Source organism: Motacilla alba, chromosome 11, assembly GCF_015832195.1.
Source record: "Motacilla alba alba isolate MOTALB_02 chromosome 11, Motacilla_alba_V1.0_pri, whole genome shotgun sequence".
Taxonomy (NCBI): Eukaryota; Metazoa; Chordata; class Aves; order Passeriformes; family Motacillidae; genus Motacilla; species Motacilla alba.
Window position 1 is genome coordinate 20,322,503 of NC_052026.1, and position 497,111 is coordinate 20,819,613.

The window sequence follows — 497,111 nt, forward strand, 5'->3', positions numbered from 1 at the left end:
GAGTAAAAGAACTGAGAAGAACAGAACTTACTTAACTTACTTAAAAAAAAAAAAAAAAAAAAAAAGCAGATCACAATATTCAGATTAACTGAAAACCTCCAGATCAAGAATATTCATCAAACATGAAATTTTTGGTGTGCAAAATTCTTTAGATTACAGTAATTGGGTTTTCTGTTTGTGACTTGAGACTTATGATGTCATTTCATCTTTATCTGTGAAGGAACCTGGGTATAACATCATGTGAACATGACCAAGTGTGATGGAATGCCAAAAGCTAAAGAGAAACAGATGAGTTCTGGGCTGGATACCTGCTTTACCCTCATATCTAATAAGGAGAAAACTGGGATGTGGAAACAGGGTGAACAGTAAGAAGAGAAAAAAATTTGGCACGTCTTTTGCTGAAATTCAATCCTCCCCCTCCCTAGAATGCCCAGAAACCATCTGCAAACTTTTCAATCATTTTTTAGGATACAGTGAATTTTATCATAATTTTGTCAACCAAAACCATATGTGCTTTTTCTATTGACAACATAGAATAACAAAATCATATTTGTTCAGACCACAAGGCAGGTAATAAATAACTGTGGACACACTTCTACAACCTATTTTTTTTAAAGGTATTGAATATTACCTAAAAATTTAATTTGGGAGGTAAAGTAAACTTCTGAAGAGAAAACCATCTGAGAGAAAGCTTGTGGCTCAATAACTTTCACCTTCCTGTTAGACTGATTCTAGCTCAATGTCCTGAGGCCATAACAAAAGGAACTCTTCCCCTGCCTGCCCACAGCCTTCCATGGTTATCCATGCACGTGGTTATCCTCCATGCCCGTGGTTATCCATGCACATGGTTATCCATGCCCGTGGTTATCCATGCACATGGTTATCCATGCCCGTGGTTATCCATGCACACGGTTATCCATGCACGTGGTTGTCCATGCCCGTGGTTATCCATGCACACGGTTATCCCTGCACGTGCTTATCCGTGTGCATGCAGCCTGCTGGTCCCAGTCCCAGTGTGTTCCCTTTGTGCTCTGGCACCATTTTGGTCGGCTGTATGTTCATTGCTCTGAGAAGTTTGGACCTGTGAGGTAAAACGATGAAATGTGAATTAAGGTAATTCAGGATGCTCTTCCTCCTAATACAGCAGCCATGAAATATCTCTCCTTACTGATATAAGACAAGTTAATCTTTCAGGTTTGACCAAATACTGCCAAAATCATGCAAAAATCCTTCCCTGTGAGGGTGGTGAGTTCCTGGCACAGATGCCCAGAGCAGCTGTGTCTGCCCTATCCCTGGAAGCATGCAAGGCCACGTTGGTTGTGGCTTGGAGCAACCTGGGATAGTGGAAGGTGTCCCTGCCCATGGCAGGGGGTGGGATGAAATGGGCTTTAAGGTCCCTTGCCTCCTAAACCATTCTGGGATTCTGTGATTCTATGAAAAATCTTTACTCTAGAGCATCAGAATAGTCCTGCCCCGGGTTGGCTTTGCTGACAAGCAACATTTGCTCATTCTCTGGGTCTAAAAAATGCCAAAAATAGGAATGCAAGGAACCACCTAAAGCACTTTAGAGAAGTCAGCCCTTTTTGTGGAGTGGGCTCGGCTTCTAATCACCGAACTCCAGCAGGGAATATGACACAGATGTGTTAATACCAGTTAGCCACTGGAAGAAATTCCCTAAAAAGCTGGTGAACTCCTTGTCTCATAACTGTCTATAACTTGGACAGGGTGAGAAACTTGCCACCCAAACTTGCCTGATGGGTGCTTTAGCAATACTTTGAGCATAAAGAATGAGCATTATTACAGTGGGTTACACTGACGTTTGGGTCAAATTAAAGAAAATATCAGTGAACTCATGTGTAGACAAACACATGGTTTGAATATGATTCCATATATTACATTAATAAACATGCAGTTGTCATGGTGTTAGCAGTGATAAACAGCCATAGGTTTTTATGGCAATGCCTCATTAGGATTCACTCGGCAACGTGGTTGGATCTCCACCGCTTGACTTTGCACTCTCCTCACTGTACCTGTTTTAGTGCAGCGCCTCCTCACTCCTCGCCCTTAACCACAGCATTGGGCTCTGCCGGGTTGTTTTCATTATTTCTCCATAACAACGAGATAAACAAAAGACAGAAACCTTGGGCTGAAGTATTTACCCATAAAGCTCTGTTTATCTGTTGTAATAATACCCCAGTACTTCAGCTGTGCTGTGGCCTAGGGGTTCACCTCGAACCTTCCCAAGCTAAAGGACTCAGTGGAGGAGGGAGGAAAGGAGGAAAATCATACAATTTGTCAGCAATGATGATAAAATAATTAATAGACTTTGCAGGTCATTAAAGCCGTCCTTCTAAGTTCTTGATAATCATAACAAATAATCAGTTAAAGCCTACTGAGATTAGCAAGTGTTATTATCCCTGTTTATGGATTAGGTGACTGAGGTGCAAAGAGATTAAATCCTCAGCCCTGTATCTTCCACCCAGGTCTGGGTCCTCCTGGGTCCTCCTATCCCAAAACCTTGGACACTGTAGACGTGCCAGCACACCACAAATGGAGGACTGGATGGTCTTGAGGGACTGGATTGGTCTCTTCCAGCCTCGATGATTCAGTGACATCACAAGAGCAGGTCCTGGGCACTTCTGAGGATGACACATGGGAGACAGTTGTTGGGCAGCTGAGCTGTTTGGAGTCTGTTCCTTTATCCATTAGGTCCCTTCACTGAGCAGAAGGTGTGGATACCACCTTTCAGCAGGGACCTTTTGAGCTGTGGCTGTTGCCGGGAAGGTCAGAGCTGGGCTTGCCTCCCATCCTACCCCAGTGTCAGCCCAGGGACAGCGACTGGAAGAGGGTTGGCAGTGGTGATAGGGGATGGTGGGGAGTGTGTTTGAGAGGCTTGGAGTCCAAAAGTGGGGGTCCCCTCTGGCTGCAGGGTGACCGAGGTGGCCAAGTGTTGTGTGTGCTGAGGTGGTAAGAGACAAGTCACCTGTGTGCCCTTGGCCGTCTCCTGCAGTCACCAGTGGCAGATGCTGCACTTTGCTCGCAGCCATTGTTGTCTGCCTCTGCATCTCTGGGGCTGGGGCCGGGCCGGGGGTGCCACCACCCTGCTGAAGGGCTCAGCTGCGACCGGAGAGCTCTGCCAGGCCCCTCACCCCAAGGACCTTGTGCCAATGCATCCCCTGCCGTGAGCTGTGCATCCACCTGGAGACCCTCTCACCTCCTGGGCTCCCCCAAACCACGGGTGGGCCCAACGTTCAACTGCCTGCACAGCTGCTCCAGGGACTGAACCTGCTGATTGAACTTTTCACCACACAAGGGCTTGTTCAATACGTGCTTTGGTAGCAAATCCGGGAGATTTAGGGGAGACGTGGCAACTGCTGGGCTTGGGAAAGATGCGTTGGAGATACCCACAGGGTTTAGATTCCAAATGCAGTAGATATGAGGGTTTGAGTGTTTTTTTCTCTTCCAACAGATGCTCTGTTTTCCATCCCTTTTGCTGTTTTCTAGCAGAAGTTCTGCCTCCTCCTGTATGTGGAAATGAAGGTCCGTGCTTGCCCTGTTCCTGAAAAACAGCCCATTTTTCTTAGAAATCCTCAGTTTTCAAGACAAAGCACCTGTGCCCAGGTTTCCTTTCAGGCAAATGGCAAGGGAGAGCACATAGTCTGTTTTGCAGTGAAAATGAGACTATTTTTATCTCTGAAGAGCTCTCGTTAACACCTAATTTCTAGGTAAAGAGCCACTTGTTTTTCCTCCCTTTCTGAACACTGAATGAGGGATATTTCATAACTCTGTTCTGTAACGTGATCAAACCTGCAGGATCCACAACTCCTTTCATAACTCACCGTGCCGATTGCTTTGTCTGGGTTATAAATTCAAGCTGTTGCCACCAGCCTCCTTTTTTCTCTTCAATATTTTAATATTACATCTAATATTTAACAAGCGTAGAAACGATGAAAATGCTATGGTATGTGTGACATGGGACTGTGAATTGGGTTGAGGCTGCTAAAAATCCTTGTTTTTTGCAGAGGTTGCTGTTGCTTTTGTGTTGGTTTGTTTTTAAACCAAACCAGACACCACTCCAAGAACACGAAAGGAAATCTAAGAGGCAAAATGCTTCACAGGTCTGGGTGCTAATAAACACAAGAACCCTGTACTCAGTACACTTTAAAGAAAAACAAGATTAGGGTTTCTTTCTCAGCTGCCTCAGTTTGGAGGCCAGAGTTTTAAAAAAAGCACCTTCTGCCTTCCAAAACCAGAAGGCAGCTCCATTGGGGCAGCTCCTCCGTGCGAGCAGGGTGAGGGCCAGGAAGGGAAGCTGAGTTGAAGAAAGTGCTACTTAAAGTAAATGCTAATGATTTAAAATGTTATTCCTTCTGTGCTTTTAGAGACAAGGGAAAAAAAAAGTAAAAAAAAAAAAAAAAGAGTAATAAAGGCTTCCAGCCTGTACCTCATCTCCAGTCACTCCTGTGAAATTCCCAAGAGAGCATCCAGGCTCCCCTCTCCCCCTCTTTAAAAATGGTGGACCTGGAACCACTTACAAGAGAGGCTTAATAAGAGGCAAATGTGTTTTATATTTTGTATCTTGTTAAGTGAAAAAAGATGGATTCTCACAAGTAGTCTCCTGGTGCAGATTTGAGTGGTCTGTGCATGCAAATGTTGTGATGCTTCGGCTGCCAGCATCCCGCTCCAGTCCCCCTTGGCCACTTAAAATCCCACCCCCAGAGCGAGCTGAGATGAAATTGCTTCATTTGTACAATGGATCTGCAGATCTGGGGAGCTTGTTTCTATCTGATTTGCTGATAATTTACTCCTCATTTGATTTTTTTTCCTTTTCTTTTCCCCCCACCTTAGAAAGGAAACAGTGTCTCAGCTCACATCTCTTCCCTAAGGAGGGAGGAATTGTTTCACCGGGCTGAGAGGATGATTGAAAGCAACTGAAAAATATTAAAAAAGAACTACACAAAGATGAAACATTTTTTAGAGGACAAGAAAACCCCTTTACATCTGAAAACTGATAGTAAAATTTTAATTTAAGCTCCTAATTGCTGAAAAACCTGCTAGAAAAATCCACAGTGCCTTTGTGAAGGTGTGTGTTGAACAGTGAGACATGTTCCCCCTCAGATAATCATTTTTATGACCTTTTGGTGCAAGACAGTGCTGTGCTCACTGTCGGCTTTCACTAGTCAGTGGTGAGGAAACGCCTTCTATTTGTCTTTGATCCAGAGATCTGGATTGCTAAACCTGATGGCCACAATTAAAGACAGTCCTGCTGCAAACCTGACCTCTGCCTGCTCTCAACTTCATGTAAACTTTTCAATATGGATGTAATTTCGTATTAAATTACCCGTGCTTTATTGCTTTTTAGCACAGTGCTGTCCTGTTGCCTTTGAAAAATCTAAAGAGTAACAAAAAAGAAAACTTGCAGTGCTTCTCCTCAATTATGTAATTATAGACTTGTTTTCTTGCATTTAGGAGCCTTTTTGGATGCATTGTGTGTTGGAAAGCTGTGATACTCGTGCTGGATTGATTTGCTGTGTCCTTGGAGCACATCCAGAATAAAACCTGGAGCTGCAGTTGAGGGTTTGCTGTCCTGAAGAGCTTGTGCTGACATGTGTCCTGTTTTCAGGGCAGCCACTGGGCTGTAAGGTTTCTCCTCCAAACCCTAAACTCAACATTAGCCCATCATTTCCAATCTGTGGTCACGTGGGCCAGTTTGAATGAGGACTAACACTCCTCAGCTTTAGGAGATAGTGGGAATCACATACAGTGATTGGAAGGAACTAGGAGGCATCAACTGAGCCCCTACCACTTCCGAAAGAAAAAAAGAATTTAGTGACCAGGAGTGTCTGGGCTCCTGTTAGGTCCTACCAGCTGCTCCTGTGTCAGTGCCAGTGCCCCCAGCGAGCACCTCGCTTGCCACACACCACTCGGGCACTGAAGTGAATAAATAACCAGATACCAAAACATGTCACCCAAGGCAGGGAAATGTGATTTATTAGAGACTTAAAATATAAAATTGTAAGGTTAAAAATCATTCAAAATTGATCTAACAGGTGCAGTAATAAAGGAAGAGTTAAAGGTGTTTGCAGCCTAATCTGGTTGTGGCTGTTGCCTTCTCTGGCGCTGCCTCACTTTGATCCTCTTCTCCTTTAAATGTAAATGCAGCATTACCCAACTATTTACTTATTTGTTGCTTTTCTGGGGCTAAAAAATTGCATTCACTGGGAAAAAAACCACACTGCATGGAATTCTAGCGACTGATGCAAAAACAGGACTACAGAGCATTAGGCAACTGGTGAGAGTAGGTTTTACCTCTTGCCTGGCTTTTCTTGTGTATTTCTTAGTAAAGCTCTGACTCAATTCTGGTGCAAAGACACTTGTCCAAGTGTCCAGTCCCTGTGGATGCATGTGGTTCCCCTTCCCACAGCGAGTTCCCGGGCAGTGACTGTGGTGTGGGGTCAGGGCCAAGGCTGCTGTTGTCCCATGCTGAGCCCTGGGGACAAAGAACATAAAGCTGATTAATTGTCCCAAGAAGGGTGGCTGCCTCATGCCTGGAAGTGTCCCAGGCCAGGCTGGACGGGGCTTGGATAGGGCCTGAGACAGTGGAAGGTGTCCCTGCCCGTGGCACGGGGCGGAACAGGATGAGCTTTCAGATCCCTTGCAATCCAGACTGTTCTGGGATTCTCTGATTATGCTGAGGAGATGTTTGAAAAAAGCTACACTCGTCCTTTTTTCACAGCTTAAAATGATGTAGAAAGGAAATGGAATTTTTGACCTAAATATCTGTCTTGATTGAAAATCTTGGACCTTTAACATGAAAAACAACTAATTTTTGAAAGCAGATTTTTAAAAAAAGTTTTTCTTTTTGATTAAACCGAGTCCAACAATTCTTTGTGGAAATGGACTGGGGTGGGTTTATTTACCACACAAATATGGGAGAATGCGCTTTGTGACAAGCTTTAATCAAAAGGCAGTTAAGGGGATGTTTTCTCATGTGGATTCCATTTCCTGGGATGCTGAGCCTAGGACCTGAGTTGTCTGGGTTTTCATCCAATGCATTTGCTCTGTAGTGAAGAGGGAAACACTGGGGCATTTTAAAAAGTAAAATCTACAACCAGCTTGGCGGGTGCAGTGTCAGCCTTCCTGGGGAGCTGCGGGGCTGCAGAGATGAAGGAGGTGTTTTTCATCTTGATTCCCTATAATAGAAAGTGAATTGTATGAGGTAGTTGGGTTTTTAAAATTGTTGTCAATAACAACTACAATTCTGGATTTTTGAAATACTACTTTACCATTACCAGAACCGTCCACTCCATTTTTGCATCTGTCTGTGCTCCTCTGCTTGCCATGTTCAGTGTCAGGGAGTCCCCAGGTTTGATTTGCATTTGTGGAAAGAAATTCCCCTGATTGGTTTCAAATGCATCACCTTTTAATTTCATGGAGGATGCCCAGGTACTTGTGTTATGAGCTGGCCCAGAAGCCGCTGATCTACCCCCTGCAGGTTGTTCATTATCGTATCACTGTTGTTATGTCTCTTCTTATTTATTGCCTAGTTAAGATTAGGAAAAAAATTTTTTTTCACTCTGTCCGTACAAGAGATTTTCCATATCCCTGATCATCCCTGCAGTTTGCTGTGAATCATCTCTAATTGTGCAATATGATTTTGGAAGTAGGATGGTCACCGCTGTACATTGCAGCTGAAAATACTCCATTTCCATGTGTTACATGTTTCATTCCTGTGTTACTCTCATCCTCCTGCACTGTTTCCTGTCTTTCCCCTGTGAACCTTGGGTTTGCTGCTTTGCAGTCCTGGAAGCTTCTTCTCGCCCAAGGACTCGGGCTGCTTCTCCTTTCTTCACTCTGTCTCCCGAAACAGTCGGGGTGCCCGCGCCTCCCGTGTGCGCAGCAGCAACGCGCCGGAAAGCAGCCAGCGCTCACCCACTGATGGGCTGGGCACCTCAGAGGGCAGGATTTAAGGCAATGCTCTTGCCCCATCTCGCTCCCAGTTTGCGCTGCCCCAGGGCTCCGTGGCCACCAGCATCAGGGATGGTGACAGGGGAAGTCTGCCGCCAGTGCCGATTTCTCTGGAGAGCTTCGCAGAGCCCTGGGTCCACCACTGTGTTCCCTTGTTGTTACTGCCGCTCTTTTTTTGTGCCTTATGTGTGCAGATGGAAAAGGAAAGGGAAAGGAGAAGGGAAAGGCTGGGTTTCAAGATAACATGGAGATAGGTGGAAGTTAATAAATTTCCACTATGTGTGGATGGGACGAGGCTGCAGGCTCAGGCCCTGCCTGTGGCCTGCCCGGTGCCCACCAGGTGGGGGACGCTCCTGTGGGGGCGGCTCTGCTGGTGACACTGGAAAAGGCTGCTGGGGACTGGGTGTTGGAGCTGTTTCCCTGGGTTGCCAAACAGGGCAATTTTGTAATCATGCCAATTGCCTGATTTGTACTGAAATTCATTGATGTTTTGGGGTTTTGTGTTGTCACATTTGTCTGTCTTTTTTTTTTTAAATTAATCTTTCAAATCGTTTAAAACCCAGCATAAAAATTGCTAAGTTATGTAGTGAAAATTTTGTAACATGGAAGACAAATTTTCAGTTTTTATCAAGAGGCAAAATTTTGCTTCTTTGGTTCACATAATTTTTGGTTTGAGCTGAGCGGTTGAGGCTGAGATGTCTGTTTGATATTTAGGGAAAGATTTGATGCTTTAATAAGGGAATCCTCTACCTCCCTCATCCATCATTCGTCATCCTCATCCATCCAAACCCCACAGTAAATTTGTTAGAGCCTTTTTCATATTCAGGGCTTGTATAAATAATGGCTGTTGTGAATGGAAAAAGGAAATGGGAATTTTCTTGTTTGTGTTCTGTCTCTGGTCATAGCCAGGGAAATGTTTAGTGGTTTTTGCTTTTAGTGTTGCCCCTTATTGTGGTCACCACTTGCCCAGACCCCCGAGTTCATGAGCCTTGCTCTAATATCTATATAATATATGTATGAAACTGCCTGTGCTCGTTACTGCGCGCTTTTATCCTGCTCCATCGTGTCTTGCTCCTTCTCTCTGCTATCTTAGGGATTATGCAGCTTCTCTGCAATATTCTGAAATTAATCAAACCAAGGCAAACCTCATGCTATATTATCCATCACTGGAGGAGAATGATTTCCACAAGCCAGGCAGCTTTACATTGTTTTGTCCAGGGGCTGCAGCAGAATTCCATTAACTGGAATACACTGGAAATCTGATTTCTCACAAAACGCATTTGTTAAATATTTGCAAGCAGCAAATTTTTAGATTTGATGCCAAGTGTAGCCCTAAGCCCTAAGTTTCTTTTTCTCTTAGTTTAATTAGGCAGGGGACAAACACACTGTCCACTCCTTTCTGGGTGTTTTCCCCCGTGGAGCAGCTGCCGGTGTGGATGCAGCCAGGCTGGAGCAGCTTTGCTCTGCACTGAGGGATGTACAAACTGAATGGCTGCTTACCCGGACTATTTTATATTTTGTCTCCTATATAATCGAGCTCTACAGGTAATTTCTTTCACTAAATTAGTAACCATGCTGCAGATTGCAGACACTTAGTTTGATTGAAAGTAATAAAGGGAGATTATCCGCAGAGTTTGTTGAATGACGGTTCTGACTTGACCCACTGCCCAGAGAGATAAGAATTAATCTTATAAACCTCTCCACACTTCCAGGGCTCTGATCCGCCGAACAGCGGTGCGGGGGCCCGGCTGCCCCTCTTTGTTCAGGGCAGCCCTGGCTGGGAGAGGGAGCCCAGTCCAGGGAGGGCTGATCCGCGTCCTGGGAAGGCCGTGGATGATTTCTGAGTGGTGATGTGCTTTCCTGGCAGTGGTACCCAAACCATACAGGTGGGGCAGCTGGGCCGCCAGCCACATGCAGGAACAGAAGGATGGAAGTTGGAGACTGAGAGGGGAATATGACTGTTCCCTGGACACATGTGCTTTTCCTCCAGCCTGGGAGAAGCTGGATGGATCTTTAGACGCTTCCCATTGCTACAAAGCTGCTCTCTGAGTTCAGATGGTTTCTGCGCCATTTTCCTTCCTGTCCTGCCCACAGGTTTCTTTGAGTCCTATACTGCAACAGACTAATTTTTTTCCCCCAGATATTTTGTCTTTGTCCAAGGTATTTCCTCTTTCTAAGTGGCATTCTAATGAGTGCTTCCACACTACTGACAATAAAGTAATTGATTTATTTGGCACAGCTTTTACTAACACTTGTGAACTGTTAAAGTGTGATGATCCTGACTTCTCACCTCCTCTTTGGCATTTTGGGTGCTGAGTGTTAGATTAAGTAGGGATAGTGGGAATGCCAGGAAAGACCAGAATTGAACCACTCTGGGCCTTTGGGGAGTGACAGTTACTGGGCAGTGATGATGCTGACCACAAATGGGAAGAGAGGCAGAGGAAAGGCTTGTGGTGTCCGCAGGGGACAGAGAGGACCTGGCGCATCGCCGTGCCCATACACTCAGCTCCTGAGCCTGGGGAGTCTCCCTGGGGCAGAGGGACATGGAGAAGTGCTGCCTGGAGATGCCTTCCTTTGTGAAGCGAGCATTGGTGCTCTGTGCTGTGCCATTGCACATCCGTGGTGTGCTGGTGCCTCCTGCCGAGGACAGGCAGGTGAGAGCAGAGGTGTGGGCAGGGTGCAGAGTTACCTGGGGGAGAGGGGCTGGGGCACCTGAGCTGCCCTGGGTTCCTGCCCTTCCAGGGAAATTATATACCCCTGCTTCCAGTTAGTGGAGGAATTATCAAACTGCTGTGTCCTTCCCTTCCTTCTTTCCTGAATTTCTCATCTCTGCTAAAATTCAAAGATTAGGAGAGCAGAAATCTGTTATTTAATATCTCAACCCTAGAAAAAGTAGTGTGCTTTGTATTGCCTCTGTGTTTCATGCTTTCCTAAGGGAGAGAAGGACTTCAGTCACTACTGAATGATGAGACATCAGAAAAACTGTCTCACGACCAAGGCAAAGTTAAACATGAATGATGCAAGTCAGCAGCATTTTCAGCTGAACACCAGAGCCTCCTGCCACACCAAACCCAAGACCCCACAGACAAATAACCATCATTGTAAGTTAGTGTTGTTGAGGGGTCGGCTCTTCCTTTCTTTCTTTTTTCCTGTTGCCAAATTTCCCTCTCCAGCTGGATGGCCTGAACTTGTGTGCCATTCTCCCCCCGCCCAGGCACCCCCCGTCCTCATTACCCATTCTTCTGGGACAATGCAGGGGTTAATGCAGCAGCTCCATGTCTGCTGGTGTGGCATCCCCCCACAACCCCATGTGCTGGGGAGCAAGATGTGGGTGATGGCGGCCTCACACAGATCTCTGGTGGACATTATTTCATGTCAAATCTTACGATTCCTCTGATTCAGTGCATAGTTTTTGCTTGGATACCAAGGAAGAGGGTCCAGCTCTGCAGTTTTGGGATGCTCTCATGTGAATCCAAGCAAACATTGAGCATTTCCCAGCACTCAAAATCATGAAGGGAGCACTGAGAGCTTTCTCCTGCCACAGCTGGGTGCAGTGTTCCCAAATCCTTATCTCAGCCAGGCAGATAGACAAATGCAGATGTAGATGGATAACCTCCTGCCAGAAAGGGGGATCATCCCATTGCAGGAATTCAGAGATACAATGACAAAGTGCATTATTGGGTGAACTGGGAGCTGTTGCGTGACTCACATTTGGTCATCCCCTCTGTGATACGAGCACACATAGCTTCATCTTTTATTATATATATTTTTCTTGTGGGGTGAGCTTTTTTCACATATTCCTAAAAAACCCCCAAAACCACACCCAAAGCACAGGTGGGTGATAAGGAGCCCTGAGCATCTGGGTGTGAGGCCAATGTCGTGGCAACACTGGAGTGGGGGTAAAGGGATGTTCAGACGTCTGATGCAAATAACAGGTTTAAGTTCTGGCTTTGTCAGGACCCTCTGGGTGTTCTGCTTCGGGTTAAAAACATAGGAAAAAGGTCAAGCACCACTGAGCTGGCCTGAGCGAGTAAACATGATTTCAAATGCTGGGGTGTGCTCACTTCAACCATGAGAGCTTCTGCTCACAGCAATCCAGTAGCATTCAAGTATTTAGGTCTCCTTAAAACTGTTTCTTCCCCCACTTGTGCTAATACAGATATTAAGCCTAATAGTATCTACTTAGCATAAACAAGAAGATAAAAATGATTTCTGTGATTGAAATGTTTGTTATTTAGCATTAAGCATCTTCATACTCTCATGTGTTTTGCATTTTAATCCACTCTGTGCTTGGTTTTGGGATTGATAGATTAGTTTTAATCCCCTGTCTAATAGTGGAGGACTGGTGAGATTTATTAAACAGGCAGGGTTTGGTACTTGGATTTAAGAGGACTCACATGCAGTGTTCATGCATATTAAATTTGGGAAACCACCGGTTCAGTTTATAAAGAGCTGTGATGTCCTTTATCACTGAGTGTTTCTGTTGTGCTTCACTAGCTCAGGAAGCCTTTATATTTCTGAAATGAAACAGTTTTGATGGTTCCTTTCCACTGCATGAATCTAATGTTCCAAAGATGTATCTTTGTTGTTATTGAAATTCTGTTCATTTTAGGCCAAGTTTGTGTTGTCCCTCTCCTTCTTGGCTCAGGAGCACGAAAGTTGGCCGAGGATCCCATCACACCGTAGTTGGAGCTGAAATACAAGACATGTAGCAAGGGCCTGGAGTGCCAGGACAAGGGGAAACGGCTTCTCACTGTCAGAGGGAAGGGATAGGGGGGATATTGGGAAGGGATCCTTCCCTGTCAGGCTCTGGTGTGCCCAGAGCAGCTGTGGCTGCCCCTGGATCCCTGGCAGTGCCCAAGGCCAGGTTGGAGGGGGCTTGGAGCACCTGGGACAGTGGAAGGTGTCCCTGCCCATGCCGCGGGATGGAATGAGGAGAGCTTTAAGGTCCCCTCCAACCCAGATCATTCCAGGATTCCTTGCAGTAGATGCTCCACGAGCTGTGCCGCACTGGGGGCTTTGATGTTGCTGCTCAGGACCGAACCTGCTGGGGAGGTGGTGCTTCCACTGCGTGTTCCAGGGAGACCCCAGCAGGGACAGGACTGGCACTCCGAGGGTGTGCCCTGCTAAACGGGACAGCAGTGCAGGACAGCGCTCAGCAGGTCTCTGTGGGGCAGCCCTGGTGCGTCACTGGCTCCGGGCATTGCTGGCACCGCGGGTGTCCCCACCTGCCCTGGCGTGTCCGGTGCCCGGGGCGCAGCGCCGTGGGTCGCTCTCCGCTGGACACTTCCGTGCTGGCCTCACTCCAGGAGGCAGCTGAGAGGGGCTGAGTGGCGATTACATCACAGCAATGGCTCCTGCGTGGGTTTACTGGTACTCTGGGAAAAGCAGAAGCTCGACAATAGCTAAAAACCCACGGAAAACTTCCAACCTGCCTAAATTACAGATTCCTGCCCTATCAGTGGAAGATGAGTTGACTTAATTTGCAGGTTTACTGGTTAATTTGCCATTAATGCTGCAATACCGGTAATGTAGTGAGAAATGGGGGAAATTTACTTTTTTGTTAATGTAATTATAGGATGGCTGCATGAAAGTTATTAACTGCAGAAGTGAAAACCGGGAAAAATGAGTTTAAATTTAATGATAAGTTAGAGAAACCACTCAAAGCTTTTTGCAAGAAGATGCTTTATTATTTTAGGCTGCTTCTTCATCTGTGATCTATTTTTGATTTACTAAATAAACATGTAAAGCAGAGATTGCAAATACAAGTGGCACTGCTGTAATCACCAGCTTAGGAATTCCTGTATTTGATTAGAACGCAGATAATAAAAAAAACCAATCTTTCTGGAGTTTCGCTTGGTTGTTGGGAACTGATCAGTCCTGTGAACTGAAGAAGAATATCAACACTTGGGTTTAAGATCTGGTAATGGAAGATAGTTAGCAACTGTAATTGCAAATAAATTCTGTGATATGCTGGATAACTGACAATTCCACCTCAGTTAGAGCAAATTTTTTGTTCTGCTAAAGATATAAAAGGAAATAAAGAAGGCTAATATTATGCAATTCTTTGTTCCCACTCCTTCCCTTTCATTTTCCTTTTTCCTAATGCAAGAAACCAGTGACACTAAAAGGTGACAAATTTAAACACTGATGTTTTCACATTCTGGGCTTCCAGCCCTCAGAGTTCATCACCACCAGATGTTGATGCAACAAGATGGAAAATATTAGATGTTTTATTTTATGGCTAATGAGAACACCCATGCTAATATATGTAATTTCAATTAAATAATCAAAATTTGACAGCTCCAGGACATATGATGATCCCTAACCAATGGTGCTGGGGAGGAAATTCCCTTGTGGCCATGGTATTTCATAATTATCAGCTGCAGGTTTCTGGCCCATTTGTGGTGGATACTGAGCAAAATTAACCATTTGAGGTATGTGAAAGCTGGGAACCAGTGTAAATTCAGAAATTCTGCAGTTATGATGTCATCAGAGGAGTAAAAAAAAATCACTATAATATATCCGCTTAACAAATTTCCCATTGTGCATGGAGCTTTGGCAATTCAGCACAGGCAAATTCATCTCAATGTAATATCCTAAAAGAGAAAATTAGGCTGTTGTGTCAGAAGCTGTCCCAGCCTCTCCCCCACTGGGCCATGCTGGTGGCACAGGTAGGATGTTGGTCACCTGAGGGGCTGGATTATGGCAGGACGTGGTGCTTTGGCCCAGCACACCTGGGAGACTCCCCACAACACTCTGCTTTTTAGATGATGATCCAGGATTTGAGCAAAATGAGGAAAACCGTGAGAAATCTGTACTTTGGTAGCTGTGATCTTCTCAATGAGCTGCATTTGTGAGACTAAACTTGGCTCCTGACTGGTGGGAGGTGGCTGCTAAATCCCAGCTCCCAAGGGACTCCTCCTGCCCGGAGCTGCTGTGGCTGCCCCTGGATCCCTGGAAGTGCCCAAGGCCAGGCTGGAGGAGGCTTGGAGCAACCTGGGATAGGGGAAGGTGTCCCTGCCCATGGCGGGGGGTGGAATGGATGAGCTCTAAGGTCCCCCCAACCCAAAACATTCTGGGATTCTGTCATTCCATGTTCCTTGCACTTTGAAACATGTTTAGAGATGCAACTTCAAGAACAAGTTCCTGCCTAGCACCAACTGAGATGTTTTCCTTCCTTCCCTGTGCCTGCAGAAGGTATTTTTTCTCTTTGGATTATTTTCAGAAGCTCCAGCCCTGTCAGTGCGGTCTTGACGCTATGTCCTTCTGCCCAGGACTGGCTCCAGTCCCTGCACACTGGAATGGGTGTTGTTTCAGCACATAGATCTTGAATTTTAGGCAGGAAACTCCCTGTTTTCTGCTTTTGATGAATACCAAAGTTGTGTGTGAGCTTGTGGAGGCCCTGGGGTGGGCACACACCACCTTGGCTACTGCTCTCTCTGCCTGGTGAATTTGGTTACTGCAAATCTGCCCATGTCCTCAGCTGTTTGAATTAGTTCAGTACAACGTGACCATGTCACATGGGTAGACGTAAGAAAACATCTTCTGAGCTGATTTCTGGCTTGCCTCACTGTGTGCCAGAAGTTCTTGCCAGTTGAAGAAAAAATTTTTTGTATCCTTTTATGTAAACACATCGTGTTAAAAAAGGCAAACTATAAAACATTAAAAACCCTGCAGGGTATTAAAAATACCGGTCTCAATGCACGTGTTCATTCCTTTCACTTTCTTTTTAGATCACTAGTGTTGGTACAAAATGAGCTGAGTGAAGGCAAGAATTCTAATTAGGTTTAAAAAAGAAAAAATATGGCAGTTTATTTTGAGCGCATGTCTGCTTCACCAAGGCATCTCCCATTTCAGACGCAGGCAGAGTGAATCATTATTACACATTTATCATCATAAAAATGCTTATTTGGACTTTTTTTTTTTTTAAGGAAAGGAAAAAAAAATTTAAAAGGGCAAAGCAAAGAGCCATCTCGGAAGGGCAGTTATTGCTTGCCCTTGCTTGGGAAAAAGCCTTCCTCAATGGGATTACGTCCCCGCTCATAACCTATCAGCCGTCTGATCAGAAATTCATAACGCGGGCCATCCATTTCCAGCTCGGCGAGGGCTGCGTGATTGAATTTAAATAGGCAAATGCCAGACTTGAGCTTTGACATTCTCTCTGTCTCTCTCAATCTCTTTCCCCTGCCCTCCCCACCGTAGCCCCTTTCTCATTCCCTCTCTTCCTGCCTTCCCTCGGCACGCCACCATTTCACAGGAGGCTGGAGTGTGTGCCGAGGAGTCAGCGGGAAATGGAGGATGGATGTGGGGGGAGCGGAGTGGAGGGATGTGCAGCCAGGGAGAAATATGGAGGGAACTGGACAGCAGAAAATTATAAATTGTTGCTGTCGTGCTTTCATTGGGACACTAAAACCTGTTTTCCAAGCCCCCCACCTTTTTTCCTAATTTAAAAAGAGATATTCCAGCAGACGTTTACCAGCCAACGTTTACTCACCCAACCCGCGTGGTGGCTGTAAGCACAAAGCTCCCCAGCAATTCTCTTTTTTCTGCATCTTTCAGAGCTGATAAGGATGAAAATGAATTCAAATCTGTGCGCTCTCACTCCCTGCGCTCTCTTCCAAGGGGCAGAGATGGAAAAGCTGCCTGGTGGCAGGGGTCACTGGGCAAGGGGCCATCCTGTCCTATGTGACCTCTGTGCACGGCCTTAAGATCTGCTGGAGATGGCACTGGGCACCATGGGGACAGGGGCAAGGACAGCAGCCAGGCTGAGCCGGCGCTTTGGAGAAGGCAGAACACGGGGGACGTGTCTGTGCCATGTGTTGTGTTCCTGCTGTGCCCCGTGAGCCCTGTGTGCCCCTGCTGAGGGACACGTGCCTCGTGCTGCCCTGCCCTGCCCATGAGAGACCTGGGGTATGACAATGATGTTTGTATTGCTTTATTTCCTGCTGGGCCTTTCATCCCCTCTACAGCACAGGAATGCGGTTTCAGCCCAAATCCTTGCTGTAAATTGTGCTTCAAAACAAACATGTTAAAAGTCTCATTTCGTCCTTCAGACAGCAGAAATGCTTCAGAGCCAGCATTTGTGGCCAGCACTAGTTTACCACCAAGAAAAAGGGCAGAGAAGTACCCCGAGTGCAAGAGAGTGCTGACACTGGAATGGTTGGGTTTGACTTGATGAGGGTACTCTGAGGGCATTTTTGTTGTTGTGGTTTTGGGTTGGTTTTTTTTTTTTCCCTTTTCTTTTCTTTCCAGCTTAGACTATAAAGCCACAGAAGTCATGGGCAGCACGATCTCTCTAGAAATTGAGTTTTTCTTAATTACTGATTTTTCTTGTCCCAAACTAGAAGTCTACTAGGCTTCTGCTCAAGAATGGCACTGAATTTGGGGTTAGAATTGTCCCATGGAGAATCAAGCCCTCCTACCCAAATATTATGCAGAAATTAATTACAGTCGTGGTAAGAATCCTCTGATTCTTGTTTGAATTGTCTTCTAACTTCATCACCAGATCTTTGTTTTTCCTACAGTAAAGTACAAGACAAAGAGGGGCAAGGACCTGGTGTGACAGGACTAAGGGAATGGCTTCCCACTGCCAGAGGGCAGGATTGGGAAGGAATCCTTCTCTGTGAGGGTGGGCAGGGCCTGGCACAGATTGCCCAGAGCAGCTGAGGCTGCCCCTGGATCTCTGAAAGTGTCCAAGTCCAGGGCAGGGGGTGGATGAGAAGAGCTCTAAGGTCCCTTCCAACCCAAGCCCTTCTGTGGTTCTCTGATTCTGTGATTTCTCTGTCATCTTAACCATCAATAATGGTTCTTCTTCTACTACTACTACTACTACTACTATTATTATTATTATTATTATTATTATTATTATTTTCAGGATTCTTAAACTCTTGCCCCAGGCTGTGCCTGGCACAGTCCTGCAGACACTGGCCTGTGCCAGTGGAGGGATCAGTTCTTTGCCCACCAGTCACTGCTCCCAGGTGGACCCTCCGGAGCCTCCTGACCCTCAGCCAGCTGTGGGTGTTGCAGAACATCTGCTCTGCCCAGGACTGACCAATATTCTCCTCCCAGTTGCTAAAGCCTTGTTTAATTTCACCAGAGCTCAGCACTATGAACCTCTTAATTGCTTCATGGTTCTTTGGTAACTTTCTCAAAATCCACCCTTTGAAGTAAGAACTGTGAAGATTTCTACATTTTCTACTTCATATTTTCCATTTTGCCATCATCATCTCATTGTGGTTTTACATCAGAGCTATGACTTCTGTGTGTTTTTCTACAATTTAAAGCTGAATATCCCAACTTTGCAACCATTTTCCTGCTCTCTTCAGCCTCCCCCCCTCATGTCCTGCTGCTCACAGTTTCTGGTTCATTTTACTCGTTACCTATTGCCCTTGTTTCCATTTGTCATCTGGGTTTTCTATTTTAATTGCTGGCTTTATACCACTGGTAAACCGAGACTCCTTTCAGCTGAAGTTGTCACCTTTCTTCATTGTCCAGTTGTCTTTTTAGGCATTTAATATGTTTCTTTTGTGGTTTGGGTTGTTTCCTCCCTAAATCCTTCCTTATGATCAGTTTTCAGTGCTTTTTTTAGCTTTAGGAAATACCATGTCCACGTACTTTGGAACTGTGATCGGCATAAGCAGGTTAAATAAAAGGTGAAAGTTCCTGAAGCCCTGGCTTTAGACTTCCAGATGGGAATTATTTGGTGCTAAACCATGTGTCCTGTATTCTGTGTGCCTTCTGTAAAAACTCATTCTCCTTTCTGAATAGCTTATCCTAAATTTAGGGTAGAAAAGGAGGGTGTAAAACTAGCAAAGGAAACTGTAATTTCAGATCTGAATTTAACAATGAAATGCAGAGTAGAAAAATGTGAAGAGATTAATTTTAATTCAAATAATTAAATTTTGTTAATTCACAATCTTATTTGAGAGTCCAGCTGTTTTTGCCTCCTGCTGAGAGACTGAGCTGGAGATATCAAGTAGAGCAATGGTGACATTTGGGATAATTCCTTCCCAGAGGCATTGCAGAGAGCGAAGCCGGTGGTGATGGTGGGATTGGAATCACAAACAGAGTTTTTGATCGACTGAGTGAGAGATGAGCTTAGCTCACCTGGCAAAATCCATAGTTCTGCTGAAAACCAACTGAGGCTTTTAATTCTTCTGAAGGAAAAACTTCTCTTAAGCCTAATTAAGTTATAATTAGCTGGGGCCAGTTGAGCTGTTGTTCCTCCCAATCACCGCTTCCAAACTGAGGTCCTGGGTTTGGATGCAGAGTCACAGTCCGTGGTGGCGGGGCCGAGGCGCGGGAACCCCGCCGGAGCTGGCCCCAGATCTGCGTTCCATGGAAGGGGAGTCACCGAGGGGCAGCTGGGCTGGCCTGATTCTGCTTCAGTTAATGAACACAAGCGCACCCTGGCTAGGGCTGGGCCTGCACTGCCTTATTTTGGAGTACATTTTCTTTGTGTACATTTCCACGTCTTTGTGTAAAAACTGCCTGCGCCATATGCCACGACTTTGGAGATTGAATCTAAACAGTGCAGCAGAACGTCTGTGCCGCGTGTATAGTTTGTGGTTTTCGTTAAAGTCACAGTGCCAACACCCCCTGTATTTACAATTCCAGGAATAATCATGGAGTTAGTAGGAATATCTATTTCATCGTGCATGAGACTCGTCAGCTGGCACTTACATGAGTAAGCTGCTGGTAAAGGGAATGGGCTTTGTGCTTTCTTGTTTAAAGATGTGGCACAAGAGTTGCAGATGATATTTAATTGACTGTGTGTTCTTACAATGCCTTTCTTGATCCCTCTGGAAGAGATTTTGTTTATTCCCTGTGTCATGCATATCCAGTCCCTGGCAGAGGGAGGTGAGGAGCAAGCTTGGGACAGAAGCATGTAGATTCAGTTTCATGCCTTCATACTCAAATTTTTCCCCCAGACAATTTTATAATTTTTTATTTCTTTCACTTTTATTTTGTTATTTTTCAACTGTATGCATATCTCTTCAAAAATGTCTGGTTTAAGAACACAAAGGCCTGTTCAGGCCCTGTTGACGCAGGAAGGTTACACCTCCTGTACCAGTATAGTTCTACTCATCATCACTCCATCCAGAATAATTGGCTTTTTTGGCTTAGTTTAACTTCTCCAAACCACTGGCTCTTTAACTATAGTCTCTAGAATTCCATTAAACAGTAAAATTTATGAATGAGTCAGCTCTGTGTGGTTGTGCAAGGTGACTCGAAGGAATTCCACTAATGGCAGTGGTTTCTTGGTCCTAACTTTAAGAACCATTAAATGGAATAAAATAAAGATGTCCTTATTCCAAATTAAGGGCATTTGGGGAGTTACAACTGAGTACGTTTAAAGTTCATGCCTTGGTTTTTATTAATGTAGGCCCCAACTCATTAAGGAAATCCAGTCAGAATTACTCCGCACCTCTTACAGTGCAGAGCCACACCCACACCCTTTAAGAAACGAGAACAACACAAATATCGAGATGATGTAGAATATTTTATATCTTCATTTTGAAAGATAGGCACACTCATTCAATTTCTTAATAGTTAAATTGCAATATTGACTATATGATTCTGAAATTCTTATGCAACATCAACAAAAAAGTAATGCCATTATTCTGCATCAACTGACCATTGAGGGGGGGATGAGTTTCTAATTTTTTTTGATGTTAGAAACCAGATTTTTGTGCTTATGACAGCTCGGAGTTGTAGCATGATCCTTAACAAAAAAGCTGAATATTTTTGATTGTCCCCTAACAACAAAGTCTTTTAGGCACTGAAATATCTTCCCAGAATCGGCCTAAAAAGGAGCAAGTTTCATCACTGAGACAAATTCAGCATCTTCCTCCATATCACTCTCAGCTGTAGTCAGGTTTGGGGATTTGTTTAATGATTCATAGGCTTCCTTCCGTAGGAATCCTTTGGTAGGAATCATGGTCTTCCCCAGGACCTTCTCTGTTCCATGCAGAACTGCCAGCTGCTCATGGAGGAGCCTCTTGTAAGGCAGAGGATTCTCCTGAACCAGGTGCTGCAGACACTGAAACACCCCGAGGCTTCGCTGTTCTCACCTTCTCGAGTCCCATAGCACAGTTTCCCCCTGGAACAGCTACATTGAAAGATTGCTCTCTGCAGCTCTCGCTCCTCATTCAGTTCTCTGCGGGGTTGAAATCCCAGTTGTGATCTCTGCTTTCCTGCTCTGTTTTCCACACGGATGCAGCACTGCTGGCTGTAAGTGGAGAGGAGGAAGCATTTCCCCGATCACCCGCCCTGGACCGCTGCCTGGCTGTTTTTCTGCGTAGATGGTTTTGGCAGCGTTCAGATGACTGAAAACAGAGACCCTGCGTTTCTGTGGCGGCAGTGTAGTCCTGGATATGCCACCACATTCTTATTCTTAGCACTCTAAAAGCACTGAGACACCACAGCCCAGATCAGGGTTTCACTGCACACACCTGAACTTGCTTAACCGACCGTGTGTGTTTATAAGGAGTGAGCCAAACTCACTGGGCTGTGAGGAGCTAAAATTTCACTCCCTATCTTATGGAGTTTTATTTTAAATAGCTACAACAGATGAGACTTGGGGAAAATCGCTGTCCTCACACTACAGGAGCATTGAGGAACCATCCAGAGCCCAGAAGGCAGCAGGTGGCATGTCCAGGGCCTGAGCCACACCTTCACCACAGAGACCTTGGCCTTCTGTACCAGTTCTGCACTAAAACCAGCATGAACAAAAAACTCAAACCCCTTCAGAACTTTTCAGAGGACACATGCAGGGGCATAATATATTTAAGTATTAGGCTTTGGGTGCTAAAAGCTTTGCAAGCTGCTTTTCAGTAACTGAGAATGATACAGCTTAGAAAATTGAGCAGGTGAGTCCTGTTCTGTGCAAAACAGTTGTTTTTTTCTGTTTCCCAAAAGAATGCCTTAAAATGCACCTGTATATTTGTTGCGGATATAATAAAGTTACAGGATTAGTTGCAGAATTTTCTGGCATTTTGCAGCTGTTTTAGGTGGCTGTGGGTTGCTGGGATATTTGGGAGCAGGGGAGGGCAGAACCAGAGTTGCGGCAGAAGGCTGAGGGTGTCCAGGGCAGCGTGGGGCTGTTGGCTCAGTGCCTCCTACCTGTTGTGGTCCTGCCTGTTGGGACTCTGCGAATGGGCACATAATGGAAGTACAGATTTAGGAATGAGAGCGTGCTTATTTGGGATGTACTGATAACTGGAGCAGAGATCAGTGGCAGGTGACATCTAGCACCTTCCACCTGCTCTCTGCCCAGTACAAAGTCGTAGGGACCATGTGGTCTCACAGCCAACAATTCCAAGTGTGTTAGACACCACAAAGGAAGGAGAAGCAGATTTTAGATTAATAGCATATGAATGAAATGTCTTTCAGCTGCAGAAGAGTAGATTTACATTAGATGCTGGAAAAAAATTCTTCCCTGTGAGGGTGCTGAGGCCCTGGCACAGGTGCTTAGAGCAGCTGTGGCTGCCCCTGGATCCCTGGCAGTGTCCCAGGCTGGGTTGGTTGGGGCTTGGAGCACCCTGGGATAGTGGAAGGTGCCCCTGCCCATGGCAGAGGGTGGGATGGAATGGGCTTTAAGGCCCTTCCACCCCAGAACAATCAGTGGTTCTGTGATTCCATTATAATCCAGAGAATCCAAAATGGCAAGAGAATCCTTGAAGAGTTTCAAGACGTGAGGCAGGTGAGCACCAGAGGGCCTTATAGGGGGACTGTATGCAGGGAATAATTTGGGCTGTTGTTTCGGTAAGTGTTGTTTTGATGTCCATTCAGGAGGACATTGCTGTGAGAGCTACGAGGGATTAGAAACCCTCCAATCCACCCTCTTCTCTCTGGCAGCCTGACTTTGCCTGGGTTTCTAAGGAGAAATAGTACTTTATATGGGATCAGCTGATAGAACTGAAAAAAATGGGCATGAGATCAGAGTTTGGCAATCGGTTCAGAAAATTGTATTTTTAAATCCAGTAGAGTGTTGTCACGGTTCGAATACTCTTGTTACTTAAGCTTTACCACCTGAAGGCTGAGCACAAGAGCTGCTTAACACAGTCCTCTGAGTCTCCACACCTTTGATTTTACCCTAAAACATTTGGATATTCCAACTAAAATGTGGAGCATCATGCTTTTTGTTGTTATTATTACTTATAGGAGGGATAGGATTAAAAACGTGTATGCAAAAATGATCAAATACAATGTAGGCAAGTTCAGCCATGTAATAATGTGTGGATGAAAGTTACTTCACCTTTGGGGACAGAGGAGTTGGAAATATCTGTATGTTCAGATGCTGATAGGACCTGTTTGGCTACTTGGGATGATTCATGAAATCAGGATGCCAGAAAGGAAATAACTGCGAGGGGGCAGCAAGGCTTCTGCTTTGTTTCTACCTCTTTGTCAGGTATCAGCTTTAATTCCTTGTTTATATTTGGTGCTTTCAAAAGCCTAGATTTCATTTCCTTGCCTTAGCTGGCAGTTGCCCCTTGCTCTGAATCTTTTTGTTTGTGATTTGTTCCCACCACGCTCAGTAAGTATTTCAGCCTGCTCTGTGCACTGACTGATGTCACTGACTGTGGCTGCTTGTGATGGGGACAGGACGGTTTGGGACAGAAGCGATGGACACGTTGACACTGGGACCTGTTCAAGGTGCTGTGGGACACGCTGGCTCTCCCAGAGAGAGCTTGGTGTGCTCTGAGGGTCTCGTTTCAAGCCCCACCTCTGATCCACCAGTGTTCAGGACTATAGGTATATCACTTACAGTGTTTCAGTGTGTATGGCAGCTACATGTACCTCATGAAACTGCCTTCGCTGATTCCCACTGTCTTCCCAGCAGCTGCTCACATTAGCCTTTAGCAAGGATGTCTCTGAATGTGCAGGAAAGCCCAGTTGCCCTGGACAGCTCAAGAATTGCTGTGGCTCTCATGTGCTCTTAAGAATTCTCTCAAAACCCTCCAGTAGCTGATTTTGTGAATCCCTGACCACAAAACACCCACCCCCTCAGCTCAGCTCCGTGGAAGCCACCCTTGGCTCGGCCGATTGCCATGAACGGCTCAATCCTGTTCTGTATTTACCTTGAGGATGTTATTCATCATTGATCCCCATTCTCAGCAATGTCTCCCATGTGCACTCAGCTGCTTTGCTGCAGAAAATTAATAATACTTGAGTCCCAGTTCTGGTAGGGGCTCCCCTGGCAGCAGTGGCTGCAGGCTCTGCCCCGCTGGTGCCACATGGGCTCTGCAGCCCCTCAGAGGTCAAGTTGAAAATGCCTGTCTGTAAAAACTGACTCAGAGAAGGCAAGCGCATCTGAAGGAGCAGCTCAGTTTCTGTAAAATGTGATCTCTCAGGTGCCAGTATACATCACGGGGTTGGTGTGTGTTGGCCCAGCAGGGACCTGGCGGGGACCCTCTCCGGGGAGTCTCACCTGTTATCCTGGGAATATTGTGGGGATCGGCGCAGAGGCTGGAGGGTGTGTGCTGCAGGAGCAGTGGGAGCAGGGATCGAGACAAAGTAAATTTTTCCATTTCATCTTTACCCCAAGATACCCATTGTCTCTGTATTTACAGAACGCAGAATCCTGGGATGATTTCAGGTGTTCTGACACCCTTTCACGTGGCCCTGCTGAGGATGGCCCCACAATGCAGCGGGTCCTTTTGTGTTTCCATCATGCAGTCCCTGTTACCCACCATGTTGGATGTTTTCAGCTCTGCTCACATTTGATGTAAATGAGGAGCAGTGCCACTGGAAACGTTTGGGGCAGGGTTTGTCCCACAAGGCCTCAGCCTGATCTTAACTGTTTCACACCTTTCCTTTTTCCTGACCATTTGCCATAGTGGGGGAAAGAATACTCTTTTTTTTTTATTTTTCTAAAACAGATTTTATTCAAATAATAAATAACAACCCATTAACCCAGCATGCTTTAATGCTCCGAATCTGAATCTAAAGACTAGAGAGAGCACAAACATACCATTAAAAAAGCGTGTGCGGTTCTTCCTCCTGCCCAGCCTCTCCCCCATCGCGCACGCAAGCTGTCTCTTTAATAATGCAAAGGAGCAGTAAATTTCAAGCTGAGGATGGGCAATAACAAGGAGAGTTATTTCCACAATGCCCCAGTGTCAGCCCCTGGCTTAGGCGCACACCTTATTAGTTCTAACAGGCTGGTTAGCATCGGGTCACCTCTGCGGCTCCGCTCCCCGCAGGGTCACCCGGCTCCAGGCGGCATTTGGGGAGGGGGAAGGGAGGCGAGATTTACAGATTCTCTTCTCACCCGGCATTTTTAGCACTGCTTATTTTTATTTACACCTCCCCCCCCCCCCCAACGCCTTCCCCTTTTACTCCTTGCCTTTCTCTCGCCCCCTCTCCCACCCAAAACCCGTGTAAATCCTGGTGGTGGGCAAACCCCTCCCTGGTGAGTGCGGATAGAGGGATTCCTTGGAATGGAGGGTTCCTCTGCTTCTCTTCAGAAGAGAAATAATTCAAATTAATCAGCCCGGGTGTGTGTATGGACAAATAACAACATCCATAAGCCAGTGTTGATGAAAGCAAGCCCAAGGTGGTTGCACTCCCAATTAAGCATGACGGTAGCGTGTCTGCAGTGAACACGTGTGTGTGTGTGTGAGAGAGAGAGGCAGAGAGATGGGCGATGCCTCACTCCTCTCTCACTTTCTCGGGGCCACAGCAATTGTCTGTAGGATGGTTCTGTAAAGTGAGCTAACCCAGGGATGTGTTAAAAGGAATGTTCATTTTTTCCCTAACTGGAACGCGGGAGAAGCTGCCCATTATGGAAATGCACAGGCGGTTGTGGCCCTCTCCCGGCCCCCTCCCCCACCCGCCAGCTCCCATCCAAAAATGAATGCAAAGAAATACTATTAGGCTGTCTGGTTATGTATTTTTTATGAGGCCATACAAGACACTGCCTGACCTCGTCCAGCTCATGTTATAACCACATTGAAGATGCTTTTCATTTGGGTTCTGCTTTTCAGCCTGGGTGACCTCTATTAAATAAAAAAAAAAAGAAAAAAATGGCCTAATATGTGACCCCTGGGACGAGTCGCTTCAAGGATTACATTTAATTCATATGATAATATTGAAATATAATGTTTCTGTGTCTAATGTTTTGGATGTTTTTCTTTCTTCTTTATTTCAGGAATCCTTTGAGTCTTGTTGAGGATTTTTTTTTCCCTTTTATTTTTTTGGAGGGGGGAGAACAAGTAACTCATGCTTGGCCAACAGATTCTTAAAAATCATCTTTATTTTCTCTTGGAAAGCCAGCGTGAACACAGCAGCCTGCTCTTCCCTTCACTTTGAAGGAGAAGAGGAGAAACAAAGGCAGGGAAATTATTTTTTGTAAGAAAATGTGTCTGGCTCGTCAAAATCCAGCCCCACGCTTTGTTTTGGCGTTTGCTTAGCCAGTTGATAAGGAGTGACCTGCTTTCCTGGCCAGGGGGGCCACGGGCAGACCCCTCTCTACCTCCTTGCTCGCCTCCAGCTCCATTGTCTGCCTCGGCCCTGCCGCTCCCCTCGCACACGGAGCTGGGGCACGGACGCCCCGCTCCGCGCCCTGTGCCCGGGCTGGAGCATCCCAGCCTTTCTGACTCATAACGCCTCTTCCAGGGCCGTGTAACTTCTCCACAAAAATGTACTCCGGGGTGAAACACGACCTGCGACGCTTCAGCTAGGAGCACATTTGCTTTTGCCAATTGCAAAATTAAATGTGACTCTTTCCTAAATATTCCACGTATGAAAAAACAGTCAACAAAGTGCATTTTTTTCCCCCCGATCTCACACTAAAATCATGTTGCCAGGTGTATGGGGGAATTCAGCCATCAGTCAGCAATCCAAGCCGAGACCTTGCACTGGGAAGCAACGAAGCCCTTAATCATTCCCGGTAATGACATGTTTGGAAAAAAGTGCCACACGTGTGCACCCTGTATTTTCAGCAAACATCTGATGCGAGGGTGTGAAACAGTGGCTGCGGTGCACGGTGTGCTTGTGCAAGGGCTTCCCTCCCCTCTTCCTCCTCCTCCTCCTCTCCAGCCTAGCTGTGCTGCCCCGCTCACAAAAGCCGTGTCCTTAGAACAAAAGGCCTGTGCTCCTGGAGACCCATCCCGGCACACGATACTGCTTCTGTGACGCTTGCAAGGGGATACACAACCCTGATTATTATTTTTTTTTTCCTTTTCCCCACTGTGAGTGGAGCTGTGAAACAGTAAAATTAATTTGTGCAAAAATACCCCTGGAACAGCACTCGGGTTGAAACAGTCCAGGTCGGTGCCGCGTGGTTACGGCTGACCTGGGTCCCCGCCGTCGTGGGAGCTCTCGACGCGCCCCATAAACGCTCGCCCTCCTGGGCACCCGCTGCGGGAGGCTCGGGCAGGTGAGGGCTGAGTGCTGGGGGGCTCGGGGCAGGTGAGGGCTCGTAAGTCCCAGCCCCGGTGCGTTTATTTGTGTCATAGGCTGGACCTCGACAGTTTTTGGCAAAAACCTAATTAGCGCCAGGTCTGGGGCCTGCGTTACGCGTATATGTGCGGCGGCGATTTGCGTACGATATTAAAAAAAATATCCGGGCTTTGGGTTGCCTTTTGTAAGGCATGGAGCTGTGACCCTCCCTCCGCTGCTCCCTCCCCCCGGAGCCCCAGACTTCGCCGTGCCCTGGCTGCGAGCTTACATGGAGTTGTCTTTTTTTATTTTTTTTATAAACCCAGTCACAACACGGGAAGAGGAGGAGGAGGAGGAGGAAGAGAGAGAAAGACAGAACTAAAAACCCTTGAAGGATGGCTCTCCAAAATTCCTGGCGGAACCACGGGGAATCCCTGGTAGCGCGGGAGCGGAGGTAAGGCAGCCCGCGCCCACCCTCCTGCCGGCCCCCCGCGCCCTCGCTTTTGGGCCGGGAGCGCGGCTCGTGGGGAGCGGGAAGGAAGGTGGAGGTGGGAGGTGGGTGGTGGGTGGGTGGTGGGTGGAGGAGACACCTTCGCCTCGCGCTGCTTAAGTGGGCGCGGCGCTGATGTGAATATGCAAATGGGCGGCCGGGCGCGTCACACGTGCGGCTGCTCCCCCTCCCCTCGCTCCCCTCCCTCGCTCGCTCCTTTCCCACCCGGGGCTCGGGGGGGACGTGGGGACGTGGGGGGCGCCGGCCCCGTCCCGCCCGTCCCGACTCACTCCCGTCCCGCCCTGGGAGCGGCGGAGGTGCGAGGCCGGGATGGGAGCGGGGGCCACTGCGACGCGCGGGGAACGGACGCGATCGCTGCCGGGGGGCGCGGGGGGGGCAGGCTGGCTCCCCCCGCGCCGCTGATTGATGTCAGGGGCCAACAGGATCCGGCTTTCCTGGCGATGATGATGGTGATGGTGATTGCGATGATTACACTCATCATTAGTGGGAATTTGAATTTTGCGATGGTCAAGGCTGGGCAGGGGCACGACCCCCGCGCCCGGGAACTTAAGGAAAGAAAATACAGGATTTGGAAAATGATTAATTTATGCACTGGAAGGGTCGAGTTACAAAGGTTTTCACGCAGCCCTGTTTTATTGCGAGTATACGCCGAGATCGGCAAAAAGATGGGAAAGGCGTTTTTGTTATTAAAGGAAAATCCTTTATCGGGGGGATGATTTAGAAATTTACAGTCAATGGAATTTAATTTTATCCTTTGCCTTTTGCTTTATCCACATTTTAATAAAAGAGCCACGAAGAATAAGAGTAGCCAGGTGATTGCTGAACAAAGCAGATCTCGAGTCTGAATAGGATTTAAAATTGGTGCCTGTGCTCCCCGCGCCTGGCGGGGCCGCGGGTGGCACCCCCGGCTGTGCGCCTGGGCTGGGGGACACTGCGGTGACGACACACACCTTAATGCAAAATTAATGTTTCATGTGCAGGAGGCACAAACTTTGTGGTACATTTTTCCTTCCCCTCTGTTTGCCGACTCGGTGATTTGGGTACGCCTGATCACGTCTTGGGTTTCTACGCGGTTATTCCACGCAGGGAGCGATTTTCAGGGGAGTGGAGTGCTGCTGGGGATGGCTGCCAGCACCCCGAGGTGGCAGTGACCATGTGTGGTTCTGCAGAACATCACTGGCATTCATTCACTGGGAAAAAAACCAAATGCAAATCAACTCCATTAGTTTTTCTTAGGTTCTACCAGGGACTTTAAAAGGATCTACTAATGGGATAACCCTATTCACTAGATTGATAAATAAATAGAAAATCCCTAATTCTTTCGAGACGTGGGGCTGGAAGCAGCAGATGGAAGTGACTCCAGGGTAACTGAATAAAACCCCTGTGCTGATAGTGCCTGATTGATCACAGTGTAGTGCACTAAGAGACAAGGAGTCAGCTGAGGGGAGAAGAGGGAGAAGGTGAGACACGGAGCAGGACAGAAGCGTAACCCAGTTCCAGCAGGACAAACCACCTGCCTGTGCGCCCTGCTCTCCAGAGCATGCCCAGTGTCCCGCGTGGCTCTGCCGCTCTCACGCCACGCTGGCCTTCAGCTCTCAGGCAGCCCAGCTGGTCAGCGTTGGGTTTTCTCTCGTGGCCCAGCCTGTGTGCTTTCCCTCGCTGTGGCGCAGGCCCGTCCTGGCTGCACGGCGCTCTGGGGTACACCTGGCACGGCCAGTGCCAAGGGCACCGTGCCCGGGGCAGCGGGCTGCCGAGCCCCGAGGACACGGCAGGGCAGCGCTGGCTCAGGGGCCCTTTCGGGTGCCCGGCCCTCGGCCGGCACCTGCAGCCGTGTGCGCACACACGATTCCCCGCGCTCGCTCCGCCGTGCCAATAAAGAAGAAAGGCAGGGATGAGGATTGTTGCTATTGATCTGCCCAAGGGGATCATTAGGCATCAGTATCAATCTACAAATCAGTGGGCCTGTGTTACTTGCTTGGGCAGTCATTGCCAATTTGTTCCTATTAGATGGCCGAGCCCGGAGGTGTTTGATGAGCAGATTGGGTCTTTATCTCGGCGCTGGAGAGCAGGCGGGCGTGGGGAGATGCCGCAGCTTTGCAGGATTGCTGCTGTTTGTTTGTTTTCTTCTGCTGAAACCCTTTCCACTTCTCTGTACAGAATTTTTTAGGGGCTGAATGTGTTTCTGCTTTATGGATGGTTTTTCATATCATCAGATTAAACATATTGAGAGTTTAGGAGAAACTATTTTCAAATAATCCCCTCGCTTTTATTCGGTCTGTTTACCAGCAGCACTCCCTATAAAAATACATATTCATGCCAGATTCTTTTGTTATCCTTTCCAGGTCAGACCCAATATTAGGAACACAAACAATTTTGCTTCTGCTATCCCAGTGCCCATTCCTTGGGATTTATTGAGTTGTGCTTAGTGAGATGATTGTTTTCACTATATTTCCCTCTGTGATTTAATTATTTAGGCCAAAAAATTAAAGCTTGCAGATAATATTTTATTTTTGAAGTGTTTTTATGTGGAGGACAGCCTCAGGGGTTAGTGGCCCCTTGGACACAGCCCTGCTCTGTGCGGTGTCTTCCGGAGCTGCCTCCCTCATCTGCATATTTACAAATAAGAAAAATGTTTAATACTATACAAAATTAATAACAAATTTAGACCATAACAAAAGAATGGAAATTAATGGCAAAAAAAGAGGATCAAACCAGTTCACTGAACGATTTGATCCGACATCAATGCCGTGTTATTTAATGCAAACCTTGATTCCGACTGTTCCATCTCACTCCTCACACGAGCATCGCGCAGTTTAAACATCTGTCCAGCCGTTAAAGACCCTATTGATGCTGTGTTATTGGATTTCTAATTTCCAGGTTCTGTCAGGGGGTTTTGCAGACTATATGAGTGTTTATAATTTCTAATGAGTTTAATCTCTAATTTGCCTCTATTACCTGGGACTGTCAAATCCCTTTTTCAGCACTGGGTCTGTGAAAATTAAAAATACAGAAATACAGGTTTCTAAAGAACTCAAAATATTTGTCATATCTTTTATATACAAATATGTGTGCAGTAAACAGAACTATACATTCTTATTCTCTTTGAAGATCAAGCCTGATTTTAATCCTGCCTATCTGCTGCAATCACAATATATTACCTAAACCCAAGTTTCTTTGAGGACTTTTTGGATAGATGTCACTATTTCATTGGAGATAAAATAGGGTGTGTTTTAGGATACCACATTATTGCTGCCTGATTAGTATTTGATCAAATCCTATCTGTTTTTTTGTCCCTGAGACAATCCAGCTCCTCCACATCCGGAGGCGAATTCGCCTCATTCTGTCTGACAAGTGTTTTGTTGGGGAGCAGCGGATCAGATCCGTGTAAACACGCGGCTGGGGCGGGGAGCCCCGCACTTTTAATTTATCATAAACTCCACAGAACTCATTAGCTTTCATCTTTACATCGCACGTATAGAAATGAATTCTGAGCTCACTCGGGGAGGCTTTTTTTTCTGTGGAGTTTGCTGTACAAATATTTATGGACCTTTTCCTTTGTAGTAGAGATTCCAGTGGCAACAGCTATCACACGACGAACAGCAGCTTGCGACTTAGGGAAGAGGTTGCCAAAAGCTGTTGTTTATTTAGTTGTGTGGCATTTTGTCTTGAAATTTGTTTTGCTACTATTTGCAAAAAATACAAGGCTCTCTTGGGAGGAGAAATCGGGATTTTTTTTGCCTATGCTCCAGAAAAAAAAAAAAGGGAAAAAAGCCTCCCAGAAAATGAAATCTAAGTGTGTTTGTATTACGTATTACGAACATAACTTTATAATCAGCATATTCTGAGGATTTTCAGAGCAGGAGGCTGCTCACTGCCCATTCACAAAACACACATATGGTGATTTTATGGTGGGTTTTGTTTTAAAGATAATGATTTGTCTCCGCGTTGCAGTTGTTTATGTTTCTGTCTATATCTCTTTCCTCACCCCTGTTTTATTTAGTAAGGTTTCAGCTGTGAAATTTCTCCATGAAACAATTGATACATTCTCCACACGCTGCAGCGAGGGAAAAAAAGCCCCTTAGATTAATGGTCAGTGTCTCATCCACACAAATTTGTGTTACGATACTACCGAGAAGCTGCGAATTACTGACAAGATCTAGAATAATTCCTAATGCTGTCGAAGGCTTCATTTTCTCCTCCGCATGATGGATGAGGCATAAGAAGTGCTTTCTGAGATCGTTAATGTGCATCATTCTGTTAAGTGTTATTAAAGTCCGTCTGTCTTCGGCAGCAGAAACAATGGCTTAGCCCTTATTTTGTCTCTCTCTTTGCTAAACTCCAAGTGGCTTTTACTAATGTGGCCTGTTTTGGGGCTCTTTCGGTGGCTGGTTTGTACCACAGTGTTTCCGTTGGTTTGGGGAATTGGATTTTCCCTTCCAGTTCAATGCTGGCTTGTGGCATGGGGAGGCACGGCGAATGCGCGGTGGTTCTATCCGTAACCTGTGCATAATGTCCAAGCAGTGCAGGAGCCCTACCAAAGCTTCCATTTAAGCTTGGAAAATAGGATTGAACTTTCCCTTCGAAGGCTGTTCCTGCGGAGCGACGCTGGGCTGTGAAACTGCCCTCAGGAACAGCCGTGCCCGCTTGTTTTCCCCTGGATTAATTGTTTAAAAATCTGGGAATTGCTGTCTGAGGAGACAGTGAGCTGGTCCCTGCTGGGAGGGAAGCTGGCACGGGGCGACCCGAACTCGTCCTGGTTGGGCAGAAATCGCTGCCCTGTCCTGGTCCCGTGGGCATCGCCCCGGTCCCCGAGGGGGAGGAGGCCAGGCCCAGTTTGCAGATGGATTGTATTAAATCAAAAGTACTTTTAACCAAACAGAAGAATTCACTTTAAAGGTTTTTAACCTTTCTTAAGAGCCAATTTTTCCTTAAGCCCTGCGATAATAAAATACAATATAATTTATAGAGCACTCTCCACGGGTATGCATTCCTCCTCTCTTCTTTTTTTTGGTACAGTCAGATAAAACATCCAACAACTGGGATGATAATCAAGAAAAAACAAAAAGCAACTGATCATAAAGCATTTAGAAATGTAACATTCCTTTTACAAGGGATTCAGACATCCTCAGGAAGCCTCACTTCTATACTTTTAATAGAATTAGAGAAGTGTGATGCACAGCTGGTAAAAGCTCAGTCATCCACAGCACAGCGAGTTTTTGAGTATTTAATTTTATATTTGAATAATTCTCCAGATCAGGCTATAATCATGGATGTCATATAAAAAGATTTTTTTCATAAATTACATTATTTCACAGATGTGCAAATACTTCTGTGAAAAAAATTACATTGATCAGTTTTTAATACCCCCCTGTCTCACCCTTCAGTCAAAAGGAAAAATAGCTTTTTTCCCATCTTTGTCTTCAGAAAGGTGCTAGATTGTAAACATCTGAAGGAAATGAAAGGGGGTTGGCCAGTCCACCCCAAATTCTTTCCAGATTTTCATTCCTTTCACCAGCAGCCTTCTGTTCTTGGAGGAGAGGGAGGAACAGCAGAAGAAAGAGAGAGATGTCTCTGTTTCTTATTAAAATTTAAAGTGCAAAGCAGGGGCTGTATTTTGCTAATTTTCAATCTGCTAATTGGGAAGGGGGTTAGGAGGTGAGGGGCCGCGGGGACACGGGAGGCTCGGTGGGACAAAGCCTGGCCAGGGACACGGCCCAGCGGGGCCGGCAGGCACCAGGCACGGCCCCGGCCTCGCTGCCGGGGAGGGCTTGGGCTCACTGCACTGTGTAATCCCACGTTATAACATCCTGTTTATTCTTCTAATGAGAAAGTGACTCGTTTACCGAGAATAAACTTGCCAACAGGCTCGTGCTCTGCCCGGCCGGGGCTCCGGGGTGCCTGGAAGGCTCGCTCCCGGTGTGGGACCGGGGGGCTCAGGCCCACCTGGCCCCTGGAGCTTGTGTCCCTCCAGCTCCTGAGCTCGTCGCCTTTCGTCTGCTCCGAGCACGGGAAACATTTCATGGAGGCACGGGCAATTCCACAGCACATCTCACATGCAGAGGATCTGCTTATCTTGGATATTGTTGTGAATGGAAAAGTTTGCCCTAATGTTAAATTCAGGAATGGCAGTTAAGATAAAACTTCCCAGCTCTCTCATCCCATCTCCAATGAAGTTTAGGGGAAAGGAAGGCTGAAAATAACTTTATAAAAGTTACCAAGGTGTCACACCCTGCCTGCTTGGGCTTCAATCAGAGTTGCCAGCTTGTTTTTCAGAGAATTTAAGTACCAGATGCACTTGGAGAAAGCAAGCTAAACATCAGAGTTTATTTTCAATATGCAAGTGGTATAAAAATATGCAAGCCCTGATCTGAGTGCTATGGAAACTGCTCCACAAAAATGTGGAACGAAAGCTGTTACTGTAAGCGTGGTTCATGTCCTGTAACAGCTGTGACAGCCCGGCACAGCTCAACACTTGTCCAATTAGATGAAAATATTCAAAAGGAAACCTGATTTAAATAAGAGCTGTAATAATCTTTCACAATTACAAAGTATTCCAGTGACAAACACTGTCCCCCTGCCCGGGTCGCCCGGACCCTGCGTCGGCCTCGGCTCGGTGGATGCCGTCTCTCCCTCCTCGCGCCGGCTCCAAAAGCATTTTTCAGGGCTTATGTTACAGTTATTTGCAGATTATTTTGGGTCTGTGTTCTTTTATATCCACTTAGCAACTTGCAAGGAATATTTCAGGAGCAGCCCATGCTCGATGTGCCCCTTTTTGGGGAGCAGGAGGACTAGGTGGGGCAGATTTAAAAGCCATTATTGTATTTATGACAGATGGTTTTCAGTTTAGGCAAGAAAGCCCCAACAGACACTAGCGCAGAGACAGGAATGTGGACACGTATCATTAAGCTCTTTCTGTTAATCAAATGCAAGAAATAGAGTAAATTTATTTTTATACCTGACCTGTGGAACAAATACGGCCAGTGGATATTACACATAATAGGTCTTAAAAGGAACAATTATAGTTTCCCTTTAACTTTTCCGATTTGTTACAAGTTGTATCTATTTCTAAGGTTTTAAGGATACCAATGATTAAAATCATCCTACTGCATAAATTTTAGTTATTTACCATAGTTCATAAGTATGGTGTGATGACCTTTTTCTGGCTTCATAAAATCGGTGACTTAATATAATTTAGGATCTGAGAGTGCGAGTTCCTCGATTCATTTATCATTTGATGCTGAAATTTGTTTAGTCTGGATCGAAGGCCCTACTCAGCTTTTCCTACTGGTCATAGATTCTTTGTACACTGGAAACTGGGAGATCTTTGTGTCTTGTCTCTTCCTTTCAAGTTTGACCAAAAATAGTCATTAAAGACTTCAGAAGCCCCCTGACTTTATAAATAAAGGCTCTTGACTGACTCTGATGGGAGTTCCATGCACAGAACAGCCCCTGTCACTAATTTTTCAGAATGAGAAAGTGTGTTAATACGGAATACACCTTGAATTAAGTGGTCAGTTTTGACTGTATTCCAGACAAGTTTTTATGAATGCAATTAAAAAGGGAGTTTTAGTAGCTTCAGGAGAATTACATTTGAAATTGTTCTAGAAAGAGTGTTTATGAATATATATATAGATAGATGATAGATGTACCTGAAAGCAGGAGGCAATGCAGTAATTTATTTTAAAAATTCTTCTGTAGTCAGTGTGAGTGATTTCAAATGGGATCCCAGAATCTCCAAGCCAAAGCTCTCATCTTCTAAGGAATTTCACCTGGAATAAAATGTTGCCTTAGAAATTATTGACGTAATAGTCCCCTTGGGAACCCCAGAGCAGTCAAAGAGAAATCCAACAATAAATCCAGGGGCCACCTGGATAATTCCCATTAAAGGCTTTTTTTTTGGTGGAAAAAATTCTTTAAAAGCTTAATTCTTCCTAAATGTAAAGTCCAGCGATCGTGTTTCTGTGGAACTTTTACAGTTGGGTGTTTCAGGTGGTTTTGTTTGAAGCACTTCTCCAGGGCTCGGGGACAACGACAGCAGCGCTGTGTTTTCCGTGTCCCCTGCACCCCTCTGCAGGGGCCGGGGAACCGAAGGGCACCGAGCACGCCCGGGCTGGGCCTTGCGGGGGCTGCTGGTGTGACCAAACGGGGCCGCTGCAGGCCCAGCGGAGCCCCCGGCACGGGCCGCGGGGCAGGGGTGGCACTGCCCGAGCCCCGAGCCCCGAGCCCCGAGCCCCGAGCCCCGAGCCCCGAGCCCCGAGCGGGGCTGGCAGCGGGGAGCGCTGCTGCAGAGCGGCACGGCCCCGGGACAGCAGCGGCAGCTCCGCGGCGCCGGGGATCACCCACGGCTGCCTTGCTCCGGGAAAATGAAACACGGAAAAAGCCCTCCTGTGCCCACGGCAGCCGCTGGTGCGCAGGGGCAGCCCTGCGGAGCGGCTCAGCCTGCCGAGGTGCCGTGTCCGTGGGACAGCCCCCGGAGCGCTCCCGGCTCCGCAGCCCGGCCCCCGCAGGGCTCAGCCTGCCGCCCTTGTTCGTCGCAGCCGGCCCGGGCAGGGCCGCCTCGGAATGAGGGGATGTGAGCGCCGTGCCCGAATGAAAAGCAGTCCTGTGTCCGAGGGGGCTCTGGGGGAAGTACAGGGACCGCAGGACACGCTGGGCCTGTGCGCACGGACGCGCAGAATCCCGGATCCCGTGTGCTCCACAGCCCCAGCTGTGTTCTGTGCTGCAGCAAAAGGGCACCGTGCGGCTTTTGATTGAAAATATTCAGGGAGAAACAATCATCCCATAAACCAGTGGAAATTTTATCACAATTCAATTCTCTATTAACATTTTTAAAAGGCAGAAGGGGTCAAGAACGAAGAGTGTTATTCTTAGTTGTCTGTATTATTAGTTAACATCAGCTGTCTGCTGTCCCCACCTCTGCGCCCAGTACAAAGGACACTGTAAAGCACATTTAAAAAAAAAAAAAGAAACTTGATTTTTGTAGAAATACATATAAAAATAGATTCAGGATCTGTGGGTATTTACACGTGGTCATTTTACAGATTTTCTGGTGTGGTGGCTGGAAGACAAACTTCTTTTAAAGCCTGTGAAATTCAACATTTCACTGAATTTAACATATTCTAAGTTATACATAATATATATATTGAAGCAGTTTTACATTGTTTCTATAGGCTTTGATTTTAAACAGTGTCTACTTTTCATATATAATGAAGCTATAATTTATAACAATATTTTAAACAGTCCAAGCCAGTTATTCATACTGGTTTTATCTTGAAATGAGGTTTGCTAAGTCTTTTGGTTTTGCTTTATTTACCTCATCACTCCCTTATCACCCAGAGCCTTTTTTGCAATTGTATTTATTTAAAATAGTAATTTTTTACTTTTAATATAATCGTGTTGTTTAGATGAGAGGGTTTTTTTCTTGTGAGTATTGCAAACTTGTTTTGCTGCTCTCCCCAGAGCTGTTCAGTGCAGCAATGCATGCAGTCGGACGGGGAAGATTCCCAAATTGTCTGTTCCCATGCTTGGCATTCAGACAAGCGGGCACTGTCTCCGTTCCTGTAAGGAGCAGTGAAATTTGGTGTCGTGGATCTGGGCTTAAATGGTTCCAGAAGCAATTTCTGTTTATAGGCCACTGTTTTTCTGGGTATTTTCCTGTGTTCTTGAGCAGAAAGCAGGTCTGCTGCACTAGGGACATCATCACTGAGTGCGGGGCCACGTTCTCACTCCGGATTATGCACGGAACTGAGCGGGATAAGGGCAGCAGAGCCACTTCTGTTCACCCTGGCCTTGCTCATCACCTCCCCTGCCCGCCGAGCCTCCCACAGCCGCATGAGCTGTGTCTGCCTGCCACGATAACGGGACCCTCAGCGCTGCCCAGGGATGGAGCAGCCCAGAGAGCCCAGCTCCAGCCCGGGGAACCCATCCCCATCCCGTCCCATCCTGTTCTCTCCTGTCCCATCCCATCCCATCCCATCCCATCCCATCCCATCCCATCCCATCCCATCCCGTCCCGTCCCGTCCCGTCCCGTCCCGTCCCGTCCCGTCCCGTCCCATCCCATCCCATCCCATCCCATCCCATCCCATCCCATCCCATCCCATCCTGCCTCCAGCACCACGAGCCCAGTGTGGAGCTCCTCGCGTGTCCTCTCCTGCCTGGCCTGTGTCCTGCTCTCCCGCCCTGGCCGCAGCGATGAGCTCCCACAGGAGTGGGCAGGCGGCACGTGTGGGAGGTGAGGTGGCCAAGGCCATGGATGGTGGCAGTGGTGTCCCTGGTCCTGAGTGACTCTGAGCTCCTTGTCTGTGTCCTTGCAGCTGCACAGAGCAGGGACAGGCCCTGCCTGCTGGGTCCGGGAGCTGGGGGAAGCTGCGTCCCCATCTGTGAAATAACGATGGATGGTTTTCCCGCGTTGTTACCAAAATTGGGATTTTTTTCGTTTGGAAAAGGCCTCAGAGGGCACGGAGCACATGGCAGGGCCGGGCGATTCCCGCTGTGGCGGCCCCGGTGCCCGGGCCGGGCGATTCCCGCTGCCGGGCATTCCCCGCCGTTCCCGCCGCGCCCGGCAGGGGGCGGTGCCGCCCGCGCAGCGCCGCCGCCTCGGCCCGCCCCCCCCGCTCCCGCCGCTCCCGCCGGGGCCGCGCGGGCCCGGAGCGCCCCGGGCCTTCCCGAGGCTCCCACCCGCGGCACCGGCACAGCAGGGCCGCCTCGGGCCCTTGGGCTCGCTCCGCACCCATCCCATCCCATCCCATCCCATCCCATCCCATCCCATCCCATCCCATCCCATCCCATCCCATCCCATCCCATCCCATCCCATCCCATCCCATCCCATCCCATCCCATCCCATCCCATCCCATCCCATCCATCCCGTCCCCATCCCACTTCATCTCTGCCATCCCCGCCCAGGGAGTACAGGCACAACTCAAATTGTTTGGAGACCTTTGCATTCAAACGTTGTTTTCTATAAGAATATCCCTAAATCCCACGTGCATCTATATGGAGATCATCCTCCTCTGGGCTGTTGGGGAACAAACTCAATTCCTGTCACAAAGACAGAGGTGGTGGCCAAATAATTTCCATATAATATTAATTTTATATGGGTATGGTTGTACAATTTGTTCCTCGAAGTGCGAGATCACAAAAATGAGGCGGTTTTTGTGTGGGTGCACTGGGTTGCTGCGGGGGGCGGTGGATATTCCAGCACTTCTATTTCTGCCTCAAATATTTGTGTTTGTTTTTCAGGGGCTTTGTTAATACCTGAGGGAACCATTAATGCAGCCGAAATAACAGGAGATCTGATGTTCTCATGGTATTTTAGTATTTCACTTCCTCGATGGAAATGCCAGGAGAACACCAGATCTCGCGGTATTCGGGCCCCAGAAATAGCTCCCTTGGGAATTTTTAAAAAGCCCATAAAATACATAAACACAAATATGGAGATATCCAGGTTCCCGGCGAAGTTGCCTGCGCAGCCTTCCCTCGATTGAAGCCATCAGTCAGCAGCTTTCCCTCCCTTCCAGCTGATTTGTCTTTGTCACTGAGCGAAACTACTCTTTCTCCTCAAACCGATGGCAGGAAACCAGACCCGTGTCAGTAATTGTGATTATGGAGAGGACAATTCTGGATTGCTCACACACACAGAAGATTTCCCCCAGTCTGCTTATTTTTTTTCTAATATGGCTGTTTCCTTTTTAAAAAACACGTTATAATTTTTTATTATTATTTTTGGTCTCACTGTAATTTTCATCGGATATTTAGCTGTATCTGGTTAATTATTTAATCAAGCAAATGGTTTCTTTGGCTCTTAGCTAAAACAGGAAAACACCCCAGTATCGGGATTAAGTTTTCATCTCTATCAACTGGCTTAAAAATACTGAACTTGATTCCTTTTGAATTAACTGTGTCTTATTTTATTTTTTTTTCAATATCACCTATCACCATAGTAACCACCAGCTGTCAGTTCAGTTTCTGACATTTTTCTCATTTGGTAAGATTTCAGAATTGCCATCCTCCCTGCCAACATGTCATGAACAAGAAAAAAAAAAATTGCATGAAAAATCTAATGGGTGTCTGGTCTGATTGTCCTCACTCGTGGCAGGGAAGACAAAAACTGATGAATTGTGAAATGTATTCAGAGGGATTCAAGAAAAGCAAGTGTCTCGGACCCCCTCCTCACCCACACCTCCTCGTTTTCATCTTGTTATGCTTGATGCACCAGACATGCTTGCCCTGACACTCGGGTTTGTAGAAATTTAAGATTAACAGTTTTTACATTCACCTCGCTGATCCCCGGGTTTTAAAGTCATCATTAAAAATAAAGTTCGCAGAGCTCGTATTTAGCACCATTTCCCACTCATTGATGAGGTTTTAGCACCTGCGAATTCTCAACAAAACACTTCCCGTGCCTGAAGTCAACAGCCAGTTCGGTACATTCCCACATTTCCTCCCTCCTTCTGTATTTATGTACATTAGAAAGCAACCTTCGAGCAGGCCGAGAGAGAAAGGCAAATTCTGGGTAACTCCCTGGGCTGGGCTTTTGTTTGTGCTGGAAAAAGGCAGCAAATGGTAAAATTTGACTTTTTTTATTTCTCCAGTTGGTTTAGCTGAAATAATATAAATTTAAGGAAAAATGGGTTTGTGTTCAGTAAATGGTGCTGCACCTCCTGGATGGCAAAATATCGCTGAGAAACCTCCTCGCCAATGCTGCAGGAAGGCAAGAGGAAGGGAAAGGACTCATTTACCTCTGGCAAAGCAGATAAAATGCCAGCAATGCCTTTCTAACATGTATTTTTGGGGGATTTTCTATACAAGACACACACATGGAGCTGGCACGTCGTGTTTCCGTAGGTATAAAACAAATCCCCCCAGCTGCCTCCATCGCGGCACAAAGAGCCGTCCCCTGGACGTGCTTCCAGGGGGTTGTTTGGGGCTGTATCCATCTCTTTTTTCCCCCGACCGTCAGTGAATTCAGGCTCAGCAGCAGGAACTCATTTCAGGAACATAAACCTGATTTGATGAGCAGCTGCAGCGCTCGGGTCCCTGTGCTGCCGGGGACACCCCGGCGCTGCCGGGGCTCTGCCCCGCTCCCGGCTCACGTTTCACATTCGGGGGCTCCGGCGCTTCAAACCCGGCCGGCCCAAAGGGGAACAATTGAAACAATCCCGGGACATTGTACCCACTTGGGAACAGTTGGGGGAATTTGTATTTGTGAGTATATTCGCTCAGTTCCGCTGCATCTACACGGAGCAGGGAGGTAGCTCTTCCCAGGAAAAGTACTGACTCCCCTAGGAAAATCCAGGGCTGCGCGTCAGTCGGCGTTTTTCTGCGGGAAGCCGTAGATTGAGCTGCCCCGGCCCCGTGGTCCGGGTGCTGCGGCTCGGGGTGCGAGGCGCTGGCCCCGGCTCCGCGGGGAGCGGCGGCGGCGGCGGCTCCGGGAGGGACGGCGGGGCTCCGGCAGCGCCCGGCTGCGGGGCTGGGCGGGAGGCTCCCCCAAACCGCGCTCAGCTCTTCCTCCAAGTCCTTTCGAATTAGGCATGTCAGATATAGGTAGCGCTTAAATGTCTTCTCGATTTTCGAATGAAAAACCATCATCTTTGGGAAAAAAATTGAAAATTATCCCAGTTTCCTGCCTGTTTCAGCCATGCATTTTGCCAGCTGTATTTTTTAAATAGTTCTATAAATGTATCTCATGAAATAAATGCACTGGGAAAGTGTAACTCTTTTAATGATAAATAATATTGTTGTACATAATATTTGAAAACAAATGGGGTAAACAAAATGCACCTTAATGTCTTTATGGTTTGTGAGATTTATAACAATAATCAGCAACCGACTGTAACACTGTTTGCACCTTGTGTGCCCTAAAGCCATTGGATCCCTCCGTTAATTGTATAAATTCCATGCACTATGGAAAATCATGATGTATCATTTATATTCAGCTATGTCAGGTATATAAATATTAAAATATATTGGCCAAAAATGGCTGATTACCCCTCAAACATTTCATGATAAATCTTATCTTTTTACGGTGGTGGTAGCACTGAGGGTGGGGTGAGGGGGGAATGGACTAAATATTTCATGTTATTTGGAAATATTCTTTAAACAACCCAGATATATTATTAATGTTTTACAACTGCTTCAAAAATCCGGCAGCTCGCTTCAGGTTTAGAGGATACAGTGGTTCAGTACCTGAAGAAAAAGTGATTTTTATATATGCAAAGCGCCCCAATGGCGGGGATTATGTTATTTATTCAGCCTGGGATCCGTGTGGCTCGCGGAGGCTCCGCGCTGACGCCCCGGTATAAAATAGAGGTGACGTTCCCGGAGCCAGCGACAGCAGCACCTCCCTGCTCTGCTGCGCCAAATATTCATGGGCATTTATCAGGGCCTTATTATTCACCTATAGTCTTATTTAATAAACTCCTGCTCTCCCCAGCTGCGATGTAAAGGTGCAGGGACAGTGCTTGTGACAGTCTTTTGCCTAAAAATATTTATATGAAATATGATCTATTTCTCTGTGCTCCCCACACAGCCCCAGCCCGAGCCCCGGCCTGTGCAGGGACAGGCAGAAAATACTGTTATACATATTTATTGATAGTAATGCCTGCGTCTTAATGGAGAGAGAAATACACCGTTGGGCTGTGGCTCACATGTGTCGGGCAAGTGGCCGTCTGCAGTGCGGAGGGAGGAGATGTCGGCGAGGGGCTTGGAAACGCCTGGCTGGGAAGAATGGAACGGGAGCGATGCCTTGCGCCGACAAGCAGACTTGGGGTGTGTGATAGACTTTGTTCATTTGATTCTCAGAACTCAGTCGGGGTTAAATTGGAATCCAGACATCAAAGAATTCTTCCAGCAGCCCCAAATTTTGCCCGTATAATTTTTTTCTTGCAGTTGTCATAATTGTAGCTAATTTCACACTGCAACATTTATTTTTTTTTTTCTGTTTGAAGTATTTTCCTAAATATGCACAGAATGTGGGAGTGGGATTATTCGTTCTCTCTGGTGTTTCCCTGATGGTCACAGCCAGGCAGTTCCGAGCCCTCGGTGGCCGTGAGGAACCCCTGGGTTTGGTGGGGTGTGTCCATGTCCCCTCGAACTCACGGATCTGAGCAGGATCCTGAAATTTGAAGGGAGGGGAAGGCTCAGGCTGGAAATAGCAACGCCCTTCTCCCTGCTCCTTTTTTTCACCCGACTGTTGTGTCTGAACACAAGCGTGTGGTGCTGCATATTTGGTGGGTTTGCAGATTTCTGTGTGATTTTTATCTGAAGGTCAGGGCTGTGGAAATACATCAGGTTGGGATTTGGGATGTTTGCCATTTGCCATTTAGCCTCGCTCCTGCTTATCAGATTGCTGGGAGCACGGGCCTAATAAACCAGGGAGCTGCTCCGAAAAGGAAAAATAAATATTGTTCTGATTTTATGGAGTCTCTTTACTATTACACAGCAGGAGATTTAAATGTATTTATTTAAGTTTTTCCCTTTTTGATTTGGAATTGTGGAACTAGGGAAAAGAAATTAATGGTGGCTATTTATAATTTCACTGGATATTTGCATACATTAATTTTTTTTTAATGAAAAATTTATTTCCTTTTTTTTCCGCATTGGAAAAATACAAAAGGAAAAAAAGGTGTAGGAAGGCCATGTCAGAAAGGGGGAATGGGGAAGCCTTTTCTGCATCCAACATCAGTTTGAAACCAAAATGTGGTGTTTGAGGTTTCTCCTGCTGGGGTCTCGGGCTGTTTCTCCCCTTCTCCCATGGAACAAGCCCCAGTGCCAAGTGCAGGGCTCCTGAGCTATGGGACTGCAGGCCAGTGCCAGGGCTGGCAGAGCCACAGCCAGGGCTGTGCTGGCCTCAGTCGCTGCACCCCATTTGCATCTGTAATTCACCTTTCTGATGCCGGTTTTCATGGTTAGGATCAGGCCTAAACAAGTGTTCAAGAAGGGGGCAGCCTGCCAATGGTGTTTAAACCCAACACTTTCAGAGCAGCCTCCTGGAGGTGGCCATGGGCGCCGGCTCCTCTGACAATGCTCTGACATCTGTGGGCCCTGTGGGGCAGGGATGCCCCACGGCACAGGGGTGCTGCTGGGTGGCACGGAGGTGCCCCATGGCACAGGGGTGCTGCTGGGTGGCACGGAGGTGCCCCACGGCACAGGGGTGCCCATGGTGTGGCCAGCTCGAGGCAGCGGGTGGCAGCAGCATCGTGCCCCCAGCCAGCACCCAGCTCTGGGGGACCCCCTTTCCTGGTGTGGGCGCAGGGCTGTTGGGGCAGGGCTCTTGTTGTTAAGGGTTCCGTTTGCACTGGGCACAAACCCCTTCCCTCCCGATCGCCTCATGGCCAAAGCTGCTCCGACACAAGGAGTCTGTTTTTCTCTGAGCTGGCTGGAGGGGGCTGGCTGGAGGGGGAGGGAGAGGACCGAAAGGCCACGACAATCCTTAGGAAAACATTAGTTTGTTATTTTAATATTTTTGAGAGGAAAGCGTTTTGCTCCTGTGTCGATACCTTTTTGCGGTTTATTATTTTGTTGCTAATTTACTTAACCATTAGCAAATTAAGGTGGATTATGGCTTGGATGCATTAAAAGCACCAAGGAGTTGCGGTCCTTGTGGCTATTTCGGGCAATGTCATAAGCACACTCTTTTTTTTTATTGTCCTCCTAGGGAGCAGAATTTGAACTTAATATTCCATGAAATAAGCCATTGTAATCACGTTGGGTTAATAGAAGAAGTAAAATTGCCTCTCCTCTCACAAGACATTAGAGCAAGGCTGCATTATTAAAGTTTTCTTGCGGACAGGCGGTTTAAAATATATCCTCAGTGGCTGACGCAAGTCTTTTCAGCGGGGATGACAGCTTTTCAGATCTTAATAGGCTGTTCATTTCTGGCCTACGAGTTTTCAGCATTTCTTCTTTTCAAGCCAGGCTGTGACATGATGGCTAAAAACTGACATAAAGAAGTGCCATGTACTGTGAAAACCTTTATTCACTAAGTGGCTCCATGTAAATTGGTGTCAATAAGCAAACAATTAGAACTTAAAAAAAAATTGTTGGTTTAAATCCCTTTTCTCCTTAATCATTTGACCTAAAAATCTCTCCTTTCTCTCTCCTTTCTTTGGAAGTGGTGCATATAAACCAGTGACAAAGTGTTTTGCAAGTAAAGTGGATCAGATCTTTGTTAGAAATCAGTTAATGATATTTAGCCAAGGTGAGTTTGGCATAAGGTTTTTTGTCTTTGAAATAAAATTTACAGTGAACTAAATTCCAGGTAGACCATAAAGGATGAAGAAGGGGGTGGTTCTTCTGCCCTTTCCCCCCACACTCCCAGTCTCCCCTGTTTTGGAGCCACAGCCTCCTGCAGCACGAACAGCCACCGTGTTCTAGGAGCTTGGCTAATTTAAAGAAATTTGGTCTCGTTGTTTATGCTTTCTGGAGATTGTTTACTTGAATTATTTGCAGAAAAGACTTTTTCCTGTGTCATCAGGTGAAGAAAAGGTGCAGCACTTAATGCTTTCCCCACTCTTGCTTGTCCCAGGGAAAAAAAATGTACAGCAGAGCTTTTCATTTCTGTTTTAATTTATGATTTCTCCTTTTCTTTTTATAACTCGACTCCCTCCCTCGTTCGTTCCCCCTGATGGATGCAGCAGGGCGGCTCATCGCCGCTCCGGTGGCTCCCGGGCTGGCTGCAGGCAGCGCCTCGAGGGCCATGCCCCGGTGTCCCTCGGCTGGAGCCCCGCGGGCCAGGGCACACTCCGGAGCCTCCTGCACCTCCAGGCTGCTCCACCCTAGGCTGTGCAGTGCTCCCTGGGGATGTCGCCTCCCGTGTGTCACCCCACCTACACGGCCTTGTGTTTCAGGTGGCTCGCCGGAGCAGGGCGAGTGGCTTCGCCTCCCCTTGTGCAATATTTCTGCGGGGTTTTAGGCACTCCCGAGGGCAGCAGGGCGTGAAGGGAGGCTGCAGGAAGAGGGACTCTTGCACTGCCTCTGAGGCCGAGTAGCTGAGCGTGCAGGGTGATGTGTGGTGGTGCGTGGCCGGTGCAGAGCTGCTGATGGTGTGCGGGCACGTGGCGCTGGCCGGGAGGGACTGGACACGGCCCCCGTGGCTACGGGGAGCACGTGCTGCCCAAAACCCCAGGAAACAAGGGTCTGCCTGGGGATACGGCCACGCCAGGGCGAGCGGTGCCCTCAGCCCAGAGCCCTTGTGCCATCCTGGGGGCAGGGGGGCACTGAGTCCCAGTGGTGTCCTCGCTCACCTCCCCGTGCCCAGGGCTGCTCTGGAGGCACAGCCCCATGGAACAGAACTGGGATTTGTCCTCTGAACCTTGCTCCAGTTCGTCTGAGCTGAACATGGAGATGCCACCAGGTGAGAAGGAGCAGGTGCACCTTGGTACACAATGGGCTGGGCTGGAATCCAGGGCTGGGCAATGTTTTAGTGTAACAAGCCTGGCTGGGAGGTGACTTCACCTGGGAGTGTTGTTCATGATCACATTTTAAAAGAGCCTTTTCAGATGCCAAAAGCACTACCCAAATACAGTTACAAAAAAAGGTAATTCACCGAATCCCAGAATGATTTGGGTGGGAATGGACCTCACAGCCCATCCCGTTCCACCCCCTGCCATGCAGGGACACCTTCCACTAGCCCAGGTTGCTGCAAGCCCCATCCAGCCTGGCCTTGGACACTGCTAGGGATCCAGGGGCAGCCACAGCTGCTCTGGGCACCTGTGCCAGGGCCTGCCCACCCTCACAGCCAGCAATTCCTTCCCAATATCCCATCTAACCCTGATCTCTGGCAGTGGGAGCCATTCCCTGTGTCCTGTTCCTCCAGGCCTTGTCCCCAATCCCTCTGCAGCTCTCCTGGAGCCCCTTCAGGCCCTGGCAGGGGCTCTGAGCTCTGCCTGGAGCTTCTCCTCCCCAGGTGAGCAGCCCCAGCCATCCCAGCCTGGCTCCAGAGGGACTGGCTCCTAGAGCAGTTCTGTGGCCTCCTCTGAACTCACTCCAAGAGGTCTAGGTCATATTTTTGGGGCTTCAGTGAGGAACTGGTCTAAGTCCACCTGTGTGCTTCAAATCACTTGGTATCAGTGACCTTACATTAGTTTCCTAATTAAAGGGTACATAAATGACTTCAGCAGGAATTTCTCACAGACCACGGCAGGAGAGAGCATTTGAGGGTGCTCGGGCGCTGCCGTGGGGGAGCGACAGGGAAGGCTCTGGCTCCTGGAAAGGAATTTTCACAAAGGAAAAGAAACTGGCTGATTATTGCCTTTAATTAATAAAAATATCCGTGACAAAATTATATTCTAATTTTAAAATGATATAACTTAGGAAGTGTATGAATGAAGGGGAATGTGGCAGCTGGCTCTGGAAACCTGGGTGTGGAAACCAGGTTGTTTTATTTTAGATCACTTGCAATGAAAATTCTATTCAAAGACAGTTTAATTCCAGGCTTTCATTCAGATCTGCCTGGAGACAACAGAGGCAGAACATCAAACAGGCTCTGGTTCTCCCCAGAATCCGTGGGTTTTGTCTCTCAAACTGAGCTGTGAGTGAGGTCCCCCTGCAAAGGCTCTGCTGGGCCCGGGGCAGCGGGAGCTGGGCTGGGAGCTGGGGTCCCTCAGTGCCAGCCCGAGTGCAGCCTCTGCTCTCCTCCTCGTGCCTTCCAGAACCCCATTTCCCATTCCTCTGGAGTTTACAGGAAACGGCCTAGAACACTACAAATACAATGGGAAGAAATCAAAGGCATAATGAAAGTTTTTCTGTTTACAGGAATTAAAGCAGCAAACATTTCTTAAAATTTCCAGAAATAACTGAAATTTATTTAGGACATACTGCTTACACTGAAAACATAATTCCAAAAATTAGATTGATGATTTCTAACAATTTTCTACAATTTGATAATTACACAACATTTGGCAATTAAAAAAATTATTCCTGTTGTTCCTTTCCAAGCAAAGAACAAGGAGCCATGGCTGGAGTCCTCGGAGGCGGGCTGGCCTCCCCCTAGATTTGTGTTTATATATCTTGCAATATTTTTCAGTAATCAAGGCAATGCCTTTAAATAAAAGTGAAAAGTTATGTGACCTTGGTTGTCAGACTCAATTTAGACTCCGCTGCAACACTTTGCATTTTATTTTTTAAATTAGCTGTTGCCATCTTTTACAATTTGTTTATAGGCAGAAAGAGCCACATGGAATGGGAAGTATCAGGCAGGAGTTGAGAGGTGCTGCTTTGGCCTCCAATAGAGGTATTTTTAATAACTTTAACAGCTTTTTATTTTATTTTTCCCTTTAATCTGTTTTCTCAGGTGGTGCCTTGATTCATTCTGGTTTTCTTTGCTAAAAATTTGTTTCTATTTTGAAGAACGTTGCGGTTCTGTTCCCCCTTCTGAGGGAGCACACTGAATTTTTGGGAAGCTCCCTGTTAAAAGGTGTGCAAGGTAATGTTCCCTCTTGGGTTACACTTACCAAACCATTTTGTTTCGCAGCTGTTTTTTGCCTGTTACAAGGATCAGGAAAAAGGGAGTTTGCTGTGCCCATAGTGTCCATGGCCCCACGCTGGTGCCACCTCCCTCCAGTGCCCCATTCCAGGCGGGATTTTTCTTCCTTGGACATTTGCACAGGTTTTGGTGTTGACTCCTCCCTTCCCTTCCCTTCACTGCCAATATCCATGAATTTTCCCCACCTTTATGGCTGAAGTAGGTCATCTGCTTTGCCAGAGACACCAGTCAGCCCCTCTTGTATCTGACTTTTATTTTTCATAGGATACATTTTGAAAGCATATGTAAAATAGGACTGAAAATAGCATTCCAAATGTCAGCAGCCCTGTAGCATCTTGGCTGAGCTGCTCCGCTTTACTGTTTGGAACAGATAAAGTCATTCTACTCAATGAAAACCAAAAGCAAACATGAATTGTAGCAAAAGTACAACATTTTGTAGTAGTGGCCTGGCACACGGGGCGGCGGCCTCTCTGCTTTTGAGGGTGGAATAGAAAAGGGAAAGTTTGAGGCTTGCATTCGTGAAAAATACAAGAACTGTTTTGACCTAAATAGAATAAAAAATTAAGGAAGAGGAAGATCATATGGCAAACCACAAGCATCTGACCATGTTGTGCTTCTCTGGCTCCCTTTTGAATATGAGAATTCAATGACTGTAAAATCAGGCTCTGACTGAGGACGGGGTGAGGGTGTGGGCGGCACCCCCAGAGCTGCTGCACAACAATGACATGGACATATCTCACATTTATCATTTCAGCCTTTGCTCTCCCACAGCTCTGCATGCATTTTCAAGGAATTGGTACATTAAAATGCATGCTGGGGAGTATTTTAGGCTCGACAGAGTCAATTGGGTTGTTCCATATGACTCTTCTGCTACCAAAAATTATAATTAGATCATTTCAATTGGTTTTAATTTTGTACTTCTAATAAGAACAAAACTCTCATAGTCTACTTAAGTAAAAGCAGGAAATTAACACACATTAAAATACATCTTTAAAGCTTTAACCCAGCCTATCAGTCTGAGAGACGATGGGCTGCCAATTACTGCGTGATGCTGTGGCAGCACCGCACAGTTTGTGACTCTCTCGGCAATCCTGTTTGGCGACAGTGTTGCTTGCTTTTGAAGAAGCAGCTTTTTAAAATGCTGAGTGTGTGGCCGGGCTGAAGAGGCACCTGCTGTTCTCATCGGACCGTCAGAGCTGCCACATCTGGAGCGGGAAGTGGCGGCGGAACGCGGCTCACCCGAAGGGCTCGTTTCTGTTCAGGCCTCGCCGTGCTTTGCAGCGGGCTTGCCTTCCTCGTGCCCTTTCCCCAGCCCCGGGCTGCTGGTGCTGCAGGTACGGTTGGGCTGGCTCGGCCATCAAAGAGCCGCCGGCTTCGGAACGCGGGGCCGGGCCCCCGCCCCCTCTTTGAGCATATTCTATCCCCGCGTTATTGCATCAAACATCCCTTCTAATACAATACCACAGGAAACTAAGGGCCCTATTCAGAGATTACATGCACCCCATGGAAGGGTGCTTTTCATCTATTGGAAACCTGATTTAAAACCCAGCCCTACGTGACTCTTCCCTGTACTGTAACTTGCACAAAACGGGGAGTTCTTGAGGTTTCCTGTATTAGTCCCTGCTCCTTTGACACGCCTGGCACAGGCCCGACAGGGTCTCATTGTGGCATTTTTATTAAGAAAGAGGATGCTGATTCTTTTTTCTCTGTCAGCTGCTGAAATAAGAAGGTTTTAAGAACAAAGAAAAAACTTGTGCTAAGGGGAGACACAAGAGGATTATGATTCCCAAAGGAATGTGGATGTTCCCCACACCAAAACACTGTCCTAATGAGCGCTTGGGTTTTTCTGGTAAATATATTTAGGGAGAAGTACATTTGGGTGCCATCTCTACTCATTTATTCTTCAAACTGTAATGCCTCGCATTTTGGGTTTCACTATATTGCATTTTAAAACTAATGATGCATTCATTCTCCGAGCAAATCTTATTTCTAAGCCCTAATTTAATAGAATTAAACTCTAAGCTGAATTGGTTTTATGAGATAAAACTCTGAAGTTGATAACTGCATTTAGGAATAGTTCAGGTATTGAGTTTCTAATTTGCTTCCTGAGCATGGAAATCCCTCAGATAGTCAATATTGACGCCCTGTAATTGGTAAGAGCGGGGCTTGCCGAGTTTCCTCTCGATGCCGGAGCGATGCTCGGAGCACGGCCCGGGGCTGCAGCCAAACCCTGCCCGGCCCAGCATGGCTCTGCCTGCCCAGGGGCCAGCTCCACAGCCCTTCCCCAGCACCTGCTGTGCCAGCAATAGTCCCTTGGCCTCCGAGGAAAAAGGCAATTCCAGCTTTGCTGGGGGTCCAGCTCGGACATGGAGCCGTCGCTTCGTGCTGCCATTTTCCCCAAGGAGAGCGAGCTAGGACTTGAGGAGACCATCTCTAGTTGATCTAAAGTCGCTATTCAGATCTAACCCAGGTCTTAATTCTGCTGCTTGGAAGTCGCTGGATGCTCTCTCAGGAGACACTAGCCAGGTAGAGAATTGTTGCCACTTGTGCTTTGTGGCACCTCCAGATTTTCCTCTGTGTTCCAAAGTACTTGATTTTTTATTACAACAATGGTTTGGGAACTAAGGCTGAAGAAGAACAGACTTATGTCTGGATTTTGCAAATTTACCAGTGTTTAGTTACCGATAGGGAGAAATGCAAATAAAGTACAACTCTCTCTCAGGGAGATCACCAAATACTTCATTTGGAACTCCCTGAAGCTTTGGTGAGTGAGGGTGTTTGGCTTGCACCTAATATGTAATGATGTAAGCATTGGGAAGAGGTGTGCCAGATAGTTTGTCTCTCTCGTTAGGGTAATGAGATTTTTATTGAAACTTTCCCCAACCTTCTCCTGTTGCTCCAGGAGAAGCATTTAAAACCCACGGTACAATATTAAATGAAGGAGAAGACAGACCAGTTGATGCTTCCATGTTTTGTCAGGTCTAGAACCAGGCAGAGCTGATGATGTAAGGTCAATTCATAGAGTCACCGAGTCACAGAATGGTTTGGATTGCAGGGGACCTTAAAAATCATCTAATTCCAGCCTCCTGCTGTGGAACAGTGCCTGGACTCCAGTGACAGCAATGGTGCTCAGTGCCTGCTGGGCAGCCTGGAGGGCTCCAGGGGCTGATTCTCACTCCTGTGTCATTGATTCCAGCTAGAAGCCTGGGGCCAGGGGTGCTGGTGGCACTGGGAAGGGCTGTGTGGCATGGCACAGCTGGCTGGAGCCGAGCCAGGAGGGGAGGCTGCTCTGGCAGGGAGGAGCGGCTGTCCTTGGCTCTGTCCATCCTTGGCTCTGTCCATCCTTGGCTCTGCTTTGCCTCTCTGTGCTGTGACTCAGCCAAGCCCCTAATGCGAGGTTTCGCTTGGCTCTCAGCAGCGACACGAGCGGTTCCCTGGAACGCCTGGAAATTTTAGTCATTTTGTGAAATGACTGGTTTCATAATACGACGGTAACACGTCCACTGAGCCGGCAGTTGGGTGACAGGGTGATGGGGGTTGCTCTTTCCTCCTGCAGCCAAGGCAGCTTCTCTTCTGCATTCTCAGGGATTAAAGTTTCTTCTCCCTACCAAGAGTATAAAGGCAGCTGTTTAGCGATAAACAGTTGCAAATGATAAATAAATCAATATTTGTTAATGTTATGATGCACTCGCATCTCTCAGATACACATGGAATGATTTATAGAGTACAGCATTTCAGGGCTGACCCTTGCAGGTCTCAGAAAGCACTTAAAAAATAAATTTACCCTGGCCTCTCTCACCCCATTTCAAAAAGGGTGACAAAGATGAAGTAATTTATAAGTCACACTTTTATTAATGCTTTTAACTTTCATATACTTGGCTTTCTTGCCCTCTGAGCAGCTAAGTGCAGCTCTTGGTCGAATGGTAACCTTCGGTGCTTTGAGAGGGGTTTTGTACAAATGATCAACTCATAAATAGGTGCTGTGCTCCGCATTATCCTGCCATAAATTCCCAGGACCTTTCAAGTACATCAAGAAAGAGCAACTTGAACTAGGCGTTCTGCGCTCGAGTTTACAGACTAATGCAGTCCTAATGAGCAGCTGGGCAAAGGGTTTCCAGAGCATGTCTAATGCCTTCTGTGGTGATCCTGGGCTGGAAGAGCCCGTGAGGCAGGAGGGAGGCGGCCGAGGCAGCAGGGGCCCCGTGGCAGCGTGGCGATGTGGCTGGGAAGTGTGGCAGGGGGACATGGCTGGGGAACATGGCCGTGGCAGGAGGGGCATGGCTGAGGTCACCTCCCGTCTGCAGCTCAGGCACGGTTTTTGTTGTGAACTCACAGTCATGGGGAGTATAGGGAACATTAGCTGGATTAATGTGTCTCGACTGTTTATCACCCTTCTGGTCATAGGTGTTGTTGGGAAAAAATTGATCTAAAAGAGAACGGTTCACAGATAAACTTCAAAATGCTTCTCACGGTGAATTCTTGCCATGTGTGTAGCCCTCCCTGTAGCCCAGACACTGCTGGGACACCCAGCCAGCGCTTGTGTGGCTGCCTACCAACATCTCCAGAACGTTTTCCATACAACACCCACCTGCTTGGGGAAGGGTTGTGTGGTGATGCTTGTTTGAATAAAATCATGCCTGTACCAAACAGCCTCTGCTGCCCTTAGCAGGTACAGTTGACACAAATGAATTGTTCAACTTCAGCTCTCCCCAGGTAGTAGTAAACATAAGCCAGCCTGGGAGCTGCTGCTAAGGGAGAGCTCAGGCCATGGAGGGGGGATCTGCTGGTACACCTGTCCTGTCTTCTTGGTGAGCCCTCAGATGGGGAGCAGGGGCACAACCTGAAACCCAGGAAGCTCCATTTCATCACCAGAAAAGCCTTTTTCACTGTCAGGGCAGTCAGACTCTGGCACAGGCTTCCCACAGTGATTGTGTAGTCTCCATCCTTGGAGATTTTCATCTGGACATGGTCCTGGACTCCTGCTCTGCGTGACCTTGCTGGAGCGGGTGGGTTGGACTGTATGATCTGCAGACATGACTTCTAACCTTGGCTCCGTGACCCTGTAGTCCTCTTTTTGCAGCATCATGTCTGGGGGTTGATTTATTCCAAGAAGCAGAGCCAGCTCTTCCCAAGGGGGAGTGTCATCAGGACCTGTTCTGCCTTAGGAGGAAGAACGCTGTGCCCAGCTGCAGCTCAATGAGGCAGCCAGAGCCCATCTCTGCTAGATCTGAGTGGGGAGGGTTGGTCATTGGGGTCAAGTGTCTAATTATGAATAATGAGGGAAGGGAAGTGTGGTAAACACAAAATTCTTCTTTTCTGGAAGAATCATGTTTAAGGCCTCTCTGGTGCACTTCTATTGTGGGAGCCTATTGATCAAGGAGCTTATTTTGGACTTAGGGCTGTAGGGATTCCTCTGGGTTTATTGCTAATCATTTTAGGGGGTCTTTTATTGCAAAGGGCTGCTTCAGTGCGAGGGCAATGGGCTACACCTGGTCCCTGTGTCTGACATAGGAGCTTAGCTGCTGCTGCTTGGTGGCATCATTACCCAGTGCTGCTCAGGAGTGGGAGCACGGGTGGCCTGTGGGCAGGAGGGAGAGGATATATGTGAGGGTAGAGCAGGTGAGAACTCTGGGGAGTCCTGGGAGAAGGAGCTGCTCCGAGAGGACTTAAGGTACTTTGAGTTTTCTTGCTCTGGTTTGCTGGCTGAGCTTCTCTGCAGTTGTAAGAATTACAGGATAACTTTAATTCCAAGTGTCTCTGGTGAAATGCCCTTGTGCAGTGTAACTGGAGCAGGGGAGATTCTGCTGGAGCTGGCTGTTCTCAGCCAGCCTGTCCATTGTGTTTGGAGTGCTGAAGTGGTGCTTTGTGGTCTCTGTCTCGAGGAGGCTTTGGGAGACCTGTGTGGTGGGGCTGAGGGCAGCTGGGACTTAAGATGTCTTGAGCCTTGTTCTAGTGAGAGAGCATATCCTGGCACATCTTGATACTACGTCCCCCTCAAGCTCCTGCTTTGTCTCTTTCTCCACGCAGTTATGATTTTTTCCTGGTATTGTTTTCACTGTTACTGTCTGAAATGTAGGCTGTGTGCTCAGGTGTCACTTACCCCTGGTGGCTGTGAAACCACCTTGAACTGTCTACATCAGGCAGCTCCTGCTGGGGTGTCCAGTGGAATATTGTGGGTTTGGGTATATGATGTAACAAAAATACATGTGATTTTTACTTGAAAGCAACTTACTTGTGCACATAAGACTTTCATTATTAATTCTGTGAAAGCTGTGTTGGGTTTTTGACTTGATTGCAAGGAAACTTGCTGCAACAGGCTGGAGTTTTTTAGAAGAAAATCTCCTATGAAAAGCTGCAGGAACTTTAATTTTAGAAAAATGTCCACAGACCCTTGTGTAATAAAGCATTTGAAGCTGGGGCAGACCAGCATGGGTTGAGGCTCTTTGAGTGCATTGATTACCCTTTTTGGAATCGGATCCATCTGCCAATTACCCCAGAAGTGGGGAGGGGGGAAAAAAGCTCTTATTTTGGTATAAATATGTAATGCAGTGCATGGGAAAAGCAAATTCCCTGGATTCAAACCATATGGCCGGGCTGAACGTGGGCACTGTCTGGTCTGTTATTAATGGATATTGTTAAGTCTGGGATCAATGTGGAGTCGCCCCTGAATGCAGTGTCTGGTGGCCAGGAGGAGCTGCTTGAGGTAGTTGAGGGGCAGCAGGTGGGGCTTGGAGGGTTTGGAACAGAAGTGGCTTTTCACCATCACCCTTTCCCGTGTGCTATGTTTGGAAAAATGTAGTTGAAGGAGAGAAGTGAATTGGCTTGGGATTTTGTGCTTTACTGAGACTTCGTACAGTTATGACACTTGATTTTTAAAAAGTTAGTGACAGCAGTAGGGGTGTAAAAGGTAGGAAGTTATTTCATCTTCCTAAGGAGAAGATGGTGGAGAAGACCTCAGTGAGCTGCAACCCACAAGGTTCTTGCTGCTCCTGTCCTGCTTTTCTTCTCTCACCCTCTGGAGTCACTGTGTTTTTCTCTCTGGGGGTCTGATTTACACCGGTGTGTAATTTACATCTTTGCTGCTCTTGGTTGTACAAGGTGTGAGCTTTGCAAGCATTGTCACAGTTGGTGGAGGAAGCCCTGCTCCTCCCAGTCTGGAGCCTTCTGGGGGCTCTGTGCTGCTCCAAGGTCTCGGGGCCACCTGCCCAGCCCTGGAGGCTCCAGGCCATGATGAAGGTCACAGGTGGCAGCTCCAGGCCACTCGCTGAGTGAAGGTACATGAGTGTCAATCTGTGGGTGACCACCTAAAGGAGCTTTTCCAGCTTTTTTCACTGGGATTCTCATCCTGTCTTCCCGCCAGATCAGCACTGAAATGAAGCAGTGACCCCTGAATCTGAATTTCCCCCAGTTTCTCTGTTCCACCGGATGTGTACTGACATGTTACACATGAGCCTTTGTATGCTAAAGCTGCCCATTCCAGCTCTCAGTAGGTGTAATTCTGCTGTTAATAATTTAAATGATGAAGTAGAGTCGGTGAGAACAATAACCGTGAAACAGATGGAGCTGGGAGCAGTGCAGGGCATAAATCCGTGAAAACTCGAGGCTCTGCCGTGGAGCATCCGAGTGGATTAGCGGCTCTGGGAGCGAGCCTGCTGCAGGAGGGCAGGGGAGGAGCCTCCCCAGCTCCAGCCCCGCGTGGCTGCTCTTCCCTGAGACAAACCCACAGGACACCAAAGGCCAACCATCTACAAAGTAGCTTCAGTAATTCTGGGAATGAAGCTGCCTGTGGCGCTTTGTGCTGTTCTTTCAGTTTTGTGTTCACTCGCATGTCTTGAAAATTCTCCCCTCCTCAAAGATGCTGTTTTTTATTCACACCCAGGTCTGTTCTTATTCTCAGCTTGTCCTCAGTGTGGGTGGAGGGCAGGGATGGGTCAAATCCTTCAGCTCACTTGGACTGACACCCTAAGGTCACATTGGCACAATCTCCAGCTTCTAATTAAAAAAGTTTGAGTGAAGCCTTGGTAGACAGGAACTCCTGCACTCTGTTCTCACAGCTGTGTGGATTGTCTAGGTAGCAAGTGACAGGGTAAGAGGAAACAGCCTCAAGTTACACTAGGGTAGGTTTAGGTTTGGTACTGGGGAAAACTTCTTCATGGAAAGGGCTGTCCAGCCCCGGCAGAGGCTGCCCAGGGCAGTGCTGGAGCCCCCATCCCTGCAAGTGTTCAAAAACTGTGTGGATGTGGCACTTGGCAATATGGGTTAGTGCTAAACATGGTGGTGATGCTGCTGGGCTGAGGGTTTAACTTGATTATCTCAGAGGTATTTTCTAACCTTAATGATTTTATGATTCTCTGACTTGTCTGGATATTATACTTGCAGAGTCTTTAGTTGAAGGAACAGGGTCTTCTTCCCATCCAGCCCTTGAGCTGTGCTGCCGTGGCTCCAACAGCTGGAAGGTGACTTGGTCTCTGCTCTGTCCACTCCTGCAATTCTCCAGAGACTCTTGGAAAATAGCCTAAAATTTCATGGTTTCCAAGAAAGGATTAAAACAAATCACCCCAGAAGTTTAGATAGAGAATCTGGAAGTGGGTGTTTTTGGGGGCAATTCCATGCTTTTCCAGCACCCAGATGTGGATTTGCTTCCAGATGCCTGGAAGTGTCTCTGTGCCCGGTGAGTCCCAGCAGTGGTGCTGTCCTTGGCTGCCACAGCTGGGGGTGGCCGGTGTGGCGGGGATGCAGCTGGGGCTGAGCCCGGCGCAGCTCCCTGGCACTACGGCTCACTCGGAACGAGATCGGGCTTGTCACAGGAGGAGGAGAGATGAGGTGGGATTTGCAAATTGCTTAAACTTACTGCACTTAATTGCAGGCAGACCTGCCCAGCAGCTGAGCAGGGCTGAGGGCTTCGTTAGCCGGCCGTGCCGGCCCCGCGCGGCGGAGCTCGCCGCACTCAGGGCCGCGTCCCTGGGCCGTCCTTGCAGAGCGATGGGGTCTGGCCCTGACATTTCATTATGCTGATTTTAACTGGCATGAGGAGAACTTGTAGACAGGCTCCAGTCTTGTGAGGGAGAGGAAAGAGTGGAAAAAGCAAACCATAAATTAAAATAATAACAGTATGGGCCAACAAACAGCACACACATGTGCAACAAAGAGAGGCGCCCTAATAAATACATTCGCTTTGATTTACGGCGTTGTGATAATCCAGACCGTCATCCTCGCTGTGGCTGGGAAGGTTTTTGTGTGGTCATGAAGGACAAAATCAATGGTGGGTCTTTTCATTCTTTTAATAAGAAGAAAATAATTCCCCCTCTGTGTTCTGCCAGTCTTGGGACTTGGCTTCAAAACCCGTATAAATCTGTAAAAATGTAATTCTGCCTTAGGAGCCTCTTCCTCCCGCTCCTGGAGGAGGTTTTTCCTGGAGGTGTTTGAGCTTTGGCTCATAGGTCTGCCTGCTCTGGCCCACCTTCACCTTCCCCTCCTGTTGGCTCAGCTGGGGATGGCCTTGATTTGGTTCCTTTGAAGTGAATAATGCACCTGAAATCCTGCTGCAAGAATAGAACAAACATCCTTTGGGTCTGTAAGAGACAGATAGTTGTTCTTAATATCACAGAATCATGGAATGGTTTTGGAAGGGACCTCACAGCTCATCCTGTTCCACCCCCTGCCATGGGTGGGGACACCTTCCACTATCCCAGGGTGCTCCAAACCCCATTCAGCCTGGTTGCTTTTTGGGTTTTGTTGCTCTCATTGCATGTACACAGTAGAAAACACTGTGTTTAAATTCATAAAAATATTGATAAAATTAGCCTGCTTTATTTACATGTTATTTTAGTATAAGCCTCATCATCACCATCATGTGATATTTCTGAAAAGAAATTACAGCAATCTTAGAAATGCTTTTCCAGATATAAATCAAAATTCCTTCTTTGCCTGCCCTCAACCAAGGATATTTAGAAAAATTAAACATATAAACTCTTTTCTTCTCTCTGTGGAATTAGCTGATGAGTAATTTAATATATGTGCTTTGTGATGCATTATTGTGAAATATATTTCATTAGCTTTAAGTGCATTAGCTGATACTTTAAATTCTATGAAAATGGGAGTGTAGTTTTGAGCTTGAGCTTTTTGCACAGTGTGGGCACGTTCTTCCAGAGCTGGATTAGCAAACACTTCAGTGTATATATAGCACAGCCCTGGAAGGGAAGTTTTGAAGTTTGTGCATAGAAAACACAATTATTACCAAATTAAATTATCAGGGTAATAAACCTAAAAAAACCCCACCTAATAACCTAATAGATGTTTGTTAGTTTTTGTTTGGCTCTTTGTTTGTAGTTTGTTTTTTTTTTAATGTAGGGAACCCCCATTTTTTCCTGCTAAATGTGTTCATGGTGTTCTGTGTTGCAAAGGCTGTTCCTGCTGTTTGGGAGGGTGGGTGTGTTCTGTGTGTGTATCCATAATACTGCACAGGCTGGATTCCTGGAATGGGGAGATGGAGTGAGGAAAGGTGGGATTTCCCCCACAGGGCAGCCTGGGGGGCTGGAGTGATGCTGGGACCCCAGGCACTGCATCCCAGGGTCACACGGAGGGCTTCCCCTCACTGGGATCCAGCTGGGCTTCTGCACTTACCAGACTTTCTTTCCAGCCCCTGAGCATCCCTGCTCTCGCTCAGGGTCCGGGACCTGTTCTTCCACGTTCTGTGTGATTTTTAAATCACTTTCCTGTGGCCTTTAACCCCCACAGATTACATTTTGGGGAGCTGCAGAGGACAAGCCTGCTGTCAGAGCAGAAAATCAAATTTTTTGATGTGATGTTGTTGCATTAAAAGGGCCAATCTCATGTCATGTAACATGTGAATAATGGGACTAGCATGTGATGTCAAAAATTTCCAACTGCCTCATAAATAAATGCAGTCCCTCCCCTCCCCCCAAAAGGTCACCCCGCTTGAACCTGGGCTCGCATCCCAAATTACCAACGCGCTCAGAGTCAAGGTTAAAGGTACAGTATCCCCTTTCAAAAGGCACATGTCAGTGTCTGTGCTGGGAATGATAAATAATGCCTGGAACAGGCTATCAATTTCCCAGGGCCCTGCCTCCCCTTGCTGCCGTGCCGAACTTCCCCGAGCCCTGGGGAGGGAGCGGATCCCTGCTGGCTCCCAGCCTGGCCCTGGTTTTGGCTCTGCTGGCTCCTGCCTCGCACCAGGGGCAGCTGCTGGGCCTCTGGGTGAGTGGAGCCTGTCAGTGTCACCACCCTTGGCCCAGGAAACTCCTTTGGAGGGCTGATTTCACACATTTTAGTGTTCAAAGCTTTATGTGCCCATAAGTCATTAAGGTTTCAAAATCAAGCAATGGACTGAAAAATTTTGGAAGTGCTCAAGTTTGCACAAGAACCCCGACTCGCCCTCCCTGAGTGGATGTGTCTGACCAGCCTGAAATGCCATTGGTTTGTGGGGCTCCTCTTGGGGAGGCCTTGGCTGATGTGGGCGCAGGGAGCAGAGGTGCTGAAGGTGGGAACATCCCACCTTCTCCTTCCCCCCTGCTCCTGCCTCTGTGTTATTCACTGTAGACAAGCTGAACAACACACAGGCTCCAGAATTTATTTTTTCCTTCTCAATTCATCACCTGTTGAGCAGCAGTGGGACTTAGTTGGGAAAATACCCTGAATACTTCCTTGTGAAATACTGTTTTATCATATGGTGTAAAGCCAAAATAAATTGCTTTGAAGCCCTTTTTGCACACAGGCAGCAGAGTTGCCGTGGTTAAGGTCCTGTGCAGGAGTTATGTACCTGAATTTGGTTGAAAGGAGGCTGCGTGTCTGCAGCCAACAGAGAACTTGGCTGGTGATTCAGCAGCACCCCATAGCATGCCCTGCAGCGCTCACTAAATGGGGTCAGGCTCCTGGCCAGGGAGAGCAAATTAGCACACAGCTCAGGCACAGGTAATAATGCATATGCAACACAGGGGCAAATTAAGGGTGAACAGGTAAATTTAATGATAGTATTTTCTAGTTTTCTGCAACTGAAGTGTTTTATACATAGTTTTTGTTTGTTTGTTTTTAATAAACACTATGCATAGTTCTTGGAGGGGGCAGCCATAAAAGCCAGTGGTTACCATGGAGGATGTCCCAGTGTGGACCCTGGGAAGGTGGCTGATTGGACTGGCTTGGCCAAGGGGCTCCCATCAGCTGTGGGGCTGGAGAACACCTTCTGTTCATCTGCTGCATCCATAGGTTTCATGATCTCCAGGTGCTTTTGTTCTCTAGGGTGACTCTGCGTTTGGAGTTCTGCGGGCTCAGGTCTCTGGCAGTTTGAGCGCTTGGGGGTGGCTGTCCTTTGGTGGGTGCAGGTGCCACCTGGGTGGTGTCTCTTGCTGGTGGAGTTGTGTGCAGCTGTTTGAGCAGCGCTCGGGGCTCGGTGTGGGGACAGATGAACCCTCTCAGGGAGCGGCTCAGATGGGTCAGGGCACTGCCTGTCCCTCCCTGGGGAGCTGTTTGTCTGCGGCCTCGGCCATCCTGGGCCACACGGTCCCCTCCTGTGACCCTGCAGGGAGCAGGGGCTGCTGAAATCAGACTTCCTGAGGAGCTGGCTGTCTCAGTGGGGACAGCAGCACACCCTGCCTGCACCCCTCTGTGCCCCCAAACCCTGCTGGGTGCTCAGGGTGATGGATGGGTGACCTCAGCCCTCAAGAACGACGCATCCCTGGTGCAGCTGCTGCTTAGCCAAGGGAGGGATGGAGCTGATGTCACTGGTCCAGCAGGGATAATTTTCCATGTATTTGGTATTAAGCAGCAGCTGTGATTGAGCTTCCCAGTCTTTAGATGATGAGATGTCTGTGTGGTACCTCTGGGCACACATTTTTACCTGGTACCTGCTCAAAGTTATTTCCTGGCAACTGCATCAGCCCAGAGTGTGGCAAGGGCGAATCTGTTGCCTGATAGCAAGCGTGAGGACCTTCGTGAAGAACTTAAAAAGGTTGATAATTTCTATAGTCTTTTGTGAATTTAAAACTTCATCTTTAAAATGTGTTTAAAAATGCCTTTTCTGTCCCTGGCTCTGTGCTAATGAAATGCTGAGTGCCATGTTTGTGGTGGGTCACTTCCCTGAGGTAGGAGGATGATAATTTAGGAGGTGAAGCCTGTCCCTGCCCAAGCAATACCCTGTCTTCTCCTTTTTACTGGCAGTGCTTTTTTGTTAAATTATACTTAGACTAGCAGTGGATGAACTACTTGGGCACATAAAACCCATATTCATGGAATCACAGATTGATTTGGGTTGGAGAGGACCTTCAAACTCCTCTTGTTGCACCCCCAGCAGGGCAGGGACACCTTCCGCTAGAATTCCTCGTTGATGTTCGCTTACACGGGAGGAGCAGGTGTGGAGGAGGCTGGCAGTCAGCGCGGTCCCGCTGGCACTGCCGGGGTGGCTCTGGCTGCTGGCGGTGCTGCCCGTGCCGTGCCCGCTGCCCGGCTCCGTGGCACGGCCGCGGCAGCTCCATCTGCTTTGGCTTTGTTCGCCGGCAGAGCGGAGGGAGGTGCTCGCTGTGGTCAGGGGCCAAACTACATGTCATATTTCATTACCTTCATTAGCTACCACAGAAGGCTGTGTTAAAAGGGAGAAGGGTGTGCTTAACTCTTCAGCTGCCAGGGGCTTATTTATTGAATGCATTTTAAATTTTGCTTCCAGCCCGTCTCAATGTATCTTTACCTTTGTTTTGAGCTTATCAAATCCATAAATCATGTTTCTGCACAGGGTTCTGCCCTTGGTGCCGAGGAGGTGCAGGCCGTTCCCAGCTCGCTGCTCAGACAGCTGCTGAACCATCTGGAAACAGTTACAGGAGCCGGAGTGTAAACCCAAAAGGGAAAGTGTGTTTAGTGTTAATAGGACTTTACTTCTTATTTTGTCCACAGTTGTCTTTTTCTTTTTCACCTCTCATTGTTCTGGTGATTTAATGTTGCTGATTTGTCTGGAGAAGCTGTGGCTGCCCCATCCCTGAAATGTTCAAGGCCAAGCTGGATGGGGCTTGGAGCAAGCTGGGATAGTGGAAGGTGTCCCTGCCATGGCAGAGGGTGGAACAGGATGGGCTTTGAGGTCCCTTTCAACCCAAACCAGTCTGTATTTCCATGATTTCTTTTGGGGGAAGTAAGGGCAAAAGGACACTATGTGAACAAAATGTCATAGAATCGTGGATTGGTTTGGAAGGGACCTCAAAAGATTACCCCATTCCAACACTTTGCCATGGGCAGGGTGCTGGCTCTAATTGATTCCCATTGTAACCTTGGCACTCCAGCAGAGCTCACAGTGCTCCCTGGAGCTGTGACTGTTCCCAGAGGGAAGCAGGATGAGCCACGGAGAGCCCCAGAGTGGGCTGGGATGGGCAGGAAACTCAGGTCCTCTCAGCTGCTGGGCGCTGGAAGTGCCTTTGGGTGTCACCCACATTGTCTGCCTACAAAAATGTGGGAATGGATTTACAGCTCCAGATGTTTTCATTGGTACTTCTGTTACAGATTTACAGTAGGACCAAAACCAAATTGTGTATTAATTAGTAAAAAAATTAATGAGCAAGAGACTATAAAGCCAGCCCCATTTCCCTCTCACTCTGTAAATCTCCATTTTCCCAGGCAAGTGTCTGGCTGGTATTTGTTCCAGCATTTTACAGAGATAGGCTGCGGCGTAATCTGCACCGAGGCAAGATAGCAGGGAGGATTAAGATTTAGCTTTTTATCTGATAGCAACAACAGCACATCAGTATCTCCTCTATTCTTAAAATTCCAAAAGCCTGCATTCTGAAATTACTCAAATTTTTAAAGGGCATGCGTGAGGGGCATGTGTGGCTCTGCCTGTAATGTCAAGCCTGCAGTGCTTTTTCTGAAAATTTAATGAAAATTTAGGTTTGGAATGAGGTTTTTACCTGGCTGTGTGTTCCGGGACAGATGACGGCTATGTTGCTTTCTAAACCTTCAGTAAAAGGTGCTTTTTGATGAGAAAGCTCACACCACCATAGCCAGAGCCCTGTGAAAAAAATTAAAAAATGAGGCAGAACAGCAAAATACTGCTTTTAATTTATCATTTAATGGTGGAATAAGGCTTGTTTATTTCTTCTTTTTCATCTCCTGTGCTCCTAAGTCTTTCAGCCATTCTTTTGAAATGTATTTTATAGTAAAACCGTGGTGGTTACATTGCCTAGGGGTTTAGTGTCCGTTTTCAAGAAAGGGAGTATTTTTAACCTTAAAAAAATATTCTGCTGACTGAATTTGTTTCAGCATTTGAGTTGGATGCTGCTTCCTTGATATATACTTATTATACCAACAGTTGAAAAATAATTCTTTGGGATCCCATGAATTCAGAAGGTTTGGTAACGTGTGTGCATTATCCACACAATAGAATTTTTATTCTATTTCAAACAATTAGTTCAGTTTTACATGGTTGCTGTGTGCTGTAGTTATTTTTAATAATAGCAGTAAATGCAGTTGCATGTGTGTTGAATGCTGTGTCCAGCCAGCGTCGAAGCAGAGGTGTCCTTTGGTCCTGGGGACTGACGAGAGGTGACAGGCTGCAGTCCCTGCAGCCCCGGTGCAAGGCTGCACCGTGCTCCTGCCCAGTGCCCTCTCCCAGCAGGGCTTCGTCAGCCCCATGGGTGCCGTGGGGACACGGAGCTCTTCCTGCCTCTGTGGCCCTCATCCCAAGGAGAGGGAGGAAGGTGGACCTGGCAGGCAGGACCCTTCTCCAAGGCTTTTGTGCTGGAGTCAAAGTTGATCTTGTCGTGTGCAAGAATTTTTCATTGCCCTGGGTGCTATTGGTGCAGAGAGGGTAAAATGTGTGGGTTACTCCCACAGCTGAAGCAGGCTGTGCTGAGCTCTGCACGGTGTGGTGACCGTGACCCAGCCCAGCTCACCACAGAGGTGCTGCGGCTGATGTGGTACCTGGGAGCTGTTCTAATCCTCAGGATGCAAACGTGCAGAAAGACAGGGATTGCCAGGAGAAGCCTCTCAGGCTGTGGCTCTTGCAGCAAGACCTCAAATTAATTGTCCTCCATGTCAAGGGTATTTGGCCTTAGACACAGCAGAGACAGTCACATCTCATTGCCAAGTCAGGTTTCAAAGCCTGTTTGCCCAGGTGCTCGCCCGTTGTCCTCAGTGGAAGGACCTCAGGCAAGTCTGTGCTGAGCAGGAATGAGCCCTGGCTCGCTCGTGCTGCGCTCCCAGAGCCCTGAGGCCTGATCTCAGCCCGGGCTGCCCGAGCCTCTGCCCAGGGATGCTCCCAGCAGGAATCTGAGGCAGGGTCACTTGGCATGGGCACAGCGTGCTCAGGAGGTGAGTGGAGAGTAGATCCTCCTTTAACTCTCCAGTTCCCCCTAAAAACTTGATGTGACTGTAATCCTACATCCTTAGTCATGTGGCAATTCCCGAACCACATTCCTCTTGTTTTTCCTGGGATGAGTAAACATCTGCATGAGTGCCGAAGGAGATCTCCTGAAACAGCCGTGTTGCCGAAAGAACAGCTGATGAATGTGTTCTGTAAAACCCAGCCCTTCCTCGGGGTTACAGCTGGAGAGCACACCCAGAGCAGGGATGTTCCCACGCGAGGAAGGCTGGTAATTACCATGTGCTGCAGAGTGTTCATGCCTTGCATTATTTGCACGAGGTCTGCTTGATTTTTCTGGGCATCTAAACAGAAGGTTGAGTGGGAAGTGTGGAACAAGACGTGACTTCCTGGCTGTGAGAAGACACAGGAGGTGAAACGTGGAGGAAGGCGCTCGGGGTCTGCAGAGATGGGGAAGGCATTTGCCTCCGGCTGCATGAGGCTGCTGTTTCCACACAGTGCCACTTCAGGGTTCCCCACCTACCGTCTGCTGGGAAAGTCCAGGGCTTTGTCTTAAAGATCAAAGCAAAAGTGGAAACAATGAAGAGCACTGAGTCCCCAGCAGCACCGCGGCTGTCTCCAGCTTGTGCCCCAGGAGCTGGGTGGGCACAGCTGGGGCCAGGTGTTCACCAGGAGCTGCTTCTCTCTGCACAGATTACCCGAGTGCATGAAAAAATGGCCAGGGAAACAAAACACGTAGAAAATCGGTGTATGCTGCAGCAGTCCTTTGGTCACAGGTCTCTCTTTGGTCTTTCCAAGACTGGTGTTCAGGGATGGAAAGGATGAGGAGTGTGGTACCTTGGCAGGACCACGCAGGGCTGGAGGATTGGTGCTTTGGGGCTGGTGTAATTTATGAGTAGGAATGTTGCTGAGGCGCTGTACCTAAGTGCATCCTTCCTGCCTCTGACTAGAGCTATCAGTGTATCACTTTCAAATGAGCAGCTGAAATTAAAAGTGAAACTAAATGAAACCTGGCTGCATCTGGGACTTGTCAGAAGCCTCATTCAGAGATGCCATTGTCACATTTTCCAAGAGCCTGAAGATGTGGAAGATAATTATCCCATCCCATAGACAAGTCTATTTGTTCCTTACGCCAGGTGCTGTGCAATTTGAGTATCTCTTTTTTTTCTCCTTATTTAAAGGGTCCCATAGATGCTCCAGGCTGCTGCTCAAATAGATTCCCTATTTGCATATGCTGCAAACACAAACATTTGGTAAAGCCAGGTTTGCCCGGATTCCCCATGTGCCCATTCACCTTACAGATGTGCGGATAAATCTGCTGTGCTGGTCCCTGGCTATCTCTGCTTGACAGATGTTGCAAGTGTCCCCTGAGTTTGGCCAGGCCGATCAGGCAGATGCTGCTCAGTTTGGCTGTGGTGTAGCTCAGTGGGATGGGCAGGAGGAGAAGGACATTGGCTTTGTCACATCTCTGGGGCCCACGGGACCGCCCACGTGTTTTAGGGTCGTGCAGAACATCCCCCGTGGGTCAGAAATCGCAGTGCCTGGACTGGCTCCTGCCTTCTGACCCTGGACTTGGGGCCCTGGAACGAGACCCAGGTCTGCACTGTCCCAGGGGCTGCCCTCCCTCCCTTCCTGACATTCCTGGCATTTGGGCTTGCCAGCACCAACCCAGCAGAAAGGACTCATGAGAGTGAGCTGTCGTGGTGACCTGATGGTACAGGTGGAAATGGAGGTCCCCCAGTTCATCACACTCTTTATTTAATATTCTTCTTGCTTGGATTGAAGCCTCTGTCATGAACAGGCCGTGTTCTCACAGTAGCAGGTTTGAGGGGTGGATTCCTTGTATCAGAAATCTTAGTGTTCACACATATGGAGTATTCTGCAGAGAAAAATCACTCAGGAGAGATTGTGCTGAGGTAAATTTTATCTTTGATGGAGAATTTTCTTTCTGAATAGGCAGTCAGGGCCCAGCATCCCATACATTCCCTGCAGAGTCTGGTAAGGCAAGTCCAGGAGCCCTGCACGGGCTGAGTGACAGCAGGAGCTGCTGGGGACGGGGCACAGGGTGCCTTCAGCCCCTCAGTACTATCACAGGAATCTCCACATTGGGCTAGAAGAAAATTGGAGACGCCCGTTTGTACTGGTGAAGGAGGAAATACAGATTTCAGGAGCGGAGGGAAGGACGGGAAGGGATTGCCTTTCTTTGCATTAATATAAGATGAAGATTAATTCTGCTAGCAGGATTCTGCCTGCTTGTCAGAATTCAGTGATTTTCCATTTTGGATCAGTGCGGTGCCAGAATGTAAATCCCATTGCCTTGTGTCTTTCAAAATAAAATCAAAAAGCCTCCCTGACTGCTTATATGGGCAGCTAGCACACCTTAAGAAGTAAGAAAGGTTCAGACAGGAATATAATAAGGCCCAGGAAAGTGGCAGCATGAAAGGGATGACCTTTATTTGCAATCATAGCTGAGATTTACAGTTTATTACTGATAGCTTTTATAAAGAGCCATTCAGTTCAGAGGTGAGAGGTTTGTCATCTGGAAATGCAATTAACTTTAGCCTTATCCCAATCCCCCTGGTCTTAGTGTGAGAGCAGCACTTGAGCAATATCATGATTTTCCCTCTAATTTCTTTTCTCCTTACATTTTTGTCTCTTCTATCCCTTGTTCTTTGGCATAAATACAGGTGCATGTTTTTTGCTGCTATTATTTCATTATTATTAGATTCACCTTTGAATTTTTTATTAGCTGCAACTTGATTATTGAGTGAGAAGATTTCACAGAAAGAGTGACATTTAAACCTGAGAATAACTAAGATCACTCATGGAAAGGAATTGTGCTATTTATGTCAAAAATTAATTACAGACATGGAGAATCTAAAAAAAAAAAGTGTGTGTGGGTAAGAAGAGAAGAAACAGTTGCTTTTTAAATAGCAATACTTATAGCTGTCCCCACAAAAACCTGTGTTCCACACCATCCTTGGGAATTTCTTTGCTGTTTGGTTCTATGCCCTTATCCATCATCCGTGGGTGCACCAGGAGCACCGGGGAGTACGGAGTGAACAAATAAAAGGAGTTTTGGGTTCCCTGCCGTGTGCACGTGAGAAATCCTGAAAGGTCTGTTTTGGTTTCACGGGCTGGCTTTTATGGCCCCCCCTTGTCTGCTAAGTCAGGTCTGTAGGAATTTGAGGGCTGGACTCAAAAGCAAGAATTGAGCGTGCTCAGCCCTTGCTTTGGGTTCCCCACGTCCAGCCCAGGAGGTTTTCCACAGTGGGCTCTGCCAGGCAGAGCAGCGGGAGGCGCTGACCCCGTGGGTGGCAGGGCAGGGTCCCCTGGCCCCGACAGACCCCAGCCCTGCTGTGCCCTGTGCACGGCCAGAGGGACCAGGAATTCCTACCGGCTCTGCTTGCTCCTGGGTAAATGAGAGCAGAATAATTACTGCCACTGTGGCTTTCATCTGGTTTTATTGTGGCTATTATTTTCATCAGTGTTAGAGGTTAATATCCCTATTTTTCTCCTCTGCTGCCTGAACACAATGGGGGCTTAGTGCGGCCCCAGCCCAGGTAGCCGAGGCAGGGACAGCACCTCTGCTGAGCCCAGATCAGCACATCCCTCTGGAGGGTCCCAGCCAGGGTGGGAATGGCCCTGTTGTGCCGGCAGCCCCTGGAGCTGGGGGGGCTGCAGAGCATTTCTTCCTTTTCCTGGGGGGAAAGGACAGACGGAATGCAGGCACTAGGCATCCAACCTTATCCTGCCTCTCGGCCCCTGCTGCCCCTCCCAGTGCTACCCAGGGGTCCAGCAGAGTGGGGAGAAGGCAGCTGGGCATCAGTGTCCTTAGAAACACCTTTGTGGGGTGCAGAGGAGAGCTGAGGTGCGAGGGGAGATCGGCTCAGACAGCACTCAGACAGGAGAGTAAACACTGCCCTTTGCTGCGGAAAGCTTTTGTTCTAGGCTGCTCTTTATCTTGATGATATTCCAATCCAAAAAGCCTCCTTCCTGCCACTTGACAGCAATAAAGAAACCTCAGTTGTACTTATAGATTTTTATTTTCCCCCCGAAGATGTGGGGCTGGGTTCGGGTGTCCTTGGGAGTTATGCCTTTTTATTTTCTGCTCTTTTTTTTCCTTTATTTTAAGTTGAGTGCTTTTATCTTAAACCTCCTGGTTGCACAGGAATGTTCGTGCTGCTTACAGTGCAATTATTTATTTTGTTTGGAGGCAGAGGATCTGATTTTCCTGAGCTGAGAAATGGGATCAGTTTGTACATCCTGAGGTAAATCCACCCAGCTCCCACAGAGCAGGAGCAGCTGTGGAGATGCTGCAGGTGCATCGGGATCCAGCAGTGTTGGGAAACAACTGGCTTTGGGGGTTCCTGGTGTGACATGGAAATGGAATGGGCTAAAATGTAAATAGCTGATAAACATTCATGTTGTTAATATTGGAGACAAACTGTTCCATCCTGCTTTTTGTTTTCCTATTCTGAGTTATCAGGGATGAAAAAAAGAGTTCACAGCTGGGACTCACAGCAGCTGGGTGCATTGGTAAAAGTTCTTGGTAAATGGCAAAAATAAAGGAACACCAAAGGAAAGCTCGTGCTCTGCCTTTGGAGTTAGCAGGCTGATCACCCCAGCAGGGCTTGCAGCAAGCTGGTCTAGTGGAAGTGCAGGGGGGTGGAACCAGATGAGTTCCAAGGTCCCTCCCAACTCAAACTGTTCCATGATTCTAGTAAAAGAAAATCAAACAGAGCTAATTGAGATTGGCCTCAAAATCAGAAGTAGGAAATGCCAGTGGGTCAGAAGCTAACTTCAGGAACCCAGAGAAATGAGAAATAGGTATTTCAGGTACAAAAGTGATGTTCAGCCCAAAGGAATGAGTCAGAAAAGGACCTGTCTTGGGCTTCAATCAACCCATCCCAGTGCAATCAAAATGTCAATGTTTTTTTCCCGTGTGGATGTGCTGGTGTGTGCTCCTGTCCAAGGCGTGTTGGGGAGAGCGAGGCAGGGCAGGAGATGGTTCCCTGTGGAAGAGCTCTGGAAGTGCTGAGCTCCTTGGCTGAGGGAAGGGAGCTCGGGGCCAGGGCAGGAGCTCAGCTGGGGCAGCTCTCCTCTCCTCCCGTGCCCCCACAGCCGTGGGCCCTTTGCTTCCACTGCCTGGGACACGTGGCAGCTAAGGAATGGTTAATAAATTTTATGGTTTCATTTAATCCACTAGTAAATATATTCCCCATATGCACTGAGTGAATAATCTGTTACTTTTTGATCACTTGAGAAGATAAATGCAAATAAATCCTGTGTGCTCATCCATTGAAGCTTTACAAAAAAAAATCTTATTTCAGCATAATAAATAAAAGTGAGAGCATTCAAAAAACTTGCAGGGGTCATAGGGCTGGTCATGGTGTGGCTGCTCCAGTGTTTGTAGCTGTGCTGTCCTTAGGTGGGTGAGGAACATCTCTCTTACTCTCACTTGAATTTTAGGAAGATTCAGAGCAAGACCCAGCGGCAGAGTCTGTGGCTGAGGGGGCTGGGCTGCTCTTTGGTTGGCTTTGTTTTCATTCTGGCAGAGAACATAGATTTTGGTACCAAATATTGGTGCCTCCACTCCTTGAAGGTCCCTGGGAGGCAGCAGGAATGGTGGAGCTGTGTCTGTGTGGGGGCAGAGCCACGAGACAACAAACAAACACACCTCAGACAGCATCAGCTATTTTCCCTTCCTCCTCTGCAAATGAGCACAAATGGGTTCATGTGAAACAGGGATATTAGCCAAGATGTGGTGGGGAATTAATTAAAATTTATTTAGAATTACACACCTAACTCAGACCTGTTAGTTACATTATATATGTTTTAATTGCATTCCATTTAGGGATTTCTTCAGAGTTGAATTGTATTTAGTGTATTTAATTCAAGCATTCTAGGAAGTTTTTACCCAGAAGTATGTTTCATCCAAGTGGGGCAATTTTCTGCAACTGGGAAATTGTTTTGAAGAAATGCCCAGTGCTTGAGCACTGTTCTCCTCACTGAGGAAAGAAACATTAAATGTTATGTGATGCTGCTACATTATTAAAATTTTACCTCATGGATTTGCTCATACTGATAATTTCTGGGTGTTCTTTAAAAGCAGTCTAGAAATAGCACAAAAATTATGCGTACATTATATTCTATCCCAAAACCTAGTCTGGTTCTCTCTCTGCTTATTGATATAATTAAAGTTGTATTAGTTGGATGGATTATAATTTCCTTGAGTCTTTAGGGAGTTTTGTCTCTAGTGACTGGCCCATGCCCAAATTTAACTGTTGCGAACTGGCTCATTCCAGTCGGGTTTGGCTGTGGTTTCTTCCTGAGCCTGTCTCTGGTTTCTGACTTGTACACGAGCGTGAGGTGGTTTCCGTGGTGGGTGAGACCCGAGTGTGAGCAGGAGTCCTTCAGGTTCCCCACTCAGTCATCAAGCCAGCCCAAGGTGGGTAGGGGTGCTCGAGGGTGGTTGAAAGCACTTTAGGAGTACACCAGCAGGTGTGGCTCTGGGCTGAACAGATCTGCACTCAGTAGCAGCTTCGGCAAGGTCACTCAGATCTTCTGGGCACAGGGAGAGGGAATATTCTTTTCACAAAGATACTTCAAGTTCCAAGCTATTGACAACATGATTTACTCAGGGTAGCAGCACTGAAGATATTCTGTGGAATTCTCCTCTACTTTACTGACTAAAGCAGCTTTGCTAAATAAAAAGATTAATTGTATGAATCACAACAATACCCACAAATACATCAGGTTTGCGACCAAATAGAATTTTGTATGAATCCATCAATGAAACCCCACCAAGCAATCAGAAATGGTGGTTTAAAAGGGGTGTAAAATGCAGTATAGATAGTTTAAAAAATGTTAAAAAGTAAAAGCCTTTTTACTGAGACAGCAGTTAGGGCTGGGCAGCCCCAGCTTCACTGGGCAGTCTGTGCCAGGCCTCCCCACCCAAAGCAGAGACAACCCACACAATAAAAATACAGGTTAGAACGGGTATCCAGCCTGGCAAAACTCCTGGTTTGGACAACACTCTCTTGTTGCACTGAGCAGACAGAAGAATGATCTGGGTTGGAAAGGGCCTTTCAGGTCATTGAGTCCAGCCATGGTGATGCTCTAGCACAGAGCTGGGAGCTCTGCATCCCTTCTCCATGGCCCCCTCAGCAGAGGCAGAATTGCTGTGTGCTGCTGCTCAAGAGAGTGAAACATTCTCGGGATGGTGGAGGCTGAGGTCTCCCAAATGTCCCAAAGCATGTTCCACAGCCAGGAAAGCCTGTGATGGGTGAGAACAGTCCAAGCTCAAGTAAACAGGGTGGTCAGTGTGCCTTATTTGGACCCAGAGCAGCTGTGCTGTTCTTTTCTGAGAGGTTGTCAAGTAAAATTGAAGGCTTTAAGTGTCTGACCTTTTGCAGGAATTACTTCAACAATGGCTTATTCTACTGTGTCAACTGTGGCTGCGGTTATAACAATGGATTTCACTTTGAGAATGCAAATTGAGTTCCTGATTGCAGGATTTAATCCGGGGTGGGCAGTAATCACTGAAGAGTTTTGTTCCTGCTAAAGCATTTTAGGCTCCTGCAAGAGTCAAAAATACTGCTCCAAAGTTAGAAATACGATATATGTGGGGAGAAAAAAGGGAACAATGCTGATGTTCAGGGAAACAGTGCTGGTGTGGGAAGGAAAAGGCTCCAGGCTTTGTGAGACAGGACAGTTTTAGATGTATAGGTCCAGATTTTCATGGGAGTTCCTTAGGGCACCCACACAGAACATTTGGGCTCCCTGGCATCCCCAGGCAGTGACCACAGAGGCAAAGAGGAAGCTACTGGCACACGTCCTGTGGCTGGCAAATGGGAGCCATGGGCAAGCCAGCTGGGCACCTCTGCAAATAAGGGATTTAATTGATGTTCAGGTAATTCTGGGCTGTTTTCTGCTATTTTTCATTTTAGTTCTGAGAAAACAAGTGGAAGGGCTTGGATATCCTTTGTGTCATCTTTCAATTGCTGAGGATGTACCTCTGGAAGAGTTTCTGAACCAGGTACTCCATATTTTTAGGTCCTGCAGTTTCACTGTGGACTATGCTAGAGATGTTGGATTGCCCACGTACATTGAGCAAAGATCCCCCAAATTGTGATTAAACACCACTGTGAGGCTGTACAATTAAATGTGTTTTACCTGTGAAGATAAGGATTTAGTGGAATTTCTTTTTTTCCCAAACCAAGTGTCTGATTTCTGTGACTTATCAAGAGGCTTATTTGGATAATGACTGCAAATTTGGAACTACTTTTGTACGTCAGAAGGCATCACAGAATTCCACTGTTATGCCCTTTGGGTTCACACACAACCAGAGTCTTTTACAGATTAATGAACCTTGTCTTGCAAAGATTAATTTATGAAATATTTGTTGTCTGTTTCTATGAAGTCACACAGGCACTGTCTGCTTCAGCACAGTGTGTGCGAACGGCTGAATTTAAACATGAAACGCCAAGAAAAATTAACTTCCTGTGACATCAGGTCATGATTTCAGGAATGACAGAGCATCCTGCAGGAATGGGAAACGTTCTGACGTGAAACATCCTCCGCTGCTGGGAGACGTTAGATAACGAGCAGGAGGATGATACCCTTGCCAGTTCCACCAGATTTACTTCATTTGCAGGAAATGTAAAGCTGAAAACAGCGTATAGGAGAAGCTTGGCAGCAAGTAGAATATGTAAAAAACCAATAAAACCTGAAAGTTGTGGTTGCCCCATCCTTGGAGGTCTTCCAGGCCAGGTTGGATGGGGCTTGAAGCAACCTGGTCTAGCAGAGGAGGGCACGGCAGAGGGGTAGAACTGGAGGAGTTTTAAGGTCCTTTCCAACCCAAACCATTTAATGGTTCCGTGATAAGCAGTTGGTTTTTATTTCCCCACAAGTTGCTGTAAAGCAGGAAAATCTAATTCCAGTGAATGTTCTAATGAAGAACTCTTTGAACACTGGGGCCACCAACCTCACCCTATCTCTGTGTTGATAAATCCATCTTTTGACTTGCTGGTGGCTTTACTTGAACTGTGCACTGGTTTCAGGTAAACAGCTGTTTTCACTGGAAATTCCAATGCTTTTTAGTGCATGTTTCCATAAGTTTAGGGATAATTGAAAAAAAAAAAAAAAGTAATTTTCATGGGAAGACAGTTCTACTATTAAACAGTCTGGTGGAGGATTTTTCATTGCTGATCTGTGTGTGACACTGATGTATCAATTTCCACTCATTTTTTTTTAGTTTATTTTTAATGAAACACTTACTTTAACCATTATTTGGGTTTTTCTTGACACTCCTGCTTGTCCCAGTTTGGCTCTTGGCAGCCGGGATGGGTATTTCCAAGTGCCCTGTGCTCCTGGGGCACAGTGTGCCACGGGACCCTGGTCCCACTGTGTCCAATGCTGTGTGAGGCTGGTGTCCTGCAGGAGGGGTGGGGTGGTTTGGGGTGAGCCTTTTGTCCCCGGTTCCAGCTGCAGCAGGCAGCTGGGCCCCTGCAGGGTTTCTCTTGGCAGGAGTCAGAGGGAAGGTGCAGCTTATTGGGTTAGTAAACACGGCAGCGGGCAGCAAAGGAAGCGCTCTCCAGGCAGGGTGGCAAAGCCATCCCGAGCAGGTCCCGTGCCTGTGCAGGAGCATCGGAGCAGCCGAGCCCTGCTTTTGCACTCGGCCTCGCCCGGCTCCACGCGCAGCAGGATTCGGTTCCGCTGAATAAATCTTAGGGCCATTGCACGAAAATCAGACAGCCTGCAAAAGGAAATGTAAGCACCTGGTAGATGGCTTGTAAAACAAAATCTCGGGAACCACCTGGATTTTAGGGGTGTGGGTTACCTGAACCAGGAGGAGGTTTTCTGGTGTCGCTGACCTGTATGAGCTTTGCTTTGGAAACTTCATGCGAAACCAGTTTTACAGATGTTCAGATTGCTGTGAAAACTGCGTGTTCCCCAAATGCAGACGTGGTGTCACCCTGGTGACTGCCCTGTGAAAAAGAAGGCTCACATGCAGCTTGAGGATTTATGGGGCTCTCACAGCTCATCTGAGCAGCTGCCCTGGTCGAGACTGTGGGGGTCCAGTGGGAGGGGAGCAGGGATCAGGCGTCCATCGCTGCACAGCTCCCGGACCTGGTGACCACAAGGACAGATGTTGACTTATGAATTAGTGCACACTCCTCTCCTGGGAAGTGCTTCTGTGCTCATCCCCTGCTGGTGCAGTTCTGGGGCTGCGTGAGTTGCCTAGGTCTGTGTGCTCTGCTGATTTATGAAATATCTTTAGGTAGTGGTTGTGAACAATCGAGGCAGCAGAGACCAAGTACTGGCTCAAAAACCGGATGATGTTTTGCATCAACAAAGGAAGTAAAGCACAAGTAACTCCAAATAACGATCTTGAGCTTCAAACACTGTCACTCAAAGTATGTTAAGAACTCTGAAATTGTATTTTATTCTATGAGACATGTGCTTTGTGTCTCATGTTCCTCCACAGGGTTAGACCAGTCTTGACTGGGCAGGATGAGCCCACATGAGTTTGCAGCTGAAGGTCATGAGGAGCCTCCTGACCAGGCTGCAGGCACGGGCAGGCTCTGCCCAGGGGATTAAGTCAACTCTTGCGCGTTTTCTTATGGAATCAATCGCTGTGGAATCTCCTCCTTTTACATCCTTTTGGTGATTGCCTTTACCTGACAGATCCTTTCTTGCTCTTCCTCTGTGTAGGTTGTCACTTGTTATTTGAGAAACTTTACTTGAGGAATTTGGAGTGTCGTGTTATACTTTGCACATCATCGGTTTATGTGTGTGAGCTGCAGTAAAGCACAGTGATTGCTTAAAAACACTATAGTTACTTAAAAGAGATGACTTTGATTGTGTGTTTTTTGTTCCCATCACAATAACACTTTGCAGGTGATTATTAAATTAGAGATTTTCTTTGTTTTTTGAACAAAAAAACCCCAACCTTTTTCATGTCAGTGCCAATTATGAGTAGTAATTTTTCACATTTTACAAAAGAATTTTCTGTCCTGCCTCCACGCCCCCCCAAATAAAGAAGGGCTTTGACACTCTATGACAAGGAGGTGGGGGGTAGGGTTTTTTATTATTATTTTTTGCAAACACAGTGCTTTTGACTTTTCTTTAAAAAATCTGTTGACTCTATTGAAATGTGACAGGGCAATATTTAACCTGAATAGAGGCATGTTGACTCCTCTTATTAAAACTGACAGTTAAGGACATTTCTCTCTTTATTCCTTCTGATACATGCAGACAAGTCTTCACTGCTAACTAGTATACAAAATCAAAAACAAAAAAATAGCGAGTGAGGAGATGAGTACCTTATAAACAATATATGAATGACAATTGCAAGTTTAATCTAGCAAAGAAACCTTTTTTTATCCTTTAAGAAAATTAAAGCCCTTTCAAATTAGCTTGATATATGAAGACAGGCTGACATCATTAATTTTCAAGTATTCATTCTTCTCCCCTCGCACACGGATGCGTTCCAGGTGCTGGATGGGTCCACAGCGACACCTATAGCGAGAGGTGCTTCGTGCCAAGCCCAGGGTGGGCACAGGTTGGCTCACAGGCGACACCTGCTCGTGCTCTTCCCTGGGCCCTTGGTGTGGGGTTTGGGTTTCTTTCTGAGAGGAAAGGCAATCCAGTGTTCCCACGGTGAGCTGCTCTCCCTTTGGGTTGTGAAGAGTTTGTGCACTCCCCATCCCGCGGAGCGTCTGAGGCCGGGTTGGGCAGGGCTTGGAGCGACTGGGATAGTGGAAGGTGTTCCTGCCCAAGGCGGGGGTGGAACAGGATGAGGTTTAAGGTCCCTCCTAAGCCAATCCATTTTATGGCCCTTGTGGCAGCCTGACCTGCACTAGGCTCTTTGGGAAAATGGTAGTGAATTCTGACTTGTACCCAAGGCTGAAAAGCCCAAGATGTTCAACATTTCCCTACTTGTTTTCTGAAGCAAGTGTGTGAATATCCGTGTCCATGGGGTGCGCTGGCTGCTCCTTGCCCGTGGGAGGTTGGCGCTTCTGGGGTAGCGGCAGCGTTTCTGGAAAAGGAATAGTTTCAAAGTAGCATTAAGTGGAAGTTTATACCCTCGAATGTCAGGGAATTGTGAACATCAGAGCGGCAAGAGCCAGGAAACAGCTGGTTCTTAACCTCATCCCCTCTGCCTGAAGTGCAGGAGTGAAGCTAGGCATGAGGTGAACCAGCAGTCACGGGGGGTGGATCAACCCTTCTCTTTGCACCAGCTGGCTCACTGTAAAGAGGGAACGATGTGTGCTTTGCACCCATCTCAGAGGAGGTCGGGGAAGCTCCAGCCGCCTGAGCCAGCAGCTCAGGCTGTCTCAAGGAGAGGGCTGGTGCACAGTGTGTCCTGCAGGGCCCATGCTGGAATCTGGGCTCTCCAGAAGGGTGATTGTTTGGAAAATCCTGGATGGGCAGTCAGCAGCAGGAGAGAGGACTGACAGAAGAGACCAGAACTGGGGATTAGAAAATGTATGGTGTTGGACCTTCTGTAAAACCAACTGAACTTAAGGTACAAGATGTAACATCTTTATAGTGGGAGTCATGTTTCAGAATTAAGCTGGTAGAGAATTTTTTTTGGAGTAATCTTGCTCCCAATACCTGTGCGTGCTTCCAAGCCACAAAAGAAGGTCCAAATCTATATGGAAAATGTGTGATTGGATGCCTTGGTTAAAGTGTGTGGTTAACAGCTGTGTTTCTAAGATAACATAGGGATCAAGGACTGTGGGCAGGAAATTCCCGTGTGCTTAGATGCAGGGACAAATGGAAACTGCCAGGTGATTGGCACAAGGGGTGGGGAGAGGAGATGTTCTCGTGAGGCAGAGGTAGTAATTTAGTGCCAAATGGTGCTTCATGCACTCTTCATGTTGTGTTGCTGTTTCTGCTCTTGAGACACCCCCAGGCAGGCGCTGTGGGAAGTGTGGCTCTAGCTGTGACACACCAGCCACAGGCTCTGGTTTGTGTCAGGGCTGGGCGCTGTCCCTGCTCCTGGAGCCCAGCCCCATCGCGGGCAGCCATCGCCTGCTCCAGCTCCCGGCCCGGCTGCTGCTCTGGGATCCTCTGCAGACCCCCTCAGCTGGGCGGTGCCCCGGCTCTGGCTGAGGCCCGTCCTTGGCTCTGCTGCACCCAGCAGAGCTCTGTCTGTCTTTCCATCCCCTCGTGCTTTTGCCAGGGCTCAGCTCTCCAGTGTGGTTCGGGGTGGGGGCCCACCCTCCACATCCTTTTCAATTACTCGTTTTTCTGATGAGTGTTTTTGCACCTTCTCCCATACTGTCACTAAAGGGTGAGAAAAGCACCGTGAGTCCCCAGGGGCACCTTGTCCCTCCCTTCCTGAGCCACTCGGTGCCCGCTGAAGCCTGCAGTCAGACACGGGTGAGCTCCCACGCAGCTCCCTTGGGAATTGCTCACAGCCAGCTGAGGGACTCCATGCTCTCCCATCACCTGCCTGCTCTATTTACACTCCTCCTGGAGTGTAAATACTCGCCCTTGAAAGGCTGTTGGGTGCTGGACATAGGTGGACATTTGGAGGGACCCGTGAGCCGTTTGTGTGTTCTCTTCTCCCTGCAGTGGTTTTGGGAGAGCAGAGCTGCGGCTCAGTGCCGTTTGTGTGATGCATTGGAGCAATCACGGCAGAGATCGGGTCACGCTCTCACACTCACAGCTCCTTGGGCTCTTGCCCCAGCCCCAGGTGGCCCATCACGGTGGTGGCCATCCAGGAGGCTCTCAGAGCATCACTGTGGATTGGCACGTGACAAGAAATGGCGTTGAATTTGCTGGCAGTGTTCTTCATTTTGGTCTTTCCAAGGATTAGCAGAGGAAGGTTTTACTGTTGAGGGCAGAGCACAGTTGGAGGCTGACTCTCATTTGCTCCTTGTCTTTGTCCAGTCCTGCAGCTGAAGAGAGGTTTGGTTTAGAAACCTTAATTTCAGGGTTGTATATAAAGCTTTTAAAAATAAGTCTTTCTTCTTCAAAAGAAGTAAACTTTTATTGCGCTTTTTCTATTGTTGTAAATTTGATTGGCCAGATGTTATTTAGGCTCACTGTGGTTTTGTTCAGAAATTCTTTTTGTAGATTTTGATGAGGGCCTGGTTTGGTGTATGAGGAAGTTCTCAAAGGAGGAAATAATTTTTTTTGTTGCACCTTAACTTCTGCAGATGTTGTGAGTTCTATGATTTCCAACATTTTCAGCACGTCTTTGCTTTGGTTGTGTGAAATAAAATATCCTGGGTCTGCAGAGGTGAAGGGTGACAAGCTGAATGTTCTCAGCTGAACATTTTCTCCCTGGCAGAAAACTTCATCTGTAGCTGTAGGTCCATCCCTGTGCGAAAGGGGCCAGCACACAGCCATGGGTGTGTTCTGATCCCATCTCCTCCTGTCCCAACACCAGGCAAGGGTTACACAACCAAGGGCAAAACAGCCTCTTTGGAAGTGCATTAGGAACCCAGCGCAGTCTGACACTGGCGGCCTACAAACACAGAATTTTAACAGCTTGTCTTGCCTTGGGATGAAGGCAGGGATGCCTTCCTGTTACCCAGGATTTTCGCCCCTCACAAAAGTCTCTTCCTCTCCTTGTCTTACTGAAGAATCTTTGTGGTTTCTTGGTGGCTTCCCTGAGCACAGCGATGCGCGACAGCGAGGGGAAGGAGGTGAGGGACAGCAGGAGCCAATGTCCAGCACAGGCATGGCTGTTGGCATGACTGACATTCAGCCAAAAAAATTCATCACAGAAGAATTTGTCTTTAAAATACCCATTAATTTAGGCTTTTCTTTAAGAATAATGTTAATGCTGTGGCAGCCGGTGTGGCTGCTGCTGAGAGTCAGCATCACTGAACCACAGCCCAGCGAGCCACAGCTTCAAAGACCAAGGGTGTTCCAGAGCCCTCATGCTGTCCTTTTGGTGCCCTTTGGAATAAGAAGGGTCATTTGAAAGACAATGCTGTGTATGTCCATGGGAAATTACATAACATTCTGATCCAGAAATAAAATTAGTCTTCCCTGGATGATAACTGCATTTGAATATGCTGCTGTTGAAGCATTATCTGCATCTTTGTGTTCTTTATGTCTGTTGGTGAGCAGCACTGCAGCCTTCACCCCTGAATTAGGATGTTTCTCTCCACGTTCCAGTTGGAGTCATATTAAGGAAAATTAACTTTGGTAACACCACACTGGAGCAGGAATGGCTCTCTTAGCTCGGCGCCGCTTGGGGTCCTCAGGTCAACCTCTTTAATTAAGTCTTGTAATGTTAAGAGTGAATTCAATACCCATCCTACCCTATCAGAGCTAACACTCTTTCCTGCACTGCTTTTATCAGCATGCCCAATTTTCCACCTGGAATTTGTTTTAACGAAGCCCAAATCCTATTTTGCCGAGCGCTGGAGGCTGTGCGGAACATTCCGCCTGTGATTCCGTTAGCCGCACTCTGGAACTCGGCACAAACAAGCTGTAAGCTGCGTTTTGATGTCAGGTTAAGCTATTATGGTACAAATTGTGTTTAATATATTTTTAAATACTTTCTTTAATATTTTATAGGGTTTTTTCCCTATTGAATTAGCAGTAAAACAGCAGTGCTTCATATTTCAGATCTTTTTCCACCTTTCGGAGGCCTGTGTTCCACATGATCTGGTTACCAGCTGGACAGCCAGAGGCTGAGCACAAAGCAGCACAGCAGACTCAATTTCTGCCCCAGTGTTTTTCCACAAATAACCCGCTTTCTTATGTACTCCGTTCCTAGTTTAATTCCACCCAAAAACTAGAGATACTTCTTTCTTCTTCCAACTTCTACTCTGTGGGCCACCAAACCCGTGGAAATTCGATGCATGTGTTTTTATCTGCAAGGAGGGTGCAGCGCTCACCCTATTTGCTCACTTAAATGTCCATTTAAATTAGATACTTGGTTCTATTTATCTCTAAGATGAGCAGTTCTGTTAATTTCTCTTCATATTTTATTTGTTTAATGGTAACAGTGTGCTTGAAGTGTAGGTGAGAACTGTGGCATGACACTGTCAGACTTAACAAAACATGAAAAGAAACAAAGTTGTTAAAATACAGGTTTGACAAGAGTTGGATTGCCAGCAGTGACAAACCCAGGGAGTGTAGAGAGGGACAAGTGAGAAGTTAATTTCTCTGTCTCTAAAAAAAAAAAAAAAAAAGGAAAAAGAAAAGCCTTGGGAGATGCCAGCAAATACTGTGTGGCCAAAGCAAGCACTGGTGCAGGTGGATCACCTCTGGTAAGATCCATGTCAGTCACTCGTGGGAGCATGTCCGTGGAACTGGACATTTTCCTTGTCCCTCTCTTTGCCCCTTCAGTGAGAGCTGATGAGAGCTCAGTAAACATGGAGAATTTGACATGAGTACTGCTACACATTTATTAGTGTCTGCAGCGATGTGGCATCACAAAAATTTGGCAAATAGCTGTTTTGTCACTAAAGTCAATGGGCTTGGCCGTGTTCACACATGGGGAGGGAATCTTTGAGTATGAAGCTGCAATTTCTCTTGTGATTTTTCAAAGCAAAGCCACACTTAATGCTCTAGCTGGAAGGAAGAGGGGTGGGTCTGCACGTGTTCCATGTCCACAGTGAAATCCCATTTGTTCCCAAATGTAAACATTGGCGTCAGACCCTTTCAGACCCTTGAACTCATCTGGTTTTAGCACTTACTCCTCCTGTGATCATGGTTAATTTAATATAGTTTAAAATTAAAAAGTTAAATGAAAGCTGTTTTTCTGCAGGCTGTTTTCCAAATTTTCCCAGTCCTGTTTTTACTGTGCTTGTTGCATTAACCAGCAGCCACATATGTGTGTGTGGGTACATCTGTTCAGGGTGGGGATGGCTGTGTCTGAGCATATGTAGGAATGAAGTGCAGCTCAATATTGGCGAAATGACAGAGCCAGGAGGTGGCCACCTGCCCTGACACGGCCCTCGGAGTGGGCAGAGTGAGCAGAGTTAGAAACAATTACAATCTCACATGTACTCGTTAGAGCAAAGGAACAAACTAAACTAATTTCAACTAATGTTTCCCCTAGGATGGGAATTCATTGACAGGATTGCCCTGTTGTTTGCACAGCGGAGAGTGAGATACAGTTAATAAACTATCAAAACTGTCCTGATACGTTTGATCTATATGACAAAGCTTATTTTTTGCTTTCTAGTGAGAAGCCAGGATTTGAATTTCTATAGATACCTGAGGCAGGTACAAAGCCCATGGGTGGGGTGTTGCTGTGGGGTCTGGAGGTGGTGGAGCTCCAAAGGGAGAGTGCAGCACTGCCAGGCCTGTCTGTGCCTGCTGTCCCCATCACTGCTGCTCTCCCAGCTCTCACGTTCTTCCCATGAAATCACAGACTCATGGAGTATCTTGAGCTGGAAGGGACCCACAAGGATCATCGCAGCCCAGCTCCACCATGAAAGGTGCTGGCTGTTTACTGAGAGCAGCAGCAGCATCATCTCATGTTCATGCATGTACAGCTAGGCTGACCCAGCTATTGCTTTCTGTTTCATTCTCTTAATATATAGGGTTTTTATATAAATATGTCCAGCGAGAAACAGACCAGAAATCTGCAGAACACAAAGCTATTGCTGTGATGACTGTGGGTCCAAGGACACAAGGTGCCAAGGTCTGCTGCTTGTCCTCAGCCCTGAAGGGCTCACATGGGGAAGTGACTCTGCAGTAATCTGAGGAGTGGATTTCAGCTGGCCTGGTGCTGCTTCTCTGGGTGGGCAGTCTCAGGGCAGGGATGTTCCCTCTGCAAGGGGCAGCTGGCTCGGTTTGCAACCTGGTGGGATGTGCTGGACCCAAGGGCTGTCCTTGGGGAACGGCGGTGGCAGATGCAGGCGCAGGGACATCCCTTTGTCCCGGACATGCTGCCGAGTCAGCCATGGGGTGGTCTCACGAGGTGGATAAGGCAGGGTGTAAGGACCTGGGAGCGGATCCTGGAGGGTGCCCTCAGCCCAGCTCGTGCTGTCTGGCACAGCAGCTCGGGCAGCTGGCATTTGTCGGCCCCGTGGCAGCCAGAGCCCTTGAGCTGTGCTGGGCCTGGCTACGTTTATCCTTAATCCACCACTCAGTGGAGTACCCACTTTACTTCTAAACCTCTTAAATTTTGCTTGCCTGCATCACATCCTTGTAGTTACTTGGACATGGGACTGTCCCTGGGCTTCTGCTGCACCCTGCCTGGGAGCAATCCTCTGATGTTTCTGTCCAGTCACCTTGCTAGCTTTCTCACTGTTTGCCTGGCCTAACTGCAATGAATTCAAGTTTCAATATTAATGTCTAAATCTGCTCGAGACTCCAGAGGGACAGGACAGATGAGCTTTAAATGCTGGAGGTAATAGGAAGGCTAGTTGTTCTCAGGGTTCCTCCCTGCACCCAGGGAGCAAGGGACAGGATGAGAGGAATCAGCCTTCAGCTGGGCTGGGGAGGTTCAGGTTGGACATCTGGCAGAATTTCTTCAAGAAAAGGATGACCAGGCATTGGCAGAGACTGCCAGTGGTGGAGTCCCCATTTCTGGAGGGATTTAACAGCCATGTGGATGTGGCACTTGGGGACACGGGTTAGTGGTGGCCCTGGCAGTGCTGGGGAAACAGCTGGGCTTAGTAATTTAAAATCCCTTCTCAACCAAAGGGTTCTGTGATGTTCACAAGTGCTTGTGTGGAAGGGTCAAAAAGCCAAGCTGCGTCTCCTTTAGCACCAATGCTCCTGAAGGATGGGTAGGGTGATTTAAATTTTGTCCTAACAAGTGTCCTTACAGAAAACAGCACGTGGAAACAAACTTCACAGATCCCTCACTCCTTACCAAGAGCAAACTTGCTGCTTTTCATTAAGCTGTTTGATTGCTATCGAGCTCCTCGTGTCAGTGCCAGAGGCAGCCAGGGCTTTGTGCACTGCACTGGGTAATTGTGCCGTTTCTGTGGCCCGCTTTGGAACAATGGCTCATAAAAATCTTAAGCAGCTATCACTTTTCATGGCTAATGAACTGAGGATCTGGGAATTAGATCCAGAGCCAATTCTTGGATTAAACCTTCTGAGCCCAAAACAAGGCTGTCTTCAGGAATAAAAAGCAAGCCAGGGCTGCTGGAATAGGGGAGTACAGAGTGTGACCTTCAAGATGTGAGATAAGTGACCAACATGAAGGGTACAGCAAAAACTAATCAAGGAGGAGGGATGAATACCAAAGGGCTTGTTGGAGAGTCAGTAATGCAGGCGAGGGGCAGGGGGGAATTGTTTGTTTTTAGATGTGATTTCTAAAAGGCTTTTTTAGCTTCAGAAATATTTGAAGTAAGTGTCCCACAACATTCACATGCTGATCAGGGACAGAATGAGTTTGGTGGCCTCAGCCTGCCCCAGAGAATGGGGAGTGGGAGAAGCCCCCAGCCCCGCACAAAGGAGCGAGAGCAATGGTAATCCCAGGGCGGGTGGGTGGTCTGCATTCACAGGGAGCTTTCACGGCACATTTCATCCCCCAGACCAATAATATTTAATAACTGCATCCCCTAACCCGCAATCTCCTCTGCGCCCTAAAAGCCAAAGTAAATATCTGTACAAAGTATAGATTTCAGCACTTCCTGAGAAATGAGAACATGAAGAACAACTGGAAGAGTTGTAAATAGCGGCTTTAACAGGAAAATTCCAGAATGTGTTCAAAGTAAATTAGCTCCTGCCATGGCTCCTCGCACCCCCCTTCCCGTCCTCCCCCCAGCCCACTTTTATTTGCTTTGAATTTCCCTTCCGCTCTCTTAGTTGACAGCATTTGCACTTATTTCTGTTAGGGAACACGGCCATTCTTTTTTATGGCAAGGTGAAAATAATTTTATTTTCATCACTTTTCCCCCACTCCTGTGATGGATTTACTTGAAAAAAAATAATGACGGTCTTCACAAACTGGCCTGACAGTTGTGATGCAGAGAGTGAGCTGGCTGAGCGGGGACAGTGAGGCATCTCTGTACCTATTATGGCAAAAATCGATAATGCTTTCTGTAAATTGCTCCTCCCAAAGGAGATGAACAAATGCAGGAGACAAGGGAAGCCATCATTCTGTATGAAAGCCCTGCACATTTGGACCAGTGCAATTATCAGGAAGGGCTTTTTTTCCCCTTTTCTCTCCCTTTTTTTTGGGGGGGTGGAAAGTGAGAAAGAGTGGGATGCGAGAAAGGAAAGACTTATTTTTCCAGAAGTGTAAATTGAAGGCAGAGATTCTGTGGCTTGTCCAAACAGATTGCTTTGGCACAGAGCAAGGAAGGAATTAAGATAATTTTGGAAGTACTTGTACTCTTTGGATGTCTTTAGATTCCCGTTACACATTCAGACTTAATTTTTTCTGAGACAGCAGTTCCCTTCTGTCGTCATCTGGAACAGTGATGTTAATCCTCCCCCATGTTCTGTTACCCTGAGTGGGAACACCACAGAACACCAAGAACAGGTTTTTCCTATTGTAGAGGTCATATAAATTCAATATCAAGTGGCATGGAGGGTCATCAGGAACCATGTAGGAGGAACCTGTGATGCCTTTACTACGGCAGGGACTGGCTGAAATAAAGTCATTATTTGTCCAGTAAACAAGGAATAATGAGGAATATGAGAGGACATTCCCTTTGAGAATCTCTTTTCTTGAAGAAGACATGAGCTGACATGATCCAGAACGGGTGTAATATACATTGGGTGAGGGTCTCCATCCCTGGGCCACCACCTTTCATGGGAGGCCTTTGGCAAGCCCTGCAGCTTCACCAAGTCTCAGTTCTCCCATCGCACAAGTGAGTTCATGGTGACACTTCCCGGGTGAAGGTCTTCAGTTCTTCCAGCAGCAGTAGCTGAATGCTGATTCTGTTACTGATAGAAGCTCCTCTGCCCAGCAAACAGACAGACTTGTTCTTGTGAGGCCCTTTGTGCTCTGAAAGAGAAGCATGAAACAGCTCTTCAGTGACATGATAATAAAATATCTGGATTTGTGCTGTTCGGTCACCTTTCTCTGAGCCTGACATTGCTGTTTCAGTGAGGAAACAGTGAAAATACCACAGATGAATGAGAAGTTTATCAGAGTTGTTGTTTCTTATCAGAGTTGGAAGACAAAGAAGAGAAACCGCAGGCAGGTGCTTGAATTTCAAGTGCCCTGAAGTTCAGAAAGACTTTTCACAAAGACATATTTGGAAAGGGCACTCAGCAAGTTCAGAAAAAGCCACGGTAGGTAAAAGAGTTCAGCACCTATCACCTTGGATTAAATCAGAAGTCCAAGGATAGGCACTGGTGGGAGATGCTCAGCCCTTCAAAATGTGTCTCCGAGCTGTTGTCCCAGGAACACGGTGAAATGCTCGGGGCTGTGTTGCCAGATGTGGGCGCGTATCACCAGCAGGACTGGGGAGAGCACGGTGAGGCTCTCACTGTGTGTTGAACTAGTGACATCGTGTCAGGGGAGTTGAGCTGCTTTTCCAGTGCTAAGAGATGGATGGATGTTGAGTGAAGATGGATAAATAACAGATGGAAAGGTTGGAATGGAAAAGAGAAGGTTTTCAAAAGAAACTATTTATTTGCATGGATTTCCTAAATTTATTGTTTTAAATTAGTAAGTCTTGCCCTTTTTATTAATTTCAGTCTCTTTGGCAAGTGTTTTGTTCATGATTTCTAGGTGTCCTTCTGGAGGCCTAATAGTTGCTTCAGAGCGAGAGGAGAATGTGGGAATGAAAGCTGACATTGTCATTCCAGCAAACGGTTTCGTTGGAGCTATTTCATGGTTTGTTAAAAACACAACAGCTGTTTACAGTTTGTGTCCATCTCCTGCGCCCTGCAGACGTGGTGCTGGTGAGAGCCTTTGTGTCCTGTGATAAGCACGGAAGCACTGATGAGCTTCTCATGTCGCGTTCTCAGAACCTGAGAAACAGCTTGAGTTTCATCTTCCTAATGCCTCTGGCACGGCCCCGTGCTTGCTGGTTGGGAGATGTGGCAGATCAGGTTTCTGCTTTGGCAGTGGGACGCCATGAGGAAAATGCCCGAGTGGGTTTGGCAGGGCAAGGCAGTCTGTGAAGGAACACGTTCTGTTGTTCCCACTGTTGGGAGGTTGAGGAATTGTGGTGGAGTGAGGCCACTCCTCTTTAAGCCAGTGTTCTGTCTCCCTCTCATGGAAGGGAAAAGCACGGCTTTGCCATTTATCTGAGCCCAGGAACAGAACAAGCAAAAGTGATTTGCTAAAATCAATAATTCTCATGTCATCTTAATGCATCTAAAATATTTAAAGGAAATATGTTTAAAAGCTATTATTACGGTTTACATCTACTGCAAGTTTTAAATAATGAATTTGAGAAAGGCTTCTGAAAAATAAGGGTGGTTCTCATAACCAGGAGGCAAGTCTGGGAACGCAGCGGGCTGTGGGTCAGGAAAGGGCAACTGGAAAGGTGACATCCATCACCCCGCTGCCAGCGGCGGGGTGTTGGTGATCTGCCTCTGCCAGCAGTAGTTATTCTTCTGAAGGGAAAGCCTTCTAAACAAGGCTGTGAATTGGTTTTCATGCTCGCATTGACAGATTGGGAAAGCAGTTTGTTCTACCAAATTTAACAATGATATATCATTATCACAACTTTGGGGGAAATCTATAAAATCAATAAGTTTGTAGCCTGAACAGGATTTGTATCGCTTGCTTGCTGTGCTGGTGTCAAAGCGTGAGCATATGGATTGAGTCACAGCCTGAGATCAATGGAATTTGTGGACAGTAAGCTCAATAACAAGCCCTTCTGAAAAGAAATAGATGTAAAAAGCAAATTTACTAGAGTATAAAAAAAAAGCTAATATCTTTTCCGCGTTGGCTGCAAAGTGCTGCTAGGCTGCCGTTGGCTGCTGGTACTTTGAAAGCTGTCTGGGGTATGTGCTCGCAATGCTGAGTGCTGCTCCGGCTTCCACGCCTCGCATGTACAGTTGGATGCTTCTGTTTGTAGGGCTTGTATTAGGAAACTCGCCAAGAATAGGAGGAGGGGGGAAAAATAGCCCTTTATATTGTAAACTGAATAAAGAATAAAAACAGTCAGTGTGTCTGCTGGGGAAAGACCATGGTGGCTTTATTTACTTTGTACTGGCAGGGCTTGCTAATGGAGAAAAATAAAAAGGCATAATTAAATAGTTTAATGAATTCGCAGCTCTTTTGTTTGAGTGGGGCTGGGAATGCATGTTCCAGAGGGCCTCACAAAGAGCTCGGCTGGTAGTGAGTTAAAAGTAGGAAATCAGTCCTTTGAAGGCATTTTTATACTTCATTATCCCAGCATGTAAAATGACTTGTACTAAACGATTGAGGATTTTTTTTTTCACTCTCTCTCTTTCTCTCTTCTTTTTATAAACAAAGGAGAGCATCAGGGCGGCAGGAGCATAATTCCCCTCAGTGTCCTAGAGCCAATAGATCAGCTTGTCAGCAAATTGGTGGGCCTGTACTTATGTTTCAGTAAAATATAGGGCTCTGGGAAACTGTAGTGAACAACGAAACCACAAGCCAACCACCACAGAAACACACACATTCTAAGAGATCCTGGGGGAACGGGGATGATAACACCTCCCTTTTCACCTCAATACTTTGCAGTAGGCAGATACTCACTTTTAAAGATTTTTTTCATGTGTGTATGTGCAGTAAAAAGAATAATGTTACATTTCCCCCCCCAGGTTTTTTATTTCTTTCTTGTTGTGGAGGAATAAAGTGGGATCAGCAAAGGTGGACTTCCTTCCTCAAAGTATGCCAAGAGGGTGTTAATGAAAGTAGTAGCATTCCTGGGTACTGCCCAGGCAGCGTGTGCTCGCTGGGTGGCCGTGGAGGTGGAAGGGTGGCTGTGCTGTGGAGCCAGGTGCAGGGATTGCTCTGGCCCTACATCTGTGTCCCTGCTGTTCCCCATCGGCCTTTGGCTCTGGCTTTTCAGGGGCTGGCCTTTAGTTTCTGCAGCATCCCTGGAGCATCCTGCGCTGGGCCGTGGAAGTGTGGGTGCTCCATCTCTGCTGGAGTCAGCTTGGAGAGGCTGCTCCTCGTTGCTGTGCTGGCGTTCCCAGCACGGTCACGCTGCGCTGCAGGGGGACCCCTGCATCCTCCTGGGGCTCAGCCTGATGAAACAATTTCATTAAAACAGAGGATGTTGCAGTGCTGAGTAAAAATATGGACAATTCCTCTTAAACAAGGTGGCAGTGGGAAACCAGACTGCACTGAGCTTAGGACTGGATCCAAGCCTTCTCCTCTGTGCCAGAGGGGCCTCGAGCAGACTGTGCTTGACTTGCTGCTGGGTCACAGACTGCTCTTCTGTCTCTTGGCAAGGACATGGTTTAGCAGTGGCCTTGGCCGCGGTGCATTAATGGTTGGACTTGAGGAGCTTAGAAGCCTTTGCCAACCCAAACAATACCAGAATACTGTGAGTGGTCATTGAGGCTGTTCTGAGTATGGACAGGACAAGGAGGTCGTTCTGTGCAGTGGGAGGGAAGACCTGTGAGAAGAAACACCTTCAGCAGCAAGTGAAGGTTTTGTCCCTGCCGTCCTTGGGCAAAGCCACTGGCTCTGATGTCAGCTGGAGCTGGTCACACTGTGTGTGTGAGAGCCAGCTGCAAGCAGCAGGGAGCTTCCCTCCAGGACCTCACCTGGCCCATGGACGGGCATTTACAAAGCATTCCCTGGATTTTACAGCTTGAGTTTGCTTATAAACAACACTAACTGTTTGTTTCTTGTTAAAATTTACCTCATAAACAAATTTTACTGCCTTAGTTCCAGGCAATAATTGTTTAATCCCGACTTTCTCATACCCATAACGCGGTGACTGTAAAGCTGTGGTTGGCACTTTATGGAATTTCTTGGTGCTGTCTCGAGCCACGTGCTGCTCCCGGAGAAGTTTTGTTCCTGGGAGGGTAACTATGACCCTCCCCACCGAGGAGGCTCTTAGTGGGAATGGCATAAAACCAAGTGCAGTGCTTTGCTTTGCCTGGAAAGAATCAAAACAGAGAAAATCCCAAAAGAAGCCCAAAAGTCCGAAATAAAAGCAGGCTCCTGTTTCTGAAGTTTAACTTTCTGATGTACCGCTGAGGCTGTTCTGCTATTTACAACCCGTGGCACTCTCTCGTCCTTCTTGCTGAGTAGCAGGGAAACGCCGTGGAAGTGACTGCTTATATTGATTAGCGAGACAAGAGAGAGTTAGAGACCCTCAGCACTGCCACTTACAGTGGGCAGGAAACCCAAATTGACCAGTAATAAAGTGTTTGAGGTTGGCCGAGGCGGCTCCTGGGGAAACGGCCTTCTCGGAGTGGGGATGCTGGGGGTGGGGAGCTGTCAATTACCCGTGCTTGATGAGGACTGAGTAAACGTGCTCTTAAAGCAGCCTATTAAATGAGAGAGAGAATGGGCTGGGGCTGGGCTCCATTTGCAAAATACTGCTGCGAAGTTGGAGGACCGTGAATAAGTGCTGCCATCAGCAATGACTGCAAGCTTGGGCTTCATTTTTCTCTCTTTGTTGTGGCCTCCAGTTACAGGCAGGAGAAAAGTGACAATATAGTTAGTCCATATACCAGTAGAGTAAAAAAAACATAAATGCTTGCTGGAATGTAGAGCAGATGTGTCAAAGGAAAGCAGAAGACCAAGCCAAACCTGCTTGGCCATCACAGGCAAAAGAGCAGCAAGTCTTGAGGTTGGTGGGCAATTAAAACTAAGAATAATCCGTGACAGTGAAAGTGTTGGACACCTAATGTGGCAATTATTGGGAATTATTCAGACCCGAAATCTGAATAATTACATAGATGGGATCTTTTTATCAAATGCAACTATCCTAGTGCAGAGAATGGATGCCAGGTGTGAGGAACCACCTTGCAGACTGGCGTGAATAAGTATAAAAATACTGATGTGCAGAGCACATAGTGATAAAGCCAGAGAAGCCAAATCATCAAATCGGATGCAAGATGTGTCAAAATATCAAGAGAAAGGCTGCCAAGAGCACAAGGAATGGGAAAATAAGAGAAGTGTAGGATCACCATTCAGTGGAGAGCAAAGAGAGTTTTGAGACAGCCAAAAGTTTCTGTATCGTCTCTTGAAGTTCTGCTGCCCGTGGGACAGCAGTTACCATAGTTAATGCCCTTGCCAAAGGGGTGGGATCTGAGTCCTGAAGAGAGGAGAAGCAGCTTAAAGTGTCCAAGAGAGCTGTTGTCAGAACTGTTGGTTTCAAAACTCATTGAAAGAATATGTAGAGCCAAAATAAACTCAGAACTAGAAGGGGCTTGTTTTGAAGACTTGTGCAGGGAAGGTGAAATCCTGGAAGACAGTTCAGTGTCCTGACTTTAGACAGCAGTTACAGACCAGTCAGGTAACCTCCAGTTCCTGCTGAAATCTGGGAAAAGCAACCAAACTATTTGTGAGCGCTTGGAAGATGCCAAGGGAACAAATAACAAACAAAGACTTGACAGAAAAAATATTGTCTAAGCAACACAAGAACTTGCATAGCAGAGTAACAGGTGTGGGCAGGGAAGGAGCACTCGCTGTCGTAGAGCTCCAGTTTAGGGAGGCTTTTGACACTCCTCACATGACTTTATTTATTAGCAGGCTCAGGAAATTTGGTTGAGATGAGTGGGTGTAGAACGGGTGGAAGAATCATTTTTAGGGCAAACTTATCACTGTCAGAATGCAAGGAGGGATACGCTGAGTTTTGGCAGGGGTCTGCCCTGACCCTGGGCCACTGCAGTGTTTGCTTTACTGAGCTGAATCACAGAGCAGGAAATACATTTCCTGTGAGTACATTCAGTGATAGCCGCACAACTGAAAGTAATCTGACAGGTGGGAGTGATGGTTTGGCAAAACCAGAATTAAATTCTGCAGGGACAGCCACAGGATCTTCCTAGGGAACGCTGGTCATGTGCACAAAGAATGGAACGTGTTGATAGTAGTGGTTTCTTGGCCAGTTGCCCTGGTGGTGGCTTCAAACCTTTTGTTATCCTTTTGCTTTGAGAACTGAAATGATTTTCTACCTGTGTCCCTCCAGCCTGGTTTTGTTTGTTTATTTAGGAGTAAAGTCTAACACCTTCCATGAATCCCCCAGGATCCCTGAATCCGTGTGTTGCGTGAAGCCATTCAGTGAGAGGCAGTCAGTGACACTTCCTTACTTATTATTAATTTGTTACAGGCAAAACTCCATCTCTGTTTTTATGGTGTTTGTGGTACTGTGGATGCTCCCTCTTTTCCCCTTCACTGCCCCCCAAAAGCTCACTTCAGCAGTATGAAGTGAACCATGCTTGGAGTGTTATTAAGTAATATTCCTTATTACAAAAGCACCGGGCTCCCTTTAATGAGAGCTTCAGTGCTCCCAGCTCGTGCCACTGTCTGGGGAGCCCCTTTCCTTTGTCCGTAATGAGCACCTCCTCATTTGCACTGTCCCTGGATTTATGGAGGGACAGGAGGGAAAAACCTTCCATTTATTATGTCTTAAATGAACTGCTCCCAAAGCAAAACCAAAGAGAGCAGTAAACTGGTGCCTCTGCATTATATAGTTTGATTTTTATGGAGCTGTATCGTGATGTTCTGCCTCACCTAAGCAGGGTGAGCACAGGCTATAATTACCTCTTGTGAACCCCATTTTCTGATAACCTCCCTGGCCTCTCCCTCTTCAGGATGTTGAATCTGTCAGTTAGGGGATTTTATTTGTTCTCACTGATGGAGCTGGATGTGGTTAGAAGCAATAAAGCTCATTTGATATCTCATTTACCTGAAAAAATGGGGCTTGCTCCCTGAATTTGAAACAGGGAAAACATTCCAGTTTTGTGAATTTTACTCTACTATACTTGAATTGTTTCTGTTAATTCTCTCTCCTTATGTTAATCCTCACCTTCTCCTGCTCCAGCTGCACTCAGTTCCCCTCTTTGGTAGATATTCCTGCATACCCTAAGAGTTAGCTTGAAAGAAAACACATTTTTATTGATGAATCCCAGTTTTAGAAAAAAGGACTTTAAGGTCAAAGCCTTCCTATGTAGAGGGAACAGCCAGGCAGTAACAGCCGTGTTCCTGGGCTGAGATTAAATCCACGTCTCTTGTGCAAGATGAACTGACACAATGGTGTTACTGCTTGCTTTTCTGACTTGGGGAAAGATGCACTAATTCCTGGTATTAAAATGTACTAGGAAAACAGATTCCTTAAGGGTTTATTATAATTTACCTTCTTCCCAGGAGTGTTGTGGATAAATGTAACTGTGCCTTCGATGTGATCAATTTGAAATAAAATTTGAGGTGTAAGAAGGTGGTTTCATGATGGTGGGTTTTGTTTGTTTGATTTGGTTTTCTTTTGACTTTGGCTCACCTTAGACTTCCTTGTGTTCCAAAATGTGGAGCCACCTAAACTGTATTTTCAGCTGGATATCAGCAGTCCGGAGCCGTCTGTCTAACCTGTGGCAAAAAGCAGAGATCAATAATAAATGGTCTGGTGCCTTCCTGCTTTTGCTGCATGTGAGTGTTTTCTCTGTAGTTCAAGGGTTATAGAAATTATAGTTGACAAATCACAGCTATAAATAATATTCCTAACATTTTGCATAAAGTCTTAAAACCTTTTTATTTATTTCCTCTCTCGCAAGAGTCAAATAAGAGGCTTTTACATACCAAGGGAAGGTTTTTTTGAGACTTAAACTTCAGAATATTTTCAATATCTGCAACATTATCTTTTGAATAATAATTACCTCTTATATTAAATTATAAGACAGCAGGATTCAGGATTAGATCTCTGCATATTATTCTAGTGAAGGAAATTATGACAGGGGTCATTTTTTAGAATTATGTAGGAGGGTAAAAGGTCCCAGGCAGCATTAGAAGGGAAGGCGTTTATAATTAAATTGTAATTTAGGCCTATGATTTATAGTTTTCTCAATGAAAAATTTGGTGCTGTAGAGAGATCCTAGGAGGAACTTTAGTGAGATACAACTTAATGAAATAATAAAAAGAAAAATGATTCTGGAATAGACTGTATTGCAGTGGTCCCCGTCAGGATGCCGCAGTGGAGCTGCGAGCTGTCCCTGTGTCCCTTCGCAGCTCCCTGTGCCAGGGCTGTCTCCAGGCACTGAAGTTTGCTCAGGCTGAAACAAGGCATGGAAGGTTTCGGATCGAGGCCATTTGCACAACAGATACCTTTTAAAACTCATTTCGCTCGTTAAAACTTAGGGAAGTGTTCTAAACCATGCAAGTTGTTAGTTTGGGACAGACTGCTGTTTGTTTTTGTTGTTGTTAGTCACGAGCTGCAAGAAAACCCTGAGCCTTGTTCTTCATAATTTGTGAAGCCATTAGAGCGTGGATGCCGAAAATCTGCTCTGAAATAGCACCCACTTACCCAGAAATAGCTCATTTCTACCTAATGTGCAGAGGAGTTTGGCGTTTCAGTATTATTCTGCAGAACAGATAGCTCCAGGAATTTAAAAAAGAGTATTTTTATAGTTATTTTTATTAATTAACGGGCTAAACTCCTCCCGACCATGATGAAGAACTATTCTACTGGCAGGAAACCATTAATACAGAAAGGTTAAATGGTTTGCCAAAGGTAATTGAGGCAGTCAGTGACTGATCTGACACCAGGAGCCATCTCTGACCCGATCTCCTCTGGCGGTAAAGCTCTGCTGGGCTGGTTTGCACGGTGGCCAGCAGCTCTGGCTTGGCTTAAACCACATTTAGGTTAGGAAGGACTAATTTGCATTAAAAATTACTTTAAGGAAGGGATGTAGGCTCAGACATTGTTTTTAAATACTGTTTTCTGGTGTAAACTCAGCAGTTGTTCCTACAAATGGTAGGAACAGTCTGGCTCAGGCTATAAAAATATCCTTCTTTTTTTTTTTTTTTTTTTTTGCAATTACTTGATTTTTGTGTATGGTTGTAGAACATCAACAGGTAAATTTAGAGCATGGGTTTCAAGATCAGCTCCTGGAGTTTACTATGCTCAGATTAAGGCACTGTATTAATCTTCTGGTACTTAATTTTTCTGCAGAACTTTGAATGCAAATAAGTATCTGATTGAAATAAATGTACTAATAAGCACCCTCTGATATAAATGAAATTGTTGAAATTGTATCTGGACAAAGTGTGATGTTTTCTGTGTTCAGAAAGATGGGAAGGAGTATGTGACTTAAAAAATACCAGATATGGAACTTCAAAAGAAGGAAAGATCCTAAACCAGCAAAATTCTTTTGCCTTCCCTCTGAGGGAGTTGCTGGGAACTCAGGAGCTCCCTGCAGGTCCGGCAAGGGTGGGCTCCCCGAGGGGCTGAGGAGAAGCCAGCCCTTGGACAGGGAGCACCTGCCTTTGTCATGATTGATACTATTTGTATTTCAGACATTCACTTGAAAATTAGCCAGGCATTTGTTTATTTAACTTGTGCACAGAATCCCCCCAAGTATCCAAATTTAATGAAAAAACAAACAGCTTTTTAAAGGCTGTGTGTTCCTATAATGAATATTTAGGAATGTTAACAAATAATGTTATAGATTAGAAAAAAATCTTCATAACACAGATTGTTCTTTGGTTTCTGGGTAAATAACAGCTACTTTAGAATTTATCTAAATGAAGAAGTTATGCCACGGGCTCTGGGATTTTCAGAGGGGTATTTTACTTTTTAATGCGTCAAATTAAAAATAAAACTCAGGGTAGCCTTTTCTGTTTTCCAAGCTAACCTGAAATAGAAGAGGTTGAGACATACTTGAAAAAAGGGATATTTCACCCTAAAGAAAACGTTTTTTCTGCTATTTGCAGAAAATGATTCTTTTTGCTGTAGTGTTGTGAGCGTTGCTTGCGGTGAGTGTTGATTATGGAAACATTTGTTTGCGGTCTCGGTTTTTAACCCCTGGCTGCCCTCGGTGGCGGTGCCGCGTTTGGCTCCTTTGTGTGGGGCGCGGGATGCGGGAGCGGCGCCTTTGTTCAAAGCGAGGAGGTCGCGATGATAACGAGAGGAGCGCGGGGCGACCCCCGGCCCCGGGACACCGCGGGGTGCGGGGACACCGCCCGGCCCGGGGACACCGCGGGGTGCGGGACCCTGCCCGGCCCGGGGACACCGCGGGGTGCGGGACACCCCCGGCCCGGGGACCCTGCCCGGCCCGGGGACACCGCGGGGTGCGGGACACCGCCCGGCCCGGGGACACCGCGGGGTGCGGGACCCTGCCCGGCCCGGGGACACTGCCCAGCCCGGGGACACCGCGGGGTGCGGGGTCGTTTCCCGGCCCAGGGCTGAGCCCGGCCCGGCCCGGGCCCCTCCGCCGGGAGCTGCCGCCCTCGCTTCAGCGTTTGTGGCTTCGCAGCCTCGCGTCCCTGCTCGCAGGGCCTGCAGGGATGGCCGCCCGCTGCCCGAGGGCAGGGAAGGGATCCTTCCCTGGCAGGTGGCAGGCCCTGGCACAGGTGCCCAGAGCAGCTGAGGCTGTCTCTGGGTCCCTGGCAGTGCCCAGGGCCAGGCTGGGCACTGCGGCTGGAGCAGCCTGGGGCAGTGGAAGGTGTCCCTGCCATGGCAGGGGTGGGATGGAACGGGCTTTGGGGCCCTTCCACCCCAAACCATTCCCTGTGACTGAGTTTTGACTCCCTTGGCTGTCGCCACCAGCCGAGGCCATTGCGATGCCGCTCTCGTGCGGCGTTCTCGCAGCCCGGCGCTCAGAGGGTTCCGTGGGCACGGGGGGACCCGGAGGGGCCATCCGGGAGCTGCGGGAAGGCGGTGCCGGCGCCCCGCAGCGCGGGCAACGCCGAGGCCAGTGCGTTCCTGGGTCAGGAGCGAGGCACGGCCCGCTGGGGGCTGCGGGCAGGGCTGCGGGCAGCCGGGCTGGGGGCAGCGGGCAGGGCTGGGGGGCTGCGGGGATGCGGGCAGGGCTGGGGGGCTGCGGGGATGCGGGCAGGGCTGCAGGGCTGCGGGCAGCCGGGCTGGGGCTGCGCCCCGGGACAGCCGCGTGGGGAGCAAGGAGCGCTCCGCACCGCTCCCGACCGCGCCGGGGCACCGGCAGGGCCTGTGCCGGGAAAACCAGCGAGCAACCCAGTAAATGCTGGGAAACGCTCTGCTTCAAAGGAAAAACATCGAGTCTAAGGTGGCTTGGACTGGATACCCAAAATTAATAGACATATTTGACCTTAATCTGTCTTCCTGGACAAGTTTAATTATAGCAATTTCTTAACTTCAGCTCGAGATCTTGTTTCAAGAGTGTTAGTGTTCTTTCACTGTGTGGGGTTTTGTATTTAATATCAACGTGTTTTCTAAGGAGAGGCAAAAATCTGTGAAAATTGACTGGACTGGAATCACCCAGGACTTTAGAGATGCCTGTGATTAATTTCTCTTTCTAAAGAAATTAATGATTCTGAGATGAGATTGAATTGGGGCGAGGAGAAAGAAATTAGAAATACTTTTTTAGAGCAAAATTTAAAAGGGAATTTATTTTGGAATGATTTTATTCCCTTTGCGCTCACAGCCCGTCCTGGCAGGAATCTTTCAATGTAAACCATTTGGCACGAGCTGATGATTAAAACCTGATGATGTACATGTTGATTTACACCAACTGGAGTCATAGCATTTGTTTTAGCCTTTATTTTTTTGTCTTATATAACTTAAACAAAGATGTAAAGGTTGTAATATCTCTGTGTAATTTGAAATATAAATATTTGAGAACGCAGAATGTGCTACCACGCAGCCGTGTGTGGGTAGCAGTAGTACATCCTCGCATGTGCTGTTAGCAGTGCCAGCTGTGTGGGTGCTGCAGCTTTTGAGCTGCTTTGCCGTGCCTCAGTCCTGCCTGCGGCGTCGTGGGGAGTTTCACTCTGTCCCCAAAGAGCTCCAGGCACCCTGACCCACTAAACTACAACGCTGATGACTGGCCGGAAGAGGGGCTTTGGGTCAGCTCTGGTTTTCCTTAGTTACTGTATAAAAACGCATTTCTGATTTTCTGGGCGTTTTAAAAGAGGTGTTTTATCTCTTACAGAATATATACGATTTTACTGCGTTCTACTCTTTCTCCGTTTACAAGAAAAAGCTGAAAATGCAAAATGTAGACATGAGTGGCAATTTTGCATCTCTATTTTCATAAATTTGACACCTTTTATATGAAATAATTTCAAGTTTTCTATTAAAATGGAAAGAGACAATCCGTGCCTTAGACTGAAGCCTCTAAGAAAGCAGTTTTGAGCCACGCTGATGGTGTAGAAAAACTGCTGGGTTATATAAATAAAAGAAATTAAACTGTTTTCCTGTTTCTTTGCATGAGGCTGGTCTGTGAGTGGGATTCTAACACAGCAGATGGACTCGTTGCTTGAGTGCACTTACTTTAGTTCCACATCTTCCCCAACTCCAGGAACTTGAACTTGTCATTATCGGCCCCGGAAGGTCAATGCATTACCCAGGGTAGCAGCTCTTTCATGTGGCCTTTCTGAGGAGGGAAAAACCAGCTTTTAATCTTGGCTTTTATAAAACACTCTGTGTACTGGATCCATCCTAACTTGTCATTTCCTCGTGTGTTTTAGTGCTGGGGAGATCTGCAGATGCTTTGTGATGCCACACAGATACACACGTCCGCACAAGGCCTAATCTGAAGTGAATCTTCTATAAATAATAAACAACAAATAGGCTCCTTTTAGTTATATTAGCCCCAAAATAGGTCATGTACATTTGTTTTAAATGCAAACTTAACAATAAAGTAAATTCCCTAGGTGGAGAATTTGATGTGTTTGTGCAAATTTTCTGGACGTAGTACAAAAAAAAGCCAGCACCTATATTTTACCATTTAAAATATTTATACATTGTCTCTTAAAGTCCTGTGTTTGAAATACTGTTTATAATAAACTCCCTAGGAGAGAACTGATAGTCACAGGTAAACACTTGCCATTTGTTAACTTAAACACTAAGTAATCTTTAACTTTTAAAAGAGAAACTTAGTGTTTCCCATTGCTTCCAGAGAAGTTGTTGCCTTTGTCAGCTTCCTGCCTCCAAATATTCTGATTTTCACCTGATGGGCCATGTGGTCTTGGAGTTCCATGGGCTTCTCAAGGAGACCAAGCCTTGTGACACCAGGCTTTGTCCCTCTGGACCTCCACTGGAAATAATAACATGATTTTCAAATAAAAAAAGGCTGCCAAGGCCATTCTGTTAGTGCTCCCCCATAGCATACAGCATGTTAAATTCTGTGGTGACTGATAAAAGAAGGAATATCTGAGCAACGGGCGGTTTCTTGCAGTTGGGATTAAAATGGCTGCGACACCTATTGTAATTTTCATACTATTTCTGCCTACTACAGCTGTGTTTGGGTTTTAATTGGCATCTGTAAGTGCTTCTGTAAAACAAATAATATATATATATATAGGATGTCTCACAGTAGAACTGGACAAAGGTAAAATGCTACAAACTGCAGTGCCACACTCTCCAGCTGGTGGTGTTCTGTGGAGCGAGGTGGGATCTGAAGCTGTGGTGTCAGCCATTGTAACACACATAATTTCTCTGTCCCTATTCATTTTCATCCCCGAGATGCATTGTAAAAGTGTAAATCCATCACTAGATAATTTTCAGTCCCATTATTTACCAAAATGAATCGTTAAGCAAGTCATTGTTATTGGTGGGGTGCTATTGTTGTTTCGCAGAGATGGGGCCTGCCAAGGTCTTGAGTGATGTGCACTTGAGTGTTCTTTCAAGATCCTTGTACCTGTTTCATTTGGGAGGAGTTTCACTCATGTAAAATCAAACGGAAACAATTTTAGTAGCCTCTGAAAAGAGAAGAAGGGAAAATGGATATTAATGAACTATTTAATATTCTGCTATGGCAGAGATGCAGTGATTTTGCTGTTGACACTTTTGCATGGAATTAAAGAGATCTGGTGGTTGTTTTACTCGTCTGTCTTTGTTCCTGAAAGACTTTTCAGTGTCATCAGATTTGGTTTTGTAACCTGAGAGAGATTTTACAGACATGCAGACAAGAAAAAACCACGCTTCTTTTTCATGAAATTCATTGGTATTCAAAACATGGTCCTTTGATGAATTAGAAATTTTGGCTGAAGCTTTAATGAGATTATTTCCTGAACTTATGTTGGAAAACGCGTGAGCTGCGAAATTCACAATTCTGAATAAGGACGGGGTTGGTTTTTCCGTTCAGGAATATTTCTGGCTAGTTGTTTATTGCTCAATACCGTATTGATCGGTGAGTTGAGAAGTTCATGATGAAGCGGAACAGTTTAGAGCTATGGATCTTTACTCTGTGGCACGTCATGGGTGGGGAGCCTTTGGCAGGAGAGCCTGTGGGAGCTGTGCCGGGGGGCTGGCCCCCGTTGTGCCTCAGCAGGGGCTGGAGCCGCCCCAGAGCTCCCCCTGGCAGCGCGGGGCTCTCTGCCCGGGCCTGGCCCCGGCGTTCCGCGGCTCCGGAGCTGGGAGCACAGACTGGCACGCTCACACCCCGGCTGCACAAACGGAGCTGGAGAACCCTTTGTGTTTATTTGTGGTTAGTGGAATCTTTCGCTGTGTGGGTGGTTACTGGGGACAAGTAATTTGGGAAGCTTTCCAGAAGCTGTCATTGAGTGGTCTTAGATTTTATAACGTTCCTTGTGTTCCCATGCTGTCTACGCACAAAAATTCTCCTGACTCAAGAACATTTGAGTGCCATGACTTCTCACATTTTGAAACTCACGTGTGTTCCAGCATGTTAAAAGTATTAGGAATATTCAGGAAATCACTGTACCTTGTCTTTTAATTTACTTTAAATCAAAGTTTTTTTTCCCAGTGCTCACAGAAATGTTTTGGTGTTGACTGAAAAGAAGGATGTTATGGAAGATTTTTTGTTAGTCATGTGGACAAGATAAAATTCTGTTTGTTCACATCCAACCCCAGCTAAATGTGTGGTTTCCATTTCTTTGTGCCAGCTCCTTTCTGGATTTATCCTGAACGAGAAGAGGAATTACTGAATTAACGCCCAGGCAGTGAGTGGCCTGTGTTAGAGGCTGCAGTCCACAAGTCCTTCATAAATGGTGAGTAAACCTCTAGCTTTGGATTTCCACACTGAGTTTGATTTCAGCTTTCAGTCTGGAGGTTTGTGAGCTGTGGCCACAGTGGGAGTTGAAGTCTTTGCATGTAAATTATGGCATTCTGTATTTTCAGAACTAATCTCTATATTTGAGCATTGAAGGCCTGTTCCAGAAATAATAAATGTAGCAATAATTGTGATCTTTGTAATTGTATCTGGGCAGCTGCAGCAGTCAGCGATCTGTCTGTGTGAATGGCTCCAGAGTACAGAGCTCTGAACAAGGGGCTTTGGGAAGAGAAGGTTTTGTCCACACTCTTACAGTGTCCTGGGAGAGGGATTTCTGAAAATGTGGTATAAATGCAAATCTGTGTTTAAAAATACTGAAATGCCTGTGTGCTAATGCTGGTTGCTTGCTGTGGGATGTCTGGGGTAAGTTTGCTGATGGCGTAGTCAGTGTAATTTTATTTTGATGTATTCAAATACAAGATGCAGCATTATTTGAGAGTACAAGATCTTTCTCGTCATTATCTAGTGCTAAGTGTTGCTTTGCTTCCCTGTCGTCAGTGTTATGGCAGTCTACTTGTGTGTTCACTTTTGGCCAAAATACCCTGAGTTGGAGGGGGCTGGGAAAGAGGAAGGTGCTTGTAGACAGGTTTGTGGAATCACTGCAGTACGTTTTAAATGATGTATGAAATGAAAAATTCCTGTCTGATGCACAGGGCGAGCAGAGCCATTGATGTCTGTGAAATCGCTGCTGCAGAGGCTATTTCAGAGACTCACAGGGTGGTTTGGGCTGGGAGGAACCTCAGAAATCATCTCGTTCCACCCCCTGCCATGGGAACACCTTCCCCTAGACCAGCTTGTTCAAGCTTTTCTAATAGTATTTCAGAAATACCAACTTTTAATTTTTTTATAAAACTCTTCTGATTTTGAAAGGCAGAAGTCTTTCACAGCAACAAAATTCATTAGAAAAAACCTTTCAAGATGGTGCATCAATAAATATCCTGAGGCACTTTTCTAGGTTGGTGTGGGTTTCTGAGCCTGAGCAGCACTACTTTACAGAATGCCACGTGGGTGTGAGGGTGCTGCTGAGGATGCTTGGAAAAGTCCTAAAGTGAGAATTTTAAAAGTTGAAGGGTGGGATTCAAGATCAGGAGCCCCGTGGTTTGTTTGAGAGGTAGAGAGGGTTTAGGAGCTGGAGTGGAGTAAGAGCTGAAACCCAGGAGCGCGGGGTTTGGGGGAAGGATGGGTTTGTGTGGCCGATACCCAGCAGGAGCTGCAGGGCAGAATGGGACAGAACATTCTCTGTTTGCAGCTTAGCCACCCAAACTGTCCCCCTGCGTCTCATGATGTGGCTCCTGTAGGGGAGAATACGCTGGGGTCAGTTACAACACACACACGAGGATCCAAAGCAGCAGCAGCATCCTGGTTAGTCAAACATCTGTATCTCCTAGCTACTGAGTTTGGCACACCTGTGCCAGTCTGCAGATGGAGTTTTGAGAGTTTAAGGAATGTGTGCACAGCTAACTGCATACACTTCTGCATTTCAGTTTCATGGATGTTCTAGAAGTGCCCTTTCAGCACCCTTTCTGTGTAGTCTTTGCATATTTAAGTTTCTTATCAGAGAATTTTGTTGTGTTTTTAAATTGCTGATGGTCAGGATTTTTACATTATTAAAATGTTTACATTTTAAAATAAATTAAGTACATTAAAAAATTAAAAATAATTACATTATTGAAAACAATCGTGGAAGAGAAATAGATTTTATATTGTGCCATCAGATTCTTTAGAAAGGAGAAAACAGCGTCTGAAGAAACTGAGAACACTTTCATAAATCCTGCTTTGGTGGTTTTTTCTCTCTTTTTTTGTTGGTTTTGGTTTTGGTTTTTTTGGCATATTCACGTTGTGTTTCTGCTCTCTAAAAGCACAGACTTCCTTCCAGCTCTGCTGTTGCACTGTGCTGATGCAGGCAAGCTTTTCAGTGGTTAGAAAGAAAAAAGATAAGCGAGCAGCATATAGATGGCTTTTAAAGCCAGCAGCTGGGTTGTTCGTTGCCATGATAGCCAGAGTTGCCCTTTTCCTAGTTCACTCAGTGTCTGGGGCTTCTGAAGCGCCTGGAGGACCCTGCTGCTGAGTGTCCCTGCAGCCCAGTGTCCCTGCAGCCGAGTGTCCCTGCAGGTGAGTGTCCCTGCAGGTGAGTGTCCCTGCTGCTGAGTGTCCCTGCAGGTGAGTGTCCCTGCTGCTGAGTGTCCCTGCTGCTGAGTGTCCCTGCAGGTGAGTGTCCCTGCAGCCGAGTGTCCGTGCTGCTGAGTGTCCCTGCAGGTGAGTGTCCCTGCAGGTGAGTGTCCCTGCAGGTGAGTGTCCCTGCAGCCGAGTGTCCCTGCAGGTGAGTGTCCCTGCAGGTGAGTGTCCCTGCAGCCGAGTGTCCCTGCAGGTGAGTGTCCCTGTAGCCGAGTGTCCCTGCAGGTGAGTGTCCCTGCTGCTGAGTGTCCCTGCAGCTGAGTGTCCCTGCTGCTGAGTGTCCCGTCAGGGCAGGAGCGCAGAGCCCTGTGTTCCCTGGTGCCGGCTGTGCTCTCGCAGCACCCAGCTCCTCACCCTGCCCGTCTCCAGGAGTCCCAAAGCAGGGTGCCAGCCTGTGCTCCAGGCTCCCAGCCGTGGCCCTGGCTGCCCCAGCCCGTCCAGCGTGTCCTGCCAGCTGCCCCTGGGGACGCCTGGCAGAGCTGGCCTCGGGGTTCGGGATCTTTGCTGAGGTCTTTCATGGTTAGTTCTTCTGAGCAAACAGCTCCTCCTTCCAGGCCATGGATGTCTTCTGGCCTTGAAGTGGAAAATGAAGGTGTTACCTTTCAGGTCGTTTACTGTAGGTAGTATTTGGTATGTGTTATTGCAAATATTAATTAGACTTTGCTTTACTTGAAATGGGGGGGTTTGGAATGCATGTACCATGGAAAAAGGGAAATGAGGAGTTACGTGGTGCTTGCAGGGCCATGATAAAACAAGAAGCAATAGCATGAATAAACCAGATAGTAATTTTTTTTTTAAACTGAAATTGTTTGACACAGTAAAGGACTCTGATTACTGCCAAGCATTTAGTATTGAATCTGAACAGGTTTTGACCAAATTTGGGTGTAGATCTTAGTCTTTGAAAAATAAACCCACAAAAAAGTGCTGCAAGCTGGTTTTTTTTGAGTCCTGCAGAGCAACTGGTGCTGTCAGCCCATGGGAAATGCTTTTTGCAGCAGATTGTTTGTAAGAAGTGTCGTGCAAGAAGTTTGTGTGACTAAAGTGAATTTATCAGGCTGTCTGGAAGTCACTTGTTCTTCAAAGATCAACCTTCTTTCATACAGATTATTTGTAACTCTTCTGTATAATTTACCTGTGGTTTACTGGAACTGGGCTGAAGAGCCAGTGCTAGGAGATGCTGTTAATGCAGCAAGAGTTTGGGATGTTACATAGGAAGAGCTGGATGACTTTGAAGAAGTGATGAAAATGAGGTGAAATCAAATAGATTCAAATAAGAACGGCTTTTCTGCTGGGTGCAAGGGTAGTGTTTTCTTGGGAGGAGGGGCCAGGAGCTGACTGAGGTACGACTGTGCCACCAACACGATGTGAAAAAATCAAGTGCCACTCTCAGGCATGCAAAGGAAAAGTAATTCCAGAGAGGTTTGCAAAATACTGGTGCCGTGGTAACAGCAGCTGGCAGGAGCTCATCTATTTACAGAGGACAAATGTGAAATCAGGACTGTCTCTTAGTCGGGGAACAATGCAGGGGGATCTCTGGATCTCACCATTGCTCAGGGCTGGGACAATTAACACCGAGTCGGGACTTTGTTTTCCTTTAACAAGGAAAGGACGATGGGTCACTTCTCCTGATGGTGCTCCTGAATGCATTTGAGATAAATGAGTTGGGAATCTGACAGATTGGAAGAATAACAAGAAGTGTACGATTACTTTTTTTTTTTCCAACTGAAATGTGTTAGAGCCTCTATGACACTGGTAGCAGGTGAAAGAGGAAAACAGTTCCTGAACTCTTTGCTAAATTGATATACTAATCAGAGTGCCTTTTCCAGAAAAGAAAGAAGAGCCCCATTTTGCCTGGGCTCTGTCTCTGCTGTTTTCCTTTTTCAGAAGAAGAAGATTAGGAGGTGTCTGCACCGATGTGATAAAACGTTCCCGTGGAACTGTATTGTATTTTCGCCTTGAGTTGCTGGCGAAATGAAGTTGTTGGCTTTCAGTGCTGCTTTGTTTTTGACCCCTTTTTGTGAATTCTCTGAGGAAAGAAACATATTCCCATCTTTTATAGTAATCAAATTTATCTGGCATCTCTCAGCCTCTTGCATTACTTATGCTACAGTTGACCAGCCTTGGGAAGGGTTTAGCGGGTTTATTTATTTATTGTTCTAAAGTGAAGGTTTTTGACTTGAGGTCCCCACGTAGTCCATGGGGATTTGAAGAGAAAAAAATGAAAGTGCTTTCTGCCATTATTTTGATACAGTTGTTTTCTGTGAAGCTGTTTAAAAAATACCCCAGACTACCCAAAACCTAAACAAAGCCCCCCATTAGTCCAAAACCCCCAAGAACCGCTGCGAGAGGGGAAAAACTTGATTATCTTGCTTGTGTTGGAAATTCAACTTTGTCAACTTTCTTTTGCATCTTCTGTTTCTCTTGCTTTTTTGTCATCAATTTATTTAGATGATTGAAAAAAGTAAAGGTTGATTATAAGGGAAATCTGGGGTATCGTCAATTATTTTGATTTCAAATATGATTTATTTGACATACAGCCTTAGAAGCTGGGACTGATTTAATTTTGTTTTATGCTCATGAAATCCACAGAAGGCTGACCTGGCCATCTTCCTCATCTTCTGCTTTGTAAGTTCCACACAGCCCTCTGATTCTTTGATTTTATGCTCTTTGAGGAGCAAACAATGATAGTGTGAAAATGTTCATATTACGTCTCAGATGTACATACCCGCGTAGAAGGATTTTTTGTTGCAGGAGAAAAATCAAATCCTTGTCACCTAAACTGCTAATTATGTTTGATAAATGTATGGTATATGTTTAATGCAAAGAGAATTTAAGAAATAATACACCTTGTGTAATTACAGCGACCGAGCTACTTCCATCAATCTAATTTTTCTGATTCAGGTTCATTTGCATTGCATTATTTTTATTAAATGAGCTTTCAGTGGAGCCCTGCTCTCTGTCAAGGAGAAGAGTCAAACACTGAAATATTCCAGAGAGCACCGGCCGGTTTGCCGGTGACACCGCGGGCCCGGCTGCTGGCACGTCCCCACGGCCACGCCGGGGCAGTGCCCGCGGTGAGCCCAGCCAGCCCAGCCAGCAGGGCTCTGCTGTGCCCCCGACAGCCCAGGAGCTCTGCTCCTGCTGGGCCCGCTCCCTGGGGACCCCCAGCTGCTGCCGCTGCTCCTGCGGGACGTTCTGAGGCGGCAGTCGGTGCCCAGCCCTGGAGGAGCTGTGCCAAGGCACCCATCGAGTATTTCCCTGTCTGTTCCTCTGCATCCTGGCGCCTTTCTGTCCTCTCTGCCTCTGCAGCGCTTGTGAGCTGGCGCTGCTCTTCACCGTAATGCAGCCCAGGAACTCTCCCGTCTGACGCTGAGTGCAAACCAGCCTGCCTCGTTCCCCCACCCAATTTCCAAACTTCCAATTAAAAGAGCAATCATTTGTAACCCTGTTTCTAGTCCAAATACTGCTAACGTTTAGTGTATGTAGTTGTAATTTCTATTGAAGGTGAATATAAACTTAGGTTAGTGTATATGTGACTTGATGTAATAATTTTCTTGCAGTTACCTGCCATGAATCATTTTCCATTTGTTGCTCTAGAACAGACTCACTTTTAAAGATAGGACATTGCTATTACCTTGGTAGTTTAATGCCTGAGAGTTGAAATAAGTTAGAGAGAGAAAGCAGGCTTCATATTTGAAAATCCGTGTCTATGTGGCATCCAGAGCTGCTCCTGCTCTCCCGGTGTGTCTGGGAGGGTGTGCAGACGCCCTGCTTCTAAACACCTGCAATCACAACATCTAGACGATGGTAATTTGCTGATTGCTCTAGGAAACGTTCTCTCTGAGCTGAAGGCGGCTGTTTGAGGTGCCTGTGGGAGCAGCACACGGACACTGTGCCCTCGGTGGGCCCTCCTGGGCCGGGTCTGTTCAGCTCGGGGATCTCCCTTCCCGGTTCAGGAGTGTTACAGCTGGAGATGGGGAAACGTGTCCTTTGTTGCAGTTGTAGCACAGGCTGAGGAGTGCCGAGAGGGATGGGAGGTCAGGCTTTGGCTGGTGGCAGCCCCTCATCCTGGTGACCGCTGTTCCACTTCAGGTTGCCCTCCTGGAGGCACAGCTTCTAAAGGGATGAACACCACCTCTCTGTGCTGCAGCACGTTGGTCCCCAGCCCCTTCTCCTAGAGAGCCCCAGAATGGCCTCTGGTGGGAGAAGCAGAGGAGGGGAGGCGCCCAGTTTGCCTGGCAGAGCTGCGTGGCGTTGTGCAGGTGTGTGACTGGGAGGCAGAGGCAAACAGGGCTCCGCTGCTCTCCTTGGAACGAATGCGTTCATCTTTGTCTGGAATAAAGTGCAATACAGCAGAAGAACTTTCTGAAGGTCTCCCTGAGCCACAGCTCCCCTGCCTGTGCCCTGGGTTAATGTCCTGCTTCGCCCTGCTGCAAAGCAGTGCTGCTCACAGGGCAAATCCAAGGCTTTTCCTGGTCTGGCACTGGGGTGGCTTCTCTCAGACACTCCTCCCATGGGACCCTCGGGAAGAGTCCATCACACAGGTATGAAACCTTGTTTTGTTTAGAGTAGACCTACTCCGTTGCAGATTAAAGTTTGGAGAGTTTCCTTTAAAGGACACTGACTGCAGCTTTTGTTACTTCAAAAGAAGAGGGGAGGTTCCACATACCTTCCTTTGGTGTAACGAGTGTTGAGGACATTTTCCCCTTAAAATTGCTGGAATTCATCAAGTCCAATTCATTGGCAAGAAATCTGGGAACTGAGTGTAAACTATTAAGTCTCAGGACTAGTTAAAAATAGTTCATCATGTGCATTAATTCTGTGGAAAACAAAAAAAAGGAGTAAATAATTGCCATTAGTTTAATGGAAATGAGATAATGGCAGAGTTTCTCCAGTGTGTTATAATTGCACAGTTTATTTGAAGAATAATATTCTAGAGTACTATAAGGAACTCCATATGGTTGTTACTACTGTAAACAATCAAAATTATTAAAGTAGAAGGTTTTTCCAGGTCTGCATAGTCACTGAAAATTGTTAAAACTCTTGCACAAAACATCTGATTTTTATTTTTTTTAGGTTTTTTTAATGCTTAAACCAATAATTTTCAGCTGAAGAGAGATTGTGGACAGTAACTGCTAATCAGCTGGCCTGGAATAACTTGAACTTTGCAGTTCCTCGGTGGTGTGCAGCAGCTTTGCTGGTGAGTTTGGTGATGAACTCACGGCAGCGAGCTCAGCAGCCCGCTCTGTTCTCTGGGGAGTGGACATGGCAGGCACTGGGTTCCCTGCTCCAGGAGCAGGGAGCAGCAGTCTGGGAGTGAAGCTTTGGCCACCAGATCCTTCACAAGAACACGGGAGGAACTCTGGAGTGCAGCTAATGGATTCTTTCATTGATTCTGGGTTTGAAGGCCAGGAAGGAGTGTTAAACCATCTAATCTGACATCCTGGCTAGCGTGTGCCAGTAAAATGAGCCCTGTTAATTCTGTGCTAGCCTTAAATCTGTGTTGAAATAGCCCGTGCTGTGCTGGTTCAGCTCGTGTGGCTGTTTCCAGGAGCAGAAGCTGTTCTTCCCTCAGCACTCAGACTTTGCGGTGGAAATCTTTGTGCTGGAGTTTCTTCGGCTTCTGCACTTCCCAGGCCAAGAGATTTTAGATTTGTCAATCAGCTCGTTCCCACAGCACCCCAGACTGGTTTGGGTGGGAAGGACCTTAAATCCCATCCCATTCCATGGCAGGGACACCTCCCACTGTCCCAGGTGCTCCCAGCCCCGTCCAGCCTGGCCTGGGGCACTGCCAGGGATGCAGGGGCAGCCCCAGCTGCTCTGGGCAAAGCTCTGCACAGTTTCTGCCTGTCAATGGGTTAATTAAATCTTGTATTGTACTGAAAAATAAGGGAGCAGTTTTAATTTTATCCTTCCCAACACTGTCAACCAAAATTGTTGTCTCATCTAAACTAAAACCTGGGTGGTTGTTGTCTTTCAAAATCCTGGAATTTTTCTGTATCATTGTAGCATGGTGAAAGAAATTAGCTCTGTGACTACATTGGGGGCTTTCTTTGCCATGAAATGCATTTCAATCTGAACAGGATAATATGTGTTTCTGGTTTTGTATAAAACGAAATATACACGTGTTATTGTTTTGCCAGACTGGGACACTGAGGCTCTCTGCTCTGTCCTGTATTTAATGACATCATCCAGATTTCTTGGTGTCTTTGATGCTGTTGCAGAACTAACTACCTGTGTAAGAAGGAAAATATTTTGTAACATTAGAAAAACTCTGTAAGGGAAGAAAACGCTCAGTAAGCTATTTCAGTGATCTCCAGAGAAAGGGCTGGGAAAAATAAATTACTTTCTAAAGTTTGGGATGCACATTTAAAATGTGATCTGGCAATTTTATTGGATTATTTGAATTTTCTTTTTAATTGGTTCAATTTTATTGAACTACTTGAAGTTTTAAGCTATATGGTATTTCTGCTATTTGTGTGTTATTAAGCTTCCAGTTCAATTAGCTTATGGAGCAATTAACAGGGAGTTAGCAGGTGATTTACCGGAGGATTAATCGCTGCCTGGTCTGGGGTAGAGCCGGGGAGGGTAAAGGCACCTCTGATCTGGGCTGTGCACGGGGCTGACCTGTTTGTCTCTGGTTATTAAATAACTGCTGTGATTGACTCCCGGGTAAAAGAGCTCAATGCAGCAACTTCCAGGATTTATTTTAAAACAGATTGTCTCGTTGGTTTAATTGGACATGAATGTGTGTATTTGGCAAAAATTGCAGCCTGTTTCAATCAAATTTTTCAGGCTAATCAACTATAGTTTTTACCCAATCAATCACTGAGAAAATAGTGCTGTTTATAACACCGAATAGGTTATGTTTTAAAAAATATATTAATCAGTAATTCAGAGAAATTAAAATCCTGAACGCCATGGAAGTGCATCTCTGTGGATGTAATTGATAATGCCTTTGAAATTAAAAGCCTTTATAACAGTTTCCTTATCTGGTACTGCAGTTTCACTGCTGCTCACCAGCAAACCAGGTTTTATAACTAAAAAAAATTAACTGCAAATCCCTCTGAACTGTGGCGTTGGCTCTGGTACAGGGCATGAAATAATTTTTCCATCTTAGCCCGCCGTTCTCCGAAGGTCAGCCTTTCAATTGGGCTGTTACTGTCTTGCTGCAGAGTTTCCAAGCTACGTTAATTTTTGGGCTGCCATTGATGGATGGAGCAGTTGGAATTCTGACACGCAGCAGCCTGACTGGAATGACCTGCAGAGGCAGATGTCGGCCTCTTATTTCATGCCCGTTTGTCAGAAAGAAAAAACAGCTTTTTTTTTTTTTTTTTTTTTTTTTTTTTAAAGCAGTCCTGCTTTTCTACACGGAGAGAGCCCTTGTGGTGGGTGGGTGTGCTCTTGCTACACGTACATAGGGAGGCATATAAAAATCACATTTATTTATCATTGCTGGAAAACCTGCTGGAGTCTCCTGAGGATTCCTCGGTGCCCAGTACCAAGGATGAGCATATTCTGGTATTTTCTGTGCTGCAAAGCAGTGTGCAAGAATCGTCTTGAGAATTTATTGTTTCATGAAAAGCTTTTATTTTGCCCACAGACAAGCTGAGAAAATGCACATTGTTCTTTTGTGGTACCTGGGAATTTACAGTTTCAAAAGAATTTCCTTTGTGATCTGCTTTTGAAGATTCATGGTGCATCAGAAAGGTTTTCTGTTCCTTGTCCAAAATTGCTCTGTGAGGATGACACGGACCCTTATTGGGTGCACCAGGCTGCTCCTTTCATGTGAGAGCCAAACCCGCATCCAGAAATGAACTTGGGGAGGGAGTTTTTTCATTAAAATAGAAAAAATCAATTTAAGGGACTGATGCAGACAGAAAAAGCTGAACTTTCCCACTTGGCTTGTACAGAGTCCTGAGGGAGCAGTAAATTATTTGGTGGATATGGGTAAAAAAAATGGAAATATTTAAATTAAAGAATGAAAAATCACTATAACTGTCAGGGTTAAATGTGAGCAGATCTCAGTGAAGCCTTTGAGCGCCTGTCCTGCCTTTGGACTCTGCCAGGGACATGGAGGGAAGGAATTCTGGGGTGATTCTGTCACTTAGTGGAGCAAAGTTTTGCCATTGATTTTGATTGGATCAGAATTTTGCCTTATGACCTTTTCTTCATTTCACCATTCTCCAACTGATCTTGCTTTCCTTTTCTTAGTAAATTTTAAATTCTTAGTTTTAATTCTTTGTTTCTAAAATTCACAGAGGACATAGCAAACACATTAAAGAAAAAGAAACATAACTTAGATCTGTTGTGGTCTAGTTGGAATCACATAGGAGTCAACTCACTAATCATGAAGGTGTGAAAGAGTTGTGCACATCTGCAGATAACAAAAAAATCAATTCTAAAGCAATGATGGGCCCAGGTCCATTTTAGTAACAAACCCAAATAACTTTTAAGGTCATCTTTTATCATTAATGTGCATTTTAATACTTGAGAAAGTTGTGCCTTCCTTTTAAAAAAATAAAGAACTGTAAGTTGTGAAAATAGGAAAAGAGCGGGAGCCTGGTCTGTGTCTAATGTAAATAAATAAAAGATGTGTGTTTTCTGCAGCACGTGTCCTTGTCTGCTAAAACAGCATCTCTAGAGATCCTGCGATCCCTGTCACTGAATGCCTGGAATTTCAAGGCTGGATATTTTTAAGGTTTTTTTCCTGAGTAACTGGAACAGCTCAAGTAGAAATGTGGATTTGGTGCAGAGATTATTGCATGGGTTTCTTTGTTCAGGGTTCTGAGGAAGACAATGCTGGAAGGGCTGGCTCTTTTCCTAGGTGCTAGCAGTCTTCAATTTCTCGAGTCTTTCAAAGTGAAAGCTGCAAACAGGGAAATGCTGCTGGTGAGCACAGGGTTAGTGCAGGTGGAGAGCCTCAAAATACAAAAAAGAGCAAATTTCTTGGAATGTTGCTAACAGCAGTTGGGCTTCCTAGCAACTGCACAGAATCCCTCTTTGAAAATCATGCATAGGTGTTTATTGTAAAATTGGTACTGAAACATGTACAGGACTTACTTAAAAATAAAAACTACCAATTTAATTGTTCTGTGCCTGATAAGAGAGACCTTCCCCCCATGGATGTGTACCTTGGGATTCTTCTGAGCTCTCAGGCTGTGAAGTCTCTGGCCTCTGCTCTCAAGTAGAGGGCTGTTTTTCTTGGGAATTCCATCAGTAGCATTTAAAATGCTGGAAAGTTGCTGAAATCCCAGCCTCAGGGGTGCTGCAGTGCTGCGACAGGAGCTGAGCACACAGTTTTCCTTATTGCTGGAAAATTTCTCTGAGTTGTTGATATCCCCAATGTTTTGCCACAGGTGGGAACACCAGTGTTGCAAATCTCAGGTGTGTTTAAAAATCATTTTATATGGTATTTAAAAAGTCAGTCGGTACACGAGTGCCTGTCGTGGCAGCTGGGGCTGCTGCAGCCAGGGCTGCGTGGCTGTGTCCTTTGGAAGGTGCTTTGGCTTCTCCTGCTTTTCCGTTTGCATGAAATTGTCCCAGGTGAGGCTGAATGCTGCAGCCTGCTCACGAGACTTGCCTCAAAGTGGTGCGGGTTCTCAGGACGAGTTGTCATTTCTGTTTCAGAAGTCACTGGTGGAGACTAACAGAGCCCTTTTCCCACGCCGTGCCCCCGCTCCCGCGGAGCAGCTGCGGACGTGGGCCTGCTACTCCACTGATCCTTGGGGCCTGTGTTAAAGGACTGCAAAGGGTTGATGACATCTCTCTCCCCTCGGTGTTTGGAATGACGGAAGGAAATGGGTCAGTTGAAATTCTCTCTTTATGAGGTTATTACTATAACCAGATGTTGAGGTTTTCCAAACACGCTCCGTGGTTTGTCTTTGCTCTCCAGTGTGAATGTGGAAGCCAGTTACTCTGGACAGTGTTTGTTTCTGAGTGCAAAGCCAGGAGCTAAACATGGCTGTGCTGCTTGAAGTGCCAGTTAAAGCTGCCGTGGTAGAAATAAACCTCGCTGGGTGTGTGGGGGAGTCTGCCTTCTGTTAGGGACAAATGTTCCCATGGTTGTCATCCTGCTCATTCAGAAATCCCACTGCTGCTGTGACTGTAGGTCATCAGTGCAGGTTGCTGACAGTTCATGTTGGTGTCCCGGGAGGGCGTGCAGCCCTGGGGAGAGCTGGGGACAGCACGGGGGGGGTCAGGGCACAGCGCACGTCCTCTCTGTCGTGGGGTCACTCCCTGTGTCACCTGCCATGCAATGGCTGCAGGGAGCCGGTCCAGCTCACCTGTCCCACTGCCCTGTCCCTCGGTCACCTTCCTTCCATCACACGTTGTCCTCAGAGATGTCACTTCCCAGAAGTGGTACTTCAGGTATTTGCTTCCACACCATCCCCATCTCGCTCTGCTGAGGACCCAGCAGCACCAGGGTGGTTTGGAAAGGGGCACAGAGGGGTTTGATGGCACCGCTTCCTTGGAGATGAAAAGGAAACAGTTCTGTCTGTGTTGAGGAGGGTGGTAGGAGAGCTCTGGGAGCTTTGCTTTGCAGCATGGCTGTTGGAGATTGGCGCTCGCTGCAGTGCTCGAGTGATCAGTGCTCTCGGCGTGTGTTATGTCAGATGCTCCACGTATCTGCCTGTTATCTCTTCTCATCCCTGCTGGCCCTGTCTCTCCTCTCTACATGCAAAGCAAGGAAGGACATTTTTCCTATATCTGCTTGTGAATTTTTTCAGCAGTGGTGACACCACGGTGGTGTAACCGGTGCCTGTTTTCTGAGCATAACATGCTGTATTTCTTTCCACAGTCAAGCTGTCTGTGTGCCCATTGCTGCTGATAAATAAAGAATAAAATGCGGTATCAAGGGCCACATAGTGAAGTGGGATGATGACTTTTGTTAAATTTTCTTGATGTAAGTCTTCCTGATAAACTTCTCATTTGGCTGATGTAGTGGAGCCAGATCAGAGCTCCACTGATGAGCTTTTATTGCCATCAGATTCTGCCATTCTCCCTGTCCATTTCATTGGACAGAAAGTACAGACTGTTCCGTGTTCTCATGGTTCAGGACATGAAACATTCCCACCCTTTGAAAGATACAATTTTTATTGTTACAGTTGATTTTATTGATACATTTTATTGATACAATGTTTATGCAATAGGATCCAGAAAATCAACTTAATAACCAAGATGAACTCTGAAAAATACCAGGCAGTGTTTGGGGGAGAAATTGACTCCTGGATCTGGGAGAGGTAGAATGGGGAGGGATAATTAATTATTCAGGTGTCATCCATTACTAAAAGTATCCTTTCACCAAGTCACGAGACTTGTCTTCCAGTGGAAATTGTACAATTATCGATGGAGCAAATGGCCTAGTGTACATTCGTATGTCAAAATGTGCTTCTGGATGTATGTCAGCACTTTTGTGCAGGAGAAGGAAATAAATCAGAGCCATGCCTGAACTATCTCCCTGTGCTGGTGCTCCAGTGTTTCACCTGCTGCAGCTACTGTGAAGTCCATGAAAGGCTGATAAGGCTTCCTGATTTTGTCAGGCTTCCTTCTCCTTTTTCCTACTTTTCTTATTTCACTTTGTAAATGAAGTGATCAAGTGCAAGAGTTTCCCTTTAAAATCTCTTACGCTTTTTTCAGAGCCTATTTCTGTAACTCTTTATTTCGCCAGTGACCATCCTTCATTCTCTTGCGAGCCTGGGGTATTGAAACGCGCGCTGAGTAACGACTGCTCGGAGTTTTAAACACATATGGGCTGTTTCCATGGGAGAGCCTTCCGCTCTGCTCGGGCCAGGCCAGCACGAGTTGGGCATCAAGGGGCTCTGGTGTCCGGTCTCAGCAGACAGCCGAGCGCCGTGGCTGGGGCAGCCTGCCGAGCAGGTTCCAGCATTAATGCAGCTTTCCCCACGAGAAGGTGAGGATCTGCTGGGCGGTGGCAGGACGCTGGGGCTCCCAAGGGCTGGCTCCTGTCTGTGATGTTTGCACAGGATTTAGTTTCTGTATTGTTCAGGGCTTCGGTCTGGAGGTGTTGCACGTGCTGCTGGCTGAGTCGGGCTGTCAGCAGGCTGAGCAGACTCTCGGCTCCAAGGAGAGCAGGGCTGGGCACGGAGGTCTCTGGGTGTCCCTGCAGTGTGACCTAGCACTCAGCTTCCCTTCTCAGTGGTGGCAGCTGCTGTTTGACACCATCTGGCCTCGTCCAGCAGAACCCCAGAAAACCAGTGCCCCTTGTTGGCTTGCAGGTTGCTTTTTCCCTCTGGACCAAATGACTTTGACTCTCCAACTCCTGTTGCTCAGAGAAATCATATTATTTCTTTTTTCTTAGCTCCCTTTGCCTCTCTCTGACAGATTTAAATAACAGCAAGGCTCCTATTTAAAATGATAACGTGCAGGAAATTAAAAGTTCAGCCGTTCCCTGTCCGTAGCTCGGTGTCTCTGCTTTCCCCCTCTCAGCACTGGTGTCGATGAAGGACGAAGCTCAGCCTGGACTTCCAATTTCCTGGCTGGTGTCTCCGTGCATCAAAGGCTGCTGTTGTACAATCTTCATCTCTGGGAAGGATTCATACACAAAATACTATGGAAAACTAGAGAACAGTCAGAGGAGAAATTAAATACTCTGCGAAGGCTCACATTAACCTAAATTACCTCAGTGTTTTGTTGAGTAAGCAACAAAATTTAGAAACTAAAGTGCTATGAGTAAAAGGCTTGTCACTTGTGGCTTACTCAAAATTAGAGTTTATAATCTCTTCTGTCTTGATAGCTTTGCCTTTAGCAGTTGAGGAGTTGCATCGTGCTGCTGTGTTCCCCCTCAGCCTCCTGGAAGAGGAGGCCTTGCTCTGGATTCGGAGTGCTCACGCGGCCCTGGCGGCGCAGGGGGAAGGCAGAAGGGCATTGCAGGTGCTGGGAAGGGTGTGGGTGCCCGTGATGTGCTCCAGGCAGTTACTGGAAGAGAGGCTGCTTAGGAGAGCAGAGAAACAGTAGAGACGATCAGCAGGTGAAGACACAAAGGGCAAGTCAGATTTAAGACTAATTAATCAGTTGCTGCAAAAATGTAATTAAATATTTTCTGAACTCTTACAAAACACTTCAGCTTCTGGTTAGATAAAGGTTGTTGGCCAAAGAGCCTTGGCAGGGCCCATCCACACCTGAGCTGCACCTCGTTGCCTATCACAGCTTACAAGATCCCTTCTCTGTTGCTGCTCCACTGATTCTCCCAGTCTGGAGAAGCAAAAACAGCAGCTTTTTTATTGTTTTAAATTCATCATATGGCATGCATCTTTTGGTATGAAATGATAGATGAGCTCTCTTTTTTTGTATCAATACATATTTTTTTCTGGTTTTAACTTTACTGAATATCTTCCCAGTCTGTTCCTGGTCAGGCTCCTGGCAGGTGCATCTTTCTTTATTGCTGTGAAAAATGGGGTGCCTTTATTCTTATTAAACTCAAAATATCTGAAGTGAATTTCACATTTATACAGGGAAGTCTCACTATTTGCAGAATGAATCATAAATGCCAGTAATGCAATTTTAAAGAGACGTTTTCTCACAGAAGAAGAAAAATTCTTGAATCTGGATGTCTGGTTTCCCTGCTCTCACCAAAGCAGCTGGGAATTTTCTCTGTATTGTTTGTTGTTTTAATACTCCAAAGCTAAACAGCAACAGAGAAGAGTAATAATATGTTTTTTCCTGTCTGTGCAGAAATTTGTGGGTATTTTGTGTTTGAGAGGTGCTGGAGTTATCCTGTGTGCTTAAAACAGACCAGCACAACAAGCACAGTCAGTGCCAGTGAATGAGAGATGGAAATTCCCATTGATTTTCAGGGCTGCCATTCCTGCCGGTGCTGTGTGTGCTGCCTGGGAATCAGACACAGCCCTGGCTGCAGGTGCTTGGCAAGGACAGCACGAGCCCCTGCTCCTCATTCCAGCGGGATTTCCACTGAGCAGAACTGCCTCAGCTGAGGGATAATTTGGGACTTTTTTGTGCTCTTGGTAGTGTTGAGGAAAAGCTGCCCTTTGTGGGCTTGGAGGGAATTGGGGCAGGGGCTTGCTTGTTTTTTTATCACTTGGTGGGACTATAAATCTCTTCTTTTACTCCAGAATTTGATCCCTCTTCAGTCGTTTCACAGTAAAACTGGGAAAATACCAGTCTAAGCCATCCAGAGCCTGATTCTTCCCTTCCTGTGGACACCAAGATGTGGCCCACCTTATCTTTTCCACCTCTGCTTTCTGCATTTGCTGGAATGGAGGATCAGGCCCTGCCTGGCTCGTGGCAGCCGTGTCACCCCACAGTGCCTGTGGCAGGGCTCAGGGCAGGGTGCCCGTGCTGCTGCCTCCCTGCCCGCGCTCAGCGCTGCACCTCAGCCGTGCCAGCCAGCAATGAGGATCACCCAGTCTGGGTCACAGGATATTGTTGCTTTTAATTACTTGCAACTTAATCAATGATCTTGATTTTATGGACTGTGATGGCGTTCTGGCTTTCAAACCAACTCGCATGTCCTTTCCTGGGCTCCCTTTCTCCTCTGTCACTAGCTGAGCTTGTGGCAGATGCATTTTTCCTTTCTTATTTTCTTTATTTTCCTTCCCTATTTTCTTACTGCCCTAGATCAAAAAAGCAAGCCTTTCTCATATTAAACCTGCACAGTGAAATTTCAGTTTATAACCAGAAGTGGCTCTATCTGGAGCAGTGAAGTAATAGTGAGACATTTTTTCTTTTATTTTCTTTCCCTGAATTTCACCTATGTGAGTCAAGTGTTGTTTAACATTTATGGAAACGCCATGATAATTGATAAGGGCTCTTCAGCAGCATCCAGCACCATCCTGCAAGGTACAAAGTGAACGCTCCCAGGGGCTGGGCTAACAATCTTGCAGTAGCACTTAGAGAAAATGAAACTTCTCTGCTTGATTTGCTCCCGGTCTGGGATGCAGCTGAACACAAGGAGAGCTGTCCCTCCCCGCAGAGCCGGCTCTCGCAGTGCTTTCTGTGGGCTCTGAGCAGGGGCAGCGCTGCTGCAGCCCCAGGCCCTGCCCGCAGACCGAGCCCAGCCCCTGCTCCCGGGGCTCTCCTGGGGGGCTCTGAGGGACACGGGCTGCCTGTGTTTGGGGGCTGGTACTTTCCCCTCCCCTTCATTGTTTCAGGAGAGTGATTTTTATCATAAACCAACATGTCAGCCAAAGCATCTACATTTAAAAAAAATATTATTTCACAATTTTCCACAGGCACATTTGATGTAAACCCTGGAGGTGTATTCCCCGAGTACCTATTACCTCCATTTTAGGGAAATTACATTAAATTATTAGTGACAAATTTACTTGTCTGCCAATGTGTTTTTCTTGAATTTTACTACAACATCAATACTTGGCTGTTTTATATGGGCCCTCATTTACCTGTCTTTGAAGGCAGTCACCCCTCTGGGAGCTTTGCCTGTCACTAACATGCACTAGGAAGAGTCTTTAAGTTTAACATTTGCTGTTTTGAATCAGAGGAAAAAATATGTTGCACTTTAAAAATATAATCTGTTTCTCCAACCTTTTAGTGTGTGCTGGCTGTTTTTTAGAGACCAAAGCCAGTTGGGAGGGCAGAGGAGATTCGGGTTTGTCAGTGTGAAGGTGTTCACCTGGAGGGACTTGAACTTCCCTGCTCCGGTACACCTTGGTTTGGGGAAATTACCAGATTTGCTTGTGTTTGTGTCTGTTCAGGAATCCAGTCTGATGCCAAAATAAAAGCAGATGGGAAAAAAAAGTCAGACTGGGATCCAAATTCAATGAAATTCAAAGCTCTTCCAATTGCATGAGAAAATACAGCCACGAGGCATATGGAAAAAACTTTAGGCTTTTTCAAGCAGTTCTGGCATGCTGGGAGTGAGGGTCACTCGTGGCCTTTTTGAAATCTTTAAAGTCTTTGTCATCAACTGCAATTAGTGTTAATTCCAAAGAAATGAATGTTTCTGGATTTACTATGCTGCAGTAATGTTTGTGTAAGCACACCAGAAATATTCTGCTTTTTGAAACAGCAGCTTTTGCAGCCAGAGCTCACAGCATCCTGGAAGGGTTTGGTGGGAAGGGACCTTAAAGCCCATCCTGTCCCACCCTCTGAAGAGATTATGAAGGTACTAGCACAGCGTAGCTTAAAAAAGCTTTAATCAAATTCCTCTCCATTTAGCAAAGCAGCTGATTGAAATCAGCTTTTAAGTGGGACTTGAGTTAGCCTCTCCAGAATAACTTGTGCTCTGAAAGGGAGAGAGGGGATCTCTGAGTACAAGCTTTGGGAGGAAGATGATGGTAGTGCCAGGATAATTCACTTGCACTGCTGAACACAACAGGACTAAGAAATGTGCTAAGACGAATTGTATTAATTTTGAAGCTTTTAAATTCTGTTTATAAACTGCTGATAAATTGAGTTTTTCTTTCACATCTTCCCTCACTCTTAAATATTATTTCAGAGACTTTGCTTTGCATCTTTGGCACTGGGACTGCCGTGGATCCATGAGAATTCTGTGGGATAAGTGTTACTTTCCCTTGTATTATATCCAAATCTTGAACAAGCAGCAAAATGGAGCATATACTTAAGATGTACCTCATAATTCATTTCAATTTATTCCCTCACCGAATCAAAATGATTATATAAATCAATGCAATTTTAAACTGATTAACCTCAAACCCTCTTAATAAGAAAGTGGGGGCCACAGAGTTCAGGGGATGTAAAGTGCCTTTATGTTGGTTTGCTGATTTTTTTATCCTAGGACTGAAAATAGAGGATGCCTATTATTGCCATCAAATATAATTTGATGAGGAATTTATATTCGTCAAGGACTTTTTTAGGTGTCGCTGTGCCAAAATCCAATGTCAGTGCAATGTGTTTCAGCCTAAAAAGAAGGTGAGGAAGCAAAGGGGACCTTGCTGCTCCCTTGGGGTTTTTTTACTATGCACTGAATTTTAAAAGAGCTTTCCACTTTTTTTGAGGACCTGGTAGAAATTTTGGAAGGATTATGTAAAACTGTTTGTGATGAGTTCCTCAGTGCTCTGTGAGACTGTCTGGGGAGGGCTCCTTTCCTCTCCCTTGCCGTGCTGCTTGCCCCACGAGTGTCCTGCAGGATGTGCTTCGTGGTGCTGCTGGGCTGAGGGTTGGGCTTGAGCATCTCCAGGGTCTTTCCCGTCCATGAGGAGTGTGTGCTCTGTGCAGACCTCACAGCCCCAGCCAGCTCTGAGCAGGCAAGGGCCAGCAGAGCCCCAGTGCCAGAGTCTGCCTTTGCTTCCTGCAAAACCTGCTGAGAGAGACAAAGTGGGAGCCTTCCCACCTTGTGTTTTGTTCTGGCACTCCAGCACCTGGGACGGGAGCTGCCTGTCCAGCTGAGCTCTCAGTACGTGGAAATGGGCCAACTCAGGCTTTTCCGTGGGAACGTTCAGTAAAACCTGGCTGTCCTTAAGATCAGTATTTCATTTATTTATGTGTTCTCTTCGTGTTTTGGACAGCCCGTTGTTCAGGGGGTCAACCTGTTGGTGAGCAGGGTGAGCCCAGTGCTGAAGTGTGGCTGGATGTCCCTGTTTGGGAGAGGGCAGGTGATACCGATTCCATCGTGGGAAGGGGGAGATGATACTTAGGGTAATTACATCTGCAATGCTGCTGCTGCCAGTGATTAATTGAATTGGGATCCGGCTCACCCGGGGTGGAGCAGAGGCTCACGTAAGTGAAACACTTCTCAAAATACAAGTGAGACATTCTGAATGGAGCAGTCACCTTGGGTGACGTCTGTGCTTCCTGCTGGGACTTGTTCCTGTTTCCATTCAGAACCTGGCTCACCTTCACAGGACGGGTCACTTATTAAAGCTCCAGCCATCTGTGCTTGTACAGAAGATGTGACCTCGTGCTGTCTGCCAAATAACGGAAAGAAATACAGTTAAATAATTGTACAGTAAATAGTTTCCTTATTTTAGCATATAACTGTAAATTCAGATGGAAGTTTGTTAAAATATGTTTTTCACCATGTCCCCTCCATCTTAAATGTACAAGGAAACCTGGGTGGGAGCTGTTTTTCCTGAAATACTTCCACTAAGCGATTTGCCTGGAGGGATATCTGAAGTATCACTGAAGAGTCCTGTTAATATGTTAAGGATTATTTTTATCTCAGGTTGGAGAACAAACAGCATAATTAGGTCTGTTTGTTCAAAACCTTTGTGCTTGCTTGTTCTAAACTTTACCTCTGTTTCTGTCTTGAGCTTTTTTGGTGTGTTTTTGTTTTCATTTTGGTTTGGTTTTTTTTCCCCTTTGATTATGGCTTGAAATACAAACTATTTCAGACTCTTAGTGCCGCGCTCTGTCCTTTCTGTTGCTGTTTCAGGTATTCTCTATCTCTCTGTAGCAAACACGTGTGTGTTTATCCCTTGCCTTAGCTCAAGATGGAGGGTTGTGATGAATCCAGTTGATGCAGAAAATGTCCGGATCCTTGGGCTCTGGGAGCTGCCTCATGCTCGGTGCACACGGGCTCTGAGCATCCCTGAGAGGGACGTGACAGCAGCCCTGACCTTTCTCTCCAAGCCATGTGGGGGTAGGGGCAGAATTAGCACCGTCCAACCGCATTTCAACTGCTAGCTTCCATATTTACAGACCCTGATGTGTTCTGGAAATATAAAATCCTTTTTAGCAAATGTGGTCACGTGTTCATTTAAATGAGATTTAAAAATTTCACCTCTCTGTGCATAACAAAATGCCTTTAAGATATTTTACTGACTGGGATAATGCTCCTAAAGGTCAATACAAATATTTAGCTTCTACTTTTGCTTGTGCTGTTTCACAGGTTGGACCCGTTTTTAATTTAGAGTCATCTCAGTGAATATTTTAAGGACTCTTTAGACGGCTTGTGGGAAGGCAGGAACAATGGGTCCTACATGCAGGAAGGTGTTGGTTATAAAAGGGCTTAAATTGGCTGTAGTGTAACTGGAAACCAAATAAATGGTGCTGGAAACTCCAGGAGGAGCTGGAGCGGGTTTTTCTGTAGTCCCCAATTAGTGCCATTACAAAGTCTAATGTGCCCAGCGTGGCCCGGCAGCAGCTGTGATTGATACAAAGCTCAGCCAATCGCGCCGGGGCCCTGTCAGCTCTCATTAGTCTGGGATCAATTACCGGGATTTGAGACCAATTTGAATGAAAAGTAAAAACACATTGTTACCACAAATTTCATCAAGTGAATATGCTGTATAAGGAAATAGATCAGCTATGACCTCTTTGACATTTTCAAAATGTTTAAAAGCTGAAGTTAATTCTTTGTGATGTCCTTTCATCTTGAGTTGACAACAGAGAGACCTGGAGTGGTGACAGGCCTTGTCAAGTGGCTCTGCCTTATCAAAAACAATACCCTCCAGATCTTTCAAGCCAAAAATTCTAATCTAAGATAATTGCAGTTACAATTTCATGAGCTTTTCTGCCTTTCCCTCAACCGTTATTTTGTGTGAAGTCTCAAACCTTTCCTTTCCCTCAGTGCTTTCTTCCCTGTGAAAGGTGTGGTGGTCACTGAGGGTGGGCGTGGTGGGCATGAAGGGGAGCCCAGGATGCCCAGCCAGGGCCAGGCAGTGCCTCAGCTGGGCCTGGCCATCCCTGTGCCGTCCCTGTGCCATCCCTGTCCATCTGCTGTCCATCTGCTGTCCCCGCTGTCCGGGCAGTGCTGTGGGGACAGGCACTGGGAAATGACCTGCTCTGGGTTCTTCCACCTCAGCCTCCTCTCGTCCTCTCCATGCCTTTCCACGTGGGACGAGTACTCCAGCGCGAGTCCCTGATCTGGCACAGCAGGTGACAGCAGGTGACAGCAGGGGAGCCAGCGCCTGCTCCTGCTGCCAGCACCGAGTTCTGGTGCCGGCCCGCTCGACCTGGTCCCTCCTGTAAAGTGCATTATTTAACAGGTGCTGACCCACAAAGCTCATTTCAGCAGCACGAAGGAAAAACATCTGAGCCAAATTTCGTTTCCCTATCGTGGTAGATTTTTCCTAGTAATTTTCTCTGCGTATCTTTCAAATCAAAATATAAACCAGATCAAAGACTGAGGCGCTAGCAGAAGAAGTCTGTGCTATGAGATGGTGTTCTGGAGCACATCTAACATTGGACAGATCTGAAGGGAAGGAGACTCAGGGACCTGAGCTGTTAATTACCTGGTTTACTCAGGACGGTGTATTTTCTTGGCTGACATTTTCCTTAGATTAATTCTTTTCTCCTTTTGGTGATCACTCCAGTCTCTTCAGGTGTGCATTTACATGCCATGTCAGTAACCCCTCGCATGCATTTTTGCTGTGTCAGTAAACATTTCTGAAAAGAAGATTTTCAAGTGTGAATTATTTATACTCTATGATAAGCAAGTAGAATGTTGAAATTCAATACTAGTTCGTAAGATTTTTATTTTTGCATGAATTCTCTGTGTCTCCTACCCTAACCCAGCTTGTGTTGGAAAGAGCACTTTCTTCTCTTCTGACACATTACTAAAGGTATTATGCACACCTGAGATGATGTTCATTATACTCTGTTGAAAATGGAGGTGGCAGAGAGCTGAATTTCATTGTATAACTTGATCTAAGGGAAGACTCTAATGGCAAACAACAGTCAGCTGAAGGTTGCAAAGGCTGATTTTATTAGGATTATGAAAATTATTCCTACTTTTGGACAGTTTTGGTTGTTAGGTCAATCGTGTAATTCCTGTGGACTATCTCATCTTCCCTGTGTTTCTCTTTGTCACCTGTGAGTTACCTGGATATGACAGGGTTGTAGTTGTTTGCTTGGGGCATATGGAAATCCAGGCTATATTAGTTTCCACAAGCCTTTTTGAAGACAGAAATGAAGGCTATATTTAGAAATGTGTCAGCACTGTTTACATTTAGTAAATATAAACATGTTACTGGGGTTTTGCATGGTTTTACACCTCCTTTAATCAACGAGTGTGCATAGCTGCCCTCTGTACATACAATACACACACACGTAGAAATACTCAGTGTGAAGTGCTGCATCCAGAAACTCCGAAAAGGGACTTGCCATTTCACACTGGGAACTGCTTTGGTTTATTTTCCCCTTCAAGCTGTAGAAATCCTAAATTACTTTCACTTGCTGTTCAGGCTGCAGTATAAATAAGTGCAGTCTAATGTGTTTCCCATTTGATACCGACAGTGCGAGGTGCGAGCTTGGACTAGGGAGGAATTTTCTGTGAAACAAAGCCTTGGGAGCTTTTGCCATGGCTCAAAACCTCTTCACTCTAAGCATTGGAGCCCTCTGACTTCCTGTGTCCCTCTCCCACCCACCACTATTCCTTAAGAGGCCATGGGACAGTGGACGAGCTTCTCCTACAAAAATGACTCCTGCCATAAGTACCTCAGGAATAGAGTTATTTCAGGACTGTTGGAGCTCTAGCCCAGGTGCATCAAGTAAGCTGTGGTTTTACTGGGAGAACTCCTTAATAAACTATTTCTGTAACACAGGGCTGCTTAGATCAGTGGCCCGAGAAATCTGGGGTTGCAGAGCTGTGGGAATGGTGGTGTAGCATCCACACGTTTATTCTATTCTCTTGTGAGGGATTCTGGCTAGAGGTGGAAGAGACCAAGGGTTGGTTGGGTTTTTTTTGTAATGAATGAAGAGAAAAATGTTTCTGAGAGTTTCATTTTTGGGAAATGTTTGCATTTCAAGTGTGGAGAAGAGAAATAAATACACGTGTAGGGAAGGCTTTTTCAATAGCTGGGGTTCATTCATGTAGGCAAATGCACAGAATCCTTGAGGTTGGAAAAGACCTTTGAGGTCCTCGAGTCCAGCTGCCAAGCCAGGGCCACCATAATCGCCCCTAAACCATGTCCCCAGGTGTCAGATACATACACACACATATAGACATATATAGGCATCTAGCTGTATGTATAGTCCTTAGGTAGTGGGATTGTTTTGATGGAGCCCACTGGGTTATTGCAGTACATTTAATCACTGACTGCAGTCACAGCGCTGCAAGCTCTGCAGGGTTTGCTCACACCAGCTCACAAAGGAGAGCTCTCTTCTCCAGCAGATTCCAGCTCTCATGATTGGTGTGGAAAGGAGCTTAATTCACCTGGAGTAGCACAAGCCCTTTGGAAAGAGGTGCCCCATTCCACAGAAGTGTCATTCTCCGCATACTCTAAATACTGTACATATTTACCAAATTTAAATACATATTTACATATGCCAGAATGACCCAATTGAAGGGAATGACTCCCTTGATACCTTTTAGAGTCTATTAGGTAAATAAGCGGCTGCTCCTGGCACAGCAGGCAGGGATGCAGCTGGGATCAGGGCTGGGGGCTGGCAGCTTCCTGGGGAAAATGCAGCTTTGGCTCCATTCTGGAGCCTGTCTGGCAGCAGAGGGGAGCGAGGCAGCACTGCTGGTGGTGGCAGCCACGTGATGCCACTCAGAGCTGGGTGGCCAAAGCACCTCGACGCTGCCTCTGCCCTCCCTTCTCCCCCTCCCCACTACAAATCTGCCCTTCCTCAGACTGACAAAATGCTGGCATATAATCCTCGACTGTGGAAGAACATGTTTTATTTAACACAGTTTGTCTTAATCCTTTATAGATTTCTCGCTCGCTTTGTACAAACAGATGAGATGCAAAGGGAGAAAACAGTTTCTGTTTAGCTCCGTGGGAGCCTTGGGCTGCACGGCCCCAGCAGTGCCAGGGGATTGCCCCACTGCAGCTGCCTTTCTGTCTGTGTTGGTGGAGCTCAGTCCCAGCCGCAGGAACCCACATGGCTGAAGGCTCTGGAGAACCTGGCCGTGCCCTGTGGCCGCCCCGTTCTTCAGGGATGGGCAGTGCCAGGCTCATCTTCACGCTGCTGTTGGGGTTCTGCTGGCCTGCAGCTGGACAGAGGTTGTTGTTAGTGGTCACACCATCACAAAATTCTGGGGTGGTTTTGGTGGGAGGGGACTTTAAAGCCCATCCAGTCCCACGCCATGCCATGGGCAGGGGACATCTTCCCTTGGCCCAGGTTGCGTTGAGGTCCCTTCCAACCCAAATCATTCTGGGATTCTGCTCCTCGATGAAATCAAGTGGTGACCTCCAGGCAGGGTGTGGGTGCTGCCTCCACACCCTGTGCTGACGATCCATCTGTTGCCATGTGGAGTCTGTTGCTTTTGGAGATTAGAATCAGGAATTGCAAATTCTCCTGTGAAGGCACTGCCTCCTGACTGTAAATACACGAGGGGTGACACATTGACAGGGGCTCAGCTCATTCCAGTCTGGGTCAATTCATCACCCCTTGATTTACAGAGCTGTTCTACTTTTATCTTACTGATTTGCAAATTCTAGTGACCAATTACATTTCAAACATCAGTTATTTTTATTACATAGTTTGTTTTAACGGAGCATATAGAAAAGCCAAGCCCTTCTTCTGAGAGCTTGTGCACTGGTTTGAGATATATGGTGAGGATCATGGAGAGAAAAATGAGGCAGCCCATGGAGCAGTGGCAGTTTCCTGCTCTTGGCATGTGCCCATCTTGCTGCTATTTAAGCTCCTTAATTCTGGAGGGGGGAAAAAAATCAATTATTTTTGACAGTGAGACAAAAATTAGTTTCCAGAGGAATTTCTGGTCCTGAGCCCACGATGGGTGTCAGGGGAGGAAGGAGGAAGGGGAGCTGTGTGGAGGTGCTCGGGCAGGCTCAGGGGGCAGGGGGGGCACAAGGAGGAAAGGGAGCAGTGGCAGGTGGCACATCTCCTGACTGGGGAAGCAGGGCACTGCCAGGGTAATGCCCTCATGGCCAAATGCAAGGTGGGGGATGGATTTGGAGCCTGCAGGATCCACAGGCAGGAAATGGAGTAACTGCAGAGCCCCAAGGCCAGGGCAGTTCTGTGGCTGAGGTGGGACATGGGCACAGGAGGAGCAGGAGCCAACGAGAAGCATTGTGAGAGACTGTTCTGGTGCCATTCCAGGCATCTGTTCTTTGGGAGAAGCTGTGGGGAGCATTTCTTGTTAGGAGCACACTTTACATTGAAGTATGATGTAAAAAGCCTTTCCTCTGGGAATATCCATTACCAGTCGACGCTTCAGACTTCCTTAATTTCTGTTCCTTGCTATGTTGAAATGTCCATAGCAAAAATATTAGAACTTCTGTGTGAGAGGTGATAATTCTATTAATATCCAGGGCACTTAGTGCATTGATCTGTGATTTATTGTTAAAATTTATCTTTCTGTTATATTTTAAAACTTAAAAATAGACTCATCCCATTGCTCTTCCTCAGGGAGCATTCAGGCTGGTTTGCAGAATCACTGAAGGAATGATAGCAACAGGATGAAAGAACTCTGGATGTGTCTTAGAATAAATCCCAAATGTGCATATTTACAAACAGTTATGGATTAGATGCTGAATTAATATGCGATGTGAAACTGAAACAGTGACACTTTCAAAAAGAGCTGTAATTTCAACATGAGAATTTGCTACTATCCCTGGGTGTTGTGTGCCTGGCTGAATGGAAAGCTGTAGGATGTAAATTAGGGTCCCATACTTGCCTCTCAGCTGCTGAGTTTGGAGTTGTGGCATCTCCTGAGGGACAGGAGTAAAAGCTCTGCCCTGCGTGGGGGCTGCGGAGGGACCCCCAGCCTGGGGAACCGCTCAGAGCAGCAGCTGGGAGCTGGAGGCATTCCACAGGGCAGTTGTTCTTTCCTAAAAAGCAGAAGGAATACTGTTCCCATCCCAGAATTTCCCCATCTGAAGTAGCTGGAGTGTACAGGGAGGCTGGGCAGAGCAGTTTTGTGGCAGGAGCTCCCTTGCAGGGAATTTCAGCAGCTCCAGCAGTGCCCACGCGGCCCCAGTGCCTCGTCTGGAGCAGGTGCCTCTGCTGCTTCTCCCTTTTGTGTGCCAGAACTGCTCATCTGCTGAAAAGGTCCACCCAGTGCCACTGTCAAGCTTGTGCTTGTGATTTTAAAGCTGGAATTACTTTAGGATCCCCCACACTTCAGGACTGTACCAGCGCTTGGAGTCAGAATGGGAAACAGCCCCAAAATTGACCAAGGCAGCTTCAGTGCAGGTTTTCACTCCTGCCATTTCGTGGGTGAGACATCCCTCTGGAAGTAGTGCCCTGCTCCTGCAGCTCCCGGTTGTTGTGGGGGCTGCCCCATGCACGTGGTGCTAAGATTGGGAAGAGACTCATGACAATTCCTTGAAATGTATTTTTCAGGTGCCATTGTCTGGACTCTTCTTCACTATCACTGTTAGTGCTGCTGCTGCCTTACAGCCTGGGCCAGGGAATCCTCCTGAAACCCTCTCTGGTGCAACCTTGCTCTCACTGTTGTACACTGAAGTATCCTCAGCACGGGCTCTACAAAATGGCTTTTTAAAAAATCCTAAGGGTGTATAATTAGTTTTCAAGTTGTCGTAGAGTACAGGCAACATAAAAATTGGGAATTCTTGAACGGCTGCTCTTGAACTTTTGGAACACTTTGTTTGCAGAAGGAAGAGCGTGTATTAGTTACATCTCTGTTAATCTAAAGTGTATCCAGAGCACCGTGGAATCGTAGCCTGGGCTGGGCTGGGAGAGGCCTTGAAGCTCATCCCTTCCACTGCCCCAGGCTGCTCCGAGCCCCATCCCAGCTGGCCTTGGACCCTTCCAGGATGGGGCAGCCCCAGCTGCTCCGGGCACCCCGTGCCACGTGCAGGAGGCCAGAGAACGCCCTCAGCTGCACTCAGACCCCGTGGGCTGAGGGACACACCAGTGGGCTCCACGCCTGCACCAACCAGCCCTGACTGCATTTTCAAAGGATCAGTGGGGTTTTGCTATTGGAGGGGAGCAGACACAAAATGCATCCTCCCAAGGCAAAGCATAGAGCTGCAGAAATGAACTGCTCAGAGTCATGTGGAGACACGAGGCAGCCGTGTCTGCAGCACACACAGGCACCCTCCACGCTGGGAAAATACCCTCCCTGCAGAGAATATCCTGCATGCTGGGCATACATTTTAAGGATATTTAAAGGAAAAAGCTGAATTCCAGTCTCGTTTCTAGGAATACAGGCAGGGCAGAAGGTCTCAATGCTTTGGACTCTTCAGTAATTTTTTGCTGCCTATGTTCTTATAATGTAATTTATTGTGAATGTTATAAGGGAGGACTAGAATCAAAGCAACTCAACTGTCTGGAGACATGCATGTTAAAAATCCCAAAATGGGAAGGATGTTGCCTGGGTCACTGCCCATTTCACAGCCCCTGAGCAGGATGTGAGAATGCTGCTTACGGCAGAGGCTTCACTTGCTTTTTTCCCTCTCCTTTGTAATAATTCTTTATCCAAATACTCACAGTGAATGAAACCTGCTGCAGTGACAGTCACATTATCTATTCTTGCCCACTCTCCAGGTCCTTTGGTTGTCCTTATGTCTACTGTGGTGAGGGGTAAATATTTGACCACTCTGCTCGCCATTGCCTCAGCGGCTCCGAGTGACCCTGCATTAATTAGTTGGGAATTTCGGGGCTTTGAATCTGATTGAATCAAAATATTGTTTTTACAAGTTGATGAAGGCTTGATTGATGTGGGTTCTGCTGATTCTTGAAAGGATTAAATTGTATGTACAGATTACAGAGTCCTGCCTGTCACTGCTTAAATGGGAATTGTTTTTTAACAACGCCAAGAGGAAACAGTGTTTTCCTTTAAATCAGAGAAAGAAAGAAGTCCCATGGTTTCCCAAGGTCTTGCTCTCCCTGTCTTTGTGGGCGGTGTATTTCATTCAGTCTAAAAATAATCTTTTCAGGCTTGATCTGTGCTTCCCTTCTCCTCCAGCTCTGCTGTCCTGCACCCTGCTCGTAGGAAAGGGGACATCTGGGTGCTAGGCTCAGAGGTGGCCCAGATCACAACTGGCCAGAGCATCTGCTGCTGGCCCCTGGATTCTCCTGGACAATAGCAGGAACATCTGTCCAGTCTCTAAGGCCTTCCTCTTGAGAAGAGGAAGGGACCTCATGGACTCAATAAATGCACTGAGGAGAATAAAGGGAGGTGCAGAGACAATCTCATACCAGAAGTGGACAGAGCAAAGCTCTTCAACTGTTTGAGAAGGGGGAGATGCAGAGTAGCTGCTCCTTAAAGAAGGGCTCTGTGGGCAATATATCCCTTTCTGCCCATAGGGGATCTTTGGGGTTTGTCCGAGGGCTTTAGAAAGCCATAATCTCATTTTACTGCAAACCTATTACACTGAAAAATGGCTCATTCCTTGAGACTCTGCGATGTGATGGATCAGCCCCAATAAACACAGAACCAGGAAAACCAAACTGATTTGGTGTGGGCCCTGCTTGGAGTTGCTGCTTAGAATGCAGGTGATCATTTCCTGAACTGCTGCCCTTTGGACGCGCTGCTGCCAGGGAGGCTGTGGGACCAGGGCGCAGTGGGGCTCCCTGCCCCTGCCCGTGGGCACCGTGGGGACAGGGGGCACACGGGCCTGACAGTTAGCTCTGCTAAATGTCATTGTGTAGCCTCAGTGTAAAAATGGCAGGAAACCTTCCCACGTGCCCGTGACTTGGTAAACAAACAATAAATCTCACTCTCTGGTTCTGCTTGCTGGAAAAGCAACATCTGTGTATCAAAAACTCTTACAAAAATCATGGAAGCTGTGAGTAAAAATTAAGGTCTAGATGAAGTGAGGACTGATACAGTGAAGTCAAACAAGAGGTTGTTTTCTAGTGGTAGAGGAGGGGAAAGGTAAAGCAGGAATGAGAGGCAGAAAAAAAATTGTTTACTTTTCAAGGAAATAAAAACCTGTTTTGAATGTGGGGTCAAGCATTCTTTTTGTGGCCACCATCTTCCTAGAAATTCTCTGGGCAGCAAGTTGTCCCACAGTCCTTTAGTGTGTCTTGAGAATATGCTGTAAATACTTTTAAATTTATTTTCATGTGCTCTTATAAAATGTAGGTGGATATCACATGAACAGATTTGGGTTTTTTAATTTTATTTTAGAGCTCTGCCTACAAAAGTGCTGCTTAATATAATGTCTGGTGATGTCCGAGGGGTAGTGAGCCTTGTGGATAGAACTGTACCTTCCTGCTCCTCGTAAAATCCAAACCCATAAATTACTCTTGGTCTGGTTGCATACTGGGTATTCTTCCTTTGCATCCGATTGGCTTTGGGTGAATTTTGGGTGCTTTCCTGGAGAAGAGTGTGTGTGTGCAGGAGCCTCTGACCCCCGTTGTTCGCTGGTGTTTGTGAACATCATCCTGGCAGCTCCTCCTGGGCGTTACTGTGGGCGGCTTTGGGGAAGTGGGTTTGGGTTCCCAAGTGCAGGAAGGACAGGTTTCCTTCTCTGTCCATGGCGTCGTGTACCAGATAAATGCCAGCCTGGATTTTAGTATTTCCTAAGGAAATATTTGAGTGATGTGAAATAGAGCAACCTAGGGAGTTTTTTCCCAGTAGAAACTTCCATAGGATTAAATTTCTGATAATGACGGTAAAATAGAGTTCTTGGGGTTCATAACTTTTCCTCTAAATTCACAATATTCATCAGTTGGCTTCCAAGAGCCCGAAGGAAGCATTAATTGACACAGCTGCGTTTAACAGAAAGCTCTTTGGAAGGGGAAGCCGAGGAACGGCTGCAGCCCCGGGACGGTGTCCACACGAGCCTGATGTGCACATCGGGGTGGGGCGGTGTCGCAGGGGGTCACAGGGTGCCGCAGCAGGACCCGGGGCAGGGGCCGCTCCCAGCCAGGAGCCCCAGCAGCTGCACTCAGGCCCTTTGTGCTCTGAGCACTAAATCGTGCCGGGGTTGTTTTGTGAACAAGCCCAAACCGCGCTGGGAAGCGCCGCTGTGCTTTGGGGCTGCCTTTGCTCCTCTCTGGAGTCCTGTCAGGAGCCTGCCTGTGTCTCCAGTGTCACCCTGCTCGCCAGCCAGTCGCAACATCCTGAGTGGGAAAAGTATGCAGAAACCTGCTTCCATTTTAGCTTTCAGACGTGTTTCTCGCCAGGCAGAGCTGTGCAGGGGCTCTGCAGGCACTGCTGTGCTCTGCCTTTAACCTCGAGGTGGATTCACCTCCGAGCCGGCGGTGCCAGTGCCCCGCTCCTGCCCGGAGCCCAGGCCCCCCGGCCGCTGCCTCTCAATGTCCTTTTCCCTCAGGATTGCATGCGGGGCTTTGGAAAAGAGTTTTGTTTTGTACTCATATTTGTACAAGAGAGATACTGGTGGTATTTACTGATTTAAGGTATTGCCATTGATAATTTTCGTTAAGCAAATTGCCATGAAAAATGAACACTGAGTGATTTTCATCCAGTTTTATAGCCTTGTCTTTATTCAGTGTATTTTCCTAATACATGTATGTGCTCAGATCTGTGTAACAAACAGTTTTGAAAGATAGCAAGGGACTTTAATAACAAATAAAAGAGCACTTCCCATTCAGCCCTGAATTGCCCACAGCTAAATTCAAGGGAACGTATCTGCAGCCGGAGCGAGCAGGCAGGGATGGGTTTAATCATTTAACCTCGGCATTACGAGCCAGGACGTTTGAAAATCCAGAGTGTGGGCTTTGCTTATTACTTGTATGAATCACGGCTCTTTACTGCAAAAACCACCCCGGAAAGTGGCGTTCCCCTGCTAATGGTGGGGTTGATTTCCCTGTTTGTCAGGCTCACCCTCGGGAAAGAAAGGGAGAAGAACAGTGAAATTGTTAAAATAGGGACATTTAATTTCTGTCAACAATTTGTTAATTATTGCTTCAAAAGAGAAGCTTCAGTGTGTCAGTAAATAGCGCTACAAAAGGCTTTTTGAGAGATCCCAAATTAAGCCGCTAACATTTCCCATTCTCAGATATCCTGATTAGATTAAATTATTTCTCCTGATTTTGCTCCCGAGCGAGCTGTGTCTGGTCAGATCAGAGCAGCTCAACGAAATTACAGACAAACAGCGGCTGAGGGCAACGGTTGCACTCGGATTCAAACAGGGAAGTGTCAAGGTTCTCATTTTATGCAATATTTACTGAATTAAAATATCTTACAAATGGAAAGGCTTCGATATTTTCTGCCTTTCCTGTGGCAAAACACTGTGTTTAGAGTATTCTTCATTTTTGCTGCTTGGAATAAAAATGGAATAACAAATGTCCAGATTGAATAGCTGCTTGTAAGCTATTCATGAAAATAGTTCCTAAAGTTTAAAATTGAACCAATTCTAATTAATAGCAATATCTGCCAGACTCTTTAACCATAAAGAACAGAAAAGCAAATCATTTTAACTGAGTGAAACAGAGTCCAGAATAAAGGTTTAGTCAGGGCTGCTGTTTTAAAATGGAAATGTCGTTGATTTTATTTGTCCTGTTGTAAATACTTTGAATCTAGGATTTTAACACCATTAGAGAGAATTCACATCATGGTTTCCATCCTAAAACCCCTCGTGCTCTGCAGCAGGAGGCTCTGACTTTCGTTCTGAACTCAGGGCTATTATCAAAATTAGAAATGTCATTTTCTCCATTATTTTAATGGAAAGTTACCTTTGGAAGAATAAGTCCATTTTGACATGATATAAATGTTTTAAAATAAAAAAGCATTGAGGGAATCACAGAAACATTTTAATCTTAATTATTCATAAATAGCTACCTCAAGTCCATTTGAACAAAATGTCAGTTGACCAAGAAACATGCTTATTTTGCATGAGAAAAAAGGATATTTGGGCTGTAAGAGGAGGATTTATCTATGTAGATTTAACTTAAAATGAAACCTGCAAATCAGAACCAACCATCTATCATGAAAGTGCATTAACCTTACAGCATTTGCTGCTGAAAATTCAGCCATATTATGAAATTTTTAACTCTAACTAAAAAGGAAATGGCAAAGGACCCCTTTTATTTATCAAGAATTTAGCAGAAATGTTTTGATAAATCGATCTGAAATATTTGGAGGAGCTTGATCTGAAGGAAAAAAAAACATTTAAAATGTTATAATGGTCAAGTTTTGAAATATAACTAACACTTTTAAATATTTGAGCAGCTTTGTATTATTTTCCCCTGCCCTGCCCTTGAGAACTGAAGTCCCCAATGGATGTTTTGATATACTGAGCACTTTGCACTTAAACATTTCCTTTCTATAAAGACATCTAGAAAAAGACACGCCATTGGATTGCTAAATGCGTTTTGCAGCAATTGATTGTTTTGTTCTTTTTAACTATGCAGATTAAAGTAATAAAAAAGGACTTTTTGGAGTTAGGGGAAGAATTAATTGTTCTTTCAGCCCCTCTAGAACCCATAATTTCTGTGTTCATGCTGCCCTGCGTGGCTGCTGCTGTGTTTGTACATCCAGGTTTCATTGGCAGACCTAATTTCAGGATACATAATGCATGATTTTGAAACCAATTTGTTATTGTAATAAAATATTTTTCGGAATGCATGGTGGTACTGGAGAGGAGAATGTTAAATTATACATGTATTGTGGCCGAGCGCATTCATTTCGCTCGGTGTGCAGGTGAATCTCCCCGTGACCTTGGCACTCGCGGGGTAGCACAGAATAACAATCGAATCCGGGATCGGAAATCCGACCATTTCCAAATATTAACAACTTCTTTCAAAGGAAATGCTGATTTCAGCAGTTATGGTAATGGAACATCAGTATATCTTTCAGAGAACTTAAAAAAAAAAAAGAAAAGGCATGATCTTAATAGGATTAAAAGCCAGGCTTTTTATTTCCAAAATGCTAATTTGTTTTCTGCATTCTGTTTTCATAGCGGGTCTTGTTAGGCAGCGCGCTGGGATCTAGAGGACACTGAGAGCTGCCAGAAATGCGTGGGTAATGATAGGAAAGCTACATAAAAGGTTTCTTTCTGATAGAAATTCTCTATTCCTCACAAGCCCGTTTCCCCTCTCTGCGAGTTGGTTGGAGAAGCCAAACGCAGCGAGGGGAGAGCGAGGGGAGAGCGTTTTGCTCTCTGAGGCTGTTCTGTGTTCTGTGCATTCCGCATTTATTCCTTTCCCATTAAGGAACAAACGTTGGTCATTAGAGGTGCGTTAATTGCAATAGCCTGTGACCCACGTTGGGGAGATGAGCGGCCGGTGCGGCCAAGTTGGGCTGGAGCAGCCCGAGGCACCTGCCATCCTGTAATCTGCTTATCTGGCCGCCTTTCACAAGGGCTCTCCCACCGCCATTCATGCCGAACAGTGGGGTGTGCAGAGGAGGCCAGAACACAGATAATAATTTACCATGTAATTTGTTTTGAGATTCCTTTGATAGATTTCAAAACCGAAGCATCCTGCGAGAGCACGGGGCCTTTAGAACCTTTAAGCCAAGGCAGTTCCGTGCTGGGTGGTGGGTTCTGTCTGCGCCCAGCAGGACGCGGCCCTAACGAAGGGACACCCAGGGCCGCCGCTCGCCGGGCTCCGGCTTTGTGCGGGCCGGGAACGGCGCTGCCGCCGCTGCTGCTGCTGCTGCTGCTGCTGCTGCTGCTGCTGCTCCAGAGCCGGGCTGCAGAGCCGGGGACAGCGGCGCAGGCTGATGAAAACCATTTGCTGCAATCAAGAGGGGCAGGTAATTTTGGAGGCAGATTTGTTTTGTAAATGAGGTGTTCCATTTGGGCAGCAGCACACCTGGCGAGCAGGGCTGCGCCCGGGACAGCTTGCTTTAATTCCCTGCCACTTAGGGGATATTTCTTCAGCCCACAAACTGCCGTTTTAATGCCTTCATGGAGGCATAAAACATAACAAAAATTCAGGGATTTTATATTCCCAACTTCAAAACTTTCATCCAAAAGGGAAAAGGATCAAAAGGAAAAGGTGGTGCGTTTCATGTTCTCTTGTGGTTTTAATACTTGTTAACTGACCTATAAACTGAGTTTTCCAAGTAAGGAAACGTGAGGGAATTTTATTACAGAAAAATCCACTGCGAATCATCCCCAGCTGCTTGTAGAGATAGGAGAGACTTTTCCACGCCTGCCTTCCAGGGTGATGGATGCCGTCTCCTCACCTTTCCTTTGTTTCCGTACAACGTTGTGCATCCATGGCCATATTGCTCTTTTTGTTTACTGTGTCGCTGAATATTTTTTCTCATTTAGAGGAGCTGCTTTGGGCTTTCTTTTTCAGCTAAAGGAAAGAGAATCACATCAAATCATGTTATTTTTCCCTGATTATTTCTTCAGTGCAGGCCAGTTTGTATCATCTTGATGCTTACAAGTACCTTGCATGTCCTTGGATCCAAAGGACTTTTTGAATCCTGGCTGTTAAGATTTCAGAGGCGATCATGGAGCCTGTTGCTGTGTTAATTACAGGCTGGTATCTGGAAGTGGAAGTAGAGGTGCTGGCAAACTTCTAAATCTTTAGTTCTGTGAAAAAGAATTCTAATTATTATTAGGATGATAAAAATGATGAATGCATTGAGTGAGGCAATGCCTAGAGAGAGGTGTCTGGGACTCTTCAGGCTGAGTTGTTGTGATCCGCTTGTTGTGTGCTCTGTGTGTGCCCAGCACAGGAACCCTGGCAGGGCCTCGGCTACCGCTGTATTGCGAAATACAATAAATCATCATAATGGACAAACCACGCTGCTGTTGGAATGCACAGCCTTCTGCTGAGCACTTCAGATGGTGTCGGGGAACGCCGGCTCCGTAATGGCAATCACAGCAGCTGCGGAGAAAAGCTGTAACGCTGCGAGAACTGAAGCATTCGAGAGCCCCTGTTTTGTTTTGAATGGAGAAGCAGGAGGGAAAGGAAATTACCCGAGCTGTACCCCCAGGTCCCTGTGGGACGGCAGGAGGCACCAGGAGAGATGTGCGGGAGGACTGGCTCTGTGACACACAGGGCTGGCTGACCCAAGGCTTGTCAGCATCCTGAAAGCTCTGAAATCAGAAAGAAAAGAGCAAATGCAGAGCTGAGGTTCCTTGTGCAGAGAGAGGAGGGCTCTCCGTGGCAGGCAGTGCCCATGGTGGGGATGAGAGGCTGTGTCTGCTCCTTGGCTCCTATCAGACCCATTCCCAGGGGTTTCTCCAGCACATTCCAGTTCTCACGGTGCTGTTTCAGTGATCCCACAGCAGCGAGGATTGCTACAACACCAAACATATCTGTTACATTTTCCACCACGTGCCATTTTTCAGAAGCAGCAAATTCCTAATTTTTCAAGTTGGTGGGTTTATCCTGTTTATCCTCTGGCTCAGGCGACCTGAAGGTTCATTTGAGTTATTAGCAAAAAGAGTTGGAGCTGCAGCTTATGTAACAGCATTTGGGGTAATTGCCTGAATTAGAAATTGTTCTTCTCTCATCAGTTCCACATGTAGCAAAGTGTTCCAGGCTGGTAAGTCATGGCAGTGGTTTCAGACCTCCAGGTTTGTGTTGTATCAGGGCAGCCATGGTGTTTGCAGGAAGGATTTTCTGCTTATCTGTCTGTGCTGATGTGGGAGCTTTGCTACGGGGTGGATTCTCAAGTATCACTTAACATCAATCCATTTCCTTAAGATGGTTGATAACGTGGTTTGTATTTCACAACTCATAAATAGGCCATATCTCTTAGCAAGGTTTTGAAAAAAGCTACCCAAAGGCTGTGCACCCAAGTTCTCGTTACACGTGCATTTTCCCCTCAGAGTCCTGATTCTGGAGTTCTGTGCTATCCCGGGCGTGGGGAGCAGAGCGCTTTCTCGTTCTGCTGGGGTTCTGTGGCTGGTGGGGCTGTGCCTGGCTGGTGTCGTGCTGCCCGTCCGGGTGTTTCTGAGCCTGCTGTGCCAGGGACCAGCAGACTGAAGCCAGGCCTGGAGTTGGGCCCAGAGGGACGGGGGCACCACGGGAAGTGCTTTCAGAAGCAAACTGCTCAGACTGAGGAATTCTTGAATTCCATTCATTTCTGACTGATTCCCAGAACCACACAGAAGGATCTGCACTAAGTCTCTACTACTGATTTGACTAATGCTTAGTTTTACAGGTCCCTGTTTTGTGGAGGTGCTCATAGGTGGTTTCCCTTAGATGTTCAAAAATAACTGTGAGGTTGGACAGAAATTTGACTTTTCAGGTTTAATATTCTTCAGTTCTTCCTCAGTTATGTTGAACTTCGGTCTTATGTGGGGCACAGAGTATTCTCTTCTCATTTTTCAAAAAGGAAGTATAAATACATTTCAGGGTACAGAAGAGATGCTGGGAACTGTAGCTGTCATTCAGTAAGGCAGAGCAGAGAAAAAGGCCATCTCAACATACCCAGAAAAAAGTCGAAGGAAAAATGTTGAAATGTAAAAGCTTTCACAGTCAAATACACAGCTGAAGTGTCTAAGTGAAAACATGGAGATGAGTAAATTTTAATTCAGCTGTGGTGGGTTCGATCCTCATCGCTTCTGGGTTCACTGCATGGAAGTTTTATTTTGTTTTATTTTATTTTAGAGATAAATAAAAGAGAAAACAGAAATGCTGTAGGAGCACCCCAGGGTCACAGCGGCTGCTTACCGTGGGCTGTGAAAGCTCTGCTGGTATCTCACCGCCCTTCACAGAGGAAAGACAAGGAAAAAGGTTTCTGACAGACAAAACCAAATGGGTTTTTTCCTTGAGATGAAAAGTAAAATGTAACAAGCACATTTAATTTCTCCCCTTCTAGGCGGCGTTTAATAAAACGGCACCCTGCAATGGAACAGATAATGTTTGTCTTATAAAACCCAACAGCCAGTTCCCTTTTTAAACACAGATCCGCTGGCTGGGCTTTGTTGTGGGCCAGGGACTGACAAGTTTGCAGATGCTACAGCTTGTTACCTAATCAGAGCCAGATGCTGCTCCCCGGCGACTTTCTCACTGTCACCAGGCCCTCGCCGCAGCGAGGCACGGCCGCGGCTCGCCACGGGCCCGCCTGTGCCGGGAAGTCTCGCTGTATTTTTGCTATCTGGAGTCTCTGTTTGTTTTTAATTTAAGGGGGTTTGCACTGGCCGAGATAGGGCGAGCGAATGGGAGAGGTAATGTGAGCGAGGCTGATGTCCACTGGACATCTGTTTAAATTCAGCAGTCAGGCACACAGAGCAGCCTCTGTGCCTTTAGTTTGTTGTCGGGAAATGGCCTGCAGCAAAATGAGAGTATTTGATTTGAGAATTCATTAGATGATTCTGTACGTTATACTTCAAATAATACACAGGCCTGAGAGAATGTTTTAAGTAAAATTAAACATTTCAGTGTGGCTGCGGTGGGTGTCAGGCGGCTCCAGCACGGGGGTGCGGGGAGGTTCCTGCCCCCTCTGAGCTGCAAATCAAGTTCAGTACTGTGTCTGCCTTCTTGAAAAAGGTAGCAAAGGAATTTGGATTCTAGGAAGTCAGGGCTGTTTGTCTGAGATCATTAGTTGGTTCAGCACCTTTTGCAGCCCTTTTCTTTCTCCCACGGACCGGAGTGCTCCGTGCTTCGTGCGGCTATCAGCGGCGCCTGAGCGCTGCGGGTTTAATTGACTTGTTACCATCTGCTCTGGAAGTGGGAACTTTGCGGCTCGTGTGCATTGTGGTGTGTGTTTCTTGGGTTAAATACGGTGTGACAAGAAAGGGGCTTCCCTCCCCATGCCCAGTGATGCCAGGAGTGTCAGGCACTGCACAGGGGCAGAGATGTTTGTTCTCAGAGCTGCGTTCGCCTGTGGAATTATCCTAGTGCTAAACCACTGCGACGTGAAACGTTCAGGAGTTGCTCCTGTTTACAGAGGGATCTGCTTTCTTTCTTTCTCTCTAGAAGAAACCTGTTGTGCAGTGGGTAATAAAACTAAAAATAAAGATCAGAGCCAATGGAAATGCTGTAATGTTTCTCGGCAGAAGCATTAGAAGCTGCCCATAAAGCATGAGGCATTCAGAAATTTGCACCCTATTATTGTGCCCTCCAGCCCCTCTGGAATCTCTTTTCTCCAACAGATCTGTTGTATTCCCAACACCTCTGTGCTGTAGGTTGTGCTTCTGCGCCTCGAGCTCCTGACACCCCACGGGGGGGATTTGTCCTGGGTCCTTCCCACTGCCACTGCTCCAGGGTGAGTTTGAGCTCCGCTCCTGCCTTCCCCCAGAGCCAGGAGAGGGGCTGGAATATGCAATGGTTAATGAGCAGCCTGGGAGAAGCCTTGGTTGGATCTGTGCAGCTGAGAGTCGTGGTAACTCTGATTTATTTTACAGTGAGGACATATTTAAGACTTTTAAGCTGTGCTTTCCCAGACCGTGCACCGTCTTTTGTTTTTCTCTTTGGGGTTCTGTTGGTTTGTTTGGGGTTTTTGGGTTTTGGGATTTTTTTCCCCCAATATTTTGTCCTACTATCTTTCCTAGAAAGCTGTTTCATGTCCAGGATTTGTTTCTCCTTTGACATCTTAAATAGCTGATACTTTTCTGTGTACATCTGGCTACTGGATTCAGAGAAGTCCCTAAGCCAGAATCCATCGTGAGTCAGCGCGTGCCTTTCCCCCACTTGGTTATTTCACAGCCGCTGCTCTTTGCAGACAGGCTCCACTCTTAAACAAACCCCATCTCTGGAGAGAGCTGGCAGGAGGAGCGAGGAAGCTTTGCAAACTCATCCTCCCCAAACAAATCCCCCTGAAGAGTTAAATTGAGTCACCTCCCGAGCGCTGCCCTTCCCTCCGGCACCCTGAGCCCCCGGGTTTTCTCGGGAGAACAATAAACCATCTTCTCTTCTTTTGGTGCCTGTCCAGTGTAGAAAGAGAAAGATGAGGTCAAAGTGGCAGGCTGTACAGCTTGCTTTTGAGCCAAACAGATGGTGAAGGTTAAGTGACAGCTCTGTGACTGCCTCTTTTGAAGTAATTGGAGATAATTTGTATTTTGAATCAGAACTTGACCACTGTCAGAAGGGAAGAAGGTTAATATGTAAACGATTTTACATTAGCCCCTGTTTCTTGGGATTTTTGCTCCCTCCCACCCCCCCTTGGATTCTTGTTTCTATAATCCTTGCTCCAGGCTATTGGTAAGATTGTCTTTGAGCTCGGTGTGACTCGGCCTAGGCTGCAGTTGTTATGAAAGCCAACAACAGCTTATTAAGGCCAGGGATAATCTCTGCTACTGATGCATTGTTGCTTTCCTGCAGTCCAGTGATGGCTTGGAAACAAGACTGGAAATGCAGTTCTAACTGGTGATGGCTTGGAAACAAGACTGGAAATGCAGTTCTAACTGGTGAGATTGGCAGAGAAGTGCCCAAAATATGTATGGTTTCTGAAGTTGGACCCATTTGGCAGATTATTCTGTGTGGTTAAGAAGCTCCCCTGAACTTCTCTCATGATCAACAATGGAAATTGGATTTGGGCTTCCTCCTCTCCCATGGGAAATTTTTTTGGCTTTGAGCAGACTCCTGTTTATTTACTTAGAGTGCAGAACATACTGCATGCGTTGTGTTTGCTGATGCTTTCCTGGTGGGAAGTGGAATATTTCTAGAGCCTGATTTCAGAGTGGTGGGGAGGAGCTGCCAAGTTGCTTCTCGGTGATTCTTGTTGCTTCAGCAGTTCCACCCTGGTCCTGCAGGCTGTCGGCAAGTACCCCGTGCAGGAGCAAGTGGGGATGTGCTGGGGTCTCTGTATCCTGTCCTTTTCTTAATGTGGGAACTGAGAGGGCCTTACAGGGAAAGCGCCTGTAAAGTCACCTTCACGCAGTGTCCCTGTGTAAGGAGAACAGGCAGCAGATTCACACGCGTTTAAATCCCGCGGTTTGGGTTTGCGGATGAATTTCATCTAATGTAGCAGTTGTTAGGCAGAGACACCTGAATGTGCTGGTTGGGAGGTAACTTGGGCCTTTCTGTGGGCTATAGCCACGGAACATGGGATATTCTGGGTTGGAGGGAATGCCCTAGGACCAGCTGGGAGATTAGTAGCCAGATTATTTTGTCCTGGCCCAATTCTTGCACACAGAACTCAAGAGATGCTGGTGGAGAGGCCATCAGTGCAGAAGGTCTGGGGTATTTCTGTGCATTCAAGTGCTGTTTTCTCAGAAGCAGAGAAGGCAATATTGTATTTTATTCACATACATCAGGTTGATTATGAAACACATTTTTTCACTAACTTAAGAAGAAAAAGGAGATACTGGCTTGTTATTTCTGCCTTTTTCTTAACCAGGCAAAGTAAAGAAATGGTTGCAAAACCTTTAGAAGCATTCAAGTACCTCGGTGACTTTCATCAGATGTTCTCTGTACAAGAAAAAGAAAAAAAAATCGTTCTATCTTTTTATTTTTACTTTGCTTTAATCTTATTTGATGATGTCTCAACAGGCTGGGACATGCTTTCTTGGATGGCAATTTCACTGCACCATATGTGTCTCTCACTAGATAGCAGAGTGAAATGAGTCTTGGCAGGAAGAGAACTAAACACATCGACAAAGAAAAGAAAAAAATTATTTACTTAACTCCCTGTTGCCTGCATACATTTTTCCCTGGGACTGCATCTGGTACAACAATGCAAAGTTGGCTTCTTATGAATGTGTGTCTGGGGCACAGTCCCACATTGATCCCTTTTTCTTGCCATCCATGCTGGTTGTTTGGGTTTTTCCTGGTAATCCTGATTTAAATGTTTCAGTAGCTAGTGGTGACCAAGGTAAGAAAAAACAAAAGCTGGTTTTACCTGTGAATTGATGTCGCTTGTGGTCTCAGAGGGACAGCTGGTCCTTACTTGGCCTTTGCAGGGTTCAGTGATTCTCAGGAACAAATAAAAGAAGTTGCCAATATTGAATTCCTGCCCAAGTTGGGCATTTTTCTGGTGAGCTCCAGGCCTGGTGTTTAAACTCTGTGGGGAGCAGAAGCGGGGCCAGGCCAGGCTCAGCCCCACGGGCTCCCAGCAATGGAGGGAGGTTGCAGATACTCACCGTGGTGTGGAGAAGATTCCAGCTTGGGCTGGTAAGTTTGGAAATTTTACACTGGATATGTTTCAAAGGAAGAACAGGGAATCTCCCTGGGTTGAAATAGTGGAAGGTGTGTTTGAGTGTTATGATCAATCAACCAAGCAAAATATTTTGTATTTGAACACACCGGTGGGATAAATGACATGGTGTCACCACGGTGGCACTCCCAGTCTGTGCCCCAGTGCCCGGGCCAGGTCTCAGCCACAGTCCCCACTCACCCGAAAGAAGGTCAGCCCTTTTTATTCCAAGGGAACCTGCACGAGTCTGAGTCCGTGTTCTGAGGGCTCTGCTCTGTGTTGGGTGGTGTTTACACTGGCTCTTGGGGACGACTTCTGAACCCTTGGTAAAATCGGTATTTGTACACTTGGATATTTGGGAGGAAAATCAATACAGGTTCTGCAGTGACCTTGCTGGTTAGCACAGAAGTGTCTGGCAAAAATGAGAACAGAGGAACGCGCAGGTGATTTGCAAAAGATAAAATGGGAAAGGCACAAGCAGGTTTATGTGTTTAAGGAAATTTGCAATTAAAAACAATGGAGCGGTCACATAGGATTGTAGACATCGCATGAAAAGATGGGAAAGGGGGGGAAAAGAAGCCTTTGAAGCATTGACGGTGTGGAGATTCCCAAAGAACCCCAGTGGGATTCCCACCAGGTGCACCACGCAGGTAGCATGTGGAGCAGGCACACGGAACTGGCTGGAGAGTGTTTCTCAGGGTGAGCTGTGCAGGGACGGGCTTAACAGCCGGGTGGGCATGGAAATTGAGATCGTGTGGATGCAACCTTTGGGGTTTTATTATGCTCTGAAAACCATTTTTCCTTTGTGCTCCTTCTAAATGAAGTGGTTTGGAATATTTTTTTAAATCCTTCTGTTTTCACAGTATCTTTTCCCAAGGTTGTAGCTGTTTTACAGTATATAAACTGACTGTCACGGGGAGATCTCGGTGATTGTTGGAATGTAATTGCTGTGTAGGTTCGGGGGTCAAAGGTCCGTTCTGTCTGGTGAAGTTCGGAGTTTTCTGCTCCTCCCCCCGTGGCCAGTGTGACGGAGCCTGGGCAGGGCAGGGCTTTGTGCACACACAACTCTGGCTTTGGTGTTCAGCCCCTCCCTGGCCAGCGTCCGTGGGCTCTGGGAGCGTGCGAATGAACGCTGCACTCGGGGCTGCACAGCAGCAACTCCGCTCGCTTCTCCGAGGGCCTCAGCGTGGCCACGGTCCGTGCTCTGCCCCAACAGTCTCCTAATGCCACAAAATTATGACAGTGGTGGCTGGCAGGGCGCTGGTTCAGACCCTTTCCTGCTGCTTTCCCATGGCACACGTGCTCCGTGCGCTGGGTCGGCTCTTCAGGGGCAGCACCCACAGGGCTGGACCAGGGCGCAGAGAGGGCCCTGTGTGAGGGGGCACCTTCCACAAGCCACCCTTTCAGGCACCGTGACACCCCTCGGTGCCCACAGGCCACTGCCAGGGCAGGAAAGGCTTCATGAAGAGGGCAGTGAGCTGAGGGAATGACACAGATTTGGGAATTTCCACAAAACCTCTGGCGATCCAAAGCGCCCGGAGCATCAGTGAAGAGCTTCTGTGTCCCTCGTTTCAAACGGCCTGCTCTGCTCCTCCTAAATGAAAATATTTATATAAAATATACATCGGTTGTATTCCTAAATATTCGATGTGGAAATTGATCCGTGCAGCGATCCCCGTGCAGCTGCTTGAAGTGGAAATGCGGGGGGAAGATGTGAGGGCGCGGAGCACAAAGAGCAGCCGCAGGTGAAGCTGCGGGCAGCGGTGCCGGCTCCCCTCTGACACCCGGCTCTGCCCGGCAGCCCGCGGCCCGGCCGGGCTCAACAGCAGCCCTCGCCTTAATTGGGGGAGAAGGCTTTCTGCACAAATAGGACTTCTTTTCCCCCTAGTCCGTTTTTTCTTTTCACCTTCTGATGAACTAAATTATTCCTTATCTAGAGCCCACGTGCCCCCGGGCCCCGGGAGCACGCACTGCCGGAGAATTCCGGACTGTTCCTAATATTTTAAAGTAACAGGTCCTTCGGGGAAAAATAAAAGTTGGCATTCTTCTTAATTTTTATGTATTATTTCAATCTCAATGAAAAATGATAAACTATATAAAAATACATAAATATATTAAGAAAAATTCCAACTCATTGAGCAAAAGCCATTACCTGGGGGCAGGAAAATACCCGCTTGTTGTTGGATTCATCCGAACGCAGCATTAACTGAGTTAGTCAGAAACGTGTCACAAAATTGTTGAGGCTTTTTCAATGGCTTTTTATAAATATGTCTTGAAATCTGAGCATGTTCTGCAGTTTAGACAATGCATTACGCCAAAAAGGATGTTTCTTTTGTTAAAAGCTTTTAAGGTTGAAGTGAAAATACAAATCAGATCGGAATAATCTGGATTATACTTACATACTCTTGGGCTGTGTTGTTTTTTGTTGACTATTAGGTTAAAAGAAAATCTCTGTGCTTGATGTTTTTTATTGATAAAGTATTTAAGTAGTAGGTTTTATTTAAATTAATTTTAGACAAATTATTTAGCTATTGTAAAATTGCAGCATATGTATGCTGATATATATGTGTAAATATAGATATACTCCTATATTATATGTAAACCCCTAAATTTTTAGGAGGAAGTTTCTTTCCAGTAGAGCTGTTTAATGACCTGTCAGTTCCCCACTTGTGTGGACTGTTTAAAATTCTATATAATTTTCTGGTTTAATGCAGTATCATTTAATTCTCTAGAGAAAAAGAGATAAGGTGTTAAAATTGGGATAAAAGCTTCCAAATACCAGAAAATTTGCTGTCAAACCCAGGCCCCTTTTTACTGGCAGAAACTTAAGAAAGTAAATACTAATAAGATCATATGCAGCAACAACAAAAATTAGATATAATTCCGTTAAATAATATAAATGCAATTATCAATACTTTATCAGAAAACAGCTAAGGTTGAGTTTTCTGGTATTTTTTTTTTGTTTTGTTTTGGCTGATGAATGCAGAATCAATACTTTGAAACTTGATTTCTTCTCCCAAGAATTGTTCTCTGGATCAGGAAAAGTGGTGTATTTTGTTATTTTTCCCTTTTGATTATTTTCTTTTCCAAGAGCATGGCGTGAAATAGCCCTCCCTGGAATGCTGGCTGTGGTGTTTTTAGGGGACGTTCCCCAGTTGCCTTTGCACCGGCGGTGGCCGGAAGGCTCTGGTGTCCCCAGGTACCTCCTGTAGGTGTGGGCAGCGCCTGCCGTGACAGGGACAGCACGGGCTGCTCCTGGCGGGCTCTGGAGCGGGGACCGAGGGCAGGGAGGGGAACAGGGACCGAGGGCAGGGAGGGGAACAGGGACCGAGGGCAGGGAGGGGAACATGGACCGAGGGCAGGGAGGGGAACAGGGACCGAGGGCAGGGAGGGGAACAGGGACCGAGGGCAGGGAGCGGAGGATGGACCGAGGGCAGGGAGGGGAACATGGACCGAGGGCAGGGAGCGGAGCAGGGACCGAGGGCAGGGAGCTGGAACATGGAGCGAGGGCAGGGAGGGGAACAGGGACCGAGGGCAGGGAGCGGAGGATGGACCGAGGGCGGGCAGTGGAGGTGGCCCACGGGCAGACCGTGGGCAGCAGCAGGGAGCAGTCCCCTCGTGCTGCCGGCGCAGACGCGCCCGAGAGCGGTGTCCAGCCTGTCCTGTCGGGTTTATTGTCCACTCCATCAAGGGGTCTAATGGTCAGCGGAGGGGCTGAGCGTGTCCCCGGGGGCCTGCCATTAAGCGAGTGGACTTGTTTAAGCTCACGCGGGGTGTCTCCGGCTGATGGGGACGCCAATAGCCGTTTCCCTCAATGAGCAGCCGCTCGGATCATGGCTCAATAGAGCCTCCCCGGCGCGCCGGCCCCGGGGCTCCGGGGGGAGCTGCCCCGAGCGCGGCCCCGGGCGGGGGCCGATCGATGCCGCGGCCGGAGCGGCCCTGCCCGGCCCGGGGCCCGATTAATGCACAGCAAATGGTTTGGAACCGCCAGCGCCGCCTCTTCATCCCGGCCGGCTCTGCCGCGGAGCATCCGAGGCGCGGCGGGCGGCGGTGCGCGGGAATCCTGCGGGGATCCTGCGGGAATCCTGCGGGAATCCTGCGGGAACGGGAGCGGCCCCCGCAGCCACAGGCCCCGAGCAGAGCAGGGGGAACTGCAGGGTGTGAATTCATTGCCAAGTTTTACTCCAAACTGTAATTTCTAACAATGCAAGAAAATCTCGTTCCATCAACAAGCCGGGAATGCTTAAATCCTAAAATTAGATTGCGTACAAAAAGTGCAAAAAATGCAGCTGTGGAGCTTTGGGTAGTTTGTGCACAGGGTTTTTCATATTCATTTTAAATATATCATCTCTTTCCTGGATGATTTTAAAGTGCTTTCTGTGGGAAAATAGAAAGATGTTTTCTGCAAATCAAATTGTTACCTGAAAATATGTTTTGGTTTTTCTCCTAATTGAACCAAACATGCTGCACATGAATATTTTTGGGGAAATAATTGTGTATTAAAATAGATTTCTATTGTTTAATTTTTTTCTTTTTTAAAAGAGCACAATTTCTTAAAATATTTCTAAGGAAAAAAACCACAAAAACATTTCTTTTTAATATCTAAGTAAAGAAAATGCCTTTGACTGGGCTTGTTCCTGCTGTACTGACAGAGAGCAGGGGAGGCTCTAAATCTGCTTTTCCAAGGCAAGCTAAAGATGGAAATTGTGAGGAAAATGAGCCAAATAATATGATTTTTGATAGGTGTTTGTAGTTTGTCAAAGCTTTTTGTCATTCAGATGACTAATTTGTATAAATAAGTCTGAAAACACTTTGTATTAACATAATTATTTACATAAAATATCGTTATTTTTCTGCTTTCATTAACAATTTTTTTGTTTAGTTTCAGATCCGCTGTAGTAAATACTTTGTGCATATTTATATGCTGCTGAGTGTTGTCTTGAAAATGTTTGATAGTATCAGTTTCCTAAAGATGATGTTTATAAAATGCACATAGTTGTGTGAATTATTTATACCAAACGAATGAGAAAGAGATCCTGCTTTCCCTAACACTAACAACGGATCCACTTTTCCTTTGGCAACACAAATATTTATTATATTGTTGTACTTAAAGAAGGCTTAAGCCTCTGAAGTGTCAAAAGTCAAGCTGAACAAATTTAAAAGCAATGAAATGAAACCCGAGTTGGGCACAAAGGATCTTTTCTGAATTTCCTGAAAGGCAGGGGCTGGAGAGGGCAGGATGGGAGCCCGGGCTGCGGGGTGAGGCTGGGGGTCCCGGGGCGCTGGGCACCCCAGCCCTGGCAGCGAGCCGGGGCCAGTCCTGCCGAAGCCATCCCGCTCCCTGCTCTGGGCACAGGCCCAGCAGAAATGCTCCGTGCGGGAACACGAGTGCACCGCGTATGAGCCGGGGGAGCACCCCAGGTCACAGCAGGGCCGGCTGAGCGCTGCAAGGCTCGCTCCCAGATGGATTTTACACTCAGAATTCTGTTCTCCATTCCTCAGACTCTTCCTCTTGTGTTGCTGGGCAGGATTTGCAGATCTGGAAAGCAGCAGGAGGAATGCTTTACCTGCCCGAGGAGTGTGGTGGGACACGAGCCTGCCTGGGTGCGTTTGGGAATGGCTGGGCAGGGAATCATGGCACTGGGGGCAGCAGAGGAAATTCGGGACAGGGTGCAGAACTCTCAGGCAGCAACTACAGGGCAGAGACAGTGATTCCCTTCCCTGAGATGTGAAATCCCCTTTTGTGAACGTTTTGGAGACAACCAGTCATTTGTAAAATATAAAATTAAGATCCCATTTTTTTCAAGCTGAAACTGTATTTCAAATTCACCAGCTGTGTTTTCTGAAGTTCTACAGAAGGGAAACATGATTTGGGATTTCAATTATAGTTCCAAAAGTGACAGCAAATTTGAAAAATCTCAATTCAGCAAAGGTGCTTTTCCTTTGGGGAGTGCTTCAGGAATAAATCCCAGGGAAGGAGTGCATCAAGAGAAAGGAAGAGAGGAATTTTGTGTAAAACATGACCTAGAATTACAATCTGAGTGGGTCCTGTAGGATGTTTTTCTAAAAGAAAAACCACTCTTCTTTGAAAAACTAATTTTGTGGAAGGGAAAAATATCCTTAATTCTAAATGCAGCAGCATGGAGGGGATGGGCACGAGGCCGGGTGCGAGGGAACCTGCTGGAAAGGCAGAGCATCGTGCCGAGGCTCAGGGGCAGAGCCTGGCCCAGGGGCAGAGCCTGGCCTGGCGGCGCTGGCACTCCCAGGGACACAAGCCCTTTGCCCTGTGCCCTGTGCCCTGTGCCCTGTGCCCTGTGCCCTGTGCCCTGTGCCCTTTGCCCTGTGCCCTGTGCCCTTTGCCCTGTGCCCTGTGCCCTGTGCCCTGTGCCCTGTGCCCTGTGCCCTTTGCCCTGTGCCCTGTGCCCTGTGCCCTGTGCCCTGTGCCCTTTGCCCTTTGCCCTGTGCCCTGTGCCCTGTGCCCTTTGCCCTTTGCCCTTTGCCCTGTGCCCTTTGCCCTGTGCCCTTTGCCCTGTGCCCTTTGCCCTGTGCCCTGTGCCCTTTGCCCTGTGCCCTGTGCCCTGTGCCGTGCCAGTCCGGGCGCTGCCCACGGCGCGGGCCGGGGACCGGCACGGACAGGGACACAATGGGATGGCCGTGACTCGGAACAAATAAATAAAACATGCGGCTCGTTCCCCGGCGGCCCTCCCCCTCCCGTCCAGCCGGGATTACGTTTGCCGCGGTCATTTCCCAAGGCCTGCCCGGCAGCGAAGCGCCCCCGGCCTCTCCCGGGGCTGCAGGGCGCTGCCTGCCGGCCCCCGGCCGCTGCCGGCCCGCACACGCCTCGTACAGGATGGTGGCCCAAAAATCATCCCGAGCTCCCACCCGGCCCACCTGATAAACACCCGCTCCCTCCAGGATGGGGCTCCCCGCAGCCCCGCCGCCGCAAAGCCCCGGCTGCGGGGAGCAGGAATACATTTTAATAAGGCTGGGCAGGAGAAAAATGAGTTTGCTCTGCAGTTCTGTTCTTTAGGAACAGAAAAAGGTGAGCATGTTGCAGGGCAGGGAGGGGAAATTTAATATTGCGAGAGATAATGGCAACTATGTTAATATCCGGAATTTTCAATGTACCATAAGTACATTTTGTTTTTCCTTTTAGCACGATTTATAATTAAAGATTTTAATCTGGCTTCACATTGAGTTAATAAGCCCTTTGATTGATTAGGATTCATAAAATTGCCATTTCCCGCTGCTGCTTTGTGTTTCTGGGATGTTCTTTTGAAAAGCCGGGGAAAGGTGAATGGGAAGCGGCCATTGTTTGGGCTGAGCTCCACCAACTCAGGGGGCTCGGGGCTGCTTTATGTGGAGTTTGTCCTCACCAATATCTTGTTGTTCTGCCAAATGAATGCAGATAGAATCTGCTGAGCTACATTTTAGCGATTTTTAGGGAAAACTTGTTGTTGTGTATAATTTCAGCAGGTGTTGCACACAATTGCCGCGTCGTTACTGACCTGCGCTTGATGGAGGAATTTGGGATTAGAAGCAGAACAAGAAAGGCGAAGTATTGGAAAACAAATATATCTGAATACAGCACAACCTTGATATCCGGGCTCTCGCGTGGCTTTCAAATTTCAGTTTACAGTTCTGTGCCCTCACAGTGTCACCTCCTTTGTTATTAGGGGCTGGTGCTGCAGCAGTCCCCGGGTAAAGCACTTGTTAGACAGGGAAATGGAATAAAAGGAAGAGGCCGTTTTGCTGCTCTTTGATCACATTCTACTTGTGTAATTTTTTTTAAAGTAAATCCTGAAGTCTAAATGGGAAAATGAGAGGCAGCTCATGATTTTTAAGCATCTGGTTGAGTGGAGGTGGGCTGCTTTCCTCAGCTGGATCGTGTGTGTGTGTGTGTGTGTGTGTGTGTGTTAGAGGGGGAAAAAAAAATCTTTTTTTTTTATTTTTAGCCAGGGTAAAAGTGACCCTCTTTAGCCCTAGAGGGGCCTCACTGTGTGGATTGAATCAGAGCAAATTCCCTTTGTGTTTCCTGCTCTAAGGGGACACGCTATTGTTGAGAGCGGGGCCTCTCGTACGCGGAGCAGCGCAGGACCGTGAGCAAATCCTTCCCGGATAATGCGCAAGTTGCTTCACAATCGATCCGGCCTCCCCTCCCCCAGCACTCACCCCAATTTACTTGGCACAACTATCATTTCCTGGCCCTTTTATTACCATTCAGATGTCCTACAAACGCAAACATTTGGGCCAGAAGGAAGGGGCTGGGTGAGGCGAGGGCAGGTTGGGGAGCCCAGGAACGCGATGCTGCCGAGCTGCTCGGCTTCGGAGCCGGGGAGCCGATGCCTGGGTAGGGCGAGCGGCGAGCTGGATGTGTCAGCACTTCCAGGGGGCTTAATTAGCTTTAGTTTTTTAATGTAAGTACCTGCTTCCTATTTTTATTTTACACAAAAAAATCTTTTTAATCCCCCACCATTAATTTTCCAGCAGCCTTTGAAACAATTTTGCTTTTAGTTCTCATGTGCCAGCACAGTCTGACAGCGATGAAAAGATGAAAACCCGGCAATAACGCAGGGTTTTGCTTACAAATTGACAAAACCAGCCCTGCCAATCCCCAGTAATTTCCTGCATCTCCATAACTGACCTCACGCATCCAGCCCCGCCGGCGCTGATTGGCGAGGTTAGAATGGGAACGACGAGCAAGGTTCATCCCAAAGAGAAACAAACAAACCAGCCCCGGCGCAAACGCCCCGTGCTCTCTGCGGAGCGGTGCGGTCCCGCTCGGTGCGGGCTGGCCGGGCAGCGGCCGCTCCTCCCGGGCAGCAGCGCTCCGCCGGCCGAGGCGCCGCGAACGGCAGCGCCGGGCTGCCCGCGCCGGGGATCGATGCTTCATTAGGCCGAATTGTCTTTTGTCCATGCAACCTTGAAAACAGTCCCTTAATTACCTGCGAGGAAGTCGGGGACCCTGCTCCCCCCGCCGCTCCCCCTCCCTCGCTGGCGGCGGTGCCGGGGTCACTCGCGGCCCCTCGCCGCCGACGGCGCGGGGGGCGGGGGAAGAAATATGGGACCCCGAGGTGAGAGGGCAGGGTTCAAGTCCAGACTACAGATCTATTGAAGAGGTTTCAGACAGCCAGGCCTCCACTTGACTTTCCATCAGGCTGCCCGATTCCTCAGCGCTGCCTGCGCGCCGCCGGCTCCGCGGGGCTCACTCCCCGGGCCGCAGGCTGCCCCACACCGCGGGACCTGGGGCACGGCTGGGAGCGGGAACCGAGAGGGGCAGCGGGGAGGGTCTCTGCCCCCACACCTGGGTTTCAGGAGAGACGGCTGCACGTCACCGTGGGCCCTGCAAGCAAAGCCAAGAAAGTGCATAAATAATCTTATTTGTTATGCGTTATTAAAAATTCAGAAAGATTTTAAATTCAACTGATAATCTGATCATCCTGAGGGATAGGTTTATATTTAATAGCCAGGTGTTTTACCTATTCATTTGTGATGGAAAATATTATAATGAAGTAATAAACCGTAGCACAGAAATGTTAATCATATATATGTGGTCTGCAAACCCCCTGAAATCACAGACCCCTTCTGCTGTCCCGAGCTGTCTTTATTGGTAACCTCATGATTTAAGATAATTTAGGTTTTGGGACTATGCCCGTAGACCTCGGGGCACGGTTGTTAATAATGGAAAGCTTATTTGACTGCATTATTCTCCTCCTGCATCTTATCTGTTCTGCTGCGAAGTTTTCTAATATCATATGCTGTTTCTTTGTTTCCTGTTTTAGAAGAACGTGGAACAAAATCATGAGAGCTGTTGAGACTATTGCAGATCTGATATAATGGGGTGGAGGAATTACGGGGAGATGAAGAGTTGTAGAGGGGTTCAGCTTTAAAAATTCACAGAGTATTTTCATTTTAATGCAGGGTGGGGGTTTGACTCCTCAGTGATGCTGAGAAATGAGATGCCTTCCAGCGCTCCATCTCTCCCCCCACCTAAGAGCCACCTCCTTCCAGCCTGTGCACACACCCCTCCCCCAGAGGTAGGGGGCTGCAACAGACAGGTGTCCAGCTGCTCTCCTGTGCCGGTCAAAAGCGAGGGAGCTTATTGCAAGTGTCTGTCCCAGGTTTCAGCCCCAGCCCGGGCGAGACACGTCGCCGTCCCTCCGGCTGCAGCAGGGCTGTGCCAACCACCGCGAACCCACGCGGAGCTGCGCCAGGACAGAGCATCCTCTGCCTGGGGACGAGCACTAAATACCAAAGCTGAGCAAATCCCATGGCTGGGAGGTGATCAGTGGAGCCGCGCTCTGTATTCACAGCCGGGGCTTTACTCACGGAGCGAGCTGTGATGTCACCGCATTAAGCTAAAATAACCACTGAACATGAGAACAAGAGCGATGGGGGGGAGGTTTGATGGGGGAGAGAGAGGGAAATAGCAGGCATATTACCAGTCCTGCATGTGGATCACAGAGCCAGATTGTGAGCAATCCCGGCGCTCAAAGTGTCTCCTTAGCAGAAAAGGGAGAGGGAGAGAGAGGGAGCCAGCAGCCAGCCTTCAGTCCCCACCACGAGAGCTCTCGCGGTGCACTCGGCCAGGGTGTCAGAGGGCGTGAGTGCATTTTTCATTTCTTAGCCTTTGTGTGGTCTGCCAGAGGAATTGGATTCTGTCTGTATTTCCATGTATTTGCCTAACCGTGCTGTGTATTTTTATCCTGGATGTGAGCAGGCATTAACACATAAACTCACACGCACTCAAATAGATGTAACGTAAATGGATACACAGGGAAGACATTAAAAATAGCCCGAGAGTCAGCTTCCCACCTGAACTGCCCACCTTGCGGTGCCCAGCGCTGTTCCCATTTCCCAGATGTGCAGGAAAGTGGGGTGTTACTGGGAGGGAAGGACTGGAACAGAAAGGGAGGAATCTCTCTTTCCTGGCCTCTGTAATTAATGTTGGCCTTTGTGTGGCGTGGGGCCAGGGAGCGTTGCTCGTGGTGCTGGTGCTGGTGCTGAAAAACCACTGCTCAGATGGCTGTCCTGAGCTTTGCAGGGAACGTGTCTGCAGAGCTTCGGTGTCAGGCGCCTGGGAAACGAATCCAGCCCCGTGCTGATGTGTTGGGATGCTGCAGGATCATGTGTGAGCGTGTGGAGTGGCTCCGTGTGTGTGAGCTGTGCTTGCAGGCTGTGCTGGGACTGGTGGGAGCTGCACCACACCTGTGGGTCGCATCTGCACCCCACACACGGCGCGCTCACCGCTGGGGGTGTGCAGCTCTTGGAAATCCTGCAAACTGCTCTGCCTCCGCCATAACTCATCCTGCATCCAACCTGATGTCGGCGATGGAGGACAGAAATTGAGGAGAGAGTGGGATTTAACCTCAATTCTTCCCATTAGATTTCCAAGGCGGTGCAATTTATGGACATGAAGATGAGTCTTGTGAGGAAGGGCCAAAAATGCAGCAGTTTAAGAGCAGGGAAGTATCAAACAGTGTAACCAGCTCCAAGTCATAACCCCATGTCATAAAAAGGTTCTAGGGGTAATGTAGCCTTTTCACGGTTTCTTTCTTTTCAGCGTTCTTGTTTCTAGGTAAACCAAAATTAAATTACAGAAATGCCAAAAAAAATTCAAATAAAATTCCTAGCGGTCACTCTTGGGGAGGTGGAAAACGCCATTGTGAAAGCCTGGAGAGTGCTTTGGTACCTGCCAACACCACGGGCACTCCTTGAGGTGGGAAAGGCGGCCAGGCCCAGGGTGACATGGAGTTTGGCTGGTGTTCCGGTGTGCAAACGGTCTTGGTTGCCATGTGTGTGTCCATGTGTACCTGTGTGCATGTGTGTGACATGTGTGTGCACATGCGAGTGTGTGCCTGTGTGTGCATTACCCGTGCAGGCTTCCTGTGTGTTACCTGTGTACAGGTGTGCACCTGTGTGTGTACCTCTGTGGGTGTGTCATGTATGTACATGTGTGTTACCTGTGTACCTGTGTGTTACCTGTGTGTGTTACCTGTGTACATGTGTGTTACCTGTGTGTGTTTCCTGTGTACATGTGTGTTACCTGTGTGTGTTACCTGTGTACCTGTGTGTTACCTGTGTGTGTTTCCTGTGTACATGTGTGTTTCCCATGTGTGTACCTGTGTACATGTGTGTTACCTGTGTGTGTTTCCTGTGTACCTGTGTGTTACCTGTGCGTGTGTCTTCCCTGCACAGGCAGCGATGCTGCTCTTGCCACCCTTTCCCGAGCTGCAGGGCTGGGGACACCGTGGAAGCTGCACCTTTGACAGGTGACCCACGGCTGCTCGGGACCGCCCTGAGCTTGGGAGCCTTAAAGGCAGAGAGAAGAGAGAGCCTTTGCCTCAGGGGCTGAGCAGCAGCGCAGAGCCTGGGGTCCTGGCGAGTGTTCAGTTTTTATTTCTGCAGTAGCCCAGGTTAATTGATAGCTGTTATTCATTCCTGATACATACTCTGTGTCATTATTTGTTTGCTGGATTTCACCTGTGCTGATGTTGGCTGGTCTTTGCTGTGCAGGTGCCCCAGGAGCACCTGCTGGCCCCACACCCAGCAGCGGTCCCACAGCTGCTGATCCACCTGTGCCTCTGCTGCCGGCACAAGCGGGGGCAGCTGGGCTAAAGCGTAAACTGGGGGGGATTTCTTGTTAATCATTTTTTCAGGAGGAAGAAGGGCATCAATCTGAATGCTGCTGGAAAATAAGGCAGAACTTTGGATTAAAAAATAAATTATTTTTTGAGTCTAATTAACAACCTAGCCACAGGTGTTTGGTTTTTTGTCTCAGTTCCCTTTCTCAGGTGTTGGTGCTTTTCCAACAGACATTCCCAGGGAAATGTCTTGGAATCCTTGACGGTGGATGATAAAAAGCAGGTGATGATCAAAAGTTAGTGGTTAGGGCAGAGTTTTGCTTTTCTTTCCTCCTGTCTTTTGCCTCTGTGTAGTGAGAACACGGGAAACACTGGGTGTTATTAGGCCAATGACACCCTAAAAAACTGCTGCTCAGGTTTAACTTCTGCTTTATGATTCCTTCTTGTCATGGTGTACTGAACACAGAACACCGGGCGCTGAGGAACACAGCTGTGGTGAGTCAAGGAGTTAATTGATGGTGATTAGCAGAAAGCAGGATCACCTGTGGGGGTGGGGACTGGTCCCCTCTCTGGGCAGAGCCACCAAGGGCTGGGAACGTGTTACAGGAATGGACCCACAGGGGTTCCTCTGCCTCAGGAATGCTGTGAGGGACTGCTGGGACGAGGTTTTGTCTGCGGAGTCTGGAGGATGCCAGCTGGAGGACGCGGTGGGGTGCCAGATTCTCGGGGCTGTCTGCTGGCCAGGTGCTGCTGCCAGGGGTGAGTGATTGGTGTCACCAAAATCTTGGCTGGGGCTGAGGAGGAGAGGCCATTGTAAAGTAAAATACCAGAAGGAGTCCTGGTTTCCAGCACCTGGGCAGCTGGAAGGTGTCAGTGTTGTGGGGAACAGCTGAATATCTACAGTGCTTGACTGTGACCTTGCAGAGCTGTTGAGGTGGCTTCATTTAGGTCAGTTGAAGCTGTGAGTGCAGAGAATCTTGGAGGACTGGGTCCATCTTGCTCAGGCAGCTCTGGAGTACTCTGTCTTTGTTGAAAGGCGCTTTTCTATTGACTCATAAACCTCAGACAGAGTGTTGGCAGCACCCCCAACACAGTGAAAATGAAGTGGGTTTCCCTCTTTCCGTTGGACCAGCTACACCAAGCCCAGTTCAGTGTGCTGTGGGCTCGAGTGAGCAGGCTGATTTCCAGGTTTTTGTGGGGGAGAGCTGAGACTGAGGTGGTGTCCAAAGACATTTTCTCTGAATAATAAGTCTAGATAGTCCTGAGCTGTATCTTTGCTGAGAACCATCCCTCCTGGTTCCATAGCATCACATGAGTTTGGGGTGGCTGTCCCAGAGCCCTGGAGAGAGGGTTATCAGAGGGTGCATTAGTGCTCTGGAAAGCCCGGCCTGCTCCGGGGTTCTGGAGCCCAGTTATTGCTGATGATAAGCCAGGGTATGTTCTGGTGGTGCTCTGCGTCTCTCCAAGTGCCTGGCCCAAACCTGCAAGCCTTCGGATTTTTTTTTAATTTTAGATTTGCTCTGGAGATGCAGAGTTAATTGTGAACAGCAGTCTCTTGTGCTTCCATGCAGTGTAAGTCAGTAACTTATGGCGAGAAGGAAGAAAAGCATAAACCAAAGACTCAAAAAGTTGGGGTGAGAGCCCAAGCCATTTAAACCAGGAAAGAAACATCTTTTGTGCATCCTGCTCGTGAATTGCTGGGCTGTGGTGGCAGGTTGAAGGAGCAGGCTGGTGGCTGAGAGTTTGGGAGGTGCGCAGCCATGGAGGTGTGGGTCTGGCCCCTCCTTGCCAGGCACCATTTATTTTTCAGCACTTCTGTCTAATTAATATAAGGCCTGCTCAGGCACAGCCGCCCTCGTTGGACGTGTCACTCGTTAATCACGCGACCCTCCTAGCCTTGGGTAATGACCTTGAAAGAATATATCAGCCCATGATGGCGGGAGTGAGGAATTAAATTGTTTCTCTGAGTGCTTATGGTCATTGCTGACAATTTATATGACACAGCTGCCCTAAGCTGGCCGTGCCGGCCATTGTGCCGCAATCATTTTCCCTCCGGGAAGCGCTGGCTGGGCAGGCCCCGCGCGGCTGCCCCGGCCTGGGGAGCTCCTTTGTGTGAGGAGGAGAAGGGCTCTGCAACCTGGAATCCTGCCTGAGGGTCTGAGCCCAGGAATCCTGGGCGGTCTTTGCTGCAGCCCCTCTCGGCGGGTGTGTCGGCGGTGCCGGAACGTCGGGAATGGCGTTGGCGCGCTTGTTCCAACTGAGGAGGGTTCCAGGATCGAGCTCCCTTCTGCAGGGCGTTCCTAAGGTTTGGAATGTGAGAAATGGGCAGGACAGCTTATATAGGCTTGAGATTTGGTAAGATTTGGGTACAAACACATCACAGAATCATGCACATTTGTGTGCAGAATTAGGCAGACCCTTTAATTACCATAAGAACCCACATAATACTCTGTGCGTGTCCATGGAAATGAAGAAGTAAATTTTAAGATACACTGATGTAAGCATTTATGGGTTAATATCTGTATTGTTATATTTTTGTCTTTTCCTAAGTGTTAAATGTACTTGGGAAGGTATTTATTATTTGCCGATAATGAGTAAATGGCTTTCTTAGTTGTTATATATTGGTATCTGCTTTTAGACTGATGAAATAATTTGTTACAGTTATTCAATCATATTATTTATAGAAAACATGTAGCTGAGGATCTAAACATCAGATTGTTCTGCTGTTGCCATATGGGCTGCTTTTATCCAAATATAAACAGTTGATAATTATCACTAGAACTATTGGCTAAAATCACGAAATAGACCGAGAACAAATAACAATCTCATTCTTCATTAACATTTTAAAAATGAAATAGATGTCCTTGTTTATGCCTACAGTAGATTTGGCTCTGCTTTTACAGAACTGTAAATGAACCAGAACATTTGTTTTGTATAATCTATATGGTATTTTATATGTATATTTGTATTGGTGAGCTCAGGCTGCTAGATTTTGAGAAGGCTGGTATATATCCAGCCCCACAGCACTGCTATAAAGTACATATATTAAAATATTCACAGAATCCCAGAATGGTTTGGGTGGGAAGGGACCTTAAAACTCATCTCATCCCACCCCTGCCACGGGCAGGGACACCTTGCACTGTCCCAGGCTGCTCCAAGCCCCAACGAACGTGGCCTTGGGCACTGCCAGGGATCCAGGGGCAGCCACAGCTTCCCCTGACAAATATTGTTTGCTTCCATCTCAGATTCCTTTAAAGTGCTCGGTCTTCTCATAGGGTCTAGTGGCTTATTATTCCTTTATTTTTCAATTTTTTCCTGTTTCTCATCTCTACCACCTCCACGTGTGGGTAGGACAACAAAGGATGTGTTGTCACCTCAGTGTTCTGCTGGCTTGAATACCTCAGGGAAAATTACGCAAATCAGCAGCAGCCACATGAAACATTCCTGTAAAATACAGACAAAAACAAGCAACAAGGCAGAAATGAAGATGGTGACTGGGAGAATATACTCTCTTTGTATGGACATGCTTTTTAAACATGTGGTTAGAGTAGGGAATGAGGGGTTTATGTTCCCTTTTTAGTTATGCCAATGATTTACTGCATGTAAAAGGACAGATTATTTTGTCTTGTTGTTCCCATTTCTGTGTTTAAGATTAGAGTTCAAAAATAGTAGTAGTTCAGTATCAGAATTATCATTCACCTGGGTTTGGCTTTGTTGCACCTTGTCCTTTCCAAAAACCTGAAGAGATTCCTTGCGAAGGGACCTGCTCCCGCCCTGGGAGGGCCTTGGCTGCAGGTGCAGCCTGGCTCGGGGCTTCTGCAGTGCCATGACACCCTCTGAGACCTCGGCCGTGCTCTCTCTGAGCCCGGCCACATTGGCTGTGTGTCCCCTCAGGTGCCTCCGTGTCACTGTGCGGGGCTCGTGTCCGTCCCCCGCACTGGCTCTGTCCCACCTGTGGGAGGACAGCGACCTGCAGGTCACCTGCTCACAAAGAGTCCCTCCCGAGGGCCCATCCCACTGCAGCAGCGGCTCCTCTGAGCACCACTGTGGTTCCAAGGTGAACACCAGGTTGGTGGGAATTGCTCTAATTCCCCGTGGGAGGTGTGCGATCTGGACGTGACTCCAGGGCTCTGCACGGCAGAACCGGCTCGTGGCCGGTCCCTCGTCCCTTTCTTCCCATTGGGAAGAGAACCCGCAAAGCCTCCTCAGCTCAGGCACCCAGCAAGATGTCGCCATTCCTCATTCAAATTCCCTCTCTCATCGGCTGAAGGGCGAGCGAGTGCTGCAGCCCCGTCCTCGCGCTGCGCTCGCCACGCTGACGTCAGCCTTCTTGTGCGGCAAGGATATTTTAAATTTGTTTATCTCTGTGATATCAGGTGGTTTGGTTGCTGGCAGCCCACATTAGCAAGGCAGAGCAGCAAATATGTACATATATATTTATATTTAGCATTTTTTTCTGGTATGTTCAGCTGAAAAGGCTTGGCTTGATTAATATTTTCCGCTGTCCGGTAACCATGGCAATGGGGTCAGCAGATATAATACTTAATTTAATCTTCCAACTGCCTCAGTGTGCATCACCAGTGTCCCGAATAATAGAAAGCCTTTTGCTTCTCTCTCCCTTCCTCCCTCCTTCCCTCCCCTCCCTCCCTCTTTCTCCCTCTCGTTCTCTTGCTTCATATATTATTATCTTCGCCAGTGGCTCCCTCATATGACCCAGAAGGAATAAATGGAGGTTTTGCATTCCATGTATGCGGCTTATAAAATAAAAAAATAAAATAAAAAATTGGAAGCCCCTCTCCCCAGGCAGGCAGATCCCCCCAGCAGCTCGCAGTGGGTCCCCCCTCCCCGGCAGGCTCGGCAGCCAATCTCCACGGCGTGCCGGGGCCGTGGGCAGACGTGGAGCGCTCGGCGCGGCTCCGGCGCGGCCGCAGACGCTCTCCAGCCACATGCGCCCGAGCGGACGTTCCTCCCGCCACAAAGCCACCCAGCTTTGCTCTCCAGGTGGGTCCAGTCCATTGCTTTGTCTTTGCTCGGCCCAGGTCCCCCTTAGGTATTTCGTTTTGCTCTTTCAGCTTGATTTTTTTAAGTTGTTTTGGTTTGGTTGGTTGTTTTTTTTAAACCATTGCAGTATTTTTTCACAGTGAACACTGTCACTTTAGGGTTGGTTTTGCATAAGGAGATGACCTCCCAGACAGATGTAGTCATGGTATTTTAAAAAAAGGGGGGAAAAGAGCATTTTCCTGCTCAAATACTTTGTTGAATTGCCCAGTGACCAGAGGGGAGTGGCCTGGTGCAGGTCAGGCTGCTGGTCTCCTCTTCCCAGCTGTCCCGTGTCACATCTCTAGTGGAAAGAGAGGAACGTTGCCAGCAGGGATTGGAGTCATTATTGGAGAGACGGAAAGGACGTGAGGAGGGAGAGACACTTGAAATTTCCATAACCAAAATTCTTCCTCTTATTTTTAATCAATTTTAACCCATCCTTGAATTTAATCAAAGAACAGTTATTTTGTTTGCTTGTTTTCTCTTTTCTAATGTGGTATTTGGGAAACAGAATGACGTGACCTCTGGATGAGTAAATGAGGGACATTTTCCTTTCCAACTCAGAGGGAATGAGCTTGTGGGTTTTTTTGTTGCCTCCAACACCATTTCTATGGGCACAAGGGCCAAGCGAGCCTGCCAGGGTCTGGGCAGGGTTCTCCCTCTGCTCTCACTCTCTGATGATGGTCAAAGCCCATTAGATGTTGTGACCTGGTTCTTGCCCAGGTGTTGAGTGATGGCTGGAAGGGCTAAAATTGGGAAGGAACTGAAGTTCATCCCGTCAGCCTAGATCTGAGCCAGCGATTTGCTGAACTCTTTGGTCCCAGAGACTGCTGTGGGACAAACGTTCTGGCCTTTTCCCAAAGGGTGTCCATCCTTCTCAGCGAGTGCGGGACCATGACCAAGCTGTGAGCAGGTTCTCGCTGCTGTGAGAACCCAGCAGTGGCAAAACCCCACGATTTCAGTCAGAAATGGCCCAAATTCATTCAGCTGCTTGTAGCTGAGGGTTGGACAGTGAACATGGTGGTCCTGCTGGGTTTGAACTTCATGATCCTAAAGGTCCTTTCCCACCTTAACAATCTGGGATTCTACACATTAAAAAACCCCAAGCAAACCAAATATTGGTCCTCTCTCATGTTTCTGAAGTGCTCAACCATTTTGTTGGGTAACGCTTCCTTCACCTTGTGTGTGCAGCCTGTTTTACGGCTCTTCTGCAGGACAGTCTTCGGTCATTTAATCTCCTGAAATAAATCCTGCCCGCATTTTTGAGTAGAGAGGAGGCCTGAATTAGGAAAACTGCTCTGTCCTTCCCAGGGGGAATGAGGAGGCAGGACAGTGTGGGCTGCTGGAGTCCAGCTGGGTGAGGACCCCACAGGTTCAAGGCTTCCTAGCGATGGACTCCGGCCCTGACTGAATAAATATACAGTAACTTTTGTAGTAACTCCCATCTCTATTTTCTTTGTTCCAGAATATTCCATATATCCCACTTTTTCTTCTGTCTTTTTCCTTTCTGTGTCATTAGCAGAAGTACTGATGCCTGCATAGGCTTCATGAAGAAAATTACTGAGATGGGCTTTAGATTTGATTTAACCTTATTTTGACTATTATAGTTTAATGATTTTTCTTCTTTTAATATGTGTTTAAGCATTTTATGAAGTCCCTTTCTGTCCCATAAATCTACTACATAACCTGCCATAATGCAACTCAGATAAAAAAGTTAGAAATTGAATTTTTTTAGTTTAAAAAGTCTTTAAAACAAATTAATGTTTTTTGATCCTAAACCACCCCAAATCTTAAACTTACTTCTCACAGAATAAGGACCTTCAAGCTTATTTCTCAGGAACAGAAAGAGGATACCAGATCTGTTAGAAGTACAGGTTTTTCTCTCTTTTCTGGTGAAAAATCCAGACTTGGCTGCTGCATCTCACTGGGTAGAGCTGGCCCTGAGCCCCAAACAGGCTTGTGTTAAGTGCATTTCGCCACATGTCCTTTCTCTAATCACGTGGATATTGTGATCACACACACTGTACGTGTGTAAATGTAAGGGCTCTCCCTCTCATGCAAATGTATGCCACAGTATTAAAATATTACATGCACTAATCCCTGAAAATGTAGGAGAAAAATGTGGGAAATAAACAAGCATCCTTTCAGATTTACAGGATTCCTGCCAGTTATTTGCTATTTGATCTAGAAAGAAGAACAAAACTGAGTATAAAGCTGAAGTGGACCCCAAAAGCAGAACAAAGCACTGCTGGCTCCATGGCCCAGACCTGCAACAGCCAGATCAGTTTAAAATGTCTCTGCCATAAACAAATACTGCGAGTACCTGCCTCGGAACAAGCATCTCTGCTTCTCTCCCCTTGCTTTTCTTTGAGCCTTCCACAGGGGCTGGTCCTGCTCAGCCTGGCTTGCTCTCCCACTGAGATCAATGGGAACTTCCAAAGAAAGAGGGTCAGTAATTGTTCCTTTCGAAGGAAAATTGTTTGTGCAAATAAACAGTATTTCCAGCCTTCCCTTTCCTCCCAAAATAACTCTCCTTGCCTCTGTTTGAAAGAGAAAGTGAAGCTGTAGTTTGCAAAGCCCCTGAATGACTCTGCTCGAACCCTCCTTGCCTGTGTGCAAGAACTGAGGGTGCGGAGATTTGGTAGATTTGGGAATATTTTCTTTGCTGTAGTTTGGCAAATGAGGTTTTTTTTTTTTCTGGTGATTTTATTGTTTGTTTAAAATTAAGTCTTAGATGGTGTGACTGAGGGTCTGAAGTAGTATCTTCAATGCTGGGGCAGCTCGGAGCACAGGAGCTTTTTGCGTGCTGGTGCAGAGGAGGAATTTGTGTGCTCCAAAGGGGTGGACTGGCAGGGCTGCTCCATAGGGTTTGTGCTTTGCTGTTTTTCTTTGTTAAGTCTTGGAAAACAGGTTGGAAGCGATCTTGGGAGTTCATTTATTCTATATTTTTGTTTGAGATGTGATGTATCAGAGCCAGCTCTTGCCATACAGAAAGCACTTTACTGTAATAAATAGCAACGATTTTTGCCAAGTTGGGGTTTGCTGACAGTTCCCAGATTTTACACTTCAGGCAGTGTATGTAAATGACTTACAAGGTGTAAATTGCTGCATAGCTGCTGTGGAAGCCATGGCCTTTTTACTCCATTCCAAGCAGAAGCAGCAATGTGCAGGAGACGTGGGCTACGACAGGAGCTGGCTCGTGTTTTGCCCGCGTCCGTGGCATCTCTCAGAGCAGTGGCCCTGTAAGGAAGCTCTCCCCAGAAGAGCACACCTGTGGGTGTGTGCGGGTCCCTGATGCCCGAGGCCTCGCAGAGGTCAGCTTGTGTTGCTGTGCGTTTCACAAACAAAGATAATCCTTGCTTTGAAGGGTTTGTGCTCTGTTTGCGACCAAAGAGAAAAATACTAAAGAAAAAAGCTGTTATTGGAAAAGCCTAATCCAATATTGTTTATTGCTCAGAGTTGTTCTCTGCTGTTTGTAGTTTGAACAGAAGCCACCCCCTGCTTTTTCATTAATCATAATTTTCCCATGCTATGACATCTTTTTTCCTTCTCTAATTTTCTGTTGCACTTTGCTTTGGTGTGGAGTGGTTGGTCGGTTTGTTTTCTTGACCTTCTGCTGTTTCCAATTTGTGACCTGTGTCCACCCTCTGGAGCCCAGGGGGTAAGGAAATGCAGGAGGGGGATCAGGACTGGTGCTGGAAAGGGAGAAGGAATATTTGGGATGAACAGAGCGAGCTGTGGCAGGCGGCAGCCCGAGGGGCCGGTGGCGCGGAGCGAGGCTGCCCGGGCACTGGGCACAGGGCGGGTGAAGGACGGGCCTTGCAGCCCCCGCGGGCTCCGGCTCCTGCTCAGCCGCAGCCCTCGGAGCAGCCCCTCCATCCTGCAGACATTTGCTTTACGTAAAGCAGCTCGCAGCTCTGTGAGTATTGATGTAGACATTACCACAAATCGCCACTTAGGGACCGGGAAGAATTGACTAACTGGTTTCAGATCCAATACACATAACCTGATCAGACGCAAACTTTAAGTACACTTGCAGTCGTGCCAACTGCACCAGCGGGGAAGTGACTCTTCTGCCGGCTCTTTAAAGAGGCCCTGAGGGGAAACCATGAAAAAATAAAGATATGGACTTAAGGCTTGGGCTGCAACGGTTGTAAGGTGAAGAGTTAGTCCTGGCATGAAAGATGAAAACACGACTGCTCTTTGTGAGACTTGTTTTGTAAATATTTTTTTAATAAAACTCTCCAATTTGGGTCTTACTGCCACCACACTCAGTGTGGATTCCTGAAATCATTCTGAATCTTCTTGATATTAAAAGGCCTGGATGCTCTCCCGTTCCTTGAAAAAGGACTGTTCATGCTGCCAGTTAGGAAAACATTGACTTAGGGAAGAAATACAAAAGCAAGTGAGATTCTCATTGTAAGTGTGATGTTTTCCAAAACTCTCGAGATGTGCAGGACAGAAGAGAGACTGGAGCGTGAGCTGCCCCTGGCTGATGGCACGTGTGGGTTGATCTCATGGCTGTGTCTTGGTCTGGGGAGTTCAGCATGAGGGTCTGGGAACAGTGAGCTCTGCTCTGGGAGTGCTAGAGACAGCAGCATTTATATTTTTGGCATTGACTCGTGGTGTCACAGCTGAGAGCTCCACTCAAAAAGTTGGCAGTTGTGAATTTTTTAGTAGATCATAACAATCAAACAGGATTCTGCATGCTGGGATTGAGAATTATGGAATGATCAAAGAAGGCGGGAAGAGTGAAAGACAAATTCAAATAATTAGTGGGAAATGGAGCCTCTTGTGCAGCTAAGTTGGGTGGTTCAGAGAACAAATCTGTGTTTAGCTGCGTGCATCGGAGACAGGAAGGGAGGGAGAGTGGCTGGTGCTCCCGGCCTGGGCGAGGCAGAGAAGCAGCTCCAGGCTTTTCATGGCAGCGCAGCCTCGTCTGCCTGAGCTCGGGGGCTTCTGCTCGGGCAGCTCCCAACTGATGCTGCTGTCCCGTGGTTAGCATTCCCACAACTCAGAATTGCCATGGAAAGCCCAGGAGGGTCCAGCAGGGCACTGAGGACTGTTTTCTTATTACTAAACAGGGAGATATTAACAACACAATGTAGGAATAATAAAAAAAAAAAAGCAAGCAAGCAAAGCCGGCCGCCTGCTCTTTTCTTCTCAGCATTATTATTTGTGACAAAGCCTTTGGTCCATTTTTCTTCATAATTTGCAGGACTCCTAATGGGAACAGCACCTCCCAATTACCATGGTTGCCAAAGGCTAATTTGGTTACCCTCAGGATCCACAATAGAGAAACTGTGTCGGCCCTTTGTAGATATTTGCATACTATACATACCGGGAATGTAAAACAGCTGCCCGGGCCCTATTCCACTATCATGGCAATTATGGGTCATTAGCTTTTTCTTTTTTCTCCCCTTTCTCCCTCTTCTTTCCTTGTTCTCATCTTCTGAACTCTGCCAGGCAGCAGAAGCAGCTGATGGCTTTGGAGGGAGCGGCAGCAGGCCGGGGCTGTGCCCGGGCCGGGGGCTGTCCCCTCGCTGTCCCCTCGCTGTCCCCTCGCTGTCCCCTCGCTGTCCCCGGCACAGCTGCACGCCGGGCGCGTGCCCGAGCGCCAGACGTGCCCGTCGCGCGCACCCTGTCAACGCCCCGCTCCTTGGGGACGCTGCCAAAACTTCCCCGGGCTCCCGGGGGCCCGGAAATTAAGGAAGGGGACAAAAGAGAGCTCCTCTTAATTTGGTTGGGATTCAATTTGTTAATGGCCAGAGCCTTTTAATAGTTTATCTCCCTTTTGTTCTGGGCAGCGTTTACAGTCTCGGTGCAGTTTACAAGGAAGTGATGGTTTTGCATATACATTAATTTTTTTATGAACTGCTAATTTTATTGACAATAAGGATAGATTGAAAGACCCAAAGCTTTTGTGTTGTTTTGTTAAAGCAAATAAGTAAAGCACAAATGTAAATTACATCTCCAGGTTCACATTAGAGGTTTGCAAATAATACTGAGCTAATGGTTATTGCTAAGGAAAATAGCACTGGGATCAATATTCTATACAGTAGAACGCAATACCTCTCTCTCTTTTAATCACCTCATTGCAGAAATGGCATTGAAATTTGAAATCTCATTTTCTCCATTTGTACAAATTGAACATAAATCATTGTGAGTGAGGGGAGGTTTCGGGCAACTTCACTCTTTGTGGGATTGCATTGCTAATTAGTGCTGGAGGGAAAGGGGATAGAGCCAGGGCTCCACTGGACTCTGACCTGCCCGTGGATTGGTCTGTAAATAAAAAAGCGGGGAGTAAATGGTGGGCTCCATCTTCTCTGCACCGGGGTCTTCAGAGCAAAGGCAGCACTTGTTTGAGTCATTTCTCACCACCATGAAAAGTGGGTAAATAATGAAGAGCAAAGTGCTGACATGGCTTTGGTTGGTTGAGTGTACCTGGTGCTGCACAAAGCACGAACTCGGGGCAGCTGCTGCCCGGAGCCCGGGGTGAGTCTGGCCGGGCTGGAGCACCCGGGTGTGCCTGCTCAGGGGCTCTGCTGCTGCTCGCTCTGTTGGCAGGGCTCAGGGCAGCTCTTACAGTGTCATTCCTGCTGCTCAGGCTCTCTAGTTTGCTTTAGTAGTGCTTGTGAGAGGAGTACCCACGGAAGAACCTTTGTTGATGACTTGAAACCCTTTTGCTGTGGGGTACCTGAGCTGTCCTGAGCACGCTGGCAGCACGTGCCGTGTGTGTGCCCCACAAGCAGCTCATCCAGACTGATCCGGGACATCACAAACATTGGGAGAAAGGCGATGACTGTTGGGTAAGAGATTCAGGCCAAGAGATGGCAGAGATTTGGAACAAACAGGGTTTTATTTGTCTGTGTGGTGACAAATCCTGTGAGTAGGATGCTACTGTGAGTGTTACGGAAGGAGGAGTCGAAGTGACTGGGAAAGGTTCACACAGAGTGGGAGAGTTCCAAGCATCACCCCATGGATAAAGGCTGTTTTAAATTATTCACTATCAGTCCCAGAGATTTATCACTACACCTGTATTTTTCCATCATTTTTGTGCTTTCTAAACCACTACAATAGGAGATAAATAGGGAACTTTATGGGAGAAACTGTTATTAAGGCTCATTATATAAATTTGTTCTTGCCATCTTCAATAGCTGAAAGTGAAGAAAATAAATAAAATACCCTTGGAAGTGAAGAACAAACACGGAGCTGGCAGAGCTGCTAGAGGAGAAGAAATAGCTCAAATAATTTTAGAATGTTGGGGGCAGAAAGCTCAGACTCAAACCAAGGGATGATTTGGGTCTAGACTATTGAAGAGAATGAAAAAGAGATCAAAATTATTAGAAATGTTGATTTTAAATCAAGATGCTATTTAAAATGCATATTTAGTTTTAAGGAAAGGTAAGTATACATGACAGAAGTTGGCTCATCCATGGCTTGGCCTGTGCTGTCAAGTTCCAGCACATTGAGAAAACATAAAAATATATATGTTTAAACAAAAAAATAGTTCAATTTAAACTCTTCGGGGTAAACACGCTAAAGAGTGGGCAGGAAAAGAAATTGGAGGTAAAATACCCTCCTGATAAATGTCTTCCTTCAAAAGTGGTGGACTTCGGGTTTAGGCAGCTGTCCGTGTTGGAGCAATGGGGAAATCAGCTCTTTAACCAGTAAACTATGGACAGACATTTATTTATTTATCTGTGGTGTGATTGACTGGAGGGTTTGCAGTTTTGCACATAGAACAGCTTATTTTGAAAACACAAAAATACTTTGAAAGTTGTGTAATTTGCTAACGTGTAGAGAGCCACGGGGTCTCACAGAGTCCCCAGGGATCAGTCACGGGCAGAGGACTGGGTTAGCTGAGCTCAAGAGGCTGGCAGAGCTGGTATGCTCAGGACTGCTGTGGAAAACAGCACATGGAAGAGATTTGCTGAAAACTGCTCTTCCCAAGTGTGAGGTCTTTGGGCTTGCTGGCAGGAAGGTCCAGGTCAGGGCACCTGGACGAGGGACAGCGCTCTCGGCTGAACGAGGCAGGGGGATCGTGCTCTATGAGTCGATATGTTTCTTCTGGATTTATCATCTCGTGCTCTACAATATAAATGTTTATAAATTAAATGCATTCATAACTAAGTGCTGCATAAACAATTGATAAATAACTACAGGCTGCGTGCACGGATACTCTGATGTTTGTGTGCCCGGTAAGGATGAGGCACGAGCAGCTCAGCTCCTGGTGCTGCAGAGTGCTTGGAACAGTGGCTGTGAATTATCTGCTCCTCATATTGATGGGATATTTCTGGAGCATAAAGATAATAATTAAAGTGTCACTTTTTTTTAGTTGCATTCCATATGAAGATCTGCTCAATATTTTATAAGTTGTATTTAGCTTCACTGGTGCCAGTAGAGAGAATTCATTTTGGGAGCAGACTAGATGAGAAGCTGCTATATTTTTAAAGAAGCTCCCAGTACAGGCAGGCTCCAGCAATCCCAGCTGGCATGTGCCTGGAATGCTGCATGCCTTTGGTGCTGGCAAATGTTATAAAGAGCACGGATTCCGTGTAAAATAAAGGTCTGTCCTTCCTCCTGCCCACGTGCAGGAGCTGGCCAAAGCACAGGGCCCCAGAGCAGGACCTCACAGCGAGGTGTTTCAGAGCCAGGCATCCTGAGTGAAGGGAATTTCTCCCTGGAGCAGTGGTAGCAAATGATGCTCTGGGTAAACAGAGCAGCTCCTCAGAGTTTGTGCCTCCAGGCCGAAAAAGAGAGGGTGTGGGAGGAGGATGAGCAGGCCGAAGGGAGGCGAAGGCCTTGCCTGAGGGTTGCCTCGTGGGAAAGATGCTCCTCCTGCAAGGTTATGTCTGTAGTGCTCCTCGGGGTGAGATACAAACGTGTGCCTAGGCTCCTCAGCTCCCCGAGCCGGGGCAGAGGGCAGCTGGCAGAAGTGCTGTGGTGACACAGAAGGGGCCAGGTGTCCCCCGGCAGAGGAGCAGGCAGCAGGAACGCGGGGTCAGCCGTGCTCCGCAGCACCTGGGGTGAGGAATCCGCCCACAGAGCCCTGTTTGGCCAGCCCCCGGCCCAGATATCTCCCCTGCCCCAACAGAACCTCACGTGTGTGATGGAAGAGGTTTTTACAAACCTACAGAGCCCAGAAGGAGAGAATTATTGTATGAGTAATAATAAGCACTTAAATAGCACTTGACAATTTGATTGATACAAACATTAACAGATTAACTCCTGCAGGACCTGGTGATGGATCTGTGTTTCCCTGTATTGCAGTTGGAGAAACTGAGGGATAGAGGCAGATTAATTTCCTTGCTGGCCCACGGTGTGTTGCTGGCAAAGGCAGAATTAGAGTTAGAGACTTCTTAATGACCAATTAGCAAAATTATGAAACAAAAGAGCGATAGCTCCAACAGCAACCTCCAGGATCAGCACGAGAGGACACTGCATAGCCTCGGTATCCTATAGGCAAGTAGTAATTTTAGTCAAGAGTTCATAATTGTATCTAGAAATAAGGACTATTTTTATCATGTGTCTTGCCTTGCATTTATCCAGTTCTCTATTTCACGTCTGCAGATTCTGGCTTTGCAGATATTTATCTATATTTAGATGCATGCAAATACAGCTTTAGCAGTAGAACCATAAAATACAGCCATCCATAAACTAACTGGGATATATGACTCTCCCTACTTATTGGCACTGCACTTTTGGGTATGTACATTAAATATGTGTCTATTTTACTACCTGGAGAACACAAAATGAGTGAAATCCAGCTATTTGCCTATTACTCTTTGACTGAAAAATTGTGTATGTTTATAGTTGAGATAGATACACGGCTCCTGCTGGGCTGCGGTGGAGTCAAGGTGTAATTGATGACTTTGGGATGAGGGCAATGCTCACAAGGAGGGGCCCCTGTGTGACTTACGGGGCTCAGCCCAGACTAATGCCAATAAATCGTTGGTGTCACGCCACGTCTCGGTGTATTTTGGGTGTGCTGCATATTTTACAGGCAAACTGTTTCAGAAAGATGTTAGAGACTTCAACAAATGATTTGTGCCATTTTTCATAGACTTCTCCATGTGAAGGCAGACTGGCAGTTACCAGTACCAAGTTGTACAAATAAGATTTTAGAAACCTGTACTTATACAAAGCATGATCTTTGTATATGTAATAATGGGAAGATTTTAAGGTCAAACATATCTCCAACTTCCTAGGTGTAAAGTGCTTTCCTCATTTGATAAAATACCAACATCCTTATTCTGTTCTTAGTGAGCTGCAAAAGTACTTGGTGGCCCAGATCCTGTCACCAGTGCCTGGATGCTGTTCTGTGCCTCACCTCAGAGTTGGGCTGTGCGGATGAAATTTTAGCAGAAGTTAGGGATGTTTGAAGTGGAAGGGATGGGGGAGAGCGAGGGGCAGAGAGGGCTGTGTCCACACATGAGCACCTACACCCAGCCCCTCTGATGGCAGCACAGGGCACACGGGACTTGATATGGGGCATGGAAAACATCCTGATGCATGTCAGCTACCACGAGTTGATGAGAGAAAATCCTAAATTTCTACTGGCACTGACCTTGCTTTTTGACTGCTTGTAGCCACCCTGGTGGCCTTGTGCCCCCGGGTCCTTCTCTGTTCCCCAGAGGCAGCTGGTGTGGCACGGGGCAGGGGGGCGTTTCCAGCACGGGGGCTGATTTAGTTGTAATTTAGAAACGAAGGCGTTCCCGACAAATCAGGCAGTGCTGTAAGACAGGAATTCCAGTGCAGGCCCAGAAGCCTCATTGCAGTGCTTGGTGAGGGGATGGAGGAGGCTGAGGCACCAGGGCAGATTGCCGTGGTCCCTCTGCTGCCCCAGCCCGGGTTAATCCCTGCTGGGCCCCGTGGAATCAACTGCAGGGCCCAGGAGAGGGACTCCGGCCCCTCGGTGTGCCCGTGTCCGGCCCAGATGGGACATCAGCAGCCCAGCATTTGGAGCATAATAATAATTCTGCAGATCAAAGCAGCTCTTCTTCAGACAATTACAGTAAAATTGAAGCTCTCCTCCAAGAGGAACGCATGCCCTTGTTGTGGTTTCCCTTTTTTGCCCTCCTTTTCTTTCTTTCTGTCCCCCCCCTTCCCTTTTTTTTTTTTTTTATCCTTTATGAGCAAATTGCTTTTTCAGGGCTATAGAAAGAACCGATTGGAAGCTGAAATCCTCCCTCTCTGCCCAGGGGTGGGATTCCCAGGGTTAGACATGTAACATCTGAAGGGTGATTTTTTTAAAATTGATATCCGAGAATAAAAGAGAGAATAGTAGGAGAAGCTGATCAGGAATGAATAAAGTCTCCTTTTAAGCTGAAATAACCTTCCCCCCCCCTCCCCAATTTTCCCTCCAGAAAAGCCGGACTGTAATTGCTTGCAATCACTCGGCACAAATTGTCTGTGCGTATTTGCTTTTTAATTTTGTATAATCTGGTCCATTTCGCTCTCTCTGCCTTTGAGCTTAACCTCTCTCTTTCTCTCCCTCCTTTTCTCCCTTGCATGCCTTCCCTTTCTCTCTCGCTTTAATTCTTCGATGCTGCTAAAAAAAATTATTACTAATTCACAATGATCTTTGATGGCTTTCACTAAGGAAAAGGCACTCAGGAAAAAAAAAAGAAACTGAGTGGACATGTGCTGCAACTGGTGAGATTTCCGTGTTATCTTTGAAGTGTTTGTTAATGTGTGTATTTATTTCATTTCTGTTTCCTTAAGACTCAGCAAGCTGGTGTAATCCCTCCGTGGGATGCCGTGCCCCGCTCTCCGGGCGGGACGCGGGGTGCGACCCCGCTGTGGCATTGCTGCTCGTCTGTCGGGAGCCCCAGGCCCCAGCCAGGATCAATGCCTCCTGCAGCTGAACGAGGGGCTTCGTAAAGAACGGTTCCGAGACGTGAATTATGGCTTCTGAGGTGCTTAGAATTTAAGGTTCTCGTTCAGATTTTGCACTAAAATCTTCTTCGAGCCGATGCCTGTGAGCTGCTCTCTCAAGGTTTGGCCCAATGTTGGAGTAGAAGCCTAGCTGAAGTGCCGAAAAAAATTTTGTGTGCTGGAAGATGATAGTAGAGGTCCTGGTAATGAGAAAACGCAGAGATACCATCTGTCAGAGTAGCTTCTCATCATTAATGCTGTAAACATTTAAAGACGAGTCCATATAGCTTGGTGGTCTGTCAGCACCAGGGAGGCGATCGAAAGGCTGAAGACTTTGACCTCGTTGCAGTTTTTTGATTTTATTTTTAGAGCGAGCCCTGGCTTTGGCAGCTCCCTCTGCAGCCCCGGGCAGCTGGGGTGTCCTGCTCTGTCACTGCAGGGCCCAGCACCCAGAGCAGCGCTCTGCCCTGGGGACCCTCAGCCAGCGGCTCCTCTCCTTCCCCTTCCTGCCCTGCTGAGGCTCCCCAAAGCTGCTGCAGTGTCCTGGCTCCGTGCACGAGGTCCTGCTGCCTGGCAGTGCCTGAGAACTCCTGGAGTCTCTCTGAGATTTCTGTGGATGACTTGCTGCAATATCATGTTATATCTTTGATTTGGGAAGTCTTGGTTCAGTATTTGGCTGCTGCGTTTTGGGGCTTTTCCCTGCCCTGTTGTTGAGGATTTATTTGGTTTGGGTTTTTTTCCTCATTGTGACAGTGAAAAATGTTTTAAAAACAAAAACCAATGAAAATTAGTGTAGTAATATGTATTTTCTTGTAACTTGGGATTTTCCTTGCCATTTCCAGAAGCAGTGCTTTCACCCCTCTCGGATTCCGCTGGTAGTTTGTTACAAATGCTCTGAGTTGTTTACTTCACAGGAAACATTAAGGCTTTAATTTTTTTTAAAGAACTTCTAACGAGTAGTTCTAACCACGAGCAGAGATATTTGTATGAACAGTCCCGAGATCTCCCCTAACAATTTTGGAAAGATCCCCACATGCTTCCCCCATGTCACAGGAGGGTGGGGGCTCCAGACCTGTCTGAAATCCTCTTGCTGTTCCACCGGGTCCTACTTTCTGCAGCTGAGAATTAACTTCCTATTTGGAATCATTCTGTGCTGGGATGCTGCTCACTATCTGGTTTCTCTTGAAATTTCTCCCACAGGTAATTTTTTTTTTTTTTTTAATTCATAATACCTTGAAATGGAAAAGAGAGCTAGCCCATGGCTGCATAGAGAAAGCTGAAAGGGTCTGGATTCCATTCTTCAAGCTCTGGAGGGATCAAGGGGCTGGCAGGCGCTGGCCTTCAATCTAAACAAGAAAAGAAAATTAAAAAGAATAATAAGGAAAGGCAGCTTTACTCTCAAAACAAATAGTGGCTAATTCCCAGCAAACAAATCTGTAGGAAAAACCTGAGCAGTTTCAGAAGGAAAATTCCATGTATATTTCTCTTGATGCGTTTTAGGTTTGTTTGTAACAGATTTATAATCCTGTATTATTCAGCTTTTCATTTGAAATTCCAATGAGCTGTTTGAATGGTCTGGTGCAGGCTAGGAAGTAAAGAGCATAAAATAGTCCCATTGACTTATGATTTTCTGCTGACTTTTTCATTGTCATCCCATATCTTCATTCTCTGTCATCAGAGCGTTCCGGGAATGTCCTCTGTTGCCTGTCTGATAGCGCTTTGGAATATAGGAAATGGGATGAATTGCAGATGACTCAATAATTTATTCAGATGTGGTCTGTCATCTCTGGGCAGGCTTCAAGCGCACGTGGAGAGTGGGTGGGAAATTTTATACAAGTTTTCTTCCGGCTTCCTCCCCAGACCATTGTTCCTTTGACTCGTGGTGTCTTCCTCAGCAGCAGAGCCCTGTCCTGGAGGTTTCAGACCGGGCTGCAAGGATGGGCATGGGAATCAAAGCAGCACCTTGTCTGCGTGACGTCTCGGCAGTGACGCCACCGCTCCTGCTGCCACACAGGATGCGCTTTCTGTCAGCTGAATTATTTTTCTGGATTGACCTTATGCTTTTGAATGACATCTTGGTGGGAAGAGCAGGAGCTCTGTGCTGGACCACAGGGTCTGCGAGTGGCGAGCCCCCGTTTCAGCTGGTTGAGGGTGAAGGTGGTGTGTTCGGCTGGAGCTGACTCTCACCCAGCCCCTGTGTGAGATTTCTGATAACTGTGTCTTCGGACCTTTTTGTTCCCCTGAGCTGTCTCTTCACAAAAGATATTTCAGGGTCTTTCAACCAGTTAGGAAAGTTCATTATATTTTTAATACAATGTGGAAAAAAAATTAAAATAATGATTTGATATACAGGCATTGATGAAAGATGTATTTTTAAAGTAGTAAATTAAAATCTCATTAATATTTCAGTGAGAATATTTTGTGCTTATCTGTTTCATCTCTATTTTTGACCTATGGCTTGGAGTTCACAGCATGAAGGAGATGGTGAAATCTGTTCACCATAAAATGTTAATTATAAGTAAATTACAGCACAAACGTTCAATCAGCCACATTAATTCTACATAAAGTGAATTATTGTAGCAGAAAATTTTAAAATGTGACTGAATTTTATAATCTGCATCCTCCATTTTCTACCTTTGCTCTTAGTGCTGTGCTGCTCCTCCCCAGCATGGCTGAACTCTGTGTGCTGATGAGAAATGCTTTCTCCTTAGGTGATGTTAAAAAATAGAAGAGCACGATTTGATCCAGGTGTTTGCAGCTACTAAATGCCTCTTAAATACAGAAAATTCTCTTTGCGCAGCGAGGAAGCGCAGTAGCAGCTGCAGGGCTGGAATGGCAGGAGCTGGGGGTGGTGGGGCTGGCAGCCCGAGCACTCTGACCTGAGCTGGAGTTACCGCAGCCCCACGAGTGTTTGCAGGACCCTGCGTTTGGGTTTAATCCTGCATTTGTTTTGACAACCAGAAGGCACGTGAATCCCCATGTAGTTTTGAAAGTGTAGCTGGAGGTCTTGCTGGCTTCCTGACCCTGAGGGGAAGGGCTTCCTTTGAATCCCAGACTGGTCTGCGGTGTCGCTGCTTTGTCAATCCAAATGCTGCTGTGGCGTTATAAAAGAATTTCTGCCGAGAAGCAGGAACTCCCTTGGAGGGAAGGGAGCAGAAGACGTTCCCGATTCGCTCGTGGGAGCTGTGGTGTGGATGCAGGAGCTGGAGATCCTGCAGCCCAGGGAGGTAACCCTCAGGGTAAAGCAAGCCAAGGGGAAGGGTTAGAGCTCTGATCCCATGGGCTGGAAAGGAGGGGACCAGGGCAGAATCTCACAGCCATGGCAAGCTGGGGAGTCGCCGAGTTTGTACCTCGTGCTTCGATGTGTCCTGTCAGTGCTTGAGTTCTTGCAGATGCCATTCGGTGCCTCTGAGCAGTTGGGCCTCCACACCTGAACAATTTCCTGCCAGTGTGAGATGTGGGCTCCAGAAAACGTGTGAGTCGCTGAGAGCTGAGCTGTGAAGTGCTGCAGAGGTCTTGGAGACAATCTCCCCATTTATTGGGAAATGGGGGTCTCTTTTGTGGGAGGTGTGGCGGGGAAGCGAAATGAAACTCAGACACCTAAACAAATTTGTGAAAAGATAATTAAGATGAGATGGTTTATTTGCAGGTATATACAGAATATGTAAAACAGTGACAGTGGTGTGTGCGTGTCAGAGCGATGGGACCGAGAGCTGTGACAGCCGGGGACCACCCCTGCCAGGCACGGGCTGCATCCAGCCAGCTCTGCTGGGAGGCTCTGCATCCTCTGCCTCGACCCTCCAGGCTGTGCTGGCACGACATGCGGGTGCCCTGATCTACTCCCACACCTGTCCCACAGGCTGGCTGGATGAGAAACCCTCCACCTTGTCCAGCCTCAGTGTGATCCCACAGCTCCTGGGGAGAGGTCCCTGTGGGCTCTGCCAGCCTGCTGTGCCAGGTGAGCACTGCCTCAGGACAGCCCTCGTGGTGCACAGGCTCTCCACAAAGGAGCAGTTCTGGCTGGAATGGGTACGTGTCAGGGGATGGTGCTGGAGGGACACAAAGTGGAACACATGTTGGAACAGGTGTGGCTGAGGACAGGCTGGGAAAATATGAATTATCACAGGGACCTGAGGGGTCAGCAGTGGAACTGGACCAAGCAGACGTTTCTGAAGTACCTGGGATGTTCTCAACATTCAGGCATCGAGAGGCACTGTGTTATGAGCAGCCCAAGCTCAAATACAACAGCTTCTCCTGGCTGCATTCCCCTTTCATGGTTTCTATCAGGCCACCACATAGTGAAATGATTCTCATTTCATTGTTTTCATTTGAAATCAAGGGTTTTGTTGGATTTCAATCAACTGCCTTCATCAGCTAACAGTAAACACTTATTTATCTGTTCTTTTCTACTCTCCCGTTGCAGCCAGTGAGCTGCTGCTGGGGTAAATTGTGCCCCGTGTATAAAGGGGCAGCTCAGTTCAGCCCAAAGGTACCTGGGCAAGCTGTGCTCTTAAGGCAGGGTTCATCGGGGTGTTGAAAGAACGAGATGTGATCGGTTAAGGCCCTCAAAATGCACAGGCACAGAGGGGAAGTGAGGCAGGCTGGAAGCTCCCAGCCCTTGTTTTCCAGTAAGCAGCATGATTGGCAGCGGGAATAAACACGAGCGGGAAGCTTGTGTATCAATCTAATTGTATAATTGCGGGTTGCTTTCTGCCTGGTTTGATGTGCAGATTGTAGTGATGTGGAGTGTCTCTTTGGTAATTTGCTATTAAATCCAACACTAGGAAGTAGTTCAGCGACTTCCTGGATGGGTACCTGGTGTTTGTGATCTTTACCTGCTGGAGCAGCGCCCGTGCCTGCCTTTTCCTTTTTCTCTTATTTTTGATTATATAGTGGTCAAAGTTTTTTCAGCAAGTTGCCAAGGTGAGTTAGACATAAAGGTCAAAATGTGATAACTCATTACCCAGTGTTGTAAAAGTCACTGCCAAGAGCTGAGAGCAATGTTTAATTATTCCCTCTGAACTTGTACAAAGTATTATTTTATATATGTTGTAATCAGTGCACTGGGAACACTGCCTGCCCAAACCTCAGCGCTGGCTCTGCTCAGAGCTCCCAGTCAGTCACTGGGCAGGAGGGGAAGGGTGGTGTTCAGTGGAACCCATGCAGGAAAAATCCCTAGCAAGGGAAAAATGTCAAACAGTGCCTTCGGTGATGGATGTAGAACAAAGCCACAAAGGGAGCAAGCTCCTTCTTCCTGGGAGAACAGGAGAAGGCTCCAGCCCTGCCAGGTCCCATGTCCATCTGGCCCATTCCCCCTACCTTGATTACAATCAATCAGCTGCTTTTCCTGTGCAGATACCCCTTTCCTGTTCCTCAGAGATGAATTGATTTCTGGCTGACAATGAATTGATTTCTGGCTGATTCCACACCAGAAGCTCATAGCTTTATCTCAGAGCACTGGGGGCTGTTACAGAGTGTCAAAGATACACCTGTCTGAATTCTTGAAGGATCTTCCCAACTGTTCTGTTTCTTACCTGCCACTGGGTTTTTGTATGCTGTTGGTTACGTCTCTTTCTGGCTTTGTCATGGTTGGAAAACTGCTTAATAAAAATAAAAATAGTAATAATAAGTAGAGCCAAAGCCATTGTGGCTTGCAGAGACATGGTTTTTAATAGACTCTGCTAAAAACATTTTCATTTGAAAGGTAATTCCGAGTAGATATTGCCAGGTCAGAGGCTTTCCAGTCAGGTGTGTGTCCCTCTGTGCATTATTTATGCCCCATGTATGCCCCAGGGTTGATGACAGGATCCTTTTTTGGTGTGTTGTGTTGTAGATTCATAGTGGACCAATAGGTAACCAGGAATGCTGATTAAAAATCTGCAGTATTTCCCTGAATAAAGAGAGCTGGCATCCACTGACCTTTGGCCTTGCTGGAGTTGGCAGAGGCTTTGCGAGGCGCTGGTGACACATCCTGCTCTAGGTGTGACATCTGCAGCTGGTGGGTAGATAAATAACAGACACCTGTAGGAGTCAGGGTTTTCTTCTCTCCCAGAAGTGTTTTGCCATGACCTTGGTGCAGCTCCATCCTGCCTGGCTCAGACACCGGTTGCATCCCCAAAAGTTAACCTCTGAACTCCCCGGGGTTATGCTCAAGCCAAAGATCACCGAGCTTTTAGAGATCAAGAGGCTGTCAGTGAGGAGGGACGGCGCGATGAGCCTCAGACACTCATTAGTCCTTGCTGAACGCCTGAAAATAACGAATTTCAGCTTAGTCAACAGCAGTGAAAGACACTTATTGTGTTCAGATTGCCTTGGGATGGCTTCTGCTTGTTGGGGCTGGCAAATGGCGTTATCCAAAGGGAAAAGCCCTCTGTGTGGGGCTCCCACGAGGGCGGCTGTGTCCTCACTCCTGCAAATCCAAAGCGTTCTTGGCAAGCAGAGTTTAATTAGGAGGCTCCCTGAGACCAGCCAGGCCGGGCGTTAGCAGCCGAGAGGGGCCCTGGCACCTGTGCTAGGGAGCACGCTGGGAAAAAGGCTGCATTTCTGGCAAATGTCATCCTGCTGCCTCACTTTGTGCGTCCTCACGCACGTTTTTAACACGGCTGTGCTTTGTCTACCTGGAATATGCAAATAGCATTCAAATTAGAGCTCAGCTTTGTGGCTGTCAGCACATACCCCCCAGCTTCCCTCTAGCAAGTGACTAATGGGAACATGTGTTCTTTCTATTTTTGTAAAGCAGGGAGAGGAGGGGAAGGAGGGCCGGAGCTGGCAGGGCTGAGCCACCGCCTCCTTGTCCCCAGAGGGAGCAGAGCCCGCGGCACAGGGTGGGGATGGTGGGATGGGGCCTGGGGCTGCTCTGCGCACCCCCTGCCCGGGGCAGTGGTGGTGCAGGGCTATGAGAGGCCCCCAGCCCACTCCCCACACTGTGCCTGCCCAGGTCTCTGCAGCTCCCAGCACGCAGACGAGCAGCACAGGGGCCAAACTTTGTCCTTGCGCAGGCCATTTGCTTCCTTTACCCCACTCCTTTTATTCACAATATGCCCATCCCTGTATTTGTTAGTGTTCCTATGGCAACAGCTCTAACTGCTTGCACAGAATTGTAATGTCAGGAAACTCTTTAATGTTTCTGTGGATGACTTAATATGATTTAGGAGAAATCCACCTCATCCAGGGCTGGGCACTGGCTCTGGGCCCTGGGGGCTTCCCACCACTTAAGGTCTCTGAACCTGCCTCCTGTGTGGAGCAGGACTTTTGCCTTCTGTTGATTCTGAAAGTTGGTCAGCAACAAAAACTAAAATAACAGCACACACTCAGCACACGTTTGCTATTCCCAGAGGACTGTAAACCAAAGGCCAACAACTCAGATATTGCTGGAGCTCCTGGTGGCTTCAGGCTTTTCCAGTCACATATAACAAGTACTTGAGGTAGGGACATCTCATGTCATGCAGAAAGTGTGGCTCATTGTGAAGGAGGAGCCATGGTGGGTGTCACAGTGTGCTCTCCAGATCTGCTGGAGCCACGGCCACGCTGCTGCTGGAGTCAGCGTGAGGAGACACCAGCAGGACCCCCCTGGCGTGTCTGTGCAGCCAGCAGGGCTAGGGGAGGGTAACACCAGGAGATAAGGAGTGTCTGGATGCAGCTGCAATAAGGATCCCATACTGAGAGACTCAGAATTGGTACTTTGCAAATACTGGTGGCTCCATAAAACTGTCTGCCCAGGCTGCTCAGGATCTGTGCTCTCATGGAGAGGCACGTTGCCACTCTGCTACAGGGCTGTGCTGTAAATATGCTCGTTCTGGCTGTTCTGCTTTCAGGTAGGAGATGTTTCCAAAGCAGGATGCTGTCCCCACCTCTCCCTGAGGGACAGATCTCCAGGTCCCAGGACATGTGTCATTTCTCTCTCTCTCCCCTCCTGCCCCATGCAGCCTCACTGTCCCCACAGAAGGACAGAGCTGGTTGGCCCCGTTTGCCAGCTCAAAGTGTGACTGAGGTGGTGCCTTCTGTTTTTAGTAAGACTGTCAGCACTGCTTTCTGCTCTGGATGAGGAGAGGACGGTGATTTAAGCAGCCAGGATAGGAAAGTCACTCTTCTTAATTAGCACTAATGCAGTGAAGGTTGTTTTCTGGCCCTGGCAGGGGAAATGGTAATTAATAAGGCAGGGAGACAGCAGGGAGACAGACGGAGAGTTCAAGGCCGGCGTGCGAGCCTCCGACCCCAGGGCAGTGCTGGCAGAGGCAGTGGGACACGAAGCCTGTCCCTGAGGGATGGATGGAGCACTGGCCATGTCCCCTGGACCCCTGCCCAGCTCTGCAGCACCAGACATGGGGGTCCTTCACCTGCTGTAGCCTGACCAGCCTTTCCCAGTCCCAGTTTAACTAGTTTTGTGTTCTAATGAACACAAGGTTCCTTTGCACCTCCCAGTGCAGCCTTGGGGCTGACTCTTGCTGCTGTCAGTCTGGGTTATCTGCACCCTCAGGTCCCATCAGCAACGCCAAGAGCAGAGGAGAGCAGGGCTCCCATGTTCCCAGCAGGAAGATCAGTGTCTCTGCAGGGCACCATGCAGAAATGACAGGTGGACTAAGACAAGCAAACCCAAAACATCTGTGTGGTCACGACAACCTCTGCCATGGGTCCATGTGTGGTTGTAGGTTGTTGGACACTGTGTTCAGCTGTAGGTCAGTGTTCAGGCAGAATTAAGGGTTTCTGAGGTAAGGCAGAGGTGAGCAAGGACCTGTTACTGTGGCTGGAGTTGTGATGGACAGCAGGTGGTTATACAAGGATCTCTGGTAGCTGCCTTTCAGTCCCCCTCTGTGCTGCTCCAGTGGCCTTGCACGTCACAGTTGAGGGGTTTGTCTGCTCAGGATTGTGGTGCTGAGCTGGAAGGTGCTGTGCTAATTTCTGTCTAGGTGAATTAACATGTTTTCTTCAGAATATATATTCCTCAGCAGGTTTTTTCCACCTGCTATGTACCCACAAGCTTCTTGCATGTTTGTTTGGCACCTAATGTTCTGCCCAGGAGCAATGGAGCAGGTTTCCTTAATCTGATGTTCCCAGTTTTGTTGGGAAGTAAAACCTGGATGCTGCCTGGTGAAAGGGTCTGGAGTTAGTCGTGCAGTTTGTAAAGACATTGAGACTTGTAATTTTAGCTGGGAGAGAAGTCAACCAAACCTCTAATATGAAATTTTCCTGAGTCCCCGGAAGCTTGAAAAACTAGATAAACACATGTGCTTAGAGGATGCCCCCCTGAAATGTTCTAATCGAAATTGTCTAGCTGAGGACTTGACTTCATCAAATAGCCTTGGAATCACCTTTTGAAAAGGCAGGCGATGTTCAAGTAGTGATGAAGAAGCAGGGAGTGGGGTGGCCAAGGTGTTCAGGTACCTGGAGCCGCATTCCTGTGAAGCAGTTCGGGAAACTCCTGCAGGGAAGCGCGATCCTGATGAGTGCACCTGTCTGTGTCTGATGGCTGGAGGAGACTCTGACAGCAAAACCAGTGCCCAGGGCTGGAGGTGGTTTTTCCACCCCAGAAGTGTCACCAAGGAGGCAACACTGCTCACGTTCCTCAGCTGAGGCACAGAAGACCTGGGCTCAGAGCTGCTCTCTCTGCTTCTCCTCTGCCTTGTGGTGATAACCCAGACTGAATAAAGCAAAGAACTGCATTTTGGATACGAGTAAGCTGTGTGTTGTTCACCATGGCTGGGAGCACCGTTATGCCTGCAGCGAGCAGCAAACGCTTCTTTCCCACAGGAAAGCAAAAGCCCTAGCTCTAATGTGACCCCTCGTGCTCAGGCCTTTGGAGGTTGTTTTTTTGGGGGGGAATTCCGTTTTTCTCCATTGTGGATTTAGGGGTTTCTCCTTCTGTATTCCAGGGGATTTGTTGGCATATTTTCCGTGCCTGTTCTGGGAGCCAAAGTCTTTCTGCCTAGGAGGGAAAATGAAGGCAAATGTTTCCTGTGGGGGGCTGGGGCTGGCAGGAGGCATCGCCCCCCTGCCTGGGCAGCCCCTGCCCGCAGCCCTGCAAGAAAGGCCCCGGTGTCCTGCCTGCCACGGTCCATCAAGGACTGCTGGGACACCAGGAGACTCGTGTCACCTCAGACTGAAGCTGAAGCGAGGTCAGAAAGGTGAAACGGCAGTATTTTATCCAATAAGAAACCCAAGGATTTGGATTTATGCCAGAGCAGCAAGTGCTAAATCATCATATCCCAACCAGGGGATTTATGGCAGAGTTACAAAGATGATAATTTATTTAAGCACTTGTGCTAAGAATTTTTTTTTCCCCTGTTGATTCTTATTAGCACGGAATGTTTTACACTTTTTAAAGGGTATCATTGTGAAAGAGAGAACATTTGCAGGGAAATGTTATCCAGAATACATACATTGTTTAAATGAGCTGCTCTCCAGCTTCCAGACATGCAAACATTTAAAGCGAGAGGCAGCACCTGATGTTTTATTAATCGTACACACATCTGCAAACTTTCAATATCTCATGTTTGTAAATACAAGTAGCAGTTTAGAATCTCTTTTAAGATAAAGCATAGAAAAATAGGGATTTTCTCTACAAAGCTGATTTCAGGAACAGGTCACGGTGTGCCAGAGGAATGTGTCCCACAGGGATGTTCCCCAGAGGAATGTTTCCCAGTGCCATCCACACTCTGGCCCTGCATGCTGGGTAGGATCTGCTCTGTGCCTCATCCCATCTTGCACTGGTACCACAGACACATTTTTGTATTGAGGAGTGTTTTCATTGTTGTTCCTTCAGCTCAGTTGGTGGGGGAAGGCGTGCTGGCTGGCTGGCTCTCAAGGCTTTGCTGTGCAGAGAGTGTGTCGGGATGATGCTCACAGGCAGAGGGGCAATGAGGAAGGACGGTGGAGCTGTGCAAAAGGCTGCACTCAGATGAGAAATCGCAGAATCCCAGAGAGGTTTGTGTTGGAAGGCACCTTACAGCTCACCTAATTCCAGCCCTCAGCCATAGGCAAGCACAGCTTGCACCAGACACCTCCCCTCTGTGAGCTGCGCTCCGGCCTCGGTCCGTTCTCAAACGGATGTTGATGGGTAGGCTACGTGCTGGCCGTGGGTTATGTTTGTGAAATGCAGAAGCCAAAGCTTAAAGGATACATATCCTGGAGTTTAGCAAATTCCTTCAGCTGAGGTAGGCTGCAGTGAGATGCCAGCTGCTTCAGGCAGGAGATGGATCCTTGGAGATGGCAGCAGGGCTGTTGTTGAGGATGGCAAGCAGCACTGCCCGGTGCTTCCAAGGAGCGATGATCCAGCACAACAGTAACGGCAGTGGAGGGGATTTCCCATTTACACTGACTCTACCCAATAGATTGATGTGTTGAATATGAACCTGCACCAGTGAGGCTTCAGGGTTTGTGTACACATTTAATCCAGTGGCTAAACACTCCTCCTGGCAGCAAACACAACTCATCAGTTGTTACCAAGAGCCAGTGCTGTGGGTTTAGTTGTTCAAAGCTGAACCAGCATGTAGGTGGTACTTCAGTCCTACTGTGCAAGCATCTGATTTTGAGTAAATTAATACAGATTTAATCTTTATTCAGGTCTTTGTGTGTGAGTCAGTGACATATTAAGATTGAAAGGTGGCAGGAAAATGTTGGTTGATTCCTCATCAGTTTGTATGTCTTTCTCTGCCAGTTACAGATTCTTCATTGTCTGCCATCAAAAATCACATGAGTAAGAGCATCAGCAGTCTGAAGTGGGCAGTCCTGAAATCAATCTTAATTTAATTTACAACAGCTAGATTTTGTTTGATTGTGAGAGAGCTTCACCTGAAACTGGTCTGGTGCTTGTGACCCTGCCCTGGGGTCTCTGGGCTGGGGTCTCTGGCCCCTTCTCTGGAAGTGACTGTGCTGTCATTGTTGGGACCCTGGGTGCTCCCTGGCTTTCAGGGTCCCACTCTGAACCCCTGAGAACCTCGGGTTTCCATGGCTGAAGCCATCTCATGTTCACAGTCCTCTCCCCGCGAGATTCTTGCTCAGGATCATTTTCTCTCTGCTTCTATTTTTGATGGTATCTCCAACAATAGATTTGTGTTCCTCCTCTGTCTGTTCCAGCCTGACACAGTTCAGTGCTGCGGCGCCTACGGGGGCTTGAAAAGAGCAGCCCCCCCCTTTCTCCCCCCTTCTTTTTTTTTTGGCTGAGGCCAAATTCCTTCACCCAGGCAGAAAGATCGGCCGCTCTTACTGGCTTTTACTTTTCGAGAGCATTTTCCACCCGGCCGTGGCTTCCCTGCGGAGCGAGGCTCCCGCTCCATTCAGGGGAGCAGGGTGCACTTTGCGCATCTGCCTTTTGTTTGGCCGGAGCCTCTGGGACTTGGAGAAGGGGGAGGAATTGATAAAAGCAAAGCATTTTGCCATAAAAAGAACCGAAGAGGGCAATGGAAGGCCATTTGTGTAATTCCCCAGGCTGTGTCTCTCTGAAAGCGAAGGTCTGGCGCAGTCTGCATAACCCGCTGACTTCGGACCTGCCTTTATCCTTTACCACGTGCAACCCGTTCCCGTACAGGAATTAGAGATTAAAGGCAACTTAACCTGTGTTTTTCTTTTTGGTTTTTTGCCTCTTTCTTTGGCAGCGGAATGGTGGAGCTGCATTTCAGATCAGACAAGGGGGAAGACCCCCAGCGGTTTCCCACCTGCCAGCCCAGAGCTGCTGCTTCACTGTGTGTCCTGGGGAAATGCCTTGCAGGGCTGAGGAATTGCTGGCCTGTAGTCAGGGCTCCCTCTCTGATGGCCCTGACACTGGTTTGTGGTGCTCAGGGGTTTGCATGTGGGCCGTGGGTGTCCTGCAGGGCCAGGCAGCTCTGGCTCCATCACAGGACACCTCAGGGACCCTCTGCACCCGAATCCATCAAATTGTCAGGTCTTGCACTAAAAAATCACTGTTTTGGAGGGGCTGCCCATGTTCTGCCACTTCCACTGCTGAGAAATGAAAGCGGAGGCGCCTTCTTGGGGTGTGGTGAGAAATACCTCATTTGTACATTTGTGGTGACAAAGCAACCAAGTCAGTGTGCTTGGAGAAAATCGCTTCCCAGTGCAAGAAGGTGTTCTGGAAGCTTCTCTGATGGGGGTCCCCGTGCGTGGAGCGTTCTGTTCGGGCACCGAGGCCGAGAGCTATTGGCAAAGCACGAGGAGATTAGAGAAGAGCAACAAAAAGGATTAAGGGGCTGAGGGATTGATCTCTGAGGAAAGATTAAAGGAGCTGACTATGTGTAGCCTGGCAGAGAGAGAAGTACAAGGCAGCTTGATAACGGTGTACAGATGTTTGAAGAGCTAAATGTGAAGGGGTTGATCCTGTACACCTCACTTCCACAATGCCCCTGCAAAATCAGCGGGCATTGGGTGTTACTTTTGCAGGCCTGCACCCCAATACCAAACCAAACTTGATTGTGATAATATACATACCTATGTAGGGATGCTGGTGAAGCCATGTGAATAGCAACAAGAAATTTGCAGCACTGATGTGCTGAAATTTTAGATTTCTCCTAAAATGGAAGGTAGCAAATCCTTCAGCCTGGACGTTTAATCTGCAGAGGCCACTTGGCAATGAAGGAAGAGTGATCCTGGCAGTGGAGGGTCTGCATGGGCTCCTCCAGTGGGTTCTGCTTTCCTTACTGCTCCCAGTCTGCACACCAGAGCCCAGAAGCAGAGCAGAAGTGTGCTGCCAGGCTTCCCCTGAGGGTGTCTGCAGGAGAGCGAGGGTGCAGGGGATGCTTTGGTTTTGGCTTTGTTTGTTTTTAATACATGGCAAGAGTGGCTTTGCGGTGGTAATGAAACACTGGATGAAACCCCAAGTTTCTGCCAGGGATTATTTGATGTTGGTACTTGGAACTGTGACTTCTGTTTGCAGGTGCAGAAAATGAATGTGACACCTCTCAATCAGGTAGTAAAATGTCATGTTTCTCCTATTCTTTTTTTTCCCCCAAGATTGTATTTACCTGGCAAAATTCCCAACCGTCACTCTAAAATTAATATTCCCAACTGGGGAAGCTTCCAAGCTACTGCTCACCCTCCTCTGAGCTGGCAGAAAGAATTATATCCCTTCCATGTGCTCAACAAGTCCAGCTATTTCCCTTCATTTCCAAAAGACTCCAACTAAACATAAATCTGTCTGTAGTCCTGACAGCCCCCAGTCATCTGTTTACCAAAATAAACTTTAAGCATATATTGAAAAATAATTTCTATTGAAATATGCATCCCTATGGCATTCAAGCTCAGTATTTAATGCCTTTTTTATGGTTAATAATGCATCAAAAGCATTTCGAGTCTCAAGCTGTCATTACATCACATACATGATGTGCCGGATGTGTTTAATTGACTAAAAAACTTGGAGTCAGTTTTTATTTTAAAAAATACCAATATCTGATTACCAAGTCGTCCTTCTCCTGATCTGTCTCGCGGTGCATTGTCAGCTGGGGATGGTGCTCTGGGAGCTCAGAGGGGGAGGCAGGTCCAGGAACAGGCAAAGCTGTTTGTCCAGAGCCTTTTCCTGAAGCTGAGTTTGCTGGGACTGGGTTCCTGCAATGGAAAAGCGAGTTAATGCAGTGAAAGGATATCAGACCTGGCACACGCTTAAACTGGAGGACTCTCGTGTGAGAGCAGGTAGGTGGCTCTGCCCCGTGGGAGGGTTTGGCTCCCAGTGCCCAGGCCCGTGGTGTTGGCAGCCACACCTGAGCACTGGGGTCACTGTCACCTGCCCGTGGTGTTGGCAGCCACACCTGAGCACTGGGGTCACTGTCACCTGTCACAGCTCCAGCTTGGGCAGCCTGGGCCTTGTATCTGTGGCCTTGTGGACTAATCTAATGCATGGGAAGGTTTTCTTTGTTTTGGGGGGGTTTTCATCGCTCAAAGAACCGAAATGCATGTGGAAGACCCTGCTGCAGTCAAAATCCCCCCACATGACTGTGATGTTGTTAGCAAACAGATAAGTGCTCTCGGAGAAGGACACATTTCCTTCGTGCCATGTTTGGGCCTTATTTCAGTTCATTTTTTAACATGGTTGACTCTGTTCTGTTTTGTAACAAGAAAGTCATTGTCTCCCTTCCCTCTTAGGTCAGTTGTTTTGGCTTTTTTTACTTTTTCTTTTAAGTTTCTGTTAAGCCTTTTAAAATTCTTTTTGATTGATTGGAAAGGCTTAAAATCCTGTGATTATATTCCAGTAGAGGCACAGGAAGGAGGAGAGAAGACTCATGTTTCAGGTCTGAGGGGGCCACATTTGTAAGGGTGGCGTGAACATGATTTTGGAGAGGTGACTTGGTCATAAGAGGGAATTATTCTGTTAGTGCAGGTCAAACTGAGTGCTCTGGGGATGTCTTTGTCCTCTTCTCAAGTGCGATGTGACAGGGGTTGGAGGCAGATCTGTTGGATCCCCTGATGCTTGGCTCCCACTCTTTCGTGTCCCAGTGCCAGTGCAAGTGCTGGTCTCTGCCAGCTTGGACCCCCGATGCAGACTGGAGCATGTGTTTCTTTGGGATAGCTCTGTTAGATGGGTGATGTGACTCCTTTCAGCTCGATTTCTAAGCTCCATATTCCATGTTTTTTAAATCCTCAAATTTTAAATGACAAATGGGATAATTTCCTAAGTTTTCTTTTGGTTTTCCTATTTCTCCTCTACCTGCTCATCTTGGTCCCAGCAGCTGCCTCATTTCCTGGTCAGTATTTGTCATCTCTTAGAGCAGGTGCTGTTGTGTCATCCCTGCTGTGACGCTGCTCTCCCTGGTCCCATGTCCCAGTTCCACAGCGCTCTCTGGGTGCCAGGACAGTTCCTCTGGCAGCAGCAGGGACAGGGCTGGTGCAGCACCCCGGGACAGGCACGTGTGCTGTGCCAGGACCACCGTGGCGTGCAGCTGCCCTCCCCTGCCCCTGTGGTGTGACTCTGGCCTCATGTTAATGTTTCCAGGTCACCTCTGGCAGGGGACTGTGAAGGGCCAGTCACTTAATGAACCCCTCGGGGACCTCCCTCAGTTGCTCACAGTTTCTCTCCCCCTCGTCAGGCAGGGAAGCACAGCCCATGCTGTTTCACTCCATCACTTTCCCGATGCCTTTTCCGCCTGCTTGCTCCCCACAAACAAACCAATTATCAATGAAGACACAAACTGGGGCCTTTTTTCCTTGAAAGCTCCTCCAGCTTTGCCCTTACCCACATTTCACAGGTACTTGCATTTCTCTCTGCCCCTTCTCCCTGTGTCTCTGCCTTGCAGGTGCTGAACTGCCTGTTCCCAGCTGCCTGCAGTTCGTACTCCAGAGCCAGACCTGTTGTTGATCTGTGCAAAGCCAGTCGGTATCCACATGCGTGTGCTTGTGTGCTCTTACACGAGCCCAGGAAAGAGACCTGGGGTCTTTCATTCATTGGAGAATTTCATTGTTTCCTTTGGATGGAAGTGACCTTACCTGCGTGTGTTTCAGACAAAAATACCCCCAAAATCATCTGTTCATCCCCAGTTTACATCAGTGAGGCTTTCATGTGCCATAAAATGGGCATAATACCCCTGGACATAGCTGGTTTGTGTGTGCTGCATGCAGGCAAGTTTGGTTTCTGAGGGTTCAGATGTGTCTCTGTCTTCTTGTAACACTAAATATTTCACATGGAGTGTGAGATGACAGCTGGGACCATCTGGAGTCTTCGTCCAGTTCTGGAGCCATGCCCTGGTGTTGGATCTGTACTTTGTGGGTTGAAATATGGCATCATGCATATTTAATATAAGGAAGTAAAATTGATCAAATCTTCCCAAAGTGTATCTGTAGCTGAGCTTCCCTTTACCTCTCACTGCCTGCCTCTAGCATTCCAGCTTCTGTGCACACCTCAAGGTGCTGATCAACCCCCTGGCATCTTTGTGATGAGGCTGTGGAATCACTGTGGACAGCTTTAGATGGCAAAAGTGGGAGGTGACCTGCAGCGGACCAGTAACTTCCTTGGAATGAAAAGCTAAAAGAAAGGGCTCTGAGCTGCGTAGGGTTCTGTCAAGGTATCACAGGTTTGAGGGCAACGTGCTCCAAGTGCTTCTGTGCCACCAGCGTGCCTCGTGCCCCGTGTGAAATAATTTATTCCTGCACTCAGGCAAACCATGTTTCCAGAGCCAGTGTCTTTCCTTTGAGGAAGGGCTCTTCTGGGCTGCCCTGCTGGCTCATCCCTCGCTGCCCGTGGGGTGTCTCTGCAAGGCTTTCTCGGCCCAGCCACAGCTGCCCTGCATGGGCAAGGCTGAGCTCGTGCTGCTGGAGGGGGCTCCTGGCAGGAGCTGCTGGTGCCATGAGCCCCGTGTGTCTCTGTGCCTGGTGCTGGCTCCTTCTCCTCGGAGCAGACGCGGGCGGGTACCGGCCCCATCTCCAGGAGCCACACGCTCCAGAAACCTCCTTCAGAACGGGCTGCCTAGATAAGAGTCATTCTATCAGTAGTGAAATTCCTATTTTAATGTAATTTTACAGACCCTGATTCACTGTCCCTTAACTGCAGCTTGTTATTTCTGGCATTAGAGGGTAAAAAAAAAATAGCTTCTGGGCATGTGACACTATTCACAGGCCTTTAATGTCAGAAATAATGATCATGTTAAATTGGAGCTCATTACGACGAAATGAGACCTCATTGAGCCCTCTTTTTGGGGGGTTGTTTAATGATTTTCCTTTTTCTCTCCTTTTTTTCCTTCTAAGTAGCCCTGAATTGGTACACTGGGGGAGAAGCTGGGAGGTTTGGTGGTAAATTTAAATCGCAAGAACTGTATACCTTTAAAATCTATTAAAAAAAAAAAAAAGAATCCTGATTTTTCTACTGTTCTCCCCAAGTACTCTGGTCCTTTGTTACGTTTTTAGTTATAGAAATTTCTCGCACCTCTTAAGGCCACTAATAATGGTGATATCTAAGGCAACTACAAAACATATTTGGGACTTTATTTCAAGCACTACTTTTCTCATAATGAACATGAGGATCCCATTTTCCAGTCCTTTCTCTGATCACATTCAGAAGGGCGGAAGCTCCTCCTGTGAGAACTGCGCTGCAGCAGCTCGGCAGCGTGGCTGGAGCTGCGTGAGACCAGGCAGGTGCCCACACACCCCGCCCTTCCCAGGGCCCCGTGGCCACCAGCACGGCCAGCTCTGGAGCGTTTCTGGACATCTGGCACAGCTGTGTGTCCTGCCAGCCCCGGGTCCTGGTGGTGGCCTCTGCAGCCCTTGTGGATTCGCTGTTTCTCAGCCCACAGCGCTGTGGGAGAAAGAGGCTGTAGTTCAGAGGGCAGGTAGTTTCAATACATTGGTTTTATCCCAACAAATCTCTGCCTAAGGGGTTTTCTTGTAAACCTAAGGGTTTTTCTTGTCTGAGATGAGTGACAAGTGTTACTGAAATCAAGATGTGACACAAAAACTGTGGGGATATGGGGTGGTGTGATCAGCAGCGGGCTCCAGACACACTTGGCCTAACTGCAGCCAGCACAGAAAAGGAGAGCTTTAGTAAACAGCTCAAAAATAGTGGGTTTGTTTTATGGGTCTTAGAGAAGGCCCAGTTAAAAGAGCAGCACAGGAGAGAACATGAATGCAGAAAAGAATTGTGATGGAGGCTGATGGAAGGAAAAGTACAAGGATGGAATTAGGGGCTGGATAGTGAAGGAGAAGTGGTAAAGAATGGATCATAAGGGACTATAAAGGAGGGAGATAATATATATGCACTAAAAAGGAAGCACCTGTAGATGCTTGCAGTGCCACTGTGCTAAACTTGGAAGATTTTTTTTGCCCTGGCTCGTGGAGGAATAAGAAGCTGTAAGACTGGAGAAAGGATGTTTCCATTCTGTGTGCGACAAGCAATGGGTGTCTGGGCAAGTATTTAAGCAATAAAGATGTTAAGTAAAAGGTTTTTAAGGGTTTTAGGGAGAAAGAAAGAAAGTCAACAGGAGACAAAAATCTGGGAATCATGGCAGAGAAAAGCTGAAGTGAAAGCTGATGGCTGAGATAGTTCCTTCAGTGTCAAGGTATTTGAGAAAGCTGGGAGTGAAAAAGGCGCTGCAGGGCAGATTAGGACCTCTGCTCCAGCTGAATGGGGTGCTTGATGTGATGGACAAGGTTTTGAATTACACCTTCAGATAAAGGGATGGACCTCTGAATCCTCCCCGAGAGGCAGCTGCATCTGAGTTCGTGGTTGAGAACATCCCCCCCCTCCTGTTCCATAGCACACGTATGGGGGTGTATCTGTGCAGCTGCATGGGATGTGCTGTGGGTTTTCTTGCAAGGTATTTTAGGTCATGTAGGACAGAAAAACTGACTGCTGTTGATGTTTGGTCACTGGGAGAGGGGTGGAGAAGCTGACCTCCTGCCCGGAGCCAAGGGGCAGCTCCTGGTGGGACTGGGGCAGAGAATCCCTTGTGTTCTGGGATCCTGCACACCGACAGCTTGAAGCTCTGAGGAGCCTTCTGTCTCTCTGCACGTGTGCTAAAGTGACCCAGAAATGGGCACGTTTAGGAAAAGGACTCCCTGTTCCTGCTCCACTTTGCCTCGGCATTGCTGCTGACACCATGACTGCTATTTAGCTCAGAGAAAACAACACTTGAATTGTGTTCAGCATCTTCCAGTGTAAAGAAAACTCCTGAAGATAATTATTTGTATCCAAATTATTTTCCATTCTTTAGCAGATGTTTTCAGACTTCAAATATGTTGTTTTCTGCAAGTGCTGCATAATAAATTAATTGTTTAATTAGTAATAGATGTGTCACTCCTGGGAGCAAATCCCTTACTTTGAACAAGTAAACCAGACACCCCTTTCATGTTTAATATGTTGGGTTTAAGACTTTTACCTCTTTTAAAATACATGCACTTCCATAGATCAGATAATACCTTAAACTATTGTCAGTGATTACGTGAGATCTCATAACACAGAATGGAGCAAAGTACAGACATTTCTTCACTTTAATCATCAATAAAAGCAGGAAGAAATTAGAATTTGCTTCCCATCAGCGAATCTCCTGCACATGTTCCACCTACTCTAAGGGGTCCTCATTACCATAGATGTGAAAATCTCAGCTCTGAAAATCTTTGTAACACAATCCAGCATGAAAACATCATCTTGTTGTGGAAGGAAATCAAGGCACAGAGAGTCTCATGGAACTGGAAAACTTTTGACCCAAGACTGGCCTTCTTACTGGGGAAACACTGACCCAAGACATTGGCCTTCCTGGTAGGAAACTTTCTTCTTGAGCCCAGAAACAGAAGGAGCCATGATAACCACTTCCGCTCCCTTGTACAGGAGCTTTTTTATGAGGAAGGTTTTGTTTCAAAACTGTTTCTATATTCATATATTTCATGATTTAACTCTTTATAACTACAAAATCCTCACTATGAGTATCTAGTGATTCTAGAGAACCAATTCAGACAGTATTGCCCTTATTTTGAATGGATGCCTTGCTTCCACCTTGCCAACAGGAATTGCTGCTTTCAGAACAGTTTTCCCTATCCGTGGGGTATGGTCCTGGAGAGAAGAGGCCTTCCGAAGAGCTGGTCTAGTTTTAGGGATTGCCTCCTCCTAGACAGGAGGTCCAGCAGGACTGCAGAAATACTACCCCAGTGTGCTCTGGTCTGGTGACAGAGTGAGGGTGGGTCACAGGTTGGGCTCTGCTCTGGGAGGGCTTTTCCAGCCACAGGGACTCTGGCATTCTGGTACAGGTGTAGAGGAACACGAGAGACAATCTGGGGCTGCAGTTGGATGTGTCTGCACGTGCTCAGGAACGTGTGGCTGTGTCCAGAGCAGTACTCGAGCATATCTGAGACTTGAAATGTGCTTCAGGTTTGGGGAACGCTGGCCTCAAGAGAAGGCTGTGGTGAGAGCGTGCAGGTGGTAACTCACAGCATAGAGGTTCAGCCTGGCACTGTCCTGCCTGAAGGACAGTGTTTGTGACACGGCGAGTTTTAATAGTTAAACGTGTTGGTAAAAAGAGGAGGAGAGAGAGTCAGGAAAATGGTGACATTTTAAGGAGTAGTTCAGAATTTACTAAGTGTAAAGGAATCCAGAGAACCCTGAGTCCCTCTGTGCTGTCAGCTTTGCACTGCTGTGCCTAGCTCTTGGTGGCCCAGCCCAGGACAGCACTGCCTCTTTGCCCAGCTCCACAGGGAGACCTGGCTGTGGTGGGGTTTGCAGGCTGTACAGCTACCTGCTGCAAGGAGGTAGAGATCTAAAAGTCACTGAACCAAAGCTGAGTTCTCATGAAACATCCCCTTGATCGGTGTTACCCTGGGCTGGGTGTTCACAGGTGACTGGGGCGTGGCAGCGCTTGTTCCAGCGCTCTCCCCTGGCACACCCCTCTCCCTGAGCTTTGTTATCTATCCAAATTGTTAGCAGGAAAGAGAGATGTATGCAAAGCGCTTTCACTGAGCCCAAGCTGGAACAGCTGTCAGAGATGCAATCCCACTTAGTTGGTCTTCATAAAATGCGTGCGGCATTTTTAAGAGTCTGGATAAAGGGTAAAGGCAAACTGCGCCCATTTAGCAGGAGGCAGCATGTGACAGCTGACAAAGTGACAGTGGGCCCCTGAACAGCCCATGTCACTCTTCAGCAGGAGGCCCTGAAATGCCCATTTTAATTTAAATGTTATTTTCAAATAAAATTGCCACTTTGGGATAATTGCCTCGTACTGTGTAACTTTGAGAACACCGTACCGAGCAAAGTGGGTGCAGCTTTCCTTATTGTTGTTCTTATTTGTTATTGTGTGGCACCATATGGGGCTGCAGCCTCGTGCTCTAGGTGGTCCCCAGCTCTGCCTGCTGCACAAATCAGCCTTTTGTTCTGGGAGCCATTGTTTTAAAAACCAGAACAACACACAGCCCCCCAGCCCCCTGCCCAAGCCCCACGCAAGGTAAGGGCCGGGAATTGGGGTGATCTCAGCCACGAGCATTGTTTGGGGGCTGTTGGCGCAGTGTGCTGGTGACCACATCCACATCGACAGGCACGACACAAACGCTTGTTTTCCTTTGTGCAGAGTGACTTGGGAGGCTTTTCATCTGAAAGCTCCACTAACTATTCACTTTCCCTTTTCTTTCTGGCCTCTAGAGCCTCCTGGTATGGCACAAACGAAAAAGCAAAGCGTTCTGCAAATGAAATCAGTGTGTTTACAAATTCTGGTCATTTAAATCTTCCCCTCATTTGGAGAGGAAAGTGTCACTGACGGTTGCAATGGGCGGGTAGGGTTCTTTTCCTTGTGTTTTGGGTTTTGACACCCTGAGGCTCGGGATGTCCTGGTAATGGAGTGGAGAGGTCAGGAGAGTGGCGGTGAGAGCCTCCATCTAATTCACACCTTGGCACCAGCACGCTGGGGCTGACACGTCCAATTTGCGGTGGCACTGTGTGACAGGTGTCAGCACTCGGCAGTCGCACAGGAGCACACATGGCTGCGGAGTCGGGAGAGAGGGGATGATTGAACATTCTGCAAATGAGACACCCAGGGAAAGAAAAACACACGCGCACCCGCACACCCGCACACAACAATTCCGCAGGAAATCTGGGCTAATTAACGCCTGCTGTTGCCTGATGCGTGGCACGGCCCCTCAAGGACTCCTTGCCATTCGAGAGTTGAAAACATGTCAGGAGGCTCTTCTTTTCTCTTGCATGAAGAATATTATGACATTTTAGTGCTAAAAAAAGTTATGATAACTTTCTGAGTTTTCAGAGCAAGTAGTGAAACTTCTTAAAGTTCAGCACTACCAGCTGCATCCCTTCCCTCCCCGTCTTGTGTGTTAATCGGGTCACCTGGCCAGACACGCTTCCTGAAATCTTCTTTCACCTCTTTCACCTCTGAAATCTCTTCACCTTCTCCTGGACACGTGGCTGCGTCCCGTGCTTCCCTGGTGGCCTGCAGAACAGGGTCTTTGCCTTCCATGCCAATGGCAGAAATGATCCTTTCAAATTTGCTGTTGGTACCAGTGGCTGTGGAAGCATCACTGACTTTGGGACTGGCTTCCCCAGATGGCCAGCAGCCAAATGCCAGAGGTGTTACCTTCTCCAGCCAGGGAGACAAAGGCTGCAGGAACGTGGGGCACTCTCTGTGCCTGGTGCTGGCTTCAACCTCCATTGGTGCATCTGGGAATGTGTGCTGGGAGCAGCACCATTTGCTGCTGAGAAAAATTTGCTGGAGAAGAGCAGGGGTGTTTCCATGGTTGTAAAATTCTGGCAGTGATGGGGAAGGAGCGATTCCCAGGTACATGTTGATACAGCACAGCCCTGGCCTGGCTGCCCAGGGCTCTGGAGAGGCTGGGGTTGCATCTGGTGTGTCTGTGGCTGTGAAGGGCACAGCCTGTGCCAGCCACCCCTAATGAACTTGGCATTAGTGTCAGAGAGGAAGATTCCCAGACCTTGAAATTGCCTGGAACGTGAGAAATGCAGCTCGATCCTAATTCTCCATCCTATGACCTTCCATCAAGGCTTGTGTCGTGGTGCAGCTCTGTGGCTGTGTGCTTCCCTGGGACTGTATTCTAGAATGGGTTAGCAGTGGGGGACTGCGATACTTGAAATTTGTCTGAAGTGGGAGGATCCCATCATTTGGGGAAACAGCTCTGTTCAGGGCTGCAAATCAACGGGACGCAGGCTTGTCCTGCTGAGAAAGTCAGTAGAGCCAAAACTGAATTTAAAGGAAGCCTTTATTATTGTTATTATTTTTGTTATTATTATTCATGTCAGGGCTCCGTTGGGAAAATCTTTATCTGCATTAAAACGTACATAAGAAGAGGAAAGAAGAAAAGGCCAAGAAGAGGGTGTACTACAAAGCATCCCTTTGAGCTCAGCTCCACGCCTCTGTAAAGTTCATTGCCAGACTCTTTGCAGGGAGAGATTTTGGGTTCAAGGTTGAGCTGGAGACGTTTCCTGGCAGAATGTATATCCCCTGATCACACCTTTAGGAGATTATCCCATCATTAAATATTTGTAGGATAACAGGAGAAGCCTAATTTAGTTTTTGTTTCTTTTTCTCTGTGGTTTAATCACAGATGAAAGAGACTAATAGCACTACAGAGCTTTCTGGTGATCAAAGGCCAATCAATCCTCTTTGTGGAGTAATTAACTATTTGCTAAACTTGCAGAATTGATTTCCATTTAGGGCTAAGAGAGAGGGTTTTAAATGAAGACCGATTTACCAGGCATGAGGAGGGAATCTCAGCACTGATGCCAGGAGATACTCAGAGTGATGAATTGGAGCCTGCTAATTGGAGGATGAAAAATACAGCTGGAATCTGGCCCCGTTTGCTCCTACTTTGGTGGAAGACAGGGAAAGGGAAATCAGGCTGAGAACCTGACAGATGGCTTTGTGCAGCAGGAGAGCACAGTGTGGTTGGAGCCGCGTCCGACTGGCTGAGGAAACATGGATGGAGCCAGCACAGGACTGGGTTGCAGTGAATCCATCATCCAGGTAGATGTTCCATCAAGGAATGATTCTGGCTGCTCAGGCACGGCTTTGGCCTGGTTGCAGCTGCACTACTTCCCTCAATACAAAATCAGTCAGGCAGCTTTGTAGGGCTGCAGCTTCAGTTTGCCAAGAAATTTTTAGCACCGTGGATTAAATCATGGCTTTTTGAAAAGCCGAGGGATAGAACATCCTTTGGCACTCCGGAGTGGAGATGCGGGGGTGCTCTGTGTTCAGAAGTGCGGCAGCCTCGGAAGGATGGTCAGGATGCTGGGCCTTACCTGGGAGTGTCCAGATGGGCAGCTCAGCTATCAGGCAGTCAGACTGTTTATGGATATGAGGCATCTCCTACCAGCAGAGGAGCTAAAAAGTTTGGAATTCACAATCCATGATAGTAAATGGGATGAAGAAATGCAATAGCAGCTTGTAAACTCTGAGTGGCACAGGAAAAACGGTTGAGGAACAATTAGAAGAAGCAAGTGAGGTCCTCACCAAACAGAGAAAGTTAAACCAAAGACAAATTGGTCCTTTTTCTTAGAGCACAGAATTAACTCATGGAATTTATTGCACAGGATATTGTGGAGGACAGAAGAATAAATGAGTTCAAGATAGATGAAATTTCTGGGGAAGAGGTTCATTGGTGGGTACTGAACACAGGAGCTGGATGAAATACCAGCTGGGGAGTCCCTGAGCAGCTGCCCCTGTGCCCATGTTCCCTGGCCGTGGCTGGACCCAGTGTGCTGGTTCTCAGTCCCCAGCCTGTGGTGTTTGGAGCCCTGCATTGTCAGGGCATGGGACAGCAGCACTGGGAAGTCACAGGCAGGTAACTTCTGTGGTTTGGGGCTTTTTGTACAGCTCTCAGAACCCCAGACCTTCCAGGGTCACCTCCTGGCTCTCAGAGTTAAGTCCGAACGTTCCCTGAGAAAAAAACAAATTAGAGGAAACACTGTAAATCTGATCTTGCTCCGTGCAGTTGGTGCACGTATCTGATGTTACTGTATCAAGGAGAATTTGGCTCTCCTGTGCCAGAAGATCTGTAGGAACCATGTGCAGCAGCAGCTGGGCGGGCGTTGTTGCAGTGCTGGTGTCGAGATGATTGTATTTGCTTGTCATAAATTGAATTCGCCTATTAGAGAGCTAAGACTTGATTTTTTTCATTAACACACAAAGCTGGAAGGGAAAGTTTCTTCTGAGGTCCCTCCAGACCTCTTTAAGCAGGGGTATAATTATTCTCTGTTGAGAAAGAGCAAAAGGAATTCCAGAGCTGTTTAAACAATTAGGAGCGGAGCTGTGCCTCCTGGCGCTGCCCGGCGGCCTGGGCGGCCTCGCTGCAGGGTAATTGCGTTAGGGACCCTGCACTGCCTGAAAATCAATTCTGTTGGGCCAGCGTGTTTGTTGGGAAATACACTCAGGCAATTGAGGAGTCCATTAGGCTGCGGGCCCCGCGCGTGACCTCCCCAGGATTGGGGTTGACACTTGAACGAAGGCGTTTGTCCAGTAAAGGACAGTGCTAGCAGCAGACTCTTATCTCCCCTAAATTGGATTACTCAGATCTGCTTGTTCTCTTTAAAGATAGCCGCTTCAGGTTTTTTACCCCTCTCTTCCTGTCTGTCTGAGACAGTTACCTGTGATTGCTGCTAACATCCCCTCCTCGGCTGTTGCCAGGCTGTTACTGTCTGATGGTGCCCTGTGGGCTGGCCCGCTTCAGGGAGGCTGTTCTTCCAGCCCTCCTCCAGCAGCACGCTCTCCACAGAATCCCAGTCTGCGTGTGAAGGGACCTGAAAGCTCGCCCAGACCCACGCCCTGCCATGGGCAGGGACACCTCACACCATCCCAGGGCGCTCCAAGCCCCCTCCAGCCTGGCCTTGGATGCTTGCAGGGATCCACAGCTGCTCTGGGCACCAGGGCCTCAGCGCTCTGAGTAAAGAAAATAGTGGGTGATAACACAAGACTTACCTTGAAGTGCTCATAATGAATACAGAAAATCCCAGCAGTCTTGAACAGTTTTACATGGGTGACTTCCACTTTGTGTTTTCAACTCCGGGAACAGCTGTTAGTGGACTCTTACAGTGATTAAACTCAAACATCTTCTGGCAGAGCAGGTTTTCATCTTATTCTGTCTTCTAGTGCAGAAGATCCTGTATGAGGACATGAAGCAGAAATGTTTCCTTGCTTTTCTCCAAAAGCATGGAGGGAAAAATGGAAAATAAGGCTGAGGAAGAAATAACTAGTTTGAGTGAGAATTTTTTGTGTACATTTTGTGAGTTGTGTCTGAGAAAAGAAGGGAAGGAGGAGAGGGGCAGGAAAGGGGTTGGGGTGAGTGGTGTGTTAGTACATTTTGTCAGTAAGCAAGGATCTTTACAGTGCTCTTGCAGTGGGCAGGGACCAGCGGGGTGGGTGTCTGGACACTGCATAACTGGAGAGAACACCATAACAATGGGAAAGCCTGTTTGAGCAAGCCTGGGGAGGAGCTGAGATGAAAATGCACTGGACATCACGATTCAGTTGAACTTTTTTGGCGCTGACAAAATGCTATCAAATCAGTTTGATAATATCTCTGTTTGGGAAAGATACACTGACATAGGAAAAAAAAAATCCAAGTCTTCTCAGTGTATGCAGAATCTCTGTTGCAGCTCCCGTGGGAGCCGAACTTCTTGCTTAGCATACAAAGGCTTAGGAGTTGTATAGTGTTCAGACTCTTAATCTACAGAGCGTAATTTAATCCTCTTTTATCTGGCTGCACCACAAAGCCCCAGTTGTAAATAAATCCTATGGTGATGTGGATGCAGCTGCTGCTCCCTCACCTGCACCCAGTAAATATTTCTGCAAAACAGATGAAATTAGGTGGTAAACCTGAAACACAAGGAGTGAGGTGTGCGGAGGGGAAGGCTGGACGCAGCAGAGCTTAAACACAAGTGATGGCTCTGAGTGGCTGCTCAGCCACCTGCCGATAGCAATGATTTTCTGTTTTCCTGAGACCTGCTGCTTTGCCCTCCGCTCCTCAGGGCTCTGCGAGATTGAGAAGGCACGGGAGTCCTCCAGACTGGCTTCACAAATGTTACCAGCTGGGAGATGGGGTCAAATGGAAGGTGAATTAATTTGTGCTGAATAAAGCACGGCCCTTGTGTAATGCCCATCCTGCCATGTCCGTGTGGGACGCCAGACCCCTGCGTTGGCACCTCCAGGTCGAGCAGTGGTGCTGACCTCTGTGGGAAAGGTTTATTTTCATATTAAAATGATCAACGTGCTTGAATAGGGAATACTTTTTTTCATCCTTTTTTGGGCACCATTGTCATGGCAATGGCAGTTTTCCATAGTGCTGAGATACATGCAATTAGGATAACTCCACAGTTCCAAAATAAGTCTTCCCAGCTACAGAGAAGAAACTTCCATTAAACAGGCAGTAAATTGGCTTTCTTGGATGAGGGTCATGGCTGAAGGGGACTGGAAATCAGAGTCCAGACTGGAGCCAGCATTTAGAAGTGAACTGGAGGTGCTGGCCTGGAGAATGTGCAGCCGCATGTGTAAGTGGAAGTTTTCCTGCCAGGAAACTGCTCCCAGATCTCTGCTACTGTACCTGGGCAGGTTTCTACTGAGCTCACTAGAGCCCTGGAAACTGCTGAGGTGGCATGTATTGCCTGGTGGGTTGGAGCTGGGCTTTGGGTGAGACTGTCTGATTATGTGTGAGATCACACACATCATCTTTGTTCCCTCCAAGTGCAAAGCCAGCTCACGTAACTTCAGATTCACATCTCATCAAAGCTTCAGAAAGGAAACGTTAAAGAAAAAATAAGACAGGAAAATGGCATTTTCTTTCAAAAGTGTTCCAGAGAGGTTGTATCCATCATTGGGGAAGAAAGGGAGCTTGGGGCAGGGAGAGGGAGATTCAAACAACAGTGCTGATGCATAAATATTTTGATGAGCACTTGGTCTGCAGAGGCTTCTGTTGTGGGTGCATTAGCTCATGTCTTTGTCTGCTGTCCTGGATTTACCTCGTGTCCTTGCCTGGTTTTCCAGGCGTGGCCCACGGTGACCCGGCTCCGCGGCTGCCCGGCCGCGGGAGGGATGAGCTGTTCCTCCCCAGACCGCGATCCCCCTCCGCCCGCGGGCCCTGCAGCTCTTCTAATGACATCCTCAGGACCAGCCAAAGATGAATAATAAAAACTGCTGCCACTGGTCCCAGAAGGGCCTTCCGAGGAGGTTTGTTTCAGAATAATGAGTATGGAAATTCTGCATCCATAATGAACTGCAAGCAGTCTTCCAACTCACTCGTGCCGAAAATTCACACTTGCCTTTCCCATAACTTGTCACTTTTCTTTTATTATTATTGTTCAATATGTAAACAAGGCCAAGAAACTCTTTGTTCCTTTGTGCCTCCTTACATTTGTCCATTAATCCCAGTCTCCCTCCCCTCCCCCCAACACAGGCAGGATTACACAAAGCAAAAGTCATTAATTTTTATCTCTGACTATCTGTGGGCTTTTTAATGTGGCCTGGCTTGCTTATGCACCAGCAATTACATGTCATAAGTGCTTGTAGATGCTGAAGCAGTATCGCGGGCTGATGAATCACTGCCTTCCCCTCTGATTAGTATGCGAGGGGCTGTGCTCTTCTTTGAGCAGCTGGCATGCCAATGAGGATCTGGCTCTGCTGGTCAAGGCATCTGGACATGAATTCAATATGGATTGCTTTAATTAAATGGCTAAGCACACAAGGAGCTGAGGAACAACTCCATCATTGAGTGAAACTTGAAAATAAAGTCGACGTGAGAGTGTAGGTAGCAGGAATTGTTTAAACACCTGTTGGCTCTCTGGTGAACCTGCGGGTTCCTGTTTCCTTAATGAAGTTCCTGCAAGTGCCTGAAAATTCTTCCTGATTTGTTCCTCAGATAAATCTAATTTCTAAAATTAGGTTTATCCTCAAAACTTTAGGAATAGGTGAACTTGGTTCCATTTCTCTGCTCTTTATAGGAGTTGTTATACTTTTTTAAATGTAAGATCACTGCAATTTGTAGAAGCAGCTGTTTTAAGGAGAGACTGGGCAGCTGTATGTGGTGCCAGTGGGATGTGGAAAGTAGCAAAACATTTCTGAATATGCCAGGGTGGAGCAGTAACTGATGAGAGAGAAAAGCACTGCAAAAGGCTTCCTGTGCCCACTTTGAAAGTCTGAATTAGACCAATTGAAATAAGTACTGAGGTTATATTTCCTCCAGTTTGTTATCAGTCTGTACAAAATGGAACCGTGAAGCCTGTTCGTTGCTTTTACATTTTTCTGGTCAGTTATAGCCTCGATTTCTGCTCTACAACTTCCTGTACTGGGCACTGAAGCATTGAGTCACGCTGAAAGATTCCAAGTTCATTTAAACTGTTGAGTTTATCGACTAAAGCGTTATCAATAAAAATGAGGCCTTCCAATGTATGAAGTTAGATTCCCAGACTGCTTCCAGACCAGCCCCTTACCTCTGTGCTCCTGCCAGCGCTGTCATATTGACTCATGCAAAATATGATATTTACCTTAGATCCCCAGAATCCCTTTGTTGTTTGAAAAGCTGCTACAAACCGAACGTGGAGCTGTGGCTGTGCAGATGTACAGATGCACTCCAAAGGCCTTTTCTGCCCACATGTCCTTTCCAGCTGCTGCCATCCTGTCTCCTGCCTGGCTGCCCGTGGAGGGGTGGGGAACCTCTGGGTGGGAAGGGTGTAGGATTCTCTGGGCTTCACAAGCACAGACGAACTTCACAGGTACAGGTGTGTGCAGAGAAAAAGGAAACAGCAAGTGAGTGGTGAGGGATTGGTCTTTGGTGCCTTGTGGTTGGGAAATCGTGAGGTTTGGCCCAAGCCCACCTCTGGCATTTTCATCTGCTTAATGATTTCAGGCACTTTGTAGCTGTTTTGGTCCTCAGGAGGGAAGGTGAGTGTGGCTGTTGTGATGGCTTGATGGGCACCAGAAGGTTGCTTTTCTTCCCTTCCACGTGCAGTTTACCATCCTTACGAGGTCATTATTGTTCACTGTGTTTTGGGGAGCGGGTCCTCTGTCACTGTTTCATCAGTGACAGAGATTAAATGAATCCTCCTCTGCTCCCACATCTGCTAAAATCAGGGCCCTCCGCGCCCTCCATGCTGGGGGCTCACATGGGTGACTCCAAAGCCACCTCCTCACCCATGGTGAGCCTCGCTGCATCCTTATTCTGCAAATTAAATCAAAACAGAATCTGGATTAAGAATATTCCCCCCCATGTTTTATATTATAAGGGACTTTCTCATGTCTGTTGTATGATGCACATGCTTCATAAACCAAAGAGATTCATCCTGTCCTTCATCTAAACGAGGGACGAGTGGATGATGAGCTCCCCAGCGGTATCACAATTTTCTGTGCTATCAGGAAGAGGTGTAAATCTGTTAAAATTAAAAGAAAAACACACCAATAACATGGCAACGGGGATATCTTCTTGATAATCTTGGGTATTCATTGTGACTAAATAGATGTTGCACACTTTCCCACTTGCTAGTTGTTTGGGATTTTAACGTAAATTACAAACTACATGATTGCAGTTCACTGCTGCAGCAGCTACTTCTTAGGCTTTATCTTTACCACAACTGGTTTTGTGTTGATGGGGTCTCCAGTGATTCCCTTCCTTTCCCAATTCCTTTTTTTGCCATGGCTCCTTGAGGTCACATCCCCAAGAAGTTCAGTGCCCTCTGGATGATGCCACTCACGTACAGGAAACATCCTTTGGCTTCTAAAGGCAGATTTTACATCCGAGCAAAATTTAGTTTATCATCTCTGTAGCTGTTGCTCATCTCTGATACACATCTAGAGCTCGGCTGGTGCCCCCGTTTTGCCCTGCCCCAGAAGTGCCCTCTCCAGCTTTGCTGCGCGGGTCCCCGCGCTGCGCGGCTCGCGCCGAGCGGCTGCTGCAGCACGCAGGATGCTGCGCTCCGTGCAGCCCGGTTTGCGCTCCTCATTTTCATAGTGGACCGAAGGTATGTTGCCATGTGAACAAGTCATCGTGTCACCATGGCAACCGGCTGGATTGCAGCACCGCTCGGAGGACTGGACTTTTTTTTTTCCCTTTCCCCCCCCTCCCTTTTTTTTTCCTACTCGGTGCTTTTCCTATTGTTAAGTCTGCTGAAGGGCTCACAATGGGAGGATTCAGGCTGCTTTGGGAAGCAGCTTTTCATTTAAACCTGGAAGTTGTTGTATAAACAGCAAGGCCAGCGTGCCACGGGATTCGCTTTCAAGGCAGACTTGAGGAGGGCTTTGAAGCAGGACCCCGGTGTGTTCTGCAGCTTGATCAGGACTGAGACAATTACACGTCTTGGCACCTTTCAGACTCCTCTCCACACTCCCCTCTGCTGCCCGCAGTGGGGTCCCAGACGCTCAGCTGTGGATTGGGTGACCCCCGGACAGCCCTTTGCTGCTGCTGTGAGCCTTTTTTGCTTTTGGAGATATCAGTAGGCCAAAATTAGACACACTGAGAGGTTTCATTTTATTTAGGGGGGTTTTTTCCACCTTCTCCATCCCACGTCACAGAGGCAGCTTCCAACACCAAGCAGTGGGGGCAGAGGAGCAACATGAAAAGATGAATGATTCAGGCACTCAGACACGAGAGCAGCGAGAGCCTCGCGCGCGTCCCTGCGCACAGGAGTGCCGACGGGATACGTAGGACTCTTCAGAACACTGAGGAAAAAATATGCAAATAAAATACAGCTATTAAGCCTGAACTGTGAAATGTTGTTATTTTATACATTAAATTCCAGTAATTCAACTTTTTTTTTTTCCCCTGAGACTACATGAGAACTTAGAGGCTGAGATGGTGGGGATCGTTCCCAGCCTCTTCCCAGGTATGGATTGTTCTATCCACAGTCCTGGTGTGGCATAAAGAGCTCTTAGGAAAAGGGCGACTCCTGTAGAATTTCCAGAGCTCAAGTAGCAGCATGTGGGATGGCAGCACGTTCTGATCCACTGCAAGTACAACTGGGTAGCCTCAAAGGACCCCTCAGCCTGCCTGGATGCAGTTCTAGCACGGCCCTCCTGTGTGATTCTCTCCCGTGGCAGCAGATTAGTAAGATCAGGAATGAAGCAGGAGAAAGAACAACCCCAAATACGGCTGAAGAGTCGTTGGGCCAGGAACTGCTGCTGGTAGCTAGTGTTCACCAAATCATCAAGGTTGGAAGGGACCTTTGAGATCATCAGGTCCAACCGTCACCCCAACACCACCACAACCACCCCTAAACCACATCCCAAGTGCCACATCCAGACACCTCTTGAATACTTCCAGAGAGGGTGACTCCAGCCCCTCCCTGGGCAACTTATTCCAATGCCTGACCACTCTTTCAGGGAAAAATATTTTGTTACTGTCTCATCTGTCTTGCTGTGTTGATGCAAACTGGAGATCAGATCCGAACACGCAGGGCAGTTTTGCTCTGGGTGAAGAACAGGGAGAGGCAGGTGGAGGTGCTGTTTGGAATGTGCTTGGGATAGGGAACAAAATGCAGCAATGTGCAGCTTTGGACACAGGACAGGTGTGCTCATCACCGCTGCTGGCTGGAGCACAGCAGCAGCAGGAGGGTCATGGTGCCATCCTACTGTGTCTGTGTGTCATCAGATCCCAAAGTGCTGGGGTGGGAAGGGACCTTAAGCTTCATCCCATTCCACCCCGTGCCACGGGCAGAGACACCTTCCACTGTGCCAGGTTGCTCCAAGCCTCGTCCAGCCTGGCCTTGGACACTGCCAGGGATCCAGGGGCAGCCTCTGGGCACGCTGTGCCAGGGCTCTCCCAGGGAAGAATTTCTCCCTGTGACCCCATGCCTGCACATGGGGCTGCTGTGTTTGTGGCACTGACAGCCAGGCCGGGCTGGTTTGCACACAGAGCCCGCCCCGCTGGCTCTGGCAGCAGCCCCTGCCCCTCAGCACTCACACTCGTTTAGGCAGGCAATTGGTGAGGTGAATCGCCCTCCGTAGGCAGCAGGGATCATCTCTTCTTTGTGCATAAAATTACAGCAAACAAGCCTCAAATAACACAGGACACTTTCATAATTGATTTATGCGAGGACTCTGAAAGTTCTATTACCTTTTGTTTAGCTCAGGGGGCCTGACTCTGTGCAATCCATTGCTGAAACTAATTACAAGATATAATTAAACTGTGACACGAAGATATTATACCGTTAGTTTACTAATGACACCGCGAAGCTGTACCACCAGCGCAGGACAGTGATTATGCTTCATTCATTATTTATCCCTTTGCTAAATGAGACGCTGACATTTTCAAAAATTACTTTGAGGTTTCTTAATTGTCAGCAGCAGGATGGACTAGAAGGAGCTCTCCTTCCTCTTAGTTACTTATCTGAACCTCAGATGTATTATTAGCAAAAAAAAAAAAAAAAAAGCAATGCCTCCCCTCCCCCCGGGACTCTCTGGGCAGTGCTGGGCTGCTGTGGGGCCATGTCTGCTGGCAGGTGATGGACTGAGTCTGCAGGGGAAAGGTCTCCTCTGGCTCTTCCTGCCACAGCCTGGCTAACCTGTGCTGCTCTATCCGAGGGTAATGTTGAGTTTTAAGTGGTTCTGTGCCAGCTGGAGGAGTCTGTCCCAGTGCTTCCTCTGAGCATCTTCTTGCATCTGTGTTGCTGTAATAACTTTTTGGACTTCATCGATCAGTAGAGGCATTTTCCATTAGTACCACTAAAATAGAATTATTTACCTTAAAAAAAACCCCTTGTTAGAAACGCTGTCATTGGCATAAAGTGGAACAGGCACTGCCATATTCTCAGAAAAAGAGATGCATTTACTGACTTCCTCATGAGAAGTTCTGTTTTTTTGTCCATGAAGGCTCCTCTCCCTCTCCCTCTCCCTCTCCCTCTCCCTCTCCCTCTCCCTCTCCCTCTCCCTCTCCCTCTCCCTCTCCCTCTGTGCCTCCTGTGTATTGCTTGAGTCTGGAGGACCTAAAAGCACATCTGGCACTAACCTCTGGGTCACCTTCCCACCATGCAGCCTGTTTTCCTCAGGGCACCACTGGACAGCTTAAGATGAGGTTTAATTTCTTCTGAGTGTAATGGCATCCGGCATCTATAATTACACTGTTTTCTGTGCTGTGCTGATTAAATACGGTTTACCCAGAGAACCAAGTGATGAATATTTGAGCAGAGTGTGTAGAACCAATAGCTGGTTAAATAGTCATAATAAATAAACTTGAAAGAGGAGAAGGAAGAGGGGCTCATGAGTTATGGGACAGTGGCAGGTGTGAGAAAAAAGAAAGTGAGATTAACACTAAAGGCAGAAGTGTATTTCTAGTGCTTGATCTAAAGAGAAGGACAAAAGGCCCAGCTTTAATGGCTGCCCACTGCCAGAGGGCAGGGATGGATGGGATATTGGGAATGAGGAATCGTTCCCTGTGAGGGTGCTGAGGCCCTGGCACAGGTGCCCAGAGCAGCTGGGGCTGCCCCTGGATCCCTGGCAGTGTCCAAGGCTGGGCTGGACAGGGCTTGGAGCACCTGGGGCAGTGGGAGGTGTCCCTGCCACGGCAGGGGTGGGACTAGGTCCCTTCCAATCCAAACCAGTCTGGGATTCTGTGAAGTCACAGGTTTGGAATTCTTTCACTGTCTTCCAAAGAAGAAGGATTATTTTCCTTCTTTTTGCTCCTTCTGAATTAGTTTAGGAGTTGCTCTGATTTGTTCAGGTCTGAAGGTGATCAACTCCCATTCTTTGCATGTTTTAACCTCAGAAAGTGCAACAGGCCATGAAAGGTGAGGGCTGTGTCTTCTCCAGACATCCACCTACGCTGGGCTCCCAGCTCTGCTCAAAACCAGGAGTGGCTGCAGCTCTGCACCCACTGGCACTGGCCAGGAAGGAGGAGTGTGCAGTGTTAGCAGCATTCTGGAATATTTGTATATTCCACACCTGTCCTTGGTCTCTTCTGTTAGAAATGGAAGAGCGAGATGCTGGTGGGGGTCACAGTTCAGCTCTTGGCTTTTTCCAACCTGGAATCAAACAGCAACTCAGAAATGGACGAGTTGGAAGGAAGCTGTTTCTGGAGCCTTATTTACCCAATAAGCAGTAAATGTTTAATGACCTCGAAGCGTGCTTCAGAGAAACCAAGGGATTGCATTTGCTTAGACACTGGTAGAAAAGGGATTAAGAAGACATTAGATAAGTACCTGGTGCTTTGTGAGCTCCAGAAACCCCAGAGGGTGTCAAGCTGGTCTTTCCCTAAAGTGGCATTTCAAGCAGAATGTTTCCATCCTGGATCCAGGGGAGCAGTAAGTGCCAGCTTGCTCTAGGAACACTCAGACCGGGCTGTAGGAACTGCTGGCAGCCTGATCCTCCTGTTGGTGCCCTCGGTTCAGGCGGGATTGAGGCTGTTCTGGTGGGCACCAAGAGCTGGGGCAGGGACACCAGGACTGCCAGCTGCACTTTGGGAGTCCTCGGCACCAGCTGGGGTTTTTCCCTCTGCAGAAGTTTCTCCAGGAGTAACCAGGAGGGGCTTGGAGAGTTTGTTTAAATCCAGAGCGTGGAGCCCCTCACAGAGCCAGAACTTTTCCTGTGCGGTCATTTCCATTCAGTGCCTCTGAATTTCTCCTGGGTTTTGTGCCATTGTAGGAATAAGGTGCTTTAGCATTTTTCCTTGCTCTCTCCTCCCTCTCTATCCCCCAGTGGACTGCAAGGCTCTAAATATAGGTCACCCCAGGCAATTAGGGAAGAGCTGCTGGTTTTGAAAGACTGAACAGGCAGGAAGCCCAGTTTCCAAATGAGTTATCAGGTGAGATGGTGTTTGGCCTCAGCCAGAGTGATTGACAGGGGGTCTGCATGTTCACAGATACATTATTTAAACATGGGGAGATATAAGAGATCTTCTGCACTAATTACTTCGAAGGCTGTATTAATCACAAGACACTTTAATACTCAATCAATACTTGCATTTGTCAATGACCTTGTAAATCTCCTCACTTCTCTGCTGTATGGCAAAAGTGTCATTTGACATCTTCAGGGGGCTGGTTTTGTGCAGCTGTTGCTCAGTAAAATATATGTTTTGCAAAGTCTCAGTTCCAGTGTTTAAAGTTCAGTTTCAGAAGTGGAAATAGGAAGAGGATAGATGTTAAGGCAGCTGTGTAGCTGTGTTTCAACCACTGGGCCATCATTTTTGATGTGAACTGGGCTCACACCTGCTGAAGGAGACATTTCATGAGGCATCCATGGATTCTAGCTTCACCTGAAGAGTGAGCCATGGTGACTTGGTGGCAGAACAGTGAGGTCTTCATCATACTATGTGTTATAACTGGATGTGTGTATTAATGGGAGGGTACTGGAGTGCTGACCCTGGTATCTTTTAGATGTCGGGGACATGAGATTTGGTAATTTCATCAGAGTAAAGGAAGAAAGTAAAAAATAATGTCTTCAAATTCAGACAAGATTGCACTGCAGCCCAGATATTCAAAGTGGAAAAGAGCTATGATGTTGGTTTTCTATCAGGCATTGAACTGGAAGAGGGAAACTGAGAGGAAAAAAGCCCTGCGCACTATTAACTCCTGGCTAGTTGGAGCTGTTTACCTTTTCTAGAGTTTCTCCAGCTGTTATCCTGTTGTTTGAGCAGATATTTCTCATAGTCCCAAAGGAATTGTACAACTAATAATATTCTACCTGCCTGCGTTTGGGATTTTTTTAAGTGAGTGCTGTGGGTGGTTTGCTCAGTTGCTTGTATGGGGCAGCCAGAGAGCAAAGCCTGGTCCTGGGCCCGCTGAGGCTGGAAGGCACCTCTGGATGTTGTCCTGTCCAGCCTGAACGTCCGTGTCTGTCCTGCCTGGGGAGCCCAGAGCTGGCCCAGTGCTCCAGCACAGCCCCAGCAGTGCTGAGCAGAGGAGAAGGTGGGATCAGCTCCCTCCAGGCGCTGGCGTGTCCCTCAGCACATCCCAGGGCGCTTCTGGCTCGGGGTCAGCCCAGAGTCCTCCTCTGCAGGAGCCCCTGCGTGTGCTGGTGCCTGGGCTTGCTCCTGCCCCGGAGCACGACTGGGCTTTGGTCTCTCTTGCATTCCCTGGGGTTCCCCTGCAGGGCAGCACAGCTCAGCACACAGCACACAGCTCAGCACACAGCTCAGCACACAGCACAGCTCAGGGCTGTCCCTGTCAGGTGACACAGGTGTCACCGCTGCGTCCGCAGCCTGGCTGGAGAGCGTGTCCAGCTGCTTCATGGGGCTCTGCCCCCCTCCAGCCCTGCTCTGCACCGTGGGTGCCTGCACCCTGGCTCTCAGCAATCCCAATGGACCTGGCAGCATTCTCCTGCCCGTTCCATGCATTTTTCCCGGTATTCTTGTTGGTAATTGTTACAGCATTCCTGCTTTGCAATCCGTCCTTGGTATCAAATCTACAGATCAAGGTTTGCAAATATTTAGAGCATGTTGTTAGTCATTGCATGTGACCCTTTTCTTTATAATGAAAAAGGTTTTATCTTTAAAAACCCCTTTATTGGGTCAGTTCTTTATTTCCCCATCCCTGGCACGGCAGTTTGGGCCGGCACACAAACCCATTTTCCCGTATTCTCCACTGTTGCATACATAATATTCTTCAGAGAAATTTCATCTCTGCGCTCCTTTCTGTGGAATCCTCCTGCAGAAATCTCATTGGCAGCATGCAAAAATTGCCTTTTCCCATTCCAACTGCCCCTGCCTTAGTCGCTGCTGTCAGATCTCAAGCCGCTCAGCTGCAGAGGGAGGGGAGTTTAGTGCTTTCCCTCTGCTCTCAAGCCATTTTTCCTATGCTTCTTTTTTATTCTTTTATTTTATTTGTGGTCCCTGTCATTCTGTCGGGGCAAAGGGGTAAAGAGATTTGACACTAAGTGCGGGGAAATGCTGTATCTGGAATCTATCTTCCAGACGGCAAAAGAATAAAAATTCATGGCAGGACAGCGGCTGCTGCCACGTTCCCTAAGACATATTGCAGGTAGCGTTATTTATTGTGGCACGGAGTTCATGGAAGTGCTACCTCAAAGCACCCGGAGAGATCCTAAAAAGCCCATCTCCCATCAGGTGCAGCAGATTTACGGCGCTGAGCGCGGCGGGGTCAGAGCGCGGCGCGGGAGCGGGGCCGCTGCGGCGGGGCCAGCGCTGCAGAGCCTCTGAGGGGACAACTGCTGGTCCCTGTGAGGGGACACTGCCCGAGCCTGTGAGGGGACACTGCCTGTCCCTTTGCGGGGACACTGCCCGAGCCTGTGAGGGGACACTGCCCGAGCCTGTGAGGGGACACTACCGGTCCCTGTGTGGGGACACTGCCCGAGCCTGTGAGGGGACACTGCCTGTCCCTTTGCGGGGACACTGCCCCTGCCCTTCCCCTACCGCAGGCTGCTCCAGGCCCGGCCCAGCCTGGCCTGCACCCCTCCAGGAAGGGGGAGTCCTGAGCCTTGCCGGGTTGTTCCCTCTCAGGAGCTGGCATTCGTCCCCGCTGCAGCGGAGGTGTGTGTGTGTAGTGACCCCTGGGGCCGCGGCTGCCCTGCCCGCCGCCGAGGGCAGCTGCTCCTGCTGGAGCTGCAGCAGGGATGTCGGGGATGCTCGTTTCCACAGCCGGCTTTTCCTCCGGCCAGCTGCAGGTTATCAAGGCCAGAGGCTGCTCCCCAGCCTCATAAACCTCGGGCACTATTCGGAGTCATGACTCTCCCGCTGAGCCGCCGGGGCTGTTCCCTGGGACAGCTAATCCCTCAGCGTGCCTGCTGGAAGCTGCTGTATTGATTTCTGCCTCTCTCTAAACCTCAGTTGTGTTCAATGCTTGTAGGACATCTGAAGGAATATCCAGTGGGCTCCGGGGGCAGCCAGGGAGTGGGGCACAGGCAGCGGGGCCAGGGATGTTTGCATCGAGTTGGAGACGTGCCAACAGGAAGGTGGCAGTGGGATCTGTGAGCCCGAGTAAAGCTCTTGGACAGGATTTAAACTAGCATGACACCGCTGGCTCCCTCTGTAGTCATTGATAAGTAGGTTTTTATGTGCTGGGCTCAGGGGATTTGATGGTCCTCGGAGGCTGCTTTAGGGCAGTGGATGCCCTTTGCAAGCTGTGCCCACATGCAGGTGCAAGGGAGCCACTGCTGGGGACTTTTCTTCATTTTACTCCCTGTAAGTCACAAGAAACCTCTGAATTTCAGGCCCCTGTTGGCAGGACGTGCATGGCTCCCTGGAAGCACATTTAGGCTGGATCTGTTGGATTTCCCGTCTTTGGGATCTGTCGTCGTGCCCAGTGTCACCCTCTGCCACGTACCGTGTTCCCAGGCTGACACAGCTCCAAAGAGCTCCTTTATGTGGAGGGAGCAGTGGATGATTAGGGAGGTTATGTGGACACTGGAATTGAAGCTTAGAGCCAGGATGAGAGGGCTGAAAGAGGCAAAAAGAAGGATTTAGCATATTTTTAATTAAAATAACAAGCTGAGACCTGTCACTACATAGATTCCTTTGTATCCAGAGTTCCTTTCCCTCTTTTCATCTTTGACTTTTTAGATTAGGCACTCTCAGAGCAGGGATCACACTTTCCTCTGATCTGGAAAATGCCTGGCATGCTTTGAGGGCTGGCATTGTCTATGCAATAATGAAATAACCACAGTTTTGGTCTCATTGCTGTCTAACTCCTATCTGCCATCTTCATGAGATAGTTAGCGCTTGAAATAATTGCACCTAGCACTTACATTGTACTTTGGGTTGTTCACAAATTAATTCTCATACCACTCTGAGATCAGAACTGGTACAGCCACTCTGTGAATTTGGGATGAACACACAGAGATGCAGCTTTTTCTCCCCAAAAGTGGCGATGCCTGCTGTGTCACAGTGAGCTGCATAAACACAAAACTCATCTCCGTTTGAGCATTTTCTAGTAAGTGGGGCATTAGGAGAAGTGGCTGATCTGTCATGTTCTTTATTTATGTTAAATTAAAAATTAGTAAATTAAGCCAGATTTTGCTCTATTAAACACAGATAGGCTGGTTAAAAGTGACCCTATCAATCAAAAAGGTGATTGTGTCACACGATTTAAAATTTGTTCCAACAGTGGCACAACCCAGAGAAGATCACAACCCAGATCTTCTAAACAAAGCTTGACCCTCCATCCATGTAATTTAGCATAAAACCTTGGAAAGAAGCAAAGCAAACTGAAGTAATTGCAAAATACAAATTTTAATAGACCTAATCCCCAGGAGGATCTCTGTCAGGGGAGCTGAATTTGGATTTGTTTGTACAGATGAGTCTGAATGGCCCTTGAGTGCTGGTATAGAGCTGCTGCCAGGCCGCGCTGGGAGAGGTGGTCCTGGTGCAAACCGGGAGCAGATGTGCTGGTGGAGCCTGGCTGTTTCCTGAGGAATAACCTTCTGCTTCCTGCTTTCCCCTCTCTCACAGTGCCCGCTGCCACGGTCGGTGTGTTGCTGGCTTTGCTCGGTGCTCACTCACTGCTCTGGGCACAACCGCTGTCCATGGACATCCTTCCGCTCCCGTGGATTCCAGCCTCAGCAGGCCACGGGAGGGGAGGAAGCAGAAGTCTGCCACTCAGATCTCTGCCAGTCATTTAGATTTGCCCCTGTTCATTACATATCTACATGAGGTACATCCTGAGCTGTTCTGGATATTGCATTCTCTGTTGGCTGGTGGCACTTTCCTGCCTCGATTCCATCTTTCTGGAGCACCACCCCGGGGCCCCATCAGGCCTCATGTTTCCTCCTTGTGTTTTCACTTTGCCAAATCCAGCCTTATGTGTTGGTGCCACTCTACAACATACGCTGGGTCTGTTATAGCCTCATCTTGGCCTTAGGATTTTACCTTTTCACAGATTCACCAAGGTGGGAATCCAGACGCCTTCCCTGTCTCTCACTGGTGGATGCTCAGCTAAGTGAGATTCAGCTAACATAACTTTGGTTTTCGTATCATATTTCTTCCTTTAAACTACTTGCAACTGCTTACAAATTTATTAATCAATTTCCACGTTCCCTGGGCACAATTCACAAGGACTTTGCCACCCAGGTGTGCACCCTGTGTCTGAGACCACCAATGTTTGATTCTGATCACACCTCTCTTCTGCGTCACGTTCCATTGCAGACGGCTTGGTCAGACTGTCCTGCGTTTTCTTTTCTGAAGCTTTCAGACATGACTAGTTTTGCCACTTAAGTATTTTCATCCCTCTGATTAGAGGTTTTGTTCTGTTTTAATATTTGTCAAGCACTAATGGTCACTGGGTGTTGCTTTTAATTGTAACATCTGCTCCAGCTGTAGAGGAGTAGAAATAGTCTCAGCTGTGTGCATAGGTCAAAGACTTGGCCACTTTTTCTCTAAAGTGAGTCCAGGCAACTTATTTCTCCAAAGCTGCTGGTCTAAGCCAGCACTTTTATTCCGGAGATGAAAGGTGAGTGCCAGGTTGTGGGGCTGCCGAGCCTCTCCATCTCCTTTCCCCATTAGCAACTGGGAGCGGAGCGGGCAGGTGGAGCAGGCTGAGCGTGCCTTTGCAACACCACCTAAAATCACGTTTGATTTGCTCCCTTTGATGGTATGTTCACAGTTATCTTGCCACGACTCTGATCTTCTCCAGCTGCATGGCCCTTTAAATCCCCCATTTCAAATAGGAAGGAGAAAGCGATTTGGTGGAGCCCTTCCCATCCTTCGGATCCGTGCTCTTATTAAGGCTCATATCTATTACTTTCTTCCTTTCTGAAGGAGTCAGCTTGATTCAGTACTTTTGGGACTTGGTGACATTAATGTATCTGTTTTATGTAACACGGAGTCATTATTAACAGAATCCTAGATCATAAAAAAAGGGCTAACGAGAGACAAGGAGGGTTTTTCCCCTTGAAGCTCGTAGCAGCGGTGCCGCGGAGAGGCCGGGGTCAGGGAGCCGCCGCCTGATTGGGCGCGCGGCCGCCGCAGTGGCATTTCTGCAGTTTCATCAGAAAGTCTAAATAATCCATGTGAAAGCCCAGGGTTATTTACAGGAGACAGATCCGTGCTGCCAGAGCCGGCGAGGCACCGGAGCAGCGCCTTGGCTCTGGGTGTTTGTGCCGGGACACAGCTCCTGCTGCTCCCTCGAGCTGGGCAGGAGCTGCAGTCACGGACACAGGAGTCAGAGAGTGTTCAAAAGAGACCAAGAAATGACCTGAGGAGGGCAAAGTGGCAGGGACCCAGGGGCTGCTTAGTGCTGCTCTGGGAAGGAGTAAGGGTGGGAACCTATCACTGATGTGTGCACTGCAGGGCAGGGCTGCTGCTCCCCTCTGGCACCCCAACTGCTCTCCCAACACGGAACCGTTCCCTGACGAAAACTCTTCATTTTCTGTGTTTGAGCACAGGTTGCCCCTAAGCCAGGAGAAGAAATTGGAGCTGAACTTGTGGGTCTCAGAGGGCTCTGACCCAGAGAACCTGCAGTGAGAAGGGGCTGAAGTAGCTGTGGAAGCTTTGGTAGTCTCCCCATCCTGGAATCACAGAATCCCAGACTGGTTTGGGTGGGAAGGGCTCATCTCACTCCACCCCTGCCATGGGCAGGGACACCTTCCACTAGCCCCGGTTGCTCCCAGCCCCGTCCAGCCTGGCCTTGGACGCTTCCCAGGATGGGGCAGCCACAGCTGCTCTGGCAAATGTCCTTTGGGATTGTCCAGTACCTCAGAAGGCTGGCAGGAAGCAAGCAAGCTGTGTCAGAGAGATTACCAGCCAATCCATTTGGTTGGGATTAGAATTTAATAATTTTTTTCTACCTTCAAGTTTTAAACTTATTTACAGGGAGCTGGAATGCCTCCTTTGCTGTTTATGTCACTGTTTTAATATTTTTCCTTTTCTTAGTAAGTAGTTTTGTTTTATATAAATTGACACATGGGTATTTGGGGAGGGGGAAGACTATGGATGTTTCCTTTATGGTTTTATTAAAGAATCACACACTCTTATAAAATGACATAAAAGAAACAGCAACTACACCATGCACAGCATGACCAGCTCCTTTCCACATGTTGGGTGATCATTGTGACGTGGTTCATGTCTTTGGCACGTGGCAGCACAGCCCCAGAGCCACAGCCCTGTCTCCTGAGCCTGCACAGCCACACGCTTGGGGCTCGCTGGGTCACCTCCCTGCCCAGGGATCCAGCAGGGATGTGTGGGGTTTTTCAGAGCATACCATGGCCCAAACCTAGAGGTCAAACTGGTGAAATCCTGAGATGCTCCCATCTGGGAAGTCTGCAGACTCTGAGAGCCACTCAGAGCTGATGCACTCAGGTGAGGTGCTGAGCTGGTTTCTAGGTTAGGAACACCAAACCCAGGTCCATCCTGCTCTCTTGATTTAGAATGAATTTTATTATTAATTTTAAATATTAAGTAAAACAAACCTCTTGGATATTTCCTAAGTTACACGTCAGTTACACCAAAGGTTTGACAGACAAACTCTTGACTATTGCTCTCTTCTGCACACGTTAGAATTCTCTTTTATATCTGTTTTCTTCATTCTGTTCCTGAAAGGAGAATAGTCATGAGCACAGGAGCTCCCCCTCATCTGGGGGAACTGGAATCAGGACACGTGTTGTCAGGAAACCACCTCTCTTGCTGGTTCATGACATTTTGCAGCTGGCTGAGATCTTAGAGCAGTGCCTGGGCTTCCTCTCTTCCCTCTCAGCAGTTCTCCTTGCGAGGCATGATGTAGGGAATTAATCTGCTGTAATTCTGCTCTTTGCAGAAACCAGATTTATGCCCAAGGAAGGACAAGCCTGCAGCTGCGCTTGCCATGGGGACCACTCCCAGATGGTGTTTGGCTTCGGAGCTCCGTGGCCAGGCTGGGATGTGAGCCCAGGCCCTGAGATGCCACAGTCGGGAGCAGGGCTGGGTGTAGGTACCTGCGGGGTTGGAGGGGATGGGAAATAAAACCCCTGTCGTGGCTATGAGTTGAGCTCCCCAAAGTGCAGGTTTGACACAAATATGTACAGAGTATTAAAACTGATCTAGTTCCTGATTTCCTTGGAATTCTGGTTTCTGAAATTCAGTGCTTTCCACCACACCCACAAGCAGTGGGAAGGATTTTTAACAGAAGGCTGAGCTGCTATGGCTGTGAACAGGAACTCCAAGGAAGCCACCGAGCTGGATGAATAAAACCTTCCCAACAAAATCTTGGGTCACCAGCTCTAGGCTTGGGTAAGAAGGTGGAAAACCCCTGTCAGAACCCAAGTGTGGGCCCCAAACCCAGCCCTTGGCTGAGTTTGCAAATGGCTGCATTGGTTCTCTGGGCAAAGCACACCCAGAGCTGCTGGATGTGTTCAGTGTGAGTCCTTCTTTCAATTTGCTTTGAGATTAGACTTGGCCACAAGGTCACAGCCTAGGGGGAAATTTTGGAACAATTTTCAAAGCAGCTAATTTGGACATTTTTCAAGTATTTAAATGCAAATACAAATGAATAAATAATTTATGCTTGCTTTAACTGAAAAATATTTTAGGTTAAGAATACATAAATTGTCCCACATTTAGTATGGGCTGTCTATGGAGCAGCTGGCAGCTGGGAAAAGCAAGTTGTAAACCTGGGAAAGGGGCCACGTAGTGCTCAGTACCTTCCCAGTTGTGTTTACCTTTGTATCTGTTGCTTTGACTGGGCTGTTACAGAGCGAAGGAAACCGTGACAGTACAATAATATGCACTTAAAAAAATATTATAGAACCTATTACAACGTTGTTTAAAAATCATTATTATATTGTAATGGAGTTAAATGCTGTGTTTATGTAAGGCTTTAATTCCTGAGGAATTCCAGACTGTGGGGCCAGGCTGATGTGACAAAGTACTGAACTCAGAGACATGTGTGTGTTCATTGCAGAGCAAAGGCTCCTGCAGGGACCCAGACATAGAGGGAAATAATTTATTTTCAGAAAAACAGTTTTTAAAAGTTTGCAAAGCTATGTTAAATGGAAGAGATTGAATAAAAGTGAAGATATTTTAGAAAAATTAGAAGAAAATAAAATCACTACATTTTTTTAGCAAGGTTTTCTTTTGAAACAGAACTTTTTTAAAAACCTCACAGTCCAAATGAAAAGTTTTGCTTGTGTCAAACTAAATATTCTTATAAAATTCAAAATATTTGTTGGTTTTTCTTCAGGAATATGAATGTTTCCATTTAACATGGAGCCCTCCTTTCAGGGTCTGGGTTGGATGGCCAGGCACTGAGCCAGAGCAAGGCAGTGGATTCAAATCCCCATGTCCAAGAGGGATGGGGCTGTACCAGGGCTCCCTGGGCTCAGTATGAGCAGGTGCTGGGGGTGTCCGTGAGTGCCCTGCCCCTTTTCCAGCCGTGCCATTCCCTCCACAGGGCCAGCACAGCCGTGGGTCTGGAGCTGTGAGCAGCCCTGTCAGTTACACTGCCCCGAGTCCCTTCATCTCTCCAAGGAGCTCCTCTCCTCTCATCTCATCTCATCATGCTCGTTACCTCCTGTAGCATCTCCATCCCAATCCTACTCTGGAGTGGAGAGTAAATAGGGCGTTGTGGAGTTTTTTTTCCTACTTTTATTCTCTTTAGGTTCAAATGGAGAACAAAAGGCTCTGGGGAAACATTAGAGCCCCTTCCAGTGCCTGAAGGAGCTTAAGAGATCTGGAAAGGGACTTTGGACAAGGGCTTGGAGTGACAGGGCAAGGGAAAATGGCTTCCCACTATCAGAGGGCAGGGATAGATGGGATATTAAGAAGGAATCTTTCCCTCAGAGGGTGGTGAGGCCCTGGCACAGGTGCCCAGAGCAGCTGTGGCTGCCCCTGGATGCCTGGAAGCATCCAAGGCCAGGCTGGACAGGACTGAGGACCCTGGGACAGTGGAAGGTGTCCCTGCCATGGCAGGGGGTGGAATGAGATGGGCTTTAAGGTCCCTTCCCACCCAAAAAGTTGTGTGTTTTCATGGTTTGTTATTGTCAGGAAACAAAACCCCAGTGATTTTGGTGACAGGGTGTGAGTTTGGGAGGTCCTCAGACCTCCTCGTGGTCCTGAGGAGCCATGCAGAGGGACACCAGAGCTGTGTGAGGAGACTGGTCCTCCTGCTGCAGGCTTCCCCATAACCGGGGGGAGAATCAATCTCCTCCTGGCTCCTGCTCCTCCATGTAAGCCAGAGTGTGTGCGGTGCCAGAGGTGACTCCACTTGTGTCCTGTGTGTGTTGGAGGGCAGGGGATCTCCTGCCCATCAGCTCGGGCTGGAACACGGCGCTGGCTGCTCAGCAGGGTCCTGGGGGAACCCAGCGAGTCTCAGGCTTGGGATGAAAAACAAAGACTGATTTAAAATAGCGGTGCCAGAATCCTAACAAGATTATTTAACTTTTAAGGGGGGGTGGGAGAACATTTTTTCATGCATTTTTATTGATTTTCAGTATCGTACAAAACCCAGCCATGTGCAGCAGTAACACAGGAAAAGATACAATCATTGAAAAGCAATTACAGCTCCAGCAGCCAGCTCTGGGCCGTGGCTGCTCACCCAGCCCCTCGCTCCTGCTCAGGCCCCCTTACAACCAGGACTTCAAATGTACCGATTCCACGTCCTGCTGCAGTGCTCTGCTGGGGGATTTCCTCCTGGAGGTGCTGGGGATGTCGCTTTCCCCTCCGGCCTCGGTGGCTGTTGGTCCATCCTCTTCCCAAGCCAGGAGGCCGAGCACGACTGGACCCAGAGAGGCCCCAGCAACCAGAGCAGCTCCTTGTCGTACAATCCCAGAATGGTTTGGGCTGGAACGGACCCCAGAGCTCATCCTGTCCCACCCCCTGCCCTGGGCAGGGACCTTCCACTATCCCAGGGTGCTCCAAGTCCTGTCCAGCTGGCCTTGCACAGTTCCAGGGCTGGGGCAATACCTGGCCACATCCTGACGTGCCTCAGCCTCTCCAGGGAGGATCTGTGTCCCTTCCTCAGTCCCTCACAGAGCAACCCCAGTGCTCGATGAATGGCTTCCTTTGCTGCGTGGAGCAGGGCTGTGCTCTGCAATCGACGGTGGGTCTGTGTCAGGGGGACATGGGGACACAGGCCCAGCCATGTGTGTGCCAGCCCCCCTAAGCCATGGAGTGTAACAGCCAAATAACCAAAAACCTCTCTAGCATTGTGAAAGTTTTATGGTCATTTTTCCAATTACATAATAGAGTTCATAATCTGTTATGAATTAGCATAAATCAGAATCAGCCCACAATTAGGAAAATAAGTTAAATTGCATTTTGTGAAGCATTGTTCTGTCTGAACAGTTTGCTCTCATGCTGCTAACCTGACAAATTTGGTAATTCACAGCATCCTCCTTGAAATCAGTTGGAATTGCTGGGGTTTATCAACAGCCTGTACATACAGGTTACAGCAGCCTTGGGTGCTGCAGAGGGGCTGGTTCCAGGAAAGCAGTGTCCTTCGAAAGCCAAACTGCTGAGTCTGTGTAAGGTTGGCTATTGGGAGAAATTCCTTCCTGGGAAGGGCTGTCCAGGGCAGCAGTGGAGTCCCCATCCCTGGAGGGATTTAAAAAACGTGTGGATGGGGTACCTGGGGACGTGGGGCAGTGGTGGCCGTGGCAGTGCTGGGGATGGCTGGACTCAATGAGCTACGGGGCCTTTTCCAACCCGAAGGATTCTGTGATTCTTCTGAAGGGGATCGCCTCCCAGAAATGTCAGAACATCACCAGCTTAGCAACAGAGTTTGTGGATGTTTTGGCCATCATCATGGTATCCCCAGATCCTGTCAGGAGTGATGTTCAAATGACAACAGGAGACAAGGAGCAGCAACGAGCATGTTTTCATCCTGCTGCGGCTGGCTCCGTGGGAGCTGCCCGGCTACGGCTGCGGCTGCTGGGCAGCGGAGGGGCTGGCACAGGGCAGCAGGGCTGCCTCCGCTCTCATCTCGGCCATTCCCAATGTCCTTCGTGTGCCCAGGGAGCGCAGCGGGTGCAGGAGGGCTGTGTCCCTGCTGCTGGCTCTGGGCAGTGGCCGGGCGGGAGGGACGTGCTCCGGAGCAGCGATGCAGCCTTGGGGTGTCAGCTCCTGGCCACCGCGGGTTTCTGTAAACTTGCGGGTTCCTGTGCCGGGGCAGGGAGTGTGGCAGAGCCCCTCGCCTGGCTCGCTCACGCACACGGCATCCTTCGGGTCAGGCCTGCGGCTCCTGCCTCCTCCAGCACCTCCACGGGTATTTCTGACAAAGAAAGAGTCCGTGAGCCCTCACTTCTGAAACAAAGGCCTAATGAAAGGGTCGGGCTGCCCCGGCTGGCAGCGGCTGTAATTCTTGTCAGGGTGTGACATGCCCATCCTCTCGAATTAGCGCGGGGCACCAGGAATTCGGCACGGTGCTAATTGCCATCAGACGGGAACAAGTGGCCTCAGTATGTGGGCACGTGGTGGGACAAAGGGAGCCCCGAGCCCCCGGCCCGCCAGGGGCAGGTGCTGCCCGCCCTGGGCAGGCCTCGAGAACCCCCCCTTGTCTCCTTGCTGGCGAGAAGGACTCGGGTTTAATTTAGTGTGGGCTTTGTCTGATGCTCTTTCTTTGCCATACAGGAACTCAGCTGGGGCAGAGTCAAGGCAGCTGCTGCTGGAGAAGCTCCCTGCCATGCTGGGGAAGCTCCATGCCATGCTGGGAAGGCTCCATGCCATGCTGGGAAGCTCCCTGCCATGCTGGGGAAGCTCCCTGCCATGCTGGGGAAGCTCCATGCCATGCTGGGAAGGCTCCCTGCCATGCTGGGGAAGCTCCCTGCCATGCTGGGGAAGCTCCCTGCCATGCTGGGAAGGCTCCCTGCCATGCCAGGAAAGCTCCCTGCCAGCTTCAGCGGGGCAGGAGGGATTCCCATGTCATTCTGGAGTCCAGGAGAGGAGCTGGCAGGGCCAGGCAGAGGGACAAGCTTCCTCCCAGCAGAGTACCCTTTCCAGAAAGCAGTCCTTTTGTGACAGCTTCAGAACCATTCTCTCCATCCGCCCCACCCAGGGGACATGGCCTGTGCCCCCAAGGTGACACCCGGAGCGGGGCAGTGAGCCATCTGCAGGCACATTCCTGGGCAGGGCACGAGCAGCTTCAGCAGCCCTGCCCACCTGCATCCCAGAACAATGAAAGGGATTTCATCCTGTTTGCAGTTGGTTTTGGAGGATGATCCTCTGAGGTGGGAGGTGTTTGCAGGGAGATTTCTCACAGCCATGGCAAAGCTTTCTTTCTCTCGTCAGTCAGTCAGAGGGTGGAGTCAGGTACTCACCAGGAACTCGCCTGGTAGTAGCCAAAGGATGTTTGTCACATCTCCAGTGCCAGCTCAGAGACTGGGGGAATCCAGGCTCACAGCGCCCACCAAGGTCCAGCTAATGGAGGCCATTCCGTGGCCCACTACACGGATGGGCACTGGCACCGAGGCTCCAGCCTGGACTCTGGGTGCTTTGGCAGGAACTCTTCTCTCTTAAACTTGACTTTCCTGAAAAACTCTGCGTGTTACCCTCATTATCTGTGCGTCACTTTGCTTTCTCCTCTTGCAAGTTATTAATGACTAAGCTGAAGTAGTGCAGAATTTCTGCTCCATCCCTTGCCAATATTGTGTTTGTGCCCTTTTTTCCCTGTCTTTTTATCAGGAATTCACAGGAAGATTAATCCCTCTTACTCCATGACAGTTTAGTTTCTTTAAGAACCTTTAGTGAGGGATGTTCTAGAAAAGCTTTTAGAAAATCAGATTCCACTGTATCAGCCCAAATCTCCTGTATTAGCAGGGCTGGTTCCTCATCAGACGACTCGGATCTGTGCATATAAACTCTGCTCTTGTCTTTCAGCCTCTGCCCCAGACGTGTTTATTCATTGCTGCTCATTCTGATCAATCCCACAGTTTTCTACCCTTTTGCCTGTTCTGGAAATCAGACTTTGTGCTCTGTCATTCCCAGGCTCACTCCTAAAGCCTTTTGTAAAAATTTGTCACCTTCCAATCCTCAGATGCAAAGGAAGAAAGTTCAGCAGTTTCATATTTGGGCTCCTTGAGGAAGCACTGTCGGCCTCTGGTGATTTGTTGCTCTGGCATATGAACCCTGCTGACCCCTGCATAGAGAACGGCAGTGCAAGGAATTAATTTAATTTTGCTGCTGTGCCCTTATCTTTCTTAATTCCCCCCTTTACTCCTTGCCCATCTATCAGCAGCTCTGGGTGACAGACAGGCTTCCTGCTTTTGTGTTGGAGAAGCTTTTATTAGCTCTACGAACTCTGATGATTGTTCTCCAGACCCTGTTTTGCCTTGCCTTATTGTGGGTTTGCGCTTAGTGTGCTGGGTTTATATCCTTTTCTATTTTTATTGTTTGGAAACAACCTCCATTTCCCTGAAAGTACCTTTTTTATTTCAGATAACTTCCTTTTCCCGTTGGTTTCAACCAAGCGTTGAATGCGTGGTGGTTTAGCCTTTCCCCTGGCGTGTCTCACACATGCTTGTGTCCCACGGTGCTCATAGAATTCCAGGATGGCTTGGGTTGGAAGGGCCTGAACGTTCACCACATCCCACCCCTGCCATGGCAGGGACACCTCCCACTGCCCAGGCTGCTCCAGCCCCAGTGTCCAGCCTGGCCTGGGGCACTGCCAGGGATCCAGGGGCAGCCCCAGCTTCAGGTGTAGAGCACAGGCAGAGCAGCAACAAACTGGGCAATAGCAAACAGCATTTCCTGAGAGCTCTGTCATTTCTAGTTATAAATTCCTGACAGCCACAGATGTGTGAGTGCAGCGTGAACCACCACTGGAATGGGAAAGTTCCTTTCCCAAAAACCTCCTGGCATCAGTTGCACAACACCTCGTGGTCAGCTGCCCAGCCGGGTGCCAAGCTGTGCACCCAAAAGGAGGGCTTTCCTTGGGAAGCAGAAGACTTCTCATCAATCAGGCTGTTTTCCCTGACTCTTCACTGTGTTTGTTTTCCTTACTGATGTCTCTGCTCCCCTGCTGGGAACGTGAGCAGCCAGGGTGGGCTGCTCTGGTTGGAGCAGAGGAGACCACAGAGCTTCTGGCTTTGCTGATGGCCGAGCCAGAGTCTGTGGTACCATGGGGGTTCCTGTGGGCCAAGCCTCCTGCAGGTAGTTGATAGAGTCTTTTCCCTGAGAAGCCAGGAGGCTGGGAGGTGCAGCTTTGCAGTAGGAGGCACAGTATACCTGTCACAGAGGTGCTGCAGGTCAGCCCTCAGTGACAGAGGAGGTGGGATGGCTGGGAATGCTGGCTGAGTTGGAACTGAACACAAAAAATACCAGCGGCTCCATGCTGTATGTAAACTTCTGTTTCTTTTGGTGCATTATTCCAAATCCTTCAAAATATTTTATATACTTCCCATTCTTTTGTTGGCAGGCTCTGATCTGGAGAGTTTGTACTGACTTTGTCTGGTCTGAATAGGAACCATCTCCCCTGCTCCACTCACCGGCACCAGATCCTGCGACATCTCCACGCTTCCACAGTGAGGTAGGAAGACCTAATTTTCATAAGCCTTGCAGAAGTGATTTTGTGTTGGTCGCCCTCCTGGGATATGTAATGTAAATCACCTGGATTAGGAGAGATGTGATTACATGTAACAGAGCTGTTCTCAGGCAGAGTTGAGGGTTCTCTGTGCTCCCTGAGCTGCAGGGTTTGCTCTCTCCTCCTCCTCATGGTGGTTAAATGCCACCTGCCTGAAGTGTTTCTCAGCACCTCACTCGCTGGCCAGAAGTGTTGGCTCCTCTTGCTTTCAATGAAAATGTGTTTTTTGAACAAGACCATCCATAGATTGTATTTTTCCTACATGTCTACAAAGCCTTGCCAGGCTGCAGCTCTGTCTGGGCTGGTGAAGAACCATCAGGGCTCTGTTATTTAATTATTTATGTTGTCCTTAATTGTTAGTTTCTGTCATTAAAGAACAGGCCAAGTGATTAGTGCCCTTGGCTTAATCTTCTTAGCAGGAAAACTGTCCCTTGAACGTCTGTCCTAATCAAACAGCCATAAGGAAGGATGAGGAAAGGGTGAGACTCCTGATCTGGTTCATTTTCCATGGGAATTGGTGAAAGTAAATCATATTTGGATGGCCCGTTACAATTCGTAAATACGAGTTTCCCAAAATGATGGTAAATGATGTGCTGGCAGAGCACACACCTTCCTGAACATGGGACAAATATCCCTTTCCTTCCTCCGGTACCCCCACGTGAGATTTGGCACTGGAAAAATACCTGTGGTCCAAGAGTAGTAATTTCATTAAAAATTCTTTTGTGTGTAAATAGACTTCAGTGAGTCACTGTGAAGTACCTGCTTTTAATATATTTGTATATACTTCATCATTATAAGGTCATTCATAATCTCTGGAATAGTTGGTATTACCAAACTAACCTTGTGTGATACTGGAAGCAATGAAAAGATTAATGGCAGGTGTCAAAAAATACTCATCAGAGTTCCCTATCTTTATGGAAAACTGAGAAATGCAAAATTTGGAGTTGGATTTTTTTCTGTGTATTTAGTTCTTGGGGGGGTTTTATCCTTTAAAGAAGGTTTCTTTCCTCTTTTCTTCCTACATTTTTATCTGAAGTATTTTGTTTACAACACGAGTGCACACTTCAAATTCTTGAGAATCATCAGACTTCTAAATGTAATGGAAACCTTGGGAAATTGTGTGATAGGCAAACTCTCATTTGTGCTCTCAGTATCTCAGAGGATCCTGAGGAAAGCATCTGCTTTTTCAATTCAGTTAGGAAATGTTCCAGGACTTGGTGTTCTTTGAGGGGATGAATAGTGTTCTTCAGGTGTTACAAACTGAATCCAGAGATCTTGTGGAGGAATGGCAATGCTGAAATCCCACCTTCCCTGGGATCAGTGTTTGTGATTTTGATGTGAGAATGAGAGGGGAAGCAATGGATGGGGCACAGAAAGGACAGAAAAGCACTGAGGGGGTGGGACCTGTAAAAGAGCTCCCTTTGAGGCCGATCTGTGTGCTGTTTCCAGCAATGACAGTGGTAGAAAAAGTGGGATTGGGCTGTGGGGTTGCTGCCCACCCTCAGAGCTTCACCAGACTGAGTGGGGCGATGGGGCTGTGAGGAGGTGACACGAACTCCAAAGAAAGCCTGCTACCGGGGGACAGAGGAGAGATGGGTGGTGAGTGCCTCGGGGAGGCTGGGGTGATTGGTTTGAGCATCTTGGTTAATTAAAACTGCAGGGTAAATCGTGTTGAAGGGACATGTACAGGTGATGAAAAGCAAGTGTGAGGGGAACATGGAAGGACCTCACACAAGTGGGAAGAAGATAAGGAGAAAGCCTCCAGAGGGGAATTGCTCTTCTAATGCCCATGGAAAAATTGGCTTTTGTTTAGCAGAATTGTAACTTTTAAATTTGCACAGCTGGTACAAGTAGGGACAATTCTATTTTGCCAAAGGGCAGGATATTGTGAGGCTCATGTGCTTTCAGAAGAGACTCCGGGCCTTAACCAGCTGAGGGAGAAAAATCAGCAATTTTGGTTCTGTGTCAGTAGAACACACTCTGTTCGCTTCCCCTGTAGAAAGGAACTTTCTTCTCTGTGTAGGCAGAATGGTTCTCTTGGACCTAGAATAGACTTGGTCATTAAACTGAAGGCTTTGATTCCAACCTGGTGGGGAAAAGGCCCTTGTTCATACTCTGTGATAGTTTCATAGATGTAATTATGGAGTATTATTTTAATTACCTGTTTAGTGGCTAATTGCTCTTCCATAAGTGCAGAGGAAGGGGAGAACATGGGACCAAGGCTGTATTCCAGGGTGCAAGAGGATATTTGTCACTGTCTTTTAATGCACGTCTTGATCTTCTGGTTTAAGAACATAACGTATTTTTAGTAACTTTCCTCTATTTTATTTCAATACCAAGAAGAATGCCTGGGAATGTGTTGGCAGCTCATCACCTGGGTGATATGCTGGCATATGAGAGACAGTTCTCATGTGATTTTCCAAAATACTTTTTAACCAGCACAAGGCTCTTTCAGAAGCTGCTGTGGAAATGTGGTTTTATTTCAGTGTCTCCAAAACCCATTGGCACCACATCAACAGCCCAGCCATGGTCAGCAGGAACCTGAGCCCACAGCAAACACTTGGCCCTGGCACAGGTGCCCAGAGCAGCTGGGGCTGCCCCTGGATCCCTGGCAGTGCCCCAGGCCAGGCTGGACAGGGCTGGGAACACCTGGGACAGTGGAAGGTGTCCCTGCCCACAGGACATGGGGTGGGACTGGATGAGCTTTGAGGTTCCTTCCAACTCAAGCCATTCTATAATTCTGTGATTTCACCATTATTTGCTGTGGTTATAATTAAAACTTTAATGATAAGGACTGGTGGTAGTTTAGGATAAATTTTGAAAGTTCTTAAGGGATTTAGTTTGTTTATCTAATTGTGGAGATAAAGTCCATTAGAGTAAGATTATCCAGCATGTCTTTACCAGGTACAAATTGGAGAGGTTTCCTCAGACAAGAGTTTGTTGTTGTTGTTGTTTTCCTCACTGAAAAATGTGGACGTGTGGCAGGTGTTGAGAGATTTTCTTCAATTCCTGCAACAGTTACAATCTTTGTGTTGTTTGTCTTTGATTGTTAGCTGATGAAATCAGCTGGAATTAGTGGGATACCTCACTGGACACAGACAGAGCCCTGGAGCCTTTGCCCATGGACCCAGCCAGGGTAAGAGCTGGCTACAGAGTGACAAAGGGGCTGAAGCCCATTTCCCTTTTCCCTGCTAACATTTTTTGCTCCCCAGAGGTACAAATTACAGACTCTTGTAGCTCAGAGAACTGTGCCAGTGACACGTTTTCGGGGGTGCCATGTCGGGGGCAGGGAAGGGTGTCCCCATCTGCACATGTGACCCCACAGATGGGCACACTCAGCCTGGGCATGGAGCTCTGGGGCAGAGGACATTCAGATTTGCCTAGAAATCCTGTTGACAAATACATAAGTTGTGCTTCTGTGATATTCAAAGCCCCCCCACACCACTGACAAATAGAAATCATACAACATAGATTATTTCAGTTGTTCTCTTATTTGATCAGTTCCGATAAAAAGGCCGTGCTTGGAATAAATCTTTTTATTCTCACAACCACGTGACACTTTAGGGGACAGTAACATTTGTGAAATGACCTGTCTAAGAAATAACACAGGAGAGGAAGACACCTGAAGAGCCTGGTGTCAGGTCCAGCATCCCGAGGCCAGGTCCAGGACAGTGGTGGCGCCTGGTCCGTGCCGTCCCCCTGGCCACCACACCTTCCCGTCAGGGCTGCTGCTGAGGGACACTGCTGGGCCCGGGCAGAGGAGCCGTGTGGACGAACCCGAGTGATTTTAAACCTTTACGGGCATTGCAAGTTGTTTCTAATTAGAGCCCATCGAGTACCAGGGAGGAATTCCGGCATTGCCGGCAGCCGGAGCGGGGACAATGAGCACCGAGCTCTCCTTCTGACCAGTCGCTGGTATTTGTTTGAGGCTCTGTAAAGACAATGCTACGACATCTTTACACACACCACCGGCTTTGTAGTAACTGTCTCCTTGGAGCCTTGGCACGGGGAAGGACACGCATGTCCAGGCATTTTCCAGGTGGCAGGATTTCCTCCTCCTCTGCTCCCGGCGCCACGAACCCCCTCCTTTCAGCCCCAGCACCGTTTAAATACATCATTTGTTTTCATTATAGGTTTTTGCATCCCGTCTTTCATTGCTGTTAATGAATTTCTAGGGTCTGATTGGGAAACAAAAGGCAAACACAAACATGAAAAGGGCTCTGACAAAGGAGCCGGTTGAGCTCTGACAGGCTGTGCCCCGCATGGCCAGGCTGCGGGCTGACACCGCCCGGGCAGCGCTGGTTAATATGCTAATCTGCTCGCGGCCGTTTAAGATTCCGCTCAGGTCTGAGCAGGCTCGGCAGCCGGGCGCAGGGACGGGGAAGGAAGGAGGGAAGGAGGGAAGGAGGGAAGGGGTCTCTGCCTGGCACATCCCGGCTCCGCGCCCCGGCCCCGCCGCGCCCGCGCTGCCCTCCGCCCCCCTGGGCACACGCGTACCTACCATCCGCACCATCCGGAAAGCTTTCCGCAAAGCTGGAAAACAGGGAATGTGCAAAAGCCACGTATGATTGGCTCGTTCCTCTGCCTCCGCGTCCCCAAAGATTCCCACTTTAATAGACCATGTGTTTCTGCTGCTGGAGAAGCCCAGAGTGTAACGTGCCAAAATCCAGCAACAATGAAGTCAGACGGAGTTTAGCATCCAAAACAAAGGAACAGCATTTCTGTAGCTCACTGACAACACGGCAGTCACAGGATGGTTTAAATTTCCCTTTATTCTCTCTCCCCACCCAACCTCAGGCCAAGAGAAAGCCAACATTTATTAAAATCCATCCGTTCAGGACAGCAGCTAGATGCCCAGGTTGGAAGGAAAGCTTGCTCCTGGTATTCCCGATGACCGCCACCTTTCCTGTGTGTTTGTGCTGCAATCCCCAGCTGGAGCAAGGGGGTCCTGATTTCCAGAATTAAGGAAGGAATCTATTCCCGAGACTGTTTCCATGGTCAGGTCCATCAGGTCCTGCAGCCACAGGAGAACTTAATTCCTCTGGCTCCCTTTCCTTTGTTTTCATAACGTCACAGTAGTTCTGGAGAGGCGTCTGGAGAATCCTCAGCTCCGGCTTCAGCCAGGGGATTTCAGAAGTTGCGTTTTCAGGGCAGGTCAGATATGGACAAAATCAAGTCTCCACCTGACACATAAGCAGACAAAGCTGTTTACCCTCTGAATTATAGCAGAGCTCCATAGTTCTCTCTTCTGTGGTCTCATGCTCCAAGCAAACTGCTCCTTGCAGTTCTCTCTCCTGGTGCCAAGCACGTATTCCAGCTGCAGCTCGGCAGCGCGGGGAAATTCCTTCCAAGTCCCTGGCAGAACAGTCGGCGCTTTCTCCGGAGCTGCAGGCTTGATTGTCCTTGATTATTTTATTTCTCTGGCTCTGATCCAAGATGTTCCCTGTCATCATTTCAGTGTCTTTTCTCATAATCCCTTTTCTAAACATCATCAACAATTAACTGATTCTCTCATATCTACAAACACATGCACACACACGCAGGCGCGCGCGCACACTCCACCGAGCCTCATCAGGGTCTTTTTTGCCTTTAAGTATAAGAAATTACAGCTTCTCATTAGCTGAAGAGCATGTTTTGAAAGGCTTTGTGTTTACTCACTTTGCAAGTGATGCTGGCGCTTTTAATTATTCTCCTTTTGCATATCATAAGCGAGCAGCGAGCTGCTCCAGCCAGCCCGGGCGACGCGTATTCCCAGGAAGGCAGGAGGAAGGGATCGCGTTTTACCTCACTGCTGCTGCTTTCTTCCCTTTCTGTCAGCCAGCCAAGGAATCCCCCCAAAGCTCTTACGTAGCAGATACCAAAACCGTGAGTCACTTTTCACTCCCGAAGCAATAAGTCCATCGCATCCCTGTGCAGAAGGGCGAGCACAAGGTTGGAATCTCTCCAGGCTGCCGGCGTGCCCCGGCACCAGTTCTCCAGCGGTGACTTTGTTTTTCCTGCTCTCGCTTTTTCTCCTCGGCTCTCCGTCTCTTCATTCCCTTTCATGCCATTCCCATTTTCTTCCTTCCTTCCTCTCCATCCGTCTCCATTGCTGGCAGCAGCAAACCCAGCCAGATCTGGGTCTCTCTTGCCTTCTGTAGGGCTTTTTCCTCCTCTTTTTCCCTCCCTGTATCTGCTGCAGCCTTTGGCTGCTCACTCTGCCAGGTTGGATCACCAAAGACACACGACTCGCTCACAATGAATAATCAATACAGATATTGATCTGCGGAAAATGTTTGTAAATTCCTGAAAGGGGAATCGGGAACAGCGGGACAGGGAGGCTTGTGGGGGACGACAGGGTGCTCCAGGCTGCAGGCAGCGCCTGGCCAGAGCCCGCATCCTGCCGCCTCCGAGGTGACGGGTGCTGGAATGCGCGCGGGCGGCGGCGGGTGTGTGCGGGGGCTTCTGTATTTTCATTTCTCTACAGCTGCTTCCCCCGAAGAATCGGGAGGCGAGCAGCTGAGAGGCCCCGTCGGTGCCATGCCTTGGCTGCGCTCCAGCACTGTTTTGTTTCCATCATCACACGCCACTTTGAAATTTGCATAAATACAAGGGTTATTTTCCCTCGTGCCTCCAAAAAGGTTTAAGAAGGTGGGAAAGTGTTTCCATAAGGAGAGATGGCTGGGTTTAGTCACCGTTTTCAGGATTTACTTTCTAATCCATGTGTTTGTAAGAAAGGGAGCCAGAGATGAAAATAAAGGGCAATAAGAAGGACATGGAGAAGACAGAAAAGCTGATTGAACGTAGAAGAGCCTTTGGTAGCAGAAAAAAACCCTGTTCTCTAGTGGGGACCTGCGTGTGTTTGGTTTATGTGGGTGGAGAGCCAGGTCAGAGCTCTCCATCCAGGACTCTTCCCATCTCCCTGTGGACAGGTCTGCCCTGGTCAGGAGCTGGGGGTGATCATGAGGTTAAGATTCTGTGAAGGCTGGAGTCAGACCATCTAAGAGCATCCTGAGCCTGTCCTCAGGAGCCACCTCCCGCCTGCCCACCCTTCATCTGACGGCCTGTGTGGTGTGTGGAGCACGTGTGTAGCCTGTGACATTCGCCCAGGTTGCTCCTGGCGTGGTCAGCCTCACTTGTGGTTGTGGTCCTTGTTGTGTCTCTTCCACCTCATCTCTCTGGTTTTCTGTCCTTCTGGGGAAAGGCATGAACAGAAGGTGTCAATAGACACAGTATTGGGATCATTGAGTATTCAGCTCCTTTCTAGTGTTTGAGGTCAGCAATGGAGACCCCAGGGACTGCTGAGGGGGGCCATGGGGTGTCTGCAACACCAGCCAGACCAGGCGGCCGTGCAATGCCATGGTGGTACCCCGGCCCAGGGCTGCCCGAGGTGCTGCTGGCCAGAGCAGCCGGGGGGGTTCTGGGACAGCTCCTGGCCAGGTGCAGCCCGTTCTGCCCTGTGCCCCCAGGCCCACCCCCACAGCCCCATGGGTGTGCACAGCCCCATGGTGTGAGCACAGCCCCGTGGGTGTGAGCACAGCCCCAAACACAGCCCCATGGGTGTGAGCACAGCCCCATACACAGCCCCGTGGGTGTGAGCACAGCCCCATGGTGTGAGCACAGCCCCATGGGCGTGAGCACAGCCCCATACACAGCCCCCTGGGTGTGCACCCACGCCCTCCCTGCTCTGCTGCACGGCTGCCCCACGCCAGTGGCCCTGGGCACCCCACGATAGCCATCTCGGGCCAGGATGCAATTCCCGCAGATGCAATTCCCGTGGCTGCCGGCTTTATCAGCCCACGCCAGCAGCGAGGAGGCTGAGCGCCTTCATTCTCTCTCCAGCTCCTGATTAGCTCCTGCAATCCAATTAGCAGAGGCATTTATATCACAAGGGGCTGAGGTGCCCCTGCTCATCACGGCAGCTCAGAGCCAGTCATAAATTCTCCCGACACTACATCTTTCCTGTGACATGGATTAATTACAGCTCTGGGCCTCCAGGAGCAGGTTTGCAAATGAAGGTGCCCATGCAATAAGAGTTAGGGAAGACAAAGCAGGAGTTTCCTGTCCGTGAGGGCTGAGGGGGCGACGCACAGGGTGGCCCAGGGCGGGGGCACCTGTGGACGAGGGGCTGGGGGCAGGTGGGCTGAGCAGGAGCTTTATTAACTGAGGTTGGCTGGGGGACGTTATGAGTCTGTGCCTGTGGCCATAATGAGAAATTCCTCATAACCTCCCTTTGTATGCTCTGCTGCAGTGCAGATGCTGAGAGTGAAGCTCCAGGAGCCTTAATAAAATTACATTTTCCCACTTGAGATGTTGCAGGCGCTGGCCAGTGGCGCAGCTTGGAGAGACGAGTGCGGCGCTGGGCCCTTGGGAGGATTTGGCATTGCGGGGATCGGTGCTGCTCTCAGGGGCATGGCCACCTTCTCTCTCCTCTTCACACCAACTGCTTTTCTCTGATACTTCTGCTCCTGAAATAGCCGTTTCCTGGCTCGCTTGTGTCAGCCCTGCTCCCCCCAGGCCCTCTGGCCGTGGTGTCAGCCCCACAGAGGCAGGATTCACTGCAGCGCTGGGAGCAGGCTGGAAACAGGTTATGGGAAAGCACCCAGGAGGGCGACGGGGCTGGGGACGGTTGTGTCCTCATACGCCTGCGTGCCAGTACCTGGCTCTGCAGCTCTGTGTTTCTCCTCCACGCTGGTGCCCATCCAGCAGCTGATTCTGCCCTTGGGTACCCCGTGAGCGCTCACCCCTTGCTACATCTGCGTGGCTGTTCCTGTGGGCACACGTCTGTCACAGTCTGCTGAGCTGGGCCTACACCAGCCTTGGATCTGTTTGCCCAATCATGTGCCAATTTAACAATTCATCTAAGTTCTCCATCCATCAATCAGTTTTTAATTTATGTAGCAGTCAGTGGTTTTGTTATGTTTCCAGGCGTTTCTCTCTTGCTTGTTATTGAAATATAATTACTTAAGAAATCCACAAACTTACCTTTGAAATGCATGGGTAGATGGGAATTTTAAAGACACAAGGATGCATATTAAATTTAGTAGCATGTCAGCTCTATTTGATCTATTTACTCTGGGCTGCTGACAGATCTTCTGTGTAAGCAAATGTGGTTCCTGCTGATAAAAGGGGCTGGGTTGGGGTTTGTTTGTTTGTTTTTAACAGTGTCCAAAATACAGCCATGCCTGTGGAACAGTCATTCTCCCATCGAAGGGAAATATTGGCTGATCTTTCAAAACAAGAAATCTTTTTGCTTTGGTATGATAACAAATCCCGCGTTTCCTGACCAGCACAATCATTGTTTGTGGTCACACAAAAGAACTCATTCCCCAGCTGATCTCTGCCACAACCTGCAGCTGGACAACTCCAGGGCTGAGGTGGGTTGACATGGGAAGAGACAGATCATGAGCCACTTACCCATCTCACAGATCCCTGCTCAGCTGAGGTTTGTACATCAGTATTTACCATACAACCCCAGAATGGTTTCGCTTGGAAGGGATCTTAAAAGTTCATCCAGTTCCAACCCCTGCCATGGATGGGCAGGAACACTTTTCACTAGACCAGGTTGCTCATTTATGCTTTTATATATATATTTTTATATATATATATATATATATATATATATATTTGTATTTTAAAAGCTGTAACAGCAGCTCCATGGCTGAATTTGGGGATGGGATCACCAGGCTGTGAGATGCCAGTATTCTCTCTGATCAGTCAAGACTGTGGATCTCAGACAGAGCTGAGGGTTTGGTCCTGTCTAAGATTTCCTTTGCTTTGCTCATTTTTGCATCCCACACCTGATGTGCCATTGCTTTGGTGAGACTTGTTGTTGCTGCACATTTGTTTTCCTGAGTACAGCCAGGAGTTTTCATTTACTACTCTGTAGTTCGACTTCTACAAAGACTTCCACATTCTAGTGGGCCATAAAATGCCGCTGAAATTAGTTGTTTTTAACAAAAGTCTGACATGAGCTTCCCTCCTGATCTGAGTGAAATGGCTAAATGATCTTCTTGCAACATAACATTTTTGTAGTTATTTTCTTGATTAAAACGGCTTGAAAATGTTTTGTCAAATTTCCCTTCTGACCCTCACAAAAATGTCATTTAAACAAAACTGATAAAACACCTCCCTACAAACATTCTTGGCATTTTTCCCAGAGCTACTCAAAGCCAGTCAAGGTGTTTTGTTTCTGTATGTTGTCTGGTTTAAGATTTTTGTTTCAAGTTTACTTTTTTCCCAAGTTTTCATACGATTTGTCACATTGCCCTGTGTGTTCCCCGACGGAGCTGTTTAACTTCTGATGATGAGATCAATGAAGCACTTTTTAACAAAAAAGCACTTTGATGCTTTTTTAATGGAAAGAGAATTTTAAAAACAGTATCCAAGTGATGTCAAAGCAGAATTTGTGGAAATTCTGCTTTAAAGAAGCAAATTAAGTTTGGGTTAGCGGGTTTGGGATCAGAAGAAGTCGTAGGGGGTGTGCAGTCACCTCTGGGATCCTGGCTGATCCCACAGCACCTTCACCAGAGCCCTGTTTCAGTCCTTCCCTTGGGAAACCTCATCCTCAGCCTCAGCAGATGAGACCTGGCTCATTTCTGCCCCCTTCGAGGTCCCTGCTGCAGCAGCCTGCCCCTGCCTTCCCTGGATTTCAGAGGAGCTGCCGGCCCTGGCTGTGTGCAGGTGGACTCCGAGGTGATCCCTCCGTGGAAGTCGTGCTGCACCCGCAGCTCCATGCACCATCACGTTCTTAGTACAAGTGTTCTCTTCCTGATGGGTGACTCTATTCTTTTATAAAATTGTCCTGCTCCAATTCTTCCTGAAAAATACAGTTTAGAGGGAGTATTGTCAAAAATTCTGTCTCTCTCTGTACTTTATTATCCCCTCATTTTTTTTGTCATTTAACTCCAATTATGGGATGCTAAGTGCTTTTGGAAATTTCATTGTTAATATCTTCTTACAGTGCTATTAACGTAAATCAACGTTAATAGTGTCCCAGCAAGTATAAAAGCAATCAAAAATTCAGTACTCACGAATCATTCTGTAATTTCAGCATAAAATGTTAATAGAAATAAAATCCAATACCATAAAATATCAGCAAATTCAACTTTAAATACATGTGATGAATGACTTTACCACTCTACAGCATCCCGTGGACTTTGCAGCAGGAAGCCTCCTCTCAGCAAAGGTCCTGCCCCATCCCTCCCTCCTCCACTGCCTTCCCAGCACAAGGTGTGCCCAGGATTTTATGTTTCCAGAAATTAAAAATCCATCCTCATTTACAATGTGGCATCTGTATGCAGGTGTTTGGTGGTAATAGGAAGGATTACCTGCAATCTGTTATCTTACTCCAGCTAATAGAAACTCCCTGCTCCTTCATTGCCATCAGCCTGGCTCGGAGAGCTCCGGCTGCATTCACCTTTTATTGAGATTGGGATTTTCTTACTGACAAATCTTTTAAATTGGAATTTAGTTGGTGAAGATCCATCAGTTATTTCAAGGAAACTGCTAGGAGAATGGTATAGATTTCTCAAGAAATACAACTGTTGGCCTAAAAATTCATCTTAAAATTACCATGAAAAGGAAAAGTGAATTCCCCAAGCGATACCTGAACAAGTGTTGGGTATTTAACCTCTGATTCATCACCCTGCCAGGCTAGAATCTTTTGATGTTGTTTTTTTTTAATTCCCTTGTTTTAATGGACTTGGGCTATTTGTGCTGGAGCCTTTAAAAACAGGTTGGGGACCCTTTTGCTGGCAGAGGTGGGTTCAACACCTGCAGGCAGTGCAGGGGTGGGTCTCGTTTCTCTCCCTCACCAGACAAGAAGCACCAAACAAGTCTGGGATTTCTGTGATCACAGAAGATGAAAGTGACAGTGTGATGCCTGTAAAGAGAGTTTATTTGAGCAAGGATCATCTGGTCATTACATGGATTCCTTTTCAGTTCTTATTCCCTTTTCCCCCATTATCTCGGTGCAATGTCTGTGTTTCTAGCCTCTGGACTGGGCCTTTTCTACTCTCTTGGTGCTCTTTCTCCTTTCTCCCCCAACTCTCGTGGGATTCCTCACCTGCAGAACTCTGTAGAGTTTTACAGACCCTTTGAAGGCAGAGGGGAATTTTTGTGACATTTAGAAAATATTTGCAAGATGTTAGGGGAGTTTCTGGAATCTCTCAATATCTCTTAAAGGATATCAGCAGCTAAACTGTTCTATCATCACTGCCTTTGTGCTTGTCCCACAAGAAGCAGACCAACCAGAGACACTGTAAGCCTTTGGTTATTCCATTTTGTGTTGCCCTGGCAAGCTAATGTAAATGATTAAGAACTCATTTGGATCCTTATATATTACTAATTCTTTCATCTAGAACTTCTAAAAGAAATTTACATTATAATAAAGCAAACCTACCCATTTTTGTAAGATTAGTTCTGGTGACACAGAGAATTACCAAAATCCCTCTTAAGATGGAGTTCTATGGTCACTGTACAGAAGTGGCCAGTGGCAGCCAGCTCAGGACTCCTGACAAGCCTGTCAAACCAGCTGGCCAGGCTGTGCAGCTGGACCTCAGGGGCAGTCACTCACCTCGCCTCAGGAAAGATATTTTCAGCACCCAAGCTAATGTGTCATCCAGTCTGTAAACATTATTGTTATTTATTGCTGGTTTAATATGGAATATTTTTCTTTTTGAAATCAATCTGAAATCAAAGGCTTTATTCTGTGGCAGCACCATTTCTCTTGAATTCAGCCAAAGTTGAGTCAGCCCTAAAGGGGGGATGCTTGAAACCTGCAGCAGCACTTTTGTTAGGGTTTCGGCTGAAAACCTTCCTGATTGAGGTTTTTAAGATACTGTTAAAAATCTTACAATATTTCCTTTAATTCCTCTTCCCCTATTGCCTGTCTTCTGCTGAAATGGGAACTTTGCAGGTTTTGGTCTCCAGCTCACCTGTTGAAGTTCATGGTATCATATGGATAGTAAGGAAAAAACTACATTTTTCAACTACTTTTTTCAGAATTAGTGCGACTTCAGCAAAGATCCAGTGGGGAGGGATCAATGGCTCTTTGCCATTGAGTCCAGAGCAGAGGGAGCTGAGGGACTGCAGGGCCCTGCTGGCATCCAGGATGCTAAATCCTGCTCTCTCCTACTCAGGGATCTCAAGTGCTGCCTTTCTCTTGAGTAGAACTGAGAGCACAGCCTTGCCAACATTGCACATTTGGCTTCATAAAAGGAGAATTCGAGGGAATCCTGCCATAATCGTATTTACAAGGTTGGTGGGAAGAAAAATTCCCCATATTCAATGAAGTAATGTTAATTAAACATCAGGACAAGAAAATACAGATGTGCAAAGATAAAGAATATGGGTTTGGCAGTATTTCAGCCATAAGGTGCTCTGTCTGAGACCTCTCAAATCACAGTTGGCATGGGCCTTTTGCAGATGGTGCTGCAGAAGCCCCAGACTCAGTGGGGGGACCTGGATCAGGAGTCGCGTTGCTCTGGGGCCTCATCCTCCTCTGCCAGAGCTGCCGTGACGGCTCTGAGGAGCCCTGGGAGCTGCAAATCAGTGCTAATTGTTCAGATTTCTTGTACTTAATGGGTGTTTGTGAGGAACTGAGTTCTTGCAGTCAAAACACAGATCTATGAACTTTTTTGAGTAGGATGTAGGAAAAAATTGTATTTTTCCAGATGTTTCAATCCTTTCAAGTCTGCCCTCTGGCCCTGTTGGTAACTGAAGACTTTCAGCATTGTTTAACTTTTACTTTAAAAGTTTGTGGATTCCCCTTCCACGTGGCAGAGCGATGGGGTGCCCATGGCAGGCCTGGCCGATCGCAGCGGGGGAATCCATCCGTGGGTGCCGAGGTGCCAGGACGGGCAGGGGAGCGGCGCTGAGCGTCCCAGGGCGGCAGCCCCCGCCCCGCGGGACACGGCGCGCTCGGAGTTTTAAGTGCAATAGATCTCCATATTAGAAGGAAGCAAAAGAAACAATCTTTAATCCTTTCAAAGCCCAATAATATTATGTATATTGACTGAAGCCCTATGGAGTGGGCCTGGCAGGGTTTTTCATTACTGCGCACGCTGTAGCCTAGCTACCTTTGAAAAGTAACCAATATCGAGAGCCACTTGACATTTGCAAAGGATTATGGGTGTCCTCTCCATCTCTTCTCAAGTTCCCAAATTTACAATGGTCTTAATTTAAAAGTTAAGCCGGGGGATCAGTTGCTTAGTGTGCTGCTGGGCTGCCCTTTAAAAAAGGAGAAGAGAAAGGAGAGCGTGTGTGCGTGCCTGCACAGAGGGAGAGACGGGAGCGACCCTGGTGCGTCACCCGCCCTCGGCCTTCGGCCGGGCCCTGCTCTCCCCGTGGGAGAGGCCCCTGCGGCAGGACCGGGCTGGAGCGCCGGGATTCATTCCTGCAGGTGCTGCTGAAGCGCAGGGAGCAGCAGCAGCTGGTAATGAGTTGGTGAAAATGAAAAAGGGACATAAGTAGCTTCTTTAGCAAATCCCCTGGAAATGACATGGAGCCTCTGGGATCGATCGGATCGATCGCTCCAAAGGCTGCGCGCTCCTCTCATCCGCCTGCCAGCGCAGGGAAAACCGTAATGTTATTATCAGCAAAACTCGGAGAAAAGCTGCTGGGAAAGCAGTGCTCTGGGTGCTCTGCTCCCATGGTCACGGGGAAGGAGCCGCGAGCATCCCCGGCCCGGCCCTCGGCGCTGCCAGGCCCGAGGCTGGCTGGGAGCAGGATCCCGCCCTGCAGAGCAGCACCCGCACGGGGCTGAGGGCACGTGGGGCTGTGCAAAGGTCCTGACAGCGCTGATCTTCCTCCACCAGTTCGTGCTGTCTTCAGCCGGTGTCGCTGCTTTGCTCTCTAGCGCTTTCTGAGGTTCCTGTCCATAATTTCGTGTCCGTCTGCAGCCCGAGCCCGTGCTCCTGGGCAGCCCCCCAAGCTTCCTACTGGCGTGGGGGATGCAGGCAGGGGACTCCAGCCCTGCAGCTGCAACTCCGGTGTCTCAAAGGGAAACAGTCCTCAAACCCAAACTGCTGTATTTCCTCCAGAACTCACCAGAAATAGGATGAGGAAAGTTGTACTCCGAGCCTTACTTTGAGAAGAGTGGTCTTAAATCTCCCAGTCACATCCGTGAGTTCAAGGGGCCTTTCCTTGAAGAACTCAACATTTCTTTGTTTATGTTTCTATAATCCTGTTGGGGGAAAGGAGCAATAAATTAGTTTTATTACATCTGTTCTGAGAAGTGTACAGGCCAGGCTTAGCTATCCCATAGCAGGTGTGTCCAGTGCTCTGTGGGATCATGTAAGGGCATGGCCTGGGATGGGGGAGGCTAGGGCCGCTCCAGGGACCCTTTGCTGGCAGATGGGCTTGTTTGGGTGCTTGTAGGTGCAGCAGGGGTCACCCCAGCTCCTTTAACCCTCCTGCTGGAATCTCCGGACTTTGGTGCAGCTGCACCCAAGAAAGGGAACGGCTGGGACTTGTTACTGGCGTTTGTTTGGGCTTGTGCTCCACAAACTGTGATCCTTTGGCTCTTTCGGACACACTATTTAATCTAAAGTGCATCATTAGAGAGGTGTGTTGATATAACTGCGTGCTGTGCATATACCCTCTATCACATGGATAGGAGGATATTTATTTTACCCACTGAAAGTTTGCCAGTTTGTGGAAAGCCCTAATTCTCAGGAGTTACAGGCATCGCTGCTTCCACAGAATCAATTAAACCAACATCAGCTTAGCGTTTCACAATCACAGATCTTAGAGGACTTAGACGTGGCCATATGTGACCTTTGGTGCAAGACTGTAAATTTTGAAATGTGATAGTTCAGGAATATGAAATGAAACTGTGAAATGAGCTGAAGTTAGAACAGTGTTAAGGAAATATTTGTAACAGTTGTTGTCCGAACGGTTTATGATAGTAAAAATGGGGAGAGATCAGCCACTTCAAATTCATAAACTATTAAAATAAACACACAGTACTTCTAAAAATTTTATTGTCCGGAATATTTCATCAATTTTGGATGCATTTGTCTTTCCCTTCATAATGAACTTAACTGCTGGACTCTCTCAATATCAGTACCTGAGATGAGGGCTGTCCACAGAGGGTGTAGGACATTGCCACGGGGCGGGAGCTGCCGCGACACTGCGGGAATGTGCAGGGGTGCAGAGGGGTCTGTCAGAAAACTGCTGGGGCTCCTCACAAGATGGGCTTAAACCAGCACATTCCCACGATGAATTTCATGGCTGACAAATCTCACGGGAAAGTGCAGCGCTGGAAGATCTCTTGGGGGCTGCACAGCCGTGCTCAGCCCAGCCTGGGCCCGCTGCGCACCGCGCTGCCGAGAGGAAAAGGCAAGAGAAGGCTGGGATCGCTTCATGGCAGTAAAAGCCAGGACAGCACACGAGCATTATAAATTTTCTGAATGCATGAAAATTTAGAGACAGTTTTGTACTTTCTAAACCACTTGATTCCTAAGTCCCAGCCAGGCAGGAGCAGCGAGCTGTGCTCTGACTGCTGCCCTCGTTGAGTAGCCCAATTAATCCAGGTCTGCAGTGGGAAATAAGATGGAAGATGCTGTGGAAGAGCTAACAGAGCTTCACTGATAATTTGTTCCTCTAATTTTACTGGCCATCTTGTTTCTGGTTGTCCTGTGGTCAGTTCACTGGCCACGAAAACTTGGCCTTGTAGGGACACCTGCCTTATTTTTTGTCTTACTTTTAGAAGACCCTCTCAAGATAATTTCTTGATTTGGAAAACAGTGACAGCAGAAATATTTCCTTTTAAATCTGAACACATGCTTAGGATACAGCCTGAAAGCCTGCGTTGTTTCAGTCTCTGCTCAGGTTTGCCTGTTTGGGGCTGGTCTCCCACCAGTCTGCTGCTGGGTGTCCCCAGGGAAGCTCGAGTGAGAAGGCGCCCCTTTACTGAGGGGTAAAGGGATTTCACCACGCAAGTACAGGTGCAGGAGAAAGCTGTAACCATAGGATAGCCAGATTCTCATGGCAAGTGACCTAAATTTGTATTTTGACTCTGTGAACAGTAGTGTGAGAAACTCAAAGCAGGATTAGAGCTCTTAGAGCTCGTTTCACTGAGCACTGACCCTTTTCCTGCAGAAGCATCTCTGTGAGGGAGCTCCGAGGAGCTGGACGAGCCTTAGGATGTGACATCGTGTCAGGGACGTCAGGCTGCTCTGGTCAGGGGGAACACAGCGCTGCCACCTGAGCTGCTAGAATGGCAGAGCTGTGGAGAAGGCCTTGAAGAAGCAGCATTTACTCACCTCAGTGTAAGAGGAGCTCTTTGTAGCTCCCTGTCCTTGCTCACGACGAGGCTGCCTTCTCTTACCACCTGCCGGTCTGCAGACCAGTGGATATCTCCAGTTACAACCAAAATAGCATTAGTTCAGCTGCCCTGTGTGGGACATGCATTATTAATTTCTTGGGGTTTAGCCATACACTTCGCAGTCCCTTATTAGCTGTGTGCGAGACTAATTTTGGGGGCACAAATTTGCTGTAATTCAATTTGGCTAAGAAAAACATCTTGATATGGTACGCCTGCAGCTGCTCAAATTTCCTCCTTGACTATCAAGTTTGTCAATTTGTCATCTTTTCTGACGAACTTGTTGCCTACCTTTGGTATCTCAAGTGAGCTCCATGATCTCACCCTGAGGTGTTAGGAATCGCTGAGGGCTATCAGAACTTGTGTAAATTACAGCGATGCAGACAGCACGTTGAAAAATCAATAAGTAATGAAATAGTACTGCAGTGAAGTAGCCAAGAGAGCAGTGGGTGAAAAAATCCCAAGGACTCAGTTTCATTTTGTCAAAGTATAAAAGATAATGTTCTGCTGTGATGCTATAAAATCATCCCCACTGGCCAAAGAAAATTGAAATACAAAAGAGCAGTGCGGAGGTGCGGGCGCGCTTCCTCCCGGATCCCGCGTCCCCCTCCCCGTGCTGGCAGGGATCTGGGCAGGCGCCCGCTCTCCGGTGAAGCTGCACATGGATCCTCTGCCTCCGTGGCCTGTGTACTAATGTCAGCTCATGCCAAGTGTTCTTTAAGCCTCTTTCTAATTCCCAGTAATCCTCACATCTACCCATCCAGTTATCTGGTATGGGCAAGCTGGGAAACACCAGGAGAACATTCTCCCTGGAACACCAGCACTCCATGGTGCCTTCCCAAGGTGCTCAAGGGGACTGAGCATGGGTTTATGTCAGCCTTGAATTTTGTCGAGGAAGGTCCTTCTTAGCTGGAGACAGCACATTTCTGACATACAATTTTCCACAGTAATATGAATTGCTCTGCAGGCAGGTGAATCCACAAGGCTTGGTTTCCCCTGAAGGCCATGCCCTCGGCTCGCTCTGTCCATTCCATGACAATACCCCCAGCTCCTTCCATCTCTCTGGAATGTTGGGATTCCACTGTGTTGGGGCTGGTGCAGCCAACAGCCGTGCTGGGCACGTGGGCTGTGGCACGGCTGGGCTCCTCTCCCTGGAACGCTGCTCCCTCCCAGCAGCCAGCATTCCTCAGCGGGGTCACCGCGCCCACATTGCTTCCTCCAAGCAACGACATCCACAGTCACACTGAATGTCTCCAAGGCTTTTCCTCTTCTTTCATTTTGGCTGGAATTAGCCAAGCTGGGCATGAGGTGGGAATGGCCAGGCAGGCAATCTTGCTTCCTGGCTAAGTCCTTAGAAAATCAGGTTCAAACAGAGCAGTTGGCTACAAAAGGAGAAGAAAAATATTGAACTGAAACAAATTTTCCCAAGCTGGGTGTTGGCCATGAGAGTCTTTTGCTTGAATCCATAAACTACGAACTTTTCTCAAATGAATTCTTAAAGTTGATGAGTTTTTTCCCACTTGGATATGTAAGGTAGTTAAAATGTATTTAAACAAAATGAATGACTGAAATATCACTAAATTAAATATATCTTCTAAAAGATAAACCAGCATTTTGTGTGAAGGGAAAGTCTCCCTACTTCAGCCTTTCTGGCTAATCCGCCTGCTATCCTCTCTGTAGATCTGTGAAAGGAATCAGGTTTAAGAGACACCGAACTGCTCTTTGATCCCAGGGGACCAAAAGCCAGGTTGGACAATGGTCCTGCACAGATTTTCTCTGGATATTTTTGCCTGTGTTTTCTGCCTGCTGCCTGGAAAAGTGGGTTCTGTGCTGGCTTCTGGAGGAGCCTCTGCCAGAGGCAGCCAGAGAAATACAGTCCTTGGGAAAGGAGGAGAGAAAATGGTTCCCTTAATGTGCACAAATGATCTCCTTGATCAGGATTAATGCTTGCTGGGTAAGCAGGCACGGGGTTGAAAAATCCTGCAGGGAGTCCGGGCGTGCCGCTGGCTGCGCTGGGCATGCGGACGGTTGGGAGGGCGCTGGTTCCACGTCATTGGTTCCAATCACCTCCACAGACCATCTGTGCCTTTCTTTAACCTTCCATGATTTTGTTTCATTAGGGGGTGACGGGGAATGAGCAGCCGCTCTCGCCGCGGCCTGAGCTGTCTGGAGGGAGATGGCAGCAGCTCCCGGTTTGGATATTCGGCAAGCCCAGGTTGGGTTGGAGTGAAAAGGGCCCATTAACTCCAGTGACTTTGGAGAGGGCCCTTTGTTCTTTTCAAAGTTGTTATGGGTTACAGAACTCAAAAGCCTCTTTTCTTGTCCATTATTAACACAGTGCAATGAATCACTGTGTTCAGCATGGACACTTGGGAGCGTTCCAGATAGCGCGGGACTGTTTGCAGGGAGGGAGCATGTAAATACTAAGGAGATCTCAAGGAATTTAATGGAGCAGAATAGGTAGACCTTGGAAGCAGAAGCATTTCTTTACACATGAGCATCCTACTGGTGTAAATCTAGAATGTTCCACAGTGCATTCACTGCAAAAACTCGGAGGAAACGTTTACATGCCAGGGAGGGCAGCAGCTCTTCGGCCTTCCCGCGCTTCTGACACACCCCCGGCTTTCCAGGACACTCCCTGAGGAACATTTCCTGCCCTGGGGCTGGGCACTGCAGTTGGGATGCAGGGCTTACCTGCCTTTTCCCATCACCCTGACAAGCCATCTGCTGCCCCTGTGGACTCCAGTGAAGTCTGACCAGTATTCCTCTCCCGGCAACATAACCTGAGACCTTCAGTGCTGGCCTTCCACAGCACCAACACCTGGGAATTACACTTCCCATTCTGAAAAGCTGCTTTTACCTTTGTCTGCCATAAACCACTTCAACTGGGAATTCTCCATGTCTGCTCTAAGTGCCATTTTGATGGTCTGTGTCTTTTTTTTTTTTCCACCAATCAAACTGTTGATTCCTTTAAATTAAAAAAAAAAAAAAGAAAAAAAAGAAAAAAAAAAGATAGTAGACATACAATAGCTTGTTTATATTTATATTAAGGAATTCTACCATATTTTTTTTCCCAGAAAACTCCAGATCTCAAATGTGACATTTGGCAGAGGATGGGTTTTGCATTAGACATTAATGTTTGGTTTACCCACACTGTAACCTTTAAAGAATGATCCAAATCCTGCATTTCTCAGGTGTGCAGGAGGATGGGGTTAGCTCAAACAGCTGTCCAGGAGACTCCATTCATGGTGGGCACTCTTCAGCCAGATGTTGAGGTTGTCCCTGGGTTCCAGGTCAGAGCCGGTGCCTGCTGCACCACCCCGAGGTGCTTGTGGAAGGGTGTGCAGTGCTCCCGAGTCTTTCTGCGGGTTTGGTGGTTCCTGTTCGGATCTTTGCTCCATGATGGGAGCTACAGAACAGCTCCGGGTTTGGCACTTCCCTGTGGGGAGGAAGAGCCTCCGTGTCCGTGTCACAGGGCTCCACGGCAGCACGCGGGGTCTGCTCCCGCCTGGCACAGCCGGGCAGAGGGAGGCTTGTCACCAGCAGAGGGGACGGGACGAGCGGAGACCATCCTGAGTGCCTGTGCACCGAAAGAGCTGCACCATGTGGCAGCAGCGCCTTTCCCGGGCAGCAGGGCCGACGGGAGCAGGAGGAGCCTCAGTCGGACCATCTGCCTCCAGGGGCGGAGGAGGAGGAGGAGGAGGAGGAGGAGGAGGAGGAGGAGGCGGGTGCGGCCCCAGCAGGCTCCGTGCGCGGCCAGGCACGTGCTGGGCACCGGCGACACGGCCCCTGCGGGACGGCCGCGAGGGCCGGTCCTGGTGGCCCTGCGGGTGGCACACCGCGGTGCTGCCGGCGGGACCCAGAGGATGCCATCCGAGCCAGAGGGGTGCTGGGCAGCCGTGGTTCCTGGGCTCTGAGTGACCCCTGCTGGGGCCAGCACGAGGGAGGAGGAGGAAGGAGCGGGGCTGAGGGGCAGGACGCTGCTGGCTGCAGGACCCTTCTTTTGTCCGCTTCACAATTTGGAAGTAGCAAATCAGCCTAAGAAAAGGAGAAGAAAGGATTATTTAATGGTTAAGATGATTGAATGCTGCCTTGGAAAACTGATTGTTTTCCCTTCCTTTGCCACCTTTTCTCCTTTGTGACGCTGGTTAATTCACTTCAACCTAACTTTTCACAGACTGTTACTAATTGGGTATTCTTCAGTTTCTTCATGGTTCATTTGAGATGCAGGGCTCTGAATTTGTACTCAACTGCTGCTGAAGACCATTTTGGACACATAAGGAGTGATCTGAGAAAACAGTTTGTAGACCTCTCTTAATTAGACATCCACAGTTAGAAGATACATTTCCTTTAATCACTATAGATCTCAGCTCTGCAGTCAGTGCAATAGAGGTAATAATAGCACCTTGGATCACAAGGGATTTGAGGAAAAGCTTACAAGGAATTTAATAACTTGGACATCAGAGCAGCATTTGAATTGTATAAAGTAAATAAAGGGAGCCATGCATTGAGCAATGGGGGGAAAATATGTGTGTCTGCTCTATATAATGCATCAGAACTGTGGAGATGTGGGGAAAAAATAATGTGGCCCCCAATTTGTAACCTATATCATCAGGAAGGGGGTGTCTGCATTTCTAATCCAGTTCTTTTCGTGTGTCTTTCTCTGATCTGGCATTAACAGCCTGTTTTAAGAGTGTCTGTCTCCTCACACATCTCCAGCTAGAGTCCTTTTCCCAAGAAACTCTTGAAACTTAATTCCTTCATGCACATTTTAAAAGGAATAAACCAAAAGGACAAACAACATTCTTTGCTGAGGTGATTCATAAGGAAATATTCACCACCTATTTGCATTACAGTGTAATTGCTCATGTCTTCCTGAGCTTCCCTTTCCATGAGCACCTCTGTTCTATTAATACACATCTGCCATTACTAATATTCTTACACACACACAAATATAAAATTCAGACTGGAAGGTCTTCCATAGCAATTTAGAAGCTTGTTTTCTGTGAGTGTTTCTTCTAGTAAAATCCAGTAATAATAATAAAACTTGGTGGAAAGTTAAATGCGGAGAATCGTACCTTGCAAAGCACTTTTACTGCTCAACTTGAGAGCATCCCCAAAATTTCATTTTCACGAGGCTGTTAGAGCAATAGATCAGCTAGACAAAAATAGAGGGAGCGTTTCTATTTTCAAACCAAATGGTATGACAAAATTAGCACTATGGGAGCATGCTGCTCCTCTGCTTCAGGCAGATGGCTCGTGGGTGCTGAACCAACGGCGGCTCCAGAGGTACTGCTTCCAGCGTTGAGTGTCCAGCGGTGCTGGTGGGGCACGTTGGGCTGGTTCCCACGTTTGCAGAGAGCCCTTCTGGGGAGGCTGAGGGCTGCAGGAGCCGCTCTGGGCACGGCTCAGCCCGGGCTGGGGAGAGCCCTTCCCCTGGAGATGGCGGTGGGTCTCCCTGAGCCCTGCCACCCACCTACCGGCTGAGCTGGAGGGGCCTGCAGAGACATGAGAACTACATTTTCATCAGAAACAGGCTCTTTATGGTTTTGAGGACAGAAAAGAAAGAAACCAAAGGAAAATGGCATTTAAAAGCTTTCTATAGTGCTTTCTGCTTGAAGCCCTAAAATCGTGACGTGATGCCGTCAGAGCTCCCCTGAATGACTTGATGAAGGTTTTTTTGTTTTGGTTGCTGCACTCTTGGGACTCATTGGAGTGGCAGGATTAAAATTAATTAGAGGCTGTTTGGAGGGGGCTTTGGAAGATGGCCTGGGGCTATACTTCAGTCTGGTTGTTAGAAGCAATATCATCACCGCCTCCTCTTCCAGTGAACAGACCTGCGCTGGGGCGGCTGCGGGGAGCCACAGAACATCCAACGCAGACATCAGAGCAAAGACTTCCTCCCAAAGAGATTACTTACCACAAAACCAGTGGATCTACCTGCTGACAACCCTAGAAATATGTCTTGTTTCATTTTATGGTTCCTTAAAGAGGCTGCTTTATGAAGCTCTCCAGAATCTTGATGAAATATCCATGCGAGGATGCTCATTTTCCTTCCTTCTTACCATGAATTATGTTGATTAGTGTGGCTGGGAAGAGATGAGAGGGAAAGCTCTGTTCCAGCAGCTGGAGTTTGGTTTCATTTGCTCTGTTTTGCAAAGCCACCAGTGACAAAAGTGGACAAATCATCATTTCAAACCACTTGTGAGCCTAACCTTGAGTTTTCCTCCTTGTGGAGGGTCAGCTGCAGAACAGATAAAATGCTGCATCTCAAAATTTGTGTCAAGCTTTCAGATGGTTTGTGCATTTGTAGACTCGTAGATAATTATAGTCAATCCCTCTGTACAGGAAGTTGATGCTTACTGATCTGGATTCCTACACAGGCAGAGTTAGTAGAAGCAAGAATTTAAACTTTTACAGTTAATTTTAACTCGCAGTCAAGTCCTGTTGACTTTGTGAGAGCTGCTGTGTCATACCCAGTTGCAGACTGTGTGAACGTGGCTCAGAGTAAGGTGAGATGATACCTGGCTTCCTGCGGTGCAAATTAGTAGAAGTAGCTAAAAATTGTCACTATTGATACCTAACAGTGGTCATAATTTTTAAAAACCAGTGAAGTAATCCTGCTAGAAGTACAGCCAAAAGTAATTTGGTTTCTCCAACTCTCTTTCTTTTTTTTTTTTTTTCTGATTTCCTTTTCCATCCCAGTAATACCTACTCATCAAAAGGGCTCAAATATGCAGGAAGAGCTAGTGCCTTTAGTGTGGTTTTTTTCTGCTCAATAGCCTGTGTGCTTTGGAAGAAAGTAGACAAATTCACACACGGTGACATCATTTGGTGCCCCTGTTGGCTCTTCTTAATGAGTCATTCCACAACAGGCATTATTTTTCTAAGGAAGAGCTGTATCTTCACAGCATTCTCAGAATTTAAACACTGATTCAGAAATAATACTTTTTTCATATTTCAGGAGCAGTAATTGTGTTGTTTCCTCTCAGCATCTTAGGATAACTACAGTGTAGGTGAATAGTTAGGGCTAAAAATACAAAGTGAGGAACCAGATAAGCTTCCAGAAGCCAGAGTCATTATCCTCAGGTTGTGATTAATGAGTCCTTAATCGAAAATGTAGTACAAATATCAATATACAATATAAGAACAAGCAGCAAATGCTATTTAAAAATTATAAGCCCTGTGACTTCCATTAGGATTTACAGGTTTTCTGACTCAACCTGCTAAAGCTGTGGCTGGCAGTGCTCAAAGTCGAGTGCTCCTGAGATCACGATGGCAAAGTTTAATCAATCCCCACTTTAGACTCTAACGGAGCTTGGTGTGAGTGATACTGGGGCAGCATCGTGGAGACGAGCCACTCTTGGAACTGTAAGTGCAATAGTCTCCTGAAATTTCCCGAACCAACAAGTAATTTTTTTAAATATGAAGCACATAATTCCGAGCTGCAGCACCTTAGACTTGATCCTAGAAAGAAGCAGACAAGATTGGGAGTCTGGGTTGATGAGTAATTCCCATCTTCCCTGGACGCGCCCGTGGAGCAGTGGAGTGCACAAGGGGAAGCCAGTGGTTATTTGTGCGGGTATTTTCCTTACCCAGGTTTCAGCATGAGGAGATTTGAGCTGGACTGGAACCCCAGCAGAGCCCTTACAGCCAGAGCCCTTCCTCCTCCCTATCTCCCCCGTTCCTCTCGCACACTCCGAGCAAACAGAATTCATTATCTCATCTCAGCATTGCAGCTTTCTAAGTTCAATGTCAATAGTGAGTTAGGAAAGGGCAGGCGGGTCAGGGATTAGGACTCCAAACTGTCCTTGACGTTTCTCTGTAGGATGAGCTGCTGTTTGCATCAGCCAACTGAAAAAAAATTCTGTCTCCTCTATCCTGGGAATGATCAGGATGGGAAAATGTCAGTTTAGGGGCTGACAGAGCTCTGATAAGAATGAGATAGAAATGCAGGGAGTGAAGAAACAGAGAGGGGCAGAGGTACAAATACTGTCATTCTAAGTTAAAAATTTCGTTTTTAAGTATATTTGCGAGTACACATTCTGTTTTCTTCCAGCATTTCAGCCCATGGGCTTCTTTTTTGAGCAGTTTCAATTTAAGGAAGTCTGAATCTATTTTTATTTGATTGGATTTTACAAGTTCTGGAAAGGTCATCCTGCCTGGCCTGGAAGCTGCAAATACATTCACTCCCACAGAATTACTTATACGCACGAAAATAGTTTCCACTTTCAAAAGTATCCATACGTTCTTGGAGTTACCAGCTCGGTCCTAATTCTCAGGCTTAGAACAGGGGGGAAACAAAGTTTAGATGAAAATATTTTTGAAGTGTGACGACCTCTGAATAGAAATAAAAAAATCACTGTGCTAGGAATGATTCCTGGGTTTTTCACGTTTCCATGCCCTTATTATAAACTCGATAAATTTGGAGAAAAAATCTTACCCTGTTATTCACAGTGGGTTCAGTGTGTGGTCCAAAAAATGCCATCCAAGAGGGCAGTGACTCTGCAGCCCCAGCTCTGCCGGGATTCACATCCCCTGAGCCATTCCAGAGTGGGTCTGATCGGCTGAGGGAGCATGTGCTGTACAGGCAGAAAATAAAACCCAGGGAATCAGAGAATAATTTAGGCTGGAAGAGCCCTCTGGGGATCATCTGGGCCAGGCCCCTGCTCAAGGCAATTACAAATAGATCGAGTTGCTCAAGGACTTGTCCAGTTGAGTTTCTGCTCGGTGCAAACAGACTTAACACAAACCCCCTCCTGTCTTTCTCTGCTTCTGTGCTGTCTGAGATGGACAATAATATGAAACTTTTTCTACTGATGGCAAGCCCCAAGTAAAACATCTTTACTGTCACCTCAAGTGTGCCTGGGGGAAGCTAATTAAACAGATAAAAATACTCATAAGATACATTAAATATTACCACCCCCCCCCCCCAATATTAATTACAGAAATCAGTGTATGTGACTGTAAAATTAACCTTAAAAATGCAAGTGAAAAGAAATTATCTTTTTTGGATGGCTCCAGCTCTGTGGAGAAGTCCAAAGAAACATGAAAATCTTTGTGCATCCATCTACACTTCCTGAGGCTGCTGGAATTCTGTGTGACCCTTTCTCAAAGCAGAGTAAAGCCAGAAATTAACTGTAATTAATGCCACACACTTTCTCTTGGTCTCCTCAGTCCACATTCCTGGTTCTGCTCAGATGTGTTCTACCCGGAGTCTATAATTTCAATCAAGCTGTATCTTTTTGAGCTATTGTCTTGCACTGACATCCTGGTGATTCGGGCACTTGAAGGCAGACAGGAGTTCTGTGGTTTGTGCCTCCCTTCCCTGGCTGGTTCCTGGCTGGTTTTCTCAGCCAGGGTCACCCTCTGACGCTTGGTGGCCCTTTGGGCGAGCGGGGTGACAGGTCAGTGAGCTGCCAAGGTCAAGGGACTGCATCTCCACAGCTGAGGGACACAAGACATTTCCCTGGCCTTCGACCCAGGCGCCAGTAGCCAACGGCTCAGGAGCACCCGGATCTCTGAGGAGGCTTTTCCAGAACACAGGGGCCATCAAACCACCTCTGCATGCCCGCAGCCATCCGAGGACACGCATCTTCCCAACAATCCTGGGTATCACAACTATGGTCTGTCTGGCCTTTAGGCCCCGAGGACATTGCATGTAACTGTAAATGAGTGGTTTCTTCTGGGCCGTGATGACTGGGAGTGACCAGGGTCTCTGCTGGTGAAGGTGGTTGGGCACTCTGAGTTGAAGCACTGAGTTATCAATTTTGGTTTAAACCTTGCATTTCATCCTGGATCATCTTGTATTACAAGTCAAGGCTGTGTGAAAAGCAGAGGTGTTTGAAAGGTGACAGCCAGAATGGCTTCTTCCCTTTCATTATAAAAAAAAAAGAAATTTGCCAGCAAATCTTTTTCATGGTGTATTAAAAATTAAAGATATCAAATTTACAGAGTATGTTTATATGGCAGATTCTTCAGCATTCTGCTGCAGGTGTGTTTCAGAGCAGAGACGGGCAGGAGGGACTCTGTAAGGACTGTTGCTGTTGTTGCTGCCCAGCCCAGGATCCACAAACAGGCAGGGAGAAATATTATTTCCAAGCACTTTAACTTACTGCCTGAGAGAAAGCAAGTGTCAGTGGCTGTGTGCAGTGCCAGCCCTTCCTCAGAGTTGGGGAGATAAAGTTCTTGGAAGTGACAGGTCTGTCACCCTGCAGCCCAGGCTGAAGCAAGAGTTAGTGCCATCCCCAGCCTGGGCCTGTCCCCAGCGCTGCTCATCCACCTCGGTCTCTGCCTGCAGTGAGTCCCTGCACAACCTTTGCCTCATCTCCCTTTTCCTTTCAAACCTCGTCTTGGACCTCACCTGCTTCCCTCAGCGACTTTGCCAGGACCACCTGGCTCCCAGAGCAGGCCTCAGTGCATGGAAAGCAATTAAAGACACTAGAATTAAATTATTTCTTGCAAACTTTTAGGCATAAAAGATGCCATTGTGCAGTGGAGACCCAAAGCCATCGTGTCCACCTGTGATCCTGCATCTCCCATCAGGGCAAGGGTCCTCCATGAGGAATGGCATTTGGCTTTTGGTGGATGAATTTCTCCTTGCATCCTTGCCTTTCTTTCTGCTCTGTACACAATTCCAAGCCCCAAAGCAATGAACCTCCTGTACATTTCCAGCCCAAGGCCCCCTGAGGTTTTACAAGGTGCTCAGCCCCAGAAGGACACTGGTAGAGCAGAGAGGTCCATCAGGGTCAGTCTGCTGGAACAGGAGTCAAACAGAAGTCTCTTGGCATGGTCTCTCAGATTTCTATTAGGATCTTCTCTATCTGGGAATATTTCAGCCTAGAGAGGGAAGCAGCAGTGCTCTTTGAGACACGCTCTAGTGTAAGCACCATCACAGGGAAAACAGACATGATGATGCTGGGACAGGGAACAGGAACTTCAAACTCTTCCTTAAATGTCAGTGAGGAGCATATCATCTGGGTGTAGCCTGTGTGGAAAAATGAAATAATCTGCAAACAGCCCGGATAAAGGGTAAAAATGTTAAAAATACACTTAATGTTATAAAATAAGAGTGGATGCTGCAAGCCGTGGCATGCTTTGGCTTTCAGGAAGCACAGCCCTGAAGAAGTACAAAAGGCCTTTAGTTTGAGGTAATGAGGTGCATCTAATTATATTTAAGAAAGAACATCAAGAACTGCTTAAGAATACACTACCCACCCTTTTCTTTTCACCAAGGCTAGGCAGAATCCCAGCCCCAAGACACCGTTATTTTATAAAGGGTGAGGATTTCAGGGAACATCACAGAAAACAAGGTTATTTTCCCATAACTGTGGGGAAAAAAAAAGTGGCAAAGTATTTCTTGTCTGTTCTCTTCTTCCTCTCTATAACTCCCATTAGGGGAGGGAAAGAAAAAAACACAACAAAAAACAAGCAGGCCAAAATAAGCCTGGCCGTCATGAGAAATGAAGGCTGTCGGAGTGACATCTGACACCGGCGGGCCACAGCTGAAGAACAAGGGAAAAGTTTTCGGACGACTGTCACTGACCCATAGTCCCTCGCTCCTAACCTTGCTCTCCAACATATGTTTCTCATTTCCTTGCTTATAGCTGGCCCAAGCTAATGATATGTGTTTTGGCAGTCCTCCCGTGCTTGGCATAGTGCCTGCCTTGTTCTCATTGTCTCCGCTACTTACAGAAACCCCTTTCTCCGTCTTTCTCTCTCTCTCAGAAAATCAGCTTTGTACAACTCCAAGTATGCAAAGCAGTTCTTGCTGCCCGAGCTACCATCTCCCAGCTCCTCCTGGCCCTGCACCACTGGCCAGACAGGCCTGTAGAGACACAGAGAGACTGCCACGGACAGGACTGGAGCTGGGTGGAAACAGTGGAAAATCAAACATATTGGCCCATTTGAGCCTTGCTAAAAATACAGGGAGCAGAGCTATTCTGAGGGACGATGGCATGGGAAAGCTCTGCCTGGAATCCTGGGTCCCTCTGAGCAGACAGGGCTGTCAGGCAGACGTGGGAAGGGGAACTCATTCCAGCCCCAGGGGCAGAGGGCACCGCGCTTGGCAGACGCCGGGACGCGCTGACCGGGCCGGGTGCTGCCGGGACGGCTCGTGTGCTGTCTGCAATCAATAATGGTGGTGGATGCACACAGAACACGCGTTCTGCAGGGGCCCGGGGCAGCCGCTGGCTTCTGTGGGATGGGGACCACACGTGGCAGTGAGTTTGGTCGTGCCTGGATCCCGTGCCTCAGAGCTCTGCTGGTTCGGCAGCGTGGGACGGCGCTGGGAGTCAGGGCTGCCCTCGCCTCGGAGGGCTCAGGCTCTGCTGGATCCAAGCTCCTGGGTATTTGATTTGTGGTGGCAGGAGGGACTCTGTCCCCTGGATCCAAACAAAAGTCCACTACTTCTTCATGAGGTGCAAACTACCCAAAATGCCACAGCAAACAGAACAAGTGGCAGCAGTGAGCGGCAACTCCAGCCTGCAGAGGAGCTCTGCCCCAAAGGTGTTTGATGAATCTCACTAATTTCTTCTCATGGCCTTCCCCGTATCAGAAAATACAATTTCTGTATTAGTCTGGGCAGTGTTTTGGCCACCCTGACTAAAAGCACAGGTTTTTAGAAACTGCAGTTTCTTCAACATGTGCTTTTTTCTAGACACATATGGTTCTAGACATATAGGGTTGTATTATATACATATACTTATCAAAGGCTCCAGCACCTGTTTGCCCTCTGTATCTGTATCTTCTACATGTAAGCATTCTCAGTCAGTGTGCAAACTAACTTTATTTTGTGCTGGCAGAGGCAGGGTAGTGGCACTGATGTAAAAGCCAGCGTGTCACGCTCAGTTACATCAGTGTACAGCAGGCATTCAGTAGGATTTTGCATGCAATGTGATGACTTTTAGTCTATTACCACTGTTTTTATATCCAGGGCAGGGTGAAGGACTCACAGTGATAAATCATCAAGAATTAATCTCTGGCAAAAAGAAGGCCATGCCATCATTTTAAAGACACCGAGTCAGTTCATTCCAGCCACTCCTCTGAGTTTGGTGCAAAATATTTATGTTCATTTTTGAAAGAGGGAACAGCAGAATTTCAGCAGTGAACTCATCCTCAGCATGATGAAAGCGAAACTTAAATTTTCCTTCTTTCCTCCTCTCTTTTCTGACACTGTCATCCACTTTAGTGCCTGCTCTTTTAGAGCCTGGTGCTGTGTCACCGAAGTTAATGGGAGATTTTCCATGCGCATTGTCTGGGAGCAGGAGCAGGCCATTACCAGGGCTCGTCACCCCCCGCACCACATTCAGCTGTTTCCTCTTTGTTCCTGCTCCTTGTAGCAAGGTCACTGCTGAACACTTTTCATTCTTGCCCTGCTCTGAGCACAGACACCGCTTCTCACACGGGAGCTTTACTCGCGCTCTGTGATCTCGGGCGCTGACTGCAGTGACCCCCTGTTTCTGTCCCTCCTGGTTATTGGGGTGTAATTTGAGTGAGAAGGGACCTTTGGAGGTCACCTTGTCCAAACCCCCGCTGACAGCAAGGCCAGCAGAAATCAAGCTGCTGAGGACCCTCTCCAGTCGGGCACTAAACCCTCAGCAGCCTCTCTGGGCCCCTGTACCACCTTTTGGCTGATTTCATTGAAGGTTTGTTAGTGTGTCACCCCTGACTGCACACCCCAGCAGGACCTGCCTCCATCCCCTTATGCCACTGCTGCACAGCCTGTTTCCCAGGCAGCCTCTGATCCTCTGTGCTCCTGAAGCGTGCTCTGGGGCTCCGTGGCTCCATCTCCCAGCATCTTGGGCAGGGAGTCAGCTGGAGCCAGCAGACACCTTGTCCTGTGCCCCACGGGCCCCCGTGAGCAGCATTCCCCAGGCTTAGAGTGTCACACGGTCCAAGGGCCAGGAGTTCTCTGGCTCTGTCTCGGAGTGCTCCCGAGGCCAGCTTTCCTGGGCAGCCGCCCCAACTGATTCCCCTGCGGGACCTGCAGCACCTCTGCATTCCGTCCTTCTTTCTTCTGTCCTGATCTCCCCAGTAAATCTCTGAATGAGCATAAATCCAGAACCGCCTGCCAGGTTTTAAGGCTGCTTCTTTAGAGGTCCTGGAAGGTACAGAGAGAGAAAATTTGCATATTGGAGACCTGTGAGTTCTACAAACCGGCATGAAAATAAGAAAGAAGCACCAAGATCTTTTTGACACACATAATGAGAGGAAAGGGCAGGAAGATTGGCAGGAAAATTGTCTCTCAGAGCAACACGTGGGTTATTAGTGGCTGGTGAGTTTGCTGGGCGAGGCTTGGCCAGGTGTGTGTGAGGGCACTTCTCCTGCCGCGGGGCAGGTGCCACACGGGCATCAGGGCAGGGCAGGAGAGCTGGTGTTTAAATGGTTAAACTATCACCACATTTGGCTGTCTTGGGTTTCTCATAAACATTCAGCAAAGCACTTTCATTCAATCACACATATTAACTACTTAAGTTCCCCTCTCCAAGGATGTGGATTGTTATTTTATGCCAAATGTGCTGTAATTAAGTTTGACATAAGCACATGGATTAAATATGTGGTTTGGTGGGCAAATGGGAGATGGCTTTTCCTTCTGGCCATATGGAGGATGCAGCCACATGATGTGAGGCAGAGGGAAAGGATTCTTTACTCTTTATTTTATTTGGTGGTGTTTCTTTTATCAAAATTGCTCAGATTAATCAGCCAGTACCAAGAACATCAGCGGCGGTGTAACCACGTCGGAAGAAGGGAGCACCAAGCATTGCCCTGGCTTTCCATGCACTCCCTATGACATGCAGGGATATATGCATGTCTGCATGCAGAGATGTGTTAGGGATGTACTGGATAATAATAGATTGCTTGGGATTGTCAGTGATTTTTTCCCTGGGACTGACCACATGATTGGTTTTAATTGTGCGACCTCAGGACAAACGCTGTGCTTTGCAGTGGTGTAACACTGGTGTGCACTTGTAAGGTATGGTTTGCAATGACAGAGACCTCACTGCAGGGCCTCGACATCATCATCATCATCATTATTATGATTACTACTGCTACATCCTTCTTTAATGTCAATAGCATCTACACCAGCACGTGGTTGTCATGGTGCTTGCCACTAAGCTCATGAGGAAATTTGACATTTATTCCATAAATAAAACTGTCTAGTTTAAGGCCAAAAAAACTGATGATAAAAAAAACACAGAGGTAAGGAGATGAGGAAGATCACATCCTCATGATCAGTGTGCACAGGGAAGGATAATTTCAATAAATACTGCATTGCAAATGCCATTTCCATGTTCCTTTACATGTCCCTCCTCTCCTATGAAAGGTGGCTGTAAAGTCAGTTGTTATTTGTATATGAATTTATTGAATACCTATTTCTTTTCCCAATTCTCTGTATGTCAGCAGCTTTGCTGTCATTTCAGTTCCTGAATTCTGCCATCTGATATAACATCTTGTACTTCTTTGTTTAGAACCTGACCTTTTGGTCAGCAGACCAAAGCTATTCACAAGTTTGTGTGTCCAGCATTAAATGCTGCAAAGGGACCTGATTTTCAGGCGGTTGGTGTTACCTGGTGGCTCAAGCTGCTGTGCCTCAGACCAGGAGGATGCTGGACACCTCCAGGGGAGCTCCGCAGCCCTTTGCTTGTGGGAGATGACGAGGGTCTCGGCCATGCACCAAAAGGCATCACCAGGTGGATGAGGCCCTTGCACGGCTCCGGGCAGGGCTCCAGCTCTCAGGGAGGTCAGATCCCAGTGAGTCCCCCTGCTTTGCCTCGCCTTTCTGGGCATTTCCTCTCAGACCTCCACTTGCTTCACGTATCGTAGGCAAAGACCATCCCATGAAGTGTTTGGTTTTCCAGTTCTGAATGGAGGGCTGGAAGCTTTTCTCACAGCTTTCCTTTGGGAAACTGGCCACGTTTACAACATTGTCACGCGTTTACAACATTGCCACAAGTGAGACTGGGTGATCTGAGAGTCCACAGTGAAAGTTGCTGAGAAAATTCAAACCAATAGCTCCTTGCAGTGCAGTGCCATCACCATGAAGCGTGTCTCCGTCCTTCATCTCTTTGCTGGCCCATGGCCAGTGTTCCCTTCTGTTGCACACTCAGCTTAGTCCTGAGCACTGAGAGACTGCTAAAGGACCTGCAACCAAAGTTCCTCCCAAGCTTTGCAGAGACTTTCCCATTTCTCAAAGATATATTAAGGATTACCCAGAAGCTTTTGAAGAGTTTCCAAAGAATTCTTTTAAAACTATTACATACAAGTGTTGAGAGTTGGTGATTTAAAAATCTTTATATTTAACAGATGCTATTTAACCTACACCTTTACTGTGACATGACCTTGATTATATATTTACATCAACCTCTTTGATTACAAATGTGCACCAGGAATGTTTTACTCCACAGTTATTGACATTTTTCCCTTCTCTGTTTAGTAACGGTTAATTATTGCACACAATAATCAATTATTTGAATTTATCGTATCAAAGGTGAACTTCAGAACTCTCAGGTTTATTGTTTGTGAGGGTTCTGTGGGTAGTGCTTGACACAGCTGGCTCTTCTTATAAGTTGTTCACACCCATCAGCTTTGGCTCATACTGATCGTCACAGATGTTTCCTTGTTTAATTTGTTGTACTTTGATTCCTGTTTTTTATAGCTGCTTTCATATCCTCTTTTAGAAGAGATGTATAAACTTCCTTGTGAAGAGAAATTTGCAGCTTTTGGGGCACCAAATGAATCATCCTTAGATCCTGGCTGGTTTTCACAGGGAGTTTTCAGGTTATTTGTTCTGTTCCACACAGGTGTCTTTAGGGTTGGGAGATTTACTCCTTTCAAGCACATGGGAATAGCACTAGTGGGTTTTTTAAGGAATATAAGCAGTCTTGTCTCTTTGTGCATTTAATCCACTCAGGGTTTGCTCAGTAGGAAGAGGGGCCAATGCTGCATGGCCCCATCATGGCACTGGACACAGCACGAGTCACATCCATTTCTCAGTGACCTTCCACCCTGTCCCTTTGGGACTTATTTTTCCTTTTGTTTCTACTGGAAATGGCTGAAAGCAAACCCCAAACATTTAAACACGACATTATAAAACCAGGTCCTGTGCTCTATGAATACCCAGTGGTTTCTGGACATTGACAGTGAGAATCCTGGTCAAACCTCCAGAAACACTTCCCTGCAGCTGGCAGAGGCGGGCTGGGGAAACGTCCCTGAGCCTCTGGGGAGGATTTGCTGGTGGCAGCCGAACCCGAGGCTGGTGGCCCGGGCTGGACACGGCAGCTCCGAGGGCACAGGGCAGGGGGTGGATGGGGCCCACGTGCCTGGCTCGGAGCCAGGGCCCTGCCCCAGGTCCCACTGCTCTGACAGGTATTTGGCTGGAACTGGGCAGGGAGGGAGTTGGTTTGCTGCTCCAACGCAGCCCCGTGCCTGCGGGTGTTGACTGAAGGGTTGATGTCAGCCCCAAGAAGGGATCTGGGCTGCGCAGATGGGTGGGTGCAGTGGGGAACTGCAGGGCCTCAGCATTACACAGCTGGTGCCACGTGCCCCCACTGATGAGCAGCCTGAGCCCCTGTGAGCCCGGCCCGGGGCCTGTCCTGCCTTGGGGCTGCAGCTGCTGGACAGCATCCTTTGGGTTTGGTCCATCTGAACCGACCTGGAGGTCCCCTGGAGTTTGTGGGCGGCTCGTGGCTGTTCCTGGGAGAGCAGAACCTGTGAGTGGCACCGTGCTCTGATCTCCTGAGTGATGTCAGTGTCATCTCTGTGAGAGTTTGAGCAATCTGAGGTATCTCAGGACTTCTTACACTTGTGCATCTCATCTTTATCTCCTCAGACCTATGCTGAAGTTCCCTTAATGAAGAGGCACACTTGGGGTTTATTTTCTATTTTTGAAGTTTCCAGTGGCACTGAGGAGAATGTGCTGACTCATGCAGGGGACCTGCCAGGGGTGTCACCAGGATCATTTCAGGTCTCTCACCCAGGACACAGACCTAGAGCGCTGTTCTTGTAGAGACCAGAGGCACAGACTCACTCTTACAGGAGGTGTTGTTTCAGACTCCAACCACTAACACCAGCTCCAGCACTACTGACTGCTGACACTTTGCTTTGTGTGATATAAAACAGGGTCATTTCCACCTCTTAAATATTGAAAAATTGTTGAAAACCTCCTCTGTTTGCATAGTGGTCAATGTTTAATCATGGGTAAATATTCCACATAAAAACAACAGGTTATCATTAAAGTCCAGCAAACTGGCTGCTTTAGGCAAGGAGGTGGGATTGTGCTCAGGTTTGTGACATACACAAACGGGCAAAGGGACCCGCGGTGGCAGAAGTGGCACGTGTGCTGCGGGGCTGTAGTTGTGTTGGGTTTATTGCCGTTGGCGCAGGTGTTGGTGATGAGCTGCGGCACAAGGCGGGTGAGAGCCTGGCCCTCGGCTCGTCTGAGCCCCAGAGCTGCTGTGAGCACTGAGGAAGTGCTGAAAGAGGAACAGGAAACAGATGGGAGATGAGATTTCTTAGAATGCTGCAAATTTCTGAGAGTTTCCAGGCCGGTCCCACACCTGGGAGAGGCAGGGCAGCCCTGAGCTGCTGTCCTTACGCGGGGCTGCAAGGACAGAGCCAGAGCAGAGACAGTGAATTCCATGCCAAAGTGAACACAAGAAGCATTTTTATACTCCTCTGGGATTTTGAAAACACATGTAAATATTTTAGGCTCTCCTCAGCCCCGGCTCGGTGCGGCGCGGGGAGGAGGAGAGGATGGGACGAGTCGGTCCGTGCTGGCCGGGCAAGCCCCGGGAGCAGCGGGGACACGGCTGGGGACACGGCTGGGGACACGGCTGGGGACACCCCGGCCTCGGGAAAGCCGCCCCCCAGCCCCGACGCGCTGCCACACGTTTTTCTCGGGCGATCGTGTTGGCAGTTTTATTTCTATTTTCCTTCGGAGTGGAGCTGAGCTCTTTAACCACGAAGGGAAATTTAATCTTTTTGCTGATAAGACGCTAAAATACTGCAATCCGGCTGACCTCCTGCAACCAGATCCAAACAGCCGGGCTGTCCAAAATCCGAGGCCCCCCTCCCCGGGCGGGCGCGCTGCCTGTCCCCGGTGCCCCGGGCAGCCCGTGCGGCGGCCCCGGGAGCGCCGCCGGAGCCGCTGCCCGCTCCTCCGGGCTCCGCCAGCCCCGCGGCAAAGCGCCTTCCTCCCCCGCCGGCCCCCTTTCATTTTCGTACAGCGTATTAAACCTCAAGACGTAGTTAACACTAATCCTGATTTATTTAGGATTTATCTGCATTATTAATTCCAGTCATGTTGTGAAAAAGTACCAAGGGTTCCAGTTTGTATGTAAACTTGCGCCGTTTTGCAGAGAGGTTTATTTCGATCTTCTCCTTGAAGAGATATTTTAGCCAAAATTTCAGACTTTCCCCTTTTTAAAACACTTCAGATGGAAGCTAGCCATAATAATTTGGTTTATTGTTATTTTTTTTTTCCCCCAGTAAATACCCTCTTGGACTATTTTATGCATTAATCTGGATTTGATGTGGATTTAAACATTTACAATGCAAAATAATTTGGGTTAAAAATAATCCCCCTTGATAAAGCTAAAAAACCCCCCCAACTGTCACCATCTCTGACAGCCAGACATGGGCGATCTTTGAATATGCAAATGGGGCTGAGGCGAAGCCCGAGAGCAGGAGCGACCGCGGCTGCTTCTCAAGGTCCGGCCAGTCAGACATCCCAGGAAGGCTCTGGAGCCGCCGCGGCCAGAGCTGGGCTCGGCCTCCGGCTCACTCTGCTGCAGCTCTCGCCGCTCCGGCTGCATCTCCACCCTGCCCCAGGTGGCACTCCGCACAGGAGAGCATTCCTGTGGGATCCGTGTGTGTGCTGGGCAGCACCCCCCTGAATTTCTGATTCTGGCCTTTCACTGGCAGCGGTGCCCGAGTTAATTTTGCCCGGGGTGCTGCTGCTCCTCACCCGCCTCTTCAGATACTCCCACCCAGATTGCCAGACCTAGAGGGAACAATATACCAGGGCATTTATTTGTTTCCTGGGTAGACGCTTGGGACACTGGCATCTCTTGATGATCTCGGTGTGCAGGAACAACTGAAGAGCTTCCTGGGAGAAAAATCCACCGAGGACTGAAAAGTGGGACATCCTTGCAGTTCAGAAAGTCCTTTCATCTGAACTTGTTGGTGATAGCAGCTCTGTCTGCTCACTAATTCTGTACTCCTGCTTGCAGGACTGTTGCTGGTCCCTGTTGATGAGAGGACATTGGCTAGATGGACCTTTAATTTAATTTATCTTCTTATAATCTCTTAACTAATGCGGAAATGGGATGTATATGGTTTGGTTACAATCTTTCTCCAACAGAAATCCACAAGGAATATCCTCTCATTACACCTTTGCAGTCGCCTCCACGGTACCTGGAGCAGGCCACTGTGGGGTCACCGGGGGTTTCTGCTCGGGCTGGGAAGGGCAGCCCAGAGCAGGACCCAGCCAACAGCCCCTGACTGGTGCAGGGGCTGAGCCTGCACCCTGGGCATTCGTCCTGGGCATTCATCCCTGGGGAAAGCCCAGCTCCCTGGGGCCCTGAGCCAGCTCTCCAGCTGCTCTCAGCCACTTCCATCACCTCCTGGGCTGTCAGATTTCCAGTAAAGCAAACATCCCCAGCCCTGGGGTACGGCTGGCACAGGGAGGGGGGCACTGTCTCTTCCCTCCAGCAATTCGAGGACAGTGCTGGCTCACACTCTGTTAGCAGGCAGACAGCAGCCCCTGCCCCTGAGCCGGGCACTGAGCCTGACCCTGAGCCTGGTGGGCACGAGGGTCAAGGGGGCCAGTGCAGTTCCCAGCTCAGGGTGGGCAGGCTGCTGGGGGGCAGCTCCCCCGATGGCCAGCGCTGGGGGCTGCTGTGGAAGCAAGAGTCAGCTGCAGGGTGGGAAGGGGAGGCACCGAGCCGGGCCTCAGTCGTGTCACAGTTTGGAATGCCCCAGTGGAAATCAGGAGTGTCCATCCTGAGCTGGGTGCAGGACTTTGGGGAGGATTACAGCACACTCCAGGTCCAGGCTCGAACATGCAGAACAGCGCTGCAGACGCTGGAGGGACGCTGGCCTGTCACTCTTCTCTGGGACAAGGTGCCTGTGTTGCGTCCACACCAGCCAGCCTGGACACTCCCTGTTGTGGGAACATCCCTGTTCCACAGGGGCTTCACTCTGGGCAGGTGCAGACCCCCTGCCAAAGGACACCCCAGGGATGAGCCCCCAGAAGTCAAAAAGCCAATAATCAGCTGGATAAAGTAACCCTGTTGCACCCGAGTTCCACCCAGACCGGGTTGTCTGACTCGAACTTCCAGTCACTTATCGGAGCTTTTCCCCGTTGAAGACTTAAAGGCCTCCCAGTCAATAAACACATTAGCTCACTAAACATGCGGATGCCTTTTCTTCTCTGGATTAACCCTTTGGGAGCTGGGGCTTCCATTGGATTTGTTAGGATATTGATCACAGATCATGTTTGCCTTTCAAACTCTGTTTCTGCTTTGGACTTGACAGATAGTTCCAGTGCTGAAGCCAAGCAGCAAATTCAGTGCGGCCACACAGAGAAGGAGCTTTGGGAACCAGCCACGTAGGGCAGAGACCCCTTCTGAAGCCCCCCAGGGAACCATTCACCTCACCAAGAGTGACTTGTTCTCACAGGGAGCTGCTAATTAAGCAAATACTCAAATGTTAAACAATGTCACATATAGGTCTATTTTCAGTATTAGCTAAAATTGTATTAAATTAAAATACACGTTAGCCTAATTTAGCTCTTTTTCCCGACTGAACATCACAGACCCTTGCAATAAATGTCTGTAACTGTGCTTGGAATGGAAAAGGAGCCCAGCTGAGCCAGCCCCACTGCCCTGGGTAAGAACACAGTAAAGGACCTCTTAGAGAATGATTTAGAAGAAACTTTGCAAAATGGAAAGGTCATATTTTATGACCCTGCTGACCCAAATGGATGCAAAAATATCAGAATTAGTGACCTAGAAGAAAGCAGATCTGGCTTTTCAACACGTGTGGTAACCTTATCCTCTCATTCCCAGTTGCCTGAGAATCTGTGGTAAAACATTGCTGATTTTGGTCAAAGCTCTTCCCTGTCGCACCTCTCGTGTGTGTCAGAGTCCTCTTTAACACACTCTCCTAAAAATGCAGCTGCACCTGCCTGGCTCAGAACTGGGCAAAGCAGGTGCCGAGCTCCCTTTAATCAGGACCATATTCTCAGGTTTTTGAGCTCCTGGTAAATCCTGCTCTTGTATAACTTTGCTGTTCTGTGCAGATACTGCCTTCTCCCCCCACTCTGATAAGTTATATCAAGTCTACATGCTTTGGTTTTAGGGCTGTCTGTTAGACTTGCTAAGATCTTCTCTTTTTCCGTCTAGTTGAGGATTTCATAGTTTTTCCTCTTTTTATAGTTTTTTTGAAGAAGGATTTTTCAAAATTCTGCTGTGGAACTGCATGTGAGCCGTGCCTTTCCCAGTCTGCCATACAAAGATAATCCTCTCACTGTACAACATCTAACTTCATCCTCTTTCTAGGCATTAAATTTAATAACAAAACCCCCAAGAACGTGGTATAAAAACTCATCCAAACCTTGCCTCCAGGCTTGGTTGCCCTTATGGTTCCTTTAGCCCCTCTTTCCTCACACAGTCGCTCCCTTTCCATCCAAGGGCTGCTGGCTTTAGCAGCACCTCCCAGCACATCAGCTCGACTTGTCCTGAGGAGGAGGAACATCATCGTCTGATGAGGTGGAATTTTTCAGTCAAGGAATGCTAAATACTATAAACGTTTCTAGAAAAATCATGAGGTGTCACCCTGTAGTGCACAACTTGGAGCTCATGTGGCCCAAAAGGCAATTGTTACAAAACTCTCATTTAAGTGAAATATCTGTATTTTGCAAGCTTATCATGCTGCCTCCTCTGTCCTGCCATGTTGTACAGGGATTTGTCCTAGATGGGATTGGGTTCTCAAGGTTATTCCTATGGTTCTTGTTAGCCTGTGTTTACTTTTTGATTTATTCTCATTTAGGCAGCTGAGATTTTCTCTTTGTCTTCAGAATTCATGTAATGGCTTTGCATCATTTTCTGCATTGTGCACTGGGGAAATTATCAATTCGGCACACAGCCACGCTGAAACAGCCACACTGAAACTTTCTTTTAAAAGCTCAGTTCACATGTGGAGCACGATGTTATTTACCCCCCAACCCACCTGACAGCATCCTCTGGAAATCCCTCAGTGCACTGTCACGGCTGTGACTGAAACTGTGGTGTAATCCAAGAGGGAAAGGGTCTCTCTGTTTTAATACTCGTGTCAGAGAAGAAGCCGATAAGAGTTACAATTTAAAGAAGTTTTTCTAAGGCTGTGAATCATTAACCATGCGGTGCTGCCCGGTTTGCGGTGTCACACGCGGGAAGCGGCGTCACTTGCCCGCTCCGGCGGTGGTGACAGCTCCCGGCTGGGTTGGGGCGTGTGGAGAGGATCAGCCCTGGCTGCTCTGCTCTGCTCTGCTCTGCTCTGCTCTGCTCTGCTGCCCTGAAGAGCCAGGCAGCACTCGGGGCTCGCTCACCTGGCTGCTCCAGGCCAGCCCACACGGCCACCTGCCCTGGCCTCCCTGTGGCCACCTGCCCTGGCCTCCCTGTGGCCACCTGCCCTCCCTGTGGCCACCTGCCCTCCCTGTGGCCACCTGCCCTGCCCTCCCTGTGGCCACGGCCTGCGCCTCTTCGTCGGGAAGCAGTCTTAGTCCTGCAGGGAGTATTTGTTTAAGAGGATTTCCTTTCTCATGCAGGGCCTGCAGCAGCCATGCCAATAAGGGTGGGAGCGATTATGAGCGATTGACCGCTGGAATATAATCCCTGTGTGCTGCTGGTTCGATCTGGGGAAGATTGTGTTCCAAAGGTAGCGGCTCATCCCGCGCCAGGAGCGGCGCTCCACCCGTAAATAGGGCTCTAATGAGATCCGACAGCCCTGATTTCTCTGGTGATACAGTAAAACAACACGACCGGTGCTGATGGTTTGGGGTCCTGACCTTTAACAAGGACTCACGACACAGGGCAAACTGCCCAAGAGAGATGATGGGGCAGGAGGCCAGGGGACAAGGTCGGTACATAATGAAGTGGTCAGCATTGGATTTCTGTCACTCACGGTGGTTAAGTACAACAGTGAGGGACTCCAGTAAGAGAAACTGTGAAAGAGCACATGCAGGAGTCACGGAGAGCGGGGGGTCTGGGGAGGGTCAGTTACCTTCTGCTGCGAGCTCCAGCAGTCCCAGTGACTTTGGTAATGAAGAGGGTGAGGGCAGGAATCACGCAAGGACGGCGAGAGAGCAAGGAGGGAGCACAAAAGATTAAAGCAAACAGAGAAGGAAATCCAAGGGGACTGGCAGTGCGTGCACTGTGATGTGGTGCTGAGACCCAGAGAGAGGAACAAAGCCCCTGCAGCAGCAGCAGCAGCACGGTCTAGAGCAGAGGGGCCGATGCCGGAGCCCCTGGTTTGTCCAGCCAGCATTCCAGGTCCCTGTCGTGGCAGCGTGGGCACTGCTGAGCCCTGGCCCTGCTCTCACCATCAGCCATGGACAGCAGGGCCCTGGAGGAGCAGTGCCCAGACACACGTCCCCCGTCCCAGGTGCCTCCAGCCTCTTCTGGCGCTGGGAGCTTCTTTGGGCCCCAGGGGTGCCTCATCTCCTTTTAGTTCCCTTCTGCTGCTAGAGCTAAATTTAGTGGGACTCTTAGCTAAGAAAACTAAAATACCAAAACCATTTGGTATCAGACTGCCTGGGGTGAATGCAAAGAGCAAACAGTGAAATACAGAGGCAGCCAAGACCTCGTGTGAAGGAGGCACTGGCAGCTGATGGGGCCTGAATTTAACATCTGGTTCCTTTTCAAGTGCTCTCCTTCAGACCCGAGTTTAATAGAAATGTTTCACTGCAATCGTGCTAATATGTCCATCGAGGCTTCAAGTGACAGAAATTAAATGCATTCAACCCAAATACAGAAGAATTCTGTTACTAAGCAGTAACCTCAAAATTCAGGTGACCAGAAACCAAAGTGAGAATGGAAAATCTGAACATGTTATCATGTCCAGCGTGGATGGGATGCTGTGTAGGATGTTAAAAGCAACTCAAAGAGTACGTGATGAGTAGGAAAATAACATTTTTAAGCCACTTTAGACACAGTAGCCCAAGCTAGGTGTATTTACATGAAGAAAAACATAATATATTGTTTAACACTTCTGACCCCTTGGGAGGTGGTTGGACTGCAGGGCCTACAAAGGACAGAACCAGTAAATCTGATGTGTACAGGAGTCTCTTATACAGAGGAAAATAACCTCTAGTCTCAGCTGTAGGGCTGTGAGAACGATTGCAGAGAGTGACCTCTGTTTGCAATGGCTGTGGTCAGTGCCAGGTTTGTTCCTTTGCCAGTTTTTCTTTATTTGGGTGTTTTATTGTTGTTTTTTTTCTATTGTAAATGCAACCACTGAAGCCAGGCAGCCTGTGAGAGAGGTGAATTGCTTGATTCCACAGCATTGTTTTAATTTGTCTTTGGATGAATTCTCATATGCTTTCATGAGAAAATTGCCCATTAGAAGCATTCATTTAATTTAAGAACAGTTGGGAGAGGAAGGGTTGGGATGACAGATGGAGACTGTGGGTGTCTTATAAGAGAGCAGAGCTTTTTGTGTTTATCTTTTTGTGGCACATAGTTGCTGTTGTCTGCTGCTTCAATTTTTTAATCTGCCCTTTTTTTGTGCAGTATTTCTTCGAAATCTCTTCTCTTTTGTACTGGAAGTCTAATAGATTTCATTAGTTTTTCCTGTACCATGTCAGCTTTAAAACATTCCAGTATAACAGAATGCAGGGAGGTAGCCTGGTAGGAAAGCAGAGTGAAACAGGCTGGATTTCAGTCTAGTTTGGAACTGCACAGAATTTGGCAGAAAAGATCCTGGAATACTGAAGTGATTTCTTCCCTTCACGCACTGACTGTCCAGCAGTGGTACACATTCTAGCTGTGCCAATGCCTTCGCTGCGTAGTCAAAGGCTCACTGTCAGAAAGTGGCTTAAAACTCCCAGTTAACCTTCATTTAAATTAGTCTAGAAGTAGATACAAGGTTTCAAAGCATTCTCTTTAAAAGCATGTAGATAGCAGCTGTGGATGTCAGTGTGTCTGTCCGTGTCACTGCCCTGGGTGGTCCAGCCTGCGAACACCTGCCTGACAGCACACCTGGGTGTCAGTGTGGGCAGGCCCTGACAGCTCTGAGGGCCTTCTTTCACAAACACCTGAACATCAGCCCGTGCCAATACAGGGAACCGTGTGCCCCGTCCAGCTGCTGACAATTTCAGTCCAGTTTCAGTCATCCAGTCCCTGGGTTGTGCCTTACGCCTCCTGTCACAGTCCCGAAGCTGTGATTACAAATCACCTGTAAGCTGAGGTGCCTCTGCCTTGGGACTGCCAGGCCCCCGCATGAAGCTAATTAAAATTTAAAAATAAAATTAACTCCTGTTAAAGGAAGATGGAAAACAGTGCAATGTTTGTTCAATGTACAACTTGCTTTGCTCTGCAGTATAAGCAGCAGCCTATAAATACAGGGCAGAAATTTCAAGCATTAGTCTCACTTGTTCTCGCCGTGTTACACGTGAATTTATTTGCATCTCCGTGTGCTGTCCTGAGGTTTGCATTGAACAAAACAAACAAGGTGATATGAGAAGCAAAGTACATTTACTAGATTTTTGTTACTTTTACATGAAGTTTTTCTTACTGTGACCCAGTTTTTCCCTTACCCTTCACAATTTCTGAATGATTGGATCATTCTCCTCTCTCCATTCTAATGACAAAACCTCTTTTACAAGGCTCCGTCATTGCTTCCTTTGATTGCCACAGCCACTTCTTTTTGCTGCTACACACACATTTCAGTCCATAAAAAGTACACCTTAGGAGTTTTCTTCGTATTTGATTTGTCTTTTTTATCCCTTCAGATCCCCTGTTCTTCCTCCATCTCTCCTTCCTAACAAGTGAAGTTTGTTCACCACCTCCGGCCCTTCCTGTGTGTGTTTTAGGTTCGTGTTCCCACAGTTCCATCAGCTCCATCAGAGATGAACCTCTACACGTACTTTTCTTATTCTTTTGATCTCATGAAAACATCTCCCTTCTTTCACCTCTCTCATCTATATTGTTGTCCACCAGCTGAGCTGCAAAGCTTCTGCTTTCCCCTCTCGGCAGCCTGCACTGGCCCTTCACAGCTCAGCTTGCCTTCCCTCAGCTGCAGCCTCCCCTGACAGCCCTTGAGCTGCGTCCACGCCTGCACCAGCAAGCCCAGGAAGCACCAGTGTGGTGGGCTTGATTTGGTCACTGCTGGTGCTGGAAGGGCAGGAAGGGGCTCGTTTGCTCCGTGAGGAAGGGCTGAAGGGCAGCATCCCACTGTGCCGCGGGACAGTTGGTGCTGTGGCACGCTGCCTTTCCTCTTGCGCTCAGCAAGGACACATCTCATCCCAGCCAGCCCCCTGGAGCCCCAGCCTGCCCCTTCCTTGGTCAGTGCTGCAGCTCCACAGGACATGCTGACTGGCTTCCAGCTGCCTCTTCCTTCCTCAGAGCGCCGCTGGCTCTGTTACAGGCTCCTCTCTAGGAGATTTTCTATCAGCTGCCTCGGCCCTGCAAGCCGTTATCCCGTGACCCATTGTCTGCACCAGCAGACGGGAGACAGGGACATTCCTGCATCTGTCTTTTCCTGCTGCCCTGATTTATTACGCTGTAAAATAATAAAACGTTAAAAAGGTTGAACCTGAACTGAAGCTATGACTATGACACTATTAATCAAACTGCTGGAGAATTACTTTATATTCGGTGCCTTAAGCACTGATCCAGTCCACTAAAAGTTGGCCTGAAACATTGTCCACAATTTTAGTATTGGGCCTGGGAAAAGCAGTTCTGGATGTGTCTGTGCTCTGGTGTGTGGCTGTGCAGGGCAGGCAGGCAGGGCTGGCTGATCAGGTTCTCCTGCTCCGCCGGCCATCACAGCGTCTCTTATCTCAGCCGTCGATGCCACGCTCGCTTGATGTCTCAGTTCTGGAGCAGAGACATTCCAGCTGCTATCTGGGAAGGCTCTGGCCCCAAAAATATTTAGTTAGCAGCCATTCAGTTAAGTGGAATTGACTTTTTATCGGCTTTCTTCTGTGCGTCTGCCACCAGCGAAGGCTGTTTCCTCCTTCCCTCTCCTCGCCTGTCAGCCCGCTCGCGCTGCTATCGGCAGCCGTTAGCTCTGATCAATAGCAGCCACTGTGGAGCAGCTCATGCGTGGCTGCCTGGGCTCCATCGATCCGCCCCTCCAACAGGTACTGCCCGTCTGAGCAGCCACTGCAGGGAGCACCTGCTTTTACTGCAGGCTCCTTCATTCCGCGGGGCTTCAGGGAGACCCATCGCCCTTCTCTGGAGACTCGCCAAGAGCACACTCGCAGCAACTCCTCTCCTGCCTGGGACAATCCATGACCACACTGTGCTCCCCATGCCGTGCCGTGCCGTGCCGTGCCGTGCCGTGCCGTGCCATCCCATGCCATCCCATCCCATGCCATCCCTTCTGACATCCAGCCTGTGAAAACGATGCCACCCAAGCACTTCCAAAGCACCTAGTCTGGGAATGACACCTTGGACTGCTGGAGTCAGGAGAGCTCAGAGGTTTTGCAGTTATGAACATTGCATCGATGAGACACAGAGCATCTGCAGCTGTCCCACCACTGCTCCTCACGGGGGACCCTCTGTGTCCCAGCTGGGGATCTGGGGGCTGTGTCCCCATTGCCCCGTGTGCTCCAGCAGGACGCAGCATCCCTGGCCTGGGCTGGCACTGGGCATCAGCCCACACATGCCGTGGGGCTGGTTGGGCCAGGGGCACCTGCGGGAGGAGGGAGGTTTATTGTGCCAGCTCAGACGGCAAACGTGTCCTCCTCCAGCAGCACCCTCACACAGCAGAGGCTTTTGCTGGAGCACAGAGCACCTGGGTTCCAGGATGGCACCTTCAGGATATCTGTTCTGGTCAGATGCCATCACAGAAAGCAGATAATGGACTATGAACACTGAGTGGCCACCAGCAGTGTGCTGGCAGTCCTACTTCTCCCTACTTGCTGCTGTCCCCAAATCTACCAGCATTTAGGGAACTGTTTGGAAGGAGCCCCCGCAGCTGTCCCTGCACAGGTGTGCTCCCTGCCCTGCTCCTGCCCAGACACCGCTCACAGCGCTGCTCTGAGGGCTGGCAGAGGGCAGAGGGGCACATGCAGCCCCGGGTGCTGCCAGAGATGCAGCCCCAGCTCCAGTCTGGCAGGGAAATGCCCATGGCTCAGACCTGTCCAGCCTGGAAAGCCTCTGAAGAAGTTAGAGAGGCCTTTCCTGGTTGGTTTGCACGTGTGCTATTCCAGAAGGGCTGCGGGGCTGCCATGGCAGCTTACAAACTTCCAGTGAAATGAGTGTTTATTATTATAGGTTTGATGCAGTTCCCAAAAGACCCTAATCAACAAGTAATAAGGCCTCGAGAGAGCAATTAGAAATCTGAACTTTAACTCTCTTATAACCACAGTGTAGGAAGTGACTTCTGCTCCAGTTTGGGGTTTGCCACCTGGCATGTGAACGAGGGGGAAATACCAAAAACCTGAAATACAGAATAACTGCAGACAAGTATTTGAACAATGAGGTACAAGGTCCATTTCCACAGACAGTAAATGTGTGTGTGGCAGAAAGCGTAGTGGTTTAGGGGGATTCATGGCCAAATTTGCAGCCTCTCTATCACATTTAGGTGTTTTCAATGCTTCTTCTCAGCTTTAGACCAGCACCAAGGGTGTTCAGTGCCTGTACATGTGCAGCATCTGCCCCCTTTAAAGAAAAAAATTACCTCAATTTTCCCACTTGTGAAATAACAACAATATCTGCCTAAAGGCAACACCAGCCCTCGAGATGCGGGTTGCTCAGAACTTGTTTTGAATACTTTGGATAGGCCACTTCAGACAGGAACTGCACATTGAGTAATTCTTGCCATAGAAAGTCACGTGGCTACTGGAAAGCAAAGAATTGCACAAGAGCCCAGCTGCATAGCACAGCTGAGCCGGGGAGCGTTGGCCACGAGGGCCCATGCTCCACCAGCCCGCCAGAGCCGGGGGCCTTGACTGCCCAAGGAGCCGTGCCAGCAGCAGCACACACCCACAGCTGGGACACCCCTCTGCTTCAGCCTTAGGAGGGAGGCGTGTTCCTCAAAAGTGTTACTCCGGATTTTTCTTGCTGAGCTGCCAGATGTTGGAAGGCCAGGCTCTGGTTCCCTGGGTTCCCTCTGCCCAGGCGGCAGCAGCAGCAGCAGGGGGAGGCTTGGGGTTCAGGACAGTGACTGCAGTGACTGCAGCGACACAGGGCTCGGGGCAGTGACTGCAGCGACACAGGGCTCGGGGCAGTGACTGCAGTGACTGCAGGCACACAGGGCTCGGGGCAGTGACTGCAGTGACTGCAGGCACACAGGGCTCGGGACAGTGACTGCAGTGACTGCAGGCACACAGGGCTCGGGGCAGTGACTGCAGTGACTGCAGACACACAGGGCTCGGGACAGCGACTGCAGGCACACAGGGGTCGGGGCAGTGACTGCAGGCACACAGGGGTCGGGGCAGTGACTGCAGTGACTGCAGGCACACAGGGCTCAGGGCAGTGACTGCAGTGACTGCAGGCACACAGGGCTTGGGGCAGTGACTGCAGTGACTGCAGGCACACAGGGCTCGGGACAGCGACTGCAGGCACACAGGGGTCGGGGCAGCAGTGACTGCAGGCACACAGGGCTCGGGGCAGTGACTGCAGTGACTGCAGGCACACAGGGGTCGGGGCAGTGACTGCAGTGACTGCAGGCACACAGGGCTCTTGCACCCAGCAGGTACAGCCCAGTGAGCTGAGGGCCTGCCCTCCTCCAGGGGTGGGAGCACCCATCGTGGAATGGACACACACTCCCCACTCAGACCTACCACGGGGAGTGCAGGCAGTGCTGCTCCTGTCCCAAGCCCAGGATGCTGTGGCTGGGAGGAGGAAGGGCTGCAACCCTGCCAGCTGACTCTAGGGACAGCAGGGCAGGCCCTGGAACCTGAAGATCCAGGTGGATTTTAGATGTCCCAGCCTTAAAGAAATTTGAGGTCTCAAAACCTTCGTTTGACATATAACTGGAGCCAGCAGAGGGAGTGGAATGCAGGGACACTGTAGTGTCCGTGAGAAAAGGAGCTGCCAGGCTTTGATCCAGGTGCATCTGGTTCCATGACACATCTCAGAACCCAAAGGGAGGGTGTCCCAGCTCGGCCCTGGGCCACGGGTGACACAGATATGGAGCATCATTATCAATAGAAAAAACAGATGTTCTTGGGTCTAACATTGTATGTTTCCAGTATGAGAAGGTACCCAGAGGAACCTCAACCTCTCAAATAATTCCTGTTCCAAGGGGGTCTGAGTGTTGTCCCCATGAGCAGGTTCAAATGCTTTATCTTCTGGCAGTGTTCATATAGTCCTGAGAGTGACCATATAAAGTCCTGAGGAGAAGCCTAAAATCAGCGATGCTGATGTTGCTCCTCGTTCTCTTATGCCTCCAAAATGTCCTGGTCTTGGCATTATCCTAGGCACAAACTGTGACAGACATTCACAAACAGCTTCTTGGTGATTTCTTAGTTAATTTCTGTTTTCAAAAATAGCAATTTTGCAAATGGATTAGTTCTTCAGCGTCCACTTAGGATTTTTTTTAGACTCATCTTTAATGTGCCTTCAAAGACAGAGATAGTTTGCCCTTTTGACTGAGCATTGGCCTTTTTCGTTCACCATTTGATTGGAAGAGATAGGACATGATCTTTACTAAACTCTTTAGTAGCGTGTGAGCTTCCTCCCCACTGCCTCTGAAGGAGAATTTTGAAAAGTTTTTTAATCTCTGTATTTACGCACCAGTTTCCAAAGAAACACTTCTTTAGCAAAATGCTAAATTGTAACAAGTTGGTGGCATTAATAATTGCATTGAATACTGTGGAATTAGCTTAAAATAAGTTTTTCCTCCTTGAAGTGAGATGATGTTTGTGCCTGGATCAAGCAACTCTGCACCAGTCTTGAACTTGTTAAAAGATGGAAATCGGAATAACCACTGCAATATTGAAATGGTAAAACGAGAACAGAATGGCAATTGGCCAGTGTTTATGAATCAGAGAATATGATCATGAAATCATAAGAATAACCACCAAAAGGTAAATAAATTACCCAGCCTACTACTTATTTTCATGTGCAGCTTGACACAAAAGCTGAAGCCATGAATGATTTATACGTGTTTTAACAATAATACTCATTTTCCTGAAAGATGGTCAGCACTCAGGCTGCTGTGGGCACCGTGCCAGTCATTGAAAGGTTAATGTCTCAGCAGCAATACATTAAATTATGAATTATACCAGTCCCAAAATGGAAGGTTATTAGCTCGGTATGTTTAATTAGCCCGGCTCGAACTTTGCCATCTGCCAGCAGTGCCCATCACTAATGCACGGCCACGTGGGATAGGAGGGGCGGAATCAGATGCCAGAAGCAGCAGACACTGCCCTCGGCCAGCCCGGCTCACCTGCAGCCCTGCCGGCCACCGGGCTCCCCCGGCACCCCCGGCTGGCCCGGGACCGGCACCTGCCCTGCCCGGGAGCGGGGGCTGCTCACACCGCACACCTCCCGTGGGGCAGGGAGCACGCAGGGAACTCACACCGCACACCTCCCGTGGGGCTGGGCACACAGGGAACTCACACCGCACACCTCCCGTGGGGCTGGGCACACAGGGAACTCACACCGCACACCTCCCGTGGGGCAGGGAGCGGGGGCTGCTCTCACCGCACACCTCCCGTGGGGCAGGGGGCACTGCCCGGGAGCGGGGGCTGCTCTCACCGCACACCTCCCGTGGGGCTGGGCACGCAGGGAGCTCACACCGCACACCTCCCGTGGGGCTGGGGGCTCACAGCGCACACCGCACACCTCCCGTGGGGCTGGGCACACAGGGAGCTCACGCCGCACACCTCCCGTGGGGCAGGGGGCACTGCCCGGGAGCCGGGGGCTCTCACACCGGAGCCGCAGAAGGGCAGAAGCGGCGGCGCTGAGCCGGGCAGCGCGGGGGCCGCGGGCCAGCGCAGGGAGGGGGCAGCAGCAGCGGCCCGCCGGGGCTCTGTTTGCACAGCATCTCCTGCCAATAACTGCACAAGGCCACGATATTTAGCTTTTCAATAAATATTTAAATTTTGCTTCTTTGCTTATTTATTTTTTTTAAAGAACAAACAGTAAATTCTGTTGGGTTTTTTATTAGTTAAGATTACGCGATGCTTTGGAAACATAATGCACTTAGTTTAGTATTGCAATAACTTGATGACTCCCCGTGACTTTGCGGGTGCTCTTGGGGAGCCTGTGTGCTAAAACTTGGGTTTTGGAACTGTGTCCTGGAAAACGTGGGGCAGGATCTGAACTTGTAAGAAGCCAAACAAAACCTTAATTTTAATTCTTATTTTTGTAGGTAGCATAACCTTGCCAAAGAGGAAAGGAATTTGGACAGACTTAACATCCAGCCTGTGCAGCTTCCACGAGCTGGACGCTAAAATGAAGAGAGAGTTTATTCATTCCCATCTCAGCACAGCCCACCTGAATTAAAGGACATTTTAACCTACAAGGGAGATTGGGTCAAACACTTCCCAACCTGCCTACACAGAGAAGGCTGTTCAATTCCTCTGGCTACCAAGTCTCCACATTTCTGTGTCGGATGTGAAGAGTAAAGGCAGTCTGGCAGGAATCAGGAGGCATCCAAGTCAGCGTGAGAGACAGCACCAGGTAGAGGCTTGATTCCTTTTTCCTAATATTCTCGCAGTATGCAGTATAGACATTATTTCGTCTCCTCCCCTTGAACTTTTGTTGATTTCCTCTCCACATCCGTGGAGCCTCTGTAGTTGTACTTGTGGAGCAGGTGGCATAGTTGGAATATCAGAGCAGCATGTATTAGAGTGAAACCTACAGACAGAAATAGAAAGTAAATGGAAGATGAATTGATCAGAGGAAAGGCAGAGGATGGAGGGGATAAAGTAAAGGCAAGGAGAGAGACAAGTAATACCTTGCCTGTGTGCTATGGTAATTTATTATTTTTATATGGTGCCCGGGGTGTGCAGTATCTGTTTTACTGAACAAATAGAAGAGTTCTCAGCCCCAAACAGCCAACAAATTAATTTATTGTGTGACAGCCTGACAAAATGAGCAGCCAGGCCAGTGTGACGAGGAATAATTTAGTGCTTGTGGAGCATCAGTAACTTTACTATTGGTACCCTCACTTGTGTATGGCATCTGATGGACGTCTCTTGTGTTTGTGAGGACTTACTGTACAAGAAAAATTTCCCTTTTGGGGAAATCTGACTAGGGAGGTGTCTTAGGGCATGGGACAGGGTTCTGTCTGGAGGAGCAAAGAGGCTGCCAGGTCTGTATCCTGGGAGAGGAGGGTGAGGACCTGAGCCCCAGCCCGGCACAGGGGAGCAGCACAACCCCCAGAGCGGGGTGTGCGGGGACACGCACGGGGCAGCCAGATGTGGGGAAAGTGAAGGGAGGGACTCGGCAGGGAAAGCTGAGTGTTTGCTGTGAGCAGTCTCAAGCTGCAGTTTGTGAGGAGCCATCCAGCTGGGACAGCAAGGAGATGACCTGAACCAACACGCTCCAGTGGGAGAGGCTCCAGTGCAAACCCGCCGTGACCACGGCACCGGGGGAGCAATAGCTGAGCTGTTTTCCAGCACAGTTATTGCCACTTAAATTGCAGCTTTATTCCAAAAGCAAATTCCAAAGTTTTATGTCCATAAAGGTTTAGACATAAACAAGAAAGAAGTCAGGAAAGTGGTATGTACTGTGTAAACAGTCTCACTTTATAATTAATGCTGGAGATCAGGGAGCAGGAATGGCTGTGCATGTGTGGTCATTCAGATTTACTGTTGCTCTGATTAAAACCTAGTTGGGCAATAATTTTATGCCCAGGTAGGGGCAGGAGGAGAGCAGGATGCCCCCAAGCAACCCATAAATAGTGTGGTGAAGACAAAGCGTTTATTACTTAGCTTCACAAAGACTCCCTAAGTGCTCTCCCAGGGTATATATACTCATACCCCAGATGCCAATTCTGCAAATTAGCATTATTTCTCAAAATCCTGTGTAAATAGAAGTCATTTAAATACTTGATTTCATCAGACAGAACCGCCCATGGAAATGTCAGTCTCTTTTTCTCCCTTTAGTGGGGTGAGCACAGGTTTTCACTGCCTGGGTTTTCATTTCTCTTGGAATACTTTCACTGATGGCAGAACCTGGCAGGGTCTGGGATCCATACAGGACCCACTCTGCAGGATTCCATTCCATCCCAGTGCCTTGTGCTGGTGTAAAAGCAACTCCGGGGCACAAACTTTACCATTTATCACCGAAATGTGCTGCTTTTAATCTTCTATCTAGCAGTTTAAATTACTGTGCCAAAAGTGGTTTCATAGCTAAAACACACAGGGAATTAAAGGGATTTGAGATTCTGTCAAAGTACCATTGGGATGTTCCTTTTTTGTAATTAGAGAAGCCACCAGTGAGTTCAGCTCAGGCTTTGCTGATGGGCTGATGTTTTGTCATTGGGCATCCTGCCATTAGTAACTTGTTCAAATTTTAGAAACTTTCACAATTATTTTAATCCGTTTTTATATGGGATTCCATGTAGAAACGGGTACCTTAGTTGACAGGGTAACAGTAAAATGGGGTGAGGAAGACCCATAAAATCATTTTTACATGATGAAACCATTTTCCAAGATTTAATATAACATATTAAAAGGTGAATATTTCAGGATTTTCCAGGGCGAAAAACAAGTGTTGCATTTTAAGGATGCCTGTCTCTCCTGTTCAGGGCAATAAAGAGACAGACTGAATACTGAATTTTGCAGGGCATTGGACTGGATGTCCAGGGCACTGGACTGACATCCAGACTGGATGTCACCCTTACAGTAGACAAATTGCCACTGACCAGGAGGACGGTGCAAGGAAGTGCTGAGTTTGCTGGGAGGGAGAAAGCACTTATTTCTAGCAGGTAGCTTCTTTTTTAATCATAATTGTTTGTACCTGCTGGTGTTTTGAATTTTAAGAGTTGATTCCAGAAAAATAGGGAAGGAAGAAGAGGGCAGGTGAGCTTGATCAGTGAGGCACCATGAAAGGACAGGGTTTCATGGTGCTCTGGAAACAAACCGGGAGGAATTACACCCACATCCCATCTCATGTGCTCTGCTCCATCAGAGTCACTTTTGTACCCATTGCACAAAATGGGAAATAGGGCAAAAAGTGGGGGGAGTGAGCTCTGAAGTGCATTTCTGGGCACTTCCAGCATACCCCGTGTCCCATCCGAGCCGGTCCTTCGTTGCAGACAGTGAGTCTGTGGCAGAGCTAGGAATAGAATCCAAGCCCTTGTTCCAACTCCCAGATCCTCAAGAGTATTTTTAGGAACTTAATACCATTAATTTCATACTCTTTTTGGCCAAGAATCTTAGAAGCAAGATCATGCTTCCTCCTGAAATAATTTTTAAAACCCTACTTGTATGCTCTTGGACAGCTTTTTTTTCAGGATCATGTACAGTTTAGCGCTATTTAGGAACAAATGGGCTTTAAAATTACTCTTGGGAAGAGTTCTGCATGGACTGTGCTTTTGTGCAGCCTTGGAGTGCAAGCAAGGATGGGGAGGAGATGGTGCACAGTCTGTGTGTTCTGCAGGCAAACAGCACCTGTGTGCGAGGGGCTTTGGCAGAGGGCAGTGGGGGCTCAGGCATCTCATGCTGGCACGTTCAAGCTACTGAAAAGGTGGAAAACACAATCATATTTTTCATTGTGCTAACTCAGCAACCCCCTTTAAGCCTTGCTCCTGCATCCTATCTATTATTAATTAATTGATTTCCTATGAGCTCATTATTTAGTTTGCCTGAGTTCCTCACAGGGTGCTCAGCTGCAGACAGCAGAACAGCTCCTGTCACAAAACGCCAACACCTCGCAAAGGCCAGGCCAGGCAAAGGGGAGGTTGAGACTGGACGTTCAGGAAGGCTGCACGAAGCTCTCAGGCATGTGGTGGGATTCTTGGGTCTGTCCTGGCCTGTAATTGCACTCGATATTCCTTGTAGGTTCCTTCTAGCTCAGGATACTCTATGATTCAGCAATCAGGAAAAATTTCTTCTCTGAACGTGCTGTGCAGCCCTTGCACAGGCTGCCCAGGCCAGCGGTGGGGTCATCACCCCTGGAGGGGATTTAAAGGCTGCGTGGTGTGGCACCTGGGGACACGGGTTACTGGTGTCCTTGGCGGGGCTGGGGGAACTTCTGCAACCCAAACGACTGATCCTACAACAGGGTGGGAGAGCATCCTCCCACGGTGCAGCCGCTCATCGGGTGAGCAGGTGAGCAGGCTGTGTTTCAGTGGCTGTCCTGTCGCGGCTGCAGGAAGGGAAGGTGTCGAGGGCTGCTTTAGGGACTGCTCAGCGACCGTGGGGACAGGGAGCAACTTGTGTGGGAGAGCTTCAACTGCCCCAGGGCAGGCGGGCAAGAAGGGCTCTCTGTGGTGCTGCTGCAGCGGGTGCTGCTCCAGGTGATGAGAGGCTCCTCTCCTTTGCTCCATCCTCTCCTCACTGGTCCAGCTCGGGTGGTAAACGTGCTTATTGCAGCGCTAATGTCCTGCAAGTGGGATCCCACCTCCAGGTATATTAGAGTAATGAGTTCACACCTAACTAATGGAGACTTAATAGAGTTACTAATAGGCTGAGTTTTCCCCCCACGGTTTATGACCCCGCGGCCGGGGCTGTCAGGGGAGGGAGAGGTGAGAGGCAGCGTCAGCCCCGGCTCGGCCCCCGGCCCGCGCCTGGCCCGGCAGCGTTTCCAGGGACATCGTCTCTCCACCTTTCTGCAAGGAAAAATAAACAGTTTGAGGCTCCTGTGTCTTTATTAAACATTTCCTTTAAGCTGCATACTTTGGCTCCCTGCCCAAATGCACCAAGAAAGCATCCACAGAACAGCTCCGCCGCGGGCTGGAGCGAGCAGCCCCCGGAGGGGCGAGCACCTGCGCCGCTGGCTGCGGCCCGCGGAGTCCGCAGGGCCCCGGAGCGGCCGATGCGACAGCCCCGGGGCACGGGGTGCCGGCGGCGAGCGGCGGCAGCATGGTGGCCCCCGGCGGCTGCGACGTGGCAGCCAGGTGGGTGGGCAGCGCGGGGCTCCACGCGTGCCAGGGCCGGCGGGGGCCGCTCGGGCGGAGGGGCGGCGGGCCCGGCGCTGCCCCGGCGGGGCGGCCCCGCGGCGGGCGCGGCTGCCCGGAGGGACGGAGGGAGGGACGGAGGGGGCGCGGCGGTGATGTCAGCGCGGCCTCCGGCCGGCGCTGCCAGGTAAACAGCCGGCAGCAGCCGGCAACAGCCGGGAACCGCCGGGGCAGGCGGCGGGGCGGGCCGGGCCGGACGAGCCGCCCGTAACCCCTTCGCGCCCGGCTGCGGCCCGGGGCTCGCCCGGCGCGGGGGCCGGGGTGCGCTCCGGCCGAGGGGCATCCCTCGGTGCCCCGGCAGGGACCGGGGCCAGGGGCGGGCGCTGGCGGCCGGGGCGGCGCATGCAGCGTGCCCGGCAGCCCGGCCCCGCCGCTCAGGTACCGGCAGCTGCGCAGCGGCTCAGTATCCTTAGCTTGCTCTTGCCTCATTCACCAGAAATGTGCCTTCTCTGCGACGCCTTCGGAGCAGCCCGGCAGTTAAATTAGTAACTAGATAAAAGCTGCTAGTGCTGTTTGGAGGCAGGGTTTCTGAATCCCCATCATCCCGGACAACGTGTGGATGGAGCCGTCCTGGACCTTGAGCTTTCAGTGTTCTCCACCAGCATCATCTCGGCAGAAAGGATGCAGCAGGCTCTGCCTAGAGTGGGACTGCGTCTGGATCTTCCTCAGGCAGGACAGGGTATTATTTTCAGACATTGTCCAGTAAATGCTGTGCATCGTCTGTATGTCTGTCCTGTCCAGAGTGGCACAGGAACTGCAAGATAGGGAGCTGAGGAAAACCCCCGAGAGCCACGGCTGATGGCCAGGTGCCTGCTTCTCCCTGCTCAGCGCTCTGCTTTCCCCCCAGAAAACAAAGCTGCCGTCATACGAGTGCCCATAAAACACGAGGCATCCTGAGTGCAGAGATTAGTGGTAATTTTACAAGGACTCAAATAACGTCGGTCTGCAGGGTGCAGCACTGCCTTGAAAGGGAACAGCAGGCATTTCCCCTGGAAGCAAGTTTCCTCTTTCGAGCAGTTTACTGCCGAGGTGCAGTGTCACATTGTGGCACAAATACACTGTCAGCCTTTGGTTTGGAAGATGAACATTTGATACCTCTTTCTGCTGCCAAAAAGCACTGCCCAGACCCAACTCCCAGCACGGTTATTTTTTGAAGCATTATGTAATTGGATTGCATGGTCAGTAGTGCTTCCTTAACAAGCCTTTCAGCAAACCCTCTGCCTGCTGCAGCCAATCCTCAACCCTTACATACACACTTACTCACGCAGGCTCAGTCTGGAGTAAACTCGCTGCTAAATACAGTTAGGAAACAGGCGAAACCAGGCTGGGAATAGATCCTCTGCTTCCCCGCGCTACGTGAGCCTGGTGTGGCCAAGCCCTGGGTGCCGCTGGTGTGAAAAGGGGGTCATGCTGACGCCTCCCAGCTGAGGGGTCACTGCTGCCTCCTCTGCCGTGCCTCTCCCTAACGGGGTAAAAAAACCTGCTTTTTGGAGCACAGAGAGGCAACCGGCCCCGGTGTCCTTGTCTGCTCTCAGCCTGCCATGACTGCCCTGAGCGCTGCTTTTCCCAGCTTTGCCCAGGCCCAGGGCAGCAGGGCCTTTGCCGCGGTTCGGGTGGAAGCTGCAGGGCTGTGCTGGGAGCCGGGGCGCAGCTCCGGGCCGTCGGGCACCGTTCCCCTGGGGCTGGCCGCTCGGGCCTCGCCGTGTTTTCCAGGAGCGTCCCTCTGCTCCGGCCGCTGTCAGCCCACGGGTTATGGCTCTGCTGACTCACGGCTTCCTGTTTGTGATTGCTGACTGGTGGCAGCAATTGCAGAAGCAATAAGAGATATTAAAAAGCGTGAACTTCCACTGGGACCAGGAGATACAATTAGGGCTGTGCCAAGAAATACACTGCAGCGAGCTGCGGAGCCCTGCAGCCCCCCGTTCCCTTGCTGCAGGAAGTAGGAAAATGAACATCACTGGCCTTTTATCATCTCTGAACCCAAATAAAAATTGCATTTGACTTCTGAAGCTCACTCTGGCTCTTTTCCATGCTCCTCCTCAAAGCCTTTGATCCAGCCTTCTGTCTGGGTCTCCTCTACCTGCTGCTGCTGCTGAGATGTAGGGATCTGTGTTCTGTGCTTTCACCTGACTGATTCTCTACGAAAAGCCTGCATGAGGCTGTGTAAAGAGGCTGCTTTAGAAGGCATGCACAATGTAATATCATTTCCATCCTTTTTTTATGGGAAATATCTCTGGGGAGAAGCATGAAAGTATATGGAGAAGGTGCTCTTTGATCAGTAAGGTCTAAATGCAGCATCCAAACTGCATGTCTGTTTCTTCATACTATGCTGAAATTCATCTTAAGTGCTACTCCTGGGTGGGCATTTTCCTGTTTCGTCTTCCTTGGCCTGAGCGTTTGGAAGCATTGCCATCAGTTTCGTCTCCAGCCCTGGTGGGGATTGTCCCCAAAATGATTTCGCCACCCTATTGTTACTGTATATCAGTCTTTCAATGTGTGTTTTAATTCCAATTTTAGCCTGATTGTCAGAACGTACGTTCTGGTTATTCAGCTGAGGACAGGAGGTGGAGGATGGTGTCCTATGAACTGTGTGTCACTGGAGGACAGAACATATGCTGAGGCTGGTCTTTGATGGATTGAAGCTACAGTAGTTTGCAGCTAAGAAAAAAACACTTCACTTTTGTACAGGCATTAAACTGACTTCTGAATTTTTTTAAACTCTGTGACAGACATAGGGCCGAGAACTGGTACAGAGAACAGACATTAGGGGAGGAAAAAATCCACCCCAAAACCTCAGTTTTTTCAAAACCCACCAAAAGTGGATTGACAGTGGATGAAGAGGAGGAGGAGGCAATAGTGAACACACAACACAGTTCAAGCTGGCAAGGAGCCCTTTCTCGAAGAATGTAAGTTTAACCTTTAGCATTCAAGTGTCTGGGCTTAAGTGTCATTATGAGCAATACTTTCCTCCAGCACAGCCTCTCCTGTTTGGAGGAGGGTTCTGTGCAGCCTCATCCATTTTCCCCTTTCCCGTGTATAAAAATGTGTTTCTGGTTGCATGTGCTCTGCCAAGGCCCTTCGGGTGGCAGAGGCTCTGGGCACAGCGCGGGTGGCCCTGGGTGGGTCCAGGGGGCCTGTGGGGGACTGCCACGGCTCTGGACTGATGGAGTGAGTGCTTTGGGGTTTGCTGGTTGAATTTAGGTTAAAGGTTTTATGCCTTGAAGTCACAAGTGGAGCTGGCTGGGGCAGGAGTCCCCGCAGGGCACTGCCTGCAGCCAGCCTGTGCCCAGGCTCGGGCTGGACACCAGGGACCTCGGTTTGTTGTGCCTACACGAGGGAAAGGGATCTGCTGGCAAATTGCTTTTGGGAGAACCAAACTCAAACGAGGAGCGGGAAGGGACGGACCTGGTGTTGCCATTGTCGTCATCCCCCCCTCCAGTGCCAACCTCACCTTTTGATGGAGACACAGAGAAAAAAATTAGAGAGACAGCAGCACATGAGCATCAGACCTGGCTGTGGACAGGCTGCATGTGTCCCCTCCCCACCCCCCCAAAATCATCTCCAGCTGTAAAACACTTCAGGGCTGACAGAAACCACACGCAGCCCAGCCATAACCCAATCTGCAAAGCTGCATTCCAATAAAAGCGCAGCGTGGACCTAAGAGAAACACTGTCCAGGATTCCCGTGGCAGGAGGGGTGCTGGGCTGGGAGGGGTCGCCCGGGGCTGGGCGCTGGGGAAGGGGGGCACGGCGAGCCCCCAGCCCCCGCGCAGCCGGCTCGGCTCGGCACGGCCCTCCCGGGGCACAAATGAAAGCATTGTTGGCCGGGGTGGCTGGGGATGGCTGCGGGGGACGTGGCGCTGCAGTCGCAGCCCGGGCCCCCAATTCCAATACGCGCCGCTCGCGCCGCCGCAAATGTCAGATGTGCTTATGTTAAATACAGGTAATATCGTGGCGTGCGGCTGGGAGCGTGATTCCTGCAGATATCTTGTCTGATGAATTTTGCATCTCGTGTTTGTGATTTTTCCGTGCAAAGAAGTACAGGTTTTAGAGGAATAAGAGCAGATATTTACAAAGAGATAACGATGAACTGTTTGATTAAGTGCAGCAAAGATGCTATGTCAGATGCGATTTCTCACTGCTTACAACGCTGGGGTGGAGGACGTGGTTACTATATAGTAAGTGCAGCTGGTGCTGGTGCTTAACTTGGTGAATAATTCAATGCAGACTTTCCTGCAAATCTCCAGCTTAATTCTGAAATAAGTCGGAGGGAAAGGAGGCTGATGGACTGTTTTCCAAGGAGCGCTGGGTACCTGGCTGGCGCAGAGACGAGAGGGTTGCGTTGCTGTCACTGCTGCTGGCCCCAGCAGGGGGGTGAGCACAGGAACTGCCAGCCCTGGGCCAGGGTCCCTGTGCAGCCACTGCACCTGACAGACCCAGACCAGCCCCCAGACAAGCCGAGGTGTCTTGGTCTCCCTGCTGACACTCTGAATCCTGTGGAAACCACCCTGTAGTCCAGCATTCTTCTCAATGCTGAAAATATGGGGGTTTTTTTCCCCCAATTCTGGGAGAACTGTAATTTTATTCTGTAACTTATTTTCCTCTTTTATCCCTTTAAGATGGTTCCCAAACATTTATTGTGGGATTTTTCATTTAAAATAGTTTTCTAGGGAAATTACCGTGACAGTGATTTAATTGTTTAATTAAAATCTGACATTGATGACAACATAAATACAATAGGCACGAGGTGATAGAGGCATTAAATAAGTGCAATTGTGGAATACATCCATAGAGTACTCTGAGCACATGGAGCCGCTCACAAAGAAATGATGTTCAATATTTATCAGGTTAGTGACTCCTAATTAAATGCCAAGACTTTTTTCTTCATTTCTCTCAAAAAAGCCAAGAAACATATAGATGTATTCCAAGTGTTTATTTCCATGGCAAACACATCCCCTCGTGTTACGGCCTGCAAAACAAGCAAATGCATGTTACAAACCTGCTGTCTGACTGAGGGGTGTTCACTCAGCCTGGCTGCAGCAGCCTTGCCAGGTTTGGGGACAGCTGGAATAGCCCACAGAGGTCCTGTCACTCCCACTGCCTGGAGCACGATGCCTTTTAATAATCAGGTAAAGCCCCAGAAATAGATTGGAGACAAAAGAAAAAATGTTCCTTTGAACATCCCCCTCAGCCCAAACCTCCCCAAATCCTACAGCATTTCTTCTAGAGGAACAGCCTCTCCCCTCCAGCGCCCCATGTCTCAGGAATAAGGGCAGCAGCCCCCCCAGGAACTGAGGCAAACATGACTCCAGAAGAAATCCCTGCTATCTGGCTGAAATTGCTCAGCAGTGTGGCTCTCCAGCCGTGCTGCGTTTTTGCATCCCAACAATGACCGTGCTGCTGCTGGAATATCCCTTTCCATGCTTCTTGCTGGGCGTCTCTAAATGGTATCAACTGGCTTCTGCGGCTCAGCCAGCCCCGTGCAATCCATCGCTGCCGACTGCCTGCCCTTTCCCCCTTCCAGCCCCAGAACAAACACATCTGCTCCAGCTCAGCTCCCCTCAACCTTCCCCCCTTCTCCTGCTCAACTCCTCACAAACAAACTTTCCAAAGGAAAAGCTAGCTTACCTGGCCAGTGCTTTGGGCATAGAGTCATACAAACTGATCAAGGCAGACATCCTAACTCCAGCACAGGGATTTGATTGCAAATTTCCATTGCAAAGGAGCAGAGGGAACTGGAAATCTGACAAATGCCTTCAAATTGACCTGTGTTTCCACAATGCACGCAGTGTTTAAAATGAATGGCAGACTTTATCATTTGGAGCTCCTTCAAGGACTCTGGCCTTCCATGCTTTGTTCTGATTCTTCAGACACATTTCCAAGAAGCACACAGCATGGAAGTGGATGATATTTTGGAGACTTTTTCTAAGCTGAATCTCCCCCCTCCCAACAATAATTTTTAAAGCCTGAATTTTAAAAGACAGCCTGGAACTTTTTTTTAGCAGCCCCTTGTGCCCCGTCAGCCTCCAGCGCCGCAGAGCCTTGGCCCAGTCCCCCCGTGCTGGGTGGCGAGCAATGGGATCTGCTGGTGGATCCCTAAAAATTCAGCTCAGTCCAGTGCTTTCACCACGGACCTATGCAAATCTGGCCCACCCCTGCCTCCTGAGCCCCTGGCAGCCAGGTCATGTCTCCGGGGGAAGACCTGATCTCGCTGCAGAATCCAGGGAACCAGAGCTGCTCACCCCCATTTTACATGTTAAAGATAACAACGGTTCTTGCTGAGAGTCCTGTCCAAAAAGCCATATTCACTGCCTTGGAAAAACATTTTGCTTCAAAGTTGTTCCTCTCGATTTGTATACATTTCTGCAAATAATAACTTCCCTTGAAAGCGCCGCTATTCGTTCCGTCTGTTCAAAATAACATGGAAATGAAATGATACAAATCTTTGCGCAAATACATCAGATATGCCATGAGACAAAAAAACGGGTTAATCTAATAATTCAGCTGTGTCTTTAGCAAGTTTCCTATGGGAAAAATCAGTCTTATTTTCCCTGCAGATCTGATACTAAGAGCTTCTTTCTGCTAAGCACATTAAAAGCTATTTGAACCCAAAATCCCATCTATGCGTACGCAGAGATACACATATAGAAACAAGAGGCACCCACACAATTGCAGATGAGGCTGTATCAAAATTTCTAATTAAAGTAAGGGAAGCCCCTTTTTATATTTTAGCAACCAGATTGTCTTTTTGCCTAGAACAAAGCAATCTTACGGAAGGTAAATTTTTTAGAGGAGACACACGTGCACATACATGTAATCATACCTAACGATTTCTGTACGAATTATCCCTTAATTCCTTGGCTGTGTTTCGGTGTTTGCGTAGTGGTTTATCCGCTGGTCCTGCAGCCGTCACTTGTTCCTTCCCTTCTTTTCACACACAGCCTCCCCTCATCACCTCTTTTTGCAACCTGGAAAGCTGGGAACTCTCTCTTTCCCCGGCCTCCAGACGTCTGTGTCCAGGACGAGGGGCAAACCTCTGCCCTCTGCTCATCTGCCGTTTCCCTTCCCAGCCTGAGCTCCTGCCTTGCCAGGAGGGGAGGGAGAGATGTCCTAGGACTTGACCCCAGGGCAGAGCCTGCTCGGGCTGGACCAGCTCCCGGGAGGGTGGGGGGCCGCGGGGCGCACGCCCCTCTCCCCGCTTAACCCCTCCGCTGCTCTGCCCCGGCGCCTGCCGCCCTGCTCCCTCCCGGGGCACTCGGGCTCGTCCCGGGAGCGCGGCGGAGAAGAAAGACGAGCAGCTCCGAGGGGCTGTGGCAGGAGGGCTCCGCGCAGCGCGGCCAGAGGAGCAGCGGGATCTCGAGCGGGGGATGTTTGGTTTGTGTTAACTACCCAGACAGATGCACTTCGGCATGTTTGCCTTTATGGGATCCATATGTTGTCATGGGAAATTAGAGGACAGCGGCGCACAGCTCGAATCCACGATGCAGGCGCAGAGACAACGTGCACGGCTCCAGCCCGCGCTCGCACTCGGCCCCGTGGAGGTGCCTGTTTCTGGAGCATCCACAGGCACTCCTTTGCTCCCCAACTTCCCCACGCATTTCCTTTTGCTTTGCTCTGCAAAAAGCGTGGCCACAGGCAGCACCCGCAGCCTGGGCCACCAGATCCACAGCCTCAGGGGAGAAGAGGCTCTTTTCTAAGTTATCCCAAGTGCTGAAGACAAGGGTTACTTTATTCTCACCTCAACTTCTTCCTCAGCCCACGTTTGGTTCACATTCAGCAAGAACAGCTACAAATCACATGCACCTTCCCAGGCAGCGTACCAAGCAGCCCCAAAAAATTCTGATTCCCACAGGGCTCCATGGTTTGGGGCTTGCTTGATTTTTGGTTTGGTGTTTTTTTTGTTTGTTTATTTTGATTTTTTTTTTTTTTTTTTTTTTTTTTTTTTTTTTTTTTTGCTTGGGATTGGTTTTCTTTAGGGGTTGGGGGGTGGTTTTGTTTTGGTGAGGTTTTTTAGGGGGGACAGGGTTTTTTTTGTTTGTTTTTTTTTTTTTAAAAGATGAGTACATTATCAATTGTTTTTCCATAAAACCAGACACGTATCAAGCAGGGAGCGACAGATTTTTTAAGGGCAGCTTTTAAACGCAAAGTGGTCCCCCTCTGGAGTCAATCCGAGCAGCAGGACTCACACGCAGCACGCCTGGGTCACCGGGCACACCGGGGCTGCAGGTACAACAGCCCCAGAACCGTGGCACCTACCGAACCCCGAGGCTTTAGACTGCGAGTTTCTCCCCAACGCCAGACACTCCAGCAATGCATCAACAGCACAGTCCCATTCCTGACCACCCGTCCCCTTCCTTCACCCCCATCCCGCTCAAAGGGACTGGCCAGAATTCCAAATGTCAACCCCCACGGTAAGAAACAGGGAAAGCTCAAGACATTTCATTATAATAGGTACTAACAAACATGCAGTTTATTACCTTGCAGTATAAAATACATCTACATTAAGGTTCTCCCAAATGGAAAAACTGACCGCAACTGCATTCCTCGTTCAGAGCTATGAAACAAACCGTGAAGATGATTATTTATTATGAAAATTAAAAAAAAAAAAGAAAAAAAGGTTTAAAAAAAGGCAAAAAAGAAAAGCAAAAAAAAAAAAGAGCTTCTTTAGATTTTCAAGACATGATTTAATGTAGATGCATTTCTGCTAATAATAAAAATAGCCTCTTATAGAACCATGAAAAAAAAAAAAAAACATATTCCTGAAGCCTGGATAGAGGTTCTTTACTGGTTCACCTCCTCCTAAAATTCAAATCCCACGTTCCCAGCAATCATCTACATTTCTCGCTAGGGCTGGAATGGGGAGGGACAAGCTCCTGGAAATAAAAATTTTAAATAATAATCGGACATGGAACCAAGCAGAAAGTGAAAAACGTTACCGTTAGGCTAGAGAAATACTTATTTAATCAAAGCAGAGGTTCTGGTGGGACTGGAGGAATGTTGCATCCTCTCCTAAAAAAAAAAAAAAAGAAAAAAAAAAAAAAAAAAAAAAAAAAAAAGAAAAAGAAAAAAGGGGGAAAAAAGAGGAGGGGGGTGGGGGGAAGAAAAGAGAAAGCAAGAAAGAAAAAAGGCAGAGGCACAGCCGCCTCCTGGAGTTCCCCATTGTCCGGGGCCATAGAGAGCCCCAGAATGGCATTAAACTCACAAAAGGCACATTGTGCGGGGGACAAAAAAAGCCCCTTCTTCTACAATAACTTTTAGCTTCTTATTTTTAGAAAATGACAAAGCTGTTGCCAGCGATGGCTGGTGAAACCTGTAGCCCGGCTCCCAGCGCGGCTGGCCGCGGCCGCATTGATCCGCCGGCCCGCTCGGAGCGGCGGCCGCCAAGTTTGAACGGGGCCGGGCCGCGCCGCGGGGATGCTGCGGGGATGCTGCGGGCGGCGGCGGCGGGGCCGGCGCGCAAAGTTGCGATCGCTGCCGGACGCAACTTTCCCGGCGGCTCCCGGGGAAACTTCGGCGGCGGCGGCGGCGGGGGTCGGCCCGCCCCGGCTCTGCCCTGCGCGGGGCGGCGCGGCCCCGCCCGGGGCGCGGGGGCAGGTGGCCCCGCGGAGGTCCCGCCACCGCGGAGCGGAGCGGCCGGCCGGCCCCGCGCCCCCCGCCCTGCCCGGCCCGGCTCGGCTCGGCTCGGCGCGGGCAGGGCGCTGCGCGGGGCAGCGCGGCGGGGCGCGGAGCGGGGCCGGGCCGGGCCCCCCCGCCGCGGGCTGGGGGCCGGCCGCTTGCCCCAAGTTTCGGTGCGGCGCCGCCGCCGCCGCGCTCCCCCCCGCCCGCTCCTGCGCGCTCGCTCCCTCCCCCGCCGCCTGGGCTGAATCTTATTGATCCAGAAGGTGGCTAATTAGCCCTTCCCGTCGTGCCTGGGTAATGAGGCACATGCGCACTGCACTAATCAGCCATTTTTTGCAGGAAACTAATTAGCAGAATAAAGATCCAAAGAGTTTTTTTTCTTCCCAATCATCAGATCTGAGTCCGGGCGCTTCCTGCTCCGGCGACCGCCAGCCCCGCCGCCCGCTCCGCGCCCGCCGCCCGCTCCGCTCCGCGCCCGCCGCTCCGCCCCGACCCGCCGCCGCCGCTGCTGCTGCCGCCGCCCGCGGCCCCCTCTCTCCGGGGGGCTGCAAACTCCCCGACAACGATGCTGCTGCTGGGCAGCGGCGGCGGCGGCGGCGGCTCCCGCTCGGCTCCGGCTGCTGCCCCCGGCTCCCGCTGCTGCTGCCCCGGGCCCCTCCGCGGAGCCCCGCGCTCCTGCCGCCGCAGCCGCCGCAGCCTGCATGGGATCTGTAGCCCCCGCGCCGCCGCCCGGGATTAAAAGCGCCGCCGCCGCCGGAGCAGCGACCGCGTAAGTGGCAACTTTTCTGCCCTGTCCCCCGCTCGGGCTCCTCCTGCTCGGGGCGCCCGGGCTGCTTTGCATGGGGCTGGTCCGGCCCCCCCTCCCGTCCGCTCCCACCCACCGCCCCGGATCCCCCAGCAAACTTTGTGCCGCTCGCCGTCCCGGAGCCCCGCCGCCGCCGCCGGGGACGCGCAGGTGCCGGCGCCGCGGGGGCCGCTACGCGCCCGCGGACCCCCCCGCCCCGCCCGCCGGCCATGGCCGCGGGGCGCGCAGCGAGCGCGGCGCCCGCCCGGCCGCTTTGTGCGCCGCGGGGCCGGCGGCGGGGGCCCGGCCTCGCCGGAGCCCGCGCCCCCCGGGACCCCGCCGGGCCGCGGCCGCTCCGCGCCGGGGACGCGCCGGAAAACAAAGGGGCGAAGAAAGTGCCGAAAACTGCCCCGGCGGCGGCGGGCCCGGCCCCGCGGAGCCCCGCGCCCCGCGGCCCGCACGGCCTGGCCGCGCAGAGGAACGGCGATTCTCGTTCCCCGCGGGCGGCTCGGTGCGGGAGCGCGGCGGGGGCGGGCGGCACCGCAGGCCGAGCCCGCTCGGGGCCGGGGTTAATGACTCGGGGCTGCGTCGCCCGGCGCTCATCGCGCTAGGCGGAACGCGGGTCCCTGTCGGTCCCCGCCGGGACCCGCCGCGCTCGGGTTCCCGCTGCCGCTCGCACCCTCCGAGGGGAGCGTGTGTGTGTATGTGCCCTGGCTGTGCACGGCGTGCGTGGGTGCCACGCACACGCGGGATTCGGACTGTGAATTATTTATAATTTCGGTTGCGTTTGTGTCTTTGTCTTCTTTTTTTTTTTTTTTTTAATTATTCAGTTCCTCTCGCCCTCCCCCCCCCCTCCCCCCCCGCCCCCTCTTTTTAAAACAAACAAACAAAAATTGGTTCCGAGCAAGGTCTGTTTCTTTCTCCCGCTATGCTTGGGGCTGCTCTCGGTATGTCCTGGACTCTAACGCAACCGTGTCCCCTCTGCGCCGGCTGTCTTTCTCCTCTTCTTGCTCCTGTTTAATATGGAGCAATTTTCTGGAGACTCGGTGACTCCCTCCTTAGGGTCACATTGAGTTCGAATACAACTGAAGGTGCAGGAATCCTGCAACGGAGGAAATAAGAGAATAGAGAAAATGGGGTCAAGTTGGCTGCTTAGAGGCCAAAACTCCCATAGCTGCCTTTAAAAATATATGTATAATATTTGGCTTTCCTCGCTGTATTACGGATTGCAGCTTCCCCTTTCAGGTATTTTCCTTACAGCTTAAAGCCCTCGCTTCCTTTTGCCTCCCCCTCCTGCACCCTCCCCCTGTTAGGGGAGAGGGGGGGGAGGAGGGAAAATAAAAGGAAAAGAAATGGGGGGGAGAGAGGGGAAAAAATAAAACCCATTGAGTTTAGGCAAATAAGGTTTGGTCTCCGTATCCTATTACAAAGCACTTTGAATATGCAAGACATCACACAAGACCAGTTATTCCAGTTACGACAAACTTAAAAAGAGAAAAAAGCGAGGCATGTTTAGATTGTAATTTGTTAGAGCAAGATCTGTATTTAAAATTCCATCTTTTAATTTTTTTTTTTTCTACCCTTGCTTTATATCCAGCCTTTTCTAATGTCTGGGTTGGGTTTTTGTTTTTGGGGTTTGTTTTTTTGGGTTTTTTTGCATTATTATTAAAATCTTTCCATCGAGTTTAGGAAGACCGCTGCGAGCAACACATTTTCTGTATTTTTGTTCCTGTATCTCGGAGGAGAGTTGGCAGGGATTCTGTGGTTTGCAGTTACACAATATGTTATCATGTTTTTAATCACTAAATCATTGCAGTGGTTATAGATTTACAGTCTTAGGGTATTACTGAGCGGCGCGGCGCAGCCCGTGTGTGCGGGGACATACGAGAGCATGCCGTTAACATGCTCGTGAACTTTGCTTTTAAATCATTTCCCGGCCGAGCCGCGGCAGAGTGCGGAGCCAGCGTTTTGGCATCACCCCTCCACGCACTTGAGGAAAGTTTGTGCAACCCTCCCGGCAGGGCAGGAGCTCCGATGGGCGTCGAGCGCGCCCTGTCCTGCGGCGCTGGCGGTAAGCGGCGGGTCAGGGGGTGCGAGGGGTGCCCAGGGCGCCGGGGCCACCGCCTGCATGGCCGGGGGGATCGGGCCGCCCCACCGGCCACCCTCTGCTCCCGTTTCCCCCTTTATTATGTAACAGAGCCCTCGGCAGCATTAAAAATTCAGCATTACAAGCTGATTGTAATGCTCCCTCATTAGGGAGCACTGTCTGGTCCGGCGCTGAGCGAAGCCGGAGCGTGGCTTTTCGGCTGCCGCAGCAGCGGAGGCCGGGGAGCAGCCGGGCGGGGGAGAGCGGGGCGTCCCGGGGCCCCGAGAGCAGGCTCACGCTGGGCTCCCCACCGCCACGAAGCGCCGGCCCTGCGGCCAGGCCCAGGGCTCGCCAGGCTCCTGCTCCGCCGCCGGCCGAGGGCTCTCCCCTGTGCCGCCGCCTGAGCCGCCTCCTGCCCGCTCCTGCTCCGCGGGCTGTCTTCCACTGGAACAAAAGCAAAGAAAAGGCACATTAGAGGGGAGCGAAACTCTGCATCTGGCCCCAGAAGTTGCTTTGCTGTATTTGTATTTTTTTCGCCTCCTCTTTTCTTTCTAACGCGGTCATTTTGTGAACAGAGGGCAGCAGGAAGTTGGCTCAGGCCCCTCTGTCGCGCAGCGGTGCCGGCCGCAGCAGCACTGGTCCTTAGCTGCCGAGCCTCCGGACCCTCCCTCCCAGCCTGCCGCTGCCTTTTGTTCCCGCAGGACCGAGCCAAGGTGCTGCTTGGCAGGCCAAGGCGGTGCGGGCGGCCCCGTGTGCCTGGCACCATCGCCTGGCCTTGTCGTGGCCGCTGTCACACCGGGGCCCAGCGGTGGCTGCTCTGACAAAGGCAGAGGCGTGTGTCCCTCTTTCATCCCTCTGCGTTGACCCCCGCCCCGGTTGCTGTCGGTGTCGTGCCAGAGGCCAGGAGCGGCAGATTTGCTCTGGGCCTGGCCAGTGGTTGAAAGGCTTCAGCAGGAATCGCTGAATCCCAGACTGATGGACGCACAGCTGGCTGCGTCAGCCTCCCTGTTAACACCTCCTTCCGCTGTCCAAAATAACAGTGATAGCCGTAATAATACTAAAAAAAATGTTACGTGGAGAAGCAGAGAAAGGACTAGTGGGCTTTTACATCAACTTTATTCACATGCCGTGTTTTGTTCTGCGGGGGCTCGATCCCTCGTGGGAGCGTTTCCCTGCCAGCGTTGCTTTCTCGTCTGCGGTGGGAGAATTTCGGCAACCATCTTCTGTGGGTGCTGGCGCCGGCCCTGCCGGGGCCGGAGGTGTGTTTGCGCTGCAGAGATCGATTCTGGAGGGACAGGCTCGGGAGAGGCCGAGCATTTCTCAGCTCCTGCATCGCTCCATCAGCGCGCGGCCAAGGTTTGGCCTTTGTGCGCCTTTGCGTTGGGGGCCGTGTAGCCGTGGGTGCGTCCGGCTGGCAGGAGAAGTGGGCTGTGAACAAAGCCGGGTCACGACAGGTCCCTCTGGCCCAGCACGTGCCGGACCCCTGTGCTGCTGGCAGGCTCCTGCAACTGATGGCTGTGGGGGCTTCAGCCGGGGAGAGGCCCCGGGGCCACAGCAGGTGCCTGTGGGGGCTGTCCCTGCTGCGCTGCTCCAGTTCCTTCAGGGTGGGTCGTTCCCCACACCGACTGGGAGCCCCGGGGAAGGCTGTCCATCCCTGGGGATATGCAGGGGGAGACCAGAGAGAGGAGCTCCTCTCCGGGGAGCAGGGCTGCTCTTGTCTCCTCCCTCCCTGCTCGACAGCCAAAATTCAGGCCGGGTGTCCAGCGCATGGCGGCAGCGATGGGGCTGTCGAGGGCTGTCGTGGCAGGAGAGTGGGAATCAAAACATCTGTGCGCAGGCCTGGGCGCCGCAGCCTCTAATGGTTTTGACGGAGCTGTTGTGGTCTGTTGTCTGGAAAATCTGCATTCTGCGCCGTGCCCGAGGGGGCCGCGGCACCGCAGACCGTGGCGGTACCTAAATATAACCGCCTCGCGCCGAGGGGTGAGGTGAGGGCAGCGGGAGCAGGCCACCCGCTCGCCTTCTGCTTTGTCTCTGATCTGCGAGTCAGGCATTTTTATTTGCTCCCGAGGTTGGGTTTGTGTGTAGGCAGGGATTGGAGAAATAGATAAATTCCAGCTAGTTTAAAAAAATAAAAAAAACCCCAAACAACACAACAGGGTGGATGAGTCGGGCTTCCCTCGCTGCCGGCAGTGGTCCTGCTGCTGGCTTGGGGATCCCACCGGCCCCGGCCACCCCTGCGTTCCTCGTTCCCCTCGGAGATGCTATGGGTCTTGCTGAGGTCTCGCTGCGCCGGCAAGAAGCCAGAGCTTCCAGCGCTTCCTTGCTGGCTGTGCCGGACAGACGTGTCCATCTGTCGGTGCGGGAGGTGGGTGCTTGTCGCCACAGCAACGCTGGCTGTGCGCGGGGCTGCGAGCGCCAGGTGGATTGTGCGTGTGCCAGAGGTGGCTGTGAGCGCAGCCCCAGTTTGGCCCCACGCAAAATTATTTTTTGGTTGGGGATGTCAGGAAGGGAGCTCAACACAGGCCGCAGCTAGTGGTGGCTGCCACCGTGTTCCAGGCGCTGCTGAGGTGGAGGGACAGTGCGATGATAGCGGGTGCTGCTGGCAGGCTGCGGCCACCCGGCTTTGCCCTTGAGTTTGCTGCTGGGAGAGACACTTGGCTGTTGATTGTAATTTCATTATGTCACAAGTGCCAAACATGCCTCTCGCTATGAAAAGGCAAAGAGGACCAGCAGTATTTTTCTTTTTTCCCCCTGGAAAACAAACATTTCACAGTGTTCTGAACTGCGTGGTGCATGTTGCTGTTGAACGTGAGGATGCTGGCCCTGTGGTAGCCAGGCTTTCAGGTATTAAATCTGGTGAGGGCTGAGCCGTGCAGGTTCCTTGGCTTGGCAGTAATGCTGGAGCAGACAGTGTGCTTGGCAGCTCTGCTAATAGGTTTTCTCCTGTTCTCCACCTGCCATGGAGTCTGGGAAAGTGGAGACTGCAGGGCCTGTAACGTGTTAGCTCTTAGTGTTTGTTTATGTGGCCCAAGCGTGCCTGCTGAAGCATCGGGTCCCTGCCCAGGGAAGATGGGAGCCATTCACAAATCCTCAGATCCCAACAGCAGCGTACCCTGTGTTCTGCCTTGGGCTCACCTTGGGCCCCCAGCTGCGCTTTCCTGGCTGGTGGCAGCCTGGCTCCAGAATGTCTGGTTGGGTTAGTTGGGTAGCAGGGGCTTTGACCCTCCTTCCACGCTGCCACCGGCTGCCTGGCGCGAACAGAGCGGCGCTCGCTGCGGAGCTCGGCGCGCAGACAGGGTGGCTGCTGGTAACATGGCGATGGTGTGCTTCATCCCGCTGGCTCAGGCTGGCTTTCCTCAGTGACCGTGGCGTCTGCTGGTGGGCTCAGAGGGTTTTGGTCTTCTTGTTACAATGGAGTTGAGTGAGGAAGGGGAGGTGAGGAGGGTGCGGAGGCACAGCTGGCTGAGCTGCCATCAGGTGCAGGTCGATTGGGCTGACGAGTGCGGTCAGGTGCGTGTTGCTTGAGATGATGCAGAATCTGGGGCTTCCTGCCCAAGGTGTGTTTGCTGAGGTACCATGTGGTGCAAAAACATGTCGGCAGGCCCGAAGGTTGGTTCAGGAGACTGAGCAGGGGAAGTGCACGGAGCTACTTGGCGTTTGAGAGCTGCAGAGTCTGCAAACCAGCCCTGCTCCTGCAGTGTGGAGGTATTGTGGATTCAGGCTGTGCACAGCAGCTTGTGCATTTCTGCTGTACCTCTGGTGTTGCAGAGGCTGGTGCCCAGCCCCGTGGACACCTCGAAAGCAGAGCAGGGGCTCTGCCGTGCAGGAGGCTCCCGCACGATGGCTGCAGAGGCGATGCTCCGGGCGGCGGTTCCGGGGTGTGCAGCGTTGGACAGGGCTGGGTGTCAGTGCCGGCGCGGGAGCTGCTCTCGGCGGAGCTGCAGCGGTGTGCTCGTGGCCGCTGGACTGGTGCTGCCGGGCGGCCTTCGCTCCTGGCGCGTGTCCCCTGGTGGGGCTGAGGCTGCTTTGTGCTGTGGCATGTGGCTGAGCGAAGGCCGGGGAGCGCAGGGCGGCCGGCCACCATGTCCCCGTGTCCTTGCGCGGTTCCCACCGCAGCCCCTGACTGTGCCAGACAGAACTGTAGATGTCAGGCTTTGCACAGAAAGGAGAGCGGGGAGGGAGGGCGAGGAGGAGGCACAAGCGCGCAGCAGCAGGGCTGTGAGGTTCAAATTAACCTTCTGCTTTGTTGGTGTGGAAGTGAGGCACCCCGGCCGCCAGCACGGTGCAGGCCCGCTGTCATTCATACTCGGCTACGTGGAGGAGCAGGCCAGCAGCAGGGACACCTCCCCGGTGCTGCTGGGGCTGGGGACAGCAGGTGCCCAGGACAGTGGCGAGGGAGGCGCCCAGTGGGACCCAGGGGCTGGCAGGGCTCGCCATGTCCCCAGGGTGCTGCAGTCAGCGCCTTCGCGTCTGACTGTGAGGAACGGGTGCTCTGGCCTTTCTCCTGGGGGCTGGGTCTGCAGCACCCAGACATGTGCTCCTACACAGCTACTTCAGATGTCAAAGCCTAAATTTCTCCTCTTTAATTTTCTCCTGTTAATTTTGTCTCTTTTAGTCTTACATACTTCCTTCCCCAGTTCCTTTCTTCTTGCTGTTTTTCATCTTCCATAGAGACAGTTAAAAGCAGCTTAGCACCGTGAGCTTGTTTGGAAGTCAAAAGATCCGTTTCAGCTCTGACGCTGACTTTGGGCAAGGCACCAAGTGTTTGCCTCAGCTGGAGGATGAAATGGGATGATGCGTAGTTCCTATGCAGGGACTGTAAGTGGAGGTTAACTGTGAAAAATCACAACATGTTTTAAATCCCCAGAGCATTGTTGCATCCTTAAATTTTAAATGGGAGTACCTGCTGCGCTGGGGGTAGCTGTGGAGCAGAGGCATTGTCCAGAGCAGCTCAGCACCTCCCAGCAGGGCGTCGTGCTGGAGGCCTGTGCTGTGGTGCTGGAGAAATGGACCTGGTCGGTCCTTGTTTTGAGACACCATCTCATCCCTCCTGGTGTTGCTGCTTTCTGGGGCACAGAGCACTGGGGTGGAGGACTGGTCATGTTGGCTAGGGTGTGTAGTCCTACAGAGTCCAAGTCTAAGTGGAGGCAGAGGTGAGGGTGTAGGCTGGTGTACGTTCTGAGCCCCGGTGGGCATGGCGCTGGGCCTGCAGCACAGCTGGAGGAGGCAGCGGCTGGGTTGGTTGTTACTGGTCACGGAGTGAGGACGGTGGACAGGAAGCACACACTGCCCCGCTGCAGGCTGGAGCCGGGGGAGGGCTGGCAGGGTGGGTTTTGTGGCAGTACCTCGTGGCTGGCAGGGGAGAGCAGGTGGTGAGCTGGGCACTGCTGCCAGCCCGTGCCCTTTGCTGCCTGCGGAGCGTGTCGTGAGCTGCGTGCTGGCGTGGGGTGCCAGCCCTGGGGAGGGTGGTCAGCACCATGTGCCCCTCTGCTGTTTCACAGAGCAGTTACTTGGCGAGTAGCAGTGCCTGTCTGAAGGAGCTGCCACAGATTTTCTTATTTCCTCGCTTGCTTTATTTTAACCAGCCTCTCCATTGTTTCCTCTTTATTTTGGGTGATGTGCAAGTCCCGGAGGTTTGCGCGAGATGCTGGAAATTACCCAGGTGGTGGGTCTGGTGCCAGCGCAGCCCTGCGTGAAAAGCTGCCTTCATGGCAGGCTTGCAGCAGTTTCACCTGGAGCTGCAGATGTGTGAACAGCAGAGCCAAGCTCTGGGAGTGCCTGGGGGATTGCTTGGAGCCCGTGCAAGAGGAGGAGGAGGGTTGAGCTCTGTCCTGCACGGCAGTGGCTGGGGTCAGCCTCACAGGAGGAGCAGCATGACTGATTCCTCATCTCTTGAAACCTCCCAGCTGTGCCTGGGGCTGCAGACCTGCTTGCCAGAAGCCCCCTGCAAGGTCCTCCAGCTCTTAGCAGTGCAACTGGAAGTGTCCATCCAGCCACTTTTCTAGCCAGGTTCCTCCTCTAAGCATCCCTTTGTGTCTGTGGCATGATGGGATGCTCTCTTGGGAATGGAGGTTTCCTTCCTTGAGTCCAAGTAGCCACTGGCTGTGTGGATGACTGCTTACTCTAGGCAGGAGCTGGATGTCAGGATTCTGGTTTTTATCCCCCCCACAGTCTTTTTCTTAGTCCCTTCTTGCTTCTGGGTGTGAAGCCTATGAAGTAGCAGTGGTCAGTGAGATTCCTCAAGGAGCGCTGGCTGTCCTCTGGAGATCTGGAGTTCTCTGCTGCTGGAGAAATGAGTGGGGAGGTGTCGGGCACAGACATGGATATTTACTGTTGGTGGTGCTCAGTGTGTCTTCTGCATTTTAAAACTAAAAAAAAAATGTGGAGAAACCAAAAAAGCTCCAGCTGCCATTGAAGCATAGCGTGCCAGGAGCGGAGGGGAGGAGTATTTTGGTCACAGTTTTCCCCTGTGCAGATATTTGGGATATTAAAAGCTGTGTCTGTGTCTTGTTGAAGGCCTTGCTGGACTGTGGAGTAGGACAGGATGATTTCTCAACTGCTGCTTGAATTTGCTTGTGTTCAGACCCAGCTGTCTCGATTAATGGCATTACCTGGGTGTGAACAGTTCCAAGCGATGCCCTTGGCTGCCCGTGGCCAGCACAGAGGGGATGGGGAGCTGAAGTCAGCCCTGTGGTCCCGGTCACTGTGAGGAGGCTGGGGCAGTTCTGAGCCCCAGAGATGGCTGCTGACTCCCTGGTGACTGGAAATAAAAGGACTGAGAGTCTTAGTGTGCAGGTCTTTTACAAAAGGGGAAGAAAATGGTAAAATAAAGCTTCTTTCAGTAGAAATAGCTACAGTGAGTACTGTGGTGAGAAAGGACAGAGGAGTTGTTCTTTAATGTTCTCATGGTGTCTTGAGTGTGAAAGTTTTTTTGTTTGGTTGGTTTTGTATTTTAAAGTTCCTTCTTCCTTGTTTGAGCCTCTTGCACAGCAGAGGAAGAGAAACACTTAACAAAAATAGAGCCTGTGTTTGCCTAAAATGAGGTTGCTGTGGCATGTTTAGGACTCGAGACTGTGACTTTGAAGCTGACTGCATTTCACGCTGCTGATACCCTTTTAACTGTCTTAGGTAAACAGTGCAGTTGGGCTCTGAGAAGTGTCTGGTGAAAACTGTGCTTGGCTTCTCATTCTGACTGTTTCAGAGGTTTTCAGAACAAATACCTTCTGCTTACCAGCACTCTTCCTGCTTAGAAAAGTTTGCATTGATTTATTATTATTTTTTCAAAGGCTTTACTTGCACATTAGAATGCCCCATGGACATTATTTTCAGTTCAAGGAGGGTTTATTTTAGTTTGGCTTAATTGAATTGGAAACAGTTATGAGCTGTACCAAAGCAACTTGGATTTCAAACCTAAACAGGAACGTCCTGTTCACACGAGCAGGTTCACACTGCCGTGTTTGCATGCCTGCACTGAATTCCTCCTCTTTACCTGCGTGTAGGGACTCTTGGCCAGTAAATCACGGTGAGGGCTCAGTGGTGCTGAGGCAGGGCCTGGAGAGGCCGCAGGGGCTGGTGTCCTATCTGTGTGTGGCACTGATGCTGCTGCCAAGGCCAGCCTTGCCCTGGATGCTGTTTCCTTTTGCTGACACAGAGCTTTGGGGCAGTGGCATGGGGAAGTATTTTAGGGAAGGGACCCGGGTTAGAAAAACTGCTAAAGGATGGAGGGAAAAAAGCTTCCTCAAAATATTTTTGGTTGTTTTTTTGTCAGCTTCCCCTTAATTTGAAATCATTATGCGATACAGGTTGGAATGGCTTTGCTGGAGCAGAGGGGACCAGGCAGGCAGGAACAAGGGCTGTTCCCAGAGGAGGGCTCACTCTGCTGCTGCCCCAGCCTAAAGCTTGGTCCCAGTGTGGGGCTGGGACCTAAATGTGCATTTGGTGTAGGGTGCTTGGGAGGAGGGCACTGCTTTCAATCATCTTTACTGTATTACTGTTTGACCCTTTCAGGAGTGCAGTGTGGTTAAACTTAGAGGATCCCTGTGCGGCCCTTTCACCTAAGGAAACCGAGCTGTGCCTGGGGCTTAGGTTTAGCTGAAGGATGAGCTCCTTCTGCCACGAAGGACGAGCTGGTCCCGCGGGGCCCTGGCTCCTTCGGAGCATCCTGCTCCTTTGGGAGCTCTGGCGTGGGGAGCTGGGTGGGGGTCGCAGGGCGGTGCTGTGGGTGAGCAGCTGGGGCTGCTGGCAGCAGGGCCGGGTGCCTGGGCTCTGGGCTCTGGGCTCTGCCCTGGCCCTGCTCCAGCCGCTGCCGCGGGCTCCGTGCCCCGCTGCGCTCCTGCGAAGCCAGCACCTGGAGCTGGCAGCCTGGGTGGCTTCTGGTTGTAGTTCCACCTGCTTAAATAAACAAACAATCTGTTTGCTCCCCCCCACCCCGTGCCTCTGCAGCAGCACTGGCCAGTGTTTTCCTGGAGGATCTGGCTCCTGTTCTCTGAGGGGTCCATACCTGCCCCAGGTAGCTCCTTCTCCTCCCAGGGTAGTTCCCTCCTCCACTGTCCAGCGCTCTTTGTAGCTCCAAACCAAATATTTGCTGCAATTTTTGAAACAGGTTTTGGGTTTATTTAGGCAGTGGCCTAATCTCATGTCCCAGGAGTCTCGTTTGTGTCTTTCCTACTTTGCAGGGTTCTGGGACATAACTGGTGGCAGAGGCTGTGCCGGCCCCTGGCAGAGGGGAGGGTGGCTGGGCACACGCTGTGCCCTGCCCTGCTGTGGGTTCTGCTGGGTCTGGATGTGCTCCTGGGTCTCAGCTGTGTGAGTGTAGTGTTCTCTGTGAGCTTCAGGAGTGTTTAGACTCTGCGCTGAGGTCTGTCTGCCCCTCCACACTCAGGCACCAGCGCAGTGGGGGCTCTGTTGGGAACATCTTTGTATAGATGCCCCTTTTCCTGGTCGTTACAGAGTGCTTCCTGTGCTGAACCTCCAGATTCTGATTGTTTCCACAGACTGATGATGCCTTAATGGTTTATTCTCTGTAAAGTCATTAGTAAAGCAAAATATCATACCCCAGAGTGAAAATGTGATCTTAACTGGCTCCCAGGTGAGGACAAGCAGAAGTGATTTCTCCTGCAAACACACTCAAAAGCCAGAAGGATGGTTTCTAAATTGGATGCTGCAGGACCTGAGCATGGGAATAGCTGCTAGAGCTGCTGTGATTTCTTCAATAATGTCTGTTCTGTAACTTTGCATTTAGGAGTAAAAAAAACCTCGTGTAGAATATTTCTGCTGTAATGATCCTTCATTTCAGTGCAGGTCCAGTTGTGTGTTGTGGTGGGAAGCTGCTCCGTGGCTCCTGCCTGCTGGCTGGGGCCTGGCTGCTGTTGGGATGTGTCATGCTGCAGATACAGAGCTGCTGCTTGTGAGTGCCTCTGGAAGCTGTGCCTCCTCCCGTGCCCCACGGGGGCTCCCCGTGCCCCACGGCAGCACCAGGCTGTGCTGCTTGGCCTGAGCCCATGCTCTGTGCTGGGAGCTGCAGTCATGAGAAACCTGCCGTTGATAAAAGTCACCGTGGAAGGGTTCTTGGGATCTTGCCAGAGAGAGTTTCCTAGTTAAAATTAGAAATCAGATTTCTTTTCTTTTTGTTACGCCTTGATGTGAACTGGTAGGTGCTGGAGTTTTCTTTTAAATCCTGAGATCCCAGCTGAGGGGACTGGGGGGAAGGAACACATAATTAAGCAAAACCCCAAACAGTGGAATTGCAGGTTTTGTCTTTTTGCGAGAGGAAAAATAGTAAATTTTGTGTAATACTGGGCCCTCAGCAATAATAAGTGACTCATTAGGCAAATGCAAAGTGTGTAAAGGAAGGGAGCTCTGAGTCCATCAGTGATCTGGGAGGCTCGCTGCCAAGCACACCTGCAGCCTCTGCCGGGCAAGGAGGAGAAATCTCCAGAGCAAGGAGGCACGATCAGGTGAAACGTGTGATAAAGCCTCCTGCTCTCGTGGCTTTTGGAAGGCTAAACTTGTTGCACTGCTGCAGTAGCTGGATTTTGTTCTGCTCAGGTCATTTGTTTCAGGCTTTTGGGCACGTTCGTTTGCTCCATCAGGTGTGATTTGTTGTTTGTGATGCGGGTCTGTCCGTCCCTCACGGCTGCCGGGGTGGGACGCCTGCTCTGCCCCCATCCAGGGCGAGGAGCAGCACAGCTGCCCGAGAGAGGAGCTTCCACTTCGGCCGTTCTCCAGCAGCTCTTCCTTCACTCTTGACTGGGATTGAAGAGTTCATCCCATTCCTTTGTTTTCTGTGGAAGGAAACCTTATCCCCGTGGCTGGTGTTGCTGCTGGTGGTAGGAGTGTTGGTGGAGATAAGGGCTGGCTCCCTGTGTCCCCCGGAGCAGCTGGTGACCCACCGGAGCTGGGCTGGATCCCTGTGTTCTAACGGGCCTGCCTTGTCCTGCCTTGTTTGTCGTGATTTGTGGCTGCATTTGTATGCAAATACCAACAACTTGCTGCTGAGTTAATTAGTGTTTTTTCTCTTTGCTTCCTGGAGCTTAAGCAAAAGGTCTTTATTCTCCCCATTTCGGTGGTCTCAGCTGTGCCGGCTGCCCCTAGGGGAGTTCAGGCCCAGTTGCATGAATTGGCTGCAGACCCTGGTGGACCTCAGGACAAAGGTGTCTGAGGGGTTGAGGTCGCTGTCCCTGGATGCTCTGGGTGCCCACAGAATGTTTGCTCTCTGGCTCTGGTACTTGCTTTGTGGATGAGCAGAGCCAAGCCAGCTCCGTATGTCCCGGAGATGCCAAGTGTTTGCTTTCTAATGTTGGGATTGAGCCCCTTAAATGCCGTGGGATAGATGATTCCTACCAGAGGAGAGGCTCCAAGGGTGGCTCTGGTGATCTGGACATGGCAGATGGAGTGGGAATTGCTGGCCTTCAGCACCAGCTGGGTGTTGGTTTTTTGCTTTGATAGTGGGGAGGGCAGGCATTTCTTCCCCTCCCAAGAATGGTATCTTTGTGTCCTTGTTTGGGCTCAAGGATTTGACTCATTTTAATCTTTCATTCCATCTGATTTTCTGTGGGCCCCACAGGTGTTTGGTCTGCCAGAGCTGCCCAAGGCACAGGCTGGAGGGATTACCTGCGGTGCTCTGGGGCAGGTGGGGTGGGCAGCCAGGGCACCCCTGCGCAGGAGCTGCTCCAGGGGCCGTGCTGGAGCCCGGGCTGTGGTTCTGGCCTTCCCCGCAGCCATGCCAGGAGCCCAGGCAGCTGTGCTGGTCCCACCCTGCCTCCTTCTGCCCTCCAGCCAAGGCTTTTTCACAGTTATTGCATCAGAACTTCTGTTTGGTTTTTAAATCTTTGTTTTCCCCCTGGAAGGCAGGGCTGTGGCTTCTCAGTAGCAGGGGTGACAGCCTCCAGCCTGAGGCCAGGGACTGGCAAGTTCCACCTGGAAACCAGGGACTCTTTGCCCCTGGGTTGATACTTGGTCGTTTTTGGAGCCTTGGTGCCCCGTGGCAGGAGGTGGAGGAGTGAGGCTGGGCTGGAGTGGTAACTTGTGCAGTGCTGCATCCAGCTGGAAGATGGACCCGTTAGCATGGGGCTCCCCGTCCTGTCAAGGGACGTTGCCAGGAGTGGCAGCTCACTGGTCAAGAGACATTCCTGGTCCCAGAGCCCAGATTGCTGCGTGTTTCCTAGTCATCTGAGGACTAATGGAAGAGGGGGGCTTTGGAGTATTTTATTTTGTTTTCCTGTTCTAACGCCCCTCTGAGGTGAAGAAAGGCTTCCCATACGTGGCAGTGTTTGTCGTCGTTGGATTTTTAGACCTGGGAGATGTGTTTTTTCCCTACTCTTGTTTTTCCATTTCATGCCCTGCGAGGCAAAGGGATGTGGCGCTGCAGACCTTCTCTGCTGCCATGCTGAATTTTTCTGAGGAAGTACAGAAATGGAGATTTTTCTGCGATCTTTCTGAACAGATTCCTGATGCTGTAGTGGGTTTTTTAACTCCATAAAGCTGAGACTTTATAGGAAACCCAGGTGAGCCTGGGTAGGGTCCAGGCAGGAGGGGGTTGAATTTAGGATCTTGCAGACTGAAATAGGGATTTTTCTAGTTCCGTTTTTGGCTGGTGGGACGTGTCTGTTACAGTGACTGTCTCAGTGCAAAGGTCTGAGGTGAGAAGCAGCTTAAAAAGGCTGTGTGGCATGTGAGGAAGCAAGTTAGCTCTTAATCATATCATATTGGCCTCCTTTGCGGCTGATACATCTGCTGTAAAACGCTTAGTGCTGAGTGCCTGATTGGGCAGCCCATGCTAAGTGTTCAAACTCCTGCTGCCTTTTTTCTTCAAACAATATCTTCTGGCTTCCAGATTTCTGATAAATTGATAAGAGGAATTGCGTGAGTCAATAGAGTTGTAGACACTTTGCCAATATAACCCTAGCGCTATTGATCTGCCAGTAAATTAAAGTCTTACTTAGAGGCTGCCGATATTTCTAATCTCCTGCCTCACCAATTACACCCTCCCAGCTACCTGGGAAAGCCAGCGACGGGAGACCAGGCTGCCGAGGTTTTTCCAGTGCCTGACTGGGGCAGGGGCTTTGCGCCGGGGGTGGCCCTGAGGCGGGTGCCTTTTGGGAATGCTGCAGAATTTGGGATTGCTCAGGTAGGGCTCCTGCAGCTCCTGGGCACAGCCCTGGCTGCTGGAGGATGGAGCCAGCTGGGAGGGGCAGTGAGCCTGGGTCCCTGGGCTGTGCCCAGCCAGGGGCTGCCCCAGCCCTCTGCCTCCCATGGGGCAGGCAGTGCCAGGGGTCCCGATGCCGTTGGGATTGTGCTCCCGCTGAAGAGGGGATGCTGGCTGGAAGCTGTGGATGCAGGGAACCCCGCTGCCTGCGCTCCTTCCCTGCTGCCTGCCCCGGGCTCTGCCCCTTGGCTGCTGGCTTGGGGTGGGAGCCAGAGAGCCATGGATCAGAGAGCCCCCGCCAGGCTCCCCTGGCCCCCCTGTTTCCCTCCCACACCCCCTCCCCTGTGAAGTTTCAGTGGATTCTTGCCAGATAAGCCCCTTTCAAGTCTCATTTACGTTTGAAAGTCCATAGCTAGCTTTGGGAAGAAATCTCCAGATAAATGCTGTGTTCTTTCTAATACCCCAGAGCGAAAATCAATGGGAGGGATAATTCCTTCCCTTGTCCTACATGGACTTTCATGTGTTTCTACCTCCAGCAGCACCTTTTAAATAAAGAGAAGCAGCAGCCACTCTCCCCTTTCTACTCTGCCCCTTGGGTCCCAGCCCAGGCCTCCTGAGCATAGTGAGATGCGAGGTTTGGGGGTCCCTGTGTGGAGAGGGGTGCTCAGCTGGGGGGTTTCTGTTGGCCCCTTGGGTCCAGGCTTTTACTGGGAGAAAATGCACGCCTGTCTGGATTTACAGGGCTGGCAGTAGGGATGTTTCTGGGAATTCCCATCCAGAGTGGTTTGTAGCTGGAGCAGAGGACCAAGGTCTTGGAGGTGGTGACAGCAATACTGTGGTGAAGGGATTTAAAAAGCCATTAATTTCATTAAATCCAGTGAAGTGAAGGTTCTTGTCATATAAAACTGCTGCCAGGTAGAAGATGGGTCTATAGTGTTACCATTTTTCTATCCTAAACTTGTGCAGAGCGCTCTGATGTCTCTTCTGCCTGGCATCCAGCAGTGCCTGCTGTGAGGCAGATCCACTTTCCAGAAATACCTTGCAGGAATTTGTAGCTGGGACTGGTCTGAGACAGCTCTTCCAGACTGTCCTGGAACATGCTTATATCTAAAAGCTGCATCCTCCAGCAATGAAGTTCTTTATCTGGCCACTTCCTTGCGGGCTGCACCGAGCTGCATTTTCCCTGATGTTGTGAAGTTATCGTATAGACTGTACATTAAAAACTGTAACTATTCCAAGTCTGCTGTTTTGGCAGGGAATCGCTGAGTCTCGTGATCTGTAATGGAGTGGAGATGCTGAGCTGCAGCAGGATATATTTACACTGAAAGCTTTTTCATGGAGGAAACATCTGAGCAGCTGAACAGCCCGAACGATGTCTTTAGATTTCTGGTAGCTCCTGGTTCAGCTCTGGCAGTGATGGGCAGCTAAAGGGGAGCAGCTGTGCAGGTTGCCTCCCCTGGTTAGGAGAGCTGAGGGAAATCCTGTGGGGACCAGATCCTCAGAAAAGACGCTGCTAAAAAGTGACTCAGTCCTTACTATATTGGGATTCTTGACTCCTGTTCACACCTGCTGATGCCCAAGGCAAAGGCAGGTTGGAACAAGACTTTTCTACTGGCTACCAGATATTTTCTACTGTTTCCAGATTAGTTTTCGGGGTTTCCTTGGGGCCTTTTGTGCCCTCCCAGCCCTCCCAAGAGTCCCACAGTCCAAGGCTGGGTAAAGGGTTTGTGAAACTTTGTGGATGGAGGGTAATTCCTCACTCCTTTTAGCTGGAGAATGTGATGGCTCAGGGGTTCAGCTTGTTTTCCCACCCATTTCTGTTGGCCAGGGCTGGAGCTGCTGCCCAGAGCTCTCTGTGGAGCAGGGCATCGCCCGGGGTGACTTCTGTCATAAATGCTGCCCTGCACTCAGCGGGAACGGCTGCGTCAGGGTGGAACCATCCATTAGCAGCATCTCCATGCCCACCCGGGTTTGCCTTTCGGATTGGGATCAGCCAGAGCTCTTTCTGGTGGGTCAGTGATGATTTCTCTCAGCTGTCAGAGACAGAGGTGACTCGGCCGCTGGCCCGTGTGTTTCTCCTTTGCATCCTGAAATATTTAGTGTTCTGTGTGTGAACTTAATGAATGAGGAGGAATATTAATGGCTTACAGTCTAATACCTCTAATTCAAATGTCTCTCGACTTGCAGGAAATCTAAGTTTGGGATTTTTGTGCTCTCTACCAAGGCTGGCATTCAGACAGTGTTCCCTAATTTATTTTCACAAATTGGAGAAGGCTGTAATTTGCTATTTTGACAAGCACATGTTTCAATAGACCTTTAATTAAAAAAAGAAAGTTTGGTGCATGTCTGAAACTGTAATAATCACTAGACTGGATCAGAACAGTAACGTGTAGTAATTTGACCTTTGCAAAGTGGACAAATTCTTCTTAATTTCCTCTGACCTGTCTGCAGAGCAGTGTATTTATAGTTACAGAAGCACGGACTCGAAGGGGGCTCTCGCTGTGCCAAGAGGGATGTTGCTGAGACCGTGGTGCTTCTCCTTAGGATCTTGCTTTGGGGATTAGGGACCCTGTGCCTGTGCTTCCTCGCCTGTAGCTAGCAGAGGGAAAAAATTCAACTCCTACCCTAAAACTTGGCCTGCAGTGATACAGGAACGTGGTTTTTTGAGTGGATAGTGAGTAAAATAGGTCACAGCTATTTTATATATGTGTTGGAAAATTTACTACTCTGTCTTTTCCAAAGCTTTACGAGACCATTCCCACGTAACCTTCAAAGCAAACATTGAGGTGTTGTACTCCACCTCTCCAGTACCTCCAGTCTGGTTGAGCCTGGGAGCTCCTGGTTTCAGAGGCGAGTGAGAGCTGCCCTGCAGTGTGAGCACAGAGCATTGCTGTGGTTGTGGTGGTGCAAGGCAAGCTCACGGGCAGCTCCTTTGTGTGTTACCTAGCAGAAAACCAGCACGTGAAGCTCCTCTCCAGTCATCTGTGCACGTGACTGATGTAATTGTTTGCGGTACAGATTTTGCTACGTGGCTGTTCCGTGTTTTCAGGCATCACCGGTGTATCGGAAACAAACCCCACTGGATTTGGGGCATACAGTTTGTAGCACTTGGCTGCCATGTCAGAGCATGTGGCTCATTGATAGTTCCTGTATTAGTCACCTAACTTCATGTTTCACCTCAAATATAAGAAAGGAAGTTGAGGTGAAGAGTTACTGTAAAATAGTAAAAGTTGTGTTAAGATAGACAGTCCCGCAGGAGTAACTTCAGAGGGCACGTGCTCACTCGGGCACAGGGTGGTGACCGTGCACCAGGCTGCCAGACCGTGTTGGGCCACTGCTGCTGTTGGCCCCCTCTTCTCACCAGGTGTTCCAGTACAGGTGTGTCATACCCTCTGGAACACAGGTTCCTGTGGAGGTGTTGGGGTGGGAGGGTGCTCTCCTGCCTTTGCCCCTGGAGCAGCTGGACTTACAGGCCCAGCCTGTCAGACACTGTCCCTGCTGGGCCAGCAGAGGTGTGCTGGGAGCTGCAGTGAGTGCCAGATGCCCAGCAGTGTATTAAACACTAGTTGAGTACAGGAGGGCATATCACAGGAGAGAGATAAGCAAAGTTCTCTGATTGTGGATCAATAAAGGTTAGTGACATCATATCTCAAAGTGAGAGAACCTGCTTTCTGCAGACCATTTATCAGATTGCAGGCAGGAGCAGTGTTAACCTCTTCCTAACTAGGGGTCTGCTCCTCATCTGCCTCCAGACCAAATCATCTTCCCTGTCTCCCCAGAGTGCTCCTGACCCTGCCTGTGAAGTTGCAGCAGTGGCACACTGGCGTGGCCGTGCCAGAGGGGCTCTCTTTCCAACGCTTGTGCTCAGCTCTCTGCAGCATGCCTTGACCAGGGGGAGAGCACAGCCTGGGCCACCCGGGCACGGGGTGGCAGCCGGCGCTGCTCGGGAAGTGCTTCCCATCTCGGTTTGTCTGCTCTTCTCCAGCACCTCGATGCTGTCACGGCCCTGGTGAGGGGGAAGGTTGCTGCGTGTCAGCGCTGGGACGTGACAGAGTTGTGTTGGTTAAAGATGTGGCGCTGTGCCAGGCCTGTTGGGCTGTGGTTGTAAAAGACATCCTTCGTTTCCTGGTTTGGGCACTAGATTAACCATTCTTCTGTGGCAGCAGTGGCAGTGAAATCATCGTGGATGGCCTTCAGAAAGTTGTGTGGGGCAGCAGGAGGCCTTGGGCGCGGTGTGTGCTGCCCTCCTGGAGGTGTCTGTCCTCCCGGGTCCGCTGTGATTGTCACCACGGTAGACTGAAGCTGCCCGGGTGGATCAGCCCGCTCTGCAGCGCCGTGCGTGCTGAGGCACCCGCTTTGCCCGTGAGCGCAGCTGGTGGCGTGGGCAGCGCGGGGCCGGGCTGGCAGCCGGGGCTGGCCCGGGACAGCCTGGATCCAGCCCCAGCGACACACCGACCCCTCCAGCTTTCAACAATTTTCACTTTCTGATCTTGTCTTCAAGTGGTTGGTAACACGAGGTACCTGCAAATGAGCAAACCTCTCTCTTCGCCACATGCCAGAGGAGTATTTAGGATCCTCCAGAGCATCCATGCCCCACAGTAGGAGAAGAAGTAGTAGAATTTAGGTCCCTGCTGCCCTGCAGTAGGGAGTACGGTGTAGGTTTGCATGCTGTGCAGGTCTCTTGTTTTCCATGAATGAAAGGATAAGCTGCTGCCTGGAGGAAGGTGAGGGCGAGGTTTAGAGATACCATAGTGAGGACGGATGACAGGCAGAGGGTCAGGGGCAAGAACAGAGTTAATTCCCTGAATGAACTTCTCTTGTCTAGCAAGGAAATACCAATTTTTTCCAGAATCTACAGAGACTTGAGCCATAAAGACTTTCTGATTAGCTTTCATCCTTTTTCCATTGGTGATTTCTCATGGCAAAGAGCCCTTTTCTGTGGTGCCCTAGGCTGTGCCCCAGGAAGTGTCGAGAGGCCGTGCTGCTGCGTGTCCTGGTGGGCTGGGGGGACGCTGGTGATGGAGCCTGTGCTAATGGGCTGTTGTCCAAGTAGAAAGTGTATTTTCAATGAGGAGGTGCTGAGATATTAGTGGGGCCTGGATTACCCTGTGATTGTGCTGTCAATACTGCTGTATTGAGTCAGAGAGAGCCTGCACGACACAGGGAAACACTTAGCTCACTGCTGCTGCTTATTGAGAAGCCAATAGCAATTTACGTGCTGACACTTGACACCGAATCCAGTCCCAGAGGTACAGCTCCTGCTAAGCCACTGCTGGGCTCGCCCTCACACCTGCGCCTTCCCTGGCCTTGGAGCTGCAGGTGTGGCAATGCCGAGGCTGCTCCAAAGGCACCCACCGCTGGAGGGGCCAGCAGCTGCCCCTGGAGCTGGGATGGGACTGGCAGCTGGGGACCAGCTCCGTGGAGAGGTGGGAAACCTGCGCTCCCAAGAGCTGGTCTCACGTGGGATGAGCTTTATTCGTGTATTCAGGGAAGAAGTGGAAATGTGGGCACCCGAAGTGCCTGGGGCCTGTGGCCTGGAGCAGCTGGGTTCCTTCTGTTTTCCTGGGACAAGCGCAGCTAAGCCTGATGGCCTTTCTGGCATACACACACACCTTTTAAGAAAAACTTGAGATCACCTGCTGCCAAATACTTTCAAGAGGAATAACATCCAGGATATTTCTTTGAGGCTGAGCTCCCTAAAATGGGAAATAAGCCATGAAGGACTGAGGATGGGATGAGAACAGAGCTGGAGTACTGAAGTGAGATGGCTGGAGGTGGGAAGCAGAACATGGGGAACGTGTGTCCTGGTGCTGTGCTCAGCAAGGATCATCAGGTGCTGGAGGACTGCAGGAGGCCTGAGGAGTTGTAGACTCAAGTGGATGGTCTTGTCAGCCCCGGTGTGCTGGGGCAGTAAAACTCCTACTGGTTTTTAAGTGCAGCTCTTCCTGTTTTGCTTCATTGCCTGGCAAACAATTTTACACATTCTCTGTTAGCTGTGGTGCTGCTTTTTGGTCACTGTTCCCGTCACAGTTCCCCTGTGTGCCTGAGCCACCTGGGAGGGTTAGAAAACCTGTGTCCTAAATCTAAAAGGAAAGAAAGCGAGCGTGCTGCATGAGGGAGGTGCTTGGAGTGCCTCTTTGCTTTGCAGCAGAATTTAGGTCATGCTGCAGGTCGTGTTTCCCATACCTGTGTTGCCTCTTGCTGGCAGGCTGTTGTAGCCAGTGTGCAGGGTCAGGGCTCTGCAGAGGGCAGGCAGCGAGGCTCAGGCAGTCGCTGCTGGGCTGTCCTGCAGCTCTGGGAGGAGGGTGGGCAGTGTCTCAGTGTCTCCAGACTCCTGCTCGAGCCGGCTCTGCAGCGCAGGTGGCCCTTGGCAGGGCGGGTGGCCTTGCTGGCAGCCGCTCAGGTGCCAGCCTGCCGAGGCTGGGAATGGCCCTTCTGGGGCAGGCCAGGCTGCTCTGGCACCGTGTGCCTGTCCCCTGCCTTGCCAGGCTCTCGTCCCAGCGCACGTGTTCCCCTTTGCCTCCAGAGCCAGCAGCAGGGCCTGTCCCAGAGCTCACTGCTCTGTGTGGTGGCTGTAACCAGAGCTGGGGCTTGCTGTGGCTGGGAGCCCACCCAGAGGTCTCTGGGGACCCAGTCACTCCGTGTTTGGGCAATACTGGCTTTCTTCAGGCACTTCAAAAAACTGTGGCAAAAGCCAGTACGAAGGTGAATTTGGTGAGAGTGTAACCAGGGCAGCAGTGGCACGTGATGGAGGGGAGCAGAAGGAGTAGGACATGTCTGCATCCGGTGCCTGCTGAGCCTCAGTGGAGGGTGAAGCCGCAGGCATTTCTGTTGGGATGCTGGCTGGCTGGGATGGCAGGTGTCACACCTCGGCACGTGCTTTTGTAGAGGTCCCTGTTGCTTATTCTGTTTTGTTCTAGTCTATTGCTAATCTTGTTCAGCAGTTGCTCCTCTTAATTACTGGACTACTTTTACAGAGATGTAGCAGATTAATCCTTTTAGTTCTGCTTGCTGCCAGAAGAGATTGCCACCATTATTCCTGTGCTATGGAAGGAGAGGCTGGAGCAGGAAGAAGCAGGGCTAAATTTAGAAGGCTTGTGCTCGCACATGCTGCTCTGTAGCTGTAGAGGAGCATGTGGTGGCAGGTACCAGTGTGAACAGTGAGCAGGTATGCAGGTAGGTGAGGCTGGGGCAGCCCAGCAGAGTTTTGTAGGTGTCACAGCTAGGTCATGACCTGCTCCAAGAACCCCAGCAGCTCCTTAGGGATTTCCAGCAAGGGAGAGCAGCTCCAAGGCATCACTTATCAGATCCTCGCCTTGCTGGAACAAAATATTAACTGACAAACACTTGCATACTACATGGCACAGTCACTGTGGCCTGCCCTTATTTTCCTCCATAAGAAATGAGTAGGAAGGTTAACTTACAAACCAGTAAGCCTCTCCTGCACTGGCATTAGTGAGGCCTGAGGTTTGTGTGAAGGCTGCAGAGTTTGTGTCCCAGAAGCTCAGCTGGGAGGAAATGGAGAAGTGCTGCCGAGTTCCCCATGCAGGACAGAGAGCGTGTGGCACTGTGGGGTGGCATGTGCCAGCTGCCTGGCACAGCAGGGCTGGGGGCTTGCAGCCCTGGGTTTGTGCTGGAGAACCTGTGCCCCAGCATGGGCTCCACCTGCGGCTCCCCCTCTGCTCCCAGCTCAGGTGTTCTCTCTAACGTGGTCACAGCCATACATGTCATTCCAGCTGAGACCCTGCAGCGCTGTTAATGTGCCCTTTATTACTTCCTTGTCTCCACAAACAATCTGAGCAACATCCTGGAGATTGTGTTTGCCACTTGTCCAGCTGCATCCTTTGGTTCATCCTGACCAGTGTATTAGTCTGTCTCCTCCTGTGTAATTCCCAGTTGGTAAACCCTGAATTTACTGCAGAACCTCAGTTTTCCAGTCATAACCTTGGATTTACCTTTCTTGTTATTCCAGTCTTCAAATCCTAGCTTTTTTTTCTGTGGAGCAACCTGGTCTTCCAGTGTGTTGGATGTGCTTCTCAATTTAATTTCATCAAGGATGGGTGGTCTCTGCTGATTGGCAGCAAGGCCAGCAGATGTGTTAGTGCAAAGGCTCCCAAGGCCTTTCAAGAGGGGAAACCTTTATCCAGGGCAGTATTTCCTTTCCATCATTTCGGTGTCAGCTGCTCTTGGCCTAGTTTTCTGCCTGTTTTAGATCACAGCTATGGCCCGTCCTTTCCAGCACAACTCCCCGGTGCAGTGTGGGAGAAGGGGCAGTTCTTTCAGTAAAGGGAGACACAGGGTTAGTTTTCAGAGTGTGTTTGATAAATGCACTTTATGTTTGATCTTGGTCTTCATGTATTGCTCTCTCTTTTATTATTCTTGCCTTCACAGTACTTGCAGCTCTCTCTGTTAGGACAGGAATAAACCCCACAGCCCTGTTTGAGCATGGGTATTTGCTGTCTGTACCCAGCACAGTTCCTGGGCTGGTGGAAAGTTACAAATATCTGCTTTTGAAAATGTGCTTGGGTATTCTTAATTGTTTTAGGTTGTGTGGATTTAGATTAGATATGAGGTCCTGGCACAGGCTGCCCAGGGAGTCTGTGGCTGCCCCATCCCTGGAAGTGTCCAAGGCTGGCTGGGACAGGGCTTGGAGCAAACTGATCTGGTGGAAGGTGTCCCTGCCCATGGCAGAGGGTGGAATGAGCTGAGCTCTAAGGATCCTTCCAACCCAGTCTGTGATTCCGTGACAGCTGCTATTTTAGCTCAAATCATGCAACATTAAGAGCAAATGCAGAGGCGGGAAGGTATCTTGAAGGTTGAGGTGAATGGTCCCCTGGGGCAGAGCAGTTCTGTGTATGCTGGTGGGTTTCTGTTGCCTGAGCTGATCTCCCTGGCTCTGGGTGCTGCTGCTGCTTTTGGGGTGGCTCCTTCTCTGCTTTGGAGCAGCAGCAGGTCTGTCCTTGTGCTGCTGCGCTCCCAGTTTCCATTCAGTCTCCCTCAGGAGAGGTGAGGGCATTCTGGACCTGGGTGGTTCAAGGTGGAAAGGCTCATTCTTGGCTGATAGATCTGAGAAAGCAGTTGAACCTGAAGTCATCTGTGGCTACTTCACAGTGCTCGCAGGGGCCACTGGAATGGCAGCCAGGTGTAAAGTGGGAAGAGGACAGTGCCATGCTGCTGTGCCCTGGGGTTCAGAGGGAGAGCAATGGTTTGCCTTTTCTCTGTACTTGAATTTGAGTCTTTAAACAATGAATAAATTCATATAAAGAATAATGGAAGCTGAAATGAAATAGATGATTATTACTGAAACCTTTGCAAGGGTGCAGATCATCCCAAAGCAGGCATTCCTCTGCAGGGCTGTCCCAGTCCCGTGCTGGAGGTGGCTGGGAGGCAGCAGTAGGTCGGGACCAAAGAGAGCCCCCATGACCCCACAGGTTTGTTTTGGCATGTTCAGTACCAGCTGTGTTGTGCAGGGCAGAGCATGGGCACTAGGGGTGGGTGGGGAGCCCCTTGGCACAGCCAGCAGTGCTGGCTCTGCCCTGTCCGTTTGTCCTGCTCTTCCTTTGTTTCGTTTTACTGCTGCTTGACTGTAACTTTGTTGAATTTGCCATCTGTGGTTTCCAGTGCACAGGGTCGGTTGTCCCACTGTGTGTTCTAGTGCCTTCTGCCGTGCTCCCTTCTGGTGGTTCTTGAGCAGCTTCCTGTGCCTGGCCTGTGGAAGCTGGCTCTATCCCTGTGTGCCAGCTCTCATTGCTGCAGGAGCTCCCAGCTGCTTGATCTGCAGGCTGAGCCGTGGCTGTGACGGGTCATTCTGGCAACTGCAGCTTATGATTAAAAAGAAAATCAGTCACTGTCATCTTGGACCCCAGCACCGGTGATCTGACAGTCCACGATGCATCAGCTTCTTCCTCATCAGAGGATCTTAGACTCAGGACTGCCCCAAGGGTTGTCCTCTGACTCAGGCTGATACCAGAAAGCTCATCTCATTTCATGACTAGCACAGCCAGCTGCACCATTTCACTGCCTGAAGATGCAGCTGGGAGACCCAGGGGATCTTCTCATTCCAGATTTTTGTTGGATCTTCAGGGCCTCCTCCATGCGCGGCTTCAGCGGAGCAGAGGTTGGACTCTAACTGCTGCTGGGCTCACACCCTGGAAATTCCCTTTTGTCCTGGGGGAAGCTGCAGTCTTCACGGTGGCTTTCGGGCAGGGTAGGACTGCCTGCCGTGGCCTTCGGCCTCGCAGTTCTTGTGCCAGACAGTGGCTGCTGCTGGGATCATCTTCCCTCCTCCAGAAAAGGGAACTGGCTTGCAGCTCTGCTGTGGGAACCTCTGTCCCGCACGGCCACTGCCCCGGGCAGCTGTTCCTGGCTGCCAGAGCTCTGCCAGTGCTGCTCCTTGCTTCCCGCTCTGCAAACCCATGGCCCTTCCTGCAGCTCTGGTGTCTCTGAGGGCAGGAGGCCCTGGCTGGGGGCAGAGGGGCTGGTGCTGCACCCCATCAGGTGTCCGTGTATCTTACAGACAGAGTCCATCTCTGTGCCAGACACAAGCTGATGTGTTTTCCAGACCTGTATCCCTTGGGAAAAAAGTAGTCATGTAGGGTTAGTTTTCCTCCTCCATCTTGTTCCCACTGGTGGTGATGTGTTAAAATTTCAAAATTTAAAAAAAAAAATATTATTTTAATGGTGTAGCTTGTTCACAGCTGTATCTTTAATGCTGGCATTTACTGTGGCTCCAAGAGATGTTTTAAGTAGGATGGAGAATCATTCATAGGATCATCTGTGTCAGTGGTTGGTCCACATCAGGAAATGGGTTAGGCAACAGAGTTAAGGAAATGTTATTTCATAAAGTATCTTCAGCTTATCACCTCCCTTGAAGAGCTGGGGGCAAGGAGCAGATCAGGCTGAGCTCTGAGGAGATGGTGTGTGGCTGCATCCAGAGGGGCAGATTTTAGGGAGCCCAGAAAAGGGGTCTGGCATCATTTGTGGCTGTGTGCCCCACCAAACGCTGCTGTCATAGGCTGGGCAGGTTTTCAGGGTCTGATGGCTGATTTTATGTCCCCATGGAGCCTGGAGCTCACATGACGGCTGGCTGGGCTCCAGCTCCTCCTGTCCAGTTTGGCTCCCTGTGTCACTGAGAAGGAAGGACCTGAATTCAGTTGAGGATGAGGGGAAGGACCTCGAGGAGGACCCCGAAGCTCAGAGAGCTGGGGGACATGCCTGTAAAAACCTATGACTTGAAAATCGTGTACTTAGTGCTTTATTGACAAAGAGAGCATTCGGGGCTACTTCTCAGCCTCCCTTCCAGACTGATCCTCTTGGATCAGCTGATGGAGAGTCAGTCACTCAGCTTTTGATGCTCCAGAGGCTGGGCTGGATGAGTAATGATTCCTTTAGGCCTGGAGATATCTCCTTATCCTCCTTCACCCAGGTAATTAAAGCCTTGTCAGCGCATGCTGTGGCGGGTGCCTGCTGCTGCTCCAGCCCTGGGGGAGGCATGCGGGGGGAAGGAGTTTGTCTGTTAGACACTTGTTGTGTAAATGAGTTCATTCTTTTTGCTGGGCAGAGGGGACAGAGGGGACGGGAAGGAGCCTCAGACTGACATTGTTCTGAGGTGGCAGTCTGGGTGGAGGGGTGAAGTGTCAGCCCCACCGCCCTGGGTGGGCACAGGCTGCAAGTGGGTTGTCACCATGCAGAGCAGTATCTCTCTGCAGCTCCAACTCTCTTTTCCCCTGTCTTTTCATGTGTCTTCTGCCACAAACCTTTGAAGAAGGCCTTCATAATTAAGTTTTTCCCAACTGGGGTTTTGCTTTCGAAAGAAAAATCACTTGGCGTTTGGGGGTTTGAATTTGAAAGAAAAATAAGGAACAATTTTCCCATTTAATTTCTGTTCGATTTCTTTTTATGTCACTTGGTATTTACCATATTGAATTTTCTCTTAAACCTCTGTTCCTGTTGCCCTGTACATTGCCCCTTTTTAAATTTTTTAAAATAAAGCCAAGCATGCACATTCTGGTACTAATGCTGCTCTCAGCATGGGCAGGACGTGGTTACATTGGACCAGGGAGTCCTCAGTTTTCCTGAGGAAACTGTTAGAGAGTAAATGCATCTTCATTGGCCTGCAGTAATGAAGTTGCAAGTCTTGGAAAAGCTTCACATTGTTCCAGACTATTTTATGACTGAGAGATTTTTATTTTTTCCTGGTTGGTAAAGGTGGCCTGTCTGCCTTCTGCCACAGTCAGGAGTGCTGGCCGTGGTCACGTACGTACACAGTCACGTTGTGCTGTCCCCGGAGCACGCAGGCATGGCCAGCAGTTGAGTGTGATTTGGGCAAGAGTGTCGCTCATCTTCGCTATTTGGACCTTGGATGAGGGGGAAGAAAGCTGCCTTTGGGAACGAAGGCTGGATTTCAAGGCTCCTTTTCAGATGGCTGTGCTGTAGAAGTGGACAGTTCGTCATGTCGTTCTCTTCTTGGCCTTCCGTTGCCGACTCCAGCGTGCACATCAGTTGGGTTGTTGGATCAGTTGTTGAATCCTTTCCTACCTCCACACAGACCTGGTCACAGAAGATGGATTTATCAGATATGGCTCAGCCCTGTTCTCTCTCTAAGGGGTTTGGCATGGAAAAGTCTGACTCAATCTTGCTGCAGAGGCTTTCCCCATCCGCTCTGCCCAGGAGCCTGCCGGAGCCCTCACCTGTTGGAGAGCAGCCCTGTGTTTGTGGGGTTGGGAGCCAGCGCTGTTGCCCCTGGGGCTCTTGGAGCACATCCCAGCCTCTGTCTGTTCCAGTCTCCTCTCGCTCTGTTGTGCACCTTCCCTCGCCCAGAGCTAAAACAAGGAGCCAAGAATTAATTGTTTTGTGTCATTTTCCCCCTGTGTTGTGTTGTGGTCTGATCAGTATCTGGGCCCATTGGGCACTGGAGGCATTTGCTTCCCCTTCTCCGGAGGCAGCTGTTGGGGAGCTGAGCAGAGCTCTCAGTGCTTGCTGCACGGCAGGTGCTGAGCAGAAGAGTTGCTGCTGGCAAGCGGGGTGCCAGGCTGCGGTGGGAGGGCAGGGCTGCTGCCCTGGCAGCGCTCCGGGCGCGTCCAGGACACCGGGCTGTGGCTTGGGCTGTTGCAGCCTGGCTACGGCTGTCCTGGCCGGGCTCTCTGGGCTCCAGGGCAAGCCACAGCATCCTCTGGTGCTGGTGTTCCTGTCCATTATCACAGGCTGCACGCTGCAAGCCGTGTCCCACCTGAGTAGCTTAAGTAAACTTCCCACGGCAGGAGGTGTAATCAGAGGGTAAATAATTAAGTAACATTTATTTGACATTTATATGAAATTCACTGCCATGGAATTTAACTCAATGCTGGCAGTAAAGGGTGAGGAGGAAGGAAAATGTGATGGGGCGTAGGGGAACCCAGGTGACTTAAAGGATTCCAGACTGGAGTGGAATTTATAATATGGTGTTACTGTAAGCCATGTCATTCATCCAACTTTAGGATTTCTAGAATTGTTCTGGAATGCTCTCTTGAGCACAAGGCTCACATTCCAAGTCCAGACCTGGGAGGTGGAAAATGCAGTGATGCTGTGTGGCTGCAGTGGGTCTCTGTGGGGTGCAAGGATTTGGGGATGCTGAGGGGGAAGCTTCTTGGTCACCCTTCCGTGTTGTGCCCTGCTGGGGCAGAGTGGGTGCTGGGGCCAGGGGCTCCCCAAGGGCAGCAGAGTCTCGTGGTGTCGGGAGCAGTGGCAGCACTGAGGAAACAGCGAGGGGTACAAGAGGTGAGGTTTTCATCAGTGTTGACTGAAGAGTTTTGGAGCTTCATGGCTCGTTCCTAATTAAAGGCTGGAGTCTGTGGGTGCTGTACTCCCAGGGCTGCCGAGATGGCAGTGGTGGCCCTGGGACGGCCCTTTCATCCTGACACTTCACCTCTCTGTCCTTCTGCTTTCTTTGGAATGGCTGAGGCTGTGTCCGGGGGCTTTTCTGCGGGTGTTTTTCATTGCTGGCTTTCAGAGAAGCACTTGATCAGGACTCCGTGTTTCTAGTAATTATGCTTCAGAGGGACCTATTTCCTTATGCATTTAATAGGGCTCTGTCTTTCAGCTTGTGCTTGGCCTGAACTCTTGAGCAAGGGCCTTGCCACGAGTGAGATGGGCATTAAAGTCTTTGATTTTCTGCAGGGCAATTATTGTGGCTGGGTGAGGAAGAGGAGGCCGTTCAGTGAGCGCTGAGGGTGGAGGTGTTAAGACCCTGACATCAGTAATCAGTTCAGTGTTTCAGATTCCCGAGTTCAGTGGCCGTTCACGCCGTAGGGATCCCCAGGTGACCTGCAGGCTTTGAGCCGTGCCTGAAGAGACCTCTTCAAGGGAGCTCCTTTAACCAGATGGTTTGTCTTTGAGCTCTGCTGAAAAACTGGGTTCTGAAGATGAGAAAAAAATTCCCTTAGTGCACCTTCTAATTGTTCATTTAGGAGCAGAGCTCTCCTCCAGCTGGGAGGGCTCAGGGCTGCTGTAAAGTGCTAATTAAAAGTAATAGTGATAATGAAAACAGATGTTTTCAAGAAAAGTAAGTGCTACTGGGGCCCCAGTCTGCTGTCCCTGCCTTCTCTGCAGGAGGAGAGTGAGTTGTGTCTTCAGAGCTGCAGGTCCAGGGGGGCTGTGGAAGGGGACCCGATCCCAGGTGGCTCCTGCTGCAGTACCACCAGGGATGGCTCTGGGTAAAGCACAGGGGGGCACCCAGCCCTGCACCCAGCCCCACCTCAGAGCCCCTGCTCCCTCCCGCTGCAGAGGAAGGGGGGCAGGACTTGCATGGGGGAGTAGAGCAGAATTGTTTAAGACACTGAATTGTCTTCCAGAGTGTTGTTCTAGAACGGGAGGGGGGAAACCCTAATGGAAGATGGCTCATTAGAAGGGTGACAGGGAGGGAGGTCTTCTCCCTTGTCTAGATTTTAGTAAGAAGGGATTGTTTTAATCTTGTTTATGACTGGTATACTGATGAGCATGTGAAAGAGCAGCCCCAGCTGTCCAAGACCTCTGGGATAAGTTTCATAGGGCTCTCCAGCCCATCACCCATGTTTGGGCTGAGAGTGGACAAAGTCTGGAAGCTCATGCCCAGATCTCCAGCCTGTGAGGCAGCAGCTGTGTGGCATGATGTGCTTGCTCCTTGGAGTGCTGGGTTCAGTTGTGCTGTCAATTCCATCATTACCCTTCTTGTTGCTCTGCAAGCGAGCTGGAGAGGTGGCACCATCCTTGGCATGCCCTGCAGTGCAGATGTGCATGGGAGAGAGCAGCTGACATAGAAGGGGTTGGTTCAGCATGGAATGATGAAACAGTTGTGGAGGCATAAGGTTCTGTCCTTCACGCTGAAAAATTTGGCTTGAGAGTCTTTTGTTGACTGTGCTTGTGGGAGAAGTGGCATCTTTTAGAGGGGTGGGAGGCACCAAGGAACAGGGGCATGAGCGGGAGACAACAGGGTGGGTTATTCCTGACGAGGAAGGCATTAGGAGAAGGAGGAAGGGCCAGAGCATTAGCCAGAAGCACTTCCTGGGGTCTTGTCCAGGTTGAGGCCAGGCCGCAGTGAGGCTGCTGGTGTAGAGTTTATTTTGCAGACGTCACCAGTGATTAGGTAGAGAAGGCCATTCAGTTTCCAGGAGCAGCCAGCCAAGGCAGTGGAGGTGGCACCGAGCGCTGCCTGCAGCCCATAGCAGATGGTCCTTGGAGAGGAGATGGAGCTGTCAGAGCCTTGTCTGTACTGGGAGGTAATGGGACCCATACTCCTTAATTACTGCCCATGGAGCTGCTGACAGAACCCTGGAGCTTCAGCCCTTGTTAAACTCATTTTCAGCTGTCACTTGGCTGTGGTGGCAGCGGAGCCCCGAGTGTGTTGCAGCCGCTGTTCTGCGGGTGGAGGAGCAGTGGATGCTTTTGCCAGAGCATATCCCACCGGGCAGTTTGGCATCACGTCTGGAGGCTGGGGCATACGTGTCACTGAGTTTAATCCAGGAGAAACTATTTTGATATTTGAAACTCCTTCAGAATCAAAACGCTGCGTGCTGGCAGATCGGCTGCTGGCCCTGCAGACACGCGGTGGCAGGTGACAGGCTGCAGTGTGTCACCTGTTCTGAGGTAACACCTGCTGCACATACACCTGCTGGGTCTTCCACACTGAGTGTATCCACAATTCAGTCTTCTCAAAAAGGATTCCTAATGCATTGCACAAGAATTTGGGTCCTGTAGGGTTAAATTCTCTTAAATCTTGCTAAAAGGATGTAGGAAACTGTACAAAGCCCAGACTAGAGGTAAAAGTAATTGAAATACTGAAGGAAATGTTTTAGAGTGGGAAATGGAGATTAATTTTCAGTTGATCAGGAAGAGGATCCAGAACTGAAGTTACAGGTTTGGGTGTTGGAGCTCTGTTTTCTGTGGAATGGATGCTCCAGCAGAAGGTGTACAGCGGCTGTAGGAGTAAGCCCTGGTATGGATGTGTGTAAGATACACAGTTCCGGGGCTGTGTCTGGTGGTGTGGCCCTCTCCAGCCCAGTGGCAGCTGGGCTGTGGAGGTGGCATGGGGTCAGTGTGTGGGCACAGTGGCGTGTGAAGGGTCTCCCTGGGGCGAGGGGGCTGCAGACAGGTGATGCTTTGGCAATTCTTATTTTGGTAAAAAGCTCAAGACAGCCCTGGGAACACCTTGCAGGCACCCCACAATTATCATAATAAACAGTTTTATCATCTGCTTGGCAGTCAATAACGTGGCTTATGCTGCTTTAGTATCTCACTGGTATTGATCCCCTCAGCAGCCGTGCCACGGTCAGCTCCCGTTAACCCGTGCGCTGTCGGCGGCTCCCGCCGTCCTGCCGGGGCCTCGGGCTCACCTGTCACCCAGGTGTGCGCAGCAAGGGACAGCAGGATGGGGCAGGCTTTGAATCAGGGGCCTGGCAGTGGGGTTTTGATCCAGGAGCGAGGGATTGAGTGCATATCCTGTGTATGGGGGTTTAAAATAAAAGGCTTGACGTGGTTCCCAGTTTGGGCTCGTAAGAGAGTTGTGGGGTGTGTGGTGCTCTGTCTAACGGGGGGTTCCCCGAGATCCCAGAGGGCTGCGTGCCCCGAGACAGCGGCCCTTGGAGGAGGAGGGCTGTTCTCTGCAGTGGCACTGTAATGCTGTGCTGGGGCTCGGGCTCCGGGTGGGACTGTGCGCTGGGCATCCCTGGCCTTGGCCCGGCCCTGCTGGCATGCCAGCACCGCTCACACCTGCCTGCTGTGAGAGCAAAGCCGGTGGCATGGGCTCATGCTGGGAAGCAGCCTCGGCCCTGCGGCAGCCGCTGGGCTGAGCTGGGGCAGCCGGGTGCTGCTGGCTCTACCAAAGGCGCAGTCTGGGCTAAGTGAGCCCTTGGGGGTGCTCTGACAGCATTGCCTCCGCTTCTGGCAGCGCAGGCGGCAATTAGGAATATCAGGTTAGAAGCTGACTCCATTTTGGGAGGAAGAAAGATGATTTGCTGTCCGCATCCCAATGGGGCTTTGAGGAAGGATGGGACTTTCTGGGATTTGGTTGTACCTAGGTAGTTGGGTCTTGTGGCCCAGTATTTCTCCTAATGGAATTTCCCATCATTTACTGCCCTGCTGATTCCTGATCAATGAAAATAAAATTGCATTGCCTCCTGAGAGGCTCCATGTATGGCTGCAGCCTCCAGCTGTGTCAGTTCCGGTAAGATAATCTCATCAGGCGTGCAAGAGGGTAATAGGAAATAAAAATAAAACCCACAATTAGCAAGAGGCCAGGCAGCCGAGTAACACTTTCAGTCCTGGAGGTCTGGAGACATGTGCTTAGCAACTTCCTCCCTCATCTCCTGCGTGCCTCGCAGTGTGCTGCTGTGTGGCGCTCACTGGGCTCGGGAGTGCCTGCAGATGCATCGGGCACATCCTTTGGCATCCCCGTTTACCTGGATCTGTGTCGGCTCTCCCCAGCTGAGGTGGTTAAATGTTTCACAGGTGATGGCTCCGAGGTGCACCAGGGATGTAGCAGCTGATGGAGGGACTGCGTGCTGTGCACGTGGAGAGCGTGAACTTGAGACTTTGAGCTGTCAGCTGGTCCAGAGGGGTTGACTCCTGATGGTTGCTGCAATCAGGAGGATTTGTTTTGGCCAGATAAGGAACATGCTTAGGCTGTATACGAAGTCTGGAGCAGGATGTACTTTTGGAAGCAGCAAATGTGGATACTGTTAACAGGAGTACGGGGCCACTTGGATCTGCTCAAAGTTGGCCTAAAGGTTGCTCTAAATGTGGTGGTTTCCAGCTATACCAGCAAGTTTCTTTACCTGTTTTAGGGGTTTTTTAGATTATTTTCCAGTGATACGGCTGTAGCTGGTGTTTATACTGAAACATGAATGGCTGATGTGAGCAGACATGCCAGTGACCTTTGTGATGGGACTGTGCAACCCCAGTGTGTAGTTCAGAGCTGATGTATCAGCCATGGTGTTTGTCTGAGCAGCCAGTGGAATGGTTACAGAATGACCTAATACCTCTAAGCCTGCTCTCCCCATCCAAAGCATCGGCTTTCCCAAAGGGTGGGAAAGAGCAACTGAGCCCAGAATGTCGCAGTGAGTCTGCTTCCTAACAAGGACTGGATCCGAGCCCTGGCAGAGGAGATCTGCATGACTGATGAGTCTGACTCTTACCCTTGGCTTGGCCCTTGACACTAGTCTGGAGCGCACATGTTGTTTGGGTAAACCCGCAGGAGGAAGGAGCCTTGGCAGGGTTTGCTGGTGAGTCCCTGTGTGTGGAGCACAGCCTGGCAGCGGAGCAGCAGCTCTTCGGCGGGGCCACTGGGGCTTGCCTGTGTCTGATCCCAAAGCCACGTGGCAGGGCTGCAAACTCAGAGCGTTTCAGGGCTTCTCTGTTCACGAGCATCGCCGGGGGCTCGGTGCACATAGGGGTTGCCCAGTCTTGTGGGTGTTCCCTCCCTCCGTGGGGGGACACGGGGCCCAGACAGAGCTGGGGCAGCTGGAACTGGTGCGAGCCGCTGGACAGGCCCTGGGGACACAGGACGAGCTGCAGCATGGCAAAATGATGAGCATGGCTCACCTCCTGGGGCACCGCGGCTTGGGGGAACCGGAGGGACCGTGGGGTCTGTGTGACAGAGCAAAGCCATTTGTCCTCAGCAGCTCTTTGATTAGTTTTGGAGTTGGATCAACAACAGTGCACTGAAAATGCAAACCAGATGCAAATGTAGTTATTTATGCAGCAGCATAGGCTGAGAACACCATTTAACAAGATTGGGGGTTTGGAGCAAAGGGGTGAGTTGCACAACGGCAGAATCGTGAGATGTGTGACGTTTTGAAACAAAACCTGGAATTTCTGTGGTGTCCTCCTCGAGAGGAGAGGATCCTGCAGAACCTGAGAACAAGCTCCGTGCCCTGGGAGCGTGTGAATGCCTTGTCACGTATGAGCTAAGCAAGTGCCTCAGCTTGCTGTGTAGAGAGAAATGTGACTGAAGCCAGTTTACCTCTGCTGCAAAATATTCTTAGTGCTAAGAATCTCCTGAAGGAATAAGCGCTCTTGTCCCCAGCTGCTCTCAGAAAGCCTTCTGGCCCTCCTTGGGATCACTCCACTCTCAATGGCAGTGGGCTGAAGATTAGATAAGTATTTTTGTGTGTTGTGCAGTAGCTGGCTCAAAGGGATCAGTAAACTTGGAATAATAGTTCATAACAAAATGCCTTCTGAAAAGCTGCCTGACTCGTGTTACTCCCATTGGCCCACTCCTAGCTGGTGTGAAGAGCAGAGGGAAAACATGGATAATGTGGAAGGTTCACCTCTTCAAGGAGCCCCTTTCTCTCAGTTTCATGCCAAGTGCTTGAGCCCTGCAGCTTTCAGCCCTGTTTTGTTCAGCGTTTCCCTTGCTTCCTGCTGGTTGAAAAGCTGTTTATGCTAATGATGCCGGGAGGATCTGAGGGGCTGGCTGTGCCGTGGATGGAGCCCGTGTCACCCCTCGGCAGGAGCGGCCCCTCCGCACGGCTGCCTTCTGCTGGGGAGCCCTGCCCTGCCCTTTTAGGTGCCCCATGGATCTTCTCTTTCTCTAGACCACTGCTGAAAGAGCGTGTGCCACATGGGTGTGAGATGTGTGCCACATCATCCCCTTCTGGGACCTTGGGCCCTTCGGGATCCATGGGCTAGAACCCCTCCGAGGGGAAGGCTCATAGTGTTCATAGGCACTTTTACACTCAGATTTATTTTTTTTTCCCTTTTTCATAGGGATTTTTTCCCTGAGAAGGTGGTCAGGCACTAGCACAAGCTGCCTAGGGCAGTGGTATAGTCACCATGCCAGGGAGGGATTTAAAAGGCGTGTAGGTGTGGCATTTGGGGACATGGATCAGTGGTGGCCTTGGCGGTGCTGGGTTAATGGTCAGACAATGATCTTAAGAATCTTTTCCAACCCAAATGATTCTTCAATTCCATGAATTCTTGGCTTTGTTGGGATAACCAACCAGTTTGTGAGGACTTGCAGCCCCAGCTCTTTGGAACCTGTGGGTCAGTGTTGTTTGCATGTTTCTTCCACCAGCAGGCAGGGCTGGCTTGTTAATTCTGCTCCCACTGCAGAGGTTTGTTTGTGGCTGTGTGTCCAGGTGGAAACAGTCTGGTACAGTGCAGAATGCTGGAGGAAGTCAGAACTGAGCTTGGGCTTTTGGTTGGTAAAGCCTCACTGCAAAAGAGGAAGAGAGATTAAAGGTGTTCAGGATTTGGCAAGACTGGTATCTTGCTCATCAGACCATGTTTGCCAGTGAAACAACTCCACTGTGATCAGGGTGTGTGCTAAAACACAGCTTGGTCTCACTTGGGGAGGTGCAAAATATGACTTGCTATGTGAAAAGGGAAAATTAGTTTGTAATTGCTTCATTATAATGTTGAACTTGGCTAATAAATATCAGTATTTTCAGGTTGTTTTTTTTTTGGTTAGGAGTTGCATAAGAGAAATCCCAAGGCACTGTGTTGTAAAGTGCTGGTGTGAAAACCCCAACTAGAAATCATTCTTCACACTGTGCATCCCCGTTCCCTGCTATGCTCAGGTTTTGGCACATAAGTACCATTTTATCCTAATATCTCAAGCCTTGGTGCAGAGTTTTCAGCACTTCCCTTAGGCTGGCAGGTATCTTGCTGCTTTCTGGCACCTTAATGAATGTGAGAGAGCTGGGATCCCTGTCTTCTGTTTAACTTAAAAGGTAGAAGCATTTTACAGAACTGGGAATTGAAACTCTTGGTATTGCCACTCGAATCTCCAGCCATGGCTGCTGAGGAAATTTGAAAAGATCTTTCTATTCTAGGAAGTAACTCTTCACATATTTGTGTGATAGCAGCTGTTGCAGATATCACATAAAGTGACAACATGCTCTGCTACCTTGTTTTACCCTCTTCTGTGACCGTCCTGCTTGCCAAGCAAGGCAGCGTGTGCTCACCTAATTGCAGGCAGTATCATAATTCATATGCATAAAGGAGCAAAATTAAAGTTGCTTTGGCAACATACATTCTGTTCTTCCTTAATTTTTGAATTCCTGATCCTAGGCAATTATTTTCCTCATGTCTTTCCATTTGCAATTTCCTAAGTGTTACCCGAGTGCTGTGCGGCACGCCAGGTGCCAGGAGGCAGCACAGAGAGCTCTGATGCTCCAGATGCGTTGTGTCGGCACTTCAGAGGGTCACGGTGACTGCCTCACACCCCCTGCCTGGCCTCCTGCTCTTGGGAGCTTTGAGCATTCCTGTTCCAGGGACCTCCAAGGTCCCTGCCCACGCTATTCTGTGTTTCTATGACCATGCAGTTGAGTTGGCTGCTCGCTCACCTTTGGTATGTCCATCCCTGGTTTTCAGGCTGGAGCAAGGGTCACCAAGTGCCATTGCTGAGGCAGGAGCTTCCTGGCCAGCCTGGACACCACACTCGCCAGGCACTGTCCTTCTGAGGACGCTGCAGAAGGCCAGGCTGAGTGTGCGCCCTTAGTCCTGTGCTGTCCTTGTCCTCCCCCACCTCTGTCCTTTTTGGCTTTCCTGAGCCACTGGCACCCTGGAGCTGAGCGGGGGCCTGAGCGCTGTGCTGTGCAGCTGGGCAGGGGGAGGGCAGCCTGCAGGGACTGTCAGCCAGGTAAAGGCTGTGGCTGTAATGCATCTGCCTGTATCTTCTCCCTGTCCTCAGCGCCCTCTTTTCCATGGTGCCATGTGGGTCATTAGCTGAGGGAACAGTTTCTCACTGTCGCTTTCTCCTTTTGTTTTCCTCCTTCCTCATTGCTTCTAGTCTTGGTTTACTGCCAAACAGCCTCTTGTGAAAGGGCCGCCTAATTAACCCTGTGCTAATTAACAATTTAAAATTACACAGCACGGCTGTTCATATTTAATTCTCGGGAAGCCTGGGCAACAGCAGGAGCCCCCTCCTCCCTCCCGCTCCATCCCTGCTGCCCGCACTGCTTGCCAGTGTCCCCAGGGGAGGAGGCAGCCTGGTGCCGCAGGCCGGGGTGCCCAGGAGCCCCGGCTTGCCAGGAGTTGAGGGCGTTGCTTTAGGACCAGCCACTCCTTGGTGGAAGCATTGCTGGAAACGGAATGTCTGTCCCTTTGAGGATGGGGCTGGGAGGAGGTGGCAGGGTGACACGGGGTGACTCCCCGCGTGTTCTGCACGGCATGGCTGCCAGCTGCCAGGCCTGGGTGGTGGGAACGTGGCAGGAGTGTGGGGCACGGTGTTGTGCTGTCACCTGCACCTGCCATACGAGCTCCGTTCTGGGCCGCCGTGGTGCCGCGTTGGCTCCAGGGGACTGTGAGATGCAGAGGGCTGTGAGCAAGGGGCAGGGGCTGGGACGGGCCCTGGGCCAGAGGAGGGTGAGCATGGCAGGGGTGGGATGTGAGGCTGCAGAAGGGAGCAGGACAGCCCTCCTTTGCCACTGGGGCAGAGCGAGAGCACAGAGTCTCTGGCACTCAGGCTGTTCTCCCTGTAACTGGAGTTCATTGATTTTACGGGAAACCATGTTTACAGACAGAGTGCTGATCGACCTGACGAGTTGACTTCTGCCTCCTTAAGTAAGAACTACCTTTTCTTATTGACTGGCTGATAAACAGAGCAGAGAGGGCGACAGGGGGAGCGAATGGGAGGTGTGGAGCACACCACTGTCTGTCCATCTGAGCTCTCACACACTGTGTCTGTCCCCACGCAGGTGGCCTAGGGGCATTTCGGGGTGGTGGAAGACACGGGGCCCAATAGTGGACTGATAACTGCATTGTGCTCCTGCTTAGAACCCGGTTTGCTATAGTAAGGAAATTGCTGTTTTCAGTTTGAACAGATGATTCCTGCAGCTTCTGCGTGCATAGAAAGAAATATTTTCATGCCTTGTGCTCCCTTTAGGAACAGCTCTGATGGTGACTGAGCCATCAGAGAGCTTGGGCTTGTGCAGGGGCTCAGCCTGTGTCCAGGGCTTGGGCTGGCCATTTTGGCTCTGGGTTTTTCCACGTGCCCTGTAAGGGCTCCTCTGTGCTGGGGAAAGGGAGAGAAGAGAAGATTCCTTTGGCGTAGAACATCTTGAGCTGGTTAACTTGGAGTGAGTGGGGGAGAGCTGTTAAAGCAAGCCAAGGCAGAAAAGCCCACCAATTAATTGGAGCGTGCGGGTCTGCCTGGCCGGGCCGGGCCGGGAGAGAGATTGGCTTTCCTGTCAATAAACAAGTCCCCAGTGCAGCATCAAAGCTGCAGTCCTTTATCAATCGCAGCCTCCTCTTCCCGCATGTTCCTGTAACTTACCAAGCATTTATTACATTGATTTTCCAATCAGGCTGTTAACCCTCCCGCCCCTCCAGCCCTGCTAACCCTTCTGGCCTGGCTGTCACTCAGGCACCTCCTGCCAGTCAGGAGCTCTTGCTGGCAGAACCGAAGTGACCCTGGCTGTGTCTCACCTGGCTGTGTGTCCCAGGAGCAGGCTGTGCTGGCCAGGTCTAAAAGAATTGGGAGGGTGTGGTCACTCCACGTCGTGCCTTGAAGTTCGAATAGATATTCCTAAAACTTCGCTTGGCAAAAGTACAAGGCTTATGGAGTTTCTTTTTCCTCATTTCCCATGAATAAATCTGTTTTGGTTTAATTTGGATTGCAGTTGCCAGTGCAGAAGTAGCAGTGAAGAGGGAGAGAGTAGGCGTGTTGTGGGAGGGTGAATGTGCAGCCTCCACACAGAAGGATCTGGGATCAGTGATCCAGGGAGGGAGCTGGTGCAGTGGGAGCTGGTGCATGGCTGGACCATATTTTAGGCTAGGGGAAACAAAACTGGCTGACTAAACCCAGAGCCTTTTGGCAGCAGGATACTGCTTTTCCTTCTTCTTCTGCTCAGTGCACCAGATTACTGTTGCTGCAGAGCACATCCCTGGTTGTTCCCAGTGCGACTCTAGGGGCAGCTGGGTATGGCAGAGCATCCAGGGAAGGTGAGACTGGAGGTGCTGTGGAGTGATGTTGTGGGTGATCACATTGGGTGCTGTCTCCACCCAATGCACCTGCGTGTCCTTCTGCAGGCATGCTTGTACACGGGCTGTGAGAGTATGACTTTGCCTTCAGTGGTAGTTGTAAATGCTTTTTCTTTGAGCTTCACTGGAAGTCAAACATAAAGAGAAAGTACTAACACATTAGAGAAATCAGTGGAAGTATGGATGGCTTTGTGTAGTAAAGGAAAATAAACTGGGAGATAGTGAAACCAGAAAAAAAATGCTGATTGTCACTCTGTTTTCTTTTGCTTGAACTAATTCAGGTAGTTCACACAGGGCTGCTGTGGCACATCACTGGCTTTGCAGGAAACCTCTGGCAGGTTTCCAGTTCTCTTCACACTTTCTGTACGAGCTGAAGAGGGCTCCATTAGGATTGCAGTGTTGGAGTCGTTGGCCAGATGGAGCAGAAAGGGTCACGATGACAGGGGTCCCTGGGTGTGAGCCATGGTCAGTAGCCCAGGCCCGCTGGCTGCCTGGCAGTTGGTGGGAATCCTCCAGTCACGCTGGTTTTGGTGGGATGGAGGTAGTGGGAGGGCTGTCTTCCTCTTCCAGGACCTGCACCCACAGTTTGTCTCCAGGGGTGAGAGGAAGCAATCCGTGCCCGGAGGCTGAGTCCTGCAGGATCTCTGGGAGGTTCCTGGAGCATGGTGCGCTGACCGCTCTCCAGTCCCCAGGATGCACCCTTGTCACATCTGGAATTTCCTGTTTGGTTTCTCTCCTGACATCTCTCTGTTTAAGCTCTGTCCAGACCAGAGCAGTTGTCTCCTGTGCTCACTGAGCACTGTTACTCCAAACTCGCCGTGAGTTGCTCTGGGTCTCCCATTGAGGCGCATGAGTTGTAGCAATGGCTCTGCGTTTCCCAAGCCATTAGCAGAAGGGTGACACCCAGAAAAACAGCATCTGCCTTGGGGGGAGCCAGAGAATACCAGAGCTGTAAAGCCACAGAACTGTTTTGTTGTCATATCTTGTTTCTGTCACAAGCTTTCCCATGGTGTTTTGTTTTCTGAAGACCCAAGGCCTTGGGGGTCACAGTGCAGGTCCTACAGTCTTCCTGCTGGCTCCCTTTGGGCGAGGCGTTCAGGAGGTTTTTTGCCACTTTCCAGTTTTCCTCCTGCGTTGCTGCTGCCAGTGTGTTTCCATTGCTCATCCCCGGCAGCACCTTGCCAAGGCTGGGCTGCCTGTCCCTGGAGCCCGTCTTGGCGCGCCAGCCCCCGTTTGGTCCCGAGGAGCGGGGTCGGCAGCCCTGGTGGTGGTGGGGTCCTCCCGGGAGCACCCTGACTCACCCGCCTCTCTCCTTGTGTCCCATCCGCAGGTCGGAGCCGTAGCGGGTGCAATGAGCGCTCCGTGCCGGCCCTGCCATGGAAGGCTGTGACTCGCCCGTCATCCCCGGGAAGGACAATGGGTGCGGCATTCCTCAGCACCAGCAATGGACTGATCTCAACAGCGCCCACCTCCCTGACCCGGCCGGCAGCATGGAGCAGCCCGCGGCGGAGAGCTGCGGCCCCCTGGACAGCCTGAGGGTCCCCTTCCCCGAGCGCGTCGCCGAGAGCAGCGCGGCGGGCGCCGAGCCCGCGGGCAAGGAGGTGAGCTGCGGGCAGTGCGCGGCCTCCTTCGCCGGCCTGCAGAGCTACATGGAGCACCGCTGTGCCGGCGCCCGCCCGCCCCCGCCGCTGCGGGGGGACAGCGGGAGCGACAGCAGCGAGGACGGCGAGGAGGAGAGCGACGTGGAGAACCTGGCCGGCGAGATCGTCTACCAGCCCGACGGCTCAGCCTACATCGTGGAGAGCCTCAGCCAGCTGGTGCAAAGCGGGGGCGCCGGCGGCAGCGGCGCTCTCCCCTCGCTGCTCCCGAACTCTCTGCCCAAGCAGGGAGATCCCTCTGCTGCCGCTCCCGTCTACCCACAGATCATCAACACTTTCCACATAGCCTCATCCTTCGGGAAGTGGTTTGAGGGCTCAGACCAGGCCTTCCCGAATACCTCAGCCCTGGCGGGCATCAGCCCCGTCCTGCACAGCTTCCGCGTCTTCGATGTGCGACACAAAAGCAACAAGGATTACCTGAACAGCGACGGTTCTGCCAAAAGCTCCTGCGTATCCAAAGATGTTCCCAACAATGTGGACCTGTCCAAATTCGATGGCTTTGTGCTCTATGGGAAGAGGAAGCCCATCCTGATGTGTTTCTTGTGCAAGCTCTCCTTTGGGTATGTCCGCTCGTTCGTGACCCATGCCGTGCATGACCACCGAATGACTCTGAGTGAGGAGGAGCGGAAAATTCTTAGCAATAAGAACATCTCCGCTATCATCCAAGGGATAGGCAAAGACAAGGAACCCCTTGTCAGCTTTCTGGAACCAAAAAACAAAACCTTTCAGCACCCTCTCGTTTCCGCAGCTAACCTCATAGGCCCTGGACACAGTTTTTATGGTAAATTCAGTGGCATTTGCATGGAAGGTGAGCAGGCCCTCCAGGCCGGGGCGGCCGGTGGAGCTGAGCCGCCGCCGGCAGCAGGTGTCCTGGCCCCCAGTGCACTCCTCAACCTGGGTGGGCTGACCAGCTCAGCTCTGAAGACTCCCATTACCTCAGTCCCCCTGGGCCCGCTGGCTTCCAGTCCCACCAAATCCTCAGAGGGGAAGGACCCTGGGGTGGCAGGGGGGGAGAAACAAGAGGGGGACGACCAGGACAGCCTCTCGGAAAAGGTGGAGCCAGCCGAGGAGGTGGAAGAGGAGGAGGAGGAGGATGTGGAAGAGGAGGAGGAGGAAGAGGAAGAGGAGGAAGAGGAAGAAGATGAGGATGATGAGGGTTGCAAAGGACTATTTCCAAACGAGTTGGAGGATGAACTGGAGGACCGGCCCCAGGAGGATGCTGGGGCTGTGGCAGGCAGTGGCAGCAGCAAAAAGGACCTTGCTCTCTCAAACCAAAGCATTTCTAACTCTCCCTTAATGCCTAACGTGCTCCAGACCCTGTCACGGGGCACGGCTTCTACTAGTTCTAATTCTGCTTCTTCCTTTGTCTTTGATGGTGCAAACAGGAGGAATCACTTAAGCTTTAACAATGAGGGCGGCGGAGCCAGTGTGGCCGAGGGCAGCAGGAGGCTGGACTTCATCGATGAAAGTGCCAATAAAGACAATGCCACAGCACCAGAACCAAATGAGAGCGCAGAGGGCGAGGACGGGAGCTACATCTCCCATCACCAGCACGCTGGCCCCCTCTGTGAACTTGGGGGTGGGGAGTGCCCCTCGGGGAGTGGCGTGGAGTGCCCAAAGTGCGACACGGTCCTGGGCTCCTCGCGGTCGCTGGGTGGCCACATGACTATGATGCATTCTCGCAACTCATGTAAGACGCTCAAGTGTCCCAAGTGCAATTGGCACTACAAGTACCAGCAGACGCTTGAGGCGCACATGAAGGAGAAACATCCTGAGCCGGGCGGCTCCTGCGTCTACTGCAAGAGCGGGCAGCCGCACCCGCGGCTGGCGCGGGGCGAGAGCTACACCTGTGGTTACAAGCCCTTCCGCTGCGAGGTCTGTAACTACTCCACAACTACCAAAGGCAACCTCAGTATTCATATGCAGTCCGACAAGCATCTCAACAACATGCAGAACCTGCAGAACGGAGGGGGAGAGCAAGTGTTCAGCCACACCGCGGGGGCGGCGGCGGCAGCAGCTGCTGCTGCGGCAGCCGCCGCCGCCAACATCGGTAGCACCTGTGGGGCTCCCTCCCCCACCAAACCAAAAACCAAACCTACGTGGCGGTGCGAGGTGTGCGACTACGAGACCAACGTAGCCAGAAACCTTCGGATTCACATGACCAGTGAGAAGCACATGCACAACATGATGTTGCTTCAGCAGAACATGTCCCAAATCCAGCATAACCGGCACCTGGGCCTCGGCAGCCTGCCGTCCCCCGCCGAGGCCGAGCTCTACCAGTACTACCTGGCACAGAACATGAACCTTCCCAACCTGAAGATGGACAGCACTTCCTCAGATGCACAGTTCATGATGGGGGGGTTCCAGCTTGATCCCACCAACCCCATGGCAACGATGGCTCCATCTCTAGGTGAGGCTGAAGGGGTTTCCACCGTGTTCGTGTGAGAGACCCAGCAAAGGCAGCCCGTGAGCTACCTTTGAGTGGTGGTCAAGCATGGAGGCTGCGCAGTGCAGGTTTCTCATCTGTGTTCACCCAGAGCAGTATTTCCTCGTGGCTTTTCTAGTATGCTTTCCAAGAGTTTTCACAGGGAGTTAATGGAACAGCAGACACGGATTACGGATGCCGTGGCGCTGAGTGGTCTTCCTCGTTGTGGAAAGCATCCAAACTACTGTGTTTCCTGAGAACTTCTCCTGGGTTTGGTGAGGAGTGGGAGTAGTTTGGTGGATAGCTTTGAGAGAAGGTGCAGTCACCTGCTGGCACTCCCGAAGGCAGGTGTGTTTGTTCAGGGTTGGTTTGTTCCATGCTGTGTTGCCTTGAGAAGACAAGGGAAGCAGGTTTGAGAGAGGTGGAAGGGGTGGTGTTCCTCTGCTGCCGGTGACAGATGGAATTGGAGGCTTTTGAAGCTCAGAGCCCCTCACTACTGTAGCACGGGGCAGTTGTAATGAGTTGGGAATGTTTTAACTGAAGCTCCTCAAGTAAATGACAGGGCCTTGGATGTCCACGAGCTGCCTGGAGAGCATCAAGAGCTGTGCATTTGATGGTTGCAAGTCTCACGCTGAGGGTTGCAGAGGGAGGCCCTGCCCGTGTTAATAAGCACTTGACACCAGCTTGGCCCTTTTGACTCAGATACACAGGCTATGGGCTTTGTGAGAAGTGAAGCAGATCTTTCCCACTCTTACACTTTGGCCCAAACTGAGCAGAGCATTAATAATTCAGAAGAGTCTGCTTTTGGGTTTTTCCTGCATGGTGAGTTCAGGAGAGAGTGTCCTAAAGAACGCTTGCTTCTCAGCAAATAAGTTGCAACACAGGAAATAAAAGTTAAGGAAATAACTTTGATTAACTGAGGAATTGTTGACCTGGTTCCTTTCATGGGATTGTTAAACTGAGCTGTGACATCAAATAAAGGTAAAATACCAAAAAGCTGCAGAAAGAGCATAAATGTCTCAAAAATGGAAAAGGAGAGCAAAGTGGCACAGGAGTCCTGGTTTGTCTCTGTGCTCGTTCAGAGTTTCTCTGCATCTCTCGGGTGCTCTGGTGTGAGTAGGAGCCTGTTGTGCTCAGTAGCTGTGAGTGAGCAGAGCTGAGCTCTGGTTTGAAGAGTCAGCCTGTCAAACGTGGGGTCCTCCTCCTCCTGTGACATGCTCTCACACCCTCTTTATTAGTTGTTGTCTTTACCTTGTCAAAACTGTTTTTAGAAGAGTCTTCACCATTTTGAACTCTTGGACAAGAGATGAGATGTAACAGTGCAGGAGTGGCACTTCTCAGGTTGTTTCTGTCCGTGCCATGTCCTGCACTGTTGCCAGCTTGTGGCAGCAGTGCGGTGACCTCCCTGCAAGGCGGCCATCTCCTGGGCTTGTGACTGTTGACCTTTGTTTTTGTGGTAGGGACTGTGCTTAGCCACTGCATGAGGTAGCATTCGCTTCTCCAGGGAGGCAAGAAAAAACAGCATCAAGTGTTAATGCTGTTCTTGAAGTAGCCACAGAAAGGTTCAGTGTGGTGCTATGGAATTCTTCATCCTTTCAAAGTCTGTAGGGTTTTTCTTGCCACCTTTGATGGGCTGAGGGCTGGATGATCCTTGAGCAAGAGGGGTAGCAAGGGTGATAGCAGTCCGTTCCCAGCCTTCTATGCTGGCTGCAGTAACTTTTTCCTTCAGCTCTGGTGCAGACCAGCAGGACAGAGGAGTGGGTGAAGGGAGACACACAGCTGGTGTGCTTGTGGGTACACAGGTGGCACTTGGGAGCAGCTCGTGTTCTGCTCTGTGTCTATCTTCTGGAATTCAGCCTTCCTGACCACTTCTTCCCCTTTTTTCCTTGGCGCAGTGGGTGGTGAGATCCCGCTGGACATGCGGTTGGGCGGCGGACAGCTGGTGTCGGAGGAGCTCATGAACTTGGGGGAAAGTTTCACGCAGACGAATGACCCGTCGCTGAAGCTGTTCCAGTGCGCTGTGTGCAACAAGTTCACCACAGATAATCTGGACATGCTGGGCCTCCACATGAACGTGGAGCGCAGCCTCCCCGAGGATGAGTGGAAGGCGGTGATGGGGGACTCGTACCAGTGCAAGCTGTGCCGCTACAACACGCAGCTCAAGGCCAACTTCCAGCTCCACTGCAAGACGGACAAGCACGTGCAGAAGTACCAGCTGGTGGCACACATCAAGGAGGGGGGCAAAGCCAACGAGTGGAGGCTCAAGTGCGTGGCCATTGGGAACCCGGTCCATCTGAAATGCAACGCCTGCGACTACTACACCAACAGTCTGGAGAAGCTGCGTCTTCACACCGTCAACTCGAGGCACGAGGCCAGCCTGAAGCTCTATAAGGTAAGGGTTGGCTTTGCTTCATCCTCTTTCATTTTCCAAGGAAAATCTAAGTTGAACCACAGTGCATCGTGACCGTTTGGAGACGAGCAGCTCAGAGCTCCACTGGCCCCCAAGGTCACTGTGTGCTGCAGCTCTTCAGCCTGTGTTCTGTTGGCGACTGTGGCTGTCTGGGCTTCAGGGCTCTAGATGTTTATGTCACATTGCTTTAGAGGGGGCTTGTGTGTCTTATGGCACTGCAGCTGTGATACTCTGCACAGAAGCTGAGCGATCCCTGGTAGTAAAGTTGTGCAAGGTGACGTTTGCTTGTGTTTTGTTGGCTCTTTCCCGTAGAGTTTGTCGCTTTGTGTCGCTTGAAGGCTTTCAGTGTGGTCAGCGTGCTGGTCCTGGCAGCGGGCGGGTGGCAGGGCCCTGGCTGCAGTGCTGCTGTGCCCTGTGTACATCAGTGCTGGGATCTGTGAGAAAGGGCTCTGGCTGCTGGGAGAGGAGCCGTGAGTGTGAGCGTGGCCCTGCACCTCGCAGGCGTTGCGTGGTCCCATCCACAGCACTATTTGGGCTGTCGCTCCCATCTTGTTGTCTTTTCCTCCCACCCCCTCGTTCTGTGCTGTCTTTATAACCATTATAACCATCTTCTCTTTCCTGCCTCATTCGTCTGGTCCCCAGCCCCCTCCCCTTGCTGGCCCGAACCCTGTGGGCTGTAACCCAAGAGGAGCTCCGGATACAGTAAATAGTCCTTTCACTCGTGCAGCAGAATTGCTCCAGACGTTTCTATTGATTTTCACTGGACTTAAAGCTTCACCTTTTTCTCTAATCATCCCATAATAGCTTTAGTATGAACAATCAGGTACGAATTGCCATAAATCTCCGCAGCCGCATCCCCTCCATTCACACGTGCTCTCCCACTCATTGTCTGCTCATTCCTCACAGGATTTTTGTATTTTCTGTCCTCATCCTTTTCTTCCTGCTTTTCCCCGAGTGTGCTGAGGTTTCTTTATATACACACACAGTGTACCTTGCACTTTTTGATCGTTTCTTTGAAAACTTTTCTTTACGTAATGGGAATTTAGGAGCTGACATTGAGCTCTGCAGTACCCACCCACTTCACAGTGTAGACACATTTTCAAAACTCCTGGATTTTTCCTAGGAATTAACAGTTCCAGCCAGTTCAGGGAGGAAGGTTATAACCAGGAGCATCATATAAGGCTTACCTTGAGCTGTGGTTGCTGGACCCACCTGGCATTGGTGGGGAGCTGCTCAGAGCAGGGTTGTGTTTCTCTGTGCTCGTGTTGAGGCCAGGATGGCTGTGACAGTGATTGTTCCATCTTGAGCTGGGATCCAGCCTCACCCTGACAGTCTGGCTCTGGAAATGACCTGGAAATTATCAAAACCTACACCTCTGCTCTCTGGCATGCAGAGGCCTGACAGAGTTACACAGCTTGGAAACTGGGGGCAGCAGAGTCCCCGTGAGGCTTCAAGAACCCAGCTGAGGGAACTGAATCTCCTCTGTGGAGGTCAATTTGGGATAGAGACAACAAGAGAGTTGTTTGGAAGCTGTATTATGATTTTTTAACACATAATATTGTTCTTTTAAGCATACATTGCAAAGGTTTAGAGTTTTCTTTATCCAGGCCCTCCATCTACAGTGAGTTCCAGTGGGGAAAAACAATTGAGGCACTAGAATTCTCTCCCTGAGGGGAAAGAAAAGGGAGAAGAAATCCCACCAGCGTCAGGGAACAGGCATAGGTTCTTGTGATAAAGACTGCTAGGAGGTTTTCTTTGGGCAGGCACAGAGGAACTGTCAGTTTTCAGGTTTGTGAGAGGCCTGGGCAGTCTCAGAGCTGCTCCAGCCCTGTGTTGGCCTCTGACACAACAGCAGTGAGACACCAGCTGAAGGATAACACATTTCAGAGTAATGGATTCCTTTGGAATGCTCCATATATTGGCCTTCAAGTGTGGCTGGATAAAGCTTGGAGCAGAGATTGGTGGATGGCTGGATTCAGGGTGTCTTGCTTCAGCATGGCTGGAATCAGGGATTGATTTAATGGAAAAGCCTCTCTGGGTGAGGCATGGCTCAGACGACGGCGGCAGGGCTCTCGGCCTGGGAGCAGCTGTAATGCCATGCCTGCTGATAACTGAAGGGATGCAGCGGCACTGGGGGGAGTTCACAGAATGGTTTCTCTTCTCTCAGGCCTTGGTGTGGTCTGCAGTAAATTGAGATTGATTGGATGTTATTTTTCCTCTTGCTAATGTAATCCATTAGCCTGGCACATGCATAATCAGTTTAGAGCACAGTTAACTGGATGTAATCGAGTTCTTCCCTGCCTGCTGGAGAAAATCCTCTCCAGATGCTGCTGGGTGAGAGCACACACTGGGCTTATCACACACAATCCTCCTTATTCTGCTGCTTTTGCCATTTTTTTCCTAAATCACATGTTATTGGCTGCTTGCATTGCCCAAGTGCCACTTGTGTCAGCATTACTTGCTGCCAGAAAATGTGATCTGGAGACACTGTCAGTTCCTAGCCGGGTGAACCTTTCAGTGTTCTCCTGCAACACTCCCAGCGCCAGGGGAGAAGGTCTGGTCTTCTGCTGCCATCTTCATCCTGCACATGGCAATAGCTTCTGCCAGGCCTCTTCCCTGTCAGGGCTGAGGGGAGGGGAATGCCAGAAAACTGGAAGGGTCTGGTAACCTTCCCTTTATTGTTGTGTACTCCCAATTCCTCGCTGTCCCCCTGAAATTCCGTGAGTACAGTGGAAATGCTGTTGTTTATCTGGCACTTGCTGGGGGAGGTGGTGCCTGTGCCCTTGCTGTGGCTGCTGACCAGCTTGGGTGGCTGGGGGGGCTTGTGTCCCGAGGAGCCCCCTGCAAGGCAAGAGCGCCATTGTCAGGGCATGGCATTGCATTTTGGGATGGATGTTCTGGCTTGAGGAGGAGGATGGGCTTGGAGACCCTGCCTCCTGCCTGGGTGACGGGGCGGCTGTGAGCAGAGGCAAGTGCAGCCCCTGGAGCAGCAGCCAGGGCTTGTCCCCTCGTGGCCGCAGAGCTGGGGCGTTCCTCCCATCTGGAAGAGGCTGGGCACGAGCTCCCGGTGTCTACTGCACAGGTGGAGTTTGCAGAAGGAATTAATCTGCTTGAGAAGGAGCCAGGTTTGGACATTTCCTGCAACTTCCTGACAATCTCTAGTTCAGAATGTGCAGCTCAGAAGAAGTTTAAACAAAGAACTACTGAAGAAGCACGCTGCTGGCCAGACTGCCAGCAAGTGCCTTCAATGAGTTCATTCAGTGTCTTCCTTTTCAGTGTTTCCAAGTGCTGAGTTCACTTTTCTAGGGAATAGGGAGTCTGGAGAAGAGGGTTTGGGTTACGTGGTGCCATGCATAGAGGCTCTTTGTTAGCTAGAGATGCAGAGTGTGCAGGAAAATGACTCTTTAATATCTGTGCTCGTGGTGGTGTGGTGATGAAACTGTGGGTCTGTGCTGACTCGGACAGAAGCAAAGCTGGCCTGTGGGAAGGGAAGGAGGGTGTGCAGCTGTACACCCAGCAGAAGGCCTCAGCTGCACCATGGAGCAGCACTGTCCCATCACGCCTCTCCCACAGGGGCTTGTGTCTCCTTTGCTAGCCACAGGATTCTCAAACTTGCTGGAAAATCCCCAAAAAGTTTTAATCCCAGAGGATGCATGGAATATTGTATGAGATGTAGTTACAGAATGATGATGATGATGATGTATTCAATGTCCTTCCATAACAGAACAAGGCAAAGGGTACCTTCTGTAATAGGAGCTGATTTGAAGTTAAAATTATGTGAAAACGGGTGAGCTACTGTTGGATACAGTAAAGGGTGTGCTGTGTGTGGGTCACAGAGGAGTTACCAAAAAGCACCTTCGATGCTTGTGTTAAATGTAACAACCCTGAGAAAACAGAGCAGGGGGAACCTGGCCAAATCCACAGAAAGCCCAATGTGATCAAATAGGAAAGCACTTCATCTGGAGGTAGGGCAAGAGAGGAAGGCCCATGCTGCAGGGAGGGGAAGGAGGAGGGAGTTCTCATGTGTTTAAAAGCAGAATTGAGAGGTACCTCTGTAAGGAGGATAAATCCTGAAGGATGGTCTCACCTGGAGGAGCCGTGAAGGAAGAAGTCACTGTCTGAGCAGGACTCTGCTCTGAGAGCTCTGGAGAGCACAGGAGGGGGCAGAGGCTCCTGGCACCAGTGTGGGCCAGAAACTGCAAAGCATTGAGTCAGCAAATTGATGGAAACTGTGACAGAAAAGATTTAGGAGGCACATGGATTAGGAACGGGAAAAGCAGGCTTTTGGAAGAGAGGTTCTTGCAGCACTTCTTGCAGTTGTTTGAAGGAGCCAGCCAGGCCACAGGCAGGGCTGGGCTGGACTGCAGGGACAGGGCATTCCCAGGGTCTTTGGAAAGATCCTTCATGAGCAGACTGGGGAAGAGGTCTGGGCAGGGGTAGGGAGGTGAAGGATGAGAAACAGAAGGTAGAATAAAAACTTAACTTTCCACAATGGAGAAAAAGGATTATAAAGGTACAGGGGGGTTCTTTGTTTGTAAGTGACCCAAAAATGGAGTTAAAAGCAAGTTTAAATATCAGCCTAAGGTAAAAATAGTGGACCACTTAGATGTAAAGCTGTGACAGTTGCACAAGAACTTTACAACATCAAGTGATTTCACAGGAAATGATTGATGGAATTTGGTGTCATGGTGCTAGAGGAATGGGGGGCAGACAACCCTACTGGAGGGGCAGCTAGGCTACCTGATTCCCCACATGTTAAAAAAAAGATGAAAACAAAAAGAAGGGGGTTGAAGTTATTATTCCTGCAGGAAGGATGTGGAATTGTTGCCCATCTCTTTGAAGACATTGCCTCAATGATCAGTGGAAAGCAGAAGGGCAAAGGGATAATATGTGAGCTGTGTAAATCCTCTCTTGGTCTGATGGCTCAATACTGTGTTCCATTTAGGTTGTTTTAGGAAGGCTTTACAAACCCCCTAGAAGATACCAGAGAAAGTTGCAGGAATGGCAGATGGCTGGAATGACTTGGGTAAAGACCCTTGACTTGGGGAGTTGGCTTGACACAGGAATCCAGGGTGGAGGGGAACTTGTGAATTTCATACATTTCAGTATGGAAATTGCTGGTTTAATAAAATACTCCTGCATTTGGATTGGTGTGAGTTAGTCTTGCCGTAATTCTGCGGTAAGGTCAAGCTGAGAGTCTTCTCATGCCATGCCTTGCTGGCAGGAGGGCTCCCTGCAGGAGCTGAGTGTGGGAGAGCCCTGGGGACCAGCCCAGGGACCTGCCCCGGGAGCTCCGTTTGGAGCTGCCAGGAGCTGGGCTGATCCAGTCCTGGAATACCCAGAATGTGTCGTGGGCAAAAGGAGATGTGTTTGGGTTTTGATTTGTATCACAGACTTCCTCCCATCTCTGCCTTTTAAGGTTCTTGGGGTAAAGTTGCTCACAGAAAGTCTGTCGTGCTCATTAGGAGGTTTAGAGCTCTGTTAACCTTTGATTTACTCGCTGTCTGCCTTCAGTGTGTTTTGGCTTTATTTTTGCAAGTTTATCTCTTGGAATACAGATGCAGCATCAGAGCTCTGAATTACACTCTTGAGCAACACAAATTGTGCCTGAAGCCCATTTAAATTACAGCATATGAGGGACTTTGAGCTGATTTCCTACAAGGTTTAAGACAGATTCCAATGGCAGCTTCACAAAGGGAATAAATACTCATTTGAGTCTCCCTACAAAGCTGTTTTTAAAGATGGTCTCCAGAACCTTTAATTCAAATCTGCATCATCTCGTCTTGGATAAACTCATAATGAAAGGAGCTTGTGAACTGCCAGTGTGAGGAGGACCGACCCTTAGATCCAGTACCTTTGGTCCTGTTGGGGTTGACAGGTATTTTGATACTAAAAGCTCTCTGTATCAGTTTAACCCTTTGAGACCCGTCCTTCATGGGGCTGCACGTTCCTCTGAGTGATGAATTTCTCCCTGGCACTAAAAGATGTCTTTACCTTCCTTTAGGTATTGAATACCAAAGTCTGTTAGTACAGGATCACAGAACTTTTCCTTTCTCTCACTGCTTTTTGAAAGGATTGGAATCAGAACTGCTGAGAGCACACAGCATTGCTTGCTCTATGTTTTATTTATGGGCCTCTGTCACTTAGGTTTTTCTTTCAAGTTTTCCAGTAAGTGCTGAGCCATGTGCAGCCAGCAGCTTTGTTAAAGAAACCACCCTGTAAAAGCAACGTAAATAACAAAGGAGTGAGAGTGCAGCTGGAGCAGGAGCCCTGGTCACACAGCAGGAACCAGGAGCTCCCCAGAACATGAAGCCAAAAACCCCTTGGTCAGACAGGGTTTATAAGCTAAAATATTTGTGAGAATGGGCTACAAAACCCAACTAAACCAAACTCAAGAGAAAAAAACCAAACAAACAGAAAAACACCTTGTCAAGCTTTATCCTAATCTGTATAAGCTCCCCACATTCCCCCTCGCCCAGTCACACCAGATTGCCCGTGGCACAGTCTCAGATGTCTCAGTCCATAAAGCCATTTATTCCTGGTGTAGTAACAGAGAAACAGAGCCGGTGCCTCTGAGGAGGGACTCCCAGCAAAAGAGCACCTGGGCTTTTATATCCTCATAGTCCACCCACACACGGGTCTCCAGCTCTTCGGTTCCTGCCCCTCTCTTCCTGTCCATCCACCTTGCTGGTGTTACTGGACTCCCATCTCCTCAGTAGTCCCAGAGGTTGGCAGTTCCCGGTTCCCGCTGTGTCTGCCAGTGTCCGTTCACCTGGCTGTGTCACCCATGTCTGTGCCTTTTGTTGTCCCAAAGGCTGGCAGCTCACGGCCTCCAGTCCTGGGCTGGAGCCCTGAGCTCCACTGGCATTTCAGTCTGTGTCTTGAGTCCAGCTGCCTGGCCTGGATGGATTCCTCGGCACAGGTAATACCCCTCCAAGACCTCAGGATGCTCTTAGTTCCTTTCCTGGCTGGGCAGGGGCAGGTTTTCAGCGCCTTGGGTACCGGCCCTGGCCCAGCACCAGTTCTGCAGCTGCAGGCTCGCTGGCGACGACCTCGTTAAATAATGGATGGGCATTCATTAGCATCCATCTCTGGCGGGGGCTGGTTTGAGGGAAGGGGCCCACAAGGTGCTTTCCCCAGCCTGCTCTGTGTGGCCGGCGTGGACTGCTGGTCTCTGTTTGGCTGTGCCGGTGCCCTGGGCTGCAGGGCGCTGCGTTGTCCTTCTCTGGCTTTATCTGAACTGTTCCTAAAGAAGCTGTTGCAATGAAGTCCCCAGAATTGCTATGGAAGAAACATGGGAGGTTCTGTGTTTGCTGTCTCATAGGGAATTCATTAAATTACAATAAATAATGTATGCATGGTACATAACTTAATACCATAATGGGCTTTTTCCCCTTCTTGCCAGTCGTAAAAATCCTGCTCCTGCACTGTGACGTGGGCAGCCAAGTTCTGCAAGTCAAATTAGGCAATAAAGTTGCACTTGTGCAACAGGTTCTCTGAAGCTGAGCCTCGGGGTGCGGGTGGGCAGGCTCTGCCAAGGCTGGCTGCAGCTGTTGGGAGCTGCTGGGTTCCAGGTAGCTTTGGCAGAGAGGCGAGGCTGGGCGCCCACAGCCCGGCTGCAGAGCAGAGCCCAGCGTGCCTCCCGCAGCATCCCTCCTGTTGTGCTGTGGAGCAGGGAGATCCCTGCAGCTGGCCGTGGAACCGTCAGCGCTGCAGCTATTGCCACCATCCCAGCTCTCCTCTTTGTCCTGGAGGTTCCCTCGGGATTTTCCTGTTCTGCTGCGTTGGCCGTGGCTCGGGTAGAAGTGCAGGGGCTGCTGTGTCCCCCAGCGGTTTGAGCCTGCTGTGACCCCCCGTGTCAGCTCGGGGCTCACAGGCCAGGCAGGCGAGGAGTGGTTGCAGGAGACAGGGATGTTCTGATTTAATTGAGGATATAAATGCCTGACTCGCGTCCTTCTTTCATCTCTGAACAGACCTGCAGAACGCGCTCAGGCTGATGGACATTCCCCTTTGGGTTCCACCACACGGATGGAAGCTGGGGTTCCCTGACCCAGTTCCAGCCCCTCAGCTGCCCCGTGGCCTCTGGGCTGTCTGGTGCCCCTCGTTTGGGCAGTGCAGCCCCATCTCACCCACTCTGCTCCTCCGTGAGCTCAGGGAAGGATGGATACAAAGAGAATCACCTGGGGAAGTTTCAGGCAGCAGTAACAAAGCCTGTCTCCACAGAGGGGAGGCTAATTACACAGCTAATTAATCCAACAGATGTCACTTTAAATGCCTGTTTCTTTGTGATTCTGTTGCACACATCATGCTGGTTAAACAGACTTCATGGACCCCGTTCAAAATGCCTGTGCAGGCTGCTGGGAGCTGCCAGGGAGACCCCAGGGTGTCCTGTTCCACAGGGAGGAGCAAGTCCCAGGCAGCCTGGGCTGGGCTGCAGTGTGCTCAGACTGCCCATGGGGGAAATGCCGTGTAATGGCTCTGCTGAGTTAAAAACTCTGAAACAGCAGCTGTGAGGATCGAAGGGATTGTTTACATTCCTGCTGCAAGTACAGGCTGAGGCAGAGGGGACCTCCTCCCACCCCTGGGCTGGGGGCGAGGCAGCGGGGACCCCATCCTGCCTCATCAGCTCTGCTGGGCATGAGGAAAAGAGTTTGGAAACCTGAGCTGCTCTGGTGAGGTCAGCAGTTCAGACCCAAGGCGGTGGAGGGCACAAAGTGCTGTCTTGTCTGTCTGTCTGTCTGAGGTGAATGCGGTCTGCCCGGTTCCTGCAGTGTGAGTGGGCTCCCTGCTCTGCCTCCTCGGGGGAGAGGCAAAACGAACATTTCTTCAGCGCTTTAAGTGAGTCTTTGCTCGTGAAGGCAGGGCCGTGGCGTGATGGCCCTGCAGAAGGAGGGAGCAGTTCCATATCCTGGTGTGGAGCTGGTGCTGTGTGCTGAAAGTCAGTGGTCACTGTGTGACACTGTCAGCCTCTCTGAGACTCCCCCCGCTGGGCATCTGGCAGCCAGCTGGAGCATGGGGACAGCCGTGGCACCACAGTGCTGTCAGTGCAGGGCTCCTCCAGTGGATGTTGTGGTTCATTCTCCCCTTTGTGTGGTTCTGGAGGCTGCTGCCATTTGGGCAGCGTGTGGACGTGTGTCCCTCACCTGAGGCCAGCCCTGCTGTGGCCAGGTACTGTCACACTGCCTGGGCATGTCCCCACGGAAAACTGGGCTTGGGAAGCGTCCCATGTTCTGTGAGTCTGCTCTGCTGCCTCGGCCTTTTGTTCTGCTTGGGTCCTGGGGAGTCAGATGGTAAGCAGATTCCTTCTGGACACAGTGGACTCGTACAGCACTCGGCTGCAGCGTGGGACCAGGGCCCCCAGCTGTGTGCTCAGGGGGAGCTGCTGGAATGGAAATGCAGCCCCAGCACCGTGGAAATGCCCCATGAGAGAGTGCTGGAGGCAGTGGTTGAGCTGCCTGGTACAGCTGCGGGGGAAGAGCATCTTCTGGGGTCTCAACATCCTCGATGAGTCGCAGTTGGCGGCTTGATTCAGTGTAATGGATGTGTGCTCATTTCCCACAGCTGATGAGGATTATATCAGCTTGGTTTAACAGTCTCATTTGCTGCTCCCAGTGCACACTTGTTTTAATGCGTTTCAGTTAATGAGGTAGAAGAGAGAATGAGGTGTTACTGTTTATGTACAGACAGCGAGGCTGTGCCGAGGGCTCTGGAGCCCAGCAGTCCCTGCCCAGTGCTCTCCAAGGGACAGCATTAGCTGGCATTTATAGAAAATTTATTGGCTGCGGTTTATCCAGGTAAAATTTCTCCCAGTGGTGCACATTTCTCTCTGCTGCCTACCTTATGCTTTATTGCAAGCTACAAGACAAGTTGCCAGCAGCCTGTCCACAGGCAGGGGATGTCAGCGGGCTGAGGGCGCTGGTGTTGAGTACCACAAAACACCGCAACATATTTGATGTGGGCAAAGCTGCTGCCATCTACCTGGGGTAAAAAGTTCTCGTGTGCCCCCAGGGGGTTTATGGCTGGGGCACTCCCTGCTTTCATTGTTCTACTGCTGTGCTGTTTCCAGGTCCCTGTGGGTCGGGGCCATGCAGAGCCAGGCACTGGGTGAGTCGGTTCCTTCAGCGGTGCCCTCGGAGCGCCTGCCTGCTGTGTCCCCTCCAGAGGAGGAGTGCTGTGCCCAGGTGTGGAAATGGACACCGGTGCCCTGAGAGGTGTGACTCTGCCTTCCTGGGGAGCTGGTTATCCGTGTGCTGATGGTGAATATGTGCCATGGGGTGGGCTGGAGCTGTGCTCCTCAGAGTGGCATCCCATGTCCCCAGCCCGTGGTGGCAGTGAATGGTTGAGGCCGCTGCCTCCGTGCTGGCTGAGGTCCAGGCTGGCACCAGGGCTGACAGCAGCCAGAGGCCGTGCATGCGGTGCTGCTTTGAAGGTGAAGCTGCTGTTGGTTTAAGCAGGAATTAAACAATTACCGCGTCTTAGTTCTCCCCACCTCCGGTGGATTGACTCTATAAATTGTCAGCCTGTTGACATTTTAATGTGAATTATGTCATATGGTATCCCCTTTGATTCCAGCATGCCTTAGTTTGTAAATACACGAGCCTCTCAAAGGGCTGTGGTTAGCGCGCGCGCCGGAGGCCCCGGGGGTTTTGGTGGGGAAGGAGCAGCGCTGTCTCCAGCAGCTCCGGTGCCTGGCACGGCTCGCACAGCCCCGGCTGCTGAGCGCCCTGGGCCCCCACAGCCCCGGCACCCCCTGCGTCCCCTGGCTCCCCCCGTGCGGGGCAGCTTCCCTGCCCTCCGTGGGGTGAGAGCCGCCCGTGGCGGCGTGGGGCTTCTCCTCTGCCCGTCGCTGGTCAGCTCCTCCGGCAGCTGCAGCAGCTGTGCCTGTGCCTTGTCTGGTTCCTGCTGGGTCTCCTCACATCCCTGTCCCCATCCAGTCCCCAGTCTGGGCGGCAGAGAAGCTCCTAGTTCAGCAGGTCCTGGTCATTTGGGTCAGCCTTCCGTTACGTTCTTGGAAAACTGGCCCAGAGAGCTGCTGCAGTCTTCACACAGAGGGGCTTTAGGCAGGGTCAGCAGAAGAGCAGGGAGCTCTCCTGGGGTGACCCCTTCTGCCTTCAGGTGAGATTCACCTCCTTCCTCTCCAGCACAAAGCCAGAGGGTGTGAGTTTGAGAGTTGTGACTTCCTTCCCTTCGCCCCCAGCATTTGTGGGAGTGTTGTGTAAGCCTGGGGTCGGTGCAGGTGTGCCACGTTGGGGCCACAGTTGTGCTCTTGGGGGTGTCGGCAGGGTGCACATGCTGGGGTACCTGCTGCAGAGCCCAGGACCTGCCCGTGGCAGGAGGCTCAGAGGCAGGACAGTGCCTAGCTTTGGCTTTTGGCCACTAGCAGCAGTGCTGGAAAGGGACAGGTGCTGGCAGCCCCTCAGAGAAGGGGCTTGCTGTCCCAGAGCAGGTTTTCAAGCATGCTGTGACCACAGGTGGGAGAGGTTTAAAGGCTTTGGAGTCCTGCAGATGATGTTTTCATGTCGTGGGGTCTGTGTTACCGACACCTCTGGCTCCATGTGAGTGTTTTTCATGGTCCCACAAAGCAGGAACTTTGCTTTTATCATTTTCACACCTCCTTGGCTCTGACTTACCTGGATTTTCCAGTGCATGCACTGCAGTGCCCACCTAGGCCTATCAAAGTGTCTGACTCTGGGCTGTGCAGGGGGATTATCCAGACATGAAACCTGCAGCCTGACCTCCTGGTAGCACATGGTAACCACGAGCAGGTATTTTTGCAGACCACTTAATCCCATGTGGTCACAGAATTGAGAATTTTGGGGCAGCTGGAGTAACTGGAGTTACACCTGCAATTTCATAAACAGGGTTTCGAATTCTGTAATCTCACACCTTTCTGTGAGTGGATCCTGCTCCCAAAAAAAGGTTTTGTTGCTTCTGTTTTATTTTTGAATTGCAGTGGTCGGTACACCCTCCTAGTGCTGAGTGTTTCTCATTTACCTCGTGTGTGTCTGCAGACTGCCCGCTGGGATTGCAGAGCCAGAACAGCTAAAACCAGTAGACAGTGGGCCTGGTTTTTCCCAGGGGTTTCTGTACCTGTGAAGGCAAATGCCAGTGGATGCAGATACACAGGAACAAAGAGAGCACCAAAGAGCAGAGACATTTATCATCTCGGGGTTGCTCTGATTGCCTCAGCGTGCTTCTGCACTCTCCGTATTTTCCATTGCTCTCTTGGAGGGAATAGCTGTAACTAATGCTCAGAGCCATTCTGTTCTCTTGTAGATCCCTCTGCAGAATTATACTACAGTTGAATTAGATTTTAGATATACACAGGAATTACAGAGCAGCAAACCCAGCTGTCCTGGGCTGCAAACTGCTTGGCAGCCGTGTGTGGAATCCATGAGCCAGACAGTTGTGCTGCTGTGGATTGCTGTGGGTCATTGGTGTGTCCTTCCTGGTGGAGACCAGGTGGGCTGGGAGCTATTACATGCCCAAGGACTGGAGAGATCTCCCTGTTAAATTTGGAGGCTGTGTTTGAAGGCTTCTCCTCCCCAGGAGCTTGGTGGCTTTCCTTACAGAGTAGCTGCTCAGGGTGTGGGGCAAGGAGCAATTGCATGAATTTCTGTACTCAGCTCTTAGGACACATTAGTGTCCATTGAGTTCATGGAGCCCTCACAACCCTGTAGAACATAGCAAGTAGCAGGTTGCCTTAATTCAGCCCTTTGTGTGCAGACATTATTTTGGTTCTTAATTATAAGTAGTTCCATACATATTTTTCCAGCAGGATTCTTGCCTCATTCTGTGAGTAATTATTCCATTTCTTTTTATCTTCCTCTTTCATTACATTGCCCCAGGCTTTGTCTAATACAATCCAAAGCTTTCACTGAATGAAGAATTATTTATTTTCTCATGGGCATTTCCGTGGTGCTTGTGTTCTGTTTGTGTTTTGCAGACACTTAAAGAACTTACCTTGGCAGCATGGTCTGAAGTCAGCTCCAAATCATGTTCAGGGTAGGCTGATGCACACCACGTGTCTCCGAGGTCGTGCTCTGGCTGCCCAGCCCTGCAGCCTGTGCCCCTGGAGGAGGGCTGCTCCACTGCCAGGAGCCTTCCCTGGCTCTAGGGTTTTCAGCTCACCTTCAAGACTCAAGGAGTATTCTCTATTTCCTCTTTCTGCTCCCATTCTGTCATTTTAGTCCATCATAGCATCCCTTCGTTTTCCTTCCTCCCTTATCACCTGATCTTGAGGATCCTTGTTGTGGACTGTGGGCAGAGGATGGGCTGGGTCTTTTGGGTTTTTTTTTTTTGTTGGCTTCTCCCCTGCATGGGGAGATTGTGTCCTCCGTGTGTTTGATACTGATACTCTGTGATTTATGGAGAGGATTGAACAATTGTCTTGTGCTCTGTTGTTACTGTTTTTGGTTATGTGCTGGGAGTTGAGGGGGTACAGTGCTGTAAGAAGTTAGAAAGAAGCAGTATGAAAACAAGGAAAGCTTCATTCCATCTCAGCTTCCCTGGAGATGGATGAGGCAGTGAATCCCGGGCGAGGGGGGTTAATCAGTGTCCGTAGTGTTGTATGGAATGGCGTGGGCTCAGGCTGGGTTTCTGTGGCTGGTCCAGTGTCCCACTTGGTTTCATGGTGCATTACTGCAGCAGTGCCTGGCTGCACACGGGGTCCCTCCTGTCCCCCTGTCCTGCCTCCACAGGGACCTCGCCTCCACGGTGCTGCTGGGGCTCTGCCGGGGCACTGCAGCCGAGGAGGAGGAGGAGGAAGGGGGCTGGCACACCTGGCTGCCCTTGACCTCAGGACGTGGGGCAGGGCACTGTGGTGTCAGACAGTCCTCAGGCTTTTCCTGCAGAGGCCAGTGGTTCTTTTCCAAAAGTCTTAATGGGGGGGGAAATAGCATTTTAATTTAAATCCTTAAAGCAGGCTCCACCTGTAGAGAGGGGTTTGGGTGGCTAAGTGAGCTGCATTTTCTGAGCTGTGTTATCAGCACAAGACCAAGGAGTGTGCTGCATCAGAGCCCCTCGGAGAGCCCTGCTGTGTAATACAGGGATCCTTCCCGTGGCTGCTGGAGGAGACAAAACATCACTGGTATGGAGAGTCCTAGCCTTGCTCTGAGTTACAGAAAGCCCTCTTCAGTCACTCAGCAGCTACACAATTACAATATGGACAACAGATTTCAATCCTGCCGTCTTTCCAGGTTCCCCCAGACCTTTTGATTACATAATTTACTTTTTATCCAGTGTTTTTCCATATTCCCAGGCTGCTCTAGTTCACCTGAGTGTTCACAGCTCAGCAACTCACACTGAACTGATTATTTTCAAGTAGATGTACAAAATGTGTTATAAATGTCTGGGCAGTGGCATTGTGAGGCCTGCTTATGGTTACTGTCTTCAGTTGTTTTTTACCCATTTGTTTTCCTGACCCTGGAAAAGACAAGGCTCCCTGAATTCCTCAGCTCCTGCCTATCCCAGTACTGGGATAGGAGTAGGCTGGAATCCCTGAGCCTCTTCCTTGGTGATGTTGCTGCATTCTGGCACAATTTTTTTTTTTCTTTTTCATCATTCCATCCTACTGCTGCCCATACAGTGCTTTTCTGGCAAAAGTGCAGCTTTTCCGCCGTGTTTCTGCAGGGATGGTAGCATCCATGGAAATAGGAAGTGGCTGTGTGCTTTCCTGAGGATCAGATGTCTCTAATCCAGGCTTTGGTTCAGCTGCGAGAGGCGTTCAGCCATTCCCAAGCGTGTGCTGCTCCACAGGAGCTGCTGGGTGAGGCTGGCCTCCTCACACCCTGCCTGGTCATAGGAGAGGTCCCTTTGTGTGAGGTTTGTGGGTTCCTGTTGGTCAGAGGTGCAGGTGAGCAGCACAGGTGCCCTTGCAGGGCTGTCGTGGGCCCTGTGGTGGAGCCACAGGCGGGCAGGAGCAGGCAGGGTTGAGGGCAGCACTTTACAGGCCAGCTGATAGGAAATGTGCTCTCTGGTGCTCTGGTTTTAGCACTATAATTAGCAGGATCGATACTCATGCTCCTGTGTACATCTCCATGTGCAGCAGCCCTTGCGCCTGCGTCTCCCAGGGGAGATTCCAAGGATCTGGAAGATTCTCTGCAGTTGGAGTTGGAGTTGCCCAGGGGTGGATTTCCTGTGTTGGCAAGTTTTTGCAGCACAGCTGTGGGAGAAGAGAGAGCTGGATGCTGTTAGGAGAGTGCCCAGGTGCAGTCAGGCCTGTTCCTTGCCCCCTCTCTGGGCTGCTCAGCGAGTGTACGGTGAGCCAGGTGTGCAAGGGCTACCTGTGCTGCTGGAGTTAGGTACTGCAGCTGGAGAACAGCGTCTCTGGCTGCCCCCTCTTCTCCCTTGGCATCTCCTCCCTCCCTCGAGACGTCTTCAGCCAGCATCCCACTCTGTTCCCCCTGCACTGGGAGGGGTTGGCCAGCATAACTGGGCCAGTCCTGGCTCCCCCATGGGCATGGCAAGGATCTCCCCCATGGGCATGGCAAGGATCTCCCCCATGGGCATGGCAGGGATCTCCCCCATGGGCCTGGCAAGGATCTCTTCCACAGGAGGAGTCTCAGTGGAGCTCTGGGCTGTCAGCTGTCCCCATGCAGGTTTGCATCTTTGGGCATCTCTTCCAAGCAATGATTAATTAGTGCTTGCAGGTCTGTTGCACAATTAAAAAGGTGTGGGGGCTGTGATTACAAGTTCAGCCTTTCCTGGCGCTTGCTTTCTGTTAACCTCTGTTGTTCCCTGTCCACAGACCCCGTGGGACTGTGGGTGTGCAGGGATGCTGCTCATCACGGGCAGCACAAACAATGTCCTTGTTAGGAGCTGCTCCAAGACCCTGTGAAGAAGTTGGCTGCTGGAGCCAAGCAGTAGCTGGGACTGTGCCTCCCCCTGGGCTTTAGCCCCTCCTCATTAAGCAGGTCCGGGCTATTGATTGGGAGCTTGTGTTTGGAAGAGTCTTACTTACTCTATGCATTATCTTGACAGATTGATCAGACCTGATTGAGAACCTCTTAAAGGAACGAACAGCTGTAATGGGAAAGTTGGACTCTGTCATCCGTTAGGATGATTCTGGGAGCGAGAAGAACGAGGCTGACATCTTGGAGCAATTGTATTTACAATTAACATGGCTGAAAACGATTGCCTCTATTGATCCCCCCTTCCTGCAATTACAGCCCCATTGTTTACATTCCAGCACTTCAGTTATAAAAAGGAAATTCAATAATTATTGCATTATTTAAAGTTAAAGTGCCACAGAGTTTGCTGGCTATGCTTGCTGGTTGATTTAACGTTCAGTAAAATCCATGCTGAGCTCTCCATCCTTAGGCTGAGCAATATTTGGCTTTTAATGAGACTTCAAGGGCTGGTGGAGCAAACCCCGTTTGCTGGGTCGCTTTTGGGTTTGTGGGGGAACCCAAAACCTTGCAGCACGGCCACGTGGCTAACAAGGGGAGCATCTGTGGCCTTCGCTTACTGCCAGGCGGGGCTGGAGGGCTCAGAAAATGCAGCTGTGGTGGGGCATGGGGATGGGCTGTTAACGGGGGCAGTCGTGTCTGTTCTTCAGGCCTTCCTGTGTGAATTGGGAACCTGGACTGGTACCTCAGCCTCTGTGGCAGGAGGGAGTGCTACATTTCCAGCCTCTGGGTAAGAAAGATAAGGATAAGATAAGCAGTTACCACAAGCGCAGCTGCAGAAACTCGGGGGCAAACGAGCCTGGGCCCCAGCACTGGCGCTGCACCACGGAGGTGATGCAGGGAGGCAGGAGGAGGGAAGGGTTTGTAACACTGCTCCTCTGGAAGCAGTAAACAATTCAGGACGTTGGTTGGATATGAAAGAGCAGAAGTTCAGCTTTTGAACCTGCTGGATGCAGAATCGATCTCCCCCCTTGCAGGAGGATGGGGAGGCTGCTGGCACTGCAGCGGGTCCCGCTGCTCCCGGCTCCAGGAAATTCCAGCTGGGGCTGCAGGTGTGAAAGGAGAGCAAGATGGATTGGCCAGCCCTGACTTTTATGGAGTACTTGGAACAGACCAGGATCAGACAGCTGCATCCACATGACTTTCATTAAAAATTCAGATTCTTCTCTTGCAGGGCTGTGTGATTTATCTCGTGCAGCACATCAGAGGCACACGGGGCCAGGAGATGCTCACGAGGCCTCTGAGGTCTGCAGCGGGGTCAGGTCCCTTTCTGGGGTCACCCATAGCCCCGCTCCAGCTCCACTGTAAGGGTCACCTCCTGTCCCTCCCCAGGGTGTACAGTCCTCTCTGGCACCTGAAGGGTTTCCTACCAAGCCTGTGACTAATTACCCCTGTCTGACCTCATCCTGAGGAAGAGTCAGTCTCTGGGTTTTCTCCTGTGCTGCGGATCTGCTGGCAGGGCTGAAGTGGTTCCAGTAGCTCCTGAGCTTGGGTCAACCTCTCCGAGTAAACGCTGAGGCTCTGCCTGGTTCCGTGTGCTGGTTCTGGTCGCTGGGGCTGCTCAGGCATCAGTGCTTGTAGGGGAAAGCCAGCGCAGTGCACCTCTGTGGTGCTGCTTCTTTCCGTGGCTTTTGTCACCTTCCAGCAGATTTTTGGCTCCTTCTCCGCAGCTGCATCTGTCAATTCTTTGAAATCACTGCTAGCTTTACCCATCCTAACAGAGCTGAGTGCTGAGTTCAGAGGCACGAGAAGTGTTACATGTGGAGAAAATCTCTGCCAAAGATGTCGAAGTCTGACAACTTCTTTTTCAAGAAGCAGGGTATGCTGTGATGTGAGAGTGCTCGGAAGTGGTGTGGAGGAGGTTTCTGCAGACTGTTTGTCAGTGACCCACACAGCACCTGGCGGTACGGAATGGTCAGAGCCGTGGGGAAGAGCATGTTTGTGCAAGGAGGAGGGGGGAACTCGCTGGGGCCATGCCTGACAGGCTTTGTGCAGCCCTGCTGTGCTGAGGATCCGCAGGGCTGCAGCCACCGGCCCTGTCACAGCCAGGCTGAGGAGCATCGTTCCTTTTCTCGTGCTGGTTTGCTGCTGTGTAGCCTGTATGAGCTTACTTTCCTACTTTGGGTTCTGGCCCCCAGTCCTGTTACCTCACCTGCTTGTCCTGCCCAGGAGACCCGGACATGTGCAGGGGATCACAGCAGGCAGCTGAGGACCACTGTCTGCCTGCCCTTGGGGCAGTGACAGAGTTGCTGCTGCTGCTTGTCTGCCAAAGTCTGCAGAAGAAGGGTCCATCCTCAAGTCTGGAGAGAGTTTTCTCACATGTTCTTCTGCTTTTGTAGCAGGGTGGTGATGGGGTGTCCCCATCCTGAGGGTGGTGATGGGGTGTCCCCCTCCCAGTGCAAGCCGAGGGGTGAGGGATTCCCAGTGCTGTGGGCATGGGCTTGTCCTGAGCAGCATCCAGGGCCCTCCGAAGGGAAAGCTTTGTGCCAGGTGAGACTGCATAGCAACCGGGCCTTTTCTACTGAATAATAAACATCCAAAGCACGAGATAGTTCAGAGTGTTGTGGCATCTCCCTGGTGGGTTGAGGTTTCAGGTCAGATGTCCCCCAGAACAGCAACTGAGCTGTTTAACATGGCAGAGAGGGATTGAAGAACCCCCTGGTGCCCCTGGCAGTGCTTCGGGGGAGGTTCTGTCCTGTCTCCATCGGAATCAGGCTCATTGCACCATGGCTGAATAAACTTTGCACAGAAGAGGTTTTGAGCAAATAGTGGTTTAGCATCTTCTAAAATTGAAAAGATATTTTAACATCTAAAAGATGCAGAAAAGCTTAGAAATCAGGTGGTGAATATTGAACTGCAGGAACGCTACAGAGGTGTTCAGGAGAGTTTGTTAGTTGCGTAACAGCAGCAACTCGGGGTCTCAGCCCCAAGGGGCATTGTGTGGTATGTGGCGTGGGCTGAGGGGGGCTGTCTGCAGTCGGGCAGGGTGCTGCAGTGTCATGTTCAATTCCAAGATTGTTGTAAAGTGCTGTGGGTGAGGCAGCATGAGATGGGCAAGGGAGAGAGGGTAAAATAAACAGGAGTTTGGGGTAGGTGAAGGATGGAGGGAGAGAAACAAGAACTGACGGTAGCATCATTCCTTACTTTGTTTAAAAATTGGATTTCCACAGTCATGCCCGGTGAGCGTTTTCTGCTTAAGAAAGCAAGCAGCTCTGAGGCAGACACTGGAGAGTGATGGCTGGACACTCGGAGTGGCGGGGCCGACTGGAGCAGTGCCACCAGGTGCCACCCCGGCCACTCCGCAGGGCCAGGCAGGGCTGGGGGACAGCGAGGGGCGGCTGGCACAGGGCTGGGGCAGAGGAGGGAGACGAGGCTTCTGAGCAGGACCGTGCCGTGCTGGGCGCAGGAGGACAGGGCTCCCTGCCCGCGGACAGGCGGCTCTGGCGGGTGCTTGCGAGCAGGGGCTGGGAGCCGCGGAACACCCGCGTCCCCCGGGGAGCTGCACTCGTCAGCCGTATGGTTTCCATCAGAGCGTTCCTCTCTCTGTTTCTGATTTAAAGTGTAGCTTTGACTCACCCTGATCAATATTTTGCATGCCATGCGTGAAGAACCAGATGTTGGAAGTTTCCTATTGTGGAGAGGGAGGGGGGAACACCCCCTCAGACTCACAGAAATCGATGTTTTCTGACAGAAGTTGGTTGGTTTTCCTTGGAACAATATATTCTTTTGATTTTCAAGTTGATTTGTCTTCTAACAAGGTTCTGGTTTAGTATTTTGAATTTGTTTCCTGTGATACGGATAAATTCTCACAAGGGGGAAGTTTAACAGTGTGATGGGCAATAACTACACGTACTTGGACAACATTTCATCGCCTCCAGCAACTCACAGCTCGGACTGGCCTGGCCCTCATGTCTTCTTCCTCTGGACTGCTCCCTTCCTCCGCTGGAGGATGGGTTGAATCGGGTGCATGTGATGCTGTGCCCCGGCTGGGCTTGGTGGCTCCCTCAGCCTGTGACTCCTCCAGCACCACAGGCAGGTGGGGCTGACCCCAGCACAGGAGATGTTTGAGAGGAAGCAAGAGAGGGGCATGAAATAAGACACACTTATTAAACTGTTTAAAACAAATGTTTTCCTAAAACCCCCTTTTAAATGAGAGCAGTGCTGACTGTGCCTCTGGTTCCACAGAGACCATGTCCTTAATATTTCCTTGAACCCGTGGCCAGGTTTCTCTCTAATTGCTCACTGGGGGTTTTCTCCGCTCCGCGCAGAAGCTGCCGCGGAGCCCGCGGGCACTTCCCGAGCTCGGCACGGGGTCTGTGGGACGGGGCCTCCCCACGGCTGGCCAGGACGGGGCTGGCGTGGCTCCTGGAGGCAGAGCCCAGGCCGGGCTGGCAGCAGGACGGAGCAGGAGCAGGTGGCAGGGGTCGGGGCAGAGGCAGGCCGGCGAGGCTGGGCCGCTGAGACGGGCACGCGGCTCTGGTGGCGCGCTCGCTGGCCTTTCACGCCGTGAGCCATTCTCTTTCTCTGGCTCGGGAAGAGGGTAACGCGTGCAAACAATAGAAATGAGATGAGGAAGAAGTTCTTATAAGGGAAAACAGCAAAAAATCTTTTGAGGGCACCAGTGGGATTAGTGCCCTCGTGGATTCTTCAAATATTACAGTGAATTTAATTAAATACATCGTGATCCCAAAAGAGGCTAGTCTAATTAGCCAGATCTAGAATACATTTATTCTCTTTCCTTGCTCTTCCAATGAGAAGCCTCAGCATCAGCTCATATCCTATTTTTAATCATTCCTAGACTCAGAGGGCTCTCCTTCCTCCGTGTGAGCAAGGCACACAGCGCTGGGTAATATGTGTCTTTAATCTTATCTCAGCTGTAACTGAGATAATAAGCATCAGAATTTTTTACCAGAAGGTCCTGGCTGCACGTAGGCAATATTTTTGATTGACAAACCTCAAGATGATGTCCAGATCGCTGTACTTGTGCCTCGGGCCAAGTGTGTGCTGAGGAAAGGGTTCCCTGAGATGACACAAAGACTCAGGGAGGTCTCGGGGTTGGATGGAAGGAGCTGGCAGGCAGTATTGCACAGCTGAGCTGTTAGGTGTGGGGTGGAAACACCAGAGGCCTTCACTGAGGGATCTCATGTTGTTTCACCTTGGTTTTCTTTTTTTCTCAGCTAGTGACACGCCCTTACTGTGGAATTGGGAAATTTCCTGTGACCTCCTGCTGCCCAGGGGGAAGAGACAGCAGCTGTGCTGTGAATTCTACTCTCTGCTTCTAAGAAAGAATTTCCATGTCTGTGGGATCCATGGCAGGAAATGGCTGCTTATTTCCCCAGAGGCACGGACCTCTGTACCAGGGGATTAAAAGGTTTTGCCACATAATTGTGGAATGATAATCCAGAATGAGCTGTACTGGCTGTGACTGCACAGCTCGGGAGGGGACAGGGTTTTTCCAGGTGCTGGCCTCTCACAGTGGTACCTGGCTGCATGCTCACCATTGGCTTTTCAGCCAAGGTCTCTGTCACAGCCATCTTACAGGCCAGGCTGCTGCTTCCTTCCTGGTCCGAGGGAGTGAAACCTGGCTGCCAGAGAGCAGAGAGTTGGATCGTGGGCAGGATGGCTCTGCACTCTGCTTCCATACACTGTGTCCAGGACCTCTTTATCTAGTGTTTGTTGTGTTCTAGGCTTGCTTTGGTTTTACTCTTCCTGGTTTTCCGTGAGAATTTACCAAATTTAATTTTGAGTTTGTTGTGCAGTTGGATCCCCTCCCAGGACAAGCTTTGAGTGTGAAGGAATGAGCCCTGCGTGAGCAGGTTACTGCTGGGTCTGGTGCTTTCCCTCACTATGGAGATGGTGTTGGCTGTGTCCATCTGTGCTTTGTGCCCGTTTCAGTGCATTTTGGTTTTCATGCTCTTCAGCAGGAGATGGTGTAATACCCTGGGAACAAACAGGCCTTGTCTCATGGGATCTGTGTCAAAATGTGGTTCCTTAACTAATTCCCAGGTGGCTTTTAGCACTTTACAGTGGACTGACCCAGGAGACGGGGGTGATGAAGGTCACTGACATCCCTCTGCTTTGTTCTCCACAGCATCTGCAGCACCACGAGAGCGGGGTCGAAGGTGAAAGCTGCTACTACCACTGTGTGCTCTGTAACTACTCCACCAAGGCCAAGCTGAACCTCATCCAGCACGTGCGCTCCATGAAACACCAGCGCAGCGAAAGCCTCCGGAAGCTGCAGCGCCTCCAGAAGGGTCTTCCAGAGGAGGAGGAGGACCTGGGACAGATCTTCACCATACGCAAGTGCCCGGCTGCCGAGGCTGGTGAGTGCTGCCGTGGCGAGAGCGGGGCCGGTGCTGCGCGGGGCGAGGGGCATCCGACCTGCCGTGCTGTTTGGTGACAAACCTGGTGTGTTCTGTCTCTGTTCCCTGCCCTGGGCTGACACAGTTCATCAGTAATGCTTCTCAGCAATCCCGCCTGCCTGAGGTGGGGTTTGGGATGTTGAAGTGTGTGTGTTGGTTCAGGTCGGTGTCTTAAACCCTGGAATATTGCATGAGTATCTAGAGATACTGTCATATCTGGAGAGCTCAACAAACCAGTGCACCAGCAGATGTTTTGCCATGAGTCAAGTGATGCCCTGAGCACCCGCATACGCTGTGCCAGCTTGGCACTGATTTCTGGTAGTGCAGCCACTCTGGGTTGGGAGGAGGAGCTGGGCTAAGGGGCGGGCAGGACATGCGAGTTTGCCATGTCTGTTTTCCATGTCTCCTCCAAAGTGAAGGGCTTTATGAAACATTTGCTCACACAGATCACGGGGCAGGGATTGCAGCTGCGACTGCAGCAAGAGTTAGTGTGCCTAAAAGGAGAGCCAGGCTGGATGGAGTAGAGATGGTGCTTTGTTCAGTCATGTAACAGGTTGTGACGTTTTTAAGGTTCCGAAAAACCCAGGTCTCCTGAAGCCCTCTTGGGAGGGAGGAGGAGAATCATCCTGGGTCAGCTGGTTTGTGTGCTGTCAAGGCACAGTGGTGCTGGAGCTGGGGTGTGGCAGCAAAAACCTTCACAATCCTCACAGCTTCAAGCAGGACTTCTCTCTATGACTGCTGTGAAAATGGGTAAATCCTACAAATAGCCACTCTGGGGAACTGGCATTCTGCAGTGAACGCACAGGGAGACAAGGAAGGTGATCTTGGCTGAAAGGGTTGAGAAGGGACGGCAGCAGCAGCTGAAGGAGAACATGTGGGTTTTCAGAAATGTCCCTTGAATTCACATCTGAGCCTCATTGCTGTTATGCCTGTGAGTAATGAGCATCTGAAATAAACCCAGAACACCCCAAGAGTGTGACAGGAGAGTTTTCATTAAGAGTTAAATTCAGTCTTGTGGAAACAGTGCCCAGTGTGTGACCTCGGTGGCCCAGCAGAGGGGAGAGCACGGAACACGCTTCCCAAAGGTCGCGGTGACGGCGAGAGCGCGGTGGCTGCCACACCAGCCCGGGGGGACAGCGGCTCCAGCAGCCCTTCTGCCGCCCAGGAAAACATCCCCAGTGCACAAGGGCTCTTTGGGCAGGGCTGAGGGTTGTGAGCTGCTTAAATGCAAAATGAGCAGAGAGGGGAAACCATTCGTGCCCTTTGTGATAGACAGAACAACCTTGAAAACCTTGTTTACTCTAGAAATTTCTGTTTGCCTTGTCTTTTACTGTACAAACCTTATCTTTCCTGTCTGGCTGCCCAGATTAGGACATGGCAGGTACAGGGAGGGCAGGAGCTGACTGGCTGGGAGGGAAAACGGTTTGGTGACCATTTTAAAAAACGTATTATTTTTTAAGTAAAAGTCCTGACAAGTCACTGAAAGGAAAGCTCAATTTACAAATATTTTCATTTCCTTTAAGCTTGTTGGTTCTTCAACAAAAACTGACAGCAAACGAGACACAATTTCTTGATCATATTGTGTTTCAAAGGTTATGAATACAAGCAACAATAAGGCTGCAGAAGGCAAAGGGGGTATCTTGGGTTGGTTTTGCAAGTCACTTTAAGCTGAGATCCTTCATTTCAAACACTCCTTGAGCCCACCCTTCTGCTGGTCGAAGTGGGACACCTCACTGGTGGCTGGGCCGGGCATCCCTGCAGGGATGGGAGTCAGGTGTGGATGAGAAGCTGCTGTAACCCCGAGGGGGAGAAGGGGTGCTCCCATCTCCCACTCATTCTGATCCCATTGCACCCCCCCAGTGGGGATGCTCAGCTGCAGGGCATGGAGACAGCGTGAGTCTGTGCCCCGTGTCTCCTCCTGCTCTCCAGCAGGGTCTCTCTGTGTCCCCATCAAGGTGTTTATTGTTTTCTGACCTCTGGGTGGACTTTTCCCCGCTGCCTTTTGATAAGGTCTCTGTGGTATTAGATACCAGGCTCAGCTGGGCAGACACCTGTCCACGGCACTTCCCTGGTGTGTGACGCGTCTCTGCTGGGGCACCAAGGGACAGTGGCTTTGTTGTTGCTTTGCTGCAGTCCAAGTGCAGTGGCTGTTCTGTCCCGTGGAGTCGCCCCATTCCCCTTCCCTCCTCCCGTGTCTGTGCTGAGCACCAGTGCTGGGGTTGGATGCTGCTTGTACCTACTCCATGTGTATCTACTCCGTGTGTACCCACTCTGCGTGTACCTGCTCTGTGTGTACCTGCTCAGTGTACCTGCTCCATGTGTACCTGCTCCGTGTGTACCCACTCTGCGTGTACCTGCTCCGTGTGTACCTGCTCAGTGTACCTGCTCCGTGTGTACCCACTCTGCGTGTACCTGCTCCATGTGTACCCACTCTGCGTGTACCCGCTCTGCGTGTACCTGCTCCGTGTGTACCCACTCTGCGTGTACCTGCTCCGTGTGTACCTGCTCAGTGTACCTGTTCCATGTGTACCTACTCGCTGCTGCGTGCCAGCGTGTAGGAGAAAGCAGTGCTGTCTGGAGATAGTGAGTAGATATTTGCTTGTGTAGATGCATCTCAATCTGTTGGAAGAGAGCTCTGATCACACCTTAATTAGTCCTCTAACAATCTGCAAAGGTCAGTGCCAATTGCCTGTTCATTTACATTTGTAATTGTGATGGTTCTTGATTGCACATTAGTTGCTACTCGCTCCCTCCCACCCTGCAGAAGCACAGGCAGCCTGAGCAGCGGCTCCAGGGACACGGGGACCTTTGTCCCTGCCTGTGCCAGCCCCTCGGCCCTCTCCAAAAACTGGGTGTCTTTGGGGGAAGAGTATTAGGATCTGCCCTCACTTCCAGTAAAGGGATGATGAAGTTGTTGGCAGGGAAATTATATGGACTTCGGGCAGGAAACCCAGTCCTCCTTGAACTGGATAATTAAAGACAATTAAACTTTTCTTTGTGCTTTGAGAAGTGTGCTCATTACGCAGGAGATGGGGAAGTTCAGCTGGTTTGTTGATCAGAGAGAACACAGCTTCAGGGAAGGGGGTATTGTCCTCTCAGGGTGTTTTTGAACATCTCTTGCTGTGGTATCTGAGCTGCTGCCACTGCAGATGTCAGCCCCTTGCTGCAGCAGCATCTGTGTAATGTTACCCATAAGCTAATTGATTTTTAATGATGGGGGTTTAGAGAAGAAAAAAGTAAAGAAAGAGTGGCCATAATAAAAACCAAAATGTTCTCAAGATGTTGGATGAATGCACTTACAGTTCATTAGATAATGACAGAAACAAATGTGAAACAACCTGCATCGAGTTTTCATTCTGACTTTGGAAGTGTTTCTTTCATCCCAGAAGGCATCAAGCACCACAGCCCCGTCCGTGGCTCGGGCAGCCGTGCACGGGGTCCCTGGTCAGAGCGGGATTTCTGCTGTGTCCAGCCCATGGTGCCCCGCTCTCCCCATCGCATTCCTCTCCGTGTGCCACCCACGCGGGGGCGGCTCCTGGCCCCTGCTCAGCCCATGTCCCCCCAGGCAGGTGCTGGTCGCACTTGATGTGTCTCCTCCCTTACCTGCTCCTCCTGTGCCCCTGTAGGACACGAAATGAGCGGCACGCACAGCGCTGTTCTCCAGGTGAAGAAAAAAGGGGGCGTTTATTTTCTGACTCCAACATTTACAGTTTTCCAAAAGCGACAGTGGATTGGAGGGTGGCAGTGCCACCTCTCCAATGACACTGGACAAACCAACAGTCCACCAAATTTCTCCTCCTCCATAAAGGAATTCAAAACAATGAGTTATTTACAGAAAGTGTGTGAGAAAGTTTGTTACAAGAATGTAAACATCAGAAGGCTTAGAAAATCCTAAAAATCTGGGCGACACTCCTGATTCCTGTTTTCCATCTCTGCTCTCCCTTTCCATGGCGTCTTCCCATGGGAGGAGCAGAAGGCCTTTGCCCTCTGTTCCCACTGTGCGGGACAGACATCCTTTAGGATGTCGGGTGGCCATGCTCCAGCCTGCTCCAGCCTCTCCCCCGTGCCGCAGAGGGCAGTCCCAGTGGTGGCCCCGCTGTCACAGCAGTCCCTCTCATTGCTGCCAGTTCTTGGCCAGCCTCTCCTTGCAGCACGGGATTCTTGTTGGGCCCTTGCAGGAGGAGCGGGGACAGCAGGGCTGTGGCAGCCCTTGCTGGACAGCACAAGCTGTGAACAGCCCTTTGTCCTGGCAGGACAGGGGGCTGGGGAGGCCACCCCTGGCCCTCTGCCAGCCCCCAGCAAGGCACCCGCCAGTCTCCCTGCTCCAGACAGCTGGATCACCATTATTTGTGGAATACCTTTGCTGCAAAGCTCTGCTCTGAGAACCCCTGGGAAGCTGCTGGCTCCTTGGGAGGGGGACATGCCTCAGGGCCCCTGCTTTCCCCCTTCATCTGCCCCACAGGCAGAGGTGTGCTGTTTGTCCACATCTCCCTTGCGTGCCAGGGTTTGACCTCTCGCAGGGCTGGGAGCTGCAGACTGAAATCGGGATGTGAATCTTTAATGAAACCAAGTATGTAAACAGAGCTGCAGTATAGCCAAAGCAATATTCAGATGAGAAAACCCCACGTGGTTTAAAAACGGTAGTTCCCAACCTCAGAATCACACCTCAGCCTGACTCTGCCTGTGTCACCTGCACGCAGCAGGCTGCTCGTTTGGTTGCTGCACCTCTGTGCACTGAGTCATGCGAGTCCTTCATCATCATCGAGCATGGAGTAATTATTCATGGAGTTTGTTACAGCAGGGGTGTGAGATGTGGCTTTGCGGTGGATATTTCATGATAGCAGACTCTCTACTTCTAGTAGAACTTGTGAAGTGAAAGTTGGTAGTGATAAATTACATTTCTCCCTGCTTAAAATAAATTTAGTGGGGTAGGATGTCCTCCGCTTGGTCTCCATTAAAGACATTGTGGTCATTCTTAATGACGCCTGTCAGTCTCCAGCTTCTGATGGAGGTAATGGAGGGTTTTGGAAAGAAATCACCAGTTTGTTTTGTAATCTCTCTCCAGTTTTTCATGGGACTTGATTTCACACAGCAATTAAAAACTTACCAAGCAGATGACCTGCATGATGCCTGCAGGAAAAGAGCACACGGAGTCCATGCTACAGCATCTGCCAGTCAAAACCACTCTGCAGCTCTGGCTCTGTGATGATGCCACAGTTACATGTCTGAAATAATGTGGCCCTTGCAGAGGGCTGGGGAAGTAATTTCCAGCTTGTCCTTGATTGACACATTTAATAATCTGCCAACCCAGGTTACAGCCTGAGCTCCTGTGTGCAAACACCAAGTGCTGCCCAGCTTCATCTGTATCTCTTGGGCTTTCTACCTCTCACTCTCCAAAATTTGATTCTGCCTTTTCCCAGTACATGCTCTGTAACCCCCGAGGGCCGGGGTCTGTAACCCCTGCTCAGCTTTGTTTCCCAAGTGCTGCACCTAAATCCAGCCAAACCATCGGTGTGTGCAGGGTCGGAGCTGGGAGAGCAGCTGCAGTTTGGGGGTGTTGGGGCCCTGTCGTGTGCACCCCGCTTCTCCGGGGCCGTGTCCAGCGGCTTGTCCCAGCTGGAAATCCCTTCCTGTCATCTCCTGACACTCAGGGAGCCAGACGAGGGATTGTCCTGCTTTGAGAGCACGCTCGCCCACGGTGCAGTGGCAGATGTGGCCCAGCAGCAGAGGCAGTCAGCCCTGGGCCACGTGTGTATTGGGCTGATTGAACTTGCAGTTCCCTTCACTGCAGCACTTCTGATCTCCCTGCCAACCCCACCAGCTGCCCCCCATGCAGGATTACCTCTTGTTTTCCAAGATCTTGTGCCACACGTGTTCATTTAGAGGACAGTTTGTTGCCTTCCCCTTTGTTGTTCTGCTGAACCTTGGAATTTTTTTCATTTTTTAATGCATTGAATGGCTTCAGGACCTTTTACCTTTCCAGCAAGCTCCTAACAGAGTTGAAGTATTTCTGGCAAGGTCTCTCCACTGAGGGCCATCCCAGGTCTGGGCAGATCACAGTCTCTCTCCGTGGTCAGGCAGAGAGACAGGGGGAAGCTTTTGGTTCTGCCTTAGTTTCACATTGCTGTAATGGTCATTGGAATCCAGCAAAAGTGTTTTAGCAGCCGTGGGTCATGGTGGCTGCATTCATTTGGCTCCTTCAAAAGGCCTGAGGACATGAGGAGAGCCCAGCAGCCTGAGAAACTTTTAGGGGTCTTTTCTTTCCTGGTGCTGTCCTGTAACATAATTTCAATCTGTTCCCTCCTTGCATCCTTTCTCCTGCCTACATTTTGGAGAGCCCCATTCCCATCCCAGCAGCATCTCTGTCCTTTTCCATTTGGGACACCATGGGGCTGTTGAGCTCTGGGTCCACCGAATGCAGGGATAAAGTTGGTTCTCTTTGAAATCTGGCAGAAGGAGATTTCCTTTGTTGTTGGTTTTTTATTTATTTCTTGGGGTTGGTTTTGAGTTTAAAGTCAAGAGCATTTGTGCCTTAGCTCTGCTTTGACCAACCAGCAGCAAAGAGATAATCTCGAAAGGATATGAAAGGCTTAATCATTTTAATTTTGTTTTTATTAAAGTTGGTTGTGGCTTTTTTCCTGTGCCCCTGGTGAAGGGGGGCTGTAGCAGAATCCTGCCCAAAGGCTCCAGCGTGCGGGCAGCGGGAGGCGCGCGGCACCGCGCCCGGCCCTGCCAGGAATCCCAGAAACTCCATCCTGCCCCACCGCCACTCGTCCCGGGGAGCTCATGGCTTTCATTAAGCACAAAGAGAGGAAGCTCTGACAGCTGACTTGTTCTAGGATGTTTTTCTTGTTCGACTGCATCTTAAAGCCCTTTCCACTTAGGAAAAGTAAAGGGGGAAGTATCACCAGATGCTGCAGTACAACACTGTGAGGCTCCCGGTCCCTCTTCTTCTCTGCTTTTTTCTCTGTGTTCAGGCAAACCCCAGAGCCAGACTGAAGCCCAGCTGTCAAGAGCTCAGAGTCTCCCTGAGCTCTGTTTCCCCTGGGACTCAAGAGTGGCATCCCTGTCTCTTGGAGCCCACTGCACTGCCCAAAATGAGGAAGTTGAGACCTCTGTTCAGAGGAGGCATGGTGAGAATAGGAAGTGCTCTCCTCCACCTCTGATCTGCAGGTTGTGGATTTAGTTGCAAGAGATGTACAGCTTGGGTGCTGAATTGGATTCCTTTTTTTCTGTCCGAGCCATAGGCAAACTGAGACTCCATGCATTATCAGGGGGTGATTTGTGAAACGAGGTGTTGCAGCAGCTGGCTCAGGCTGGCAGTGACCCCTGGCCTGGCCCTCTCCAGCGTTCCCAGTGCTGCGCTGTGCATGTTGACCACTCTCCTGTGTCCCTGCTCTGGTCTTCTGCTTGCCTGTTCTTCTGAAATGCACTTGCCTCGTGTCCCTTCTGCGAGGCCTATTGATCCTCTGGTGATGACATTAACGTCCTCAGAACTGCCTGGGAAGGAGCTACCACATGCATTTATTTTTCCACTAAAACTCTAAGATTGGCTAATAACGTGCCTGTCAGCACCAGTGTCCTGCCTGCTCTGGCTGCTTCAGAGGGAAGTCTGGGGGCCCGTAAACAAATAATAACCTACCCAAATCGAGGTCTCATCCTTGTTCCTGCTGAAATTCAGTTCATGCCCTTAAGCAAGAGGATTTCTCTTTTGTCCAAATACTCAGTTTGCTTTTCCGAGTCGCATGTCTCGATGCCTTTGCCATGTATTTTGTTTTGACCTCAATGATTTCTTGAGGCCACAAGTTCCAAAGGTTAATTGGGAGCTGTATGAGAAATTATTATCTGTATTTGCTTCCAATTTGCATTTTTTTCCCTTTTCTGTGTCAGTCCTTCCAAGAGTGGTGAGTGAGAGAAGCAGTGTTGGTCTGACTCTACTGAACCTTCACTTGGATGTTCCTGTGAAGGCCACCTTCAGCTCAAGGAGCCCGAGCCCCCCCCTTCTCTGTACTTCCTCCTACCCCTTTTCAGGCTTTTCATTCATGTGTGGCCGCTTCATTAAATAAATAGCAGTGGTTTGGGTTTTCTGGTTCTGTTCTGCACAGGTGCTTCTCCCCGGTCAGTGTGTCGGGTGCAGGTTTCCACTGCTCTGCAGGGATGTGCTGGCCTCTCCTCATGGTGCACCCTGGACATGCCCACGCAGTGCCCTCCATGCCCCAGCCTGGGGCCCCAAACCCCTAAATTTCAGTGTTGCTGTGGGATGGTGTGTGTGGGGATGGCCCCCATCCCTCCCCAGGGTTAGGGTGAGGGTGAGGGCACCCAGGGGTGCAGCCATGTGGCTGCCCATCGCTGTGTTCAGCGTGCAGCGCTGCTGCCCCTTCTCTGCTTACCAGTGAAGCTGAAGCATTCTGGCCTTTTCCATCCCCTTTTCATGGTGATGAAGGTTGAATTAGGGCTGAGTGTTTGAGATTGTTCCTTGGCCTCCACTGCTACTTTGCTGCCTCCTTTGTGGCCAAACAATGGGATTAATTTGGCCTTTGCCAGCCCTGCTCAGCGCCAGCCGTTCCACTTCACTTGCGCAGCCACCTCTCCCTTCCACAGCACCTTCTCCTGGCTCCTCCTGTTGGTGTGCGTGGCGTGGGGGTGGCTCTGGTTTGCTTGTGCTGGCCTGGCAGGGTCAGGGACTGCTGGCCTCCTCGTGCTCCAAGGGCCCCGTCCCCCTGCACACGTTGGCAAGGACTAACCTTGTCATACCCCGCGCAGCGCTCTGCCTGCGAGGGGTAATCATGCAGGCATAAATTCGGAAAGTTGCTAAGCTATGAGCAGTCTTATGAGCATTAAAAGTGTCCTCTTTGCCAGAAAGGTCATTCATAACTTGGCTGCGCCGCTGATGTACAGTCAGTGATATTGATTGATTAATGTATAAAAAGCACCAAATCCATTTGCTTCTGTGAAAGAGAATAAAGTGCAGTCGACTCTCTCTTTATTTTCACCTCATCCTTTTGTTTGAAGGACGTTTTTTTTTCTCTTTTTGTTTTGCCAGCTAGGTTTAAGGGGGTTACAAAAAGCCAGTTTCTGCCAAGTAATGCGTTCACAAAGGGAACATTGATTCACATCAGTGTCGCTTGAATTACCCTTAAAGGTTTGCCAAGGAGTTGTTCTTATATTAACCTTCTGTTCATCAAAGACGAAATAAATAAATAAGTCATAAAATCAGCTTCACTGCCCCTGCTGGAGTTGGATGCAAAACAGGAATTTCTCATGCTTGGAATTTGTGCTCCAGGTGCTGCACCTTGGCCTCTCTCCCCAGGCTCTTGGCCTTTTCCCTCCTGCAAAGCTGTTCCCCCAAGGCCCCAGTCTGAGCTGGGACGAGTGTTGATGGTTTTAGGGAGGGGGGCTCCTGCAGGGGAGTATTTTCAGAAGGATGTTGTATAAAAAGTTCATTTAATCATTGCAAGCATAACTAGAATGATTTCTGTGCAGGACAGTGAGGCCCAAGGCATTCTGCCCTGGCCAGGGTTGGCATTCTTCTTATTCACCCAAGGTCTTGTTTGTTTTTCTGGACTTATTGGGCCACTGGTAATTAATTATGTGGCGTTCTCATTTTCCTCCAGTTGATTCTGAAATGGGAGGCACCTTGGTGCCCCCGAAGCTTTGTGCAGCAGCGTCTCTCCTCCCCCTCTCTCCGGGTGCCCCGGCATTGTCCATGTCCATCCCGAAGTGCCCTTGTCCCCTGTGTGGGCAGCGAGGGGCTGCAGGTGTCTGCTCCTTGGGTAGGATGGCTGGGCCATGAGTCCCAGGGATGGCTGTCCTCTGCAGCAGGAGCTCTGTTGTTTTTCTTCAGTGCTGTTCAATCAAACCTCTGCATTTTCACTCAGTCCCTGTTCCAAAACTGTGCAGTGCCGTTCAGTGGCATTTCTTCTTTAGAGCAGGAGTTTCTTTGGCTTCTGCATGTCAGGCAGCTGTGCCCATCACACTTAGCCAGCAAACACAGAGCTTGGAAATCAGCTCCCCTTGGAAACATCCCTGCACCACCTGACTGTCATAACCCACCATCCCCAGACCAAGAGCCCGTGGCAGCCCTTGGCATTTCAGATAACCTGAGCCATCCCGCCTCAAGGGATGCCCTCACTCTTGGTTTCCAGCCTGGCTGCATCTGGTGGGCTCCTCGTCTCCCGAAGCACTGGCTGGAGCCACAGAGGAGCTCAGCTCCTGAGTTCTGCTGAGCCCTGTGGGAGCACTGTGCTGGCTGCGGCATGAGCAGCCTGGAGTGCCCGTGGTCACATGCACCATGGTGTTCTGGTGGTGCCCTGCACTAGTGCGTGAGCCCACGGGTACCTGAGGTCCCACCAACCTCCCCAGTGCTGCCGACATGGCACTGAGGCAAGAGATGCATTCCAGCATCTCTTACTGGTGAGGAATGATGGTGATTACCCTGCCAGCTGTGAGGGTGTGTGCTGGGGTGAGCACCAAAAAGGGCAGTGTGCAGGATCCCTGCGGGATGTTCCTCCCTCGTGTGTCTCTGTCTCCTTTGCCTGCGCGGTGCACGTGCTGTGCTGGGCCCTGCACCTTGTGCTGCCCGTTCCACATCCCCAGGGGCCAAGCCCCCAAACCCGGGCACGGCTGACAGCAGGGCACGCCCCCAGGAAAAGCCTTTTCGCCCATGACTGCTGTACAATCCGAAAGGAGAGCCATCTATTTTTTAATCTTTATCCCTGACTGTGGGAGCACTGCAGCCGGCCGAGGCCCCCTCCCCCTCTGGCGAGGCAGTGAGGATTGGATCAGATGATACGGAGTGTGCATGCTGAGAATGAATCCATTTTCTCTCCTCCATCTCCCCAGAATAAATTAGAATTTGCCTGATTTAATAAAATGGCTTCATCTCTCTGCCATCTTTTCTATCTGCCATGCGCTTATCCCCCCCTGCAGCAGAGCAGCCTGGGCTGTGCTGGCTCTGTCTGGGGCCGGAGCGGCGCGTGGGGCTGGCAGCGCCGCGCTCCTGCCCAGGACGGCGCAGGATTTGTGCCTCTGCCTCCATTTCCTTATTGTCCAAGGCAGTGGCTGTGATTGAGGTCAGTGTAATTTGCTGCCCATCCGTGGTAAGCCTGCCCTGGCGGGGCTGTGGCTGCCGTGCAGAGTTTGGGGACAGGCAGGGCTGGGCTCGGGGACGGCCCAGATTTGCCCCAGCGTGTGCTCTGCTCCGTGTGTGTGTGTGAGAGCGCATGGAGCGGGGCTGAGCGCTGGCACACACCCCGAGGAAGGGGCCAAATTTAGGTGGCTTCACTACAGCCAAACCTTTTTCTCTTGCCTGGGTCTGGTGCTTTAATTCCCGTTTCCTAGGCTGATTTTTCCTTTCCGTTCTGACACTAATTGCACCAGGCGCGTTGGGAGTGGCGGCTGCTGAGCGGTACCAGCTAAATGTTAAGAAAGGTTTTAAAAACAGACTGAACTCTTCCTTAATGAGGCTCAATCGTGCTCTCCTCCGGGTGGTTTTGTTTTGCTGATCTGTCAGTTTTTCAAGGATTTAATTGCACTTTTTTCATATTAGTCTTTGAAATGGGGCTAAGCAGCTTTCTCTAAAATGCAACACAAAAAAAGGAGAGATGCTTCCCTGTTTGCTTGCTTTGCTTTCATCACTCCAGGATCATCATCTGCCGGTGGCACCAGGGACCCCGCAGTGATAAAGAGTGAAACCTGTGAGAGCACAAGCGAAGGGCAGGCTGCCCTGCTGTGGTGGCCCCACAACTGGAAACCCTGGCCGGTGGTTCTCTTTGCTTCCCAGCTCCTCTGGCTGTCTCCAGTTGGGTCACTACTCACGCTAATCCTGGAAGACTTTCCTAATGTTGGGTTTGAAGGGAGAAGCAGGAGGCAATGGCTGAACTGGCTTGTCCAATGTAGCTCATTTCCAGCAGAAATGACACAAAACTGGGTCAGAACCAAGCAGTGCTACAGAAGTGGTCGTAGCCTCCTGGAGCAGCGGAGCTTGGCAGAGCCTCTGGAGGCCTCTGAGCCCCAGCCCTGCTCAGAGACAGGCTGGCCAGAGCTGTCTCTGCTGGGGTCTGAGGCATCTCCAAGGTGTGGACACCCCCCCAGCCTCTCTGGATCCCAGTGTCCAGCTGCTGCAGCGCTGGGAGTCCCGGGCAGGGGATGCCAAAGAGATGATGCTGGGGTGGGAGGAGGCAGGAGAGAGCAGGCAGATGTATCTGTGAGGCTATTATCTTTATGGCGTAGAGAAAACATGTTTGAAGCAATCAGCAAGGAATTCTTAATGGCTTCACTTCCTCTGCTCCCGTGCTCTCCTCACGGGACAGGTTGCACAGCAGCCAGGGCTGCGCAGGCGCCGCCCCGCCACGCACTGCTTTTAACCAGTGCTTTGTTTTGCAGAGATGCACAAAGCTGCTGCTGAGTTTCCTGAGGATGCTGATGAGCAGCAGAGCAGTGAGAGCTCCGAGCCACCCAGCAGTGACTCTCCTTCCTTAGCCTGCAGTTTATTTTTATGTCTCTTTGCAATTACATTTCTTATTTTTCTACTTTTTCTTCCCTTCCTCTAGCTTTGCTTCTTTCCCCCCTTCTTCTTTTTTCATGTTTATCCCTTAAATATTTCAGTCTCTTATTTCTAATCTCAGCATAACAAAGCCTGTTTTCTTGTCTTGTTCCGATGTGTGCCTGCCTCCCTATGAGCTCCCAGCACACCTCTCATGAGGATGTAAAATCTAAGAACCAGATCTTTGAGATTTCAAAATAAAATAAAAGTAAACTCTGCTTTAAAAACACTTTAGCAGGAAAGCCAGGCTAATTGTAAATCAATGAGTCTTAAAATGCAGCATTGATCTCCAGTTAGAAGTTTGAAGGGGAAAGCAGTAATTACTGTACTGAAGGTAGATTTTTTTTTTTCTCTTAGCAAGTTCTGGGCAGAAGGAAGGCTCATTAGGGCAGCACTTCAGAATCTGAGTAATTAGTTTAAAAAGTACTTTTGTGGTGTTATTCCCATGGCTAGAAATTATTGGAGTCTTCACAGATTCATAGTTCTGCTCTGATAAAGTTTGATTTATTACTGTGTGTGGTGGGGAAGATCCTTCCTACACAGTCACCTGGGTGAAGAGCGGGGTGGGGATCGGGCCAGGAGGAATTGCTGTGGGTGCCTGGGGCCTCTTGCCAGCAGGGGAACCTCAGGGTGGGATTGGAGCTCTTTGTGAACCAACCCTGGCCAATACCCCAAAAGAAAACAGAGCAGGGGCTCTTACTCCTTGTGAGCATCATCGGCCTCCTGTCCTGTTACCTGCAAGCCCCTTCCTGCTCAGGGGGGAGGTGGCTCAGGTCTCTGAGTCGTTGTCATACCACGACCAGCTCTGTGCTGGTTCATCCCCTGTGCCACGCTGCTCAGGAGAGCAGGACTGCTCTGCCAAGACTGTCAGGCTCACATAAGTCCGTGGCATTTTCCATGGGTTTTCCAGCTAATTCCTCCCATGAGCAGTGTGGTCCTGCTCTCCTTTTCCAGGCTGAGGCAGAGGAAGTGGCTGCAAGCACCACCTGGGATGTGGGTGCAGCCTCATGTGACATGGTCTGCGTTTGCTCTGGGAGGTGGGATAGGGATGAAGTATCCAGGGCTTGTTGTTCCCTAACAAAATTATGCTAATTTGGGGAACTGACTCTGGAATTAGCATTAATCCACGTGCAGGAAGGCTTTGCAGCAGGGCTGGTGAGCCCGTCTGTCCTTGGGGAGCAGGTTTGTGCTTCTGCCAATCTCCCCAGTGTGTTAAATTGGGATAGTTGCACATTCTGACTTGTCAATCCCATACCTCTGGCTGTGGCTGCTCCTACTCGCCCGACTCGATAAATATTTTCACAGAAATGATTCAGTTTGCAGGGACTGTCATAGATCTGATTCTGCAGGGGAGGAAAGGGGAAGGTCTCTGGAGGCAGAAAACCCTTGTGTGGCAGAAAGCCTGCTGGGAAGTCAGCTCAAGAAGAATTAGAAACCCTTTAAATAAATGCTTACTTGACATGACTCTGTCTCCCCCAGTCTAACAAGCAGGGAAGCGAATGGCAGCCGCTGGCCAGAAATTGATTGCATTAATTGATATGCCAATAAGAGAGCTTGTTACATCCGCCATTGGTTAGGAGGCCGGCTAACAAGTCCCGCTGATCAATGGAACCAATAAAGATTTCATCCATTAATGAGCAACATGGTAATTAATGTTATCCATAAACCAATTAGCCTGGGTAGCTAATGTGCTGGTTAGCACAGTGAGTGGTGGAGCCGTGGGTGGCACAGGCCAGCTGGTGCACAGGGGACATCATCACCTCTCTGCTGTGGAGGGGACGTCACCTTGCCAGTGTGGAGGGGGCGTCCCCTCTCTGGTGCCACCACGGGGCTTGGAGCAAGAGCTGGCTCTCTCTGGGCCTCCCAAAGCGAGGGAGCCGGGAGGGTGGCTGGTGGGATAGGTCACATTGCTGGGAAGGGGCATGCTTCGCTGGATTTTCAAGGCTTTGAATTATTACTTTGAATTATTACTTTCACTTTTTGTAAGCTTTGTGTAACACACGGGCACCTCTCACACTTCTTATATGTTTTCGGAGATGCACAGGTTTCCATAACTTGTGTTCCATAGTGTAAGGCAGCATTTGGGTTCTTGCTCTGTCCCTGGGAAGCTGCTGGAGCCCCTCTAGCTGCTGCTGACCACAGATGCTGCTGTGCACGGCCCTGCCCTGAGCTTTCCCGCACCACCAGTACCAGGAACAATGCTGACACAGGTAACACAGCGTGCAGCTTGAAGGCTGCTGCCTAAATCCCCTTGCCAGGGGCTTGCCTCCAGTGCCAGCACCACTGTGGCATCAGGACTGTCCATGGGTATCAGGACAGGAGGTGCAGGAGCAGCCCCAGGCCCTGGGCAGCATCGGTCCCACAGGCTCCACTGTGGAGTTACCTTGGATTGTTGGATATTGACCCTGGGAGACCCCTTGTGGATTCCCTAATTGAAAATTAATACCAGATCAATGCCGTGGGCAATTTGCATATTGATCATAAACAACTTTGAAGGCACCAAGTGTGTGTTGGATCGATGTCTGTGGAGCAGGCTGCTGGAGAGGTCCCCGCGCCTCCGAGGTCCGTGCGGCCGGGCTCCGTGGGGCTGCTGGGGCAGGGATGGTTTGTGCCAGGCTGGGGGCACAGCCTGGAGTTCACAGCCTGTGCCTGTGGCTCCCTTTGGACAGGGAAGGAGGGGATGGGCTGTTTGTTTGCTTATTTTAAACCAAATGGCCACAGCCCAGAGGCATTCCAGAGAGCAGGGAGCATCACCCTCTCCTGGGCACACAGCCCTCCCTCTGCACCTGCCACATGCAGCCTGACGCTTCCAATAGAGGTTTCCAAAAGCACAAGTGCTGGTTTTCTGAGGACACCCGAAGGGAACTCAGCAGTGATTTTTCCCTGGCATTTTAATCTTATATTTGCTCTGTGAGGGTGGTATTTAGACCCTTCTCTCTCTGCTCAGGGCATTCACCAGTTATTTCAGAATGGTTTTGGGCTGAAGGGAAAAAATGTTTTATATCAAACTCAAAAAAGACCCTAAAAACTTAATCTGAAAATCTGTAACTCATCCTTGGAAGCTTCCAGCACAGAGGGATTCCTGTGGGCATGGAGATAAACCGTTTGGACAGGCACTGCATTGCCTGCCCTCCACACACGTGTGCAGCACAGGGCAGCGCCTCAGACCCGGCAGGGAGCCTCCTCTGGGCTGGCCACAAACAGAGCACAGGGAGCAGAGAGGGGCAGCGCTGGAAACCCGCTTCCCAAAGTTGCCACTTATTTTGGGAGCAGCCGGCAGCTGCAGGGAGTCGCTGTGCATCTGATTAGCGCGTTACGGGCCTTTCATTGACTCGCCTCTGCTGGGCTGATGAACTGAGCTGGGGACAGGCGCCTGTAATTGAGAGAAATTAATTCTTATCACAGGCCCCTGCTGGAGTCGCCACCTGTGCGTGCGCCTTGCTCCAGGTTCCAGGAGTGGGTCCAGTCCCCCGAGTGCCCGACGTGCCCTTGTTAGTGGGAAGGAGCCAGGCTCAGGGTGTGCAGACCCCGGGCACCATCCCAGGTGGCTGAAAGGCTCTGTCCGCCCCGTTCCCTGGCAGCCCACCTGGGGCTGCCTCCCTGCTGGGCCACGGGCTGGCAGCTTGAGAGCCATCAGTAGCATCCCGTGTCTCACTGGGGCTGCTCTGTGCTCTTCCCTTTTTCTTGATGCTCTGTGTTTCACCCGGGAGCTGGAGCAGCCGTTCTCCGTAGCTACCTGAGATCCGATGACGAGTGGAAGATCTTCCCCAGTGTGTGTCAGGAGACGTGGGCGTCACAGGGGAAGGGGTTTTGTGATGATGCAAAAGAAATGAGAATGAAGGTATAGTTTCCCTGAAAAGAAACCCATCTGCTGTTTTAAATTAAAAGGAAAATAAAAAGGAGTCCAGGGTCGGCAGGGCTGTGCGGCTCAGCGTGGTGCAAGGCCACAGAGGGCAGCCCCGTTCCCGCTGGGCTGGACCTTGCTGGGCTGGGCTGGGCTGGGCTTTGCTGGGCTGGGCTGTGCTGGGCTGGGCTGGGCTGGGCTGGGCTGGGCTTTGCTGGGCTGGGCTGGGCTAGGCTGAGCTTTGCTGGGCTGTGCTGGGCTGGCTGGGCTATGCTGGGCTGGGCTGGGCTTTGCTGGGCTGGGCTGTGCTGGGCTTTGCTGGGCTGGGCTGGGCTGGGCTGGGCTGTGCTGGGCTGGGCTGTGCTGGGCTTTGCTGGACTGGCTGGACTGGGCTGGGCTGGGTTCCCCTGTAGCTTTGCCCATTCTCAGGCGTGGCTGGGCTGCCCCGTGAGCACGTGTGGCAGTGGGGAGAGTGGAAAGGCTTCACTTGGCATTCCCTGACCTCCCGGTGCAGCTGAGTGCTGGAGAGCCTGCTGAAACTGCAGTCGCTTTCAATTACCCGAAGCCAAGAGAGGTGGAGAAAAAGGGGCTGTTGGCTCCAGGAAGCTGAAGTCGCTGCTGCTGAAAGCTCGTTAGTACAAGGGGAAAAGCAATTACAGTGCCACTAACCCAAACCCAGGGAGGAGCACCCCAGGCCGGGCTGTGGCCATCCCTGCCAGGCAGGGTGATGTGGGACCCCTCAGTGTCCTCAAGGACAGCTCCGTGGCTGCACAGCTCTGGGGTGTCCCCTGTTCCTCAGCGGGTGTGTGTTGTGCATCCAAGAGCTCTCTTGTGTCTCCTGCTCCCTCCCGTGCACCAGCCCAAGTGGTGTTTGGTGTGGGAGGGCTGGTGGCATGGCAATGGAGGCTCCAGGCACTTGCCAGGGGGCTGTGTCTGTGCCTTGCTGCCATGGCCTCCGTTCTTCTGCAGGGAAGCGAGACCATGGCCATTCACACCAAAAGCTTCGGTACTGCAGCTCGAGCAGCCTTTCTTTCTGCCTGGCGAGCCTGCACAGGTGCTGCCCTCGTGGCACTGAAGTGTCTGTCCAGCCTGCCGGGTGTATTTGCGCTGTCCTCGGGGCTCCTGGGCATGCTCAACCCCAGCTCTCGTCCCTTGCTCCCCTGCCCTGGATCAGCCCTTCCACTCTGCTCCACGGCCCCATGTCTGTGTTGGGAGCTTCTGGTCCGACGGGCTGCTGGGATATTTCAGATAAACCTGGGCACTGCAATTATGGCTTTCCCAAGGTTTTAGCTGAGCTTAAAAGAGCTCCAAACGTGCTGAGATTGGGAAACAGCTGGGGAGGGGGAGAAAGAGGGTCAGCAAGACATTAATTAACTTTTCCTTGGAGCAATACCATGGAGAGGGAGAACAGAGTAGGAGTTGTATATTTAAAAAAAAAAAAAAAAAAAAAAACTAAACACAAAGAGGACATTTTAGTGTTTCATTTAAGTGTGGTTTGTGAGGATGATGGGTTAAGGTTGTTGGGAGTTCTCTTGTGCATATTCAGCCCCTAAGGCTAAGCATGAATTAATTATATCTCATTTTTGTTACAGTTACAGTGTTCTCAAGATGTACCTTGCTGCGAAGTTGCTAAAGTTGGCTATTAACTTCAGCTTGGCATCAGCACTGTTTTTGTTTGTGGATCTCCACAGCTTTTCTGAAGTGAGCCTGTGTTCCAGTGAGCAGAGGGCCTCTCTTTCTCCACTGGCACAGTCTGGTGAGGGCCTGCAGGGCTCTTCTCCCAAGGAACACGTGACAGCAGAAGGGGAGACGGCCTCAAGTTGTGCCAAGGGGGGTTTTGGTTGTGTATTGGAAAAATTCCTTCCTGGAGAGGGCTGTCCAGCCCTGGCACAGTCTGTCCAGGGCAGTGGTGGAGTCGCCGTCTCTGGCAGGATTTAGAACCCATGTGGATGTGGTACTTGGGGTTGTGGGTCAGTGGAAGCCTTGGCAGTGCTGGAGGAACAGTGGCACTCAGTGATCTTAGAGGGCCTTTCCAACCCAAATGATTCTACAAAAGCTGCCGTTGTCTGCTCAAGCAGTTCCACCACGTGTTTTTAGCAGAAGGCCGAGGTTGCCTTCCTTCACAAAGTGGGGCTGGGCACCTTTCCTGTGCTCCTCCCTTGTCACCCCTGCCATCCAGCTCCTCCATCTGCTTCCTCCCCCGGCTCCCATTGTCTCTGGACCCTTGTCCTGCAGGTCTCTGTGTGGGGACTGCTCTGTCCTCTCCCTGCAGACCTGGAGCTGGAGATGGGCTCTTTTGTTTTGCTGCTTGGTCTGTGTTTGTGTTTTTGCATGCATCTCCTTTCCAGCTGATTCCAGTTTGGAGCTAGGTTAAACTGTGCAAAATACTGTTTAAAAGAAAAAGAGAAAGGAACTTGTCAAGATGCATTTGTTAGATCACATTTAAAATGAAACAGAATTGAAGGTAGTTTTTGTCCAAGAAAGGGGAGGCTGAAAAGCCGTCAAGCCGCAGGAGAAAGCCCCTCCTTTGTTGTCCTCCTGACATTGAAGTGTAATTTTTCATGGTTATTTGGACTGGAAAATGGGGGGAAAGGGAGAGATGGGCTTGCGATTATTTCCCATAAATGACAACACAATCACATCACGCTCCACTACAAACATGCTCAAGGAATTTGCCTTTTTTTTATGTTTCATGTGTGAAAATAACAGCAACCTTTCTAGTCCTACTGAAATTAAAAGGGGAAAGTCCTTGTCGGGTTTCACTGGCTTAAAATGTAGCCCAGTTTGCAAAAAACATGGGCAGCCTTGTTCCCAGGGAGTGGGAGAACGGTGATGTTCTCCCAGGGAAGGGGTTCTTGGTTGTGCATGCTCCATCCCTGCGTGCGTTCAAGGCCAGGTTTGATGGGCTTGGAGCAACCTGGTCTAGCAGAAGGTGTCCCTGCTTATGTCAGGGGTTTGGAGCAAGATGGTCTTGAAGGTCCCTCGCAAGCCAAAACAGTTGTGTGACTCTGATGTCCGTGTCAGCTGAGCACACCACAGTCAGCAGTTTGTGTTTGCCAGTGAAAGCAGCAGAGATGCTCTGGCCATGCTCTGGAGTGGAGCTGTCTGGGAAATAAGTGTCATTAAACCAAGGTACATGTAGTATTACATTGTCTTCCTGCAGCCCTTTGTCAGGTGGGACTCATCCACCGGCTTTGCATCCAGGATGGAGCTCCATGGCATTCCTCTCGTGACCTTGCTTAGTGCTGCCTCTGCACTGCTTGGAGTCCTGCTTTTCCTTTCAGGAAGCAGTGGGAATGAACAGGCTGGTGTGGAGTAATCCCGTTAGGAGCTGGCACAGATGGAGTTGCAGCACATTCGTGCATCCGGAGTGGGAGCTGAGGTCAGACCCCCATCTGGGCTCTACCTCTGCTCTGTTAGCACAGCCGAGCGCGCCAGGGCCGTGCTGTGAGCTGGGGCTGCCCTCCCTGTGCCTCCTGGTGACCCTTCCTGAGCCAGCTGCCCCGGGCCCTGCACCGTGACCTGGCACAGCTCGGGGCAGCTGAGCTCCCCCGGGCTGCCGGGAGCCAGGAGGGCATCGACCCGCTATGGACCTCCCTCCTCCTCCTCCTCCTCCACCATGTGCACCCCAGCCTCTCTACACGGGGCCCGGGGGGGCTCAGATTTACACCAGTGACAGCAGTTGGGCTGTGGGTCAGGCTCACACCAGTGACAGCAGTTGGGCTGTGGGTCAGGTTTGTACCAGTGACAGCAGTTGGGCTGTGGGTCAGGTTTACACCAGTGACAGCAGTTGGGCTGTGGGTCAGGTTTACACCAGTGACAGCAGTTGGGCTGTGGGTCAGGTTTACACCAGTGACAGCAGTTGGGCTGTGGGTCAGGTTTACACCAGTGACAGCAGTTGGGCTGTGGGTCAGGTTTGTACCAGTGACAGCAGTTGGGCTGTGGGTCAGGTTTGTACCAGTGACAGCAGTTGGGCTGTGGGTCAGGTTTACACCAGTGACAGCAGTTGGGCTGTGGGTCAGGTTTACACCAGTGACAGCAGTTGGGCTGTGGGTCAGGTTTGTACCAGTGACAGCAGTTGGGCTGTGGGTCAGGTTTGTACCAGTGACAGCAGTTGGGCTGTGGGTCAGGCTCACACCAGTGACAGCAGTTGGGCTGTGGGTCAGGTTTACACACCAGTGACCGCAGTTGGGCTGTGGGTCAGATTTACACCAGTGACAGCAGTTGGGCTGTGGGTCAGGCTCACACCAGTGACAGCAGCTGGGCTGTGGGTCAGGCTCACACCAGAGACAGCAGCTGGGCTGTGGGTCAGGTTTGTACCAGAGACAGCAGTTGCCTGTGGGTCAGGTGTTGCTGGGCCTGGCTCAGCCAGCCCTCACCTCCCCGACAGCCACGGCGTGCAGCCAGCAGCCAGGGCTCAGGCCTGTCTTTCTGTCGGATTTTTTGGCTACTTCTCCTGAAAAAGGGAGCATCACAGATTCTTTTTGTTCCAAAGGAGAGACCCTGTGTACAATTAAAACTTGTTTCTGGTAAACCTCATTCCAGGAAAGATGAGCTTTTAACAAAAGGCTTTTGACAGCTGCAGGGTATTTCATTTTTTTAATGCCGAATGAAAAATCAATACATTTTTCTAGGTTATACATATTCAGAACAGGCTTGATATTTCCATTATAATGGAAAATGGGTGTCTGCACATCTCGCCTGTCAGAGCTGCACCGCCACATTTTCCAAGCCACTGCTAAATATTTCAAACCTGATTTGATTGTGGTTCATGACAGCTAATGTTTCTCAGCTCTCAAGCCTGCCGGAGGGTGGAGAGGCAGCGCACGCTCTTTCCCATGCCTACATTTCACCACCCCAGCAATGCCCTTTATCCCTTCGGATAAGAGATCTGGGTTTGTTAAGGAAAACCTGGCTGGGAGAAGAAGAGGTGAGAGGTCGAGCTGTTCAGGCTGGTCTGGATCCCATCAGCATTTGCCGACTTCTCCAGCTCTCAGACTTCCTGGGTCTGGGAAGGGACAGACCTCCGTGGTGTGATCCTGTGCCCTTGCATGCGGCACTTTGGGTACATTTTGGTGTGTGACTGAGTCAGAGGTTCCCTGACCTCTGCAGAAGTCAGATGCTTGTGATTTTCCAGAGTCTTCCACTGCTCTTCCCCCTCCTCCCCTCCCACCCCCCGCTTAGTGAATGGTTTAATTTTAAATTAAAAGGAAATACTGCTCTCTAAAATGATTTATTCATGAAGGAAGCAAAGACTCTGCCTAGGATTTTGTGTGGGGCAGGTGGATTGAGATGGAAGAGCAGCTCCTTTGGCTCCAGGGGCTGCACTTCTTGCTCTCAGTGTTGACCTGGGCCTTGGCAGTGGGAAAATTCCTTTTAAGAGTTATTAATAAACCACCATGGACTCAGGGAGCTCTGGCATGGGAGCCTGCGCACAGTGTGTGTTGTTTGGATTTCCCAGGGACGTGGTTCCCCCATACGAATCCCACAGCAGCAGCTCTCGAACAGAATGTGCAGCTTTGGGGAGGAGGGGGCAGGTGGTTTGGAAGTAAGTTCCCTCTGCGTGGTTAACCACTGCTCGTGGAGGAGCTGGTCTGGGGTGGTCTGCAGCTCTGCTGCGGGTGGGTCCTGGGCCATGTCACGAGGACGGGCTCTGCTCAGTTCAGTTTGCAGCGGCGATGGAAGCTCCTCAAGGTGTGCAGCGGATTGAGGGGAGGAGCAGGCTGTCCCTGCCAGCCTGCTGCCAGCCTGCTCTCAGGGAGGGGTGGCCCAAGGGGCACGGTGGATGGGCGCCTTCGCGCCGGGGCTGGCTCCCCAGAGCTGCACACACCGTGGGGCCGCCGCTGCGGCTCAGCAGCCGCCGAGCTGTGCAGAGAGCAGCTCTTCCAGAGCGAGCAGGGCTCCTCGGCTGCTCTCGCTGCCGGTGCGGGGCACAGGCTGGCTCGGGCATGGCTGCGGGCGCTGGAGGCGAGCTCTCGGCGCCTCAGAGCCCACTGGGCACGCAGAGCCAGCTCGCCTGGGGTGGCTGTCCCCCAGCGCAGTGCACAAGGCTGGCTGTGCAGCCAGACTGAGCGTGCTGAGCAGAGCAGCCTCAGCCTTCCAGAGGGCTCGGCTGGAAGGGGGTCACGAGGAGATGGAGTTGGCGCTTCCCCCTCCCCGGGGCTCTGTGCCAGACAGCCCGGCAGCAAGGAGCTGAGCAGGGGTGGGACAGGGCCCACCTGAGTCTCCCTGGATACATGTCTTAGGCTCTGCTCCCTTCCCATCCTGCTTTAGAAAAATTACTTTTCGGAAAAACGCTGAGGGTGGAGCAGGAGGAGGGTTTGCAGCTGGATCTGCTCCCTGCCCTCTGCCTGGCAGAGGGTGTTGAGCCAGGAGCAGTCCGTGTCCACACAGGGCAGCGCTCTGGTGCTGGACTGTGGGGTGCTCCTTGCCAGAGACAGGGGGCTCAGTCCAGGCTGGTGGTGGATGGACAGGAGGAGCTGCAGCCCCAGCCATGCTGGGGACTTGCTGTTTGTAGCCTTGTTTTTTAATCATTTTCTCCCGTTATTGGTATTCATAGCTCACATTTTTCCGGTTACTGTCAGGCTGGGCTTTCATCCATTTTAAAGAGCTATTTTTTCCCTTGTTGATGATGATGATGGTATAAAGACAGATGGTGTAACTGCTTATGAATGTCCTATTTTATTCCCCTCGAACCAGACAGCACACTGGAAGACACGTATTATTTCCACATGCTCAGGTTAGAGCCCAGACAGCGGCTGAGCCTGGCTCGCCCTTCCTCTTCCTCCCATGCCGATGCTGACACCTCCGGGTCGCAGCTGGGAGTGCCGCTGCCAGGCGCCCTTTGTTCAGCCGGGCCGGGGGCTCTGGGCTGGCCTCTGGGGCTGGGGGAGCTGGGCTGGGGTCTGGGGGATCTGGACTGAGGGATCTGAGCTGGGGCTCACGGCTGGGGAGTGGGGCTGGGGGCTGGGGGCTGGGCCTGTGTGGTGGGGGGCCAGGGCCGGGGCACTGGGTGATGGGCTGGGGGCCATGGGCAATGGGGGCCATCTCCTCGCGCTGTCCAGGGGGTCTCGGAGCACCTGAGCCATCAAAGAATGGTTAAAATGATGATTTAAATTAAATATAGAAACCCATTACCAAAGGTTTTTAATAAAACCAGCTAAAATCTGCTTCCGCAGCAGCTGCCCCAGCTGAAGGGACACCCTTGCCCTGTGAGAAGTGGTTTGAAGGCACCGGGGTGGTAGGGTTGGGATGGGGATGGTTTGTTGTGGTTTTTCCCTAGAGTGGAAAAAAAGATTGGAATTTTAATTTTTGAAATGTGAACCCAACTGCTGGTTTCACAGCCCTTCTCCCAGCAAACCTGAGCACCCAGCTCACATGGCAAACTGCCCATCTCACCCCTGCACCAGTGCTATGTGTCTTTCTACATGCTGGGTGCCTTTGTCAGCACTGCCACCCATCTCCCCTCTCATTTCCAATTTAGGCTGTCATATCCTCAAACGGCACTGCTGAGTATCTGCAAGCTGCTAATACATACTTTTAATCTGAATTTCTAGCCCTGTGTTTGTTAGGAGGAGGATGGGGGTTGGTGCTTGAACCCGTTAGGTGGTGCAGGTAAATCTCAGGATTGCGTGGGTTCATGGGGTTTACCATGACCAGATAATGTGAGTTAAACTTCTGAACTCCCCTGCCTAAAAATGGCTATAATGGCCTAAAAGTGCCCCTTTTAGCCCAGTGGTGGGGTGACCCCTGTCAGCTGCAGGGACTGTAGGTTAATACCCATAACAGTAGATGATAATGTGGCTGTTCACCCTGGTGTGGGGCTCTGGCAGCCACAGCACTCTCACTCCCAGAGCCCCACCTGACGAGGAGCCTTGGCGTGGAGCTGCCCCACACTCTGTGCCCGTCTGTGCCTATGGGCAGGACCATGGTGCTCCATGCTTTGTTCTGAGCTTTCAGCACTTCACTGTGTCCTCCGTGCTTCTGCACCAGCAGGGTGCTGCCTGGGTTTGCAGGCTCTTCCCCTTGCTGGGATGAAGGCAAGGCTGCCAGCATCTTCCCCCTGTGCCTCATGGCTGGGCTGGGGCTGCAGCAGACCAGCCTGCTCCGAGCTTGGTCTGGGCAGGAGGGATGGCATTTGTCTGCAGTGGGTCTGGCATCTTGGTGACCAGAGTCAGTACTGCACCCTGTCACTGGGTCCGAAGAGTTTGAGAGGGGGATGAGGAGGAAGGATGAGGCTGAAGGTGCTGGAGGCTCTGGTCACTCGCTCATGCTTCTGTAATCCCTGATGGGGCTGTGTAGAACCTTATTGTGTAGAGAGCCATGTCCCTGTACGTGACACCTCAGGGCACCTCAGCAGCTCCAGGTGGCAGAAGTAGGCGAGGTTCGTTTTGTCTTCATCTCTCAGTTCTTTACAGTTTCTGTCTTGACCAGTAAGCAGGTGTGCTGGGAGAACACCAGGTGATGTTGATAACCTGCCACCCAGCACTTGTGCACAGCCTCAGCTGTTGCTCTGGCTCTTTGGCAGCTACCTGTTCTTCTGCACTGCCGTCCATGTCTGTGTCACACTTCCTGCTTCTCTTGTTTCAGAAGAACCCAGTGAAGATGTGGAAGGGCCCACTGAAACAGCTGGTGATGCTGAGGAACCTGCCAAGGAGCAAGACAGTGGAGGGGACAAGGACCAGAGCAAATGGACAGGTATGATTCTGTGACTTGGCAGAGGTGGTGTTTTGTCCCTCATTTCCTTCAAATCCAGGAAGGGGAGGTGGAAAAAACAGTGGTCCACACAACCATTTTTGGCTGACCACAATGTGGCAGTGTCAGTGTGATGTGTCACCCGGGCAGAAGGGGCTGACCCCTCCTGCCAGCAGCCACCACGGGGTTGGATTAAGGACATCATTTGATTGTCCCACTCCGGAGAGGGCCATCCATCTTCCACCCTCATCTGGTCCTCGCTGCCTGCTTCAGCCTGGGCCCAGAAGGTGAGGTGCTGAAGCTGGCATTCATTTTCCCTGGCCCAGGACACAGCAGCTCTGGCTCCAGGTCTCGTTTGGTTGGCAGGCTCAGTGTCGGTCAGTGCAATGCCTCAGAAACCCTCAGAAATGCTTCTTCCAGGCAGCCCTCTCCTGCTGCCTTCATGGTTGCCTCTTGGTGAGCCCCAGACAAATCTTAAATTGTCTTCCCAAAATGGAATGTGGTATTTCACCTGGACAGTTACAGTCTCAGCCTCAGTCGATGGAAGATGTGCCCCAAGTGGGAAGGGAGCAAGCTGGGCCCTGTGGGCTGGTGAAGTTCGTGCTCTCAGAGTGGGCTGTACTCGCTGAGGTTGCTCTGTGTGTTCCTTCCCATCACATGCTGATTCTTAGCCTGGAAATGCAATTTGGCTTGGCTGTAGGTGGTTTTTAGTCTCAGTTCATTGTGTGGGATTGTGTGATGCTGAGCACAACCATTTTGTGAAGTGTCACAGACAGATGTAAGTTTTGTTTATTGATTAAATCTCTTTGGGGGTAAATAGGGCTCTTTGCCCAAACATGAAGCACTTAAAAAGGCTGATCTGTGTGCAAAGAATATATCTCAAAATATGTAAGGAAAAATGGGGAGCCTACTTTTTAAACCCTTTTCTGTCCAGAAACTCTGAATCTGGATGGTTTAATTTCTTCACGCTGCCAGTGAAATTCCTAACCCAGTGTTCGTGAGCCAAGGAGCCCATCAGAAATGGGACAGCTCCATGGGGTCTGCAGAGGGAGCAGTGTGGGGAGGACACAGAGCAGTGTGTGAGCCCATGGAGCGTGGCACCAGCCTTGTGCAAGCCAAGGTGTGTGTGGTGGGCTGGCTCCGAGCTCAGGCTGCTTCCAGACATGGAACCCTTCCAAGCACCACCACCCTGAACTTTGAAGCCAGATTGTGTTACCAATTGTTGCTGTCCAGCCAGTGTGCCAAGCAGGCACCACACCTTGCTCTTGTTTCTGCTCTTGTCCCTCAAGGAACTCGAGTGTGTTGACAGTCCTCCTGGACCTCAGACACGGGAAGGAACTGGGTCAGGTTATACCTGCCAGCCCCAGAGGAGAAGTGTGCAGGGACACGGAAACCTGGTACCAGTGGAGCTGTGAGCAGGGAGGGGAGCAGGCAGCTCCAGGAAGCTCTCCCTGGAGGAGGAGGAGGCTGCTGACACAGAGCAGGAGGGGAAGGCTGTGACCAGTGTCATAAAGCCAAAGAGCATGAAGCCTTCTTTGCATTTGGCCTCCCTGAGCAGAGCAGCACAGCCTGTGTCAGCAGCAGCCTGGGGAGAGCCTGTCCCCAGCTCCCAGGGAATGGGCTGCAGAGCACCTGTGGTGCTGGGCGTTGTCCCTGAGCTGCTGCACTGTACCTGGGTGCTGGGACACCGAGCCCAGAGCATGTCAAACCTGCCAGCTGCTCTCTTGTGCTGTGCAGGGAGGGGAGGTGTGGTGGGGGACAGACACGGCGCTTGTCCCTGACTGAGGGAGGGGCTGGGGAACTGTACACCTGCCATCCCTGCCCCAGATTTTCCCAGGAATTGACCAAACAACTGTTTGTAAGTGCTGATGGGAAGATAATGAGATGAGGAACAGTTGACACAGATTTGTCAAGAACAAATCATGTCAACACGACCCAATTTCCCTTCATGTGAAGAAGGTCCTGTTTGGAGTCAGTGTCTCCTTGGGAAGGCTTTCAGTGCCACTTTTCAGGACAGGCTGAGGTGAAGCACAGAGCAGTGTAGGTGACAATACTGTACCACTGGTGGGTTTCATCACTGCTGGAAAGCTCTCCATTCCTGAGCTGGGGTGTTGGGGAGGCTGGGCAGCAATTTCAGAAAGCCCAAACATCAGAAAAAACCCAGACCAGTGCAACATCAGTCAGGAGGAGAAAATGGAATGAACAGGCTTGGCTTATTTGGCTTGAAAGAAGACCAAAGAGGAGGACAAGTCTTGTGCATGAAATGCTTCTGAAAGGAGGGAAGTTACTTGTTCTCCATGTTGAGGATACAGACAACAAGACACAAAGGGCTTAAATTGAAGGCAGAAAAATTCATGTTAGATAACAAATTTTTAGAAGTCCTCCTGTACAGCCTGTGGCTTAAGCACTGGAGTGGGTTTTCTGGGAAGGTTCCTCAGAGGTCTTTCAAGAAGATTATAGAGGAGCTGCTGTCAGGAATGGGTCAGGCTTAGTCTGTCCTGCTTTGGATGGAGTGGCTGACCTTAGGAACAGCCTCTGCGCCAGGTGTGAAAATGGAGATGGGAGCAGGAGAGGCGTGGGCTGAAAGCCAGTGATGGGGCGTGTGAAAGGGGGGAACAAACTTTTTTGCTGCTCACCATCTGCAATTTGATCATTATGTTCCTCAGCAATTTACTCCCCTTGTGCTTTGGTTTCCTCACTGTGCACAGGGGATTTATTTCTTCCACTTTCTTAAAGATTTGCAAGATGTGTAACAAGACACTGAGCTCCTTTGCCCATCTCCCTGCCCCAGCCCAGGGGTGAGTGTCTGCACCATGGTGGGTACAGTCCAGGTGCAAACTGTGCTGGGGCTAGTGTCAGCACCAAGGGGAAAACGTCTGTTCTCACTGTAAACTTGTCAAAGTGTCTCAACTGCAAAATAAATTTATTGATTCATTCTTTGTATTTATTTTAAAATGCAATAATGTGAAGCAGAAACATTTTTTTTAGGTGATACTTTTCAATTGAATATACTTGGGGGAAACTCCATCCCATAGAAGGACTTATTGGATCTTGATTTTTACAGAAATCTCTGTGGTTTCTGGAAGGTTCTGGAAGATGGCAGTGCCTCCACACTGGAGCAGGGAGATGCTGTGTGCCTGATGACTCAGTGTTAGACATTATCTCGTCATGGCTAATGTGAGATTCACCACAAGCAACCCAGCAAGAGGGAAAGGAATTGTGGCTGATCCCAATTCCATTTCTAAGGCAGGATGTGGATGATGGGTACTCAGCTGAAGCCCTGCTCTTTGCAGTACAAGGCCTCTCAGATTTGAAGTGGTGCTGGTTCGTGTCTCTGATGGAGAACCCCATCACCAGCAGTGACCCAGCTACCAGAGGCTTCCTTAATGCACTGTCTGTCGGGTACACGGAGAATATCAGGGGTTTTTCCACAAAAACAAGAAACAAAGTCTACTTAAAATATAGATTGAAATGAAATCTTTCTGGAGGACTGGCCTGAAGGGCTTTTATTTTTGTTAATGATTTTTTTCTTTTTTCTTTTTTTTTTTTTTTTGTCCGTGATGCTCACCTAACAGAGCAATTAGTGCAATGGACCGTCCCTGATTCGAATCCGTGGTAGATTGCTATTAAAGGAAGTATTAATGGGCTGCTGAGAGCTGGGAAATTGTTGCAGAAAAGTGTGTTTATGGAGTATGGTGCTGGCAGGCATGATTTCAATTGGATTTGACATGTTTAACATAAATGTATACTGCACAGCTCCTGCAGTTTATGAATAATTCCTACAGGCCGACTGCCTTTCTAATTACTGAAATTGAAAAAAACAGGTCAGGCACATCCTGACGGAAATCTATTCCTGCTCCTCCCCCCGGCTGCTTTTTGCTGCTTTTTTTTAATATCTGGCGTTTGTGGAGCACTTAATGGCCGGGATGTTGTGGGGGCCTGAGAGGCTGGGTGGGAGGAAGGGGCGAGGGCCACGGTGGAGCCACTGGGCAGCGGCGCCTGGGCGAAGGAGACCAGGCAGAGGGCATGGGACAGGAGACTGGGAGGTTGCCTGTAACTGTGCTTTTCCAAGGACAGGTGAAACACAAAAGGCTCCCGGGTGGCAGCTCCAGCCCAGAAATGTGGCTGGGCTGGGTGGCTCCGTGCAGCTGCTGCCTGAGCTCGGGGCAGGCTGGGCTCTGGTGGCATTGGAGTGCTGCAGGAGAGGGCTGTGGTGCCAAGCAAAGCCCCTCACCTCCAGGAGCCCCTGGTGCTGCTTGGCATCTCACAGAGGCATCTGCTGGGTGTTTCGTGTTCATATGGAGCAAGGCAGGGAAGCCCGGTGGCGGCTGGAGCTTCTGGATATGAATATTTAATAGTAATTCAGCTGTGGGGACTCGCTGCAGGTGGGAAGGTATGACACAGCATTAGAAAAACAAATTATTCAGCCATTTTTGGGGCTGTGAAGCAGCAGTGAGGATGGGTGCAGAGTGCAGCGAGCATGGGGCATTTACCTGTCAGCTGAGTTACTGTCAAATGCAGAGCTGAGAAACGCTGCAGGGCAACAGGTAGGGCACAGGCCTGATAGTGTGGCTGCAGCAGCTGACTGGCATGGAAGTTCCTTCAGGGAGTGGGGAATTAAACAGTGTTTGGGGAGGAAATGTTGGCAGTATGTCACTGGGGAGGTGGCAGCACTGCAGCAGCTCTGGGTGCCCCGTGCCCTTCCCCAGCAGTCCCTGGGTGCTCTGGCCATTCCTGCATCAAGGCAGTTTCTGGAGAATGGATGAAACAGATAAACTGGCCCTGGATTTCGGGAGACACACGGGTGCCGTGAGGGCACAGGGGGCAGAAGGCTTGGGCATGGATGCACAGGGCTGTGTGCCACACTAGCACAGTGGCAGCTCCCTCTGGTCCGAGCACTTGTGGAGCTGGGTGATGGCTCCAGGAACACACTGAGGTGATTTGAGGAAGGAGGCACCACCAAACACAGAATGCTATTTTCCATCAGGCAGTGAAAGCACAGTTCCCTGGTCTCGCTGAGAACTTCCCCAGGCCAGCAGCTGGACTTCGTGGCAAGGAGTTTTTTGGAGGCTGGTGGTGTTTAAATCAATGGCAATAGCAGAAACCCCACTGTAAATTTCAGGGCAAGTGGCAAGCTGGTTTACGGAATGCAGGGAGATGAGAACCTCTGGCTTACGGAAAGCAGCATGAATTAATAATCATTTAATTGGCTTTTCCATTATGTTGCTTGGTTGGGAGATGGAAGTTTAGATGAAGGGACTGTCAGTGATACTTTAGCTAAAAGAATCTGATGGGTAGGAGGTGGGTGGTGACTTCCTTCCCCCCAGGATGGAGAGCAGCAGTTTAGGGGATCCGTGCTGGCTTTGCCTCTGGAACCAGCAAAGGAAAGGCCCCCACTTGCAAGGAAGTGCCCATCTCACCTCTGGAATATACCCAGGGAGGATCTCTCCTCCTCCTGAGAAAAGCAGAAGCTGCTGAGAAGAGCGAGAAGATCAGTAGATCTCCAGAAGAGCTGTGGCAGCTCCCCCCCTTTGCATGTGGCTTTAGGGGACATTTGTTGAGAAACACAGGTCTCAGTGAATCTGAACTAAATCCATTTAAAGAGTCAAAGTAATAACAGTACTATCCAATATGCAGATGTACATCATACTTTAAAGCAAATTCCTTTTTCTGCCTGGGCCTGGAAGCAAGGTGCTGGCACAGGTCGTGTCTCCGTGTGCTCCAGTGTCACTGAGCCCTTTGAGGCCATGGCTTGCGGGACATTTTGAGCTCAGGACATTCTGTCCTGTCCTCTCTGCACAGCCAGAAGGTCCCAGGCTATGCTGAGAGTTCTGCAGGCAGATGCCAAGCCATGTCCTCATTTCTCCTGGTAGCAGAGAGTTCTTAATTCCTCTGATCATCTGTGATGTGGACTGAATGTGTCATTTTGTGCATTTGACTGTTTATCAACAACAAACTTCAGTCTTGGCATTAAAATTCCCAGCTGAGCTGTCAACTCAAAAACTAATACTTAAAATATCCTATGTGCAACAAATCAGTTGTTCTTGGGTCTGGACAGTCATCAATAATTCTAGTTTTGAAGGATTAAGGTTATGGGGTTGGACTAAGTGATTTAATGAAATTGGACACTTAGGAGATGGTACATTTTAATTACCTGTTACTAATTCTATGCAGGCTGCTTCACAGTAGAAGGGAGATGAGAAAATACCCTGCTGTGACTCCCAAGGTTGGAGCTGGTGTTCAGCAGCCTGGGGTAGCTGATGGTTGGGCTGAGTTCAGTCACTGCATCCAGAAACACTCCCCTGGAGAGCAGCTGGCAGTGGTCAGTGCCCAGTGCAGGGACACAGGGTGACCCACAGGAGCTGCAGTCACCTAGAGAGGTCCAAAGGGACCCGAAGCCATGACTGTCACTGTCCTCCCGCCCAGTGCAGGTCTAGAGCAGCACTCACTTGGCAGTGCCAGACCACCCTGGCAGACCTGGGGCCTCCAGCTGCTCTTCCCAACACCCAGCATCCTGTTGGGGACTGGCTTGTCAGTGTCTGAGGTCACACTGAGGACTGGACAGTGTCAGCAGTGATCAGCCCCTGACAAAGCCACTCACATCACACAGGGCTCGGGCAGGGCGTTTTAAGGCAGGGTGGTCCTTCACCCACCACAATGCTGGCTCTTGGTGGTCTCTCCTCCCCAAACCCTCCAGGAGGGACTGTGTTCCTCGAAGGAGGAGCAGCAGAGTGGTGCCATGTTCCCAGTGCTCCATGCACATTCATTACAGGAAGCAGGGAAGGTCAGCTCTGGCCCTGCAGACATTTTAAAGCCATTTCCAGTTCTGAGTCTCAGTTCAAGCAGGGAGCTGAGCAGAGCAGCATCTGTGATGGTGCCCGTCAGTCAGCACTGACACTGCAAGCTCATTCCAGCCCTGGTTTGGATGTTTTTGTGGAGCTGGCAGCACAGCAGAGTCCTGGGGTTTGTACCCCAGGTACAGCCAGGACTGTACACGTGGAGGCTGCTGCCCAGCCAGGCATGAAGCACCAGGCAGGCAGCCAGTGGTGCTGTGAGGAACAAGATCACTCCCAAGCCCCTTCAGTATGGACAAGCCTACCAGGGGAAATTCAGCAGTCCCAGGTCAGATCCTCTAATCCCTGCCTCCTTCTGGCAGTACTGCTACCTGTACTTGTTCTCCCTCTCCCAGAACTTACTTTGCCTCTATTCAGCTGAATGCAGAGATGGGGACTGGCAGGGAAGGTGGTTAGGAATGAGAATTGTGTTCTCCACTGTGATGCAGTACGTTTGGAAATACAGCTCGTGGCAGTGCACAGGAGGGTCTTTGGGAAGGAAGCAGCTTGCTGGGATCTGACTCTTGATGGTATCATCTGAAACAAGGAGCAGACACCAGCGGGTTCACAAGTTGAGTAGGAGAAAGGGGGAAGAGTATGGGGGACTGGCCTGAGAATGCTACAGCGCCTTGTTAATCGGCAGCTGATCCATCATATTAAATATCCAGCTGTCAGATATTACCTTTCAAGTGAAAATGAATAACTCCCATTAAGGGCAAAATGGGTTTGAAGTCGATTCGAGACAGATTAAAGTACCGTTATGAATGTGTGTTCGGGGAGGAGGAGACGGGGGCTGTGTATAATATACTTGTCCTTACAGTTTTTAAATAATAGATGTCCCACAAATTTATGTACTGAAGGCAGCCAGGGTTCGGGGGAGGAGAAAGGTCAGGGATGTGCTTCTCCCAGTGCCACAACTCGTGGAGTGTTTTGCTGTTGACTTTAGGGCTCATTTGCATTTATCTGTTTGGCTGAACAAAATGGCCTTTTCTTGGCTTATCACAGTGGGAGTGTTTGGGTGCCCTTGGCCAGGTCCTGCCAAAATTGGGATTTTGGCAGGACCATGTGCTAGGGAGCACCAGATATGCTCATTCCTCTGGAGGCACGGGCTGAGCCAGCCAGAGCCGTCCCAGCAGCACCACTGCTGCCAGCACGGGTGCCATCGATGGGGCTGACAGCCACAACCACCAGCCTCCCCAGGGCAAATGCATTTCAGAGTGCCTGTGTGTCTGTCCTGGGTCAGCCAGGGGTGTGAGTTCTACCTTTGTTCTCAAAATCTTTTGCCAAGCAATCATATTTATAAGGCTTTCCTGTTTCATCTTCCCCACCATGTTCTACCTTACCGAGTAAGTCCAGCTGCTCCTGGAGGTGACACGTGGGCTTTCACCATCCGGCCAAGCACTGGTGTGTCCAGTGCAGCTGCATGCCCAGAGTCTCCTGCACCTGCAGGTTGTAAGCATCCCCCAGAAACAGCTGAGATCTTTGTGCTTCTGTGACACAGTTCCCGTGCTGTGGGAGATCGGCAGGAGGGAACTGTTTTTGGCCTGGTGTGCATTGAGGACATAGGTCAGTCCTCAGATTCATCCTCCCCCAAGTCCTTAGGGTGCGTGTCAAGCAGTAAATGGAAGCCCTGTCATGGTCCAGCCCAGGCCTCTTTGGGGTGTCCTGATGGTAATGGCTTTCTGTTGCAGCACCAGCCAGCCAGCCAGAGAAGGAGCTGACAGAGCCTCCAGCATCCTCCAAGAGGATATCGTTTCCCAGCAGCTCTGAGTCACCTCTCTCCTTTAAGTGGTCGAAAACTTCAGAGGAGACCAAATCAGAGCAGGTAAGGGAAGAACCCATCTGTCTGTGCAGGTAATGTGTTTCCAATGTGCCAAAAGCAAGGAATAAAATGGGAGGAAAAGGATGAAAGGCAATAACTGGTGGTAGAAGGCATCAAATTACTGAAGCCTGGCTGTAAGAGAGGAAAGTAGCACCTGTAAGAGCTGTGTGATTCATTTGTCTGCCCTGCAGATGTACCAGTGTCCATACTGCAAGTACAGCAACACAGACGTGAACCGGCTGCGGGTGCACGCCATGACCCAGCACTCGGTGCAGCCCATGCTCCGCTGCCCTCTCTGCCAGGACATGCTCAACAACAAGATCCACCTGCAGCTGCACCTCACCCACCTGCACAGCGTGTCACCTGACTGTGTCGAGAAGCTCATCATGACGGTAAGGGGCTGTGTAGGCAAGCATGGCTGCTGCCATCCCAGCCTGCCCACTGCCATCCTGGCATGTCCACTGCCATCCCAGCCTGCCCACTGCCATCCTGGCATATCCACTGCCATCCCAGCCTGCCCACTGCCATCCCAGCCTGCCCACTGCCATCCTGGCATATCCACTGCCATCCCGGCCTGCCCACTGCCATTCCAGCCTGCCCACTGCCATCCCGGCCTGTCCACTGCCATCCCAGCCTGCCCACTGCCATCCCGGCCTGTCCACTGCCATCCCAGCCTGCCCACTGCCATCCTGGCATGTCCACTGCCATATCCACAAAGATGAGCAGCAGAGAGTTGCTGTGGTAGCAGCTCCTGTCAGAGCTCTTCCATCGAGGTTTGCTGCACCCTGGTATGTTGTGTCCCTGCTTGAGCCCTGTGAAGCTCAACTGTTGAGTGATTTCACTGTGAAATCAGGATAAATACAATTTCCTTGACCTTATGAGGTCAGTGCCTTGGATGGCAGCTTGTGCAAAAGCTTCTGGGAGATCCAGCAGCTGATGGGATATATTGTCCCTGTTGTTTCTTTGGTGTAATACTCAATGCAAGGTTGTTCCTGCATTTAAGTACTTGTCATTAAGTATATAAAATAAGTGTTTCTTTTGATTCCTGCCAGTTCTTTCTCTTTGTGTTTCTTTTTCTTGCACCTTGTTCTGCTTGTTTTCTCCCTTCTTTGCCAGTTTCTGGCACTGGGGGTGAATAACACGGTGTTTGTTGTACCGCTGATGTTCTTCACCAGTTCCTCCTGTGCCATCTTCTGAGCAAGCACACAGAACATGACCCAGCTGTTCTCTTGCAGTTTTCTTGTCTTCTCTGTCTGTCACTCTTCCTCGCTACAACTGCCTGAAAGAAGGTTGGAGCCAGGCGGGGTAGGTCCCTTCTCCCACTAAACAAGTGACAGGACAAGAGAACTGGCTGCAAGCTGCACCAGGAGAGGTTTAAGGATACTAAGGAAAATTTCTTCATGGAAAGGGTTGGAAAGCCCTGGCACAGTCTGCCTCCGGAAGCAGTCACCACTGCGGATGGAGTCGCTATCCTTGGAGGTGTTCAGAAATCATGTGGATGTGGCATTTGGGGACACAGTTTAACCATGGTGGTGGTGTTGGGTTGATGGCTGGACTTGGAAGACAAAGGGTCTTTTCCACTTTTAATGATTCTGTGGTTCTGTGATTCCTTTTGTGACTCCCTGTTGAAGACAGGACTGACAGAGTCACGGAATCATGAGCAGTCTTGGGAGGCACCACTGGAGCTGCTCCAGCCCAACCTCCCTGCTCAGGCAGGGCCCCTCGAGCATGTTGCTCAGGATTGTGTCCAGACAGCATTTGAGTGTCTCCAGGAAAGGAGATTCTGGGCAGCCTGTTCCAGTTCCCACTCCGTAAGAGCCTTTATGTTCTTATCTTCCTGCTTTGCATTCCTGGCTGCCTGTCTGCTCAGGGCTCCTCAGGATGAGCTCTGCCCTGCAGGCTGCCTGTGCCCACAGAGCTGTCCCATCGCACTGACCATGGCCTCTGTGACCGGTGTCCATTTCACTGGTGCTGCTCAAGTGTGTAAATACCTTCTGAGGGTTTATACGGCCCTTGTTCACCTCCTAACTGCATTGGTGGCAGGTGTTTTGGCTTTCTGAGAGCAGCAAGCAGAAGCCAAGCCCCTTCCCTAGGCCAGCGGGCGTAGCCAGTTTGCTCGGGGCAGCTGTCGTGCTGGTGTGCAGGGTTGTTTTGAGCCAGGCAGGGTGCCTGGGCAGGGTGTGTGGTCTGGAGCAGGAGTGTTGGGCTGGTCTGTCCCCGGGCACATCTGTGTCCTGCAGGATACGAGGGAATGGGAGGAGCTCAGGACCCTGTGCAGAGCAGGTCAGGCACAGTCCCTCAGGTGAGCCCAGCTGCTGTGCTAGAGTAGGGCCACAGGGCTCTGCAAGGATGGCAGAGACTGGCCAGCCACGGTGCCCATCCTCATGCGTGTTCCTGGTTTTCCCACCTTTCTTCCCTTTGGCACCTAGAGGCACAAATGGGAGGGTTGCCTCTCCTCCTCCAGGTCTCACAGCACGGGGTGAGGAAAGTGGGTCTTTTTGCTTTCTGTGACAGTATCTTGAGGCATCAGTATGGTTTGTGCAGAACATGGCAGCCTGGGAGGGTCCTGCCCTGGCTCGCTGCCGTGAGGATCCCTCTGGGTGTGCCAGGGTCAGCGCTGTGCCCAAACCAGGTCCCTGTCGAGGAGGCTCCCGTTAATAACACCTTATCAGACGCCGCTCAGGAACCTGCAGTGTCTAATATGTCTGTTGCCCTGGCAACGGCTCCTGCTCGCGCTCAGCATCTCCAGGCTGCCTGCTCCTGCTCCTCCTTCTCACACCAGCGCGCAGCCGGGCTGGCTGCCCCCTGGGACCCCCGTGTCCTCCCACTGGCCCCGCCGCAGGGACAGGGGCTGCGGGCTGCCTGAGGAGCAGAGCACATGCCGTGCCCCGCAGGGAGGAGGCTGGGGCTCACACTGCCCTCCCGTCCCTGCGGCTTCCCTTGCGTGGGGCTGGGGGATGAACGTAGCCAGGTCCTCTCTCCGTGGCATCTCGGCCTCTCTGGGCAGGGCCAGGCACCACCGTTCCCGTCGCAGCCCCTGCCGGGCCAGCTGGACTCGCAGGGCCGTGAGGAGGGTGAAGTGCAGTTCGCCCGTGCAGGGGATTACAAGACTGATGGGCTGGAGCTGGGAGAGAGGATGGCTTCCCAAGAGCCTCTGGGAGCGGGAGCTCTCCCTCCTCCCACCGCCAGCCTTACCCTTCTACACATTTCTGTCTCGTCATCTCTGCTGTCAGCTTTCTCTTCCTCAGTTTAGGGCATCTTCCCAGTGTTCCAGTCATCTTTCCATCTTTTTCCTTTCTCCCTTGCTCCAGGAATCATTGCTGCCCATCCCTACCATCTCACTTCCCCCTTCTGCTATCTTTACATTTTTACCCTCTTTCCCATTGTCTTTTCTTATTGCTCTCTCCCTTCTGCTGTCACTCAATTTTTCTCTCTCCCTCCTTTTCGCCCCCTCCCTCTCCCCCCTTTCCCTCTCACTCTGTGTCTCATTCTCCATCTCGGATGAAGGTAATGAAAATAATCGGGCTTCATTAATTCTGAGCCCTGTGAGATGATAGCCATTTGGAGCCATGTTTGCCAATTAGATGGTCTAAATTAGAAGTGACCTTGGTATACTGCCATCACTTTGCCTCTCAGAGTCTAATGAAGCTTTTCACTCCAGCACCCTCTCTCTCTCTCTTTGTAATGGAAATTACCTCCTTTGTCTGGTGGGGAACCTTCCCTCCCGTCTGTAATTCCCCTGGTTTCAGAGACATGGGGACAGTGATGTATCTCCTCAGACCTCTTCTGGAGGTTTTCATTTCAGAGCCACATGATTTCAGCATTTTGGGGCATGTTCAGGGCAACTGTCCCCTCGTGTGGTGTCCATGGCCAGCCGGCACAGGCAGGTGCAGTGTGAGAGGAGCTGGCTGCTCACACCAGCCACGAGTAATTGTTTGCACATGTCAGCAGTATGGGGTGTCACATTAAAGGGGTGTTGGGCTCTGAGCCTCCAGCCCTGCACACAAGCAGCTCTGCAGCTGGGTGTTAAAAATCCAGCAGATCCAGCGGTGGCCGGAGCCGCGCGTGTCAGTGCTGGAGGTTGTCACCAGTGAGGAGTGGGCCCAGTGCCTGTTCTGCAGAGGGGTGACAGGTGTGTAGGTGTCAGGGTGGGGCAGGGAGGCAGGAGACCTGAGCCATCAGCCCTCAGGTGCTCTGTAACAGTCGGGCTGGGCCACTGTGTCCATAGAAATGGCCACCAAAGCGGGGTGCACCTGCCTCTCCATGGATCTCATCATCATAAAGACATTTTACCTGCTGAGGGGGTCTGGATTTCACCCAAAAGGTGGGGTTCTTGGAAGCAGAGGGGCTTGTCCAGCAACTTTCCATCCTTTAAGGACCTTCTGTGTGGTAACAGGAGGAGAGCTTAGAGGGCCCTTAGCCGTCGGAGCTCAGGCTGGGCACAGGGGTGGATCTGGGGTGGCCCAGACAGAGGTGCCATGCTGCAGTGAGCTGTGCTGGTGACCTGTGGGCCAGGAGATGGTAGCTGCAGACACACAGGGGTCGGGTTTGGTGTTGGACAGAAAAGAACAGGCATGAGCAGGAGAAGGGAAGGGAGGAGACAAGCAACATTTGTTGAGCTCACAGCTGAGGGTCGTGTTTTAGTAATGGCTCACACTGACTGACGTGCTGCTGTTGTGAAACGGTGTTGGAGCCATTGAAACGGGTAGACGGGAACTGAGGAGGGGGAGGGCTTGCCAAGCTGAGGAGGGATGCCAGGATGACACACCAGGTATGTGCAGGTGAGAGGGAGGAGGAGAGCGCTTGACAGCCGCACGCACGAACACGGGCTGTGCTCCAGATGAACACACTCCTCGCAGTCACAGAACGGTTTCTGCTGTGAAATACATCTGCAGTACAAGATGCTGTGTCGCTGAGCGCCGCTCCTGTCGCACCTGCCAGGGAGCCCTGGGCCACTGCCCCTTCCTGCCCCATCATGCCCCCACTCTGGGTTTGGACAAAAAGCAGCCTCAGCATGTGGGGCAAATTCTGCAGGTCCAAAGAAATGAGATGTCCTCCGATGTTTTTGCAGCGTGAAAGGACAAACCCTTGGAAAAGGGCAGTCTGGAATTCCGTGTCAGTGCAGAGTGATTTGGGACGTGCAGCTCATTTGCACTCGTATGTTTGCCACCTGCCCGGGGCTGGTCCATGGGGATGAAAGGACGGAGGGTCCTGCCCTGGATTGTGGTGTAGGAAAGGGACAGGAGTCACCTGGATGGAGCCAGAGGACTGGAGTGAGTCCAGTTGCTGAGCAGTGCCTTCTTTCCAGTGGTTTGATCCCCGAGGCCAGCCCACGGCTGCACCGCCACAGTTCCTGCATCCATACCCAGAATTTCTAGCTCCCCGCACTTTTTTCCAAGCTTTTTTTCCATTTGCCTTTGGGAATTTTTTGCCTGTAGCAATTTAATGTACCACAGCCTTTTTTTTTTTTCTTTCTTTTTTTATTTTCTTTTTTTCCTTTTTTTTTTCTCCCCTGTGGTGGAGAGAGGATGGAAGGAAGGGAAGGAATGGTGGCTGTGGAGATGCAGGTAGATAAAGGTAATTACTTAAACACATATAGGGCAGGACTTACAGGTTTGGAGCCCCAGATTAAGATGCAGAGGAGCATGTGAGGTTGATGATTATATTTCGGGGAGAGTTAATTGACGGAAGGTGAAGGCAGACAAAGAACCGCTGCTTACTGCCTTCTTGAATCCCAATCAGGAATTATGATTAAAGACGCGGCGAGACAACAGAGGCCTGATGAATTGGTGTCTTTTTTTTTTCTTTTTTGCCGTCATTCACACTTGATTGACTTCAACCTTTCAAGTGCAAAAGTCTCTCTTTTCCATTATTATTCATAGCCATCTGAGTTTTTCTAATTAAAGTGTATGAAAACAATTACTGATCCGTCGTACTGAGCGTGGTGGTGGGGACGGCTGCCGTACTGTAACGCCTATGAAAAGGCACAGCTCTATAATGATGTGCAGCTGAGGTGTTAGATAATTTTATTCTTTTTCTACTCTGTTGGGGTTTTTTTTAATTTCTCATGATTTATTTTTCATAATTCCTAAAGATCCTAGGAAAGCAGGCTCTTCCTGCTGCTAGAGCTGAGAGGGACGGTTTCTTCTTGCCTCCCCTTCTTGGCATCCATGCTCATCCCCCTCCTCCAAGCCCAGCCACTGGAAATTACTCTGTGACCTTTAACATCTACCAACCAACCACCCACAGCCATCAGAGGCTTCTGTTTGGAGTAGAAGGTGGAATGTTTGGTGCATTCAGCTCCCCTCCTGGCACATGTCAGCAGCCTTCTCTGCTGCTCCATGGGAACTGGCACTCCCTGACATGCAGTGGCTGGCCCAGGAAAGGGAGGGAGCTCTGTGTCCCTCGCAGCTCAGGTCACGGCTCTGCAGCCACTTTTGTGCTGCCGTTTCATCCTGAGATTCTCCACAAGCTTCAGCTTCTCCACAGGTGTGCTCCTCTGCCCTGCAGTTCACTCAGAGCCTGGTGGCCCTTGGCTGTGCAGAAAGCCGGGCACATGGCGTGCAGCAGCCACACACGTTCTCTCTCTCCTGAAGTCCAGGGTTCAGGTGTCCTCTCCATATCCAGCAGAAGAATGGAGAGGCTTGTTTTGCCTTACCCCTGAATGGGAGTGTTTAGTTGTGCCTCACCTTCCCAGCAGTGGGAGGCTAGGAGCAGGAGGCCTGGTGGGAGGGGGACGCTCCCTGGGTGTCAGCAAGGGGGTGTGGAGGAGTCTTTGCTTGCCACGGGCTCTGACCAGCACTGGAGGCCCTGTGCTGGAAAACACGGGGATGGTGACAGTGAGGCAGGTCTGTCTGTCCCTGTGCTGTGAGACAGCGTTCCAGCAGGGTGAGGCATTGTCTCCAGACATTCAAAAGGACATTCGTTGTCCTGCATGTGATGCCAGCCACATGCAGGCTGCTGGTGAGATGGTTTGTGATCAGGTATATCCAAAGAAACAGTTTTTCAGAACAGGAGGAGTGTGCACATTTGGCTCTTCCAAAGAGCCTCTCCAGCTGAGCCATGCCGATTCTCCAGCTCTGCAGAAGCAGTGGTGTCCCAGCACTGCACTGGTTTTGATGGTGCAGGATCTAGCCAAATACTTGAAGAGGAGCAAAGGAAATGCATCAGTCAGAGCAAGGAAAGGGTTACCAAAAGCTTTTTATTTCACAATTTGCTTTCTCTTTAGTCCTTTCTTATTCATCCTTTCCTTTGTCACCTCTCTCCTTATTTGTACTTTTCTTTCTCATGCCCCTCCTTTCCCTGCATCGATACACTTTGAAAACAGTGCTGCAATGCTCCCTGGTTCAAGATTACAGTGTACTTTACTAGGTATGATTTAATTAGGGGCCTTATTATGTTTTCAGCAGCTTAAGGTGGGCCTTTCAACTTATCTACCTAATTGGTTGCACAAGAAGTTTCACAGCCCATGACAAAACATTGTCAGTGATCAAAGTCTGAATTCCACATAAAGGAAAAATATTAATAATAAGATTATTCTTCAAGTGTGCACTGCTAATTATGTCCAGAATGTAACTGTAGAAACACTTTTGACTGATTTGAGCTTTGTCTAATAAATACGAAGTCTTCCCAGTGAGCTGGGAAAGATGACACCTCTGACTTCACAATACTGATGTCTAGTTTTGCGACTGGAGATGTTTAAAATATTTTCCTGTGTTTTTCCTCTCCCTGTGTCCTTTCCCCCTGTCTCTAGGTGACAACCCCTGAGGTGATGATGCCCAGCAGCATGTTCCTTCCAGCAGCTGCTCCAGAGAAGGATGGGAACTCGGGCGCAGAGGAGCGGGAGGGGAAACAGTCTGGTGAGTGCAGGTCAATGAGATCCCCTGTCCCAGCACTCCCCCAGCTCCATCACCTGCTCAGGGACCAGTTCATTCCTGTTAATCCTCTCTTTGACAGGACCTAGACTCAAATGCTATGTTCAGTTTGATGAGCCTTCTTTTTTGAAAATAGGCAGGACATGAAAAAGGAACAGTGAAGACAGAGGTGGCTGAATGGCTTTTGCTTGAAAGGGAGAATTGAAGGTGATAAATGCACTAAGGGATGTGTGTGTGAATAATTTCCAGATACTCAAAGTGAGCAAGGAAGTAAATTGTGTGGGTTTATGCAATGGGCCATGATGAGGTTAATGGGCTGGTATTGAAACAAATGAATGAAGATAGAGGAGAAATGTTAGAAATACTTGTCGTGTTGGAGATCAAAAATCACAGAGTATTCAGGACTGAAAGAGGGGGTGTTGATCTGCCGTGGTGTGCTGGTGTAATTTTTGGGTTTGCTCTAATTCTGTTTTCACAGAGATCTCTGAGGATGTGGGGAAGACCCTTTTGTCATCGGACAGTGCGGAGCACAGCGGAGACCCCAAGCCCACTCCAGCTGATCCGAGCGCTGCCCGGGAGGACTCTGGCTTCCTGTGCTGGAAGAAGGGCTGCAGCCAGGTCTTCAAGAGCTCAGTAGCCCTGCAGACACACTTCAACGACGTCCATGCCAAGCGGCCGCAGCTGCCGGTCTCTGACCGCCACGTCTACAAGTACCGCTGCAACCAGTGCAGCCTGGCCTTCAAAACCATCGAGAAGCTGCAGCTCCACTCCCAGTACCACGTCATCCGGGCAGCCACCATGTGCTGCCTCTGCCAGCGCAGCTTCCGAACCTTCCAGGCCCTGAAGAAGCACCTGGAAACCAGCCACCTGGAGCTGAGTGAGGCTGACATTCAGCAGCTGTACGGTGGTCTCTTGGTCAACGGGGACCTCCTTGCTATGGGGGACCCCTCACTTGCCGAGGACCACACAATAATAGTTGAGGAAGATAAGGAAGAAGAGAGCGACCTGGAAGATAAGCAGAGCCCAACAGGCAGCGATTCGGGGTCGGTGCAAGAGGACTCTGGCTCAGAACCAAAAAGGGCCTTACCCTTCAGGAAGGGCCCTAACTTCACTATGGAGAAATTTCTAGATCCATCTCGCCCATACAAGTGCACAGTCTGCAAGGAGTCCTTCACGCAGAAGAACATTCTCCTGGTACATTACAATTCCGTTTCTCATCTGCATAAACTGAAACGAGCCCTCCAAGAGTCTGCTACTGGGCAGCCTGAGCCTACCAGCAGCCCAGACAACAAACCCTTCAAGTGTAACACCTGCAACGTGGCCTACAGCCAGAGCTCGACTCTGGAGATCCACATGAGGTCTGTCCTGCACCAGACCAAGGCTCGTGCGGCCAAGCTGGAGGCAGCCAGCGGCAGCAGCAACGGAGCTGGCAACAGCAGCAGCAGCAACAGCCTCTCCCTGGGCTCATCCACACCGAGCCCTGTGAGTGCCAGCAACAGCAATGCTTTTGCAACCACCAGCACGAGCACTTCAGGCACCACTCCCATTCCCAGCCTACTCAGCCAGGTCTCCAGTGACAGTGTGGGAATTCCTCCCTTGGGTAACGCTGTAAGCACTAACATCTCCTCCCCTGCAGAGCCCAAAGAGGTGAACCGCAAGAAGCTGGCAGACATGATTGCATCCAGGCAGCAGCAGCAGCAGCAGCAGCAGCAGCAGCAGCAGCAGCAGCAACAAGCCCAAACCCTGGCACAGGCACAGGTCCAGGCCCACCTGCAGCAGGAGCTGCAGCAGCAAGCTGCTCTCCTTCAGTCCCAGCTCTTCAACCCAGCACTTTTGCCGCACTTTCCGATGACCACTGAGACCCTTCTGCAGCTGCAGCAGCAGCAGCATCTTCTGTTCCCATTCTACATCCCCAGTGCTGAGTTCCAGCTCAATCCAGAAGTCAGCTTGCCTGTCACCAGTGGTGCACTGACATTGACTGGGACGGGTCCAAGTTTGCTGGAGGACCTGAAAGCACAAGTTCAGCTCCCTCAGCAGAGCCACCCACAGCTCTTGCAGCAGCAGCAAGGTCAGCTGTCCTTGCCACAGCCCCACTCCGTCCTATTACAGCAGAGCCAGCACCCAGAGAAGAAGAATAAATCTGTAGTGAAGGAGAAAGATAAAGAAACCCCACGGGAAAGGGAAAGTGCAGAGAGGGGAGACAATAACATAACACTGAAGGAGTCTCTTCCTGATAACTTAAAGCCCAAAGAGAAGAAGGACTTTGTGCCAGGCAGCAGTTCAGAGCCCTCCATACTGCCTCCACGGATTGCTTCTGACGCGAGGGGCAACGCCACCAAAGCCTTGCTGGAAAACTTTGGCTTTGAGCTCGTCATTCAGTACAACGAGAACAAGCAAAAGGGGCAGAAGAAAAACGGGAAGACAGAGCAAGGTGAGAACTTGGAAAAGCTGGAGTGCGATACGTGCGGCAAGTTCTTCTCAAACATCCTCATCCTGAAGAGCCACCAAGAGCACGTCCACCAACATTACTTTCCCTTTAAGCAGTTGGAGAGATTTGCCAAACAGTACAGAGAACACTACGACAAACTGTACCCGCTGCGGCCGCAGACCCCAGAGCCCCCGCCGCCGCCGCCGCCGCCTCCGCTCCCCGCAGCCCCTCCTCAGCCAGCTGCTGCTCCTGCCATCCCCACGTCAGCCCCACCCATCACCTCTCCCACCATCGCGCCGGCCCAGCCATCCGTGCCGCTCACCCAGCTCTCCATGCCGATGGAGCTCCCCATCTTCTCGCCGCTCATGATGCAGACCATGCCCCTGCAGACACTACCAGCGCAGCTGCCGCCTCAGCTGGGCCCCGTAGACCCCCTGCCCGCCGACTTGGCCCAGCTGTACCAGCACCAGCTCAACCCCAGCCTTCTCCAGCAGCAGCAGAACAAGAGGCCACGCACGCGGATCACCGATGACCAGCTCAGAGTCCTTCGGCAGTATTTTGACATTAACAATTCCCCAAGTGAGGAACAGATCAAAGAGATGGCAGACAAATCTGGATTGCCCCAGAAAGTGATCAAGCACTGGTTCAGAAACACCCTGTTCAAGGAGCGCCAACGCAACAAGGACTCCCCGTACAACTTCAGCAACCCTCCCATTACCAGTCTGGAAGAGCTGAAGATAGACTCACGGCCTCCTTCTCCAGAGCCCCAGAAGCAGGAGTACTGGGGAAGCAAGCGCTCCTCTCGGACACGTTTTACTGACTACCAGCTCAGAGTCCTGCAAGACTTCTTTGATGCCAATGCTTACCCAAAGGATGATGAATTTGAGCAGCTTTCTAACTTGCTGAACCTCCCAACACGTGTTATAGTGGTGTGGTTTCAGAACGCCCGTCAGAAAGCTCGGAAGAACTATGAGAATCAGGGAGAAGGCAAAGACGGGGAGCGACGGGAGCTCACAAATGACAGGTACATTAGAACAAGCAACTTGAACTACCAGTGCAAAAAGTGCAGTCTGGTCTTTCAGCGCATTTTTGATCTCATTAAACACCAGAAAAAGCTTTGTTACAAAGATGAGGATGAGGATGGACAGGATGATAGCCAGAACGAAGACTCTATGGATGCAATAGAGCTCTTGACTCCAACCAGTTCCTCCTGCAGCACCCCGATGCCCTCACAAGCTTACAGCACACCCACATCTTCAGCCAACGCAACCTCCTCAGCTCTTCTGCAGCTCACGGCAGAGGCAGACGATTCCTCCACCTTTAGTTCTAAAGCAGAAGCTACAGATGAGAAACCAAAGCAGTCTGAACCTCCAAGTACACAGCAAAACCAAACCCAAGAGAAGCAAGTGCAACCAAAGCAAGAGCCTCAGCAGCAACAGGACCAAGGAGAACAAAAGACAAGTTCAGCACACCAAAAGATTTCACAGCTATCCTCCCCCTCTTCGCTGCAACAGCCACCTCCTCCTCAGCCCCCTCAGTGCTCCTTGTCACAGTCAAGTCCAAGTCCATCTCAGCTCTCACACCTCTCCCTCAAACCCATTCACACATCCACCCCTCAGCAGCTGGCAAACCTACCTCCTCAGCTAATCCCATACCAGTGTGACCAGTGTAAACTGGCATTTCCTTCCTTTGAGCATTGGCAAGAGCATCAGCAGCTCCATTTCCTGAGTGCACAGAACCAGTTTATCCACCCCCCATTCTTGGACAGAACACTGGATATGCCATTCATGCTTTTTGATCCCAGTAATCCACTACTGGCAAGCCAGCTGCTGTCTGGAACGTTACCACAGATTCCAGCAAGCTCAGCCACCTCCCCATCGACTCCAACATCCACCATGAACACGCTGAAGAGAAAGCTGGAGGAAAAGGCCAGTGCAAGCCCTGGAGAGAATGACAGTGGGACTGGGGGAGAAGAGCCCCAAAGGGATAAGCGTCTAAGGACCACCATTACCCCTGAGCAGCTGGAAATCCTGTACCAGAAGTACTTGCTCGACTCCAACCCCACGCGGAAGATGCTGGATCACATTGCACACGAAGTGGGCCTGAAGAAGCGCGTGGTACAGGTCTGGTTCCAGAACACCCGTGCACGAGAGAGGAAGGGGCAGTTCCGAGCTGTGGGGCCTGCCCAAGCCCACCGACGGTGTCCCTTCTGCCGAGCTCTCTTCAAAGCAAAGACAGCTCTGGAAGCTCACATCCGATCCCGTCACTGGCACGAGGCCAAGCGAGCTGGGTACAACCTGACGCTGTCTGCCATGCTGCTGGACTGCGACGGAGGGCTCCAGATGAAAGGAGACATCTTTGATGGAGCCAGCTTCTCCCACATGCCACCAGCTGGCAGCGACGGACAGAGCGTTCCCCTCTCCCCGGTGAACAAGAGTATGGAACTGTCACCTAGAACCCTGCTGAGTCCATCTTCCATTAAGGTGGAAGGGGTTGAAGACTTTGAGAGTCCCTCCATGTCCTCAGTCAATCTGAACTTTGACCAGACAAAGCTGGACAACGATGACTGCTCTTCCGTCAACACTGCAATCACAGACACTACCACAGGAGACGAAGGGAACGCAGACAACGACAGTGCAACGGGGATTGCAACCGAAACCAAATCCACATCAGGACCCAGCGAAGGGCTGACTAAAGCAGCCATGATAGCAATGTCTGAATATGAAGATCGTCTGTCTTCGGGCCTGGTCAGCCCAGCTCCCAGCTTCTACAGCAAAGAGTACGACAATGAAGGTACCGTGGACTACAGTGAAACCTCCAGCCTCGCAGACCCCTGCTCGCCCAGCCCTGGTGCAAGTGGCTCAGCCAGCAAGTCTGGCGAAAGCGGGGACCGGCCCGGGCAGAAACGCTTTCGCACTCAGATGACAAATCTCCAGCTCAAGGTTCTTAAGTCATGCTTTAATGACTACAGGACACCGACCATGCTGGAGTGTGAGGTCCTGGGCAATGACATTGGACTGCCAAAGAGAGTTGTTCAGGTCTGGTTCCAGAATGCGAGGGCGAAAGAGAAGAAGTCAAAACTCAGCATGGCCAAGCATTTTGGTATAAACCAAACAAGCTACGAGGGACCCAAAACAGAGTGCACTTTGTGTGGCATCAAGTACAGCGCTCGGCTGTCTGTACGTGACCATATCTTCTCTCAACAGCATATCTCCAAAGTTAAAGAAACCATTGGAAGTCAGTTGGATAAGGAAAAGGAGTATTTTGACCCAGCCACTGTACGTCAGTTGATGGCTCAGCAGGAGCTGGACCGAATCAAAAAAGCCAACGAGGTTCTTGGTCTGGCAGCTCAACAGCAAGGCATGTTTGACAACACACCCCTGCAAGCTCTGAACCTTCCTGCTGCGTACCCAGCGCTACAGGGCATCCCTCCAGTCTTGCTCCCAGGCCTCAACAGCCCATCCTTACCTGGCTTCACTCCATCCAACACAGGTGGGTACGGGTGTTACCCTGCTTAGGCGCACCTTCGCTTGGCACATACCTAGCACAAGGAGTTGTTCCCTCAGGAATGACTGATAACAGGATTCCTGGCCTGGTATTTTATCTAATTCCTGAACTCAGGAAGTTTTGTAGCAAAGTCTGAACTAGAGCAACATCTAGACATGCTGCGTATCCCTGTGTACAAATCCTGAAACTCCTTCAAGGAAGTGGAATGTAGAAGATTTATCCAGTGTAACAGAAGGACTAATGTGCTGAATGAATACACTGTCCATTGTTCCTTTTGACATTCAGTTTATGTGGTGCCATCCCAAGCATTCAAAAATCCAAACTGTTCTAGGGAAAGGTGTGGTGTGTGTGGTAGCACTGGTGGCAGATGCCCAGAGCATCTTTATGTGTCCCTGAGGTGAACTCTGGGACAAAGCCCAATGCAGGTGAGGATCAGTTTTGAGTAATGGCTGGTTATGACCTGAAAGCACGTCCTCAACAAAGGATGGTGTAGTTGTGGGACAAATCTAATTTGTATTTAGTAAGATTTTTCTTAACAATGCTACATAAAAATGAAATTTGTCATAATTCTTTGGCCTAATCTCAGATACTGGACTTCATCTTTTGAGAATGCTCCTTTCCCTTGTACCTCGTGGATAAATGGAAAGTCTAAGCCATGTAGCAAACACTAGCACTGGAAAGTGCAGCTCAGTGACCAGCAGTGACCTAAAAAAGGTGATCCAAAGGCCTTGTTTCATTATGTGTCTGAAGGGCCCCTGGAGGTGTGAGGGGTTTTCCATGTCACCCTTCTCACCAGAGATCTTGTTTCAGAGCACTCGGCCAGAAGCCTCTCTTTGGCAAATCATATCATCACCCTGTCGCAGGTTGCTCTGCTGCACTGTTTGCTTAGTGCCCCAAGTTTATAACAAAAACTAAAATTACTTCTTTGCACTTCAGTCCATATTGCTGCTTTTATTTTTCTCCAAAGCCCAGGATGTGTCCTGGGGAGACGGGACTGCATCTGATGAATCTTAAATGCTGTCAGTGACTGCCTAGACAGGACTGAACTGTTTAGAAAGTCAAACAGTCTGTTTGTGGCCTTTAGATAAAGCTCCAAAGGTCAGGCCACGGCAGCTCCGGGCCTGTCAGAGCAGATAAGGCCATGCATCCAGGAACACTGTGAATTACCTCCTGCTCCTTCACTTGAACCTCTCAGGGATGTTCAGCTGGGAAACATCCATTTCAGTGGTGTCCACGTATGGCATGCCCTTATCCGAGATCTCCAGGGCCACTGCATGGAGCCTCATTCCATACCTGTCCTGTTGTCACAAATCATTCTTGTCCCAGCACCCCATCAGGAGCCAAAGGGTTTGGGTCAGCCGTGGCTGAACCCTCCCAGCTGCAGCCACCCTCCTTGCAGCCCTCCTGCAGCTCCTTGGCAGTACAACCTCCAATAAAAGTCACCTTGCCTCCACGGCTGGTCCATGCCACTGTTCCTGCCCAGGCTGGTCTCTGAGCAGCCCCTGCTGCAGTGCTGGGACTCAGGTTTGTTACAGACTGGTCGGGTTTTGCTCATGGGTTTTACAGCAGGTTCCTGCTCAGGAGCTGGGGAATGTACAGGGCTGTGCCAGCGGGATATTGGAGCTTTATTTTGGGGGTTTTTCCCCACATGGCATCACGGGAGTTGCCAAGCAGAACGTTCCTCTTCAGGAGCGTATTTGCCAGCTGCAGCAGCCATGACTAATGGAGGTGACTCCAGGAGCCACACTCCTCTCGCTCCCAGCCACTGGGAGAGCAGAAATTGGCACCAGGGACAGCGTTGTCAGTGGCTGTTCCTCCTGTCAGGAAGAATGACAAGCTTCACATTCCACCATTAATCTATCTCCTTAATGAGGAAGCATCAATACACTTTTAATTCCCCACAAAACACGATGCTTATGCCCAGGGGAGATGTCTGAACACCACATAAACTCTGGAATTGCTCAGAAGCTGAGCATGCAGAGCCCCTGGCATTAGAGGGAAGGATGGATGGACGGACGGACGGATGGATGGATGGATGGATGGATGGATGGATGGATGGATGGAGGGATGGGTGGATAGATGGATGGATGGATGGAGGGATGGATGGACAGGACGAAGGAAGGCAGGAAGGAAGGAGGGAAGGGAGTTGCTTCAAAGGTTTGTGGATTCATGAGCATCAGCTTAATAAGGACAAAATAAATTAGGTTTAGCCCATTCAGTCTCCAGTTTCCATGACCAGGGCTTCCCAATCTGTGAAGATTTCTACAAGATGAGCAGTGTTGAGTGTTCTCACCCTTTGGAGTAGCACCATCCTGCTGCTGGAGTCTTTTGGCCCAAGGACCTGCTAGAGCAGATGCTGACAGGTTAATCATGTGGGAATTTCAGAGGAGTCAGAAAACATCAGCTGTGCTGGGCACCCTGGGTGCTGGTGGGTGTCCCTGTCACACGGTCGGTGCCACTGGGCAGTGCGGCCAAGGCAGTGGGGGCTGAGGGGACATGTCCCCAGCACGCAGGGCCTGTGGGGTGGGACAGGAGCTGTTTTGCAGAGGGAGCGGCAGCAGGGATGGGCTCTCTGACCTGTGCTGCTGCAGCAACGCATCAGCTCGGGCTGGTGGCTGCCCTCATACAGAGGAGATGGAGGCTCCAGGCTGTGGGCTGGCCTGGGGTCACCCTCTTCATGCTTTTTGCCTGCCCAGCACAAAGTGACTTTTCACCTCTCTCTGTCTTCCTCTTGCAGCTTTAACTTCTCCCAAACCCAGCCTGATGGGCCTGCCCAGCACAAGCGTCCCTTCACCCGGCCTCCCCACCTCTGGATTACCAAATAAGCAGCCCCCGGCCGCACTGAGCTCACCCAGCCCAGCACAAGCCACGGCGGCCGTGGCCCCGCAGCAGCCGCCGGCCACGGCCCCGCAGCCGCCGCCGCAGCAGCCACCCCCCGCGCCGCGCAAGGAGAAGGAGAACGAGAAGGCAAAAGAGAAGGAGAAGGCACCCAAGGGGAAGGGGGACACCCTGCCAGGGCCCAAGAAGGAAAAGGGGGAGGCACCGGCAGGCACCCTGGCGGCCCCGCTGCCCACCATGGAGTACGCGGTGGAGCCTGCCCAGCTGCAGGCGCTGCAGGCCGCCCTCAATTCGGACCCCACCACCTTGCTGACGAGCCAGTTCCTTCCTTACTTCGTCCCCGGCTTTTCCCCCTACTATGCCCCACAGGTCCCTGGCGCCCTGCAGAGCGGGTACCTGCAGCCCATGTATGGGATGGAGGGGCTGTTCCCGTACAGCCCTGCACTCTCACAGGCGCTGCTGGGGCTGTCTCCTGGCTCACTGCTGCAGCAGTACCAGCAATACCAGCAGAGTCTGCAGGAGGCATTGCAGCAGCAGCAGCGACAGCAGCAGCAACAGCAGCAGCAGCAGCAGCAACAGCAGCAACAGCAACAGCAGCAACAGCAGCAGCAGCAGCAACAGCAGCAGCAGAAACCGCAGCAGCCCAAAGGAAGCCAAACCCCCGTCCCCACGGGGGCTGCCACCCCGGACAAAGACCCTGCCAAAGAACCCCCCAAGCAAGAAGAGCAGAAGAACGCACCCCGCGAGGTGTCCCCCCTCCTGCCCAAACCCCAAGAAGAGCCTGAAGCGGAAGGCAAGGGCGCGGACTCGCTCTGCGACCCTTTCATCGTCCCAAAGGTGCAGTACAAGCTGGTCTGCCGCAAGTGCCAGGCGTGCTTCGGCGACCAGGAGGCGGCCAGCGACCACCTGAAGTCCCTCTGCTTCTTCGGCCAGTCTGTGGCGAACCTGCATGAGATGGTGCTTCACGTGCCCACGGGCAGCGGCCAGGGCAGCGGCTCGTACCAGTGCGTGGCGTGCGACAGCACGGTGTGTGGGGACGAAGCCCTCAGTCAGCATCTCGAGTCAGCCCCGCACAAACATCGAACAATCACAAGAGCAGCAAGAAACGCCAAAGAGCACCCCAGTCTATTACCTCACTCTGCCTGCCCCCCCGACCCCAGCACCGCATCTACCTCGCAGTCGGCCGCTCACTCAAACGACAGCCCCCCGCCCCCCCGGCCCCCCCCGGCTTCCCCCCACGCCTCCAGAAAGCCCTGGCCCCCGGCAGCCCCGCGCGCCCCGCCAGGGCAGCCGCCGCCGCCGCCCTTCCCTCCTCTCTCCTCATCTTCAACGGTTACCTCAAGTTCATGCAGCACCTCAGGGGTTCAGCCCTCGATGCCAACAGACGACTATTCGGAGGAGTCTGACACGGATCTTAGCCAAAAGTCAGATGGACCGGCGAGCCCGGCGGAGGGGCCCCAGGACCCCGGCTGCCCTAAGGACAGTGGTCTAGCTAGCATAGGAATGGACACCTTCAGATTGTAAGCTTTGAAGATGAACAATGAAAATGAATTTAAATAAAAAAAGTTAATAACAAACCAATTTCAAAAATAGACTAACTGCAATTCCAAAGCTTCTAACCAAAAAAAAAAAAAAAGAAAAAAGAAAAAAAGAAAAAGCGTGGGTTGTTTTCCCATATAACGATGCCGGTGGGTTTTACATTTCTTTTTTCCTTTCCTTTTAATAAAATAAAACTTAAAAAAAGAAAAAAAAAAATCTGTTACATTTGTCCTCTGGAAGGTACTGTTGGTCTGGGAGACGAAGGCCGTGCTGCCTCCTGGCGCCTGCGGAGCTCGCACCCCTGTACATTGCCCCGTCTGATCCCCCGTCGATAGCACAGCAGAGCCCGGCAGCGCTGTATGGGAAAGCAGCCCACCTGGAGACAGTTTTAAATTTCTTGCTATCTTAGCATTCAGATACCAATGGCTTGCTAAAAGAAAAAAGAAATGTAATGTCTTTTTATTCTCAGGTCAATCGCTCACACTTTGTTCTGTTTTCAGAATCATTGTTTTATATATATATATATATATATATATACATATATATATAATTTCTTTCGTTTGTTTTGGGGGTTTTGTTTTGGTTTGGTTTTGTTCCAGAAAAGGATTTTTTTGTTGTTGTTGTTTTTTGGTTTCTGGGGGGTTTTTTTGTTAATTTAAAATGGGCAGAAAGTATTCAAGAGAAAAACAATGTGAACTGCTTTAGCTTTTCGGGGATTTTAAGGGTAGCTTTTTCTGCTGAAGCCAATTCCAAGGGGAAAAGTTAAGCACTCCCACTTTTCAGAAAAAAAAAAACCACACAAAGAGTGTTGAGGACTTGGAGCTTAAAAAAATAAGTTTTAAAACAACTGACTTTCTGTATTTATGATAGATATGACCATTTTTGGTGTTGAGTAGATTGTTGCATTGGAAATGAACTGAAGCAGTATGGTAGATTTAAAAGAAAAAACCCTTTTGTGTACATTTAGCTTTTGTATGGTCCAGCTGACGGCTTCTCATTTGATGTTGTCTTGTTCATTCCTAGACAGATAGATTGCGATCCATCGACTCGCCTGAGCTTTTCTCCCCTTTGTACCTTGATCCCCGTCCCCATCCTGTAATCTTCCACTTATGGTCGCTACCTTCATTTCTTAGAGGGTGGTTGCATAATTATTTTATAAAAACTAAAGAAAGAAGTTCAAAGGGTTTTGGGGGTCAGTAGGATCCCTTGCAGAATATTTTTTGTTGGGGGTTTGAAACTTTTTAAGGCATATACATGCGATTTACCTATGTCTGTTACCCTTGTGCACTTATTTTATTCTTATTTTCCATTTCTCTTTTTTTCTTCTCTTTTTCTTCCCCTATTCCTTTACTCATTTTGTAAATGCTTCAAAGACTCTGTTCCTGACCTCTGAGCATTGGTTCTGTTTGTGTAATTAGGCTACACTCTGTTCCTTCTTTTGAAAAAAAAAAGAAAAAGGTTTTGTTACATTTTTTCTCTAAAGAAAATTCATGCTTTAAATAAAATCCAAAGACATACCCTTCACCACTGGTGCAGAATGAGCAAAAAGGATTCTTTTTACTTGAGAATTTGTTTCTGATTTAAACAAACAAGTCTAAGTTTAAATAAAGAATAAAAAAACGTACCGAGGTTGTTATCTGTGCTTCTTCTGCAAGCAGAGAGACAACTCTTAGTGAGCACCCAGTGCACCCCAGGCAGGTTTCTCTTTCCAAGATCTCTCAGTGGCAGCACCGGGTGCCAGGCTCAGGGAGGCCCCGAGCCCCCCGGCCCCCCCAGCCCGCAAGCACCTCAAGTGGCCCAGACTTTGAAAGGAAAACTTTATGCTGCTAAAATGTAGATTTTTGGAGACGTAGATACTTTGCTGTTCCCTTCCATAACCAAATGCCAACAGAAACAACCTCTTTCCGCCATGTTTCCTCTGCCCGAAAGCACGAGAGCCTTCTGCCCACCATCATCATCCTCCTCCTGCTTCAAAAGGGAACTTCGAAGACTGTGAACGCAGGTTCCTCCCGCGCCTCCGGCCGCTCCTCCCCGGGCCCACGCCGCTCGCCGCCGCCGTGAGAGACTGGAGCATCTGAGTGCGGGTTCGGTTTCTAGCGGGACACTTATATTTTTATGGAGTTTTGGTTTTAGTTTGACGAAAGACTAGATCCTGAACTGTTGTACATATTTCTGACTAGGCTAATGCACAGTGCAAATTCCTTTTTTAATTGTTTTTTAAGTAGTTGATACTAAAGCGCGAACCACCGGATGTTCCTCCCGGGACCCAGCTGTAGCATAAGGTGTCAAAAACAGAACCACGTACCCATGGAGCGTTTGCTGTTTCAACAAACTGTTTTCTTTAACAGAAGTTCTTGTATTTCTCCCTGTGTTTGAGATGAACATTTTTTAAATTCTAAAGTTGTACAGTTTTTTTTTCCATTATTTTATCTTGTTTGTAATTCTATGAAATATATATATATATATTTTTTGCCATTTAACTGTTGTATGTTACTCTGTCTGTATCATATAGAAATTTTTTTGTTTTGTTTTGTTTTGGATTCTCTCTGTGATGCCAGTTCCCAGTTTAACACAAGCTTTATCTGTCCAACTCTGCGAGGTCTCTTTTGGAAATCCTTTTCGTATGTCTCGTTTTGTTTCGTTTTTTTAATTATATTGCTTGGTCATAGTGCAATTTCTCTCTCCTCCTTCCCCCTCCTCCTTCCCACCCACTAAAAGGTTTTATAAATTCATTTCCTTGTATTTTTTCTAAATGTTTCTAGAGACTCTTTCCGTGCGAGGTTGCCTCCTCCTCCCGCTCCTCCCGCGGCGCGGCTGCGCGGGGACCCCAGCGCCAGCCTCGCGCCACCCCAGCCCACGCGTGGCCTTTCCAGCAAGCGGCAGAGCAGGGCCGGCCTGGGCACGAGGAAAACACTTCAAACTTAGCATTAAGCGGGTTTCTGTTTTATTTTTAATAAAAAGCTTTTTTAAGTGGTGAAGATGGCCAAAGTTTCATACAATTGAGAATAAAGAGAAGCATCAGGGGTGTGCGGGGCCACCTGGGGCTGGTGGGGGACAAGGTGGGTGGACACAGCCAGCACGCTCACCAAAATATATTTTGCTTTAAAAAAAAAAAAAAAAAAGAAAGCTTTTAAATAGAAGCAGAAGTTGGGTTGGTTGGTTGGTCGGTTGGTCGGTTGGTCAGTCGGTCGCTTGATGGTTGGTTGGTCGGTTGGTTGGCGCTGATACTGCCCACTGTGAAACAAAACTTTGACTATTTTTTTGTTTTTATTTGGGGGGGGGCGAGTTTCGGTAGAACAGAAAGCATAAATGAGGTGAAGAGGGTTATGAACAGCCTTTGCAATGTACAAAAACTAGAGCAAGTGAAACCAAAAATGATGTTCTTGGTGTTTTTCTATACTGTAGTCTTGTTAGCTTTTTTGTTACTGTAACAATGCTGATCTCGAACTGTACCAAAATACATGAGACTGACAGAAACAAACCACATGGAACTTTCAAAACTTTAAAAAACTTGTCACAAAAGACTTTGTTGTCATAGTTGAGTTGACTGTAGATGGTAATTGAATATACTCCTTTGGAACTATTTCATCACGTATGTTTCCTGCTCATTGTGATACATTAAAAAAAAATGAGCAAAAGCTCTAGTGTCAATGTCCCGCGTGTGCGGTGCTGGGTCCGTGTTGGGTGGGTGTGTGCCCGGCGTGGCCCGGCCTGGCACGGCTCGGCAGGGCAGAGCCGCGTGCCCCACACGTGGCCCCGCAGGGCGCGCGCTGCCGCTGCCGTGCCCGCTCCAGCGCCAGCAGCGAGCCAGGCAGCGCCCGCCGCGCTGCAGCCTTGGGACGCTGCCGTGTCAGAAGGACGTTAGAAGTGCAATCAACTGTATTAAATGACTGCGGAAGGACTCTGGGCATGGTTCTGTAGTGAACGGTTCAAGGGAAAGTGCAGTGCCTTGATGGTCCATCCTGAAACCTGGGAACTAAAAAAAAAATCACATGTGTTTCTGCTGATAAATGGAAAGAAGATGCAGGTAAGTAGGTAAGTGGCAACTCATTGCACTCCCTGTGCAGCAGGGAGGGAGCCCAGAGGAACTGCTGAGTGCTCAGTACACAATTCTCCTGCCAAAAATTTCCCCTTGCAGCAGAGACGGCTTGAAATCCGCTAACAGGGACCACATCCAAAAGGAGTCACGGGCCACGGCTCATCTCTAATTTATAACTACCGTGATAAATAATTTACACCCACCACTGCAGGTGGGGCAAGCATCTGCCAGTATGGGTGTCCTTGGTGCAGTTGCCAGGACAGCGAGGGGCTTCCTCCCCCTCCACGGGACAAGGGCTGAGCTCCGAGGTCTCCAGCAGAGCAGAGGGCTCAGGGAGGCAATCTGACAGCTCCCAGGGGTGTGGAGCATTCCTTGGTTAACATTCCTACTGACTGACCTGGGCCCCACAGGCCCTGAATTGCAAAGTAAGGTGTGTCAGTCACCAAGGTCCCCATGATCCCGGATGCTGTGGCGTAGCTGCCGCAGCCCCTGCCCAGGAGCAGCCTCCAAAGGCGACCCCTGCCCCACGGGCACCCAGGGTGGCGAGGCCAGGTGCACCTGGACACGCTGCAGCTCAGGAAACTCTTCAAACTCTCTTCTGGCCAGGCTGCCCAGTCCTGTCCCTGGCTTGGGCACTGTTCCTCTGGCATGAGCCTAAGCAGATGAGGATCTGGATTGTCTCTCAGCCGGCTGGGGTTTTATCAATAGGAAGACTCCATCCTGCCTTTTTAACAGGCAGACAGGACTGCGGCAGTGACAGGGTCACCAGCGTGACCCTCCCGCTACTGGTGTTTGCCCTGCGCTGCATTAACATCTCCTGTTCCTAGGCCAGCTGCTTTGTAAGTTTATTATATAACATTGCTATTTATTCTTGGGTTGAATTGCACTGTAAAACAGCCACGCTTGAGGAAGTGCCTCGTTATGTTCAGGAAGGTGTAAATGGCCTCGAGTAGCTGCACAAGCTGCAAACTAAAAACCTCTGCGCAGCATCCTGCACAGAGCAGCCCATCCATGGGAATTGTGCAAACCTCTGACAGGAATAAAAAGGTTTTTCCATGCTGTGATTCTGGTAAGAGAAGGCTGGGAGTGATTTTTAATGACCTTTCATTGCCATCATCTCAAAGAGATTCAGCTCTCACTAGTGCACCCTTACAGGCCAAAAAAATGCATATTTATACAACCATAGCAGGACGTGCCTGGCCGATGGGTTTGGAGCTGCATTTCCAGCTGGAGGGACCCGGCAGACCCCCGGGAACTCATCCCAGGCACAGTACAGAGGCTGCAGCCACACCACCCCTGTGGCCCAGGCAGGGTCCCGTGCCCACGCCCTGGCTGAAGGACACTGGAAGGCTGCTGAGATGTCCCCAGCACAGCTGGATGTGCTGGAAACTGCCACCAGGCCAGGCTGTGCCAGCACGGGGGAAGGGTTAACTCCATGAGTGCTTAAACTCCAGTGTGGAGCTGGTTCTCTCTTCCAAGCTCGTTAACAAGGTACACCTGATGATCTAAAGCACTAGAGAGTCATTTTAATTAACGCTCTGCCAGAGGGGATGTGGTGATGACACTGATTTCACTCCAATGGCTTTCTGTGTTGGTGTTTGGAGAATCGGTGTGTTCGTCCAGGGGCTGGTGTCAGCTAATCCAGCCCCTGCTGCATGGGCACAGCCCCTGCTCAGCTCCCTGGGCCAGGTCAGCCCCGGGCTGCTGGCACCTTCCACAGGTCAAAGCCACGACCCTTGGCCGGGCTGCGTGGGGCTGGCTCTGGTGGCCCGTCCCCAGCGGGAGCCAGCTGTCACCCCAGGCCAGCAGCAGGGCACAGGTGGCAGCGGGGCGGCAGCACCACAGGAACAAGAGACAGCCATGCAGTCCCGCAGCCCCTTCCACACAGGGCCACGGGGCAGGGGCACCTGGCTGTGCCCTGTGTCCCATCCCGAGGGATGGCCTGCCTGAGCTGGGAAGGAGCCACAGCCAAAGGATCTCCAGGTCTCCCCCAGCCTCTGCGGTGATGGAGGAGAGACTTCACACAGCCCCAGAGAGCAGACAGCAGTACCTATAAATGGTATTGTGCTCTTGGTTAGATGGGAGCATGATGTTACTTAATTAATGTTTTAATACCCTAGGCATCTTCTGTGCCGTATAATTCATATCGATTCGGCTGTGAGCATGTTCTGTTAAAAAGACTCTCTTTCCTAAGCAAACTTTCAATTATATCGAATTGTCACAGCAGAAAAGGGTCTTTTCTCAGCATGGGGGAGGGGGTTCTCAGCCAAACCACCGCTGGCCGGGCTGGGCACACACCTGCACACACAGAGGCATGCACATGCACACACATGCACACACGCGCATGTGGGCAGCGCCCACACCCTGCTGTCCCAGAGCTCCCACCCTCCCCGAGCCACTGGTGCCACCCAGCACAGCGGGTGGCTGCAGCACTGGGTCACGGGGGTTGGCCCCACCGCAGCCGAGGCACAGAGCTGGGCACACCGGGAGGGTGAGGAAAGCCAGCACCAAGCCAGAGCTGTCAGAAGATTATCGTGGGGGCAGAGAGAAGGCAAAAGCCTCTTTTCACCCCCAGTCAGGTTGATGTGTGTGGGGAATGCTCAGTGTTTTGGCAGAGCAGTGACAGCTCTGTTTTAAGCAGCAATGGTGTGTTCTTTGTGTGACACCCTCCTGCTCCAGCAGCACCATGATCAGCGCACACAGCCGGCGAGAGGGACACGGGACATGACCACCCCTGCCACGGCTCCCTCGGCCCTGGCACGCCCCAGCCCAGGGTCAGGGAGTGCCCGGGGCACAAACACAGGCTTGAGACCATGGATTGCCTTGTGCCATTCCTGCCGGGCTTTGCGAGGCTGGGACTCGGCTCTGGGCAGGCAGAGGCTTCTGGGAGGACACCTGCAAAGGTCCTGTACGCCAGGGCAGGTTCACTGCGGCACAGAAAGGTCGCTGGCACACGCCAGCGGGCTCCCCATGCCACTTCAGGGCCTTCCTGCCGGGACAGCACAAGGCAAAGCAGCTCTCAGTGCTCCCAGGAGCTCCCAGCTCAGCGAGGTGGAGGCGAGAGGGAAACCTGGCTGCGCACTCTCCTGCCGGCACGCTCCAAAGCCAGGTTGGCTCTGTCCCTGGCAGTCACCCTCTCACGCCGTGGGGCTGGGGGAGGGTGTGGAGTGAGTGGAGGGAAAACAACTCTGGCACTTGTGTGCTGCGACGCCTCAGCCCCTCCAGGACGGGCTCAGCACCAGCCCTCACCCAGCGAGGGACCTGCAGCCCCGGGGAGCAGTGCAGGCAAAATGTTTAAAGAATCTTGTTTGCTCTCGGCAACAGAAGAGCACCTCGGCATTCCGGAAGGATAAAAGGAGCAGAGCCAGGGTGCGTCAGCTCAGCCTTGTGTGCCGTGGCAGCGTGGAGCTGCCAGCTGCATCACCAGCCCCTGCCACGAGGCTGAGGCCATCCCTTGTCCCCCAGCCCCGCTGAGCCTGTCATCCCCACAACGCGGGGAAAAGAAGGCTGCTCCCCTACTGTCCTCTACCAGGGAGGCCTTATCAAGGATTTCTGTCCTTTTTTTTTTTTTTAAATAATGAGGCAAAGATAAAAATTCTGTATTTTCATTACTACCCATTTTCACAGCCCGCTGAACAAAAACACAAAGCGCTTCTCCTGCTGCCCCTTGCTCCCCAGCCCTGCCTCTTTCTCCCATGGAGTTCAATTAAAGAAAGGCGAAAATTGAAGCTGTTTTACGCAAGGCGATTGCAACATGCATATTTGATTTTTATGATGGATCTAAATTGCTGAATAAGGCCGTGGAACAAAGGGAGACTGCGGCTTCCTGCCCATCACAGCCAGGCAGCCACTGCAGAACAAAAGCGCCAGCCATTAGGCGCTCAGCGGGGAGATACATTATATAAATGACTTTGTTTCTCTGCCCCTTCCCCCCCATGGGGGCTCGGACGGGGCTGGGGGCTGCTGATTCCACATCCCGGGGAGAGCAGGCTGCGGGCTGGGGCCTCGCTGGAGGCACGGGAGGATGCGGTGAGCTGAGCACACACCCGGGCTGGGACGCAGCCTGACCCCGGCTCCTGACCCCGCGGCGGCAGCAGAGCCCCTCGGGGATCTGGGGACACCCCTAACAGCCCCTTGGCAGCCCAGGCTGCTGGCCACGGGGCAGGTGGCTCCCAGGAGCTGGGGCAGCAGCAGCCCCGCGTGAGAACTCCTGGCAAGGGCCGCTCGGGACCGCCTCGATGGCCACACTGATGTCCCTGCAGGGCAGGGCAGCCCCCGAGCACCGGGAGCGGGGCGCTGGGCGCCAGGGCTCTGCGCCCATGGGCAGCCGTGGCTCTCCGCTCACAGGACTCGCTCTCTGTCCGTAGGGAAAGCTGTTTGCCAGGGACGCCTCGGGCAGAAGATCTGCAATTCCTCAGTCTAAAGCAGGTGTTTGACAAGGGCAGAATCTGGTTAGGATCAGACCGTGCTGGCAGAGGGTTCCCCTGGCTCCTCGAAGCTGCTGCAGGGGAGAGCTGGGCTGTGCTGCACAGACAGTGTTTGTGCACAGACAGTGTTTGTTTGTACACAGTGCTTGTGTTTCGTTTGTTTGTGCACAGACAGTGTTCGTGCACAGTGTTTGTGCACAGTGTTTGATTCGTTTGTTTGTGCACAGACAGTGTTTGTTTGTGCACAGTGTTTGTGCACAGACAGTGTTTGTGCACAGTGTTTGTGCACAGTGTTTGTTTTGTTTGTTCGTGCACAGTGTTTGTGCACTGGGGGACACTGTGGCCTGGCTGGCATGCTCGGGCGGGCCAGGAACAGCCCCTGATGTGCCAGTGATGAGCATTGCCAAGGTGTGTCGTGGCACAGCCCCGTGCCCACCCTGCAGCGCCAGGGCGGCTCAGCGGGCTGGTGGCCGCTGCTCCCGGGTCCCTCCGCAGCCCGCGGGTGTCCCGGCAGGATGCAGCCCGCGGGTGTCCCGGCAGGATGCAGCCCGCGGGCACGGCCGGCGCTCAGGAGCACGCTCCGCAGCCGCCGGCACACGGCAGATGGCTCCCCGGTCCTGGGAGCGAAGGGAGCTGTGTCCGGGAGCGCTCCGGGACAGCACTGTCCCCTGCAGGGGACGGGCTCGGGGCGCGCTGGCCTCACCAGCCGCGCTGGGCAGTGCCGCGGCTGCCGGAGCTCAACCTGCCCTGCTGCAGCTGTGACAAACGGCTGGAGAAAAGCAACCAGCCGGCCGAACACGCGCTTTCCTCGCCTAATGCATCCCCCAGTCCCCTGCCCAGCATCTCCCCCCCTGCGCTGCGCCGAGAATTGCATCCTTCGGAAACAGCGTCCTGATGGAGCTCCCCACACCCCCTGCGCCTTGGGGAGCAGGAAGGAATGTGACAGGCCACCATGCCCACGGCGATGGCCGTGCCAGACAGCCTGTGCTCTGGGGGGACAGCAGGCACTGAGAGCCCAGCACAGCCCCGTGTCTGACCCCACAGCCCTGCTCCCCCCAGCACAGCCCCAAGAGCCCAGCACAGCCCCGTGTCTGACCCCGCAGCACCCCTCACCACCAGCTCCTACCAGTGAAGAAGCTGGAGGGGACTGCACCGAGATTTTGCTTGAGAGCCTTGGCAAGACCCACAGCAAGGGAACAGGGGAAGGGAACCTGGGGAAGATGTCCCAGGTGGAATCCTGGGCTGGCTTGGGAGGAGCCGGGAACCAGACAGGTGCAGCTACAGGAAAAGACTGGGAAAAGGTGGGAGCAGCCCAAGAGCTGACAAGGATGTGTTCAGCTCTTTGAAGTTTGATTTCCATGACCTTTTTGCTGCTGGTTACCGCTCCCCTGGTGCCACTCCCAGCACTGACTGGGGCAGGTTGTGTTTTCCCTGCTAGGGAGCTAAACTGAGATGCTGTGTGTAAGAAATGGGAAGTGACAAGATATGACCGAAGCATTGGAAATCAATCCAAACTAAATGTGCTTCTTAACTATAAGTGAACAGTTGAAAACAATCCTCTATTATAGCCATGGAGATAAATACTCTGTTTTTATTAGGAAAAAATTGCTTTGGACTGAATAAAGTCGTTTGATTAACAAGTCAAAGCAGATGGTTTATTGATGTTTCAAAAAGGAGTTTACAAGGTCTAGTGAAAAAAGAGCCCCAGCTCTGAATTAACAAATTACCCGGGTATGTGGGACATTGACAGTTCACTGCTAATAGATTTATGGGCTGCTGCTGGGTGTTTTGTCCCCATTTGGTTTATTATGATAAAATATTGGGGCAGGGGTAACCTATAGCCTCCCCGCAATATACTGTATCGACCCCTGACCCTGGGAGCCTGACAGCAAACCTATATATTAGATTCTTAATTTGTCTTAATCTAACAGGATCGGTCTCTGTGCAGTAATTATTTTCCAAAGGCAATGGTGTGGGTGTGTGTGAGTGCTGCAGGTGAAGGTGGATCACTCTGTCAATTGCACTGGACACACGGTTCAACTGCTGAGGCCTGGAGAGATCACAGCAGGAATGAGGTAGGAGCATTAGTATCCCACGACACAGCACATGACCTTGAGAAATAACAAAATTACCAGGCGCTGCAAAATTACCCCCATAAACCAATTAACAGGGAGGCCCTGGCACCACCTGGAAATATCCAATGATCATGGCTGGCAATGTGGGGACTTGAAGAAATGGGGCCACAGAGCTGAGCCTTTTAATATGAACTTATGGAACTTACAGCAACGGCCCAAAGCCCTGCCCACGGACACAGCTTCCCACCACACTGCCGTGTCCGGCGGGTGGGCAGAGAGACTGTGGCTAGTGCAGGCAGCTGTGGATCCACAGCGGCTGAGATTGTGTGTCTGCTATTTCAGCATCCAAATGCAGTAATTGCCCGCTCCTGTGCCAGAGCAGCAGCAGCATCATTGCAGTGAAGGGGGTGCCATCAGGCTGGCACCTGTCACTAGTGGGGTTCTGCAGGGCTCCATCCTCCACACTGTGCTCTTCAGCACCTGCATCAACAGCCTGGATGCAGGACCCGAGGTACACTAAGGAAGTTTGCTGATGACACTAAATTGGGAGGTGCAGTTGACTCCCTTGAGGTCTGAGTGGCCCTGCAGAGAGACCTCAACAAACAGGAGAGATGGGCAAGCATGTAGAGTTTAACAAAGTGAGTGCCAGATTCTGCTCCTGGGAGTGGGCAGCCCTTGTTGTGCGTACGGACTGGGAAATGGGAGGCTGGAGAGCAGCTGCAGAAAGGAACCTGGGGATCTGGACTTATGGCAGGTTGGATATGAGTCAGCAGTGCCCTGGCAACCAGGAGGGCCACTCCCATCCTGGGGGCATCCGGGCCAGCACCGTGCCTGAGTGGAGGAGGGAACTGTCCCGCTCTGCACCGCTCTGGTGCGGCCTCACCTCCCGGGGCAGTTTTGGGCACAGGAATATAAGAAGATAAAGCTCTGAGCGTCCAGAGGGGGGCCATCAGGATGATGAAGGGTCTGGAGGGGAAGCCCTATAAGGAGCAGCTGAGGTCACTTGGTTTGTTCAGCCTGGAGAAGGGCAAACTGAGGGCAGGCCTCACAGCAGGCTACAACTTCCTTGTGGGGTGACACAGAGGTGCAGGCACTGTTCTCTGCTCTCTGGTGACCAGTGGCAGGGCGTGAGGAATGGCTGGAGCTCTGTCAGGGGAGGTTTAGGCTGAATATTAGCAAAAGGTTCTTCTGCCAGAGGGTGGTCGGGTGCTGGAACGGGCTCCCCAGGGCAGTGGTCACAGTGCCAAGGCTGCCAGAGCTCAGGGAGTGTTTGGACAATGCCCTTGGACACATGGTGAGATACTTGGGGCATACTGTGCAGGGCCAGGTGTTGGACTTGATGATCCTAGTTGGTCCCTTTCAACTCAGCATACTCCAGGACTTCTCTCCGTTACTGTGTCAGCTCACTCAGGGCAGCTCTGGTGCCTGTGCGCACTCACTCATCCACCTGCCGCGGATGATGAGGGGGGGCTGTACCTCGGCACTTGCCAATTTTTGTGCCCAAGCAGGGTAGCTGTGGTGCCCGAGCTCAGGCTCAGAGTCACCCCGGCAGAGCACGCCGCTGTCCGTGCCTGCTGCCCTGCGCGGTGCCCGGCCGGCTCCGGGCTGTGCATCCCGGCCGGCTCCGGGCTGTGCATCCGGGCTGTGCCTCCCGGCAGCGGTGCAGGGGCACGGCTGGTCCCACAGACACCGCAGGGAGCTCCGGGGCAGACGCTGCGGAGCCGGGGGCTGTGCTGAGCCGCCGCCCCACGGGCTCGGCAGGGTCTGCGCACACCCGCGGATAACGCAGTGATGAATGGGGGACAAATGTGTCTTCTACTGCTCCCAAGCACACTGGCGTTTTTTCTCTCTTTTATAGGGGCTGTTAGACGGCTGGAAATAGGAACTCGTATGATTTGTTCTGCAGCCATTTCCCTTTCTCTTCTTTAATAGGATCTGCAGGAATCATTTAAACAGCTGAAGGCAATTTAGTGTCTTCTTTACCTTTCTCCCCACACCTCCTATGAGTTCACCAGGAACCCTCCTGATGAACTAATCCTACTGTAAAATATTATTTACAGGCATTATTCCTCTAATTAATTGTCTGCAGCCTTATTTACCAGGTTCTGGATTAACTCTGAGACCAGTGACTATCCAGAGCTGCTGTTTGCTCCAGCGCTTTCTTTTGCTCTGTTTATCTTTTCTTTGTAGAAGAGTGGCTCCATTATATACAAACTGTCCTGAGGCTTAGCAGATATTCCAGGGAATCACAGGACTGTATCTCATCTTTTCCAGTAATTAGTTACTCTCTCACATCTCAGAGGAATCACAGCAAACCTTCTTCCACATGCCATTGCTCCCCATGAAGCAGAAGGAAATTGAAAGGATCACATTAATATTTTAATAGTTGACATTACAATGTTAATCTCACCCCAAATGCAGGAGCTCTGGAGAAGGAATCATGTCACTCTCCACAACTATCTGACAGGAGGCTGGAGCCAGGTGAGGTCAGCCTCTTCTCCCAGGTAACAAGTGATGGGATGAGAGGAAATGGCTTCAAGTTTAGCCAGGGGAGGTTTGGTTGGATAGTAGGGAAAATTTTTCATGGAAAGTGCTGGCACAGGTGCTGCCCATGAAGCTGTAAAATCACCTTACTTGGAAGTTTTCAAAGAATGCGGACGTGGCACCTGGGGACATGATTTAGGGGTGAACACAGCGGTGCTGCTTTGCTGAAGGTTGGACTTTGTGACCTTACAGGTCTTTTCCAACCTTAACAATTGTTGCTGTTCCAACCTGAACACTTGTGATTCTAATGTGTCATTTGATTCACAGCTGCCAGCTGTGAGCACAGGTGCCACAAACAGGCTCCACCTGGAACCTCCTAAGGGGCTGCTGAGCCCCGGCACATCTGGGGCAGGGAAGGCCCTCAGAGTGCCCACGAGGGAGTAGCCTAGCTCCAGGGTTTAGCCCTGGCTCGATTCCAGACTAGGATGGGTCTCAGTCTATTAGTCACAATGAACTAAACTCAGAGCTGGCCTCTAGGAGATCCCTCACGGCCCTGCAGGACACCGGGCTCTGACACCAGCACAGGGAACAGGGCACGCCCGTGTGCCTCCCTGCAGACCAGAGGAATTCACACTCCTTGACAGAGGAAGAAAAGGATCTTTCCCACTGGAGGCATCAGCTACACGCACCAGCAGCCGGTGTCCCCAGTGGAAGGTCGGTAGAAATCCCCATTTCATATACCCATGAGCGGCAAATCAAAGCCAAACTACATAAAAGCACGAATTGGTGTGGATTACTGCTGCTCCTAATTTCAAATTTTTGACCTCTGTGCATTTCAGCTGAAGGAATACTAAGAGAAAAGCATTTTAAATGTATTTTAAAATAGGAAAATTTCTGGTTTGAAAAATATTACAAAGTTATGAGTGATGGAGAGTAATGGAGTAATAGTGAAAGATGGAGTAATAGTGAAAATCTGGAGGAAATACGGTTGTAATGTGCCTAGAAGGGACCTTCACCGGGGTCTGACCCCCACACAAGTCTCACTTTCTTTATTGTTTCCCCGGATTTCACAAATTTAAATGGTATCTTGTTTTGGAAAAAGAGTCTGGAACTTGACTTCCATTCCCAACACCATCCCACGGTTACCCCATTCATGCCATCTGGTATTTGATCAATACACGTGGCTGCAGGAGTATTTTACATTGGACTCTGTTACATTTTTCATGTGATGGTCCATTGCACCTGGGGCTTGGCCTTATGCTGAGCTAGACAAAAACAAATTAGAAGTTTCTTCTGTAGTATGCACTGCCTTGTTATTTCTGTAGCATCTCATATGCCTGAGGCGAGCAGGATTAGTGGAGGATTACTGTGCATGTGCGCCTAGCTTAGAAAGCTGCTTTGATTACAAAGCCCAAAAAAAGGATATTAAATTTTTATTACAAAAATATTTGGTTTACTTCATTCCTCTTCTAACGGCAGCCAAAATTCCAAGCATTCTCTCGCTCCGTGGTCACACTCCAGTTCCAAGCAGGGGGAGGAAGTGAGCTTCTGGGGTTGTTTTCCTCCCGGAGATGACAGCCTGGAGCTTTGCCTCCCGCTGTTTCCCAGGTCAGCCGCTGAGAGCTGGGCCTGGACAAGCCGAGCTCCGTCCATCCTACTGTAACTCCCTTGGTGTTATTTCCACCTCCAGGGTTTCACTGGGCTCCATTCCCTTCCTGCTTTTCCACCAGGCATCCGAACAGCCGGGCAGTTCCTTGCTCCTATGATTTAGCATTTGTCTGTGCGTTTTTTTTTTTCTTTTTTTGCGCATAGCAATTTGGTTTCTATATGGTCTCAAGAACAAATGTCTGAGTCATGTATAGCTTGTCTAATACACCACCTGTGCTAACGGCACCTTTTTTACCCACACATCCATTTCCCAAACTGGCTGCCTCCCACACAGGGGACAGCAAACCAGCTCCGGCATCTCCTGGGTTTGGAGGCTCCCCCTATCAGGAAACAGAGCTGTACGTGGCTCAGAGGCGGCAGCAGCTCCTTCACCGGCCTATAACAGACATAACTCGGGGTGCAGCCCCGGAGCCGGCGGGGCAGGGCGGCACGGCGGCCTATAACAGACATAACTCGGGGTGCAGCCCCGGAGCCGGCGGGGCAGGGCGGCACGGCGGCCTATAACAGACATACATAACTGAGGGTGCAGCCCCGGAGCCAGCGGGGCAGGGCGGCACGGCGGCCTATAACAGACATAACTCGGGGTGCAGCCCCGCAGCCGGCGGGGCAGGGCGGCACGGCGGCCTATAACAGACATAACTCGGGGTGTAGCAGCGGGGCCTATGGAGCCCGCGGGGCCCGCCCGTCCCCTGGCAACGCCCCGCCCCTTCCCCGCTGCCCAATCGCCGCTAGTCAGGGGCGGGAGCCCAGCCTTCTATTGGACAATTCTCACGTTAATCAACGCCCGCGGAACCCGCACGCTCCTGAGGCCTTCCGCGTGCGCAGGGGGCGCCGCCCCCGCCCTTGCGGAGTGTTGATTGGTCGCTGAGGAGGCGGAGCTCGCCCTCTCCCGCCTCGCGGTTGGAGGAGAGTCCCGTCAGTCAGGGGCGGGGCTCGGGGCGGGGCTGGCGGGCCGTTCGAACGGCGCTGCCGCTGCTGGCGCGGCTCGGCGCGGTCTGTGGGCGCTGCGGCCCGCTGTGCTCCCCGGCCTGCGCCCCCCGGCCTGCGCCCCCGCTGTGCCCCCGGGACCTGCCCAACCCAGCCCAGGCGGCGGGGGGGCTCCCGCCCGGCCTCCCTCCTCTCCAGAGTGGCTGCGGGGCAGGCCAGGCCCCCTTGCCGGCCGCCCTCTCCAGCCGGGACGGGCCGCGCTGCTGCCGCCGGCTCCTCCGCCGCCGTTCCGGGACAGGTAAGGGACGCGGCTCCGCGATGCAGCGCCCTGGAGGGACGCGGCCCCCGCCGCTCTACGGAGCAGGTCAGTGCTGGGGGGTCCCGTCCGGCCGGGCGGTTCCCCGCGCTCTCCGAAGGGAAGCGGGGGGCCGGGAGGCAGAGCCCCGCACGCCGCGCCGGCCGGGGCACAGCGCTCACGCCGTAACCCTGCGTGCAGAACCTTCCCCAGGCACTGCCCAAAGCCTGCTGCAATTGGGAAACAGCGTCTGGTCTGATTCCTTGCTGAAAAGTGGAATCGAATGCATCTCTGTAGTTTCTGACGAACTACGTCAAACCTGTTATTGTTGTGTTTTCTTAAATGTTATTAAAACCTTCGGGGTGGAGATTTAAAGTGAAACACTGAGCTGGTAGGTGCTGAATGCTCAGTGAGCTGCGTTCCTGCTTGTGTTGGTCCTGTTTGACCTCCTTAATTTAAAACCTTCGTTTATTTCCCCTTCACTGATGAGATAAAGAAATAGAAAGTTGTTATCGAATCAAGATGGGGGGGGGGGGGGGGAAGAGAGGAACAGCTCTTCTGTGCTGCCACAGTGTTTATTGCACAGAATGTAGTGTAGGTCAACAAGAAATTAGTCACTATTGCAAAATGCAGGGGGCTTAGTTGATCTACTTTGGGTAACCTAGCAGATCACCTGTTTGTTTAAAAAAATCTCAAACATATGCTTGAATGTTTATTTGCTCTCTTGACTACAATAAGCATGCAGGAACAACTCTGAATTCTCCTGGTGTGTGATGGTGAGAATCCATTCCCTGGAAACCATGAAATTCTGGCTCTGACCAGGTTTTGTCTGGGTTATTAGCTGGATCATGTGGCACAGTCCTGCTTTTGGAGGGTGACCTGTCTGTGTCTGACCACATGTTTAATAAGGAATGCTGGGCAGATGTAAGCATCATGGGCTTTGTGGTGTTCTGACTGAGACAATGACATCTTCTGGACCATAAATTGTCCTGTTTGAGTTGAATTTGTGTATGCTTATAATAATTGTCTTAAAGAAAAAATTAACCTTGATTTTTAAATTTTAGATGGGACTGAGAAAACTTACAGCAACATCTTGTAACTGGAAGTCAGAGGCACAGAGCTGCTTCTGAGCATGTGGGAGACAAGCAGCCCCTCAAACTTTCCGTATCTGAAGTTAATTTCACTCCAGATTTTGATTTTAGAACCTCAGGTTTTTTCTGTCTCCTTTTTCTAGTCAGTTTTCCTGTCTTTCATTTATAGTTGTACCTTGTGTTTCATTGGGAATTGTTTTTTTCATTTGTTTATACTGATGGCTTCACACTTCCAGAAGCAGCTGAGATCTTGCTATTACCCAGCAGTGTTTTGAAGAGTGAAACACAGCTCCTTTGCTGCTGCCATTGCTCAGTTAACAGTGATGATTAAATCCCACAAATATTCTCTTGCCCTTGACGGGAAAAGCCGTCAAGGAAGAAAAGAATGTAGTTGGTGGAAATCATTCCCTTCCCTGTTGATATTTGTAACTAAAATCAGCTGTAAAGTGCTGAATGCACACAGAAAGCCCATGCTGGTCTTCCACTCAAGCAGAGCAAATGCAATCACCAGTGCTCTCACCCTTTGAGGCTTGGAGCACTTAAAAAGAACTAGATGATTTGTAGATGGATTCTGCCCCAGACTTCAGTGTTAGGAAAGGGCAGCTGGCACTTCATCCCATTTCTGAAAATCAAATCCATTTTGTTCAATTCAGCCCCCTCCAATTCCTCTGTCAGCACTGTCTCAGGGTAAGTGTGATCACTGGTGAAGAAGAGAAAGAGCCAGAACAGACCCTGGTGATAAAACCCCACTTTGGAGAGCCAGAATGTTTGTTGTATTTATGAGAGGCATTTTTTTGAGAAAATATTGGGGAAAAAGCTCTGGTGAAAGTGGTGAGAAGTTTGACTTAATTTTTTGAGGTCACTTCACTTGTGGGTATTTGGGTGCAGCAGAGAATGGAAGAAACTCTGCCTTATGAAAGGCATAAAACCCAGTGGCTATCTTTTGGCCAGTGCTGCTGATTTTCCAGTAAGCTCTGTGCTGCACGGAGGTGTAGAACCCTAATGGTTTGTTGTATGCCATTAAAAGGTATTGTACACTCATAAAAGAATGACATTTTGATCAATGCTGCTAAAAGAATTACTGTCTTGACACAGAAAAGCTTTCCTGCTGCAAGTTTAAAAATATGCCTTTAAAAGCTTTTTATTGAATACCTTTGCATCCCTCAGAAATGTGCTATTTTGGCACAGGGCTGCTCTGAAGTGACTCCACATTGTAACCTGAATGCAAGACCTCGTGTTTACCATCAGCAGGGTGTGGGGTGAGGCAGGTGTGTTCACTTACCTACTGTCATGGGGACAAAGGAAAAGCACCTGGAGCTGCTGTATGCAGGCTAAAAATACAACACTTCATTTTTAGAGTCCCAAATCACTTGAAAGCTGTTTGTTTGTTTTGACATTGATTCCTCTCTGTCCCTCCAGCTTTCTTTTGCACGTCCCTTTGGAGTTTGAAGCTATGCACTGATGTTGGAAGGAGGCAGGTGGCAGGTAGGGGAACCACACATCTCTCCCCTGCAGCTGGGTCCTGGCTCATGGGCAGGTGGGCTCTGCTGGGAGAATCTGGGCTTGGAGGTGTCTGAGGTGGCCCTCTGGTGTAACAGTTCTCATGGCAGAAATCTCCCCTTAGTGTGGTTAAAGATCTTGTGTCAGAGCTCTTGATTCATCACAGCTGCTGAAGGTACCTGGCTTGAGCATGGCCAGAATCACAGCTGCACTGATCAACACCTGGCAGGTGCTGTCAGGCGGAGCTTGAGAACCCCAGGCAGCAGGGAGGTGGGAGGTAGGGCTGTAATTGCTCAGCTCTGACACGCTCCTGCGTGCCCTCCTGCACTTTGTGTGTATGTTTCTTTCACTTGTTCAGCTGCGTGTGATGTTCCAAATACAATTTTTTATAAAGGTGGAGGCATAAATTGAAAGAGACAAGAATGGTGACGTGAGTTTTGATGTAAAGACATCCAGGATAAATTGTTCTCCAGGCTTTCTTCCTCTCCTTTCTATGTGTTCGTGACCAGGCAAAGCAGCAGATGTTCTGGGTGCAGTTGGCATGGGCCATGCCCTGTCATGGGACTGTCACCCGCTGGGGGATTGCAGAATGCTTGCTAAGAGGTTTTGTAACAGGTGACTGAGGTCCCAGCATTACCTGGCACTTCTATACCTCAGCTGAAAGAAGCTGTGACATGCAGCAGTGGGATTTAATTGCTGAAGAAAGCAAGATGTTTCATTTCACTGTGTGTGAGTAGCTCCCTTTAAGGTCATAAATATTAATGCTCTGCATATTCTGCAAAGACAAGGTCTGAAAGGAAGAAGCAGGAGAGCTTGAATGCTTGTATTTGGCCCATGAGGCTGTTGCTCAGAGAACTGTGAGTAGAATTGGCATCTGTCTCACTTGCTTCCTAACTGTCTCTCAGATACCTGTGTTTTGCCCATTTTGACCTTCGAGGAAGGCATGAGATGCCCAAATACTTCCTTACTTCTGTTTCAATCAAACTTTTGGCAGCTTTCTAGGGGAGTGGTTGTTTTGGTTATTTTTTTTTTAATTGTGTGAGTTTCTGTCACCAGCTGCTATCAACTGTTTTCTGAAGCCTCACTTGTGTAGTTTTAGCTTTGGAGGAAATATGAAAGCAAAATTATCTCCGTGGTCCTATTTACCCACAGCATCTCCCTTGAAGCTCCCTACAAATGTTTTTCTACAGTGACCTTTCAGAGTACCTGCTTTCAAGAGAGGCTGCCAGCCTGAAGTGGGGCTTAGGCATGTTTTCTTACATTTAGCTATATTAAAAATGGGGATCTTTGTTCCAGTCTTCTTTGTCTGGCAAACTAAATTGCTTTCTACCACTGATCCTTGTTTTCATTGCTCTAATCTGTAAATTTGTTCAGTAATCATCTTGTGCTTTTTTTTTTCAGAGCATAGACAAAACTGCTGCATAACATAGGGTCAAGCTCTTGAGGGTGGGATAAAAGAAACTGTTCTCTTTTGTGTTGGTATTTAATTGCTGTAAGCTGGAAACATTTATTTAGTATTTGCCCTTATCTGCAATTACATTCTGAGGCCTATCAGTCTCTAGCCCACTTGATGTGTCATGTTGATTTTGATTTTCTTAATCAAATGTCATTTTGCATCAAGTCAACTGTCATACAAAACCTGCTATATCTGTGCTATTAATTAGCAATAAGCATTTAATTAAAAACCCCACTAGTGCAAGAATATATTTTCTAGAAATTCATGTCACTAATGCTATATTACCCTTTCATTTTTTTTCTAGCCAGAGTCTTGTATTGGCCATTCTGTTGCTTTGCCATCAGTGTCACACAGACAAGACTGTAGCTACTCATGTCACCAAATTTGAAAAAAAAAGCCCCAAAACCACAACACTGCCCCAACAAAACCACCCTCTCCCCCATTTATTGTTTCTCTCTGTCCTCTCAAATAGCCTGTTTTCCAAAGAATACCAAAAATTAGCATTAATGGTTCACAAAGCTCCTCAGACAAGCTCTAACCACCGTGGAAATTGAAACCCAGATCTAAACTCTTCCCCATCTGACCTACTTCAAGCCACTCTCTCAAGATGTAACTGTCCTAGCAGAGTCATCTGTCTTCCTGTGGGACTTGCAGGAATCCTTCCTAGAGGTTCTCGAGGTCCCCTGCTCAAGCAGCCACAGCAGCAGCACTAGAGGGGATCGTGACTTGTCGCTGGTTTGGCAGCTGGGCTCAGATGGGTGTCAGACAGAGATGATGGGCTAAATCTCTTTCTGTTATTATTTCACGTGAATTACATGGCTTTGGTTTGGAATTGATTAAAATTTGATGTTAATCTTTGCAGCTGTAAAACAGAGAAATTCAACAATCCTTTACAACTAACCCCAAATCTATAGGAATTGCTTCTCCTGGTGCAGTACTGTCACCAAGCCATCCAGCGCAGGTGCCAGCTGTGTGATGTGATCACAGAGTTCCTGGACGTTGGGTGGATTGAGCTGCTGTAGGAACCTGGCAGCAGATCTCTGGGCAGCAGAGACAGGGAATCCACTTTTTTATGTAATGACCTTCAAAATCAAGCCTCTGTGCTGGCTCATGTTTTTGGCTGACTTCCTGTGGGCATGTGGATAAATCAGGTCAGTTTGCTCACTTGATGTGCATAGACAAGTGTGAGGATTATGAAATGAGAGCAATAACAGAAGGGTGTGTATTACAGTGAGAGGAGTTAAGGGTAGCATAGAGGAAAGTGGTGCCCTTTTGTGGAAATATTTATGAAAATAATTGATAACTGGAAAATAAGATGGGTGACTGATACCTGTGGAATGTCTCAGGAATAAACAGATCAATAAAATCAGTAAGATGAGACCAGGAAGGTGTGTTTTGTTACTTGCTGGAGTCATGAGAAACACTTTTGTACTTGTGAGAAGGGCATGTTCTGAATTCTGGCAAGTATATTGTACTGAAGTTTTGGGGAGTAAATCAGCTGGTAGCTCAAAGTGAGGTTTGTTTTTAGGTCTGGAACTTGGGTTGCAGTGTATTTTCTTGTTCTGGACCTCGCTCAAGGAACAGCGTGCGCAGAGCTGAGGGAGCAGCTCATGTACTGGAAGGAGCTGTGGCTTGTTCTGCTCTCCTTGTGTTTTTAGCAGGGCAGTTTGCAGGATATTTTCTTTGTTTTCTTTGTAGCTCTAGTGTTTGGGCTACAGGGATTTAAAATATTTCAGAGAAAAAAATAGCTTCAAATTCAGCTCTGAGTTGATATTTGTTTTATTAGTGGAAATCTTTGTCTCATGTGTTTTCCCAGTTCTAGATAACCTTTTCTTGTCATCTAAGAAATTAATTTCTTTGTTGGACTCATTGCAAGTAAACTTGATAGCAGGATTGCTGTTATTGAGGCAGCTTACACAGTGATTTGCTAAGTACAGCCTCTTCATATAATGTGAAGCAGAAGTCGATTTATTGACCACCACTGGGATTTCAGGAACTGTTGAACTACCTGGTTTTTATCCTTCTCTCATAAAATTTGCTATTAAATGTCTTTTTTTCTGTTACCCTCTTGAAAAGGGTTCTCTTTGAAATGCAGTCGTACAAGAGCAGAAATCCTACTCGTTTCTGTGCTGTAGAGTTTGGCTTTTTAATGAAGTGTCTACAGGGTCATGTAAAGTATCTTGACATCAGATTCTTGAAGGTATTTGTAAAATGCTTTCCTGTGCCAGGAGGACACTGGTGCTTCTCAGCTGTGACAACTGGCTCTGTGGCTGTGGTGCCAGCCCTTGGCATCGAGCATGTCCCAGTGAGAGCAAAACACTGCAGAAAGACCTGCTCTGCTCTTAGTACGTGTCCTCTGTCAAGTATCATCTGCTGCTCCTCTGGAATGCTAAGGAATTAATAAATAGATAATTTGATTCGTTTGTGCTATTTGCTGTATATTCATAGTACCTTTTTACTACTTTCTGCAAGCTCTTCTCGAGGAACACTGTTGTCTCTGGTAATCTGCAAAAACAGTTTTAAAAATAGAATCCAAGTGAACTGTACCAAGTGGATATTGATTCTTGGGGATGCAGAGAGAATGCTTTCTGTGAACTCTTCTTCATTGCTTCAGAGTCCATACCAGTGTCTGGAGGCTTTGGGGGTGATGTTTTTTGATTAACAGACAGTAATGGAGAAATCATCTCTAGTTAATCTGGATTTCTGACAGCTCCTCGCAGGCACTGCTGCAGACGGGGTGTCAGAGCTGGGGTACTTGGGGGTGGCACGTGGGCACTTGCAGGTTATGGCACGTGCTGGGGAGGTCTTGGATCTTGGTGTGCTCCTGCTCCGTGAGAGGGTGCCGTGCTGTGTTTAGTGTGACCAGAGCCCCACACTGCTTGGGACTGTCAGAGTCCCACAGAGCTGCTGCAGCCACTGGAAGGGAACGGGGAAACAGAGGCAGAAGAGAGCAGCTTAGAGCGCCTTAGATTGTTGCAATCAGCTAAAGGGGATGACTTGTTTGAACCCTGATGCTGTACCCACAGCTGCAACATCTGCCAGCCCAATGCGCAGGGGAGGCAAGCCCACCCAGTTATGTACTGTGGTTAAAAGACTTGATTTTTGTTCTTATTTGTGCAGAAGTTAAATGAAAGGAGCAAAACTAGTGTTTTCTGAATTCCCTTCTTGCTTACCTTAATCTTGTATTTATTGTGGAGCAGCATTTTAGTAGTTCTGATTAACCTGACCACTGGATGGTGAGAGATCCTTTTCATTGGACTGGTCCCAGAATGATTTTATTTTGCTGTCACCTGCAGATTAACAAGCTCCAAGGGGAAATGGCTTCTGCCAGGTGCATGGCTGTCATGCATGTGCCAGCTTGGTTTTATTTCCAAGACCGTGTCCATTTGTAATCCAGAGGAAGCCCTGATCTTGGGGGTGGATGCAGGAGTATAAATCACCTCCAGGCTCTCAAAGGTTCCCCATGAACAGCTTCCTGTTCATCAGGTGCTACAGGTGCCTATGTTGGTGCTTGGTATGTGTACGAGTGGGAGAGGTGGTACTGTCTGATACATCTGTGGCACTCATGGCTGCTTCTTCCAAAACTTGGCATCTGCAACTGGGAACAGTGCTACTGTACTTTTTCTTCTATTTTTTTTTTTTTTTTGCATGTCCACTTTCCATTTTGTTCCTATTTACACAACTCACTTTATTCCCTTTGCCTTGTCTGCTGCCTTAGGGATATCAGCTAGCCTGAACTAACCTTTTGCATTGGAACTGAAGTTGTGAGAGAGCAAACACAGAAATTTTCCTCTCCATCCAGCAAGTGACAAGGCTGTGGACAGACATTTAAAGAGAATCAAGAGGCACATTGCTAAGAGACGTCTAGGTACTTGGAGAGGAACATCAGATGTGAAATGCTAACAAAACTAACTCCTTAGAAATTATAAGTCTCACTTCTACTGCAGAAAATACTCTACCTTACTCCCTTGATCTTCCTATTTGTAGTGCCATTGACGTGTCCATTATTAAACAAATGATAAGACACCCCTCCTCGGGTGGTGTAATGAAACCCCAGAGACTGGCGCGGTGTTTGGGGCTTTCCTAGTGAGAAGGAAGACTGCAAGGTCACCACATTTTCAGTTTGGAAGAAGAATTCTCACCTAGCTGATGGCTCCTGGCAGGTATCACGTGCAGAACAAGGCTGCATTCATTTTTATACCACTTCTAAGACTGAAAAATAAAAGTTAGTTTCCTGATTGGGCAACAGAGGTGCCCAAGGGCTGCTGCAGGCTGTCACCTGTGAGAAGTCCTCCTTGTGAGGAGTCCCAGTGCTGCTGTGAGGGGTTCTTTGGGAGCTGTGAGCAGGCACAGGCTTAGCACACGCAGGTGTGAGTCCTGAAGGTGCATGTTTTCCAGCCCCAGCATCAAAGCTGCAGGGCCAATGTGGCTGTGAGTGGCCTCTGCTGCAGATTTGTGTTAGGCCTGTTTGTGCCACGCTGTTACTGTTTTCTGGGTAACATTTGTGATGTATGTAAATCTCAGGTATCTGGTCTTGCCTTTTGCATCTTCTATCTGAGTAAACATGTTTGTTTTTTGTCCTCCCTCTCCTTCCTTTTCAATCATGTTTTGCCTGACCAGCAGTTGCCCAGAGAGGAACCTGAGCCCAAAACTGGTGAGCAAGCAAGGATCTGCTGTACATCCGTGGTTCAGACACCACCATGCAGCTTCTTCACTCTGTCTTTAATTAAACTTGGGTTTTCTGTTGTTGTAGCTGGAAGCAGCGTGCTGACACAACTCATTCTTGTATCAGATTAAAATGTCAATGTTTTAATGTTCTCATCTGTGGGAAAAAGAAAATAGTTGGGTGTTTTATTTATAACTTAAAAAGATGCTGTGGGAAAGGTTTACTTGTGCAAGATGGAAAATGACAACTAAAGGTACAGAGTTCCATTTAATATTAAGAGTCTTCAAAAGGCTGAAAATAGTGAAAGGATTAAATCTCTTCAGGAAATAGGCTATACCAGGGCATGGCAGTTTTAAACAATTATAAATTTACTGTTTTTTTTAATTATTCACTCTGGTTTTTCTTGCATTCGTGGCATGGTGTGCACACATCCTGATGAGCTCATGTATCAAACCAGTGCTCTGTGTGAGAAGGAAAAGAATTAAAGTATCTGAAAAAGAGTGGTCAGAAGTCAGTGTTGTCCTCCATGCTAAGTGACTTCCTTCTGAGAGAAGGGAGCAGTATTTTCTAGGAAGAAATGTAATATTATTTTTTGTGACCAATTCCGTGAATGTTTTCTGCAGGTTTGCTCCCTGGGCAATTTGAGGAGTGGCAGTGGCACTGGTTTGGAGCTGTTGGTTGCCCTGTGCAGGCACCTGTGTGAGGCAGGTTGTGGGCTAGCAGGGTGGCCAGGTGAATGCAGGGGGCTGCTGGGCAGGGTCCAGCCAACAGCTGGAACTGCCTACTTGGGATTAGTGTGGCTCTTCTTCAGAAAGTGTCTCCCACACCTTATGTAGAGATTTGCTTGATTTAGGCTGTCCTCTGGGTTGCCATCTCTGGAATCTGTTTCTGGGCAGCCGTGTCTCCCTTGCATGCACATTACACATGCTCACCAATGCCCTTCTGGGTTATGCTTTCCCTGGGCTGGGGGAAGAAATAATCCATTTTAAAGAAGGGAAACGGAAAGAGCTCCCCCTGAACACTGATGCTGGAAGAAGAGTGCTGAGTGTCTTTTCATTTTACTTCCTTGCTGTCTCACTCACCTCAGCCCATCTCCTACAGCCCGGCTGCTGGGGGATCAATTTGTTGGCAGGGGTTATTCAAACATCAGCAGAATGCATGTTCTTACTGTTCTGCTTGGAACTGGGTGCTGGAGCCAACACAAACAGCTCTGGTGTGGGAACCAACACTGGGTGTTTGAGTCAGGCTGTTCTTGGTGGTCTGTCCTTCCTGCAGTAAAAATGTCAGCAGTTTCTTTTCCCATAGCGTTCATTTTTGTTCCTGTTGTTTAGTGTTTATACAATCACTGTGCCTGTGGACAGTTCAAATAAAACTTTTGAATAAATTCTGTGGTTTTCTTCACTTTCAGATCTTGTTTTCTGTAGGTTTTGGGGGTTTTCCACTATGGCTTCATATTTTTTTTTGGTCCTCTTTCCCATTGTGCAGAGTGCAGATGGTGCTGCACTCTCAGCTTTTTGCTCCCTCCAACGACATCAGCCACCACTGAAGCTTTGGTGGTGTGCTTTGTCACACCCTTCCAGGTATTCAGGAACCATCAACATTCCTTACTGGCTGTGCATTGTTGCTCCAGTGAAAGTCCAGGATGCAGGATGCTTGTGGGAGCTGGATGGTTTGAAGCTTTCTGTAATTCCTCCTGTTACCCTCAGGGCATGCTGAAAAATTACCACTTTGTGGAGTCTTTGGGAGATGATGCAGTCCCAGATCAGACACTTCTCTATTAAATAAAAAGTATGATAAGCCTAAAAGCATTGAATTCAGTATTTTGAATCTCTAAAGGCCAATCCCAGTGTGTATCTTTTGGGCTAATTTACTGAACTATTTAGTTTCTCCTCCTGCATAACAACCATTCCATCCCCAGCCATTACCAAGTCAGCTCTGCCTCTGTGGCTGCCAGGAATAACTTTACTTTGCATGGATAATTAACTGGATTGAGTAACAGCGAAAAAACATTATTTCCACATAGTGGTAATAATAAATCTGTTACTACTTTTGGCTCTCCATGTTATTGCCATATTTGGGTATGTCTTAATGAGGAAGTGGCTTCCTTTGGCTGAGTTCAAATAGCAGCACAGAGCCTGCCTCCTCCAGCGCTGGGCTGGGCTGCTGAGAGGAGGGCAGAGGCTGTTAAACCAGGCAGGCATTCCTGCCACAAATAACTGTCTCTCTCTTTTTTAAATTTTTTAGTGGTTTTTTTTTTTTTGGTGGGTTTTGTTGTTTTTTGGTAGTTTTTTTGGGGGGGGGAGGGGCTTGTGTTTAGAGATTTCTTTGTTTTGTTTTTTTTGGGCAGGGGATTGGGTTTTTTACTGGGGCTTTTTTTCCCAGCAAGCAGCAAACTTCCAGTCTTTGTGACAAGATAAAACTTGGAATTTCTGTTCATGTAAGAATCAAAGCTTTGCTAGGATGTAAATCTTGCAAACTTTTTTTTTTTTTTTTTTTTTCCAAACCAAAATCGACCTTTCCTGTGAGGATATTTGGAGCATCCCACTCTGTTTTTCAGAATGCTTAAAATATGGGGATGGGACCTACTGAGCTCAGCACAGGAATTCTCTTGAGGGACAGATATAAAGTTACAGGCAGCACAATAACTTTCATGTCTCATAACAGCCTATCTGATACTCTCGCAACCTTTTCTGGAATCCTCCTCCTCTTTTTCCCGCTCATTGTCATCACTGTGTTGTCTCATGATCTGGAGCCCTGTTGTGCACCAGCCCAGGGAGGAATGAACCTGCTTCCTGCTCCCAGCTGTGGGGCAGCCTGGGTGCTGTGCCAAAGATCTGCCATCTCCAGTCCGTGGCTGCAGCTGTGTGTGCCTTGCTGCTTCACGTGCTGACAACACACCCGACTGCAATTCCTCCTCCCGCTTGTCATCATCCTGGAGCTGCAGGCCCTGGAGAAGGGTCAGTGACCCAAGGATCAGTCCAAGGATGTCACAACAGGCAGCTCAATGGAAAGCTGGAGGCTTCTGGGAAGAAGAGGGCAAACTTAATTGGTGGTACAGAAAATAAAGGGAGGTGTTTGTTGGCTTGTGCCCATTAACATTTCCTTCTGTCAGTCTTGCCTGTGTCCCACTTGTTAATTCGCTCTATGTCTAATCCATATCTACTGTTCCTTCTCCATCATCCTATCGCCATGTCAACCTCCTGCCGCTAACCACTGTCCTGTGCAGGCAGCTCCTGCAAAAAATAAAAGGCATAAATTAATTTAGTTATTGATAATAACGAAGTGGAGTTTGTTAAAGAGGGGAGGAATATATAACCTTAGAGTTAAAGCTGCAGAAGTTTGATGGTTGTAAAACCAATCACTGAATTTAGAAAAGACAAAAGGAAACAGCTCAAGAAAAGCATTTAAGCAGTTCTTGGTGAAAAGTACTCTTTGCCAAAAATAACTTCACTTTATTAAATTGCTCATGTGGTGGGAGGAAAAAAAGTCAAAAAAAGAACCTAGAGGAATTTTTTTCCTGTGTTTTTAGCATTGATCTGACTATATGACTGCAAAACCTATAACACTGTGAAAATGCTGAACCAAAACAAAGCACAGCAGTAGAGAGTCCTTTTCCTTTCTGAGCCTATTTATCCGTTTACTTGATTTCCAGGTGCTGCCAGTGTGGTGTCACTGATGTTCAATACCCTAAATATGGAAACCAGGGTGCCAGATTTCAGTCTTTGCCTGCCCATCATTAGAGTTCAGATGTGGGGGTCCTTAGGAGTAGGCACAGCCTCTACACCCCCAGGGATGTGGTGGAGTCTCCACCACTGGAAGGTTTCAAGATGCTTCTGAACAGGGTGAGATAAGTTTATCTGGGCTCCTTTTCCCATGAAAGGTCTGTTCAAGGGAGCTCCCTTCCAGCCCAGGCTGTCGTGTGGCTCTGTGCAGTCAGAGCATAGCCAGCGTGTTCGGAGGCTGGTAGGAAAGGTCTGGAGCATGTTGGTGGGAAGGGGGAGAGGTGAAGGACAGCATTTTCTCATGACTGGAATCTGTCTGTTCTGTCTTCTCCATGGCAAAGGAAGTCAGGGCTCTGGGCTTTGGAAACCAAACGAGGATGGTTTTGACCATTACTGTGGTGCTGCTAATGACCTGGTGGCTGACCACAGCTGCTGGCAGCCAGGCTCCCATTGCCACTGCACTGCTGATAGGCTTCCGAGGCATTTTTTCTTATTAAATGGGTTGACTATTTTCAAATACTGTTCCAGCTGTAGTCTTGAATTAGTGAATTTGGGAACATGGCTACTGCATGTTGAGGTCTGTGAGCTTATGTTCCTTATTGCTCAGTGCAGTTGAGGATGCATCATGCCATAAAAACATTTGTTCAGATGACTTTTCTGTATTAATTCTGAGGCCTGCAATAGACCTGATGTAAATGTAAGTGGCCATGTGGCTTCCTCATCCTGTCTGCTTCGCCAAAGTATAAGCATGAATGGAGCACTGATCTGTTCTCTGGTACCAAACTTAGGATAAAGTAAAACTGGGCGCTCAATCATTTGGTTTTGCCTTCATTGAATCAAGACATACCTCTGAGTTTGCTGGCTCCAAAACTGCCTCAAGTGGCAGTGGGTCCATGCTAATGCTGCTGCTCTGCAGACTGGGCTCCAGCCACCTTTAGGGCTGGTGTTACTTCTCTAAATCTTTTTCTTAATTGCTTTTCTCTACAGAGGAATTCCAGCTGAGCACGTGCTGTCATGTCACTGGCAAAGAATTTAGTGGGGGCCTGACGACTGCCCCACAAATAAATTATATGCTCAAGCCCAGCAGTGAGATGCCTGTGAGATATCTCTGTGGTCAGCACCCTGCAGACCTCTGCTCTCCAAAAATCAGCTAACTCAAAAGAAATCACTTGACTGATTTGTATAGGCACTTCTGAAACAAAGACCAGCTTTTTGGAAGAATGGTTGGCTAGGCTGCTTGGATAAATACTGAGCATCTTCAATATCTCTGGCTATAGTGTACCTTGTTCTCAGCAGAGAGTCACAAACTGAAGCTGTTTGCAGAAATACCAATTTCCTTTGAGTCTCGGAGACAGATGTGCAGATGGGAGAGAAGCCATGGTGCTGTGAGCAGGTGTGGACCTCAGCTCAGCTCAGTCTGTGGGGACTTGTCCTGACTTCAGAAACACCACACGTACCTCAGGATACCATCCACGTGTTAGCTGCACTGAATCGCAGCCCTGTCCAGCTGCTGTTTCCAGTGCTCAGCAAGGAGGAGGGAACGGTAATCCAATACTGGCAATATCAAAGGCCAGCAATTCCCAGTAACTTTTTTATCTTGATGAGATGCAGGCTGTGGAGCCCAGCGATGCTGGCTGTGTGTCGCTCCGGTCCCAGGGCTGTCCCAGGGCTGTCCCAGGGCTGCGTGGCACCTGGGCTCCTGCTGTGGCACCCGCGCGACACTGGTGACCTCCTGCTCTCACTGGGACAGCAGTGGGAACGTTGTCCCTGACCCTGCCACCTGGCCAGCTACTCGGTGTTCCCTTCTGTCCTCTTGAGGGGTTCTAGTATTCAGGTGTAGCACAAATTTGTTCGTGTAGGTTTTGGGTTGTTCTCCCTGACTGTAACAGAGCTAAAGAAAGAAGATGAAGTGTTGAGCACAGTTCTCTCCTCGGCTACAATCCTCTCAAATGGCTGCAGTGGTGCATCGTTGCTGACTTTAATTATGTAGTTTGAATGAAAATGAGAAGGAAGCAGTCTGCCTTGGGCCCATGCATACCTGGCATGCTTCATCACAGCCTGACAAATATCCCTTAACCCAGTCACTAGCTTGCATTTTATGGCTTATTTTTGAGAATCCAGCCCAGGGAACTGTGGTGTTTTTAAGGGGAGGGGTGTGACCTGGAAATATTTGATTGATTCTGTTCCTATCCCACAGTTCTATGTAAAATTTATTTACTGGTTTTCCTTTTAAACCATTAGCTGACCTTCCATACGGATCCCAGCTGTGCATTAGCATTGCTTGGGGATGTGTTTGTATCTTTTGTCTAAAAATACCCAGCCGGTAGGATCCATGATCCATGAAAGCTAATTGAAACAATTTCTCTTCAAGTTTTGGCAAGTGAACCATGCATTATAAGCATTAATATCTATAAATTGAATTGTTAATGAATCTAGACACTAATAATGAATGCAATTTTGTAGGCTTAACTAGAAACACTAAAATTATCAGGATCTGGAACAGAATTTTCAATCATTTTTGCTTATTAAATAGCAAAACTATGCTTTTAATAAGCTAATCATTTTTATTTGACCCCATAGGAGTAGCTCAGCTGATTAGAAACAGGTTTCAAAGTGCAAAACAGTGCTGTTTTTCTCTCTGTGTTTTAACTACCACAGTGGTGATCAGATCAGATACTGATCTCCATTGCTTATCCTGCAATTCCTCTAAAAGAATTTGCAGCAGAACCTCTCTATGTCCCATTGAACAGGAGAATTCTCTGCACAGATAAATCATGCTGTAAGCTGCCAAAACAACTGGAGCTGCTTGAAAGATTGTCAGTGCACAAAAATACAAATATGAGAGATTCCTATTTGGTCTTTGTTATATCCAGAAGTAGAAAAGCACTTGATACAACTCAAAACTCAAGACCAAAGTGAATAGACAGGAGTCTTTTTCTCCCCCAATTTAAAATTACCCTTTAGCATTTTACACAGCTGAAGAATATGGTAAGATTCAGAGTTAAAATAAAAAGTAAATCTTAGGTTCTGATGGTTTCCTTTAAAACAGTTTTGTGAAGTTTGCCATTCTTCCTGACACCAGTGGCTGGAGACTAGGAGGGCACAAGGAGATTATTCTGCAAGTCCCTCAGGCAAAGCTTCTTCTCCCCACGCTGTTCCTGGCAACCCTTGCAGACCAGCTGTCAGCTCTTGTGGAGCACTGGTGTCCCTTAGACAAGTAATTTCTTTTACCAAAAGATTTAGTAACTCTGCAGCATTTGTTAAATGAAAAAATCAAACTTGGTTATCTTGCAAGATAATAGTGAAGAACCATCTCTGAATGGTAAAGGAAAGGGATGTCCAGGATTTATCTGTGGATTTACATCTGGGAAGGACCATAAAAGGTTCCTCCATCTCTGGAGGCGATTGATATGCCTAGAGAAATGTATTCCAGTGCTTAATTACATTTTCTATTTGAGAGAGGGCCGTTTCCTTTATTTAATCTAAATCTCCCTTCACTATGTATGAACTACAGTTCATACTTCAATTTTTTTGTGTTCTATGAACATGGAGAAAGGTTTTCACTCTATATCAGCCTTCTCTTCATCTGAAGACTCTTTCCATGTTGCCCAGCTGCTCCCGTGCTTCTCCCCCTCATTTCTTCCCTTCTTTAGCATGGACAGACAGATGTCGGGTAGCAGTGATAACTGACTGATTAACAGGGCATGGCAAGGAAGGGAATACTGGCTAGCTTGGGGGGATGAAGTGATGAGGAAAGAAACATCAACAGGAAGAACTAAATAGTACACCAGGGGATTCAAAATACTTCACCAAAGAACTAATGGGAAAGAATTGGTGTTTCCTAGTTCCGTTTAAAACTCAACGGGAAATTAATATTAAGTTAATAAAGAAATACACATTAAAGTGCAGAGTTCCCTATGCAGGAGCTCTAGCTTAGTAGATAGCGCTGTAATAGCTGAAGTAGTTCAGAACATTTTTACTGCTTGGACATTTGTTTTTGTGTGCATGCACACTGGGATCCTGTTCTGCCTCCCCTCGTGGCTGCCAGCGAACCCCTGGGCACTTTCCAGTCCTTTACAGATCTTTCTGCTGTGCTGAGGGTGTTACCACCAGGGATGGCCATGAGCACAATCATGCCTCTGCAACTCAGCCCCTCTCGAGGCTCAACTCTTCCATTTTGGTAAGATGCTTGGTGATATTTTCATCATGATACATCTGCAAAATGAAATGAGTGAGAGAATTTGCGGGGAGAAATGCTTGAGGGTCCTCCCCCACCTCCCCACCACTGCCTTTTCCTGACAGACAATACACTAGCTGGAAAAATGTCTCAGTGGAGATTTGCTCAGCCTGAGGAGTGTGCCCCATCCCCCTGCCTGTGCTGGACACTGGATAGGGGAGAGGGTGCTGGGTCTGCGATGTATATTCCTGTTCTGTTTGTTCTGTGAAAAGTCCATATTCTGCAAGACAACTATTAGAATTATCTTTAATAATTGGTATTAGAATTCATCCATTGATGACTGGTGTGTTTGTTTTTATTCTTTGCTGTCTTCTGCTTTCAAAGATTCCTTTCCCCAAACCAACAGTAAAAAACAAGGGAAAAAAAAAAAAGAAGTTTTCTCAGTGCTGCTGTCTATTGACATTCAACAGAATAACTGCCCTGGAGTTAATTCCTCCTCTTAAGTAAACTACTTCAGTCAGTGCTGTTAGCATGGAGGATATTGGCATTCCTGTTTACTGAACAGGAGTCTGCCAGGATCCTTGCTTTTTTAGTGAATTTAGTGTATGTACATTTTCAATAAATGTAACAAATAATCCAGGCAAACCTGGGAGCCTACTAGTGAGTCATATGCAAACTGAACCAAAAATATTTCATCCTGGAGTAAACATATATGAAGTGTCTGTGCCACCCTTTGCAAAGGGATAAAGTGGTCAGTCAGTGTGCTACAATGAGCAACCAGGAAAGAGCTGAAATAATACTTTTTTCTACTTTAAATGTAAAATAGTTTAAATAATAATGTAAATCAGGTAATGGGTTAAAGCCTTGCAACCTCTTTCTTTCACTTGAATGCCAGTTGTGTCAGGTGCCCACCCTCCTTCTCCTCCAGAAAATAAGTTTCTGTCCCTCAGAATCTGCTCCTGCTGCAGCCACTGCACTGACACAGGTGAGAGCTGGAGAACTCTCTGCTTCACAGCTTGAGGTGCAATTTTTTCAGCTATAAGAACCCAACCACACAGTGTATCTCAAACAAATACTAGAGAAGGAGGACTTTACCTGAGTTGGTTTTGCCTGCCCTCCATAAACAGAAAAATCAATGGTCTTTGTTCTTTTATTGAGGAAAAAAAAGTACTTTTTTCCCACCTGGGAGGGCAAATGGGATACTCTGGTGTGCAGCACCATTTCAGCAGTGAGGGAGGTGTCCCTGCTTGATCTCTGCTAATGAAAGTCTTCAACCAGCTGTTCGTGCTGCTTCTGGACATAGAATTTCAGGTTCTGGCTTTCCTGATCCATCACTTTGCTGAGCCTCTGTGGGGTCCTGTGCAGCTCTTTTTGAGTGTAGTCCCAAGGAGGGTGTGACTTGAAAGTCATGGCCTTTTCACTGGCCACAGGGTGAAAAGTGGTGCTGTGGAACACCTCTATAAACTCGGCTGCAAAGGTTGAATGTTCTGATGGACACTGACAGGCACCCGAGCCTCCCAGGTTGTGTCTGAGTCCCTGACAGAGTCAAACCAAACAACACCTGTGTGCAAAGCTAAGAGGTATCTGTTTTCCCCCTAGATTTCAGACCAGCAAGATCTAATAACCTTTACTTTGGTCTCCTGCACATCTTTCTGAAAAACGAAGCATGTCAGATCCTCAGAAATGAAAGGACATGGGATAACCTTACACCTGAATTGACATGGGCATGTCTTCTGTCAGTCCTCAGTATTTTGCTATCCCATGTTTTATGTGGCTCACCTTTCACATTGACAAAAGAGACAACAGATGTATCTTTTTTATTTCTGGAATACATGATTCCTTTAGAGCAGCTCTGTCATTTATCTTGCCAAATATTTAGTGGTGCTCAGTATGTGAGGCTCTTCAGGAAAATGACAAGATTTCTCATTCTTGCTGCCTAGAATTTAAACAAATACAAAAAAAAAAAAAGTGATATATTAAACAGGAAGAGGAAATAATTGACAAACTATGGTGCTGGGAGCTAAATCACTCTTTCAGCAATTGAAGATTACTGGCCACCACTCTGGGTTGGTGGAGCTGCTTGGATGCCAAGCATCAACATCAGTTTCCATGTTGGATGTCATGAGAGCCTGTTGTCACTTTCCAGAGGACTACAACCAAGGTTTATCATAATAGCAGCCCTCAAAATCAAGATAGTTAAAGCAGTAGCAGCCTTGCAAACAATTACGCCCGCTGTTTATTCTGTGTGTTTGTGTATTTATCTTCTATTCTTCTCATCCTCAGAGTTCCACATTTTAATCAGAGGTTTTTGCAGAGTGGAACTGGAAGTTGTTCACACACTCCACCCACTAACACTGAGCATGGGGAGAGGTGCCCATGCCCGTTTCAGTGCCACAGGGAGAGCAGGTTGTGGCACATGAGGAATGTGAAACTGCTGTTTATGCCTATTCTAATGAAAGAACCAACAAAGGACAGTTCCTTTACAAAAAGAAAAGGAAATACTTTTGAACAAGATCTAGTAGAATTTATGAAGCTTGTTGTAAAGGCAAATATAATAAATACATTTTTATGCCACACTTCCTGTGGCCTGAGAGTCAGATGGTGAGAAATAACCCTGTGAAATGGTAGCTTCAAGAAATAGTGCACACAGGTACTACTGCACTCGTATTTTGGTGTCATCCACTGCTGCTCTGCCAAATTTGATTCCAACTCAAATTATTCAGAAAGACACGATACTGAGCTGGTTCCTCAGACTGGAGAGATGGAAGATCGCTCTGGACAGAACTTCAAGAGTGAGAAATGTAATTTGATAATCTGGGGACAAGACATAAGTAAAAGCCCATTGGAGGTGAAGGGCATGTTAGTTGTTTCTTAGCACAGGTGAGTCTCTGACCAGGGATTGGCACCTGCCCTGTCTTTCCTGTGAAAGTGTAGATGTTTCCAAAATATGCCTAAGAAGTTGAGGGGAGACAAGCTTTGAACTTTCCTTTTTTGGTAGTTCCTCGATAGTACATCAGCCTTGTTTTTCCTGTCATCTTTGTCTGCCCCTCACTCCAAGCAAAGCTGCCTTGTTGCTAGCAGAGATTTTTTGATGTAGCCATGATTAGAACTGACTATTTTGCAGCCCGTTCTTTATTCTCAATTCAGGACTAACAGTCTGCTCTTTGCAATGTTGTAATGAGATCTGGGATAATAATATCAAGCTGTATCTAAACAATTGGATTAAAGCAAGCCCTTGGAATAGGACAGAGGTTGGGGTAACTTGCTGGATCCCGTGTCCGATTGCTGGCTGCTTCCCTGGGGACAAAGTTTTCCTCCTGGCAGAGCTCAGCAGCTAGCTTTCAGTTTCTTTCATGATCAGCATTTTGTGCTGAATGTTTTAAAATGTTTGGAAAATGCAGCATAAGGGAGATTGAAGGTGCTATCTTTAATTGGACTAACTTAAAAAATTAATATTGAAAAGTTTTCTCCTTGTTGTATTGCTATTGACCTGACGTTAAGAATAGCTTGTGCTGGTCTGCAGGAGAAGAGTAGAGGAATATATTTTGCTTTCGGGTTTTTTGTGCTTCGAATTTTGGTGGGACAGGAGAGGTTGCTATTGCATTTAGAAAAAAAAAGGTCTGAGCATGAATAGGAAATATTTTCAAAGGCCTTTTTAGGTGTTGCCTGCCTGTGATGATCTGTTCGTGGATGCAGCTGGGAAAGGCTCCAGCCAGTGGGAAGCTGTTGGTAGTATCTGTTTGTCAGTTTAGAACCAGGAAGGTCTGAAAGGTGGATGGAAATTTTTTTTTAACCTGGTGAGGCTCCTTTGGTAATCACTGCTCAGAAAGTAATGGCGTTACAGAATGGGATTGCAATTGCCTGCTTTGACCTCAAAATATTACTTTGTCATCCATGCCTGTCTCTCTCCCTTTCTCCCTGGAATATTACCATTAGATAAGAGTGAGGTAGATTCTGTTCTAGCTTATTCATTAGCAGCAGCAGCAGTGCTGTTAATTATGTTTAGATTGTAGAGGCTGTATTATGAGTGGCCAGAGAACACAGAATTAGTTTCAGATTTTTATAGCTTGAAGGAGGGAAAATCCTCCTCTGGGTTGCAGACTAAGCAGATTTCCTCTGGATATCACTGAAGCAATAAACAATAAGCTGCAACTTTTTAATCATAGCTTTGCTCTCCATGCACAGATTTTACTGTGAGAAATAACACAGACCACTTCTTGGAGTGTCTTGTTCTCTTTATTTACATGTGTCATCTTCTCAGCTTCAGCGGGTAGAGTTTTCTTCTTTTTTTTTTAATTCTTATAAGAGCAGTCAGAATCTTCTTGAGGAACCTATAACTGGTTTTTTGGGTCCTCCTATATGAGTGAGGAGCCTGCCAAAGCCTACAGCCATCCTCCCTGAGCAACACTCAGCAGCAAGCAGGATGGGAGCTGGTTACTTGACATAATAAATAACAACAACCTTTCTGTTTATTTTTAGTTCTGTAATTTATTTAAATTTTCAAAATGTTTTGGTTTTAATCAGTTTATAGACAATTTGTCTGCCTGTGACTCAAAATATCTGAATCATTTGTTAATAGAACCCCACCCTGAGCACAAGTAGAAGGGAGTGTGGCACTGCAAATACATTTATCTTACAAACCCTTCTCTCGCCCGCTCTTGGCATCCCGACGTGCTGTGGTACTGTATTGCTGACAAACTGAACTGAAGGTATCAGTACAATGCACCTGACAGTGTTTTCTGACTCGCTCAGTCTCCTGGAAGAGACCTCTTCAGAGCCTGCGCTATATTGCCTTTATGCTCTTCTGTCCCTTTCAAAGTGCGTGGGGGATTTTGCTGGTCACTGGGATGTGTTCAGCATTACAAAAGTGTTTCTAATAACCAAATTTTACTCCTGGTGTCTTTATAAACTCCCTCAGGTCCTCCTCATGATTTCTTCTTCTGAAGTCGGTTTGCACATGTTCCTTGGGGCTTTTTGCATCAACACTCGATAAGTGCTGTGTGTTGATAAGACATGATAGCACATTCCTGAGGACTCCCTGGAAGCACAGGGCACGCACTTCACTGCGTGGAGACAGACAAACCATGTTTGAGTTGATCGAAGCAGGGCCGACTCTTCTCAGCCCTGAGTTCCTCAGAATTTAGTGAAAACGTCAATGTTGGATGAGGAATTTGAGGTGGAACATGAAACAGTCCCTTTCATCCTCAGCTGAAGTGCTGGCACTCATTTTGTCCTTGGTAATTAAAGGGTCTTTCTTGTTTTTCTCACTCTTTCAAGTCTGTATCAGTAAGATCTTTGGAGTAATTGCTCAGAACAATAACATAGGAGTAGAACATCACTGATCTCCTTGGCTGGGAAATTTGTGAAAGGGAATGAAAAAAGGGAGAATTTCCCTGTCAGAGCTGCAGTTTGGAGCTCAGTGGGGTCTGAGAACAGAAAGAGCAGCTCTGTGGCAGCTTTGAAAAGGTAAATCCTTGAATTCACAGTGAGTAAGTTGCACATAACAGGAAATATCAGACTGTTAAAAATTCTGATAAATTTCAAGGAGCTAAGCAACTAGTGTCAGAGAAATGGGTGCAAGAAATATTTAAAAAGAAAACTAATGCAAGTAGAGAGAAAAACAGACAAGGATTTAAATATATCATAAGCACATCACAACTAATTCATCTGATAAAGGAAGATACAAGACAGAAGAGGTGATTGATGTAGCTCAAAGATTTGATGGTACAAAGCCACCTTTACTTGAAATGATGAAAGGAAATAGGGCAAAAATCAGAATATTGAGGACTATTTACGATGTAAAGAGAGGGAGAGTAATCAAAAAGGTTGAGTAAATTCTGAAACGAAATAAGAAATGGCTTATGGTGTATGTGGTGTGGAGAGAATAAAGAAATCATTACTAAACGGAGAGTCACTTAGGAATCTAAAATGGATGAACCCTGAACTGATTTCATAAATGGGCCTTGACAAAGGGGAAAACACAGCAGCACAAGGCTATCTGTGAGTAATGGAAACATTTCACAATGTGGGGTGTTTATAGAACACTTGGAAAGGAGGACTATGAATAGAAGACCACTTCCATGTATGTGTCCTTTATGTAAAAGAAATTAATTAGATTTTTTTTCCAAAATATTAAGAATTTGGAAGATTATAAACTGCTGAGCAAGGGATTGCAGAATCCATGTGAGGAACACCTTTTCCTTTTTCTCCTTTCAAAAAAAGGCATTCAAGTCAGTATTGCTCAGTACATGGTAAAATATTGTGCGAATTTTTCTGGCTCATGATCCGTGAAGCATAATCACTAAAAAGCTCCTATGCTTGAAGGTGTGTCTGTCATGAGGCACCTCCTGCTCCAAGACAGCTGCCTGGATGGTTGTTCTGGTCTTTTCACTAAGTGTGGATGACTCTGGGTACCTAAAGAAGTAAAATAACTTTTTGTTTAAGGCGTGTTATTCCTGCAAATTTGAATCAACCAGACTGGATTTATTCTGCTGGTGAATTTTTGACAGAGCTAATGTCTACTTAGCCACAGGAATGTGAATGCCCTGGGAAGCATCAGGGTACCAGCACTGCATAGAGAATGCAAGGTTTGCACTAACGGGGAGAGGTATTTTTAAACATCTAATACATAGTAGGTGCCTAAAAGAAATAGATTTTTATCAGTAACTTCTTATCAAGGATCATATTGTATTTGAGAAGAGTGACAGTGACAGTGTTGCAGAATTTCATCAAATTGGATGTAAATTTCTCAATAATTTTTGTATTAATTTCTGCATGCAAGACAGCAAAAGTGAATTTAGAAGGAACTGACTGATGTGAAAATATGTAAGGCTGACACTACAAGCTCAAGATTTTCCCCCTACTGCTCAGTAGAGGACCCAGACCGAAAAAAAAAGAAGGAAAAAGAAAAAAAGGTTGAATTAGTGCCAAGCACAGGCAGTTAGAAAAATGATGGAACAGTTGCTGGGAGATTAGTAAATGTGGATCACAGGCAGCACCATTTCTAAAATAACTTTTCTTTGTAAAACTGTGTTTAAGGGCTGGAAGTCATGATTTATGAAGAAATATGAAAAGAATTAGATGTGTTTAACTTGGCAAAATAAATGAAGAGTATTGTACTTGTCCGCAAGCATATGAAGAGCATAAACAGAAACCATGGAGAAGAATTGCCTTGGACAGGGCCTAAGGAATGCAAATTAAATGTATTGTGATCGTAATGCAAGAAGGAAAATGTATCTCAGATATCAGGTAATATCCTCCATTAGCAAGATTTATGAGACCCATCATGATGGGAATATGAAGGAAATTATGAAAAGTCCATTGACTGAGTCAACTGAAATTGGATTAGAAGGTGTAGAACACTTCAGCCCTGAAACAGGAATTGTCACATGCCCAGCAAATATCGCAGACTTGTGAGACTGCGGCATAACGCAGATGCATTTCAAAGTTCTCTCTCGATGTCAGAGATGCAGGTTCTGACCTTGTGTGTGAATGCAGGTGGGCAATCACCGAGTCGTGTGCCTTGGTCCTGCCTTGGCTTCTCTCAGCTGAAGTTCCATATGAATCTTGTGGCAAAGAGTCTTCATAAACGATAGCATAGTAGCATGCTCCTTCACCCCGTGAGTGTCCCTAGAACCAGAGGGCTCCACAGACAGCTGGGGACACAACATTTTGATCTTACTCTACTCTCTGTCTCCCAGGTACCTGCCCAGAGGGCTCCCAGACTGCAGGGCTCACTTCAGAAACTCAGGAGTGTTGATTCTGGTTGCCTGACACTGTGCCAGAGAACTCTGGCTCTTGTCTGGTGATGAGCCCAAGTGATAGACTTGGAAGGGGTGCCACTCGTTTCCACCTTCAGCAGCTTGCTCTCAGGAGTCGGCCGCTGCCAGAGCTGGGGCAGACGGCTGGTGTGGCCTCCAGCACCAAGTGTACCTCTGGCACTGCTCCATGCCTTATATCATGCTCAGCACCAAAGAGCTTCAGAGTTTATTGAGTCTCTCTCCACAATTGGTGAACACAGGTTTTGGGGTCAGCGCTCATGTTGTGACAGCAGGTTTTGTTTACATTCTTACCTGAGATCATGGCGGCACTGTTCAGCTCCTGGAAACCTTCTGCATAGTAATGGCTGGTCAGCTTTTGCCCAGTTTTAAATCCTTATGAATGCTAAAGCTGGCGGTTCCCTTGTATCATGTCACGAAGGCTCACTTTTTGTCACTAATTTGTCACTTCCCCTTCAGGGAATCTAAGGCACCTGCACAGAATTGTTTAGAAGAATTTAGAAGGTTGGTCATCTTTGAAAGGTGCCTTGTGGATCTAGATCAGTGGTCTCCATAGTAGGATTTACAAGACTATCTATTAGGGCACGTGAAGAATTTTTTTTTTTTTGGCAGTAATAAATTTATAAAAAGTAAAACAGTGTTTATTTCATCCTTATCCTTTGTAAATGTCTAATTTTGTGTATGCGTTATAAAGTATATAATACAGTAGTATGTGGAGATAATTTATAGATAAATACACATACATTGGTGTGCACACTCAAAATTTTTTTACTAATCAGGTGCACAACCAGAAGTTTGGAGCCTGCTGATCTACATGTTTAGAGAGGGATGAGAATGATGGCTGTGGCACAAAGATCTTCCACAAAGAGAATCCTAAAGACTTATGATAATCTTTGAAGAGGGAATATGACACAAAGTAATGAAAAGTACTGAAAGAACCCTTGGCAATGCTGCTGGGACAGTCTGTGCTTCCTTGTGTTGTTGAGTAGGTGCTTGACTCTTTCTCATGTGCACTGGGGGGTATTTTAGCCTTATGTAAACCCACAGCTGCTGCGTAGTCATATAACGTCATCTATCCTGCTTCTCTGCCTGGGTGCTGTGTCTCTTTGTTGGGTCCAGCCTGGTTCTCTGTATCCATCTGCTCTCGTGGAGCACCCAGGCCTAGCTTGGACAGCCAGGCAACCACAAGTCCTGGAACATCTGTCCCCAGAAAAGGGCATAAACACGGCTGGTTCCACTAATGGGCTGGTGTCCCGTTTTCAGCTGTAGCTGGTAGCTGCAGCCACAGTCTGATCATTCAGAACATTAATTATGGTCTTTATTATGGCTTCATGTACTGGCCCAGGGCTTCAGCAGATTCATTCATAGTGCCACAGCCATGGCTCTGCCCAGGGGAGGCCTTTGCAGGATGTGGAGGTGCTGACTATGGAAAAATGGTGTCAGTTTTTACAGTACTAGATCTCTGATTGGCACCTGCCATCTGATCTTTCTCTGAGGCAAAAAACACAGTCAGGTCTCAGCAGTTTCCATCACACAGTGCAGGCAGCATACCTGTTTGCCAAAGATACGTGCTGCCAAACTTTGAGCTGTCATTCCAAATTAAGATGTTAGAGCTTTCCTTGCCTATGATAAGTCATTAAATATTGCTCAATTACCCTTGCATTGAGCCTTTTTTTAAACTCAAGCTTACTTTACTGAAAGGCATCCTGTCTTGATTTGGAGATATTAAAAGATGAAAAATCCTCCTTCCTTTGATAGGGCAGGGTTTTTAATGTCTAATCATTCTCACTATAAAACTGTGCCTGATTTCCAATTTAAGCTGGTCTGGCTTCAGCTTCCAGCAATTGGTTCTTGTTATGCCTTTCTTGGCTGGATTAAAGAGCCCTCTAGGACCTGGTATTTTCTCCCTTTGAAGGTACTTATACATCGTAATCAAACCATCTCTTGATCTTTTTAATAAACTAAACAGATCGAGCTCCTTAAGTGTCTCATTCTTAGGCAGCCATTCCAGTTCTCAAATAATTTTTATGACTCTGCACTGTCTCCAATTTTCCTGTGTCCTTTTAAAAACACGGCCACCAGGAACAAAGGCACTCAGGCATTTATAGTCAACTGCTTGTTCCTTTTCCCAAAATCCTTTAAATTCTCTTATGTCCATGGTATGGGCTCCCCAGTCTGCAGAAGACTTTCTTGCTCCTAGAAATGATGACTGCTGATGTCTTGCTCCCAGTGCTCCCAGACACGTAATCTAGCACCAAAAAATGTGTGGACCTTTGTTCTGATCAGTGTAACTGTTCTTGAGCTTGTTTTTGTTTTTGTTTTCCCATTCGTAGGAGCTATTTTAAATCAGTAATGCTCAGGAACTAGGACCTTTGTGTATTTTGCATTCTGAAAGGACAAGAACTTGAGCTGTTTGGGGCTGTCTGAAATCACCATTGATTGTAACTGAGCCTCTTTGTTCTTGTAGAGGAAACTGAGGCTTCTACCACCCTCCAAAAGTGATCTCAGTAACCAAAATGATGTTTCAGTTCAGGCAATGGTCATAAGAGATAACACAGGGGGATTGGCCAGGGAGGACAGAGTTCAGGAACCACTTAGACTTCTCTAATGAGCCCAGGAAGCTGCCCTGGTTTGTACAGGGAATTATGCTGTCCGTGAGGATTTTCTAAATCTATCTAGTGCTGCTTCTGAGACTTGGCTGTTGCTTTGTTGGTTTTGTTTTTCCAGCAATATATCTGTGTTTATTAAGGGGATAGTGGATGATCACTCCCCACCCCAATAAAAAGGAAATTTTCCAGGTATTACCTTGGTGAACTTATTTCTGTTACAATCCCTTATCCCCTTTTGGTGCTCTTTCCAATTCTGTTCCTGTTATTAGTCATAGTTATCTTCTGCTGACTATGAGCAAACTGGAGGCCAGATCTGGGGTACCTTGTGTTGCCAATATTAAGCATTTTTTCTGTTGCACCAACCAGCCTCCGAGATATTTATCCTTGCAATTATCTGCCAGGTAGGCAACAGCTATTACCTGGTTTTAAGATAGGGAGGAGAAGCTGAGGTATGGAAAGCTTCAGTAGGTCAGGGCTTGAACTAGGATCTTCTAAATCTGAGGTAATTGTGCCTCCTCTCTGTTCCATCTTTAAAAAATAAAGCACACATGTTAGTTCTGAGGCTCGCTTTCATCTTCACCATTCTGCCTCCAGAAATCTTCACTCCTCCTCACCGCAGTGCGGTCGCCCTCGAAGAGTTGCACAAAGGCTGTCAGTCGCTTTGGTTCACTGTCATCAAATATTGAGGAAAAATAGGAACAATTACAAGTTTAATATTAAAAGAAGCAATTTCATTTCCTTTCTGGAGTCTATGTAGTTTTTTAATGATACCTGAAGAAGCAGAATAGCCTGTGCCTGGTGAACGGGGCTCATTTACCTTAACTCGGACCTCAGCCCCAGCGTGCAGGACACGGGCAGGGGGACACCTGGGACTGGCCTGGGCTGTGGCTCGGTGATGCACTGTTGTGTTTTTAATTCCCAGCTGGGCCCGACTGCCAAAACTGGGCCGTTGTTTTTTGATTAGAGTGTAAGGGGGCAAGAAGAGCCACTAAAGCCGCCGGATGTGCAGGGGGTCGGCTGCCCGGGCCGGGCCGGGAGCGGAGCCAGCCCCACTGTGGGCGCGGAGGTGCCCCCATGTAGGTACCCCGCAGCGGGGCTGCCACCCCTGCACAGGAGCTGTCCCCTCGGGCTGTCCCCTCAGCGGTGTCCCCTCGGGCTGTCCCCGCACCGGGGTCCCCTCAGCGGTGTCCCCTCGGGCTGTCCCCGCACCGGGGTCCCCTCAGCGGTGTCCCCTCGGGCTGTCCCCGCACCGGGGTCCCCTCAGCGGTGTCCCCTCGGGCTGTCCCCGCACCGGGGTCCCCTCAGCGGTGTCCCCTCGGGCTGTCCCCGCCGCCCCTCAGCCGCCCCGCGCGGGCGGGCTCCCCGCGCGCTCCGGGCCCGCCCTGCGGCGCGCGGCGGCGGCGGGGCGGCAGCGCCCCCTGGTGCGCCGCGGCGGCGCCGCCCGGGGTCCCCCGCACCGGGACCGGGACCGGGACCGGGACCCGCGTGTGTCGCCGTGTGGGACCCTGTGTGTGACCGCGTGTGTCACTGTGTGTGTGACCGTGTGTGTCACTGTGTGTGTGTGACCGTGTGTGTGTCACCGTGTGTGTCACCGTGTGTGTGACCGTGAGTGTGACTGTGTGTGACCATGTGTGTCACTGTGTGTGTCACTGTGTGTGTCACCGTGTGTGTGAGCGTGTGTGTCACTGTGTGTGTGTGACCGTGTGTGTGTGACCGTGTGTGTCACCGTGTGTGTGACCGTGAGTGTGACTGTGTGTGACCATGTGTGTTACTGTGTGTGTCACCGTGTGTGTGAGCGTGTGTGTCACCGTGTGTGTCACTGTGTGTGTGTGAGCGTGTGTGTGAGCGTGTGTGTGAGCGTGTCACTGTGTGTCTGTGACCGTGTGTGTGTGACCGTGTGTGTCACCGTGTGTGTGACCGTGTGTGTGTGACCGTGTGTGTGACCGTGTGTGTCACTGTGTTTTGTCACCGTGTGTGTGAGCGTGCGTGTCACCGTGTGTGTCACCGTGTGTGTCACCGTGTGTGTCCGAGCGCCGGCCGTGTGTGGTCGCAGGGCACAGCCCCATGCCGGTGTCGGTGCCGGGGCAGGGAGCGCAGGGCACAGCCCCGTGCCGGTGTCCGTGCCCGGGCAGAGAGCCGAGGGCACAGCCCCGTGCCGGTGTCGGTGCCGGGGCAGAGAGCCGAGGGCACAGCCCCGTGCCGGTGTCCGTGCCCGGGCAGAGAGCCGAGGGCACAGCCCCGTGCCGGTGTCCGTGCCGGGGCAGAGAGCGCTGCCCGTGCCCGGGGCCGCCGCTCTGGGCAGCGGCTCCCGGGGTGAGCCCTGCGGCGGGCGAGGCTCCGCACGGTGTGGAGGGTCCCTGCGTGCCGGGTCCCTCCGTGCTCATGCCGCACCTCCAGGGCTCCCGGCTGGGCTGTGGCGATGGTCTGGCCTGGGCTGGAGGGGAAGGTCCCTTCCTGCTGCCACAGTGGGCGAGGAGGCTGCTGGCTGCTGCGGGGGAGACAAGGCTGAAGCTGCCAGAAAAAAAACGGTCAGGTATAAAAGCTTACAAATTGGGGAGAGCATTCTCCTTTGACAGAGTAAAAATAAAACCCGGAATGGGAAAGGAAAGGCGTGAAAGAGTTAGTGACAAAATATCATGTACAGCTGGGGAGATGATGGTTTTATTGGTATTGCAGGGGGGGAGGGAGAAGCTGAGAGGCAGTGAAAACACAATTTGGCCTAAAATTGAATTTCTCTGATAAGGAATTTCAGAAGCGGCTGCCTCATTCACTGTGCGGCCAAATAATCATATGCGCTTTAATAATCTTTATTTTACAGGAGTATGTTGCCAGGGCAACAGAGTGTAAGCAGGAGCACAGCACCTTGCAGATCACAAAGGCAAAGCTGCAGAAAGACATTTCAGCGAGTTTCTCTCTCCCTTTTGCAATGTAATGACGACTTATTTTTCATGCACTGATTTAATAATCTTATTGAAAGATCCTTTCCCGGTTTCTCTTATTCTTGTCTGTCTGAGCACGGACAAAGGCAAAAATCTGGAATTGTCAAGCCCACTGGGCTCAGCAAACTAACAGATGTAATATGTTTAGCATTTTTATGTAATTACTTTTTATTGCTATTTTACCCTGCTTCTATTCCTCCCCAGTTAGATGCTGCTTCCCTTCCATTCCAACCCAATCAGGGGATGGAGAGGGGCTGGGGGAGAGTTGGTAATTGACGGCATTAATCGGGAATTATTAGTGGGACGTGTTTCCAGAGGTGGGGGTTGGGTGCACAAGAGACCTTTTAGGAAGGGTGAATTGAATTATGGGCGATGCAATAATGAAGCCTGTGGGCTGTGAGCTGTAGAGGACACTCATCCTCGCAGAGCTCCGAGTGTTATTTATCACGGGCTCTGCTCTCTGGGTGGAAACCAGCACGTTGCCCTACTGACATCCTCTGGGTGAGGGGGTCTCAACTGGCTGGGCTGAAAAACAAGCTGATTTGGGATGATTAAAGATGGAAATGTCTAGAGATCTTCGATGTTGGTTCGACTGGGAGCAGAGATGCTGCAACCAAGCCCTCAGCAAGGCGCAGCGTGCCCAGTCTGTCTCTTGTGGACATTTTGCTTCTTTCCCAAGGAAGGAAGCGTGTGGAGAGCAATCCTTGCAGGCCGAGCATGGGAGGGAGGGGAAGGCTCTGTGACACGAGGTACAAAAGCCCTGGGTCATCTCCCTCCGGCTGAGGAATTCCGAGCAGTCAGGAACAAAGGCTGCCCCCGGAGCTCAGCTGTGCTCTGGCACTGCGAGTGGCAGGTCTCCCTGGCACCGGGAAGCAGCACAATGTGTGGGTTTGGTGGCTGAGAGTGATGGGGTTTGCAGCCTCAGCTGAGAATGCCACAGTTTGTAGTGTGGATACGGGCTCACAGATGTTTCTGACATGGAACTTTGCTTTAGGAGGCCACTTCTTTAAAGAGCAGCACATAGATTTATGTGCTCTGCATTTTGAGAAAGAATTACACAAAGTGATATTTAACAATATATGTAAAATAATACATTTAATGTATATAAAAATAGTATTTGGGCCAAGCAGCATTCTCCATACATGATTACACTGTGGCAAACACTACTGGTTTTCTCTGAGTCAGCATCCCCCGGTCACTGCGAATGCGAGATGTTCCTTGAGCCAGGGTTTTACAGAGCAGTAGAAACTGCCCTGAAGCACATTGCAGAAACGTCTAGAAGCTAGCTCCGGGAGTGGGAGGTGGCTCTGCAGAGAGCAGGGGCAGGGACAGGGACAGTTGTGTGCCAGAGAGGGGAAAAGTCCTGGGGCTGGGGCAGGAGGCCCGAGGTGACCCAGGGTGTCCCCGGGTCAGCAGGTGTGGAGTGAGTGGCCCCAGGATTACTGGGAGCTGCAGTGGAAGCATTGGCAGCAGCTCAGTGCTGGCGTCTCACTGCCACCAGTGTCTGACATGGCACAGGCCAGAACTGGAGTTCTGAAGCCCAGCTAAAATTCTGTTGTTTTCTCAAAAAACAGATGAGCATTTGGACCTGAGGCATCCAAACGCAGGGAGTGAACTGTTCCTGGCAGCAGGAACAAGAGTGTATGATTCTGTGCACACTGAGGAGAGCAATTAATGCTGCATTGATGTGTTTATTAACACTTGTTTATAAACCAAGTGCAAGGACACTGTACTCTCACTAACAACTTCAGCTTGGCTTTTAGAATATTAGCAGTGCTAATCCTAAACAGCAGAGGATCAGATAATGCTGTGGTATAAAAATTACTCAATTTAAGTTTCTGCAACAGAATAATGTACATGAAATATATACATATAGAAAGCAATAAGATGGCTTCTATATAATATTATTTATGCAAGTATATAGAATTATTCATTTGTAGTTTTGAATGTGTAGGTAGATTGAGGAGTTTAGGAACAAAGACAATTCTTTAATGTTGTCATAAAAAGGAAAAATAAAACCTCTTTTTTCTGAGCAAACATCTCCCAGGTTTCACCTTACTGCTACTAAATGAATGAATTGCAATGATGTAACAACTGCATAAGGTTTTATCTGATTAGAAAACTCAGCAGTGCCTGACACTGAATTGTCCTATTGTTCCTAGTCTGGAGAAATGCAGGATTTTCTACAGCTATTGTAATACTTGTCCCCTTGGTTTTTTTTTCATGGACAGGTCTGATCACTATTACCTAGGCTATATTTCCTTTATGAAAAAAAAAAAAGGCTTTTCATAAAGCAGAAAAGACTTAATTATGTACAAAACTATTTTTACTGACTATAAAATCACATGAGCATCCTTCAAGTTGTGCTCCTAAAGCTTTTCCATGGCATGTGGGGTCACGAGAAGGAATGAACAGAAAAGCTTGAATGCAAGATTCCAATGCAGTTTGACCTTTTTCCCCACAAATCTTCATCTTAGAATTTTAATTTTTAAAAAAATATAAAAATATTATTTCTTTGGGTTCCCATAATACAACACATATTTGGAAATTAATTTATTCAGAAAAGGGTTGTTTTATTTCTCTGGGTGTATCTAGAGAACCTATGGAGTAGATCAGTTCTCTGCTGCTACTTTTATGTTGGCAGAAAAGCCTGGAATGAGTGAGCAGCCTGTTGCTTTGGCAGTGTTTGAGGAAAGATCTCCCCTTCCCCGTGTCCTCAGTGAGCTGGTGACAAGGTCACACTGGTCTGAGGAAAGCCCAGTAACTTCTGGAATTCCCAAATCAGGTCAACAATGCAAGATCTGTCCACCATTCAGATTTAAGTGAAGTCACCTTCCACACTGCTTTCACTGATGTTTAAGATTTTTTTTTATTATTATTTGGTATTGGCTGGTTTCTGTGAAATCCAACAGCTCTGCTCCTCTAGGCTCTAGCCAAGGAAATCTAGACAGTTCTTGTCATCTCTGCAGCATTAATTTCTCAGAAATGCTGCACATTGATTCAGTTAAAATATGTAGGTAGAAGATCTCCTGAAAGCAATCTTCCATGGAGCCTGCAGGAAGGCAGCTGACTGCAGCCAGACCACAGAAAGAACCATGGAACAAGGTGAACTGCAGACTGCCAGACACTGGACAATATTTCTGTATTTTTGGGAGCCTGCATTTTCAGCTCCTTAAAGCCAGTGCTGGATAAGAGACTGTTTGCTGGAGATTCCTCTACAATTTTAAAATCTCTTTTTTTCTGTTTTAATAATAATAAACTTTAAAATGGAGGAAGTTAAAAGGAATTTTATTGGTTCTTTGTAAGGCTCAGTAGGGAAGCCCAAAGTCAAAGCAAGGTGAAAGAAGCTCTACTTGCTGCAGGTGGAAGCAGGGTTATTGCAATCACAATATTGAAAAGGTTTGTCTTTGTACTGATTTTCCTATTTTCCTTAGGAAAGATGGGATAAAATTTTGGCGAGAAATTGAAGCCCAGCAGCTTAAATACCCATGTATTTCTAGCACAAAATCTGGGCAATTTGCTTTCCCCTTCCTGCTAGCTTGTATCCTGCTGCCTTTTGAAATGGAAACTCTTGTGACCCTCTAACCCTCTTGTTACTCAGAATAAAACTCTTTTAATTGTGTTTTGGAGGAGAATGCGAGGAGCTCCCACACTACTAATCAGCTTTGCTGGTTTGGGTCTGTATCTCCAGGACTCATGTTGGCAGAATAGCTTGATATTATTGCTGCTCTGCATCACTGATTTAATGCTGAAGAACTTTAAAGGTGCAGGTCCCCATTTCTGTCTGTGTGTTCCTGCAGAGTGAGAGCAGCTCCTGGGCACCTCTGGCAGGACCTGGGACCTTGCAGGAGCGCGTGGGCACAGGCCCTGCTGCTCTCTGGGTGCCTGAAAGGGTGACTGCCTGCTGGGCAGGGCTTGTTGTGGGCACAGCATTAACACTGAGACAGGTTTTGGAAGAGACCTTGGCTGTTTGTTTGCAATGTATCATCTGGAAATGCAGGTCAGCTTTAGTGCCTGGCACCTCTTCACACAATTAAAAACAAAAAACCTCAAAACTCTTCTAGCTGGGGTCTGTTTTGCACTGGCCAGAAGCAGGTGTGGATGTATTTAAATCAGACCTGTCTTAAGCTGTTTGAGGTCATCTGCACTTTGGTTTGAAGGATGGAACTGCTGCCTTCCTGTGCTAGGACTTCAACACTGGATTGTACTGAAAAATCCTCCTTTGTATTGGGAAGGTGGAAGTTTGTCAGTATAAAATCCTGCCCTGCTGTAGCTCCCCCTTGGGCAGACCCTCACCCAGTTTAGCACTGCTCCTTACACCACTTGCCTTCTACCATCCTCAGAAAACACAAACACTGCTTTATCTTTTCACATTTTTGTGTGACTGTGTTCAGCACTGAGGTTTGCCCCAGCTGCAGCCCATCGTGCACAGAGCTGCTGTGTTCACAGCTCTGCTAATGTGCCTCTGCCTGGCCTTCAGCATTCCAGGAGTAGGAAGGCCACTTAACCCGAGTCCTGGCTCTCTGATCCTGTTTGATCAGGAACAGTGATGCAGGAGCTACCCCTGGACAAATGACTCTGCTGAGAACACTCCCAATTGCCCTGCAATAAACCTGCCGTCCTCCCTGAAAGCCACGAGGAGGATAGAGAGGGTAACAGTGATTGAAAGGTCAACAAGTGTGAGCACTGGCAGAATGAAAGAAACAAATTATAATGCTGAGGCCATGATGCTGAGAGCACCCTGTGTCTAAATCCTGGCGTGGCTGGAGCCCGGGTGTGTCAGCCGGAGTGCCACCCTGTCCTGGTCCCACAGGAGAGGATACAGGATCTCAGCACCCCTTTATCCTCTCTGTGGCTGAGTGCTCACAGGCTTAATTCAGTGCTGGAGATCCCTCATGGAAAGAGATCAGAATTCACCAAGTGTCACAGTGCTAGGCTCCCTGTGCGAGAAGGAGCTCTGTGCTGATGAGCCTTCCAGCCTCTCCGTCTGGGCCAAACTCACCTGGGGCAGATCCTGTCAGTGCTGGTGGGATGTGAACACCTGGCTATGCTGGGCTTGAGCCACAGTTTGTCTCTTAATAAGGTGCAAGGAGAAACTTTTCAGTATGTTCTCAATAAGGCAGGAAAAGGGAAACATCAAACAGCTGGTATGTTCTGTCATCTTGTCCATTTGCTCCAAAAGGGACGGTCCTGGCAAGCTGGCTCTGGGCCTCGCCCCACTGACACAAAGCTGGGAGAAGCTAGCCAAGAAGCCAGTTGTGCAGCTCCTGTTTGATTTGTTTTAATGAAGCCCTTTTTTTTGCTGGGGCAAAAATAAACTTTATGGAGGTTTTGTCATCCTACAATTCTGCTGACCCTATGCTCTTTTGTGCATTTGCCTTTTGGATTTGAGACCGTTCAAATTCTGAAACTTTGAGTTCTGGGTTTTTTGTTTCTTTTTCTGTTGTAAACTAATAAAGCCATGTGTTCATGCAACAGTTGCATGTTTTCTGTCGTTTTAATACCTGAAGTCTGAACAAAAACTGCTGGTACTGAGCTGCTGGTTCAGTGTCCCAGGGAAACAGCCTACATGGGCTTCGAAGGATTTAATTAATGCCATAACCTTTGGGTGGTTTTTATTATTATAGTCTTTTACACAGACAGATCACTAAGAAGCTTGATCTGGTTTATTATCTCAAAGCATGCATGAGATACTGTTGTACACATCCTCATCTCTAAATGTGAAGTGTTTGCACAAATGAGTTTCAGACAACCTGCTGTACAGACTGCAGTTTGGGAAGTTTCATGGGGGAAGGAATTCCTGCAGAGAAAAGGTTGCAGTGATCAGAGATCCCTCCCAGCAGGAGCTGGGGAAACTGCGCAAGGCCAGGTCAGGTAGAGCTTAGACCTGGTGCAGTAGCAGCAGCCCCTTTCAGCTAGAAGGGAACACATCCACACTTTGGTTTTCACCTGCTGATTGATTTTCTCCTGTAGATGAATATCCACATCTGGGTGATTATAACAGAGAAATGAGATCCCATGTTCTTACCACAAACATGATAACCCAGGATGTGATTTCCTGACCATGGCTGAAACCATGTTTGGGTGGCAGTGCTCTTGAGAAGTCTTTTCTGATTCATTTTCTTTCCAGGGTGTCCTGCAGACCTTGCTGACGCCTGTTTAAACATGGCACCCACAGCACTCACTGTGCTTTCTCAGACATTCACCCCCCACAAGCAGGTCTCTTTGGGGCAGGATGGAAGCAACTATGTTCTGAAGTCACAGAATCACAGACTGGGTTAAGTTGGAAGGGGCATTTAAAGAGGACCTAGTTCCTAGCTCCCTCTGCCCTGGGCAGGGACACCTTCCACTATCCCAGGGTGCTCCCAGCCCCAGTGTCCAGCCTGGCCTCGGGCACTGCCAGGGATCCAGGGGCAGCCCCAGCTGCTCTGGGCACCTGTGCCAGGGCCTGCCCACATTCATCACCAGCACACTTGGTCTGCTCAAGAACTGCAGAATTACTCTGGTAATACTGGATATTTTTCTGTCAGATGCAACTGAAGGAGAAGGAGTGGCTGTCAGAGAATTGTGACTACATGGTGAGAAAACCCTTCAGGTCAGTTGGAAAGTGATGTGTCACACACTTTCCACTCTGATGCATGAGAAGGAAGAATGCAAAGATTGGTGGCAAAGTGTGGTTAGGTGGATCAATAAACCACAGGACGTTTTGGATTCTGGAGCTGTAAGGAACAGTGGGAGGCATTGGAAAGTGTGTATTCACCAGCACCTAGGGACTGCTCCCGTGCTCGAATGCAGGTATGAAACTAAGTAGGAAGTGGTAGCAGGAAGCCTCAAACTGAATTGGCAATGCCACAGAAAAAGTAGGGAAAAACAGGAAATGGGACCCCAGCACATCCTTAAACTTGCTGTGCAGCAAATGTTTGTCTGTGGAGTCTTTGTCCTTTACTGTGTGGGATGCCCTAAAGTATGACATTCTTTCCCACTTGCTGTGTTCCTAGATTGTTGATGTTCTAATTTTGAACAGATGTCTCTAGTAAGTAAATGGTGATTCAGTTTTTCATTGGCCAAGTTCATGTTCTGGCTGTAGACAGGGGGACACACGTTGCTTCCTGTGAAGGCATCAGAGCTCAGTCTGTGACTCATTACAGACATGGCCCCTGCTCAGGTTCAATAGCTGGAGCAGTTGTACTCCCTGAGAGTTACCAGCCATTCCAAGGAGGGAAAAACCATGCTGGGATGGTCTTTGGCTTTGTGAGAGGTCACTGATTCCAAACAGCATTTACACCTGCCAGCCTTTGCTACTGCTGTCAATGCTCAGGGGATCAGGTAACAGTTCAAAAGAGAGGATCTGGAATGTTGTGACTTTTGCTGTAAGTTTAAGGGAAGATAATTAGAGTTGCTGCTCCTGCATTCAGCTGGATTCAGAGCAATGTTGATGCAGCTGCAAAAGGCCCAGAGCTGTTGGAGTGTGCCCTGTGATGTGGTTGACTCAGCAGCTGAACTGAGGAATTTTATCTCTAAGAGCTCTTTACTGAAACCAAAATATACCAGAACAAAAATCTCCCTGCACTTTTAAGCAGAGTCCTGGTTAAACTGCTCAGTAGTTTGTACTAACTGGGTGTTGGACAGAGGCTGATTGAGTTCCTGTCTCATGGCTGGAAATCATGAACACTGAAAGCTTGATTCACCATGCCTTTACCCCATCACCTCCTGCTTCAGGAGTCATGGCCTTTGCTCATGCCAGAATCAAACTCGTGTCTGAATGTAGTGCTTCCAGTAGCCTGGGATTGGGATGCTTCTTTCCAGGCCAGGATGATGAAGGATCTGGGCCTTGATACTCATGAGCTGAGAGGCTCTGGCTGGTGTGAGAGCAGGGACAGCCACGCTTCTCTCTGAATGAGTGTCTGATACCGAGGTGCACTGGGGAGAGTTCCCTGGTCACTTGTCCTCTGATGCAGTCCTCTGGTCACCCAGATTGCAGGATTCTTGATCTCTGCCTCAGCAAAGGACCTCCAGTGTTAAGTTTTCACTTCATTTGCTAAATTAATTTTCTATGAACTAAAAAGAGACAATAAGGTTTTATTTGTGTATGTTTTGTTGGGGTTTTAAAAATTTTTTTGGTCCATCTTTCCTTGCTACTAACACTTTCAAATGAGGAAATTCACAGTCATTTTCCCTAGTGCTTTTCATACCCACTTACTTTGTTGACTATTTTGTTTATTGGATTTGTTATTTAAAATCTGTTTCCTTATGGCTCTCTCTTTAATTTTCTCTTTTTTTATCAGGGCTGCATGAAGGTAAGCTGAGTCCCAAAGCTATTCTATCCTAAATTCTGGTATTTTATATATATAAAACTTCAGGGCTGATGGCACCTATACCTGGGATTATTTATGGGTTTTCATAAAAAAGAAAGAGGAAAATACAGAACTGCATGGCTCCTCTTTTCCTTCCCCACTTCCCAACCCCCTCCCCACAGAGGAGTTTAATGTTAAATGATAAATGTGGAAATTAGAGACCGTCGAGAAAATCCAATTTGGTGAGGAGTTTTAAAAATCCCATAATAAAGGCCGAGTGAGATGTATGATTTAATGCGGGGCGCCGATGGCTGCTATTATGTGCTATTAGCAAATCGGGGGTGAGAGTGAATCTTTATCACGGCGCGGGCCGGGGCCGCCTCTGCTGCCGCTATTGATTTGTAGCTGCTTGTCATAATGACACGGGGAAGCAATGAATGGAAGATGTGCTTTTGATAGGATTGGAGGGGTGCAAAGGGGGGAGAAAAAATTCAGCAAGTTTTCTATCTCTTCTGCCTGATTAGATTTTTTTCTTCTTTTAAGAGCTTTCACATTCCAATAAAAATGCTAAATCAGCTCTGAAGCAGAATTGTTAGGGAGTAAATAGCCAGTCACATTTAAAGGAGGAAAAGATCTGACTTTACAGCTCTGGCTTCACAGCAGCCGATGAGTCTAAAGAATATTTCTGGCTCCACAGAAATTACAGTAGTGGGCGGTGTGAGGGTGGCTGGGACCTGGTCAGAGGACCTGCAGGCAGCAGGCATCAACATCTGTGGGATGCAGTTTGTCAGGATGCACAGGAATTAAATCCCCAGTGCTGTGTGTTTAAGGAGAGGCGGGCGTGTTCCGTGACCTCTGAAACAAAAGTGACTGCAATGAAAAAAAAACATAAACCTTTGCCTTATAGAACTAATAATAACGGTCTCCTCTGCATCTGGAAAGAAGATTTTTGTCACTTTAATTACGGGTGTTCCTTGTCAGAATCCCGCCCCAGGTTTAATGGGAAAGGAGTGCAATCCCTGTGCTGTTTGGAAAAAGCAGTGTGACTGTGTTGGGGGCTTTCCTGCGAGTCAGACTCTTAGGAGCCAAGAACAGGCTCCTGCCCAGCCATGGCTCTGGTGCACACGGGGAATGAGACAAAAGCCAGGTGTGCTCAGGAGTGGAGCTGAGGTGGGTCAGTGTGTGCCTTTGCCTTCTCATTAGTATATCCACGTGCTTTTAACTTCCTGTCTTCCCAACATTTTGCCTGCCCTGGGAAGGTGGAACTTGCCTACACCCGCAGGAGCAGAGCTCCACTTTGAGCTCCTTTGCATCAAAGTCTGCACATCTTCTCTCATTACTACTATGATTATTATTGTTCTTGTTATTACTGTTACTCTGGTTGGCCAGGCTGAAGAGCTATGGGCTGAGTAAAGTTTGGAACTCTTATATTTGGGTCCTCCCTCTTGGCCTGACCAGCCTCAGCTGCTCTTACTTACAGAAACCCTCAAAGAGCAGCTGAGAGAATGTGGTTTCCAGGGCTCACTCTCAGAGTATGAAATAGCAGATTAGAAATCAATGCAAAGAGTCCAAGTGCTCACTTCATCACTCAGGAGAAAGAAATACAGTATTCCTGGTCTGAGCTGTGTGCTCATTAAAATCACATCCTTTAAAACACCCTTTGAATTAAACAGTGATCAGTGGAGATGGGTGGATTTCGTGCCAGAGGCGGGCAGGCTGATGGCATGTGTGACGTGGTGTGCACCTCAGCACCCCCTGCTCTGACTGGGCTCTCCACGTGTGCACAGCTCGTGTCCTGCTCCAGGTGGCTGCACATCTGCCACAGAAATTTTGTGCAAACCCTTGATGGGTCAAATGCTGCTTTTTGTGGCAGACAAAACAGAGAGGATTAGCACCTGACCTGTTCCTTCTCTAGAGCACTGACTATGAATCACACAGGGCTGGGCACTTTAGGAATCCATCTCACCCCTCAAGCCATTCCAGCACACTCGTACAAACAGAATGGATTATTCCTACAGGAATGAATGAACAACGAACCAGTGGGAGCCCTTTGCTAGGGGAAAGTGCTATTTTGGGCCAGTCTTGTGTGGTGTTTGATAAGAAGCTAACAATTTGATTCTCTACATTTATTTATGAAGGTAAATGTAGGCTGGGAATCAGCTTGGGGAAGCTTTTGGTGCTGATGTGATATTGCTTCTAGAATGGTTGCTCATACTTCTGAACAGATGAGTCAGCACAAGTACTGAGGCCGTGTTCCAGCTCTAGTCTGTCCTGTCTTTTGGGTCCTAGGTACAAATTTATGATAACAGAAGAAGAGGCTGATATGACAACAGTAAGTGATCCATCTCCACAGGCTCCTAAAAGCACATTGACCATTTTCAATTTGGAAGCTTTTCTGTAATAAAACTGTTTTGTTGTAGCCAACAAGACTGGGGGTGTTGATTGTGTTACTGTCTGTTGGAAGACCTGCACAACCCTTTTCTGTCATGCTGAGGGTCCAAGGCTCTGTCGTCGAAGGATCCCCTTGCATGTGCACCCTTCCACTCCCCAGCTCTGACTTTGCAGCAGTTCAAACAGGTGCCAGCCAGGCCTTGAGTGGGATGGGACTGGGAGGAGAGAGTACAAAGGATGTGTTAGTAACATGTCCAGCCTGGTCTGAAAGTAGGGTGGGGTCCTGCATCCACTCCGGGGAGCAGGGAGAGCCACAGCTGTGTCCAAAGTGGCTCTAGGAATGAGGCTGGCTAAGGTGGCAACATTAGAAATGGATGGCAATATTGAACTGGCCCTGTGACAGACAAGGGAGAAGGAACTTCAAGTTCTAGCAGCACAAAAGCCCACCAAAACACCTGTGTGGAAGGGAGGGAGTTGGTCATGAAGAGGGACATCAGGAGGTATGAGTGCAGGAGGGTGCCTGGAGATGAGGGAAGACACTGAAGGAGCAAAGGACCATAGGGTAAATAGTGACTCGAAAAATGTGCCAAATGTGGGGTCAGTGAGCTGTGCCATGAACTGATGTGCCCTGATGGCCCTGAGCTGAAAGGAGCTGGGCACGGCACCAAAATCTGCACAGCAGTGATGGGGGCAGGCCAAGGGCTGTGCTGTGTGTCCTGCAGAGAGCTCATCAGTGCAGTGGAGGCACGACCCTGGCCACTGGTACGCCCCAGTATATGGCACTGTGCTCCATCATTTCAGGATTGTAGGGAAGGAGAGGGATAGAATAACATTTGGTAAAATCACTGGGATATAGAAACCTATTTGAGGGTGCAAAATGTTGTGGTGTGCTGGTGTGGGGAGAGGTGAGAGCTGGGCTGGAGAAAGGCAGAATATGGAGAAAGGAAGAGTGAAGCTCACTGGCTATTGTCCTGCTTTGGGATCGTGCTTGGGGATCCTTGCAGGGCTTAGTCAGTGGTGGAGCTTGTGCTGACAGCAGCAGCTCTAGCAGCACAGAAACAGCAGAATTTGGTTATGATGCTCTCTGGGAGGTACCACACTTTCCTGTAGAAACCCCTGAAGCTAGCAGGCTCTGGGCTCGAGAGAGAGAAACCACTCAAGCAATCCATCTGGAACTAATGGGGTTTATGCCTTTGATAGGGCTGGGTTTTTTCATACACCTTCTGTAGCTTTTGATTCTGCTGAGACCTGAACCTTGCTATAATCATTTCCACACAGGACAACAAAGGTTGCTATTTAACCCAAAATTTAGTCTGATATACCCTCCCTGGCAAATAAGCTTGAATAATTACTGCAAATTAATAATATAAAAAAAAGTCTGTCCTAATTACATCTCAGAGGATGAAAATTTCCCACCTTGTCTGAATGCAGAAAGAGCAGCTGGCAAATGGAGGTTTCTCTCTGTCTGCTAAATGGAATCTGTTTTCACCAACCCCAGACAGTTCTTAGCCTGCTTATTCTTCTGTTAATTAGCGTTGGCACCTCATGAGGACTTACCTGAGTCAGGAAGGAGGCACCAGCCATGCTCCTTCCCCATCTCTGGGCAGAGCTGCTGTGTGTCAGCTCTGGTGCTGCCTCGGGAGGGTGGTGCTCCCAGCCTGAGCAACGGGGACTGGGAGCTTCAGGTGGCTCTGAGTCCTGATGGCTTGTGAAGAGACTGGATTCCAAACAGCCAGGAATGCCTGAACCCCTTGGGAGTTTCATCCACCTCACCAGGCTTGAAATTGTGGAGACAGCTATTAGGAATCTGCCTGGACGTGACCAAAGCCATTAGTCCACCCTATATTAAAAATCACTCCTGGGCCTGGGCTTGACTGCACAAAAATATAAAGTGGTCTGGAGAGTCTTTCATCTCCACTACTAATCTCCTCACGATTGCTGTGACAGATGTCTGTTGGAAAATGAAACCTGTCTGTTTCATGCAGGAAAAAATGCCCATTGCTACCATCAGCTGCTGTTTCTCCCAGTGTTGCCAACAAAAAGGTATTCCTGTCCTTGGGGTCTGCCACCCCCAGCTGTTCCTCTTGTACAGTCTCTGAAAATCTTAGTTGTTCCTTGCAGATGTGCTGTGTCTGTGATGGAGAGAGCTGCTGCTCTCCAAACATGAGTCTGGATGCTCCAGAGGACTGCTGGGCAGTGGTGCCTGGGGCTGTCTCTACAGGGACGGGGAGGGGAGGCAAGGGCTTTGCTGGGAGGGGACCTTAATCTGAATCACAAACTTTAATTTTGTTGTAAATGGAAGATTAGCTGCAATAAAAAGCTAAAGAGGGGAGTGCCTTGAACTCTGAAAATTCCTGAACTTCCTATTAATAGATCTGTGTTTAGAATAACATGAAAAATTGAATTTCTCCAAGCACTGAATCATGTGCACTCCCATTAGTGCTTGGCTGTCTGCAGTCACACAGCCCCATCTGACTCCATCCCTCCTGTGCTGGCTCTGGGGTCATGGTGCAACAAGAACCTTCCTGGGTTCTGTAGCACCACAGCTGTGGAGATTCATCACTGGCCTGGTGATTTTATAAAACATTTGTGTTCTCCATACTTTATTAGTCCCTGACAGACTCTATGTTTATAACATACTTCTCAGCAAGCTGTTTGCAACTCATTGCCCTGCTTGCTTTATAGTCCATAAATATTTAATTCTTTAATAAACTGCTTATATGTAATATCAAATGACTGATGTACTTCTCTCCCCTCTTCAGCAGTGCTACTATTTGCAAAACAATTCTTTTGGTGTTTTGAATAGCAATATATTCTATACATGCCTGAATTTCCTTTTCCTAACTAGCAATTTCTTCAGGGTATTTGGTAATTGACAAACAACACAATGGCTCCTACAGCGCTCTGGGAGCTGGCCTTTCCTAAAGTCTCCATGGGGACACTTCCAAATGGTCAATTGACCATTCCAAATGGCTGCAATCTGAGTGTCTTGGACCCTGGGGGTGACATTTCTGGTAGTATTTCCTCCTGTGCATGTCAGGAAGTGGCAGGAACCACTTGAGCATGTTGAGCACTGTGCAGAGCGGGGTGCCAGCTGCTCCCTGGGGGTGTCATGGGTCAGCATCCTGACTCTCCCTGTGTGCTGCACCCCCACTTCTGCCTCACCCACTCAGCTCCATGCTCATTTTCCCAGCACGGAGCACAGTCTCCTTCCTGCTCCTCTTTGGGAGCACCTGTGGGAAGAGTGACTCTGACTGGGTTTGGTCCTACGCTTTGTTCCATCTTCCCTGGGGGTTCCTCTACCTGAGGAGCAAGCAGCAGGCTGCTGGACTCCCCTGTCCAGTCCCCAGCCTTTGGGCCCCTCTTGGAGTGCCAGATCCTGCCCGACATGCAACGGGAGCAGGAACCTTGAGGACTGCAGGAGAAGTGCCAGCCAGGTGAGGCCATGGCTAGAGCCATCAATCTGCCTTGCAGCCTGCTCCATGTCTGGGTCAAAAAACCCTCTGAGGCTGCCAGCCAGCCATTGCTAGGGTGATGGGCTGCCCCTGGCTGCACCAGGATCTATGGACAGAGGGGACAGGCCTGTGGAGCTGGCAGGGAGGGCTGTCCATCAGTGTGGACACGGGAAGGGAGGTGACACTGCACCACGTTTGTGCCTCCCAGCCTGTCAGTGAGTCCTTGCCTTACCCTGCATCTTGGGGCAGGTTTCTGCTCAGGCTTTGCCCATCAGTCTCTTCCCTAAGGCTCATGGCATGCCAAAGCACCATTAAGGATTGGGCACCCTGCCCTGCAAAAACCAGGTGGGGAAGGGTTCAGCTCCTGGAGTGATGACAAGGGCGTGGTGGGGGCATGGCCTTTCTGTAGAGTCACTTTCTGTTGGTTTCAGCTGTTCCATATTCCCAGGCTCTGTTTGGTCTGGACACCTTGGTGCTGAGCTGCTTTCAGGCTGGAGACCAGGAAGATGAGGCAGAGCCAGGTGCACCACGGGGGCTGGTGTTCTGCAGTGTCCAGAGCAGCAGGGCCACAGTGCTGGGGTCAGGAAGCCATTGGCTGGGCGGTCGATGGGGTGGAACTAGATTTTCATTAAGGACCCTTCCAACCCAAACCATGATATGATTCTATGATCTGCTGAGACCATTCCATCTGATCGTGGTGCTCTGTTCCTCACAGACAGCTTTGGGCTGCTCCCTTGGTCTGGGCTGCTTTGACTGCAGATTCCTTCTCACCAGGGTGGCAACAAGCGTTAGCTGAGCCCCTGAGAGGCTGCGTGGGCATGGGCAGGACCTTCACACACAGCTGCTGGGGCAGGTTGCCATTGGGTTATCCTTGATGTCCAGAATTTTTGCAGGCAGTTTGTAGTGGCAAGCCCAGGTTTGGAAGTGCTGCCCAGAGGCCGTCCTGGCGTCCTGGTTTTGATCAGACCTGGCAGCTTGTTGCCTTTTCTCAGTCTCCTGGGTGCCCTTGCAGAAGGGGGCGTGCAGAAGGGACACATCTATTGAGATGTGGGAAGGGAATGGAGAGAGGTGACAGCTGGATGGGCCTGTGGTCATGAGCCTGAACAGCATGGGGCAGCAGCTGCTATCTTGTCCACAGCATCCTCTGCACATTGGTCCTTAGGCACAGACTAGAGTGTAACCCTCCTGTCTGGGCTCTCAGTGCTCCTTTGAGGCTGGCCTGCCTAAGGCCCCCTGGTTACAGTGTGCCTGGGGGTCACAGCCTCCTTTGGGCTCCCTCACACCACTGCTGTGCCTGTGACAAGCAGCACACTCTTAGACACAGAGGGGCCACCCTGCTCTGACCACCAAGGGACTGCTCAGGAGCCTTTCTGGAGACACAGGTACGGTCAGTGCATGCCCAGAGCATGGGGGCAGAGGAGGATTCTCTCACAGTGGGCCCCATCTGCAGCTTTTTGAGTGGAGAGGAAAACAGTACTCTCTCCCTGGGACCCCATCTTTCTGCAGCCCAATTCCTGCCCACCACCAAGGGTGTGAGGAGGCTGCAGAGCTGTCCAGGATCAGTGCAGGGCAAACATATGAGGGCAAACACAGATCCCTGAGCTGATGTCACACAGCTGATGTCACAACAGCGTTGCTGTTGACTGCTGGCTCACTCTGCCTCTCTTTGTTCACTCCTTGCTGATGGTAATGGGTGCAGGTCCCAGTCCAGACAAGCAGCTGAACACAGCAACAAAGGGTCCTGTTCCCCACACGTTTTTGTTCTCATTACCTCCAGGTAGCATTCCCTACTCTGAGGAAAATGGGTGAGGGTGGATCTGACCAGCTCTGGACTCCCTGTCCCCAGCAGGCTTCCCAGTGGCACAGTGGCCAGAGCTGCTCTGCCCCAAGACCCCGTGTCCCACTGACCTGTGGTGGGGACCCAGCAGCCACTGTGTCAGCTCTGTCCCCTGGAAAGTGTGCATGCCAGCCTGGCATCAGCCGGCGCCTGGATGGCCTGTTGGCACTCCATCGCTGAGCTGTCATCAGGCCCCTCCTTTGTCACTGAGCTGCAGCACTTGAAGCTTCTCCCTCTGGTTCCTTTTCTCCTGTCCCCCTTTCACAGCACACTTCTTGGTGCTTCTGAATAACTAGGAATCATCCAGGCAGCTCCCAGCACTCCAGGTCTCCAGCAGCGAGCACGCCAGGTGCCCTGGCTGAGGATGAGTGATGATAAATAAGCAAATCACATGGTGGGCTGAACGATTTCCCCAAATGAGCCTGTTTGTCCCAGGCACAGTGCAAAACCCTCTTCTCCTTGGCAATAACCTTTCTGTGTGCTCACATTATGCATGTATTCATGTGACTTCCTCTGCCTCACTGCCACCTCTTGATTTGAATAAAAATAATTTATGTGGACATTCCTTCAGTCAGGATTTCCCCCCCAATAATATTTCGTTGATGCTCTGAACCCAAATGGGGTCGTTATGCTTTTGCATATCATTAGGGCTTTATGAAGAACAACAGCGACATCTGCATGTGCCGCAGTGCCAGGAGATGGGGGAAAATACAGAAAACAAACCCCAAACGAGCTCCAAGCTCATCTGGCTCTGTCTTTCCTCAGTGCCTTTGCCTCTATCACGGACACAAGTAATTGTACAGTGTAATCACATCACAGCTCATCTGAATATTCATAACCGACACAAAGACTTGGAGGAGAAGAGAAGTGGGGAGGAAAAGGAAGGTAATTTAAATATAAAACAGCATTTCATTTGGAAGCAAAGTTCCCCATCCAGCTCAAGAGATTGTCTTGGTACTAGTTCTGTCTGTCCATCTCCTGTACAGCAGCGCGGGCAGCCGCAGCCCCCGCTGTGGAGAGAGAAAATAAAGCACAACAACAAACAGCAGCAGGACTGCCCCCAGCCAAAGGCATGTTTGAAGAGTCGCCAACGGTGCCTAACCAGCTGCTGGTCTCCAGGAAAGAAACAGTCCATTGAGGGAGCTTTATAAAGACCCCAATTAATATGTTGTGCATGTATAAGATCTACAAAGAGCCCACTGTATTCCTCCCCCCACAGCCACCACCTTCTCTTCCTGATCAATGCCAGTGGAGAAGGATCTGTGCTCCCAAATAATTGATTAATCACTTCAGTGGTGAAAACGCCCCTCTCCAAAATAGAGAAGAAAAACAAACACAAAAAGATTCAACAGTTTGCTAATTAGCGTGTAAATTACCGCTGGTTCCATCCTGCTTTGTGCCCTTAAAAAGGAAAAAAAAAAGGAAAGAGTAAATATAATCCCCATCTTAATGTATATGCTGTCTTCATTTCTTTTGTATTACTTTGGTATCCTTCACCAGTATGAACACAGCAGTGTGATGTTGAAGATGTGGCTGGCTCTGCTAGTTCGTTCCCCAAAGAGCTCCTATTTCCATTCCACTGGAGCTTATATTCCTTTAAATGTCTAGCGCAGCATCATTTCCCCCTTTCTAATACATCACTGCTGGAATTAGAAGAATCCAAGGTTATATCCAACTTCAAAGGTTTCCAAGTCATCATGATTTTAGTAAAAGTAGAAGACAGATCATGGAACAAGTCCCTGGCTTTTGAAGATAGGCATCACAGGGACCTTCCTCCCTCTGTCTCGTTCTCGCTCTCCCGCTCTCTCCCCCCAACTTTGTACCTCTCCAGCTCTGAATGTCCCGCGCTAGCGTGGTTTAATGATATGCAAATGAAATATGCATAAAACCATTCTACTGTATGATGATTAAACACTGGAGACATTAGCCGCCGACGCTTCACTGTTTGACTATAATAATCTTCCCCGAGCATCCACTTTGATTGCGGAGTTATGGAAACCCATAGCAGTTGGCAGAGAGGGAGTAAGAGGGAGCGAAGGAAGGAGAGGTGCAGGGATGTATCACCCATCTCTGCATTTATCCCACTCCAGGAGACATTTCCCCTCTTTGTACTGCGTTCCTACTGCTGTCTTTTGTAATCCATCCATGCGGTCGCACCAGGGCAATTAACGGGAAAAAACCCTCTTTTCTCTTAATGTTTCAAAGCTCATTAGCCAAACGATTATTCCTCATTAACAGCAAAAGCTCATTCATTAAAAGAAAAAATATGCCCAAAAGATGCCAGCACTGTTAATCCCGAGCCCTGTAGCTGGGCTGTAGATCCCATGCTAGTATTTTCCATGCAGAAGGGAAGTGCACCAATCCACAAAAAAAAACAAAACAAAAAACAACAAAACACCAGGCAAAAAGAAAACATTTTGTGAGTTTTGTAAAATCCGCAAGAGAGGCAATTAATATTCCCATTGTATGACTTTATTTTTTGTCTCTCCCTTTTGTCTCCAGTGCCCTTCCCTGGCTCAGCGCCCAGTGCCAAGAGAACACCTTGCAGGATCCTCAGCAGCGCAGACAACGTGAGTAGCCAGCTGTCCCCTGATGCCCTTGTCCAGAAGCCCCTGCGCCCTCCGGACCCCGTGGAGCGCCCGCACGCCTCCTTCCCTTGCTCGCCCTCCGAGTGCCACCTGGGTTTCACAAGTAGCACCTTCCAAATCTCTCTGTCTTCAAGTTTGTGCATGTCTGTGTGGCATCCCTCCTCCTCCTTCACTCCCATAGTGGATCTCGTGAAGGGCTTCAGATCGGCCCCATTCATCTCCCTGGTGATAGCAGTGAATGTAGATAAATCTCTGCTGCCTGCTTGCTGCTCCAGTATGATTTTTATTTTGTCTTCCGTGTACACCTTGGTCAAAAAGTGGGATGTATACTGACGGTGGGTGAGTGTGTGTGTGTGTGTCTCTTCTCAGTCCCTGTCGTTCTCTCGCACTGAGGCACACAAACACACATCTCCCTGCGTGTGTTACACGCGTGCACACAAATCCATACCCCCACACGGACGCGCGCGTGTGTACACAGAGGCACACACACATCTCCTCACCCCACTCACACAGCTCCTGTGCACCGAGCCAGGCGGTGTGTGCCTGTGTGTCTGTGTGTCTGTACGCACTGTTCCGTGTGCGTGTGCACACACAGGCATCTCGCTACACCATCAAACATTCCCTCTCCTCCCAGCAGAGGCTGTGTGCAGGCTGATCCTGCCCTGTAAGAGCGGCATTCCTTCCTCCCTTCCTTCCCTCGGCTGTTCGGAGACCTTCGCGTTCCCTCCTCGGGGTCCCTCCTGAGCTGCAGATTTGGCACCTTTCCCTGAGGTTGTCCAAATGGCAAATGGCACCGGCCGGAGTTCGCATTCTTGCAGCTTCTCTGGGCATTTCTCCCTCCATGTCGACTACTCCCTTTTGTTTGTTGTTGACTGGGCTGGGTGTGGTTGGGGTTTTTTTGGCATTAATTGTAAACGAACCTGAATGGCAAAACACGCCAACAGCTTGCGGGGGGAAAAAAAGCCAAAAAAAAAAAAAAAGCAAGCCCCACACAAACGCCTTCTGCTGCGACAGATGCCCATGTTGCCCCTGGCATGGAGAGCGGGCACAAGGGGTTTGTTGATGAGGTTTTTTCGATTGCCGTGTTTATTGTTCGCATTTCCCTTTTCCATTTATTTTTAAAGACTCCAAGATGCCGGCCTCGGCTTGGAACGGAGCGGTGTCATGGCGGAGACGACGGCCTTTGTCTCGCAGGGTGTGAAAGCATCCGTTGTGCTGGCTCCACTGCGGCAGAATGATGTCTAAAGGGGGGAAAAGTGCTGGAAGTCCGAGTTGTGCGGCGCTGGCGGGGGAGCCCCATCCCCATGGTGCGCGTCCGAGGAAGGGCTCTCGGCGGAGGAGCCTGGTCTGTAATCCTGGCACTCGTGCCTCCGGTCGCTGCCTGCCGCTTGCTCCTGGGGGTCTGGATAATCTCCCTTGGCTCTACGGCAGTGTCTGGCCCGCGCTCAGGGCCCCCGTAACATATACCCGCTGCCGCGATCGCAGGGAGCTGTGGCGTTGCCACTGAATGGATGGCACTGTGCCAACTCCGCTGCCATCCGCCCTTGCAGCTCTTTTCCTCCCTCCTCCCTCCCGCTCTCCCCTCCTCCTCCTCCTCCCGTCGACTTGATGTTAATTAACACACGGGTTAATTGATTTTAAAAGCTGAAGAATTACAGTTAAGTTTTCCCAGAGGGTGCGGCCGCAGCCGCCTGGCACGGCGAGCCCGGCGCGGCGCGGGGGCCCTGCCAGGGCGGGCCGGGCCCGGCGGCGCCGGGGCTGCGCTCCTGCCTCGTCCCTGCGACACACCGCCGCTCTGCCGAGCCGCAGACCGGCACAACCCCTCCCCTCGCCTCGCCGTGCACCTGTCTCTCGCACCGTGCGCCGTGGAAGCTGCGGCGGGCAGCCCGGAGCCCCGGCCGCCCCCGAGGCTCTCGGGGCGCTCGGCTCCCGGCCCGGGCAGCGCTGGCAGCGCACGGCGGCCTCCCAGGCCCCGGCGCCGCGCCCGCTCCTGCCCGCCGCAACTCAGCTCCTCCAGCGGCTCCCGTGTGCCGCCCGGGGTGAAGCATCGAAACCAAGGGAAAGTTACTTTGTTGTAATTACGAGCGAAATAACCCGCCCGGGCTTAGGTTCTTCTCTCTCCCTTGCCCCAGTGTGCCGCTGGTGAGGGTAACAGTGTGGCAGGAGGAGGCGCAGCAGCGCTGGGAACTCGCTGCTTTCACCTTCCTGCGCTTTCATTTTATTTCATTTTGTTTTTTAAAAGCATGAAGCAAGTGAAGCGACAAGAGGAATCCATTATGCAAATCAGGTCACATTTGCATAATGTCTCATGACTGGAATATGCAAATGAGTTGTATAATTTATGAGTGCCAGTGTCTGTCTAAAAGTGTTTCCCAGAATTTATAAAAACTGCAGCGTGGAGAGGCAGCTGCTGGCTGCCCTGCCAGGAGGGTCCACGCTTGCTTTGCAAAGTCCGCTTGAGTCTGGGAGTGCAAACGTCTGGGAATGAGAACGGAGCCCCCCTTCCCACCCTGTCCTCTTGCTTTATTTATTTCCCATTACTCCCTCCACCAAGCTCCCACCTGCTCCCCTCGAACTTCTCTGAGGACGCAGGGCTAGGGCCAGGGCACCGGGCTGCATGGACAGGCAGTCCCACAGGTGGCTCAGCCCATGTCCCTCGGGGCTGTCACCAGCTGCAGAGCCCCTGCACTCTCCAGGTGAGTGAGCTCACAGGCACGATGTGCGTGGAGGAGCTGCTTGGAGCCCCTCACGACCCGCACAGTGGGATTCCTGCTGGTTTGCTCTGCGCCAGCTCCAGTCCCTGCTCGGATCTGAGCCCCGGGACCTTGGGGAGAGCTGCAGGCTCAGCGCAGGGCTGGCATTGCCAGCGAGGGACCCTGAGTGTCCTGTCCCGCGCCACAGCGTTCGCTGTCAGCCCTGGAAAGGTCTCTGGAATATCCGGACATTCACGCAGGTATTAAGACCTTTTCTTTTCTCCCTCTTCTTTGCATGTCTGGTGATCTGGGGAGCACCAAGAAGGTGCATTTGGGATGTTGCACCTGGGCAAGCCACTGTTTTGAGCTGTCTGCACAGGGAGAGGATAGATAATAATGTGCAGGCCCGTGGAAAGCTGTGTGGGTCACAGCCTGCTGCTCTGGGCAGCATCTGACGAGAAGCAGCGGGATGGGAGAGCCCAGGGCTCAGGACAGTTCAGCGTCAGCCTTCCTCAGCTCTCTGAAGTCCCCTAAAGGGCTTTTGGGCAAGAAAGTGTGATTTGCTGTTCTCAAGAGTCTGCGTTTCACTTGTAAAACCCAAATGTTTGTCTCCCTAGTTCCAAATCATTTTTGGTGTTAGATGCCTCCACAGTGAAGAATCTTACACTCTCCATCATTTTCAAAATACTGTGGCTATGTGTGTGGTTTGCTTAGTGGATGCAGGCACAGGCTGTGACAGTGAGAGCCACACTGGGCATCCCCAGGACAAAGCAGTGAGTTCATAGACTGGGCTTTTACCTGTGGCTGCAGATTTCTGGTGTGGGAATATGAAGAGACCCTCCACATCAGGTACAAGGCAAACCATCATGTAGTCTGTGTGACACGCCAGTGAGAGGCAGCAGCACAGCCAGACTCTGAAGCATCTTATGCTTGTTGCTGCTCAGGGTTGGTGCCTGCCCCAGCACCAAGGGGTGGCTGTCACCCCAGCACCAAGGGGTGACTGTCCCCATGCTGGTCCTTGCTGGCACAGAAAGGTAGCTGAGTCTGACCTGGAGAAGGTGCAAGACAAGGGAACAACTGGTGTGTCCCCCTGGAGGTAGGGGGCTTTGTGGAGAGCAGGAAGGGCTGAGAGCAGTGGGAGGAAGTGGGATGGTGGCCCTGGGGAATTTCCCACAGCTCCATGATCAGTGGATCCGTCCTGCAATGTCAGGAGTCAGAGATCTTTTTAACCTCAAGGCAAACCACCGTGTTTCACTTGTCACAAAGGCTCCTGCAGGCTGGAAAGGAGAGAAGGATATCTGCTTCCTGTTGGGGTCTTCGGTGTAGCACCAGCAGACCCTACACTGGACTGGTGTGGTTCCCCAGATGGGGACCAGGGATGGTCAGAGCTGCCCAGCACCAAGGCTGGCCCATGGCTGGGAGGAAGAGCTCTTCCTGTGGGGCAATTTGCAGGTGTCAGGGGGTACCCACTCTTTGTTTGGGGAGAGCCCACTGCTGTGTCTGGAGCTGCCCCACCGTGTTCTGGCCTGCGCAGGCACCGGTCTCAGTCGCCAGCTGAACAGAGCATACCTGACAGATTCCTGTTGCTCTCTTCCAGTGTTCTCCTGTGGTTCCTCACCTGTGGCATTGGAAGAATTCCCTGCAGCTCCATCCTTGGCTTCCTTTGCGGGCAGGATTTGCTCTCTGTCCCTCAATGAGATAAATTGTCTGAAACACAGAGACAGGGTCTTGTGATCTGCGGCTCCTCTGTGCCTGGGGCTCCCCAGCAGAGCACAGTTTAGCCATGTGCCTACTGGCATTACCTGTTTTTATCATTTCCAGCAAGGGTTCCCATTCAGCTTAGAGTCCCTCCACCTCCTGCTTCCATTCTTCCAGCACCAATGCTGTTTTGAGCAGTAGGATACAGTTACAGAGAGCCCCCAGGAAACTGCAGTTTCCCTCCCACCTCTCCTGGGTAAGGCATGCACCACCAGGCAATGCCAGTCTCGGCTGGATGGATAAATCCCAATTTTCCACTCCTATCCACGCCAAACAGCTGCTGATCCCAATGCAATGACCCACATTCTGAGCTGGCAGCTCTTTCCCTCCCTTACTCACTCTTCCAGAAGAAGGGTGACCTACAGACAGACTCTGAGCACTGTCTGAGCAGGTCCATGAGGGCACCAGTGTGCCAAAAAAGCATCAGCCATTAGCATCACATCACCAGCCCTGGCACACCTGACGGGTGTGCCCAGCATTAGGAACAGCTTGCCTGCATGGGGCTTTTTGCCTGATGGTTATAGTTAAAAACAGTTCTAAGCAAAGCGTGTAAAATCTTTAAATCTTTAACAAATCTCTCATAATTCCCAGCTAAGTAGATTAAAGCTGACTGCAGGCTTTAAAAAGAAGCAAGCTGATCACTTGCAGGACAGAGAAAATAAATAAAATTAAAACTATCACAGTGTAAATGTACAGCTTCCATTTCCCACTGTAGATAAAATTAGGGTGGCAGGATGGCAGCCAGACCACTGGTCCTGGGTTTGATGGAGGCAAAGATTCAGTGAGATGAGGCAACAGAGCACAATTCTGTATCAAAAGAATTTCTCAAAAGCATCAAAGATGCTGCAGGCAGATTTTACCAGGATTGCTGCACACTTGGGGAACAAAGTGGTGCTGTGTGGACAGCTTCAGCAAAATAGGGCAGGCTGCTGAATTCCCAGGCAGAAATCAGGATCCTTGTTAAGTTTCATCCTGATGTTAAGGTCCCGAGCAGCAGACTGGCCTGTTTGCGGCTCTGGTACTCTCTTCACAGTGGTCACTGCAGCTGATCTGTGTTTGTAAAGATGGCTCTGATTGGAAATTATATGGTTAAATATCTTGGCTCAGTGGAATTCAGCCACTTAGACTTTTCTTCAGTAGCTGAAGGAGCAGATTTTGTAGGATTAGGCTCCTACCTGGAGAGATCTGGTGCTTCTCTTCCTTAGAACCATGTGTTCCTTTCTTAAGCGTGAATTCCAGTACAAGACAGAGAACATCACTACAGAACATCACTGGCTGTAGCTGTCACAGTACAGGTGAAAGCCCTCCAGCCAAGGCCAGCAGTATGCTGCAGATCATCACTGCAGTCACTCAGCACTGCCAGTCCCCTCACTGCCAGCTGCTGCCTGCTCTGTCTGCCTGCTCACACAGTGCCTGTGGCTCCTGCTCCCACAGACACTCTGTCACCCTTTCTCATGTTTTGCCCAACCTAGTGGTGCCCACTCACTTTGCTAGCTCAGTGATTCTGTTTACTCTGTTCTTGCCACTGTCACTGTGCTGTCCCCAGACCCAGGATTGGGACTCTGCTCCAGTACTACAGACGTGTGTCTCAAAGGTAGCACCATGATGACCCGTGCTAAAAACTGCAGCAGTTTCTCCTGCTGCTGTGATCATATACTTGAATGGAAGCACTGGTGTTTGACCCTGAAGATCTGGGATAACAGCAGGTTTTCAGGGTTTGGTGGTGAGCCAGAGAAGCAGGTGATGCAGGACAAATCTTCTGAAGGGACAAAGGCTGCTCAAACCTCAGGAGCATATGCCCAGAGAAGGGACGTCTTGGCACTCCCCCACTTTGGCAGGCGGTGCTTGGCTCTTTGAGAGCAGCTGAGATTTGGGAGGGTTTTGCAAGCTGGGTGGGTGGCCATGTCCCTTGTCCCTCTCCCATCCTGTGAGATAAGCAGAACAGACCAGGCACAGGTGACTCAGCCTGGTCCCTCACTGCTCAGAGAGCTTTAATGGCAGAAGGAAGAAGCTGAAGTTTCCAAAGCTGCCCCAGAAAAGGGCTCCTAAAATGGTGACACTTCTGTTCTAATGAAGTTACACTTTGTCTATTCATGGAAGGAGATGGCTCAAAACAAGGATGGTAGGGTGCCCTGCCTTAGCCCAACTCTGCCAAAATGACAAGAGGTTCATGTTGCTGCTCTCAGGTGACCATAGGATATTGTACCCAGATACTGTACTGAGGTGACATCTGCTCCCCTTCCTCCCAAACAAGCAGCTTCCTCACCCTACAGACTGCCCCAGGGCACAATAAGTAGGTTAATGCTTGCTTTAGGGTTAGCCTGAGGGTGAGGCTTCCCTGCAGGAATAGCAGAGTGAGGTTTCCTCTGTGCCTGTGTGAGTTCATGTGTAGGGATGCCTCCAAGGCAAATGAATTCCTACTGCTCCCATTTCATCGCTGTGTGCCTCTTCCTCCTTCTTTGGGATGGTGATGTTCCTTGGGATGACAGAGCTTTGATTTTAGTTCTGCCAGGCTCATATGCTTTTCTTTGCATGGTTTTTCCATTTGTCATTCGTTCTTCCATTTCCCTGCTTCCCAGTGCTCGTTCTGGCCAGGGCAGGAGTGGCAGCTCCCATGGGTTGTGTTGGCCATGCCTCATGCTTCTGGCTGCCTGTTTCTTCCAGGGCCAGACTGGCTCCCAAAAAGGAAAACAAACCAAAACATGTCAGTGGTTTTGAATTACAAATCTGGGTGTTCAAAATGCATGAAATGAGAAATTTCGGGCGCTTACTGCAACATGAATCCACCTGTGTTGGACATGAGTGGCATTTCCTATTTATGCTCAGACTCTTGAATACAAAGTTAAAACAGATGTCAAGGCAGCTGTGGATGGAGAAAACAGCATCAGGTTGGAGAAGAGGGAGGGTTTGGTGTGTTCATCATCACAGACTTTGGCTGTGGCAAGGGAAAGTTAAAGAGGTGCCTAGAACCAGGTATTCAAAATTAATTTCCTATTTATAAAGTAACATGTGAAGTTCCTGTGTTTAATTTGCATGTAAATATTGACTTATATTGTTACATAAAAGTAGTATTGACATTTTCTATGGAAAGGTTTTCTTTTTGATTGCTTGCCATTTCTTGCCCTCCATTCCCAAAGTACAGAACCTGCCATGCTGTTGTGATTCAGCCCAGCCTCAGGGGTGAGTGCCTGTTCTTTGGTGACCTGCTGTGTGCACAGATCCTGCAATGGAAATGGATCAGCATGGGGCAAACGGGGCTGGTGGTTGTCCTGTGAGGGATTCCTCACCCCTCCTTGTGGAACCTGAAAGTGTTGGTGGAGGGCAAGCAGTGGCTCCAGAGCTGCCTCGCTGGGGAGCTGCCTTTAGTGACAGACACAGGGTGGTGCTTGAGTTCCTGGAGGCAGCACACAGCCAGGATCCCTGCAGATGCCCTGTCTTCCACAGCTGGAGCAGGAGTGTATTTCTTTGCAGAATTGCTGAGCACTCACAGTTTTGCTTGAAACATACAAAGTGCTATAAAGTTGTTAAGTGCATCACAAATTAGAACTAAACACCTTGAAAGAAGCACCTAAAATTAGAGGACAAGTCTTGTGCTTGAGTCTCTCTCTGTCTCTACTTGGCACTTGGAAAGTGCAGTTGATAAAACTTTTTCTTGCAAGGGTGTTGAGATTAGGGACTGCCCTTGGAGAATGAGAGTGATGAATGTCATAGAAATTTCACAAGCAGATTAATAGCAAAGTTCTGTGAGAGGTTTGAAAAGTGGGCACTAAATGCAAGTTGGAGCTGGAGTCACACACTGAGCTGTGGTAGGAAGCACTGACTGATGCCTTTTCTGTGCATATATGAATTAATAAGTACAGGATACTGTGAGATGTGCATCAGGGCCCATAGCAAATGCTTATGCAGAAGATCCCAGATTATGCTGGCAACCTTGATTCTGTCATATCCAATGTTCCAATAATGTCCTGTAATTGTAGTGTATTTCTAAAATAGTTCTACTGTAAGCACTGTTCATAAATTGTCCATCTGCACTTGTGCATGTTTCCATACTTAGTCCACCTAATGAGAACTGCGAGGTTCATCGTCCTTTGAAAGCTTTCTCAGTAGTAAATGTGATCAGAGACACCAGAGCATTCTCTTGGCTATCAATCTGCAGATAATAGAAGGTCCATTTCTTAAGTACACACAGAAAAGGAGAAGAAGAAATACTGGCTATGACATAAAATGAATTGTCTTCCTCCATGCCCTTGTAACCTAGGGCATGTAGTGCAGGCTGCCAGCCATCGCTTTACAGATTTAGAAGTGCTGGAATCTCTGTGTCTGTAGCAGGCTGCCTGATGGATTGGTGAGTAATGGACTCAGGGAGTGCATTACCAGCTCCCAGACTAATGGCTAGCACTTGCCCATGGCTTTGGCTATAGATCATCCACTGTGCTATTCATAAGCTCTTGCCAGTCTGTCTCTGGCACTCGTGCTGCTGCTGTAACACCGTTTGCTGAATAGCTCTGCACCAACTGCCACGCTTCCAGAAGGGGACGAGGAGAAAAGAGTGAGTACCAGTTCTCACGCTGTGGAGGACAGGTTAAAGGATAAGGTCATGGACATGGTACTCGCTCACCCATTGTTACTAGCACAGTAGCCTGAAAATACATTTGGGTTTGCTATACACCATGAGGCACTGTCCTACCACCGGGATCTTTTCTTTCCCAGGCAGACCAATGTAATGGGTCATGGCAAGATAGGAAGGGGAGGAAGAGGTGATTAGGGTGCTGGGTATGCCTCTGACATGGCCTCTGGAGTGTTGGAAGAAGTGCCTGGATGGTGCTGTCAAGATTTGGCTGTTTGTGAGCTAAATGAGGTAAAACCAGCCCTCAAAGGCAAAGGCCATTTCCAGGGCTGAGCTCTGGGCTGGCTCTGATAGACAGGGCAGGTGTGTGCGGAGAGGAATGAACTGCTTCCAGTCCTGCCTGGCGCAGGAGATTTCACTCTTCCTTTGGATTCTGTGACATGGGTAGGACTCCAGGGTTGTGGCTTCCTTGGTAGATTGGGATGAGCTGGATTCCTCTTTCCTCCTTTCACTTGGACCACTGCCCAGCCACAAGAAAAGAGCAATCCAGTCAGCTATCGATTTAAACTGGTGACCCAGCCCACAGCCAGTTGTGTGAACCATGCAAGATCTGTTCCAGTTCCTGACTACAGCCGGGTCCCATTACTGATAGTGAAGGTGTAAGACTTGCTCTGCTATTCTGGGCTCTCTGGCTTTGTATTTTTTGCAAGCAGTTGCTTAAATAAATTTCAGCAGTTTTTCTTAACATAGTCCTGATGAGTTTTTGGAAAGGCATGAAGTCTTCATCTAAGGAATTTCCTCTAGAGCAGTCATAGTAAAGATTGCTGCTGAAACCAGACAGCAGAAGCAAAATTGTAAAAACACTGCAGATGAGGGAGGGACGTTTTTCAGTTCCAGGAGTCCTGTGCAATAAGAAATAGCCCAGACTGAGCAACAAACACTTTACATTTTCTAGTACTCCTTTACTTCAGGTGTTAGGGACATTGTGCCTTTTAAGGAGATAGTAGCACATAGATAGATGCTTTTGGGGTGCTAGATATTACACTCTTTTTAGAGAAAGACCTCTTTGTACCAGGGCTTTAATTTAGGCACTTCATAGGAAGTTGGGCACCTTCCCATTGCCGGGAGCAAGGAGCAAATTCTGGTTCTTTGCATTTTTCAGATTAATTCCACCAAAAGTCACCATTAATTCACTCTGGGGGTATTTTGGATACAGAAACAGGTGGCAGATTCAGATTGTTGCAAAGAAGGGTGATGCTGCTGAACAGGAGAAGCTATAAACCCAGAAATTCCCAGTGGGCATTATCCATCAGTTTATTTGCCTGCTATTTTGGGAAGTGTTTCTGGTAATAAAGCGTCATCAATCTATTATTTCTTTTGGCCAATCTCTCTCAGCCTGCCTATATAAAACTCATTGTGGCCTATATTTAACTGAGAATAACCTCTGCTTATTTCCTCTCTTCCACCGTGAGTTTTATTCCTTTAACAAGCACAACAGCATGCTGCTCCAGCTTCAAAGAGAAAATTAATTCCGTCCGCAAAAGGGTCAAGTGCTGGAAAGTGCATAGCAATGCAGTTTGCATGGCAGGATCCAGGAGATATGATGCTAATAAGATTCCAAGATGAGAACAGCAGACTGGCTCTGGGGATTCAGATGAAGGGTTCTGTAAATTTTAAAAGAAATGGTCTCCAAAAACTAATGATGTCTGCTTTCCAATTCATTAATAATGTGAAGCAGGGAGATGGGAGTGAGAACAGGCCATGCTTTGAAATATCAGAATGTAACGAGGAAAAAAACAGCGAGAGCTCATCTCACCGGGGTCATAAAGCTCGGAGGAACAGGCGGGCTGCAGGGGAACACAGTGTCAGTGCCTGGAGGGAAGGAAATTGCACTGTGTGTTCTGCGATGGGTAATTTATGCACAGACTCTTAGCCAGCATTGATGTAAAATTTCTATGCAGAAAAAGATGCTGTGGTATTGACAGATCTTTTTCAACGTTCTTGTTTAAGGTGACTTAGTACACAGGATATTTGATGAGTTTTAAAAACAGATATGAATTGCCTTAGCATATTTACAAATGGCTTTTGGTAAACCTTCCCCTTCACCTTTCTGCATTGCATGCACGAAACCTTAAGCCTGTTTGTAGTTAATATTGGAAGAAAACCCCTCAGGCAAAGCCTAATGAACTGAGAGCAATTCTGAGCTTCCCTCTGCAATATCTCGAGAGCCTTTGCCTTTCCAAGGGCTCTTGGACATATCGTGTGACCTTGTTGCTTTGCATCATGACAGCCTTCCAGTACTGCTGCAGCATTTGTTGGAGGTGCTGCTGCGCTGACACGATGCTGGAGTCTCTCCCTTGTGCCTGCAAGGGGCAGCCAATGGAAAATGTCTGTGCCTGAGCACTTTTCGGAGTGGGAAGTTGTGAGGCAGCAGGATTTGGCTCTGACTTTCATTCTGACAAACCTAGCATGATTGTAGAGTGAGCTTAAAGTCTTCCTCCTATCTTTTACTTTTAGCTGTGTGATACTTTTCCATCTCACCTTGAAACCTGCCAGCAATGGCTGATGAGGTTCTGCCAGAACCTCGCTGCCACTGGGAGCTCTTCAGAGGGAGAGGGGCTCCACTGCCAGCCCTCAATCTGCCCACGGGACTGCCACTCCAGTGGGGCCCTGCAGTGCCTGCCACTCCAGTGCCAGGCTCCTGCAGCTGCACCTGCCTGTGCAGGGCAGCGAGGGCACCGTGCTGCTGTTCCCTGCCAGAACTCGGCTCGGTCCTGCTGTTTGGCAGTGCAGGTTTCAGCCCAAGTGAGATTGGTGTCTCCTCTGTGCTGCACTGCACGGCCCTGGAGCCCTTTGCCTGTGTCTGCTCTTACAGTCTACAGGGACCATCCGCATGCTTCAGCTCAAGCTGCATCCTCTCATCTGCAGGCCTTGCTCCAGACAAGTGACCTCTCTTAAATGCAGGATTCAGAGGGGTGTTCAGTAAGTGACAGCATGTGCTGGGAATTCCTGTCCCCTCCAAAGAGCTGCTTTCATCAGGGCTCATGCTGAGCTGCAGAATCAGGGGTGTCTGGGCTGTGGTGGGTGGTTTGGGGTAGACAGCTCATACAGCCTGAAAAGGAGACTGGAGCTGAGGTTTGCTTCCTTGCTAAAGCCTCAGCCATGAAAATGGGTGAAGTGGGGCTTGCGTCATGGCTGCAACATGTTCACAGAAAAGGTTTCTATTGCAGTGTTTATAAGTACTGTGTATTTCTTTATCCGGAGACGATAGGGCTCTCACTACTGACAGATGTGCCTCAACTGTCCCTAAAGCAACCACAGAGTCATTGGCAGCAGCTTCAAAAGCCACAGCCTTCACTGTGGGGTTTTTTTGCATGTCCTTGGTCTCCAGTGAACATATATAAACTGACTTTAAAGCAAACAGCAGGGTGATACAGCCATGTGTATCAAGTTCTCATATTTGCATCTCAGGTGTTTCCTTGGGGAAATTGTGTCCTCAAGAAATCTCAAGAATTTCCTTGAGGGTTTTTCCTGTGAAGTTCTTGGTTGTTATTCAGTATTTCCACACTTGCCTGCAGCCATGGTCAGTCAGTGGAAGCAGGTAGGTGCTCAAAGCAGCTGCAGCAGAGGCACAGTTGTGAGCACCAGGACTGTCTCATGGCAGTGGTAAAGAGGTGAAATCAGCTGGTGTGTGGAGGCCCTTTTCGGTGCTGTTCATCACGCAGACACTGAGCGACCAGCTTGATTTCTGTGTCAATGATCTTCCATCATAAACTGCTCTGGTTTGCAGCTTGGCAGTAACATCACTGTAGCCACCAGGGCCTCAGAGTAAGCTGCTAAATTTTTAAGGTCTTTGCTTACTCCTGTGTTTGTCTGTGCTCCTCTGTCTATTCAGTCCAGCATTCATCTTTTTTTTCTGGGCTTCCCCTCCCTCTCGTGGGAGCATGTGCCTCTGAGTGATGAGTGTAGTCATTTTACAGCTTCTGCTTCCCCTTCCTCAGCATCCAGCATCCATGTGATGCTCACAGAAGCTGCACAGATCCATTGCTCCTGAGAACCAGGCCCTGTGCTTGTCACTTCAGTGTGTGCCCAGTAAGTTGTGTTTCGTGTGTCATCACCTGATACTCCAGCCAGAGATGAGGGATGCTGCAGCGAGGGGAAATGAGCGGTGGGAGGAACATGTTTGCACCCTTCGCCCGGCAAAGCAGGACACAGGAATGTCAGACAGGGAAGATTTATATTATCTGAGCTGCCTAGGAGCAGATTTCTTGTTTCATCAGAAAAGCCCAACTTTTCCACTGATGCAATCCAGAGCTCTGCCAGAGGGACTGTCTTGGTGGTGTTCAGATGTTGCCATATGATCCCTTTTCCGCTCCTTCTCACACAGAGGGAGTGAAAACACACATTTTCCCAGCAGTGCCCTTTCCAGTGCTTCAAACCAAGCCAGGCTGTCTGATTATTCCTCATGACAGGTGTAAAAATGCTGGATCCACAGCAGAAAACCTCTTGTGATGAGGAAGCTCTCACTGCAAATAATAAGCCAGATTTCTGTGGAAACCTGCATGGTTCCAGACCCTGGACAGGCCACAGATTCTACAGCAGGATTCTGTTCTCCTAACAGATACCCAAAGTCAGATTTTCTTTTAACTTAGTATGAAAATCTATAACGCAGTCAGCATGATGCTTCTTGGTATGTTTATTTTTATACCTCATTTATTTGCTTTGTTCTCAACATCTTCCATTGGGAGAGAATTTTTTTCTACACCACCTGTGTATGAGGAGTGAATGGGACTTAAGGACTATGGGAGCAAGACAGAGGTCAGTTGTGGTTTTTAGTCTCTGAGTGGAAATGGGCACCATTTACAGTTGTGAATTAACACACTAATTGGTCTTTTCCATAGAATAATATTTACATTGCAAAGTTGATATTTTTAAGCCATTGTCTTTAGGTTTCAGTATTACCAGGCTTTAGAGTCCAGTGAAGTATTTCATTTCTCATTACACTTAATGCTTCACCTTCTGTCTCCAAACTCAGAAAAAAATATTTATTGTTTCACTAATATTCTGACAATATTTTATTATTTTTCTCTGCAGCCAAAGGACAAAATAATTAAATTTCCCCAGCATGAAGATAATGCCATGAATCCCAGCCCTGTGGAGGGAGCTGCTCCACAGGACTGCTCAAGAGCCTCTTCTCTGTGTACAGACTCCTTTGGGCTCCTAATTCCTCCGTGTCTCCCAGCTTTGATTCCTCCTTTCTCTTTGCCTTATTTTTCCTTTTGACTACTTTTGTATGCACTAAGGTCAAGGGTTTTCCCTATGGAAAGAAAAAGTTTAGCCTTTCCTAGCCTTTCCTACACCGTTTGCCCACCCAGCATCACGAGCCCGCACCAAGCCTGGCCGTGCTTGGGCACACAGGCAGTGAGGGGCTCCAGTCCCTTCCCTGGGCAGGAGAGGGCTGTGCACCCCTGCCCTGCCTGCCGTGTTCCCATCCTGCTGCTGCCCTTCTGCAGCTGGAGACAATGTGCTGGAGCTTTCTGTCTGAGGGGAGTTCGGGGAGGGGAGAGGGAAAGAGGCTGTTAGATCTATCGCTGGCAATTTAGATTCAGAGACATTTCATCTGCAGTTCCCTCAAGTGTTGAATTGAATAAAACCAGAGCAGCAGTGGAAAAGGAGGTGGGGGAAGGGCTCCAAGCACTCTCAGCTAAACAAAAAGAGACAGGCAGCTCATAAAAAAGGAATTGCACCCTTGAGTTGAAAATCTGGATTCACAGGGCAGGGAGGAGGCTGCGTGGCAGAGCCCACCCATGGGCAGGGGCCAGGCAGCACTACTGAGGGCTTCTGGCACTCCTGCAGCCAGAGCAGATCACAAGGCTCATTTCTGGGTTTCCTGATTTTCTGTTGATTTTTTGAAGCTCCTGTTTTAAAATCAACCAGGAAGAACAGAATCTTGGGCTTTGGTTGCAATTAAAAAAAACCCAAAAAACCAACAACCCTATCCTTCCCTTTCCAGTGGTTCAGGAGAAAAGCACAAAACCAAAACCCTCAAGGGTCAACAATTCAGAAGCAGTAACCTTCTGTTGGGGGCCAGACTCATCAATCCCAAATGTGGCTGTGAGATGGTAGAACTGTTCTCACCATTAGGTGTTTTTGTTCCTCTGCCTTTGAGGAATTGCTGCTGGTGGCTGCTCTGGCTGTGCACTGCAGCACCTGGGTTTCTCTGGATCTGTCCTATTCCCCAGGTGTCAGGTGAGGATGGTTTCCCAGGAGCGCTCATCCTGGCCAAGGCTGGGAGGAGAGCCACAGCCATCAGAGAGAATGGAGTTACAGCACACAGGACGTCCTTGGGGTCTCTCCTGCCTCGTGTGAGTGTGGTGCCAACGCCCCTGCGGTGCCACAGGGGTGGCTGTGGCTTCCTTCAGGTGGGAAGGCAGGTCTTTTGTTTGCCCCCCTCCCCACCTTCTTTATTGCCCCTCTGCTCCCTTGTTACATGTCAGTGGCAGATCTTACCCTTTGCTCAGCCCTGCTTCAGGCCAGGTACAGGTGTGCATACAAAGAGCACATGCTCAGCCCTGCTTCAGAACAGGTCAGGCTCCACAGCCAAAGCCTGCCCAGCAATGAGGTGACCCCATGGTACACATGGGCAACCTGGGCGGGTGTGTGGCAACTTGGCCAGGTGCTGTGTTTTCATTACAGTGTTCCCTGCCTAAAAAGTGTCCTCTACCTTCGTGGTGCACCTGCAGAATCCCACACAAAGGTAAGACCAGGGTGAGGAGCTGGGACTCCTCAGGACAGCACCGACATCTTCCCTTCACGTGATTTCAGCTGTAAAACAGGGGTCATGATTCTCACCTGTGTCACCAGAATTTGGGAGTCTGATTAGCCGCATCGTGTAAAAGACTGAAGCAGCCTTACTGTAAATCCTGGACCAGAGACCACAGAACAGGAGAGGCTGTCTCACAGGCATGTATTTATGCTGCCCTGCTTCCCTGTGCTATCGATCCAGTGGCTTGCTAAGATACAGCCCTGCCTGCTGTAGTGGTCTAATTCATTTTTAAGCATCATTATTTCTCATGTTGTGGTCTTCCCCTGCTTCGGGTGCTTCTCCCCACCCATCCCCAAAAATGCCCCTTCCTGCCTGTCTCGGCGTGAGATGCTCCCACATGTGTGTGTGCATACCAGGGAGATGGAGAGGCAGCTTCAGCTACACTAAGCAATTAAACTCCAGTAGCTTAGGGATGAGCAGGAGGCCGTGATTTTCTTTTCCTTCGCAGTAATTGCCTCTGCAATCAGCTTTGATCACCCGAGAGCAGAAGAGATGAGTGCTGCAAGTTGACATCAGTGGTTTTAATATATCCATTTACATATACAGGAGCAGTGCAGCATACAGCTTTCCACAGCGCCTCTGACCTGAAACCATCGGCGCTCCATAGATACCTCATTTAATTTAATACTTCACCACCACTGCGGAAGCCATGCGATGGGGATGGGAGGGGGCATAATCAAGCCCTCACTCTCTCGCTCTCCGTGCATGTCTGTAAAAATGACATGAAAGTAATTGCTTTTGAAAAGCAAAGCAGAAATGGCACAATTGATTCCACTTAAATGAGAGGAGAAAGGGTGGGGGTGGGGGATGCTCACCCTAAACATGCCACCTTCTTTCCTGCTGCAAGCACGTCGCTGCGTGGGGCTGCACTGGGACAGAAGAAAGGTGGGCTTGTCTGAAAGGCATGGGAAGGAGGGAAGCTAGGGCAGGCAGCGCTGCTTTGGGCAGGATGCACCCCTTGGCGACCATAACCCACAGGCAGATGCTGCTCCATGGAGCCGTGTGACATGCCCTGTTGTCACAGGCACTCCTGGTGCCCAAGAGCTGGCAGGCAGCTTCATTGCACTGAAAATCCTAGAATCACCCTGCCTGCCAAACCCACTCACCTCCCTGGCAGGGGGATGATGAGAGGGAGACATCAGCTCCCCTCCATCTCTAATGTATTTCTCATTATCCCTGTTGACAGAGCTTTGTGAGCCTATGATTTTGGAATCTATCCAGTCTCCTGCTGCTGGTGGGTGCTCACCCTTCTGCCAAGGACCTCCCAGTGCCCCCTCTGTGACCTGGCACCACCCAGCCCCACCACCCCATCAGTGGAAGCCAGGACCTGGCACCATGGGCTGTGCACTGCCTGTGTGTGCTGAAACACATCTTTAATGTAGACATTAACATGATTTTGTGTTAATTACATGCTAATTGATTATTAGTACATTTATTGAATGTTGACATCGGGGTGACAGTCTTCAATAAATATGTTTTACTAATCAGTTAGCATTAATTAATATTGAAATCCTCTGTAGGTTTAGCAAGTCTGTGAACATTGATGAGGCCCCTCTGTTGCTGCCAGTGTTGCTGGATGTTGGCAGTGTTGCTGGCAGCACTCAGCTGCTCCTGGCAGCAGTGTGGAGCACAAGTGGGCCCAGGAGGTCCAAGGGCAGCGGCAGTGCTGGAAGGACAGATGGACACATGCCGCGAGGGAGAAGCTCCTGGGAAACATTGCTCTTGGGAGAACCCCCCATGCAGCAGGGCCTGCCTGAGGGCAGGAGGGCTGCCAGCTTGAGCCAAGGTGGAAGGGGCCAGGCAGTGTTGCAAGAAGCTCTGGAGACCCCTTTCTCCAGGACACAGGGCTGCTTCTGGGTATGTCTGAGCAGCAGCAGAAGGATGCCGTTCTCACCTGCATGCAGGACCCTTGGTTATGACAGGGCAATCCCCAGCCAGCAATGCAGACGAGTTCTTATGCTGAATTTAAACCACCAAGCAGACCAACTCCTAAGCTGTGTGGGCAGCATTTTCTCTCGCCTCCCCATCCTTATCAGGGCAGGAGCCATACAGTGCCTGCTGACCATGGCTTCTCTGGCCCATCAAAAGATGAGCAGCATCCCTGAGGAGTAAATGGCCAAGGTAGCCGGGAGAGTGGCTCCACACGGGGGTCAGCACTTGAGTCTTGTCATGCTAAGGCTCCTTGGTTGACAATTATGATTCTTCCCTGCTTCCGCCCTGTGCAAACACCTTAGAGCTGGAATACCAAGAAATGAATCCGCTGAACCCTTAGAGCTGCTTCTGTTCAGACAGATGGACAGGCTGTGGGGTGCCTGAGCCCCTTCTGCTCTGCTCTGAGGACAGCAGACACAGGGAAAATGCCCGAAGAGCTCAACACGCAGCTGCAACAGGAGCTGGGTGTTTGGTTACTGTTAGAATAATTTTGGTCTTGCTCAGCTGTTCTTTGCTTCCCTCACTGCGGGAGTCTGACACCCCTCCTGTGAGCAGAGGCAGGTGCCCCAGTCAGCAGGGTTTCTGCTTTCCCGAGCTGGACATGTCTGCCTGCTGCGGGCAAGCATGTCAAATCACACCTACCATATTGGCTTCCTGTCCCCAGAACATCAGATTTTTGCAGCTAATGTGTGGGGGGGTGTCTCCTCCTGCCAATCCCCACCCCCAGCAGCATCAGGTCTGTGCTGTTCGGGGTTTTGTTAAGCCGTTTAGTATTAATTGATTTTTTTTTCCATTTTTTCTTTCTTTCCCTGGGCGGGTCAATAGCTGGATGCTCAAGAGCAGAGGATCTATCAACTGCAGACCAAGCAGAGGGAGAGGCAGGCAGACCTGGAGCAGAAATGCAGCCAGAGCAGCAGCTCAGCCAGGACCTGGGGGCCAGCCACCAGCTACGGAAGGGAGCTTGGAGCAGGTAGGAGAAGATACCAGTCCACTCTAGCTCAGCAGTCCAGGCTGAGAAGGGAACTCTATTTGATGCATTCACAGCAGTAATAATAATCTGCTGCTCTTGTTTACATGGCAGCATAAGGAAGGGCTGAAGATGTGACAGTAGAGTTTGTCACCTCCCAGTGAGGAGGGGAAGATGGGAGGCAGCAGGGAGATGGCTACAGCTCTGCTGGCTGTAAATGGGTGGTGGGATTTCAGTTGCTGTGGGGGTGTGATGGCTGTCATGCACAGATGTTGTGGGTGTTGCTCTGCTGCTGACCTTGGAGAGACAAGAAGAGGATGGCCACAAAAACACTGCCTCAGGGCAGAGCTGTCCTGGCTAGTGGTGACATTTATTATGCTGTGAGCCAGGAGATTAGGATTGCTCAGACCTGTTCAGCCACGCTGCTGTGGACAAAACCCTCAGCTTGCTCCTGGACATCAGGGTGGGAGCTCCCTTGTTCCTGCTGCAGGCCTGCTGGGCAGCCTCTGCTGGTCTACCCCATGCTGGCTCTGTTTGCCCCTGCCCTGCCACCAAGCCCTGTATTTCAGAAGCTGTAGAAGTGAGACCCCTTGCTCAGTGTGCTCCCCTGTGTGTGAGCCTGGCTGGGGAAAGCGCATCGCTCCCACCTCTGCAGCCATCAGGCTGTCTGCCTGGGGTCTGCTCAGGCACCAGCATTCCTCAGTGGACTCCAGCCACAAGGTCTCCTTTGGATCCACATGGCAGACAGGGATGAGGAGAGCTGATCCTGGAAAAGCTGGGGAACTCCTGCTGCTGCACACTGCAGCATTACTTGCTTAACCTGGTCTCCACTTGCCATCCCCTTCAGCACCACACAAGCCATTAAAAAATGTGTCTATTTTAACAACTTGCTAGTGAAATATGCTTGGGGTTCTGGTAGAATAAACCAGGTACTTTTGACATTGGAGCACCAGGTACCAGCATATTGGATGCTCAGCACTGCTGGTTGGTCTAAGCAGCAGCTCAGAGGACAGCATTTAAAATAGAGTTGGGAGGGTGTCCCCCTCATTAGTCAAAGTGCAGACATTTTGTTTAATTTGATGTGGTGATGATAAATATATTCCTACGAATATGTTCATCTATCTAGTGATACGTACATTGCAATGTGTATGAACACAATGCACTGATTACATTTATTGCATTTGAAGGAAAGCTACAAGATGTTGTTCTATTTACTCCCACATCATCCATAGTTCTGTGTGTGAGGAGTCAGCCCAGCATGTGGGCTGAGCTGTGTGTGGCAAGCCCGCATTCCAACTGCCCACAGTGAAGGTGGGAGCAGGATGTGTGTGCCTTTGTCTGTGTTTGTGGATGGTGGCAGATGGATGAATGTGGGAGAGGATCAGCATGTGCCTTTGTTTTGTTCTGCATATGCATATGGATGATTGTGTGTTGATTTGTGCAAGGACAGCATGGCAGGGTGGGAATGATACTCTGCTTTTTCCTACTTCCCTTCCCTTCCCTTCCCTTCCCTTCCCTTCCCTTCCCTTCCCTTCCCTTCCCTTCCCTTCCCTTCCCTTCCCTTCCCTTCCCTTCCCTTCCCTTCCCTTCCCTTCCCTTCCCTTCCCTTCCCTTCCCTTCCCTTCCCTTCCCTTCCCTTCCCTTCCCTTCCCTTCCCTTCCCTTCCCTTCCATCTCTCCACCCACTGATACCAAATTCAGCTGAGGCTTGCTGTTGGTTTCAGTGTGAAAGTGGCAGATAAAACAGCCTAACTCTCAACTTTCTCTTACAAACCTCCCAGTTAAGCATCAAGCCTTGTTATATAAAAATATAACACTATTCTGTGGCAGAACAGTGTTCCACCTGGCTCTGTGTCTGGCAGCAGCTTATGGCCTTGTCTAGGAAAGAGCTCTTTCCCCCTGGGAAGAACAGGGGAAGCTTGTGAAATTCACCAAAACGCTCACACACCTTCTGTAGTGAAGGGGCTTCCTGAGCCCAAGGGGAAGCCTTTGTGTTTAACAGCCCTTGAGGAATTTTCATCCATAACTTGTCAAACTGATTTTGTAACTCAGATCTCATCCAGCTTCTGCAAAGTCCTGTAGCGGTGAGTTCCCCTGTTTGACCATGCTTGGATAAGAAGACACCTCCTTTGGCTTGTTTTGAGCCTGTCCCCTGACAAATTCCACTGTTTTCTTGGAAAAGGCCACAACAGTCACTCCTTAATCACCTTCCTTTGACACTTCTGATTTATAGATCTTTGTCATGTTTTCTTCCCAACACCCTTCTTCAAGATAGAAGGACTCCAATCTATTTTTCTGAGCCAGTCTCAGCTGCTGATTCATTTCCTGTTGGGGGGCCCTGGACCTCCTGAGGCTGGTGGTCCTGGGTCCCTGCAGCAGGCAGCAGGATTCCTGCGCAAGGAGTGCCAGGTGTAATTTAGCACTGGGAGCATGAGTTATGGTCCTGCCCTTTACAGAAGGACTGGCAGCACAGCCCTGCTTGTCAGCTTAGTCCCCCACCTGATCATGAGCTCTCCTAGTGAATGAATTAAGATTTGGCATGTCATCATTTAATGCAGCCCCCATGCTAATGTCTTTTTGAAATGAAACTGAGAAAGCTGTTAACCTCAGTTAGCCAGTTGTCCTCCCTGTGACCTGGATAAATCATCCAAGCAGGAGCACTGAAGAACAGTGCTCTGGCTGTTTTGCAAAATGGAGTTGGAAGGGAAGGACTGTGCTTCCAGCTCATGCCATGAAGACTCCTCTGCACCAGGGCTGTGCAGCAAAAGGACGAGTGTGTTTTTACCCCAGAGACCCTGATGGGGCTCCAGGCTGTGTGTTCACTGGTACAGCCCCTCCCCTGGCAGCTGCTGAGGGGTCACAGCGTCACACCACAGGTGGGAAAAGGTGACGTGTTGTATCTGGAGAAGAGAGCATGAATTCCCCCAGGGACCCCAGGGACAGGCTCCCTCTGCTCCTGCTGTCGGGCATGTTTCAATGTCCAGCCCTTCTCCATGACCATGTTGTTTTCCACGTTCCTTCCCTTCAGCTGGGGGCTGGATTTTCCCCAGGGATGTTTCCTTCACCACATTCTGAATGCAGCTGGCCTTGAGCTAGGAAAAGAGATGAAGAGGACACTTTGGTGGCTGCTGCCAGGACATATGGATCTACAGGAGCATGGAATTTCTCTCCATGAGCTGTTTTGACATTGGAACCTGTTATCTTTATGAAGGCCTCATTACTTCATCTGCTTTCACAGGGCATCTGCTCTCATAGCTACTGCTCTGTGTGGCAGGGACTTCTACTAGACAGGGTGATTTCTTTTGTGATTTCTCATCTGGCTACTTTGCTGGGGTTTGGGTTTTTGGTTTTTACTTCTGTATGACTGAGGGAGATTACAATACCAGCTGTATGTAAGAAACTCCTGGAAAAAAGGAAAAAAAGCCATCTGCTCTCCATGTCCATGAAGGAACACTCAAGAACTATGGGCCAGAGCCTCCATCAGGAAACATTTGGGTTAGGAACAGTTTTCTAAAGGGAAGGAGAGCAGAGCAGGTGAGCAGGCTGCCAGGGCCCAAGGATCCTGCCTAACAGGAGAGCTTTAAGGACAGATACACGATACGCAGGGTACTTCTAGGTTCCCCTGTCTCAGAACTGGAAGACAGACAGTCAGCCTCTTGATGTTCACATCAGCATTGCTCATTTCCTAAATCCATCCCTGCTCCTACCTCGTAATGCAGCTCTGCCTTTCCCAGAGCCCCACCACAGCCTCCTTCAGTGTTTCCCCTTTTACTGCCAAGCTGCCTGGCCCCAGGTTCCCCAGGAGGCTGTAACACATGCTGAAAGGAGCTAGCAGAGCCTGGAGGAGGTCACTGGGTGATGAAGGCTCCAATACCACCATCTGCATTCCAAGTCCTGCTGTGCCACAGGCTTTGGCCAGAGTCCCGCCCATGGTGGGGAACACATGAGTGGAATGAGGCAGAGATAGGAGTGTAGATATGCTATCAGAACTTTTGGATTCAATTTTCCTTCTCAGCAGAATAGCTGTGTGCAGTTTCTTACATGTGCTGCTCTGCAAATGAGCTGTGCAGGACATGGCTGCAGTCAGAGACCACCTGGAAAGCATGATCTGCTTGCAGTTGGGCTGGGCAGGGCTGGCACAGGCAAGGGCAGGGTCTGGCTGATGGACAGAGCTTGCCTCAGCTCCTCAGGGGTTGTAGGAGTCTGCTGCCCTTAGCCTTGCCCCGCTGCAGCAGAGCAGCCGGGGAGCACTCACAGAGGAGGGAGGAATGGTCACA

The 497,111-nt window shown here is 49.4% G+C and overlaps 1 protein-coding gene and 1 long non-coding RNA gene across 14 annotated transcripts; one reads left to right on the top strand and one right to left on the bottom strand.

Annotated features, from left to right (window-relative positions):
• Positions 1-27,683: 27,683 nt before the first annotated feature.
• On the top strand, positions 27,684-413,198 carry ZFHX3 (zinc finger homeobox 3). 13 transcript variants are annotated; one of them, XM_038147757.1, is made up of 14 exons: positions 27,684-27,811; positions 100,488-100,592; positions 223,659-223,769; positions 274,663-274,973; positions 289,432-289,806; positions 330,319-333,056; positions 334,967-335,463; positions 357,481-357,712; positions 382,729-382,836; positions 391,358-391,491; positions 391,680-391,880; positions 399,242-399,347; positions 399,841-405,282; positions 408,035-409,659. In XM_038147757.1, exons 6-14 carry the CDS (start codon positions 330,365-330,367, stop codon positions 409,657-409,659), a joined length of 11,037 nt encoding a protein of 3,678 aa, XP_038003685.1. In that variant the 5' UTR covers positions 27,684-27,811; positions 100,488-100,592; positions 223,659-223,769; positions 274,663-274,973; positions 289,432-289,806; positions 330,319-330,364. The 13 variants fall into 13 exon arrangements, with proteins under 13 accessions (XP_038003685.1, XP_038003687.1, XP_038003689.1 ...); XM_038147758.1 differs by lacking the exon at positions 27,684-27,811 and adding an exon at positions 99,847-100,069; XM_038147759.1 differs by lacking the exon at positions 289,432-289,806.
• On the bottom strand, positions 227,348-230,518 carry LOC119705425. The gene is made up of 2 exons (XR_005258225.1): positions 228,325-230,518; positions 227,348-228,001 (listed from the first exon to the last, which is right to left on the bottom strand). It is a non-coding gene; the product is annotated as an uncharacterized LOC119705425 (long non-coding RNA).
• Positions 413,199-497,111: the final 83,913 nt, after the last annotated feature.

Excerpts from the sequence above, each read along its gene's own strand:
- ZFHX3 (XM_038147757.1), top strand. The coding sequence starts at position 330,365 with ATGGAAGGCTGTGACTCGCCCGTCATCCCCGGGAAGGACAATGGGTGC. Across the intron at positions 335,464-357,480 it reads CCAGCCTGAAGCTCTATAAG|CATCTGCAGCACCACGAGAG; the intron begins GTAAGGGTTGGC and ends TGTTCTCCACAG. Across the intron at positions 405,283-408,034 it reads CTTCACTCCATCCAACACAG|CTTTAACTTCTCCCAAACCC; the intron begins GTGGGTACGGGT and ends TTCCTCTTGCAG.